The sequence below is a fragment of the Gallinula chloropus genome (assembly GCF_964237585.1).
Source record: "Gallinula chloropus genome assembly, chromosome: 8".
NCBI classification, from domain to species: Eukaryota; Metazoa; Chordata; class Aves; order Gruiformes; family Rallidae; genus Gallinula; species Gallinula chloropus.
In genome coordinates, this window is record NC_140093.1 from 16,651,494 (window position 1) to 17,177,275 (window position 525,782).

The 525,782-nt window shown below is 37.9% G+C and overlaps 1 protein-coding gene and 1 long non-coding RNA gene across 2 annotated transcripts; one reads left to right on the plus strand and one right to left on the minus strand.

Moving 5' to 3' along the window:
- Nucleotides 1-36,473: 36,473 nt before the first annotated feature.
- On the minus strand, nucleotides 36,474-387,414 carry NAALADL2 (N-acetylated alpha-linked acidic dipeptidase like 2; the record flags this gene model as incomplete). The annotated part of the gene is made up of 14 exons (XM_084267228.1): nucleotides 36,474-36,672; nucleotides 53,816-54,014; nucleotides 61,544-61,637; nucleotides 98,298-98,393; nucleotides 117,335-117,481; nucleotides 146,011-146,130; nucleotides 147,611-147,816; nucleotides 152,123-152,215; nucleotides 162,199-162,342; nucleotides 200,516-200,666; nucleotides 229,922-230,041; nucleotides 250,124-250,394; nucleotides 296,148-296,649; nucleotides 387,372-387,414. The coding sequence occupies 14 exons, from the start codon at nucleotides 387,412-387,414 to the stop codon at nucleotides 36,474-36,476; spliced, it is 2,385 nt and encodes a 794-aa protein (XP_084123354.1).
- An 88,410-nt stretch (nucleotides 387,415-475,824) lies between these two features.
- LOC311194282 lies at nucleotides 475,825-495,959 on the plus strand. Its single transcript, XR_014617438.1, has 3 exons — nucleotides 475,825-476,026; nucleotides 483,613-483,700; nucleotides 495,946-495,959. It is a non-coding gene; the product is annotated as an uncharacterized lncRNA (long non-coding RNA).
- Nucleotides 495,960-525,782: the final 29,823 nt, after the last annotated feature.

A 525,782-nucleotide genomic window follows, 5' to 3' on the forward strand; every position in this document is an offset into this window, starting at 1 on the left:
CTCAGAACTGTCAGGAAGCTTAGTAGCAACTTCATGTGCTCTGCAATATTTACAGAGTCTCAAACTGAAAGCTAGTCACAGAATGGCACAGTAAACTCTTTGAGAATATTAAACTTTAGTTTAATGTTCCGGTGTGGTTTTTGTATTCATCCTCTTAAAACATGGGTTACAATTTCATTCCACAGCTATAATGGAAATTTTATTCTCCAGGCGTGAGACCAACAGATGGATGAAATAGGAGAAAGATACAGGAAGTGTGGCTTGATAAACCCTGATAATAGCAACTGTATCATGTATTGGGCTGACATAGACCCTCTTAAGACCAGAGCAAGAATGACATCAATTTTCATAAATTTAATTACATTAGTAGTGCCTCATGCAGATTCGGATGCAATGCTCTGGAAATAGCAGTGAGGAACTAAATAAATGTCTAGACAGAGCTAACCACTGAGGGTGGGTCCTAGTCTTCATCCTGTAAGGCACTGTTCATTGCCCCCCTATGCCACTTCAAAAGAATATGTTCAGAACTGGAAAGGCATTAAAGTCATTCCTACCATGTGACAGTGAGAGTGAATCATGATAGTTGTTGATTCTATGATTCCTATTGTGGAGTGGAAAATGGCAATGTGTGAATCTGTAGAGACATTAAAATAATCATTAATCCTTTTCTACTTGTCAATCAAAAATGTTGTACTCTTGGGGTGAGAATATGTTTGGCTGAGAACAAGCTTTTAGTAAAATAGATTTGGCAGATGCATATTTGCAGATGCTCATGAAAGATGAATCATGACATTTCCTGACAACAAACACACCAAAATGTCTATTTTGCTACTCTGTTTCCCTTTGGGGATTGCATCAGCTCTATATACTGTATATGTATGTGTTTGTGTATAAATCAATCAAGCACTAATGAAGAAAATTCTCTGCTGTCTACATCAGAACACAACACTACCACAACAATATCCTGATCACAAGCAATGAAGAACATCTGAAACAATTGAATAGGTTCTTCTGAAAGACTATGAATTGTGATCACTATAATGGCACAGACAATTTTTTTCATTATCTATGACCATTATATTCTTATAGAAGACTTAAATTTTTGTCACTAAACCTCATCAAGGAAGATTAATTAGACCTCTAGTAAACACCTCTAGTGCACAACACACTGAAGGAAACGGTGATATTATCCGACATTTTAGTAAAGAATAGAAAATAATTGGCAAAATGAATAAATAAATACATGGTCAGACAAATAAAATAGAAATAGTCTCACAGTTCAGTATTGCTTAACATTCCAATTTTATGTTATTTAATTATTAAGAGATTTGTATGAAAACTAAATCAAGACACCAAAAGGAAAATGAAACTAATAAAAAATAAGAGAAAGACAAAACACAGGAGAAGACTAATGAAGTTATGCAGTTTGAGTTGATGCTCAGAACTATCAGATGCCATGTAAAATGTACTTAATCCCAGAGGAGTCTTTGGCTAGCTGGAGTTAAAAATTTTCACCACCCACTACTAAAGATATAGGCACTCTCTTACTTCACCATCATATATATTTTATCTGTGAATAGAGTTACAAATTCAAATTTATGTTGTCAACTACATAAAATCCCAAGGAAAACATACTACCGATGAACTCAACTTGCAGATTGATTCAGCCTCGTTCATTCCTTTCTCTTTTTTTTTTCTTTCTTATTGTCTTCCTTCAAATTAATTGCTATTGTAAAGAGGAAGAATCTGGCTATTCCACAAAAACTTGTTATTGCAACATTTACACATGAAAATGCTAGTATGCCTTTGAAGTTGAATGCTGCTACACATACTGTACAATCTGTGAGCTCCCAGATGACATCTACTAGAGATCCATTTAGTCTGACCTGTTGCAGATCCAGAGCATTCAATCAGTATCGGTGAGAATCATATAAGCCCTCAAAACGTAGAGGCAACCAATGTTACAAAGGTATAAATAAATTTGTTATCAAAGGCTTCAGTCTGGTGTACAAAGCTTTGCAATACTTTTATTCATTCTTAAGGATTTTTCCCTAAAACTAAATTTAGAAGTATCAATTAGTTCTTTGAAAAGGATTTAAAACCAATCAACAACAAAGAGCACAGTAAAATTTTACTTGCATTCATTCTGCTTCAGCACAATACCCAACAGTATCTTCCAGGCAGCATCCCGCCTTGACATGAAGAAATCCACAAAGGCTATTTCTCTTGTCTGCATATTCCTGTAATCTTTTATGAAGAGATTTTGCCTTATTTTTACTTTGAAATGTTCAGATACCTTTTTAAGGGGAAACTCCACTATATTCACTACCTCCCCAAATAGGGGGAAAGATTAGGAACAATTTCTGCAATCAGTGGGAAGCACACACCATCTTGGAATAATGATATACCCTTGGTTTGTGGATTAAAGGTATTCACCAGTATGGCTTTAAACAGATTGTGTTGGCTCGCCATCACTCACTGTTTTTGTATTCACATAGTCAGGGCAATCATTGTTCCTTGCAGATGTAATCAAGCTGCAGTGCAGGATTCTGTTTCTGGCTAAGGATGTTTATTTGTTATTAAGTATAATATATTGAAAGTCATAGCAATACTGATGGGTCAGCACAGATGCCTTCCATCATGAGTTATGGAGAGGCATTTCTTCAAAAAAACCCACAGAAAAAATGTTTTCAGCTAGCAGAAGTTAATAAAGATAGCTTCTTCATCATCTCAAGAAATGGAGCCAATAACAAGTAACAGAAATTATATCATAAATCATTCTTTAAAAAGTGGGATTGAGTATTATTTGCTAAAATGCCTTTCATGGTGAATTTGCATACTCTTACTTGTTGAACGACAATAAGAAAGCAAAGAGGAAAGGTCATGGGGGACACAAGAAGGTAGAATACTGCTATGTACCACTGTGTTTCGTAGCTGGGACTGATGTAGAAAACAAACTACCAAACAATTCTGCATACAAATTCAAGGGATACAGATGTCATGGGAGTCTATTCTTGTAAGGAAACAACCTAAATACCTGGCATTTTGAACAGTTAGCTGCTCAGAAAGACCTGAATATTCCTAAAATGAAACAGCGTAAATATATATATATATACACACACAGAGACACATACATATATGTGTTCTATCACTGCCCATCTCTAGCCATAATTCTTTCATTAATATGTAGGGGTAGGTTTTGCTCACAAGATGGCAGTGTTGATTATTACACACTGCTTCGTAGCACTTTCCTCTAGCAAAAAGTCTCTGTGCTGCTCCCCAGGAAAAGCCACACAGGGTGGAACTCCCTAGAGGGCTGCATCTCCACACCTGCTCACCCAAAAAAGCAGATCATCTGACCCACCGCAGTGCATATTTGCTACCATAAACCCCAGGATTAAATTTACAAAACTCGTTTAAATCTCCGAAGAATCTAATACCCAAACAATGCAGATTCTTGTTTTCCAGTTCTTAGTAATTTTAATGTCAATAGAAAGCATTTTTCCATCCTTACAGATGGCTTTTCCCCTGTAGAGAGCAGGGATGGTCTCTAAACTGGTAGGATTCCAAGCTTCCAGCCTCTATTACATTTTGTTAGCAGCCAAAGGTTCCACATGATTAACGCAAATGATTACCAATGGCTATTTGCAATGCAGATATGCTCAAGTAGTTTTGGAGACCCTGTACCGAGTAACATTCAAACCTTATAGGAATTTTTCTCTGGACTCAAGAGATCACATCTTACCAAATACACTCACAGCAGACAGGAACTGAGGCATTTTCTGTTCAAAGTCATTAGTGCTTCTTTACGTACCAGTGGCACTCATAAAAATCAAACAGGCTCAGAGGACGTTTATCCAGCTCTTCTCCAGATGTTGAGAAGCAAGAGGCTTATAACATTATGTCATGTTTTGGAGAATTGCTTAAAATGCGGGAAGCTAAAAGGGTCTGGGATTCACAAACGTTTATCCAAGTCCAGAATAAGAGACAAGGATTTTCAGTGAAAATTGACAACATAGGAAGATTCATGTCCATAAATGAGAAAATAGTGCATTCAGAAAAGGGGACTTGCATGTTACTACACCTTTTTTTTTAACAGTGAGGCCCAATTAACTGCCAAGATGTAGCAAAATGAACAACAATGCCAGAAACAGACAAATGTACAAACCTGACTTGCCGAACCTGTTCAAAGAGCTGCTGGCTGTAGGTATTGTTCTGACCAACCAGTCATCGGGGCATGGAGAAACACCTAATATAGACTGAGGCAAAACAGATTGCCATTAGGTAAAACTTGAATCACAGGAACAATGCTTCTTTCAAAACAAGAGCATTAGAGATTCTTTCATTTTCCTGCTATAAAACCAAAAAATGCTTACTTATACATTCCTACTGATCTGTCTCCAATAATGAAAGTGATTTTTAAGTAGATTAAATGTGGAGTGCTTACTCTTGAGCATCACATGCAAGATGAAGCATTTCTTAAAGAGCTGCTCTGTATCCACTGAGACTACCTTTGTTTTGGATACTGTAAAAAACCCTAACATTATAGGATTCCACGTCAATCCCAACAGCAATAAAATTCAGAGTCCTAGCTGAGATTGCACCTGTGATGCAACCTAGAGCTTCAGATCGCTCACATTTTGTGTCACTTGCAATCCAACACAACATACTGAAAATAGATTTATAGTCCTAAACGTGCAATTTCCTGCCCTGCTTGGGTAGTAAAATATTTACTGCTAACTTTACTAAAGATTTTCTATTAAACTGCCACCTACATATTTTGGAGACATGCTAGATTTTTGTAGGGGGCAGGTAAGTTGAATCTTCTCAACTTCTGTGCTCATCAGATGGCTGGAGCTACCATGGCTACACCAAGTCATTCATGTATTCCTGTGTACTCAGAATGGGGAATTCAGAATGGACAAAATTCAAAACTGTGATTGCTCAATTCCAAGGGCACTGTTTCTCCCCTTCATTGCCTCCCATGTATTTGTTTCTTTGACACTTCCTCTCATGAAATGATTTTCAACACAGCTCTGTGCTCTGAATCCATCTGAGTCAATGGCCTTTACTTGGTTTTTGTCATCTGTTTTCCTTCCACCTTCTCAGTCATCAAGGCTGCTGGAGCATCTGCTATGTGAGAATGCCAACGCGTTCTGACCTTGCTTTCCTTTCCTTTGACATTCCTCTTACAGTGTCTGCATTAGAATCTCAAGCCAAAACCACAAGTTTGACTGGCCCCTTAGAAACATATTTTTCTAGTCCAGGCCAATCTCATCTGTCAAAATGAAAATATCAGGTGATAAACATTCTGGGATAAGTACCACCATTTTTTTGTATATGCATGAGTCCTAGCTTCTCACATAATTAATAATATTTAGCGATGCTAATAAACGCCACCATAACAGAGCATTAATTTGGTGTTCTAGTGTGCTGGAACAGGCTGGCCTCTCATTAATAACTTGCTACCCTCTCATTTTAATTACTGTTCCTTTCCCACTTCTCAGTCAATTGTCCTTTTCCTTCCCTACACAATCTGTACCTAAAGCACAGTTTGAGTTTCTACTGACACTGATGGGGAGTCCGAATTTAAACTCTGCAATGGTGGGGAGAAACTTGCCCTTGGCTGCTGCATGCATGACTCACTACAACTGATATTTCAGATGCCCCAGATTATGACCTACTTTACTGTGTATTACTCAGACAGAATGAGTAAGACATTTCTGAGGCTCATACAAAAACAGTATTTTCTGTGGTAGCAAGGAAGAAATGCTTTCTTAAACATTAGATCAATTTTGGAATTCTTGTATCAATGATTAAAATTCCCTGGGGTCATCATGCAAAGTCTACTGAAGAACTGAATTGATTTTCATAGGCTACAAATCAGATCTGCGGTCTTTAACTGAAATGCAAGGCACATGTTTCCATACATAAGGGATCATCTAACTGATGAAAGACCAAACAGGCCTCCATAAATAGATTTACTGTTTGGCAAAATTACAGGATTTGTGGGTAATTTGTTCAGTACTGGCACTAGAAGTACTGTTTTCAGCCTATTCTGCAAACCTTATGTGGAACAGGCCTTAGAGTCAGACAATCATTTTAGCATGTCCCTAAGTGCTTTGCTGATGTAATATCATAGATCCACTGAAGTCACTGGAAACTTTTCCCTGGCTTTTATGGGCTTTTCATAATATCTTCCATGATTCAGTTTTCCAGGTATAAAATGTGAATATGAATAACAGCTCTTTCTTCCTATTATTTGTCAGGTCTATTTAGCCTAGAAACTCTTTAGGGCATATCTGTCATTTATATGCAGGTTCTGTGCAGAGAACAATGGTCTCCCAGCTCTGGAGGCAAACTAAGTACTACTATAATATCATGCTTCAGGTCAAATAGGTCTTAATTTATGGAAACTCAGGAGCCTATGCTATGAAGAGGGACAGGCTAAATCACCAAACTGGCTCCTTGTCTCACTCAAGAATTGAATATGAGTAACTGGGATACAGCTAGTGAAATGCAATGCCAGCTATTTTTCTACTGGTACTGTAAGTTCTCTGGCTGTATGCATATGTGTGCATACACTTATGTAGATTAAACTTGCCACTTAATAAGCAAGTCTCAAAAGAGCAGTGGCTCAGATTTTAACAAGTTTAAAAAATGAAGTAAATAATTCAGTAAGTTTTACACTGAAATCAGTGAGAAGGTATCACCTCTTCCAGGAAATGCATGGCAAATTTGTGGACTGAATTCTTTTCAATATAGCTCTTAACCACTGCATTAATCTTAGAAGAGATCTGGGAGACCTTAAAGAAATTTCTTCTTATTCCCTTTAACATTGTAATGTACCCGTAGTGGTCTCTTTTTAGCCATATGCTGTAAAATAATATGAGGATCAGTATGGAGGAATTCGTTTTGATATGTAATGCTCTTGGATAAAAATAAATAAATGAAAATAATTAAAAAGAAAAGTTTCTACAGGAAAAGAAAAAAAAAATCATGTTCAGTTGCCTGTTTAATCTGCAAATGAAAGGCTGAGATAAGACACGGAAGAAGGAAAACACAAAATGAGAATGTTTACCATGCAAATGAGCTTCATTAATACAGAAGATCCTTATCTAGACCACTCAAAAGATTCCATGTGGGTGGGTTTTTCTACTGTGAGAAATAAAGTTTTCTTCTGCAATCAGCATTATGTTAAACTGTTGGTGTCTCCTGGATTGTTTATCAATCTAAGTGTAAAATGAACCTATTCTAATTATGTAAAGATTTAAATTATGGAATTTAACAAAATTATATTCAGACTACCTCATCAACCCAAAATTACACTTCTAATTCAGACTTCTAAGTATGTATGTTTTCAATTTTTTGTGTTAATTAAATGGCCTTACCCAACCAGTATTTCATATCTATTATTTTAAATTTTGACTGATGGCAGGATTACAGTATTCTAATTGGATAATAAAAGTTGTAATGAGTTAGAATAATCAATCAAAGAAGGATGACCACTCAACAGAAATTAGGAATTTCCTATTATAGTTCACTACCAAAAGCTTCCACTTAAAAATTTGATGTAGCTTTACCCTAGAGGTTTGTACCAACACATCCAGCAACCTTAGAAAGTCACATTGGCATTTCTGCTGAAATACCTTCAGTATATTTAAGAGTTGTTTAATTTAGTTGCAAAATTCTACTCTGGGCCAGTACAAGTAGTGTAAGAGATTTCATGATGATTACAGCATGCCAGCATACCGCAATAATTACTTAAAGCCTTAACATTTTTGTAAAAGTCTAGCACCAGTCATATCAAGACTTGAATGGGAAATTCAACCTCAAAACTGCAAGAAGCAAGAGTTTTGTCTAACCCACCCTGAAGAAACAGAAAAACTTCTCTTATGATCGCAGCCATTGTGATAGTGGTAGTAAAGAGCTTTTGAGGAGAGAAAACAGTACCTCAGATACAGAATTTGTTCCAGAAAACATTCATCTGGCACACCACAACTTTCTTAGTTCTTATATTAATTGATGATATTTTTAGAACAGGGTATTCAGAGCACATACTTACTCAGTTACTCAGTAAGAACTAGCATGAGGTTAAGATGAAAACCAGATATCCAGGGCCATACCACTACTATTCATATTAGTACTGCTGCTGCTAAGGCACGAGGTAGTATCTAGACTTACAGTGCTATTCCAGTAACTACCCAGCCATACTTGAGCCTCTTCTACTGACACAATTCATACTTGAAAAGGAGAAACTAGTTCTGATGCATATGCTCAGATTTTGAAAAGCCCATGACTTTTTTACATTGAAAACATATAGAAAGCAAGGACTTTTGATAAGTTTGAAGACCTGATCCTCACTAATCTAGAGAAAAATAAAACACATATAGAAAACCACTTAACCACCACTGTTGCTACTGCAGCTACCTGCCTCAGATTATCCTTTCTTCCTCAATATGACAATAGAAAACAGTCTTCTATAATGTACCCTTTAAAAATTATACCATTATACAGCCACACACACACATACATGAATGATACATGGATTTTTTGTTTGCATTTGATTACGTATCCTACATGCAATCTAACTTGTAAGGAAAGAATCTAAACCAGTATAAATCTTAACAGGGTGGCTTTTTTGTACTCTGCTTTCATTTAGCATATGCAACGGATTCCTTATAGTAATTGTTACTAATTTCTTTTTCATGTATATAAATACTTTAATACTTACAAATGAGGCAACAAAGAAAGTCAATTTGACATTTAATGTTCCGCATAGAAATCACAGACACTTTGCCAAGGAATTAATTAAAATTACAGTCACATAATAACGACACCAACAATAAATACTCATATACAGGTAATAAATTAACTCATTAATTCAGCCAGTACACAGTTGTAAATAACTATATAAAAATAACAAACATTTTATATCAGTGCTTTAAATGTTAGCTCTATTTTTAATACTGAGTTTCCTTCCTGGGTTGTTCAAAATAATTACGCTTTAATGGGATGTTAAAATTTAAATTTATTAAAGAATCTGGAATAAATTGGTTGGAAACTCCCTAAAAACACTTCAAAATTATTCACAGACTTTTTCAAGTTCTGCCTTACCCATGAAACCAAAAATCACAGAATAAAAGCACTGGATGTGTGTCTTATATAAATATGTGTGTGTGTATACATACATATATTATATACACACATCAATATATAGACATAAATATATATATAAAAGCAGGTTCAGACATCTATTTTCAAAATATATTTAACTGAGGGATGCAGATAATTCCTTCTAACCATTTTTAGGAAAAATTATGACATATATGCGAACTCCTTTAATTCTAATTAGCAGGAAGTGTTCAGCTTTTATCTCATAAATCATGCTACTGTGTTGCAGTCCTGCATAGGCAAAATTCCTATCATAAGGAAGCAGTAGATCACTGATACCAGCCTGCCACAGAGAGGACATCCCAAGAGCATTTGATGCCTTTTTGGGTCGCTCTATTTGTGTCTGTGACAGAAAGAAATCCCACCAATGCTTACAAGGAGAGAAGTCAGAAAGGCCACGTACAGCCACCCTTTATTGAGTGGCATATATAAATCTCTCATTTTGTCTCTCTTACACCTGTTTCTGACACATAATTTGGAAAATCAGTAATGTCGTTCTGACTTCAGAACCTTAGCTTCAGAACCTAGCTGCTGCAGGCAACCTGCTGCCAAGTCTGATGAGAAAACATGTTGCTGATCCAGGAATATCATGCACAAGTCCATACAACATCTGGAAAATGTATTAACTGATCACTGAATCATCCAGAGTTTCCATTAAAATGGATTTTGCAAACACTGAGTTACTATGTGATTCTGAGTTACTGAAACAGTCTTTGTTTCAGAACTTAATCTACAGTATACTGCAGGATCACATCCGCATTGGCACATTCCCAAGTTCGCATCACACCTATTTATTGCAAATGACACACTGGATGTTCAAAATACTATTTAAAATGAAAATATAGAATCACTAATCCATAAGAGAGACATTAGGATTGCCCTGCATCTTTCACTGTGGAGAATGCATTTCTTTAAACAACCTGCCCTATTTTATGCTCAATGTTAAAATAGACATTTGAAAGTGATGTTTTTGAGCATCTTCAAAATTTAATATTTGGTTCACATAAACAGTTTCTTCACAAATGTTATCTTCCTTACCTTGTATTAAAAAGTGAGCTACTTTTCAGCTGGACTGCCAGATTCTTCATTTAAACCTTAACCAATATTTTTCAGTTGCTAATAATCCATAAATTATCTAGACTATCATTTCCCCATAGTAAAATAAATTATTAACAAGTTAGTTACTTCGAGTAGAACAAAAAATATGAACTAGTTTATTATCATGTCTACTACGAGTATAGAAATTAGTTAAGTACTTAATTGTTTGGTAGAACAGGTTCAACACAAGAATAAAGTAGCATACAGAAACTAGCAATGTACCCGTCTTCGCCAGGCCTGAAAACATCTCCTATTCTTTTCCCATTCTAAGTCTCCTACTATATATCCCATTATAATATGCCATTATAACATTCTAGCATCCAGTACTACGTATGTGCAATAGAATGAGAAAATTAATACATTCTAAAATTAATGTATTTCCAGCTAAAACACACCTTACCAGGATAAAGAACAATTCTCAATCTATGTGACTGAACTTCTGTTGGTCAACAAGTCTGAAACAATTTGTATAATGTAAGGAATTTGCCAGTAAGTTCTCTTAAGTGTTCTCCTGATAGAAATAAAGTAAGGGGACATTTAAGAATGTAGATGTCTTGTTTCCATAGCAGGGGAAGGGAACCAGTGAGCCAAGACAGGCTGATAGACTTTCTCATAATTTGCTATTTCAGGTGAAGGGAACCAATGAGCTGGCATAGCCCTTAACATAATATTGTGCCATAGTAGCAGAAAGGGGATCATTAAAGCCAGGATGGGCCATGGTATAATTTTTGCTAAACCTGCAAAAATACATTTGGCATTACTTGTGGTGAGACAAGAATGAACCAAATTGCTGATTTAGCATAACTATAAGGCTTGAGAATATCTATAAACCGCGGTGGAACTGCTGAACTAACAAATGGCTGATTTAACACAATAAATAGCATATAGGAAAAATAATGCAGTAACAGCATAGTTAGGACAGCTGCAGAATGAGGGGGAAATGAACTATTTGAAAGGAACATTGCCTTTGGAATACAGAATTCAAAATCCAATATGGAATATTGAAAAGGGAAAATATGAGAGTTTGTTTCAGGAAACTAGTTTCCTTGAGAAACACTTCCCAGTTTCCTGGGAAACTGACTCAGCAGAAACAATGAACTATCAGTCTGGGAAGCTGAGCAAAAACAGAAAAACATCGGTTATGGGCTTTTGAGGGGACAAAAGACAACTCAGAAAACTAACAAGGTGGGATCAGCAGAAGTAGATCAGCATTAAAATCCCCAGCTGCTAAGAATCAATTGCTATGGAAGAAAGCACCTTCTCCAGGAAGCCTCAGGATGTGAGGTGGGGTGCCACTGGGAGCCTCGTGTTGCAAGTACAGACTCCTGATGGGCCACAGTGAGTTGGAAGAGCCTGAGCATTTGGGAATGCTTGGCATAATTGAGACACTGTGCCTTTAATACTTCTGTGTCTGTATGCTGAATACTTTGCTATAGCTGTCTATTACCATTATCATCATTAGAGTTATCTCATAACACCATTAGAGCCATTTGTCATCCACTGCCATTCTCATAATTATCTCAGTATCCTAATTGTCTATTGTTATTGATTACCTATGGCTATCCATCTCACAGTTAAATATTGACAAATCATAGTTGCATTCAGTACTAACATGCTTAAATTTATAAAAGCTATTAATCACTGTTAATTTTTAAAAACTGTCCTATATGCTTCGTATAGTCAGAGCCCCTTTACTCAATGGTATGTTGTTCACTCCCCTCTTTCTTCACTTACACATCAAATTAGGCAAAATCTTTTATATATATATAAAGCACATATCACAGTATTGATATCACTTCATATGGTAATTACTGCAGTCAGATGCTCTCTAGAAAAAAGAATAATTCCTAGCTAAACGGGTTGAGATCAAAAGAAGAGGCAAAACAGGCAACAGGTACAGAAATGCAAGGGAAGAGTGTAATCTAAGAACTGTAAGTCACAATGTATTTCTTAAAACTCTTGGTGCAGATGATCACCAAAAGACACAGATTTCAGCCATCACAAGTTGCACTGTGTAAAGCAGAGGTCATGTCTGTATTAGTCTACAGGGCTGGCAGAGGACAGGCTGGAATCAGGAGGTAGCATGAAGGAAAGAACAGTGTGTGTGGAGGACACTTTGAAAAGCAGCAGGAAAGCAGAAGACTAAGAGTGTTTTTTCCACAGGGAGCAACCACCAGAGGAAACCCACTGAAAGCAGCCATCTTGAGAAGGCATCTGACAGACAGCAGGTTGGCTTTGTCAGAAATAGAATTATATATTTTGCTGTATGATTTTCACTGCTGGCTTACAGACAGACACTGTAAAAAACTCTGCATATAAGACTAGCATGTTAGATTTCATGTCTGTGCAAGACTGACCTCCTTTTCCTGTAAAGATGGCCTCCGTCAATTCTTTCTTCAGAAAACAGTGACTTAAGTCGTGTAAAAAAGAGGAAATGGATTTAAGTAGCTTATAAAATTTGCTATGTCAGCACCTCTATTTGGTGTTGGTGGTGAGGGCCTGGAAGAGAAGCTGCAGAGCCTCTGAAGAGAAGTCAGGACTGTCCTAAGCTGGACACAGCTGGTTCCAGGCAGTTCCAGCTGGTTCTGGAACAGCCCCACTGCAGGGCAGAGATGAAGCTTGTCAGCAATACTGGTGGTGCCTCTGGGAAAGAGTATTAAAGAAAGGGCAAAACACACAGGGAAGTGAAGGGAAACGGCGTGAGGCGAAGGGAAGGGAAACGGCGTGAGGCGAAGGGAAGGGAAACGGCGTGAGGCGAAGGGAAGGGAAACGGCGTGAGGCGAAGGGAAGGGAAACGGCGTGAGGCGAAGGGAAGGGAAACGGCGTGAGGCGAAGGGAAGGGAAAGGGTGTGAGGTGAAGGGAAGGGAAGGGGTGTGAGGTGAAGGGAAGGGAAGGGGTGTGAGGCAAGGCAAAGGAAAGGGAAGGGAAGGGTTGTGAGGTGAGGCGAAGGGAAGGGAAGCGGCGGGAGGCGAAGGGAAGGGAAGCAGCGTGAGGCAAGGGAAGGGAAGCGGCGTGAGGCAAGGCAAAGGAAAGGGAAGGGAAACGGCGTGAGGCGAAGGGAAGGGAAGCGGCGTGAGGCAAGGCAAAGGAAAGGGAAGGGTTGGGGTGTGAGGTGAAGGGAAGGGAAGGGGGTGTGTGGCAAATGGGGTGTGAGGGAGAACTCTGTGAGCACTCAGGTCAGAAGAAGGAGGTGCTGGAGAAGGTTGTACTCCGCAGTTCATGGTGAGATCCAGTGGAGCAGGTTTGCATGCTGCAGCCTGGGGAGGACTCCATGGTGGAGCAGGGGAAAATTGCGAGGAGAAAAGAGCAGCAGAGAGGAGCAGTTAAAGCTGACTCAACCACACCTCCCTCTGCTGCCCAGTGGGAAGTTAGGAGAGTTGGGAGCGAAGTTGAGCCTGGGAAAAAGAGGCAAGAGAAAAGGTGGTGTTTTGAGTTTTGGTTTTCTCTCATTATTGAACTCCATTTTATTTGGAAATAGGTTAATTTTTTGCAAGTTGAACCAGTTTTTTTCTCTGGCAGTAATAGGTAAGTGATCTTCCTGGCTTTATTTTGACAGCTTTTTCACCTCATTTTCTCCCCGTGCCCTGTTGAGTAGGGGAGTGCGAGGGCTTGGCTGCGTGGGTGCCTAGCCATGGTTCAAGGCCAACACTCCACCACAGCAAAAAAGAGAACCCAGAGAGATATTAAGAGTATGACTTGGTACATCACCTTATGAAGGAAAGGCTTACATGAGACAGATTTCACCTGACGTCAGATAACATACCTCACTATAACAACTTTCATGTACTTGTATACAAGTAATCCTTTATTCTTTAACTAGAAGAAGGAAATGCTTTACTTTCAGTTACACAAAATTATTTTGTAAAAGTGTGATGAAGTTTTCTGGAATAGATCCTTTGTGCTATTCTTTCATATTTATACCCTCACCGCTTATCTTCCAGATTGAAAATTTTGGAGTTACAATAAAGAAAAATCAGAGATTTTTTTTTAATAGTCTGACATTTAGAATGACTATATAATATTGAGTACAATTGACACACAATATGTCATGAGAACAGCTGGAAATAGCACAGAGATCACACTGGTTTTCTGCCATACCTTAGTCTCCTTTGTTAAATCTGCTTTTAGTCTGCCAAGATGAACTAACAGGGAAAATTAGTAGAGCAAACTATTTGGAATGTTGCTTTTTTTGTTGTTGTTGTTGTTTTTGTGGTTTGTTTTGGTTTTGTTATAAAGCTTTTAAAATTTGTCATATACTTGTCTATTTCACCAGCCTTGATTCTTGCCTTGAAGCTGGTTACTTGGGACCAAATTCTCTCAGTAAGCAGTAACGTAATCATCAGAACTGTCAAACTAGTATTGCAGCCATGATGACAGAGGCCATCAGCTGAGGCTTCCAGGAAAGGAAAATTTTTCTAGGTCTATTTTTAACTAAATTAATGTCCTCCCTAGTAGTTATTGGTGAGGGACGACAGGTGAGGCATGAGGTATTCTGATCAACAGTGGAAGTACTCTTGCTAAGGGCCACTAGAACCACCCTGTTGATTCCCTCCCTGCAAAGTACCAAGTGAGAAGCTGAAGTTCATTAAAACTGTACTTTTGACTAGCTTGGCTGGAAATTACAATGCCAGGTTTATTACATCATATATTCCTCTGATGTATATTTTACTTATCATAGATTATGAATTAATAGAGCCATGATTTTAGATAAAGGGATGAAAGGTAAATGTCAGCAGATGATAATATTCTCTGTATCAACATAACTTCTTGTGTTGACTCTGTAGAACCTTCCCTTGAGGCTAAATCTGGCAGTCTGTGATTTATTAAACAGTTTAAGGTGTATATTTGATAACCAGCTATCCTAATTAGTTCAGTCATTATCGGTTGTCTTGATAATTTTGGTTTCATTCCAATACCTATTGATGTCTATGAGAAAGCTCTGTTATTATAAAGGGAAAGTAGGTCATATTTCAGTCTAATTGGCTTTCAATAGCTGTCCTTAGATCATCTTAAAGAAGCCGAAAGAGAGAAGGCTCCAAGGAGACCTTGTAGCAGCCTTCCAGTATCTGAAGGGGGCCTACAAGAAAGCTGGAGAGGGACTGTTTGCAAGGGCATGATTCTAATCTACAAAAGGTCTCAGCTTTAGAACACTTACTTTGCCTTCTGCTTTCCGGGGAGGGGGGGGGATGGGGGGGGGGGGGGGCGGTGCTGAAGGCAGGGGAAGTTTGCAGCGTATTTATTTTATTTTCCTCTAGACAAGTGATCAGGATATCAAAACCTGGCACACCTAGTAAGCTTTTTGTCCTTCTGACAATTTATTGTGACACTCAAACCTGAGGATGGTAGTAGGATAGGCTTGAGTTCAATTTAGTAAGATTTCATCAACCTGACAATCTCATAGAATCACAGAATGGTTTGGAAGAGAACCTGCAGATTATCTAGTTTCAATCCTGATGTTATGGGCAGGGACACCCTTTGCTATCCCAGGCTACCCAAAGCCCCATATGCCCTGGCCTAGAATGCTTCCAGGGAGGGGACATCCACAGCTTTTCTGTGCAACCTGTGCTAGTACAGAAAAGAGAATTTTTTTTTTCCTAATATCTAATCTAAACCTTTATTCTAATCTCTGTAAATAAAAATAACACTTTTTATTCTGTTTTTTTCATACAATTTATTATTGTTAGGCTTCTTTGTGTCTTTTCTTCTTGTAAAAAAATCTGTATCTTTTCATGTCTCATTATTAAGATTTTATTCTCTCACCAGATGCAAACCACTTGATGTTGCTAAGCTCACATACAGCCATTGTTATTGTTATCAGTATTAGTAATGGAATCATTATCATTCTCATCACTAAAAGCTAGCTCATTATCTGATAAGTCAAAATTTCCTCCCAAAGATTTTGAGGTATTTGATTTTCCTCATTTGTATTCTCAGAAGTCATTTCTTCCTCACTTGCTGGAGATGAAAATGTACCTTCCACAAGTAAGCTGCCATCCTGCTCATTATGCAGCTTTGATTATTAATTTTTCTTTTCTCTTTTGCAGCACAAGAATGATTGCATTTTAACTGGTTTGTAGCTCCCAATGGATTTCCTTTGAGAAACAGCTACTAGGGGTTAAGTTTTGATTATGTAGGCTTGAGACAACTACTGATCCAACTATGAAAATTCATAGGAGCTGATAAGACTGACAGTTGAACCACAATGTCAGCTGGTGGGTGGCTTCTTGGGGAATAAACTTTGGGAAGAATGTGAGATAATGATGCTGGTGACAATCTGGCCTTTCACTAGGCCACTTTTCACTTCTTCTTTTACTCCAGTTTCTCACTCATACTGACTCTGTCACAATCTAACCTAAACTCCTATTAGTCAAATGAGTTGCAAAAGTTCAGACAAGCTTTCCAGTGTTTTCTTTTACCTTGTGCCAATGGGTGGTTATTTCCTCCTCTGTTAAGTCCCAATTATGCAGATACACATGTTAAGTTTTTCCCTTTCTACACAGGCACCTCCAGATGCCCTTTATCATCACTAGTCAAATGTTCTAGCATAGATTATTAACTGTCTTCATAGCTGTCAGCAGGATGAAGTTCATCTAGCTTTCTTATATCAGTCTTTGTTTAGTCCCTTCCTGATTTCTTCTTGATGTGATACAGAGGGTGAAATTTTCATGTCATAACTGCTTGTTTGATAAGGGAATCTTTTTCTGATGCACCTTGTTTTCCTCAAATGCCCATTCACTATGCAACTGGAGACAGGAACAGACTTGTCCAATGAGAAGTGCCAACACATTGAGTGTGCAGGATATATGAGAAGAAAATGTAATCTATCTAGTGTAGAGGGAGAGTGGCTTTGGTTTTGTTACTCTGGTTTTGTTCTGCTGTTCTCTCACAAAGAAATCTTTCTGATGATGTGGTACAGAAAACTACCTGATCTGTGAGCTGTAAGTGGCTTTTAAAATTCAATTAACTTTATTTAATGGGATTCATGCGTTTGTAATATCAAGGAGTTGCATTACTGAAAATTAGTTTCAATAATGTTCTTCTAATATTACTGCACAGCTATTTGTTGCTAAATGGGAAGAAAGCTGGTCATTGGACTTGATTTCTCACACAGCTGAAACTGCTTTACCCATCTTCCCTCATATGACACGAGATTATGCATGCATGCTACTAAATCATATTTTAAATCTGAGATCTGACCTCATTAGAAAACAGAGTGCTTCTATTTGTTTAGCCAGGACACTCACCACCAGAGAAAGAATGTAGATTCTTAATTACCATTTATTTCTCAGACTTCAAATTCTCATCTTGAACACAATTTATGCCTAGAGAAAGGCATTTGTATGTGCCACCCTGGCATCAGCCACCTAGCCCTGCCACGGCAATAGGCTAGGTCTCTCTAACAGCTTTGCATACAGTAGTTGTCATTTTTTTCCCCAGTGTACTGAGAAAAAACTACTTAATATTTAATTCAGCCAGCCTTTTGGAGCAGAAATCCAGATTGTTTGAAAGATTTAAACTTTGCTTCTTCCACAAAAATTACACAAATATTTTAAGGATCTAGAATATTTTCACAGATCTTGTAGCTCATTTCTCAACTTGGAAAAAGTGTGGTTTTAAAATGTCACAGAAGTATTTTGCCTAGTATAGAAAATGTTACTATTATAAAGTAAATTATTGTAAAGTAAACCTGTTAAAAATAAATTTGGTATATAGGAATGAAATTAATCTGTTTCAATGCTATTGGAGTCACAGTCTGAGAGGAAAGATGGAAACTAAGGCGTGATAATTATTAAAGATACATGACCAACTTATTTAGTTATCATGACACTGACTACAGGATCCTGAAGTGACACTGGATTTTGTTTAGTAGGGATTCACATTTTCTTTGTGTTTTGCTGTAAATTGCAGGCTGGTCATGGTTAAGAATGCAAAATTAAACATGATCCAAACTATGGCAACTTAACTTCAAATTTATACCCAGTTAAAGAAGATGCAAGACAGACTGCATAAAGAATGTTATGCATCTTGGTTCATTTCAGACAGCTGTAACAGATTACAGGTTTTTCAAGAAATAAATTATACCTAATAGATACATATAACATCTCTTTCAGTACTGATCACCCTGCAGAGTGTGCTATGCTGGCTAAACTACCTATGTTGCATGAAAACAATGAAAACCAGAAAGAAATAATACATATCAGACAAAATTATTGTCTTTGATTCTTTCATCTTACTGTTCTTGCTGTTCAGTTAAAGGGTAGAGAAACTGAATGCTAATTAAAGATAAGCCCCAAACCCACCCAACTGATGAACAACTTAAATTTACACCATTTAATACATTTTGTGGGAAAAAAGATACCAAGGACTTAAAACCTTTTCATTAATTATACTCATATTTGTCATGGGAAGCAACTATCGTTGACCTGACAACATACATTACATCTGAAAGAGAACCCTACCACATCTGGGTTAAACTGCAAATTTTAGGGGTAACTTATTTTGAACTTTTGCCAAAGGACCTACAGAAGGGAGACACTGAGCTGCAATTCACTACCTTTAGAAGCAGACTGCTGGTGGATTCCTGAGGATTTCTTGAGCGTGTGTTTTGCTTGAGAACTACCAGAGAAAGCACAAGACAGTTCTTCCCTGGAACTTAGTCATAACTAACTGAACCCCAGTCAACTGATACTTTATTTCTCTGTGACATTCATTGCATACCTCAGTTCTTGTGAAGTCAGTGAATATTCAATGTGACAAAGCAGTTTCAATATGAAATTAAGCACAGAGAAAACAGTGATTTTATTACTTACCTAAAATGTTTGGGTAATTAACAAAAACAATTAGTTTTCCCTTTTGTGTTATCTGAGCTAGAACAAAACATATTGCCAGTATTTCTGCTCATATTGTGATGAGAAATTTCAAAAGGTTCTTACCTTCATACCCTCACAGCATGGATTAAGAAATGCCTTATTTGCTATTGACTGGATCCCCTACAGGTGATTGAAGAGTTCTTCAAATACTGAATTTAAAAACCTTTAAGACTACTATCTTTCCAATAAAAACCATTTTTCTCAAATCTTTTCAATAAAGAAACAATGTTAGAATGACAATTCTTCTTCCTCTAACAACATGGCTATTGCAGAAGACATTTACGAGATTTTTAGTTGTTATTCTTTTTGCTGGTGCAACATGAAAGATTTTTGAGTTAGATATTTGAGTTAGATATTGTACAGAACAATTCTTAAAATAACATATGGAGGTTTTGTTAGTTTTATTGAACTTACCACAGGGAACACTACAGCAAACATAAGATAAAAACCCTGAAGTAGGCACAGAAGACTTTGCTCTATTTTATTTGATATAACCATACCATGGCTATGAGTCTATTAACTTTTTTGAGAAATATTGAAAAATATCATGCCTTAATAAAGAAAGACCATAAATTATATAGAAAAGGGGTTCCTGACTATTTCTAGTGACAGACATAATCTCACAGACTTTTGGGTTAATTGTATTTCAAAACATATCACCTAGGAAAAAAAAACAGTAAAACCCAAACCTTTGTGTCATGCAAAACAGTAAACAAATTTTAAGAGTTAATATTTTTACCTTCAGGACAGAGGTACAGACATACAAGTGTGGCACAGGAACTTCACTCAGCACAGCAAAAATAGGATGTTTTCCCTATGGAAGAAGAACAGCACAAAAATTGTGAGTATTCCCACATTTGAATAAGATTGTAAGTAGTTATGGACACCTCTGCCTTTTTACTTTCCTTAGGGTCCTTCCACATGCCACCTTGCTAGGCAGTGACATTAGCAACCTGTAGTTCTCCTAGTTTGAAACCCATTTAAGATGGGCATCTGGGGTGGCACTCATGCCACACTGCCCTTGCTGGGTTTTCTGCCTTGGATATCAGAATGCAGTAGGCACCTTCCTGCTGATTTGAAAAAGTTTCTTTATGTGGCAAAGTCCACGCTGTACAGAAAAACACTGTTTCTAGTGAATGCAACAGTGGACTGGAGATAGGGCATGTTTTTTCCTGAGTTCCCAGGAACAGGTGTGGGCATTACATTTATGCTTAGTTTCCCTATACATATAATGGAACAATAACACTTACTGCATATGATAAAGCACTTACCCAACCTGAAAGCCAGAACAGATAGATCTATGTAGTCCTCCACCTGCTACAGGTATTGTCTCTCTGTGCTCTTCCTGTTCTGCTTTGACATGCTGCTGCACAGGTTTCAGACTTGCAAGCATCATTTATAGATTCAACCACTTTTAGTTTTTAAATGCATTTTCTGTCCTTCATTTAGAGGAGAAAAAATCATGTAACATCGAACATGAGCTAGAATTACCAGAAGATAAATGGTCTTTGATTTTCAAATGTGTATTAATGGGTCAATATTCTCCTTTCTTGCCATATACAGATCTCTCATTAATTATAATGCCAGTATAGCTACAGAATGAATTTGACCTTATCCTTTGAGCAGCATGTTTTAGTATTAATAGTTTTTGTTCTTAACAGCAATTGGGAAATACAGCCAGACATTCTGAATGATGTATTCCTGTCTTTACAGTGTGGTTCTACTCATTCAAAAAAATGCAGTATGAAAAAGGGTGTTAACAACAATTCATTTCTTTATTCTTTTAGACAATGAATAGATGTGCTAAGTGCTGGGATTATACAAATTTAATATTGACCTTTAAAACCGATTTCCTCTGTGTGTCTAATATGGTAGAAAAGGCTTGAATAGGAATCATTATGCATCACTGGACTAAGGTTATTAATGCAGCAATTTGTTCAATTTGGCTTTTTTTTTAAAATAGTAAATAAACGTGAGTAAATCCAAATAAGAAAATATATCAACTTATAGGGCATTGTATCAGTAATTTTTCAGGAAGTGTAATATCTTCAATTCAAAGCAAACAGGGCATTGGTCTAGAATTCTAGTGCTGTAAAATAATAAAATTAACTAAGCAAGAGTGTGAATTTATACAATGTTTATACCAGGAAGAAAAGGAGTAATGGGACATATTTTGCGGTGGATAACATGGGAATGAAGTGGAATATAGAAACACATTTGCTAAGGAAATACAGCAATGGTTCACCAAGAAGTTCCTAGGCACTGACAAGAATAATACTACAAGGAGAGTCTCTATGCTGGAGAAATTAATCATGAGTTAATGGTAAAGTTTAACTGGAAAATATAACAGAAGTATTTTATTCAGCCAAAACCAGTGGAGTTTTCTCAGGAATTTCTTTCAAGCCGTTTAACAATATCAGTGTAACACTTCATTTGAAAGGGTGAGAAATAGACAAGCAATAATGGAAGTCTCATTAGGACAGTGTCAAGCCACAGTGTCCTTGAAAGCAATTAGAAGTCTTCTGCCGGAATTTCAATGACACCAGAATAGAAACCTATGCATAGGGAGTTACAAAGAAAAGCAGAGAAACAAACAGGCTAGCTTTGAACAAATGATTGTCTCTCTTGCTTAAAATAGAGCAGACTTCAGGATAAGTTTAGGATGTATACAAAGTGACAGTTCTGCAGGATGAGATGCAGTATTTAAATCTAAAGCTAAAGGCTTCAGAGAAAGTCCTTTCTTTTCATGAGTGAATCACTGTGGCTACTTTTTGCAGTGGTAAAATCAGTGTGTTCCTCACCTATCCCACATTCTTAAGGAATTGCTGAGTGATCATGTTAAACAAAACCCTCTGCAAACAACCCCCATCAGCTATCTTAAAGTCTCCTCCTTTCCTAATGTGTCGTTATTGTTTGCTTGTATCTGTTTTCAGGTTCATTGGTATAAAACGCTGATTCCAGCTATTTTCACAATAAACATTTCCATCTCTGTTTCTTAAAAACAAATAAAATTCCAAAGTGTTCAAGGCACCCTCTATTTTTATTAGTTTCACTTGTGGATAATCAATGATTAATCTCTGAAAACTGGAAATAAGTAGAGATTTCTACCATATGGAATCAAGTTCAATTTTGACACATTGTTTTAGTTTGCTTAATTTTAGAATAAATGCATATGTGGTTATTTGAATATTACTGTGTCCTCTGGACACTTAAGTGCATAGACCAGTTTAAATTAGTTTGAAGGATCTGACTGAAGCATGCTATTACTTCCTCTTAAAATAATTATTCCACAACAAATGTTACCAGCGCTGTGCTAGAACATGAAGATGTTGCCCTCTTCTTTGAGCAAAGGCTTGGCAAGTATCAGAGTGCTAGGATCATGAATATCCTGTAGGAAAATGACATACTCTTGCACCCTGTGTTATTTAACAAAACACTAGCCTGTTCTAAATATGCTGCTTTCAAGGACACTTCAAGAGGGAGCAGGTCCATCAAAATGAAATTCCAACAGTAACAGGCAAAAACGTTAACTGTAAATCAAGGAGGCTTTTTAATTCAGCCTGACAGAAGGCTCAGACTAGTCACTTGCCAGATTTATAATGATATGACTGGGTACAGGGTCTGACTTGCCATCTTAGATCCAATAAAATATTCAGGCATATTATTTTCAACTTTAAATGTTCAAGTCCCCTCTTTCAGAGTCAAATTCTCCCCTGACAGTATGAATTCCAGAGTGATTCCACTTCTCCCAGTACTCTCTATAGTCAGAGGAGTGATGGTGGATTTAAACTAGTGTAATTGGGAGTAAAAGTTGGCTTTTTAAGTCTACTTCTATTTTTAAAATCTTCTCTGTCAAGTTGCATGAGGTCAGATGTGAAGATGAATTTGTTGTTTAAGCTTCTTCCTCCTGCAGGCAAAAAGCTTAATCATTTTTTCTACTGACCTTGTCTTGTCTAAAGATGAGTCAATGAATCAAGTTATGAATGATATATCATGAATAAATGATTTATGCCTGGTCAGATCAAGTATGATGTATTACTTAGGTCCTTGAGTATTATTGCATATAAAGATTTATCCAAAGTGTCATACAATTGGTCAGGGAGGGAATTCTTAAGTCTTTCTACTTCCTCTTGGAGAAAAAAAAAAAAAAAGAAAAAGCATATAACTGTTCTCTGACTAGAGAAATTTATCTTGGCAAAAAAATCTCTGTCTTTGACAAAGGCATAGGAAGGACAGTCCAGCAGTTACATTTTTCTACTGGAATGCTGGAGGTCCCAAGTACGTCTGCCTTTCTCATTCTTTGCAAACTCCCTTCACATTAATTCCCCTATCTATAAAAGAGAAAAATAGAGAACCTCTTTGGGTCATAAGGGTATTGTGCCACTGACCAGCTCTGAGGTGCTCATACAATAAAGCAAATTATTTTTATGTACGATTTACTAATATTTTTCCATAATAAATGTAGTTGCTGTTTCAGTAGAACTTCCTAGGTAGAGCCTTCATCGTAAGAATTACTCATGATTGAGTCCTAACAGTATTTGAATACAAACACCTTCTCTGACAGATGTTTTTCACAAAGATTCATGCTGCAGTGGTAACCAATGCCCCCTCTTATGAGATCTGATTAATTACAAACTTGGAAATTAATTCCTCAGGTATGCTACATTAGAGATCCCTGAAACATGCCAACTGAGGCCTGGTCATAACTCTGAATAATGTCTTGGCAAAGAATTGGTGTAGAAAGTTGTTAAAATAACCTACTTTATTAGGGACAGAGGGAGAGTTCTATCAGCCTTTCCAACTTCATGCTTTTCCCATCCTTCTTTTATAAATCTGAAGGTATGTGGGTTGTCTCTCCCAGTGGATCTAGAACTCTCCTTCCCAGGAGAGAATTAACCATGCCAGTCTTGTCATACTATGAAATATGTTCAAACCACCAAAAGCATCACTCCTTAATATGTAATCTGCTTTATGTCTACTTAATGAGTTACTTATCATGGTTGATCATTCATTTCCTTCTATTCTAGATCTGTAAAATGACGGCCATCGACACATGTAATCTGAAGCAAGTTAATGTATTCTAAAAAGTATGGGTTTTTTTCCCTCAGAAATATTAATAGATTACAGGAAAGTTGGGTAAATGTAATTAATCTGACAAGAATGAGTTCCTCTTATCCTGAAAAGGTAGTATTACCAGTAGGAGCTAAACGAACAGTTGCTTATTGCATATGAATGGTGAAGGTCTCATGGAAATAACAATAAAAAGTATGAGAAGACCAATCATCTGTCAAATATTTTGCACTGTATTGTGACCAGAGCTAAGTATCTCCTGTCAGTTTACAAAGCTGCATCCAATTGCACAGCCTAGAGTCAGTTCCTTGGATGGCCAGTAACTGAGGCAGAATTCTGCCATCCTAAAAATGTACAGTAGGAGGTGCATTGCTGTTGAAAAAAACCTTACGATGCTGCAACCAGTCAGTACAAATTTTTCTTTCTAAATCTAATGATGAAGCATCAGTGAAGGATGCCATGGAACATCAAGTTAAATTCTTCATAGATTAATAAAAATGTTACATGCTGCAAATTTATGTATTAGATTTTCATACTGTAAAAAGAATTATTTAAAAAGCTGCCTTTTTATTTCAACTGCTACTTTCCCTGCTATTTCATGATAGTGAATAATAATGAAGTTGTCATTTTACATATAGGATAATAAATTACCTTGCTATGAATACAAGGCTATTACTTACTCATTGGGCCCTGATTATGTTGTGCTAGGAGCGCGTGACAAGCGCTTTATGAATGGCACAGTCCTGAAAGTGAACTCAGTCAGTGTTCATTATAGGGTCATTCTGCTAGAATTTGAAAATGTGAACTTCATGCGTGGGGGTATGATCCAATTTTTCACACTCACTGTACAACTAACACCTGCATATCAAGGTCTCCCATCATAGCTCTGCATCTTCATTCTAGATAACGCAGTGATCTTTCACTTTAGGAAATGCAGTGACACATGACATATGTGGAAACTTACTCAGCTAATTTGACCATCTCTCATATATAGTCCCACGCTGACAAATACCTGCCTGTCACCCAGGCTAGAGACAAATCCATCTTTATGAATTCTTACACTGAACTCTGTTATTATTCAGAGGGAAATCACAGAAATACAGTTCAAAATGTCAACCTGTTTGTTTGTGGTAATCTTTTTTGTGTGGGCAATCTTTTTTTTTAACCTTGTTTTTGCTGGATGACAGAGCCCAGTTTGGAACATAATGGCTCCTTTTTGATGGGTATTACTCATTTCAATGCTTGATTAGTCATAAGGCAGTACACCTCTCACATTACAACTTACACATATCCACATAACTTGGCATTAGATATGTTTTTAACCTCCAGGCTTTTCCTTTGCAAAATGGGTAACAACCACAGTAACAACCTCCACAGGTTTATACTATCAAAGCAAAGCCATTTCTCAACCATTTTGTCTCTTCAATATTGACACAACAGTACCCATTTTATTTCACTTTAGATACTAGCTCAGCTTTCATTCTCAGATGCATAACCAAGAAAATGTGGGCACTTCTACTGAATTAAGCTTTATATTTTAGATTTCTGATTTTCGAGCTCTTATAGTATATGTCTGCCCATTATTTTACCTGCCTCCTGTAGAAGATACAGTGACACAGCTCTGATAGGGCACTCACTGACTGTACTCATCATTGTCCTCTCTAATCCTAGCTAAGAGATACAGAAGGATACTGTATGAAACTAGTTTGTAGTATGCAATATAAAAGCAGCTTATTCTTAAGGGATGACAGGCAACTGTTTCAGGTAGAGTAGTTTTAAGTATAATACCAACTATACATATGTTCAAAAGAAGTAAATATTGGCACAGTATTAATTCTGATGTGTGTTCTCTTCCGTGCTGGAAAAGTAACCCTTAACCAATGGGATAATTCATCTCTGGCATAGCACTGACCTCAGCTCAAATATACCCAAAGATGAATTGGAGGCATTGGCTAGAGACCTTCCTAGATTTCTCTTGAAATGAGATAGTCAAGCAATGTCAGAAAGTGCTTCCATTTGTTTGAGGCTGAGCTACAAACAGCAGATCAGATCTTCACTTGATCTAAGCTGACAGCCTCAAAGGAGCGATCTTGGTTTACAACACTTGAGATACAGCCCAGAGCCTCTGCAGCTAAGAGGAGGACTATAAGCTGAAAGAGATTGAAGTTTGTTAGAAATAAGGTCAATGGAGTGTTCAAGGTCACTGCACTGAAAGAAATCATTGCTTTGGTGCCTTTGTGTATTTGCCTTAACAAAGGCCTTAAGGCTTTTTAAACTCAGATATTTAGACCTAACTTATCTTCTCCAGTCCAAGGATCACCCATTCCACATCTTGCCTGTTAGGGAGAAAATGGTAACCCAATTGTGGTTATTAACTATCTCGAAATCTTTTCAGCTCACAGCACCACTCCCATAGTGACTTTAGTCTTCTGATAGAATATAGGTATGAACAAAAGGCCTGAGCTTCAAAGCCAGGATTTGCTTCTAGAATCTTAACTATTTCATACCTTGCCTTTGCCAAAATAAATAAATCAGTGTGGGCTGAAGCGCTCTTAGTAGTCCACAGTGCATTCGGAACTGATTCAGAGCTGGTTAAACTGCCATCAGAGCCAGCTCTCCACCGTGTGCTTTCTGGTCCCTCGTGCAATAGAATTGTCTTACCAGCACCTGCCATTCTCAGCACCCACTTTTGCCATTAGGACTTCCAACTCACTCTTGACCCAATCAGGCAGCTACCACTGGCCAGAAACTGCTTCTAATCCTATTCTGCTCATCGTCTTAGTATATAAACACAGTGACAGTGTCAAATTATTCATGATGTCAGTTGTGTGGTTACCATACTTACCTTTCATATTCCAAGTGAGTGCCTTCATCATTACACGGATCCCACGTGGATCGCTATGCTACTACATCAAAAGAAATGCAGGTGCAAGAAATGCCATAGCAATCTCAATGTTAAACAAAACAGCGGAGGGGATCAGTTATATTCCTATTCTCTTGGACAAATCTGTTCTATAGCATGCCTGGCTACTTGGAACACTTATATTAAACATGGAACACTTATATTAAACATACATTTATTATCATCATTATTTATTTATTGTTCAGATTGAAAGTGGATAATGGCCCACTCTCCTGGGCCGTGTGTAGATGTGGCACTTGGGAAAAAGATTTAGTGGTGGACTTGGCAGTGCTAGGTTAACAGCTGGACTTGATCTTAAAGATCTTTTCCAACCTAAATAATTCTATTTATCAGTGGAGCCACAGAAGATGACTCTCATACCCAGGGAAAGAATGGTTAGCTTCAATGACATTTTTCAGTAACAATTACTTCCATGGATCTTTCAGCAGAAATTGAAAATCAGAAACTTGTAAAAAACTGTTGATGTACAGCTTTTATTTTCATGGCACAAGTTTACATGGCTTAAATGAAACATATTCTGAAGGAATACGTTTCACAAGTATGTCTTTAACATTACATGAGACACTCTGGTCAGAGCTGCACTTTGTATGGAGCTAATGTTAGCAAAGTAGGTTATGATCTAGCCATGATTAAAAAACATTAACAAGGTATTGTTTCTGTTGTTTGTGGTTTTTCTTCCAGTTTAAAAAAACCCAGAACTACAGAAAATGCAAAGAAAATATGGATCTACACATTCATTTTCAATAAAATTATTTCATTATACCTCTCAAGTGCTTCATAAGTACAGAAAAGCCTCCAAGGTTTTTATATACTATAAACAAAATACGGAATTCATATTCTCATGACATAACTACTTTATGATTTCAGGACCACTGAACAACTGGAAAAAGCCTGATGATCTGAATTTCATATAAACTCAGTATTACATATCATCAAGGTTCTCAGAACTGACCAGTTTCCTTCTTCAGTTAGCATTAGGGCTGTTTGGTAGTGTCTTCATTTTTAAAAGTGTTTCATCCTGAATACTTTGAGTTTGATCCAAAGTCTCTATCTACTTCTCAAATTCTTGATTCTCAACAACATACAAGGACAATTACCTGAATATCTGGGCTTTCTATATACCAGCACCTAGAAGAAAGGATAATCTAAAATTTACCTGTCAGTAAATTATCACATAACATGTTCTGAGGTCCTGTCTAACTATTTTTTTCTTGCTTGCTTTTTTCCTTCTTCCCATTATGTTTTAATGTCCTGGGATCCATGTTACTGAATCAGCAGCTTGAGAGGCATATGTTACAGCTCACTGGCAGAACCAATTAAAAAAAGAAAGCAAACCCAACAAAACCCAAATTAATATAATTCCAAATCATTCAGTGCAATGTACATTATACATATCTTCATATTCCAGTTTAATTTCTAGAAAAATTGTAACCATGGAAAAAAACAGTGTCTAATTCACAACCACTCTCGCAAAATGTCTATTACTAAATCCAAGTCCATAGCATCTTCTGTACAAGCACTCTTACGGACTGCAAAACTCATATTCATAGCACAAACAAGTAAAATGTGCTTCTTAATAAAATCTACTTAAAATAATGGCCAATGTTACCTTTTCATTACAATATAAAAGTACAAATTGATACAAATTAAACTAATTTTACAAATAAGCTGTTTTATTCAGACTGAACATTCTATAATGTGTTATAAAAATCAATCTTTCATTGCACATTTCCACATAACACGGTATTTATTGGTTTCTAGGAATCATTGCATCAAGTTTATATTACTGCACGGTCAAAACCCAAGTTACTTAATATTCTGAATTGACTAGCTATCAGTTGTGGCAACTTGATTTTACTACATGAACATTTAGAAGTAGATGGAATGAAGAAGTCATCATTCAGGTGTCTCACATTCTATGTCAAAAACTTGACAAAGATAACACAACTTGACAGCTGCTCTTTTGATTAAAAAAGGCAGAAATACTTGCATAATCCATCCGATTAGGTAAACACTGTAAGTTATTACATGACATAAAAATATTAGCTCATATAATAACAGTTCATATTGAGACTAACATAACCATTGATAACAGCATTTGAGCATTAATCCTCAAAGGTACAGCAATGAGGACATACAATTCATTACCATGCAGCTAGGTATGAATGCAATGCTAAAATCTGGCCTTACGCAGGAGAATGTTATTTTCCAGACCTGTACTAACCCCCCCTAAAATATCTGCTTCAAGTATCTTCACTTCTGCTTTTTCTCACTGTGTGCAACTGGTTAAGGTACTTAAATGTGAAGTGTTCCCTGAATCCATTATACTTGCTCTACATATAGAGTCACATTCATTTTCCATTTGTCTAAGAACACCAAATCATAAAATATGTGATAAGAGTATGTTGCATATTAACTTGCATAAATGGCAAATGGAAAATGAAAAGAATTTGTATTCATCTTACCTGCTTTAAGTATGAAATATTAAGCGTCTCCTTATTTCTCCTTTAGTGGATTCATAGACTACAAGATGTTTCAGCTGTTGAGAACAGGAAACAAGAGTGCAAAAAAAAAATCCCAGCGTTCCAGTATTTTTTCAGAATCCTCAGTACACAGACTGCAAACACCAGACATTTGGGAAGCACTTACCAGGTACTATATTTAACTTTTTAAGGATTGGGCTGCAACAGCAGTTTCTGTCACAAGCTCACATCCAGTCAGACCTATTCAACTCACCCTGGTGTGTTTCAGACAAGTTTCAGGGCTGTGCTACATAAAAGCTGAGTGGGGCTACAAGAGACACGAAGTAAATATTGTGAAAACAGACTGAGAGCTCAGACAACACTCTAGCACTTAAAAAAAATATAAAAATATCTCTTAAATTAACACCTCAGAGCATTGTATTGCATACCTATACTGCTGCATGATAAAGGCAGCCACTCAAGCATATAATCTCATATACATTAAATAGTAAGAAAAGGAACTTCTTGCAAAGACCATGCTTTGAAATACCACTTTTAATTTTACCACATAATCCAGGAATGATAAGACAAGATGATGTTACACTGTCTTAACACATGATAAGATTTCCATAAACACTAAAGGCAGCACACATTTAAAAGAAAAATAAAAAGCGAGACTTCATTTTCAAAGGCTTGTTGGAAAATAAATCAGAGAAAAGTAGCTTAAACAAAAGCAAGCCTAATCTTTTTTAACCGAATGGATTAGGCAGACAAGTAAACCCATACTACATTTACACAGCAAAAAAGTTGTTCCATGCCTATGTTCTGATTACATTTCTTAAACTAAGCCCTTGTAGTAATTTCAATCTGTGAAGTTTATTATAAGAGAATGTGTGCAGTAATCTCTGCCATCATTTACAGTAACTATTAACACTTGATAAAAATACATTTGTACATACACATTTATATTCTGCCCTGTGATTTCGTTAACACTGACCAAAAGACACCTGCCAATTTTTTAACAAATATACCCTTAGTTGTAATAATCTATGTTGAGAGATTAAATAGACTAAATACAAATAAATGATGTTCTGATAGGAAATCTTGTAGGAAATTCCATAAATAGTGGCCAAATTCTGCTGAGCTCACTCACGTGGAATAGTAGTGCCCTGATTAGTGGTCACAGAATCATAGAATATCCTGAGTTGGAAGGGACCCATAGGGATCATCATGTCCAACCCCTTGCTCCACACAGGGCCAGACAAGGCAGAAAATGTGGTAAATGCAACCCTGCTGAAAAAAACAGACCAAGCCCGTAAGACTGAAACCAAACATAATCTTTCAGTGTATCTAAATCTGCAGGTGTACACACATATTCTCCAGTTATGACCAGTGTGCATAAGCAGTAGTATAAATAACCAGGGACAACGGGATTAAAATTAGAAAAAAAAAAAAAATCAGGCTTGGTAGCACCATTGTTTTAGTAAAAATACAGTCCAATATAGACATTCTTAAACTCTTTGCTTCCCAGATTAATATTCATTATTCTTAGGCACTTCTTAGGTTCAAGTGTGCATGTTCAAAGTACAGATTTGCACATATGGCTTGAGTCTTGATCATCCTTAATAATTTAAACACTGCAATACAGCAACTGAGTTTTGCTTCTGCTCTAAACATCTTTTCATGCCCAGATACTTACACACGAATTTCTCTTGTAGCCATCGTGTAATGGAAAGCACTGGATGGCACACACAAGGTCAGAAAAAATGACATGCTTATTTACTGCTTATATATTTTGTAGGCAGGTAGTAGCTAGTACCAGGTCTAAGTTTGTCTATTATTTCTTATTCATCCAACTTCAGAAAGTTTATTTCAAAACTTTCAAGATTATTACCTGCCCACGCTGATAATTTTGAAGGAATTTCCTGGTCTAAACATGAGAGAGAAAGAAGCTAGGAAAAAAAAATGCTTTGCAGGCCCCATTCTGCTTCCATTCAATCATGTTATAATTGAAAAATTGCTGTTTTCACATACTCAGAAAAGACACTTTGAATTTAACAGATTATGTTGCCTTATATTTTATCTATTTGCATTTGAGCAGGACTTTCTCATCACTTTCAGCTCTTTATTATATTCAGCTGTACCAGGAATAAGAATCTAAACGTCAGGGAGGGGAGTTTAACTCCCACTTGGCAGTCTTCCACCATGCCCAACCAGAATGGGCAATAAGACTGAACAGATTCATACACAGAGGGCAATGTCTAGAGCTGGAGAAATGAAGCATACTGGGGGAAAAGTCTCACAGCTGCAGGAAAAAGAACAGAAAACCAGGGAACTGATGTAACAGAAAAACTGAAATGACTGGATAAAAAACCTGAAGCCGGTGGGCAACAAAAGGCATGAATGAGTTCAGAGGGAGAAAAGAAGGTGATTAACTTAGTGGTTGGTGAATTAGTGACTAATTAGTGATAGTCTGTAAATTAATGGGATGACTAGGAAGTGATAAGGAACCAAAATGGAGAGAGAAAACTAGTAGGAATGACTGAGAAGGTGGTGAGGAATGGGGAGAGTCATCATATGGAATAAGGATGGGAAAGAACTTGAATGCAGGGGTTTGGAGAAGATAGTGGCAGAGGGAGAAAAGACAGTCTGATGGTTAAAGCCACCAGAAACAATCTGGGGTCATGAAATACTATCCCTGCATTGCTAGACAAGTATTTTTTTACCCTTAACATAACCTTTAATAGACAGTTACTATATCATGTATTCTATATTTCTGAGACACGTACCATACTGGAGTCACTATCCCAAGTCATGTCGACTTAGAGCTCCCACAGAAGACAGCTTACTACATATTTTGAACTTTTATAGTGTTCCATAAGGCTAACCATTTCCAAAATTCAGGTCCCTGGCATCTTCAAATTAGATTTGTTTCATCTCACTCACCTTTCTGTGACTGGCAGAACACTGCTAAGATGTTAGAGAGTGCTAAACGCAAAGAATATCTTGCACCCTATGCTCGCTACCTGAGATAGCAACTGTAATGTATGTCAGAGGTACCCATTTCTGAGCAACAGGTAACAGCTTCAACATGAGGCTTTTGAGGAAATTCTTAACTGCTCCCTTGAGAATACAGGCATAGACATAACTATTTTCATAGTATTTAATAGCTTTGAAAGCCAAAATGACCCACACAATTATCTTGCTTGACTGTCTGCACAACACAAGCTATAGAATTGCACTGAGCTCCCAAAGTTTGGTAAAAATAGATCCATTCATAGCACATAGCTACACATATGCTGCTGATGGGTATTTTTCCTTCCATGCATTTTTTAATGCATCATTTGTTCTCAATGACCTTCCTGATGCAGATATAAATCCCGTGTCCTCAAAAGATAAAGACATTAGTCTCTATAACTTAAAATTAAAGTACATGGCTTGAAAGACGAATCTCCTTAGACAAACTTTCCAAAGTATTAACAGTGAAATTTTAAAGACCTTGGCCAGGAGTTTTCACTGAATGAAATAATTATCTTTTGAACATTTGCAAGTAAAAAAAAAATATATAATTTAACAACTAAGAAATATAGGGAGGGATTTGGAGAAACTGTATCTACAGAAGGAGGAAAAACTTTTTGTCTGGGAGGGTGACCAAGCTGCAAGAACTGAGGTCAGCTGAAGTGCCACCTTTTACACCTCTAAACTGAAATACATTCCCAAAAGGTAAGTGAAACAATGCAAAGCATGTACTCATTTTCTCATGTAGTCATTATTTACATCTGTATTTAGGTAGATGTGTCATATCACTGCAAGTAAATTAGTGTTTCTGAACCTCACGTTTTGAAGATATAAGGCATCTGTGTATTTGTGTGCTTGTGTACTCACACATATACTGTTCTTCTTGGATGATAAAGGCAATTCACTGCCTTTTTTTAAGTTTAGTACTCAAAATCCAGTTCCCATTTACTTATTATTCGTCTGAGTTGATTTTACTTTAGCTTCTTTATGGTCTATTTAAAATATTCACTAATAAAATCTTATTATCCTTTTATTATCAACTGTCTCAATGAACAAATATTTCAAGCTGCAGGGATTTTCTGGTCACTGTAAACGTGACTCTAGATAATTTAGCAATCAATGCATTTGTTATACTGTGTCTGTCAGTCGATGTTTCTGAAAAGGCAACAATTTTTTAGTGTCATTCACGCGATTTGCAAACATAATTCTGTCTTTAAGGATGCTTAATTTATTTCAACACAATATAGAAATTAATTCAATCTGCGTAAGCTACCACGATTTATTAACACCTTCTTTCAGCTGATGTTCCACAGCTGGCTGGGCAAAAATTCTATGTTCGAAACATGCCAGGTACTTAGGACCTTAACTTGCTATAAATTCTTTGAAGTCAATAGGTAGGATTTAAAAATCGATTGAAGGATATGGCTCAAAAGTGCCTTTTCCAAAGCTATAATGGTGCAAAGATTATTACTGAGCACTCACTTATGTGTAAGATCTAAACATTTGAAATAAAAGCCTAGAGATCCAGAAGTGTGAGATGACATTGAAATCAATGCATTTAAGTCCCTAAATAGCTCATGTGATTCACCTCACCAACAAGAATATACGAGTGCCTCTACAATAGACAGTCATTTATGGTAGCAGTGCGTTTTTGGTGGAGTACTTAGAATTCTGCTGTTTTAAAGTGGTTAGAAAAGGACATTACTGAGAAAACAAGATAAATATTTTAGTGAGGAATTGCATGGTTGAGAAATTGTACATGAGGGATACTCCTCCCAACAGATTTCACTGATTTTGCGTGAGTACACTTTGGTTACATTAGAGGTGGTTTTGGTGGAACACACATGCTAAGACTGAGGAAGCAGTTATTAAATTTACCTGGCAGAGTTAAAGGAAGTGTTAGTCTCTATTTTCAGTCTCTTAATCGCACCTGACCCTTGGAGACCATTGTTGGCTCCACAGTGAGTCAGCCTCTAAAGAAAATATGTTAATAAACAGTTAGAAGAGTGGTCCCTATTAGAAAATACAATTCAAACATGTGCACAGTATCTCCCAAAATACTATCACAAAATAAACATACAACTCAATTGTGGTTATTCCAACCTTTTCAGTATTACAATAACAAAAACCATGCAAACAAGGAGATGAACATCATTGAATTATCATAAAAAATATTAATACTTTTTATGAAATTCTCTCTGCAGTAAATAGTAGCGGTACCAATATTAGCAAAAGAATAATCATATACCTTTGCTTACCAGATGCCAGGTAAAGACAGGAGATAATCATGTCTAAGTCATACTGACTGATGGTCAACATACTCCCACTTCAGCGGCAGCTGTACAACTGCATAGCTCCACCTCTGGTCAGACTTGGGATGCTTTTGCCCATGTTAGGATAATAACTTGCAAAGAAAGGTAGTAACAACACATCTGTGTGTACCTAGTTCCAGGTCAACACTCAAGGAGGCCCATTTGCTAAGGACTTTTGGAAACAGAAACACAGATGTGTAAACAACTCCCATTTCTTTCTATGTGAACACACACTTTAAAAAGTCTTTTACCAAATTGTGCACAGTGAAATTTTCCAGAAGGCAATTTTTTTTACATTAACATGGATACTTTTTCCATTTTTATTGCTACCTGACATGTTTCCGTAGTGTTTCCACAGCAAACTGGGTAACAATATATTTACTCTTTCCATACAATAAATTATATTTCAATTCTAAGTATCTATATATTTTTTTAAGCTTTAACCCCAGAATCATCTGAGATTGTAAAACTCTGAACCAAATCGGGTTTCAATTGTTTATATTTTAAGACCTGCAATTCTCAAGCGTGTATATTATCCCCTTGGAGGTTAGGACACTCAACACTGCTTTTCTGACCAACAATCCAGATCCTATGTTCTGGGAACTTCTGATAGAATGATCCAGCCTGAAACAGCAGGTGGTGTGGCTGAGTGATGGAATAAAAAAATATTCCCAGAACTTTGAGATCTTTTCATTTACTGCTCTCTGGAAATTTAGGGTGACCTTGAAGTGGGCTATTCTGGTAAGGTATAAACTTCACAAGGCCTGTAGCCTTAAAAGACTAGGCAGCTCTTTTATTTAACAAAGAATCAAAGTATCTTTTTACAACTACTTTTCAAATAATTTCAAATCACCACAAAATTTTTCTCTCCAAGAATTACTAGAGGAAACAAGTCTCTCTCACACAGAAATGGGATAATCAAAGTTTATCTGTATTCTCAGAATTGAGGTATTTATTGTTCCACAGGAGTAAAGGTGTTGGATTGCACTGGTAAGAGTGTTTTGTGTATTTCCTGATGAACTCTGGCACTGGATACCCAAGGAAATGCCACATCCTTCAACTACTTATTCTGAAGGGAGTAGGAAGAAGATGAGATTGCTGAGGAAGTTTAGAAATACAAGAGTGTACTTAAGTCACGTTTTCCTGACAGAGTAGGCATGGAAAGCTCACCTGGGTATACATCTGGGGTGTCTCAGAACCAGGTCATCAGCATACGGCAGGACATGCTCGGAACTTTGCAAGATTGAGCTTTTAGTCATAAAAATATATTTTACATATAAAAATACAGTAGATCTCCTTCTAAAAATCATATCTTAAGTGTTATTCCCTCTCATTATGTTTTATACATTCAGAAACAGACATTTGAGATACACTATGAACAGTGCAAAAGACTGTTTTATATTTGTAAAAACACGCATTGCAGTACCTTTAAGCGCCAACTGAAAGAAAACTTGAGAAAGGTTTCATCCTCAGAGAAATTCTGGTCCAAGTTGAACTTTTGTTTAGTGAGTTGTAAACAAACGTCTTAGAATGCAGAGAATCCTTTCATTTCTTTCCAGCCAAGGTAGTCTCAAACACATCAAGTCCTGCTTTGAAGTAAACCTGAGCTGAATTGATGTTGTTCAGCACCTCTGACAAGGCTGCTTGAATGGTCTCATTTGACTGATGTAGTTTGCAGTGCTCCCGTGCCTCTAGCAGTACTGAAAACTGGCTTGTCCTTTCATCTAGTCTGTAAAGAATATTTCTAAAAGAGAACAATGGAGAATGGTAAACTTTTTACTCAAAACAATTCATCAAAAATCATCAAGAAAAAGTGCAAGTCTAAGCCACACTTTACATATTATACACAGTAAAGCTGACCTGTGGCAAACTGAAAGACAACTGCATATTTATTATGGCTTTCCAAATTGCATCTGTTCATTGATCTAGGTGTACAGACGTTGAAACATTCATAAGATCTGTCAAAGAAATCCCACATTCCTCTGACCATTCGAGATTTTATTCAAAATTGTGAGCCTGGACCTATCAGACCCCTCATGAAATATTTCAATGTCTCAGTTGGATTCCATTTATTCCCCTCTAAAAAAACATTTGGTTATTACTGTGGAACCTAGGCACATGCTAATTTTTTTCCCCTATCTGCTGCTGTTATTTATTCCACACTTCAGGTGAAATTCCAGCTGCATTGAAGTCAATGGTAAAACTCTCATTGCCTTCGGCAGAGCCTTTATTTCATCAATAATCCTTTGTGGCATCCGAACAAGAGCAACCCATCATTAATGTCAAGTACTTGAGAAAGGAAATGGAACATTCAGCTAAACTTTTATGAAACAAAATCTGTGTTTTTCTATAATATCTGCAAGAATTTTTAATGACCTGTATAAAAACACACAGAAAGGCAACATCTGATTCCTTGGAAATGTTATCTGTATGAGGTGTTGAAAGCTCCAAATTCAAAGCTAGTCAGTGATTTCAATGAGGCCCTTTGAAGCAGGCTATAAATGCCATCTAAAAGCAGGTGTAATCATTACCCTAATTAGAAGAGCATGTAAGTATCATAAATCTCCACCCAGGAGCTCCTTTGATTGTAAACAGAAGCAAGTGAAATCTGAAACAGGAAAGCTACATGTGATTTGGTGCAGGACCTTATCCTTAAATACAAGGCAGGTGTTCAGGGCAAGGGAACAGTTGTTTCACCAAATTAAATCAGCAAGAAAGCAGAAAACTTAGGTAGTCTGTTACCTAACTGCATGACAGAAAAAGCCTAATGGCTGTTTCAAATTAGTAATAGAATTCCTGAGTATCTAAAAGACAGATGACCACAAAAGTAGATCTTATTTTTATATGAGTCATTTAGTTGCCAGTCTGCAAGGGGCGATGGTAACGAAGTAGGCCAATGAATAACATTGGAGAATATGTGCAAGCTTATGCCATGTTTTCAGTTTGAAAAGGTGTTTTGAATGAGGGGCAATGTTTTCAGAGATACAAAATAACTCCTGTCCTTGTAACACAATTTTTCACTCTAAGTTTTTACCTTCCCATGTTGAGTATACATCCAACCCCAGCTATATGCAATGGGATGGTAAGCTTTTTATCCTGACAGAAGTATAACTATCCATTTCACTGTCCAGCCCTGCACTACATAGTAGTTTTAAAGAGAGGAGGGAAATGGTTCACATCCAACACAGTATTAGAAGAACAGCTTGCATAGTTTAAATAGTAGGTCATCACTGACCTAGATCACTTAGACTGAAACAGGTTAGGAGCACTTCCAGAACAGCTCAGCAGGAACAGAAACCACCATCAAGAGGACAGTAACAAGTAGATGTGACAATAGTTCCTCAGCTTGCACTGTGGCAGACAGATGAGGACACCTGCCTGCTTCCTCACTTCTAAGGTGATGCTGCTGTTTCTTGAGACTATGACGCAGCTTACACTCAAAGGTGACTAAAGTTACATTATGGACTGTCCCTAAAGCATTTACGTCATATAGCAAATGAAAATGCTGTATGTTGAGAACCAGATAAAGTCTTGGTTGGTGTTTAAGGATAGGCTGTGCTATGGGAAATACTATAGTTTTCAAAGCAGGGATTGCTATACTCCCTCTACAATCAATCCAGGGACTCCTGCTGAGGTGTCAGCAGAACCAGGCTTTTGAAGAAGTCTCCTCTATAGTTTCCATAGATATAAGCCTGTTCACAACCCCTCAGAGCCCTTGAACAGCAGGGGAAAAGCTGGAGATAATCACATTACTTTGTACTTTCAGGAGGCATGTGACAGTCCTACCTGGTTGCGGGTGGCTGGGAGAGTTTCTGTTCCAAATGCCTACAACACTGACATCTTGGTCTATAGTAGGATCCTTCTATTCCTTTATTTGGGTTAAAGTCAACCAATAAAAATGTCATAAATGTCATACAACAATAATCATCAGTGGAGCAACACTAACGTGCTAGAAATCACTTTAAAGAGAGGATGACCTGCAGACAAACATTTGGGGACTGCTGAGAAAACATCTGTGGTAAATAGGAACAGATATTCTCCTATCCCATCTTCAAATGTGCTCTAAACATGGCACACAAGCTAAAAAGGTGGTTTACCTTGACATACAAAGATGCTAATATAACATAACTCTATTGCTTTGATATTGGAATCACAGATGATTCAACAGTAAATCCACAGGCAGATGATCCACTATTCCAAGCCCATCCCACTTGTCTATGGTACAAATCAGCGTGTAATGAGAAAAGCTTAGTTGTTTGATGAATGAGACAAGCAGTCTGCTGTCACAATTCAAAAGGATATCTTGACTTTTGTGATAGTAATATGACTTCAATATAGCTGATTGAATAGTATGAAATCGTGCATTTTTTATTTTTATGTATGGAAATAATAAGTAACATTATACAGCATCCTTTTTTGGGGCTGGGCTTTTTTTTTTTTTCCCCCAGATTTTCTGCTAGGAGTTCTCACCAGGGTCTTCTATTTTCCACTTACTTATCTTTCCTTAGCAAGCCCTACCACCCCTTTGTTGGATAAAATGATTTCTCTCTTTAAGCATGTTCATAAGAGTCAATTTATACGAGTTTACTTCTTATCTCTGTCCAAGCTTCATCAAATGAAAAAAATGGCTAGTCCAGTTTATTACTTCCAGCCCTTTACAAGACAGAAAAGTGTTTTCATTAAAGATTACACATGGACTGAAAAATAAAACCCAGGCATTTCATTGGCAGAAGATATCACTGTGACCACAACATGCAGAATGATACCAGAGACTTTAATTTATACTGTGAAATTCAATTACCTAAACATTCCTTAATACAAATTGGTTTTGTAGTCTACACCTCTGAAACAACAATTCCAGCCTCTGGCCTAATTGCTTAAGTATCTACCTTCACCTTTAACAATCTTGATCTTATAAGATCACACAAAACAAAACGAAACTCCTCAACAGAAAAGTTCAATATATTCTTGATGACACTAATGAAATTACAACACACATCATTCATCTTAATGGGCTTGTTTGAACAACACATCACAGTGACATGAAAAGTGTGACACTGAAGTAGAAAGCTTAATTAATAACTTCAGGCAGTGCCATTAAAAGAGGTAAAATGGTTCCAAAAAAACCCCAAAACTAACCGGCTTTTGTAAACTAAAGAAAGGACACTATAAAACTGAATTCTAATAGTACCTCTTCTATAACTTTCATGAGCCCTTTGCAGGCCCAGGAACATAAGCATTACTGACCAAAATAATGTCATTAGAGTTAAAGGCTGTTTGAATGTTACCACAAAAAAGGATGCAATGTCACCCCCATCAGACCAAAATGAGTCATAAATTCTTGAATGACAGATCACTAAAAATATATTGACTTTAACACAACTTCAAACTATTTTGGAGATTATATTAGAACAACTAGACAATACAAGATAAAACTAGATTAAGTTATTCTTGCAATGAAAAAGCACTTTTTAGCTTACTAGAAAAGTTTGTGTGTAGGTTATGTGCAGCGCAAGCCGAATTAGTCAGCTGCTTACAAACAGTATCCTAAGAGCTTACATTTGAGATTTTGAAAAGTAATTATTAAATCATTAGGACATGATGGCAAGTATACAGTCCCACATGAAATGAGTGCAGGTTTTCTCTGTGGAATCGCATTAGAATTGTTTACATATAAATGCTATGGGCAGCCTGTGTCTGTTCCAGTTATAACACAATGTGCCATGACCAGAGCTGCTTCAGCATCCTTGCAAATTCAATTTGATAAATCCCTGAATTATTTTTTTTTGCACTTGCTAAGAAAAAAAAGCACACTAGGACAGGAACTCTCTGAATACTCTTTCGCTTGATAACGTTCAGTTTTGAACACACTTTTCTTACATTAGGTGTTTGTTTGCTTTCATGTTGGTAAAACATAAAATGTTACTAACTTAGCAAATAAATAAGCGCATTATAATAGTTGTTGGGACTTCCAGACCCTATTTACTGTAGGACATAAAAATGTTAGAAATTCTTCTTCCCTGGAAAGTGCATGAGCTGCTTTATACTGCTTTACTTACACTAGTTTCTACCTCAGAAAACAAAATAAAATGGTGAAGGTACAGACAGCTTCCCTTCTTCTTCTGGAGCCTTTATCCTTTTGCTCTCCAACAGTGTTGCTCTTTTCTTCACGTTCTACTTTTTAAACTTTTTTGACACCCACATACAGTTATTTTATCTATTTTATTTCATAGCACTATTGTGGCAGAAGTTTAATAATTATAAAATTATCACTGCTAACCTTGTAAGAATACTTTTTATCAGAATAAAAATTATGCAGCGGTGAACTGTCACTATAGCTGATCCAAAGGAGAAACTTTTTTCTGCACTGCTCATTTCTTACTGGATCAAGCAGTGGAAGTCACTGGTTCTGTGTGACTGAACAACATGTATGTGACCAAGGAAGATGGGGATATGGCAGCCAGACTTTTAGGGCTGTAAATGTCAGTCTATTCCTTTGCTGTCCTAAGTCCACACAAAGTCAACATGTCATAATTAAAGATACTTTATTTGTAATATGTTGCTCTTAACTTGTAATATGTGCTCCTGACACAGGCTATCCTTTTTTAAGAGCCATGAACTTGATGCTCTCCTTTATAGGACTGCAAATTGTTCTAGCAGTATATATTCCAGAAGGTGATACGTTTAAATCATGTACACTCAAAGGGGACAGTCTGTAAGAGGACAGGTAATTGTATGGTATCAGCAGTTGATAAGGTGCAGATAATCTAGACATCAAACCTAACTAAAGTCTAACCAACTGAAAGGCATTTCAAAGGCATCATTATGTGACAGTGGTAAACCAGATAAATTCTGTCCCTGCCAGAGAGAAATTTATCTTGCATACGAGACAGGAGTTAGGACACCTCTAATTGAGTCAAATGGAGGTTATGGTAAGTCGGCATTTAACAAAATCCTGTTGGGACTACAAGGAGGTAATTATTCCAAGTCTGAATTAATTTCTGAGAGGCCAATTTAGAATAGGGCTTGTTAAAAAAATAAATCCTGGTTTTGGCAGCTCTGTGAAGTGCCTTGAGGCTTGATTTGGCTTGACTGCCTGCCAAACAAACTAAGGAAAAAGAGAAGCCAAACTGGAATGATAGCTGGCTACAAGATTTATTATCTTTTATTTCCCTACAGTTATCTTTGATTACAGTACTTCTTTAAAGGTAATGAATGCATTGTTGTAAACCAGATTAATCTAATTATCACTAAAGCCTAACCCTAAAACTCTAGCCCAAGTTTCAGTTCAATGCACCTTGCCAGCCTTAGATCTTTGGCAAGGCCTTGAGTGCCCTAATACATCTCACTGGCCCTGACCAGCCTTACCTGGGGCTCCTGCTCACATGCCCAGGAGAACTGTTTTACCTGAGCCCTGGACCTTCCATCCCCACCTCAGCTACACCATACTTGGGCCTGTCTCCAGCTCTGTTGCTGCCATGCAGCAGCTGATCCAGACCTTGATCTGTTAACTGCTTCTCGGCTTGACTTCCATCACCATGGGCTGGATGACCTGATAACCAAGGCTCTTGCTGAACCTGAATCCCAGGTCTCTCCTTTCTTTGCCCAGGCACTACAGACCTGGGTGGAACAGCCATTGCCCTTCTGGCCATGGTATCAGACTTGGGTCCTCTTTTCCTTAAGGGAGCAGCCAGCTCTCATCACTCCCAACAATCTTCACCTAAACAGGTGACCCTATTAAGCTTGATTCTATAAGCACCCATCCTAACCTTAATTACAGACCTTCCCACCTTTAAACCCATCCTGGTGATAATTATAGGATTCATCTGCTACATTCTAATCTGCACATATGAGCATTCAGAATCCAAAGGAGAAAATGAAGGAACTATTTATGAAATCAGGCTGCATAAAGGTTGTTTGGGGAAATTTTTATGACCAAAAATCTATATTGACAAAAATGACTCACTTTTGCTTTCTGCTCTGAAACATATAAGAAAATTATTCCTTTGATAGTTGATTAATTACTGTCAACAGAAGATTGACACAAAATAAAGCTAACAGTGTTAATCTTGATTTTCTGATGGTAGGACAGTGCTCTGTGATGGCTTGGAAAAGATTTTAAATGGGATACTGTATCTATGACAACCTGTAGCTAAACTTTTTCATTTTAATTAAATAAACAGTAATTACTTAATTTCTTCCTGCAATTTTTATATTTTTGTCACTTGTGATAACAAAACAGTTTCTAGTATAATATAAAATACTCATTAACAAATGGAAGCTGGAAGCTTGATGCAAGTTGCTAATTACAAGAGGACTGCTGTTCTGGAACAGCCTCAAATAGGAATAACAGAGCTAAGAAGTCTGACTAGTTTAAAGACTGAGTTTGAGTAAAATCAGGCTTCAATTAAATACTGTTCATAAGGACTGAAAACCAACATCACCTTGCACTCACTGGTTTTCCCCTGTTGAAAATTTGCTGAGTTTAGGGAACTTCCTTCCTACTTTGGAGTAAATAAGACCAGCAACAAAGAAGAATCAATTTTACTGCCTCAACAGTTCAGAATGACTTCACAGAACACAAGTGGGGAAAAAAAGAAAAATTAGGTTGCATTTGTTTTTCAGAAGTTGCAAGCAATTATTTATCACTGCTAAAGAGCAGTCCTCTAATTAATTAAGCATGATTTTCTCTTGGGTTTTATAGAAATTAAACAACTTCAGAAATTCCTGAAGAAGCCACAAAACAGACTCTCAGACTCTTTGCCATACAGCTTTCAAACCCTGCATGAAGCTGATGAGAGAATGATACATACTCCATCGAAATGTAAGAATTTCTTCAAAATCCTTCAATATTTTTTCTCTAATTTCTTCAAAAAAGGCCTTGCATCTATACTTAAGAGTGATGATGCATTAAACAAAATTAATATAACTGTATTTTAAAATGTTATTTGCCGGCAGCAAGTGGTATGAAACATACTTTGTTAAATTTCAAATAACGTAGCTGTTGGTAACAAATGTAGGCATATTGTTCTTTGATTGATTTATGTTGCACTTGCTTTTCAAATGAAAGAAACATATGCTTATTATGCTGAATAAATTGGAGGAAACTATTTTTCTTTTAAGGATGTCTCAGTCTGAAATAATCAAATTCAAAGCAGATGTGCTACTATTTTGAAGGACTTGGGGGAAGTGAATTAATAAAATTATTTCCAAATGGCTCACAGCTGAGGTTCTGAAGGCTTCTTGGGGATTTTTATTTAGAAATCATGTCAAACATCCGATTCCTAAGGAGGAATACCATTTCTAAACAAAGCAGCAAAGAGTGTCCAGTGTCAGATGCAGTACATTGGCTTGACCTTGATCTTAACTTCTGATCATGAGTGAGGTTTATCATCTTAAGTATCTCCACACCATGAGACCATTATCATCACAGCCAAAATCAGAAAGGTCATTATAAGAGTTAACTATGGATAGAAGAATAATTATGTCATAATTTGTTCTTTAAATAAATGCCTAAAGTTATTTTTGATGAACTTCAACGGCATGCCTATGCACAAAATAAAAAATGTTTTAATCCCAGTTAACACAATTTTCCTGTCAATTATCTCACCACCAAATTTCCAACCCCTATTGCCTGAGCAATATGTTAGTGGGGGGGAGTATTAGGAATTAATAAATCCAATCATTAATCCAATGAATTTCACTTATTTTTTTACTATATCCAAGAAATATTCCTAGCTAATATTTCAACATTCATGAGGGACTCCTATCCATCACATGACCAAACCCATGGAACCGTATACATCTTGGATCTAAAAATGTTATCAACCCTATTTGTACGAAAAACTAAATCATGTATAAAATGTTACATTTATCATATTTAATAAATTCAAAATCTAAATCTTCATGTAGCTTTCTGAGATCACAGGCTACGTATTCTCTGTAACTAAATACTTTTGGCCTATATAGCGCCATAAACACAGACCTGCTGACATCTGCCAGCAAGGGAAACAGAACTTCCTAATCAGAAGACTTGCTGGGTTTTGGCAGGATAGCGCTGCACTGAGCTCCCTGGGTCCCCTCAGTGGAAGGATTTTTACAGTTAGCAAAGCAAACTGAAAAATGGGTCAAAATATCTAACACAGCCACATATTTAAATAAATGTCATTATATGACAAACACGGGTTCTTTGCAATGCCAAGACCATGCACATTCATGGAAAGCAAGAGGAAGTAAGTATACAAAACAATCCAATTAAGAGGATGGAAAAAAAATCATATCTACAGGAGAAATAAATTAAGATACGTATATCCAGGCTTACCATTCAAATCAGGAAGTGAGAAAGCTGGTTTCTAGCCATGACATAATCCCTAATTATAGTGGTTTTCTGCTTTTGCAGGTGTAATGAAAAGATTTTCATGTTCCCTGTTTAAATAAGCTTTAAAGTCAACCATAATTACATCTCTGCAGATGGCTAATTCAGTAGTATTTATGCAGCAAATGCTCTTTAAATAGTAAAAATTTACAAGACAACAAATACAGTCATTACTTGATGGTCATTACATGTACCGGTGATTCCAAAGGAAAAAAAAATTTGAATTGCCGCTCAGGTGGATCAGCTGTTTTGAGCCTGAGTTACATTCACATTATTGCATCTTCTCAGTATTAAGAAAAGGTATAATTCAGCGTGATTACCAGTCACGAGAAAAATAATAACCATAGCAGGAATTTGTAAGACCATTATCAAACTAGTAATTGCTACTGATGTACGCTAGGATAAATGTACTGCTCCAAAGAGTCAATAGCCCAGTGGCTAAAATTCCATTTATCTGGCCTAGAGCATGAATAACAACAGCTCTGCTCAATCACCCCCAGAGAGGCTGGAAGGACTAGGTCAGAACCCTTCCCAAAGTTGCCCAGTGCACAGAGAATGCTCCTGCTGCTAGAATGTTGTTCCTACAGGTCGCTCATGAATTAAACATTTCCTGCGCTTTCCCAGCTATACCCATTCAAGGGAGCTGCAGTGACAGAAAACGTATCCTGGGAAAAGCTTCTTGTGTTTATCAGAGTATTTATCAATACTACATTACGCTGATGCACAGAATATGCTGATTCTTGACTGTATCTTCTTCCCAGACCCTCAAATCTCAAAAATTTTGAGTATCTGCACCATCTGAGTGAACAGGAAGTGATCTTAATTATGTCTGGCTTCTGGTAGCTGCTCAAGAGAGTTCCTTTTTTCCTCCCACCCACACTATACCCCCATGTAACAGTTGGGTACAATGTTTAAAAGGAATAAAGTGAATAAAATACTTTCAGTCCATTCTATATCATGGCTGGTATTCCAGATTCTGCTAGCAACCTGAATATCTAAATTTGACTCAAATTATGATTTTGAACTGAACATGTTATTGTGTTGGTTTTTTTTAAAGACAGTGGTAGCCATGTAAGTGCTATTAGAATCTACTGATCAAGATTTGACTGGAAATGTTTCTTAGCTTGCAGCAGCCTAGCTGAACTCATTGCTTGTTATGCCATTAACTAACTGGTTTGTTTGTGGTTTAAGGATTAGAAAAAAATAACCTGGCAGTTACAAATTGCCTTTATATGCTTAATATAATCAAGGGTGACTTGCAGAGATGGCTCAGTCTATTCAGTTTTACAATAAATAATGCTTTTGACTGTGCTGTAAAAACTGGATACTGACTCATGATTGTCAACACTTTTACGAATCCTGTCCACCAGACACATGACCTCTCTTTAGAGAAGCATGTAAACCAAGAATCTGATCCTTTCATCTTGAAATCATCTTCCAATTAAGCATTAACTAAAGATTTATAAAGCACTTCACAGCATCTCAAATCATCTGAAATTGTATAGCTGCCACTGTTCACCTATCTCATAAAATTTCTTTTTGCCTCCTCACATTTGTGGAAAGATTCTAAAGCCACCCTTCAAACACTGTGATTCTTCTTGCATTCAGTGGCTCATGAAGTGAGCTATGATTAAGAGAGTCTACTGAAACCACGTGTCACTTCTGTCCCAGGTATTTGAGTTTGTCATCTCCAACTTACACTTGCATAAACTACAATCAGACTGCAGGGACACTGTTGAGTTTGAAGGAAGAAGGTAAAACAAAATGGGGAGATATTTCAGATGCAAAAAAATTCATTCGGACACATGTATCAGAGAGAAGGGATAGAACAAGAGAGAGTAAGAACTGCAGACCAAGAAACACCAGTGAAGGATTAGAAAGTGAAACAAGTAATTCCACTAATCATAACTCCATTTATAAGATGAGGAACAATTATAGAAGAGAGAGATGCAAATTTTCAGAGATACATGACATTAGGGTGAAAAGTCAGATGGAAAAATCACTGCTGTGCAGTAAGACAAAAAATGATTTATTCTGACTGAATGGCAAAACCTGAGGTACGTGATTCTAAAACCGGTGCACACAATTCTCTCTTTCTCCTCCAACACCATTCTAATATTGTATTTACAAATTGCACATGGCAGATAATGCAAGATAGAACATTATCTACTACTCACAGCATGAGAGGAATTGTTGCAGTATTTCCCACACTAAGGATCATCAGCACCATATCAAATCACTCTCTGTTCCACATAATGCAATGCAGGAAAAAAATATGTGTTTGGGTCAGGCCAGTCAAAAGTGTCTCAAACATTTCAACAAAGCATACAGGGTATTTTTTACTTGAAACCACAAACTAAGAGTTCAAAATGAAAAAAAACTAATCTGCAAAGATTAGACAGAATTACGGCCCTCTGTAGAAACTCTGGGCTATGTATGTTATTTTTCAGATGACATTGCACTACATGTTTACTCATGTTATTGTTTAGGATTAGCAGGATATTTGCATCTTTAATGCTTGTCCATCTGTAAATCCAATGAGCAGCCTGTTGACACATGGAGAGTTAATAAGGACTTTACTTTTCCTGCTGGACTTATCACTAGAAACTAGAGTCCTAGGGCGCATGAAATCTGACACCTGAGAATCTGCTGCAGTTTACCAGCAAAACAGAAGTAAGTCCAGCATACTCCGTACATATGTCAGGGATGTATAGAACAAATCTCAGTCCAAAAGGAAAACATTTGTTCTGGTGAACAACCAAAACCTGAGTGTCCTGAGATTAGCAGCAATGCAAATTACTTTTGGTGTGGTGCTAAAAGCATCATTTGATTGTTCTTTCGTTTCATTATGGGCAATTCAGAGTGCACAATAGATCAATGCTTATAGCAAGTATTTATTCCGTGCATTATAAGGTATTGATTTGTTGTAATTTTTTAGATCAGTGAAGTGTTAATGTCACAATGGGTATCCATGATAAAGAGGAGCAAAAGGAAGAAGTTTAATTTGCACAAATGAACAATAACAACTGCCAGAGGTCTTCAACACACAGATTATTTTTGAAATCATTACTTTTCACCTACTTATTACTCAATTCATTCCCTTAGATCTACTAGACATAGCACAATGGCCGTTGCAACAGTTCCCTAAATAGTGGTGACAGCTACATACAGCCTTAATGGACAGGATACACTTGGCAAGCTAAGATGAAACTCTCTTAAATGAAAGATTTTACACAAGTTGACTTTGATTCTTTTATAAATTTGCTAAAAGAACTGTCAGTCAGGACATAACTGATCCTTAAGCAATTGTCCACTAAGAATAAAAACCACCTAACTGGAGCAGAAATGACAGCCTGAGCCCTCATGTGCCTTTTTGTTTTGGACTTTACTTTTAAAGACCAAAGACACCAAGTCTGTTTTTAGTGAACGTATGCTAGGAAACCCTGCATCCTTACTACTGGGCCCATCTAGTATCAGCAGCATCCATCAAATAGGAAGGTTAAGTTGAGTTCTAGACATGTACCTGAAGGAATCAAACTATTTCAGAAAGAACGAACAACTTACTCCACTGAGGGTCCTCTGCCTGACACCGCACCAAGTTTTCTTGATTATCTCATTTATTGCAATATTATAATAATTATTATTATTCATTGTTTCACTGGCACTAAGTGCTATACCCTTCAACAGAAAGACACAAGCTCCCTTTGTGAATACCTAAGGACTATACACACAGACCTGACAGATACTTTAGGCTGACAGGTTGTCAGAGGCTGTGGTGATCAGCAAATACATAAATATAGTAAAACACACAAGGAACAGGGGGAATGGTCTTACTCAGTCTAAGCAAACATAAGATTTGGGCCTAATATTTATAAACACCAGGAAGATACATACTGTTTTATTATCCATGGTATTGATGGTGTCAGGGTTTTGGTGGGTATTTTCATTGAGGGAAAAGGATGGAAAAGCATGACTCAACTTCTGGAATCTTAGAGTTTTAAGGGTTAGCTGATACCCAAAAGACAAAGATGTTCAGTAAAGAGACAAAGAGGAGACACATTGTTCAGCCTGGACACACTGTTTACCTACCTTACAAACGGTAGTTTACAGAAATTCATTTTGTTCTCTATCAGAAGCCAGGCAGAGATTTGGTTAATCTCTATCACTACTTCCTTGACTGTGTAAGAGAAGCTGCTTTCATTGTAGGGAAACCACCCCACATCTTTGCTTTGTTCTAGGTTTATTTATGGCTGAAGCACCCTTTGTTTAGAATACAGAGATGAAGCATCTTCTCCTGTGCCTAGCAGACAACTACACATGCTTTACTGAATGCTGATGAGGGTGAGAATTTGGGGGGGGTTCTTGCTATATATCAGCATATTTGAATCATATCTCTGGGGATGCTGACCACCTCCTTGAGACATATGCTTGAGGTCATCTTTGGGATTTTTGCCCTTTCCACACACAGTGCCTCAATTAATGGAACCTCTGTTCTCTCCTTAGCTTTGTACAGGCTACTGCAGTGTAATCTACAGTTATCGGCACTGTGAGTGTCAGAAAACATACAGAAATGTTCAGTGCAAATGTACATCATAAGTGTGGAAAGTGAGAAATGGCTAGAGAAAAGAAACAAATAGATATAAATTTATATGATTATTCCAATAAAATAATAGCAAAATATAAATGAGATAATTATAAATATTATGCTTATGTGATGAGGAGCAAAGGCAGATAAATGAAAAAAACCCAAACAGAATAAAAGAAAAAAAACCCCAAAAGGTAACCACCACCCCCAAAAAAATCCAAACCCAAAACAAAACAAACAAACCACAACTGATCAACAGCTACCCTATTTTGTTCCTAAACTTTTATTTTTGAAATAAAAAATCTACCCAAGGTTACCACTGGGAATCACAGAAATTCTTCAGGTACAGTAAAAATCAGAGATTTTTGTCCTAACCCCAAATCAGGCCCCAGGGTAACCCCTGCAAAGCACGGTAAATAGTTCTCAACCTGTTATTTTTCAGTCTGCCTAAATTTCTGGATAAGACTAAAATACCCCAATAAAAGCTGTACTTGTATATTTCCAGCTCAGCTGGAAATAGAGTATCAGGGGAAGGTATGCTATTGTCAGGTTTTTTGTTCAATGTCATGAAGTTCAGGTAAGAAGGGTGATAATAACTACAGTGGTTACTTTCACTGTATTGAGCAACCCACCAGTGTCAAGCATCATTACCTAGTCAGGATATCCTAATGTAATTATCAAAACTTAATTAAAATAATTTGAATCCTGTTAGTAACTTTGAATAATTTCATTGCTCATTGTAGATTAATAACACATCTATCATGCCCAGATCGTGCCCTATGACACTGACTGGAGTGAGGCAGCGATTTTTTTAAGTGCACATGTTCAGTAAGAGAGCACAGTTCTGGCCATGAGTGTACAAACCAGACAAAAAGAAATAGAAAAGATGTACTAGTTTCCCTGTAATGGGGGAACCCTCCCCCTGCATAAAAGAAAAAGTCCACCTTTTCATTTTAGTTAAAGTTCTAGAAGAGAAAACATAGTATAGACCCAGAGAGCTGTGAATTAGGACAAACACAAGTCTAAAAATGATGCCTAAACTTCAGCAAATTTGTCAAGTACTTTGATTGAGGTTGAGAATATGAGTCCAAATGGGTATACAGGAAGCAATCATTTTTTCATGAAGAATACGTGCTTTACTGTGCACACAAATTCTTCCTTCAGAAGGCTGTAAATTACAGTATTTATGGAATCTTAATGATCTAAACACAGTTGGAGCCTGAAGGTCAAGGCTGCAAACTGCATCCTAAATTTCTGTTTACAGATGAAGCATAGTATTTATTGCTGCACTACTTGCGCTGCTATAGTTAAAGGTCTGCCAGCATTTCCATTATAAACCACTATTTCAGGGGTTTATAACTTCCCCATCAATCTTCTGACTGGGATGAAACATGGCATACAAGGTCCTGGCTGTGAGACTGGTTTTTTTGTTTTCTTTACCAAATTACAAAAAAACCCCAACCCAACAATCGCCCCCCACAAAAAAAAACCCGCTTAAATTTGTACAAGGAAAAAAAAGCACATCAGGTTTTTGAAGTACTTCTAGAGTTCCTGTGACACATTTATAGCTTCAAAATACAAAACAGATTTACATAACTGCATCAATTAATAGAACTTTCAATTCATAAAGCACATTGCTAGGTGCTTTTTTGAAAAAAAAAAAAACCTAAAAAAACCCAAAACCCAAAACAACCACCCAATCCAAACCCCACAAACAAAAAATTTGTGCTGCAGATTTTTAATGTCAGAAAAGGAAATCGGAAATCTAGCACTATCCTTGATTCTGTTTGCTTTAAAGATATATCTACACTACAATTACACACCTTGGCACAGTACAAAGAATTTTTTTTTTAATGGGTATATAAATGATGATATAAAATGTGTTCTTAGTTGTTATATACTCTAGATGATGTTAGGTAAACAGGTTCAAAGTAAAGTCAAATCCAATGTTTTCCCCAAAACTCTAAAGCAACCTTATCCCCTACTGTCAAATCTTGTATATATGCAATGAAATGAGGAGGGGGAAAATTAAGAAGTTTTGCTTCTGTGTGATCTGCTTTGTCAGTGTGAATACTGAGCTCTACACTGAAATGCTGCTGGGAGCAGGAGGGTAAATATCTCATTCACATTACACCAGCATATTTAGCAATTACATCTTGATGAATAACAAACTGAATTCTGCAAGCACTGCAAGAATTTAAATATTAGAAGCCCACAAAACCGCGGTATTGGAATCCTATGTTTTGGTATAATTTATTTTTTGAAATGACCTGGGCCACATTCAGCAATGTGCCTTTGAGATGAAATGCAGACATGGTACATTACGTTAAGCAGTTTTATGGCTCCTTTGCAACACCATACCCATTCAGACAAGAAAGACAGCAGTGCTAATTCCACAACACTGGAATATTAGACTTTATTTAATCACATTTTGGTTTATTTCTTTATATTATGAATCCAGTCACTGCAGGAATGAAGTAAATTAGTCCCTCCCCAAATATCATTATTACATTTTCTTTATTACAGCTGTAGGGATTTTATTCATCGACACTGTTGAGTTCACCACAACTACCTTGTTTTTCTCTGTTGTTGTTAAAAGATGACTGCACTTGTTTTATGCCATTCCTGTGGCTTCGAAGAACCTTTTCCCCCTGATGCTGTAGCTTTCTGTTTTTCTTCCAAAGCCTACCCCTACCATCTGTATGTTGTGCCCACTTGAAACAATCACTTGCACAAGGCATTACAATTTTCCCCTTCATCTACAACAAAGTACTGTTTATTACTCTAGTTAGTTCTCTTTGAAAATAAATTTATATTCCTAAATAGCATACATGACTCATTCACTTCTGCATCCTGATGCCTGCCTGTCTCCTGTGTAGGAGTTTCCCCTAAATTAAAAGCTGGATGGGCTTTAGGAACAGTTTTACTTGGGGAAGCCTCCTAATGGGCAGTATTGGATGAGCCACTGGCTATCTTCAAGCCCCAGAGTCCTTCAAAATAATCACAGCAGACCTGGTGAAGTCAAACCACCCACAGATGCCCACACTCTACAGCCTAGGGCAGTCAGAACACCTCCCTGGGGTCAAGCTATACAACACTGCATTGATGGACTGCAGGGCAGCGCTGCAGACAGTTTGCACTGAAGCATATGCACAATGTTACTTCTCCTGTGCAGCCAGAGTGCCAGGCATTACTCAGGGCAGGCATGGTAAAGTCTTGCTTTTCAAACCTTTTCTAAGCTACTGATTGCCACAGGGTTTTTTTGTAGAGGAAATCCGTGGTGAGAGATACAGACCTATAGACTTCTTTCTTAGAAAGACAGAGTGACTCTGACATCTCAAAATTAAACTGTAGTTGATTATAGCAGTGTGGCTGAATCCATATCAGAGAATAATTCTAACTAGAGACAAGCTGCTATGAATGGTGACTAAGATGCTCTCATTCATTCCACTGTATTGCCTCTGACTGGGTAAAATGCACCCAAGAATGCTGCTATATAATTAAATATGTTAAATAATGCTGCACAGTATCTTGCATAATTCTGAATCTTCAATGAACTGTAAAATGTTTTAAATAAAATATAGGTGGAGCTTGTCAAGCACTATTAGAGTTCATAATATTTTCTTCTTTTGAAAGCTCACTGGACCATCTAACACAAGTATCTGTCATGCTGCCTGAGTTGCAATCACACTGTACATGTTGTTAGCAGTGATGTCATGACAGAAATGCTACAGTTCTGCATTCTAATGACCTCTGGTATTGTAATGAATTAATATTCTCTGCAGAAAGGAAGAGAAAAAGGATGGAAAACCCCAGTTTTCAACCTGGATACTCAGGTTATTTTTGTTAAGGGCATGACAGTTTTGGAAACCAAGCAATGCGAGGTTACCATTTTAGCTCAAATGAAGAATGCATTGAACACCATACCTGTAAAGTCCTGGAGGAGCTCGATGAACCAGGAAGCTTTTCTCCAAGCTTTGTAACACATCATTGAGCATCCTGACTCTGATAGGAGCTCGCTCCTTGGGGTCATTAGCTGGGCGCATCTCATCTGATTGGAACAATTCTGTGGTGTCTCTTAGACGTGATGCCGCTGCGAGCAGCTGAGGAACTTCTAGTTCATCACCTAGGAACAGTAAGAGAAAGGCACTTGCTAGTGATTCAGAGAACATCACTTACTACTTTTGCTTACTAGTCCAATTAAAACCTCAGCATTTTTTCCCTTGTGAGAATTATATAAAGGAAATTGTGCATAAGCTCTGATCTATTTTTCAAAGATAATCAATTTGAGTTGTGATGTTTTAAGATCTAAGCTATGAGGAATGTTTTTGGGGTACAGCCTGAAATCTACCACTGGAAAAACAGGCATGCAAGAAGCAATGCTTATAAATCAGGAAATGTAACATTTCCTGCTGAGGCAGAATTTATCCAATGCCTTTTGATGCTTCTGCTCTCAAGTTTGAAAGCTTGTCCTGAGATGCTATAATGGCTGCTGTTCAGAAAAATATAATATTCAGTGTTCAAGTGAATTTTGTTTAACATTGCAGAATCCTAGAAGTTAACAACAGGTGTAGATGGGATGTGAAGTTATTCCTCTTGATCACTTAAATCACATGCCAATGAACAAACTAACACACTCATGGATATCCAGATGTATATTCTAATCCAGTCAATATTTTCAAACTGTTTAAACTTGGAGTATTATCTGTTGCTTTGTAATCCTACACAGACAGCAAAGCAAAAAGAACAAAAGCCCACCACTCTTGGGAGTGCACGATTTCCCTGCTATACTCCAGAAAGAGGAATTGGCGCACCATGAGTGTGCAGTCCATTCCCACCCGCAGTGCAGGTGAAGAACGTCCCCTCCTTTCTCAGGGTGTGCATAAACTTTGTTACTTTTTACAAGAACACGGTGAGAGAAAGCAGAGTCTGAACCTGATATGAAGTGAAAAGTAACATCAGTTGGCAAAAACTTTTCCAGGATGCAGAAATTATTATTAAGGCCAAGATTCACTTTGGCTATTAAGGACAAGGAAATCAACTGCCCTTAGATCTTTCAAATCATGATTTGATTAAATCAATTCATTCAGCTGTGTCACCTTTAGTTGAACATATAAAAGTCAGTGAGTTCAGTATCTTAGTGACTGAGATGACTTATCCAATCAGGTGATTCAAGGCACGTTACATAAATACTGAAGTTCCTTGTTTAATAGATTTAAAGAGAGATTGGAAATAGAACATTCTCAACCTATGTCTCAAACCATTGATGGGTGGCATTTGAAAGGTGAGCATGGAAAAGCAAATGGTATAACTAAGAAGCTCGAGGAAGCACCTGCATATGACAGATTCTCCCTCTTGTCTGGAAAAAGAGATTTGCTCTTGGGTACATTTCAGCAAAGGGGAAGGAGATCATAGATCCCCATGCCCTCTGTCATTCAGCTAATGCATTCCAATCTAGCAAAAGATGAAATTATCCAAAATACATGGAGACACAGATGCTGGTGTGAGAGTAACTGTCAGATTTCCTGAGCTATCAAGATGAATTTCCACGGTGAGCAGAAGCTCCCTGTGGGAACACGGAGTGAAAGAAGAAGGTTTGTTTCTGTTTCTGTTTGGGACAAGGTTGTCAATGGCTTTTGCCCAATCCACCTTGGCCTAATTAGAACAGGAAACAGGCACTGTAATACCTTGATGTACAGGATTATTACTGTTCTGATTGAGAATAAAGCAATTTAGAGTGTGATTAACTTAGGTTGATGCCTCAGAAAACTATTCACCAAGCATATGAACTTGGTACATTTGGGATATTTTGCTAAACATCAGTACCCTCAGCTTTCAAATCTCAGGCAAACATCCTGTGCAGCTGAAGAACTTGCCATCTTCATGTATACAATCTAGGCATTATGCGTACCTTGCCCTGGGACTTGAGTCAATATTGAAAGGCTTAAATTCACTCTGTTAGAAAGAAACCCTTTCAGTTTCAGCAAAGCATTGCATATTTCAAGTAACATACAACATTTAGAATTTTTATTCTGAATATTATGCAAAAAAAATTGTGTATGTCAGCTATGTCTTTTAGGGAAGGTGAGACAAAGGGAAAATATATCATTTTATATGTGGAAATGAACCAACCAGACCACCCTTTTAAACATAAAAACTCTGTAAATGCTCTCACTCCTCCCCCACAACATGCATTTTGCTCATAAAGCACTTTACTTCACAGTCATGAGTAGAAAGCACTGTTTACATCACACACTAAACCAGTACTCACTATAAAAGAAACATCCAGGCCCTTTTTTAATACTTCACTACAAAACCTGCAAGTGTCTATGGTTGGTGTCACCACAGAGAACTAAGGACATCTTTAAGGGCATCAGTAGTTTTTACTGGAATGCACCGATCCTCACTGCCAAGGGAAACTGTGATTTATGCTTTTCTCAAGTTGAGAAGCTGGGAGTGGAAGGGCAAATGATTCTTAAAGAAAAGGATGCATTAACTAATCAGGTCTGAAACATCTTGTGATGCTTCTACAGAGAAAATAATAAAAGCCCTGCAAGTGTTACTTCACTCAAGAGAAAACAACGCCACATTATTATAGTTCGTATTCTTTGTCCTTTTGTCTCCAGTATGAATCATGATGAATCATCTAAGCTAGTTGTTTAGTTGTTAAATAAATAAAATTGCAAGTACCAGAAAGCGACTCAGGAGTGTGTATGCTCTTGGTCAGGGAATTATATTGTTGAATTTTATTACACTTGCTAAATATAACTGGATTTTATTCAGAAATAGGTTACACCAAATAGATATTTATTTTCACAGATGTTGAGTACAATAGCCTTTCCCTTTGTAACTGATTGCTCTTACGATAAGTACTGTTAGAGATTTAACATTTTAAAATACCCATGTGCGCCCTCTGGTACCAACCTACCTACGAGCACCTACAGGAGAACCAGCACAGACAAATCAGCAGTTTATGTGTGACACATTCTCCAGGCATTTGAGCACATGTTTGCATATAAGAGAGAGGGGAAACTACTTTGGGTTCTGATTACTTTGCACATTCAAGATCAGCTACAGTGTGTTGCTGTATTCACTAGGAAGGCTTTTTTATGCTGCGAAAAATTGCAGGATCAGGTCTGACAGTGGAAAGTCTGAACGGGAAAGTGTTCTACAAAGTACCCTAAAGGGGGCACAAATCTATGAACATCCTCAGTGCAGAGAATATGTGTCCATCAGCTTCAGCTTTGCTACAGTGACTGTTACTGCCCAAGCAAACTAATATGCTGTTCAAACAAGTATCTTTTCAAAGAGGCATCATTAAAAAGGCTTGTTGGGCAGACTATGCATATCAATACAGAGGAATATACCAATGAGTGTACAGAGCTGTTGAAACATATATGGCCTGCTTATATAGAATAGATGCTCATCATTTCCCTTCCATACCAAATGCTTTGTCCATTGAAATTACCTTTTTTCTTTTTTTTTTTTTTTAAGGCTGATGAAAGGTCTGCCAGTACTAATATATAATATCCTTGAAAGGAGACTGAAAACAAGATGTCAGTGTCTCATGGCAAAGAAGGTATTTCTATCATACATACAGATAAATAACTATTGCATTTTTCAGCTCTGTAGCAATCAAGAATAATGGGTGGGAACAGTGAAAAAGGGAACTTACTGAACATTACAGACAGATGGAGAAAGTAACTGTGAAAAGCACCCTAAATGATCAGAGAAATACGGTCAAGCAGGTAAAATGGTGCCAAGTTGAAGACTAGCAGATAGCTGTAGGCAATGAGTATGCAGCCATCAAGTAAATGACAGAGAGATGTTTCTGTATTGATTTTTCTAAAGGCAGAGAGTTTAGACTGATGTTTTGAAATGTATGGTTTGAGCCAGGGCTGTTGAAAGTCATGCAGACTTTGCTGGAAATGGCTTATCATAAACCAGATTATTTTTAAATTTCTGCTAGCACTGCCTACTATTATCACACCCCAAGTACTTCAGCTGCTGTAACATCTGTAAAGCATCCATTCTGGGGAGAAGAAAGGGCCGAGCTGATAGGAAGCAGCACGTAACTGACACCGTGTCAGTCAAAGAGCTTGAAATCACAGTCCTTGCCCTCCCTACCTGGGGAAAACCAGAAACTCTCATCCCAAGTTAACTTGTCTTCAGAGGCTTCTCTTGGGCAGTACCTACTGAGGATGGCTTATAGCTGATCTGATTTGCTTACCAGTGACAGCAGCTTGTGATGAAAGCCACAACTAGGGAATCTCAGCACATGCACTTAGTGCTGCTCAGCCACAAAGAAAGGCTGGGGCAACAGATACCAATTTCTGAAAGGTCTGCATGAGTCTCGATGGGCCCAGTGACATCCCATAATGAAACAAAAGCAGCTTCTACAGCTAGCAGCACCTAAGCAAGAGATGTGGCTAGCATCAAACCTGGCTGCCTTTGTTTTTGTAAATGGTGTAATTGAACTTGCTATTGCTGAGTAAGGTGCAAAGGCACAGGAGGTGTTTGATCCTAATGAGGCACTTTTAACCCTTCCATCACCAATTCCTGAAGCTTGCTACAAGCAAGTTTCAAGGAGGCTCAAATGGTGCAAGCTAGGCAGCAAGGAGCAAGGCCAAACTGCACAGTCCTAAAAGCATTCAGCAGATGATTTTAAATAAAAATGCTTATATAGGTACAAAATACTCGTACACAAATGCTTATACATTTGTACTTGCATATACATACATAATACTTCTTGAGAAGTGCTTGAAAGAACTGTTTGTATCATTCAAAGAACAGATTGAACACCTTGTGTGTGCCCTGTGGACTCAAAGGACAAACTGGGGTTTCATAGCATGCAAGGCCTAACGAGATAGTCTTGGATTTGATTCAAGCTGCAATGGGTCTTTATTTTACATGTACGAAGGGCACAAACACCACACCACTGCAATGTGTAGTAGAGTATTTTAAACTGTCGCCTATTTATGAATTTCTCTAAAATATTGCATCTGTGAGCAGATAGGTGACAGCCTGAATAGCCCTGGGGAACTGGATTTCAGTCTTGGAACCCATCTCACATCACTTATGACCATGAGGTTTCCTGTTAAAACATCAGACCATCAGCAGATGCACAAAAAGAAATGTGTCTCCAGTCACAACCCTCCCTTTCAGGAAAACCAAAAGCAGTAGCTTGTTTCCAAGAGATCTGGTGCGCGCAAACAGAGAGAACACATGTTGCTTAACAGGCATTTCCCATCTTTCTGAGGAACAGGCCTCAAGCCAGATGTAAACACATTGTGGATGACATTTCCCTATAAGCTGCCATCCAGCCTATCCTGAATGTAAGAAATGGTTTATAAAGTGTTGAGTAACCTTCTATTGACTTTTACAGTGCACATACCCACCACACTACAGAATTAAATCCTTTGGAAACACAAATAAATGCAGCATCAACAAATATTAAGACACACATATCCTTTTGTGAGGACATCCAGGAGGCTGCAAAACTGTGACTCAAGTATTTACACAAAATCCAACAGGCAATGAAATGTGTGTTTAAGTAACTGGCTGAACCAGATCCCAGAAGTACAAAATAAAGCCTAATGAACAAATCTTTTAGCATATTGAGCAGATCACCCTTCACCTTTTCTACATTTACAAGTTGCATCAAGTTGGAAAAGGAAATAGTTTACTAAGACAATGCAACTTTGAAGTGGAAATCTCAGACAACATAAAATCTTTTGATGAACAAGAAATCTATGACCCATGTTAAAAAGTACAACTTCTCATTTAAGTAACCAGAACAAAAACCATCGTCTTACTGGTTTCCAAAATGAAAATAAACTGTTACTTGACACCAGTCAGAGATAAACGAGACAGGAAAGTCATGAGAAAAGTCATTAAATAAAAGCTCCAAAGTGAACAGCTGGGAGAAAATTTATCCTGCTGGTCCTACAGTCTAGAAAATAATTTTCCCTCCCCTGAAGTGGTCGAGATAAATGATCTAACTGAAGTTCGAGGGAAAAAGTCAGTTTAAATCAACATTTCCTGTTACTCACAATAAAGAACAAAGGAGGAACAATAGCAGACATCTCATGTTCAGTTGAAGAAATACCAGCTGAGCCACACTTTTTATCTGATGATCATTCCCTGCTGTGCTTAGGCTGAACTAAACCAATGTTTATATGGCACAACAGGGCTAAAATTGCTTGTCTTTTTGGATGCTCACTGATTCCAGACCAATGCTAGCCTACTGACTCCTAGGTCTTGACAGTGATGGATGGCAAAGATTAAAGAAAAAGCATCGTACTTCTATGAATGTGTATTATCAAAAAGTGATACTTTATACTGTAGGGAGTGAATGAAATGCAGGGGAAACACTTCAAGATTGCAAAAAATCTTGAAGCTTGAGATAAGATCGTACATTCTACTAAACTATATGTAAAGCTTTGGAGAGTTGAATCTCATTTTACTACACTAAGACATGAGGAAACTGTAGGGGAAAAAGGATGGGAGGAGGAAGACAGATAAAACTGAAAGAAAAAGCTTTTTTGGATGGATGGCACTGGATAGTGTCAGAACCCAGATTTTCTCTCTCTCCTTAGTCCTCAGGACTGGAGCGAAGACAAATATTCTTCTCATAATAGATAAGAAGATTTATTATTCTTTTGTGGTCTAGATAGTAGCAGAGGATATCTTAGTAACATATAATATAGTTAATTCCTTGTAATTTACCAACAGTTTTCTACCAACTGTAGAGAAAATTAAAAAATGTCTCCCAGAAGCAAAGGTGGTCTCTTAAACAGCTCAAGCCCAGGGCTATTGGTTCAATTGGGTTCAGTTGTCAACTTAAGACAAAAAGACAGCAGAGTGCCAGTGCTTTTATCAAGTCCTAAAAGGTCACATGGCAACTGAACAAAAAGAAATGAGATGGCAAGCCAGAGATATCAGGAATGGCTCCACAGTCTTGGTGGAGCGCTCTCACATCATGGGATTCAGTTTACTCATAGCAAACAGTGCCAAATCTAGTGTCTGTGAGAATTATAACTGCCTCATTTCCAAACTACCAGTCACTTCTTTTTTCCTTCCAAGTAGAAACTTTTTTTTTCTCCCACCCTAACCACAACCTATTGACCCAAACACAACAAGATTAGTTTCAGAGCTTCCAGGGTCTCAGTGCTCAATCACCCAAACAATACACATTGGTAAACTGCTCTGCTTTGCCATGCCTGATGAAGGAGTGAAGTTAGCATGCTCTGCCAAGAAGGTCAGTGGAATAACCGAACAAGGAAGATGATTATGAAAATTAAGGAGCCAAACAGCAACAGGATTAGAAGCCCTCCCTTGCTTGTACCAAACAAAGCCTTGCAGGGAATTAAAATCAAGTTCAGTCACAGAGGTTGGTATCTCTGACTGTAGTTATGTGATTTTAATACTAATTATTCCTTAACTGACAGAGTAGCATCAGAAGAAATATAAACATTTTGTGGCTTTATTCAGCAACGAAGTCTGTGTTTTATTGGGCATTACGTAACGACACCATTTAACTAGTAAAGTCAGTGGCCATCATTTAAGTGAAATCAAAAATCCACATCAGGCAATAGATGACTTTTTTTCCCCCCCTGTATTAATGGAGAACAATATTCCTCTAACAAAAATTACCTTTAAGACTGTTCTGAACTTCTAACGCGATGTCGAGGGCATTAAACGGCAAAACTGGTTCACTGGCAATGTGCAAAGTCACTTGTCCTGTTAGCTGAAAAATACAAAAAAAATCCAAACAACAGTCAGGTAACTTCTAGCAGATGCAACAGCCAGCACTTCTTTTGGAATAGCACATATTTTCATTGCATTGTATTTTCAGAGAATAACGAATAAACCCCATAAACATTTCTTTCTGAAAAGGAATATGTCCTAGACCACCATCTTTCTAATACATTAAAAAATAGTAAGAGATTAGAATTTATGATCACACACAAGAATTCTGTGCGGTGCTTTTTCTGTGGACCAGGATTCTGCAGGATACTCTGAAGTGCCTTTGTTTTGCTTTGTTTTCAGAGAAAACATCTCCACATTCTAAAAACTGCAACAGGGATACTGTTCTACCTAGTGCCCTCGTTTTAGCTATTGGATTTTGAGATTTTACACAAGAAAAAAAACCCCAAAACCCCACAGACATTAATGAGCTTCAAGATCAAGTCCACGACTAAACATGAGCTGACAGGGAAACCTACTGCCTTTTGAAGAGATACGTGACAACTTGATGCACACAGATGTACAACTTCCAAACTGGATAGACTGCTACATTCTCTCAGCAATTTACAGACAAAAATCCCCAGTGAGTGAAAGGGAACTCTTAGTCCACTCCAACTAGACGTTAGCACCTGTCATGAAACTCAATGGCATGAATGCTTCTTTTCAGCGGTTCCAGAGATGAGGCCAGGGACTGACTGGCCCGAATGCTTTTTTTCCACTGATAGAAGATAGGCTATCCAGCTCAAGGCTTAGACATGCTACAGGGGCTGTGTATAGAAATATGTCTTTCTGCTGAACTATACCTAGCCTGTGATTAAACAGAGTATTTCAGTCTCTGGGCTGCCAAGTCCATCACTGTTCGTGGGAGCTATAAAAACACACTGACAAAAACATGCAAGAAACTTTCATTCATCTTCTTCATAGCCCGATATTGCAAACAGGGAAAAAATACCTGTAGGGCTGTGCTCTAAAATGGAACAATGGCTGCAGGTGATGGTGATCGTGTTGATAAAAATGTGGACTGAATAGAATCATATTGTACAATACTACCCAAGGTGTTGGGGGGTTTAGAGTAATATCTATCCTTCAAAAGCAATATGATAGTTTCTGTGCTGAAAGTGGTATTTTAATTTCACCATACAAAGTAGCAGGAAAAGACAACAATGCTAAGTGATATTAAAAACAGCAGTATGGCAATTGAAAAGGAAAACATCTCCCAGGAAAGTGGATGAAAACAGGGTAATATCAAAAAATACAAGTTTCCTGAAGAAAGATTAATAGAACTCCAACTACATTTCTAAAAGCATTAAAGAAATGCTGTATTTTGACCTGGCCACAGACTCATTTGGGTACAGACACTGAGGCAACATGCTGTATATCAGGCTGCAACCTGTATCTGAGCACATACATACTGTGAAGCTATTGAGATTTACCTCTACAGAATACAGTATTACAAAAGGCATTAAGAAAAACAAATAAACACAACCCACCATATATACAGCAAGAAAAAAATAGGAATAATGATGATATGTCAGGCTAGTATCAGAAAAACTACATAAAACAGAGTAAACCTGAAGGACGATGAAAAACACCATTTGGACATCTGTGTTACAAGATTACACAGTAATCGCTCATGAAATTTTTCCCCAAACTTCCCAACTGCATGGGCCATTAAAGCTCGAAGGCCATCATGTTTTCTATCAGTGATTACACACAAAAGTCTCTGGGGTGAAAAACATTAGAAAACCTTGGTGTGCAGAACATGAGAGAAGTATTGCAGAAATTAAAAAAAATAAAATTGTTAGGGCAAACAGCAATCAGTACAAAACAGCATCCAGATCAGGTTCATATAATCCAGAAATAAGTAACTGCAAAAAAATGGTTCTAACTGTCCAAATGCAAAATCTTTCCCTGTCCTCCATGAAACTCCTTAGAGGCATAGCTGCTCAGAGCACGAACAACCTGCAAGTTGCTATGGAAAAGCAACTGTGGCAATGATATAAAGCCCTATTAGAGAGGAGGCATTCTATCTGGAGCCCAAACCCACTGACTCCTAAATAGTGCTGTATCACACTAAACATTTGAATTCTTCCCTGACACCCCATTTCTGCAAAAACCTTCACTAAATGGTAATGCAATGTACATATTCATAGGTATAGGGAGGTACATGAGCAGTTACAGGGTGCTACTGATACTTTTCAATCTGTTTCCACAATGTTTAAGAACACAAAAATATGGAAAAAAATGCTTCTTTCCTGAGGCATGAAAGTTGCATCATAAAGGAGAACACCCTAGTAAGCATCTTTTCTTTCCATCATTATCTCCTACAGAATCTGGCTTGACTTTTACATTTTCTTGCCTTCTATTTCCTACAAGCAACTGTATTTTGCTTTTGACTACATAAGACCAAACTTGTTTTCTCTTTCCTATTCAAATAAAGTTATACCATCAAGATCTTATGACTGACTGCAGCATTTTGGAAACTCTATAGTATCTCTGTATGTAATACTGCAGACATTTGTGTTAGTAAATAGGTAACACCGGTGTTTATTAAATCACGTACTTTGTAGGCTAATCTGGAAGAAATCAATCACATAAAGGAAAGCTCAGAGCATTGATTTCAACAGAGTAAGTAATAATGCTGCAGAAGCATATATCAAACCCACATAATGCAGCAAGACAGAAAAGGCTACTGATTTCTTATTTATAGTCTTATTTTTGGATATACCATTCCCCTGAGTACAACACTGAATATACATGGAAAATAAAGACAAGCTTCTGCCCCCTTTTCCCTGTTGAAAAATGGTTCAGACTGACTATTGAATTATTAAATGCAAGAATAGCTTAGCAAAGAGTAAAGACAACAATTTTCTCATAAAGTGAAATGCTAAAGCAGCATAATTGATTCTATTCCCATACTGAACTGGTTATAATGCTAATGACAACTTCTCGAATGGCGTTTATACATAATAATACATGCACAATACGCACAATAATTGATGTTACATATGCACAATTATCAAGCCTAAAAAAAAAAAGTATAGTTCTAATGCTAATTGATGCTGAAATGCTTTTCTTATACAATTTAAAAATCATGAGTAATTCTAGTTGTAAAGACAAGACCGTATCAGGTGACACTCCCTAAATGAAGCCCTAGGTTCTTCTCTCTTCCACACTATCAGAAACTTCTCATTGAGGAGGAACTACATCTTTGTGCAGTTCTACCCAACTTGGGAACCGAATTTCACTACAGACATCAGCTCACAGGGACATCAGGCAGACCTGCACCAATCTTATAAATACTGTGACAATAAAATAACAACTGGATTAAATACACACAATATGTTAGTCTATGTAAATTATACACATCCTTTATTTTTTTAGCTGTTCTACAATATAAATAAGGAAAAAAACCCTAAAATGGAGTTTGGGGGATCAACTGTGTCACACCTGGATTTTCAGTTGAGTTAAATTCAGTTTTCCAGGCCACGTGTTTCCTCAAATTCCCAAGCTGCCTACTAACAACTCAAAGCACATCTATTGGCATGCATAATTAAAAAAAAATGAATACTTATTATCCAGTATACAAAACCGTGAAAGGCTCCACCCAGTCTTTTTTCCACAGATTGAGTTTTGGTTTTGGGGCATGCTGTGATGACCATCTTAAATGTTACCAGGTTTTGCAGACAACGCAGGCACAGCAACCCATCTTCCCTTCTGTCGTATGACAAGAGACTTGCAAGATGAATAAAATAAAAACATATTTAGTGGAAAGGAAGATATGAAAATATTATGCTCCGTAGAGATCAATCTGCTAGAATAAACATCAGCTTATAGCGCGCTGGCAGTTTCTTTAACACAGAAGTTTGCTTCCCAGTTGTGTTTAGGGTTTGTTTTTGTCTAGTGCAATTTGGAACGGTGTGCTATATCTAGCCTGTGCGCTGTGTAAACCTCAGTGGGTGTAAGTGCTGAGCCTTTAGGACATTTTTAGTTACATTAAGAGTGCTAAAATCTAAACAGACATCTCAGATCTCTTCATATGCCAAGTTACAAACAACGTAACTTAAAAAATCAGGTAAACTGCCATGTTTATCCTTGTGTGAACACAGCTCTTCAGTAGAGCTGTACTCCAGTTTTACCTGCTGGAATGCATTAGACACAGATACTCGAGACCTGAATTTCGCAGCGGCAATTCCTTTGTATTTCAAGCCATAAACCTCTTTTCTTCTTTCCTACATTCCATAATTTTCAGGATTTTCATGTCTCATTTTATTCTATGAATATTAATGGCATTTTACCCTACTTAAACCTGTGCACTTTTAGAGAAAACGAGCATCCACATAGCAGCTAATCTACCAAAAATGTAGCGACTCACAGGAGAAAGCAGATAATGCAGCAAGGTAGTGGAGTAGACCTGTGTAGATTCTCAACTACAAACTCAGCAGACCTCTGTAGGTTAGAGTCCCTACTACAGATCCAAACAATCCTTGCAACCAATCAGTGTGTGGCACTTGTTTGAGCTCTGAGCCTCAAAGTCCTTTGGCATCAAGCATTAATCTTTTTGAGTCACATTTGCCCTCCCACCTTGCACCTCTCCCTTCACACATTATCCAGCGGGTTCACAGATGAGGAAAGAGCATGGGAAGATACTGCGCTGTTTAGGGTGATCAGTAACAGTGTGTTGAAAATAACTGTTCTTCCTCTTTTTTATTGCAAAAGTGAATGAAAAGTTACAGCTTTTGTGGTTGGCTGTTGTGCTCTCTAATCTCAGGTGCTCATATTTTTCATCAAGGAGTCTCTCTTCTCACACTGCTGACTAGTAGTAACCTGCTGAGAGCTTCTGACAGTAACCCAAACATAGTGTCCAGACCCATGTTAAAAAAAAGCAATAAATCTCCGCAAATATTAAGATTCCCTCTCAGAACCACAACATTAGCAATCTCAATTGTTCAAATAATCAGCTTTCCCCAACCTCTTCACCCTGCAAAATTAAATATTTTTGATAATACAGGCAAATTTCCTGAATTTGCTTTCTGCTGGTTCCCCCCTCCCCACTGTGCTGCCCACCACCCTGACTTCCTTCATGTTATCAGAGTTTTTTAATTAAGCTTGAGAAATTGAGTCTATTTAAATTAAATTTGTGACTCCCTGGCAATAACATAATTCCAGCACCTCGCATTGCTGGATGAATGGCAGCAATCGTGAGAGTCATGATAAATTAATGAGCACTTTTAATACTGGGCTCTCAATTTACTGTAGTAAAATTTCCTGCATAATCAGCCTGCACTGTTGTTTTCCTTATATTCATCACCCCCCAAAAAAGTTAATTGACTCATACAAGAGGAGCCAGAGAAAAGAGCATGAGAAAACCAGTTCTCTGGTGCTGTGTTTTTCTGAAGAAGCATGTATTCCTTTGATTAGCCAAAGTAGTAGAAATGTGGTCACAAAACAGATGTTTGCTTTGCACTAAAACTGCCAACTTCTGAAAATTCAGAACTTCTCAAAAATTCAGTAGTACTTACCGTATGTATTTTTGTTCTCACTGAAATCTACTTCGGTGCCAGGGCATATATATACTATATATTACACTGCAGGTCAGACGATATTTTGGGGTATCTGACATTCAGTTCAACATACTGTATTTTAGGTCGGTAGAGGGCTCTCTGACAAAGGAGTACAATGAATCTATGGCTACGGCTGATGAACTAGAGCATAGTAATTCGTAACAGACAGCTGTTTCTGACCAAGGAAAGTAGGAGTCTTACAAATATTAAATACTTTATCTCGATACCCCCCTCTATACTTTAATATAGGTTTATTTACTTGTAGTATAGAAAATACTGATGAAAAGGTAACTGTGCTAGTGAACAAAACATGGGTTCTCCCTCATTGTAGGCACCCTGTGCACAGCAAATCACACTTAACTGTGTTACGATGGCACACGGTGTTAGGCATCCCAAAAATTATGCCTTCAGATACACCCAAATGCTGGTAGCTCGGGCCCCTGCTGGAGTATGGAAGATCTCTATTTACATGATCACAGAATTGTGGAATCAAAGAATGCTTTGGGTTGGAAGGGACTTCAGGGATCATTGATCTTATGTTACATTTTCTGCATGGCTCATGATGAGATTTCTCAGGGACTGAGAAATCAAGGTCATAAGTATCAAGTGATTAATTTGCTTAAAATCTAATTTTGTTGGCAAACTTAGTAATATATCCAGCACTTAGAGCAGTGAAAATGCATTTTCTATAGATTTCACTCACAGCTGGGAGGGAACATTCATCCCACTGTTTTCAATTGCTTGCACAAAAAAGAAACTCATGCTTATCTCTGCTGCATTTTCCATGCACATGCAGAAAATCCTACATTTTAAACAATATTTATAGAAATTATACAGAAATTCATGTTTTGTGTATACTTATGTGCACTTAAGTGAATCTGCTAATACATGTATATTTAAAATATATGTTAAATTGTATTTATATCTAGTGAGTGATTATACCCCATGCTCTGGGTTATAACTCCAGAAGGTTATACCAAGTTTTTTTCCACTCACCAATGTGTTCTCTCCAGACCAATGAAAGGGATGTCAGGGAGGACATCAGAGGGTCATCATGCCACTCTTCTCACAGCAACACAGCACAGAGTGGGCAGAGGTGCCTTGTGTCCTGACAGATATCACTGTGCTCTGGAGCTCACTGCTATGGGACATGCCAGACACCAAGGACACAAACAGGCCCTAGGCATGACTAGTCAGACTAAAAGTGATGCCCCAGATTCAAGCTTCACCTGCGGGTAGTACACTTCTTCCCTGACTAGCTCCACTCCGAGCCTGGGAACTGGGTTGAATTCTGGCCCATTGCAGCTTCTCTCAGTGCTGCACAGCAGCGCACAGAGATTATTAACTCAACTTCCACGAGAAAAGCTGTATGGAGTTAGGCATGGCCCTGCGTAAATGAACTGGTACTCAACCCAGGTTGTTTGGAAGGGTGGCAGAAGGACTTTATGGCTGTGCAGAACACACTGGGTTGATGCTTACACAGGAAGCCATGAAGTGAACTGCAAAGTCTGATGAACTTATTGAAATATTTTACAACTAGCTGGTATGCTCCTGAAGCTACCTATTTACCTGAAAAAAACTCCCTCACCATTCAAACTTGTCCCTTACGTGGGCACTGTGGAAGTGTAGCTAGAAAGGAAGAGTTTCTCAAGCGCTTTATTTTTTTTTCTCTCACATAAACAGAAGTTGCATGTCTTTGAAGTACGTAGGTATCAATAATCTTGTGAAGAGTTTCTAATCATGCATTTTATATTTATGCACGTCAAATTCTAGTGCTATCTAGGCACAAAGAAAGTGTCAAATTAACTTCTAGAAGGGCCACTGGATTCAAGCCTCTTGTTAAAAAAAACATTAGTCACTTTTCCCTAGTGTGTGTAGTTAAGAGCATGCAAAAGGATATAACATAATGCTCTTCTGCACTTCCTGATCTCCGGGGGAAGAGGTCACCCCATGACAATACAAATCTTTAAATCATTACAAGCCCTCATGCTAGGTTTCTTAAAGAGATTATTAGAAGTTTGTTCTAGTGTTAATTCCTTTTTGCCTCCAACTTTAGCACCAGGTTGCTGTGGTTACCGGATGCAGACTTTGGGAGTGACAAGTAGAGAAAATTTTGCTTTAAAGCGGAATGATTTGGATATAGCATTCCCATCAACCCTGATGCCATCACTGCACCAGAAAGTGACCTTTAAACGCTTTCATTCTCTGACCCTCTTCAGGTGTAGCAGGAGGATGGGAAAACTAGCGCTAGATCCTTTTTAAAGAAGCAATGTTAACTGCCTGAAGCTGGTTATGGGCAGTCCTCAGGAAACAGGTTTAGCTATTGTCCTGGTAGAAAGAGAATTATATAATAAAACATGAAGTAAAATTTATTTCTGCATATCAGAGGCAAAGATCTCTGATGACAATGATCATGTACAGAAATTGCATCTTGGACAGTTCTTTACTACTTTAAAGCAAAACTACCTAGCTTAGTTTTTCTCTTTATTTGCATGTGTAACACAGACATCTGAAGGGTGAGACATGCAGCGAGCTAACAGTGCACACGTTTTAGGACAAGAAAGCAAGCGTCATCTCAGAATGATGTATCAGACACGATTTATCAGTGGAGAGTCCTGTGTAGTGGTATGAAAATGCAGGCTGCTGTGATTAACAGCTTGGACATCACTCTCTTCCATGCTACTAAATGCCTTCATTGTGTTTGCTACCTATTCCTGAGTATCAGTACCATTCCCTGACTTACATATGTGTTTGAGTCTCCCATCAGTATGTTAGCACAAGCAGCCCTCATTCTTCACAATACAGGATAATCAAGGCACAAGATGATAGGACAAGATGATAACAAGATAATGGATAATTTTGTTACCAGTTGCCAGACAGTTGGCTGGGTCCTGCTGGTCTACGAGCCTTACAAGTCAGACAGTAATGACTAGCAGATGAAATAAGCAGCAGTGCAAGTCTGCATTTAATCACCCGGGTTCACAAGCACTCTGCAGAAACACAAACCAGTCTAGCAAACAGTGTGTTCTCTTACAGTTCTAATTAATCAAAGTATCTTCACATTTGCTTCAAGATACATGAACCAAGAATCTTTCTGAATTAGGACCAATCCCAGGATCATACATTCAAGGACATCCAAATAACTGCTGAGTTTCTACTCCATGTGTACAGACAGTGCTGCAGAATCTGCAGGAGTCTGAAACTTGTGGCATTGTTAAAAACTAGATAATAGTCATCAGAGTTCAATAATAAAGAAATCTGCAATAGGAAACTTCAACCATAGCTTTCAGTTTAGACCTTGATATCATCTTTTTAATCACTCCCCTTTTTACAGGAATGGATTTGATTTAATTGAACTCCTAAAAAAAAAAATCTCTAATCACACTTCATCAGCATGCAATTATTATTCAAAGGAAACCATATGTACTATTAGGCACTCTTAATTAAAATAACGCATATAATCTGCTTCAGTACCTAACACATTCTCCTTGATGTTCATTATTCTTCTTCTTCCATTATTGTGACAATACAGTTTTTCTATTTTTCCTCATCTATCCCCATTTCATTTATACACTTTTTCAATGTTAACAATCACGCTATCAGGACACTGAGATGTGTTAATATGCTGCCATCCTTAAAAACTCACTGCATAGCATGACCTTTAAAATGAGTCAGACTTGACGATGGAGATTTGTGAGAAGAGAATGAGGAAATGCTGTAACAGGAGCCTTAAACTACATTCTGTTTTGCATGAATTTTATTTTCAATTATGACATCTTCCAAGCAGCTATACTGAGAAAAAGAATGTGTGGTATGTAGCAGCCAGTCCGAGAGAGAGACAGACAGGATTTGGGAGAACCAGGGACAACGGATGTAAAACAGAGTTTGAGAACTTGAAGAAAAGCATCAATAAGGGGTTGAGGCAATGGTTCCTTGACGAACTTGGACAACTCAGTTAACTCAGCATAGACTCAACAGCATAAGCATTATGAAAAGATCCACCAAAACGTTACCTATCAAAGTCCCTCCATCCTCTCAAACTCAGGGAAGCCAAGATATTTAATAGTTATATAGAGAAAATATTGTTCTTTTCTCTCTTGCCACCTCTTGATGCAAAGATGCTTCAAATTGTTCCACTTAGGTCACCCCAATCAGTGAGGACTTGGGCACTGACAGTTCATTAAACATGACAGACTAGTCCTGAGGGAGAGACACTAGTGAACCACAGTGCTGAGGATCCAAAGCAAGCTCAAAATACATCATCATATATTGCTCACAGAGAAGATGGAAGGAATTATACTGAGGGCACCCCTGGACACCAGGGTATACTCCAATATCCACAAAGAGGCTCAATTTCCTTGTTAGGCAGTTACTTCAATTAGTTATATACCTACTCTTGGATATACTTGCATGGTAGTTACCAAGTCAGAAAGGGATTTAAGCTTCTTACTGGTATCATAATTCAAAGACACAATTTCTGTGAATTTTTCACAGTACTTTTAGAATTGGAATATTCACTCTTCAGTGTGTGCAAAATACATAGAATAAGAGGTAATCGGGTGACTTACAGTAATAAATTGAAATTTAAATCTCAAAAGGAGATCTCATTCCTCCTCTTGTAATTAAATAGTATAACTTAACAAATAAAGGTGGGGAAGACTAGTGGTTTTCTTTTAAAAAGAAAACATTAATTAAAGATGAATATGTTTGGGACTGAACAAGCTCCCCTCAGGCTTGAGGAAAATGCCAAGTCTGACAAACTCTTTGAGCCTTAGGGAATTCCAGGTCAGTTTGATGAACCTACTGAAGTATTTTATAATTAGCTGGCATGCTCCTGAGGCTACCAATTTACCTGAAAAAGAAACTCCCTCACCTTTCAAACTTGTCCCCGAACAACAGTGAATAAAGACCTAACAAACAATGTTTCTCATCACAGAGTATTTTTATAAACAGAGAAAGAAAACTCAGAAGAATGTACTGTACTGAGAATGGCCTCAAAAACCATAAGGAACCCTAGCAATAAAACTCATACCATCTGAAGGTGGAATTGAAATTTACCACCACATCTGGGACCGTAATAATGCACCTGTTACTAAGATAGTCAAATTATGAGGGCCATTTCATTCCACTGCACCCTATCTTTATGTGGGCTCTGTATTAAAATGATGAAGGCAAGATGATATAATAGCAACCACAAAGATTAAAGGGAGAAGCATGTTTTAGAAGCATATAATCTTACAACACAGCAGCAAATGTTACTACTTGCTCAAATGACAACAGTTGATGTTAAGAAAAAAAACATAAATCAATGTTTACCTACAGTACAGCATCATAGATGCTCCAGGTACTAACTATTTTAAGTATCTTATTTATAATCATCATTAGTGTCTAAGCACCAAAAATACATTTCATGACTGAGAAAATAATTCAAAAGACATCTACCCTAAAAGGCTTGATGCCTATCTCAAGCTCATCCGATAGAATCAACACAGGCAGAAAGAGACATGTTTTGCCTGAGCATTCCAAATATAAGGACAAGAAGGATGGAGATCTGATGACTGTACTGAAAGAAAATGATGAAAGGGATATTGTTGTAGAGACTGGAGAGTGGAAGAGGTGGGGTTTGAAAAAGGCAAAAGATTTAGAAAGAAAAACAAGTTGGAATTTGCTGCACAGCATAAAGAGGAGCCTGGGGAATTTCTGAAAGAGAAGATGGTAAGATTAAAAGGACAGCTGAAAAGCAGCATTTTGGCAACAACACCACTGTGGATGGATTGCAGGGAGAAAAAAGACTTGCAAGGCAAATGTGTCAGGATGAGAAGATTACAATGCAGACAAGTGGTTTGATCATGAGTCCAGTGAGAAAAGGATAGATATTTAGAAATACTGTAGAATAAAAATGTATCAGAGGAAAATACTGAACAATGTCCTTCAGCACACTGCAGTCAGGTGTGTACTCAGCATAATTTCCCCATATTATGTAAAACTGCAAATGAATTGTCCCACAAACTGAAAAAGTTGTGCAGAATATGGCACTGATACAGTGTACAAATCAGTGGGAGTGCTGATAGCACCGAAGGCGATATAGGCAAGTGTACTTGCACAGACAGATCAGACAAACTTCTGTATGTTAAAATTGAAGACAGATGCAGTTCCAGGTAAAATTGGGTATTCAGACCTAAAAATAAAATTAAGACTTTGTAGATTCTAAGAATTTTCTTTTCCCCTTCCCTGCAGCAGGAAGGCAATGTGTAGAGACATGTGATGTGCTTGAACAACTTTAAACCAAACATCAATAATCTTCAGAAGTTTTGATATCAGAGTGAAATTTCTAGAACATTTTGCTCTATGCCTACATTGCATGTCAAAAATACAAAACACATTGTGAAGGTTTTCATGTATATATTCAGAGAAACTAAAAATTCCTACAGAAACTCTTCTGATCTCTTGGGTACATTGTATCAACTCCTGAACTCTAATTAACAGTATTTTCATTCACTCATTCAATAATAAGGATATGGGGCAGTTCTGGGGTGAGGAACTGATCAGAATGCACACTCAATACTGGATTTTAAAAATTATTAAAAAATAGTTTTCATTTATGGACCTAATGAAAAAGACAGATTTTAGAATTCATCAGGAGCCAGAAGCAGTAGGTAATAAGTAGCAAACTAAGTTTTTTACCACCTTTTAAGCTTCACTACACACTATGAATACTGACCTCTTAAAATATTTGGAACAAGACAAGTGACACTGTGAATCTTGTGGTTTCTAGGAGATGCTAATTACATACTGCTCAGTGGTGACAGTCCACTTTTGGGAGGGTTGCCCTAAGAGACAGCATGTAGACATCTCTCTGTCTTCCTATACCCAAGTATTTAAAACTTCCATTCTGAGAACAGCAGACACTAGACCCAGTATTACATTAGACTGTGATTTTGGTAATACTTGTTTTACCTGTAGTCCTCCAGCATTTCCCTGCACAAAACCCCTGTGTCCATGAGACAGAGGTTTAACCATACGCCATCCATTAAACTTATTGCTTTTTCTGCTCAAGTAACAACTGACATTTGCAAAAGAGGGAATGAAGGGGAAGAGTGGTGCCATCTAAGCAGAGGGGTTTATTTGTGCAGAATATTACATTAAGAGAGCCCAGTAGCTATTAGTGATTATTAATCTTCAATTACAATAATATCCATATTTAACAAAAAAAGAATAGGCTATGCTGCAAGTCATGAAAAAAGCCTTTTTAATTGTCAGCCCTGCTAGTCTAAAAGAACCTTCACCCTATTCATTCTGTTATCATTCTGTAGTTTGTAATTAAAGTGCTAATGTATATCAGAATTCTTTGATGTCAAAATAAAGGAGTATTTTACCAAAGAAATTAAGAACACAGCAGTTACAGGAAATTCAAGTTTCCAAGTAAAAATTAGAAGAAACAACCAAAAGTAATGTAATTAAGTAAAAACTATTTGTGTTGAATAAGAGAAGGAAAAAACCTGTGGCAGTAGTCATTCTGGATTGTGGAACAGTTTATTGAGCAATGTGGCAAAAGACCCTTCTCTTTAATAGTGAAGTACAAGCAAGAAAGAAAGGAAGTAAGTATTCTGTACTGGCAGGAATGGACTAAATGATCTCAAAGTTCTTTATCTTAAGCTATACAAGTTGTGGTAATTCACATGTTCTGAAATCTAACTTCAGTTAGCATGCCTCACCGTAACAATTCATACTATCTCATCAACGATACTTTATTTCCATGCTGATTTCATGTTTGAGGTAAAAAAGGTAGTCAGGGTCATTTTATGTCACAAAGTATGTCTAAATTAAATTATCTATGTATAGACATCCATACTACATAGAAGCTTTGTCTTAAACAATCAAGGTCAGCAGAACTCTTAATATATAGTCTTGTCTCTTTGCCTTACTGATTAAGACAGCATGGCTGAAACCTGGCTTTAAAAGCCAAAGGAAAAGAAAATTTCAGAATTCATTTTGGCTTTTACTCTGCTAAGATCCACCTACTTGAGCTGCTGGAGAGTACTAACTGGAGTATGTTTCCCCACACCAGGTTAGATGACAGATACTAAAAAAGCTGGTAACTGAAAGAGTCAGCAAGGCAGCCAAATCCCACCCTGCTTCTCTGCCAGTACCACCAGTCGCTTCTGAAAATGGACCTTGAGCTTTGGAGAAATCTTTCAAAAGCAACTACTGGCTCTAAGATGTGAGTGGACACCAGGATACCTTAAACTCTTATCTCAGCTCTGACACTGTCATCCTTTCTCTCACAATCCACTTCTCTGGAAAAGTGATCTTCTTTACCTCAGAGGGGTTAAAAAAAAAGTCAGCAAAGCCTGATTATATACTACTGCTATGATTCTGCATGCAGCTTCAGTGAGCTATGGATTAGGCAGTTCAATACATTTTATAAACAATATAAACATATTACTGTTGCTGTTTAGCAGTGTAAAGGATGTGGTTTGCATTCTTCTCTTCATTACTGTTTGAATTAAAACCACTAAGCCTTGAAAAAAACCCAAATAACATAACTCAGTCTCAGTGGAATAGATCAGCCAAACTGAAAGCGAGAGCTTCTTTCTTAACACGAAAAATGGTTTTATTAAAACCACGTGACTCAAGATCATCTTCAGTATTTCCTACGTGACCTCTAAAAGGAAGATTTCTAGTTCTGCTACCTTTTCAGGGACTACCAAAGCTAAGATTATTGGAACAGACAGTAATTTTAAAGTTATTAGTTTTTCATTCTCAAAGTCACAGTTTAATAATTTTTAAGATCCAACTAGTCGTATAAGAACGTAAGCGTGAAAGTCTATTACGACCATCGAAAATAGGGTAAAATAAGAGTTCAGGAAACACAATTACAGATCGGTATATATACTTCCCAATGGCTTTGTATCTGTTCTGTTCTTCAGAAAATACAGGCAAATCATATGTCCCAAAAATGAAGTTTTGGCACACAGGATTACTAATTAATTACTAACAAGTTGCTTAGTTTAAGTTCAAATAGTTTGGAACAGGTCAGGCAAAGACTGCAGAGAATAAATGGTCATTATTTTTTCCCCTTCTAATACAGAAAAATTTCAATGAATTTGAAGACTTCAAAAGTAAGGTTAGAAAAAATATTTCCTTCTATCAGCATGAAACTTTGTTACCTTCTCACCAAACAGCCTGAATTGCTCCAAAGTTGGTAAAAAAGGCAGCTAAATATCAAGGATGTGCTTTCTATAGTTTCTAGGAGACTTTGGTGAATTGTCCAAGCTGTGAACAGAACACAGCCTACAACTCTTCCCAGTCTTTGGAATTTCACTGCTTTCTCTGCCTTGTCATGAAAATGGCAAGTGTTAACCTGCAAATCAAATTACTATATTTATCCAGTTTTCCAATTTTTCATCACCCCTTCCTTGTTTCTCCTACGCCTTATACAAGTCACACAGAAGACCTATGTTCTGAGGGAGGACAAGCTGAGTTCTAAAGTGGAGTGCTCCTCAGGTTTCTACCCTGCCAACAGCCTCTACCAGAAATGCATGAAGCGCAAGAAAACTATTGACAGACATGGCCCAAAGAAAAACTAAATACAAAAGTAAACTAACATCATAAGCTGTTTGCATAGAAATGAAACAAAAATAATCTTTCAGAAAAGATATTTTCTGAGAGGGTTCTCAATGTGTATGTCACTTTTAAATTAAGGTGAGACTACTAACTGGATTTGAGTATCTGAAACATAACTTGCGAGTAATATAAAGAACACGTGACTGTGTGAGGTATTACAGTATCACATCTTTCAATCCTCTGTTTAGAAGTTATTTACACAAGTTTAACTGATTACATTAGACAATACGGAAGTAGGAAAAAATAAATGGGAATAAGGATATGGAAGCTGCTTATTAGCAGCTTCTTGATTCCAAAAATGTTCTGCTTATGAAGCATCTTTAAGCATAACCAAGGACTACTACTTAGGTACTGTCAATGAAGACATTTTGCAGTGTTCTCGAAGATTTATAGGGAGCATGAGATGGTGTAGGTAAGCAAATTAAGCCAGACAGTACAACCAGGTTATAATACATGTAGTGCCATGTTGCTAGCTTCCTCAAACATGAATCAAATTTGGAGACTACTGATTTCAGGCTCATGCTGTGAAATAGGGAACTGCCTTTCCCAGTTTGTACAGGCTGTGTATCCAGCAACTGAGCACTGTCAAGGATTAGATTCACGTGTTACAGCAGTGAGGACTGTGAGAACGTTACTTGGGTCAAATATGTCCTCACCTTCCAAAAGTACTAAAGCTTTAAGAGGTATCACTAAAATCACTTTTTCTCAGGTACTATAAAAGACACAATGATAGCTCTGAATGAGAAACTGGAAAGTCATGGCAAGTACAGGGCACACTTCAAGCCAAAGAGGTGGGGAATTTTGTTGTTGTTCCTACAATATTCTCAGAAGACCAGCTTTATTTCTATGATCCACGTCAGTGAACCAATTCAACCTGAAATCTACATAACTTGAAGATAGAAATGAAACATTTTACAGCAGTGTGTCACAGCTTTTCTAACATACTAATCATGCAGACATTCTCCAGTGAACAGAAGCACATTTATCATTTCATTTATGCTCACACTTACTCAAAAACTTACCTGTACATCTTAACAGTAACTGAGACAAAGCAAGCGCAAGCAGCAAATAGAACCATGAAGACAGACATGATGGGCCTTCAAAAACCATTTCTTGACAGCAGCTGAAAAATGGCGAAAAACCAACCACATTCCTACAGGATTTATCAAATAACATCTATCTTTGTAGGAAAACTATCCCTAAACAGGAACTAGGCTACTGGACAAAATATCTCCACAGGACAACTGAATTCTCAATTTAGTGAAAGAACACAGCACATGTCTTATTGTAATTTCTGCTTCTTTTTGTCCTCTCCAAATGCTAGAGCACAGTAAAAGTACATAGCCTGAACTATAAGCAGAAAAAAGAAAGTTTTAAACTTTAAGACACTGAGCAAAATTTCACGTTTCCATTTTTGTGATACTCACCCAGATACTCAGTTCCGTTCTTTGTTTTCTAATCCAATTCTGAAGCACTTGAGTGCCTCAGTGAGAGAAGTCAGACATACTCATAGCCAAAATATACAATAATCTTCATAAAAATAAGCAAAAATAGTCAAAGCTTCCAGTTTTGCTTTTACTGCAAATAATATGTATTTTCATAATGTTTTTTTGTAAATAGTGAATCTGGGATGGCTGGTATCTTCAAATAACCACCAACCACGTTCTGACTAATTGCATACTAACTAAAATCGGGGGCTAGTTGTGGTAAAATGATTGCACATGTATTGCCCATTACTATACAGAAAGCATCATATGCCTTTCAGCTTTAGAAATTTATTTATAGCTTATGTGCTATACACAAGCTCATGTTAGTTCAGTGTCTTATCTCTGTCCATTTGGGGATATTAGACCTGTGCTCAAGCCTAGAATCCGGCAGTCAGCACAGTTCCAGTGACATAAACCAAACCAAAATGACAGTGTTCAAGTCCTGAGGAGAGAAAGCCCGCCAAGTCTTCAGCTCCATTTTCCCCTAAAGACCTGGGACAGGCAGACTGACAGAGAGAAACGCCCACAAAAAGCATCACTTCACTACTGGTGAATGTATTTGGAATTATCTTAATGCACTTAGTATTTTTTAAGGGCTTGCTATTTAAAAAACTTTGTATATATTTGTACATATTGATCTCTTCTGCTTTTAGAAGCCCACCAGGAAAACTTACCAGCAATTTATTGCTCATCTAAATGAAAGATGAAAAGTAGATTGTTAAGAACAACATATCATCTGTTTCTAGACAGGCTGTATGCATAAGGCATTAAATGGGACACAGATTTATAGCTATTTTGGAACCAGAGGTCAGTTCTTAAAAATCAGCCCATGTAGGTACTGTCTTTTATTACATAATTGCAACTCACCTGTCCAAGGTTTGACAGAATTTCGGTGCTTCTGCCAATGGTAGTACCTGTTTCGTCCAGCAAGCAAGAGAATAATTTCTCCTGTCACTGCTGAATATTCAAAAGCCAAGGCCTTCCAACTCACTGGACACACTTCTGCCAGTGGTATATTTATGTGGGGTGAAGAGCATCAGCCAAGTCCCTCACCCTCCTGCAATGTGATCTGGAAACCCAATGGCAGAAGAGCATAGCAGGAGGCACAAAGAGGAGAAAAATTACATGTTCCAGGTATGTGTAGAGTGTTACTTCTAAAAAAAGATGCTGAATCTCTTCTCTGACAGCTAGTCAATGAAAGACTGATGATCTAATAACTCTAACAGTATGATGAGATAAAAGCACTTGCTGTAGATTCAGACATTGACTGCACCCAAGTATCTTAAGATTTATTTTTGTTTACTTCTGTTTCACTAAGAAAAGCATATGGCCCTAGAGTACCCTTGTACTTCCCCAGCAAATACAGATTAATTAAAAAATATGCCAGATAAACAGAAACAAGATTTTAAATGCAATTCCTTCATTAAAACTTCATCTTATCTGTTAAATACATATTGTTATTTGGAAACAATAAGCTCTCTGAGATAGACTGTAATCTAATATGTTACAGAGTGATACTGGTTTTTTTTTTAATGTGGCAGCATCCCCAAAAACATGTTCCATGCTACAAAGATGGATGTTCTGATATTATCATATTATTTCCCCTACCATATCTTTTCATGGGTGTGACAAGAAGGTGCTCTAACAGGTAATCTGAGTACTGCAGCTCCCAAAGTACCAACTATCTCATTTTGGATACACTCTGCACAGGCTCTGCATTTTTGGTATTAGTGTCTAGAAATAGATTGAAAGTTGATAATTAGGACATAAATGTTATCATACTCTTGTTCTCTTCTGTCCTGTCATGACTGCGTTTTGGGAGCTTGTTTACTTCTAATACATTAGAGAAGAATGCAGTAATATTTCTGTATGGACTTATATCCCTCTAATTCTCTAAACATAAAAAGGAGTGATCCAATTTTCAGTGGAAAAAAATCAGTGGAACAAGAGTCCTTCAAAGAAATATAGAAATATTCTTAATGGGATAACTAATAATCATGTCAACATTGCATTACCAGTTAAATATAATAAAGCATATGGGGAAATTTGGAAAAGATACTAGCTAGAATTTATTTTGTCTTTTTTTTAAATTGAATATAAAAAAATCCTTCCTGTGAAAGATGTTTTAAAGTTCTGAAACATATGAAATTTTTATTTTTCCATTTTTTTAAATTCTACTTTAACAAAATCTACTTAATATTTACTTTTTTTCACATTTACTATTTCTATGTGGCTTTTATTGAAATAGCAGTGCTGTTTGGAACAATAAGTAACTTATTAATTTAGGATAATGCTCTATTCAAATGCACTGATTTAAAAGAAACATTTAGAACGCACAGTTTCTAAGATAAGCTGGTTTAGAAAAGCACTTGAACAAATATCTATAATGCAGTTTATCTGGGAAAAAAAAATTGTTACTTAGAAAACAATTAGAACTGTTCCATATAACAACATGTTTCTCTCTGTACTGTGAGATGTTACTTGTGGACACAGATTTTTTTTTCCTGCAAGACAAAGGGAATGCAAATGAAAGATTCCCAACTTAGTGTGGAAAAAGGAAAGAAGAGAGGAGACAGAAAAGTTTAGATTAACTCACATCCTCTACATTCAGCATTCAGCCCCTCGTATTATGCAAAATATCTATTGAGTGAAAAGCAAGTTTTTGTATTTTTATATATTTTTTGAAACTATGATACAATATCATTATGGTTCTGGTAATTTAGCATAAAAAGAAACGTTTCATCCTTTGTCTCATTAGGATCTCATGTGAGGCTCCTGTCAGCTGCAAGTTTGTTCAGCTTATCTCAAGAAAAAAAGAAAGAAAAAAGTTTTAAATTTTCCTTAGATATGTCAATCAAAATGATGACACTGGCTGGAACATCAAGTGCAGAAGAACATCATTCATGTCAGTTAAAGCAGACTCTCTGTGCAGCCCCATTTTCTTCAACACTTTTAGACAAAACAATATTTATGCAAAGGTCTAACCTCACCCTGCAATTACCCCACAGTCAAACTGCACTATACAAAGGTGGGCAGTCAATGATTCCAACATGTATTTCCCTTTATGTGCTAGTCCCTTAGCCAAGTAATTTCTTTAGGATCAGAGTGTCACCAAAGTTAAAGAGTATTCAAATTTGAATTAGCCAGGGAGAGCCAGCCAGCCAGACATTCAATCTGAAAGCCTTTCCTTACTTGGCTATGTGAAAATTATTAAAATACCAAATTTCTGGTGATTTATCTCAGGTTCATCTGCAGGCTATGTTCATTTAGATGCAAATTTACTGCCCTCTTACCAGTTGTGCAGTATAGATACACTCTCTGCATTTGCTTTCCTTCATGTAACCATGTTTTTACTGTATTTGCAACAGTTGCTAAACTAAACAGCACACTCTATCAGGTCTCTTAGAATAAAAGACAGGCCTCTTTTGATGTCCTCATATAATTTTACAAGCTCTTATTATCATGTTGTCTTTTTATTACAATATAGCTGTTAGGAATGGCAACTGTTAATATTTGAGACTAGAAGTTTAAGGGGGGTTTGGTGTCAAAATAAACATACTGATTGATGGAGACCAGTGAGCTGCTCAGGAATCACAGCTTTTTCTGTAATAAGGAGCTCAATGAATGAGCTGAAGAGGAACACAGCCTTTTCAAGGAACTGTTAAGCACTGCGTAGCTGTGGTTCCAAGGAACGTGGTGACGCCACCTCTTTCAATGTGACTTACCAAGTGATAAATTAGCTGTACATTCATTTGCTGCCATTTTAAACAAGATCTAGTGATAGAGTTATGAAGTATATTTCTCACAGTTTAGCTCTCCTGTTTTACAAAAGCTTGTTAATGCTGATATTTGGATCAAACATACTTCTAGAGCCAATTACTAAGCAACTACCATGGTCTGATTTAATTCTAAATCAGGGCTTCCTTAAACATAGTGCATTTGAACTCTTTTTTTATTATTATTTTTTTAGGTACTAAATCATACATAAAGATGCATTATGAAGCAAGTTTATTAATGGTACCTAAAGAAAATGGTTAACTAATAAAATTGAGATGCGAATTTGCTGTCTCAGAGTTCACTTTCCATTAACTCACCATAAATACTGCCACCACTACAACGGGAAAGCATTTACAGGAATTTCAGTAAAACATATCCTTCCTTAAGACTCAACTAATGCATATCCCTTAGATTTTCAGCAAATATTGTCTAAATGGATTTACTGATCCTAAAGTATATTTACAAACCCTGCAAGAGATTTATAAAAACGATAGAAGATATGCAAATCTTACCAATAAATCCTAAATAAAGTTTTGATTTAGACATTTGTCCTGTGCACTTTACAGGTACAAGAGAATTATTTCTGAATCACAATATTGTGTGTCAGCCAATCTTGTGTAAGCACCAAAATACAGCCCTTACATATTCACTCTTAATTAGGTTTTATAAATACCAATCAGAACTTCACACACTCAATTCCTGAAATCAGATGAGTTTCCTAAAAGGCTTTGTAATCTGTTACTCATATCTTCCTTCAAAGTTCAGAACAAGCTAGACTCCAGCCACAAAGCTCCCTAGCTTTGTGAAACGTGGCAATTTGTTACTTGTCAAGTTCAGCCAGGGTGCTTCTAGAATTCTACTTAAATAACAAACATGGAGAGGTCTTTTTTAATTTAAGGCACGTATTTTAAGCAGATGATCTAAGAATCAACTTGCCACAGTGTACATAAAGAGCTAACCTTCCTTGGGTCAATTTCAACACCCTTTCAGTTCAAATTTCAAAGCCTATCACAAATTATGCTGTTGCTGAAGTAACTGCTTATGCTACCCTCTGCACTTCTCATAGTCATCTTTACACATTCTCTCAGTCATCCTTGTCCAGGCATTAAAGCCTATGTGGCAAATCAGATCTGAGAGCGGAAAACAAAACAAACCCCAAAAAGCAAAGCCAACAACAAAACCAAATGATGATTATTTAGTCAGATAAAACTTAATCCTGCTCACTCTGTGGTAGCCTTCAGATTGGTTTAGGGCAACTGTGAAACTCTCAAGTCAGCAACATTCAAATGATGGATATTTCTGATGGTCTTAATTATTATATTAGTTTCAAAGTCTTTCAAAATATTCAATTCCAATAGCAGGTGCTAAGAATGTGACATTCAGCTCAGAATTTGATGGAATACAGGTGACAGGAAGGGAAGAGTTAGTAAATCAGAAGTGATGTATCAAAGACAGGGAGAAGCAAGCATTTCTTGTTCTTTTGAGAATGTTTTACTTTTCCTGAGATACTTGTAAAAATAAGAAGAAAGTTGAACTAAAAAGACTTCCAATAATGTTCTTCCATAGTAAGGTTACAAATTATGTTAAAAGCAAGATGTACAACTCTAAAACTGTTAAGGTTACTAAGTTTTATACAAATTAAGTACTTATGTAAATTAGTTTTATTTATATAACTCCTTACATGACTTTCTATTAGAAAACTCATTTGCCATATCCTCTCATTATAGAACAAAATCCAAAAAATCAAAGGTCATAGAGAGCTGAGGCACAAACTCTGCTTATACAAGGGAACATTCTCTAAATTTCAAGTGAAAATAAAGAACACAAGAAGTAACTTCATCTTTTCTTTTTTTTTTAATGTTGATTTGATCAATATTTCTTGTTTATGATATCTAAATCTTCTGTAGAAGAGCATTTATTCCACTCAGCCTAATCAAGCTTTTCAATTGCATAAATATAAGTATTTAGTCTTTTGTCTGCAGAATGGTCCTCTGCTTCCATTTAAGCTTGGGACCAAAGTCCCCTCTCAAGCACAGCAATGCCAGTGTGGCATCGTACTGGATGATTACTGTTGGGATGCAGAATATGACTTATAATTTATTCCCAAACAGGTTTTACATTCACAAAGCAGAACAAACCCACACATTTTATTTTGAAGTATAATGAATTATATTTGCAGCTGCTGCCTCTTATTTTGCACCTGAATATAGGAGAGTGCGTCTGCATTTATGGACTCAAACACTTCATGGACAGCTAAAAATCTGAACAATATTTTCTTTATATGCCCTGTTCCTGTAGACAATTGGCTCTTACACTGGTTGAAGCAAGAGTGAACTCTCCTGAAGTACACTGAACTAGCAATGTAATGGAAATTAGACCTGGACTCATCTGTTTACATAATATTACATATTATCTGGCAGAGAGTACTGATCATGAGTTTTAAAAAGAAAGTCTGAGTGATTAACATGGGCTGATACCTTAACAGATGCAACAACGTTAATTAGAAATAGATTTCTCAAATTGATATAGCAAGGAAAAACTCACAGAGGAAATAATGTTGGGTTTTTTAAAATTACCCAATTTTCACCTTTGTGTTTTAAAACCGTTTTTAAAAAACTAAGCAATAAACACCCTAGAATCATGAAGCAGTGCAACAATAAGATTATTTGAGCAGAAGCCACCAAATTTTTCTGTGATATTTTTGTTACGTAAGGTATTTTGGAAAGCTGTGATAAAAAATCTGCCAGTTTGTCACTGCAAAACTCTAAATACCTTGGGCTAGAAAGCTGAGGCTTTTGTGGATTTGAGTATTATTAAATAAAAATAAAAATGGTGTTACATTTAAAATGTCTTATAAAAATATTGAAAATGACACCAAGTAAACAATCTTTAACATCCCCCCCTTTTTTTTTTCTTTCAAAGTATTTGGATTTTGTGAAGAGAGCATCTATGTGTGTGTACACATAGCTCAATTAAGTCAGTAACATTTAATTTAAAAAAAAAAAACCTCACTTAAAAACTCATTAAGAAAACCAAACCCAGCAATTACATTTTTATGTCTCTCATACAAAAAAAGGGTGTGTGTGTAAGTAACCATTGGTAATATGAGTGGTTATTTTTTGGGTGGCATTTTTTACAAAAAAGATTAGGCTACTAATCTATATAGGAAGGCCATTTCCCAAAGGATCACTGCTCAAATTTTTCCCCAAAGTTGTTTAAATATCAGAACTTTTGAATACTTATCCAAGTTGAAGTGAATTCTGCAAAGTTGGCCTCACTACACATTAAAAAGGCTGTGCTGATACAGTGCTGTTGATCAGAAAGGGTGCATGTTTTAGTGTAACAAGAAGTCACATTCACTCTAAAAAGATTAAAATCAGTTTATATTCAACTATTTTGATACTTTAATTACATGTTTGAATGAAGCATTCATTTCTGACAACGCTGACTTGTATCATCCTTACTACATGTCAATTTTCATCTTACCTTGATTGTCCAGGCAAATTTTATTGGATGCTCCGAAGTTCCAGTGACCTTTCATGAATTTTGATGGATTAGCCTGGACAGGGAGAACAGCCTGGGAAGTTTGAGACACATGGCTGGACAGGCAAATCTTTGTGCAAATTGCTCTCCTTGACTACAATATATATTGATGAATTGTGTCACTATTCATTGACACATTTGTCAGTTGCATTACCCAAATAAAAACCTGACCATTCCTGTACCCATCAGAATGAATGGAGGGTATCCTAAGTTATTAACTAACAGTAATCACAAAATGAAAAACAATCATTAAATTTCAAGTAAATAATCTTGATGTCACCCACATCCGTCATGCAAAAGCATTGCTATTTATTTCACCATTTAAAATTTAGAATTATTTTGTCACAAGAAAGCAAACATTCTCCCTTCAGTTTCATTCTTCCAAAGATGTAAGCACATAAATGCTGATGGATCACATCTGACAGCACCAAAATGGAGATTATTTTATTGCTTATCTGTAATAATTTAAAACAGATTAGGTAAATTTCACAATTATCTCAGAATACACACATGCATTATCCATGTACACCTAACTACTGATACATCTAGGCAACAAAATGGGCTATCCTTTCATCTACAGAAATGAAAAGGATTCTCTGAGATTCAAAATTTATTCCATAACTATAAGAAAACACTATTTTTCATGACTGATTCTTCAAAGGAAGTATTGCTCAGGACATAAATTTCTTCAAAATAAGCTTAACAATAAAACTTTATCTCTACTTCTATATAATCATATTAATTTTAGATGAGGAAAAGGCTGCAGCATACTAGAATATACTACTCCATTATTCCAGAACAATTTCTATCCTTTCTTCCTATCTCTCTAAAACGCTGCTTTTCATTTATTGTTTAGGGGACTCTTCTCTCAAAGCTTTTTCAAGTCCAAATCCTGTACTTTGTAATATTAGTTTAAATTTTGAACTGAAATTATTTCAATAGATAATAGAGATGCCGTATCTTACAAAATCAATATTATAAGTGCACGGTTGGAATTAGGCTGCAATTTATGAAACTCCTGGCCATTAGTTTTACAAGAAGGTATTAAAATAAAAAACAGCCTCATAGCCAGTATATGATCTCTGCTTATGAAATAGAAATATCCTTTCCACTGTAGGAAAGTACATCTTTTATATGGCTTTGGCTTTATGGTTAGATTGTGACAGATTATACCCAGCCCCTGGCCTAAGAACTGCAGGCAGATCGGGCGATGACTCCTCTTGGTTGACTATACCTCACACCCATTATGTTAACACACAATCTTGTGTTGATTGACTTGAATCTATTCTGTCAGACTCAAATGGAAATGGAAAGGATCATACCTGAACTTTAAGTCCTGAAGACAAAGCTGACCAGAAGTCCAAGTTTATTTGCCTCAGCCTTTTTTTGCTACCAAGGTGGGAATACTCTTACCTCCCATGTGACTGGCAGCCAGAAAGCCCTGTTCAGGCATTAAACCTGAATAGGGACCCTTCTTCAGGAGTAATGCACTCAGGAAGGGGGGGTTTGGCTTTCCTAAACCACATGCTTAGACTAAACTCTATCAATGCATTTATCACTTATTTTCTGGGGTAGAGCATTAAGGGCTTTTTTAACACAACCAAACTAAGATCTGGTTTCAGGCTCACAGAGGTGATACAAGGAGACAGGCAGTATTCCCTACTCATAAGCACTGCTTAACAGAACCCTGCCCTTCACAAAGCTGCTGAACAGATCATAAATCCAAACTGTCTGACATTACTCCACAATCTCTTCCCTTGTACATACTGGAAAAGGAGGAAACAGTTTAACCATCCCTAATGTTTATGATCTAGGATCTTCAGGACACAATTCTCCAAGAGACACTTCTACTAATTTAAAAATTCTAGCTTAAGGCTAATCAAGTATTCTTAGTCTAACATTAATTGGTCTAATCTTAGCTGCTTTAATGCTAGTGTCTCAGCAAACAGGCAGTATTTTTTTTATTGTTATTGACCGCACTCATAATAAACCAGATCAATAAACAAGATGTTCTCCCTGGGATTTTCTAATGCCTTTAGCTTATATTCTTTTTTGACTCCTCATTATTTTTTCTACTATTTTTTTCTCACAACATTTATACCTTACAAAATTTCTTCACGCTGTCTAATTGCATTTGAACAGACACTCTTCATTCATGCTAATTCAGCTATCGTTCAGTTTAGGACATCTATTAGAAAAGATATAAGTATACTTTTCCAGTTACAGCTGATGTAAATACCCACATATCAATTAATTAGAGACAGATGAAAAGAAAACAAAGAGCAAACTATATTTTCATACATGCGAGTATGTTACAAAAAACATCTCTACAATTTTTATCACTGAGAGTACACTGGGTTTCTCATATAGGAGCAGAGTTGCAAAACAATTAAGAACAAGAATGTTCTGCCACTGCAGTCCGATTTGCACAGCACAACTGCAATGAAGGAATCAAAGAGTCAGGCTTTTGAAGGATGCCCAGTCACTCCCACTACTGTGTCACTAACCATAAACTGCAAGCAGAGAATTTCATGATGCCACATATTGAAATCTCAAGTTCTAGCTATTTCAGCTCTTGACCATCAATTCAGAGCTAACTTTCCAAAAATTTAACAAGTCTTTTTAACAGAAATTCTACAACTAACTTGAAAAGTATTTAGAATGATAAACAGAAGCACTTTCATCTGCATATTCAAGCTTGTATAACCTTAGGACCCGTTTAGTTCTTGCTATAGCTTGAAGAACTCAAATCCACAGCTTCTATTACCCAAAAGCATGCCTAAGGTATAGGCCATTCTTGACACCTGCATCATACCTCCCTAACAGTGAAGATGTAGTGAAGAATGAGTGTTTCACTGATTTTGGAAACAGAACGATGAAAAAGAGTGTGCATTTGTACCCTAACGATTAGTGAGATAAGTGGCAGTCCTGGCTTCCACAGTGTATAAGGTTTTTAGAATAAACAAAGATGATGTAGAACAAAACTAATTCTTAGAGGGTCAGTGCTTTGCAGTAGGGTTAGACGCCACATTGCAAAGACACTACTCTAGTAAATAGCTGTTGTCCTGGCTCCAATGCTCAAGAAGAGACAATTTTTATTTAAACATAAATTTGTGCTTAATTTTTACTATTAGGTTCCTGCTGACACGCTCAAAGTCTGAGCATGATGGGTTGATTCTTGGGAGCTTTTTTCTAGTACACATTTTTTCTGATCCAATATATAGTCATTTTCATCTCATACTCCCCTGTCCGGATGGCCACAATCCCAGAAAATGCTCAGCACCAAGAGGATGGTTCCAGTAGATTTCAGCTATCAGTCTGATGCTAAAATAGGTGTCAACATTTAAAGGCAAGATTTAGAACACTATGGACTGGGCTAAGCTTACTGGAAAATTCTGACATTTTAAAATTCCTTAAGGGAAACCAAACTCTTGAAAACCTAGTTTTGAATTCAGAACTGAGCTCGAGATGGAAACTTCAACATCTGTAAAGCTCTGATGCGTTTGTAGCTATGTCACAGAATAAAATAATAATAAAAAGACCCCTCAAAACATGTCAATAATACATTTTACCACTGTACTCCAAAGGAAGTCGTAGGTATGGTCTAAAAAACAAAATGAACAAATAAACATGCATCTTAGCAGCTGTATTTCCCCAGGTATTTCTGCAAGTTGTGTGCAAAACCCATTAATTCATTCATAGTATTAAAGCAGCTACATCCATCTCTTTTTAAAAAGCACTTAAGCAGATACTTAAGTCCCACTGACTTGACCTCCTTTCCACTACTATGCAAATTAGATTATGTTAAATTAATTAAAAAAAGAAGAAAGAAAAAACATTACTGTTAGTAGAAACTTAGTGTTTTAAGAGACAAGCTCTGGGGAAAGAATTGTCTGATTTGACATCTTTGTCAAAAGATCTGAAGACAGAAAAGAGCTAATACAGTGAGCTAATACAACAGACAAGATACTTTTAGAGTACCCAAAGGAACTATTCCTCTAGAATGCTAGTGTCTTGTTTAAAGAAAAACACATCTTCCATGCACAGCCACCAAAGTCAGTACACGTGTGCCAAGAATAAAGATTGATCCTTTAGCAGCTGGAATATTTGTTAACCAAAACCAAATGCCTATGATAGTACTAATGCTAAAGAATGGTTTAATAAAATTATGCTATGATAAATTCAGTAATTAAGTCGGTGAAGAATAGGACAGTGAGGAAAGGGCAAAATTCAAATAACTCCCAGCATATTCCTACCTATTAAATGAGTAGCAAGCTTCAGATTTGGTTTCATAGTTGTTGCATTTCAGTTGTTGGATACAAGCATGTGTGTTGACATTCAGGAACAAATGCATGTGTATGTCCAATTATTTGATATCACTCATAACAAACCTATCTTTTTGAAATAAAAGCAATGGGTATAAGATAATTGCACAGTATTTATTTTAGAGCAGTAAATACACAGCAGCTTCTTCTTAGTGTCATGATCATCAACCAACAGGAAAAAAACCCACACTAACCCAACAGAAAAAGGCATCTGTAATAAACATCTTTGCTGAGAGTCTGTCCCCAGTGCAGCACTCAGTAACCACCTAGAGATGCAGCCAGATTACAAATCTCAACATAATTAAAGGCACTGGAGTGAAGGCACGGCTGTAGGCACTGTAACTTCTTTCTAAGCCAGGGAAGTCCCACTAACACTGGCACTCACATGGCTGAGTACATAGTAGAAAACTGCCCAGTTGGTCACAGCCAGCCATGAAATTCTTGCAAATCCAAAACACATGCTAAATTCCATCTTCAGAAATCTAACTTCAGCTTTGAAATTCGCCCCTAGTCTTTGCCTTGGCTGCCAGACAAATCACCAGATTCTGCACATTAATGCTGAATTCAGGTGGGGTGAATTAGATGCTCAGTTATTTTTAATGGTATTTCATTTTCTCATATATAAAATGAGAATTAAACAATGCTTCCTCTCATTCCTACCATACCTCTTTTGCTTAGTCAGACTGCAGTAATTTGGAGTGTAAGATGTCTTCTCAGAGATATATAAACACCACCAGCCTTGGGCTTCTATCATAAAATTTAAAATGATACATTATGTATGAGCTTACATGTTTATCCTGTGTTTGATTGGATCAGATGGAGTTGACATGTATTTGCTTACTTCAGATAAATTGCAACTCTAGCTTGAAAAATGATGGAATGTTGTTTTTTTCTTTTCCACTAACAGTTGACAGACAAATCTTGAGAGAAACTGAGTAAAATTTCGGTCTAAAGGAAGAATTAACAACTGTGTGGTTCTAAACAGCAATCTGGTTCAGAAACATTCTGACAGAAGCCAATGCTAACTTTTTTTTACAGAACATAGAGTCTCGCTGCAGTATCAAAAAGATTCAAGGAATACAGAATTCTGACAGTCAGAGAACAGTTCGGATTGCAGAGAGACAATCCATAGGAATGGTTTCTACACAAACCTTGCTACTAATGATGGCTATTTTCTTCTTCATTGGGCTTCTCCTGTTTATTGGAGCCATAGCTTCCTGGGTATTTTTATATTTTCATAGTTGTCAGAGCTCTGTAAGCTAAAAACACTAAATTCCAGTCACTCAATAAGAAATCCAGAAACTATTATCTTGGAATACTCAAATCTTGCCATCTTTCCACAATTTCAAGAATAGATGGCACAGGAGGAAAGAGAATTAGTTTTGTCTTGTAACACCTCGTCCATTTTGAAGGAGTTATTAGCAGGAAAGATGTGGAAAATTTCAGGTGGGTAGTGGAATGGTGTTGTTTTTTAATACCTGACTGAACCAAGTGAAGTTGTGTTGGACAGTGCAGCTGGTTCATCAAATTTTTACCAGTGGTTCAGCAATTTCAACTTATTTTTATTACCTAGTCTTTATCCATCAGAGTTTAAAGTGCAAGACTCCTTGAGGCTACTTGCTTTTAGGAACAAAGAACTACTGAAAAATTCTAAGCATAGCTACTCTAACTAGGCTAGAGCAGGTAAAAAATATGCTGTCTGGCCAAACACAGTATGACTGACTGTCAGAACACCTCATGTCTTTAGCAGCAAAGTCACCTCTTTCACATCTAATGCTGAGAAAATCCCTAGACAGCACTTTTTTTCCCTCCTTCCTTTGAATGCTGTTACTTCCCTGTTCACCACAATTCATACACCATCCCCAAAGTTACTGTGCCAGTTTATATCACCAGATTCACTCTTGTTTTTATCGCTGTTGACAACAGCCACAGAATAAAATACACATTGTCAGAAGGGAGTTTTCAGCAGGTTTGTATTTACCCTCTGCTTGAACTGGATTATATGTTCTTTCATGCAAGGAGGCTAAAGGTAAAACAAAAATCTCTCACTTGTGTGCTTAAGAGAATATGTGCTAAATCAAACCATTTCCATGAAATATGCTGCACTTTGCAGAAAAATTCAGACAAGATTGGTGTTGTGTGAATACAGTTGGACTGTCACCACAGACAATATGGTTCTGCTTTGCACGTCTCAAATACCATTAAGCCATAAACACCAGTAAGACACTCAGAACCAGTATATGAGAGGCTGATCAGTAAAGCCATGCAAGTAATTTAAGTTATGGAGAAAGACTACCTGACAAGTGGCACATTACACTGCACCTACACTGCCACACCACCTTATGGCTGATGAGAGCAGCCAAAGCACCATGAACTGCTGCAGGAGGACAACAGAAAAATCATGAGATGTCCAAAGTCATCCTGCAATTTCTCAGGCAAAAACCAACCATACAGGTGCTTTTACGTGTGACAGAGCATCCCAACAATACTGCAGACAATTCTGATGTCTTCCAAACAGTATTAAACGCTACACCTAAAAATTCAGTATCAACAGTGGATTTTCTCAAATACAGATACAACTCAGGTGCCCCAGCCTGGTTCTCACTTCATATGCTAAAAACGGTGCTTCCATTACATAAACTGCAGTCAGCAACTGTCACCTACCCCTGCTCCATAATCCTGTTTGCTGACTGGAGGCTTGGATATTTTGTTTTGAAAGTACAAAATAATACCATCATTTGTCTTTAAAAAGACACAAGGGTTTTCTTGGTCTGTGCAGAACTCATGTCTTTGGAAGTATGATGACAGACTGAAAAATGATGTGGAAGTCTGACACGCAAGACTGAAGACAGGCATTTGAAAAAATACATCAAAAGACATTGCCAAAATTAAGTGGAAAAATTACCTGTGGAAACTGACACGCCAAAATGTCACATTTTCATGATAGAAATCATGGCACACAGCCAAACTTTCCAGTCAGTGAACCACAGTGTGATGCAGGGAAAAGGCTGCATCCACCTGGGCCTACCAAGGATTGAGATTTTTCTGGGCTTGGCTATAGAATATACTCTGGTGCTTCAGGCTTTTGCTTTCTGAATATCTCAGATTCCTTCTGAACAAGCACTTTAACACGTTAAATGCTATAACCCTGATCAGAGTCATATTCTCTCTCTGCTATTGGGAAATCTTAAACAATTCTGCCAAATCCTCTATCTGTAGAGAGAGGAAATTTTCAAATGAAAAAGGAAAATGCAGCACTGGAAATCCAGATGTACAGTTGCCTTGATGCAGAAGCCACTGGGATACCTAAGCACAATGCCACACAGCTTTTCAAGAACAATTTGATATCAAAAAGGACAAGTTGTAGTGGAAACGGCACATGAATGGGAACTTACTCTCCTGAAACAAGGATGCCAGTAATAATATGCTGGCAGAAATGTTTCTGGTAAAAATTTGCAACATAGATGTGCTGTACACGGTCTGTGAAAGTGTTTCCAACCAATATTATGGAGACTGCATCCCTGCCAAAACTACAACAGATGATTCAACAAAATGCAAAGAAATTTCAAGCTGGTTGAGTACAATGAGATTTTGTTTTGATTTTGAACTCTGGCAGGGAATACTGTTCTTCACAGTGTTTGAATCTACTGATTCAAAATCTGCAGTCTCAGTCTTTAGGATTGTAAGGGTATGCCACATTCATATTAATTTAGCTATGTTGTATTATCTTATGTTTCATAAATATAGTATTTCAATAATTTATTACAATCTCTATCTATCTTCACAGTTACTTTCAGTGTTTTCAGTACAGAAGCATACCAAAAAAGAGCTCTTTTGCAGATACCATGCAGGAAGATGAAAATATTTAGCAGAGGAAGCATGTACCAAGCCACAGATTTTGATTTTAAGGGACATTACAGAGAAAGGAAATACCAAAATTATGGATCTCACTGTATTGTCAAGATCCACGGGTATTCCCTCTGCTTGTAGTAGAGAATCAACGGGACTAGCCAGTGGGTAAAGGGGAATATATATCCCTCCCATGGTTCAAAAGAACAGAACAGTATGATCCTCAAATCAACATACCTGTGCTGTATCTTATCTGTAGTCAAAATGTGAATTTAATTTACCAATAGTCCTGCAGTCCAGTACTTTGCAATCCAGTTGCTTCAAGAAACTGACTTAGTAGCATTTATAATTTTTTTACAAATGGAAATTCTATTGTATGTCACATAACCCCCTCTTATTTCCCCTACAAAAGGAAGCATTTCTCCCTGTTGGTGTTTTATTTAATGTTTAGAAGTTAATTGCATCATGGTAGTTAGTTTTACTTTATGCAGCTCGATAATTGAAGTGTAGAATAATCAGGATCACTAATAATTTTCTCAAGAGTTATCTGTCAGCATCCATAACATCATAAAACCAAATATGTCACTTCTGGCATACCTTTCAACACTTTGGTGCATGCCAAAGTAAAAATCAATAAAAGGTTATTATTATGCCATGGCTGATAGCGGGTAAGTGGCTCTGGTGGCACTCCCTGTTGGGGGACTGCCACTAAAGCTTTTACAACTGCATAATTTGAGTCTTATTAGGGAACTCTAGTGAGCATACCTCATAACACAAAGTATTTTCAACCTCGTTAATAACTCCAATGGACTAGTTCCTGTGAAACACTGTGCTGATTAACACTGATGAAACTTATGGAAAAAAAGGGCATACTTTTCTGATTATGCATTTGGTACCAGTGGAGTTTCGCCTGACTTCTGGTCTGATGGGAAAATCCATTCTCTGCCACACAGGCACACTTTTTTCTATCTTAATACCTCATAAAGGTATTATAAAACACACTTGAAATTACAAGGTCGGCAACTATCATTTAAGATACCACTAAATCCTGTATTGCAACATGCTGCTGTAATGAACATCTTGGTTCTACACCACTAGGAAGCCTACATGTTTCTCGTTCTGTTCTGAATCTTTCAGATCAGCTTGGGTCTTGCAGCAGTCTACCCTAAATCCACCTTTTAAGTGCCAGGATCCAAGATAAATTCATCAGACAAGCTTTCTGACAAATTAGATCTTCTAAGCACTCAAATTACAGATCTGAATAGGGAATTAAATTGTGGGAAATGTTGCTATGGGATATGATGGAAGTCAGAATGTAAATGAATTACAAAAGGGCAGAGATAACCACACATGGAACAGAGATGGGAATTGGTGTAGAGACGTGACTATAAGCCGAAGAAATGATGCACTGCCAATTGGCAGTAAGTTGGAAATTTTATCAGAGGAAACACACTATGATTCCCTGATTTTCTACATTTATTCCCTGAGAATCTAGTACTTCTTACGACTAGTTGTAGAGTTTTGCACCCAATGGAATCTTGCTCTTATCCAGCCAAGCTATGCCTGCTCTGGAGGCTCTGGGCTAAGAAGTAACATGAATGTCTGAAATCAAACAGTTTGGATAAATAGGGTTTTTTCTATCTAATACTCCTGAATATACAAAAAAGACCCAAACCAGGTCAAGCCCTCCTTCACTAAAAACCCACCAATAAACAAGAATTTCAGTAATAAATATTACTTCACACTTGGGGTTTTTTTTAGGTATTTATTTTTTCTCCAGTTACCTCAACTCTGTGACATCTTCATCACCAGGTCTGAATGAATAAATCTCAATTTAGTGAATATCCTTTTTACAATAACAACCATCCAGTATCAGCGTGTCTTCTTGCATTGAACTCAACATTTTCTCAGCTTCTAAACCTCAGTTTGATCTGATAAAGTATAGCTTAAAGAAATATATACCAACTGTGTCTCAAAAATACCAATTACTGTGAATGTTCCAATAGATGCAGAGTCATTCAGATCAGGTCTCAGCTGGTTGCTAAAGGAACTGGGATTGTAATTTTAAACACAAAGTCTCACATATGAACTGCTTTAAAACACATGCTTCTTCCGTATTTTCTATATTGAAAACAGATTTTCGATGCTATAAAACTGTAACATTTCTTTTTGCCCTTTACAGCAGATTTTTATTTGGCCATTAAGATTTGCCAAAGGAAAAAAAAAAAAACCTGCAAGGATTATTAATGGAATCAAAAATTATTTTTAAAAAATAGCTATTTATTGAATGTGGACACTACAGTCAAATTAGCAATTATTGAAATAGAAGGAATTCCATTAAGATATGGACCCAGCATATTATTTCCTAGGTCTAGGCCTTAGCTTGTACCCTGCCTCTAAAGATCATAAAATTTTTAGTTCAGCTATGGCAGAATGCTGCTTACCTTCAGACAATGAGCCATCAACTATGGACTTACAATATAATGGTTTATTTCCAAGATTTGTAACTCCAAGGCCTCACATATGAATGTCTATAACCTAATATAATGGGAAACATGATAAATGACCAAGATTTTCAGTCTTCAAAGCCATTACAGCTAGTTTACAGTGTTTTGTCCTACCCTAGTTCTGTAAAGAAGAATTTGAATATTTGGTATTTAGATAGTGGCAAAAGAACCAGATATCGGAATAAAGCAGGTTGGAATACAGCATTTTTACTGTGTGAAAAAGTTCCGCATGTCTTTTTGGACATTAACTCAGATTGGAAGAGATGCCAAACACCAAGATAAAGGAGAGGCAAAGGAAAGCCTGTTTTGCAGGAGAATGGAAAGAAAATTGCCTGGCAAAGCTTGCCTCATTTCCTCTGAGAAGAAGGGTGGAGGGTGGAAATGGAGGGAACCAAGAGGTAACACCACCATTATCTAACCATAAAGAACACTAAACAGTAGAGTGATCTTCAAAAACTTTTGCTGTTCAAGCTATTCAGAAACTACTTTAAGATTAATTGATCTAAGCTAAAAACGACAAAATGGCCAGTTTAAGATCTCGCTCCACTGCTGCATGTATTATTCATTTTTATAAAAGCATTCTGGGCTACATTCTGAAAAGCAAAATGGAAATATAGTCATATCCTAGTGCAATCTTAATCAAGTTTTATCAAAGAAAATTGTAATGCTCAATGAACCTACCTAAAATAATTTGTAACGATTTAAACAGTATCAAAATGCCTCAAAGTCTATCTAATAAATATTTTTCTGTGTCAGTAAACATTATAGAGCAAATACTAAACCACATATTATTCAGATTACACATGGCCCACCACACACTAATTAGTAAAACAGAAATTAATTATGCACTAAATAATTATGTACCTACTGCACTCAGTCTTTGCAAAGAAATTTGGTGCATGTTTTCAGTCACTTTGGCATCAAGGATGGCTTAAAAAACCATGAATTCCATTGAAAGGGATTCAGATAAGACTCGTCTTGTGTTGTTCCCTAACTGTCAGACTCTGACAAGCTTCAAAATAATGTCTAGAAAAATGTGCTGCTTTAAAAAAAAAAAACAAAGCAACCACCACCAAACAAATAAAAAAACCCAAACCCCAAAACCCCAAGGTCAGTCACTGTCTGTTTTGCCAAAGATGCTGATCTGCCTACATGCTAAATCTGCACATTGCTGATCTTTGTGAATTTATTTTTGTTGTTGCCAAAAGAAATGTTTCAAGAGCAGCTGCTTTTCCAAAAGAAGTAGTTCCAAATAAAGAAAGAAATCTGCTTGTGAGGTCTACATAGCTCTGGTTTATAAGAAATCCAATTATAAGTGCCTGAATTCATTAAGTTGGACTCATTTGTAGTCCCGTCTCTGGAGAAATAGGGCGTGCTGAGTGGACAGAGTGAAGAAACAGCACTTTAGAGCACGGACTAATTTTGATTGTATTAATAAATAACATGGAGTGAGTATTATAATGGAGCGACAAGAGGGGAGTCAGAACACATTAACTTTGAGAGCATCCCCTCTGTAGAGCACTCTCCAGAATCATGGGACGGCCACTCCTTCCTCCCATGTGAGCATACCATGACAGCTCATAAAACCAAGCATCAGTGCATGTAAAGGTGCCCCCGGAGACCCTCTTTGCTGACAAAATTGACAGCAACAAACTTGTTACTTCCTGCCATCTAGTGGGGCTCAATGCCCTGCACTCATGCCCATAAATTCAATGTGAACCATGCAAATACAACTGAATCACATAAAATGAAGCATTTGCATATGAAAGTGTTTGGACACACAAGTTGACTGATGCAACAGTAAAGAATATTCCCAAAGTGAAACTCAGTGAAAAAAAAAATCCACCCTTACAATCCACAGCTTTTAACTACACTTGAAGTATTCACAGGAAAAAAACAGATCATCTTTCAAAATTATTAACAAATCCAAATTTGGCTATGTAAAGGAAAGTATATATAAATGAGATCACCATTTCTGTTACCTTTGCAATGGTCTCATGAAGGCCAAAGGAGGGATCCAGGTCTTCAGTTTTTGTTGTACGTACAGGAAAAAGAGCTTCAGAGAGAAAGCTAGAATTCTGTGAGAAAGAAACAAGAAGCCTTTTAGGATTCCACAATGATTTCCTCCTTCAAATGTTTATTGGATTTTGTTCAGAGATTAAAAAACCCTTCAAATTGTTCTTAAGTTTTGCCAATGATAAAACTTATTTCACTGATCTAATTAAATGATTCCAAGTCCCTAAAAGAGGCAATCCCCCCTAAATCTTACAACTTTATTTCTTAAATGGCAGTTGTCTTTGCAATTATGCTTCCCAAAGCAGTCAAAAAGCTTGCCTAGGAGAAGAAACATGCACACAGATTTCATTCTGCGCTAGGCGGCAATCAGACATTTTATTAAATACATTATGATTTAGAGTCTTCAGAACAAAAGGTAAACACAATAATCAAAGAACATATTTTTATCTTCTACAACCAGACTATTTCTGTATATAATAATTCTGTCTACATAATATGGGGTTTTCATCAGTTCCCTAGAATCACATTCTTTAAGTTGACCACTCTACTAAATATCAGGCAATCTTAATATATTATTTTATAAGATTTTTTCCTCTTCTTGCACTGTAAGAACGAAAGTTACGTATTTGCTGTCACAAGGAAACAACAAACCCACTCGTGGACTGAAAAAAAAAACAAAATAATGCAATACAATACTCCCACGCCTCAAAGGTGCAGAGATGCCTAAACCAGGAATTATAAACTTATGCTTTTGAGGACTGCCTCTAAGTTTTGCTCTTTAGGCATGACCTGAACTGCCCCTCACAGAAAAGCTAGGAACCTTGTACCCATCTACTCTCCGCCTAGTATAAAATCAGGTGTAGATGTGCACCCTGATGGACTGAGGTGCTCGATTTGGTAAGCACACTTAGAATACAGTTGCTGTTCGGCAAGAGCAATAAGTTCAGCACAAAGGCACAGAAACTATGCCCAAAGTTATTTCAGAGATCAGTGGGAGGATGTGACTGTGCATGAGTATCGTGACTTTCTAAAATGTACTTTCTATGAGCACTTCGTTTAAACATACCCTTCAAAGTGAACTCTGATGCACAAATAACCAGAGGTGCATACGTTTATCCACGCCCTGAAGAGGAACAAAACTTACCCTCTGCCAAACTCTGGTTAGCTCTAGGCAACTAAGTTCAGCATTGCAATATTCTGTACCTCCTTTTGTAAGGTCTAAATCTTGCCTTGTCCATTAATCTTGTTCTGCGTTTTTATTTTGATTTTAGATGCCAGCACCTACTTAGAATTTTCTAAAGTCTTTATTGTATCTTGTATTTAGTGCACAATGTGCTGTGTGAAATGTAGAGTTACATACAGGCTTACCAAAGGGACTGGCTAGGGACTGTAGAGGGGCTACAAGCTCTCATGAACATACTTCCTTGTAGTATGGATTCACTTCTGAATCCTGGGAAATTAGTCTCGTCCTTTGACAGCCTTCGCAGAGTCTCTAGGGAAGTATTCAGTTTCAGATTAAGTTAGGTTAGTCCTAGAACTAACATATTTTGCAGGTGTCTTTTAATGCCATTAAGGTTATTTTTCTGGAGAGAGACAGTACAAAGAATACAGGAAAATGTATCCATTAAGCAGAGGAAGAGCATGACATTAAAGGTATTTTGCCAGGTTCATAATCGGAATATTTTATATATACTCATTCTGGAGCTTTACACAGGACCCAATAGGAGAGTATCACAATTCTGAGTGCAATTTTTATGTTCTATGAATTTACGTATAAAATAATACCAGTAGCATTAAGAAACTGTCAATATTGCTGGCTCAGAAATGCCTAAGCCATCATGAGATTATAATACAATTACAACCCCATGACAGTAATTTTGAAAAATGTCTAGAGCAATTTCATACTGAATTCCAAGTAAAGTTCAAAGCAGCTCATGGTCCTATATTTAAGATGAATAACTTTTTTGGTTTTGATTATTTCCCAGACTGTGAGGCAATACTGACAATGTTGTGGAACTATGTCCTTTTCAAATACTCGCTTCCCCTATCTACTAGGCTAATATTTCTTCAGTTTCCTCCTCTTGATACATACTGGTCTTCAGGAACTTCTCTCTCACTCTGTACTCACAAGAAGTGAAACCCCTTGTTTAGGTTCATTACACTTGGTAACGATGCCCAACACATCACTCAACAGCCACGATGCATTATTTGAATTCAGAGACTGCATGCTGAGCAGTGGCCAAATAAAGCTTTGGTTGAAAAATACTAAAACTGATGGAGGCTTTAACAGGATTGATTTGTAAGGTTGGCACTCCACTGTCTTTTCACTTGCTAAAAACACTCTGTAGGGTTTTTTGTTTTAAACATCAGGAAGTGAGCAAGTGAGAGAGACAAACAATTTAGATACTTTGTTCTGGCTTGTACAAACTCTTTTTATGTGACTGAGCTTTGCTCTTTCGCATGCTGGGTTCTAAGCCATACAAAGGCTAAAGAAAAACAGTAGTTTAGTTAACAGAGCTGTTAACTTCAATTCTAATAAAAGAAGTTAAAAAGCAGCAGAGAAAAAACCCTATCCTCTTCCTCAAAACAAAACGAAATAAAGTATCTTCCTCAAAACAAAACGAAATAAAGTATCTTGCTCACGTACCCTGGGGGATAAACCGATGGTATCTCATCTACGCCTGCTGAATCGGAATGATGTTTGTACTACATGATACAGTACATCCTGTGGATCCAAGAGCTAGTTTTTTATTGGGCATAGCATTGAGCTCTCTTTGGGATCAAGTGTAGGACACAAATTAATTATAATCATATTCATGATGTGATACACCAACACGCTCTGCTCAAAACTACTCAACTCAGGCGCAGCTCCCTACAGATGCTGAATTCACCCCCAACTAGTACTTTCACAGCTACATTAAGCTTGTTTGAACAGTGTGACATGTCTCACAGACATGTTGAAGAAAGGTATGTTTCAAAAAGTGTGTTACATTGCTGGTAATTTTGCTTGTTATTTTTTCTACAAATTAATGCCTACATGATCAAAATGCTATCAGTATTTACATATATTTCTAGATTACTTCTGGTAGTAAGCTTCTACCACTTTAAAAAAAATAAAATAATTAGCACTGACTTATACAAATTTTTGTGTTCAGTGATGCATCTGTGTGTTGTGTAATTTGTCACAGAAGTATCAGAATAATAAATGAAGTCATTCTTCCCCTTCAGAAAACTATTTATTTTTTTAGATCTGAGGGAGAAGATGCACAAACTCATTTATTATAAAGAAAAAATACATGTATCAAGATTAATTCATAACATCTATTCATCTTTTTTTTAAATTTGCGCATGTCATTTGATTGGGGGAGGTTGAGGAACACCGTCTTTCTGCTACTGTGCTGCAAATGCTGTTCATCATCATTCACATAATTGCAATCAATAACTTAGAAAAAATTACATTATTTATATTCATTCTTGAGTACCTTACTGAGAGTCAGTGAAGGGAATGATTACTGAATTAGATTTGCTACGCAAGATCAGATTATCATGCCATCTAGACAAATATTCTTTTTCTGGAATCTAAAACTTGATGGATCAGATCCCTGTAAGGCAGAGAAACAGCTTAACCCGCTTGCACATCACCCAACTCTAGACAGACTTCTGTGGAGCAAGGCCTAGGATTCTAGTTGTCCTACATATCTCACATTCAATGGTGAGATACAAACACTCAAAGTATACATTCATTCCCTTAATCTAGGTGCCTTCATGGAGCAGGTCTTGCTCCTCTTACAGAGCTTACATGGAAAGAAATACTTAGGTCTAAGTGTTTGAATTACACAAGTGAGTGGTGTCTCTGAACCTCAAGTCAGCTGGTGCTCTGATGCAGATCAGTCCTGGTATCTTCCTGGAGGCCAATGACTGAAAACACTATTTTTCCTTTAAAGCAGGTTTTATGAGAACAAAATCCAAGATTGTACAAGGAGTCATTATCTTTAAGTTCTTCCTCATCCCAGCAGCCCATCAGTGACTTTCCACTTTACACCAAACTCAGCACAGCCTCTACTGGGACCCCCAGGAAAATAATTTCTTTTGTCCTACTCATCTTGTGGTCAGACTACAAACACCCTCCCTGCTCTTCTCATCAGTCCCTTTGGTATTGAAAGGTTTGAGGTCATCTATTAGTGCTGCTCAGACCAGCCCAGTTGGTCTCTCCCATGTTTGCCACATCTATGCTCTGGAAAACTCTCCCAGATTACGGTGTTCCTTCTGTGAAAGCTACTGAGCATCAACCCTCCTTCCAAATGCTGCCAACCTAGTCGAGACAACTACAGCTAGTCAAGGTAAACAGGTAGTAACTTCTGCTACTGCCTCAGCTGCTTCTTTTTAAAGGAACATAACATGATCAGTAAATACAACACATATTGTCATCACATATGATATGGAATCGAGACCCAGTCTGGTAAGATCTTGAAAAGCAGTCATATAGAGTCTTTGCTTCAAGTGGGCTTGAGTATTTCTGCACTATCAAGCTTTCTGCCCAGAAACCAAAGCCTTTCCTATGGAGTGCAATTTTTAATTAAAACAAAACAAATTACTAGAATTTTATATATTTTTATATTACTTTTGTATTTATTCCTTTGTGCATGTTATTCTCTGTGGGTGCATAGACAGATAATACTTGCAAACAGTTAATCCAAGATTGCTATCTGAAATAACTTGACATCTAAAATATCTTGATCTGCACTCGTTAAAGGGAAATGTTTAAAACCAGTTGTCTCTTTTAATTTTTTCCCCATGAAAGATGCCTTCATAAAGAACTACTAGAAAGGCAAATACATTCTCAGTTTCTCTTGCCTTTTACTGCCTTTCAGCACAATGCCTGTCAGAGAAACCTGCACAAACTTTCCATGTAACAGGCCCACTCTTTATCCCAGGAAGCATGTGGCAGAGATATGAGCCTAGAATGAGTCTAGATGATACTTCCAGAGTACTTCTCAGCATTTAACAGCAAGAGCAACATTTTCTAACATTAAAAAACTGATCCAGACTCCTCATTTATTCTTTCAGGAAGCTTACAGTAACAAGTGATCTATTTTTTTTCTTTTTAAACATCAATTCACTAAGCAGATTGCTAGTATGTACACACAAAGAAAAAGACACACTAACCCAAAGAGCACTAAAACCAACTGTATTGTTCCTTTCTGTTTTTCACCCCCAGTTAGGAGCTACAGCTGCTGTTCTTGCACTCCCTCACACTCAAACAAACAAGAAAATTCAAACAGAATCTGCCTGCCTCGCTTCTAGCCAGGCACTAGCATCACCCCCACCCTGTACATCGCACAGTTGAATGCTCTTGAGATGGTATCCATTTATGGAAAGATGTTTTCAAGCCTGACCACTGAGAGACACCCTAAAATTCAGGAGGCCCAACTTTCAGTCAAGATTTTGTAAGTTTTCTCCTCACAGTTTATGACTTTTTGTAAATTGTTCTGTAGATACACAGCTATCCAAATGGATTAAGAACATATGCTCTTCTGATAGGAAGCCATGCTTTTATCATATGATCTCTACAACCTGGAAAAGAACACGCTGAAAACTTGAATCCCCAGTGTAAGGATTTGGTTTCTCTGTGAGATCTTCAGAAGAGATGAACAAGCATAACGTGCTTTTGGAAGCAGGCTTTGAAAGTCCCTATTGTCTCATCTTCCTCTTGAAATGATCAGTTAACCTGATCTTTTCAATACTCATTTAATGAAGCATTCTGTGAAATTAGAAAGACATTGATGTTCCACTTTTCAAATAATGGGTCACTTCTGATTAAACTTCGATTGAACATTCAACTTTCAATCTTAAAACAAATGGCCTCCTTTTCTTTTTAATTTGAACCCAATTTCCTGCTGCCCTTGGGTCTCATGACAGTAATTAATTGATTTATGAATCGATTAAATGGGGATTGAAAATGCAGGGAAAAAAACCCAACCCTTAAAACCCCAAACGTGGCTTATTCTTGTTTATTTATGATGGACACTAACATTCTTCTGATTTACTAGACTAATTTTTCTACCTTATCCTTCCTCAACTAATTAAGTGAACAGAACTGTTCACCTTCTAAAGGTACTAAATTTGCCATCCCTTGTGTACTTTAGAATACCTTCAATTTATATGCCAACTTTCAACCAGTGCATTTTAAATCATTCAATAAAATCCCACAGTGCTTCTGGTGATTTGATGTAAAACAGAGTAAATACCAAGACATACTTAAGAGATCTACTATCATTAAAAAACAAACCAAAACCAAATTTTACCACACGCTGTCTTAGAATTAACAATGCTAATTCTATGGTATATAAAACAAACAGTTTTCTCTACTTGGCCAGGACAATGCTGCATCCACAAGAGAGTTTTATTTCCTTCATTATTTTTTTAAAAACACATTACCAGTAGAAAACTCAAATTATTTAACTAGTAATTCCTTAATACGCTCTCATTCCATACCTGTATAGACTTTTTTTTTCTTGCCTGCTGAATATTCCCAGCATTTATCAGAAAACCTAAAAGCCTCTAAATTATGTTGGGGGTTTTTTGGGTTGTTTGGTTTTGGGTTATTTTGCAAGTACCACACAGCCATGGTTTCTCTGTTCAGCAGTAACAGTCAATCTGGAAAAATGTAAGGTTCAGATGAAGTTTCTCTAATCAGTTTGACTTGACTGTTGCTATTCTTTGCCACTATTGTTCATAGTTGTGCCAGCTTCACCCTTCAGCACTTCACCAATTTCATGCTGCACAAAAGTACAAAGCTCTTAGGAAGGTAGAACGGACAGCAAGCAGCAAGAGCAAAAATCCTTCTGAAATTTGTACAGGTAGGCTGAACAGTATTAACATGCTAATCTAACACTGCTAGAGTCTGCAAAGCAAACACAAAAAAGGAAGGATGAAAGCCAAGAGAACGCTGTTTATTTTCTTTGCATAGGCCAAAGAATAATGTTTAGTAGAGGAGAATTTAGGGACATAAAGCCTTTGCTGCATCAGGACTGAGAAAATAATCTGTTGCCTGTCCACATATGCTGAACCTATTCCATGAGCTATTAACCTGTTTCACTCTTTCTGCCTTTTTTGTATTACAACAGCATGAAAAGTAGAATTGCAGCAACCTGAGGGATGCACACAGACATGCAGTGTCTGGTCACTAAAGCAAGTAGTAGGAGCTTACCTTCAGAATCAACATGTTAAACAGGTTTAGTCAGGAGGTTGAATTCACCAGCAGAGCACACACTACGAAGTGATGTCAGTGCCCAAAACTACTACCCAGAAATCTAGAGGCTTACAGTTCCATGAGGATGTGCCTGTATACGTATTCAAAATCACTGGCAAAAATTTCTCACAGCATGAAGGAGAAAGTCCCATAAGAAAAGATAAAAGGAGAGCAGTAAGCAGAACAACACCAACTCTGAAACCTGCACTGCAGGCTCTCACTAATTCCTTCTTCCATTTTACCCCAAGTCAAGCAGTCAGGCATATGGTGCCTTGGCAGCAAATATACAATTGTATTCCTTTGTGAAACAGGTGTTTCACCTCAGCCAGGTTAAAAGACCACCTCTTCCCTGTGGTCTCTTTTTTTTCCCCAGCAGGGTTTAAGAGATTGGACCAGAGGCTTGCCTGGGAGAAGAAATGGAGAAAGTGAAAAGTAAAAGTCTCATAGATTAAAATACAGCTCATCATCAGCTACGTGGAAAGCTTTTCATTTGGGAACATGCTGCAGATTGAAGCAGATTTTTAAATAGATGCACTGAGAAAGGGAATTATCTAGCATAGAACAAACCGAAGCCAAAGTGTGGGTCTGTAATGTAGGAGTTCAACTGAATCAATGGCATTAATGTATGGTGTATAGGTTCTGTCACTCATAAAAGCCCATAAAGCTGCAACGACATTGCAGAAGGCAGTGCATGCCTCTCCAGCTCACTAGTTTTCATTGGTTATTATTTAAATGAAACTAAAGACATAAAATGTGCATACTTTTAAATTATTCGTAGAAAGCAAAGCTTTGCAGTTGCCACAGCCTAATGTGTGTCAAAAATCTCAATGTTAAGAATGACCCTACTTGGTGAGAATGTATGTCAGGAGCAGGTTCTGACATGGGGGTTCTTTTTGGTATTTTTAACAAGAAACTCTTAGAATAAAAACAAATCCAAACTTATTTTCTGTTTTAATGATCTGGTGAAGATGCACTCTTGTGATGTCACCAGATGCTGGCCTGCCAAATCAGACTGCACAGAAGACAGAAGGGGCATAACTGGAATCACTGCTGCATGATTTCTTGTATTATTCAACTCAGTTGTAGCCAGAAAAACTCAACCCAACAGTCAGAAAAAGAATATTAGCACTTTTCTCTCATGTCTTCTAATTTGCATTAGTAAGTGAATTGAAATTATCACTGTAAAGCCAGAAATTCACAGACTACAGCACAAAGTGACTTCTGAGATACCAGGACACTTGCATAGCTTTATTCCTCTCTAGAGTTTTTCCTTGATGCTTTTCAAACTGAAGGCAGAATCTGTAGTTTAAGGAGGAAACGGCTTTTCTTGGATGTGTGGTATGAAGGATGCAAGAACATTTCATAACACTTTATGATTGATTATAAGCTTTCAAATCATGTGGAAAGCATGAAATGCTTCATCCTAACAATGTCCTGCTATAAGCCATGGAGCCCAGAGAGAGTGTAATTTACAATCCCAAATATTATAAGGCACAATTTTTTCCCCTTAATTGATACTTCCTGTTTCCAGTTTTTAGTACTCCAAAAGCCCTATTTAAGTTATTAAGCTAAGTGAAGAAATAAATTGGATTTTATCCACTGGACAGACATTGTATACGTGGGAGGCTTGTAGTTTAGTTTCTCTCAGTCTAATTTCTCACATGTGTCCACAAAGTTTGCTTGGGTTTTTTTTTTTCGAAAGTATTGAAAGATCAAATTGAATGTCACGCTGCCTGTATCTGTTGACACAAAGCAAGTTCTGCTACTTATTTTAGATACTCTGCCAGAAGACTTTTAGCTACTCAGAACAACAGTGTTAAAATGGTATCTTGAACATAACACACCCCTTCTCCAGGAAGGACAGGTAATTCAGTGCCTTCTATCCTCAGATAATACATGTTTTCAGTAACAAGATGCTTCATTAGGCTACCAAACACAAGCAATATTTGTCAATGCAAATGTGTCACATATTTTCCCATATCACATTGATTCTGTTACCTTCCAAACTGTCTTTTTTCCATTGACTTTCAACACCCCTCAGTAAATTCCAATATGAAGAGCCTATGACAGAATCTGCAAGGGCAGTTTCCACCAACACGTATTTATGCAGAGTGAATGCTAACAAAGCCGACCATTTTTGTTACAGTATGGCAGGTTTATGTAAAGAATTTTCCTCCTCTGGGTGCACTGTGGAATGTTTGGAATATAAAAGCACTAGGTTCTGTGAGACCAAAAGGATTCTTTTGGAGCAAAGTAATGTACCCAACTGATGAGGACATCATCAGTTGCACTAACATTAGTGGAATAACAAAGATGCTCTTCCATGAAATTGCGTAGCTAAATATTCATATTATTCAATAAAACAACTCAAGCAATCAACTGAACATCAAATGTATTTTGTCTTGTAAAACAGTGAGTCATTAACCTTAACAATTTCAGCACGATCACACGATCAAATTCAAGTAGATTAGTGTCCAAACAAACAGATGGACTAATGTATTAATGTATTACTGGTGAGTACTACACATAGTAACCCCTGAATGTACTGAGAAATTAAAAAGCACTAATTTATGCTAAAGATGGACAGGAAAAACATGTTGCTCAAAAGAAATACTGCATGAATAAACAAAAGCACAGCTATTATGAAGACACTATAACCCACGATTGAGAAAGTTAAGACACACAAGCAGCAGTAGTTTGGACTTACCTTCACAAGTAGTCCCAAGACAATCTGCTCGGGACTGTTCAAACTGTATTTCATTACACACTAGCAGTTCGTCTCTCTCTTCACTTTGACACATCAAACTCCCATTGATACACCTTGCTGACCATAAAGTTCTACTACAAAGTTCATAAACTCTCCCAGCAGCAAATGCAACAGCACCAGACTCTTCAGAGGCAGTTTAGAAAAAGGAAATCCTGGGTTCCCAAGCAACCTGCCATTTTGAGGCTGATACACATTTGCTCCTTTGCAAAGAATTTCTGGTATTCTCTGGTATTCTAAGCACACTAGTTCTCTCATTCTTTCATACATGCATGAAACATCTCCCGTAACTCCCTGTGGGCAGCTACCAGCTGTGTATTTCCTTAAAAAATTTAACACATACGAGGGAGAAAGAAGAGGAGGAATAAAACAGGGAAAGAGTGGAGCCATGTGGAGCTGTATTTTTAGATGGAAAAGCTACCAAACTGCAGATCATCACAGCAACCCACTGCTGTTATGCAAACTCCCTGTACTCTAGACACAGAAAGGGAATATATGGTTTCTGTTTAGGGTAGGAATCTCCCTGGAATATGAGGATCATACAACTGGCACTAACCTCTTCTAAGGGCATTTAAGCATATGTCACAGGCCTGTGTATACAGCATACACTGATCCTTCAAAGAAAATTAAGCCATGATGATTCTAATTGAAACTCTTGATAAATATACTTGGATTTGATAAATTAATTGGTACTGGGTGACACTTAATCAGGGAAGACATAAATAATAACAGAAAAAAAACTGCATAAAGTTTACAGTCTGGTAAGCCACAGATCATTCAAGTAGTCAGCCAGAAATTTCAAAATAGTCACTAACTCCTTCCTTTCTGAAAAGGGGCTGGAGGAGATCCCAGAAGCAAAGGTGAAAATTATCTGGATATGGAGTGAGATTAATGATGTGATGCAAAATGTTGAGAAAACTGCATTAGTAATATAGAGAACAGAAACTTCAGAACATAAAAACTGTTTGACTTTAAGCACTGCAGCAATTTGTCCAACTACATTAGTGATACAAAAATGGCTCTCAAGGAAGGATATCACAGATCAGACAACTCATGTTTGCTTCAGATCTATGTGCGTAGGTACAAGGCTGTTTCTGGAGTTAAATTTCTCACTTTACCCAGAATTTGCTGACAAAACTCCACAACAAATGTCACCACTTTTCATAATGCCACCTTGATTATACATTCATAGATACATAGACATGTGTATAAAAAATAAAGCATATGTGTATATATTATCTGTACAAATAACAGTTGACAAGAACTTTACTAAGAGAGAAGGTTAGTCAGAAATATACAGTACCAGTTATCAGTTTGTTCACAAAAGAGCCAGCTGCTTCAGACTATAATAGATGTTAATGTCTCAGGTAAGTTGCAGATCAGACATTGTAACTAGAAGATGAGGTGTTGTCTGTCACTGAGGATCATCTGTCCTTCTCCAGTATGCAAATTGTTTACTAGTTGCTTTCAACTTTGTTGACATACAGTTCATTCTGTATCAGAGAGACTGAGACAGAGAACTGTCCTTTCAATGAAGCAGTGGCTTTTAACAAATTCTGGCAGCCTAAGAAATGGCAATGGCTTGCTGCTAGGCAGCAATTAGCTTTATTTTGATTACTTAGTTTGTGAAATCTAAGAAACAGTGTGCTGGAAGTTGTGATGGTAATGGACGTAGCTATTCATGTGGTAATGGCAGCCAGTGACCATCAACTACTGAATTACCTATGCTGCATGATTGATAAAGCAGATGCAAATCTGCAAAGAAAAAACCCTCTAAGCACTTCCTACATATTCCACTTAAATTAAACTTCTCAGAGATACTAATTACTTAGACACTTTCACTGAACTAAAATTGAATATTATAAATATCATGTCAAGGTCATAACTGGAACCAACTCAGTACATCAGTCAATCAATAATGACAGGAAATCATCAGTTATCAGTGGGAGAAAGACCTTGGTGGCAAGGTCCCAGTGTAACCAGTATGGCTGATTGGATAGAGCCCTGACCCTTTACACATGGCCAACACCCAGAACTTCCCCCTGCCATACTGATTTCTATGAATTTGTACATTCAGTTCACACCTTGTCCGTAACACAAAGGAACCCAAGAAATGAGACAGCAGCTGAAGGTCCCCCTAAACTGGACTAAAAGTGTGCTCCTAATCACTGACACCAGAATCCCACTGCGTGTGTGTGGGAACATGTGGGAACAACAGACAGAAGTTGGTATAACCACCAGTTTCCCATTCACACAAGCCAGAAGCACGGAAGAGCACTCCTTACTGCCCACACCCTCGCTCTACACTAACACAAGCACATGAGAGAGATAAAAACAGCATGCAAAGCAAGAGTTATGTTTTGGGAAACTAGACTTCAGTTCTTTCCATCAAGGACAGCTCCTCTGTTTCTTTTCTCATAACAAAGAAAACGTGGAAAGCTTTTGATTTCTTTTGAAAGAAATGCATGGTGTGGCAGCCTAAGCATGTAAATACTGAAATACAAGAAACTGCAGTAAGTTTCCCCAAAGAGCGATACAAAAAGAAGAAATGAGGGCAGGATGGGGGAGGGAAGGGACGAAGCTGAGACAGATGGTAAAAACAACTAAGAAGCCACATTCATTGAAGAGTTAAGATTTAATGGCCTCCGCTTTACACCAGTGTGGGCGAAAATCACTTTTAAGGGCTCTAATGAAAGTTGAAAGTTACCTTCAAAAAGTTATGCATATTTCAACAGAAATAAAAATCATTATGCATTCTCTCTAAAGAGGATACAATCTCAAACTGTCAAAATTCTAAACTCTTCTACATATATTACATACAAATGCCTTCTATAAAGAAACCTCTTTTCATTTTTCTTCTAAATTAGCTTAGTGGTCCATGGTATTACACTATCTTGGTCTAGCCTGTGAATAATGTGACAGGTAATTTTTATACTTCTTGCCTGTACTTAAGTTTGAGTGAAGATACGGAAAACAACTTTTATGGTCTAGGTGTAAAAGTAAATGTTCTGTAAGCCCTGCATACCCAAACTTGGACAGCTCCCGTAAAATATTTCATGCTAAATATGTGTCCCTCAATAAATAACCAAAAAAAGAGGGTAGGGTTTTGGGTTTTTTAAATAATGTGCAGAATGTGTTTTTTCTCAAAACAGAATGATAATACTAACATTGATGTAACCTACAATATTATCATGGAAGGAATTTAAGATTCCATGTTACCAGGCAGGAATCATTATGTAACAGGATGCACTGAGAAGGATGAGTAATATGAAGATAACATAAGGAATAATCTAGCTGTAATTTTAAACATTAGATTCTTAATGAATACGTTTACTTAACACAGAAACAGCTATTAACAGTCTATTTCCACCTGGAAAGAGGCTTCAAATACTCCTGTACCAGCTCAAGTTTACAAGTTATTAGAACAGCTTCAAAATGCTCAACAGTTTGATGTTGTTTGATTTACAATTCTGAGGAAACAATCAAATCTCTAACAGAAACCATGGCAAATCCAGGTTATCTCTTGTGTCCCAAATGTTATGCAGCCCCAGCAAGGTGATTTTTCTCAGTCTCTGTGATTTACTTATGTTCTGGTATTTCAGCAGCTATGCTATAAACTGTGCTAAAACAGACATAATGAAAATGAATTAACTTGCAACTACAGGGTTGGTTCTTTTCTCTTTAGTAAAGAAGTCTACTACTATTCCCAATATAAATCTTAAAAAAAAAAAATAAAAATCACTTTTCTCCTCTTTCATGAGGGAAAAAAAAGCAAGTTTGGTGATCAGACTAAAATGTTGAATTCAGCACAGTAAAGTATATTTTTAAGGTCCTCCACCAAGAAGAGGGAAAATTATATGATACTTATATAAAAAGAAAAACAAGGCAAAGCTTAAAGAAATAAGGGAGAGAAATAAGAAATAAAGGGATGGTTTAAGAGGATGTATGGATAAGTATCTGAAGGTCTGAGCCTCTCTAACAGGTAGAACTATGGATAGACACAGGAAAAATCACAACATATTCCAGACCATTGTGTTGGCCTTTGCATTATCTTTTTATATATTAAAAGAAGTGTAATAATGAAAGGGAGGATTTATGCCAAAACCTTTCAGGAGAAGGCTGGAGACACCCTCGATACTGTACTGCAAAAGATGTCTTATATTTTAAAATTAAAATTAACATTACTTTGTGTTAAGTAAATCAGCAAGAAGTTCTTTGAATGCGTGAGCTCCCTCAGTGGTTACACCACCATGGAAAACACCCATGTCCTCTCTCCATATACCCCAAGTACTGACACACATATTCTTGGCATAGTGGAATCTGTTGTCTTTCCACATTTGATGAGGCCAATAAAGCAGGATTAGAAAGTAGTCCTTTGAGTTGCCTGTTTCAGCAATCCTGTGGAATCTGCGTCCCCTCCTCCAAAAATAATACCCTATTTGAGCACACCAGCCTTAAACAACTGATACCATAAGCATGCAGAAGCAGCCCTTATCAAAACATATCCTGTCACATTTAACCTTTCTCAGTAGATAATGCCTGAAATCACTGTCTCTATAATCAACAGCTCTGTAAACAGCTTCTCCATAACAGGTGATATTTCTACTGCAGCTGAAAAGTAATGGGGCAAAACCCCCCTCAGATCCCCAAGAGATTTATTTTACTCTGCCTCTGTAGGAGAGGCAATCAATACTGCTGAATAAAGTTTCCACTCCAGTTTAAGCTCACTGTGATAAATTTATACTCCAAAGAACTTTTGGAAAAGTTCATAGATAAAATACCCAAACTGTACAAAAAGTTGAAACTTTCTCAAAATTTAAGAAAAAGCTTCAATAAAATACCTTGCTCTTTTAGAATCCTTCTCATCTGTGTGCTTCAAGATTTTAATTGAGAGGTAACACTGTTCCTTTATGCCAATGTGGGGAAAAAATTTAGTAAGGAAAGATGAAGCTAAACTGGGAAAAGGACCTAAACTTTTTGAGTGTAGTGGTTTGACCAGAAACACAGACAGTTCTCAGAAGCATCACTTCGAAGTTTCTTTACAGCTTTGGATTAAATATGCCTCATAGTACAGCATCAGAGAGACCGTTGGGGGTTTTGTTGGTTTGGTTGTGGGAGGTTTTTTTTGCTTCTCTGAACATGAAATAATTTCCAACCAAATTTCAGAGGCAGTCAATACTCTCAATTCAATTGAGATTTCTTAGAATTTTGAAACTCAGCATATTTAAGGGCTAAACCACCCCAGCACAGTTTGATAGAACGTATGTCAAACAAAATTTTGAAGGATTTTAGTTTCAAGTGACTGAGATTATAAATCTAGTCAAGTGACTGAGATTATAAAAATCTATAAATCTAGGAATCTGAGCAACGAATTCACTGCCTCCATAAATGCTTTTCCATTCATTGTCTCATAACCACATCAATTGCATCCACTTCCTGAAATAATCATTCTAATGTCACAAGATAACTTCCCAAATTGTGTTAAACAGGATCACCCAGAGTATTCTGGATTCTTGCAACTTTCACATTCATGTTTCCAATTTTGTATTATTTAACAAGGCAGCATTCACTGTGACTATAAACCACTTTCAGTTAACATAGCCACAGGTTTGAATAAATGAGCCCTTTATTGCTGTCAAGGTTAAGTTTCAATGACTTTTAAGGCTTTTCTTGTATTTTGTAGAGGTCATGCACAGAAGCAGAGTTCAGTCTACAATGAATTTTACTTCATATGGAAGAACACCATTATCAGTCACATCCAATAGTAGAATCACCATTAATGTGCAAATTTTAAAAGATGTCAAAAAGCAACAGAAAAGGTTGAACAAAAATACGCTAGGAAAGATGGTAAGCTAGTAAGTTATAGAGCAATATTTTTCTATCACATCTGCACAAAACCAGTGTATATCAACTCAGAAAGAACAATGAATTCAAATAGAAACTAAGTGCATGCTCTTCAGATCATACATCACCCCATCCAGTGTTTTCAGAGTTACTCCTAACTTACAATCAAGTAACCAAGAATTTAGCTTCAGTCATGGTAGAGAAATTCTAATTTGAAATCAACATTATTTCTCTTTCTGGAGGCTCTACATGGTCACTTAGATATAAATTAATCATTACCTCAAAAGGCATGACTTTTCAAAGTATGAGAATCTGTGGTATTAGAAAAGCTGATCATCCTTTCCCTTAATATGGTAAAAATCAAAATATGACACTTTGGTGGAGATCAAGCCAGTTAGGAGAGGAAGGCTTTCTTCAGCAACTGAATGAGAATTCTGGAAAATTCAGTTCATATTACAGGTTTTTCCACTTGAGAAATTATTCCAAATTTACTTCCTGCTGGCAGACTAAAATGCTGTCTATTTGCTGCAGGTAAATGAGTTGCATTTCACTCGGTGCATTTTTATACTAGCAGTTGAATACCTAGAATGTTCTTTACTAGCTCACAGATCTGACCGCAGGCATTTGCCATGCAGATTTAACCTGCCTGAGGCTGTGGTTCAGTGTATTGCATCATTTCAAACAAGATAGTTTTACTTACTCTTCCAGTCTGAATGTTTTCTCATTCAAACTTTATTTCCTTTTATTTACTCCTCAGGTTCCTGCCAATAAAATGCTTTCACACCCTTCTCTATGAGGGTTGGCATTATGCTTACTGTGTAAGAAATGCATTTCTAAAGCTGACCTGGAACTGTTGCTCTGTAGGCAGACTACAAGGCATAGGTATTGGGCTTTTTTACTCTAAACCAGGTTTTTGGAGTGTGGAATAGCATCACTTTTATGTGACACTGTGTGCTGACAGATGGAAAAAATAAACAACTAATGTATATTCCAAAAGAGAGTTTCCTGAGTAGGTCACAGCAGTGAAAGAGAGAACAGAGGAAACCAGCCTGGTAAAATGATAGTCTATAAAAATATGCCAAACCATCCCATTTCTGAAATCTGTTTTCCCAAATCCAAATCTTGTTTTGCAGTGAAGCTGACAGATCAGGCAGAGTTTAAAAAACTGAATGGCTTGGAAACAAACAAAAGTCCCTTCCTGCAACTCGTCAGGTTATTGTCAGTCTCTATTCTTCACAAGAAAAAAATCCTACAATGTTTATTAATACAGCTGGTAAACCCAGAATAATTTCTGTCTGCCTTATAATAGTACTACCCTTGTTTGATACAATAAACAGAATCTCCAATAAGCAATTGCAATAAACTGCAAACAAAGAAAATCAGATTGCTTGTCTGGTTTTCTAGCAGAGACTAGTTTTCTGAAGGACTGTTTTCAAGCCTATGTTTTCTGAAGGACTGTCAATAATCAGTACCACAGATGACAAAAATACAGCAAAGAATGTAAATTTAATCATTCCATGTAACTTCCATCTTAGGAAAAATATCCATCTTCTTGCCAACAGCAATTGATACATTTTGCTAAGCAGATTTATTTCTCACATGAAATAGATCTCATGGGGTCAAAATGTCCTATGGTGAGATGTGCAGTATGTCAACTTTGAGACTGTAGGTTACATTCATCACAAGTTTATTTCTGGGAAAGGAGGAAACTGTGTTGCATTTTCAACAGGGGAATCAAATTTTCTGTGTCATATTTAAACAAGTATGAAAAGATATTTCTTCTATGATTTTAATTACATTGCTGAGTCATTTTGAGAGACAAAAATGCAAATCTGCAAAGTGAACTGAACGTGAATAACAACTTTGGAAGGATTGAAATAGACAATAGTCAAGGAAACATTCAGTGTTCATACTGTAAATGTTGCTAGGAAAAACTTGTTATTTTGATATACTGGAGTCTGCAGATTTTAGCATGCTCTATAGGTCCTGTATACACAGATCCGGAATGAAAACTACATGGAATAGCTGCTAAGTGACAACAGCAATTTGCACTGTACCACAAGCCTGTCAGAAACATTGTACTTGTATGTCTTCTGCCTTCACATTTTCCTTACAACGGTTGCCTAACAGGTGCAGTGACATTTAGAAACTGAAGTCTCCGCATTTATATAAATTTTTTACTTAATCTATTTTAATTTACACAGCAACATCACAACAATGCTCCAACATTTGGCATAATTCTATTTTGCTTTGCATTTGTGAAATAGAAACATATTAGCATGCAGTGCCAGGAATCATTCCAGTTCAACTCAGCTTCAGCTTTGTTCTTGAACTCGGAAAGACGTGTGCGTATGTAGATAAGCACAGTGCAAGAAGAGAAATTGGGGAATATGAAGTCACTGAATCGCTACATTTACAAGAAAGCACACACATTTTCTCATGGCCACCATGAAATAACTAATGCCAGGCTTCCTGATCCTCAGCTGACTGACTGAGGGTAAATGGTTTAGCTGTCCAGGTGCAAATACAACCTACCACAGTGAAGGCTGAGGAAGGACAAACTTTCTTAACAGTTTATCTGTGTGCAATTCCAACCTGGTATGCAGACAGCATAACATGTTCCTTCCACCTACCTTGCAGAGAACAGACTGCAAAAGAATATGGTGTTTTAAAGAGCCCAAACAAGCATACAGATCTTTACAACCAACATATATGCTGGGGAGTCATATTTTGCCCACAGTATGAAAATGGATACAAAATTAATTTTCCTGAAGTCTTCAGGAATAGAATTCACATCAAAACTTGTTTCCTCTATGTTCAAAGCATTCTGAAAAGTCAGGTTGAATAATATGCAGCCTATAATAAACATTGGCAATATTAACATTCTTAACATAATGTCCTCCAGTATTTTTTGTTTCTTCTCCTTTGTTCTAAACATTTATCTGTTTTTTTGGAACACCATACCCCTATAAAATCAGTCACTTTGAAGCTCTGTGGCAATCCTCTGAAGATCTAAAAGAAAAAAAGGCATTTACAGGAGAGAACCTTCTACTACAACACACCTGTCATGTAAGGATATAACCCGAGAAATCTAATTCTATCTTTCTGCTATTTTCAGTTTGTCCATTTTTATTCATAACTACCTCTGATGTTTTGATGTCCTCGTAAGAAAACTGGATGGCAGGTACTCCAAGATGGTTGATGAAATAATCTGAATCGCCCTGTATCTGCACAGAACTCACATTAGATCCTGGGCATTTAGTCTTTTCCACACAGTTGAAGCTCTGGCTCTGAAAAACAAACACAAATCAAAATTCTACTTACTTATTTGCACTAGACTCAACAACTTTTATCTGTATTCCATTTACACACTGGGACTTAACACTGGTGCAAACAGGTATTAGCTAAGTCATACTTCGTAGAGACTGAGTTCACGAACTTTTCACCCTCTTTTTGTGTGTACTGCAGTTTTTAGGGATTGGATACAGTAGAAAAGGAAGAGTGTGCAGCAACATGGTTGAGTCTTTTGAAGGACAATGAAAAACATATCTAACTGTAGGAAGGGCAAGTGAAGAAGCCTTTGGTATGCATATGAAATGATACAGAGCAGGAAACTACAAGTCATACGGTGCCTTTTGCTAGCACTTTTCGAGATCTTTAATGCCTACTCAAGAATCAATTCTTTACTCAGTTAATTGCATGCTCCTTAACAGGAAAAAAAGCTGAATCAGATAAATGTATTCAAGATATCTATAGTCTATGAAATGCTGGCAATATAATGAATGTGGTGGAATTGCACAATAGGGGTTAGGAGAAAAGGAAAATTAAAAAGCTAAAGAGACATAAATATACATTTTCTGGGTAAATTGCTTAATATAATTCTAGTCAGTGACACATTTGCATTCCTTTCACAAGTATTTAATGGTGAAATCTTAGCAACAGAACTGTAATAAATATAAGATGAAACCTGGAAAACAAGCCCAAGACTGAGTGCTACTTATTAGTGTAGCTTTCAAATACACCAGATAATTAAACACTTAATAAACAGTAGGCACAAAAGCTTTCAACATCTGTTAAAGCAAATAAGCTATTTAGGTTTCTTATTAAGAATGTTAAGAAGTTGAAGTACTAGAGATTATTTACATTTAGCTGAGAGTTTATATAGTATAACATAACTTCCTCAGACCTACTTACTAAATTATTAGCTTGCTAGAAGTACAGGGTAAGATTAGTTCTCCTTTAACACCAAAATATATCAGATTCTGTGAATTAAAATTCCTGGGGTTAGCAGGAAAATGTTTTAAGAGTTGGAAAGAGAGAAATCTTGGTAGTTTTCCATATTTAAATTAGCATAATTATTGCTTCACAGTTTCACTTCAGTGCTACTATTTAAAAATACCTTCAAGACAAATCTTCCATTTCTTAAGTGGTTCCGAAAGGTGACTATAGCACTCTCTGTTAAGTTTCTGCTCCTGATATTCTTACACACATTCACAGTTGTGCAAGTTCTATCCAAAAAGAGTTATATTCAGAATAGAATCAAAGTATACCTTCTGTATATGCTGTCCATCCCTAGGTAACACTAAGAAATCCCCTTTAAAGTTTTCCATGGAGCAACATGATCCACTCTCCATGGCACAGTAAGAACAAAGGATAATAAAAATTAAACATTAATTTAGGTGTCATTTAAGTCACAGTTGTTAAAAAATTGCAGACAAAAGTTCATATCAGGGCTTTTGGGGGATTTTCTTAGATTTAGAGATTTTTAAAGTTTTTAAACTTCAAGGCATCCCTTTAACTCCTTTTGTTCATGCGTTTCACTCCCACTTTACACCATGCTTCAGAAGGTTTCAATCACATGGAGAAGACATTTAACATCATCATAGTGTGACTGTTCAAAGAGACACAAATCCTCCTGCCACCTAAACAGTCTCAATAAAGTCAATCATCTTGTTTAAAAACTAAAGCTACAACAGAAAAAGCTGAAGCTGAAACTACATACCATTTCAAAAGGTGTTTGTAAATAACCACACTTGATCTTCTACATCTTTCCCAGTCACAAACACTTCAGAGCACACATCCACACATAAAGGCATGTTTATCATTTCATACATATATATGCACACAAGATCTATTCTTAAGGGATTGCCCCTTTCACGAATTCTAAGATGTTTAAGTATCCCACAGCGTATTACATTATGGTGCAGATCAGACTATCTCCTAACTTCCCCATACTGCCCAACACATCTGCTCAAATTTCATAAATGATGAAATGATTGAACTTTAAGTTTACTGAATGATGGGAAATACAGCTTTTGGTTTCAATAGGAAAAATCTCTGAAATAAGCAAAACCCCAGAGTTTCCTACCAAAGGAAACCACAAAGTTAAATGACCAAATTATTCCTAACAAAACTCTTGGGCAAAACAATTCAATATCAGAAAATACAAACAGAGCTGAGAAGTCAATGATCCATAAGCAAGCCACGTACTATGTGGAAGGATCCTGGCTCTAAAAATCCCTGATCCTAGCACTCAGTAAACATGATGGCTGCAAAGCCCCTCAAGGCTAACGCTACTTGCATCCAACTCAGGTTAAGAATTGATAGAACTACTGTGTCCATACAGAATTCATTTTTAAGAAATAATCAATAGAAGGGAAACCATGTCTTGAAACATGGTAAGGACCATCAAAATCTATATATGTAACTAGCAGATATAAGGGAAATGGAGGAGAAAAATGAATGGACCCCTGTAAATCTAAATCTTTACACTTTTCACTCAACTAAGCTAACATTAACCTTCCCTGATCTCCTCTGTATTCATATCCAGATATTGTTATGGGATTCTCAAAGAAGGAATTCTGTAAGTTCTGGCTGGAGGTACAAATGTGGACTTGGAATTTATATCTTTAATTCCTGGAGAGGGGTAATAGAAATACAAAAGAAAAACAGGGTTTCATGCAATGACTAACATTTCACATGGAGAAAAATGTGAAAAAAAATTAATTCAATATGTGAGAAATCAACTAGTGTAACTATAGAAATGACATTCTAAGGTGTTTGCCATTAGTGTCATCTCACCCATATCCCAAAATTGTTGGCTAGGTATCAGGAACATTATAAAGCTGGATCATTATTGTTATCTACTAAGCAGATTAGGTTTCACAAAAGAAGGAATCAAGGTTATAGATACTGCGGGGACACAACTAATTAACAGTCTTTTGAAATTGTTCCCCTTTCTGTATTGTTGCTAAGAGTTGAAAATGAAGGTAGAGTCAGTTAATTCTGCATATACACCAACCCCCATTTCTGCAGCACACCACAAACCTAAAAAAAGACATATGCCTTTTTGAGAACCCCAAGCCAGCTTTCTGTCCTTCAGAAAATAATTTACTACATTATATTGTAACCATCTAAAAATAATCTGTTACTTTTTTCCTCACAATGGCAACATTGTTTTTTTTTATGTAGTAAAGTTTACATATGAAATGTTTCAAGATTTGTTAAGAGTATGATGAGACATGGTACTTTTTGACTCTTACATCACCATGCCCAATGGCACAGGATTTAGATCAGAAATGTTCAATTTGATAGCACTGGCATCTTAAGTCTTTCACTGCTTTGTTCAACATTTGAGATGTTCTGAGGCATTCATGCAGACTTAAAAGCAAGACATAGGAAGGTTGTCTCTTACTGAATCAGCACGCATAGGAAGGAAGCATAGAAAACCTTATATGGGATTAAACATTTTCTGTTTATATGACCAAATCGAGTTCCTTTATTTATATTTGCTTGTCAAGGTCCAAGCAGCCCAGCTTTGTATTTGTTATTGTTGTTTTGCAGGTAAAAGTGACATCAATTAAGCTAATACCACGTGCCCCATACCTACAATTACCTGTTTATAGGACTATTGCCCACATACTGGTTATGTCAGTAGCTGCTGGTTTCATTTCCTTCCCTCCTCATCCTTATCTAGAAGGATCATCCTAAATCTTCGCCTGATCTTTCCGCCCTGACATACTCCCGGTTTTTGACAGGGGAACCTCAAAGTCGACAAACACCAGTTAGTTAATCTTAGATTAACTAAAAGAAAGATTGGTGTTTTTTTAATCAAATGAAACACTCTCCTACCAAAACATACAAGCACTGTCTCAATTACCAGCCTGGGAAAACAGATTTGTCTCCCGGAATTGTAACTGCAGTTTATGACAAGCAGGACACCTTCCATGCTTGGCAGCAAAATGACTCATCCTCAGGGCAAGCCGAGTAGGCACCACTGCAGAACAGAGATCAAAGACTGACAGTGAAAAAAATTACTACTGCTAGGAAATGAAGGTCGCTTCTAAGAAAAAAAATCTTACTAAGGGATGTGGGCCACAGGATTGACTGGGTGGGGATGAAAGTTACACCAACACCAGTGTCCAGAAACACATGATTTAACAGCATTTTAAAGTTCTTCAATGCCAAATAATTCGCCAATCATCATGCAATAGCAACTCTGGAGCACTCTGACATTCTGCTTTCTCTTTAATTACTTTTACTCACCAACTTGTCTGCTATTCTTCTACATTTAAATCTAAAGTGGTGCCATTTACAAAAAATCCCTCTTTATAACATGAAAAAAAAGATTTCTAATTCTGATAATCAACAGAATTTTTCATATATAAAAAACTGATCTGAGTTCCCAGTTTGGATAAAAAGTTTCATTGCTATGTATCACTTCACTAGTTGCAGTCAGGTCCTACTTAATGATCCCTTAAATGTAAGCTTTTATGTAGGCAAAAAAATAAATAATTAAAATCTTTAAGAATGTATTTAGAATAAATTACCAGGCAAGCTCTACGTAAGAACTAACTCCCTGTTGCAGAGCAGGCAAACTACATTTCTTCAGCTGGCTAGTCTTACAGTAAAACACACATAATAGCACTATTTAGATCACTCAGTTGCTCAGGCTGGTCTCCACTGTGTCAATCAAGCCCTCCCTTTAGATTGGAAGGAAAGCAAGCCATGTGGTTAGGCAGTAATCAAGGAGTGGGGTTCATGTCAGTGCAAGGACACGCATGCTACCCTAATTGAATAATTTTATTTCTCTGGAGTTCATTTTGGTTTTCAGCACCACGTTACAGGTTTATATTACAAATTTGAGAAAATGAAGAGTACCATATGGCCCATTAAATCCATTTAATTCAGATTAATGTTATAAAATAGACCTGACACATCTAAAGTATAATCAAGTGGCACTTCACTGCAGACCTTGCTCTACCACTAATTATATCTATGCATTCACTGGTGCCTTTTGCTGCAATGATAAGAACGTGGTATAAATAAAAGCCTGTTATAAAAAAGCCCACAACCATTTACAGCCATTTATTTGGTATTTCTACAGTTCACCTTCCACCCAGAGACATGCATTGTCACAGTTCAGTCTGGTGACCTTCCTTCCTGCATCTGACTCCAGCTGAAGTCAAAACCTTACCAGCTTTTGAAAATACATTAAAACACTGAAGTAAGTTTTCAACAGGACAAATAAAGAATGACCAATTACTCTTATAATGTGTCAGTGATCCAAGCTTCAAGAATCACAGCAAGGAAGCTTATTCTTCATGAACAGTCAACTTGGTGATTCAGCTCAAGAAATACACTTGTGTTAGTAACATAGCTGCAAGGCAAATGCATTTAAGAAGCAGTAGCAAAAGACCATCTAGGTGGAGCAAAATCTTCTAAACAAAGAGCCACGGAATTTATTAATCACAGACTATGTAAAAATGCAGAAAGCAAGAGATTAGCATCTTTATTACTGCAAAAGTGTTATGCTAAATCTTCATCGACAGGTAGGAAATGCCAGAGAAGCTGCATAGCAAAGATTCACAAGTATGCACTGCTCATCCATAAAAACCCGCTACACTCTGACAAATGGTTTCAGGAAGAAGCTCTTTAAAAGATATTATAGCTGTTTGTTTGCCCTGACAATCAAAATCTGCTGAAAATGTCATGGAGATTCTAGGAATTGTATTCACTCTATGGTAAGCACGCTCACTGTTTTCTCCCATCTGATTCTCTCGTTTGGCTATAAACATCCAGCTTTGGTCTCTGTCTTTGCTATTAATCCAATTCAGCTGTTTATAAAATTATTAGGGGGATTGAATACAGCACTTTTCCCTGTAGACCTCAAAGTACTTTTCAAATCAACTAAAGGCTAGCAAGGTACCTAATGTGTCAGTCTTTCCCAGCATCACAGAGCAAAACGACTAAACAGAAATTAAATGCATGACTCTTCCCAAATTCTGAGCCTTATCAAATTGCCATGATTCAAATATGTACATAAAAATAATTGTCAGTTATACTCACTCATTCTTTCTCTGAATGAGAAAAAGAAAAGAAAATCCAAATGTGCTGCTGAAAAAATATGCTATATACAGTGAACTGTTGTGTTAAAATAGCTTTAACATCACACACCACCAGTGGGATGTGTTTGCCTATTTACACAGTGCAATCACCTGATTACCTACACCATTTTAGGGACATTATTTCTTTAGCAAAAATATATAAAAAAAGGGATGGGCGGACTACAATGTTCTACTATAGATAGTAATATTGCAAAAATGCACTATTTCAATGCTTGTACATGTCCTTTCACATCTACTCTGGCAATGATGGCAAAGTTCAAAAAGCACTTAGAAGCTGGTTTCACAATGACCTTTGTCTTCTAGATGCTGTATGAGACACAAATACGACTGAACAGCTTCCTCTGATGGTACTTATTTGCCTTGTTAGCACATTATAGTCAACATTTATAGCAAAGTAAAAAAGCTGAAAAAAATTATCTATGTGTAGATCAAGGCTGTTAAGTGTTCAGAGTAGGAGAAATATGATTAAAACCACACCATGAAATCTTCTAAGGTGACTAAAACCTGTTGCTTTTAATTAATTTTATATTTAGAATAAAACAATGAACTAAAAAGGAATAAAATATTGGATCCTTAGTTTCTCAGCAATTAGTTCCTTCCAGATTATGCATATTTTCATTTAAAATGTATGAGGCTTTATTGAAAATATCTCAAATATGAATATTATTAATTGACCTTTAAGGGCAACATGGAGACTTCTAGTGAAACTGTTCTGAAGCATTGCAAATTCAGTCACAGAAAAGATGCATTTAAGACTCAGAATTTTTTCCTAATTTTGTTTCTTCAGCATTCTCACAGTAAAATGAGAACTGTTCCTTGTCCCACACAGGCGGAAATTTAATTGAGAGGTCACCAGGGAGTATCAGCTCCCACAAGAAGCAGTATATAAAGACATCAAACACAAAGAATCTATCATGGTCTTCAATTCTTCTGACACCCATCACAGAAGAGGTGATTCACAAACAGCTACCTGGGGTTACCATAAACCCATTAGAAATTCCTCCACAACCTACTCAAAACATATATGTGGTTTTTCGCATGAAAGCACTCCATCTGCAAATTCCAAGAGCAAACTGGCTTTTAGTCTATGTGGAAAGAGAATATTGGATTTTCCCAAGCAATATCTGCCTCTGAGATATATCACATAGCCTTAAAAGAATTGTTCTTTAAAAACACATGCTGGTATCCTGCCTGACCTCATCCATAGTGGGAAGAAAGGGAAACCAAAAATTTGACAACACAATGCTTATAAAAGGTCAGATCAAACTGAGATTACCCAAGACCCAGTTCTGATGCTGTATTCAGATTTCTAACCAAGGATAATTCAGTTGATACAACACAAGGTGCCACACTCAAAAATGCAGTTTTACCTTTTTATGGTGACTTCCTAACAAATTGGGAAGTTTTAATATGAGCAGTTAAAAAACAAATTGTGCAGAGATATGTATGCTGGGTGTGAAATATTTGAATATATTACTATACACTGTATTACTTCACGAATTTAAATTATTTTCTATTTAATTTACAGCCACAAAACATGAGACAAGTATAAAACTGTATTACTGTTCAGGGCTTTGTTTTCTGTTAAACAGCATTTGCATATTTTTAAATCATCATCTTATTTGTTTAAAAATATGACCATCGGTGTAAGATGTTTATAATAAATGGGACCTCACAGTACTGTACCACATTTTAGATGCAAAGTTTAAATCAAACTAGTAATAAATACAAAAGTAAGGTAGTAAAAAAGTATATAGTGTAAATTTAATTTCCTTTGCTGGACTTTTTCTTCATTTAACTTTATATACTGACAGTCTCTGATTCCTGATGCCTTTTATATGATACTGAATCACATTTATCCTTCCGATATCTAAATTGAAGTCACATGCCTCATTAACTCAGATATACTTGTTGCCAACACTCAGTACAAATTGTTAGGAATTTTAATACCTTTTTTAAGGGAGGTAAAAATCAAGCAGGTATGCTCCCATTTGATAAGGGAATTTCAGAGCAATCAAATATTTAGAGTTAAAATTACATAACATAAATTATGTAAGTGGCAAGTCAGAATGACACCAGCAGTTCCAAACATCTCAGTACCTAAAAAACATAGAGAGTTACAAGGTTTAACAAAAGTAATTAAGAAATTACAGAACACAGCTATAGCAGCTGTACTTCTTGAAGTATCCACCTACCACAGACCTCTATACTCCTGGCAACAAAAATATGTATGAAGTATTACATCAAAACTTCTCCCATATTCTTCCATCAGCACAGCTAAAAGCAAGCTCTTCATCACCTCAAGTACAGTAACTTTGAATACTTCCTCTCCATGACTATGGGTTCATCCTCAATATTCATTACGGCACTTTTATTTCTGGTAAGATTCAGAAAACAGCTTAAGATACTATATTATGACAAACACCCTGCAAAGGAAACACTATTAACAGAGGGAACCTGTCTCCACACCCAACTGAACTAACTAAAAACATTGGGAGGTTTTTTCCCTTAAAGCTTATATTTTTACATCTAGTTTGTTATCCAAACTGTTTTGAGCATGGAATGGTTCTATTTGTAATTAAAGGATGCTTTAATCACAAATTATGTAATTTCATTATATAAAATTTTTATTTTAAATATTTTTTGTAAAAAAATGTTGTGGTTTTTTTTCTTTTTGGTAAAAAAATTGGTTCTGTTTGTATTATGTAAAATGTAGTATTTTCCTTGACTCAAGGGTGTTCAAGCCTTTTTTCTTCCAGGTATTCAGTAGCAGCAAGACTAGTCACTAGTAACTTTCACATACATACTGAAATACTGCGAAAGCTGCATTTAACAAAATGCAATTTAATCTGTTTTATATAAAACACTGATAAACTGGATTTAGCAGTGACTTGCCTAATATTTTGCACTGTAGTAATATTTTTTGCTAATACAGAAACACTGCTTAAGTAGGTTAAGAGGATTAGGATTTGACAAGACCACCCCATTTTCAAATGGTTGATATTTTAAACCATGATAAGGTTCTACCATGCTACTAATTTTGGGATGCATCATTCAAACCCTCCAAATGGATATTAAATTATTTGTGCCAGTGAGTTTACGGTCTTACTTCTCCATACCCCCTAGACAGAAAAAGAAGTTACTCGTCCCTCTCAAGATATCTACACTCTATTATTTGAAGAGTTATAATATTCACAATAATCTATTTCAGGATCTCATAAGTGTCCCAAGCAGGACAGTCATAGTGATGGTACTGTGCAATGAATATGCATGCAGTAACATATTGTTCACTTGTGTTCAATAAACTTGCACAAAAAGACAAAAAAATAAAGAGAGGACGCTTTCAGTACATACTTTCCACTAAAAGTGAACTAAGACTCACCTAGCAAACTAAACCAGGAAAGTAAATTTGTGGATTATTTTCATGATCAACACTTCCCCCATTTGTATGGCTCAAACTACCCCATCAAAAACCACAAACAAACCCAAATCACACAGAGAGCAAAATGTTTGTTTGTACTGCAGCACCTAATGGTGGATGTTCGGCCCAGAGTTAGTAGCAATATGGATACTACAGTTTGTAACTGATTTATATTGCCCCAAGGTCAGCATTCACACCTCACATTTCCTCCTTCTGAACTGCACAGTACTGGTGACCTGTAGTATTTCTACCAGAAATATCTGCTAGTACTACTCCCTAAAAATCCACTTGTCAAAGTGCAAATCAGCTCATAAAGACACCCTTCTGAGCTTTATCATAAGGATCATATACATTAGATCTGCTGTGAAAGTCATGCTGCTGCCCTTTCCCATGCAGTGCCCTGTTTTGTTCACTGTGCTGAGATCCAGAATCTGCTGCTGCTGAACGCTACATGAAGTGTACCACTAGAAAAAACAGAAATAGGCCATTTATCCCTGTCACACTTACAAACCCACTACAAGAGATACATTTCCAAGCCCTCCACACAAATGCCTGATATCTAACACTGTATCAATGCTCTTCCAGAACCTAAGAACCCCACTGAATCATACTGCCCATCTCTACCAATACACACAGAGGCAGGACATATACAACACCGCATTATCCAAGTGAGAGGGGACACATACAAATAAACGTGACAGAAGAAGCAGAACAGTCAAGTTTTTAAAGTATAGGAGAAATTTCAAGTCAAAATTTCTGTTTTCCTGTAATCCCAGTCTAGAATTTTCAATTATAACATGCACAAAGGCATTCCTTTTATTGTTTGCTTTTCTTTTTTTTTTTTTTAACAGAACAGAGAATAATCACATGTAACACTTTGGAGGAACTTTCTTGGTAAATACTGCAAATCTCCCCTCATGGCACAACTCTGGAATAAGGCCAAAGTAATTTACTGCTGGCAAAGCTTTACCTTGCCCTGAAACCTCTGGTCTGACATTTAAACTTCCCAATAGCTACTATGCATGAACAAATCACTCCCTTCCCAGTCACACATAAAAAAATATTTTTCATTCTTTGAAATAGAAAGTCCCTCCTGTTAGTCCACACAGAGCATGAAGGTCAATAAGCTACCACCGTATTTTTCCTAAAAAAATCCTCTCCAGTATTTCTGTTGGGAATTGAACAAGTGGAACAACAACAGTACTTACACTTAAAATATCAAATAACTGTATCAATTGCATTTTTCAGAAAGATCATCACAAAGCAGATTCATTAAAGTGTGTCAGCACCACAAATATTTGTCTCCAGGCTTCACTGGGAGATAAATGGTCCACAATATGTTAGACGATTATATTTTCTACAATAGTGGTACAAAAAAAGAAAACTTGGGAGAAATGGACTTCTTTAAACCCCCACTTAGGCTGTAAAATGCTCTGAAGCTTTCCATGATCGAATTCCAACTTATATCTACTTACACCATAAGCAAGCGTTCTTAGTATCACTTCTGTACTGGACAGGGAAAAAAATAATCAGAAAGGCAGAAGAAAAAAGGTAGAGCAGGGAAAGCAGTAGTGCCACTACATTCAAATGACTTTTTCTTTCTGGTTTCCATAGAAGTGAACTTGACCTTGGTTTCCAGAGCTATGAAATATTAAGGCTTGAGAAAACAACTTCATGTAATTGGATAAAATGTGATTTCAGCCACACACACAAAGCTGATTTGTCTAAGTAACTGCGAAAAGATTCTTGCCAAAACACACAAGAGCAAATTACTACCCAAATCTCATCTTACACCCACATGACATGTGCCTTTCCACCTTGACAAATTAATATTATCTGAGATGTTTCCGAAACCTATGTATAGTATTGAACAGGGATACTGTAATTTCTATATAATGTCAAGTACAGGAAGACTAAGAACAAAGTTAAATTTTAAGAAAATGTGGGGGCTTATTGGTTATAACATCCCAGGGATATGTCACTACTTTCTCATAACAAGCAACCAAATCCCAGAAAGGCTGATAATGTATTTTATTTCAGAATTTATAGTACAGATCTGCACGACTATAAACTGATATCTTCTAACTACTGCGCAATATCATCTAAGAAAAATATATCTAACAATATGTTTCAGGTTTTAATCCTCTGGATTCTGATCTACAAAAGTTCATTTTGTTGTAATGAAACCAAACTTCCTCAAACAGCATTCAAAGTATGTGAGAGAGAACTATTGACACTGCACACATTGACAAAACAAATCACATTATCAGGTGAGGAAAATCAATGAAAGCTCCTTGTACACATCTTTCAGAATACTAAATAATACAGCATCTACATGAACTTTCAAAGGTGCAGATTCCAGTCAGTAGTATGGAAAAAAATTACTACACAACCCAATATTTATTAATGGACTAAAGCTACTGAATCACATAAACATGAACTCATTTTTTCCTCAATATTAAATCTTTCTCTGTGCACTCCGTCTTCCACAGCCTGCAATTCTGGTCTCACTGCTATAATTGTATATGCAAATCATTTTATGGATATGAACCGTTTCCCTAAGCTCAGAAGTATTTTTCATAGATACAAAATCAAGCATGCATATACACACACATATGTATTTTCAAAACAGACTGGAAGTTCCAGGACATGATTTTCATTGTACTGGTTGTTGGTATGGTTGGTACTTAATAGCAATCATACGTAAGAACACAGCTGTATTTAATAATATCCTTTCTGGAACAATTGAGAGTCTGAAGCCAAACACAACAATTACATAGTCTACCTTATCCTTTTCTTTTAAAAAGGGGAATATTCTTTTACTGGGATCAGTTGCTTTCATGTGAGTAAAATATACCATATACAAAAAACGCCAATGTAGATGTAAAGATAATAAAAGGTGTAATAATCTTTCTTTTCCAAAGTAATTTTCTCTTATATTTCAGTGTTCTTACTCTTCAAATAGTGCTTTTAGGTCACATGTGAATTTACATGGGGTTATTTTCCATTTTTTGATTCTTACACTCTCTTTTATGTTTCACCATTCACATACTTTGAGAGTAGCAACTTTATATCCAATAAAGAAGGTGTTGACTAGTACTGAATCTAGCACTGCCACCTGAAAAACGTTGGTAGGAAATTCTCCATTCAATGATGATTCTTCATTGACAGGTAATACTTTTGAAGATCTATCAGTCGGCTTCTATGTATTTAAGATTCATGTGATTAACTGCTATCCTAAAGCACTGTTTTTACTGTGAGTTCCATAGAGTACCATACAAGATGTTCTATAAAAGTCTGTGCTGCTGCCTTTACAAAGTACATGTATCATTCCTTGAAAAGATTTAAAAAAAAAAAAGTTTCACGACAGAGAAATGTGTTCTTTGAAAACTGGCACTAATTACAGCCCTTCCTCTAAATCCTCGTAAAATCAATTATCCTTTTCCTTTACTTATCTAGGATTATTATAAAAATTAATCAATCCACAGTTACACAGGTCACTGCACTTCTCCTTTGCAATGCTGATTCAGCTTTAGTACATTTAGTTTCTGGAACACCCTTAGCCTCTGTATGTCAGTGCACATAGCTCATTTTGCCTATGGTTCAGTTCTGGATCTCTGGGCTCTGTTGCATTATGGGATCTAGATACTACACAACAAGTACTTCAGCATTCCCTCTCTTCAGACCACTCACAGGATGCCACAATTCTTTAAAAACTTCGAATTACAATTTTATGCAAGGCTACAAACTTGATGTTTAGGCAGCAAGACTGACAAAATAATCTATACTGTTTCCTCTAATGTTTATGATTTCCTATTAGCTATTTTGAAAAACACTAGTCATGTGGTAAAAGCTGATCCAAAATTCTGCTGCTCCTTTAAACTTATTTTTAGAATAATACTGATCTGAGACTCCTGTTTTTAGAGGCAAAGCACCAAATTCTTAACATGGTTAACAGTGAATAAGATCAAAAGTTTCTAGTGTCTCTTTCTCTTGTACACCTTTAGAAGAGCAATAATAATAATAATAATAATAATATAAAAAACAGCTGCTAATTTCCACTATTTCCCAGTTCTGTGCATGGATCAGTTTACTGCTAGATGTCAATCTGGTACTAATCCCAGTTAACTACAACATAACAAATAAAGATGTTTTATTTACAAAGTACATTTAATAAAGTGCAATTTGGAGCTAAGCCTCAACATACAAACCACTGGTTCTATTAGTCTGAAGAGATTTCTTCTTTCAAAAGATGCATTAAGAAAATAAATAGACATACACTACTTAAAAATCACACATAAAATTACTACAGAGTTAAGATGCATGGGCACCGAAGAAAATCTTGTGCATCTGGCATTCTCAAGAAAACAAAGAACAATCAATGTATATAATCAATGTATAATTTCTTAATCATAAATGATCCTTTTACTTCCTTTTAGATCTGAATAGCAAACACATTTTACGCTTTGCCCACATTTTAAAATGTTTGTGAACAGCATGAATGTATCCATTGAAAAATATGTCCCCAAACAGTTGCGGATATTAAAATTCTGTATTCTAATGATAATCAAACCCCAAATCAGTCCTAGGCCAAAATCAGATTGTAACACCCAGAAGGTATGCGAATCCAGTCATGTTCTTAAAGACACAATTTCCCTCAAGTCTCCTCTTACTACTTGGTATGTGAGCATGACTAAGAATCAGCCTGTACAGCAGCAGAAGTTCAGAGCTTTCCCTCTGCTATCACTCCAGAAGCCCAGGTTTCAAAGTTGACATGGCTTCTCCAAACACAGTGCTGCTGGTGTGCAGCTGTTTCCTAATCTTCCCTAGACCAATGGAGGACAGGCCCAGACCTCCTCCATCCCAAAGTCACAAACAACTCAGTGTCCAACCACAGCTTTCAGAATCGAAGTAGGTATTCAAATCCCAATATCCTAACAGGAAGAGATGAAAGATATCACATTGATGCAACCAATGTTCCATGAAAGTGCTTTACACAGATTCATAACTAAAACCTCTTCCAGTTTCTGGCTTACTATCTCAATCATAGTTGGTGAGTGTCAGATTCCAACTATGGCACAAATAGCTAAACAAACAAAATCATGGCTCCATAAGGAAATTAAACCTGTTAGTAGTTCCTTGAAAATTTGCATACCAGTAATGTTTGACCTAAGTGTAAGAGGCATGCTGTAACGCTATGATATACTTACATTATGACATATTTTTCTGTGTATGAATTGAAATATGATGAAAGAATGAAATATACAGCATAAAGAAAAGGCAGAGAGATAAGAACATATGTTACCTGTATTCTGATTGTGAAATAATACAAGTTAAAATACTAGAATGGCCACATAAGTTCTTCTATAAATTTGGTCCTTTAAAGTTCTCATATAATGAAGACTCTATTCACCTGCTTTTGGTTTACTGAGTAAGAACGTGTTTGTGGAAAAATATAAAATTCTCCTGCCTATGGCTATCTTCAGTTCCATGTACATCCTTGATTTTGCCTGCTAAAATAAACACCTAACATCTTCTGATGCGGCCTGAGGGACCATCAGTTACACTGATGTTCTTGAGAAGGAGCAGATTTTCTTGTGAATAGTAGTTTGAAAAGCTATGTAAACAAAGAAAACTGAATGAATCTGAGAGATATACACTTTCTTTGAGAAGTGTGTAACAAATCCATGGTACTTGAAAAGCCACAAGGGAAGAGAGATTAGAATGACTTGCTCTCATATCAGTGGTATATTTAAGAAAATATATGGTAATATATTCATTATACAGCTACAGGTCCAATCCTGGACTGCTAAAGAAAAATAAATAAATTATGAGCTAAAGCTGGAACCAAAGATGAAGCTTTAGTTAAAAGGAAGGAAACATAACAAATTACTTGCATATCTTAATCTTTTTCTCTTACTCTCCAGGCTACTAAGACATCAGTAGCCATAGATTGCTCATCAAATAATCCATTTCTCTAAGTATCTGCATCTTGACACAATACCAAAATACTAGTAATTATTACACATTATATTAACATCTGCCATGGTCTGGAATGGCATTGGATGGGATATCTAGTTCAAAATTTTAGCACTTTATTTTCTCTGAGAATATTATTTATAAGGATTGTTAAAGGCTGTGATCAAAAATAGCAATGCAGATGAGTTCTAGAGCTGTAAATTTCACTTCAAGTGAGTCATTTTAACACATTTGAGTGCAGTCTGATTGACTTATCAAAACACTGAACAACAGGTTACAATTTGAACCAATCATGCTGAACTAAAAGGAGCTATGGAAAAAACTCACAAACCTTTCTAACGTAGAGTTCAATACAGAGATTGGAGATAAACGGTATCACTATACATTAAAGGGGCTCAGGATTTCCATCTAAAAGCACTGAAGACATTTTGATGTCAGAAATAATTTTCAACTTAGTTGCACCACAGTATGTACTAAACCAGAGTAAACTGCCTTTCGCATTCATCTCTGTGGCAAATCTGAAAGAAATAATACCCCAGCATTTCTGACCCTCCCTACCAGCATTTCATCCTCCTCCTCCCTTCTGCCAGCCCTGAGTCCTACTGTTGCTTTGGCCCTCATCTTTAGCATCAGCATAGGGTAGGCTTTACCTACTGATCCTAATATAGGCAGGGCAGACAGTTTTAGAGTGTAACGTGTGTTCTTCAGAGAACATGACTATGGACCACATACATCAAAGTCTGTAGATTTAAAAAAAAACAACAAGCTAGCAAGAAAGAAGCCTAGTGAAGCCTCTGGACTAAATTTTTGTTTGAACTCAAATGGTTTTACAAAAAGACCGCAGAAGCTGAATTTCTGACTCAGAGAACTGAGCATTCACTGACACCAGGGTGAGTCCCTATTTAAGTGGTTATTCTCAAATACCAATGGTAAGTTAAAAAAAATAGAAAAAAAATAAAATGAAGTTGTCAGAATCCAAGTCGTGAAAAAATCGGAGACAGCTACCTGAATACAGGAGAGGCAAACGGGATCTTAAACGTGAGCCTTAGAAAGCTCATCAAATTAGGGATGAGAACCAAGCTCAATTCCACATGAACCAGCTGACAGTCGGAATGCTGGATGCTTTCAGAGCACCTACAAATCAGTATCAGATCAGTTTGCAAAATATTTACTGTATCAATTTAAATCAACAAATGAACTTGGAAAAACAAGGGTCAGAAGTAGGTGAACTACATGAGACTACATGCAGGAAATTTCATTTAATATTAATCAGTCATTTACACATATTAAAACATTTTCAACATTATACCTGCATTCTGTATTAACCACTACCACTATGCAATTCAAACTGATTCCAACAGCTACTTAAAAACTTTTAAGATTAATGAGTGAATTTAATGCCAAATGTGCCAAAGAGTGCCCATATGTAGAACACAAGACTAAGAATTTATATCCCTTTAGTCATTTGCTGTGGGATCTGGATTAAATTCACTCCTTTGTGGCTTTGTCAAGTCCTATTCCTGTCTCCATACTTCACCTTTAATAAGAATGGGATCATTTTGATTTCCCCTCCTGTTAAGTCTATCTTGTCTCTTGGGATATAATTTTCCATGGTACAAAGGCCAATATGGAAAGTATCTTCAACTGAAAGCCAAATAAGTTTAACACATTTTACCTGCATCTTTTAAAATCTCCTTCATGTTTGAAGTGCTGTATAATCAGAATCAGAATTCAAACTACTTTGAAACCATTGTATCATCAAAAGTATTAAATTACTCAAGCTATTCATTTGTTTAAAATTAAATACTCTGACAGAGGAGACCCAAGATAGCCTTAAAATGTTAATGCATGATGCAAAAGCAGCGATCCAGAGGATACTCTGGCTAATTAACAAGCTCTGGTCTCAGACCTGGAGTGATAATACTGATGAAAACACTGACAAGGATTTCATGAAATTCTAAAAGAATATTGTTGGGCTTGTGCTTCATAGGAAACAGATGTGGAAGGAATAAAATATAACCAGCAAATAATTCATAAAGATCTGAGTTCATGTAATTAGAAATGTTAACACAGGCAGATATTTTAAGGGTCAACACAAGTAATCATGCTGGTATAGTTAATATAGCCAGCTCCTCAAAAAAGGGATACCCAAGGCCATAATCTCTCACAGAATGCTGAGGGGCATATCACTAATCTTTCCCGCAAGGAATACACGTCCCTGTTGCTGCATGAAAGCACTTGATAGTGGTTGCCACTAGTGCAGAACAAGAACAACATGGGTATGAATAGTTACTCTACCACAGATGAATTTCAGGATCTGCAGAAGAATGCTATGATTTGTGTTGATGCTGACTGAGATTCAGATGCTACTTAGATATTTTTGTATTGTGCTTAGTAGTTCTTCAGGAAAATGATGCAATAACAACGGAATTCTGTTAACTTACCTCAGCAATTAATTACTAAGGATTATTCTGTAGTCATTGGGGGGAGGAAACAAACCAAAAAAACCCTGAAACCGAACTTAAAGAAAAAAAGGCTCTATGTCAGAGAGTATTTAGTAAAAAAAACCCAAAACAAACCAAAAGCCAACTGCTGCAAATCCAGACTTCTGTGGTGACAGAATAACCTCAAATCTCTCTCACATGTTATCCCACTTTTACAGCAGTGTACCTGCACTAGTCCTCATATAATTCCTCCGGATGTATATTAATTTACAGGGAATCAGAACCAAAATATTTATACTAAAGCCCAAGGCAGAATGTGTGGAGCATAAACACATTTTCCCAATTAAAGGCCACGTATGAACTCTCCTCCTTTCACACAGTGTTATGGGTCTCTCTTTATAAGGTCACAGGTAGACTGTAAGCAAAGTTATGAGTATTTTGCCTTGAGCTACAGCATTACTTACTATAAGCAGTGCTGCATGAGTGTCTAACACTAAATTTGCAGGCAAGAATGCTGCAAAGTACTTGTGCCTGCTTTGATGGGAAAGCACAGGATGTCAGGAAAAGGAAATGGCACAGAAATTGTGACTATTTACCACTTTCTTTCAAAAGAGAGATTAAATACTCCAGAATAAGCAGACACTGCCAGAACAGAAGCAAGACTTCTAAGCACAGTAGGCAAAGGTACATTTTGCTAACTAAATGCTTCTATCTTCATCTTTAGGGCCACTTCTGTTACGTGCAGAAACAGTAAAAAGCCAAAAAAAAAAAAAAAAAGAAAAAAGAGAAAGAAAATGTGTACGTGGTGCCAGACAGCAAAACTCGCATGTATGGCATCAATAAAAAGGTCAAGAATGAACAGGATGAATAGGATAATCTACTATTATTGTCTTTGTAAGAAATACTTTGGTATGTATTTAAGTTTATTACCTAAAAATACAAACTGCCATATGCACTTGCCAGAACTGTTGAACTAAACAATTCCGCACATCACCACTTAAAATTCCTGATAGAAACCTAACCTAACTCAGGTGTCTACACCAATCTTTGCTCTTCTAAAGAGGTGTTATTACACTTTTTTCCACCATGGTAGTTCTTAAGTTAACACCGATACCCACACATATGACCTACCTTATCTGACTTTTGTCTTGACTGTTCAACATGTAGGAGTAAAAACTATGGAGAACACAAGCCATATGTTTCAATGCTGAAGCAGAAATCTCTGTCATTCTTCCAGGGAAATATATCAGAAGTCACCAGGGTTACAGCATTTTCTAGAAATACAAGTGAAACTAGAATTCCATTCTCAATCCTTTCTCTATTATTAGAACTGAGGTTGAAAAATAACCCACAAATGCAAACACAAAACATTTTGGAAAGGGAGATACAAAAATTGCCAGTGGAAGAAAGGGAAAAGATTCATCTTTAACGCTGATGATTTCAATAGAAGAAATAAATTTCCTAATAGTACTCTGATAGAAGACAAGCACAGATCATCTGAGAAAGTTGTAGAATCTTGTAGGCTGGAAGACTTGTATTTGCAGCAAGATGAGGATTGCTTGAAGTCCTTACCAGTTTTGGTTTTGTGCTTGGCATTTTCATTTGCATGTGCATTTTACCTAACCACACCTTACATTTAGAATCTGTAAGATTCAATTCTCATTTATATTATAGAAAAAAAAACACCCATTAAACCAAGCAAACTACCAATTCGTGTTTCGTTTACATGAATGATCTATTAAGTTACAGGGAGAAAAAGATTTTATGTGATCTCCCCCTGCCGCCAATTCCACCGCGCCCCAAAGAAGTATCTAGTGCAATAGAAGTGGTTCCAAAGCATTCTTGATTCTGAACATCCAGACCTATTTTAGCAGCACAGGCAACTGTTTTAAAAGTTTACTCGAAGATATTCTGTAAATGAGATCTATTTTTTGTGGTGTTTGGTGTTAATTAAATATTTTGAGTGACAACTGCTAAGAACAATGTTACTTGTTTTAAACAATATCCAATCATTACACGAAGCCTGGTAAGCAAAGCAGAAGCAGCAAACAAAATTCAAAAAATATAACGCACCGTACAAGGTAAGCTTTTTAAAAATAATGAATCTAAGGTCAAATAAAATGTTTTGTAATTAGCAAGAAAGAAATCTAAAAACATTGTACTATTGTGGAGTTATGTGCACTAGCTACCATGTCAGTCTATTCTATACAACATTTTATTCCCTTTGTTCATAACTTATTATTTGGTAGACTGCAGCTTTATTGTTTCAGGCTTAAAATTACCTTAATTTTCCTCTTATCCTAGTGCCAACTTCAAAGAATAAAACAACTTTAAGTATTTTTGCATTCATTTTTGTATGTTGCCTAGTAGCCTAAACTACTACTCTTCAACTGAATTTCAACCTCCTTAATTTTTTTTACAAAAGTATTAAGTAAAAATGTGCTAAATTTATAGGATTTTAAAAAGTATACTTGACACTCACCCATTTCATGACAGACACTTTAAAAGCTATTGGAGCATTACTGAGATTTCAGAACAGATATTTATTAAATAACCATCAGTGGTAGAAAATGTGGATAAACTAAGGAAAACTTTTCCACAAATGTTTTGATGCATTTTTGCACTCCAGATTGCATTAACCCAATTAGTAGGTGATCTTGAAAATCCTAATTAGACAGAACGTAGCAAAGCCCTTCCTTGACTGTCAGACACTGGCAACAGCAGGAAGACCATCTCAATCTCTATTTTCACAAACCCGTGAGTTGTTTATTAATCTTAATAATAAAAACTGTTTTTCATTTCCATTCAGACACCAAATGCAACAAGTCAAGGGAGTGCTCAAGAGCCTTTGGAAAAAATAAATGAGAGCTTGATCTGCAGCTTTTTTAAAATCTTGACAACTAAAGTTAAATGTGATCATTCTCATATTAGAGAGGAAAATGAGAAAAAGCCAGTTTCCAATTTATTTTTTGTGTTTAACTTTAGATTTCCTTCTTCTAATGCCAAATTTCCTAGAGAGGATAGAACATTGAGCTTTCTTCAAATAAATATGCATCCACATAGGTAATCAAGAAAAGAGAGAGAGAAGACACAAAGTTGGGAAGTTAGCATCTCTCCTTAATGTTAGAAGGCTCTTCTTGAAAGGGAGCATAGGAACTAGTCTTAAAATAGATGGCGACAAAACAGGTTCTGAAATAACCTTCAACGCTGTCAAGAGACAAAGGTTTGAACTGTCTGACCTTTCACCTGCCAAAAGAAAGCTTTTTGCAGAAACTTCAAGAAAACTATTTCCTGCATTTTTTCTTTCCCCGACATCACGGATTATCAGCTCCAAAAGTTTCTCCTGTTACATTTAGTGAAGTCGCACTCTGTGTGCACTTAAAGGCAGGAGAATACTATGGTAATTACATTTCTTTGACTAACTGAATGAAAATGCATCTCAACCAGCAATCATTACTGATTAAAACTTCATTAATAATTTGGAAAATACAGACAGTTTTCACACATATTTGACTGGCTTGAAATTACATGTGAAATTTTCTGGTAATTCAAATTTGCAGTTTATGAAGTGCCCTGATTACCTCCATTCTACCTCTGTTCAGTAGGTTTTCCAAACTGGACATGACACCACTGCCACCAGAATATTCCAGTGAAGAAGTGAACACATGAATAGGGCATGAGAAATGAACGAACTGAGAACCTCTAGAATAGTTCAAGTTGATGCTTGTGATTATCCAAGCTATAACAGCTTTAAATGAAAACAAAATGTTTTTCCCCACTTCACCACAATTGTGAATCAGTATATACCATTGCCTTTTTAGTTTTTGTGCATAGCAGAGCCATTAGAAACTTTTGGATCCAAATAATTCATCAAAGGCTTCTACCACATTCTTGCCAACCAAGTTGCCTAAATTTAATTTTTAAGATTTTTTTTTTCCCCTTTGCATGACTGACACTGAACCGGTCAGGTGTTTAGGCTTGGGGTTTTTTGTTTTGGCTTTTTCTTCCCAAACCTGGGTATTTATTACATAACTCTGCCTATAGAAGAGACAAAGAATTTCCCTATTAATAGCTTTAAAATAATCAAGTTTTTGGTTTTGCATACAAGAAAAGCAACTGCACTGACACTGAAATTAAAGGGAAACTTTGGGTGACGAATTTAAAAGGTTAAGGTGTTAACACCCCTGTGTACTGAAAGACAGGCACGCAACCAGAAGGTAACGATCAGCGTAATTTTAAGGTAATTCTAAACCATTCAAATTATAATTTTTTTACTTTTTCAAGTGTAATTCCACCTTCATCTAATCTAAAAATGAGCGATCAAACACTAAATTAAGCCAGCCTATTGTGAGTTCAGAAAATCAATGTCAGTAAACTGACACATGCATTGAATTTTTGTAGCACATCTGACAGATCCCATAGGACCCGCCGGTCAATCTGAACACTGAGCCACACCTAAGAATCCCCTATGTATGCACAAGGGCCTACATTGGATGAGAACTTCCAACCTCAAAATCTATTCTCAGGAGCAGGAATTCCATGCTGTTTACAACACCCACATCCCAGTGGGGCTCTGGTACAATTCTTTCACAGAGGTTACTGGCTTAGCATTCTACAGACATATTTTTACTTTTCCTGGGAGATAAAGCTTACAAAAACAACTTTCCCAGGTTTCTTCACATTCCTCTGACTTCTCAATTTGTCACCTGGGTAGGACTATATGAAATAGAATATGATTTTGTGATAGATAATACTGGTAAATCATTTAAAAGTGAATGTGCTTCATAAAATAAACATTTTCATGCTTGTCTAAAGAATAATCAGAGCTAGAAGACATGCTGAGATAGAGTAACAGTGTCAAAGAGCACTTTAAAGCTTCCCATTCTCAGAATATGAGGTCAGCATACTTAGAAAGCCTGCATCTTACTACCAAAAAATAAGTACCTAATTCTTTCAGACAGATTAGATACCTATCACATTACTTTAAAAATTCATCTTTTTTGTTATATGACAGGTAAATGGTCTGCTTTTCATTATTCAGGAGCATTTTTTCCAGATTGATCTGCAAGCTAGATCTGCACAAAATTGTCATTTTTTTTGTCACCTCCAAAAGTAAGGACCGTGTGGCTGTTACAGTTACAACCCAAATGACACAACGCTCTTAATTCTCATTTCATTTTACACTAATGTCTCGTACATTCCAATTAAAGATGTTTTCTTTTTTTCTGGTTATTTTACCATACACTTCATTTTTGCATATGCATTTCTTTTCCATGTGCTGTTTGTGTTCTATAGCTTACAGATCTTAAGTAAATCCCATTCCACATGGCAGCTAATGACTAGAAAAAAGCAGTGAAATTTCAATGATTTCTGTTTATGTAGAAAATCTAAAATAGCCAGAGCTCCCAATGGATCATCTTTCATAAGAGCTAGAAGTTTACTTTTAAACTCCCTACACGAAAAGTTTTCTATCACTAAGAAAATGTCTTTCTACTATCACTAAAGAGTCAGTTCTGAAGGGAAAAAACTACTAACCATAAGATGAAATTAGGAAAAGGAGTATTTGGACTGAAAGGAAGTCAACTTTTCTAATACTCTGGATAAAGTCTCTGGAAGGAAAAAAGCAATTCCATTAAAGTACAGCTTATTACATTTGACAGTTTTATTTAGATGGGACAATAGAAGCCTAGATCCAAAATCCACTCTACAGCAGATAAAGAATTACTGAAATCTCCCATACTCCAGCACTACATTTAAAGACAATCAAGTGCCCAGATTTCATCGATTTCAACTACAATGGCTATCAAAGTTGACATTTAAATTAAAAAAAAAAAAATCCAAACCAAAACACACACACCCCCACCCCGATGAAATTATAAATAATTTATGCTTTTATCCGAAGAATGTAACACCTTATTTTTGCAAAGAGGGGGAAGGACGTGGAAGTAGAAAGCATGATTCATTGGAAACAGAGGGTATCTGCAGATCTCAAATAAGATCACAGCAAAAACCCAATGCACTTGCATTCTTCCTTGCTAACAAACTTTTTTCCCCCCTACAGTTAACAACAATAGTATATTCATATCCTCAAAATGTGTGAGTGGGATGAAATGCTTACTCACTCCTGAATCAGCATTTACCTATTAAAACTGTATAATTTGGAGGAAGAGTGAAAAAAAGCAAAATTTTTTCAAAGCATTGCTAGTTAGCAGATGCAAGGTATCTGGTGTAACTCCAAAAATCAAATCCAGCATTAAATGAAACTGCTTTTCACACCGCTAAGCAGCATCTTAATGAATTTAACAGAACTAGCAATGAAGTATCTGCTATATTAACAGTGTACTTTTAATGTAGCTATGCATTCCTGAGACAGAAAGTCACAGCATAAACATCTAATTCTTAAGAGACTTTTTTATCCTCAACATGAATACAAAAAAATAACATCAGCAAACAACTGAAACACTACAAGCAATCACAGATAAAGACAGAAAATTAATGGGAAATCTATAATATTTTGTTAGATAGCATACAACAAGCAATTCAAATAATGTTTATTGAATGTTTTTTTCTCCTTTTCAACCTAATGATATATGAGACTTGGAGCTACATTATTAAATGCTGAAGGTAAAACCAAATGAATGAAAAACATAGAAGTTGGAAGGAATCAACGCTGACAATGTGAAATTATTTTTTTTAAATCAAGTAACAGGCATCTACACTGTTTACCTGTGGTTCTACTTCAAAACAAAAACCTAGTGTTCTGTCAATAACATCAGCTTTAAATGTCTTACGCCTTTTACTCTATTAAGAAAGACAAACACTGAGAAATAGCATGGAACAATACTTGATACAGTCGCATTTGATGCTCAAGTAATTCTTCAATGGTTTTAAATTACTCTTTTCCTTAGGAGAAAGGAGCAGTAAGTCTTCTTGGGTGCAGCAATAACAGCAGACCTGAAGTGTGAGCATCAGTGGTCATATAATTAGTTAAAAGAAAACAGCAATTAATTTGTGTTCCATAATAACTTTTTTCCTTGTGAAATGTTAATTATAGAATAATTCATTAATGGTCTTCTTTACAGAGAATGAAAGCCAGCATCTCACCATCCCAATTTACCAATGACACAGTGCCAACAAATGGTGATTCACTAACTAAGCAAGTGAATTAACAATAATTTTCTTTACTAAATAATAGTAGGCAAAAATATAACTTGGCAGTATTTCCCTCTTGTCAATGTGGACATTAATTAGCATATTTATATAAAAAAGATTTGAATTAAATACATCAAGGTCTCAGAATTGTTTGAATTTCTCTTTCATAATTAATCCAAATATTGAAATTAGCTTCTTCATATAATTTGGTGTTTCAACCAGAATCCCACTGATAGGCACATAAAATTACTATTTGCAGAAAGCTTATGTAGCTCCCTTTTCAAAACTGCAACTAAAATAAAGATGTCATCCCTTCACATAAACCATCTTTAAGAAGTCATGGTCTCTGTTAGTCAGCCAAGCACTTACCCTATTCTCTCACTGAATGCCGGAGCTCACAGTTTAGACAATTCATCAAGTTTGGGATTTTTATTGGTAAATGTAGAATATTCATATAAACTATATATCAGCCAAAACTTCTTCCCTACTTTTCCCACAGTTTCCAAACATTATTAAAAAACAAAAAAAAGTAGTGTTTTGCAAGCTGCAGTGATTAGCATGTGTCCAAAATTGTATTTTGGAAAAGCCATGTATTTACAGCACAGAAAGTAAACACCATTGCAGGCATTTGTCTATCTCACCTTGCCATTCCTCCACAGTTCTTTTTAAGCTGCAGTCCTTGTAACATTCACTAGGTGCTCTACATTCGTGTGATTTATACTTGAGTGTTTTTTTTAAAGGACAAAATACATTTTTTCATTGTTTTCCACAGAAACACTTAACACTCATTTTGTAACTGGAAAAAATTCTTCCTGTTTTATTGAGATGCTCACAATTTTAATACAACAGCGAGCACTGAACACAACCCAACTCTGTCCTTAATGCAAATGGAGGACAAAACTTAGTGTCCCCCTCCACAAAATAGTGTTGCAACACTGTTTAGGAAAAAATAATGGCTTCTTTTGTTGTGATCTAAAAATGGAAGTATCAGTTTCACCATTGCATCGAAAGGTATGGATACAGTATCTTCCATGTATCCATAAATTATGGAAAGTTTCTATCTAACTCATCAAGATTGGCTATTTTCTCTTTTCATTTTAAAATGGATTGATATCCTGTTCTCAACACAATTGATGTTATTAATTATAAATTTCTGTTTCACTTTCTTTTCTGTTCTAACAAACCTAGGTTCAGTGAATTTAATTTCCAAATTAAAATGATCCGTGTCTCTTGCTGGCCTTCTCAAGCATTCCTTCGCAAGCTGCACCTGTTAACAAGAATCTCTGGGGAATGTGCTCACAACTTCTCCAAGATGCGACGAGCTCCAAAAAGAGACATCTTACCCCATTTACACTATCATAATTTTGAGGTAAACTGTAATTACATTGTCTTCTTGGCAAGTGCTGGCAGTAATATCAATATTCTTTATAAGCAGATCAGTCTTCCAGAGAAAAATCTTCTAGACACATGGGGAATTGTGAGCACCCGTGGGAACAAATGAAGATCTGTGCTGGGCTGTTCCATCACTGTCAATATACTTGACATGAATTCAGAAATCTATCCAGCATTGTGAAGCAATAATTCCTACAAATCTTTTTAACGTCACCAACTGTATGACAGATGCATTAATTAGAAATAATATTATCCTATTAAAAAAAAAAAACCAAAACAAAAAAAAGGGTCTGCAGCTGCCCTTGCCTGCATTTTCTCCTTTTCCTTTTAGACAGGGCTGCAGGGCAAACATGCAGAATGGATTCAATCACAATAAAAAAGCCTGAGCCATCAAAGAATCAGAGGTGAGATGGAGAGTCTTTAGTGGTAGGACAAAAAATGAAGTTCCAATGATACTTTACTGTTAATGTTTAAGGCAGGATTGCTAAGAGAGGCTGTGTCTGAACTACTGGATAGGATCCAATTGTTATGAGAAGAAGCATTAGTAAATATTATATCATCACATCCAAATGCACCATAAAATAAAGTGGAAATGAAAAAGATTTCCTATTTTTTCTCCAAAACAGAGGGCATCCCTATAGCTGTCTTACTAATACCATACTTATTATAATAAATGATTCAAATCTTAAGAAAGTGAGAAACAGATAGTAAAGAAAATGTCTGCTGCACAGCTCCAGACTCTTTACAGTTTTCAGATCACTGCCATGGATCATATTGTAAAGTCAAAGAAACAAAATGAGAAAAAAAAAATCGGAGGACCCAGTGTACCAAATTTCTTCTTTTCAATGGCAAATACCTGTTGTCATGGATAGAGGACTACAAAGACGAATAGGTTAGCAAAAGTCTATCAACCTATCAGAACAGGATTTTTTGCAAATGCAGTAGCTAAAATTTATAAGAAAATTTTGACATAGCCATAACACCTGTAGAGTCATATATATACAACATTATACATAATTTTCCACAATGCAAGCATTTATTATGCTTTGCATTTTTCTCAATATTTACAGAGAATAAATCTGATCCTTTCCATGAGGAAATTACCACCTAATCACTGGACAGAAGTGGTGGTTAAAGCATTGCCAGGCTGCGATTTCACTGATCCCATTTTACTAACTTAGTTAGACAACAATTGCCAAACAGGATCACTCTTAAGCTCCATTTAATTCAAGGGGACTTTCAGCAGTGTTTAGTACCAAATGTTCATTCAAAGACGAAAGTCAAAGATACCTCAGAATAACCTAATGAGCGTTTGCTTGGCAAATTTATAGAAAGAACATTTAAAAAGCATACCTTTTATGAAAGTCAAATTGAACTCCATTATATGCATGCTATTTTAAACCGGTTTTATCGTTTAGTATGAACCTTATGCTATTTACAATTAATTTCAAATACTAAGAAATTCAGCAACCTCAGAAATGGCAATAAGGTCGTTAGTTTAAAGCCTATGTGAACTTACACCAGTTTAACTACAGGATATTCTGACCATAGAATAGTTAAGAAGGTGTAGCTGAGCACTGAACCTGACATACTTACTTTAGACAGTATTTATTATAGTAAGAGTAATACCTCTCTGTGTGTCACATTACATCTGGTAAATATATAGGTTTAAATGCAAATTGAGAAACAGTCTGGAAAGATCAGATTAGGAAGAGAATTATGTACTTCGTGCTAAAGGATAAAAGATGTTACTTTAAAGCTGCCAAAAGGTGAAAAAACTGTAGGGCATGCAAGCATGGTGAGGTTTGGTATAATGAGCTGTTGAAACATTTTCCAACTGGTTAATACACCTTGCGACTTTAAAATAAAATATAACCTGCTTGCTTAGTTAAAAAGACTTCATGTATATCTTGGAGGTTAAACAAAACATCGTCACCTATTGTTATCTAAACTCTACTGGCATCAAGAAGGTTAACCATGTAACCTCATCAACCCCACAGGAAAGGAAACATTTTATTGCTAACCTCTGCTGCCAGTTGCTGTAGAGAAGGGGATGCAACAGGGTGTAAAGTTGAGTTGCCTCTGACGGGGTTATGGAGGCTAATGTAAGCCACAACATTTCTTTGAAGAACTCTCTTGAGATCCTACAACACAAGCAGAGCAATGGTTATTACCATGCATAGTTATAATTAAAACTGCTTTTGTTCTTTCAGTTCCTTCTAGGGTAAAACTGCACCCTACGTTTTTATCCTCTATGATTCCCTAAGTATTACTTTACCACTACTTCTTACAATATGCTTTTAGGAACTTCAAAGGATATCTTCATGTTATTTCTTTATATAGAAGAAGTTCTAATTCCATTTCACACATCATCTCAACAAAATGCAAACAGGCCTAGGAGGAATTAAAAATGACTACACTTGTAAGGCCAAAAATGAAAACATTACATACTGTGAAACAACATGAAGACCTTTTAAACTTATGCCTGACAGAAGAAAAACTTCAAAAGCAATCATTATCAACAGTTAAATATACTCAATTTTTAGAGACCAAATTCAGATTTGAATTGTGTAATTTTCCCACTGTTTTCATTTTATTATGTTTTAGACTACAAAAATAGTATGTACAAACTGTTTCAATTATTATCTCTTTTTTAAAAAAGATCCCCTTTGCCTTTTCAGTAATGAGTTACTCTTTGCATGAAGTGGCTCTTTATATTGAACAGAAGGGGTGTAACGCAATTACATCTGATGTAAAGCTGACTTGAAGTGGAACTAAACAAATTTTGCTTCCAGCCTGGATCTTTTCAATTTGATTTTTTCACCCCCTCTTGTTTTTGAAGAATAATCATGTTGGAAGTATGAAACTTCAATGAGAGCTAGCTGCTTCTCACGCATGATAAAAAGCAATTAACTCTTCATTTTATTTACTGTTTTAATTCAGTGGCCATGAACTTCTCTGCCAGCTATTCCTTTAATTTATCAACTGATGTCCACTAAAATATTATATAATCAACAATACTCTGATAAGGTATTTTCTTTCATTAAGGTGATTTCTATTCTGTTAAAAGTAAGAGCCCAAGGAATTGTTTGTGTTAGATTTTATCTAACTCCTTAGCAGAAATATCCATGGAGACACTGAAATTTTTCTGTAAATAATGTAAACTGAGGTATGGTTCTCTTCACTCAGTTTGCTCTTGATTGAATTCTCCCCATACAAAGCCTATCAATTAAAGATTAGTAATTGTTGAAGTGCAGGAAGGAGGAAAAAACCCTCTAAGCTATCCCTGGGCCTAGGTCTTTTTTGAGGTTTTTCTCCCTCTTTCCCAAGTCCGAACAATGCTGTCTTTTACAGTCCTCTGCTGAATTAAGGAGAAGAATCGGCTCACAAAGGTGCTGTGTATGCCACCTTCACAGCTATGGAAACAACCTGCCATCTCATTATCACATGCCTTGTTCCACAGGAACTGCTTCTGTGTATTTACTATGGAATACGTAAATGTGCACAGACAGACATCACGGGCTAATTAATGAACCGTGATTTCCATGGGGCAATCTCACACTGTTTTCATGCTTTCAACAACAGTGATCATTATTGGAGTGAGTCCTTCTAAAATTTTTTTACCTCTGCCCATTCATATGAACCAATGTTGCCAAACGACGTTCCTCCCCATGAGCAGAAAACAATGGTCCGGTCAGGTCTCCAGCCTCTCTTAACCTTCAACATCAAGGCTTGTATAAATGCTGTGATGATAGCAGTGCTACTGGCCCATTCTTGTCCACCATAAGTATTCAAACCATGGTGATGACTACCAATGATGACATATCTGTCTGAAATGTGAAAAAAAAAGACAGACAGGATAATTTTATTTCTGCTTTATACTAGCATTAAAAGATGAACTGTGTTAGTAATCTTTAACGTCATTAACACAACACAATGCTGTCAACAAAATTTTGCATGACCATGTGCAAGACAATCATATAAATACATAAACCTGTGAATAATACTTAAAAATAAACTAGCAAATAAATATACATATCTAATTTCCCAATTTAATTCCTGTGCTCTTGCCTTCATTGTTTGCATATTACTCTCCCTTTTTATAAATTTGATATATACTGTTTTTACAGCCAGCACTTCACCATACAGATAATCTAAAAGTTCCATGCTCACATTAGTGTGTCACAAAAAACCAGAAATGATACAGTAGGAAACTCTACCTTCAAGACATATTAGTGTCCAAAAAAAAAGAAAACAAAAGGTGTGGTAGTACAATGAGAAACAGAGAAAATACACAAAGTATTAGTACTCCCTCACCTGGAAGATTGTGTTCAGTGCTCACCACCCTATCAAAAAAGACATTGGAGAAACAGCAGTTGAGAAGCTGGTAACCAGAATGGTTACATATCAGGACTTAGACTTCCATGTAAGGGGGGTCGGACTAGATGATCTCCAGAGGTCCCTTCCAACCCCTACCATTCTGTGTAAGGAGACACTGAAAAGACCTGGACTGCAGGTTTAGAGAGGAGACATGACAGAGGAATAAAGATAATGAATGATACAGAAACGGTAAGTCAGACCTAGCAACTTTGATGATACTGGAAGAAAGTATTTTATAAAATAGAAGCAAGAAGTTTCAACCTGAAATAAAGAACATTCCTATGGTTATCCAGAAAAAAACCCCACACTTTTTTCCCCAGAAAAATTAAATGAAATGTTAACCTCTCGAGGCAAAATAGATAATCTAAGTACTCACAAGTGTAAAGAACCTTATTTTATTCTAAAAGGATGATGTGGTATAGAGTATCATGAATGACTAGTGTGACTCATGCATTTCAAGAAGTCTAAGTTGTCCTGAATGACTTGTTAAAACTATTAGCCCTTCTGTATGAGATGAATTCACAACCAAAGCCTGTTTGAGGGACTGATTACTGTGTTCTAATTGCTTTCCTGTGGTGTTCTCTTTCTGTTCCAGACCTAACTTTTAAAGGTGTTCTCTCTGAATTTCTGGACACTGATAGAGAACAAAAGCATAGCTATCAGGTGATACCAGCCCACAACAATCGCTGGTCATTTACATTCCAAAAAGAGCAAAAAGTTTCCCTATTTATCTATAGGTATTTATTCTTCACCATTTCCAGTACACTGGAAAGTAGCAACACATAGGTGGTAAAATGTCCATGTTTTATGTTGCTCTTAAAATTAATTATCTAATTCTCAGCATTTTTTGCAGTGACTGCTGCCTAGAAACAATTTAACTGAACACCAACATACTTTGTAAAATCATTCTCTATCAAACTTTTTCAACGTAATACATGGCAAAGTTGTTTTGTAAGGAATCAAAAACGCTTTACAAACTGGGGATCTGTAACTCAACATTTCCAATCAAGTGGTTGCGGGGGTGCTGGTGGTGGTATAGAAAATTTCCTTCCCAAACAGATACGAAAATGTAAATCTAAGTGTATATCATAATATAATGTAACAAAATTCCATGTAAATAATCTAATTGTGTAATTTGTGTATTGCATCATGAGATGTTTAATTAGAGATTCCACTGACAGTGAAAAAACATAGGATCTCGAAATTACTTAATGTTAGGAATTGAGAACAGAAATGAATGGCCTTACAGGCTTCTAGGTTGTTAGCAGAATTGGCACTAAGACAGGGACATCAGACAGGATCAATGCTTACCCCACATTACAATCTCTGTTCAGTCTGTGAACAGTTTACGTGAAGATGCGTGGAAACAGACCTTATGTAAAACAGTATAGGCCATTTTGATGGAGAAGAAAGCTACAAGCAGCAACTTACTGTAGGAGATACCAGCTGAATGAACAGCAGTAAAATATAACAGCTGGTGCCTCCTTTGAATTTCTTCATCTTTGCACATCTCTCCCTCTTGAATAGAGGCAATACCCTGAAGCAAATGACTATAGGAGAAGTATAGGACAAATGACGGTCATGCTTACAGAGGCAGCAGCTCACCTTTCTCATAGTCATTTGCTGAAGCATGCACAGAAAGAGATCGTATGGTAAGAGAAAGACAAGACTAAAGACAGAGAAAAAAGTCCATCAGATACTTTTGAAAGTCGTAAGATGGGATAGTGTTCAGGGTAGTGATGAGCTGGACAACACAGAATTCTCATTAAAAAAAATGATGTCATTTTTTTTTCTTCTGTTGTAAATCCCATTTCTAACCATGTCCAACAGTGGTACAAAATCAGTGTTACGTTTTTTAGGTTTTAAAAGACAACCGCCTACATATTTCCTCTGTTCCCCAACCCAAAACAAAAAAACAACCAAAGAGAAACAACCAAAAAAGCTCCCTGGTGTTGCTCTGTAGTCTTTTGTTAAGCACTAAAGGTAAATTTAGCTCTCTTTCTGCATTTCTGGGAACATAAAAATACATATTTAAGGTGCATGAAACAAGCAAAACCCCATCAAAATGATGAAGCAGCAATGCCATGAAAAAATATTCACATCATTTAAGAAAGCATGGCTGTAGTATCAACAAGGAATAGTAGAGAAACAAATGAAGGTTTAACATTGATTCTGTACAAAGTGTTATCGATGGTGCATTACATGCTTAACTTGTGCCTACAATAGAAGGCAGTTGCTATAGCCCTTGTTCAGCAAGACATTTACTTAGCATCTGGGTAGTACTATTGACTTCACTTGATTACATATTCATAAATTCTTAAAGTTAATTATATACTGACATACCTTTAAAAAGTTGCATATTATTAAGATTGCAATAAAAAGATGAAAGATTCAGATATAGAGAAGATAAAGAATTTATTGAACAGAAACTGATGCATGCTTTTTATTATTTGTCTTGCTTCTGTTTCACAATTCAGTAGACAGAATGTCTAAACATGGCAGTTTCTACCTTTCAAATTCCATGACAGCTATTTGCAAAACATTAGCAATAGAAGACCAGTAACTTCCAATTCTTGAAGGAAATTAAATCCTTTATTGAAATTAAATTCACTGTGCTAATTGTTTAAGTTTGTTTTGTTTTGGGTTTTTTTTGTTTTTAAAATCATTCCGTTGAGAAGTACAGCATTGAGCACACACAAAACTGAGTCATCATTTCACTAACAGGAAGAAAAAAATCTTCTCTACCTCCTTCATTCCATCGCATAAAATATTAAATGACTGGCACACATTACAAGGGATTGTAGATAAATTTGCAGCCTTTTTCTGAACCTAATAAGAGACCATTAATCAAGGCAAATGCTATGAAGTTTTTTCATGATGATGCCATCTGTACATTAGGAATTGGACTGGGTCTACAACACTTTTCACTGTGCAAGTAACCAGCAACAGCATCCATTCATGCAGTAGAAATCTTGGACTTTTAGGCAAATTCATTCACAGACAGAATAAACTCAAAATGTCCTTCATTCCTACGATGTCCTCATTGTGGTATTATCCACACATAACATCAAAGAAGGGAGGGTATGATTTATGTCACAGTTTAATTTAGAATCTTATTTTTTTATTCCAAGACACAGAGAACAGTAATTATTATTCACAGACTCGTATAAAACTGGTTTAAACCATGATTATAACATAAAATATGGCTGTAGCAAGTGTTATTAAGAACTCCGTCACAGATCTTTGTACACTATAATCATGTTTAATATGAGATTCTTAACTGAGTGATCATGCTGCCCTAAACCATGGATTCAGTAAGAAACTTGAATTATGTAGGGATATTCTGGACTTGAAGCACACTGCTTTATTTACCTCAAAATTCTGTTGACAAAAAAAAAAAAAATCAAAACCTTTTCAAAAGTTGTATAGACAGCTAACATACAAAATCATTCAATACCATGCACCCTAAAATTAAAACCACTAACATAGTTATTTGGTATAAAATAATACTCTAAGGCCTACGCGCAATTCCTGTTTGTTGTGTAAAAACTTGCGTATTGTAACTATAATATGCCCTTGAGTTCACTTTGTTTAACCCTTATGTCCTGTTTTTTTAATAAAACAAATCACAAAATTACTACAACAGCAGCACTCTCCTTGTTCTGCATTAGTTGGCAAAATAGACTCATGATCCCAGGTATGACTCCCAGCATTCATGAAACAAATAATCAATAAAAAATATAAAGGGCTACTTACCAGGGAATACAGTTCCTTTTAAATATCCAATAACATTAGATATTGTCTTGTAAGTTGTGAATGACTGAATATTCAGACTGATTCTTTTTCTGCCTAATAAAAGATGTTGAAAAAAAAAAAGAATTGAAGAAAAAGTTCAACTCTTTATTCAGCCAAGAAATCCCCATGTTGCAGATAGAGATTCTCCACACTTAAGTAAAACCAAAAATACTGAAAAGAGGAACCAGAAATTAAAACATGAAAAATAACATTATTTTCTTAGTCACATCTTAGCAGTGGGGTTCCAAACTGAAATCTCAAGAGAGATCTGTACTCCTTGAGTTAAAAGATCATTCAATTTACTCAATAAAAGCTGCCAGAACACAACAGAAAAGGATTTACATAATTCTATAATAATTAATCTTTAAACTTTTTTTCTCACCTAGTCCCTCATTCAGGTCAATCTTTCAACAGCTTTCACAAAATGATACCTGGTTTACATTACACTATTCTGGAGAAACCCCACTATGTTAAATCAGATGGGAGAAGTTCGACCTCTGCATTAGTAATCACTCTGCCAGGTTTGCCTTTGGTAAAACACTCATGAACTGATGCCAACAGAAGACAGCTTTTGTTGGCTTAACCAGTACCAGCTGAGGAAATGGTGTAAATACCAAGGCAGAAATATATCCAAACCTGCCAATATGAAAGGGACTTGCCAGTACTGCTATTCCAGTTGAAACTGTAACACAAAGTAAATGTCTGAGTTAAAATAGCTTGAAAAAATTAACTGTCTTTGCTGAAAATTACTGTTATTCCCTCTGCCCCCCAGGAGGGACACACTTAACCATACTATAAACTACAGTTTGTGGCAATGGAAACAAAACAACTAACTACAGGGAGCTGCTGGTACTTTTAAAATGTTTCTCTTGCATTATAATAGACTGTATTAACATTCATCTCATCTGAAAGGTCATAACTTCTATCTGAGAAAAATGAAAATGTCTTAAATTGCTCTAACTTAAATGTTAGCAATTGTCTGGCAATAACCATCGTGTCATCCTAGACCTTCAGGGAGGTTCTCTTACATCCAGAGTACTGCACCACCCTCCAGCAGATCTGTGTTTAAAGGCGTCTTTGAGCCAAAATTCCTGCAATGTCCATATCCCAACTGTCACAGACCAAAATTAAAAGATTCCACGGATCATTTTGCTCTCTAGCTCAAAGGCTATTATCCTCCCACAGATGTATTTCTAACGGGGTTTTTTTCCCGGCTTTTTTTTCCCTAAAATATGTGGAATACTCAAGCGAGGAGTTTACTGCAACATGTAAAATAAAAACAATACATCTCTAAAATACAGTTCTTCAAGGTTCATTTGCTGATACTTCATCTGGTAAATTTACTTTAAAAATCTCTTAAAACAAAACCCAATATATTTCCATTCACTAGTCTTCATCAATACTTAAACAAAGCACACTAAATTGCTAGAATCTTTCTTTCTTCAAAAAAAAAAAGTGCTGGCTATATTTATTCTACTTTTTGCTCAGATAAACCCTCTTCTGTTATCAAGAGATGTCCTCTATGTGACAACTCTGTTTTGGTGAGAACACAACTGTAAAGAAAGAGCAAGTCAAGCACAAATAATTAAAAATAAACCACACCACGGTCTTCTGCAATAATCAATCACAACAACTCCATATTCTGAACTGTCACGTATATGCTGGGGTTTGCGTTGTAATTAACTTTGCCCTTCTGATCTAAGTTACTGTAAGGTTTATTAACACCATGCGATGATGAATTTGTTCTACAAATCTATAGAAATTGTTCTAGAATTTAAAATATTAATCCAAAGGGTTCCCGCTATTATACTAGGGGGGTTTTTTGTTTGTTTTTTCCTCTTTTAAAAGAATGTGAAAACAACTAATGGCACCCATATTTATCAAGTAGTTTATTCCATATCACGCAAGTTAATTCTTGCTGTGGTGTCTCACCTCTAACCATTCTAGCGCCAATTCATTCAGCTTGAAAAAGATTTTTCAAGCCCAAACTTATTTTTTCTCCTTTTTTTTAAACCCTACAACACTTTAGATATGGGGGGTTTTAGGTTCATTTCCGACAAAAAGATAATTAATCCTTTTGAAGACAACTGACTTTTTTCTTAATCAACATCAGGTATCCAGTGTTCACCTGATAATAAAGAAATGAACAAACTTCTGGCAATACACATATTCCAGAATCAGATATTGAAGTTAATAGTCATGTAACACAGTAGTCAGCTTAAAGTGATTTGGGCTTAAAGGCTTAGTGCACCAGATGAAAAGGCTGAAAGTACTCTGGAGTACACAGAAGAGAAATTTAATCCCCGTTAAACAGTCCTGACAGCAAGCCTCTCTGCCTAATGCTATATTTTAAAGATCTTGACAACTTTCTCTCTTTTGCCTGTATTGTCTAGAAAACTACAATGAGCCATTAGCTTAACCTTATTCGGGATACACTGCGAGTTTCTGTAAACTAAGAGTTAACTTCTCAAAAAAAAAAAGAAAAGTATTTATTGTCAATATTCCCTATTTATTGACTTGAGTTCTGAAAATTGCCTCATACCAGATGACAATCTCTCAATTAAAGTTAATTATAGAAATTATTTCTCACTCATTTGATAATATTGGAACTTCAAATGAGCAAAGAAGTACTACTCATAGCCTCTAAAATGAGTTATGTTTTATTTCTTTATTTAACATTATCCCATACCAACATAAGAAAAGGATAAAGTTTTCAAATGTAGGTTAATTTCCTGAATCCTGATCATACTAAACACCTATAATCAGACACTTTTCTGGGCATTCCTTTGAGTACTAGATTGTAAAAAGCATCAGTAGGGACTGAGGTTTGAAAATTGGACTTGTTTGACAAGATTTTTGCTACTCATTTAAATATAATGAATAACCAAATATGTCACAGATTTGTTATATTCTATTGGTAATACAGCACAGAATAATATGGAATGGTATATAATATTTGGAATAGCCTGTTAAAGTATACATTGGAATACCCTGGTAAGTACACATTGCAAAATATATAACAGCAGATTTTGCCATTATTTGAAACAAATGCTTCATTTTCATTAGACATTTTCTAGAATAACTGAGTAAAATTCTGGGGTATTGGATTGCCTAGTTAATGTGCTTTTGAAATCTTATTGGAACTGGACTGTGAAAAATACATTTTAGTTACTTCTCAGTATTTCATCATGCCAATGTGAGTGCAAAACCTTACCTTCTCTATATTTTATACAAGTTTTCAATTAATTTAAAGTATAGGACTTTAAATGATGACATGTAATTGTCATAAGCAATTATATAACAATATAATTTACACACCAAAAAAGCCATACGAAATATAACTACATACTTTAAAAAGCAAATAAAACGATAAATAGTATATAATTTATATATTATCTCTGAAAAAATATTGTGGAACACTATAAAACTGCACATGCAAAAGTCAGTGTGGAATCTGTGACAATGTGCAGCATTGCTTGATTATAAAATCATTTGTGCAGGAATACGTCAAAGCCCTTAGACAGCTGTCCCTGTAACAAAAAGCCTTTACTGCTTTCTTTATATAAGCAATACACCATCTAGACAAAATCTCCCTGAAATCTAGTATCTTTATTTTTTTTTTCCCTACTAAATTTTTATTTGATTAACTAACCACGTTGCCTAACAATATATTCTCCTTGGATATTCACAGACTCTGAGTCCTCAAGCCAAATCTCAGTCTGAGGAGCTTAATGAACACTTTTTTTTTGCTAGCCGATCATATTTTCTGATCTACACTATGGAATCCAACAATAAATCTATTCAGACTAAAAGCTTTTGAAAGTAAGTGATGTCTAGAATAAAGTCCTTTAAGGAGGCTCTAAACCAGTGTGGCCTAATGGACACACAATAAATGTGTCATGCTCAAAGAGCGTTAGGAATTCTGAGAATGCTTCATATCCTATAGTTGAATTTCATAAGCTTACGCCATTTTGAGAGACTCTTTACCTACTTTACAGCAATGAAAACCTAAGCATCACACAGAAAAATAATGGCACAGAAGAACAGAATTCTGATCCAGATAGGAGCAGAGAAAAGATAAACTAAAAAAATATATGGTGGCTTCTCCCTCCCTGGAGGTGCTCAGGGCTGACTTGGATGGGGCCTTGAGCAGCCTGGTCTGGGGAGAGGTGTCCCTGCCCATGTCAGGGGGTCGCAACTTGGTGATCTTTAAGGTCCCTTCCAACATTTTTTATGCTTAGTTCCTTTAACGAATTTCTATTGAAAGAGAGAACAGAATTGAAAGCAATCAGAAAAACAAAATCCAGCAGTATTAGCATAAATGTTTGTAAATTTTCATATACAGTATGTCTGTATTATATCTGGCTTCCCTATTTAACATTTAGTAAGCAATATCTGCAGAGTATCATTGTATTTCTCCTGTTCTATATAATGAATTCAAATTTGGTAGATACAACAACATGCATTGCCACACAATACACTGTAATCTTTCTCTATTTGTTTTCTTGGATTTATGTTTAGCAGTGTGCAAATACCTAGAAATTATGGGATTGTTTGCATATTGATATCATAGCATGTGATGGCACAGACAGAGTTTATTAAATATAGTACTCCTTCTTTTCTCTGACAAGTAGCAGGCTACGAAGGAGAAACACATATAACAACATCACAAGGCTGTAGCCTAATAAGAGGATATATATATCCTTTACCTTTTCATGCCCTTCCTCTGACTGAAGACAGGCTTGATTTGCACTAGTGCAGCACTTGGCAGATAACTTTGTCTTGGAGGTTGGTCATATAACTTGGAAAATTAAGGACTCTTCCAACTATTCCTTTCATACTATTAATCATTCAAATTTCACGTGGGAAGAGTTGACTGTAAAACCCAGTACAATGACCATGTGACATGTGGAACTGTATAGATTTTCCATGTCTTATAAAAATTCTTCTTTGTGTTATGCTACAGATGTTTTCAGTAACAGTTACTTCTTGTTCCCTGTTCGACTCTCAACTTTTTGGTTAAGGATGTGGATTTGTTTGCAGCCTATAATGATGTTTTGCATTGCAGTCATTAAGATGATTTAGGATTCATCAATGGCTGTGTTTTGTAGGTTAAAAAAGGTTACAAAAAATCAAATTACTTAAAAAGCATTTTGATCTTAGTCATTTTGCTGGCTATAGCAGAATGCTGGCAGTCTTTGTATTACCTGGCTCCATTATTCACTCAGTATCTGTTATCATTCAAGTGACTTAAACTATCCATGCCTTGGTTTTACTATTTGTAAATTAGAATTTAAGAAACTACACTTATTTCACAACAAAAGGCACTAAAGGCTCATAAGAAATAGGACCCTCTGTGTCTGTTGACTCTATTGATATTTTCTGAAACAATATAGTCTCTATGATCTTGATTGATCTGAGGAAAGAAACAGGGTTGGATTTAAATACAGTTGGCTAAAAAAACCAACTTAGAAGCCTTTAAGTGAGATCAATGATATAATGCATGAATGCTTGCATTATACTTCCTGTAATTTTTAGCATGCACAATATCCTGTAGCTGAAGAGGAAGGAGGGAGACAGACCTTTAATAACAGCCATTTATAAATAACTTGAACACCTCCTATCACAAATGCCTCTCTCTGATAGTGACCATCTCTTTTATGTTAAAAACAATTTTTATTTTACCTATTGTTTCCTATAATTTTAAACAGCTACTGAGCCACATGAACACCTTTTTCTACATACCCGTTTCCTTTTTTTTCCAAAGTTCTAGAGAGGATCTCAGCTGAGAACCTTTTAAACAATACCCCCCTTAATCTCCCCATTTACAAGTCTGGCAAGTCAAGTTCCTCAGGGTTCCATTCATCCTCTGAAAAATACAGCACCTTTTTTCCTTGTAGACTACATGACAATGAAAGCTGTTTTATCATGCAAGTTGATCCTGAGGCCTGTCCTTCTGCCACAGACAGCTGGAGATTGATCTCTAGTGAAATTCTAGATCTTTCTCATCTTCTATTTTCTCAGATGTGAATCATATGAGCATGAAAACTGACACTTAAAGCCTGCGAGAAAAATTAAACATGTATCTCATGGTTTTAGCTCCCAGTCTTGCAGGCTACCAGGCTTTCTACTTAACACAAAGTATATGGTTATTAGCAATGAAAAACACTTAAATTAAGTTTCACTGGATACATTTCCTTTAAATACGCAAAAGATTCACTGAAAAGGGATGATTTGCACCTGGCAAAATCTACCAACTGGCAGGTAATGTAAACAACAAAGAATGTCTATTGCAACACAGCAGGACCTTCTTCATTTATATTTATAGGAGTGCTTTAGTTTTATAGCAACCTTCCCAATGTTCTAGTGAATATCCTAGTAATATTCAGTAAAAAAAAAGCTTCAGAAGTATATAGTTTCTCTATAAAACCACACTCTTAAATTCCTTCTAATTGCCCATTTTTGGGAAAAGTTCATGGGAGCACAGAATTTCAGATGAAATGAGAACAATGATGCATAGTACCAAAATAAAAAGCTAATCTAATTAGTAACTTCAACTAACACAAAACTAATAACTAACTGCAATTCCCACTATCGGCTTTGTAGGTTCTAAGCATTCGAATTATCTCAGATGTTTCTCTCCATGTACTCCCACTCCCTCTGTCATATTATATCTCTTGAAAACTGCAAGGCTAAGGGAAATAAGAGGCAATGTGAGAAAACTATATATAAATGTTTAATCATTACTGATGAATCTGCTGTTCAGCTTTTTGAAACACACTGATGAGAGAATGATGATCATTTTATTCTAACAAATTTTAAGACAACCAATCATCTGAATTGCTCATTCACCTCTTTTGACAGATAAGTGATGAGTTCTACGTCAGAAATGAAATCTCTCTCTTAAGCTTCTTCAAAGCAACAGGAAGACTACAAATTCTGCCTACACTGTTCTCATATACATTGCTTTGTTCAGCACTTTCCCTTTAGCAATTATTATTACTAAATAGAATCATAGAACAGTTTAGGTGGGAAGGGAACTTAAATGCCACCTTGTTCCAACCCCCTGTCATGGGCAGGGATGCCCTCCAGGGTACCCAAAGCCCCATCCAAACTATCCTTGAACACTGCCAGGGAGGGGGCAGCCACAGCTTCTCTGTGCAACCTGCTCTGGTACCTCACCACACAATTTCTTCCTTACAACTAATATAAATCTTACCTCCTTCAGCTTAAAGCCATTATCCCTTGTTCTATCACTCTATTATCTCAAAACAATCCCTCTCCAGCCTTGCTGGAGCCTTCTCTTCTCAAGTCTGCATAATCCCAACTCCATCAGCCTGTCTTCACAGACAGGTGCTCCAGCCCTCTGGTGATCTTTGTGAGCTCCTCTGGACTTGCTCCAACAGGTCCATGTCTTTCTTGTACTGAAAGCCCCAGAGCTGGATGCAGTACTGCAGGTGAGGTCTCATGACAACAGAGGAGAGGGGGAGAATCACCTCCCTTGACCTGCTGGTCATGCTTCATTTGATGCAGCACAGGACACGGTTGGTTTTCTGGGCTGCAAGTGCAAATTGCCAGGTCACATCAGCTGCTCATCAACCAACACATCAAAATCCTTCTCCTCAGAGCTGCCCTCAATCCATTCTCTACTCATTCTGTAGTTGTACTTGGGACTGCACTTGGCCTTATGAACTTCACGTGGTTCATATGGCCCCACCTCTCAAGCCTGTACAGGTCCCTCAGGATGGCATCCCTTCCCTCCAGCACGTTGACTGCACCGCACAGCTTGGTGTTATTGCTGAACCAGTTGAAGGTGCACTTGATTCCATGGTCTATGTTGCTGACAAAGATGTTAAATAGCACCAGTTCCAATACGAACCCCTGAGGAATGCCACTTGTCACTGGTCTCCACTTCTACATTGAGCCATTGAGTGCAGCTCTTGGAGTGCAACCATCCAACAAATTCCTTATCCACTAAGTGTTCCATCTCTCAGATCAATGTGTCCCAGTTAAAGACAATGATGTCACACAGGACAGTGTCAAATGCTTTGCACAAGTCCAGGTAGACGACATCAGTTGTTTTTTCCTTATCCATCAATGCTGTCATCTCATTACAGAATGCCACCGAATTTGTTAGGCATGATTTGCCCTTAGTGGAGGTATGCTGGTCACCAATGACCTCCCAGTTTCCCATGCGCCTGAGCATAGTTTCCAGGATGATCTGTTCCATGATCTTGCCAGGCACAGATGTGAGACAGACAGGTTTGTAGTTCCCCAGGTCCTCCTTTTTTACCTTTTTAAATACAGGGTTGTTATGTTTCCCCTTTTCCAGTCAGTGTGAACTTCAGAGGACTGCCACCTTATACAAGATTCCAGTTTGCCTCTGAACAATTCAGCACACTATGTGCTCCAGCACATCTATAGTTTCACCATTATTTCAATGCTAAATAACATAATGCATTATAGAATTATGCAAGGCTTCTTGTTATAGACATTAATTAGCGTGGTTCAGAAGCTTTATGTGAAATCAGACACAAGCTGTTGTGTTCACTCAGAGTAAGCTGGACACAGCTTGGCTGTTACTAGACTGGTATCTTGGAATATTGTTTCTTTCCAGAAATTTCTACCACACAGAATTCCTGCCTTCTCCAGGAAATTAAAAACCAGCACATTTGGCATAGAAAAAGTAGAATAAGCTACCCTTTAGGTTATTCTGTCCTGCAGCCTCCACACAAAGCTTTTTGAGAAACAGACACAGTACAGCCTTTCATCTTCCTAAAATGAGTGTAATTTGCCAGCCCAAATTCATGCTTTTCTTCAGGCACTTCAGCTGTTGAAAATTCCTACAATACCATCAAGCTTCACACATCCTATCTGGAATGCTTAAGCACTTGCTCCTTCCAAAATGACCTTTTCGCATTGATATGGTCTTTGTCTACTGGTTGTGGGGAAGATCAGTTAATCTTGAAAACATCTAGTCAGCCATGCATGGAGAGCAACAGTCCTGCCTAACCACAACAGCTTAAGCCATGAAGCATGAGGTCTTTCTGCCTTTCTTTTTAGTATGTATAACTAGAAATGCTAACACAAGTCATAAAATTAATCAACCTTTTTTACGACTTGTTGTATTGTATTCCTATTCTACAACTTTCCAAAAGCCATAAACAAGCGATACAGCACATATGTGGTAATACAGTGGTTGCCTTTAAAATTTGTTTTTACTGTTATCATCACTGTATTTAGCACAGGGTACAGTGGCTAACTTAATTTTCTGGCCCCCTTCCAAGGCCAGTGCTTCAAATCAATTGATTTAAACGGCTGTTATAGTAAAATACACCACACTTTTTGCATTTCTTTTTCTGGTGAAAGATAGACTAGCTCACAATAAAAATCCAAACAGCACTACTATTTGAACATACGTCACATCTAGAATGTTATCTGGAAGGTGTTCTTTCATTATGCATTCTTAATGAATTCTTTCATTACATCTAGCTCTGCTCAAGGTATTTTGTTCTTATGATGACCATTATTATCATGGTGAAACTTGGAGTAGGTGTCTGCAGGTTCAGATAATAATACATTGTTTATTCTATAGCTGATCCAAATTAAGGAGCACAGAAAGACATCACTGTTTATAGTTATAGTATTATTATTCCAGAAGCAACAAAGAGACACAGGGTAACTTTAATACTGGTACTGGTGACTCACTGTCAAAACCACACTCTTAGGAGTATAGCAATGCCAAGCAAACCACATTGCAGCACTAACAAAACCTGATGGTATCTAGATAGAGGTTTTAAGTCAATGTTAAGAGTTAGAACTTAATACCTTTTACTAAGAGACTTTTTTTTTTAAAAAAAAAAAAAGCTAAATATTACATCTATCAGATTTTGGGAGCATAATTTTTTCGTTTCTTCATAGTCTTTTCTACAAAGCAGCTAAGCAAAACATAACCAGTTAAATATGTTAGTTATATGCAGTGCAGTCCTTCAAGAACGTTTCATTATTAAAAGAAAGGAATATTTAAAAAGCATTACCTGTAGCTGGCAGTTGGAGGGGTATACACTTATCATTTGTGACCGTGTCCTCAGGTAAGGAAATGAGTTTTTTGGCAAGCACTGCAGAAATTGGTTGTACTAACAGTGTTGTGAGGTTTGGTCGATTTTGCCTGTAGCTTCCATCTTAAACAACAGAAAGAGAACAGCAATTCAGTAAATATTAGAAGGTTTCTCTTCTGTATAAAGCCAATAAAAAAAGCAAACATCTCAAATACAGCTTAAAACCACTGATTTGGACTAGAGGCTGTTAATTTGTACTTACCTTAAAGAAAAGAAAAAAACAAATCCAAAACCCAAAACACACCTTCAAGAACACATGCCACAATACTGCACGTACATAATGTATTATCTGGGGAGCAGCTCGACAAGAAAGAAACTTTCAAAGACTCCAAGCAGATATTAGATTGGGTGTGACTTAAACACAACAACTTAATTGGTGTGAAGTTAAAGGAATCAGGGAAAAAATAGAATTATTCATCAGCAATAACTTTAAAATTCAACTAAGCATTGAGCACAGCCTTACAGGGAAGAGTAGACATTTACACAGCCTGAAATCATGCCTAAGTATCTGTCTGCACTGCACAATGCTGCTACTGAGAAGGTGGCTTGCTTTGCTAGATGTCTGAATGTTCGAATTCTATGCAAATTGTGCTATTTGGCACTAAAACTGTTCAAGAGGAAAGCTATGACATGAACAAACCTTTGTAATAACTTCATGATAACTTTACAATCACCACACAAGATGGATGTTGATGAAATACTGACAACTTGATGTGTTTGCTTGCATATACCAAAAAGCCTGAAAATTTGAATATACACCTTCCTCTTTTTGACAACACCATCTGATCATCCAGTTGTCTCAAAGTGTATAACGCACCTAAAGTGACTACAATTTATTTTATAAATACAGAGGTGTTTCTGTGATGGAAGGTTGGAGACTTGGCTGGCAGAGGTCTGGAATAAGAGCACACCAAACAGACACGTCAAGTAAAGGAAGGTGCACATCAGAAAGCAACAGAATACTTCATTTACAGTTTTAAGATCTTAACAAGCCACAGCACAAACCTCAGCAACATCAGCAGTTTCACACATATTTAAAAATCTCTCTTTAAAGGGAAAAGGAGAATAGAGAGTTGCCATAAACACGACTGTTGAACATTTAAGCATCGGAGGTTCACAGCATAGGGCACAAAACAGCTCTAGAAAAACCTGCAAGACTCTAAAAGCCTTCAAAGTACACCTCCTTTACTAAATAATTTCCCAATGTACAACTAGAAACAAATATCATGTTTTCTGTTGACACGGAGTCATTTACAACCAGAAGGCATCCTTTACTTTCTGTGTGCTTACAATCATAAAGTGAAGGGAGTATCAAATATAAGCAGCACCCTTTGTACTAATTTTCTATAAAATCACTATCCGGAGTACTGAATCAAACAAAATAATCCACACACATCTTCCAACTTTTTTCTGCTCCTGAGCCTTCTTAGAGCATGCCTTTAAACATAATGCAAAAATCAACCAAAACTGTAGCATTTAATTCTGGGGGAAAAAAGTGGTTTTTGGTTTTAATACATAGTGGAAATGTGATCAGAGCTCATCTTGAAAGAATCAGACAAATTTTTAAGTGGAAAGGTGAAACTGGTTCAAAACAGGATACCTGACACAAAGTTTGGTCTTGAAATTGGGTGGGGTAGAAAATCCCTGAAAGTTGTTAATTCAGTAAATTGATGGTAAAGTCAGTTTGTTCAAGCTCTGAGAATCTGTTCTGGAATAAAAAAGAATCCTAAAATGTCCCAAGCTGTGTAACTGAGACATTATTTTCTGTCTATTGTTTGTCAATCTGCAGACTATTACAGGAGCAACGAAGCTTAAAACATTGCAGATGAAAAGCATCTCTCCTTTCTCCAGTTACCCACAACTCAAGCTTCACACCTGAATAAACTGTGAAAGATACACTTTTGAGAACAACTTACAGGAGAAAACCTCCCATGTTGAAAAATGAACCATTTCACAATATAAGATGGAGTCTGAAGTACGTGGGGAAAAAGATTTCAAATACAGAAGGGAAAATTTCCGGAAGAACAACTAATAGGAGGAATTATAAAGGCTTGTCAAAGCAGATAAAATGTCTACCACTGATTTTTTTTTTTTATATAGAAAAGATTAAACAGACATGTAAGGAATGATGTAGATATGTCCAATCTCCTCCCTGATGGAAGGTCTAGATTAGATGACCTCCTGACATCTTTTCCAGGTCTGATTTCCATACAATTATCTTGTAACAGAACTTAAGTATTTTTTAAAAAAGCCATATTGGAATATTTTAAAAAATGCTTTAAGAAAAAAAAATTAGAATTCCTTTCCCTCTGCCAGCAATTTATTAGTTGACATGACAGTACGTTGTTTAGGAGGCTGAGGAAAGCTATCTGCATCATGAACAGGACTCAGAATTGAAATATTGAAGACAAACCTTCCCACTAAAACACAGTACACAAAAATCCAGAGTTTTCCAGTGCTACAGTCATTCAGGTTTTGAACACTCATGGGTTTGGTGCCGTACCAGCTGCAAAACAGTCCAGTGCGACTTCATAAACAAACTGAAAGAACTTTCTGAGATTCTTGCTTGGATGCCAAAATCCTTGGAGGACACAGTATTTTCAGGATCTGAGAGCATAACAGATGCCTTGAGGATAATTTAAATTTGAGATTTTTCTTGTAATGAAATTTAGTTTTATACCATGAAAATCTTCCGTGAAACAGAATTCCTTCCTCTGTGCAAGTCTAACAGCCTAACCATGCCAGACCTAAAAGTACTATTAATTTATGAAAGACTTCAGAGAACATACTGGAATGCAAGAAGAAAACTGTGCTAATCAACGATTAAGTTAATTTAAGGTGCACAAAAAGAGGCAATCTTTAGAAAGTTTCTGCACAGAAAGTGAGAGCCACATTTCTGCATTTGCAGTGACTGTGCTTTTTGGTGGGTTTGTGGGGTTTATCTTTCAGTGAAAGCACAAACTTTGAGCATCAACTTCAGTCCCAGCTCTGTCTGGCATACACAGTTCTAACCCAGCATTTCAGACTGTTCTGTCACTTCACTTACTGGGTATCGATAACATATTCTGAGATTTCTGAAAAGCTTTTCCTGCAAGAATTTAACAGTAATACTCGTACACTACATATTCCACTCAATTCCATATTAAAATACAATTTTACCATCGTTTCAATGACTTTTGTCAAGGCTGAAAAATCAGAGCATATGAAACAGAAGATAACTAGTCATAATATTGTATGTCTGTAGTCAAAATAGTATTGCTTTACCCACAGCTGTATTATGCAATTAGGATTTTATTTATTTTTCTCTAGAAAGTTTGTTACAAGAATCATCTTTCTCCTCATTTTTCAAGTTCAGAGAATGATTGGATAGAATTACATCCTTATTTGTTTATTAAAGTCACACTTTGCCATGATCTGATAAAAACAAAAAGTTAATAAATAACCCTGTCTAAAGGGTTTACTCATAAAATTCATTAAAATAATTGCTTCTATGACCTGAAACACTGTTTTAATGATGTTCTCCCAAATATAGAAAAAAAATCAGTCTGACTGAACACTGAACCATAATTGTATATACCCACATCGTCAACTTTCTGCTGCATTAATAATAGAGCAGTATTAGTTTTGAAATATCTGAAGTGAATGGCTCATTAATTTTTCACCTTAAGCTTAATAGAAATTTGACAAACAGTTCTATGCTGAGAATAGACACTCCAAGCAGGACTTCACAGCACACAATGAGAATAAATTACAGCATAAAAGACAGAATAAAGTGCGCTTGCTCAAGATGGTTCTGTCATTCAATTGCCTGAAGTGAACAGTTAGTTCTTTGCATTTCTGTCAGAGGTATTCTTCCATTTACACATTCCTAGCCTATGTTCTGCACTGCCCTTTGTGAACACTTGATTTGTGCATCAACTATGACAAAACCAAAGATGTATAAACTGGTAGATCATAGACATTTATATTATTTGTGCTTTGAACTCCTATACAGCTTCCCCCCAATGTTGCTGATACATTCAACAGTTGTTAGGATTTCCCCAGTTCTCACGAAGCTCATGAAGTCACAATGATTTCTTTATACCTGCCTGCAAAATCACTTTAGCTGTGGTTTTCCTGACTTAGATCTAACCACATGCCCAGCCTGAAAGGGATTGAGCAGTGCCTACCACAGGGAGACTCTACTTCTGACTGCTGCAGGTACTAAAACGACATCACTGCTGTTAATCCTAATAATTCTGCTATGCAGCAGCTATTTTGTTACATCTTCAGGTACAGCTGCTCACCATACTGTCCCAGAACAGCATTTTTAAGACAAGCTTGCTTCTCCCTACTCAGAAAGTGGCCTTCAATTAAGCCTTTACACTATCAATTAATGCTGCTAGAGAAGGCTTGCACTATCTGTGCATCATACACCAAGATTTGAGGAGGTTTTCGTTTCTGCTGCTTTTGTGCATTGCTCTTCCAGTGAATACTTCCATGAAGTAACAGCTTTTCCTAATATAAATCTCACTGTCTTCCTTTCAATGGCACTATGAGCATGGTTATATATTAAATTGCAAGGTGTGGTTCAAGCAAATTCGTAGAACACAGATCATCTGCTACACCTCACAGTCTTAAGCATTTTTTTTTCCCTCCCTGATTTTCTCTTTAAACATGGGAAGAAAAATAAAGTCATTCTGTATGGCCCTTCTTGCTGTAAATGGACACAGTGAAAATGTTGATCCAGAACAACTGCTGATGTTCTCCAAGCACTTATGAACAGAAAATCCTAGGGAAGCCTCACATCTGCTCATTGTTTATACTCTGAAAGCCAGATACGTGCTTTTCTGCATATGAAGTCAAATGGAGAACTCCTTTGTCTATCTGAAGCAAAGAAAATGATGCCAGTTTCCCTATGGTGCTTAAAACACAGGTCAGAATGCATTTTATTAATAGGTAGAAGACCATAGCTTCAGACTTAGAGAGCATCTTGAAAGGTGTAAGCTAAAAATATCAGCTAGGGTAATAAAAATAACTGATAAAGAAAAATGTTACTTCAGAGAAGAGCAGAACGTAGAGCAGATGCCTATGGAGTAGAAGCAACAAGCAGTTTCCTTCTATGTCTTCATTCAGTTACCTAGGAATCATGCCCTAGAATTACAGTGTGGAACATACATCAATTTTGAAGTACTTTGCTTCACTAGCCACTCAAAAGAATATGGAAGAGGAGAAAAACATTTCCTTCTCTTTTGTCAAAAAAGAACTTTGAAATTCTGCAACCAGGGATTTTAACAGCAGCTCAAACTAAGGACTTTCAAAGCAGCTTTACAGGCAATGAAGCATGAGATGATGAACTGTTCTGCCAATTACAACAGTGTTGTGGCAGCTTGCAGTTCAGGATGCATGATTCACAAACGGACAAGGGAAGCTTGGCACTATGGACTGATTTGAGTTATGGGGAGAAAGATGTCCATGCTTAAGAGAGCTATATGTACACGTACAGAAAATACATAACTTCAAGGCAGTGAGGACCACCTAGAAGGAAAAATAAGTTACTGAGAGTAGTCAGAAAGTATCTGAAAAATTTCAATATTTTTTCGCTTCTGATAATGAGACTCTTTTAAAAGCCCTTTTAAAAAAAACTCCATTAAAACATCCAGAGCTAACAAAGAGTTTAGAAATAAAACAAAGATATCAGGCCACCTGTGACAAACTCCCTAGAGTTAACAAGACCATACATTCACTGATACTTATAAAAATATGTAACACTACAGAGTTATTGTCTTGCTTTACAAATTATATTCACTGTATTCCGTTTATATCTTATTTTATCAATGGAGTGAATGCAAATCTCGGTATATATTACGCAGGACACACCTTAAACATTTTTCTGTAGTCTTTAAAAATAAAACTAGAAATCCTACAGCTGGTATGAGATATACCTTTAAAACCCAATGCCATCTTTTCACCTCCCTCTCAAGGAAATGTGCTTAATCAAAATGAAAAAAAATGCTACCCCCTACCTCTCAGCACAAATCACTCTTGTCTTAATGCCCACAATGTACTTTCAAAATACTGTCAGTCTTGCTTCTTTCAAAGATAAATAGAATAAAAAGCAACACATTTATTTTGTAAAAGCAAAACTGCTTTGACACACTGATGCAAAAGCATCTCATTAAACCCACTGTTCCCTTCTAAAAAGTACTTAGAATGGCAAGAATAAAAAAAACCAACCCCAAACCAAAAAACTTTTCACTGTATTGTTACCACTTTGAACCTCCTTGTCTGCTTAAGTTGTTATAGTGGCTAATCATTAAAATGACATAGAAGTAGCCAAAGGAGAGCAAAATTGCAGTACGCTTCCACACCAAGTGACATGGAAGTAAAATTTTTCATTCTTATGTATCCTACAATTGTATAACCATGAAGCCATAAACAGGAAAAAGCAATTGTTCCAATGTTACAAATGGCTAAAAAATATTCTTATATCCTAGTAACAATGGAATTTAACAGAGATGGATGGACAAGGTAGTTCTCAGCTGTGTTAGCAAATATCCATCTCATTACTGAAACTGGAAGAGACTCTCCAATCACTGCAGCAGTTTGGGCCACGTAATATATGACAGTGATGGTAGATATTCTAAAGGGTTGACAGAAGTTGTATGGGTTACAAGATAAAAATTATAAATAGCTCTCAATACTTCAAAAATAAGCTTATTTAAAAACAACAACAACAACAACAACAATAACAATAATATTTTGCACATTTTGTTCTTTGCATGCATGCCAAATTCAAACCACTGTCTTCAAAACTTTGATATTTTGGATCCTATTTGAGGTATTCTTGATACCAAAACATCGGGTTAGCATCTTCGCCCTCCATTAAATCTAAGAACATGGGTACATAGCAATGTAAGGGAGCCTGTGGGGAAATAATCAGTACTAAAACGCTGCAAACACTCAAAAGCATTATGTACATAAAAGTGACCAGAAGCTCCTGCTACCATATTATCTGAGTTTTAAATTGGAAAAAAAAAAGACTGCAAAAATAAATACAAGTAAGAATACAATTCTTACTTAAACTTTACATCTTTGCACCAAAGAGTGTAGTGAATCAAACATAAATGATAAAATAGTTCTACAAGAAATTTATTAACTGATATTTTTGTATTTTCCTAAAATATGCAGAGGTCAATCAAACGGAATTCAGCAAAACTGCTTGAAGTGATTGCTCTGATCTTCAGAATTACTGTATAATCCAAGGTACTAACTAGCATACTTCTTTTAAAAAATCGTTCTCAGTTAAACTACTTCACAAATTCCATACTGTATTTGACATGTACCTATTTGTTGCTCCCAGAAAATTTATTTCCCAGACTATTAACTATACCATGTTCTTGAACTGAAGTCTGGAGGGAAGCGTCAATCTGGATGTGTGTGCATCAGGGAACACAAATCAAACTCATGTACTAAGCTTGACAGAGGTGGCTTTTAAAACTGAAATATTACAGAACGTTTTGAAGTGCCACATTATGGAATTTGTTATCAGTTTCATTGTAAAAATATACTTTGGTCTGTGTCTGAAAGCTACTTGGCCTGTTCCATCTGCCTATATACCCTGGGTCAAGGACAGCCCTTGCTCAAGTTGACTCCCTTGACTGCAGTTGGGGTACAAACTGCTCTGCTGAAGTGGACACAGAAAACATAATTCTGCTCTTGCAAGGTTACATCATTCCCTTAGATAGTTTGTGAAAGCAAGAATTTTGGAGAAAACCCACAGATTATAAAATAAGACCAAGGTACTAAGTGACATAAAACCTAATCCATATTTTATAAGTTTACAACTTAGTTCATTGACACACATTTAGTCTTAACATAAGCACTTTACATTTGCTTCCATAATGCTTATTACCTCCATGGTAAGTAAAAGATGTTTTTTGCAAAAAAGAAAGTTACAATACCCAGACTTTCTAACTGCCTTTTCCAATTTGTAGTGTCATATTCCAGTCAGACCTTATGTAGCCTCTGATACAGGTTTCCTTTTCCTGTCTGATAGCAGCCACTGCAAGGAAGCAACGATGATAATGCAGTAGAGCTCTCATATTCTGAGTGGGCAAGCACTAATTATATTAACCAGCTGGCTATTAGCTCACCCAACCTTTTTGAAGGAGACCCAGGGATGAGAATAGGGAGTAACTGGTCAGTTTACTTTCAATTTGCCCAGCAGAACAAAAGATTTCTCTTTCTCCTGCTAAAAGGATCCAGGCAGCTACCCAGCATGGGTATTCTGCTCAAGAGTGGGACCATTAAGTCACTCCTACAGATAGGACACAAAGCACCTCCTGTAGGAATTGTGTGTTCTATTATACACTTCAAGAAATAAGCAACTTCTGGTACATTCAAGAGCTAGTGGGCTTGTCTTATAGATTATTCCCTCATGAAATTAACCTGCCTTTTCTATGCTGGTGATGGTCACTATAGATGAAACAAACAACAAACATGGAAATGAGACACCAATGCAGATTTCCTTGCATTCAGTGATGATCAAGACTACAAATAGCAAAATAACTGTCTAGCTATAGGTGAAATATTTTTGCAGCAACCAGAAAATACATCAGGTTATATATGTTATCATTGTTCTCGTTACAAACAAGCACAAAGTCCTGTTTACCCACAATAATGAGATTTATTGTTATTAAAAATAATAAAAGCCCAATAACGCTCTACAAGGAATGGAATGGAAATAGAAAATCTCTAAGAAAACACTGAAAGTGACAGGTTTAGGATACCAATTATTTTCTTTATAGCATGTAGTGAAAACTGCAATGACTCAGAATCACATGCTGCCTGTATATATTTGGTGGACAACAGGAAATAAAATTGCATATGTTATCTGTGGTACACTACGCTTTTCTTACAATAATATATCTCTCTGATTCACTTTTTCATGTCTCTGTGAAATCATATAAAGTCACATTTTGGCTTCAGTTTGATAACATATGTGGTCATCCAAGGGTTTGAAATCTCCCCCTTTTCCCACAGCTGCTTTCTTATTCCTCTCCCCACACTGCAATGCCACGAATTGTGCAGCACAATCCTTTCAGTGGACGTACTATGAACCAGATCTGCAAAATTTTTTTCAGTTCTTTAAAGGAGGTAGGTGGCAGGAATTCCTCCAATTCTTGTGTTGTCAAACCAGAATTACAGAGGGTAGTCTCATCCTCTAGGACACAAAGTGACTGATCCTTGGCACAGAATGACACAAATACACACATCAATTTGAAAGCTACTTAGGGCTAAAAAAAAGCTGGTTTACATATGCTCTGTTGACTCAGGTCTCACAACTGATTATTGTTCAGTTGATATTTTGGAACATTTCTGGAATGGTGAATAAGGTGTTTACTTTTATTCTGTATGAATACTCTGATTTAAAGAAAAATTTTCTGTATGTTGCATTCTGATACACAAAGTACTCATCTGGGATATTTTTTCCCTACTTTTTGTCTTTGTAGCATGTTAAAGAACATCAAATCAGGATGGCCTACACTGCCTTCTTTTCTCATTCTGTACAGCTCTGTAGGTCCCCTTGCCACATTTGTTTTCTTATCAGCAAAATATTTATTTATAACTGTAGGAATTAGCATTTCACTTGTAAAAAAAAAAGATAAATCCCTTACTTTTTCTTTTGACTGCAATCTGTTAATCTCAGAAAAATTAGCAAGTCTCCGTACCTGATACTGCAAATATGGTATCATCTGCAAAACTTAGAAAATATTCCCCATTGGAAAAGATAATAGTCTCATAAAACTTTCAGAGGACACCGAATTATAGAGCATTTTCTGGCTATGACATGAAGGCAGCTTGTGGCCCCTAAACAAAAAGTGTAGTTGGGAAAACATCAGAACTACTGAATTGTTCAGCTTGGAAAGGACACTTGGAGATCATTGAAGACCAAGCTCCCAGCTCAAAGCAGTCAACTACAGCAGGTTCCCTGGAGATTATCCAGTAGGGATCTGACCATCTCCAAACACGGAAATGCTACAGTCTATCTGGGCAACCTCTAATGGTGCTTCACTACTCACACCATATAATAGTTTTTCTTATGCTTAAGGGAAATTCCTCGTATTTCAGTTCCCTCCTCGATTCACTGAATGTTACAGGAGAAGAAACTTGCTCCATCTCCTTCCACGTTCCTATCAAGTACTTGCACACATTGATAAAATGCCTGCAAGTCTGCTCAAGAACAAATGATCCCACACCTCCGGCAAACCAAGCTCAAACAAGTTTTCCAGAATGAAGATACAGGTGTTCTTAAATTCCTTAATTAATCCTGTTTATAGTACAGAATGGATATAGAGCTCTGCTCTGAAAATCCTACAGTTCTGAATCTATGCAAATCCTTGTAAAATGTATTGGCTCATTTCTTGGATTACAGAACAGAGACAAATAAACTATAATCTATTTGCAGTGCTCCTCAGAGATATAAACACTGGTATTTAATTTACTTAATAATGTGCTTATGTATTTGCAATGTTTTATTATGTTCATGCTGACTACTGTAACTACTGCATTCAGCTTCAGAAGGCTATTACAAACACCCATGAGAACTGAATTTTATTTTGTGTACAACAGCAAACTGTATGTGAATATTCACTCAAAACTCCAAATGGAGTCCTTATCCCTAAATGATTCCTGTACCACTTCTTGGAAGAAGCTGAGATATCGTACACAACTGAGTTTGTGTAACCTGAGATTAGCAGGCAAAGTAAATCATTTTCATGAAACAACAGACTTGAGGAGCTAGTTAATGTTTAGGGTAAACCCCCTGAAATTCAAGGATGATTTGACTTACGAAGCAAAGAAAATTTGAAACAAAAAAGGAAATGAGATAATACTTAAAAAAAATAATTTCTTATTAAAGAAGTGTAGAGTGAGAAGCTTTATCCCAGAATATTACAATTTAAAACATGACCTTTAATATGTATCATGGACATAAATCCCTACACTTACTTTTAAAAAATGCTACTTAAGTATTTACTTTGAAAAAATAATCCTAAAACCAGCAGATCCACAATCTTAATCGAGATTACCAAATACAGGTATTAAAATTCCACAGAAAAAAAAATATAATCTGAATTATTACTTAAAACTTATTTAAATGGAAAAAGTCCCCTTCTGTCACCCCATGTTTTTACATTTCTTTCAAATGCCAAAGTTAATTTGAAGTTTGCCTTCTCTAAATTACAGTAACGCCCTAATGATGAATATTATATTTCCCTATACAAGATAAATTTCCTGCTCACCTTAAAGGAACCTTCATAGGTATAAAACAAGGTCTACCCAAATATCCCATACCATGCTACCGCCAGTTAGAGCTTATCTTTCCACAGCTGTATATTACTGCATTGTATCTTTGCTCTGTAGAAAAGAGTTTTGGTTGTTTTGAAAGAAATCAAAAGGCAATACTCTCTACTACTCGCTCAGTCTTCCTAGCTCATTTCTTCTAATTTCTTCTAATCTGCAGGATTAGAAGGACACTGCAGCATTGCACTCTCCTTTGTTCCTTTCTGTAGTGTGAGAGCTCACTCGGGTCATAGGCAAATCAGGAAATCCATTCTTTTCTCTTTTTTATTTTTACAGCAAAGAACATAGGTTAGAAGAATCCCAAAAGTGCAGTGGAGGAGAAGAAATCAATACATATCTAGTTGCTTTTTGACTGTTACCCTGAAGTTTAATGAATTTTAAATGATACCTAGGAACCAATGGAATATAAACAGACTGACAGAAATGCCTATGTAAATTTTACTCTTCATAGCAGTTGCACCTTTACTGAAGCACTGAACACAAAGCAACTCTTTTTTCCTTTTTTTTTTTTTTACAAAAACTGTGCTACTGGATGAGAATATAATACATTATGTAAGATGCTCTAGATTTGCCACTACTTCTCTGTAAGTGCAAGCAAACAGCTTGTAGCAAGTAAATTCTTGTCACAAGCTGAAACTTGCTGTAGACCAGACTGTCTTCCTCTTTAAAAACATGCAAGTCCATGGAAGAAATGCTTATCAAACTATCTGTACCAAGAAGAGGAGCTGTTTATGCTACAGGTCAGTATCAAGCACAACATTCCATATTCTGTCTTTATCTCCTTCAGCACTTAATCATTATTGTGAAGTGAATTCAGCGCTTACTTAAAAATATGCTTAATAATCTAATCCTCAATGTGGCCGCTATTCTGATTCTACTACTATACCATCACAATTCAGTTCCATGTTCCTGAAGCTATATAAAGTTGCATAGAGCTGGTAAGCTATCACAACTTTACAGTAGATGGTACATGCTCTCGACTCCATCATATTGATAGCACAAAAATCCCCAGAAGTATGGTTCATTGAAAGAAATGAAGAAATACAAAGAACACATGGCATTTGATAACAACAAGGGTTAAAGTAGTTATTTTTGTAAAAGGAACATGTCACAAGTAATCATCACTTCCATGTCATTTCATCTCCTCCTCAGAACTGGTAGAAATAAATAGATGCCACGTCTCTGAATTCCATTGGCACTGTTCTACTGAAGCAACACTCGATGTGTGATGTGATTGCCTCTACAATATGTAACATCATTCATTATTGTCACAGGGACTGTATTTCATGCAAGTGTGCAAACTAGCATTTGCAGTTTTATAATGAACTAATACCTACTGACAGTGTAGTAAGAAAGTTGCAATTTGTCCCCAGATAATTTTTTTGTTCAGAAAAATTCATTATAGCCACTCAAAGATCAAATTTCCTCATGCACTCCCTGCAGACAACATTTTATTCTCAAACACAGCGTGCTGTATGACAGCACTTAAGTCAGTGAGACAGAACTGACTGAACAGTTTAGGTGTCCATCATGTCCATTAGAAGGCCAAAATTCAAGTATTCCTTAACATGATTTCATGTTACCAGTTCATAATTCCATTTTACTGAGCGAAGTTCACTTTTAGTAAACAAGTCAAATATTAAAGTAATAACAGACCAGAGGGCAAATACACTACTTCAGACTGCAGAGTTCATATTAGGCTTTTACTTCATATGTGGCTTTTGCAAAAAACATCAATACAACAATTATGTGAAAAAAGATACTAAATGCTGCAAAGCAAGCAAAAAATTTACTACATGAAAAAGTACAAACTATTACTTTTGTTGCATCTCTATTTTAACTAAAATTAAATTTTATTCAATTTTGGTTTTATCTGGTTAAGCAATTCTAAGTCCTGTTAGCCTCTGAAAATGAACTGAGAAATCAGCTCACTACTAAGCATAGGGAGAGCATTTGAAAGATACTCTATTACTTTCTTGACAGTCACAGTCCTCTCACGGTCATCGGTACTGAGTACAGTCACAAAACAAGCTGCTGAGATGATGCTCAATGCATTTTAAAAGAGCAGATGTACAGATAGGTGCTGATTTCATACAAAAACAGAAATCAAGGAAATAAGTCCTTTCTAAAAAAATCTGGCCCCTTGATCTCATAAAAATCCAATGTTACACATGAGTGACAGTTGAAAAAAAAGCTCTAACTCTTGAGATCTGTTAGAGGGCTAAGAGGAAACAGAAAAAAGGAAACTTGAAACAATCAATCCCCCAAATTATTTAATATATTAGTATGAATTTGCTAGAGGCTAATATTTATCTTCCTTACAGAATTCTCTTGTACATATAATTAGATAGTACAGGACCTGTATTGATAAAACTTCATCTATAAACCTATATAACTTAATCACAAAATTAGGTTTTGAGTTATGTATGCAAACTTGTTTAAACACGAATTTTCCCATCAGAGCTTATTGAGCAGAATAAGGTATTGCCTTACATTAATCAGGCTAATTATACTTCCTTTAAAATATGTTCAATAATTTTCTGTCTCCTATCGTAAGTAAATATTTCAGATTTTGTTTGTTAACCTGCTAGTTTAAATGCCCCCCCAAAAAAGGCCAGAAATGTATCTATTTAAAATCTAATGAACAACACTGTATTTTTCTACTACTGGTTGGCAGTTGTGCTTGTTAGTTTTGGTTCCTTATATTCTGGCTACTGAATTTTGAAATGAATTAATTTTCTCCTGTTCCTATAAACTCTTAGTCAACACATCACAGACCTCTACAGCTACAGAAATGGACTTCATTACTACTGTGCTTTTTTCTGTCCTTCACCTAAATTGAAGTCTTCCACATTAACATGCTCTCTGGACTCTGAATGTACTTTTATTTTTCAAGCTATCACTAAAAATGCATTTCCCTACAAGTATCTCTTTCATGTCCAGGATTGATATTGTAAAACCATTCCATTTAGATCAAAAGCTTCTTGAAATCATCATTGCACTGTTTCTGACAGGTTTTGGAAAAAGTGGTTTTTAGAGAAGCATCGGTTAGACTTACAGGGCTCAGGTCACATTCAGCATTTGAGTTAGGTGCCATGGTAGCCAAAAAATCTGTATTTTCCTGAAATATTTCTAAAGGGACTTCATCAGGCTGAAGAATGAAATGAACCTGTGTCTGTTACACACTCTTTTTCAACCCTATGCTCAGGGAAGCTCCTGAAAGACCTGACTGATGTGAATGAAAACCTGTTTGGAAAGGACAAAGTTTATACAGAATCCTCCTTAACCCATTTCTTAACTATAAACACAGAGACACCTTTTGCACAAGCTACTACAAACCTGCACCCTACAGGAGAAACTAATTTTATTATGGTCAGGTAACATGACACTTCCAACAATAGCCAACTACCTGAATCGGAGCTGGCAGCCTACAGTTGGAAATTTCCTCAGATCAGAAAATAATCAGACTATTTTCTGAAATTATGAGTGCCTCTTTAAGGCAACCTTATACACTTAAAACCCTCATCAGGTTTCATACCGTTCCATTAAGTTCTACACTAAGGCTACTTTCATCCGTGGTGCTTCCTGCCTACATAAAATTTAAAAATAGTGAAAGCCATATCCGAGTTGGCAGACACAGTCATTCTATACGGAACACACCTGCAATTACTAACCCAAAGGTATTTGTTTAAAATGCAAAATACTAGAACTCATTCAGAAGCACTGCAGAAGTGCAGAAGCACTTAAGAACTATAATCAAGACCTAATACATTTCAAATATATATGCTAAAGTTAATTATGGGCTTGATGGCACAATTATTTGTCTTGAATTATGTACAAAGTCAATGTTACAATTATAGTTGGATTGTTCTGCCCTAAAATTTCACAGAAATATTTGTTAAACAGCGTACGTGTCTTGAAATGGCAAGAGGAAATTTTCATGTGACTAAAGTAGGGATTATTTATTGTGTCATTAACCTTCTTCAAACTGCTCTGGCAAGCCTTTATAAATGCAGATTAAAAAAATAAACTAAGGATAACTCTTTAATATAATATTGTGTATTAAGTCACACTTTGGCTTTGTGAAAAGTAAAGAAGGTGCCTCTGGGACAGACACTTGACATTAAACAAGTTCTGAGAAGTTTGTCAAATCAGTGCTTGATAAAATCATTACCTCAAGTTAATAATTACCAGTAACAGCAAATCCTAAATTAGTCAAACTCTAAACCAATGTGATTACATTAAAATTTCTGACAGCAACTAACATTTATCTATGCGGGCTAAGAATAAAGCTATGTCCATGTGCAATGGAATGCCACTCATTTACTTGTCCTACCCGTAATTATGACAGTGGCTTACAAAACAAAAATTTAAAGTGATAAAAGAAAAAAAATATAACTGCAAACTTATCAACTTTCCTTTAAAACACACCAGAGATTGAATCCACTAAAGCAACCTTGAAAATCCCCAATTCAACAAAAAGCAATATGTATCTATTTACTGCTTCACTCGGGTTCATTATGCATAAACGACAGCATTAAAATCTGTAAGAAATATGTGGGATTGACATTAAAATCCAGAAAAATGCTTACATTCTCAGAAATTCTACAGCAGTCTTAACCCTGTTCTTGAAAACAAAGTGTGAAGAAATGCCACCACCTCCCCGCTCCCTGAAATCTAACTTCTTTAGGTACATCATCTGCACAATGATCTATAACAAGGCAAGGACCATATATTTAATCACAATGACTACTTAAAGTAAATAGTATTTTAAAAATAATATCAGGAACATATCTACAGATCAATATCATCAGAAAGCAAAGCTGGAAGGTGGAACTTGGCTTAACCCAAATCACGCGTGCTCTGTTCCTGCCATGGCTGTATTACAGAGCTATGTAAGAAGAAAGTGAATCCCAGGTGACTGTTGGCAACATTTTGATCAACACTCCAGCACTAGGGAGCTCAGACTTCAACTGAAGTTTGCATTTAGGATCTAATGCTAAGGATTATCATTCAGCTCACCTATATTAATTTATAAAAAAAAGTTCTGGAAAGTGTCTGTAACTATACCTAGCCCACTCAGATAAAGAAATCAGGTATGCCAGGTAAGCTGTCACATTCAGTGAATAAGGATTAGAAATGTACTGTGGGTAGAGAGAGCTCTTCTGTATTCCTTGGATCTGTAGCTAGAACCTGTATTAGCATAAATGGATTGTCACACTCTACATTCATATGAATGAGTTCTTAAGTAAAATCCACAGTTGAGTCAAGCTTAGTTATTTGACAGATTGGCTAATAGAAAACATACTGACAATGGAGACTTTTCTACATATTTATGCCTTTTCCAGTTCAAAGTCTAATCTAAAAAGCTCTCTTAAAAGCAATTTATTCAAGTAAAGAGGGTGGAAATTGTTGTCAAAGCTGTTACAATAGTAAACATCTGTAGGAATGGAATTCAAGATTTCAAAACTAGTGCAGGTTTTCAATTCATTTCACTTCAAAGACAAATCACCCAGACCTACCTTAGACTGTGTAATAGTCACCTTCCTCTTAGCAATGTTTTCAATACTGAGTAACTTTAAATAAATAGCAGAGATCACTTACATTACGTAACCTGTCTATAATGTCTACAGCTTCTTACACATCACTTAAGAAATATTTTCCAAAGTTGCCTCATAATGAGATTTCTTTCCCTGTGCCTATGTTTCAGAGCAGGAGGCTGTCAAGCCCTCAGAATTTCAGCCCAAAGTCTCTCAATAACCCATAGTCCCTTGCCAAAGTCTCTCAATAATCCACAGTCCTTCAGGAGGACTCAGTGGTACATACATTTCAAAGATAACCATTACTGAGCATTTGACACCAAATACAAACATTCTGTTATGTATTAAAATAGTTAACCTTTCTTTTCCAGGTAATACAGTACAATGTTCTGCTACAAGAGCTATATAATCTGAATGTATGTTCACACCCACAGGATCAGATAGTTTACTAGTATAAACTATTGCATTTTTACTACAGTCAATTTACACCTACCTAAAATTTTCTGAGGCATGCTCATTTTCAGAATGCTTTTTAACCTTCAACGAAGCAATACCATCTGAAAATTATGTTCATTTGTTAATTGTATTTCAAAACCTTGGAATAAATATCTATATGTGGTTCTCAGTATATGGGTAATTACTCAGAGGTCCACATTCAGACATGAACTTCACTACACTTCAAAAATAATGAGATCCAAAGAACTACAATACAACGAGAAGTACATTTTGCACCTGCAAAAGCCCAACTTCTCAGGTTGTTTTCAAATGGCAGGTTAACTCAATAAAGCTGGATTTGTTAATTATTCTGCAATACTGACCATCAAGGTGTATTGGTACTATCTACACTAAATACACAGGTTCATTTTTAAAAGCAGGATTTCAAGAAATCAAGTGCTAAATATTATATAATGGTATTCCTGGATACATATACCTCAGAAGGCAGAGGTGGTTTCCTTCATTTCATTACCACGGAATTTGCCAAAAAACAATTAACAGATATTTTCTGCATCTAATGAAGAAATCAAAAGTTTAAAACACAAGTTACACAAAGGTGAACAAAAGAATTACTGTACTTGCGTTAGAAAAACATTAAATTACATAAAAATATCTTTTCATGCAAAATAAATACATGTATCTGGAAAAGACTCTAGAAAACGGTCTAGAATGGCATTACATTTATCTTCAAAACAGTCATTATATCCAGTATAAGCGTAACTGTAGATTAAAGTGGTGGGTGTAGCAGGAAAAACTTGTAGTGGGGTTCAGTCTACAATAAATAGCAAGTAATGGACAAAAATAGCAAAATGTCATTCACAATGACAGACTAAAATGAGCCTTTCTTTGCTGATGTCTTCAAAATGCTTACTTGAAAAAGTTTTATAAACAAACAAGGAAGCAGTGTAAGGAAGCACACAATTCAGCTGATTTTTTGCCTACTTTAACTGCAACTGATTTAGACCGCCGTCTTGCTTTAACAAGATAAAAAGAAGTTTTATTAGTCAGGTTTTAGAAATTACTATCCATTCTTGAAGTAATATTGCAGACCCCACCAAGGAGTAGATAAATAGTCCGAATAATTTATACTACTAGTGATGAAACAGGCATGCATCAAAAATAAGTAAGATGAAATAGTGTTTGAGTATTAGACTAAAAAAATAAAACCAGATATAATGCAACAACTGTATTTCTGAACAACTTTTTTCATAGCATGTGTTCCCTCTGTATTTCAGTGGGATTTTACTAAATCTTAGTATGAAAATAGGAAATAATAGGTAAACCAGAGGGAAGACAGGCTCTGTATGATAATACAGACAGAAGTAGAGGTAACGACAGCCGAGAAGGATGTGTGGACATGCATTGGCAAATTGAATTAATTCCTAAACATCCAACTTCAAAACAGTTTCCGAAATGCTGTTGTACCAGCTACACAGATGTGACGTTTTTTATCTCTATTAACTTGACCTTGCAGTAACTCAGAGTTGGAAAAGTCTGACTGAATTCTGACCCTAAAGTAAACTGAAAACTCCAAGAAACTTTAAAATGGCCAGAACTTTAGACTGTATCTCCAGTCCTATACATCTCTCTATTATTTTTATCCTATAAAAAGGATTGACAGGTGTTTATTGATATTTTTATTCTTTGATCTTTGTTAATTAAAAATTTTAAATCCTTTTAATACCTCATTAACTATAATGCTGCAATCTTTGCAAATACTGTTAGTATGAAACAGGGTTTCTTCCAGCCATTATTTAGAAGAAGCATATATAGTCTCATGTCTATTAGGAATGTAAGACTTCATTCTTCAGAAAGTATTTGGCTGTTATAAAATGAAAAACACCTATCTAGTGAGAACCTAAGGAACTGAGTTTATCAGACAAATTAAAAGGACTTCAGGTAAACACCTCACCCCTTCTAACATGGAATTTTTTGCCTTAAACAATATTTAACAAAAGATAAGAAAAATTAGGGTGTAAAATGAACATACTCTTGATCTAGGTTCCCAAACGGTATTTGTAATGATGTGAAGGAGTCAGTGCTGTTATCTTTCCAGTGAAGTAGTAATGAACATCACAGAGTAGTACATCACTGAACACAAGAACTCTGAGCTGTCAATACCATGTTGGCACAAATATATGGAAAAGCATATGCTATAACAGTTTTCTCAACCAATGCAGGAAAACAGATAGGACAATCTATTTTATGCAATATAAAGTTTGTCTAATTAGCCATTCCTTAGGAACAGCACATGTAATGGTGTTAACATATCGATAATGTAAAGAATTCTGTTGAGTAATCTGCACAGTGTACAACAGAGACATATTGTTGTGTCCTAAGGCGGGGAAACAAAATACAACAAAACAAACACCAAAACGGCATTTTTAATTTTCAAAGCAAAATTTTCTCTATAAACAATGACTAACAGTTGGAAAGGTCAAAACTGATAATATAAAGTATTTTTAAGCCTGTAAAAATATATAAGCAGCTACTTAGAACTAAAGACAGAGACAGACATGTAGGTTATTTAAAAGAAGCAATGTCCTGTTCTGACTAAGAATACATTTAGGAGAACAAAGCAAGTACTTAATCCTCGCAGCTGTGAAGAACGGGCCTGATGCTGCATCACTGCAGTGTCTAGCAGGGGAGGATTTCTGTACCTGTTATTCTCTTATGTCAGTGTCAATTAAAAGATTCCCTGGAAACAGTTTGAGAGTGTGAGAAAAGAAAATACATTCCCCAGAAGAAATACTGAGTCAAAGTAGCACCTACCTTCTGAGGACACTTGAACATATACTTACGAAGATCTATATTTATCCCTTGTGGCCATTAAAGCCCTAATCAACTCCCCCCATCCCCCCCCCCCCCCCCCCAATTTTCTACTTATATTTTATTGGTATAGAATTCAAAGGGAAATAATACACTGATTGCTTTTATAAGACCACCATACTTGGAAATGGAATACTTTGAGTATGTGCAGAACTCTGGCAGAATATCCTAATTTTAAGTTCATTTTGGGAGACAGTAATGTATCCATAAATTAATTCAAAATATTATTACTTGTTAACCACTTGCTATAGCGTAAATATCATAGTATTGTATATTGCAGAAAAGTATATTATAATGAAGCCTAATTTTTTATCTTGAGATTTGTATATAACTGAAAGTTTTCAATTGTTTTTCTCCACTTGCCATTTGTGAGTATATATTTTAATTTGAATACCTAGAATAAGAATAGAGCATAAAATTTTAATACGTATTTTCTGAAGTTAAAAACATTTCAATGCATTTTCAACTCACTAAAAACACCATTTATACTTGAGACAAGGACAGTTCAATTGTATAATCCAAACCCGACCAGAGTGGAATTAAGGAGATGTGACTCCTGAACACTGATAATACTACTCCCTTACATACTATTTTTGACACCTACAGTAAATTTCTAAGATTAGAGAAATAGGAGTCAATTGTTTGGAGTTAACAGCACATCAATATCTACCATCAACAAATATCTGTGGACAAACTATGCAATCATAATTGTAACTAATTATTTATAAATTATTTCTAAAACATGAGGGCAAAGGAGAAAGCTTAGAAAGGGATTTCATTCAATGGGCCAAAGCACAGGACTTCAGATTTTGACATCAACAAAGAAACCCTCCCTCATGATAATTCAACTTTTTTCCCTGGAAAGAAAATTAAAACTTTTCAGAGTACTACAAGTATTACAATGAGGATGACAGATGAAATAAGAACTGTTTTATCATAATAGTTTATACTGGAATATTCAGTAAGTAACTGCAACTATTTCAGGCATGCTTTATGAAACATCAAATGACAATTTTCCTATTAGAAGTTTATTAATTTGATTTGAAATACAGTAGTACAAGGAATCCTGTCTTTGCAGGAAGTTACCTGGACACAAGAAACCTGCTCATAACTGTGGTTAAGTTTAAGCAATATTTAAATTAATTTCTACATACATAAAAAATTTGAAATAACCAATTACATTTATGGATTTGTCATTTTAGGACTGTTAAAATTTTTAGCACTGCTTGGAAATAAGTATGTGCCATGCTAGCAAAATCAGGTGTTGTCTTTTTTTGTTTTTTAAACCTTGGAAGACTAACTATGGATAAAGTAGTAGAGAAAAGCCACAAGAAATCTGGTTTTAATGTTTTATTTTATTTCTTCTGTGTAGAACAAAGGAAGCAAGTCTTTAAAACCAGGACAGAAGAAGGAATCATTGCCCAGGATAGTGAGGCAGGTGAAGCAATACGCTGCCAAGGGAATAAACTGGATGAAAATGAAACATCACTTGGCATCTCTAGATCCAGGTCATAAGAAACATGAAAAGTGGGTCATGGGATAATTTATGGACACTGGTTAAGCAGAAACCTGACATTGAAACATCTTACCTGAAAACCTCAAGCTTTTAAATAAGTTAGTCAGAGGTGATGTAGGTTCCTCTAATTTTAAGTAATTTAAATTGTTCTTAGATGAATTTAAACTTAGGTATTTGCTGCCATTAACTAAAGTCACACATCTTACAACTGATTTTGAAATTAGCTCTCCAGATTTAACATCACAAATTTCATCAAAATTATATTAACTATATGTTTAAAAGCATCTATTAATTATCAAGAGTTCCTGTACAGTAAATGAAGACAGGACATGCAGTACTATTAGGTAATAATATCCTGACCAACTGCAACCTGAACTACTAGCTCTACTAAACTAAAAATACCTAGACATCTTTAGATATTCATCAACGCTATTTAAAATATACATAAATGCTTTGTTTATGAAACAGAATCTGCAACTGCACCCTCACAATCACACAAATGAGTTTTTATTCTGAAGCCACTAAGCGGTATGAATCACCTACATGGGGTACATTCACAGCTCATTATTCAAGCACACAAAGTCTCTGCTGGAGTACTGTTCTAATTGTTACCATTCACACTGAAAAATCCAGCAGTTGAGTAAAACACAAGTGCCAAAGGAACTGAAAAAGATGAGGAGGATGTAATCTATAGCAAACATTTAACAGCAGGAACGTTGAAGTTTTCTTTACCAACACAAAATAAAAGACACTAGATAATTCAAAGGAAAATACCGATGGAAGCTCAAGAAAAACATCCCATCAGTGGAACATAAAAATCACTGCCCTGATATTCTCAGCCCTGACATTTTGCCTGACATTTCAGAAAAAAACCTGAAGCTTTCCTTCCACAGGGGTCCTTCCTCTCTTTCGTCAAAGTAAGTGGCAGAGATGCCTTGTGAATTGAAGTTCTTCTCTGGATGAGCACAGTGTTTGCAATTAGAACATAACAGTCTCTGGCTGCGAACAATTTACTGAATAAAGCTTAGTTTTTGCAAATTATACATGCGAAATGTTGAACAGCTACAGACCTCAATCAGATCAATAGAGTGAAGAGTCATCAGCATTTTTTAGAAAGTACTCCATAACAATTACAGCATCATTATCAATATTGGGAAGACAATGCTGAAAGGTATTATTAGAAGCTGCAACATTTATTGCAGTGATTTCTCCTACAGGGTCTGATACAAAGCACAGTAAGAAGGAAGATAGAATCTTAATCAGAAGTAGGCTAGTTTACAATGCACTATTTAAATAAATCTGAGGTCTAATTACCCATTTGTGTTTCTAGCCATCTAATTGGTCTCAAGTCAAATCACCAGAGATACAAGTACTCAAATTAGTACCTACATCCAGGAGATACAACGTATGGGCAACCCTTACAGTTACAGTAAGGTAGTTCAGCTGCTTGGAATAATATACTAATGTTGTTCAGTAGAAGCTTGAAATATACAGTCCTTTCCCCCAGTAAAATTTAAGACCACAAACTCTTTCTTCTACCTTATTTAAGAGTGGTTATATAAAAAAAATCTATCAGGTTCTAGCTAAAGAGTATCCCATGTTTTTCATATTTGGAACAGAAACAAGCTCACATCAAAATATAGCCAAGTACACGTTACTGCCTTGGGTCTGTATGTGGATATTTTATTGCTATTTATTTAAAAATTCAGTCTCTTTTATCCCCTTCTGCTTTATTCCTTTTTTTTCATACTGAGAATTTCAACATGAGTTGAAATTCAGCCTCATAAATGACAGATACAACACATGTTTGAGTTGAATTTCTATTATAATAATTACTAAAATATTAAGCCACTCCAGTATTGAAATTTTCAGTAAGCTATAACGAGCAAATTTGTAATGCTCTCTGTGTCACAAGGACATTCTTTGGATGCTCTGTTTACTTTAGCTATTAGGTGCTCAAATCAATACTGTAAATAATCAGATAAAACATTATTTTATTTATTATTTTCCACTAAAAGTAAAAAAATCCCAAACCAAAACTTTATAGACAATGTAGAACTCCAACCTTTGCAACTGATTGGTGCATAAGCATCACTAAAAGACACTTGTATGATTGTAACAGCCTCACTCTTAGAGCTCTTTGATGCTGCATCTTCCATGAAATGTCATTGGTGTAAAAAATAGATACATAGACCAGTTTCAAGAACTAACTAAAAATCTAATAAAAAAAACCAACAACCCCCCCATTAATTTAAGGAGACAGAAGAAGAGACTAAACTTGAATGAAGAAAGAATACAATAGCTTTGTTTTGGACTTATAGTAACCCCAGTTCATGTGAATCAATACCAGTACAGTACAGCTGCAACACTCAGCAGTTTCAAAAAAATAAATATCATTACTACAAACTGTGCTAATCCCATTTAGAATGGCAAGAAAGAAACAGGCAACACATTAAAATGACAGGCATATCCTTCAGCTAAAATAATGTGTATCCAGATTATCCACATAATCAAACTTGCACACTATTAAAGTAAAAAAACATCTATGGCATGGTAACGCTTATGTTTCTACCCAGGGAGCAAGTATTACATTCTTACCAGGACAAAAGAAAAAATCAAAACAAACCAAAAAAACCCAACACATTCAACAACAAAAAGTATTCCATTAAAATTAAACTATGCCATAAATTATTTTAATGCATCAAAACCTCAATGGGGTGGTACACATACATGTATTTCTTTCACTAGCTTTATAGCTACTTATAACTGGTCAAATTAGACTTTTTCAACAAGCATGATCTGAACAAAGCTCATCAAAAACTAATCTAAATACTATTATATTGGTGTCCTGTTGGTATAAATATGTGTTTTCAGAAACATAAAACAAGGTTCAACAACTCATAAATGATGATCAACTGATGTCACTCATAAGAAAGGAGCAGATTCAATAACATCATTTATTTAAAGCTAGGAAGAGGTAAACATATAAAGACATTAAAAATAGTAAACATGTGAACCCAGGATTCAGTATGTGTCTCTGACTAACTTTATGGTCAGAAAGGACAAATCATTTTCTCTGTACACATTTCTCTGCACAACTCCAAATGGGAACAGTAAAATCCCTTTCTTCTGTTCAGGAATACTGAATCCCAATATTTTCAAGTGACAGACAACTATGCAGGATTGTTCTAACTTCTCAGTTGTTAAAAAGTCAACAATTCTGAAAAATAGCTTTAAAAAAACCAGTTGCAACGCTTTCTAGATAAACTGTGTATGTAATACATATCAATTTGTTACTCAGATTCTTTCAGCCATTTAAAGGGTTTGTTCAAGAACAAAAACAATAATTATAATTTAAAGAATCATTATTGAATAATTAATATATTTGACTTTCAGTATTTTATTTTGATTCTTAACATACAAATCCCTTTATTGGAATAATCAGCATTTACACTGACTTTTTAAAAATCAGTCTTCCACAATCATTGTTTATTCATCTCAATAACTGCTTAATATCACAAAGCTACCTTTCATTCATTGTTGATTAACAACACACTGAAGCACATAATGCAACACCTAAAAGAATAATTAAATTACTCCTCCATAAATGAAAATAATAAATTATTTTTCCAGTATTATCCAGTAAACAAATGCAAATGCCAAAGGTAAAACGCTCAGAAGTATTAATGACTAAGGTAGCAAGTAGGCTAAGAGAACGCTGGAACACTTCTGGAAACCTTATCTCAGGCAAAAAAGAGCTATTATGGATGTTTCCAGATGTGCTTTTAAGATATTTCTTGATGGATATAGCCTCTTTACTCCGCAGATAGGATTCTTTAGTAGAAATACATTTCTAGCGAAGGTAGAAACACATTTCTACCTTGTGAAGTACTAGCCAAAATAGAACAGGTTTAGTGGGATTCATTTTTGTCCTGTATTCTGGTTATGGTCTACAGAAAAGGGCAGTGGAGAAGTCATTCTGCAGAATACTGACCAGCCGTCAGTCTAGAAAAAGAGTTCTCATGTGTTTAATGAAAGAATCATATCATCAGTCGTCATATTCTTATTTAAAAAAAAAAAAAAGGAAAATTTGTTTTTCAGCTGATTGCAGCCACCTCTATTTTGACACCACATATTCTCTCTCTTCAAAAGAGTAAATAGATTACATACAGACATTAAAAATAAAGCACGTGGAATAAAGCAGCATTATTAGAATATATAAAAACGTTTCTTCTACCCCACACAAATCCATCACTTAACAAAAATCAGAAAATAACCAAACATAAACAAAAACAAAATTGAAATATCAACATTAGTTGAATACCTCAAAACCCCAGAATTCCTTGAGGAAATCCAAATATCAATACTAAGGCTACTTAGAAACTTTTGTCAAAATGTGTCTTAGTAAAAATCACAGATTAATTGAAAAAAGAAAGGTAAACAAATAATTCTGCAGAAGAGAAAATAGCTCATAGATTATATAACTTATTTTTTAAAATACATTTTCTGTGCAGTTTCCTGGCCCATGAGGCTATGAGTTATTTGCTAAATTAAAATGTCTCTTGATTTCCCATAAACATTTCAAGAAACATTTTTCATTACTAAATTTAATTGGTGATATATTCTGAAATTACCATAACCAGCCTAACTATAATTACTGCATTGTCTCTTATGTCAATGATCACCTCTATTATTCAAATATAATGTAAAGTGTACACAATATTAAAATAAAGTGTATTTTAAAGTTGAAAAAAGGTACAGTAATATCCTTTTGAAGAGTAGCTCCACACAATACGATTAATAGGCTGCATGTAAGAATCAATTTTTTTCAATATTAGAGCTCTTCGTAGTTCTTTTTTTGCTATGCCAATAGAAGCTGAACTTCATGTTGCTCAATTTTCCAAGTCCACAAAAACGTAACTAATTTTAGAAGGAATGATCAGGAGGGAGAAGTAGATAAGTTCTCTATTTTAATAGCACTGTCAAAGTCTTTTGACATTTCTCCTACTTTTTTAATATTTTTTTTTTCTTTTCATTAAGCAGGAGGTGTCTGAAGCCTTACTGGAAGACAGGGAATCCAGCTATTGCAAAGTCATGTCTTCAAAGTAAAAAACCAGTTCCCGTGAGGATACCTAGTGCATTACCACAATGACTAATAACTCAGTTCAGCTTTCCTGGGTTATCAGACATGGCTTGAGAAAAGCAGCTGCAAACATGTGTATCTTCAGGTTTTGAAACACAGATAACTGATACATAATGCTACACAAACAATCCCATTTTTCAGCAAACTCAACTGATGAATCTGACTGTCAGATAATTACATTATTCACGAGAATATGTATTAGCTAGAGCGATAAAAGGGAAAGCAGAAATTTTGGAGGGTCAGAATAGCTTTCCTGTGCCTAAAGTCTGGGGCAACAAAACTAACAATGGAGTGACAACTTGCTCTCATGTAGAAAATTAACTTTGAACACCATGCAGTAACTAACAGAATAGTATGATGGTCACTATAATTAACCTTCAGAAAACCTCCATCTAGCTTTTCATGAATCCTGCTCCACAAAGGAGTCATGAAGACTACTGTGATGCTGCAACAGTTAATAGAAACGCTATTGGACCTCCAGGGTTTTTTTTTTTTTGTCCTTTTCTCTTTGACATTGTTTCTCAGAACCACTGGATACATCTCTTGTTCAAGTAACGTAATTCCTTTAGAACCCTCAAAAACTGCCTATGCACTACCAAGGCCATTCCTTATAGTCAGAGAAAAAAAACCAGTATGATTAAGTGTTACAGGATATGCCATGTAACTAATGCATTTCTCACCACGTGTCAAGAATTCCTTAATAAAAATTCTAAAATAGATTTCATTCTGTCATCTTCCTCACTGCACAGCACCCAGATCTGTTAGAGAAATCTTCTTTAATGTCTGCAATCTACAGACTATAACAATATAAGTACCCACGTTTCATCTATCTAATTCTTTCTTTAAACTTACAGCTCTCAGAAAACATTCTTCCAATTCAGACAATTGCTCCTATTTTTATTCTTTAGATTGGCCATGAATGAACACTTGTCATTGTGCTGAAATTGCATTAGATGGACATGTTGAATCAGTTAAATCTGTCACTTCCTTTGTCTGCCAATTACAATAGGTGCCACAGAAGGTTTCTCCCATTTGAATACCAGATCAAGATCTATTTAAATGGATGTATACTTGGAAAGATGGTAGTCCTTTAAACTATTGATCAAGACTGAAAACAAAGAAATGAAATGTAGGACACAGTTGATGATAATTGCTGATTGAAATAATAATTCCATAATAGCTGATTCAAAAAAAAAAAAAAAAAAAGCTGAGTTGTAGTAAAATGGAAAACAGAAATTATACTTCTGCCAAAACCACATTTTATTCCCACATTGTTGATTAATGTTTTAGGTTAGAATTTAAACACAGAAAAGACTATACAGAACTTAAATCAGGCCAGATTCATTATATTTATCCCAGTATTTTGTTTCCCTTCCCATCATACAGACATGTTTTCAAGAAGTGTTACAGCCAGCCAACTCTAATCAGCTGGAGTATAAAGGAGAACTATAACATATATACTCTGGGCCTTTCTGACTTTGTGTCACAGTTCCTGGGTTCTTTTATGCCATCTGTCCCAGATCACTCGAATTACTTTTTCTTTCTATCTGTGTCAACACAAACAGTGGCTGCCAGGCTGAATTTTTTCTAAAATTTCTTACCTGCTCACAGAATCACAAAATAGTGCAGAGGTTGAGAAAGACCTCTGGAGATCACTGGGTCCAACCTCCCTGCTCAAAGCTGTGCCACTTCGATCAAGTTGCTCAGGACCATGTCCAGCAGCACATTGGATATATTCTCTGGGCAGCAATCTCTTGCAGTGTCTGGCTTCCCAAACAGTAATTACAATATTCACAGTACTCATGTATTCAAAAATACAATAAATAAATTAAGAGACAACAAAAAATTGAGGATAGGCTCATTTTCAGTCGAAACAAGACAAAACCTGGTCCATAGTGAGGTGTTCACACTATGAGACAAACATCTTACTAAATCACAGTATATTAATGCAAGTTTCAGTTGCCTGTTTGTGCTACTAGAAAAGCATGAGGGTACAGTTTTTGTAACAGCTTCTGAGTGGCAATGCCTCTCTCTGTTCAGAGAACAATGCTTTTTAATTTTATATTCTATGAAGTTGAAAGAGAAAGTGAGACAAAGTAAAGCTTTTTAATAAACATGACTCCTGCAGAAACAAATCATAGAGAATCTGACCCAAAACAACAGACATTAAAATTCAAGAATCATCTCTGCTAGGATCACAGAGACTTTAACTTAGAAATGACTATAGATTTGTGTAGCTAAAAATTACTTTATTAAGATTTGTGTTACGATTTGTAAATCTCTTGCAGTATTTCTACATATGCTTTAGGATTTGTAAATCTATTATAGGATTTGCAATTCAAGTTTTCATCTTACAAAGCAAATGAGAGATGTAACTAAATCCTATCTTAAAGCACTGATTCTTAAATCAGGGCTTCAGAGTTCAGAATTACAGGTCCATTGTATAAATCAGAGGATAAGTGCAACTCTACAACACCTAACAAAATGAAATTACCAGAAACTCTAAATATAAAACTGAAGCTGTAACTTCTAAAAAATATTGTTGACTGCTGACCAGTTTAGGATTACTGCTCCTGCCTTCAAGCTGCACTTCTAGGTTTCCTCTAGCATCCCGAGGCTCATAAGGTAACACTTCTACTTAAAAAAATAGAATGCTGATATTAAAAAAGTCTTAAGAGCATCAAAGGACTAAGGCTTACAAACCTAATATGACTACAAGTAAAAGACAGTAAGTTGATGCTCACATTTTTTGTATTTCTGAATTTCTCTCATTCCTCCACCTCTTAAATAATAAAAAAAAAAAAATACTGACTTTCTTACCAGCAAAAGTGTGTTTCACCTAATACCACAATTTTGGGAGGGAGCAAAGATAACTGACAATGCAATTAATTCTTAATTTTTACCTCACCTTTACACTTTGTTTGCTACTATGAAAAGGAAAATAGATTTTATATTATGCAAAAAATTACTACTGCTGAGTTTTAATTGCTAAAGGCTTGGCAATGTGGCGTTCAGTTCTCACAGTATGAAAAATATTGCTGAAAATCCCTTCCACTCCTGGATTAAACTAGGCTTGGCAGAAATCGCACAGTGGACTAGCTGAAAGACTGCTGATGCTTAGAAATCAAGGAAAAAAAAAATCCAGGCATTTTAAAACATGAGTAGGCCAGCTGTTCTAAAATTAGTCTCCTTGTTATGAGCATTACACCAGAAAGGAATAGATTGTCACCACGTGTCAGTTTTATCTGACATCTGCTATAAGAAAAAAAATTACCTCCCAAGTAGGCAGCACAAGCATTTGTTCATTACATATTTTGTAAAGGGTGGTCCCAACAGCACAACATTTTAAATCAATATGCAAATCATTATATAACTATTCTAAAAGATCTATGACTTCAACAAGGTTTTAAATAACCCAAGAGGTTTCACTCTTTTTTCACTAACTCAATAGTCCCACCTGTCAGCATAAGCTAAAATTAGCATATAAGAGGTACTGGAAGTTACACACGTTTTGTGCATATACTTGTCCTAATTGAAATTGAAACAGTTATCAAAGTTTCAAAGGTTTATTCAAATCATTCTCTTTGCACATGAAAAACATGTCAGATAACAAAAGCATCTGGCAACAAACTGCTTGTTTCTCATTCTGGCATTGTATTCATTGCACAGCAAATATTGACTGGCACCACTGCATACAGGACTACTGGGCACTGAAAAAAAGAGCTTTGTAAGCTGTGACTGCCTCCTTGTTACAGACATTTCCCACATTTATGAAATTTGCTTGTATATAGCAGCTGGGCCCCTGTCCATCTCCACCCCCAAACACTTTTTCCAATCCCTTTCCCAAAATGAAGCCCCATGCTTTCACAGATCTGAGCATTTTGAATTGTTTTAGTAGAAAAAAAGAACAGCTTTGCATCAAAACTGATGCGATCTCTTTGGCATAAAGGAATGTTGCAAATTTGTACCAGCAATAGTACATGAATCTAATATTCCTTAACAGAAAGGAGTCACTATATCTACGGTCATATTGAGTATACTCAGGAAAAATGTCTACAGTGGTACAGAATATCATAACTGAAGACCATCCAGTGGATGTTAAACAAAAGAAGCTCTTCTTATCCACAGAACACCACTAGACACAATTATTCACCACTTCTCTGGTCCAAATACATTTTGTAGGGCTACATTCTGCCATAGCTAAGAAAACTCATCTACCATTATCTGTCAGCCTCCAAACCGCACTAACAAATGTAGATTGTATTACTGAGAAGCATGACAACGGGAACAAACAGCTTGAGAGCACCAGAGGAAGTTGTAAATTCTTAGTGAGTGATGAGGGAGCTCACAGATTGTCATTGTGAGACTACAAAAATCTCTAAAAGTTCATGGTGATGGGAGAAGCTTGATAAGGATGTGACAAAAGCATTATCACTCCCATTGCCTCCAAGGAGCAAGGTCTGGGATTAGCTATATCACATGGAACAAATAATCTTGTAAATAATTTGCAAAAATATGAAGGACAAACACATCACTGGGAATGGTATGAATGGATTTATAAAAGGAGAATTCACATCTAAGAACCCTGATAACTTTCTATGAAAAGATGACTGGCAATATTGAAGACACTAAACTGGGTGGAATGGCTGACAGACCAGATGGATATGCTGTCATTCAGGTAGTCTTCAATGATGTGGGGGAATGGGCTGCCAGAATCTCATGAAGTTCAGCAAAGGGAAAGGCAACACAAGCACAGGTGAGGAATAAGATTGTTATTCACCAGTACCCACTGGGGATGACCAACTGGCATGCAGCTAGGCAGAAAAACACTTGTAGGTCCAAGTGGGCTGCAAGCAAGAATGAGTGAGCAATGTGTCCTGGCAGTGGTCAGCAGCATCCTGGACTGCATTAGGAATAGCACTGCTAGCAAGTACAGGGAGGTGATTCTTCCCCTCCCTCACTAGCAGTAAAATGATACTTGTTGAGCGCTGTGTCCAGTTCTGGGCTCTCCCATACAGGAGAGATAGAGCGATCATGGAGCAAGTGCAGTGAAAGGCCACGAAGATGACTAAGGGATTAGAGCATCTTACATATGAGGAGAGGCTGAGAGACGTGGGATTGCTTATTCTTGTGCAGAGAAGATGTGTGAAGATCTTAGCAATGTGTAAACACTTGGTGGCAGATGGAAGAGGATTAAGCCAGTTTCTTCTCCAGTGGTATTCATTAAACAGCGGAGAGGCAACAGGTACAAACTGAAGTACAGGTAATTCCCCTTCAGCATAAGGAAAGGTACTTTATGGTGTGGGTGGTCAAGCACTGGAACAGGTTGCCCAGAATGGCATGTGGTTGGGGATGCTCAAAACCCAACTGGAAAATCTTCTCAGTGACTTGCTCTAGTTGACTTTGTCCTTCAGTGATCTCCAAAGGTCCCTTCAAAGCCCAACAATTCCATGATTTTTTTCTCCTGTGCTAAGGGCTGTGATCCATTTACTGACATCAGCATCAGGGACATCCCAGCCACTCCATGATACACTTTGCTCTGCAGCACACTGTCACTGAAATCACATCCCCCTGCCCCCAGTATGTTTGGATGGCTTTGACCACATTTGATGTACGCATACTGTTTACCCTGTTGTCTATTAAGCTTCTTTACCACTTACGTTGTCCTTAGCCAACCAACTGAACCATCACTACAGCTTCCCCTCTCTTCTCAGTCCCCCTGATTAGAGCATTCTTCTGTCTCTGAAAATAAGTAAAACAGTGCAAGTCTGAAAAAACTCAGAAAAGTACAATAAAAAAAACCTTCTGAAAACTGGCCAAACCCAAACAGTGATGAATTACTGATGTCTTTTAGTGTTTTGCAGAAGAGTTCTATGTAATATGATAGTACACATTTATGTAACAAAAAAGTATTTTCCACATCTCCATTTTAAGATGATGAGGTTTTCTTCTGGGGGAGTTTCTACCTGTCTGAAAGTAGGACAAGATACTATTATCTTTTTTATGCAGCTGCTGAATATGGTAAGCAGTGGGCTGGAACTGAGATCAGGTCGAATTAAATATGGTTTCGTTTATTCTGGCTTACAGTATTCAAACTGCACTAGAAAAAATTCAATTATAAAACTAATTACATCTTTAATTGCTTAAACAATCAGCCAGCTGACTTTATGGTGCTCTTGATACTATGCAGGTGCATTTGCAGGTGTTAACTCTACAATACAGAAGAGTTACACTGTAGTATCCCAACTTACACACAGGAGTGCTCAGAGGTCAAAATACCATTGTATTACATACACACACAAATGTAAGGGAAAGCTAACTAAGCTTTATTAACAAATACAGTTTCTTTATTTATACTATATAGCTACTATCTGCTGTATCTTCCTGTGAGGGGTATCTGAACTGCTTTAAAATCATTCTGGTGTTTTTCCATCTGTATAGCCAAAATTATTGGTTGAATCTGACCAGAATTTGTACTTTGAGAACACTGCATTTTTGGCAGTTATAGCAGCGTTCATAACTAGTACCACCTAACAGAAATGCCTGTCTTTTACTCTGAGGTGTCAGCAGGACACTTGAGAAAAAATATCTGATATAGAATACAGAGGTCCACATGCTCAAGCCTAAAATATCAGTTGAACATAACTTATTTTCTCAGTTTTAAGTACATGCAACATCAACTGTAAACCAGACAGGACCTAAAAATCCCAGTGCATATAATTTGGTACATATATACAAATTTAGTTGCTTTAGTGTATTTGCAAAATCTTAAGATCATGGATTCAGAGACCTTTTGAACCCTTAGTGCTAGAGATATTATTGAACATTTGCTGAAATTATTCCTTACTATGCTCACGAATATTCAAGTGCCAGTATTTTCTATAGATTTATCTCTTTATTGTGTTAGCACAGATTTTTTCATACAGAAAATAACATAGTACATCACACAGTATAACGCAGTTGGTAATGATAAAGTGTAGGGTTGTTTTTATTATAACCACTAAAATTATGTCATAAGTAAAAAAAAATAAATTATTGAGGGTAGATGTAAACATATATACACACATACACCCCTAAATTAAAATATGGTATTGTAAACTTTTCTTTCTCCCCTGCTTCAGTCTGCCCTTAAAGGAAAATACAACATAAAAGCCCTGAAGCCTGAATGTAGGCTGTCATTCTATACCAAGTTATGTTTGTATTTCATTTATCTGATTTTATTAGCATAAACAAAAATGTTGGACAAATAAAATAAAATATTCCCAGGATCATTTCCACAGCTGTAACAGCAAGCATTGAAAAAACTATTCCAAAACTGTGCTTTGTTCTTTAAAAGAACAGACAAACCAGGGACGAGAACATCTTGTAAAAAGTCACGATGATTTATAACAAAACATTTTAGAACATATGTTGCATATGCATGGTTAAAACTGTTACACAACATTCTATTTTCTAGTTAACTTCTGCTCAGCTGGTTGCTTCAGAGGAGTAAAATATCATGAAGTAAAGGACGGTAAGGACGAACTCAGATAAGAGGCAAGAAGTATATAAGCATAGAGAATCACAGGGCTGACTAAAAATGAAGTAGGCATACATTTCTATCACAGCATGTACTTACCTATATTCCAAGCAGTAGTAGTAGTTCCCTGTATTCACTGCAGAAGAAATGGCTAAGCTCAATTGAAGAATGACACATGACTAAAGCGATAAATGCCACGGGCTTTTTATGATGCATATTTGATGTTCTTTAACTTTTTCTGTCATTTATGAAAACATGGAGAACACAGTGTGGTGGGTTAACCTTGGTCAACTTCCAGACACCTACTCAGCCATGCTCTCACTCCCCCTACTCAACAGGATAGGAGGGGAAAAAAAAAAAGGTGGAGTAAAAAAAAAGTAAAAGCTCACTGGTTAAGATAAAGACAGGAAGATCACATCAGTTACTGGCACGGGAAAAACAGTCAACTATCAGCAATTAAAACATACCTGGACAGTGAGAATCTAAACCTTGACTTCCTCGTCCCTTCCTCTGAAATCAAACTCTATCAGCAATGCTTGAGCAATGCTCCTGTCAGTTCCTCTGCCTGAATAATGTTCATGATTCACAATTCTAGGGACTCTGTGCATTTTCCCTGCCTTACTGATTTTTCCCCCAAATCCCTTTAATATGTCTCACATGACTAGCCATTAACAAAGATCTGAAGCGCAGACTACTTCCAAATACATCGCTTTGCCCAACTGTTATAACCTCTGCATAACAATTCTCTAAAACAACATTACACTTGAAACTCCAGCTGATAGCATAAGACTGTATTTTACAGCTGTTACATTTCAGCATTTTTAAGCTCACAGTATTTTCTACGATAGTGTTTTAAGTCTTCATGAAATAATTCCTATTCCACCACCATACTGATAGGGATTCTATTATGAGGTACCTTATCTCAAGGACAGGCTCCTTAATGCTTATCAGAATGCCACTTTTCTATTTACATACTAGGATTGACAAACAGGTTTTATCCATATTTTTGTTTCCTGAGCCATTTCTTGTGTGGAAACAAATTTGTTTTAAAACGTCTCTGAAGCACAACCATAAAGAAAACTAATGTACCTCTGCTATACAAAGATAGGTGAAAGGAAATGCAGCATTTAAAAAGTCATGGGGGAAGTCACTCAAGTTTTACGCTGTTCTTCTAAAGTTTATTTTTAGGATAATTTTTGTCACATAAGTCTTTTATTTCCTTCTTAAACTTCTTAATCCCATATGTTTAATTCGTTGAGTCCCACCCACTGGATCTGTTTCATTTCAAAAGCAGAACAGAGAAGAAATACTCCTAAAAATGGAGGATACTAGTCTTTGGCAATGAGAATGAAGATGACAGAATAGATGCTCACAAAGGTTCATGTGATTGTTTCAGGACTGACACAACATAAGATTGGGAGAATTTTAAAAACAGAAAAAATAATGTCTCCAACAAAGCTGGAGAAGCTTTAGCATAAGTGCTGTTGACTTCCCTTTCCAAATCATGACTTTTTTTCCTTTTATTAAACAGAGATCAAAAAATCATTCCACCCATCACTAGTAGGTTCCTTAAACCCATCCTCGAGCTATTTCCATACATTCTAAAATAATTCATATGCAACATTTAATCTTCAAGAAACAGAAAATCTGAGCTAAAACCTCATGAGAACTGTAGAGTTCTCTGAACTGTTACGTAAACCCCATTTGAAAATTCAGTCAACTTTTTGCTACATTATTTCCTGAAGAATTTTTTTTCTAGGAAAAAATCTAAAGCAGTTCAATAGTCTGACACCACAAAGAAATCTGTTTTCAGACTCAGAGAATGTGAGAACCATAGTTAGCAGCATGAAAATAAAAGTTTCCTACCTTTCACCTAGTGCAAGATTAACATTGAATCATTCATCTTACTAGGAATTTCCCAGTAAAAGGAAGAATCGGTGGTAGGAGCAGTCCCTGAGATTGCAATAGTAACAGTTCTTTTGGCAATGTGTGAAGTGCAGATGGTATCAAAGATATGCCAATAACTTAAGCAGGAGCTTCCAATAAAATTTTGTCGTGCATGTTATACTCTGTGAATCTAAGTGACAAGGGCAACCCTGGGTATCTGGCACTTATATTCTACATGTAGTCGGTTTAACTACCTTATATGCAAGCACATCCCTCAGGCAAGTCTGCGCTCCAGACATATTTGTCTTTGTCCCAAGCATAAGTTACTTCTAACCAAATTGATTCACAGTCTCCAGAGAAGCAAACCATCATCAGAAACACAGAAATTACTTCCATCTGATCTACCTTCCAGTGACAGAACTGTAAAAAAGGTTCCTCAAGTGTTCCTTTGAGCTCTTTCCAGGTCATCATTGCATTTGATGAATGAAATATAAATGATTTTAGCAACTTGATAGTCTATTCCTACTTACGAACGACACTCAGATTTAAAACCACAGACAAGCAACACTAAGGGTTCAAGTAGAAACCATCGAAGTACTTAAAAGAATATCACCATTTTCCATCTAATTAAACTTCTTTTTCTCTAGCTACAGATTGGAATGCACACTGCCGATGAGATCATTTACTGACAGAAAACCAGCGCATAAGGTTTAGACAACTGAAGTGGCATCTTCATGTTGGTGTATCTGTTTTAATTAGCTTTACTTTTCATGTAGGGTAAATAAAACATTAAGGAGTCAGCCAGACAGATAAGCGACAAACTGTTTTTCAAATAGCTCCATGAAATGAGCAAGAATAAAGCTCGAAGAGTGTTATATTTACCTCTGTAGCTCCCAGGGCACTTTTAAGAACACTGGGTCAGGTACACTGAGACACTGAGAAAATGTGCAATTTCTTTCCCACTGAGCTGTCAAGGCATTCATGCTGTGAATAGCTAACACCCTTCTATGACAACCAGGCAAATATTTCTATTTTCTGCCATTCTAGTCATGAAGTATCTAAGCATTGCCTTAGTTGATTTAGTGCCAATTCAAGTCAGACTTCAGATGTCTGAGCTAGTAACTGGACCAAATATTCTTGATGAAGCCCTGTCACAAACTCATAGACTGCTGCTTAATACATTTCCAAATAGGTAGATAGTAAAAAGGTTGTAAAGCTGAAAAGGCAGCAAACCAGCAGAACACACATTCATTCAACTGCCAGAATGGAAAGTTAAGTAGCACGTAGAAGTAAAATATGCTGTTGCTTCTATTTATTGTTAATATTGCTTAAAAAAAACCCCACAAAACCTCAACTTTAAAAAGCCTATGTAATTTCTGAAAATCGATTCTTTATTTCTCATACCTTGAAAATACGTAGGAAAAAATAGAAATGCCTAATGCTAAATGAACACAACCGATTCAAGTGGCAATTGAGGAAAACTACTATAAACATTCATTTTCACTAAATCTCTTTAAATATAACTTTCTAATTACTTTGCATTTTCTCCTATTGATCGGAAGTTTTCATTACCAATACCATGAAATTGCAGGACAGAATGAATGGAAGAATGCTTTTTTCAGTGGGAACAGATCCCATGGAATATGCTCAGATACCACTGGTTAGTACTTGGTACCTATTTCCCCCCACAGGATAACAACCAGGCCACAGTAATGGTTCAGCGTGAATACAGAAATAGAGAAAGCAACAAAATAAATTATTTAGAGTACAGACTTTGTGCCAAGATTTTAGAGCAAAGCACTTTGAGATTTGTTACTATCCTTTGAGCTACACTGCATTACACAGTGTTCCCTTGCTTAGAGTTTCTGTTTCATGCGGGATTTAGTTAAGTGTTTTAGTATATATTTACAATAAACAGAGAATTAAAAAGGCCAACTGAATATGCCTTGAAGACTACTTACCAATACTGGCATAACCAGGTGTTGATGGATCTCCTCCACTGTTCAAGGAAACCATAAAAGCTTTGTCAGCCAGATCTGTAGTCTTTGGTAAGTCACAAGGATCAATGTAAAGAAGAACACCACCAAATCCTGCATCTTCCAACAGAGAAAGCTGCAGGAACAAACAACATAGGTGGCTATTAACAAAAAATATGTCAGAACACATTATTATTTAACTACTGTTGAGATGGAGGTTTATCATGCATCAGGCTCTCGCCATACAGTGCTCTGTACAAATAGAATAAAACCAGCTGCAGTTCCAAGAAAAAAAAAAAGCAATTATTTTTTGAAAAGACAAAATCTAAACCCCCCAAAATTAATTCAAAGTAATGTTCAGACTACTTTCAAGGACTGTTAAACAAAATAATTCTTACTTCTAAATGATATGTACTCACTGCAACCTCATTTGACATTTGCAACTGATTCATCTTCACCTCTTCATTGTGATAGCCAGCCAAGGCTGGTTTGTTGGAGAATATATTCAGAAGAGGTATTGGTCATGATTCAGTAAGGTATGCAAAGCAATATGAGTAGAATCACCTTTCTTCCTACTCACTGGACATTTACTATTAGGGTGGCAACTCTAGCATTTATACTATGTGAAAACATATCTTGAAAATGCCACAGTTTTGAAACTAACCTCATGAAAACATCCTGAGAAGAGCTTCCATATTTTCTATGTTATTAGCATTTTGACATTCTTGCTTAGTTTACCTGTTCAAGGACATACATGAGTGTGTACAGCACATACTAGATGTTTGTATACCCTGGCATCAGTCTTGCACAGGATTTCTGGACAAAGTCACTCTTCAGTTAAGAGAGAAAACAAAAGGAGATTATAGATTTAAATAAATAAAGGCAGTCTAGTTTACCCAAACCATGGAGTCTGCCTCCTGTCAGACAGACAGCTTTTATTCTGTCTCATTAGAACAGCACAGCTTGAGTTAGTAAGTGCAATTAGCCTTTCCAAAAATCTAAAGAACTGGGACAGCAAATCGGGCAAACCTCTCCAAAGCCAAGGACAAAAGCACCCAAGTACTATAACTTGAGGCAGACTACAGATAATTTTTTACTGAAAAACCTCAGGTTTTCACTTTCATAAAGAACTAAAAAACAAAGGGATTTTATTCTGCATTAGATGAAATTAAACTGTAATGTGGCAAATACTCCTGATCTTTGTGTGCAATGTTCTGCATATTTGAAATTGAGTGAAGACTGCAACAATAACACAAAACCATATTATTTTTTCAGCCAGAAGTAATTCTGGTATTTAAGGATTATTTTATGATTCACTGTGCTCTATTGATGAAATTCAAATGGCTCCAAAAGGTCTGAGGAACAACTGCAAGTGTATCATGCTTCTGGACTACACTCTGATTCTATAGGAACCCAAGAACTTGTCACTATATCTCCATTTCTCAGTTCAGTTGTCCTTCACTTCCTGAACTTTCTTTTCTTTCCTGAGTATTTATATCTTCAATTTATTTCCTAGCAGTTGGTTTTAAGGAATGTTTATGCATAGTTCTTTGTGGCTTTGCAACTATGTAAATTACATTAATACACGGCATTCAGTTTAAGCCTCAAAAGCATTTGATGTTTAGTTCTGCTTTTCTTGAAAGTTATAAAGAATTATAAAAATAGCAGCCTGCCATTTGCCGTTTCTGTAAGTAAACTTTAATATTGTGATTCATTTAGATTTTGACACTACAGTCTGAATTCAGATAAACAGATGCAAATGAACCTGTGAATCACCTGTGTGATCCAACACATCCTAATCAAACAGGCAGTCCCAAGATGAAGAGGGGACAGTCTTTGGGAGAATTCTATTCAGATGAATATGAGTGTGCAGAATGAGAACATGACTAGCACAGGTGTTTAAAAATGCATTACAGACCTCAAATGTAATGCAGGAATACAAAATTCCAAAATCGTAGGTCAATTTATTGGTATGTTGTTATGCTTTCAATTCATGTTCCTATTCAGATATTCAGCCAGGATTTGATTACACAATAAAAGAGGAGAGGGCATAATGGGAGAAGCAGAACAGATCATAGCTAAATGATGTAACAGTTCGACAAATAGTAATTGTCTTTTCCTGCATCCATATGCAGTATCTCTTCCTTCAGTATCCAGGCCTTAATAGGCTACAAGTTAGGAAACACACTCATCTTTTTTGGTTTGGTTTGCTTGATTGTTTTTTTTTGATTGTATTGTGGGGTTTTTCGGTGGGTTTTTTTTTCTGGGGGGTGGGGGGGGGGTGTCGACAGTGGGGGTGGTGTTAAAAAGTTTGTATCTAGCAAAAATCACTCAAATTTCTCTGTGTCACAGAGAAGGTAACTATATGGTTGTTACAAAGTGCAGCAATTGCTGCTGCCATGGCTACAATCTCTAGTAAGGAGTTGTGTTGTACACATGAAATTACAAAACAGCATTCAGATTTCAGCTATAATTGCTGCTTTTTAACTTTCCAACAGTGACATCACAACTACACCAACGATAAATTTATACTGTTTCTTCCATTTGCATCTTAAATACTTCAACACCTTAGCAAACATAAAGAATCTCAGGAAGGTACTGAATATTTTTTTATGGCTAAAGATTGTAGACTACATTCTTCAAGTATACATAGAATCAATGCATTGCAGAACCAATTGACAGCAGAATCTCCTCCTTACAGTCTTGGGTGCATGCCTCCTCCCTCTCCCAAAGCCACAAACCATTCTGGATAAAATGGGAACAGCAGAACCCTTGACAAGAAAACAGATGCCGGTGCCCAATGTTAACCTTTTTGTTGTTTATGGCTGCTTAAATCCTCAGTTTTTAGAGACACTTAAAAAACAGTAACTCTTTCAATCCGGTATATTAAATTGTCCCATAAAACATTCTGGACTCAGTTTAATCTGAGACACTTGCTGCTTTATCAAAGGCTCTGTCATGTAATGAGGACAGATTAGCCTTGTAAACTCTACACACCATAAGGCACCATTAAATTGCCTTTTAAAGATGATGTGGCTGAAGCAGTGAAGAGACATCTTTATTTTAAGTAGCAAGTAGTGATTTTGGCAGCCTTTATTTTACTCAGGGAGGCTCTTACATAAAAAGATATTGCCTAAATGTGAAACACAGTACCTATAATATCAATAGCTTTGAAGACATTAAGAGGGCACCCTAATAACACATTCAAGTTTTTGGACAGGAGGGCAAGACAACTCATCTGGAAGAGTAAACAAAACCAATTCTTTATAGAGGATGATTGCAACTATCTAAAGAACTTGGCTTTGCTCTATCCAGAAAACTCAAAGCAACTTCTCCATTTTAACTGTACCATCTCTGAATGGTGCAGAGTGAACGGTTATCTTTTGTACTGGCACATAGGTAACAGTGGCCAGGTCTGTACTTCACATTCGAGCCAAGCTGTACTTTGGACTTTGACCACAAACCAGATAGGTATTAGGTCAAAGATAAAGGAAGTTGAGCACAATTTTTTGCTGGAAAAAAGAAGCAACAAGCAGCAGGGGCCAGTACCTCTCACAGCTGACTTTAATGTGTTTTATCGCACCTGAGGCTAGTGTGTGCCTGAATGAATGCTTCAATCAAGGGGTTACATTAGTGATCTCAACACAGGAACAAACCTACCAAAGAAAAGCAACTACAGCCGCTCTATATGAAACTCCAGGGTAACGCATAACAGCTCTCCTTAAGTGACTGCTTATAAACACAGAGGAAATGCAGCAGGTATTAGCCTCAAGCTGTAATTTTTATCTTTCAGCTGAAAGCAAGCTCTACCTCCCTAAATATCTTATCCCCTGGTCTCATCTTCCCAGCTGAGACTCTCCTTGTACTTCCCAAGCATCAAAAAGCACAAGAACAATCAAGTAATCAGGTTTCATTCTTGTCCGGAGAGTACATTGGACTGGTTACCTGCTAACCACGGAGCCTCAGAAAGATTAAAAACATGCACACTGAGGCATGTAGCTGTTAAGAAGTACTCTCATTTTCCAGCTGAAAATAAAAGCCTGACTGCATTAGCAATACTATGATGTTCTGTTCATGGGGTCCACATCTGGTCTTAAGTTTCAGTTGTCATTTCCTGGTCAGAGCAGACAAGTACATCACCCTTTGGTCTCATCTGTTTTACAGCAACTAGGAGTGCAGAGGTAGCTCAAAAAGGGCTTCCTAAACTATTCTCTCAATGTATCCAAACACCCTATCTTCTTTGATCCAGCAAGACTTTAATTGCTTAAAGACAAATATGCACATCATCACAACAGTGGATATTCCTAAAAGTGACAGTTAACAATGATTATGAATACTTCGGGAGAAAATGACAACTCGGGCAACTGCAGATGAGATCAACCTACCAATTACATATTAAAATAGCTTCCCATTACTAGAAATTTTTTCCCCACTATATTTGGAAATAGACACAAAATATGGCCAAACCTCCTGAGAACCTTGCTGCACCACTGTCTTGACAGTTCTCCATCTTTGCTATCAGGCCTCATGTTAAATGCACAGACAGCACTGATAATATCAACATTGTGATTTTTTTTCCCTCCATATCCCCTGATGAACAAAATTCTTCTCTCTCTCTCCATTACCCCTCCCCTAAAGTTGGCATGGCTACACATTACACGATGATAAATATTCTTTGGTCTGCTTTCTAGGCTTGTCCATTTATGTGTCTTAATCCACAGTAATGATTGAACCACTGATTAGTTGGCACAGAAGACTTATTTCACAGAAGGAAATACCTCAGTATATTGCTGCAAGTTTAATGACTATGGATATTGAGTAGAGAAGAGGCAGATCCTGCTAATGCACCACACTGAGAAGGCATTAATAAAATCTGGAGAGCTTACCCTTTAATGGAAAGGGGGAAAAACAAATAAGAAATCACACAAGAATGAGCGACAGATGGAAAAGAATACAGAAACTTTGACCACAAATTTGACACCTCTAAATCAAACCTTGAGAAACAAAGCTGTGAAAAACCTGTTCACTAACTCATGGCACAACCTGGTTTTTTATCAAATGCTACATTATGTAAGGTAACGCAGTTCAGTGCAAGATACACTGGCTTACAATTCCATGTAAGTGACTTCTTTCATCACAGAAAGTTCTATCCTTACACAGAACAAGTAGTACTGTGTCTGGAAAAGTTAATTTAAATTTAAAAGTTAATTTAAAATACAGCAACTTTCAAATGCATTTCAACATTTTTATATACATTGATGAGAATTTTTCATCATGTGATAAATCAAGAGCCAGTGCTGGAAAAAAAATGAACAAGATCTTTTCAATTTTACTACAGGTTCCCTTCTGTTACATTTTACTTCTCAATACTTGGTTCAATACAAATGTAGTGACATTTTCTTTTTAGATCTAATTCTATTTTATTCTATATTACATAAGCCTTCAGACCTTCAATCAATTGTTACATAATAGTTAAAGTGAATGGGTAAATAAAAATACATAAACTAACTGCAAAATGGTATTTAAGGTTTTATTTTACCATGTTATTGCCTGTTTTCAACACTACGCTGGTATTAATTTAAAAATCTACATTTGAAAATGACCTTTAGCATACCATGCTGTCTTAAGACAAAAGTGCCTCAAAATGTAGTTCTCATCTTCAGAAGGCATTCATGTGCATGTGTTTCACATAATTGAAAGTAGGTATCTTGGCTGTATCCCCAACTCCTGTGCAGAGATACTAATGTTAATAGATTCATTGAACCTAGTCACATTGTTTTAAAGGCCTTACTACTGGATCACCAAAATGTGCCAGAAAGAAGGCTCTTGCGTACATCAGAATCAAAGCAATTATGCCATACACTGTGAGGTTCTGACCTCAGTACCATGAAAGTCATATACTCAACTTCCCTGAATTTATTTATATGAAACCCTGTAAATTTCAGTCACAAGTGAAAATTAACAGTAATTGAAAAGGAACCAAGAGGCCCTCGAGAAGGGTGTTTTTGGTATAACACCAAGGTGCTGAAGTTTTAAGCAGTCAATTAAGCAAGCATTTCTTTCTTAATTTGAACTATCTCTAATTTTATTTAAAAAAAAATTAAAGAAATATCTGTGTCTGACAAAGTAACATGAAGTCATGACAAAGTAAAATGAAGACATTCAAGCAATCCATGCTTAAGCATGGGATTATTTTTTTAACCTTAAGAGGACAGCTTGCCTTCCTTAACATGCACACAAAATTACAAAAAAATATATTTTACACGTCTTTGTTAGTGTAAATGACATGAAAGTTCATATAGACAATATAGGCCTTTAACTGTCAGCTACTGACAGTACAGCAAAATTCCTGCTAGAACATGTTATTCTAGAATATAACCTCTTCTGTATAACTTCAGGCCAAAAGTCTTCCTCTCCCTAAAGCCAGACTCACAATTGCATTATTACAAGTCCATTCAGTGCTAAAAGACTAACACAGTAAAACCTGGATAAAACATGTTCATAAAATAAAAACCTTAATGGATATTCCCGTTTATATGTTGATTGCCTGCATATAATTGGCATCCCCTTTTCTCTGCTCCTTCTAGGTAATCCACACAAAAAATCATGCAGAATTTTTACATTCAAAGTCATAATACATATGGAGCATTTAAACAAAAAAAAAACATCACCTACCACAAAAAAGTAAAATAAATAATTAAATATAATACAATATTTCAGAGGAAATAAGACAGCTTAACGATATATGAAAAAATACATACATTTATGTCTTACCTATTGCTCTTTTTAAAATTAAGCATATTAGGAAAATGTGTAGAAGCTGTATGTCCTTTTGTCATTACATTTCAGTGCAATGATCGGCATTAATTAGACAAATAACAGTAACTAGTTTTTAACTACTGGATTTTTCAATTCATAGTGCAACGTGCAAAAGACTTGGTTCATTAATCTGAGACACAGCTTTACTAGCTGGACAGGCTACAAGTTATTAATTACTCTTTTCTACTGAAGTTCCAATTAAAATCATGACGCTCTGAAAGGAACTCCCATCTCATTTTACTAATTGGCAGTGTGTAAAATTACCAAGCAAAGAGAAAGTACCATTTAAACTGTTGGAAGACCTCACTGACATAACATATTTTTATGTCTGAAACAGATTGCTTGAGAAGAAAAATAAGACTTTGCATACTGCAGATTTAATTAGATGCCACTGTCCTTTCAATTACCTACTACAATACAGGGTACTTGGAAGGTGCAGTAACACAAACAAGACTCAAGGCAGAAAAAAAAACCCAGATACACATATCTATATTTTTATACAATTCTTCCAAGCTGTACATTTTTAACAAGTTAGCTGGCAAAGGTCTGTTTTAGCTTCATCTTAATTTTTTAATACTGCACTTAATGTTTCATTTCTCATCATAGACACAGCGTCCAAAGCAATTCTGTGGCAAAACACTGTCTGAAGAGGCTTTGGGTTTTGCTGGTCAGTCCTCAAGATGATGTGTTAAGATAAAAAGGGACAGAGGATATAGCCAGTTTCACATCTGACTATATGAAGATGATGAAAAGAGATACATCACTTAATACTACATTGAAAAAACAGGATTGGGAAAATAATTAAGCTTCATAAAACTTCAAAAAGCTAAAAATACAAATAATGTGATCTCATAAATTACCCATAAAGTTTTTTTTGGAAAACATACTGCAGTGTTATCCTGACATAAACCACCATACCTATGAACAATAGCTAATCAAAAACTTGCTCTGCATCATGGCAAGATCTTAAAACTCTCACCTACTTACTATCAAACTATGGCATCGTGTGTATTTATATGTGGAAAGACTCTGACATGCATTCCTAAATATTTTTCAACAAACAACTTTGCAATTTGAAATTGTCATTCACAATTTTCAATTTTCAGAATTTTATCCCTTTGTAGAAATAATTTTTAGATTTAAGAGACAAAATTTTCCTGTTATATTTCCTGGATGTTCTATAGAATGTGGGAAGAAAAGCAGGAAGGAAGGGTAAAACACCCCCAAACCTTAGAAAAAATCTGCATAAAAGCAATGGGGTTGTGTAGCAGTGAGAAGTGAGAGCTACTCCGTATGGATTTACCATCAGTTGTATTGTTAACTATATTCTTCTGTCAGATAAGTGCTATTTAAGGGTAACAGACTTTTAAATTAGAAGTAACCACAAGAAAACAGATTTGTGAAGGTTCACAAATATCAAATTTTGCAAGTAAAAAATTGTTTTTCCTTACTTCAATTATCTTAAAAAGAAGCTGCTGGAGGGAAGTAAGACAGGCTTCAGGGCTCCCAGCCCATCAATTTGGAGCAATATCAAATCTCCATTCAGTTCTCTAGAACTGCTCTTGAAGTAGAGGGACCAACTAAGTTGTCATGAGATGAAATGTACACACCCAGCCTTCCCACTGACATCTCTCATACACTAGTTATCCATTACCATATGTATAGCTGACCACTTTCACTCTCTGAGGAAAACAACTAACCAAAACAGACCAACACCATGTTCTACCATGATCCACATGTTCTAGTGATCTTGTCCTCAATCCCTGATGGAAATTATTCCCCATAGGTAGCTATGGATCTGTGACACAGAACCACATTTAAATTCAAAAGCCATGGCATGGCCGCCTTGTCTAGATAGAGTACCTGCATCATGTAAAGAAGCCCAGCAGTGCTGTCTGGACCATAAGACTGTATATAGCCACACACATAAAAAAAAAAAGAAAAAAAAAAGAAAAAAAAAAAGAGCAAAGCTGAAAAACTCACACCAACAAAAGCAATTAAGTGCTGAATAGATCAAAGCTACCATAAGTTGGCAGGTCAAACTGAATCAAGAGTCTCCAAGCTTCCATGCATAATGCTGAGTCAAATTCAGGCTGTCATCAACTAGTCTGACTGGAAATCTAGGCACTAGTCTCTGGACAGCCATAGTAACTGAGAAAAAAAAACCTCTTGGAACTTTTTCCTCCCACCATCTCTAAACTAAAAGCAGTTTAGTTTAATCCTGTAATCCTTGCACAGCAATGGTCCTAAATGTGGTATTACATTTATGAGGAACAGAATGTTTTGTCCCGTATCTTTTCCTGTTTGCTGTCTGCTGATCTTCCATAGTTTAAGAAGGAAAAGTAAATTGTTACACATCAGTGGTTTTTAAACATGGGAGTTTTTCATAATAGGGTATTTGGGCAATTAAACATAAGCCATATATATAAATCCAGTTCCCTGCACTAGATTTTAAGAACTTTTAATACAAATTGAGCGCATATTTTATTGCCAGATCTGGTTTACCACTGGTAAGAAATTTACAATGTTCAGTCTAATTAAAAATGAAATTGAACAACAATTCCCTAGAAACAAGGGCCGACTGGACTCAATAAGCTTTACTTATTTCAGAAACAAAATAATTGAATTGCTTACAGTCCAGAAAAAGTGTTTCATTATTTGATGAGTTTATAATACAAAGCCTTTCACATTGCTATTAGATCTCTGCATCTTCAGGAAGTACTATTCGTTTTTAAATAAGCATGTAAAGGAGCACTGTGTGTACAATAAGTATCACTAAATATTCAGTAAACATTAAAATGAAGCAGCAAACACACAGGATGAATGTCCAGATGAGCAAACTCCAAAAAGCCAATAGCATTTCCTTGTTCGTACTGAAGCTGTTGTTTCTGATTATGTTTATGGTTATTCCAGTCTATGTTTAGACTCTATTATAGAGAATAGAGCTGAAGATCCGTCATACAAAATACAATTACACAAAGATATCATTATAATCTTGGTAAATCATCAGGAATAAACTCATTAGACCCTTAGTTATATTTTATGCATTCTACAAAACTTTTAATCCAAAATCTGCCAAACAGCCAATACAGTCACAGGTCTGAGTCAAATCTGCCAATTTTTCCTTTTTTTTTTTTCCCCCTCATTATTAATTTGGTTTCCTACCACTAGAAAGATGAGGTAATGTCAGCAGATACAATTTAGATATACTGTTCCCAGCACATGACACTTATGCAGAAAGCCATGGTATCAGCTTCGTATTACTGTCCTGTACCTCAAGCAGGCTACAAAAAGTATAGAGTATTTTCTCTGCTGAGGTGGCTGTAATTTCACTGTTCCAGCATGTTGGGGTTTAGCCTATCCGGCAGCTAACCCAACCACGCAGCCATTTGCTCACAGACACATACGAACACCCTCTCCCCCAGTGGGACGGGAGAGGGAATCAAAAAGGAAATAAACAGGCGCATGGGTTGAGATAAAAGCAGTTTAATGGGACTGAAAAGGAAGATAATAATAGCAATAAAAGAACATACAAAGCAAGTGATGCACAGCACCGTGCTATGCAAGCTTCTGGGAAGTAATTAACTGTACCCCTGCCAAAACGAAGTCGCAGCAGCCATTTTGTTCGCCACAATCATTCAGAGCACCTAGTCCCAACTTCAGGGAGGTCTCAGACCTCTGCAGTTTATTTCCCCTCATCACCCTTGCAATTTTCCAGCCCAGAGACACCTAACTATCAAACAACCTATAGCCAACCAGGTTCTAGTACAGTACCTGGCTTCACTGCAGATCTCTTCCCGTGGTATTGCTGAACTACCCAGCAGCTCACACTCAGGGTAGAGGTGAGAAGGCCACTGCTTCTTCTGCACCGCGCCACAGTGCTTTTCCGTAAGGAAGGTAATCATAGTGAGAACCCAAATATTCTCCACAGCAACCTCCAGCTCCACAGAGTGCTGTGGCATCTTGCCAGCAGGATCTCCTTTGTGGCATTTGCCATGAGGCAGCCTGCTGTGGGTGGCGGTTCCCACCTTAACATGCCCCAGCACCCCTCACAGGCCGACAGACCTCATCCTCCCTCTGGAACCTTCTGAGTTGCCAGGCGGATTTATCTGAGGCAGCGCATGCAGCAAGGCTTGGCCAATCCCACTCGTGCTGGGGGTGGCACATTTCCTGATTGGTGCAGCCAAACCCCGTGGTGCCTGCTCCACCCCGCTGCAGGGTCTCCCTCAGACTAGAGTCGCCATTACTCTTCAGTTAGAAAAATACATTTCACCGACAGTGGTTTTTTCTCCTGTTTTTCTGCCAACCATAACAGTATGACACAGAGAGATCACAGAATCATAGAACATCGTGGGTCAGAAGGATCGAGTCCAACTCCTGGCTCCACACAGTCAGAGCATGGGACTGAGGGCATTGTCCAGGTGCTTCTTGATGAGAGACTGCAGTACCATAAGCCTTACAACAGAGGGGTGAGCAGGCTCCCACCCCACATTAACACAGATCATGAGACTTTATGCCCATCAGACACAGTAGCAGCTCGTAGATTTAGGGGTTTTTTTCCGCTTTCAAGCTACAGAGTTGAGTACTTTTTAAGTTATATGCAGTACAAATCAGTAACATGAGTGTATTTTTTGGATGAAGGGATAAACAGCCCTTCTGACAGATACATCCCAGTTCGTACCACAAGCTACCAGCCTTCTGAAGTCATTCGGATTACCACAGCCATTGTTGTCTGCCCACAAGAGAAAACCATACAGCTAATGGTAGTGTAAATCATCTATACTGAGAGCGTAGGAGAAGACAGCAACTTGTACCTTAACCTCAGGAAAGGGATCCTCAAATACTTATGCTATGTCTGTTATAAGAAGTGGCAGGTGGGTTGAAAGACTGAACAATTAATACAAGAGGTAGTACGCTGTTTGACACAGTAAACAGCAGAGGTCTGTGTGTTGCCTAAGTGTGAAAGCCAGGAATGTGTCCTCTTTAGTTCATTTGATTTACCGTAGCTCATTGTTACAACTGCTCCTGGGGATTCTGGGTGTCATCACTATTATTCACTCAACTGCTGCATTAATTACACATAATTTCCTGCACTTATGTATTGTTTCTATAGACAATTCTCCAAACAAGGTAGTCTTTGGACATTTAATGGCCCCAGACCACCAACCAAAGCAAAAGTATGCACAAAAAAAAACCAGAGACAACAACGTGGGGAAAAAACTTGTGTTGTTTCTAAAATTATGCCATATATAATCAGCAAGACTAAGCCAGTAAATAAGACAGCAAGGGAAACACCTACTTGCATAAAACCCCTTCACCGTGCATTGTATGCAGTGTAAACTCAGTATCTCTGATTCTCTCAACAACCTTTTCTCAACTAATATCTAGCCCATATTTGGGATCTCCTTGGGGTTGAAAGTTAGTAACGCTGAAATGCAAACTGCTTTAATCATTCTATCACCTCCCAGATAAAACTGATAAAAGCAGGATTATGACTTCACGAGTGCCATGACTGTAGATGTTATATGGTATCTTTTGGGATATTAGCAGGTGTTCTCAACACCCACATAACAATCGGTCATAGATTTTTAATTAAGGCACATTTGCTGCCTCAAGTAATTGCATCTTAGGACGTCTGTTAGATTGTTAGATACAACTGTTTTCATTAGACCTATGCAAAAACATTCCTTTTCTCTTATTTTATTTTTCTCACAATTATTATCTTGGAAGATTCTATAAAAAGCTTCTCAATTTCTTTTAAAGCACAAAACATATTCTCTGCTCAACTATCTTCTGAGGTACTACATTGCATCCAGGTTTCATGCTTTTAAAATAATGCCTTGAACGTAATATCACAGTCTCTCTAGATATTGTATAACATTATTACATATTTTTAAATTTACATTTGGTTTAATTTTATGTTTTTAAGTGGAACATATAATGATATAGTGTATGCTATATGTAAGCCTCAGGCATATCTATATATCAACTAGGAAAACTACATAATATTAATTGGTTGATGAATATTTTACTTTCATTTATGGAAAAGAGCAATGTTTAACTACTTGGTTAGCATGCCTTTAAGTAAATCAATACTCAGAATGAACTTATTTATCTTCCTTATTAGAATAACAGTCACAAACCAGGAATGATAAAAGAAATTATCATAAAGAATGTGCCCCTGTGTATAAAGTTATTTCAAAAACTATAAATATTAAAGAAGTTATTAAAAACCTTAGCAATAAAAGTTCTTTATAAATTATCAGTAGTAATTTCCACTTCCAAGCTCCCCTAGAAAACCCCAAATTAAAAAATTTGCTACTTTCCATTTTGCTTCATGACTACATTTCAGCTACTAGAATTCTTTTCACAAGAACTGAATCATTAACTGTGCTACATAGAACATATCAGGAGCTTATCTTTCATATTGAACTGCAGGGTCTATAGTAGAATATGTAGTAAAGTACTGCTTTATGCATAACTCGGGGACAACAATACTGCAGGAAATCTCACAATGACACAATACCTGAAAAAGTCAACATTTGCAGTTTTTGTTTCTTCCTCAATCTTCTCTTTTTCACTGCTTTCCACTCAGCACATCAGTAAAACAGAGCTTTGGCTCTTCCTGTGACCTACTAAATAGCCCATTTCACCAAAATGAAATAGTAGAAAGAGAAGGTCCAAGGTTGAAGTACTTGATGAGAATGAGGATGGCAGTTGTGTTAGCTTGGCAGTCACAAAGCACTACAAAGTCATTCATTCACCATCAGTTAAGAAACCCAAAAAAACCCCAAACTAAAAGCAACAACCCCTAGTTCTTCTTCAATAGCACTAGTATATACAGTTAGTTCTAGAACATCAATCCAAAATTTTACCCTTGCCTTATCACAAAAAACTGCACTGCAAAATACAAAATGTGAAATATATGTCTGACTTATTAGCATAAAGAATTTTTTTATGATGTGATTAGGAAAGGAATACCCCATTACCAAAGCAAGGTCGCAGAAAAGGTTGTTAAGCAATGCTACTGCTCCCTGTCACTCTTCTCCTCAACTAGGTCAATGCCAGTAACCACAGTGAAGTGATTTTTGTCTTTCTCTGACAATTCTTGAAGAAGGCAAGGAAAGATCAAACCAAAATCTCTTTTGAAACATTGTATGTTAAAAAATAACAAAAAAAAACCCCACCCAAAAACCTGTTCCCTCAAACGGGCCCACTGAAAAGATTTAGTACCACTTACTGCTGGTAGAACTCTGTGAACTGACTTCCAAATGACAAATACAGAATACTGTAGTTAGAAGACGAATGAAAAAAACCACAATGAAAACCACAATCAATCAATTTCTCTTACGCTACTGTTTTCTCTCAAAACAGAACTTTCAGTAAAAGTCTTTAAAGCTCACACAACTGAACATTGGCAACCCCCCCCCCCTCCAACAAAACCAATCCCCCCCCCAACCCAAAAGAAACCCAACCCCCTAATAAAAGCTCCGGTACAACTGGTTATGCTGCAAGGCCATACGACCAATGAATGGTACGACACAGAAACATTCATATCCCCTGGTGTTTAGCACAGCATAGGAATCTATACAAAACCAGGGAATGGTTCCAAGTTCAGACAAGAATTTTCTCATGCATCATCTTTGCAAATGAGGCAAGGAGTGAAAACAGCATAAATAGAAATTTGTTCTCACTCATTAATTCTTTTTCTCTGGTGACAGCTTGGCAGTGATGACTAATCTTTGTACTTACCATAGCTTGCAACTGGTCAAAAAGGTGAAAATACAGCCAGTTCAGGGTAACACATGCAGCTTACTGTTGCATCACCTATTAATGGAAAATGCAACTACATCCATTATATTTAGAATATTAGTAGTTACTGAAACCCTTGTGTGCCTAAGTCTGCATTTAATTGCACCAGCTTTACACCACCATAGCACACTCAATTTCAGTAAACTTAAACTGGATAAGAAATGAAGAGAGTCATGCTTTGTAACTGTGTAGTGAACCTAATTCTCTCAGGATCTGGAAAAACACCCAGATAGACAGAAGCCAATATGCCAGTAGTAAACACTGAATATCCAAGTAGTTCTGTAAGATACTTAAACTTTAAGATACTTAAAGCAGGATGACAGGGGTTTTAAAATCTAATTTGCCTTTTTGTTTCCAGCATCTACTAAACTGTCCTTCCAGACCAGATTTCTGAAATGAATGATCTTTGCAAGTGACTTTCCATAAATATGCTGAGTTTAAAAGCCAGCTCTGACAGCAACAATCTGCTCTCACACAGCTCAACTCTTGATAATACTTGAATTATTAGAAAAGTAACTTAAGACTTTGAAGTCTGCCTTAGAAACAGTTATTTATAATTTCAGCTCACAATCACATATGTTAAGTTCCAGGCTTACCATCTACGATCTCTGGGGTTTTGTACAAGCTTTTGTGTAACTTCTGAGTATTCCCATCTCTGTATAACCCTTCTTTCACAACCCATGTCAACAAGTTGGTATTAAACAAACACACTGTAAAAAAGGTTCTTACTGGTTTCCAGAAAAATGCACAAGCTATTACAATGAACTGATTATTTTAGCCCACCTGGAAAGAGAACTTTCTAATGACTTCAAAATGAAGCAAAAAGTCTTGAGACAAAGCAGCAAAAAGGTCTGCTTTCCAACAATAAGCCCAAATTTTCCTATTCTTTGGTCTCAGAATCTTTTCAAACACTTATTGCTGTGTTTTGTTCTGAAGACCTGAGCTATTTTGATAGGGAACAAAGCAGCTGTAATTTTCCAGAAGGCGCTGTTAAGTAATGATCAGTTTTTTTTGGATTAACCTATTCACTTGGCCAGCCCTTCCACAACAAAATAGTCAATAAATTTAATTTTATTGCTCTGTTACATGCAGCATTCATCTGGGAGCGTGAGGGAGTGTGGGGGGCGGGGTGTGTGTTAGTATTTTTTAGGTAAAAAAAAGTGATTTAAGTCTTGTATGCTCGTTTGAAATGTTTTCATTCTGAAACTGAATGTTTCTAGAAAAATATTTTGTTATGCTGATCTCCTAGCAACCAGAAGGCAGCAGAGGTTCACACTTGAGATCAGAGATCAGGTGACAATACAAAGTCTGAGAAAACCTTTCAAGCCGTTTGCTCAATTACACTCATAGTTGTGAATTTACAAATCTGTTGTGGATGTAGTTCTCTCCAAAGGCTCCCACTCATCCCCACTTTTGACACAGAAGTAAAAAGAAGGTATGGAGCTTTCCGGAGTCACATGGCTAACTGTAGAAGGTGGATCTGTAGTGTACTGATGCAATGCTAGTAAGTGGATCTTAGAAGCAATATACATAACAGAATAACTGCTGGTTTATTTGCCTCCAGAAGTAGCAGATGAAGTAGGTATTAAAAGAGAAGAATTCAGGCAACATATTTGGGTTTTACTGACAAAAATGTTTTACCCATGCCATTTCTATTTTTTAAATGGAATTATGGTACATTGCTTGCTTAGTCAATTATCTATAGTCATATATTTTCTAGGTGTATATGCACCTCGTGTTATCCAACTTTATTTATAATACATAAATTTAATAAACTTACTAATAAGTACAAGAGTTCTATTCAGACAGTACTAAAATTCCAAGCCATATATTATTACACTTGTATTACTGACATTGTCACTTCACATCATCCTTCTTCCTCTGGTTTTCACAAAGCAATAAACATCATGTATTATCCATCAGTACAAAAAGCCCAGATGGTTTGATCTAGGAAACTGACATACATGGATTTCAAGGTACAAGAAATATAGCTTTGAGCAAAACTAACTATTAAAAAGATGGATTTCCAAAATTAAGACATACCAATTGTAATAGAATTGAAATGCTAACTTGGTAGCATTGCCAAGACTTAAGAGAAGATACAAAAGAAAGTGTTGATTTCTCTTTAATGACAAGACACACATCTGCTTTTAAGTGTGTTTGGGGATTTTTGTTTGCAATTTTTTTGGTTGATTGGGTTTTTTGGGAGGTGGTGGTCTTTATTTTTGTTTTGGTCACCACTGCATCCCTCTTGGAGTGTAGTTAGACAATATAATAATAGCGATGTTCAGTATATGTTTTTTTCCCCGGTATATATAAACATGTTCAGAGGTAAAACAAATCATCATGTAACACAGTGTGGCCATGAGACACCAACAAAATTAATTTGAGAAAAAAGTTTAAACTGCTTGTTATTTAAGGAGCACAGACTTCTGAAGCACTCGTTCCTGTTACACTGTCTGTTAAACTTGAGGCCAAAAGAAGGATCTCTTTTAAAGACCCTTAAAGGGTGAAGACAAGTGTTTAGCATGGAGCTGATCCCTTTAGATTTCTATCATTTACTCTGGTCTACTCACATGTAGACTAAAGCTGGCACATTTTGTGAGTAGGTTGCTATATCAACTTTTTGTTTGGACTAAGCAGCAACGCATCGCCTCAGTTTTAAAGACAGGCTTTCCCAAATGCACAATTCTGTATCAATAAATCCTACCTATGTACATACTGGAACTCATCACCACAAAATACTGTAGAGGTAAGTATAAACAGGCTCAGAAGGGGAATACACCAATTCCTAGAATATTCATGATGATAATTAAATCACCCAGACAGATACTCCACTTCAGCACGAGACAAAAGCAATGGCTGCCACCTCTGGGGAAGGTACATCGAAGAAAAAAAAAATACCTCGCAATTGCTTTGTAACTCACACACTTGCCCTAAGCAGGAGCCATGTCAGGTAAGGATGTCAGGCTGACAGAGCACCTTTCTTATGTTACATTCTCATAGTAAAAGATGGAGATTTTCTTCCAGTCAATAAGAACTTGGCAGAAGACTTAAGGAGACGATCATTCTGGATGAGCGATTGTCTGTGCATGTCACCATGACAGTTTATGGTAACATGTCAACAGAAACACTACTATGCTATGGCTGTGACCTTATGATAACCTGAATAAACACCAGACATGGCTTCTTTTGCTAAAGGGGACTTGTACCTGTCAAACATACTAAGCAACACACATAAACATGTTCTTTTTGTTAAATAAAAGGAGTTCTATTGGGCTTAAAGATAAGGCTTTGTTTCTGTATGCTTCTGGAGCAGGAGTAGAATGCTAGAAACCTTCCCATATCAAGTTAGTCTCTACAGTGAAGAAATACTTTGTCATACTAACATCAAACTAATTTTAGCATTAAAACATAGTTTTTGCCCAAAATTACATCATGGACTCAAGTTCTATTCTGCTTATTTGCTGAACAGAAAAAGGGAGTAATAGGACATCTAAGCTACCTTTCCCTGTTACCACTGCTACCACTAAGCACTGAACAATTCCACATTTTGCAGGTCAGAAGCAATCCTTATTTTCTGAATCTGTATGCCTTGAAACGATTTCAAACAATTTCATTTTCAGAGGAAATAAATCACTTTCAGAGGAAACATCAGATTTGCATTCAATGAATCTGTACACCACTCATCAAAATTCATCCTAGTCAGGTCAACTTGCAAATAAAAGAAATCAATAAATTATCATTTTAAATAAAAGAATCATTTAAAAATGAAAAAGTATATTTGTCAGGCCAACTTTATGCTTGCAAAGAGTATAAGTTTTCCAGACAAAAGTACATGTAAAAATGTGCAAATGAAAGCAAAATACTATATGAATTTGCAAACAAATTAGAATGTATATTCAGTGTAGCCATAGCCTCACACACATTGTTTTAAATGCTAAGAGCTCAACCTCTAATAATTAGTTAATTTATGATAAATTGTATTACACTGACAAGGAACAAAAAGGAAATTAAATACTCTGTTGTACTACATACCACCCTTCCAAGCCCATTTTGTTGGCCAGAGCAAAAGGCATCTTTTAAAGATCCTCCCTCCCTTAATGCCAAGTGTGAAGCACTGTGTAAATATGACATTTACACTATTTCTTAGAATTTTTTTTAAAAAGATAAATACATACAATGTTTTGAATGGGATTGCTACTACATGCTGTTCTTACCCAGAAAGAGGAGCCACAATTCTCCTAACACATTCCAAATGTCTTCCCTGCATGTCATTTCTATGGTTCACACATAGCACCTTGCAGCAGTGCAAACTTGCACTGCCAGGCACAGCAAGAGCTCATAAAGCATGCATACCCCTGAACGTTTGTCTGATACTGGAAACCACAGACCCAACGTATCACACAACTGTAATGCTAACAAAATCTGAAATTCAGATAGCTTGTATCAGCATACATGGTTATCGAGAGAAAGCAATGTCTACAGCAGTCAGATGCACAGGACTAATTAATTTCTAATCTGTCAAAGATATCAAATCTGGTATCCAAGAATCACCTGAACTAGCAGATTTGGACTTGTCTTTTGCTCATACTCTGTAATATGACAAACAGGAATGGGACATGGTCAGGTTGTTAAGTGGATTAAACGTTATCATTTTTCCTCTGAGATCACAGTAGGAGGCCTGACTGAAATGAATTGTGAGTTTCCCAATGGATATTTTATATTATAAAACCATCACACAGAACTGAATACTGATATAAAGGGCATCATAGCCAGGTCCCACTCTAGGGAAAGCAAAGATTGACTTAGAAGCGAAACATAAACTGCCTTCTTATTGAGACGGTGGTCTCTAGGTCACATCAAAGTCACTTCAGAGACTGCATGGTAAGAGTTCTCATGATGCCTGCATAATGACTTTGAGTGGAAAAACATAAATCAGTGCAGATACTCCTCCAGCCTTCACAAAATGCAAATACTCTGAATCTGAAATGTTGCCTGTATCTGGACATAACTGCGACAAATCTCAGCCAACACATGTACTACAATTATTTACAATTACAAGGCTGTCATAGCAATGTGGGGTTTCGTGGTTGGCTTTTTTTCAATTTGATGAAGCCCACGATTTTTAGAGAAATCTAAAGTGTGAAAGTGATGTGAAATTTGCAACTATTAACAAGAAGTATTAGTAGCTATTAGATAGCATCCTAAGCCAATTTAGGAAAGTAGCAACAACCAGTTTTAACTTAAGGTTCCAGTGACTCTGATCACATGACTTCTGTTTTCTGTCTAAATGAACATCAGGAAACTCAGAAATCCTTGATTGGCCATTTCTATTAAAAACATCAAACCAATACTTAAAAAAAAAAAAATTAAATCAATCACTTCAAATGATCACAACTCCCAACTTCATATATGGAAAATTAATTGCTCTCAGAAAACCACTTAGAATAAAATCAATACTGAAAAAAAACCCCAAACAAAAAACCCACAAAAGCACACACACTTAAACACACTTAGAAACGTAAGTAAATAGGAGGATAACACACAGATTGAAGCAAGTTGCAATTTACTTAGAGCTAGATCTAGGAAAAAAGGAAAAGTTAAACTTTGTTATGCATGTTGCTGCCTGTGAATTATTCACTCAGACCTAAAGATGAAATTAAAATCCCTGAATACTTATACTGAGATGTGTGAGCTTTTCCTGTTAAGTGAATATGCTTGTTGTTGAAGAATTGCCTTCTGTACAGAAGGTTAGCTTAATGTTTTGGCTATTGAAACAAAAGATTCCAAGTGGCTATCACTGCACTTGCAAAGAGGTGCCAATCACATCTGTCATGATGGACTTGCTTTTGAAATTCAGGCACAGACATCAAGAGGCCCAAACAGCCAAGGAAAATCTTCCATAGGCTTACATAGAATGTAAAGTTTAAAATCCTTGCTTGTTCCGCTGGTGCCAATGAAAAGGTGGCTATCAGCAGTGAGTGAGAGCACATTTCTACTCAAAGCCCTGAGACAATACAGACTGCAGGTGTTTATGAAAGGGTGAAATTCAGAATTACATACATAAATCACATGTGCTGATTTTGTGAACCAGTTGTCACAGACAAGTCTCTAAAGCCACGCAGAACAAATTTCTACCCACCCAAGGTCTGGATGTGGCTGCATTCCCCCAACTGCAGGACCAGCTTCAGAGATACTTCTATTCAGAGCACCCACTGGGTTAGGGAACCTAACTTAACTGTTAATCTTGCTGCGTTTTAAATGACATGACAATTAAAAAAGAGAATGAATATCATGCCTCAGTTGAATAAACCATGACATCCTGGTTTATCAAATAACAGTAACAGAACTATTTACTCTGTCATCTCAAGTTTGATAAATACTTTGTTCAACAATAAGGATTTGATATATTTCAAAACATTTCAGACATGTAAACAAACTGATTATTAAGAACTAATTATTGTGAAACAAGAAAAATAAAGACCTAGAAGAGCATAAAAATGCCAGGGAATATTCATAACTTCTTTTAAATAAAATAAACCCCTGTAATTACTACAGATGTCACCATATAATTGAAACACATTACAGAAGGAGGTGAGTATTTACAAAACAATACTTGTTTGCCTGAGGATAGATGGCCTTTTCCTCTGGTCATTATTTCAGAAAATATAAAACAACCAGCACGTGCAGTACTGGTCTGTGACTATCCCTTGCAAGGTTGTGCAAGTGGGCAGTTGTGACGATAATGGCATGGGCTGCATTGCTCCTCCCAGCCCAGTGCCTGACACTTCCAAAGAAGCAAAAGGCAGATAGATCTGTTCTGGAAGGATCAGATTTTATATATTTACTCCTCATCCCTACTCAAGGCTTCCATTTTCTTTTTCTCTTTCTCAGCGGTTCTTGAAATCAGTCCGTGCTGGACACACGAGATGAAAAAAAGGTCCAGATAATTTGTCTGTCAGTGACTCTTTCGTGAAGTCCGAGCTCAACTCATCCAAATGGTGCTCTCAATTAGCTGCTTGGGTAGAAAAAAATGCCTGTAATGCCCTATATAAGCAGCAGAAAAAGTGCCAAGATCACCTGCAGAAGTACAGGTAGTACAACTGCAGAAAGAGCAAATTTTAAAGGTTTAGATTTTACGATGGAAAGACTAAGTACCTAAGTCTTCCCTATTGCCCTGCACACAAATAGCTCATCAGCTGTGTGGATTTAGGGCTCTGAGGTACAAATTGAGGCAATGGATTTCTTTACTCTGCTCTGCTTCAGAACAATTGTCTCACAGCAAAGCCATTTCACTCGACTTTGCATCATTTATCAGGACATAGCACTCAGACAGTAAACTGGATGATTGCATTTACTACTCACTTTTTAAGGGCTTGATAAAATAGAAAATTATGCTTGGGCTTCACACCTCTAAAATCTGACAAGAGCTTCAGGAGACCCCAGAATGAATTTTTTACGAGCCAGCCACCCTCCATTTTTTAATGGAAGCCACTCACTGTCTCACTCAATTTAAGCCTATTGTACTAAAAGGAGGAGACCTGCTATAAAATGGTTAGCCCTTTCCCTCAGGAAACAGCGATTCATAATGGGAGCTGGACTAATTTTTCAAAGGATGCATTTAATATATGTAGTGAATGTGCAATTAAACACCCAATTGAGTATATGAATATTTAGAATTATTTTCCCAAGGGAAATTTAAGTGTTCAGTGCTACTGAAGGCAACAGGACCATGTAACCCAGTCAAATAGCTAAGAATTCAGTGTTTGATTCAGCAGTGGGACTTCAGGAATTTCTGTATCAATCCAGAAGAGAGAGAGAGAATAGGAACTAAGCTGGGAATACAAGTATATCTGCAGGCATTCAGAGGAGATTCTGTGGCATCAGAAATGCAGAATAATCGATACCTACTTTTGCTCATTAAGGTACATGTCCCCTCGTTTACTCTGCTAATAACACATTTCTCCATCCATTCAACAAATCCAGGGTCTCTTAATCGAAAAGGAAATGAGTAATAACCAAAAGTCTTGTTACTGATGCAACCAAATGTTAATTACTTGAGAATATTGACAAGTTGTGCTACAATTCTGCTCCTTTCCAGATATAAATTGCTTCTCTCCTATCCCACCCCCGACATATTCTTCTCATTGCTTACAAGAGTAAATGACTTCCCTGCCTTTATACTGTATAAAGAATGAATTCTCACTACTTTTATTTACTGCAGCACACTTGCCTACAGGGGTAAGAGACCAAAATTATCAACTATTTCATACTCATCTGGGCAGATGTGGATTGGATTTATAAGTGTGCAGCCCTGATTCACTTTTAGAAAGGGTACAGTTCAACAGACATCATGCTTCAAATGCTGGATTAAGTACAAGGTAAATGGATATGCTCAAGTTAAATTATTCTGGGTAGTAACAGTCTTCTAGGAACTGCACAATAGAGCTCAGCATGATTTGGTTCCAATCAGCAATACAAAAACACTCCTTTGACTTTTTTTAAAACATCAACTGCAGATTCTCAAGTCAGTATCATTTCTCAATTTCCTTCCCCTTAGGACCTCACACCAAGGAAAAAAATATATCAAAACAGGTGCTTCCATTTTTTTAAAAGCTACATTTTAAACTAAGTTTACTGATAAAAATTTAAAGTATTACTTCAGGATGAAGCTTTAAGTGATAAATCTGTGCAGAGAGACATGTTGGTTTTGCCTTAACTTGGGTCCGTGCACTCAACACGCTGGGGGTGGATTTCTCAGTCACCCCAACACAGAACAGATTTATGATGTTGAGACAAGGTGTCTCCAGGCTTCTCTAATTAGCTGTTATGGCTTGCTCCTTCTGCTCAAAGGGACAAGAAGAACTGTTATCAGTCAAAGCAGGAGGAATATAAGTGAGAAGTATGTCTATCAATCTCTTAAATTCAATACACTTGCAGGTGAAGGAAGGCCTGTGATCTTCAAAACAAATATAAATTTTCTCAGTAACTACTGAGAAACAAAATAGCTTGCTCATCATTCCATGAATCAGGAACAGGTAAACAGGTGACAAAAAAATCATTCAAAGCACAGGACTGATGGCCATCTGAAAATTCAACTACATAAACAGCTTTTTGGTACAGACTATTGTCCAGCAAAGTTTTTGAAGCCCTTGGCACAGAATTCTTTCATATAGGAAGTACAGAAAGAAATTAAACGGGAGCCTTCTTCAGGCTAGATTGTATCTAACAGATTAAAGAAGGTTTTGGATGAGGGGGAAGGTTAAGAACACAAGTCAACCAAAGCTAATCTTTGGTGGGAAAAAAGGACAGAAATAGCAATGACAGAAACTGACTTGAAAAAGGGAATCTCCTACAAACTCAGGGGATACAAAGGTTAAGGAAAAAGGACCACAAAGCAACTAGTGCTTCACTGAAAACAAAGTGTATTTTGTAGGAAAATTATTTGGCCAAATAGCAAACTCTGCATCGAGAAATCTGATTTATCAATCAATCTGAACTCAGCTTGGATTATTTGAAAGGAGTGCTCAGAATTCTGGGAATAGAGATGAGATTTTAAAAGGATGATAAATTAGAGAAAATCTGAGAAACAGGATGCTGTTCTAGTGGATGTTATAACAACCTCTTCAGTTCCAGATCTCAAGGCCTAGTTTTACACGCTTCTATAAATTCTATCCATACCAACTATACATATGCCTTGAATTTTCAAGGAAGGTTTTTGGAGAGGATACCATATCTTTAGAAATCCCATAGCACTCACACAGGAAAGGGTATATAAACATACCCTACAAAACCCCACATCTCAGTGTTCTTAATAACAAAACATTTATATGGTGGTGAAATTCCCTGAAAGCTATTTTGTTCAATATAGTTTTTATATATACTTATGTCCATAATATAAATACATATTCACATGTATATACACATGCACACACATAGATGTGTGTATATGTAGGTAGGGAAAAAGGGATGGAAGGAGAGACACAGAGTCCTACTTAAATGGAGATTTAAAATGTGATCCTCACAGTTGTATGTGCTGGCCATAAAAAGTACCCGAGGGAAGGAAATGAACAATGTAGACACAAAAAGAGTAAAATTACTTTTTCCAGAGTAAACTTATTTAAAACTAATGCCATTATTAAATAGAAGTCTTTTTGCAAATTGCCTTTATTCTGAGACTCTAATATTTTCCATTTCGTAAATCCTCATCCATAAGTGCCTGCCAATAACCTCAGCATAAACATGCAAGCATCCACATTTCTAAACTTTATGACAGTTAAAAAGCAATTTTATGAATATTTATGAAGGCAGTAAATTATTAAAAGAAATACAGATATTTACACATTAGAACAACATCTTCATTTAATGGATATGGAATGTTAATATGTGAACATTTTAAAGATGAAGTGGTTTGGCCTTCAGGGCTTTTGTTACTCTATTAAAAGTTAATTTAGGACAGAAATTATGGCTTTTTCTTGAATCTCAACCCCAAAAGATTAAATCATGATCAAGACTCAAAACATTTTTCAAAAAATTAATCTGGTGATGGTATTTCCAGAGGCTGGATATTGAAACTACTGTGCAGTTCTCCCTGAAAATAAGCTGCTTCTCGCTTCTTTTACGTGTTCACAGTGGTGACATATACTCAGACGAGCTCTAGGGCAGAGCAACTGGGTGCTACTGACGTGGTTTTCATCAATCTTTCCACCACCACACATTTTAAACTATTAGAAGAGAATACTTCTGTCTATAAACACAGCAGGCAACTCAAGTTGCTCTTTTTCAAGGTGGGTTCTACATCACAAAAGTGATTTGCTTAATCACGTTTATGTATCCTTCTGATTCAAGGACATCAGGGACACTGCCCTGACCTCCTGTACGTAGCTGGCCTCTGAAGTTTACCAGATATTACAATAACCTGAGTTCCTCCAAAACACAAATTTTCTTCTTACAGAACACCAGAAGGCAGTCACTTTCCACCTGAAGGTGTGAGGAAGCAAGTATTATACCTTTATGGTAGTCAATTCCAGAAGTTGTGTTTTACTTCTGTTCTACATTTGTCTCATTTCAGCTTTCCACTTAAAGTTTTTCTTTAACCTTAATCCAGTTCCCTCTTTATTCAGAAACAGTCCAGCTCTTATTTATGTATACGTTAATACTATCTCTTTTTAGTCTATTATTTTTATCACAGCAATATAAGTTCTACCTATTTTTCCCCCGAGTTAACGCTCTTTGATACCTTACCCTGCTACAAAGGTAGGGGCCACATTCTTTCTTTTTCCATGTATAATTTAGCATGTGGCTGTAGTAGCATATTCTTTATTTGAAAAGGTCCAACTTCAGGGATGGAGATTTGTCTGTGTGACTGCTGATGCTCTAGGAAATGTTCCCACTGCCATAGCTGCCCTTCCTCTACCCTGATCAGACACAACTCAGTTCCAGATCTCAGTTCTCTTTCAGTGGAACAGAAACACAACACTCCTAATAACACCTGAAATTCATATTCATTTACAAAAATAACTTAAGATCAGATTGCTCCAAATCTTGTTCTCATGAAGCAGCTAAAAATTATGAACCTTACTGAGTTTAATTAGAATTACTCATCTTAAGGATTCAACTGCATATTCTGACAGCAGGTTAACTTCAGACTTGTCTGCATGCTCCAAACTCCCTGTATGTTTCAATTCCAAGTTACTCCAAACTGTGAACCCTTTCTGCTGTTTTCAGTGTGTCTGAAGATACGAGATGTGACCGCTCTGAAAGACAAGTAGAAGCTCCAAAGTGTTTTCAACCCTGATCCCCTCTCAATTTTGTACCCTATCAAATATCCCTAAAACACCAAACTGAACCTCTACAGCAAAAATATTGTAATAGAATTATTTTTCAAAATATTCAAATTTCCATCACTTGGGCTTCTTTCTATAAATTATCCAATTGTACACCAAGCTGTCTGCAACTAGCACATGCTTCTTTCTGTTCACCTGATGTGAAGACTAAAGAAACATTGTTCAGTTTTCGTGGTGAGTTTTCTGCCAGCAGCCATTTATTATTTCTCTCAGGCTTTTTCCAATGGGCTCAATATGGAGAGAAAGAACAGTTGAGACAAAAAACAACAAAAAAGGCAAATTAAAAACGCAAAAGGGGAAAACAGGAAAAACACATGAAAACTAGCAGTTGATGATGGCAATAAAAGGCAGGCAAGAAGCATACCCACACAAGGGAAAATGCAAGGTTGAAAAATGGAGGAGACATGATTAGAAACTCTGTTATGAGTATGAAACCTCGGTGCAGGATCTATAAAAATAAGACCCAAATCCAAAGTGAGATATTTTTATAATATAAAGTAATAATGATGAGAAATTAAAGCACATAAAAATGTGAAAAAGACATGTTAAATGCAGAAAATTAAAAAGAAAAACAGTAATATATATATATAGCAATAGCTCTGTTACGAACTAATGTTCTGTTTTAATGTAATGTAAAAGCAAGCACGTGGAAGACAGAGATAAGGAAAATACAGTCAGAGGGAAGTATCTGCTGAAACAGAGATGTGAGACTCAGTAAGTACAGAAACATAAATATTGGGGGAAAAAATGATACAAAAAATGGATTCAGTGGTGAGGTACTGGGCCCATTTAAACCAGCAGGACTTGCTTTTAAGGCAATCTTTCTCTTTAACTTAAAATATTCCTTATAAAAGAAGAATCTATTTCTGATATCTTCCTACATATTTTCTCATACTTTTCATTGCTTGCAATTATTTCACAACCAGAGACACGCAATTTATATTCTGAAAAAAGAAGACAGTTTACCATCTCACAAAGATAACAAAAAAGGGCAAACTCCTACCAGTGAGAGCAGAGCACAAAGTAGGTTTGGGGAGTTGTATTTTTAGTTCATGTCCTAGGTGCACATTTGATGTCAATCTCCTCATCACATCACGCTTTGGTTCCTATTGCATAACTGATTCTGAATGTGCAAAATGGATTCTTTGGGAATAGCAGATGAACACCAGAAGTGCAGCTAATCCACCTCAGCCACCACTTAGCATTTCCCTCCTGGGACCAGGCTACAGCAGACCCCGAGGGAAAGTTCCTGAGCTGTGCTCTGTCCTCAGTGACGTCTGCTCTGCCCTGCTCCTTCCACTGCACTACTTGCTAATTTTGACACAGCAAGTCCTTACAGGATCACAAATTAAATTGGCAAAAAGTCCATCTCACCAGACACTTCAGACAGCGCTATTACAGCCAACTTTGCATCTTTATCAAATTCCTTCGTTATAAGCCCCAACTGCTATTTCATTGTTGCTGTCAGTTAGCAGGGAAACACGGTCTAAGATCTATTGGTGGAAATGATGCGCAACAGCCAAGTCCCAACAATGATAACTGACCTTTCATGGGCGTAATTAGATTGCATCTAAATAATTTACATAAACAGCCAAAGCTACTCACATGAAAATGGCATTTTTATTGAGACGAATATTATTCCTATAGAAAAAATATTAAGTGGTTATTTTCTGAACCTGGGTTGTTGTCCCGATTGTGCTTTCTGTGGCTGACAGAGCAGATCCTAATTCTCCTAATTATAAGATCTGGAGTTACTGTTCTTTTATAATTGCTTTTGTGAATTGGGAATGAATTGTTTAAATATTTATTGGGCTAGTGTATTTTCTGAAAGGCAAAGTAGCATTTTTGCTTATAAAATATTTGCAATAGAAGGCAGTTACTTGACATTTAGAGTTTAAACGTGGTTTATGTGTTGAGTCTGTTATGTCTAACGTACAGGACTAGTGAGGCCCATCTCTGCGCTGTGAAGGAAAAAGAATGGACACGCACATACCCATATAGATGCCTCCCCACATGTGGAAGAAAAGCATTCTGAACTGGTGGTAACCCATCCATAGACCTATTTGCTGTTAGTGAGTTTACAGGTGTGATCACAAATGGCGGAGGGGGGAATAAATGCCCATGTATCCCAGGGTAGTCTGCTTAACACATTTGCCACAGCCAAAAACACCACAGAAGCTGATGTGCTTTTCACACTCAGCACCTTTCCTCCCTCTGTGGTGGTAAGTATGTCAGAAAGAGGCAAGATGACAAAGGCAAATTCTCCACAGAGCAAAGCTTCATCATGTCATGGTGAAATCAAGTTACTGTCACTTCTTAAACAGATGCACAAAGAATAGTGTTGGTCCTCCAATACTGTATGCTGTCAGTTACTACCTCACAATCTCCATCTAAAGACCAGAATGCTGACACAGCCCAGTGGGACTGAAAAGACAGGCAGAAGCCCGAGGCCAGGTGAGCACATACTGTGCTCTGCCTCTCCTCACCACATGCTATAACGACAGCCTCCAGGTCAAGTACTGCATGCAATTATGCAGAAACAAAAGAATTCAGTGCAGTGTTATAGGTACATTTTTAGCAGACACGGATCCAAGTATTCCTGATCTCAGTTGCCTTCCCCCCACCACTTCATGCATTATTATTTCTTTTAGGGAATTCTTTATTTGCCAAAAGGCTTACAGTACACCCAGAGAAAATATGGCCTACTACAGGGGCACTGTAAGATATGCAGCAAAGTAAATAACTGTGAGACATAAAAGGCACCACGGATCGAAGTGGCTAGTATTAAGAAAGGATCTGAATGCCAATAAATCTTGGTTTATTGGGACAGAAGGGGAATGTCCTCGGTTTCGTATTTTGAAACTGAAAGAAACAAATAATTCAGCCACAGCACAGCAAGCATTTGACTAACCTTATAAAGCAAAGGCGATTGTCCCAGCTTCAAAAGTGCAATTTTTTTGGTTATGTTTGTAATGGCTTGAATCCGGATCAAGTCTTCCACGGTCCCATACTGTATATCAACAAGTTCTGCCTGCAAAGAGAAGACAATGTTCAGGCTATAGCTATAAACCTCGGATCACTGAGGGTGCTCCTGCCACAGAAACAAAGTGGCGTACAAGCACCTGAGCAGAGATCTGTAATTACCTTCCCCCTACTTCCTAATCAGCAATAACTGTAATAGCACAGAGCTTGAGAATTCTATCTGACAGGTAAATTTATATCTTTGCAGTTTTCATTCATAATTCATCAGTTGTGATAAAATGCCCCCTTACCCCCCACCCAGCAGTCTAATAACTGGTGCTGACTCTGACAAGAATTTCCCCTCATTAGCTACAGAAATGTATTTAAATCCATGTAAGGGATGTTAACCCACTTCTGTTAATTTTCTTAAAAGGAATCAGACTCTTGTAAAGCATTTCATAAAATGAGCGAATGATTATACTAGTCACTTATGAAAATATACAGATAATACTTACACTACCAACATACAGCTTTATTACGTGGTCTCATATAATTGCTGAGCAACCTACCCTACTTATTAAGGCATTTTCTTATAATTCATCAGTTATCCAAGCATTACACTCAGATAACCATAGTGATATCTGCCTACAGTGTTCTGACGTGTAAACTTTTCAACTAATAGATATTTTTAAATTATTTAGAGCCACTTCCAATTAAATTAAAAGTGCTTCAGCTCTTCAGTTAGGCCACCACAAAAATACGTAGTAAAGGTATAAGTTATGGCTAAATGTCAAGCATTGGCAATGATGGAAAAATATTTCAAGACATGTTCTAAAGGATTTTTTATATACATATCTATATATATAGATATAGATATATAAAAGTCAAGAATGACCAAGGGCATTTTTCTCACACGTTTACAGCAATAAATTCTGGTGAAGACCAAGTATGAGGATAATCAGTCTTATACATTACTATTTTTGAATGTTATGAAGCTCTCAGGATACCATCAAAGACATGCTGGAACCTTTAAATATCTATGCACTATTCACATAAAACACAAATAAAAGACGACACAAGAATATTATATGAGGTTTATAAAGATGAAAATAAGAGGAGCAGGGTACAGGTTGGAAAAGTTTCTTCTGCAGTTCAGCTTTGGTAAATTAAGTATGGGTTCATTGCCAAAGGCAATAGTTCTGGTTTCAGGCATTACATAAACTGTGCAAATTAGAGCAACAGTTGTTCTAGATATGTAGGATGTGTGAAATGCTACTAGATTCCTGACCACGGCATTTTACTTAGACAACTGTATCTGAATATTTTGTCTGAGTTGAATTCATTTAAAAAAAAAAAAAAAGAAGTTGCCAAGGTTCTTGTCATCTTAAATAGATTGCTTTAAAATTTCAACTTAACAAGTTTCTATGTCAGTAACATGTCATCAGTGCTGTTTAAACCAAGTATTTAGAAAGATCAGCCAAAGTTATAAACCACTTCTGGAATAGGCAAACCAGATATAACACCAGATACTGAAATGCAGGAATGGAAAATCTGGCTTTTCATACTCTTTCTTCTGAAATTTGTGAGGGTTTTACTTTTTAAGTTCTTCAGAAATTATTTCATAAAAAAATTCAAATGGCAACTACAGGCTAAAATCCAACATATGTTTTTTTTTTTCCTGTGCAATCGTTATATTTAGAAAGTATGATTACAAAAAAATGAATAAGCTATTTTATATTTTCCCTCACAGGATGCCTCTAGTTAAAAAGAGTTCACCTCAAATGAGGGAAGGGTTTTAACCAGTGGACTTTCTTGAAGTTCACACAGATTTTACACCATTCTGTACATCTCAAGTTTATTTTAATTTGTACCTACAGACATGCCAATAGTACACTTCAGTGCGATAATTATTAGAGTCTCAGAAGTCTTATTACTTGAGAGGTTATATCTATGCTGATTTCTGGGGAGACCTCAAATCTGATTCCTTTGGACCCAATGCCTTTCCCACTTACCCTCAAGCCAACCAAAAATCACAGCTTTCATCATTCGGATGAGAGAAACTACACTGAATTTTCCTGAGGCAAAATCAATACACAAAGATATAACATAATGAAGTCTATAACCATTTGTTTCTACAGTATGCCTGTGTGAAAATGAGATCCCTGCCCATCTACATTTGTGTGCTTCTTCACATCGTTTTTGCTAGCTGCTCCTCCAGGGTGCTATCCACCGCTCTGTAAACAACAAAACTACATGTTTGCACAATTATTAATGCATTTAGCAACTGCCCTTGGATGTTCTTAGTTAATTTATGGATGCAAACTGCATCTTCAAGAGCTGCTCACCAGTCTTTTCCAGGCAACATATGAGCTCAACAACAGCAGGCTGAATAAAAGCCCCACAAAAAGCACAGATCAATTTTTAATTATGTGAGAACCAGACCTTGACTCCCTGCTGCCCCAAACACTCTGCAAGCCATGTTCATTGCTCCAAATGTTAAAAGTAAGCCCCAATGCCAAAGCTATTAAATACATTCATACACTGAGAGTAAATGTAAGAAGTCATTACATAATGAAAAAGCAGCTGGGTATAATATAACAAGTTACATGTGCTTTCATTACACATCTTCCACTTGAAGGGTATGTCAAAGCTCAAGGTATTAGAAGTCTTTCTTTTGCACTTGACTGAAAATAAGTATGACCTAAGCCTCTTGTTCCAGTGCAACTTTAGGGATTCTTGCACTGTAACTCTGAAGTGGCTTTCTTCTCATCTCACATGTTTGACCCTCAATTTTACCCATTTGAGAATGGTGGGTAGAACTATTGCACACGTCTACCAAAGTGTATTATCACATCCAGGTGACATCATGTATAGTCTGGCACCTGGTGATTTGTACAGCTAATCTCAGATCAATCTTCAGTTATAATGACAAAATAAAAACTTCTCTTGAGTTAACTACAAACATCTCCCCCCCCGCCCCCCCCCAAAGACAGTAACCCACTGAAAGAGTTAACAACAAAGTGCGAAGATTTGGGATGTACAGTCCATAAAAGATAGGCAAACAGTTAATTATAAAAAGATTTAAAAATAAGTCCTACCCCTTCCTCTCCTCTATATATGAATACTTCAATAAGTTTTTTAATAACAAGCAAAATCTTTTCACTACTTAATAACAACATCTCATCAAATACAGTAGAGAAACATTATCTGGGAGCAATCAGTTTTCTGTTTACTGTACTGGGGCTCAACAAATTGGACCCTTTACTTCTAGCATGAAATAGTATATTGAAAAAATATCACTAAAATCATGTTGAAGAATCCTATTGAACCCAAAGAATGTTAGAACTCTCAATCTACTAAGAAATTAACAGTCCATTTATGTTGCACAAAGTCCTGGGCAATGAAGGCCTCACAGCATCCCTAACACCTCCAAAAGTGAATAAAGATTTAATTTTCTAATTTTTTTAGACATGCTTACATCATTATGTAACCCTCATTTTATAAATTCCAAGCAAAATACCTCAGCTGTCCATATTTGATAAACTCCTTTCCTTTTGCAGGGTAATTCTGTTCAACAAGAGAACTCATCCTTGTATCAGGTGTCGAAAAAGAACACTTACGCACTTAGTTTAGATATGCAAAGGGTAAATTCTCTTACACTAAAACTGGGAAACACCTAAAGAATGGGTTGGTTTATCCATTTGAATTAGGTACTTACTCTTCAAATTGTTTTGTACTATACTGTTTGAAAGACACAACTATTTAGGAACTAATTGCTGTGTGGAATATGGAGTTCGGGAGTAGTCCCCCATGCATGAAATGAAGCAGGGGTAGGTAATAAAGCAAACATTTTTAGAAAAAGTAATTATTTTATGTTAGACTTATTAATTTCTAAGTCCCAAGATGATTCTCCGTGAAATGTAAACATTCTATCTTAAAAACTATGATAAAATCCCCCCAAAACAGAAAAGACAAGCATTCTGAAAATGCCACAATCAAGACAGTCAAGGATTTTTTCCCAATTTCTTCTATTTATTTCCAAAATTAAAGAGAATGAACCAGAATACTTTATCCAGACATAGATGAAAAAGGGTAAGACCGGTCTTGTAGTGGAAAGGTATGAATAACTATTTGAAGCAGGTGGCAGATGGGGTCTTGAAGATGCTAGATACCATTTTAAATCCTCACTTCCTTTACAAATGCTGTGGAAACTAAAACCAAAAAGGAAAATTTAAATAGGTCAAAAATACTAATGGAAATATGTTTTTCATACCACACTGCTAGCATTCAGTCCACTTGAATGAAGAAAGGAATTTAATAACAGCAGCACACATCTGCATCCAATACCCTGGCTAAGAGGCATGTTGTGGCTGATTTGCCACAGGCAGGTAAGACAGGAAAAAGATTAAGGGAAAAGCCCACAGGAAAAAAACCCAAAACAAACCTCCAAGGCAATACACGGGGGGAAGTTTCTCACCACCACCAAAATGCAGATGGAGTCAGTGCAGATAAGAAGGTAGCTCATAAATGCATCTGCTCCAGCTATCAAGGCTGCAAATCCAGGGTAGGAAAGCACTACGCCTAAGGAAATAGTTTTGCTATTATTTCTTAGGAGAATGCATTAAGTATACTTCATATTGAGAAATCCCAAAGTCATATCCACAAAGTGTAAACTTCTGCAGAAGACAAACCTAAAAGCAGCATACAGAATAGCTGTGGTGAAAAATCTTGTCTTTATTTTACCTATTTTTATACTGCCACAGTTCAGTAATCTCAGTTTATTAATATATTTGCTCAAATACCAATCAGTTGACTCATGAACAAACAGCTTCTAAACAAACTCTTTGGGAGGTCAGGACTGTAGAAACTGCAGCTATGAAAATGACTGATACTCAGTAGCACAGTCAAACTCATATTCCTGCCAGTTCTGACCAACCCATCCCAAGTGTCAGAAATTCCAAGCACTGAAGGAAATGGAACAGTAAATGCTATGCATACATTTAGGACTGCTTATTCCTCAGAATTAAGACAATTTCTCCAACAAGTATCACACCCTCAGTCCTGTGACTGTTCAGGCTTACTACCACTCCTTTTATTCAAGTCAATGCCCTTTATTTGTCCTTCAACATTCAGCTACCATTTTCAGGTTGTTCACAAAACAAAGGTAACATCCAAAGCTTGATCAGTCACAAGTAAATAACCTTCAACAAGTCATCCTGCCTAAAGTGAAAACTCCAAAATATATTTGCAAATTGTATCTGAGAAGACGGTAGTCTGCAGTCAGGACATGAGGCCAACTTTAATTAAACACTTCACTATAATTTATTTGCACAGCTCTGAAATTGAGGCTGAAGGCAGCATTCAGCGGAGCATAAAAGTAAACTCAAGCTGGCTGTAGATCAAAGCTGGACATCAACAAACACGAAGAAAGCTGCAAACATAAAACTAGCTCTTCTCTAAAATTAGAGAAAAGGAAGAAAGAAAAGAGGAGATAACAAAGCTCTGCCCAAGTACGCCAAATCCGTTGGTGGTGGAAATTCTGCTAGGCTTCCTGACAGGAGCTGTTGCTCCCATTTCAGCCAAGCATCCCACCACTAATCAGGGAACCACAGCTGACACCCTGTGATTGCTACCACCCAAGTCTCCTCCTCTGTCCGATTGAGACACCAGCGACAAAACACACAACCATAGCCATCTTCTCTACACTTATTGCAATTCTACAGACATGTTAATATCCAAAAGTATGGTTCAGATTTTTGTCCTTCGCTTGGTTCCAGGCAAAGAGAGACCTTCTATGCATTTGAGGCAGATGACAGAGCAATTAAGGAGGGAATTTTCGGGCTGAGGGGGGATGCTTTCACAGAACCACAGAATGATCAGAGTTGGAAGGGACCTCCGGTGATCATCTAGCCCAACCCCCACATGAAAGAGATATAGAACTGATTTTGTTATACAATTCCTATCTTTAAAAGTCAGTTTTTATGCAAATACCATTCTCAATTTCAAAATAGCTTTTTGAAATCCCCATGTCAGCTTCCCACTCTCTATTTACTTTATGATAGGACACACTGACTTCTGCTAGGAAATACCACCTAGAAAGTTTTGTGTGTCTGGTGATACTGGGACTTTCCCAAACTGGCTGGGATAGCTTGTAGATAGTTTTGGGATAATTACACAGAAATGTCCCTGTGAAATCCTATGAATAATTAAACTGCATATTCAAAAGCAAATTCCGCTTGTTTCTTGGCCAAATTTAAACACTACTTATCCAAAATATATTCCTATAGCACAGGATTCCCAATCCTTGAGCTTCTTTTGTCTTCCTTGGAAACTAAAATGAGAAAAATAATCTTATACCTTGAAAAAGTAACAGCCTAATGGTCTTCCAAGCAACTATGTAAGCAAGCCAAAGAGAGATGATTTGTACAATTTGAATTTGAACACGCTGCTTGAGCCCAGAAAAGCAAATCATTATATACCTGGATTGAGTGGAGTGTATTTTTTTCTGTTACAATACTAAGAGATGTAGCTGACCAACAATGTCTGGGTAGATTTAAATCAAAGAAATTCAATATTGCTCCACAAAGGAAGATATCTGTATATGTGTGGTCATCGAATAACTAGCTGGACTTTAAACAACTATTGGGCTTCACCTACAAAGCACTCTTATTCAAACAGATCCCTCATGTTCAGACATTCCCTCGTGGTTATTAGCACCTTCCTTAGCATTTTTCTAGGTTTACTTCAATATTCCTATCCATACAATAAAATTCCAGAGTAATTCAATATGACTCTCAGTGTCAGCTTACAATCAAAAAAGAATACTTTATGTCTAGCTTTTATAACATAAAATTGCACATTATGTTACAATGACAGCTAAAACTGTAGTTTGTACCAAAACAGGAACCAGGGTGAGACATCCCTTAGCCTCTCATAGAGTCTAGTCTTGCAGACGGAATTCTGTCCCAGGCACATTTTACATGCTCCCTCTTCCCCTTCTGTCCAGCTGACACAGCTCCCTTCCTGGTAGGGCTCTAGTGAAGGTGCTCTTACAGGTTGCTTTTGCTGTTTCAGTATTGTTTTTAGAAAGACATTGGGGTTTAACTTGTTTGCTGCCTTGCTTTTTACAGCTTATAGCAGATTTTTTTTCCTACCAGCTCCCAGAGAGACTGAATTAAGATTGAAGCCTTTTTATAGCCTACAGAAAAGAACCTCTTCTGTGTTTTATGGTTACAGAGCCTCAGATAAATCTGAGCTGACATAGCTCAGTTCCCTGTTGATAATTCTCATCCTGTAGACTCCTCCCTCTATATCTATTTTCAATTTTATTTTTCCTTCTTTTATTCATTCATATTCCCCCCATCCCAAATCACATTCAAGTTTCCCTTTAGCAGAAGCCAAAAATAATACTTGAATATAACTTCTTAATTCAAGATACCCAAAAAGCAAATCTATTTTTGTCATCTTTTCCAATTAGATATAAATGCAAATCTAGTTTTGAAGGTTTTCTGAAATAAAACACTTATTTTCAATTTATATTTAATCATTTTTAAATCTCTAAGAATCTTAATTTATGAAATATTGAAGAACATAATATCATTTGATGCCTAAAAACGTATCGGAAATATTATTTCTAACTTTCATTAAGCAGTGCTGATTATTTGTCACCTCATTTTTACTAATGACTCTTTCTTATATGTGTTGAACGTTATTTATATCCCCCTCTTTATAAGAATTAACTGCTAAGATATTTAGTAGCGTTGGTCCCTAAAGCATAAAGTCACATTGATCATACTTTCCAAAGAAGAAACAGCAATCTGTATTTGCCAGCCTACTTGGTTTAGCTTAGTCAGGGGTAATTATTCATGCAAATATACATTTACTAATTAAACAGACTAAGGATAAACTAAACAAACCAGAATTGTTCAGCTGTGATGTGACATCTTTAGAAGATAAATCATAAACTACATATGTAGACAGTAAATCATAATGGTGTGATTTAAACCTGGCTTTAAAATTTTCAATGAAATTACTTTATGTCAGAATCTGGTCTCATTACATCAGAACAAAACAAATTCTGAAGGCTGGACTGCAGCAAGGTGGAGGTTTTATTGGTACCCTCAAACACGAAGAACGAAAACAAGACATCCATAGACTGCAAACTGTCCTTCAATGGCCTCTTCATCATACATTGAATAAAAGCCAGGCATTCCTGCCTATGCCAGCTGCAGCCATGAAGCCCTTAGTGAAGATGCCTGCACCTTATGGAAGGCATGCTTTATATTCAAATAGGTTCTGCGTGCTGCAGCAGAAGCTGCCAGCTGTTATACGCAAGGATCCTTCTCCACTGGTCAGAAGAGGCTACCAAACTGCACCAGGCAGACCCTCCCATGAGTTTGCAGCTACACAGACCGAAGGAAAGTAATTGCCTGTCTAAAAATGACAGGTGATAAGAACGATGTCCTGTGAATGCAAACACTATCTATCAAAGACAGAACCCGTGTGCCAGCTGCACTGAAACATAACATGGAAGTGCTTTGGAATCTAAGTGAACTTTAAATATTTCATTTTGTAACTGTAATACGTTTGGTATTTTAATTTCCTAGAGAGCAGTTTGACTTTGTTCAACTGTTTAATTTTTAGCCTGTGCCATCAAGAAAATAGCCTCAAAGTTCTCAGATTTCCAATTTCTGCCATTGAAGCAGCGCTTTCCATTGGATGAGAGGCCTGTTCCCCAACCAACTCTCAAACTACAGCATGCATAGCATCAGGAAACATACCAACCAGCTGTATTTCTGTGGGCACTTGCTGAACACATGAAAAGCATATATTGTTGTTACTGCAAGTACACAGATAACTAAAGACAAAACAGACATCTAGCTCAAAGATACAGATAATCACACACGTGTACAAGAGGAGGTCACGCACTGCATCAAGAGAACACTTGAACTTTCAGAAATGTCAGTGAGAACTCTGTTTTTCTGAGTATAATAAATGCTCTTTCACAGAGCACTTACAGCCCTTGCTTGGCCAAACATCACGCGCTTGAACGTAATCAGAGAGATGCCCAACCACACAGGGCTGTAAACACAAATCTGAGTATTACAGCAGCATTTTATCAAAGCTGGAGAAGCAGAGTTGTGAAAGGGAAAATGACGTCTTTTCTCTCTCCTGTGAATTTGTTGGTTTGAGTCATTACAAAGATGTACAGCTTTCAGAATTACACCTTTAGAAAAAAAAGACTAGGCAAAAATACATGCTAAAATTAGAAATAAATTCAAATGACAGAAAAGGACTCCAATGAAAACAAGGAAATATAAGTGAGTGAAGTGGCCCAAATGACTACTCAAGAAAAATGCACGCATGGCTGTATGTGGAAACAGCACCGCTCTCTGTGATTAAACACAAATACATTTCAATTATTCAATTACCCAGGAATTTGGAAAGCAGATTTAACTTACTAGAAACATGGAGCATGCGATTCGGGTATCATACAAATAAAACTGCACCAGGAAGGAAAACAATTTCTTCTTTGTTTCTGGCTTTCAAATTTTATTTTTAAAAATGTCCTCAGTAGTTTAGAATTGACATTTGATCATTAAATGCAATACTCTATTCTGCCGTGCTTAGTCATTTAAAGGTTTTATATGGCAGCAGCATTTATCTTTGCTTTCAGGAACAGCTCAGCTTCATTTTTAAATTTAAAAAAAAATAATCAACAAAAGCAAGGATTAAATGGGAGTTCAGGATAGGTCCCTGCCAGGTGTCCTTGCTATAATGTTATTAGCAGCTCACCTTTATCCTAATTCTTTCCAAAGATTAGGGTTAAATTTTTTCTGAATTGTGCCAAATTTCACACAGACATTTTGAACATTCATCTCTCCTAAATGATGGCAAAAAACCATGGTGAATTTGGGAACTTGATTCCTGTGGCCTCAGCAGGGACAAAGAGATTCCACAGAGAGGACAGAACCTGCTTCTTTTTAGGAAAGGGCCCAGAAAAACGTTCACCTAGGAGTGGCATTCCATTAAACTGCATCTCAAAAGAAAAGCTGGAAAAAACGTTCACATTACCTAAAACATATGGGAAAGTCTGAAAAGATTCTGGAATCTGGAGAACCTGATGGAAGGAAAGAGTAATCTGACCTGGCATCACCTGATTTCACTGGTTAACACAAAAGCTTTGCCATCATGCAACCTGTCCAGAGCTCTTGAACGGGGTCTGACCAGAACTCCCCCCGTTTTCCATCCAGGTTGGAATCCAGGGCAGCCTCTTTCACAACAGTAGAGAAATGCTCAGTATTATTGCAGTTCTGGTACTTTCCGGTACAGTTTTCAATAAAGGCAATTTGGCACATTATTACAGAACGATCCGTTACTATAGAAATCTGTACTCAATTCTTTCTCTTCACCCGTTATGATCCCTCCTGCCCAGGATGTTGAACAATCAACAAAAAGAAACTAGAAATACTGAGCTCAGGATGCACTTTCAAAAATTCTGATTCAACCACAAATTTCCCTAAAGGTCCATCTTCCCACATCAAGTGGTCCCTTTGCTAAATTTTAGCAAACACAAGAGACTAAATTCAATAAACGAGACAAAGAATGCACAACAGTCATCATTCAAAATATTCTCTACTTATAACATCTGCTGAAGAGGTTCCCTCTGTATTTCCTTGTACCCACTTTACAAACACTATGCATTGTGAAGAAATTATCTTCATTCTCTGCAGAGAAAATTGGAAAAATTATGAAAGTTTATTTCAGGCATAGCAACTCTACAGGCATTAAGACAACAGCAGTAAAATCATCAGGGAAAGAACTGATCTGAAAGAGTCAATGTTACCCACCATATCCTGAGCCTAACACTGTCCATACTGATACGATTTCTCATTCTAAACTTTTAGTTTGTGTCATTACATCATTGGAATATTTTCTTTTAGCTTTAAGACATAAGTGTTTTATAGGTAAAAGGACAACAGGGACAAAGGCATCAAAAAAAAAAAGGAAAAAAGAAGAATGATGCAGTAATTCTTTTGCCAGAAATATAATTTCTAGCTTTTCATTCTACTTCATCCTCTAAAATACTCCCCGAGTAAAGACCGTGCCAGGCAAGTACTGCCCTGCAGTAGGAGGAACATCTCTCCTGGATGACAATACAGCAGGACCTTCCTTGCATATTTAAGCAGCTTTGCTCTCTAGTAGTTGAAGCTGTTGCCAGACCTCTTCTATCCTTATTCACCTCTGTCTGCCCTCAAAGACATCAGTGTGAAGCAGTGAATCTTACAGGAGACAAGACTAACTCTATATGGTAACATAATTCAGCAGAAGGAAGATAAATTCCTTGAAGCATCTTCTTTCTCACACACACCTACTCTTGGGCCAGTAGCAGGCTGGTGATTGATTAGTCACCTTCTCTTTGAACTGCAGAGCACAGGACCATAAGAAATAATTATGAGACTAGAACTGATATCTCTCACGATTAATTCACATTAAGGCCCTCATAATGAATGAGATAAACACAGTAACTAATATTCATTACAGGAGGTGTTAGACACGAGATTTATTTGTATTTAGTGGAAGAGACAGCATAACTAATAGGAAACCCCCCCCAACAACTAGGAATGCCTAATTCCTGAAAAAGGAAAGACCAATGTATTTTCAACTGTGTTTAGTTTGCACTGTTTTTTTTTTTTTTCTTCTGATTTATAAGCACCAACTTCTCTCCTGGGATTGCAACTGGTGGGCACAGTCAGGAGTGCTGAATTTCCAACCAGCTTAAAAGCAAAATCCTGAACAAAAGCTTTTTCTCAGGACATTTTAGTCCAGCCACAGAACAAGTGCTGGCATTTTGACAGTTCCCATACACACCCAATGCACTTCCGCCAACTGCACCTGGATACCAAACTTGGTCTTGCCTCTGGTTACCAACTGGGTCTCTTTTAAAAAAAAATTTTTCTTTTTTACATGTTTAAGAATTCAGTTCTTTTTTTTTCAACCAGCTGTTTCACAGCTGCACATTTTTTCATCCTGTTCAGAAAGGCTTTCAAAAGACATTTGCTTCAAAGGGTTTTCTCTGAGAGAGGCCTTCTTTGCTTTTTGGTCTTTCTTACTATTAAGGCTCCATGTCCAGGTTTCTAGCATACCTCAAAGCAGTCTCTAGAGAGGTTCATCCTTTACTCTCTCTCATACCAAAAAATCTTCAACAAAAGCTAGACAAGCCATCAAAATCTGTCCTTACCAAGTTATTCACATAATGGCAGCTTTATCCTCAACTAGTTTAGATTAAATTTAAAACCTGCCATGTATGCTTTTTTTCTTTTTTAGTAAGAACTTATTTCCACTCTTTCAAAGTGGTCATCTTAGAAGATTATATTTGGACTTCAGATTATCACATTCTAACACAGACTGGAAATCTTCAGACATGATTTGGATTTTCAATGCCACTTTCATTTCCAAATATTGAAAAGGCTTTAACAGTGAGAGAAAAGAGATTGGTAGGAAAGTATTCAATAAGCTGATATTATTTCATTAGAAGAAATCACTTTGTAAGATTTTGACACCACCATTGTCCAATAGTGACTTTAAAAGTTATATTGCTAGGTACAGATAACCTCTAAGATAAAACACATTGCTAAGGCTTCAACTAAGATTTATCACACTGCATCAGAGATTAAAACAGTTGCTCCTGTTCTTTTCAGCTGCCAGCTCTAATTCACAAGAGACACTACTGTTATGCAGATGATTTCACTATTTTCAAATATAATCAAGTGCAGTACATCAGAAAAAGTGTTATGTTTGGGTCTTATTTTTTTTTCCTACTATGATTCTAACCCAGTATTGTCACAGAGGACTGACTGATGCCTGGGACTGCCAGGGTCTGAATCTTACGTCCATGCTCCCAGGTACACATAGTACATGCACAGTAAGATGCAATCTGCCTCCAACTACAGATGCTTTTGTATTGATAAGGCTCCTTAAAAGGGGGTAGGATTTGTTTCTCTTCCTCAAAAATAAACTAAAAAATGAGAACAAGCAATAGTGTACACAATAGTGTATTTTACAGTCACTCATAACTATCCCAAGACTGAGTAGCATTTTAACCAGTTATTTACTGTTTATGTATGAAACTACATATTTTAAACAGCAAAGTTACATAAGTAGTTTTAGGGACAGGACTTGAATATTACATAAATACAAAAAGGTATTTTTACTGCTCTCGATATGACAGTTGTAGTTGATTCATGTCATTTTTCTTGTTCCAGCATTAAAAAAAAACCCAGATAATATTTGTTTTTATAGTCTCTCTGTTGGAGGAAATTTTTGCTTTTGTTGTTAGGGTAAGCAAGATCCCTTCAAGGCAGTTTTAAACCTTTAAAATACTGGAGAAATTAAACAGGAAAAGATCCCTAAAACTCAAATCAAATAGCTCTCAGCAGAGCAGCTTTTTGCTTGGAATTCTTCCTCTGAGTAGGATATTGCTTTTACAAACATAAACAGATAAAACACAGATATTTTGCTGGTAGGTTCAAATGTCCTAAGAAGATGTAAAAGATATTACAGGGAGCCAGTAAGACAGCACCACCTAAATAAAACGTGCCCTGTGATTTGGCAGAAAGGTTTCTCTTGACTTGGAGTGCCTCTGGATTCAGGTTTGCATCAAACAATGTTAACAAAAAGCGGGCATGAAAAAAGCCAACTGAGGAGGTGTCATTCCAGATATCTAATGAACCGCATTAAGTGATTGCAACTTGCCAGGTCTAATTTATACAATAAAACAATTAAAGAGGAAAAAATGTTTCTCAAAGACCAATGCAATTACAGAAGTTACTTAAACCTATATTCTCTCACAGTGAGTAACAAGCAAAATTCAACTTTAGTTAAAAATTCTGTAATTCCCATTGATTGCAATAGGAATTTTCCTTGCACAAACACCTAATTAAAGCCCCAAAACCATTCCCCATGCCCTTAGCATTTGCACCCTTTAGTTTGCACCCGGCAATTGGAATATAAATAACATTTATGGTCTGACATGGCTCCCTCTCAAATGCTGTCGAGAGGCTTTACTGAAATATGCCCTCAGCTGATTGCAGGCAATGGCAGGAAGTGCTCAGTGGTCTGTTCTATCTGGAGCTATCTAGTTAACTCAATCTTTGCTTTTTTGCACTTAAAAACCCATAGTTTATTAACAACATTAGTACAAAATTGACATTACTAATATTTTATTAGTAAAACTAGCACCATCTTGACTTGCAATTATAAAACAGCAAAAGGTTTTACAGCAGGAGCCATCTGCATCTCTGAAACCTTGCCCTTCAATGACACAAAATCTTGCAGCAATATAAACTGGGCTTTGGTGCATGATGAACTGCTATTATTTTTAGGGAACTGTACAACTTTATTTATGACTGGTTATGTGATATATGCCAGAAAAGTGACAGGATATTCTGCGGGACATCTCTTCAATGATCATTTTTGTAGTCCTTGACTGCAATTTTAAATTATATAACCTTCACATTGCATTTCACAGCTTCCTATATGTAATTATAATGGAATGGCAGCTATGCTGTAGTTAATGCTGAAAGTTGTTTTCTGTTTAAAGGTCAAGTCTATTCTAAAATCCATATTCTTAGTGAGATTGTCTTGAAAATTTGCTGTGCCTACTTGGTATGCAGAGCAGTAGTCTAAATTATGATTATTTGTGGAAGAGGTTTCTGAGAAACTCTTTTATAAATAAAAGATAAATAAAGCTCCTCTAAAACCTCTAAATGTTACAAAAATCTCATGATTCTTCTCATTTGCGTGTATCTGTTATTCAACCTATAGCCCTAACCATCTGCAAACTGATTGCAGTTGCTAGGGATTCATTTCAGCTAGCACATCTCTTCAGAGAAGAAACTTTAGGAAATGTTAATAAAGATAATAATGAACTAAATTGGCATGCCTAAAAGAATTAAATGCATGCATGTATCAAGATTCCCTCTAGCTTGATATTTTGCACCAACATGACTTCAAACGTGACTGAAAGACTTTGGGTGAGATGCTGTGGTTATCCAATCTGAAGAATACACACTCTCTGCCTTCGGAATTAAAAGATGTGAAACTGAGCATGGTGCAGGAGGCTCATTTGGAAATTTTGCCTAGGGATAAAAATAACCTGAAAAGATTTAGAATTTTCTAAAACCAACCCGCTGACACCAATCTTAATTCTGAAATACTGTTAAGGAAATTACCACTAATTAGCTAGAGGGAAGATAAAATATAATAAGGGTACACTAATCACATTTCCAGCACAATGAAACCCGAATCAAATGAAGGCAAGCCATTGGGTCAAGGATTTTCTGATGCTCTGTTCCCTCCAGAGGAACTTGTAACCTTCTGGTGCAGAGCTAGAACTAGAGAGAGTCACAAGTACCGCAAGGGAACAGCAACGTGGTACTGCAAAGCCCCAGCAGAGAGGGAAGGGGGCTGTCATGCACACGACTGGGAAGCCAGGAATGAGTGGGAAAGACCAGAGGAACAGGCAGTAGAGGAGAGGAAAACTCCTATCTTCCTGCAGAGTGAACGACCTGGGAAAGACATTAAATGGAGACATCTCAGCACAGTAGTAACAAACCAGACAATCTGATAAGAGAGCAAGCTTGAGTCCTGCTTCCCTTATTTCCATCTCACCAGGATTGAAGAAAGGTGGGAAGATCACTGAGTGAGCTTAACAGATGGGTCTGTACTTCCTGCATATTGCTTCAGGTTGCATTAATCTCTGTGGTGGGTTCTCATTTAGCTGAGAAAGTGTCACCAAAACAAATGAACCGGAGCAGGCTGATCTGCTATCAACAGATGCAGGGAATCTGTTCTGTATACTGTAGAGACTGAAGCAAAGAGTGGGCATTCTCACGTGCCTGCTCCCTGCAGCCCCCTCCAAAACTAATCAAAGATATCACTGGCCAAGTAAGGAGTCTAAATGCCTAAAATCAGCAGACACTTTGAACAGAGGAATGGGTAGAATCAGGGAATGCTGACAATGGCAGGGAAATTAACATAGCAGAAAAATCTAAGGAGCCAGGGAACAGTGACAGAGGAGGGGTCAAAGAACAAAGGAGACATGGCCAGATGTTGAGAGCGCTGTCTTGGAGATAGAGATGATTCATTTTTGTCCATGAAACCATCAAATCCCTGCCTGCATATGTAGTCCCATTTCAAGACCATGCCAGTACTTGTGCTGTTCTTGCATCCTCACCTGGTTCCTAAAGGAAGATAGTCCTTTCAGTATATGAGGCCCAGGAAAGAAAAACAATGGTTTCCCGGGTTGCTAAGAGTGCCCACAATGTTAACAGGAAAGGATAGAAGAACAGCAAAAAAGCCAACAGGGATTTGGTGTATCCAGTTATTCCTGAAGAGGCAGAGGAGTGCAGTGTAGCATGAAGTAAGGCCCTATAATGGAGGACACTAAGTATCTCTAAAGTATTAAAGAAGATTTAGGATTGTCAGAAGTTCCTTAACAGTCCCATAAAGCAAAGAGTAAATAAACATAAGTGAAAGGAAGGCGAGGAAAACTTAAGGTCACACTAAAATAACTGCAGAAAGTCAGGGAATATACAGTAAATACAATCTTCAGTTTGCTTTAATTAGCATGTCCTTGAATGTCCCAACACACCATTACCTCTGCTAAGATTTTCTCTTTCCAGTTGCTAAAGAAACAAGGAACAGCGCAGACAAACATTACAAAACTACAACTGAACACTTGTTTCTTCCTGAAGTTTGCTGTACTCCGTGGGCCTGCTTTAAACCAACCATCCTGATGACCCAAGTACCACCCAGCCTTCTGCTGCGCTCCCAGCCAAGACGCATCTTTCCTTACAGCTCACTGCACTCGGGGGATCATCGTCACGTGTGCTAACAGATGGGCCACAATATGCACCTACACTGACACGACTTACCAATATGGTACTGAAAGGAGGATGCTGGATCTCTGGGGGACCATGCACACCTCTCCTCAGTTCTTGATGGTGGCTCCTCAGCTCATCCCTCCAACTGCTTGGCCGGTGACAGCACATGCACAGCTCTCAGAGCACCACACACCACGAAGGCACAGAGCAGCACATTCAGATTCACCACCCTACTCTCACTCTGCAACTGGTTTGATACTGTTTGACAACACATTTTGCTTTAATGCCTAAGTTTGATGCAATGTAATTTCCCTTTATATACATACTCTGTTCGGCAGAGTGGCTTTCCTGTTTTCATCAAGCAGACAAAAGGTTTGAACTCTATAAAAGGTACCTGATATTTACGTGTTAATAAAAATATATTTCATGTATGTCATTCTTTCCTTAAACTGACCTAGTCTACGACATATTATTTACATAACTGCTGCAATATCTATTTCACAACCAACTAGAGAGCTCTCTCCAGAACTGTAGGCTGCCCTGGCTGTCACCGTGATGGGTAAACAGTGTCACCTTTTCAGGGCCTGATGAATTACAGAGCAGTAGTAAAGTGCACCATCCATCACAATGGCACTAAGTAGGTTTTTGAAGTAGATTTCAGATCACAAATGCTCACATTTTTACTCGCAAACACTGTTTAGACTGTTACCAGAAAGCACAAATTGGATAGCTCATATACAATGGTCATATGATGAATGGACATGACAGGTGGCCAAAGAAAATGAGTCTTGCTATTCTACAAATAACCTTGTCAACAGTAAAGTAGAGGTGTAGCTCTGCTGGTAGCCAGACTGCAGTAACTTAATGGTTTTATTTACTTGAACTTCCAGCAAACCAAATATACAAATGAGATACAATGAAGCAGCAGCATCAAAGCAGTATTAGCAATTCAACCTGATTATGTGACACACAATAGAAATTTTCTACTATGGATGTGTCACATTTGGAAGAAAATTATTCAGATTATGATTAGCTGTTAAAAAACTACCTTTTCACAGGAAAACTCTCATGATTTTGCAATCACAACCCACTGCAAGATATTCAAAACACACAACTTGTAGCTCCACTGAAAGCAATCAAGTCACCCTCTGATAGCTGAACACAGCAACAGCCAACACCTGCTACTTCTCATTTAAAGTTTGTCTCTTTCCATTTGTTTAAACAGTAGAGTTTGTCATGTGGGATTGAAAGTCCGAGAAGTTAGATCACTTCCAATTTATCCACTGCCTAAACAAAAAAAGGAAATTTCACTTTTAGGCAAACCTCCAGATCACAGGACACTTTGGGTAGACTTTCGGAAGAAAAAAACCTGAGGATCTGTGAGGGTGCAAAGATAGGACCGTAAAATTGTCAACCAATTCTTTGTTTTAAGTACAAGCTCTGAATTTTGCCAAAGCCAACATCCACCCCCAATGATGAGTACAAACACAGTGTGCAAGGTCCTTATTTCTGCAGAACTCAATCATAGATAACACTGCTCTGAAATATAACTGAAAGCAGTACATGTGTTACTGGCAACAATATCAGTGATTTTTCTCAGAACATTGGATTTCCTTTTATCTGATGAATTTGTTAGCAACACATTTATTTTCACAAAATAAACCTTGAAGGCCACAACTGTACTTTTATCTCGTTACAGTTACTCTTATTAAGTTACAGTGAGAAAATAATATTACATATTGAGTTTCTAAGTGATAAATGTGAGAAGCCAAACCCATTCATTAGTACTTTTTTTTTTTACCCATGGAAAAGTTAAAGCTTACATCACATAGGTTAGGACCTACCCTCACATACTTCATTGCTACATAACAACAAGCTTTAACCTGAAGTTGTTGGGTCAACAGAACACAGGCTTTATGGAGATACTAACCTCAAGACTCAATATGGAAAGCATCAAAGATATACAAAAGAGGAGATGGGGAAAAATTCTCTCTCCCAAAGGAGAGCAATAACTTAATTTCTACACTCTGGAAAAAGTCCATTGGACTAAAAAGCTTCAACGCTTTTAAGAGAAGCTGACATTTGTGGTCTTCTGACTTTATCAGCCCTCATATTTCCTACAGGCCAAGATTTGAAATTATGTTAACAGTCCATAAAAAGGGTTAGTTAGCTTCATGCAACTTTTCCCATTACATGATTTCCACATTGTATTACATATTACCAATAAAGATCATGGGCAAGCACCATCAGAACCAAAAAAACACAACAGTTGCATTTTACTGCTAGAAATTCAGTAACTGGTATGTTATAAATATTAAGTTATTCACGAAGTATAAAGGTATTTTGGAAGAGGTATCCTCCAAACCCAAAGCCATTCACCATCTGTCCCTCTAGTCTATTATAGTTCTAAGTCTTGAAAACAAAGATATTTAAACAATAAAGAAACCAAGATGGGAAAAAAACCCATGTCATTGGAATAACTTACAGTATTTTAGGGAGAAAGACAACAGTAATGCAGTTAGCAGTGAAACTGCCATTTTTATATTCAGAAATACTTACTGAGATTTATAGTATTCTCAGCCAAGAAAGTAACAGAAATGATGACCCCTTTGTGCACCCCAATATATTCGGAAAGCAAATATAGGGAGGCAGTCAGTGAAGACAATAAAGAGGATAAAAGAAGATAATCCAAGATCTTATTTCACTTGGCAAGTAATAAATCCCAACAGGCAGGATCTTTTCACTGGGAAAACTTCCTAACAAAATCTACAGTAAGATAAAAATACAAATCAGGGTTTCAAGAGGAAACAGAGCAGATGTGCCAGATGAGTTGCCACAGAAGAAAGCATATGAGAACCATGACCATAATTCAGAAGCACCAGGTATTAGCTCAGTACTCCTGCCAGTCTCACTGCAGAAAACCTGATCTTACCCTTCCTACAGGCGTCCCTCAAACCAGTAGCAGTTATGTATCATCAAGGATAAAAAGTGTGACTCCAGACACAGCTTTCAGGTTTTTACACCCAAGCAAAGGACGTTAATTCATAAATTTAGATCCTATATATGTATACACACACATATAGATCATACAAAGCGTTCAGGTGTGACTGATTATTAAATTTTAATTGAGATTGGCCACATCATGTTTTACCTAAGTACGTTCATTTTTAGGCTGGACACGTGCACTTTGCCAGCGAAGTTCAATAAAACCTGAGGTTTTCTAACTCTATTTTGCCACAAATAACAAATATAAATGGTTGTATTACCTCAAGAGTTCCTTTGGCAGAGTAAGCTGCATACGAGTACAGGAGGTCTTGGCTATGAAGCGTTTTGGTTTCTCTGTTGCATGGCTGTCCACTGGGATAAAAGCATTCACCACTGTTCTTCAGAGTTACCGTGTTTGAAGAGGAGCCTGGTAGATCAAGCAAAACTGAGTAATTCACCAGCCGGACATCTTCAAGACCTTGGGAACTCCACTGAACCAGAATTTTCATTGCAATGTCTACATCATCTTCTCTATGGAACTGTAGCAAATCTCTGGAGGAAAAAAAAAAACCCACACAAGTCAACAGAGTTTTAGTTTACTTCCCACCAAGACACTCATGCCTTGCATTAGTCCATAATTCTGTTGATAACGTAAGATCAAACAGGCAAAAAAAAAAAAAACATTGCAAAAGCTATTTTTTTACAAACAGTTTCTCACCAATTGTGGACAAAAGCAAGTCTGGATTTGAGAAATAAAGAAAAGGAAAAAAGAAGTCAATATCTGATTAAAATAAAGAAACCTGCAGAAATTATTACAGTAATTGTTTCCAAATTAACATGTCTGGTGCTGATTAAATTTCTGATGTAAAATCAATTTAACCAATCATTGAATATGAAGAATGAAATATGAATGAACATTTCAGTGACTTCAGGCAGGGCATGAAGCTGAAAATTATTTGTAATTATATGTTTGGCTTAAATTTATCAAGTAAAGCAAATTTGCACTGTTCCTGTAAATCTTATGCTAGCTGTCAGAAAGATCCAGGCCTGTAGGTTGGTGACTCTGCCTGTGGCATGGGAGGTGGATCTCCTTGGGGTCCCTTCCAACCCAGACCATTCTAAGGTTCTACAAGGGACAACTGAAGCCTTTCACTATTTCATGCAATCAAGCGCTTACGTGAGGCAAAGCGGAGCACATATAAAAAGCACCCTTATTCAAATAAAAAGCCCTATCCAAATTCAGTACAAAAAGCTTAGAGAATATTTGCTGAATTTTGTGAGGATTTTCTTTTGCGTCTGTGTGTGAAGCTCTTAGGACTGAGAAACAAGACTAAGGATCATAGAGGTATTGATTTCCAAGCACTGAGATACTGACACTGCCTGGAACTCTTGTTCACAACCTTCTCTTCACCAAAAGACCAATTATATTTAGATGCTTTAGGGTCCTTAATAGAACCTTAAAAATACCCTAGCTGTCTCGCACACATCAAAAGCAGTGGTTGAATAATGCATGGTCTTTCTAAAGCCATTATTGCAAGCACTAAGAATTTGAGAATCCCACCAAATGCTTTCCAGGACCCCTGTACTATTCAGAACCAAGCTGCAAGGCTACAAGGCAGGATGCTCCTGGCTAGAGGTTCCCCTCCATGAGCGTCTGCACTAACCCCAGGGACAGCTCTGCCAAGGAAAGCTTATGGCAGAAAGCAAACACAAAACTCCCTTCTCCAACCCGACAAAGCTATTTTACCACTCAGCAGAACTTTAAAAAAGAGAAAAGTTACTGCCTAGACACTATCAAAATCTTAAAAAGACAAAGAGTGAAGTTCTAAAATCTATGACAGGCTAGAAACAGTTCAAGCGTTATATATTATATTCAAATGACTAATGCCTATTGTCACATTATACGGATGAAATAATTATTCTAATGTCCAAAGGATTAAAAAAAACATGCAAAAATTCTTTGATAAAAGAAATAGGTTGTATTCCAGCCTGTGTTACAACAGCAAGGCTGTTAGTGTACAAAGTTCAGAATCTTTACAAGAACAGTGGCCTCGAGTTAAAGCCTTCAGAGACCCTGTCAGGAAGAATAACTGTCTTGAAGATTTAATCTTTTTAAATTATTTAAAATAAGTCTTGGAGCAGTCTACACAAAACAGGCAAGTTAATCCAATCTGTAGTATATTACAAGTTTCCAATTTCATCTCCTGTGCCTGCTAATATAATGACAAACTTGGGCAGTGCAGATACACACACAGTTGTTTGATTAACACAACCATTAACACAATATCCGCATTTCCCTCGGGTGATAGAAGCATTAATAGAATAAATAATTGTAAGAAACTTATCCCAGGCCTGTAAGGTTACAGCAGGTTTCAACAAGAAGTTTTCAGTTTCAATACAAGGAATTAAGCGTTAAAACAAAGAGACACAATAAGCAATTTGCTCCCTTAGTAATAGAAGTTACTCTCCACTTCCTTATTAAATAAGCCTGTCTTTGAAACTTTTGTGACAACATATCTGATTAAAGAAATGAGTGCAGTCACTATTCACTCCATAATTTCTTTATAGAACGTTAAAATCAAATTGCAAATTACAAGCAAATGCTATACTACAATAAATCAGCACGTACTTTGATAAACCTTATGAACACCACCACCAAGATACCTTTTGGTGACAATTTTCTTACAATGACTGACTTGCACTTGTCTTCCATGTAATTCTGCTGACCGCATGGAATTGAAGTCAGAGGTAATTTAACTCATTTTCATTACATACAAGTCGAATAACAGGTAAAAAAAGTAAAAACCTGTATTTCCTAAACTAGATCAAATTCAGCAAAGTGTAAAATTTGAATGTCTGTCCAGAAAATACCCAAAACTTCACGTGCACTTCACAGTCCTTCTCTAATAATTGTCACCGCAGTTCTCAGAGCTACCTGGGGCTCCAAGACTCTCAGCAGTAAGACTGAAGCAGCAGAAAGAAACAGTCCCCAGGGATGATTACGTTTCTCAGTGTTGCAAGTGGCTGCATTCTCAATAGGAATCAATAGCAATATGATTGCCAATTCCAATTTTACAATACTGGCGATAATAATATTGGCCAAATTTTGGCTTCCCTTACATTAAAAATGTACTTTGCTCAGCTACCTGTTCTGGTTCAGCCAATAGGAATAACCACAAAATTAATGGGCACATTTCAGTTGCTGTAAATCTGCGTAATTCACTGAAGTGGAGCCACCTTAAGGAGACTTAAAGATTGATTTCAAGGTAGAACCTATATTAATAAATATAACAAGTCAAAACAACAGTAAGGCTTTACTGGGTACTCTCAAGGAGATTTCCACAAGTTGCTTTCCCTTACTTTCTAATATAGATCAGATACTTAACTACTGTACATCATAATAGGATGTAAACTTGTTTCATTAGTCATTTGCTCCAACTCAAACATGCTCAGTTCTCCAACTGAATAGATACATGTAAAATTGCACTGTAAAACTCAGAAACCCACTTGCATACAGTAAAGCTTTCCCACTTTGATATGATGACAAGATCAAGAATATGTTTAGGAAGGCATGTTCTTAGATTTCCTGTGTAAACAAGAAGTCTAACTCATGTTTTACTGAATGATCAGCTGGATGTCGGGGCCAGTGAAGAGCAGCAGACCATGACTCTCAAAGGTGCAAACTTCTAAAGCTTGGAAAATAATTGGAAATAAGATAAAGATACATCTGCAATAAAGCTGGGTTTGCAGCAGAGGCTGCAGCTTCAAAAGCCCATTTTTTAATGGATGATTATAAAAGATAAATGAACACACACACACGATATACAGAAATCTCATTTTCAAATTGGTAACCATGGGGAATATGGAGCTGCAGCAGCTACATGGAAAGTTATCTGCTGTAACAGCACTTTTTTTGATGCAGCTTGCTAAAGAAGAAACAAGGTATTGCAAATAAGACAGCTGCTCATTGCTGGCGATACGCTGGGACCCTGTGAAACACCGCTCAAAGGATGCCAAAGAATTAGAACAGATCACTGACAAGAAAAGGAAGGAATAATTTAACTGTATGACAGAACTCCTTATCAGACAGTGCTATTAAACTGTTACAACTCTCCCCAAAACAAATCTAAAACTGCAGTAGCATTCTACAGATTTAATCTTAAAAGTCTACAGGGACAGAATTGTCCCTCAAATAGGAAGACATTCATGTGTGGCTTCTTTCTTTGCTTGGTTTTTCTTCAAAGATTTCATGTCTGTCTAATGAGAGTGAGAAAGGGCCTACATTTCACCACCTAGTAAAAATAACATGAATTCCAGCTTTGCAGAGTTAGAAGTTTATTTAATTTTCTTCCCAAATTTTGACTCTGATTCTTTTACATTATTTTCTTCCAACTGAAATTGTTGATAAAGAAATTACTGGAATTTCAGTGAAGAACTAAGAACAAATATATCTTTTGAATTTTTATAGGCCAACTCTTCAGCTTAGCAGTTGTTTTCAAGTTTTGGGAGTTGCAATGAATTCACCAGACTTGTTTTGTGAAGCCGCATCACAGCATTATCTTGCCTGATATACTGGTTCCAACAGTAGCTGGTAGCACCTAATCAAAACAGAATGCAAGAAATGCACCATACAGGGTTATTACATTTACAGGCTTCCATGCATGTGTCTCTCTTCCTACCCACAAACTTTGTCCAGGCTGAGCTTTAAAAATGTTTACATATGTTCAGGATTTTAGAACTCGTCTCAGTCCATTAAGAGCTGAGCTGCGGCAGCTCCAGCAGTGCCGGGTGAGCGCACAAACCAACTGCTCAGCATATGCACAAGTATTTTTCACAGTTGCAGATAGAGTATTTGTATCCATCACCTATAGTGTGTACTCAAAGCAAACTAAATGCATTCAGGAAATACCACCTGCCCAAGCCACATCTGTTTAACTTTTAATTACTTACTCCTGGTTAATTAGGGTGCTCGACTGGCTGGTCTCCAACCTGCCCAATTGGATTTCCTGTGGTCTGAACAAATATGCTGATTCCAAAATAAATAATAACATTAAAATAAAAGTCCAAGAGAGGATAAATATTTATCAGGAGGTTACAATATGCAAGTAATATGTTCTCAGGGTGCTGAGTTGACTACATGCAGCTTAGTGCCGGATAGGATCCAGAACTGCTTCAAGCTCTTCAGGTTATGCTGCAAGGGCCCCAGTGACCGGAAAAAGCAGATTCAGGACGTGTCCTTTGTCACATCTGCAATCACTCCCTACATATTCTGGGCATATTTTCTGCACTGATATTAATTTTTGGGAAGTTTCAGGACATTGGGTCACTAGATATGGGTCAGCTACTATGTGACTTGCTGCTGCATCTTCCATTTGCCTGATTTTTGGCCAGTCTCATCACCCACAGCAGCCTCTCCATTGGCGATGGAGCTTGGGCAGGAGAAAGGGGCTCTCTGCCAGCCCTACACTGTCATCCAGTTCTGCCTGACAGAGGATTTATACGTGGCTCATCAGAACAGTGATGAATGCATGGTCTGTCCTAATGACAGGAAAACTAAACCCCCTTTCATTCTTGGGTAACAACATATCACTTTTGCTATCAAAGGGAGCATTTACAGATCTGCACCTGCATAACTCTATGAATGCAGTGCCTACAGTATAGATATCATGCTATTAACATAAAGGAGTATGATTTATAACAGCTTTTACCTTTCACAGACGCAGAATAAATGTAATTCATGAAACCATAAAAAATACATAATGGCAGATAACAGAACACCAACTCCAGATCTGGGTGTGCAGTTCTCCAGCAGAAAAACGCTCTGGAACTTTTGGGGGTTATTTAACATTATCTGCACTATGACTTTTGGATATTGTCAATACAAAGGGACATGAGTCACCTTTTTAGAAAATTATACCATGAGCTGGCACAAAAGTAGTTTTAAACAAAAATTCATAGCATTTCTATACTATGTTTAGGTCCACATGGGTATTAGACTTTTACAGGGGTATATGACCCTCTCCTATTATCGTATAATTACACACAAAACAGCATAAGGCCAAACCTCTCATTTACCTGAAGTTCTGTGGCATGAGACTGAAGTATACCCTCACATCTCAGCCCATGCTGGCTCCCAAGCTTAGCTATTTTGCACATTTGTAATGTATTTTTTCACCACAGGACTACCAAGCATATTGCTACTACCCTGCATGAGACAGTCAAATGCCTTTTATATTTTTCTAAATACAATTATTAGGATAGTTCAAATCTCACTTGCCAACATCAGGATGGACGCCAAACTTGCATTCATAGCAGATGGTGGAAGTCATTGAAAAATATCTGATTCTCTCTCACTCAAAACAAGAAAAGTCATTGTTCCTCTACACTAAACATTGCAAAATCATAAAGTGAGCATAGTTGGGCTTTCCAAAGGTTTCTAAGAGAACTGGATGTCAGTTATGCTGACAACTAGCCAGCATCCAAGTCTTCCAAATGCCTCAGAACATCAGTATGCCAATATGAGTTCCAACAAGGGTCTGTCAAATGATTGCTCATAAGAGGGTAAAAACAGGACAAGCACACATAAAATCAATCCCTTAACTACTCTTCTAGTCTACCTTAAGCTGAGAAAAATTTTGACAACAATCTATAGCTCCAAATATCTGTGACTTCTTAGAGAGTACTTCCCTTACTTCTCAGCTATAAAGTGCCCTTCTAAACTGAAAAAGAGCTTTTCAGATCTATTAAACACACATATTCCAGTTACACAAACTTCCATAGTGGAAATGAAGACCCACTGTAAAACGTGATGCCTTGCCTATCCCAGCAACAGACACAAAGCCAACAGTATTTTAAACAACATTATAGTATTTTAAAATAGCTTATCCAGTCCCAACCCCCTGCCAGGGGAAGGGACACCCTTCACCAGCTCAGAGTGCCCAAAGACCCATACAACCCGGACTTGAACTCTGCCAGGGGCAGCCACAGCTTCGCTGGGCACCCTGTGTCAGGGCCTCACCACCTGCACAAGAATTTCTTCCTATTATCAAATCTAAATTTACTCTCCTCCAGCATAACACCAGTCTTCCTATCACTCCCTGCCCTTGCAACCAATCTCTCTCCAGCTTTCCTGTAGCCCCTCCAGGTACTGGAAGGCCGCTCTAAGGTCTCCCTCAGAGCCTTTTTTTCTCCAGGCTGAACAAGCCCAACCTGCTCAGCGTGGCTTCACAGTAGAGGTGCTCCAGTCCTCTAATCATCTTTGTGACCTCCTCTGGCCACATAGATCCACAACAGGTACAGGTCTGTCTTGTACTGGGGACCCCAGAGCTGGATGCAATATTGCAGGTGGGGTCTCAACAGAGCAGAGCAATATGAGTTTCTCTCTGTTCTGAATCCTTTAACTCTGATTTTCAGTAATTCCTGACATAAGCCACAATTTCAGCATCAACTGTAGGTATAAACTGCATCCCAGTCCAAGGAAGGTTCTGTTCTCATTCTTCTGGGTATGGTCTTCTAACGCAATATAGTGAAAACTCTCAGTATTTCATGAATCAGTACCATCTGCAAGCACCAGTCATAAAGATCCCTCATCTAAGGTCCAAAAAATGCTGCATATGTGCATTAGCATTCAAGTCCAGAACTTGTTGGGCAAAGAACTGAAGAATTTTGTTAATTCAGATCTTTTGCAAGTCAGCCAAAAAGACTTTGCACATATGCAAAATATATTATCTGGGGTTTAGATTTGATAGAAACTGTTTTGAATACATTAGATTTTCAAAAATAAAGACCTTAATACAATTTTTATTAGCAGTATGGAAAAAGCAGGACAAAAAAAGTCAACATTACCACAGTACTTGAAGAGATTGACTTATCAACAGAGCACAAAAGTACAGAAAAATGCATGGGCCAAAGCAAAGGTTGTTTAAACATGCTAATTTGGAATGGACTACGAGCATGGTTAATCAGCTGAAGTTCTGCTGTCATGGAATAACTTGCTATGTTACTGCTTTTTATCACTTACAATTGTGTAGCTAAAAACCTGAGGCAGCTGCCTTTGATATTAAACTAGATGCCCAAGAAATGAAAACCACAAAGTTGTGGAAGCTTTTGAAAATGTTTAGTTTAAGCAAATGACTCAAGGGCAGACAGGTAGGTGACTACAGAGCTAGGAGCAGAGACCAGATTGCCTGATTCACACACGTGGATTTCAGTTACCAAAGCATCTTACACTTCAGTAAAAATCATCCTTAATACTTTTTTTAAAAGAAAAATAACTAAAAAAAAATAAACCACTCACTTTTCTGTGACACACACCTTGTCTAATTACCCAGGTTAGACACAGATGAGAATGTCATTTAGCATTTCCCCCCCATCATTCTGGAGACATAAAAAAAAAGGATGGTGATCATTATCCATTCTCTGAATAGCTAATGAGCCACAGAAACCTTAATATGGAGAACTACACCTCCAGACCCTCAGATGGGCTATTTGTCAAAATCATAGAGACTGTTAAGTCCAGGTGGAGAGGAGACAGGAGATACCTTTTACGTTGTACACTTCAGTGCAAAAGAAGTCATTCCCATGACTCATAATTCCTTTTGGTCACAAGAGGGTTTGAGTGAAAGGTTTTCTTTTTATGAAATCAAGCAAATCTTGCTTCTTCCTGACACCAAGGTCTCAGCCTTCAAATCCTTGTCACAAACAAGACTGGATTTACTCCTTCATACATTTTTTGTTTTAATACAGTAAAGCGTTTTTAACAGATGAACTCTGCAATTCAAGTTCTTTCAAAGCATATACAGGGTGGAGATATGTACAGAAGAAACCTTTTTTTTTGTCATTAAACAATCTCTTATTTGCAAGAGGATCTCTCAAAATGATGCCATTTTCTTTCAAAATCATTAAGATAACCACTTATTTTTTAAACTGTTGCTAAGTTGTAGTCACAAAAGACAGGTTTTCCTCTACAGCATACAGGATTGTGTGTGTATAACATCACAACCTATATTTTTCTCACAATTCTATCTAAAGTACTTGAAATTAACCTGCACTATGTCCAAAAGATCTGATTGTGCTCCATATGACAATCTAAACCTTTGTATTTCAGACATCGAAGGATATATTAACCTCTGTTTTAAATACAACAAAGGGAATATAATTTTCTCCAATTTTATAGGTCTAATTATTTATCGAAGGTATTTATTACCATTTTCTCCCAATGGAAAACATGAGCCAGGTCCCAAGCTCCAAACAGCCATGCCCCACATGTTCCAATAGGTTACGATGCCAACAGCAATGCACACTGCAGCTGAAGGAGGACAGTAAAAAGAAATCCCCCACCTTGAAAGCGTTTGCATATAACCCTGCATTCACAGGCAGAGCACTGACCCAGCAAAACTTCACAACAATATAATCTTCTTTTATTCCCAGACCACAGGGAATATGTCAATGTCTCAATAAAATGTGACCAGCTGCATAATCAAGTCCAAGTGGTACCTTTTACTGTCGGTGACAATTACATTTACCTACAGCAAGAGACCATTTCTGTATGTACGTGAACAGCGGTGGATGTTTCACTAACACTTTTCTCTGCAGAAAAATCTATTGATCAAAAAAAACCCCAAAAACTTGAAACCTTGCTTTTTGTAGAGAAAATCTGCTGATAAAAAAAAAAAATATTCTCAATACTGCCCAACTGGCAGTATTTTAGTCTTTTCAATTGCCAAGCACTAGGTTGCACTGTGAACTGAAAAGCAATTAGACTGAATGCCGAGTGTTATTCTGACAGCACTGGACATCTTTATTTGAACTGTATGATTTAACTTTTGAATAATATCCCAGTTCCCAAAGGACAATGAAGAATTAAGAGGGCATGCTACCCTGAAATCCTAGGAAAACTTAGTAGTGATTAGAAAAGCTACCTATTATTTGAAGATTTAGGATTATTTGGAATTAGATAAATCCCCAAATAAAGGTTTAATTTTTAAAATTAAAAAGAACATAAACCCCTCATTTTATCTCAGGAATCTCAAGAAGTTAACCCTATATACAGGAAAGCCTAAGACAGCCACAAGACAATGGCATGTAACCTTTGTGTTACCAACCTCATTTTTGTATCAGTGTATGTTAACCTACCAGTGGAATTCTACTGGAACTGGGGAGATTTCAAGCTGGATGTTTTATGAAAACATTTTAAAGTTCAGTCAGGTGTATTAGAATGAAAACTGCAGATTAAAAAAAGGGAGAAAGGATACAATACCATTTCTACATATTTATGCAAGGAAAATTTTATCATGAATGTCATAACACATGGCTTAGATCAGATAATCTCCATCACCAGCTGAACCGCATTTCAGCTGAATTTGTTTTTATCTGAAAATACTGACAGCTTTGAACTGACCCTTCCTTTCTAACACACTACTGAGGAAATCAACACCAATAACCAAAACAGTATCCTGAAGTTATTTACGCTGTACGGCAAATCAAATTGCTTGTGGATATACAGAAAGCTCTTTCCAAAGCAGCGAGCAGAAAATCGTATAAAGAGAGGCTTGGGAAGAGACCACAGGAGATCATTCGGTCAAGGCAGGCTCAGCTCGCCCAACGGCCACTCCAGACAGATGTTTTCCTACATTGCTTCAAATATAGAAACTTCCTCGGCCATCCCAAATCATCACCCTATATATGGCTGCATTTGAGACACTATTTTCTCCCTTCCAGCACCAATGTTGAGAACAGACTCATCTTTTTCTCTTTACAACAGATTTTTTTAATACTTATGGACTGCTCTTACAGCCTTCCCTCATCTGATCCTGTCTTAAGCCAAACACCCTCAGTCTCTTAATCTGTTTCCTCACAGACCCTGCTCCTGAAACCTCTGATTGCCCTCCCTGATTTCTTCATGCTGCATGTCCCTACTCCAGAAACCTACTTTCAACAAAAGGACATTGTGAATACGCCACTTGTACTGAAAATGAACAATCAGTATCCAGTTATCATTTGCCTCCATAAAAAAAAAATTATTATTCCTCTGCTGTGTATTATCCCGATTTCACTCCATACATCTCCAGTAAGTTCACCAAGTCCTTTAGCTCTGCTGACCACAGAGGCCTCCTTATTTCATCACTCACTTTTCACAAGAAGGAATGGGCCTGAACATGTCTTTACGTACTGTATAAAATCTGTCTGATTTTCAAAGTGCTGAGAATCCACTGCCAAAAATGGATTACCCCTCCTTAAAGAAACCCAAGCCAACACCAAACAGCTCTGACAATTAACTACGCTTAAGCACAAGACCTCCAGAGGTGCTGTGCATCCAACTCACCAGGCTTCATCATACACCACTGTGGGCAGACAGCAACCTGTCTGGCCACAACTCTGTATCTTCATTGAAGTGAGTCCTCCCAAAACCTCAAGCACATGCTGACTTCAAAAGTTAATTTTACAATGATTTAAACCGCAATGATGAACTTTTTAAAATAGGCAAAATTCAAACTATTTGCTTGACCTCTACCGATCCCAAAGCTGGATCTGCTTTGAGGTTTGCTGTTTGCAATGAGAATACTCAATATTTGCTCTTAGTCCAGCAAATCTGCAGTCACTCTCTGCTGCAACCACCTGCACAGCCCACTTCAGGTCCATACAAACAAGTCCTCTCCTTTCCATCACTTCTAAGGCCAATCTATACATTTCTCCTCCTCTCAGCAGTCTCCATGCCACAAAATCCAAACCAGCTGTTCTGAAAATTCCACACATCTGCAGTAAAGTGCATCCTCAAGGGGCACATTACAAGGCCTAGGTGTACAGGGAAAAATGGAAGTGTCATCGTATTCTCTCCTCCAATCTCTCCTTTTACACTTTTTCATACACAATATTAACTCCTTTCACCTTTCAAGCCCAAAAGTGTAACGTGCTCCCCCTAAAGCAATGTATTTAGTCATATTTTCTTGACCATTCTAAATTTTCCTTGGACTTCCACTCTTTCTTGATGTGAAAATAAAATAAACCACACAACGTGTGCCAGGAGCACACCAGGAGGTGGTTTCATGGAGTAATACTTAAATGGTCTAATTAATTTTCAGCCTCTCTTATGATATAACTAAAATTTCAAAGCCCGTTTTTAAGCAGATAAAGCACAAATAAAAGACAAAAAAAAACAACGGCAATATGCAGATGTTCAGGAACTGGAATCAAGGCTGAAAAATGCCCCCTAGTATTCAACAGACTTTAATGTGCAATCACCTGAATTGCTTACTGCAAGTACAAATGGGCTATTGTAGTCCTGTGATGTTTCAACCTGAAGGCCAGAGGGGGGTGGCTGTTGCTAGGCAGTAAAGAGAAAGTGCTCTATTCCAAAGCTGCAGTATCAATTAAATCTTGTAGGGGGAAAAAAATAAAAAGCAGAATAATTACATATCAATGGTAAGTTTCTGGACTTTTTCTTGTCTCTTCCTGAAAAAACATTACAGTCTGAGCTCGCTCTTAATGTGGCGTTAAGGAAGCTATGGACAGACATAAGGACGCAAACCAGCATTCAGAAATGCAGCAGCGGTGCAGGCTTTTACTGGGTCTGCACGTACAGAATGTGGTCATGTATCTACACTGCAGAAAACAAAAAATTGGCATGGTCATCCTGCACTGCTTCTAACATCTTCCAAGAGAACTAAGTCATCTATTGAACTATCTACTAGCTGGAGGAATGCTGTGAGGCAGATGGTCTATTTGTTATTAATATGACATGAATACTCATATTCTCAGTAACAAACTACCTATGTGGATCGTGCAGGCACAACATTTCACCCCAAGTTTCTTAAAAATCTTTGACACTAACACATGACACATGCACTGACATAAAAAGGATACATATCAAAATGGAAAAAAAAAACAATAAGGGGTTTGAACTCTACATTTATTTAATCAAGCTGAACCATGTGGAACAGATTTTTTTGGTGGGGGAAGGGGCAGGACAGGACCACACTTTAGCAGTGTATCTACAGTCAAAACCATATTGAGACACAAAAAAAAGTAAAAAATGGCAATTATAACTATACCTGAATCAATACCCACTACAACACAGGTAGCTGTAAAGTCTGGTTTTGAGAAAGTAAAGATAAATTGGGTTGCCTTTTGCTGGAAATCTTCAGAAAACAAACCTAACTTACTTAGTAAATATGGGAACACAGTACCAGCTTCACAGCAGCCTAATGTGTATACTGCCCATTCTTCCACTTCTTCACCCACCTACCCCAAATGGTTCAGATTAACAGCCCATATTGCTGTGGATTCACTGATGCTTTCACTGCAAACAGAGAGGAAAATATAACAGTGAAAGAGTCAACAATCCACATACATTTATTCCTCAGAGCAGCACATTAATAGCAAGATACAAATTCTGGAAGCATCTATTTTAATAAACTGATTTAAATTATACAAGTGGAAATGTATATGTAGACATTATTTAAAAGTGGCTGTTCTGTTCAATGGGAAATCATTGGGGGCTTTTACTTCTCCACATTTTCTACCAGCTGAAAGCATGCCCACAAGCAGTTTTGGTAACTCCACTACCAGGAAACAGCAAAAGGTCACCACAGCACACAGTCAAGCTCCCCCCAAACCCCACTTAAACCTATACCCTAAAAAAGTCCCTTCAAAACCAATATATACACCTTAATTTAGATCAACTCCTTCAATTTCTTCCAGGGCAGAGCCAAAGAAAACTTGGATACTGACTTCTTTTATTCTTTGTTTGCTGACTTCTGAATTTTGGTTACATGCTTAAATTAACTTGCTTTTAATAAAAAACTTCACTTTAAGTACAAGCAACAGTAGTATGAGGCCTGAGCAATTCAGGTCATGATAAAAGGCAAAAAGGGGGAGAAAACCTACATTGCTGTGAGCCTTGCTATTGAAGAAAATAATGATCAGGAAATGCATGCAATATTGAGTGGAACAAATTGTGGATTTTATTCAATCTGATCACCAATTAAATATCGCATGTGGTTAAGCTTAGAAATTCACTTTATCTGAAATAATTGCAACACAGAACACAAGGGAAGATGTTAAGCGTGTTTTCAGTGGAGTTAATAGTTTTGTCAACAAAATACAATATTAACTGTGGTATTTACGTAAGCAATACCTTCCAAGGTGCCTACAAGATTTAGAAAAACAAAAAAACTTAAGCCTCTGTTTTGAATTGCACGTGGGAGCATCTTTTCTATATACAGTTTTAAATAAGTTTCCTTTGCTGCCAGCAGTAATGCTATATAAATGCAGAGTCTTGGTATACACACAAAGATCGCAAAAAAGCCACAGTCACCCAAATCTCTGCCCCTCACTGTGAATTAAAATAAAGTTTTTAAAAAGGTTATTTTTAAAGAAAAAAAAAATCTTTGCTTCTTTATCTCTGTCAACCCTACACTGTCAAAACTGACACATTCTGCCTAAACTCCTCTTCTTTCTAAGGGTTTGTGATTTGCTTTGGGTTGTACTGGGGGAGGTTCATAACCTCATGTCACGTATCGCTTTTACCATTCTTTGTTGGACTTCCTCTACCACCTCTCCTCATCCTCCTCCCTCTTCCCACTACAAATCGTCCCTCAGTAACCTCAGCCTTTGATGGCTTCACATCTGCTCTCTTCCCTTACTATATTTCACCCCTGAATCATCCCTTGTCAATTCCAGCCTTCTATTCCACCTTAACATGTTACTTTGTGCATTCAGCCCTTAAAATCAGCAAACAAATAACCTAATGTATCTGAGCCTTGGTGCCAAATAAATGACTGATGAGACAAACACACCTTGAGACCTGGAACAGATAAAGAAAGAAATTCAATTTGACAGGGGAGCTGGACCACTTACTCTTCCTTCAGTCCTTCATCCTGCACATCACAAAAGAAAGAGGAAATACTCAAGAAACATGGGCTTATAAAAATAATTTACTCATAATATCCAGATAGTGAGCAGTGAGAGGAAAAGCCCAGCTGCCGGAAAGTGTTTTGAAACCTTGTGCTCAGGTTGTAAATTTTTTTTATGAAAGTGATGTCACCTGACATGATTTGGCTGTGACCAAGAATTTGCTCTCTAGGCTAGCAAAAGGCACAAATTCTTATAAAAATGGTTGAAATCCTTTTCCACCTTGCTAATTATGTTCTAAATTTTATTTAACAATGTTACTCATACTCTTCATGACTAATATGCCACCTATCTTTTGGAGGAACAGAAGAGCTGCTTATTGAAGGTGGTTTATTTTGAGAAAAAAAGAATCATTATAAGATTTTTTTATAACTCTTATTCAGAGGCAGATGCGAACGCTTACAGAGTTCAGAAGTGGGAAATGAGAATAATGTCGCCCTGCATAATCTCGTCTTCTGTTCACCTTGGCCACTATATTAGGATATGTGGCTTAATGACACATTTATATGAAGACAACAATGGCTTTATATCTTACTATATACTATGTTGCTAGAATGCATTTCTTAAATCATCAACAAAATTACCCTCTCCAACTATATATTCAGTAAACCTATCAGCAACAGGATAAACTGAATTAATCACATCACCCACAGACTAGGTTTCTTTTTTTTTTTAATGGATGGTTAACATTAGAAGCCAAGATACAAATCAATATAATCTTGAATTAAAAATTATGAACACTGAAAATTAGGTCACATACATAAGAATATAACTAAAGAGTTATGTTGCTGGTTTAGAATCTTTTTTCTCCTAAAATTTTCTCATGGAAAGACTGGCAAACCCACCGCATCGTGCATTTCTCAGGGTGAGATGTGCCGTAGAACTCGGTGCCCTTATGGTTCACCCTCTTCTACCTGCTCAGGCCTCAGCAATAAGTCTCAAGAGACATACCAAATGTTCTGCCTTCACATATTCTTCTACCTTATCAGTACTGGAAATTCACACAATAAACTCTGGCATCTCGAGCTGCAGCTGTTCTGCTCCAGGGATTACGGTCCCAAGCCCTCCCCTACCCTTTTGCCCTCCATCTGAAAATTACTGTTGTTTCAGCTCTGTTGACGGAACAGCGAACCACCCAAATCCAAACAGGCTGGGGCTATTTATACATTGGAAATACTACGTATTTGTTAATCCAGCTCACCAAAATATTTTTCTGCAGCATGTCCTCTGCCTAAGACTAATTATAATCTTTTAACAAGCCCCCATTCAATACAAGTCCACTTCCAGCATTCCTCTAGCACCCACAGTAGGCATCAGCTATTCTGTTTCCTGAAATGAAACCACCACATCAAACTCTTCTGGCTGAATGGGCCCTACCTTTTTAAAGGTGTGCTATTAATAAGATAAAATAGACTGCATGACTCCAGCAACCAGGTTAAAAACTCAGTAAGTAGCCAGGAGATGACCTGAAATGAGACCAAGTGGTCTCTACTTCATTAAGTAGACCATCTCCTGCAACTAAAGCAGTTTTCAATAACCGACACGCGTTTTTATGATACAAAGACCCGTTTCTGCATCGGTGAATGAATAGGAATAAAGCGTAAAGGTATCCGAAGGCACATTGTTTCCATCCATTCACATTTCCAGAACAAGGATGTATGAAATAATGATTGCTAATATACACATTTCCACATCCTGCCAAATTAAAGATAAACCCCAAACCAAATTAGCCGTAAGAACAAAATACCTGCTTTTCTACCTACAGTAGTAAAGGTCTCTAACACGAACATGTAATTTTAAAGCAAATTTTAACAATTGTATTTTTCTTTGTTTAGAAGTAAAAGAGATATATATAGCACATACACAGCCTATAGGCATACCTGGTAAGCCATGCATACGTGGATGAGAGCATGGACATGCGTGTGCAAGCAGCATAAACTTCTGTGACTGGAAGAAGCCTGACAACTGCTAATCTGCAGCTGTTATTTTCCAGTTTAAGGGTGATTGCAGAAAGACCAGAAGACGACAGTAAGCAAATAAGGTGTTTGGGACACAACTTGCCTTCTCTACCCTTGGACCCGTCTCGCTACAATTCAACTCATCTCTTGCCAGATGAAGCATGAACCCCAGGAGACACAGCTACAAAGAGCTGCTCCTTCCACTGGGCAGCATCTTTCACCAAAGCCTGGGAGAAAGCCCCACTTCAGCTGTCAGTGCACTACCTTCCCATTTTAGAGAGGGAAAAATCACACATTAGGTTGTCCTGCTGGGTAAGCACATTCACCTGTTTCACCAGCTTCTTTGTAAAAAGTCCCTTTAACTCTGCAGAGTCCCAGCTGCTAAAAACATCAGATCGAAAGGGAGAAAAACAGCTGTTTCGTTACCAACTAAAAATTTAGTAAACAAAAGCAACACCTGTTTTTGCCATTAGCAGAGATTATTCTTCTTTGAGCATTTGGATGTTAACACACTGAAGACCTTATTTTTCCAAGACATGGAGAAACTACTGAGCTTACTGATGGTATTTACGGTTATTGTTCCTTAGTATCTTTGGGAATTAAGATGGTTACAGGAGTGTTTTCAAAGCCAAAAAAAGAAAAAATAATTACAAATATTATATCCACTATTCAACTTTAATGTAAGCTCCTAAAACAAAATACAAATTACAGTGTCACCTCACATACATTGAACTCTGCCTAGCTGGGTTAATTAGAGAGCAAAGTTGTGCCTGTGTTCAAGCCCAGAAAGTTACAGCATCACACAAGGGGTAAAGTTTAAATTAATCAAAGCCTTCCCATGCACTACCTTCATATTCAGCAGATCCACAATGTGACAGACACTCATATGATAAAACTCTACCAAATATAAACACTTCTAGAGAGCATTATTTTCTGTATGCTTCAAAAATCAAGTCATTGTCTCTTGCACTGCTCCTAGAAAGTGCTAAATTCCTCAGATTAACCTCTTTATACCAGAAAATACATTTGTGAACCATTATTATACAAAAACCTTTTCAGCAGCCAAACCAGTACTTCGCTCATCCTCCAAAACCAGACAGACCAGGGGCATACGTTTTCTTGTAGTAGCCTCCCTTAGCAGATAACTACTTCATTTTTATACCTCTTTCCTATGTAATGAAAACAAAATTGATACACCCAAAACCACAGAAGTCACTTACATAAAAAGCTTTAGAAAGCCTGAAAGAGAGAGATGAATACAATCTGATTACCCCTCTCCAAGCAAATATTTCCAATTATTACAGCTTGGATTATCAAATAATTCCTGCTAAGCATAGCATTAGAAACATTATTAAAATTAATAGTTGTAGCTCTCAGCTAATGAATGCTTAAGAAATACGGCATCTGACATATGATCACAAGGAGAGAATATGCTGTGAGTTATTTTTGATAGTTGGACACTAACAATAACACATGAATTTTAGTATTGTAATTTATGCTAAGGAAAAAAATGGTAACTGAAAAATTCAGAACAATTTGGGGTTTCTTGACTGTATGAATGCTATTATTACTCACAATACCCAGAATATCTTTGGCTCGTCCCACAAAAAAAAGTCCAGTTAGTGCTTCAAATATACAAAATATAGCTCAAAGTCATCTCAAACAGAAGCTGGAGCAGAGGAGCAAGAGCACAAGAAGCTGCCATGATCCCATTGTCTATTAACAACTCTCATTTTAGGCACATCAGTGTAATGTGACACACTATCAGCAAGATTTCTACAGAATAAAATTGCTATTACTGAGATAAGCAAATAGTACTTGAGATGTCAAGCATGGTTCACAGCAGAGCCTTCCCCCCACCAGCTTTATTCTCCAATTCCTATAGAAATGCCTACAGAAACAAATAAAAGTTTCTAGCCATGCAAATCTATTTTGCCTTTATCTCAAGCCTTAGCTCCTGGATTACTGCGATGTCGTCAGATTTTCTGCTTTTATTAAAAAATATTTCAGGATTACAAAGGAGGATGTGACAGAACTGACCCAAGAACACTCAGCAGTCAGATAACAAATTAAAAAAGTATTCCTATTTTAATATAATTACTTTCATGGCTTGAGCAAGTAACAATAGAAGATGAATCATTTTGCCATGTGGTGCTGGCAATTCTTCTTTATGTGATATCGAAGGAAAAAAAAAGGGAACGAGACAGAAGGACAGCGGTGTCACACTTCTACACTCCTTTGATCTGATGCAAGCTGCAGCGGTGTGACGCAGCCTCCTCCACGCTGCTGATGAAAGCGAAAGGCAGGTTTGGGGTCAGGACAGAAAGGATGTTTGCCACTGACCAGCTCTGTTACCTTTGGGGTCCCTTCTCTCATGGGAGCGCAGTGGCAGCTCAGAGGCTTCAGCAAGCACAGAGCTATTCGTAGATACACATACACACGGGGTTTTGGATGCTGCCAGGAGTGACTGCACTCCTCTAGCCTAGGCATATGAACACAGTTAAAATAAATAAAGGAGTATATGGAATAGAAATACCCTCCACCTCATGTTCGCTGGATGGCTGCTGCACACCACACCGTAGGATCTGTGTTTCTGTAAAGAGATGGAGAAAACCAAAGGGGTCTGAAGGACTGCAAACACTGAGCCAAACCCCATTCTGATTTGCATGGACAAAAGGAAAAGGACTTAAACTATGTTTAAGCCCCATGCACTTGCTATAATATTAAGAAAACTATTCTAAAAAACTAATAAGCCTATTCCAGAAAAACCTCAGGCTAACAATTTAATTTCTGACTGCAGAGATGCTAGCTCGTTAAATCAACAGTCAGTGAAAGGCTTTTACCTCTCCCTGTAAACCTAGCCCTAATCCTTTCCTTTCCCGCTGGAAAGGGCAAGGAAAGCCACCACCCCATGTACAGATTTGGCCTCATTCCAAAGAAACAGCCAAAGTTTAAAGTTACTGTCCACACTTAAAATTGAAGGGAGTATTTGGAACAGAAGAGTAAGGAAAGCACAAGTGCTGCCTCACACAGCATTACTGGTGAAAAAGACATACAGTAACAGTTTTAAGAGGAATAAAGTAATTAATTTGAAACTATGCTGAGAATATAACAGTAATTTATGTAGTTACCAGTTATGGTCTTTAGATTATAAGATTATATCCAACTGATACAAGACTTATTCTCTTAAACATAATTTTCTTCTAGAAACACAGTAACCCAAGGAGGGTATAGCTTTGTTGTAAATGTATATGTTGTGAACAAGTTTCCTACATAAAAAAGGAAGCTCTTCAACCACCTGCCACTGTGACCCTGCTAATTTATGATTCAGCCAAATAATTTTGATTAAAGCAGAAATTACACCAACTTCAGTAGGAACTCTGAAAATCCGTTCAACATAGGAGTGAGAAAACTCTTATTTATGTCTGGAAAACTCCTGTCTATTCTTTATTCACCCAGCCCTTCAGCACTGAATACGGATGTTTTCTTCTCCTGTTGCTTCTGACAGATTAAGCAATTCCAGAGTTGTCCATAATTAATTTTGGCATGAAGGTAACTACCCTTGCACAATCTGGAAGACAAATGAAATGTCAGAGAAAGGCACCCCAGAGTAATTTGTTTCTTGCCTTATCTACAAGAAACAGGTGTAATTTTTTAACAGGTGTGATAGAACAGCATAAGGTGGTGGTTCACCACTACCCAATAAATGCAAACATAAGAGAAATACTTTAAGTACTAAGTAAGGCAAAAGGTGAAAAAATAGAAGTCGATTAGCAAAACAAAACAACCTAACCCCCCTGCCCAAATCCCAAACAGTCCTTTGGTGAGTGTCCCAAATCCAAGACTACCAGTAAGTTCAGGATCTGCAAGGAAGTGGACAAGGAAATCTTCCTGATAACAAAACAGATGATGAACAGTCACCCCGGGATGTGCAAGGCATTTTCATCAGCACTATAAACTCAAGCAGGTACCTGTAGTGCAGGTGTCACATCTCCCTGTCCCACACAGCCCTGCCTCAGAGCTCAAACTACCAGGCTCCAGGGCTTGGGTTATAGTCTGAAGCAAGTCACAGGATCAGATGAGTATATGATGACCACGACAGTTGACCACGACAGTTTTGTTTCTCTAACCATCCTGATAAGGATTGCTAAGGATACAATCAGCAGCTTCATATATTCTGCTGGGGCATCTCTTCCCTCTGGAAAGGTAACCGAGCCTCAGCAAACACCGGAGACTGAAGGTGAAGCAGGAGAGCTCCTTGTTTCCCTTCCTCAGAGAGCAAGGTGGCAGGAGCACAAAAAGCCACCCACAGGGACAAAGCCAAGGAGATGCAGGCTGGGCTCCCAGGGTGTCAGTACAGGATTACCAGACATACACTTTCCTGTGTTAGATGGGATGTTATTTATTAACACTAAAGTACAAACCTGTCATCCCAAAAGCCTGTCTTTCTTGTTTACCTCACCTCTCCCCTATCATCTTAAATCCTTCTATTCTCTCTCTCTTCTCAGCTCAAGATTACTTTTGGTCATCTTATCAGTCTCCTCCAGACTGATAGTTTCAAAAGCAGATATATCCTCAGTGCGTGTGCCTGACAGGTTTGGCCTCACTTTTTATGACACCTTTGCTGACAGCACATCGCAACTAGATACATACAACTGCATGGCAACTAGACTAAGGACTCTGTAACCAGAAAAAGTTTTCTTTCATTTATACATGTTCACCCTAAATACAGATGCTGTTATACACTGAGAATTCTCTATTTTTCAATTAAAAGGTTTGTGCCTTGATCCACCATGTACCATTGTACACATTTTGATAAAGCAATTCAGCTTCAGACAGAAAGAGTAGGACTTCCAACTCAGTAGATTCTATGGTTCTATGACTTGTCCCGCTGACCTCCTTTAGCAAGCGCTAACTCAAAAGCAGGCAATGCTCCCCAGTGCTCCACTGCATGAGCAATAACCTCTCCTCTTTAAGTAGTCCGTTTGAATTTAAGCTGTAGCCATATTTTAAAAGAATAAGACAGATTTGTCATCTTTTTAGAATCAGCAGTGATAAAGTAATCACTACAAATTTAAAAGGGAACAGCTACTTATTAATGGAATAGTGTAGTACAACTCAGTGATTAACAAGTTCATTTTATTAAGTTATGACTCTACATGATCTGCAATTCAAACTTCATTTGTGAAAGTAGAGGGAAATGGCTACAAATACTGTCATCAATAGAGCCTGAAATAACAAAGAGGAAACACTTGTGAGAGCTATTGGGATGAGATTTTTAAAGAAACCTGCCACTAGCATCAGGGTATGCCAAGAGGGGCTCACTGCTTCACCTCGCCCAACACAGGAACACAACAGCTTATGTACATGTTTTCCCCTAAGAAATCAATATTCTCATTAGCTACCTATTTTGCCTTCTTCCCAGGTTTACACTGTGGGTTAAACATGTCTACATTTTAGAGCCCAACTCTTATCGCTTCCAACAACAGCCAGACTACACGTATGTTTGGCTCTGTCTCCCAAAGATTTGACAAAAATAAAAAAGCTTGGTGAATTACAAAAAACAAAACCAAAACAAAAAACCCCCAGGATTACACAATTGGCAAAACTTCCTCACAACAGGAGGCCAAAAGTAATCTCTGAAGGAAGCATCCCCAAGGCTTCCAGTAACGTGGTTACGTGCTACTGCAAATGGCACAAAGGCCACGTCAAGGTTCTACTCACCCAAGAGATGCGTCATCTGCCACCACAAGCAGCTTTATGCTCTTTCCTTGTCCATCCAATTCAACTCCTCTTTCATGCAGAATTATGACAAAAATGATGGATGAAAGTTTGTTTGTTTTTTCTCTCAATATAGCTATTGTGGAGAGCACTTTCTGTTCACAAGCTAGGCAACATTTAGGAAGGAATGAGGCATTTAGGTGATTAATGAAAATGTGCATTTGCCTTTAAAAATACCTTTTTTTTTTTTTTACAGAAGTGTCAGAAACATTTCACCTCAAAGAACATTCTAGCCATTAACTGTGCTATTATTATTGACAGTGAATTCTTACAATATGCTCTGATGCATTTGGCATTGGCACGGAACGGGAGGCAGTAAACTAGTTCAATTACATGCCTGATCCATGAACTTTATTGATCCTCTGGAGTGGGGCTAACTTGCACAGTCTTAACTGTGAAAGTTTAGATGATGCTAAAAATGTGTACCATTTATCTTCTTGCCTTTTTGGTGCTGCTGTTTTTAATTAATTAACTAACAGCATTATAGGTTACCAAACTGGAGTCCACACCATTTTATACTATTAAGCATATTTAAACTATGAAAAATATTTAAAATTTACCATTAATTCTGTATTTTACTCATTCTTTAAGTTAATTAGTACAGTATACAGTAATATAAAAGTAGACATAATATAACCTTGCACTGTATTTTAAACGTAAAGATTCTTACCCAATCTTTCTCTGAAATCAGAGCATTCTTTAAACAAGAAACAGTTTAAATATCTGCTTCAGGGAAGCTTGCTCTGCTATCTCACTACTCCCAGAACCCACCTTCCCTAATCAAGAGAGAAATTACAGGTATAACAAGCAGTAATCTTATGTTTCTCTTTAACATAATACTCAGATCCATGTTCACTGGGCAGAATTTACCATGTCACTTTTATATTAATGCTGTTGAAAATAGAAGATAGCAATGGAATATTTCGCATCATTAATGTGATAGAAGTACAGTGTGCTGTGAGTATGTAAATAGGCAAAAATATCGTTAGCATTTGGAAAACCTCATTTGTCTTCAACTAGTCCTTTTTTTTTCTCATATAACAGCACTGCAATCAAGATGTCTGCTGGGATGTGTTACAGCCACTGCATTTCTTAGTGCTGACAATAGGGATTTTTATCCTTATTTGAAGTAGTAGCATTACAGTCCATTTTTATAGATTTTATAAGGATCTTGATTCCAGTTTAATGAGCATCAGAGAGCATCTGGCAATTATACCCCTGAGGGAGGCTAACTGATAAATTAGCAGACCTACTGCAGCAAGGCCTGCAAAATCTGGTCTTTAAAATCAGCTCTCAAATACTCCCTGGCATACATGGAAAAGTTTATGAAGAAGCAACTCTCACTTCATTTATAAAAATGCTAGTAAAGACAGTAAGTGCTACCCTGCCCAGTTCTGATTCTTTCCTAAATCAGACCTTCCCCGTTGCCCAGCTCCTCCTACGGATATACAGATGTCCGGCAGGAAAGTCAGGATCATCAGTAATGATAAAATACATTCATGTGAAGTCTCAAGTTCATGAAATATATCTGACGATACTCCAGGCTTTAATATCTTGGGTAAAGGGACAAAGCAAAGATGAAAACAACTAAAGACAAATAAACTGAAGAACAGCCTCACAGACCAACTGCTTCAGATCCATATACTTGGTGGTCTGTCCAGGGAAAGTGAAATTACAGCCAAGACCCGCTGTCAGAAATTAAGACCAAATTCGAGAAGCAAAAAGGAAACAGGGAAAGAAGTAGCTGAGTCGTGGTGTCACAACCAAGTTTCCAGTGCAATCAAACGGACCAGTAATTCACAGGACCACTTTATGAACAATGTTGTGAGATCATCCACTTTTAAAATGTAATTTATCTGCAGTTACTACAATATGCATGTGCAGCATGTATAAACATGCAAATTATTTGAGATATGTGTGACATAGCTTAATATTTTCAAATGTGTTAGAAAAGGAATTGTCTGTAGTGTCAGTGTAGAAACTTAGCCAATGTGGATTTTATTATGGGAGTAAGAAAGGGCCACCACACTTTCAAGGAGAAAAAGCTGGTAGAAAATGCCAGGAATGGATGGAAGCAAGAAAACTGTTGACACATCAGCTAGCAGGACAGCACAGGAACTCACCAGTTACATACACTTATACAATCAAGGGGAAAACATTGTACAGAAGACATAAAAATGACCCAAGCTTCTGTCCAGGGTTAACTGATGCAGATATATGAGGGCAACTGAGAAGCACCTGAAACTAAAAATTGACCTAGTGCACTGTGTAAGTGCAGTTCAAAGACATGGTACTCAACAAATAAAAAAGGAGAATAAAACTAAACAGACCTTTTCATCCAGCAGCAGTAAAACTAGAGGGCAGAAAACGATGGTAAATTGCTTAAGCTTGTTGCATCAACAAACCATATCAGAAAGTTACAAAATATGTGTCTCATGGTAACCATTCCTACGCAACGCATCACAAAATAATAAAGCGCTTGCATCAAAGTCAAGTTGAACCCACATAATGACTCACCCTGGGAAGCTCAGGCACTGGCAGTGTGCGAAGGGGGAAGCGATTGCACGAGGAAAGCAAAAAGCTACTGGAAAGTAAAACAATACACAGGCACTACAATGGAAATGCGAGAAGCCACAGAGGGCTCAGAGCACTGGTTAGGTAGTAAAGCAGGTAAAAGAAGTAAATCAAAGTATCACCCTTGAAGATTTAAGGAATTCCACTCTTTTTGTGATTGCCAAGCAATCAGGGAATAAATGCAGCCTAAATGTAAACGTAAACTAAGGGCAACAGTGAGTTAAATATACAATTGCACATTATGCTGGACAGTAATATAAAGGAATTTCAGAAATAAAATGATGACCTGTTTGTGTGTCCTGCTTTCAGCTTAATACTCTCCCTAGAAGCTTGTTTGCTGCTGTGTTTTGGATTTAGGATCAGAATCTCGTTGATAACATACTAATGTTTTAGTTGTTGCCCAGAACTCAAAGCCTTTTCAGCTTCTCACACTGACCTGTCAACAAGGATGCCGGGGGGCACCCAAGAAGCTGGAAGGGGACACAGTCAGGACAGGTGACCCAAACTGGCCAAAGAGATATTACATATCATATGATGTTATACTCTATATGTAAACTGGGGGTTGGCCAGGAGGCAGGATGGCTCAGGAACAAGCTGAGCATTGATTCCAGGTGATGAGAAGTTGTGCAGTGCATCGCTTGTTTTGTATATTCTTTTATTATTCTTTATTACTCTTTTATTATTTACACACTCACAATAATAATGATAATATGTTCCCTTTCTGTCAATTAAACTGTCTCAAGCCACAAGTTTCACCATTTTTCTTTTAAATTCTCTCCCCCAACCCAATGGAGCAGGGCTGGAGAGGTGCTGTTGAGTAAAGGGCTGTGTGGTTGTTTCAGCTACCAGCTGGGTTAAACCACAACACTGTGATTTCACTTTCCTCTTGGCCTCCTGAGCACTTGTAAACCTACATGGATAGGAAAGGTGATGAATTCGAAAAATACAAATGCACTTCTAGGTTTAGCCAAAGGATTGATACACTCAAATAAAGAATACTCATATGCTGCAAAAAATAAGCAAATCTTTGTGTTTAAAAGAAAAAAGCACAGGTATAAGATAAAAATACTTGTCCTACATAATGCAAGTATTTTAAGTACACTGGACCAGGCTGCTGTAAGACCCAGGCTAAAGAGAGATCTTGCTCACATCTCAAGTTTGTTCCTAGCTAAATTAGAAACTTGTTGTCGTCTAAGAAATTTTAAAATGTTATTACTGTAAACATAAGCTTGGAAAAAAAAAATGTTAAAACATTACTGTGCATCACACTAGACTTGAGAAATTTCACAAGATGCTCATTTCCACTTGTGCAGATGTCCAAGTACAAAGCTTTAAGAAGAAAGCTCAGTATTTATCGTAAACAAATCAAGCAGTAACATTTTTTCACTGTTTCAATAAAAGGTGGTTCTTTAAAAATGGATGTTAATTCCTGACACCAAGTTGGCTAATTAAAATTTCCAAAATTATTCTATTAGAGTTTAAATCTCTAAGTAGAGATTCAAATATTTGTTCTTGAATACTTCTGTAAATAGATAAAATCCCAGGATCTCAGCTGTCTTTTTCCTGCCAGTAATACTGTGCCTGGAAATGTTTCAGGGAGTTTAAAATACAAACAAACAAATAACCCAAAACCAAACCAAAGTAAATCAAAACCCTAACACCTGAGATGAACAGAGCTAAGGCACTTCCCTTCCACTAGTACAAAATCCAACAGGCTTATTTATGAGGGGCTCCAGGGCACAGCACGAAGTGTATTTTGGCAGCAATCACAACTGCAACGGAGCCGGTACTCTGAGGAAACAAACCATTTTGCATTTACAGTCTCTCTTTGCTCTTTAACCTTCAAGCTGCTTAAAAAAAAAAAAAAAAAAAGAGATAATTTTTAATCTGCATATTGCATGGCATCAAAATAGCACATCTCCAAAGCTGAGAAAACATATGCTGTCAGCAAAGAACAAAATCATCTCTTTGATTCTAATACCTGTGATAGTAGCATGATAATAACTACGTGTGACAACTTCTCCCTACTCTCAAAATAATTATGGCTCTCCAGAATTCAACATCTGTGTTACCAGATGTTACTGTCAACCACGTAAGCAAAAGCACTGCAGAAACCTGGCCTGCCTCCAGAGTTTTTGTCTCAATACCTCAGCAGATGCAGGTGGTTTACAGCAGTCCAATATTTGGAGCACCAAGCCATGCAAATCCACTTATGTAAACAAGAAAACAGCATCAGCAAATAATGCATCATACCCAAACAGGTTCAATATAGTCCGAGACTGACATTTTTGGCAACCTATCGAGAATTCAGATCAATTTTAGCATGTCTGACAGAAAAAAAAAGTAGCAATGTCACGACTTCTATCTGAAAACCCATTTCCATTAAGTTGTTTTAACTTCAACACTCATACATAGACGTAAAATGTCCCAGCTGGATGACACATGAGCTATTAAAAATGGGCATGCGCAGCAGAGTTTTAAAATATTATATCATAACCATAAATCATTCACTCTTAAGACAAAACTTGTAACCTAGCACGAAACTCCTTGCCTGAACAGGATGATTTACAAACAGTGCAGCTTTTATGGAGGAATTTTTCCTCTGCCTATATACTTCTAAACTGCTGCAATCTGAAATCAAATTATCTACAACAGGGAAGCAATCCAAACTCTAGTTGAACTTTCTAAGTGAAAATAAACATATTTAAAATGGAATTAACTGTAGCCAAAGGGTAACAATCTTTCAAAAATATGCCTGAAGCACTTCTGATGCAGAACCTTTTTGAAGTCTCACTCTTCAACTATATTAAACCAACAGGTTTAATAACACAAAGCCAAATAATTAGAACAAGTCTCTTTATACTAATGACTGTTTCACAGTCTTGTTCCACAACTGGACAGAGATAAGCCTGCTTGTTCTATCTGGCCAGGTTTGCCTTTGTTTCTCAGGCCAGCATGGGACATTCCTTTCCTAGCGGAAGTAAGTAGCATTTTGGAAGGCAACTATAGCTGCTGCAAGCACCTCTCCCACCCCAGCACTGCTCTCCTGCCATCTAAGAGGGAGATACCTGGTTGAAAGGTCCAGGTTCTCTATTCTCTCCTCAATAATGCACTGCAGATCCCCAGGCATGCAAAAATAAGACAGGCACAGAGAAGGCTGTGGCTACACACACAGAAGGACTTTCCTAACAGTTATCCCAAAGCATTTTAAACAGTCAGCAAATGAGCTCCAACATACTTATGCTATTTATTTATAAATTAAGACAGTGTGGGGGGAAGGCTTAACATAAACGTGAAATGCTTCCAAGAGAATCCATCTCCCAGATCTTAGCAGAGCTGTGCAACCAGAGAGGTAAAGCAAAGCAGGTTTCACAGCCAGACTGCATCCAGTATTTGATGCTTAGACATGAATCTCTAAAGGATAGCAAATGTGTATCAGTAAGTGTTCAGATGCATAATTAATTCAGAAATCATTAGGGCCTTCATGACAGCGAGACTCCAGCTCTTGTACAACACCCGAAGTCAAGGTTTCCACTCTGAAACTTCTTTTTCATGCATGCAAAAATTAGCTGCCAGAATTATTTCGTTCAAATACGTCTTACAAGCTCTTCACCTTCAAGCAAATTAAACTCAAGTGCCCAATCATTTTGAAATGGCTTAAGTAGTAAGTTTTAGGGGGTTTGCCGCCTCTGATACAATTTTGAATATTCAGCCTTTAACTTGAACTTCAGCAATTAAGGTTTCATTAGCAGCAGAAGCTTCACCCTCCCTTCAATTCTGTGCTTACAATCTTCTCATTTTATACAATTAAGGTGCATTCAAAATTTAAGTAGCATAAGCTACAAATGCAGGCATTAATAAGGAAAACAAAGGCAGTGTTACTACAGCTTTATTGGCATTTTAGTGCCTCAAAACAAGAGGAACTGCAGTGCAGGACTGAGATTGGCCACTGCATATACAGCAAATAAAGGCATTCACCACCCCAAAGAGTTTCCAGCCCACATGACAAACCAGGATACTGAAAACCCACACTTTCATGGCCATAGTTATTTTGGTCCTTGTATGCACAGATGCATTTCTTTTAAAAACTTTCAAAAAAGAAGTGCATATAGATATTATAAGCAACCAAATTTGACCTTCCTGGGACCTCATTGCAGCCTTTCAGTACCTGAAGGAAGCATACAAACAGGAAGGAAATCAGCTTTGTAAAAGGGTAGATAATGGCAGGACAAGGGGGAATGGATTAAAGCTAAAGGAAGGAAGGTTTAAAGTAGATATTAGGGGGAAGTTTTTTACAGAAAGAGTGGTGAGGTGCTGGAACAGGCTGACCAGAGAGGTGGTGGATGCCCCAACCCTGGAGGTGTTCAGGGCCATGCTGAATGGGGCGCTGGGCAACCTTGTGTAGATCCAGGCCTGGAGGTTGGTGGCCCTGCCTGTGGCAGGGGGGTTGGAACTGTATGATCCTCGGGGTCCCTTCCAACACATACCATCCTATGATTCTATAATTCCTGGGATCCATCTCAAGATTATGTACAGCTATGCCTTAGGTTTTTTAAATTTTTAAGTAAAAAAGAAATTCAGATATCTCACCCAAAAGATAAAAGATAAAATATAAAGATAAAAGATAAAATATAGATAAAATATTAAAGATAAAATATTAAAAGTCACACTATAAATAAAATTTAAGGAAGACTGAATTTAAGTTACACAACTGTAAATTCAAAATAACTCTGAAATTAACAAAAATAAGTGCACACAAGGAAACCTAAATTGGAATCAAGAACCAGTTTTTAAATCTACTTTAAAAGAGGACTAAGAACAAGGCATTCTACTGTGTTATATATTTTGATCATATCAAAGGTAGCTGCAAACTGGGGGGTGAGCTACCTTTCAGTGACAAAACCAAGGGAAAACATTTGAGGAGCATTTAAAAAGACTATCATTCACCTTAGTTGACCATGCGGCTTTCTACTTTCCAGAACCACATCTCCATTTTCATGATCTTTGGTATATTGCTTAAAATCATACTTATAATTCATTTTATTCATACTCCATCTTTATTATGTTTTTGAAGTTCTTGTTCTCTATGCCATAGTTATCTAAAAAACAGCCATGGCCAAATCCATATTTATTCAACTACTCCTTTCTGCCCATATCTGATGATACAAGAAGATGATCAAAATTCGACATGATATTCAAGGAAAGAGGAATTTAAAGTAAAATATTTGATTACTTCTTTAAAGAAGAGTCCAAACAGTATGAACTCACACTTTTCTGATTCCCAATGCATAGTAATGCTCATGTAACAACTCAAGCCTGTCTTTTGTTTAGTTCTTTAATTAGCTTTACTTGATTTGTCCTTTAAGAAATAATCTGATTAAATGAAAACTTTATCCTAGAATACACATTCTTAAAGAGATGCAAGTGAAATGCCATCAAGGAGCCTTTCTTGTCTCCATCCAATCATTTTCCCTAAATAATTACGCCTCCTCTGACAATTCAAGCTTTCAACTACAAAGTTAATTATTTTGTGAAGCTGGACTTCAGCGTTTCCATGTGTTTAGGACTAATAAGATACAGTATTGCCAGTAGGTCTGAAATTCTTCTGATAATCAGGGAAAAACTGCTGAAAACTTTGTCAAGATCAAATAAGGATGTCTCCACAGAGCTTTCCTCCATTACATACAATCAGAGCCATATAATTACCTGTAAGCAAACATTCACTTTAATTTTCCCTACCTAACAGAGTATGGCCCCTGTCAAAGTTAGCATTCAAATAATCCTGTAAGTAAAAATCATTTGATTTTGCTGTGCATTCTCAAATATTCCCAGGGCAGATTAAATACTGTCTGAAAATTATGCTAACAGAGATCGATTATCTCCCTCTCAGCTATAACAATAACGAACAAATCTTAAATATGTTCTAATGTTTCCATGACTTGAAACATCAGTGGGGGCAAAGAAAAATAAGAGCTTTTCTGGCAAACTTTAATAGCATTCACAATTGAAAGAGAAGCTAATACGTTGTTGGCAATACAAAAACACATAAATATGCATCTTGTAGCTGGAGGTGAATCTAGAAAAGATGACTAATTTTCCATTACTATCAAGTCATCTATTTAAAGGCTTACAAACAGACAGTTCTATGATGTGCTTTTGTTGCTTCTGGAATAGCTGCCCTGTCACTCTTGCTAAGGTAACACTTTCTCTTTCAAGTTATGTTTTTGCTGGTTTTATGAGGCACTATTTACATGCTGTATCATAGCCTGGCATAAGAAACTAGGAACTTACTTGCATACGAATACAGAAAGCCATTTGACAATTATTACCATCCAAATCTGCATAAAATATCTTTTCCCTCATTCTAAAAATGTAAGAGCTTTTCCTTTGGGGTAATATATCTCAAATTGCTGTTGGAATATCACCATTCTCATCCCAAAGTCACTCTTCATGAGTGGCAAAACAGCAGATAACAAATACTTAAGACTCATCTTTAGATAAATCTGTTTTCTTTCTCTGCTGAACTTAAGAGTCACAAAATATAATGCAGCCAGCAACCGGTGTTTAACATACAGTAAATAAAAGGTGTTAAAATGTCTTTATGCACTGAAAGATCCAGTATATAACCTAATCTTAAAGTTAATTCTTTCTGGGTAGACTGGATTATTCGGTAACCACATTTCGAACATAAACTGTGATTTCTTTGGAGGATAACATAATTTCTGAGCTGGCACGTAAAGCAATTTATCATCCTATGCTACAAGGTACTGCAGAATTGGCAGCTGCTCTTAGCCAAGATGATGGCCAACAGGACCAGAAACCAACCACTTATGCGGGAAGATGGCTCAGATGAAGTCCCTCAGAGGTCAGAAGACCCCAGTGGCATCACGCCCTTCACCAGCAACAGCCTGCCAAGCTCAGCTGGGATGCTGTGCAAGGAAAAAGGGATTTCCTGAAAAGTAACATGGGAAACAACCAGTATTGAAGATGTCAAGGAGGAGCCCACCGCAAATTGAACTTTTGAGTTCTGCTCCAGAGATCTGACCTGCTGCCAAAGCAGCAGCACAGGCATACAGCCTAGGCCAGTCACAATGCATTTAGCAGTACCTCACAAGGCCATCTTGTCATGCATTTTTGAGACACCACCATGCTCCATATCTTGTCTGTGTTTTATCCTCAGGATTCTGAGAAGGGGCCACAGCACCGCTGGCTCCCTAGCAGTGGCCAACACACCTCCCCGCCCAGAGGAGAGGGCCCAGCCAGCCCCCAAAGGAGAGCCTGACACTCAAGGCAGCAAAGGCTTCCTCCTGTGGGCTCCTGCAGCCCCTCAGCAAGGCAGGAACAGCACTATGTAGGAATGTCCCTCAAGAGTTTCTCACTTAGCTGAGGCCCTAATTTGGTAAGGGATAATGTGATCTTTACCTTCAGTCTTAATTATGTTAACTACAGGGAAGGGTTCCAATCCCACTGCCAGCTTTTAATCCTGGGCATGACTCATCCTGATCCAATTAACTGTTTCCCAAACAGCAAGACCTTTTTAACTTCAAGACATACTAAGTTAGGAGAAAATGAGAGAGAGGGAAAAGAGCCATAGACCTCTGTGAGCCTTGTTCTTCCTCGGGGAGCCACTGATCATTGCTGCCATTGCAGCCTGTACACAATTCCTGCAGCGGCAACACTGGCAAAACTGTAAAAGGAGAGTTAGATTAATCCAGCCAGGATGTGACGAAAGCATGTAAAACCAATTTCCAAATCCGTAAGACTAAAGTAGGATTTAATGTATTTAGCTTTGTATTTCTAAAATAATACCAAATGATTCCTGTTTTAACATAGTATGTTTTAGAAAAAAAAAAAAAGTTTTGCCAGCAAAAAGCTGCAAATCCCAGATAATGCCCAACTGCCTCACGGTGCTATAAACAGCTCCACGCACCGCCTCGCAGCCCTGCGACAGCACCCGGCTCCTGTGGGCACCAGAGCCCAAATATTCTGCTTCAGTTCAGTTTATTAATCCAAAAACAACATCAAACCTCCTCAGGCACCCCAGCCTGAAACAGCCCAATAATAAAGGGCAAAAAGCAGTAACTCTTAAAGCGTAAACATTTAATGCTTGCTTCCTCTATAAATTGAAATTATCATTGGTGGTGTTTAGATGAAGAATTGAAGAATCCAATCTCATATGATCACAGCTGACATGAGGCAGAGACCATCAGTGCAGGCTTAAGCCTTTCAGGTGTGCCTGAAGAACTGTTTTCTTCTCAGCCAGAAACCTGAGGGCAGTGGGACAGTTGACAGAGTAGGGCCATGCTGCCACTAGAACAACCAACTGGAGTGCAACATTTTTAATCTGCTTGTAAGTTTTTTGGCTTTTTTTTTCACTTGTTAGCTTACCTCACCCATGATGCAACGAGACTGGGTATATACTGCATTAACACTGTCGTTCATCGAAAAGAGTTTTGACAAGTTCTGCAGAACACAGACATCACTTCTTATGTTCCTCCAGCTGTCGTTTTCTGCTCTAGGTACTCAGTGCATACCACAACACGCAGGCTATATGCCAACCCTCAATTCATAGATGCCAATTATCATTTTTTAAAGTAGTTAAAAGATTCAGACTAAGCTTTCTTGTTATCTTTTAAAAAAGAATCCTATTTCAAAAATATTCCTATTCCTTTGAAGAATTAAAAAAGGGGTTGCCTGTTCTAAGTTTGTGTCTGAAAACCAGAAAACTATTCACATTGTCCTTGCACTGAGATTAGGAAAAATAACGAACAGGGCTACCTTCTGAGGAACTCATTTCACATCCAAACTACTACTGGTTTTCGAACTTGCACTCTGAGAACTTTCCTGTACAAGTAACAAATCTGACTGATCTCAGTATGCTTCAGTAAAATCTTTGAAAAAAACTGATGAAACACAGATTGAAAAAAACATTAGAAAGGCACACTAAATCCCACCTTCTATGTCACAGATATATTTTACCTTGTGTTGAACACTACGACAAGTGTTTGGTTAAAGAACAGCCAACAACATAAAGTCATAATGAAATTTATTCCATTTGTCACCTTAACAGTGCTGTATACTTTCGTTTTTAATTAAATGCTTGATCTCTCAGGCATTGGTTCTCGTATTTTTCCCACAGACTAAGCAGCCCAGGTATCTATTTTCATGTGGAAGTATTTCTGCACTGCCATCAACTAAATACTTTAATTTTACTTAATACTTATTTCTGTATGAGTGAGATGAGCTCCCCAACTTATATTTAGATCTCAGATGCTAAACAAATAATCACAGAATCATAGGGGTTGGAAGGGACCTCCAGAGATCATTGGATCCAACCCCCCTGGCAAAGCAGCTCCCTAGCACATACTGCACAGATAGGCGTCCAGATGGGTCTTGAATATCTCCAGATATGGAGACTCCACCACCTCCCTGGGCAGCCTGTCCCAGTGCTCTGTCACCCTCACTGTGAAAAAGTTCTTACACACATTAGTGCAGAAATTCCTTTGCTCCAACTTGCAGCCATTACCCCTTGTTGTGTCTGCACAGAGCACTGAAAAGGGGCTGGCCATTGCCCCCTGCATCCTATACTTAAGATATTTATAAACATTAATAAGGTCCCCTCTTAGTCTTCTTTTCTCTAGGCCGAACAGTCACAGCTCACTCAGCCTTTCCTCACAGGGGAGATGCTCCAGGCCCTTAATCCTCTCCATAGCCTCCTCTGGACTCTCTCAAGGAGGTCCCTGTCTTTTTTATCCCAGGGAGCCCAGAAATGGACACAATACTCCAGGTGGGGCCTGACCAGGGCAGAGTCAAGGGGGAGGATCACCTCCCTTGACCTGCTGTCCACACTCCTCCTGATGCACCCCAGGATCCCATTGGCTCTCTTAGCCACCAGGGCATACCACTGGCTCACGGCCAACCTGTCATCAACCAGGACACCCCAGGTCCTTCTCTACAGAGCTCTTCTCTTGGCACCAAGCACAAGAACATATGACAGTTTTGAGAGGCCTAGTGTAAATGACAGATCTACCGCTACAGCGCAAAATTAGATCTGTGTTCACATATGCACAAAGCCCCATGTATAGGAAACTGTACAAAACTTATTAAAAAGAAAACCAACAAAAGCCCCATAGTGTTTTCCACTGGTACAAAAGGAATACCTGCATTAACTTCCAAAACACGTCTTATATATCTTTTTAGTGCATAGGCTGAATAATTTAGAAACGAAATTCCCCACAGGATCTGTGCTGAGATTCTGAAGAACTATGCAGACTTAACTCTTTTTTTTCCACAGGGTTTAATTTTCTTAAACAGTTTCAAGAAATATTAGCAAAGAAAAACAAGCACGATAACACAGAAGAGAACCATTTGTATTTTTTAAGTCACTGTTTGCACTGCCAGCAACACAGTGGCAGGTTCCATTTGCCTTGCACTGAGCATATAATGAATAATTCAGTCCCTTGCTTTGTTCCCTAAATAGTTGACAGGGAATAGAAACTTTATTCATGACCGTATGGCTTTTTTTCTAAGCTTGTCTATTTATTTAATAATGCACATCGCAGGGCCTATCACCTAGGTTGGCATTTATTAAAAATAAAAGCATTCAATAACTATTACTAAACAAATGGCTGTGAAACAAGCAACTTCCCAGAACTACCACCTTTTGCTCGCAAATAGCACTCAGCCAGCTATTTAAATAATGAAACGGCCTCAAGCTGCACTCATCCGTGTTGGCACATGTAGCCTTCAACAGGGAACAGATTCCAGAACCACTGGGAACACGTTCCTGCCTTAGCCACCATTGCAACTGTAAATGTCTGAACTCTGTTAAATCACAGCAACTATGATTGGAGCAAAGAAAACATTTTCCATCAAAAGCATCCTAACATGTTTATGGACTCCTCAGCAATTTTTAACTATCAAAGCTTCTTCCCACTGTCCGCCCTCTTCATGTTTTACATAATTTTTGGGCACCTGCAGCCTCCAGTTCGTCACTTGAACACAGAGCATAACATGAGTCTTGGATAGCTGAGTCAAGGTAACAAACTTCAGAACTTCGGTGACGTGGTCAGTTCCATATTGCACAGGAACATTACTACACCAGTCTCCAGGCATATCCTAACTTCAAGACGACAGACAACCCAAGTTATTTCCTTCCTCTAAACCCAGACCTCAGAAAAAATACAGTTCATACAGACCGCTCTCTGAAGAGCTTTCGAGAACTTGCCAAAAGAAGAGAGCCTTTGATGGGGTCCTAACATCCACAGCAATACTGACCTTTTCCCTGAAGCCTCACACAACCCATTTAATTAGCCTGCTGCCTAATGAAGTTTGAGCACCCATTAAAAAAGTTCAAGTGAACACAACCCTCAAATGTCATCTGCTCACTAATAGATCTAAAGACTATTAGATATATTGAGTTTTTATGGTTCCAATAGCATGGTACAAGAATGTCCCTGTGAAAATACAGAAAAGAAAAAGTATCACACCACCTGAAAAGATGAATATATTTTCTTCGTGCTGCTAATTAATCAATTTTCAAAAGCGATAACTAAAAATCCTTACGTTTCCAAGAAGCAAGATTTCCAAACAATTTTACTTCTTCACCGTTTAAATATTTTTGTTCTGGTAGTAACACTTCACTTTTCAGTATTTAAATTTTACTAAAGAAAAAAAATTGATAGAAAAATTTCAATTAACCAAAATATTTGAACATTTGCAGCCTTGAAAAAATACTCATATGGTAAGTGGAGTATGAGTCAGTATTTTAATTTGGATAGGAGCAAGTTCATCAAGAAATCATATGTATGTAAATTTGTGCCAATTACACATGGCCAAGGGAAACATCACCTCACATGAAGGATGAGACCCCTCCAGTTTTAAACACTACCCATTACTAAGACATACATACATTCCTCCTGCACTATTTAACTTCTTGTCCAGAAAAGTACTCTAGAAATTCAACAAATCAAACAGCTTGCTTAATTTCCAAAAGTCTAATGTTGTACAAGTTCCAATATTACTATGAAAAGCCGCAACTTTTCAATGTATTTCATATGTTTCAGTGTGGCAGCTAGCACACTTCAGTAACTCATCAGCTTTCAAAGGGAATCGTCCTGAGAATAGAAGCCCCTTAATGCAAGACTACTGTATAAGACTATTATTAAAATTGATTATTATTCAGACAATAGCAATTTCATTATCTCTGATCGATTCTGAGATATGCTCCTTAGTAGCCTTCAGTCAGGAACGCTGCATGAGCAGTAACCTTACACTGCACAACAAATTCCTGTCCCGCTGCTCTCAGTACTACGAGCCTGACTTATTAGCAGGCTTCTAGTAAATAGCTGTCATAGGTGCTGACTGTAGGGAACTGGATGTCAAAGCTCCACCAAAGAGGGCTGAGAAAACTCTTTCCCCTCGAGGCTTTGTTAAACTGATTTATGTGTACAGGCAGGAAACTAACTGCTAATTGTTGCAGTGCATACCATGGAATTGCAGCACTCCACTCAAACGCCGTATCTCAAGAGTACCAATAGACTTCAGTTTTACACTCTGCTGATGAGAGATGCATCCTAAACAGGAATTTGCGAGCGTTCGGTGCTTAAGAAATTTTACAGGAGAATTCTTTGCAATGCCCTATGCCACCATCTCCTTGGAGAAAACAGCCTTCCTCTAAGCACGCTGTATTGCTGAGAAGTTGAGAGCCAATACAGTTAACTCAGCAGGAGCAAACTCTTACAGTTCTTCAGGCAATTAGTAGATAGCCGGCGTATCTAGTACAGCTAATTAAATTGGTAAGGGGGTTTGTTCTGGGACCTAGGTTTCTCAGTTTCTTTATAAGTATGTCCCTGGGACCACTAGCCAAAACTGCTGATTCTCTTTACATTGAGTTGCAAGGACTGGGCATTGAAGGACAACTTTGATTTCGGTCTTCTCTGGTATCTCCCCCACTGGAAGCAACTGGCCCAAAATGAAAACTGGTTTGTCATCTCAACAGGCCACGTGTGCTTTTATTCCCCCCTTCAGATTCTTTCTTTTAGAAGAAATATGGCTTGGTTACATCCATAAAACTGATGGATGGGAACTTAAATAAGTATTTTGTCTCTAAATACTGCCTTTTAGCCAGTACTAGTGTCAGAATCGCTCAGAAATGTGTAGTCAAGTATTTTTCTTTTCCACGTAAAGTCAAGTTACAGGGTCTACTACTCACCAAAGTTTTTTAAAAGCTATGGCTTGTTAAAATCCATAGATGTTTTACCATTTATCATACTGAAATAGAAACAATCCCCTGAAAACCGAAGCTTTACAAACAGCCACAGGGGAAAGCAAGTCATCCCAGGGACATCCCGGTGGAAAGGAACATTTAGGGTGTCATCAGACCATGCCTGATCCTTTTGTTACTCCCAACAGGCAAGAACAAGGTATGCTAGACCTTTAAAAACCAGATTTCTCCCTCACCCATGCTGGCATAGCTCATTGCATAGTGTGTTAGAAAAATCAGTACTCCAGAACTGCTGTTCTAATTGGATCTAAAATGCCCCACGCTTTTCAGCAGTCGTGGTATAGAGGTAGAGAACTAATGGCCCTGGAAACTGGTTCTTCCTGTAAACCCTAAGCACACATCTATGACAAATTTGATGAAATTTCAACAAAGTACTCTTTAATTTTAAAAGAATTGAGATTATGCCATCCAAACCCAAGAGTAATCTGAGCAAATTTCATTTCCATTGTATAGCCTACCAAAAGCTAGTCTTCCTTTTCCTTAGGACATGCGAGGCACTGTACAAGCACACAGGTGATGTGCAGGAAAGCACTTCAATGGGCCAAGTTCAAGTGTCAGGTCCTGTTCCACCTATTACAGAACAGGTTTGCAACCTTGCACCCTGTGTAACCTTCTCAGTCATCTGAGCTGTCCCCATCTTCCCCTCTCAAATTTCTACCCTGAGCTTTTGAATGTTGCATTGAAACAGACACTGCACCAAAAACCCAAACGTACAATGCCCCCCTGCCCCCCCACACATGAAAAACTAAACCAAACAGTAATTAAGAAAAAGAAATCTTCCAAAATCTCCAATTAGCATACCTGGGCATTTTGTTATTCCACAAAATACACATCCTTGAATGACACACAGAATAATCAAAAGTTTCGTTCTCAGTTTTCACTTTGATGGCACATGATGTCCACCCCAGGACATGACACACAGTACACAAATCCTGCTTCTCTTCTTTTGAAAAAAGGTCTCCAAGGTTTGGCAAGCTCTCTTATTTCTTATCTCTCAAAGGCAAAATAAAATGTTTTTCTGTTGTTTAAAGAGTTTCTGAACTGGCAAGCTGGGCCAATTGTGATTTTCTTTCAATTTTCCCTAGCAAAAACCTGTGTGTTCTTTTTGAGAAAGGAGCAGTAGGACCGAAGCATTCATGTGAGCTGTGACAAATAAGGAAATTTATCAAGGCACTCATTACTTATTATACCAATATGAATATACAGCTTATTTGGTCTAATTTATTACTATATAACTGGTGTATTGCTTAAAAATATTTTAAGGTAGCTTCATTTGCAAAGATGTAGTCATAATACGAAAATTAGACTTTACTGTAAATGATTTCCCAAAGCAAACATCTGAAAATAAACATATTTCTATGAGTACCATTAAAAAAACCAAAAAACACCCTAGAGATAAAAAAAATCATCCTCAGTGAACCACATTGTGGACTTCAAACATGTCGTTATAATGTTAAAAAAGTTAAGGAAACAATAAGCTAAGACTTCAAGAGGAAGAGTAACTCTAAGTTCCTGACCCTATCAGGAATAAGCTTCCACCCCAGTGTCAAGCACCACATCAACATAATGTCTCCTCCTTTCATCTACAGAGAAACAAATGAGAGAGTTATGTCTGGGAAGTTAAGAGAGAGGCAAATTTAATGAAATCAAAGATAAATATAAAACAGAGAAGCCCTCATATCAACACCTCTGAAGTACAGATATAAGGGTTTGTGGGGGTTTTTTTTGGGGGGGAATGATATTTGACATCAGTGGGTATCTAGAGCCCAAATTTATCAAGTCCCTGTTCCACAGATACCTCTCAGCTCACACGGAGCATCTTCCTTATACAAGAGACACCTCCCCGTGTTCTCAGAGCCATTCTTTGCTGGAGAGGGAGCAGGACGATAAGTGGGAACTTTCACTTGTTTGACATTACTCTTATCTCCTTTCAAAAGGGGCTTTGTACTTATAAATACACATTCTAAATTATCATGTGAATAAAGAGAACCCCAAGCGATTACACGGAGTGTGGGAATGAAATAAATCCAGAGAGCTCGCTTAGCTCCCAGTTACCCAGGGACGTGCCAACATCCATTTCTAAAGATGCAGTAGGCAGGACTTCAGACTCTGACTTGCATTTTTTATGGCAATACAATAAATATCCGAGACTGATATACAGGAGGGAATAAGATGAGTTCCCACTGAGATTTGCTTTTTGTAATACATTTTTCAACAGCTGGCATAATAAAACCAGAATTTGCTTGTGTACAAGGAACACAGACAACTGCTCAGATCAGAAGTGAGCTGTGGTCTAGGCCAGCAGACTGCTACCATGTAATGTCAGTATGTAGCGATTAATTAGCAGTAGCTGTTAACAGGAGTAGGACAAAGCAGTCCTTTCCTAAGGGAAGCAGTCACCAGAGCCCTCCTTTCTCTCCTCCTACCCTTCCTTTAGAACACAAGGCTCTGCTCCTGCCATGAGTTCTCACTCCTGGGACAGCAAAATCAATTTTGCCAAGCAGCAGCCTGTAAATTTATTTCAACCCAAATCTCCAGCACTGAAGTCTTCTGAGAAGTTCTAGGCTCTCTCTGCTTGCTAGGTCTGAATTTCACAGGTTTTACCACAAAAAAAGGCATGAAGCTCCAGGGTTTTAACAATACTGATTATAACCGATCAGAAACAACCAACACTTGGGTATGGAAGTTTCTCACTTCACTTTCAGAACACACAAGCAAACTCCATTTCTCATTGCACAGGGACTTTTGTTTCTTTGGCCATGACTACACAAGACAGCAGTTGCTGTCTGATCTCCCAAAGCCCTTTAAAGAATTAAGCTTAAGTTATGGATGGCACCAGGCACCAGTGACAAACCAATTCTTGCCAGAGATGGATTTGTGAGATTCTGCAGGTGATATTACCAGCTGGAAGAAGGAACAGATATGCCTCCAAAGGACAGTTAGTTACAACTAGATGTATTACGAAGGGATTTAAACCTCCCTATTGCTCGAGGTGAGGAAAAAAACGATAGCGAAGAAAGAGAATTTGAGTGAGAATATACAGGATGAAGAGCAGAGTTGAAATATAGGAGCTGCTCTGTACTCTGGATGAAGAGCAAAGTAAAGACACTTCTGTCTGTGGCTCCCCAGTCTTAATCACAAAAAAAATGTATCCAAGACGACTGCGAATCTGATAGTAACCAAGACATATGGTTCTTGAAAGGAATTACATGGTATAAGGCTCTCAGAATTTAAAAAACAGTGTTTGAGAGAATTATCTGTTCTGATAAATCCAGCATTGCTAGAATTATCATTGACATCAGCACAAGTGGCCATTTGTCTTTACACTTACTAGTCAACATCAATCTTTATCAGTTTAATTCACAGAAGTCAACCCAAAATTACAACTTCCTATAAAACATATATGATAGTCCCCCATTGTCCAAACAAATTAGTATTGTTTCATTTTTTATGTAGCTTTGGAAAAAAATGAAATAATTTCACATGAAATAATGGTCATATTTCCACTACTGAAATGCTCTGCATTTTCAGACATGCAACAGAACACATTTTCTTCAAGAAAAAGCTGCCAAATTGGGTATTAGAAGTGACTGCTATATAAAAGAGCTTTGAAAATACTCTATTTTTGCTACTGTTTGTGCTTCCATTACCTTGTCCTCCTAGATTTTGTTAATAATATTCACCACAAACCTGAACTGGAAACACTCAAAGTTCAGTTTGCACAAAACTGAGATGTTTACTATAAAATATTAGCAACCTATACGATGATCAAAATCTTGGCAGTTAATGACATTAACCTTGAGGTCAGCGACAATGTCTGTCTCCAGACTGGGGTGTCTCAGATATTTTTCCCCTTGTCTTTTCCTGAAGAAAAGGCAAGAAAAAAAAATCACCCAGGAGGCAGAAGGCACACTACACAGCACCAATTGCACACTGAATCAGGGGGTAAGGAAGTCAGTCCATTCACTATAAACACAAATCTGCTGAATAACGAAATTATGTGGTAATGACCCACCAGACAGCTAACCTGCATCTGGCAGGTACACAACTGAAGATATTCTTTAGCAGACCCCATTTTACACACGGAATGGAAAAAAACCCAAAAAAGCTGAAAGCTCAAAAGCACTGAGATGCTATTAGAAATCTGAATCCGATTTCAAGAAGTTGCTTAGAAATGTCAGTTTTCATTGGAAATTTGGCTCATTTACTTTTGAGAATTCAACAACCTTCTTAGCAAAATTGTTGGGTGTTTCTGTATTTTTGAAAGTCTGCTGTTTTAGGACGTTAAACATTTATTATCAACTTTAGAGACTTCCACATCTAAACACATTCATCACTTTTGAAAACAGTACTTTTCCTATTCTAACGATTATATTTCAGAGTCACAGACACATTCCACGGGGAGCAAGGCCGTGGACTCAAAGCACAGACGACAACTCTCCAGCCATGCCCTCTTGACATGCTCACTCTAAAAGGGCTCTGAGAACTCAATCTGGCCATGAAGTCTCAACCTAGCTGTCCCAGGAGATAGCCTACTTTCAGCCTATAAATTTTACCAGCTTTATCCACCTCTGTGCTGCCCTAGTAAATTCTGCTGGTTATGGATATAATTTTGAACAGTGCCCGAGGTATTCTGTACCTCCACTCCTTCCTGGTCTGTTTTGGACAGGGGATTTATGCCCTTTTCATATTCACCCTGAAGGCTTCTGGGAGCTAAGTTACACCAGACTTGAACTAAAACCTTTTCATATATCTTCCAAAAGAAAACTGAAGAGAAGCCATATCCTCGGCACAAGCAGATATAGTGCTACTGGATTCCTATCAGCTCAGTGACATTTGCAGAACTTGTGTCTGTTTTTACCAGTTCTGACTCTGCCCATATGTGGAGCAGGTTGTTTCCCTTATAAATATTTATCTCAGCAAATTTAGCGTTCACACTCCAAAAATGTTAGATTTGAATTGAATACCATTAACAGTATTTGTTAGCATGTAAAATGCAATGTACAGGGTAAGGTAGTCTTCTTTTTTTGTGGTGACTCCTTGCCCCTGTTCAGGTATCTCCCACAAGTCCTCTTGAAAGCTCTGAAACATGAGAAGTAAACTGATTTCTACTTTTTATCATCAACAATGTGAGCACTTCCTTACAGGACGTGAAGGGAGGTGTTCAAAAAGGCTTACAGAGATAATCTTTACTTAGGCTGCATCATTAATTAGGCAATTTGGCCAAGGTCAGTAATTACAACTGTGCTAAACTGCACTGAATTTCTGTAGCACTGAAATTTCACAGGAAGCAGGGTGTAAAGTTGAAGGAATGAGAGCCAACACAGTGACTTTTCTTACTCTGCTGGGAAAAATGCTTAATACAGCCCAGGCTGCTGCCGATGGCTGGTACCGGACCAAGAGCAGCACACAAACTCTCACTAAAGGCCTCCAATGAAGCTGGACAGGAATGCCTGTACATCCCTATCCAGCAAACTGGGTGCAGAAACTGCTGTTATCATACATGATCCTCCACTCCTAACACTAAGCCTTCATTCCGCTCTCTCAGAATCCAGTCCAAATCCAAGTGATATCAACACAAGTGCCCCAGTGCACTTCCAGAACCTCTTCAGAAACCCAGATGATCCCAATCCTCAAAGCTTTCACATTTCATACCAAATCTGAAGGTGATTTCATCCTGCTAGGAAGTTCCTGCTCCAGAACTCCAAGCACATCAGGGTGATGGCTGCTTGGGCAATGTGATTGGCACTGCTGTCTCTTTTATACATTGTTCTCCTAAGTCCTTTATCAGGACTGTTAGCAAAATCCCTTACCTTTATTGAATCTGATCTAACTAGTAAGCTAAGAAAATTACATGTCATTTTCAGTAACATTTAGAAATTGCAGGCTAAGCAGCTGCTACTTATTCGCAGTACCTCAAAGTTTATTATATTGAAAGAAGTCTTACAATAACATATATTGATTTTGTCAGGTTTGGGCTTTTATTTTTCCCAAGCAACATATGTTGCGTGTTCTATATTTGTGGGGCTACACAGACATAGGTTTCACTGCAGTAGCTCTGACTCTTGCCAAACAGATGTTGAGGGGAAACAAGTTTACACAGCATGGGATAAAAGCTGTCTCAGATCAAAATGCTGGGTTAAGCAAAATCTGGGCAATATGGTATACTAAAAGTGTTGATTATATATTTATAGAGAGAGTCAACAGGTAACAATGTTTCAACAAATTTAATTTGTTGAAAATATGCAATTATGTAGAAAAAATTACCAATTTCTATGAATTATGTTTTTTAAATCTCAAAGTTTTCATATAATTAATTTTACTTAAAGTCCAGATTATCACTAAAATCCTAATATCTAGCTGAAAGAGTTTGCCAAGTGCTGAAGAGTTTGAAAAGGGGTGTTTTCAAGCCATCTATTGAAATAATGAAATGGCAAGTGGTTCCCAGTCCTCAAACGCAAAGAATTGGAGTATTTTCATGAGATTGACAGAGTTCTCTGCCATTTGCTGTAATTTGTGTGCAATCCCCAATCAGTATGGTTTATCTTATTTCAATACTTTGTCCATGACTAAACCTAATGACAAAATTCTGTTCAATTTACTCTGAGAAGACAAAAAGACGCTTTTTTTTTTTCCATTGAGAATCAACACTTTTCATTACCTATACCCTTTTCCATTATGAAAATAATTAGATTTGTATAAAGTTGAGCCACTCCTGCCCATGGAAGCTGTCATGAAATCCTCCGTTCCTGTTTTTTTTCCTTGAATTTAGTAACAGTGTTAGCTCCAAACATGGTACTAAGAGCTTCAGGATTTTAGACTTCGTTTAGCAAACATAAAAACCCCACAAATTATGTTAGAAGACTTCTGTGATTACTTTAAATGTATTTCTGATTTACTCAAGAACAACTTTCTGGGTGTCCATGACAACAATCCTTTCTAACCTCAGGTATGTAAGTTTTGCTGCTTCTGTACCAGGACTCATCAAGAACTCTGCAAGGTGATTCCTTTATCATGAAAAAGGAACTTACAATTCCAGAAGGCAGAAATAAGCACACTTCCCCCCTCATATAGAAATAACTTTCAAAAGTTGGCAGGAAAACCTAGTTTCTTCCACATTCGCTGCTACAGAAAAGCGATTATAATCCGATATGAATGTGTTACATAAACTTTTAAAAGGACTGAAAATATTCCACATGGAAAAAAGTTAAAATCAAGCCCATATATATAACATTTTATATACATAAAACAGGTACTAAAGGCGAAAAAAAAAATCACCGTTTTCCAGTTAGATTTTCCCCTCCTAAACCTGAGCAGACTGAAGATTTACTTCACCATATAAAGTGAAGAATAAAAGTCAGGATTCACTTATTTGCCAGAGATTGGATGTGGATTTCTTAAAGCACCAAATATTTCAAAGCACCATCTACAATCTTGCTTTTTGACAATGTTATTTGACAGTCTACTGGATCTAAGACAGCTGGTCTATCGTTCCTATTTCTATCCACTTGGCATTAGCGATGTTTTTCAATTCTGCTACACTAAAAGCTCATATGAATATATTTAGCATTAGAATTTGGTCAAGGCAAAAACTATAATGACCAATACAAACCCATGTTGTTAAAAAATACACTAGTTTCATGCGTGTATCCGAAAGTTTCCCAAGCAACACAAGAAAACTGAACACACACAAAAAAGGTCAATGTTTTTAAATAAGGTTCCTTGTAAAACAAATCACTAGAAGCGTTAACACTGGCATCTGACTGCAGTGAGAGGAAAACATGTCAAGGTTCATACCTGTAAATCCGTTGAATATTTTCAGCTTTGATTTCCTTGAGAATTTCATGGTAGATATGAAGGTTATTTGGTTCTTGAGACGTTGGGGAAGAAGGGCATTTCTTGCGTGCATAGTATCCTACCAAAATTCCAAAAATAAATAAAATCAAAGCAGTGCAAAATACTTTCAGTATCTGACAAAAACTGCAGCGATTGCTCTTTGGTGCTGGTCTCGTGTAGTGTGAGATGTAGTCAGGGTCTTCCTGAAGCCGCTGGAATCTTCCCTTCGGGGAAGATGAGGGCTGAATGGGCTCGAGATCAAGGTCAGGGCTCTGCAAGTTTCCCAAGTGATGCTGGACTGCACCATCCAGTCGGAAATGGTCGAAGCCAGGCTCCTCCAGCTCTTTTTCCATATCCCATTCCAGTTCCAGTGCTGTGGCTTGCAGCTCATCGTTGTCCAGGTACGGAGAGTGGCCCTGTGCTCTCTGGTCTGCATTCACTTTGTGATAAGCCATCTTTCTATCTATTAAAACAAAATTTTAAAAACTCCAATAAACCTAAATGTTCATTTCCTTATGTAGAGACACCAACTTATTTATTCTTTGTAAACTGGGAGAACTAAACATGCATAGTAAAAAGCAAAAACTCTCCCCATTTCCATTGCTGCCTCCTTTTGTAGGAGCAGCAGTCCCACAAACATCTTCAGAGGGGAAGGGAGGTATATAAAGGAACATAATATATTGTAAGATGAATAAGGGGGATTTACAAGTGCCAATAGCAAAATAGTAAAGTTCTCCTATTATTTTTTCAGTCCACAAGAGAATATTAAAAGATTGAGTGAAGACACAGTTTCCAAAACACTTATTTATTACCTAAAAGTAATTTTAAAGCTTAACAACTGTGTGTATTACATCCATTTCAATCACCATACAGAATAATGCTGTTAAAATAAAGTTGAAAAAGTGGAAAACAATATAACTTGACTGATTTGATTCTAAACACAGGGAAATGCTAAGTTAAAAAAGAAATTTCAGGGTGACACTGTACTTCCACATCAATGAAAAGCTTCATTTAGATGGAGCATTCTATTATTTATAGGTATTTTAAATGCATAGTTCTTGAATGACTGATGAATTTACTTAGAAATTGTCCCAGCTGTTTTGCTCCACTTATTTTTCCCTTTTTAATGAATTAAAAACACTGCCAGATAAGTATTTATATCAAAATAATTCCTTTAAAAGCAAAGCATATCTGTGGCAATTCTAGATATTTCTATGGGAGTAGGAGCCCTCTGAAGGGGTCTCTGACCTCCAGTACAAACATTCAAAGTCAATTTTCAATAAATCAATAATTCAATAAATAGAGACTGCAACAACAGAGCGCTCTTTTCCTGCGTACTTTGACAATCGCTATTCCATCGCATAAGCATTTGTACTTTAGGACTTTTCAAACACCAGGCTCACTCATCAGTATAAAACGAAGATAAAGATATTAAATCTCACAAAGATGGATATAGGACTGACACCTACAACACTACATTATGCTTCCATTTTTACATTTTAAGGCATTTCTTTTCTCTAAGGCTTACCTCCAGATAACATTATTGAGGCCACATAATAGATGAACCTACTCTAATAGCAAAGTAGAATTTAGCTTTTTGAAGCTCTCTGAAGAGCACAAACGGTTCAAAAGCCCTGATATACTGAAGCAGCCCATTGTCCACTGAAAGACTATCTTGCTCTATACAATACCAATTTACAGACCCTATTTCCTTGTGCAGCCATATAAATATCCCTCACCTATAACTGTCAGGCAGCCTAGGAACAGTCAAGAGAGCCCATATTTGAAGTTCAAGTGCAGCTATTGTATACACTTTGCAAATCAACAATCCACCTGCAGTCCAAATTTTTCTATGTGCAGTGGAAACATCAAGAGTTTAGAGTGACTTGAACTAAAGCATCTTGAGTAAGTGTGAAAAGCTGCCTTATTTCTTTATTTAAATAACATTAACTAATATTAATCTCTAAATTCCAGCTGAATCAACAAATGGCTTAACATGTCCAAAGTCACTGCAACTCGGCTTTGTTAGCCAACCCTCAAATTTGTGAAGGTCCCTCTGAACTGTAGCTCTAAAATCCAGCAGGTCAGCTTTGCTGACAGCTGTGCATCACCCCAAGATTTCTCAAGGGAGCCCGCTGTCCCCTCATCCAGATTGTTAAGGAAGATATTAAATAACATCTGTCCCAGGACTGTTCCCTGGTGCACTGAGCTCCTTACGAAGCACCAATAGGACATCAAGTGATTTAGTAACGTTCTTTGGAAAACTGAGCTAACCAATTTTCAAACTACATATCTGCCCTCTCACTCTGTCTCCTCCTGTTTTGTTGGTGGAAGGATTAATTTACAAGCCATCAGTGACAGAGGTCATGACTGGATAATAACAACTGCCCAACCACCTCGTCTTTTCAAATCCATTTCATGCTGCTTTCTATTAGAAATTAAAGGCAAGTGTTTTGTCTTTTAAAAGGAAACCAAATCATTACTGTACTCCATAAACAGATAATTTGGACTCTAGAATACTAGAGTCATTAAACTGCTTTAGCCAAATAAATAAATCTGTAGCAGATTACTACAATATTACCCACAGAACAGGGATTAAGGCAGTTTTTTAGATACAGCTGCATTGGTATATATTAATCGTGCTGCGCTTATAAATGGTGACCACTGCATATCCACAGTAGTTAAGTTTTCTCTGCATTTATGGCAGTTTAAAAGTGTATGTTATTGTTCAATGGAGTGTATTAATAAAGGTTATTTAAATCTACACATAAGTACGTAATAAAAATTCCAGTGAAATGTCTTTAAATGGTTGTTAATGCAGATGAGTAGTAATCACATTCCACAGCTCAGTATCTCAGCAAGTCAATTTTCATACAAAGCACCAGAACCAGTTACCTCACTCCAGAAACAAAACCACACATCTCACCCCAAAAAACTAGTTCCAAACCAAATAGCAAATCATAAATTAACTAAAATAGAAACCAATATGCAATTCAGGTTTATATTTGAGACCAGCCTTCAGTGTATGGGATCTTCTTAGCAACACATGTACTTTAGTTAAAGCATGTAAAGAATGCAAGAGTCACTCCAGTTAGCATCTTCACTTTTTCTCCTAACTTTGCTAAATTCATTATGTGAATATAAGGACGCAGCACAATTTATCACAAAGTATCTGAGATTAGGGCCTGCAGTATATTTAAATATGCCAATGGGGGAATTAGAAATGAATCTCCTTACTCTCAAGGTATTTGCACCATGTAATTCGTGCTACCAAAAGTTCTATCTGGTGTTTTGCTGGTTAAGTAAATACGTGCGATGGATCAAGAAAATAGAGAATAACAAAAGAACAGACAATAAAAGTATGGATAAACTATGAAGAAAAAACCACTGTGATGCTCTAGTTCAGTCTTCTCTATAACACAGACTGTAAAATGAACATACTTTTGAAAGACACTTTTGAAAACTTCAGGAGATAGAAAATCCATCCCATCTGTCAGCAAGCTGTTTCAACATTTAATTGTTGTTAAATAAATGTTTTATTATAAAGATAAAAGAGCAACTGTAAAATGCCAGAAGTCTGAATGTGCACTGAGTGAGCTTTAAAGCCATTCTACAGGGACAGCAAAGGGGATCATAAACTTTGGAATACTCACCAGAGCCAAACTAATGACCAACACAGTTGATTTGTGTTTCTATACATCAACTTATTTCTAGGGAGAATGCTTATTAAGAGGTATCAAATTAGTGCTAAAGATCCTTTCAATTAAACATACACTAGAAATCAGGAGAGTTAGCTTTATCAAATCATTTTAGCCTCAATATGCCCATTTCAAACCTACCTTTTCTTTGATCGTAACACATTTACAACCTGCTCTGTAGGTGTGTCTTGTTATAAAACAACCAGAAACTTTTTTTTTGTGATAGCTTTCCTACTTGGATCCCTTATCAATGAGGTCTTTCAAAACTATGTAATAGGGACTACATGAAAGACACTTCATCTCTATCACCGCACTCCCTAATACCTCTGCAACAGAAAGGTCAGCTCATACGAGAATTTTATGAAACCAACAAGGAGAGACCATTATGAATATGTTACAGCAGATTCTTTGTGACCAGGAGATGTTAAACCTAGCTCATAAATAGCCGAGACAATTAGCAAGCTCTCATTTACATTGGGAAGAGTGGCAAGTGTTAAGGGGTTGCCCATACCCAATGCTTTCTTGAGCCATTTAGTGTCATTTCAGTGACTGAAAAGGCAAGCTTTACCCGGGAAATGTACTCAAGCAAGGCATTGTGATTTCTTTGTATAGTAGCAAACCCACAAATCCAGGGTTGTTGGCTAATCTCATTTTAAAAGGTTCTTGGCTTTGAGTTTCTTCTTGGTATTCTCTGAACAGACTACTTTTACTTAAATCCTTGTAATCTTTTTGCATCCAGGCAACCCCCCAAAGCAGATGTAATATGACATGTTTAAAGGGCAAGTAGCAGTGCTTATCAGGGAAATCACCACTCATGGTGCATACAAGTCTTTACAGTGCATGTGACAACAATTTAGTACTTGGTTAAATGAGATGATGCCAAGTTTCAGGCTTAGGCAAATTTCTTCAGTTATAAATCCATGACAAAAGTTGTTTGCAGAAGAGATTACGATGCCCTTGTCAACAGCAACATTACACTACACCGTAATTCAAAAAATAATGTGATGTTTCCATCATCACTTCTTTAATTTTCTGCAGTAATAATTTCAGCCTTCCCTCATGTTTGGTATATGGGCTTGGAAGCAGTTCAGTTACAGTAGGACAATTAAGTTCCTTGTCACTCTGCACAACCACCATATAAAACCAAATGACAAAACTTATCAGTTGTTCACGTTTCATTAGCTGACTCAAGATGAACACAATCTACAAAAACATGCAATGTCACAGCAGAAGACACAACAAATACCAGACTTGAGATAGAAGATCTATAAGAATACAGATAATCACCAACTCCAAGTTGTCTCTCCATATAACGCTAATTAGTATTTTTTGGCATTTGTGGTGACACAGAATATGTAACTTCTTCAGAATCTCTCACCGATGTTGTTATATCACGGACAGCCACATGGACCACGATGCTATTAACTTTAACACAAAGGCTGGCTACATGACAAGAACAGGACCAGTAACACACTTGTCCACTCAGAAGCAAAAGCTTACTTGCCTATCAAAGCACTGATCAAATCTATCAGCTGCTTGAGATATAACATCCTGGGCCATCCAGGTGTGCATAGATACACTTGTATGTATTTGCCTGCTGCCTTTTCAGAAACTTTGAAGTCCTGGGGCTCAAAGAAAGAAGAATTGCTAGGAAGCTCCTGCTCACACAACACAACTGCCACATACCCATGAGGTAGACTCAGCTTATTTCTAATATGCTATGCATGTATCACTAACATAGAACTTTTCCATTCCAGGACATATTTAGCTTGCAAATACCTATTTGCCCAAAATTCAGACATATTTACTGACCTTATAGTAGCTAGCAGCATCTGTGATATATGCATAGCCTACCTAGGGGGTTTATTAACACTGCAGTGTAATGAGATCTGTATAAACGGCCCTGTTCAGAGTCCATACATTTCTTGTGGGACATGCTGTGCTGCTGCCTTCGCTTTGCTCCCATTTTCAGAAGAGCTTTTCCCTCCAGCTCAGATGGGTAACAGCTCAGTTTTCTAACTGCTCACTCTGCTACACTTGTGTGCAAACAACAGAATGACAGCCTCAAACAAGGAGGAAGAGGCCCCAAACACATGCTCACCCCTCATTCCATGAATTAAACACCCATCTTTCCTTTGGCCTCTACACTCAGATCCTGCAGGTCTCCTTGGGAAGGGCATTGGATGGGATTGAAGCATCTCTAAAAGCAAAAATGTAGATAGATATAGAAACAAGACTCTCAGCACCAGGAAGAACGTGCTGCCTATGTGCATTTACATACCTTAAATAAGGTTTATTGGGAAGAAATTATACCCTATGCCTCTGTTTGCATTAGGTCATGGTCCCACCATCTAACCTCTCCTGCCCCAATCATGTCCACGCCCTTTACCTTCCCACACCTCTCCCAGAGCTCCTGTCCATGTCCATCCCCACAGCAACCCCAACCTTCCTCACCCCTGTCCCAAAGCCCCCTTTCCTGCTGCTGGAGCTGCCATCCCACTCCAGCACCTCTTCCTGGGCTTCCCCAGGAAATCACAACAGCTGGTGGGGTGAGGAATCCCACCTGACACCAAAAAAGGAAAATAAAATGCTGGAGTTCTTATCCCTGTTCGGGCTTTCAAAGACTTGGAGACATTACACAATGGCAACAAACAAGATATATTCAGAAGGGACACAGTTGCAAAAAAAAAAAAAGCTTCCTGCAAACGAAGAATTTGTAGCCACGTGTTTCAGCCAGTCCTCTTGGTTTGAACTCCAGCGGCACTGCCTCCTGGGTGAACTCCTCTGCCCCTCATGCCCAATGGCATTTGGGATGGTTGGCAGGTACCACCTCCTCTTGCAGGGCAATCAACCCACCCAAAATTGTTCTTTAAACACCTTCATCTTTCCCTTTTCCAATTGCTCCCCAGAACAGCTGCCCGTATGCTCAGCTAATACTTAGTTTGCCTGTGTATATATTTTTTCCCAAATTCAAGGTTTCATCAATAATATATTTTGCATTACATTTCCCCAGCCGTTATAATTGCCTCTGAAAGAAATAAACCACAAAGCTTTACCAAGACAAAAACTATTATTGGGTCATTTGCATTTAAGCTTCTAGTTGAAATGATGTGAAATAAAATTATTGTAAACGGTGTTTAACTTGAAAATGCTGACAGCGATAGCTGCAATAACAAGCCCTAGCAGTTCTTAACAAAGTTAATTTTATATGACTCATTTCTGCTTTGGAAAGTTTTACATTGCCAGCCTTTGGTTCAGGAATATTTCACTTTGATTCCCCCACCATCCTTTTTTTCATTAATTACAGTCATATTTAAACTACTCTAAAAAAGTAATTTAAACAGCGATTTTAAATAATGTTAACAAAAAAAATCAGAAACTGTACACTTGCAAGCTACCACTCTCTAAGAAACTCTGCTAATGGTACACTACACAGGTGTAAACCAACATTAGAAAATACAATGTCATTTCAGCATAGGTCTGTTAAAAAATACCCCAACAAAAAACAACAGAAAAAAGTCATTTTTACGGATAAGCTAAAAACTAGGAATTTAGCCTCATCATGGCCACAGACTTCATTCTTGGTTTTTAACTATCACAGTGAAAATCTAGCAATGAAAACATTTATATTTTCCATTAGCAGAGGGAAAAAAATAAATTATTGTTATACTAATTAAAACCCTAAACTGCTGATTCCAGAGCCAAATTGTCTGGTTACAGAAGAGAAATCTTCCTAATATTAAGATTTCACATAGAAATTGGAGATATGCATGGCAAGAAACCCTAATGTCTCACGTCAAGAATAAGTCTTTGTTTAAAACCAGATTTTAAATGGCTTAACTAAAATATTGATACACACAAGTAATATGTTTCTGTTGTCACCATGCTGTGGTCTTCTAACTTGCTGTAGAAAAATAGGTCAGCACGTATTAAAAATCAAATCCTTATTTCAGAACACCATTTATAGAAGCTTCTTTTTTTTTTTTTTCATTTCTTGCTCAGTGGTGTTTTATTGAGCTTTATCAATTTCAACAATGACACGGAACCCTTAAAAATAATATATTATGGAGTTGAAGATGGCAACATTTAAAATTTAGCTTTATTGGAATTTTACTATATTTTGATAGATGACAGCTTTAATCATTCTGTGCATGGTTTATAGCAGAAAACATAATAAGGCAGTGACAGAATTTTCTGCTTTTTTGAACAATCTGCATCCAAAGAATTCAGAAAACAAGCAAGTTTACTACACATAATCACACCAAATTTATTTTCTGGGTGAACTCTGGAATGTTAAAGCTCAAGTACACAGAGTGATGTTGCCATGGCAACCACTACGGCAACCCAAGATGGGAACATGTTTATGAAAGCGCATTTATAAACCCGTGTCCACACGCCAAGGCACACAGACTCTCCAGACTCCTGTCAGAAGGCAATCGAGCTCTTCACACGTTATCGGTCATGATTCTACTTACAATATACACAAGGCAAGGTTGTTCCCACATATTATGGTCACGAAGCCTTCAAGCCCTTACTACTGTTTCTAGGACCTAAACCAGGAATCCTTAATTTGGCACAAGATATAATAATAGATTTAGTGTTGCTATAGCTATAGGCGAAGAGTTGAGTAGTAATATGTTTGGTGTCCTTTGACCTTTTGTTTCTAAATCTCAACTGAAATAAGCTGTCAAGTTTGAGAAATGTCAGAATTTGGTCACTTGATTTTGCCCGGCGGTGTAATTTTGCATGGTATACAATTCCCACGAATTCATCACAACATGTTATTTCACACATAGGCAACATGGTGTGACATTCAGCATCCTGAACTCGCCAATGTCTACACGCTGAAATGAGTTTATGATTTCTCTTTAAAAGAGAATCCAAGGTGCATTAGTTCAGGTCAACAGAGAAATCCTCAGTGGATTTCTGGGGATAAAAATGAAAGGAAGCATCCCTTTCCCTCTGCTGCTTCCTGCACTTTCCTATCTGTTTGGCAGTTCTACCACTCTTGACACAGCCTTTCCATATCAGCCAGCACTGAGTTCAGTGTGGAAGCATCTTAAATTAAAAATGGTTTTGTTTCTTTAGTTGAGCATCACTCACTCTGAAAGCATGTTTAAGATCTTCGATGAAGTAAACCTTTACATACAGCTCTATCTATCTGGTTTCTGCAACTTTCCAGGAGCTTTACACTTTGATGTTAGTCCTTCTGGAATTAAGTCACAAAAAGCAATATAACTGATGCTGTTTTCAGCCAAGTCCTACCCAACTGTGACTGCAGCCATGAGAAAAGGGGCACAGCTTTTAGCCTGTAGTTTTAGTTCCATCCTCTCTGATGGACTCCCCATCATCATTTATGGAAACGTCTCAGCCCTGCTGAGCTGTATAAAGACGACGGTGTTAACATTAAGTAAACTAGAGAAGCCTATCCTAAAGACAACTAAGATTTGAGGCAGCCTATCTCAGCTTGTTATAGTTGCTTTTTGACTCCTACCAGTTGACAATTAAACTTTTACAGATGCAGAATTTATTGGAGACTGCTATTAAGCTGAACTCTGAACTTCTTATTGATAGTGTTAGTCTGCACTAATGAAGTTGGAGCAATAATTTCTGAAGTAGTTAACATAATACTTCTTGCCCATGAACAGAGCAGCCTTAGAGAGGAGCATGATACATACTTCACAATCTAAAATAAACAGATCGGCTGCTTCAGAGGAAAATCTTTTAATAAATGGCCTCATTCTTTTAGGCTAGGCCAGGGTTTGTGCATATCTATTGCAGCTTAAACTGTTTATGCTGTAGTACTTTTTGATTTAGAGACGTTACCAATTGAAGATAAGCAAAGTGTGCATTACTACAAGAACAAAGAGGACATACTCAAGAAACATATAGCTTGGTATATGGAGTTAAAGCAAGCTATAAACTATATAACTGATGCTTAGAGGTATTTCAGCACTTCCCATTTAAATCAGGAATTGTGCATGAACAGAAGGACTGATGGTTTGTGCTAATTCAGCTTTATACCATCAACGAAATGTATGTTGATGATCTTGCAGGATGCTGATGCTCACGTTCAGGTACACATTCTTGTACAAGACAGCTAGTGCTGTTTGGGAACTTTGCAACGAAGTAGTATTAATCAGAAAATGACAATCTGCTGACACAAAAGCCCTTCAGTAGCAAATGACACAGAACAGCAGCTGTGGATGACCAGTCATGGAGCATGCTCTGCATACTGGCTAATATGTACTATTACTTCCTCTCCAATTTCCTTTAAAAAGCAACATTAATCCAAAAACACTCCAAGCAGCAGTTCTGAGAGAAGACTAAACCCAATTTTCCCTGCTGTCATCTATAAACCAGAGCAGTATTCATGTAGAATGGGTTAGGACTTCTTAAAACGATAGGATGATACTTTAATTACACTAATTCTCTTAATTCTAGAAAGTTATACTGAAAAGTCAATAATTTTCAGAACTGCAGAAGCATTGGCTGGCAGGGACCACTGGGGTCACCTGCTCCAACCTCCCTCTCAGAGCAGGCCTCCTGCCAACACCAGATCGAGTCGCCTCATCCTTACACTGAACTCATCAAGCATTCAATCAGAGCTAAAGGGTCCAATATGAGCACAAATGCCTGCCATTTCTCCACATCCCCCTTTTTTTCCTGCCGCCTATACATCTGTTCCCTAGTAAAAATAACACCAGTATGCAAAAAATCAAAAACCTCAAACCTGTAATATAACCCCACTGTTAAAATCCATACAGACAGCCCTGCCTAAAAATAAGAAAAATCAAATAATAAAATCAAACCACGGAAATGGAAAAAGAAGCGGAAGTTTTAACAGACAGACATCGCAGCCATGGCATGAAAAATTCATTTCCATTAATGAGACGTGGTAGTCCCCAGGCCAGCGCCCTTTGTATGTGAACCATGTTAATCAGATTGTATGAGCATTTGCTGGAAACTCCTGGGATAGCAAGCAACTATAACTATATAGCAAGCATTGCAGATTAGCAGCTTGCTAAAAACTGCTTGACTTGTAACCCTTGAAGCACATGAATGACGCAGATTTTCTGAATCACTGATAAATGAAGCATTTCATTTACATGGCTCATATTTGCTGCAGCCTTTGACTCAATTTGCACATCACCAAAATGTGTACAAAATATCCTTCTCCATGGCATCTTCATATAAGAAATGAAAGAATAAACAAACAAGGGTTGTGTTAATTCATTCTTGTACAATGCCTTGCTATTGCTACCCTACATCTCCAAAAATCCCTTCAATAACTTCAGCTGAGTTTGAGCACAACAAAGCCAGAAGCCTTCCCACCAGGACCTGTAGAAGCAGTTTTGAATATGGAGAACACACTAATTTTTTGAAAGATCTAACCAAACAGCAGGATCTTGACTTACCTACTCAAGAAAAATTTTCCTTTCTAAAGGGTCCCATTAAATGAACCCTTTAGCCATGAAGAGGAAGAAAACAATCAGGATTTAAACATTCCTTCAACCAGCAGTAATAAATTTAATTGCTTCCTAGCTTGGGCTTTGTCTGCTGCATTTTCCCAGTGACAGAAACAGATGGAAACTCTCACTATGGGAGACAACTTTGTTTTAAAAACATTTGAGAGTTTCAGGGAAGTTTCAAAGTTGTTGGATCTGTAAAGCTTTTTTTTTTTTTTAAACTTTATTCCCAACCTAATTCTACTCTCAGTCACCAGTTCTCAAATAGCTGTTTGTATAGACATAGCAACCGTTAAAAAAACAAAGTTGTCAAAGAGCAGCCAACAAAATGAAGAGAATTTGATAAGCTACTTTCCAAAGAACACAATAATTATGAAACTTTCATCTGTAACTGACTCTGAAAAGGGCTCAATGAAACAGTCAATGACCCTGAATAACATGACAACCTAGCAAAATCTTCAAATTCCTAGGTATTTTTAACACAGTATGAATATTTTTCAGGAATATGAATTACAGTCCCACTACCTATCTTCTTTTCCAACACAACACGCAAGATATCTCCTTGAAAGAAGAAAAGACATCATAAAATAATTTTTTAAAAATTATATATAACTGATCATCAAGGTGCTGCTTCATGTTTTGCAGGCCTCTGGGAATCTGTATAGATAGCAACAGTGACTATCAGTATGTTCCTGGTCTCCCCACCTTTCACATTTAAAGTCTCACAACGTTAACAAGTAGTATAGAAATATTTATACAGATGCCCAACTCCATGCATAATTTCTTCAACTTCTAAACAGGAAAACTAATTTTTTTTGCAGTTCCCCCAGAAACATTCCCCAGAAACGTCATTCAAAGCCAAACTTCCTCTCCTTTATTTTACATGGCAATTCTTTCTCTTGGAAACAAACGTTTCCTCACTAAAAATGTGCATTTTGATGAAATTTAGGGGTTTAGTGGGAATACTTCCCTCACATAACAACTTTATCAGCTTCATTTATACGTGACCTAATTTCAATCTTCTTTTTTTCCTGAGCTGAAGACACCCATGAGCATCCATGGGATGAGGATCAGACCATGCATTTTAAAATAGCAGCAGTGCTTTCTTCATCTCTACTGGTTTTTATAGTGAAATGTCTTCCACTGAGCTTCCCAGTGGAAAGGTTTTTTCAGGATTTACAGCAAAGAGAGAGAGGCAAATCAGTCTCTAGCGAAAAGTCACCCCAGCTCATGAAAAATTTAGAGAGACTAAATTTATAATTAGGATGAATCAAGGAGTGACATAAGAAAACAGTTTGCACATTAACAGAACTTCAAGACTGAAAATGTGAATGCTCTTTTTTCCAACAGCAAACATACAGAATTCCCTGTATTGTAGATCACACACATACCTATAATTTCTGTATATATTAAAGGTATTTCAAAACACAGTGAACTATTTTAAGTACATCTCATAGCTTTGTAATTTATTTATGAACAGAGACATTATTAAAAATAAATGATCTTCAATGGCACTTAAAAGTAATGCTGTTTTGAGACTAAATGTCAGGCAAATGGCATGAAAATGTAAAACTCAGTAAGTTATAAAGCAGTGCTTTATCACAGAATATTTATACTACCAAAATACAGCCTGAAATAACTAGGTTTATTATAACACCACAAACAAAATCGCTACAATTGCATTACATTTCATCTGTAATCATTACATTAGTTAAATACTCAATTTTTCATTCATTTTAGAAAGTATCAAGCTATGACTCTGCTTCATACTGATGTGAAGGCTTTAGCTGCACTGCCGTGTATTAGTCTGAATACGCCCGATCAAGAGTAATCAGTTCCTTTATTCATTTTCATTACTATGCCAAAAAAACACTCAACCCCAAATACAACCTTGACAGAGTCATGCCCAAAGCCACACTGAATGTAAAGACAATTACCTTGAAGTGACCATTATGTCACATCTCTCTGTAAATAACAAACTCTGCATAAATCTGTTCGGACCTGCAATCCATTTCCATTTTTCCTTTACTTTTGGATCCTGGAAATAATTGAGCCCACAGTTAACCAATTAAATATGTGTGCAGTTACAAACCATACTGGATTTTTATCTTCCACTGCTAAACTTAGCCCAACATAATTGCAGAGAATACAATTATCTACCGCAGTTACCATCTGGGACATGAAAGCAAACATTTTAATTATTGCCATTGTACATTGGGACCCACAAAGATCAGTATTTGGGCTACATATGGAATTTATTTTTATGGATTAACGTCAAAACAGGTGGATGCAACACTTCAAAAGAGAGTTGGCTAAATGCCCATAAACTTTGATACCTAGTACTGACTACTACAAAGAGCTAGAGAACTGAATTTTCTATCCAGGCTGGTTGTTAGGCTGCTGGGTGATCTGAAAAACAAAAATCGGGATAAAAGACATTGACCTCTGTTCTAAAGCACTTTTATGTATGATTGAAGTGCCTATCATTGAAGCAAAGAGAGAACTTTCTCATTAGAGATGTAGATTATCAAAAACTTCTAGCAATTTTACTGACTGTATTGGGAACTTTGTACACGGGGGAAGGAGAATACTTTACTTGGGGCACTTTCGAGTTGATACCTATATGAGTATGCACATCCAGCATTAGGCATCAAAGCTAAAATGTATTTGTCCTGCAAAGCTATCTCTCAGTAAAGAGCAAAGGAGGACTGCAATCTAATTAATTTAATGAGAATGCGAAAAATAAATATATAGGGTATGAAATATAGAGAGAATATTAACTTCAGATTTTTTGAGCACAGCACTGAAAAAAGGTACTTAAATGCCTTTGAAGACAGTTTGAATCTGTTTTACCAAGGTCACAATGACTGCAAAATGAGTAAGAAATTGGAAAAGTTATGTAACATTGGTAGTGAGCAAAAACTTCTTAGAGCTCTATCACAACTTTGGCTTCACACAGCTGCTGAATAAAACCAGAATGAACTCCCATTTAATGAGCCTAGAAAGTCTTCCAGTTTGTGACTACAGTCTAAGATTATTAATGATTGCACAAGAGTGTGTGAAATTCTTACCCTACGTGAGTTTGAGAGGATCGCTTCTTCTCGACACAATGAACTTCTCCTGGGGGCTGCTGAGGAACATAACTCTCCGCGTTAAGAAAATCAGTTTGCTCAGTTACTCCAAACTAAACACTAAACCAAGTAGAATTGACCCAGCAATATTTTCCCCTCACACATTGCAGCTTGTATTCATGTCTCATATTTATGCCTGCTTTTGGGCTTCTTTGTGTGTTTAAACTAATAAGCTAATGATCACCGAGACTTCTATGGACTTTCACTGTTTTAATAACAGGTAAAGACCGATACTGGACTGAGATGAGATGTTAACTGAAGATCAAAGGCAGTTTTTTGGCAACAAGCTCTGCATTTTGTAAGCAGTGAGCAGTACAACATATTCGATTAGCAGGGATCCAGCTTCCCAGTAGCGTTGGCTGGTATTAGAGAAATACCCCAATAAACCATAATTCACTCTCTATCAACAACCAATGGATGTTTTCCAAGATCTTCATGACCTGTTATCTACAAACACATGCACAAATAACCCCTGCCCTTACTGAGATTGGGGAGGACACTCTCCTATTACTTGATTGTGGGCAATTTTGTTGTCCTTCTTTCATGGGGATTTCATACCTGTAATTCCTTCTTTAAACTGGAGTCACACACCACTTTGTGTTTGACAACTTGCTCAAAACGTAAGCCTCTCAATATTCTCTTTGCGCTGAGTTAACATATTGCTTGAAAAAAAGCACATAACTAAGCTTTAAGATTTTAAATCTAAATCCCATTTTTTCACAGGCTGACCATAAGCTTCCAGATCTGTTTCTTCATTTTTAAGTTTTACCTAAGGCATGCTGTAGTGCAAGGACCATCCTGAAATAATTTTTACTTAAAAGATAACGATACAACCATATAGCTACAGTAAGGCATCATCTTACCAAGAAGACACGTAACATTTATCTAAAGACATGATCTTGAGCTAGGTCTTCACCCCAGAAGGAATATTTTACTACTACAACTAGGAACATCTCCCCACCTTGTTTTGAAAAAAAATAATTAGATTTGGAGAAAATATGCTTAATTATACCCAGAACAATCAAGACTGACTGCTTGGAGGGTGTGAGTTGCTCAGTCCATCTGCTGAGTACGTTCACTGCTTTTTTGGCAGTTCCTTGAAGTCATGAAGTGTACACACACACAGAGGTTAGAAACATTTCAAAACCATGTTAGCAGATGGTGATACAGCAGGTAATAATTTAATTACATAACTTCTAGAACATGCTTCCAAAAAAAGAGAAAGAAGGAGGGAATAAACAATGTCCAGTCTGATCTTTTAATTGCAGTATAATATCTTTTGTGGAACTGGCAATGATTTTCCACCCATCTATTCTGCAGTTGGAAATAGAAAACAAGAAGTTCTATACCATGTTTTATTCCTAATGCAAGATGTGAGACTAAAAACAACAACAAAAAAAGCAGTAACATAATCCACAAGCTGCCTAGGGCAAGAAAATTATTATAATTATAAAACACTGAACAAGAAGATTTATCATTAGTTTTGCAGGTACAAAGAGGTCAGGAAGATGTACACCCAACATCTGCTCTTGCATCAGGACAGAACACTGATACTGCTAACGTATGAAAGCAATGAGGAAATTTTAGTCCTATTAATTCCCCATTTTATGCAGAAGCACTGAACTGCATAGAAGTGGAGAAGTGTGATACAGGCACGATACCAGACATAAACCAGAAACTGAATGATTTTAATGAAAATGAGAGAATAATTAAAAAAGATAAGATTGTATTGGTCTACTTAACATACCACCTATGCCAACGAAGGCTAAAGGAGAGAAGAGAATCTCTCTCGGATGCTATTACAGCAGCTGCACTGTTTTAGGAAAGGAACTGCTACCTCCAAAGTAGTCAAAGATGCAGAGGATAAATAGAAAAACACAGTAGGTTTGACGGGCGGTCCGCTAAGTAAGTGGGAGTCATCTTAACCTAAAGTGTTTGGCATTACATTAGATATATATTACCTTCTGCATTACAAACAGAAATTTAAGCTCAGATGTGTAAGGAAGTAAATGCTAATGAATAGAAGATCTTTTGAGGTCCCTTCCAACCCTTAATATTCTGTGATTCTGTGAATATTCGGCAAAGTGCCACTAAGAGACTTGGATTGTACGTTCTAGTCACTGCTTGCTTTATATTAAGTCTTCTAGTGAGATACATGGAAAAAAAAGGGTGGGTTGGATGTAAGGTAGAATTAATAACCACAATACAAATGTACATGCAATATTTCCATTTTTTTCATAAAACAGTCTATTTGTTTTCTTTATGTAAAGGTCAAGTAACTTGCAGGGACACTATAGCTACAATACAAAGTATAACAGCGATTTATATAGATATAGATGCATATATATATATATATAAGAAATATTATCAAAATCACTAGTAGAATCTATTGGGTTATTTAAATTATGACTACAAATGCCATAGCTGGTTCGCTGTATTGAAGGGGAAAAATCGCAACAGTCTTCTGACTTAAGCATCTCATCGTGCAAACTTTCCTCGTATTATTTTCTGATTAGTTCCATTTCTCAGCAAACTCTAATACAGCAATGGATTACAGAAGTCAGGTTCTGGATTTTATGATGCTATAAAATAACATATGAAACATTTATTATTTAATGTTAAATTTCATAAAGATAACATCTCTCCAAATCGTATACCAAATCAGCTCCAGCTTGGGACCAGCTTCTCTAAATGCACCGGAGAAGAAAAACAGCAGCAGAGCTGATTGGAGTGTCACCTTGTCTCTGCAATATACTTATTTTTTTCTAGTTTTTATTGGGTATGTAAATGGCATAAAAGAAGCAGGGTGAAGTATTTATAACTGCTTCCTTTAACTTTATTTTTTGATTCTCACAATTTATTCCCCTAGAAGTTAACAAAACATCACAAAAGGTCACTTTGATGTAGAAACATCAAAATCCCCAGCATTATTCCAAGCAGGTTTACGACTTGTAGCCTGAAATGCTAGATAAACCTAGAAAAATATATTAAAATAAACCTCATAATGAAAACAATATATAAATACCATATAATTCTGTGCTGTGCTTGTCACTTGAAAAGGAAGTGCAAATCAAATCTTAATAAATATGACATACTAGTTCAGAGTGTAATGGTGCGTTTACCACATAAGACAATTAGGGTTTTTTTTTAATTGAATGGCTGTTTAATGAACCTTTAACTTACGTTTCAGTCTGCCTACAACAGTGTTGTGAAAAGACAGTCTGAAGTCAGAGTCTAATTAGAATCATCTCCGTGTCCTGCTGCATCTATGATGTTGTTCAGAGGGGTTGAATTTTTGTAGGACTGGCTGATATTTTGTAAATAAGTTATTCAGATGCATATATGAGTATGCACAAATATATATACACACAACTATATATATGCATACTTCTATAACTATATACAGAATAAATGCAAATTAACTAGCATTGACTTAAACTTCACTACTGCTGAATAATTTTTGTGGCAAAAAATACTTTATTCAAACACAAAAGTGACAGTAATAACTGTCAGGTTTAAATATTTAGTGTTGGAGTATCATGCTTCTGACTATTAAAATGACCCTAAAAAAGCCTTAAAGCTGCTGGAGCCGGGCAGCTGAGGAACACAAGGGAAGCACTTGCTAGTATAAAGCCAGCAGCTGGTAAACGACCTACTTCTGCCCTCCAGGAAAAACCCCAAACCTGAACTATAAAAGGTGTATATAAAGGAGATGTCCATATTTATATGAGTACAGATGTGGTAGTTGCAGATATCTACTAGGACACAGCCATTTCAACAGTCTGAACAAGAACGGTACCAGAAGCTCGCAGCATCCCTGCTGCCCTGGCTGTAACCACAGCCTCAAAGCTCCCCTACCCCAGGCTGGAGGCCCAAATGGGTCAGCATGCCTCAGAAAGAGAGCAGAAACTGAACCAAGAGCCAGCCCATCTATTTTGTCCAGTTCAACAGCGAGAGATCTAACAAAAGTGGAAGACCCGCTGTTTCAGCCACTGATGTCTTTCTGATGCATTTCACCACCCAAAAGTTATCCCATGCTAGTGAAGAGCTGTTAAGTCAAAACAAAAAAGCCTAGAGGAATAACTTTCCCCAAGAATTAAATGGTAATCAAGTGGTAATTCTGACTCTAAACAGAAAAAAAAAAATACAAAAACCTAAAAGCAAGTTCTACTGTGCCAAGTTTTCCCTAATGCACCCAAACCCCTTGCTAGATGACACACGCTATTATTCAGCCTTCCAGTTTTCTCTCTCTGCAATAATCCAAGAGGCCATTATCCTGACAAACCAGGTATCTGACATGCCCTGATTCAACCCATCACCACAGCCTCAGTCACTCCACAGGAAGGAAGATGGCAGCAACCGATAAATTGATGGAGGAGAGGATAGAACAGGACAGTAACTCCCTCATTCCCATCCCCTGGGGTGGTTACAGCCTGAGTGAACATTACCAGTGAAAACAAGACGTTTATACTGGAGTCACTGATGTAGCAGGATCCTTGTGTAGCCCTCACACCCCCAGTGAAAAAGCATTGGCAAAAGCTAGTTTGATACAGCATTCTGGAGCCACAACTTCACTTCTCACAATAAAATAACAAGAGATGCCAAGATTACAATGGAAGCCATGCAGGAGAGGACTAGAACTTTTGGTGTTTTGAGACAGGTAATGTCTGCTTTTTCTTAAAATAACATGGAAATATTTAGGGGGTGGGGGGAAGTAATTCAATATATGAAAATAAAAAAAAAAAGCTTCTTAAAAAATAAGTTATAACTTCGTAATCTTCTTTTTCTTCCTCCCCTTCTCTTTTATCATCACCCTTGAATGCTAATGGCCCCAGAAGGTCTAACAGCCCAGAGCCTCGCCTGATGTAACACTCCCCCACCCCCTCTTTAGCTCAGCCAAGGAGAAGAACCTGGCTCAGTATTTGACACAACAGCCACTATAATTCCAAACTAACTGGATTTTAAACGACGCCCGGTTGATCGATGAGTCCCTTCTGATTTGCTATATACATTTTTGGCTCAGCGAGGAGAAGTCAAACATGCAGAAGAGCATAATGTGTCAACTAGGAGATTAGTTTTACAATCTGTATGTTGAAGTGAATAAATTGTACTTTCATTAACAGAAGTAGGCCATACGCCGAAAAAGTCATTGGACTCGCTTCACTGGTGAACTAGAGCAACAATATACGATTAGAAAGCCTCAGCAGTTCAAAAGTCTTTAAAGGCAGGTCCAGTGGTTATACAATTAATTTTTAATGCTATTGTTACCATCTGGGAGATTCACTTGAAGTGCCAAATGGGTTCCCTGAGCTGAAGTATTAGGCTTTAACAAACTCCACTCATCTACAAGGTGTCTGGTATCTGTTTGAAATGTTCTTGAAAAGGTTTATTATTATTTGTGCTTTAAAGGTCTTGCAATACACCCACAGTAGGAAACTAGACTTTTGTAGGAGACTGTAGAGGGCCTGAAAGTTTGCCATTAGCAAGTCATACAATAAAACATTTTTTTATTATCCCATCCTATTAAAAAAAATATCAAAAGTAACCCCTGTAAGATGGACTTTTGTAAAGTTTCTCTTCTAATTTAAGAGGGCTTTAAAAAGCATGTATTTCTCACAATTTTTACTGAATATTGCCTGTAACATTTTTTCATCTGTCACACAAGACTGAAACAGATCCTGTGTTTAAGAGCAATTAGCTTTCAAATTTTAAGCACAAACAAAATAAAAAATGTTTTACATTGGTTTATTTTCTTCATATAAAAAATTTAATATATGTTAAGCCTTTCAAGTATCAGCACCAACAAATTAACCAAGTACAGTAACAATGCTGAGATTTTGTATGTGGATTCTGTGATAAGTTAGAATAGTACTTAAATATATACTTAAAAATATTTCTAAATGTTTAAAATCTACAGCCTTTGAACAATTATGGCATAAGAGAATCCCTGTAACATCAGTCCCTAAAAGCATGGGGTTTTGAAGAAGCAGTTTCTATTCCAAAAACACATTTCTCTCCAGTGAAATGTGACCATCTCTTCAATTTCATTTAAAAAAAAAAGCGCAAGTAAATGAACTGAGCTATATTTTGGTAATACATTTCTACTCGGTTTAGACTTGTATCTCAACAGCGAGGTTGAAAAAGTAATCAAGCATACCTCTGGTTCCTATTCTGGGTAACAGGACCTTCTTCTAAGACTAGGCCTCAAGACACAAAAGGAGAAAGTGCAATTGCTGGAAACCCAGACTTTCATCAGAGTAAGAGCCCAGCAGGACAGAAAGCTTTCAGCTAAATATTCTGGTAGTTAAAAAAAATAAAACCACCAAAAAAATCCCAACCAAGCAAACTTCATTTCTAAAACCGAAACATAAAACATATTTAGGGAAGCACAGGCGCCTGTTTTCTTGACCCAAAGCATATTGTATGACTCATATTTAATGGAGCAGCTCCAAGAGAGAAGATGGGAAAGAGACCAAGCTGAACCTCTGACTCAGTGAGTGCTTAATGAGGACTGTCTGATTGAGAACAAACATTTCGAAGCTGGGCCATCTCCTCACAAACAGTATGTTGGGGTTTAAATGCAAAAAAATATTACTAGCTGATAGTACTGTTAAGTAGCCAAATCACATCTGTATGTCTAACCCAGAGCTCATCTCACAGTCTCCTTTTAAGTAATTATTGCTCCCGTGCAGGGACCTTCTGTCCCTGTGAAAACCTTGCACAAAGCTCAAGGGGAAGCTTTTGTACTTTTTCTTTTCTCCCCCTCAAAAAAGAGCCATTACAAAGCAGTTGATACCCATTATTATATCAGTTTCTTTCCTTTATAAAATATGTAAATGTCTGTACTAAATTTACAGTTTAGAACAGATGTACCTTTTGCAGTCAGCAAACAGAAGTTTTTCATGGACAAAGTGACACCTGTGCCATTTATGAAGAAAAACATCTAATATAGCTGAAGGGAAATAACACAAATATTTCAATTTTGTGCTATTTCTACTTCATCAGAAAGCATTAAGATTTAAAGTAGAGATTCACAGTACCACAGACGGAATAAAGGACTGAAAGATGATTATTCTAAAGGTCACATTATCTTAACAAAGTGCCACTTTCTGACAGTGTGACACTGATATAGAAGTAATATACTCCGCTTACCAGAAACTGCTTTATGAGATCCATGCCCTCTGCACTCTAAACAAAGAAATTAGTGATTTTCTTCAAAGGTCACTCAGCAAGTGTGTTATTTAAAATGAGGCATTTGCCAATGGCAGTAGGTATCTCAGAAACATCTGCTTGGGGCCCTGAAGCAAGTCTTAAAAATGTCACCAAAACTGAAGTAACCTCTCCCCAGACCACAGGGGGTTTTTTTGTGCTACAGGACAAGGTCTTGATCACTTGCAGGGCAGTACCCTGTGGCATCTCGGTTACAAATCCCAAATGTGGTATTCTTTACAAAATACATTTTGATTAAATCATGCTATCTCCTTTAAGGTGCACGAAAAGCAACAGCATTCACTTTCCAAGTGCTACTTATGTGCATTAAAAAAATGGACATAAGGGCAGATTAGAAACATCAGCTACGTTCCTACCAGGCTCCGAATGTGGAATCCTGTACATCAGCCTAGAGACAGGCTTGTTACATAAGATACACCCAATGGTCGTTCATGGGAACTGTTCCATAACAGCAGACTGTGACAGCCTATTACTTAATGTGCCACTGAGCTGATGCGACTCAGATAATAACACATGGGAAACGTAACGCTGCCCAGAATACAGTATTCTAAGAGAGTCCCTTTTCAAACCCCTACGGCGAAGTAGCTGATCTGCCAGCAAGAAATAGAAATATATTTAAAGGTTATTAAAAGGGCAAGATCAAGAAAACAAAGATCAGCTCCTGCAAAGCTCAATATTCAAAAATAAAAAATATAAATTAAAAATGCGCTGACATTTCTATAGAAGATGTGAAACTCTAACACAGAGAGAAAAAGATGAATAGAAAGGCACTCAAAGAACTAGACATATTTTTTGTGAATAAGTTGTGCCTTCAGCAGCGATTCAGTATTCTGACCTTATCAAGCTTTTCAGCTTCTCCAGATCTGTTAGAGCTGTTTAACACCAAATGAACCAGCCAACTAGAGACCTGTGAAAGCAGAGCATCTCAAGGGAGCGTGATTACAAATGACAGTCCCTTTAATAATCTCTAAGTTGATTTGGGTATTTCTATCTGCATTGTTATGACTAACTTTGGGGAAAAAAAATCTTGGCAGTTATTCAGATATATTATTTTGGTGAAATTGTGTTAATCATGTCTCTATACAAAAAACTAACACTACTGTAACATTGTGTTTGCATGTACAAACCCCACAATCCACTTGCTGCTCTGTTGTTCAGTCTTAGACCAAAATTTTACTGGGCTACACTGGTAACTATGAAACCGGTGGAGGAAATTAGTAAATCTGACACCCAGGCAGGAATCATATGCAAGTCCTGCTGAAAACTGGGCTATGCAAGCTTCTGTATAGAAGATCTCTATGACTGATGGAGAAACAGTTCTCTCTCAGTCTGTCCATGTCCATCCTGAACTAAGCACAAGCCACAGGGTTCAGTGATTTCTGTGGAGCCTAAGTTCCTGATATGATTAAAATCTAAAGCCGTCTTTTAGAATAACTATGTGCTGTTACATCACAACCTGTAACCTCTGTCTTGCTCCTCACTCACCTTCTGTCACACTTAGTTCTCTTCCACCCCCTTGCTTAAGTCATTCCTTTCTGTGTGGAGCAGACAAGTATTTGGAGGCAAAAAGGAAAAAAGAAAAAAACCCACAAAAAACCCAAACAAGATTAGGTACTTTTCAGAGTCCTTGGAATTATGCTCGCCCTTGGAGGGATGAGTTTCTGTTTCAAGGGCTGCATACATACTTCAGAGTTGTCACTGGACAAAATTACAAAATTGCAGACTGAAGTGCCTAAATGTTACTAGCAAACATCTTTTGTTGAGATAGGTGACTTCTTCGAGCAACTAAAACTGAAGCCCTTTTTAATGAAGTCTGACTACTTACCTCAAAAGCCTCAGCTGCCTTTTCTTTCTTTTTCAAAACTAAGCCATTAATACTTACCTGTCATTAAAACAGGGAAGACAAATTGATTAGCAGTTGTAAAGTACATTAATTTAAGATAATCAAATAGAACAGAGTAGGTAAATCCTAAGAAGTACCCAGACCTCACAGATGAGATACTGATAATATAAATGTCTTCCTCTTTAATAAGTAGTACTAATATTGTTTTTCACTATATCAAGAGGGTATTATTTTATTCAGAAAAACTTTTACACCTTATTACTGGAAGCACTTTTTTAATTTCATGCTTCCCTAACTTTATTACTGTTAATTTTACTCACTTAATTCTTGCTATTTTCTACCATTTAGTGGGAAAATACACAGGACTTCATTTTCTGATAGGCTTTGTGAAAAATGACATCGATCTGTACAGCATGCTTCTTTCCACCACAGGAAGCCCTTTGACATCCTATGATATTATTGCTCACTTAACTAATTCCCATTAAAACCTCTGATGCCTCAGAGCAGAGGCCAAGGCAGAATGAAAGCAGCAGCGTGTGACCCAAGATGCCCAAGTGGCCATGCCCCAAGGATCACATCTGGTAGATCTTGATTTTCTGTATTCTTTTGCTTAAGTCTTCTGTCACTGCCGACTGAAGTTCAAACATTAGCTGCAGTTGATCAGCATATTGCACTTAATTACCTTTGAGCAAACGCTTCTTCCCTTCCAGTAGCAGTTAAGTGAGAAAAGGATCAGCTCTTACATGATTGTGCAGTCAACTAGTTCTTTTAAATGTATTAGTAAATGTGTGTTTGGGTTTAAGCTTCACACTTTCCTTTCCCAAGTGAGTCAAATGCTTTAAGATGTAAATTAAAATCCACAACTCGCTTAAAGTCATTATGTTAGAGAAGAATGATGTATCACACTACTACTATTTTAGACAGCCAGGTTACAAGTAAACAGCAAATGTTGGAATCATGCTTCAGAACAAACAAAAAAAGAGCCCATGTCAGCCAAACACACAGCACTCCTAAATGAAAGTCAGATGAATGTATCGATATAAAACCCTCAATCCCCTTTCCCTTTATTTCTCCTTAATGTCTGCAAAGTGAGAGTACAGAACACCTGTAAATCAGTACGATTTCAATGGCCTAACGCAGAGAGCATTCTCCTGTTTTATGCCTAATGGTGGGCTATACAATGAAAGCCTAATGTCTATAACTGAAAAGGTATTTATATGTATAAGGTAAAAGAACTGGGGAATGAGTCTTTAGTATATTGTAGCTTTCAGTCATCTTGGCTTTAACTCCTGAAGTAGCACTGGATTATTAGCAGGAAACATCTGTATTTCCCTCTTTCATTTTGTACTAGCCTGACAGTGGAAATAATACTCCAAGGAACTTGAAATGCGTTACTACACCGAGAATCCTTATGGGTGGATTGTAGTTTATATGTTAATCTTTTCAATATTTGCAACTCTATTTGATAGTATTTTCCAAGCTTTTCCAGTAAATGCATTTCTCTGACACAGCCAAACTCACTGTTCAATATTATCTTCCATTGATTCCCAGTTCTAATTATGAATGATACTCCCCACAAGCAAGACAGATTAGAACTATTTCAAACTAAATGGGTGTAATGAGACATCTTTCCAGTTTCATTTGTTCTTATATAATGAAATGAGAGTTAAATGGCGTAACTGCAGCTCTCTGAGGTTGCCCACGCCAGGTTATACTTGTTCTATTTGTTGCATTTTGTCAGAAATAAACACATTAAAACAAAGTCAGCTGTTAGAGAAGAATATTTTAAGGTTTGTTTTCATGAAACAGACAATTCCCTAGGAACAAGATGACTGTGAAGCTTTTATTGTGGCTAAACACTCACCTCTGTGAAAGCGCCCTGACTCAACAATGCCATCCACTGGAGTTGATTTAGATTCAGCATTGCTTTGAGTTCTTATGATGTTCAAATAGAAGTTCAGCCACGTGAGTCAGTGCATTAGCATGGATCTCTTTGGAGAAATACAGCTGATTTTTTCAAAACCCTTTAAAACACCATTTCACAGATTGAAGAAATAAAACCAGTTGTGTTCAGCTTGTCTTCAGAAAGATGCTTCAACACTTTTCATCTCTTTTAACCCCTTTCTTATTTAAAGCTCATCTTGCCTTCAGGAACACACCACAAAGACTTTATGGGCTAAACCACCGTGGTCCCAACCAATGTCAGCAATTACAGAATCTGTCTCATCAGTCAATAACCTTCCACCCTGAGACTGCCCCTCCCAAACATCAACCACCACAGCCCACACTCAGCTCTCCCCGCCCCGCCCCCCCCCCCCCCCCCCATGCTGCCTTCCTTTTGCATCCTATGATGACATTTGACCATTCAACATTATTATGTGATTCAACTCCAAAAGAAAAGTCAGGTTTCAATCATTCTCCCTCCCGTCCCCGATGCCTTTTCATACAACATAAATGTGAATCCTTTCAGAAATGAAGCAAGCCACCAGGTATAGCTGGCTAGTCGATGGTAATACTTGAATTTGCTGGAAATGAAAGAAATGGATGCACAGACAGCATTACCTAAACCTACTAACGGTGACAGAATGTGAAGGACCCCGTGTCCCTAAAGGCACACCACTGCATCAGAGACAAGCAGAGCAACAAACATCTTATTAAACAACAAGTGCAGAAAAGCAAAAGGCAGAAGCCTCCAGGGCCACGTTAATTATCTCAGGGTCGAAGTCACTTGGAAGGCTGTCTTGCAGACTCCAAGGCAGTCAGATGGCAGTTCCAACGCACTCGAGTCCCCAAGGTCCTGCAGTTATAGCACTGTCATATTTCAAATGACAGGTAATACTTACGAACATGCCGACACTAACCTCCTCAATTATATTCAATGTCAAGGTTTTCATGCTGAAGGAACCGCTAATTTTCAACATACACACGTGCTGACAAAAGGCACTTCATCAAAGAATGGAGTTTAGGGTATCTGCCGCAAGGCACTGGAGATCCTCTTTGACACTCACACTGGGAATAATGTCCTTCATGCAAGCTCTCAAGTGATGAAATAAATATTGCCCTTAGTCCACCACACACACACAAAAAAAAAAAATCACAATATACTTTATTTGCCTTGCTGGCAGACAGTGCCTTCACACAGAAATCTCACTCTGCTATTAACCATAGTACGGACAAGCAAATACTCTCCTGGTGTTTATTTGAACTTCCTCTGAAGAAAAAGGCCCACGTGAGCATGGGCTATTGCAATGCCTCAGGTGCTCCAAGAAGCAAGAGTAAGAAGACAGAGTGTCTGCCACCAGCCATCCCCTCCAAGAGCAGCCATGCGTGCCATGGAACAACTGAAGTGCAATTACCAAGAAAAGAGCAATCTGGGGATTTATAGAGAAAGAGGTTTGAACATGCAAACACGACTCTGTTTATTCTCATATTCACTCTCTGCAGAATTTAACTGAAAATACAATTAAATTAACTTGATTCGGCATTTAGTATAGAAAAGAGATTAGGTGGCACAGTTATGGCTACGGGTGAAGGAATATGGTCTCATTAGAGCCTTCTATCCGTCCAGGCAGCTTCTCCCACTTGCAGTCATTAATATGAACTGGAGACAGATTCTGCTGTGAGTTGCACCAATTTAAATCCAGAGCAACTCTTATCTGGCCTCCAATTTGCATTAATGGTCAGAGGTGGCACACTGCGATGAAGCACAAGGATCGCAGACACCACGCTTGGAAGGAGAAGGAACATTACTTTAGCAGAGAAACTCTGAATTTAAGAGGACATAGTGCAACGTAAAAGGACACTCACTTGAAACAAAAAACCTGCTAAACTTAAAAAAATACCCTTAAAACTTTTAAAAGGTATTTTAGTTATTACTTTTAATTTTTTTCAGTTGTGGAAACAGTTTCTGTGTCCCATCATTATTATTATTATTGTCCGCATTTACAGTGCAGGGACACAAACATCCAACACCCCCATATTCTTACACAACAGGCCTGGGCAGCATTTGACATTTTAGCTGGGAGCTGGTAAAACTCTCAGATCAGAAGAGTATGAGATTTCCCCTAGCTTCCCCTCTTACACTGCAGAAAAACAGGTAAATGTTGGTTTTAATACGTGAGTAGAAGCATCAGCAACCCCATCTGTAAGTGATGTACATACAAACTGCAGCTATACTATGGAAGTGCTATGTGGAATCATTACCATCTCACAGTCATGCAGGGAATTCTGCACCACTCAGAGGAAAGTTACTGCTTTCCCGCATCTTAAAATCCAGGAATTCCTTTATCACGATGCCTACAAAGCCCATGTTAACACTGAACCAGCAATCAGAGCATGCTGAGCTACTAAAAGAAAAAAAAAAATCACAAAAAAGCTCATTAGTTCTCCACTTCATTAATTGGAAGTGGAAGGGTTAAAGAAAACACCAAAACAGGAGATTTCTAAACTTGCCTTTGCAACTCTACGCAGATGAGGACATTTTCCAATTGATCTGACTGATCCTCTTCAAAAGAGTTGCTGGAGTAATAAACCAATATCCACTTTCATGAAAGGGAATATTTCAGCAACAAGGGTAGCAATTTTTGGCAATATATCTACAAATCCAGAGCCTGAAATTTTTGCTGACCCTGCAGATGGAATTCATAAAGCACTATGCTCTTGTTTGAAAAAAACAAACCTGGAGTAAAAATCAAACAAGAAAACCCACAAAATATAAACAACCTCCCCCTCAGAGCCCAGTGTCATCCTTAACACCAAGAAATTCAGAGGTCTGAGATTTCATGAGGAAACAACACCCTCAAACTAGGAACGTTCACTATTCACATGGACTCCTGAGAGATCTGAGATGATTTTCCATCTGAATACTCAGGTCTTTTTTAACAATTTTATTCAGAATATAGAAATTCTGTAATTTTTTCGATGAACAACACTGACTTCCGAAGTCAAGCTGCATAAACATGTATTAATAATCTAGTCTGCTTTCTCTGCTGACACTGAAGAACAGAACTGTTTACACCTCTACCTAAACATACCAGCACATCAACAGTTCCCTTCCAACTTCTTCCAGAAAATATTCCAAGTACCTCACAAAAATGAGTTTGACAAGATGAATTCAGACAAAAAAAAAAAACCCACCTCTAAAAGTCTCTTCCATCTTCATTTTGTTGTTAAAATAACACTCTTCTGTGGCAGGAACTGAGAAGACATCTCATATAAATTTAAATGTACAATAGTACTACAGAGTTGTTCACATCTTATCTTAAAAGGATAGCTGCTATGTAAAGAGAAAAGAGAAAATATTTTTCTTTGTTCTTTTGCCTTTGAATAAACCAGGGTATGGTCAAGTCAGAAGTGGCTTTTTTGGTAGTACCACTCTAAGAAGTTCTGAGAAAGTAAAGTTTATTTTGGCTTCAAGGAATTCAAACAACATCTTTTCCCACTTAAAATCTAATATAAGCCACAGCAAAATATTGAGGTCATTAATGGACGTCCAGTAATTCCTACAAAATCTGGCAAAGAACAAAAGTATCACTTTTTAAAAAAAAAAATGGAACATTTTTGAGTTTGATGTAACATTCTTTCTTTTCTAATACCAAATATATATTATATTACATATCTGACACTTCTACAAACCCATCTCTAGAGAGGGACTAAAAGTTGAGCATCCTAAATAGCCCAGGTCTCTTGGTAGATTTCACGTGCACCTACTATAAGTCCCCACACTACACACGCAAATGTTACTGTGACAGGTAATTTCACATGCTGGCAGACACTTGCATGTTATTTTTTTTCCTGTATGCAAGTGTAGGTGTTTCAGTTTATGAGTGAGCACTAATTTTTTTCAGCACACACTAAAATTGACCCTATTAATCATACTTTTTTTACTAATCTCTGTTTTTCAGAAGAGGAAGATTTAATAGACTGAATTTAAGGCAGCCACTGTATGGGAAAAAACTGTTTCTCCTTGTTCCCACTGCAGTACTGCTCAGTGCACCCCAGTGAAACCACGGCTTGGCTTAGCTACCAAGAGGAAAATGAACAAGGTAAGAAATGTAGGAACATCTTTATCTCTGATTTTTAAACCACAAATAGTTCAACATACAGAATCACAGAATTGTAGGGGATGGAAGGGACCTCAAGAGATCATCGAGCCCAACCCCCTGCCAAAGCAGGGACCCTAGGACAGGTCACATAGGTCAGCATCCAGAGGGGTCTTGAATATCTCCAGAGAAGACGACTCCACACACCCACAGGCAGCGTGTCCCAGGGCTCTGTTACCCTCACTGTAAAAAAGTCCTTCCGCAAATATAAAAAATATAAAAGCCTTGGTGAAATGAAAGCTCTGAACATTAAAGCAACATTTGAATAGCAGCTCTGTTTTCTGAAGAGTGCCACCGCTGTCCCTGGGGCTTAGCAGGGAGCTACAGCACCAAAGTTAGGGCTTACAACTCCATAATGGGACAGCCACATACTGTGCTACTATATAGCTGAGCCAGAACACCTAGGTAGACATTGCTGTATTACACAATACAAACAGACCCAGAGAAGTTAACAGGTTTTTAGGGTGTAAATCGATATCTTAAAAGCCTGGATATAAAAGGTACAGACAGTTCTGATCGCACAATCCCAACCATATACCCAGCCTCAAAGATTTGCTGAATCTGACATTCTTTACTCAGTGTTCCTTAGCATTCCTCATGCAGATGAGTGACCACTTCAGAAACATCTGATAGAGACAAAATGCAGATCATCATCTGAAGACCCAGCCCAAAGATTTAATAAGAGTAATGTTCTTAAGAGCAGAAAAACCCAAAAAACAACCCTGCATTTCCAGAGCCAGTTCTAAAATCAAACCTGCATTTCCACAGTGATTTTTCCCCACGGATGACGTGACTTAAGACTTGTTCAGTTCTTGTGCCAGTGATCACCGCAGTGAAGACAAGCCTTGGAAAGAAAGATGCATGTTGCTCACATTGCAGTTGATGGTTGGCAGCCCAAGCTGTCCAGCAGCTGTGCACCACATTAAATCCTTTCAGGGCCACTAGTACAGCAAGTTCAAAGGCAATTTTCTAGAACATGTGTGAAATGTTTCTCCTGAAGCCAACAGTAGATTTTAAAAGAATGATCCTGGCAACTGAAATATTCCCAATACTGAATGTTGGGGTTTCTTCCTTTATAAGAATGAAGGTTTTCAAATACTTAAGGAGATAGCAAGCTAAAGAATAACACCCTGATGCTATTTTTGAAATACTGCTTTTAAAAATTCTTAAAAGACAACGCATGCCATTAGACAACCTTACTTTACTCTGCTTTCTCACACCTTAATAAACACATTAAAAAAACACTCCAGAAAATCCATTTCTATGTCTAGTGTGGGTGGCAATATAGGCTTGAGTCTCATCTCTCTCATTGTTGTATATCACTTAGAAATCTCACTGGATCCACCCTACTACCCATTGCTCCAAAATATATAGGTTGCTCTTGACAACCAAAAGCCTGTACTTTGTACTGTCGTATATATAATTGTCAGCCTAGACAACCTGTTGGCAGCTATTACAAAACAAAACTGCAGAAAGCAAGGAAAAACCTACATCTTACCATGCATACCTTCATAGTCAAGATTTTAAAATTTAGAGGAATCTCTGAGACAGCTTTTGTTTCACCTTTCACATGTAGAATGACAAGTTGCCTGAATTAGAAGTTCCTTATTACTTGCTATTGATTTTGCATTCTGGTTAATGCAAAATAAAAATTAATGGGATGACTTAAAACTCTGCTTAACTGTAAAGGTACCTCTTTAATACTTTTTGTTTGTTTAATAACACAAATCCCTGTTCTAACACACAATGGAATTACATCTATATTGGAAATGAACAAAACAAATGGTGAACACGACTCTATAGATTCCTACCAAGCCATAGCTGCCATTCTGAACAGCCCAGCCCTCAGGAGAACATGCAGGAGGTGCACATGTTCGTATGATCTGTGAAAGCTTTCAAGCAGGATGAAGAACACATACACATCAAAGACACCAAAAGACAAAGATGACACCTGCCCAAAGACAAGCAGCAGAAGGCCACTGCAGAAACTAACTGCCATATGTGATCTGGAAATTTCTAAAACTGCCATAAAAAAAACCCTAAATACTGTAGTTCAGTCAACTCATAAATTATATACAAGTGGGGGTTGAACCCGATGATCTCTTGAGGTCCCTTCCAACCCCTACAATTCTGTGATTCTGTGAAGCGATGCACTACAAGATACAGGATTTCCTAAATCCTAACAAAAGCAATGAATTTGTTCCCTCTCCACCCTTATTATTGCCATTACAGAAAACTACAGACATCCTTTCAGCATCACCTGAAGCATTCAGTTTCCATAAAAGAAAAAAACAAACTGAACCCCCCTAAGAAACAAATAGTTTCTCTCAGAAAGCGTGCCAATAACCAAATGGCATTTAAAAATTTATCCATAAATGGATTTTTATTTCCCTTGACCTCAAACAAAAACCTCAGCCTCAAAATTCAGTGGTGTGTAGCTCAATGCAAAACCGTGGACCTAAAATCCTGAGGCCAATAACCTTATTTAATACCACAGTAAAAAGCAGTTAAGCACACACACAAATATTGTCTTCTCCCACTTCAACTCAGACATGTCCATATGAACTTAGCTAATCAAATTTATAACTGGGGCTGCATTGTTTGGTCATTTTTCCAACGACCATAATTATGATTCAGTTAGCTTCCTCTGAGCATTGGCAGGTGCATAGTCAATGGCCCATGACATTTAAAGGATTGGTACCTGCCCAACCCTTCCCTCCTCCGTGAATTGTCTGAGCTCTGAACGCAAAGCTCATCTGCAAGACGATACATAGGAAAGCTATTCCAAACCAGGCTGTTTCCCTCCACTGGAGCAGCATTCAAAGGGAAGGTCCAGATTTCCAGTGTCTCCAAGGCAGTGATTTGGGTTATGATTTTGGAAGCACAAAAGCACTACAGTCACCTTTGTAAGAATAGATGTTACATGTGTGTAAACTTTATAACCATATCAGAAATATATATTATATAAAATACATAAAATATATTCTAATTATACAATTTTTAGAAAATTATATATACTTCCAAAAGGATGGCAAGATGCTTCATCATCAGGCTTCAATGTGTTGGACTGACTACCCAAGACCTATTAGTGGGATTCCCAAATTTTGGTCTCAGAGAGGTTTCTCCCAAGGCAACTTTATTTTTCAGCACTTTTACCTGGCTGTTACTATCAATAAAGCTCAGCACCACTCAAGGTGGTAAAACTGGAGATGACTGTTTTCTCATAATGTAATGGACTTCAATATTATTTAGGCGAAAATAGATTCTTTCCTCCACAAATGTGATGGAAATAATCTGAAAGTACTTTCATTTAGAACTACTTATAATGTAAAATTATTTCAGACTGTAGCTTCATCTACCATAGTATAAAAATTTATATTAAAACTGACTCTGAAACATTTGCAAGCTGTAATACCATTCCTGTACCAAATTTTATGAAATGAAACCCACTGCAAAAGAGGCTGTGAGCTGATTATTCACATATGCGGAACGCCATGGAAAAGCATTGCTAATATCTTACAGCACTGGATAAAATACTTCCATCAGAAGGGATACCCAGCATGCAAACAACTTCACCTTTCCTTATTAAAGTGACAAAAATTCTCCATATTTAGAGTTTTTCCCTCTAGTACACGTGTCCCTTTTTCTTCAAAGAAATGAGTCCTTTTCCAGAGAACCTGGACACGGTGAGGTGTGGCTAGTTTAACATCCCTCAGATATTTACTAAGCAGCCACTTGGCTGAATATCCAAATACCGAATAGACAAAAACCATTTCAAGCACCACGATTATCAGCTCAACTCTTTCACACATTCAATACCACCTTTACAGTTAAAAAAGGCAGCCTCAAAAACACTGGGCCTCTAAATCCGCTTTTAATAGATTGTTTCACAGTTCCCACATGTGCAAGGAGTCACGGGTTTCAGAAGCAAAAGTTGCTTTTACCCACCCAATCTTGTGGCCTGACCTGTACACAGTAGTCCTTCCTTGAGGACATGGAAGGACAGAAATGTGTACAGCTGGGCCAGGCCCAAATGGGTTCATTTGCATTTACAGTTAGTAAATTATCTGGAAAATGCCTAAAACAGCCAAGGAATGTGGGCAGTGCTACTGTGGTGTTATGTGGGAAACAGGAGCGAGAAAAGGCTACCATGGAGATGTCCTTAAAATCCGTCTCTTCAGTATATAAAGAAATAGTAGAAAACTATAAAACCAGAGGAAATGGCCTCAGGTTGCACCAGGGGAAGTTTAAATTGGGTACTAAGGAAATTTCTTCACCAAAAGGGTTATCAAGCACTGAAATATGCTGCCCAGAGAAGCAGACGAGCCCCGTCCCTGGAGGTATTTAACAAACCTGTAGATGTGGTGCTTGGGGATGGGTTTTAGCAGTGGCCTGGCAGTGCTGGGTTAACAGTTGGACTTGCTGATCTCAGAGGTCTTCTCCAACTAAACTGATTCTGAGTCTATGAGCTCCTTCAGCCTGGTTTCCTCTGCTTTGGGTTTGTTTTTTGGGGTTTGGGGTTGTTGTTTTGTTTTTTAAATTAGCAAAGGAATCATTTAGTAAATTATTCCTTTGTGACATTGAAACTGAGGAGGCTCAAGGAGCACCTTTCAGGTCCTTCAGAGACTGCACAGGCCCCTGAGCAAGGAAGCAGCAGATTGGGGTGCTCCAGAAAAGACAGCATGAACACCAACCAGGACAAGCAACAAACAACTCGGCGGGAACTGGAGCAGCTCCTGGCAGATCTGCCTAGCGGGAAGCAAGTCCTATCTTGAGGGTCAGCAGCCCCAAGTTGTGTTTGTGGAGAGGCCCCTTCCCAGCACCTGGATATGGTGGGATAGGTCACACAGTAAGAGGCATGTTTTAGCCCAGAAAAACAGGCTTTGAATTACAAGAAAGGAATATTTCTGTAGAGGAGGAGAGTTGGTATCTACCTCAAGCAGTCCTTAAAGCAGAGCATTCTTAAGGGCTGGCAGTCTTGCCCACAATCCAATATTCCAAATTGAGATCTTACAGTATTTCCTTTTATTCCACTTGACAGTAATATTAAGTCTGTTTAACCAATTGCTTGAGGGTTGACAGATGACCTCACTAAGGATATAGCCATTACAAGCTATTCTACCCAGTATCTAGGAAAAGGCTTGACTGGTGGATGCTTTGCATTTTACCTTTATTTTTTAACATGTATTTTGTTAGTAATTGACTCCTTGCTGTCAACTAGTGCCTGCAGAAGTGTTAGATTTGTAAGAAGAGCAGCAAGACATGCGCTGCCTGTCACATGCTTGAACATGCTAACAGAGGCTGAGAGATACAAGCCTTTTATGAACACCAGAATTACGTTCCAGCAGAGAAGTTAAACTTTTATATCTTCCAGCAGTTTCTCAAAAGGAGTAATACTTAACATAAATGAAACAACTGCCCCCACAGAAATTAAAGCAGCAATTGCCAGCACATTTTACTTTATCTGGAAAGGCACGCAAGGTAGGAAAACGTTTTGCATGTATATTTCTCAGGGAAATAAGCTCAGCCAGAAAGCAGCTTTCTGACTTCAGAAGACACTTACTGTTCATGGAGAGCAAGTGTCAGGCTTCACAGCTTTCAGAGGAAGCTACGTGCTATGTCCCTGGAAGCCAACACAGTGTCAGACAAGTGATCATGTGGGTTTCCTGGGGGAGTATAAAAATACAACAACAAAAATCCACTAACCAGGAGCACCGGATTTTGACAGAGACAGCACAGCTTCCTCCCACTAGTGACGCTGATGGATGTTCCCCGTACCAAAACTGACAGTGACAAAAGAGGCTTTAACATGAAGGAGCCTTTCCAGCCCTTCTTCATGCTGCCGAGAAGGCCGGTACTGACTGACAAGCAAGTCAAATATTCCAAGTGATTGACATCCCTAAAACAAAGTCAGAGGTTGCGTATCACCAAAGAGCAACCGCTGCCACTGCTGGTAGGATTATTTATTAACACTTCTTGCATTAGAACTCAGGTTTTCCAGGTGGCCTTTCAGCTCAATCTAGAAGTAGAGCCCATTTGTTGCAGTTAGCACACTGGGGCAAAGTAGCTTGAATTTCTTGGGAAAAGAGCTATAGTAATGTTGTATATTTTGGGTAACATTTTCACCTGCTACAAATACAAGTCAGACTTCTTGCTAAGGAACTGGTCCACCAAGGAATAGAATAAATTTAATATTCAATTAAGGAAACAAGAACTTAATTTTAGTACAGATGAGGATCATGACGTAAAGCACAGCATCCTACAATCTATCACGGTTAACATGATTTTAATGGATCATTAGAAATGCTTATGGAACCTACGAGTTTCTGGGCACTACTTTGGGATCAGTAATAAAAATTCATTCTCTAGTTACCTCCTAAAGTAACTTAGCATACCATACATGATGAAGAATTATAGTCTACTTGAGAAAAGATACTTAACTCCTTACAATGCAGCAATAAAAAATGCCTGATTGGAGATGAAATTTGAAAGCTTTGAGTTTGATGGGCTTTGAGAATACCCCTATGTAAAGTATTATATTTTACGCTCTTCAAAATTATTTTTTTTTCACAGACTTTCTAATACGAGCATACAAGCAAAAAAAGTCAGTATTTCTTCTCAGTTATGTCAAACTTTAGACGTATATTGCAGAGCAGAACCCTGGATAAAATCACTGCATAAATCGCATCCCTACCTCCACCTGCACCTGAAAAAATTTAAGCATGTTCAGAATCAGACATCAGGGCAACAGTTCTTTTTGAAGTCAACATGCATCCTTTACAGTCGCTCGTATCCACACAATCCTCCATGCAGAGAAGCCATCCTCCCAGTTCTGCTGTTTTAATCACTCTTCGTATTTACTATATTCTGAAGAAATGTAATAAATATTCCAAGTGATATCCATAAAGCAAATAAAAATGATTAACTAAGTTTGCCCAAATACCTCTAAAGCACCATGCACTCTTTCATGCAGGATCAAGCTCAATACCATGATAAAGGTTACATCTATGAAGCATTAGAGATCTGAGTTTCTCATCACTCAACCACTCTTTCTATTTTTGAGGAAGTGTAAAAAACCCAAGGAGGCGCACAGCTAAACAGTGACCTTTAGAAGTATTGTGTGTTCCTCTGGGAGGAAATGCTCTGTATTTGATTGTTAGGATTTTAAGATTAATTAATCTAGCACGCTAATTGATATTTTTTAGTAGATTACAACAATGACATAATTGTTTTCCTTTTAAAAGAAGTCTGTAATAAATGCAACCTACAGATGAATAACTATCCTATTTTATCCTAACAATATTTTTTTTTCAGAGACATTTTTAAACCTAACCCCAACCCAACCATTTGGGCAAGTTATCTGAAAGAGCACAGGTTTTTTCAGAAAGCAAGTCCTTCTCAGATTTAAATCATCAAACCAGATGCATAACAAAGGTTCACTATTTTAACAGGCTGACAGATGCCATCAATAGAAAGACTTGGCATTAGCCAGCTAGCACATCTCAGCCCAGGATCATCGCCCGTGCACAAATTCTACTGTAATGCAACTTCCACACAAACACAAAAGCATTTAGTTTGTAAAAATGCAGCACTGTTAAAACTGCTCGTATTGCTTAGCTTTTGCTTGGACCAGTAACTATGTACACAGGCATAACCATCTTTCCCAGATCTGACCTTCAGAAATCACACATCAGTATGCACACGCAGTGCACTGCAAACACTAATGAAGACATTCAGACAGCGCAGCTAGACCTCAGACACACAATAAAGGTGTCACTGACTAATATATTGCCCACATCACCTGAGCCACTGTAACTCTCCAGCCCCCTGGCCTTAGCTTACAAAACACAAACATGCATCAGAGAAGCCCTCTCTCACTTCAGGTTAAGGCAAGTCAGATAACCCTGCCTAGTCCACCTCTAGATCATGTCCTTAAGGACTTCATCTATACGCCTTTTAGATACCTCCAGGGATGGTGACCAATGTTTGACAACCCTTTCAACAAAGAAATTCTTTAGATCTTCTTCAGAATTAAATTCTTTAGAATTAGAAGGATGGCATCCCACCATAGTTAGATGGTGGCATTAGCCAGCTAGCACATCTCAAGAAATCACAAGTCCTTGCAGGGACCACAGGAAGCTCAGCCCAGATGCACACAAGCATGTTTGTGACCATTTTAAGAGTAGTTGCTCTCTGGGGCCTGGGAGTTTAATCAGGAACAAAAAAACCCTGACTACCTTAGAGAATCTGGCCTAAACGGAAGCAGTTTATTGCCCACTAATCACAAGCCAGGAAAACAGATCAATGCACAGACCAAACAGCCCAACACCTCCATTCTGACAAAAGGGGAAGAGAGGGGCAGACAGAGTACAAACATTTAACTGTACATTAGGCAACATCTGATCTTGCTGGTAGTAGGAAATACAAATTCAATTTTATGAGCTTCATTGGACACCATAGTCTCCTGGGATTTCTGCTAAATAAGATGACTACAAATTGTGGCCAGACATTGTGGTTCCTCTAACAGACCCAGTGGCAAACATTTGGGAAGGACCACATTGGAATCTGAGAGCAAACAATTCCAGTTTCGCTCCTGCACAAGGAAGAAGACAGTAACAGATTTTTAGTTCAAAGACTGAATTACTTTATTGTTGGTTTTGGCAGCCAGAAGCATTTTTCCTGTGAATCAGAAAAATCTTTATTAAATGAATGTCCTTCCTATCAAGTGCATGATCCAGTAGACAAGAGTCTCTCTCAAAAGAAAAAGAACAAAAACCAACCCAAACCAAATCCAATGAAACAAAAACTTCTTTAAACAGTGGAATGAATATTGACATATTCATACAACACAAAGGAGTGTCAAGAGAAGAGACACAAACCTCCTGATATGATTTCTTTAGCCACGGTTTACGGAAAATAGTGGAAAAGAGACAAAGGGGAAAAGACGACGTGAGTTCAAGTCTGAACAATTTGAATGCCCAGACCAGAATCCTGGCAAGAGAGGAAAATGACCACAGACAATTTGAGCCTTGTTGCATTTCTTCTAGGAAATGGTCCAAGACCGCAGTTGCTCAAGCCTGCAGACCAGCTGAGAGAGACTTGGGTTTTTTTTATTGGAAATTCTGTTCCAAGAAGGCTTTTGACTGCTGGGATCTCATTTCGCCAGCTTAGGAAAGCTAAATCTAGACTGTTTTGTTGGTAGGGAATGGCAGAAAGCAAGAGACATGACGGGAGGAGGAGGACATTTTGTAAATGTGAAGCATGTTTGCATCAGGTGTGAAGAAGAAAAAAGTATATTGATGACTTCTACACTAAAATTATGCTGACATTATTTTACCCTTCTCATAACTGCAAATGAGTGGTAAGATTAATTTTACAGCAGCAGATTTTCCCCATGACTTCATCAGAACTAGATTAAATTAATTTTTTGGTTGTGCTTAATCTAAATTTCTGTCTTCTAAACTGTAGGCAAATGGTTTCTAATCACTATTTCTGTACCATCTGATGTTAGAGATTCATCAATTTTGTTTCCCACCAATATGATTCAACTCTTACTCAGGCAAGAACACATTGTTAGTAAGCAAATCAATTTCTTTTATAACTCTCAGGTACTACCAGTTAACAGCTTCTTCAAACAAAACAATAAGAATACACTGGTCTTGGACTTATTTTCCAGCTATATGCTGTGCATGATGTTTCTCCCCTCCCAAACCTGCCTGTTCCAGACTAGCAACATATAGGACATAAATACAAATCACTTTCTTTTTCAAATGTTCTGTAGAGAGAACTATTAGAATTATAAACTGCCAAATATTGTAATTTTTAACTTATTTAATGGACAGAATGAATTTCTACTTCATAAAATGTAACTCCAATTAGCATCAAGACTAAAACACCCTGTGCTATTATCAAAAAGTCATAAAACATCTGGGTTTAACCATGATGCGGCTGAAGAGCACGATACGTAACACAACATACTGCTGCTCATCACCTTCTATCTTTAACATGATACTGCGCTCACGCATTAATTGCGGATATTAGATAAGTAAATTGTATCACAACGCCCTGAAAAGCTGGCACACCGACTGCTGCAAGAGCATTAAAACCATTAAATCGGTGAATTCCTTTCTCTGCCAGGTCTGCCAGCAGCATGATTTCACAATATTACACTCTGTCAGTCACTTACCTTCAGCTGTACTTGTGAAATATATCCCCCCATAAGCACTTTATGCATTACAACTCTGCCTAATAGGTGAAAAAGACTTTTCCAGGGTGGGGCATGGGGAATTAAGGGGTTCCTGACACTGCTTTCAAACAAGCAAGTAAATAACCCACCAGCAGCACAAGCAAGAGTGAACTCTGCCATTTTGCGATTATTCCTTTTAGTTTAGAGGTATAATAAACAAACTGGAGGACAAAATTGGTCTGTTACATTAATACAGCTACTTAACGGAGAACAAGTGCACAGTGTAAGCTTTGGCATTTTAATGAGACTGCAAAGCTCAACCAGTCCTGAGGCACTACTATTGGACAAACTCTGATGGATAAAGTCCTTACAGGAGAAACCAAAGCACTACAGAATCTCTACACCCTAGCCATCAGCCCTGACACAATACTGCAGCTTTTTGGATATCTGATGGCTTTTAAGAACTTTCCCTCCTCCCAGCACCAGGCCCAGCTAAGTTTGGTTTGCAAAGCAAGAAAGAGAAATGTGCTCTCTCTCATCATGACTCCTCCACTGCTGTTGCCACTACCTCATTACCCACCACCCCCTGAGGACACAGCATAGCTTTGGTGTAGCCGGCCCTGGTTTTAGGTAGCTGGCTCCATCGAGTCACATCCCGAGCAGGAAGGAGAAGGGAACATCTCTCCAGCCAGGACATTCACCAGGTGCCCCTCCTACACCCCAGCAAGGACAGGGACTCGATGTTCCTCTAGACAAGGGTAGTCACCTGCACACCTTGCGCAAGCGCTTGCAAAGGAAAAAGCATTATTTCCTGAAATGACAATCCACCTGTCCTGCTTAGCAACAGTTTTCTCCATGAAGCATTAATAATATACTTTATCTACTTCCAACACCACGCCTATAGGATAAAATGTTTAATTCCTTAAAAAAATAAACTCTGCCTCCAGCAAGGATAACTTCTACAGCATGCCTGCAGATGTAAGGTTTTGACAGCTGACTGGTTGTAAATAATCAAAGGCTTGAACAAAAGATAAAATACTTGTGTGGGCCACCATTCCTGCCAAGAAATTCAATGAAAAGTGAGGAACAGCAAGGAAAGTGGATAAAATATCACAGACTCGAAGCAAAAGAAATCTGCAGATGACACTGGCCTGGAAGGAAGGAAGGAAAAGCTAACAAAACATATCACTAGGCATAATTAACAGCTGTGTAACAAACAGACCAGATTTCAGAGGAAATCCTCCTTCTGTAGAGGTTTATGGGTGACAATAAAGCTTAAACTGTCACAAGCATTTGATTAATACATTACAGATGGAATTTAAAACTGGCAGGTTAATAATCAAGAACTCCCCAGGGTATCAGACTCCCATTAATCCATCTCCTCCTTCACCTGGACCAATCAACCTACTTTCTTACTTTCCCACCACCTGACAAAATACATCTGCTGTTAAAAAAAAACCCATCTTTTCCTGGAAACGGATTAAATATTTATGCCATTCTATTACTGATGTAAACACTTCTCCTACACAATTTTCTAGATATAGATCAGCAGCTTCATTGCAAAACTTAAATCACGCACTGTTCCCTGAAAACGGCTTAAAAGTATGGTTTAGAAACCGTTCACAGACGGCGATAAAACATCAAGTCACATAAAACTTCTAATCATTGTTCCAGCCATTTTAATACTGAAAAACAACTGTGTTCAGAAGTTGAACAGCCTTCTCTAACACTACATATGCCCTTCCAGTGCCTAATTAGCTGATAATACTCTGGGTGCCTGTAATGCACAATTCAAATGCCTTGCTTACCAATGTGTTTAGTATTCTGCAAATAAGTCTTTGTACCAATTAAATCCCTTGTTATTATGAAAATGCTTCCATACTGTTGTAATAACACAGGATAACACAGTCAATGCTACTAATCACGAGGCTATTCTTTGAATAATTGCAGGATTTCTGAGTAATCATTGCTAAGGATACACTACTATTCAGTACAGAGTACACAAAATCTAATAATACCTTTCAAATAAATCTGATTAATGTTACGGTATCCTTTAAGTGAGGCATGTACATAAAAAAATCTTCCCAAGCCACTGAGAAAGCAGTGTTTTCCAGTGCAGTAATTCACTGTAGCAATCCCTCAATAATTTACCAGCATGGCAATTTGAAAGTAGATGCAGAAAACAAAAATTTATTTTTCTTCTCAATAACTGAAAATATTGCTAAATATCAGGTTTGATCCAAGAGGAGATTACTCAATTTCCCCTATTGTAGGCAAATGAGGAGAGACTCTGGGGGCAAACTCAGGAATGAACCCAGATTCACTGTCAAGTAAATGAGCAAGTCAGGAACCTGCAGTCTCCACAAAAACATTTAATGTGGTTTCATGTAAAGCAGAAGTAATTCACTAAACAGCAAAATAATTAAATGCATTATTTATAAAATAACATACAAATGTCTTATTTCTTAAAAGTTATCTTAGAGTCACCTAAAAACGGAAACCACGGGGCATGCAGAGCTAGGAACACCTCAAAGAGTGTAACACAAAGATTTAGAATTGGTAGGAAAGTTTAGGAAAATCAGTAAGACGTATTCAGTAACTAGCTAAACAAGAGCATGTACAAAGTACAGCTATATAACAATTACTAAAAATCTTCAACATAGTGTCAGAGTGGAAAACTTTTAGAGAATTAGTTAGTAACCTACACATACAGCAAAGAGGATTTTCATACACCCGACTAGCTGAACCTGCAGTAGCCAGCGTGGCAGGGGACCAATGCATAGACATATGAGATCACTTCTTCCATGGCATATTAATCTCCAAATTCCTTCACCTGGGCCTAACACAACACCTGAATTCAGAGAGCCCCACCAACCCCAAACCCTTCCCACCTTCTACCTTTTAGCCCTGCAAACAGCCAAGAGAAGAGACAAGCAGATGCACATGTGTGCAGCCTCCTCACCTCCCCACAGGGCACACAAGGAGGACTGGCAAAGCTGCCCAACTGTGAGAGGCACTACCCCTTCAAGAGGACAGAGGGTAGTACCACTCACCAGGGTACATGAAGGAAAACTAAGGACCAGGTCCTGAAATCCATACCTCAAAGAGGCCTCTGCCTCTTCCTGCAGATTAGTTGTCTGTGGGACTACCACAGCATATCCCTGGAGCACTAACTCAATGATACCTGCAAGGGCTATGCTTGCAGTCCCATCAGCTTTGAAAGGTCCAGGCTGCCTGTATTGCTTTAAGGATACAACATCCATACCCTCATAAAACAACTATGTAATAAGCCTGGGATCATCACATCAAATTGACAATTTGAAATTGTGAGAATGTCTGCAAAACACTGAGAAACCATTTGGCCAAAAATTGGACAAAACTTCGTTAGCAAAAATATCTGTAAAAATTATTCTCTAAGATATCAATAGTAATGTGTTGCATAGAGAATACATACAGAGAAAGTAAAAAACCTCAACAACCTGCTACAGATAAACAAATCTGTTTGTTTTTCCTTCACAAGACATTGGTTACTCAGGCGAATCACTCTATTAGCAAATCCCTCCAAAACGAGAGGATTAAATATTCCACAGAGAGATTAATAGTAGGTAAACTGTTGCTTCTGGTCTCCTGCCCAGTAAATGCTTTTCTAAAGGAACAAAAATATTACTATGCCAACCATTACTACACAACACTGGACTCCACCTCTTCCTTTTTTAAAAAGCGAATTACCCACACACCAAAAAAAGAAACATTTCCTGTCTTAATTATGTCTCAATGGACATGGACAAAGCTCACCCAAGTCAGCCAGGTGGTTCCACAATAACAACAGTATCAGAGCAGCATCCTATATAAATTTATTACAGGAAAGAAAAGGGAATCTTTGTGCACAGATTCAGCACTAGACAATTAAAATAGCAAGATAAGAACAGATGTGGAAAAACTCTTCAGAAAGATAGCTATTCTCAATGAGTCTTTAACTGTAATGGAAAAAAAAATTCAAATTCTTGTTTTAATGCACCCAAATCACATCACTAAATACATTTTACATGAATTTACACTGTGCCTTCAGGCGCAGCAGTTTACTTCTAAATAACAACAAAGAGATTTCTACTCAGGGCAAGATCCTTGGATTATATATTAAAGTACCAAATCACAGATCAACCTTCATTCAAAAGAGGGTTTCAGTGTGAAGAAAAAATAAACTCTTCATTTTTCTAGAATGCTGAAATTTTGGGTTTGAGTTCTGAAGGTTTATTTGCAGAGTTTGATGAGAAGCTTTCCCACCATTTTCTCACCTATACACATGCCACACACTCTGCAAGCGATCAGTTCATTACAGCATTCTTCCAAACTCACAGTATACCAAATGACTATTTTTTCCCCAAAACATGTAATTGGTAAAATGATATTTACTTAAATATTACAAGTACTTTGCATACATTTAAAGAATTTGTTTTAGCAAATACCTGAAAACATCGAATTCAAACCCATTTCATCATGTTCAGGTAGGTGCTTGCTTTCTTTTCTTGTTTTATTACCTAGATTCTTTAATACACAAAAGAAGCAATAACAATTTTATTACACTAAACTAGAGAAAAGAAAGGCAGAGACACCAAATTGGTACAATTAGGAGGCTCAGATTAATAATTTATGACAGCCAATCTAATCTTTTAGAGGTAAAACAAGTATGTCTGTAAAGACTGTATGTCTGAACTTTTTACCCGTGTTTCATTAATTCACTTGCTTGCATATATGTGAAATGTACTGTCAGCATGTACCACTTCCCCAGGCAGGTGAGCATGGAGCAGCTCTGCCTTTGCATCCACAGAAACAGTTCCGGAGTGTTTGAACCTGAGCTCTTTCAATGAAAGAAATCCTCAGCAGCCAGTTTTACCAAGCACACACCACTTGGCATCATCACCCACACTTCTGCCTGTCCACACCCTTTTCCCTTCTCAACCTGAAAGTTCAAAGATAAACAACATTTCCCTGCCTTCAAAGCTGTCATGCTGGAAGCCAGCCATGGGCAAATTCATTGCTACAGCAGGAAGTTGTTAACTAAATGAAATGCATGCCTTAACTCATCATTTGAATCAGTGCATATAAAACACATGCAATAAATAAGACGATGTCCCATATTAAGAGGTTTATACTAAGTTACATTTATTTGTCTGGTGTTTAAATTCTATTTTTTGCAGCACCTGGAAGTCATCATTAATATTGCATTTAATTTGTATATGCATTACAGTATCACCCAGAAACATGAGCTGCAGGAGTAATATCCCAAATACAACATCTTGAAAAATTTCAGGGTTAATTTCACTGCACAGGTCTTTTGGATGCCATGCAGGCCTTTATTAGGCACCAATATGCAATTCACTTTGCCAAACAACTTCAATGTAATAGTAACTTACTTTATGCAGATAAAACACCTAAGCACAAAGACTAACAGAGAACACAGAGAATTCTCTTTTGGGTTTTGATTGGGTTTGCTTTAATCAATGCAGTTGATAACAACTAAGCCTCAAAACCTGCATGCCTAAATGACATTCTGCAATTTATTTTGATTACAGAGTTTGTTTTGTCATTTGTAGCTCGTCATTTAACAGGCAAACACAAAATCACACATCTCCTTGGTAACAAATTGAGCCCAACTCAATATCCAAAAAAGTGTTTCTCACCCCCGACGGGGAGTCCCTCCCGTCCCCTTTGACCAGGGACAGCAGCTGAAGGGGGCTCAGCTCCCACCACCCAGCAGTCATCTTCTGGAGACAGGTAGTGATCTCCATTTGAGTGACTTCCCAGGTGGGGTTATCAAGCACTCGACAGTCAAGCCCATAAACCTGCAGGGAGGTATCTGTGTCTTCCTTGATGAGTTTTGGCACAGCCCAAATCCCAACCACTCTAAGACTTGCAACAATGGTCAATTCCCACTCTCTTCCCCCTCTCCCCCTCACCCCCGCCCCGATATGTCTGGTATTAGTTGTTTGTCCTGTGTAGTGAGTGATAGCTGATGAATATCTCCCTAACTGCACTATGTGAAACTGCATCATGGAAGGAACCCGTTATTGATGGCACAATACATTATAATGGAATTTTATAGAGATCTTATGGATTTCTTCCCCCTTCACCTACCAGCATTATTTCAGAGAAGGGTTTAAGCAAGAGTCAACCTGACTTTTGTTTTAATCTCTCAACTATGACAATATAATTAAGCTGTGAATGATATATCAAAGTGCCATACACAAAGACGAATTGACAGGAGTAATTTTTACTACTCAAAAGCCTTCAGTTTCATATATCATAATATCCTGTAAAGCAAGCCCACTGACATCTGCTTGACTGTAAAAGCAATAGCTGGGTATAAACTTCAATTCATCCTTCAAACAGGCATATGTGCTCCCTGCTTATTACCAGCACTACATGCATTACTACAGTTGAAACCTGCATGCATCATTCATTATTTCGTTTCTTTATTAACTGCTTACCACAAATTAGAGGGCAGAACTTGCCATATACTTGCATGACAATGTTTCATGAGTGCTCTGATAAACGTTTTATTGTCTTGACAGTTATTTTGCTTTTTTTGAAGGTGTTGATGAACAGAATTTGGCATATCTGTTTAGGATCCAAATAGGTGACCTCCATTTTATTTACTTTTGGTTGGGTTTTTTTTTCAATTAAAAGCTTTGTATTCAAAAGCGCATTGTTTCTGGTTTCACTTCCAGTTTTGAAGCTTTTCAGGGCTGGAGCAAATCTTAGCTTTGTACCTACAAGAATGGAAACCTCATTTACAGCTAGGATCCTAAGGCACTACTGTAATGCAATTATTATTATCATCATCACCATCAGTATCAGCCTAATCAATCTGAGTATTTGCTGCTAATGAGTTCATGTCTTGAGGCAGTTACTGTTCAGACTGATTTTGGGGTGGGTTTTATTGTTGTTAAATAACCATTTTTTTCAGCAAATAAATCGAAAGCTTTATCAAATTAAAATTAGTATTTAGAGAGCAACTATGGAAAATCTGATTATAGCAAAAAATTATCAGGAGCCGCAGATTAACCTAGCTCATTTATGGGGTGAATTATATTTGCTGGGTTAAGAGATATGGCTTGGCCAGGAAGCAATTTGCTTATATTTTTTGGTTCTTCTGTAGAATAATAAAATTGTTTCCTTTAAATAAATTAGAGAAAAGATTAAATATTCTCCCATACAGAGTGTGCATAGGAGGAACGCATGCTATTTAAACAGCTATTTTGGCTAAACAGAAATTCAGGAAATTTGTTTTCTGCACATTCCTGTGTGATGGATTACAGAAAGTCTCCATGCCTTCCCAGGAGCACACCAAGGAACCATCTTTTCTTGGCCATCAGATGCCAGAGAGCTCCCAACCTGAAGAAAAAAGGTGAACCCCAAGAACTAAATTTGATCGTCTGATAAAATACCCTGCCACAGATATCCCAATTGTGAATAATCACCATTCAATCATATGAATCAGTTTTGTGCACGACTGGATTTACAGTAACACGACTCATTTTCAGCTGTGCATTTCCAAGTGTTTGTATTAGAAAGCCACCATTTCCAAGGGAAGCACGTAAAGAAAAGTGAAGGTGAAAACTTTTTCATTATCTTAGCAGACAGCCTATTACCTATATCACTTTCTCAGATATCCATCCATCCACACCTAATGAGTCCTATGATTTAGTCAGAACACATTCATAAAGATGATTCATAGTTGTTATGCAGCCGCTTGATGTTAATAGCAAAGCTGATGTCTTAAATCATAGCTGTTTCCCTATGATAGCCAAGGGGCAAAGCGACACTTCAGAAAACAGAGGAAAGAATTTATTAGGGCAACTTTATGAAGGCCACATTTAAAAGAAAAATGTGAAGTAAAACATCAGGGGTCAAGAGTGCTATAACCAAATCACTAGACAGTATGAGAAGCTGTAGAGTAATCTGCATAACTACGAAGTTCAGTTACTGGTCCTCCCTCTGCGTATGTTAATACTGCCAAAAAATTACTATGCATGGGTTAAAAACTCTTCAATTTAATTTTATCTGTAATCTGTTATCTGTGTTCTACACAGAAACACAGTAACCTGTATATACTTAGTAACATAAGGGAACTAAAACATAATGCTTTCCTATACACGTAAACATTGAACCATAACTAAAGAGGAGATTTCAACAAAAAATAAGTCTTATATTCAGAAGTTGAAGAGACTTGCTGAGTTTTAATTACATCAATTAAATGACAGATAATACAACACATTAGGAAAACCAGCGTTAAGCCAGCAACTAACACCAAATGACCCAGTGTCTTCAGGAAAACTACTTCGATCCTTCAATTTTAATTCATTAAGAAGTTTTGCTGGACCAGAGAGTATACAGGGTTTTACAGGGCTGAACCATCTCTCCACACACCCCACTCCGATGCAATTTGATCCAGAAACACTCCTTTAGATTGCAGGCTTTAGAGCTTTAAACAACACTGCAACTTTACCGCCAGGAAGGAAGGAACATATGAGGAAATTTGGCATTACACAAAAGATACTAAGAAGGCACAAGATAACCATCGGCTTTTTGAAATAAATCTATGGCTAAAGAGATGTTGCTGCATAAAGATCTGTTGAGAAACATGTGCATTTTTAACTAGAACCAACCATCCCTGACATTTCACTTCCTTTCAGCAGGACTCCCTTTGCCTTACTCATCGCTCTTAAAAACATCTAAATTAATCCAGCAGGATTTCTGAGAAAACGGTGAATGAGCTGTGATTTTGCAAAGCAGCAGCCTGACTTCTGCCTCCATTCTTCTGGCCAGCAAATTGTAACAATAGAAACACTGAACTCAAGCTCCCATATGGTATTTTTAACAGGGAATGAAACGACTGCCAAACTGGAAAAGAACTACAGACACAAGAACAAGATGTGAATACACCCAAGCAAAGTGGAATAACTGCATAGATTAAGTAGGTCAACTACAGGTACAGATTTCTTTTAAGGCGATCCAAAAAGGTATGAAAAGTAGCATGTGAAGGCACGTTCCTAAAGAATTCACAACTGCAAACAGGCCTGTCTTACTCAAACGAAGGGAGGCAAATCTGAAACCACCTACCCTAAGGAGCTTCCACTGGAAAGCCGGTCTTACTTCCCAACTCGTTCGCTGGAAAGCTGCTGTGGAATAACCGGAGTGACGGAGGAGCACATGTCCCACAACTACTTCTTCATGGTGTTTCTGTCAGGTGATTTGTAAGCAGGAGCCTGGATTGGATAGGAAATTATCTTCTTTACAACCTCAGTCTAGTGTTTTGCATAAGAAGAAGCTGCTATTCACAATAAATGAATATGGCAATTGCTGCCTTCCTTGCATCTTTTTTCCTAAAGTGAGCTCTGATGCTTTCTAATGGTATTTACATTTGCAGTGTGATTTTTCAGTACCAACTAAGCCTATGTATCCAAAACAAAAAAAGGGAAGAGAGGTCGAGAACCATCCTGTTAATAAACAAGCCTTCCATTCCTTTTAAAAGGCAAAAAAAAAAATCTCCCAGAAAGGAACTGCTGAGAGCTCTTGGGGATCTGTGGGTCAGTTTGGTTAGTAGGTTTTGCTTGAAGAAGTAGGAAGTGACATGCACACATACGCAGACTTCCTCCAGCTGCTAAATGGACACGGAGATTTTTAATTTATAGATGTTTTGACTCTTCAGGTATCAGAAGCCTTTTCATCTTATGAAACTTATATTTTTTTATTGAAAAAATGTTGAAAGACCAATGTTACAGTGGGAGTTCACGAGGCTCAAGGAGGTCTCCAGAACCTCACATGTCTGGAAGTACTGAAGCATCTGGTTTATATTGAGAAACCAATGCTAACCCTAAAGAAATTCAAAGCTTTCCCATTAACTACACACACAGCTCAGATGGCAGCACTTCAGCACACGAGTCCAGTACAGCCCCTTGAAACATGCATTTCCCACATGCAGGGGTACACACAGACCCCATGCCAGAATCCCAGGTAACAGTCACAAGTCCAGACACAGGGATGCTACAAGCAAGTGTTAAATCTGCCGTGAGAAGCCAGGAGTGGTTTAATACAGACTCTCAAAGGTGACTGGCTTCAGGAAAGATACAAAAAATGCAGAGCTGGGGAAAACCTCTCACTTCTACGCTACAGTCCATCATATGCCACCTCCTCTTCGAAGTAAGGCTAGAGATAGATGTAGTTGTCACAGCTTTAGCAGACTGAAAATTCATTCCCCACTACCTGTGAGGGGCAGCAAGGAAACATCACTGTACAATGTATCTCTTATTTAGACCTTTGCACAGCAACTCTCACAGATAAACTGCTGCACCAAGCTGGAGTGGAAGTCTCCATACACATGAAATCTCATACGTGTTGGCAATCCTGGCTCAGAGCCTCCAGCTAGATGAACACGATCTTACTGATAAGAATACATATAAAAAAGCATACAACTTCTCACGGCTAGTAAGTTCTCTACTATCTTCTCTGTCCAAATATCAAAATCTAGAGATATTAAGTAACTGTAAACATGGCTAGGGAACACTCCACACATTCTTCTTCTATGCTGCTTACCCAGGCTGAACTGCAGCACTGTTAGTGCAAGACAAAAAAAACAAACAAAAAGACTGACCCCAACCGAAGCAAACTACTGAAGAACAACATGTCACTGTACATTAATAGAGTTTTGGGAGGATCCAGGAAAGTTCCTGAAGTTTCTTCTTCCTCTTTTTAATGTCATGCTTCTAATTTACTTCATTTATATTAATAAATACTGGATTACACAACTATTAGTCTAGTTGAGAACTGCACTAAAGCTCAATAAATCTGTCTCTAATTATTATGATTAATGGTCCAAAACATTCAGCTTCTCAAATTAACAACCTAAAGCAACTGGTATAGAATAAAGAATATTTTTCTTGGTAAACAGGGTCTTCAGTCTTTTTAGTTAATGAAATCTTGAGCAGTCCATTCAGTGATACTACATTCTAATTCACCGTAACTACCTATTTACATAGATTTGCATCAATTATGCTGCATCTATATATTTATTTGATATGAATTCTTTTAAACTGCACTAAAACTTAGTCACAGGCTTATATTAATACTGCAAAAATGGATCTTCAAGACCTGACTACCTTAGCCTTACTGTGTGCTCTCTACTTCCATAGCACGGGTGTTTGTATCAATACTCCCACTGTTCACCAATAATTTTAAAGGGCAAGTACTCCATTCGATACATGAGGACTGCAAAGCAGGCTCTTAGGACTTCAAAGATTTATTGACAAATTAAGAAATACAACAGCCAAAATCCTAACAGGAATTACAGTTCTCAATTAGCCAGCTCTTGAAGGACAGCTTTCAAAGTGCAGCCTTCCAGCACCTAAAGGGGGGCTACAGGAAGGATGGGAGGGGTTGTTTATCAGGGTGTGTAGTGAAAAGACAAAGGAGAATGGCTTTAAACTGAAAGAGGGGAGATTTACATTAGGAAAGAACTCTTCCCTGTGCAGGTGGTGAGGCCCTGGCACAGGGTGCCCAGAGAAGCTGGAGCCCCAGTATCCCTGGCAGGGTTCAAGGCCAGGCTGGATGGGGCTTTGGGCTCCCTGGGCTAGCCCATGGCAGGGAGTTGAAACTGGATGATCTTTGAGGTCCCTTCTAACCCAAACCAGTCTGTGATTGTAAGATTAATTCTGTGATTACTACTCCAATGTCTGTTATTTACAGTGATTTTTAAAGAGTATTAAAGCAAGTTGATCTCACAGCTGAAATTAATTTCTGAGTGAGAGAGACCAAAAGAGAATTTTATCAAACTGACAAAGGAAGTATCACATATTTTTAGTTCTAATACCCTTAAATTTTGTTTTCTAGATCTGTGGTTTTACAGAATAACTGAACACAGTTGCAAGGTCTGAGCCAACTTACAAACATAATTAAAGCAAAGCAGCTGAAAGTAAGATCTCCACTAATCCTTAACATTTTCAAACTCTGGAAACACTTTTCCTTTTGCTGCAAGGCGTGTAGTAAGGCCCACATCTACTACACTGATTTGCAAAGAGGAAGACAATACCCCCCTCCAGGCATCACAACGCAGTGATACAGGTTAAGAGGAAAAGCAAGCCCTTCAATACCATTCAAATGAATGGCACTTTCCTTGGTTATCTGAGACATGCTCAAAATTTAGTGTCCACTCTTCCAAACAAGAATTGATAGCTCTTGCTAAGAATACTTTCACCTTTTTTTGTTCAACTTCTCTTACCAGTAATGCTTTTTATTATTTTTTCCCCTTACACTGAAAACACAAACATCCCCACATGAAAAATTAAGCCATGCAGAACGTAGTAAGAAGCTTTCCCACAGCTGCAAGGTGCCTAAGGGATTGCTCATTAAGAAATAGACTTCAAACTACATTGATAGTTCTTCCTTCCCTGTAGTGTTGACTACATCGGTCCCAAGAGTGGCAGTGACCATTGACATTTTTGTTTTGTCCTTCCTCATCACAGCCTGCTCCTAGGACCACTTGAATAGTGTTTAACTATGTGTTTCTATTGCACATATCCTGTGTAATAGCCACAGCTTTTCTTTCACCTGTTCTTATGCCATTATAACATGAAATACAGTTGTTGCATTTTGCCTAATATAGATCTCATTTCTATTGGAAGCTTTTTGTGGGATGTGATACATGGAGGCATGTACTCATTCAGCAGATCCTCCTGGACCAATTGCCTATTCTACTCCTCCATACCACTGAACCAACGTACATGTCACATATTTCATGGTCCTTGAAGGTCCTGTTTCCCCACCTGTGCTAAGTTAAACGCACAGTCTTTGAATTCTGATACAAGATTAAAAAGAAAATCCAGAGGTCCTACTTTCAAATATGGATAGAAAGCTAACAGAACCTACAAAAATACCGGTGGAGAACTTGCTTCCACTTGAAGATTCCCCTTATTAATTTCAAATTACATACCCAGTTTAAACAAGTTTGCATTCAGTACTTCTGTCATCATCAGAGTTTATAACATTCATTCTTCAGTACATGTGAATAACCAAGGTAGCAAAGATTAAAAGGGAAAGTCAATAGCTAAAACAACTGGTTTGGCAGCTGCACCGAAGAAACAGGAGTGGTTCAACCACTGAATTCTCACACATCAGTCTGGGAATGCCCTGCAGAGGACTACTTAGGACGCACTCCGGGCTGGTGTGTGGGAAAACTAAGTACAAGAGTGTTTCGACATGAGAGGTACATTTGAATGTTCTTCAAAGGAATTGTGAAAGCTATGCAAAACCCACTCGATTCTATTTGGAAGGTTATTGGGAAATGGCAAAGCACTCATAGCTGTGTGATTCTTGCTTCTGTTGTCAATGCTTAAAACGCCAGAGCTTGCAGCTAACCTGAAAATTTTCAGAAATACTTTTGATACTTGAAGAAGTTACCATATTGATCCCAGCCACTACTGCACTGTGGTCACCCCACTGCATGATGAAACGTCAAGATAAAAGAGGGTTGGTTTTTTTCCCCATTTTTCAAGTGAAATAATTAACTAGAAAATATAAATACAATAACAATAGCATCATATTGAGTTTTGCATGTTCCTGAGTTGCGGCAGTCGGAGGGGTGCCTAGGAGGCATTGCTGCTAATGCTGGAAAGCATCCAATAGGCAATGCTGTAATTAAGCCTCAATAGAGCTGAAAAATATTTAGCTTGCTTTTTTTGACCAATTTGTTCTACAGAATGTGATTCTAACACCTATTCGATGAGCAAAGATATCATTTAGTTTACTTTCCTCTTTCCAAAACTATAGTTTCCTTCCCTTACTCTAACAGCAGAACCTAGAAGAACATTTAATCACTCCTGTTACATTTCAACTAGTCCTTTTCCTGAACTAGTAAAAAATTGACATCATACTGAAGAATAAAACCACCTGAATTTCCTTTGCTTTCAAGCCTCAACAAGAAATTCCACACAACTCTACCCGTCTGAAGTGACCTTGCAAAGTCTAGAGCCTTACTGATATATTTCTTAGCTCAGACCGAATCGGCAAGAACAGACCCACTCACAGATACCCTGAAGACTAAAAAATATGTAATTTGTTCCTGTGCACGTACAAGATAAACATAATTTGTGAAAGCATTCATGTGTATAAGATTTCCCAAGGCTTCATGTGACACAAGTTCATAAAACATATTTGTGCCTGATGGTATATATTTTATATCACCACCACTCACCTCTCTCCTCTTACCATGAATTTTCATTAAGGAAAGTATGTTTAAATGCTTAAGGAGAGTTTTAGTAGTAGCTGATTCAGTGAAGGTGAACTTGAGTTAGAAGTATTTTTGCACCATTAAGACTATTGTACTAACGACACTGTGAAAAGACAGTAATACCACGTACTGCTTTTGGAATGACATTCTTGCTAATGGTGGCTGCTAAAAAATATCCCAAGAGCTAAATTTCACATTAATTATTCAATCAAGGGGATTTGGAATAGGAGTTTAAGAAAAAAAAATACAAAAGCTGAGAAACTCATTCAGATGAACACACTTTAGAGTTATTAATTCAGTAATACCAGAATCCCTTTCCTTTTATTTTATAATCTTTTACAAGGGGCTGTCCTTATTTAGGTGCAACGCTGAAAACCGCTATCAACTGACAAGGATAAAGGCATTGCTACTGTTAGCACCAGGTTTTGATCAGACTTCTCCGTCTGTAATGCAAAGAATTCAGGGAAAATACAACTTACTGTAAAGACGAAGTCATGCTGGGTTTTAGCCCTCTGGGTGAATAGGGAATATACATCCACACTAGAATCCCTTACATATGAAATCTTGCTGATTGTAAAAAGGAAGCCCTTACATGAAAAAAAAAAAAGAGGTAGTCTATTGGGTTCCCAAGCAATACACTCAAATGATGTAATTGTGGATGTCCATGTTTTCTACAGATCACTGAAAAAATGGTCCATTTTGTTCTCACATCTGGGAGCCAATTAAGCCACATTCAAGACCGCACAAACTGCTGTGACATTCAAAATCTAGGAATGACAAAACCTTGAGGACTTTGGAATCTGTTCATACTGAAAAAAGTCAGTGTAAAGTTTCTTTTTAAAAAAAAATTCGAATGCTAAATTTACATCATGTAACTGTACCATGTGCCCACTGCTGAACAATGAAAGCCAGCAGATGCTCAGTACTTCTGCAGACTTCATCAATATGGATTTTCTTTTTTTAAAGAGACCATCTTCTCATACTATTCCCTACTTTGAACATATTGTGCAGTTTTGAAACATTCATCTTACTGCGATACAGGTATCCCTAGGTCACAAGTAAAGGAAGTAACCTAAACCAGACAGAAACAAAAAGTCTTTCAAATGGACAAGTTTTGCAAATCTTCATGTACAGATGCTACTACAAAAATGACAATCATTATGATAGAAATTGGTTAGATAAAGGATGCAAAAAATTCAGGATTAAAAAGCTTAGTGAAGAATGTCATCGTCAGGTAGCCCTGGTGATGCTCAACACCTGCATTTTATAAATCCTTATGTCATTCTTTGAATCAAGGAAACTGTTTCTTAAAGGTATTCATATGAATGTCTCCCACAAATGTAATTGCTGTCTTTAGAAATTGGATTAAAAATGAATCTAATATATTTTAAAAGAATATATTTTTTTAAAAATAACCTCACAGCATCTAATAGGTTTTTACCTATTAGAAAGAGTTGGTAAACTGAGGCTCATCTGGTCACAAATCTTTCCTGTTTTTAGGTATCTCCCCCTTCCCAGTCACAGCCCTCCTCAGATTCTCTATTTACAGAAATAATTTCATGACTCAAGATTAGATTTGGCGTTCCACCTTGAGCTGCAGAACATTATAGTACACCCGCAATGTAGTTCATAATGCAATTTCTCAGCTACTTAATGAGGAATAAAAATTTATTAGAAGAGGTAAATAATTCTTATTTTAAAAAGTAAGGCTTCCACAGACTCCTGATGCAACAGAGCAAAAGTCTTTCTGTATTGTTATGGCAGCACTTTATAATCACAGGTCTTCAAAACACTGAACATCCCATTCACCACCGCAAATTGTGGATTACTGAGATTTTCTGAGAAAAACTGTTTCCTCTTAAAAAAGAAAAATAAAAACAATAAAGCCAACCCAAAAGTTACACAGAAATGCATACTTAAAACCTCATTTCAAAGTCTAACACTCAAGTTCAAGTTTCCTGTGTGAGCACTGCGACGCTCAAGCATTTTGCTCTTCAGGTGGGCACACTATCTCTTCACTTTCTGTCATCTTGCGGGAGAAAACAGCTGAGGAGTGGCAGGAAAGGAGAGGGAAACATTTACTGAGCATCTCTAATTACAAGCAACACTATCCTCAAAGAGAGGTTTAATTGGCCTGATTCTTATTTTAGCCTAAGTCAGTTCACTCATATTTAACAATTACTGCAAGACATTAAGCTGTTGGTCTTGATTATTTTTAGATATCATTAGAAGCCTGGCCTTAGCAAAAATTCTTAATTCAATTTGTCATGAACAGAGTAATGAACATACTTGAGTAGGAAGTTTCAGCACTGATGAAAACAGAGGGAAAAGCAAAAGCTCACCAAGTCACAGACCAAGAACCCAAAGCTCATACAGAACTCCTGACAATGAGAAGATGCTCAGTGAACACTAATCAGGTGGCTCAGATCTGCTGTGTTACTTGCACAATATTTTAAGGCTACAGCAGATCAACAGATCTGGATGAAATTGCAAATCTGACCTAATACTGACTGATTTGTGGTGTACTCCATTCCTTCCAGGCTCCTTCTCTACAACACTGACAACAGTACCAAGTTCTAACACTCTAAGCTATTTCTTAAGAGAAACAGTGTTTGAAGCACCAAGCAGGGCCAGCATGTACCAACTCTGGAGAAAATGTTTAAACATACAATAAAAAAAAATTCTAAATACAAACAATAAACCTTCTAAACACAGTACAAATAAAGTACCTTTTAAAAGTCAGAAAACTATACACACATAAGCTTTATCATCATCTGCACGAGGATGATGACCTCTATCACAATGACTACAGATGGAGGAATGAAGCTCATTATAAATATGGGAAAGAACAAAGTTTTACACTGCATCCCAAAATGCTGTACTTCACATGGGTAGCAGGAAAATGCTTATTTATAGTAAAAGCTTTGTGGGCTGTAAAACGCAGCTATAATAGACGAGTGGTAGAACTGAATGTTTTAACACTGAAAAGTTCTAACAGAGGCAGCCTCTTGGCTGAAATGGATTCAATACATTAGTAGAAATATTTGGGTTTAGTTTCCTGCTCTCAAATTTAGTACTAAAATCCAGAGGCAAACAGAAAACACATACATGAGGATTGTTAGAGAAACATTCTTCCTCTATGGTCCTGGAGGTTTGGGATTTTTATAAGTTCAATTGAACTACTTTAGAACTGCAGAAGACATCCTGAATCACTATAGAAAAAAAAAAATCAAAGTTTCCAATATATGACTAAGACTTTTTTACAAATTACTTAAAAATGTTGCACAACAACAGTACCTTTCAAATTTTAAAAAATATTTCATCACAAGAATTAAAAATTTGGGTTGGGAATTCTTTCAAAAGAAGAATTAAAATAAAAATATGAATACCACAAAGTATAAACCCCCAAACTTCTCAGTTCTCAGCTCTTCAGCTTCCAGCTTTATTTTTGAAAAAACCCACCACTGTTGATTTACAGAAACAGGACATTGATCATTTGTCCATATATTTATGATATTCAGCAGTGAAGTAAGTTATAATCTAAGTCTGTAGTTCACCAGTCAATCTTGCCTCTCAGATGGCAGTAAGTTTGTGAGGTGGGGTTTTACTTGATAACACTGATAGATCTTTTTGAATGTGTAATTTTTCAGATGCTTTCCCCTCCATACCATTACTGTCAGCCCCTTTTAAATTGATTTTCTGTTTAATTGTACTGATCAAATAATTTACTCCTTTCATTAATGTTATTCCCAATAATCCAAAGTGAAAAATAATAATTATAAAGAAATTTCTCTAAGCCTAGTGGTTGTCTCAATGTGCATGAATAAAACAACTGTGAATATTGTTGTATTTTGCGTGAAATTCCACTGGAGCTAAAAGGGGGAATTTTTAACCACCAGACTTTACTGCTTGCAAGGCAGCATTTGGTCTCTCCTCGATGGAGACAGATGAAATGACAGCATGAGCCAAGTACAGGGGACGCATCTCCGCCCCAAACACACACCTGTCAGTACCAGTAATGGTGTGAACAAAGAGGCTGTATTGGAGGGATGTGTGCTGGAGGAAGAAGGGAGGAGAATGGAAGGGGGAAAAGAAGCCGAAGCAAAGTGTCAAGGATACAGAGAATCAGCCCACAAAGAAAGTACATTTTGCTTATGCGCACTGAGGGAGTGTTTGCACTATAAGCAAAGGAATTCTGCTTAAATTCTCCAAAAACCAGAAGAGCTATTACACATTACTTATTAGATACACAAGACAGCTCACAGGATGAAAAAAAGAATTACTCCCTTTAGAAAACCCTCAAATTTTGGAGAGATTTTTGATCAAACCAGAAAAAACACCTACCTTGGCCTTTGTTACCCAGGCACTTTCTGAAAAACTCAAATAAAATCAAAACTTCTAAATGAATGAACAGGCAAAGTTACATGAATCAAGACAAGAAAAGCCAGAAACTGCATTATACAACATTACAATTAATCATTAATACAGAGCAACATTTAATATGTTTTCTTTGAAGTTTGGCCGTATGGGAAAATACCAGTGCTGGAAAGCCTCAGGTAATCACAGCTAGCAGGTGGTTTAGCCTGAGGAGCTGGAGTAGGGAAGACCTTTGTATTTTCATTATTATTTCTTTGTAAGAGATCAGAAGACAACATCTCGAGTTAATGCAATGTAACTTCAAAGTACAGGTACAGCTATGCCGAGGAGGCAAAACAGCGTGGAGAACCTCAGTGACTGACAGCAGATACAGTAGGACCTTCCAAATGATGAGAAGAAGCTGGAGTCATCAGCCAGGTGGGTGGTACTAAAGGAAAGCTCTCAGGAGCACTCAAAGACAGTTAAGCCCCAACACACAAGGTGATTAAACATTATTTTCTCACATGAATAATGCTACATGTCTGGAATCACTCATCAGTTTTACACCATCTGAAGTGCTTTCTAAAACACTGTGCTGGTTTTGGCTGGGATAGAATTAATTTTCTTTGTAGTAGCTGGAATGGGGCTACAATTTTGAGATGTGCTGAAAGGTGTTGATAGTTCAGAGAAGTGGTCACACAGAGTCGAGATCTTTGCAGTTACTCATCCCACCAGTGAGAAGGCTGGGGGTACAGGAGGAGTTGGGTAAGGACACAGCCAGTACAGTTGACCCCAAGTGACAAAAGGGATACTCCATCCCATATGATGTCATGCCCAGCATATAAAGGTAGTGGAAGAGGAAAGGAAGGGGGGAACATTCAGAGTGATGACATTTGTGCTCCCAAGTCACTGTTACACATGATGGACCCCTGTTTTCCTGGGGATGGCTGAACTCCTGCCTGCCCATGGGAAGTGGGGAGTGAATCCCTTGTCCTGCTTGGCTTGTGTGTGTGGCTTTTGCTTTATCTATTAAATTGCCTTCATCTCAACCCCCAGGCTTTTTCACTTTTACTGCTCTGATTCTCTCCCCCATCCCCCTGCAGGGGGAACAAGCAAGCAGCTGTATTGGATTTGGTTGCCAGCAACAAAAATCATGAATGTTTGTGACTAATACATATATTTTAAATTAATTTCAGAATTTGGGAATTGATTGAAAAACTTATGAGTTAGAGAACACCACATTACACAAGACACAAGGAGATTTCTTGAAATTTTCATTGAAAAACATATTTCTGTTCTTCCAGAAGAGTGAGCTACTGCATGAATGACAAAGGAGCTCTCAGCTAATGAGGGAAATGATCTGACTGAATTTCCAAGGAGGCTTTACTGTAGAAGTATTTCATTAATATTTATCTCTGTGTCAAAACTCTGACAACCATTGTTATTTCTTCAGCTTCGAGTTACAAAGTAAATTCTCTCAAATAGTACCATGCTCAGAAAAAAAATCCCACACAGGCTGTGATGTGTCATAAATTAAAACAAATTATTGTATGTACTTCCATGTATCATTTTCACATTTAAGGAGGAGTTCTTGTCTTTCACTAAAGAAATTCTCATGAATTTGATGGGTTTTCATACTCTAGACAACTTTTCTCCAGCAGCGAAAGTCCATCCCCAGCAACAAGTGCAGGCTGCACACATCTCAGGGGCAACATCAAGAGGTTAAGTAGCATGTTTAAATATTTCATTAAATTAACTTCTCTCTGCTTGCAGGCATTTCAGCTATAGAGTCATTTAGTAACTACCACCAATGCTTATGTATTTTTAATTTGACTGATGTAATAAAAGAAAAATGTATAACTTATCATGAAACAGATTTACTTTCATATAGTCAACATATTCTATTTTCTTCCCTTGATCCAAGCACTCTTCAAGCTAAGGAGCATTGTAATCAGCCAACCTCCTCAGAGCTGCTGCAGCAATACCTGGTGAAGCATAGTTGCTCCAAGTGATGCTGCTGGGATCGTGTCAAAAATTTAGATGTTGAGCAGATGCTCTTTCTAATGCCTGTCTTCTGCAGTGCGGTGACGTAGTAGTAGTCAACCATCTTAGATAGTTTACATGATGCACGTTACAGCAAAATATCCCAAAGGGATGAACAAAAAAACCACCACACACAACCCACACTTAAGAGTCGAGAGAGAAATGTCAAACAGCTATCTGCAGTCTGGATTAAATTTGTCAGTCATGATTTGTTTTTCAAATTCAAGCACCTGCCACTGGATAATGGTGGTGGTGCTTGGCAGAAGACAAGACCAAACCAAAAAGGCACAGTACTTTCTGTGGACATAAGACTGTTTGTATGCTAGTTTGACCTCCATTGGTCACAAGCCGGAAAATTCCTGTCAATCCACCAAAAAGTTAATATCCAGTTAGTCAAATTCTTTACAGTTTCCTGATAGTTCAATGATCTACAAGTGATTCGGCCTTCATATGAGGCAGTCCACAGCAGCACTAAGATGCAGTCAGATGCAAGCCCCCAGGGGGAAATTCGAGAAAAATACCAGGTGACAGGCAATCTTTAAAAATAAATTTAAGTTTTAGCTGAAGAACAACAACTGAAATGTATGCAAAAATGTCAACAATCAATTTTACAAGACAAAGAAGCACAATACCAATGACAGCACAGAACAAAAACCTGAACCACTTCTATGGTGTATGATCTGCTCGGAGCATCTGAAGCACTTCAGGATTCCTCTGAAAGTGGATTACAAATTACTGTTTCATCAAGTTCCCTACGAGTTCTGCTATCAATCTCTTCTTTCGGTCCTTCACGTTTTTCTTCTGCTCTTTCTAGCAGAGGTAGCTAGCTATCTACATATAGCTAACACGCACAAAAGCGCTACGGTAGGCCAACAATGCTTTTTCCTCTTGTTGTGTATAAAAGCAGAGTCCCTTTTATTCACAACGGCATTACAAAGCGATCCAGCTTTTAGTTACTCTCTTACGAGTACTTTTGTCATTATAACTTCAGACATGCTGGCTGAGGCTATCGGCTTTAAAGATCCTGTTCCCCAGGTTGTCTACGTGCAGTTTATAAATATGCTTTGGATTATATTGATTTACTAATTGACCAAAACACTGGATTATACACTCTGCTGGACAGTTTACACATTAAACAAAATAATTGATAACTAGAGGGTGCTCATTGGGTTGAATTTTCTAGGATTTGATCTTTTCTAGGAACGTATCTCATTTCAAGTCAGTCCTTAACAGCACAAAGAAATAACATAAAAGAAAAGAAACAAGGGAAAGCAGCCTTTTGAAACTGCTGTTTGCTGCTGGAGGAAGGTTGGCAGAGGCAGCAGCAGGAGTAGGGCCGTGACTGGCAATGGCGACCTGATCAATGCTCACTATCGTGTAATCAATGGAGATTCATTAAGTAACACCCTCTGCAGCCCAACAGAGGTGCCCTGCAGTGTTCCCCAGGTAACTGGGAAGCAAGCACCCTATCTATCAAATCCCTGGAAGGAGCAGTTTATCTTCCATCCTGTTGAATATACATCTGTTATTAATCAGTAGCTGTTAGAAACTGTGTCCCTTCTCCTCCCATTTTTACAAGAGCTGGCAACTTCTCTGTTACTGAAATAACCCAATTAATCTTTCAAATAGAAAGGCAATCTTTTGTCTTTTTTTTTTTTGACAGGCAGATGTTTGACAATTGATCTGAACAGCCTGAGGATACAGAGATGGAGCAAGTACAAAATAAAAAAAGCACATATAATATCAAAATACAGTGATGTAAATAGTTCACTGCTCCACCTGCTGTCAGGCTCCTTTTCCTCTACAAATCACACATCCTCTATTACTAATGCTAAACACAAAAATATGGACCTATAGACAGCCTCATCACACAAACCCATTTTAATAAAAGTCTGGACTAAAAATCTACCAATTTGAAAGCAAATCAGGAGGAGACAGAACACTGATTTACACCTAAAGTCTCTTTTCATTGGGACCCAGAAGTATAAAAGGCAAATCAGCAAGGAGTACCACACAGGCTTATGTGCATCTTAAAAAGATATCTGTATTGTCCAGGAAGTTATAAAGAAATAAGAATCTACAGGCATTTCTTACTTGGCGTTTAAGCAAATTGCTACTCGTACCAGAAGGTCATATTCAAATTATTCCCAAACATTTTGTAGGGAAAAACCCCAACCAGCCTGACTTCGCTTTTCCTCTAAGCCCTTTATGTTCTCCTTCGCAGCGTGTGGATTCACTCTGTGTATAAGTGTGTGTGGCCAGGCAGGCATTTGCTGAGCACACAGCCCCGCTGCACATCAGCGCAGTAATGCTGCTCGGCGCCAGTTTTCACCTGTAGCCTGATCCACAGGACTGCGGCGGAACGAGGGACAGAACGTTTGTCACCAGGAGAGTACTCCTCCCACCTGGTATACACCGTGCCACCTCACTCAGGATGCTTCCCATCCTCCGGCATCACCCAATTATCCTCTTTAAACACTCCCAGAGATCAAACACATTAAATTCCCCGTGGTCAAAGGTGTAGGTTTAGGTGAACAACAGTAGTAACTTCAGTAGTCAAATTACATGTTCCACTGTGGCTAATGAAGTCTGCATTTCATTAATCTTTTCAGTAGGCCACCTCTAACCAAATGTTTGATTAGAAAGGAGACGTGCTCCAGATTGCTGTATGAGGGCATTAATATAAATAGGTGATGTACTGTAAGATGTACTGTAAAACTGCTTATGAAGATAATGGCTCAGCCACTGACAGCTGTTAAACGGTGGAAGGTCAAAAGGCCTCCTCTGAATTTTCAGCAGTAAAAATAAGAGGAGATACTGAATTTAATACAGCACTTTGGCATCTTAAAAAATGATATATCCTTTTATGCTATTTTTTTCTCCTTTAAATTATCTTCCATAGTAATTTTTCCTTTAAAAAAGTTACTCCCTTTGTACAGCCATATTGATAGCTTATTAAGTGTGCTAGGTGTCCTAACAATTAACACACTGCACACCAAGTGTTTTGGGAATTACATTTGGGAAGCAACCAAAACCCTTCTCAACTCGGTCCATACCCCTATATATCAGTAATATACTGACATTAACACAAGTAGCACTCCTGTTACATCTTAAAGCTGTCACCCTGTCCTTCTAAAGGCCCTGCAGTCCCACTCTGCTCTACATTTGGCTCCATTTACAGCTTTTCACCTAATGATTCAGAGGTACCAGAAGAGTTTTAAAATCCCAGGACTACATGCAAATAAAAGCACCGTAAGACAGTAGGTTCATGACCCTTACATCTACATTATCTCAGCTTCTAGCCTTTTAGTCATCACTTTGATTCTAATCTCAACCCCACACTCCACGTATTTGCATCACAAACCTTCATCACATGCCCACAATAACAGACAGTCCTCAAGAGCTTATTCTCAAAGACTCAACTCTCATGCTCACACAGCACACATTAACCTGAATCCAGCTTTTCTTACTTCCAAATTTTTCAGGTACAGTAAAGCAAGATGGCAAACCCCTATTTTCAAACTATTACAGCTTCTGGACAATGATTTCAGCTACATCAGTTGTTAAAAGCGTAAGTTACTTGGCTGTTTTTAACTATATCTAGCAATATGTCTGAGTTAGAATACCAGCCTGGAAACAGATCAATAGCACCAAATTATTCCCATTTTCTGATTATTCCAGAGAATGCATTTTACTTTTTAATCACTCCAGAAACAGAACATGCTCTTGCTTTTTAATGCCTGTGAACCTCCTTATGAAGAGGAAAAGAAGAGCTTATGCACTTTAATCTAAAACTAACTAGCAGCCAATTCAGACATCAAGAGCATCCCTTTCGCAGGAAGTTACATTCAACACAAATCCAGTGTTCCCCTGTGCTTCACCCTTAAAAAGCACTATGGCTCCATCCAAAATAGCAACTGTTAGAAAGCACTACTTTTATAGTTAAGCATGAAATGACGCAGCTACTGCTAAGTCCTCTGAAATCCTGCCCACCTCCCATATTGTAAAACACAATTCTTCTTCTAGTACTGCATTCTTAGTTACAAGATGCACATGATATCCCATACTGCTTTCCTATACATTTATAGAGAATTGAAGTAATACACATTAGAAGCACACTTAAGAGACATTTGCAATATTCAACCAGATCAATGCTTTGTACAAACACATAAGATCAGCTGTACTTTTAACCCTTCAACCCCCCTAAAATATAATAATAATCAGTTCCAGGAATAAAGGTAATGTGTTTGGGGTTTTTGCCTCTAGAATGTGTTCCATTCATTGGCAGCACAGGCTGTCTCTTGAATTTGTTTTTCCCATTTCTCTAAACCAGCTGTGATTCTCATTGCGGTTTAAATCCACAAATACTTGTCTGATTTCTCATGTAATTGATATAATTACCATTGTCATCGATTATCACATCTCTGGTTAGTGTTTACTGTCCAGAAAAAGGAAAAAAAAACCCAAACAACCCAAAAGCCCCAGTATCTGCCTGATCCAGCCAACCTTGAGGCTGTGAAGAGTTGACCTTACACAAGGGGAAAAAACAAACCAGAGGCAGGCAACACTGTTGCAGTTCAAGGAACCACATACAACATGGAGACACACACACCTGGTTTACAACTCTTTGCTGTCACTGTCCTTCTGTCCACCCCACATCCACATCACATTTATCACCACAGTGTAAGATCATTCCACAACACTTTCAGTAGCAGTAGGTTTGCTTTACCTGTATTTTCTCTCATCCAGTTAACTACTGAAAGACCAATAAAGCAGATGAAACGAGAATACTGACTTTAGCAATCACGTTTAAACCAAATGTTTGGTCAACTTCTCTACTTCTCCCACTGACAGATCACAAAGTGACTTTAGTATAAGGCTGAAAAAAGGAAATCCTTGGTTTAGTTTTATTCTTCTAAATATTTTTTTATCTACAGAGAGATTTGTGTTTTTCTTACTATGTAATATCATACGTTCTGTTTAACAGACCAAAAGTGTTTTTTCTGGACAGGCTCCAAATACATTTCAGATTGACAGCTATTAAGAGTCTGGATCTCCCTGTTAGAGGCCAATAACATTTTCCAATAAAGCTTTGAGATTGTTCTTCTGAGAAATACTCACTGTTCATCCAAAACCCACCAGAAATTATGAAGGTGTCAACATTTGCCATGAACAGACAAAATTTATCCTTTCAAGAGATCTTGCTGGAATTGTAAAGTAATTAGCAACTCACAGCTTTTAATTAAGAAATCTCCAGAAGGAAACTGAGGTATTCTTAACAGCAAAACAACCAGTATAAGAGAAGTACGGACTGAAAGCAAACAAACCATTGCTGTTAAAGGAGATACAGAGGAGAAATCAATGTTGTCACTGGGAAAAGAGGGATGTCATGGAAGTAAATTCTTCAGATAAATGTGTTTTAAAAGAGAAAGCAAACCATAATATATTTCTAAAGATCCATATTTTATGAATATGTTTATCTCCCTGGTCTGATAGTGCCATTTGGAGGTGCATGCTACAAAGCACAGAGATAGGGGATGCACAATTTTGAAGTGTACATAATAAGCATTTACTACCTAAAACAGCAAGCACAAGAACCACAGGAAACTGATTTTCATTTCTTTAGCTGCCTGTATTTATAACACAGTGCCCAGAGCTCTGCCTTCAATAGGAGAGCTCTCAGCATCTCATCTTCTCACTTTTGGAAAAGTAAGGATGACAATTAATGGGGCTGCACGTGGCCCCACACTAACAACTTATTCCTTCTTATATGGTCTCAGATCTCACTGTAAAAAGCAATTCTGATTGCAACCAGCTTCAAAAGACAGGTGAATTTGGAACCACCACAGGAATGGATGCAAGCAATGTCAGACCAATGTCATTGTCACTTTTACCAAACCTCTAAGGATCCTGTGGTCCAATTCTGACATCATCAGTTGGATTTGAAACTATCTCCAAAATGAGATTCTGGTAATCACTGAGCTAGGAGGAATAGAAAGGAGGAAACTTCTGAGCTGGGACAAAGTTTTGGTGGTGTTTTTGTTTTTTTTTTTTTTAATACAGACAGTCTATACTTAAAGACCAAGTAATCCTGTATATAATGCTACCTGCCTAATCTAAAAATGTATTTCTTCCTTTCTAGGGAGATACACTCTTCAGATTATTTTAGATCCTGGTTACAGACAACAAACCCAAGCCCCATGTAGTCTTGCCTGTGCCTCATCCCCCAGTTTAAAGTTTATTTTTATTCTTAATTCCTGAATTAATTAGGCAGATTCAATGAACAGTTTAACGTTCTACCAAGTCTTGGTAGTGAAGGTCACTTTACATTATTAAGTACAATACTGAATAGTGAAAGTCTCCACATACTTAAAGAATTACTCACTAAAACTATTCAATAACAGTAATTGTGGTTGTTTCCTAGAAAAAAAAAAAAAAACAAAAAAACAAACCACAAAACCACATAAAGCCCCCACACAACTAAAAAACCTGGAAAATTAAAGAATACGTTTATCTTTGCAACTGTAATTCTAAACCATAACAAGCTGAACCAAATTATACAACCAGTTACTCACACCTAATTGGTAAATACGTAATGAATTGCCATTGAATAAAGATGCTGTGTGTTCCAGAGGCGCAGCTCTACTGGTACCAACTGGCCACATGATCAGGAGCAACAACAGCTGCCCAGAAGTTCAGAGCACAGCTCTCCAGCAGAAGTTCCCATATGACAAGCTGTGGGGCTGTGTTTGGTGCAAGAGCTACAGCCTATTCAAACCCTGTAGCAGTGTCAGGAAACAAGTCAGCTGGCACTCCCAGCACTTGCATGTCTGAGCTGCCCTCAAATCAATCTGGGTGACCGCAGTGTACACGGTCTTGACAAAACCACTTGCAGAGCTCCTTCCGTGTCTTTATTTTCCCAAGCACAGGGCTGTATGAGTCACGCCTAGGGGAAAGTGTCAGAACAAGCCTGGTAGGATTAGGAAGATGTAGTTCACAACACTCACGTGTTTTTCCCCACCCCCTATTCCAGATAACGATAATGAATTTCGCTTCTGTACAGGAGATGAACGCCATGAAGCCTTGCCTCCACATTTCAAATTACCCTGACACCATAAACTCCGTGCTCCCATCTTACGCAGAACCAGCTAATTCTGGTATGACATGCTGAGCTCAGACAACTCCGCAGTTTGGACAACTAACCACAAGGGACGGAGATGAAAAAAAGGCCTCATCCCTGTACTAATTATCTACTTCTGAACCGTTGGTTCTTTGCATTCAGCAAAACTCAAATGACTGCAGCTTGCTTACTGAGACACCCTAGGTTCAATTTGTGGAAGGCAGACATGTCAAAGGTAGAAAACTAAAACCTTTAAGCCCAGAGATACAGATGCTCAGAAATATAGGTATATAAAACCCACTGAATTCTAGACATACCTAGACTTTTTTACTTTCTTCTGGAAACTAATCCCTGCTTTGAATGGCAATGAGGCCAATCATCTTTATTGTTAAAGGATTTGGAACCATTAAGGCATTTGCTATTCTTACTGCTCTCATTTTTAGTCTTTAGCCTCTGGTGTGCCAGAAGAAATTCAATAAGCTGCTTCTCCCAGATAAAATTCTGTCTATTGCTCTGTAGATATGGGCCAGATTTTGACTGGAGCCCCACACCATTACTCCTTAAAGCAATCACATAACAGCAAAAGGCTTTCATCCTGTAATATTTGTGTTTCAAATCTTGTCTAAACATGTTCTACTGGTCACCTGTAGCTGGCAAAGTGCCAGCTGGTTATGTCCAGAAGCCAGCTGACAATAGCACACACTTTTCATCTACCTAAAGCTGCCAGAGTGTGAGGTTAAGCAAAGGTTAACTACAGGTGCTCTCAGCTACTATGCATTCTCCCAGGAGTGCTGGATGTACGGGAGGGACTTAGTCCCTTCAGGGTACCACATATTATATTTTGCACTTGATCAAGAACCACCTCCTATACAAGATGAACATGAGAACTGACCACCTTGATGCCAGACTCAGGGCACACACAGTCAGGTATGACAAGGACACAGGGTCCCATCCTTTGAAGCAGGGCCACTCAGCTTGCCTTTCTCCAGAACTATCCTCAGTGCCACGGACTAGTTGTTTAGAAGCAGAAGATAAGACCAGCACACTGAACACAGCAGTCAAATGAACTCATGCTATCACTCCGGACAAAACAGCAGCTGGCACTCGTCATGCTCTCGCACAAGCCAGACTCATACCTGCTCACCGACCCTTTGCAGACCCACCACCACTGCAGCTGCCCTCCCCTTCCCAAGGAGAGGCAACAGCATCCCCTGGAGTACCAGCTTTCCAGAGAGCTCAGCAAGACCATTTGCCCTCCAACTCCTTGGCTTTGCCAGCAGGTCTGAAGAGGTTAATTTCTGCAGCTTAAGGGCAGCTCTAACCTACGTATTGACAATTTACAGATGTTTTGCTCACCTAATTTGTTCCACTATTCACAAAAACATGCAGTTACCTTAGCAACTACTACATTACATTTTATCTCCAAGCTGCAGTGCTTTCTCTTTTCTAAAAACAAACCCCACAAGCCTACTGATACCGCATGTAATCTTTGATATTAGTTCTAGCCATTTCAAAACCCACAGAAATAGGCCTAAGTGTAATGAAATAAGTCTCTTTTCTCAAGTTTACTTAAGTTTTCCATTTATGAACAGATTTTCTTTGTAGATTTGTTTTATTTGACTCTTTTGTATGTTTTTTATTCTTCTATGGGTTACAATTTGCATAAAGGAAATTAAGAGGACAAGGAGGAAGACTGGTTTTCATGTACGTGGCAAGCTGGGATATGGGTAGAAGATATATTTGAGAAAGCGTCTCAAAAAAGGAAAAGAAAAAAGCCAAGAATCATGGAAATATCTAAAAATTGCTGCAAGAAGAAACAATCCCTTTAGGCCACTGATTTCAAAGTGTTCTTGCTCAACAGGCACCTAGAATCAAAACATATCTATTTTTAAATGGAAAATCAACAGAATACTCAAAAGCTCTTCTAATGTGAAAGGTTTTTCTCTATGAAAATACCCAGAAAAAAAGAGTAATTGTACTTGGAAAAATATTTGCAGTTGGTTATGTACCAGCCTTGCTCCCAGGCGCCACTGCTTCCTGCACAATGTAAATTCGCATTCAATTGAAATAAAAGTGTTTTGAAAGGCGTGTTGACATCACGTAATGCAAAATCACATGGAGACTTGAAAGCAAATATTGAGTAACCCAGTATCTTCACCCTGCCTGCTGCATGATGTACCAGCCTCGGGTCTAGCTGCAGCTTCCACTTCTTGAAACGTTCACGTCTTGCTACCTACTGCCGCTCTGTATAGGTTGGGTTGGAGGGAAAGGTGTAGGTTCTTTTCTTCAAAAGGAATACATTGAAGTAAAACAAAAATAGATCCTGCAATCAACAAAAAAACCCACAGATCAGTATTTTCTCAGAGCTGTGAAGAAGGTTCACCTTTAGGGACTGACTGAAGTTACTGAACTTGTTGAACATTCCTAGTCCATCAAGTTACTGATTTAAATCCATAGATTGGTGCTTTGATTCCATTTCTAATAAATTATTTTAACTGCCTTTGAAATTAGAAATGACCTTAAATACTGTCTTGAGTTAATACTTTAATGAAATAAAGTCTTCAAGACCTGCAAAGGTCTTGTACAACATCTGTGTTATATCCTCTTACAGTTCTGGCATGATGTTTGATTTTCAGCTACCTGCTCTACAGTGCCCATTTGTGCATATTTGAATACGCTAGAGAATGTAGATTCTCCTTTTTTTCAAAATTAGGTACCATTCAAAGGCTAATTTTCCAATTAAAGGCGGGAAAGGTGGGAAAATAAAAAGCAGCTGGACAGAGAATTTTCCTGGTCTTTTTGTTTAATAGGAAGTGAAATCTTTAATCAGAAAAGCACAGCATCTTTTAAAAGCAATAAAACTTCGTAGGCAGCCCTCAGTACAAAATGCAATCCAAACTTAAAATTTTAATTGCAGTTAATTAAAGCTTTGGGAGGGAAGTGGTCAGCTATTATTAACTCATCTCAAACACAACTGAGGGTGGTTCTGGGCTCTTAAGTTCTAACTCAGGGCTTTCCCAGTTTACTGACCCTTGAAGTTTTCTCCTGCCAGTTCAGACTCCTGTGCAGCCAATGCAGGCCAGCTGACACAAGTTTTGCTTTCCTTCATTACCCTCTCAGATCCTTAGAAGACTCCACGGAGTCTGTGGCCACCATGTTAAACACACCTGCACTAGCTTTTAGCTATGGCTTCATTTCTACTTGGATTCCTTTCTCCCCTATGAACACCTATCTATCTGAAGCTCAGCATGATGCTGCTTTGAACCTGGTATTTCTGTAGCACTAAAGACAGTCACTGAAGCTGACCAGTAATAATTACCTCTGCAGTTCAGCACATAGGTCTTTCTGTAGCCTTTGGACTATTTCTGAAACCACAGCTACACTTGAATGATGGTTTATAAATATTTTTTTTTAGCAGCTTACGGCTCTGACCTTTGCATCTTAAATACAGGCCTGCCTCCAGCCACTGTCCCGTTCTGTCAATGAACACCACAATTCGCTCTGATCACAGATTTTGGAGGAAGAAATGAAATTCCTGTCCGCTGGTGTCTATTACAAGTTGCACAACACACTTTCTATCGTTATCCATTAACTCACCCTGTGACCACATACAACGCTCTGTGCCTACCACCGATGTAAACTATATAGAGCAGTAATACTGCTTTGTCAAATAATCCTTTACTTTCATTCTTCTTCTCCCTTGTTGAGAGGGAGGTAACACACATAGTTACTCGGTTACTTTCTAGGTTAACGTTCATTTTACTTACTGAAAAAATTAACGTAGTTAAAAGGTAGTAGGAAACTACAGTAATACCCATACACAGTCACTGAAAAACCAGTACTTCTTGTTACAGCCTCTCTCTCTCGCACTGCCTTGCAGAAGGAGCAAACTTCCTCTCCTCAACCTCTCCCAAACAGTGCTGCTGCTTTGATTAGCACCCTTAAAAATGCTATCATATTCCACTTCAGTACCGGAAGAGTTTGGTGGTGTGAGGAAAGATTCACAATGCATGTGACAATGACTTGTCTAGGCTGCACACAGATACGACTAACACATATAAAATGATATGAATTAATCTACTACTGCAATTTATGCCATTCATTTCCTTTGCATAATGCCGTACCATACCATCCATTAAAATTCATAAACACAATTCATTGCTTTCTAATTTCTACATATTTATGAGAAGTCATTTGAAATGAAAATTGTTTTCTTATTGACACATTCTTCCATACTCACAAAAAAAGGCACCATTTTGCACACTAAGGGATAACTCCTCCAATATTTTCTGCTGATACTAATCATACTTCATACTTAGCATGCCACAAAAATGAAGACACATTTACCCAAATCCAAAACACAGCAATCAAGTAAATAAGACACATAATCCAAAGCCAATAAGTGATATTCCAAACACCAAATGTGGTGATGTAATTGTTACTGGTTTAGCACCTTTGCCTATAAAGAATATTTGAACAGCAAAATAAAAATTAATGGCAGACCCAGCTGTTACTATAAACAGAAACAGGACTTTCCATTTTAAAATAAAGCAGATGCATTTTCTTAGGTTCAGAACACACAGAACATTTTCTGTAATAGCCACATTCGCTTTATTTAGATCAAGCAACTGTCTTTATGAGGTGCCCATTTCGCAAAGGATTAGAAAGCAACTTAAAAAGACTGAACTTCACAAACCACTATGACACTTTGACAGAGTGGTAAGCATCAAGAGAAAAAAACTCTTCTCTGCCTTGCAAAATAAAGAGAAAATAAACAGAAGTTTCAACATAAATCACAAGAGATTCTTTATCTTCACATGGAAAGACATGAAAGGACCAGGAGCACGTAGACAGGGTAGATTATTCACATTCATATTTACGTTTATCTGATTATATCCAGCATCGTTCCTGGTGTGTAGGGTATTCTTTTCCTGTTCTTCATGACATGAATGTAGTAAGAGGAGATGGAAGTTGGGAATGTGGTTTTGAAGACAGCAAGCCAACACTCATCTGTTTTTCCAGGGAGCTGGCACTGGGGGAAGGAGGAGGGCAGAAAAACCAAGAGGGGAGGCACCAACAAGCACTTGAAATACAAAATCACTACTTCTGTATATGTTTTAAAGAACAGAATAGTTAATATCTCATCAGCCTCTTGAATGGAGATATAGGAAGTTCAGCTTGCTCTCAAGATTTTAAAACATCACCGGTGTCATTCACATTCCCCTGCAGCACCAACTTTGCAACTGCATTTTATCATGAACTGAACAGAGCCCAGTAAACACAATTCAGGAAGACTAACAGTGAAGATCTATCTCCCTTGCTCAGGGTGCAGCAGAACACAGCACTCTGCAGGTCCCTGCCATGCTGTTTGAGTGCTGTGCACCCACCCAGTGCCACGCTTCAGTTGGGAACGAGCCACAATGCCAGAGTCCCCATGCTTATCCAGTGGGTTGTTTCTTCTCCACCTATTAGCCTGTACCATGTATACCTGGTTTTGATTTATTCCAACAAACACTGATCCAGGAAGGAAGCTCACCAAGGCAAGGATGATTTCCTCTTAGAGGAGCACATGGGTTTTAAGCAGACTCGGCACATAATTTAAGTGGGGGTTCTGAAACGTGCTAGTCTATGAATACAGGTGGCCAAAGCTTTCAAAACAAGGCATGCGATAAGACATCAAGTCTGATGAAATACTGTTATTTCTAACCCCCAACATTCCAACAGCACTTTGAAGCTTCCACAAGCATTATAGAGCTAGATAAAACCTGACAACCGCAGAAGTAAAGTTTGTCCATTTTACTGGCTTCAAGTAAACACTCTCAGACTGAGTCTGAAATCTCAATCTCTGATCAATGGTTTTAAGAAGTTGTCTATGTAAGAAATAGCTAGATGCCAAATAGCAAAACAAGTATTTAAAGGCGATTCTTAGACCTAAAGTTATTACCACGATTGTCAGAAGAATAAATCTTTATTTTCAGAGTGATTGTGCATGTTTCCCTTTGCTTCAAGAAAAAAAGGGTCATTAACATTTAAATTGAAGTAAATTAGACCAATTTTACACTGAATGGCCTGCAAAGCAGGAAACATGATCTAGCATCAAGCAAACTGGCAAATCAAGTCTGTTATCAGCACCTCCTGAATAAAACTCTGTGTAATGTTGTGTACCCAGCACACAATGCATTTCTCAAGAAAGGCACAACCCATAATGACCTTTGAACAGTCAAATAGGCAATAGGAGGCCAACAGTCTAGAGCGGCTGGAGTCTGTGGTAACTTCACATCCACATCACTGACTACATTTTAGAAATCTTTTACATATTACTGCAATGTTAAGGTAATATAAAATGAATCTTGAATTTAAACAAAAAAACACAAGTCAAGCAAAGAAAAAAAGCAAAACTGGGGAGGGGTGAAAACTTTTCTCTTTCACAGACTGGTTTCAATAGCTGCACACGTTCAACAACCTGGAAGACAGAGGGCTGCTGGATGCTGTACGGTTTTGGGGCCTTACCTCACGTATGAGTAATGTGACAACAGATTACTGGCATCCCAGTTCATATCCAGGTGAGTCACTTCAGGCTCTGGGTTTAGGAAAAGAAGCTCTTTAGATCATGTAGCTGTCATTCTTACAGATGCATGTTGCTCTGCTGGGGTTCTACATAGCACCAGCACTTTCATACAAGGTATCACATTAACTCTCACCTGTAACTGTACGTTGGTTCAAGCCCTGTGCTATCATTTCTTCAATGAACACTTAAAAATTGTGTCTGGTCTCTTGTCTCTTAACAGGCAGAGAGGAAGAAAATGTCCTGGCAAAGGATAAAATACTGTTTTGTTCATTTTGCTGTTAGGATCTTCCCATTTCTAATTTACACTTTCACTACTGCATCAAAGCAAAACACATGATAGGAGTTGTACGCCAACTGGAGCCAGGTATGTAATGGCTAACACTTGAGGAGCATTCAACATTTTCCTAATGCTGGCAGTGTACAATGACCACTTTTATATCAGGTTATGAAGCTTCTGGCTCTTCCTTGATAAAGCCCCCTCTCAATACCACACAGAGGCAACTAGTCTCAAAAGTTTGCAAAGAAAGGGCAGGGCAACATCTCTAATCTATAAATGTAATTAATATATTTCAAACTTCAAATAGTGTTGAGGATCTGCTACTAACAAATGCAAAAAAAAAAGAAATTAATTCAAGAGTGAGACTGCAATATGCTTTCTGGTTTGGTTTTAAATGCCTTGATATTGCCAACAGCAAAATTAAACTGTAAGACATCATGACAAGCTAAGTCTTTATTATTTGTGGAATATGTTCAAGAGTGGAAATACTAAAGGAGTTATTTTTCGTCCTATGTCACTTATCTAAAAAATAGTTAAGAAGGTAAAGCCAGATGGGTGAAATCATGCAAATTTATTTCTTTATTGGTTGCATGATAGTCAACGAAACCTGATACAGGCAAAGAGAGGCAGAGTTTTTCATATATTTGAACAGAACAATCTTTTTTTCCCAAGTATTCAACTTTTGAATTGAAAAATCACAGATTGAGTTTGGGATAATAAGTAGTTAAAACCAAACCCCCCCAAAACAAGGATCCGCTGCTCTTAATCATTCTCCTTTGTAGCATTGCACAACTGAGAAACTTCAGACTATTCCAAATATTTATAATTTCGCATAGTTTCAGGCCTAAGAGCCACACTGGACAGCAAATGACATACAACCCCTCAGAGATGACCGTCATCATCATTTTAAGCAGCAAAGAATTAGGAATGTAACTTCTTTGCTTTCTTTTCACTAAGCCTTCCATCCTTTCTCAGAAATTCATGCAGGGGTTGGGAACCTTCATTATTGGGAAAAAAATACCTGGGTTTTGTTGTTTCTTTTACAACTTTTTAATAGTTTTCAACGATTCTTAAACAAATTTTATTTTAAATTTTGATTTAATTACTGTGAACAGGTTAAGACTGAATTGTCAGCACAACCACCAGGCTTCTACAAAGACAAAGTAACTTATCCCAGCTCTACCTTTATATTGTACTTTTTTTTTAGTATATGAACCATTAATAACGTTAAAGCATCTTTGGCAATATAAGCACAGCGAGAAAGTTGGGACTATACAATTTTACTGTTGATACTCTGCCTAATATATGAGGTCTCCACCAAAGGATATAAGGGTCCAACTGCCATTTTTGTTTTTTTTTCAGAACAAGATGAAAACTTCTGTTTTGCAGTTAACCATGCAAAGTAATTCAACCCAACTCCTAGCCTTCTGTTGATGCAGTAAATAAAAACCGACAAGACAAAGCCAGACATTTCTGTGAACGCTTACCACCAAAATAAACATATTTCTGCTGTTTACTGGTAGACAGCAAAATAACAACAGCATACTAATCCAGACAGAAAGCAGGTGGTTTGCTAGATAAGCACAATGCCCCATACCAGAGCTGGGTTACTGCATCCCCTACTTGAAGATTTTGCGATGGCAGTCATTGTGTTTCTGACAAGAGATGAAATCCCCAGCGGACTGAGCCCGTCATTTCCAGTGGATTTCCATAGCCTGCCAGCAGTCACAGTGCTCCATAGATACTCCCGACAGATTCCCAGTGATGTATTAACAGTTTATGCTTGCTGATTAAATGCAAGGCAACCAGACAACAATGCAAATTAGCAAGCAGGAAGAATCATTAGAAATTTGATTCATTATGAGAAAGAAGGAAATAATTTCAAAGAGAACTATTAAAATAGTTAAAAACACATGTCCTAATTTCAGTTAATTACGAAAAGACAACAAACTACTTAACAATACTGAGTTTTGATATGAAAAGGGAAAGCTTTAATAATAGGTTGAAGTCAAAATCCACAGGAGCTTATTGCATAGACTGACCTGATTAAGGAAAAAAATGTATTCTAATTTACAAGGAATTTAAAATCTGCCTTTAATGATTTAAGACTACAAGCTAATGGGAACAAACTTGGGTATATAAAATACAATAATTATACAATTATGATGATACATAAAATGACTAATATGATAACGCCTGGGTTTAATAACATGATACGGGATACACTGTCACAATGGGCTTAGTAAATCAACCATACGCTACTCAAAATTATTTCTCTCTGATTTCTTTTCCCTTACCAACTACAAGCTCTGCAGAAGCCACAGCATCACTGACTGCATCTGAAAACATCAGTTACTCTTGCATGAAATTGAACTTTATGAAGAATAGGAAGCTACTGATGATCTTCAAATTTTGAAGCATAATAGAAATGTTTATCTTTATACTTGGCATAATTTAAACATTTATACACTAGTAATTTAAAATGGTTGAAATGCCTCACGGTTACAGGGTTTACGAATGATAACCGAACAATCTAGTAACATTTAAAATGCTGCTCCTTCAAACATCCTGTCTCAGCATTCTATTCCATGGAATATAGGATTTTAATTTTCTCCTATTACAGTAAGCAATCATGTCTCTATCAGTTCTCCATCTTTACAACAGATGTGCATATTCAAAGACCTAACGCTAACTTCCCAAAACCAATACCAAGATAAAAACAACTACACAAAATGAAAAATATTGCCAGGTATAACTTTTTAGGCCATAAATGCCACAAAACCCACAAAGCAAGTAGAAATGCTTGCGCCAAAAACAGTCTGCGAAACAGAATCATACTAAAATGATACAACCAACTGTAATTTGTCTATTTCCAAAGAAAGTTCCAGACTTAAATTTAATATTTATTCATTTGTATTTAGGATTGAAATAGCCAGTATATCATTGCTTTTGTTTCCCTGAAAAGCCAGAAATGGGTGCTCCCTCTTCCAATTCTGACTCAGAAATATGCACAAGATAAAGTGAATTAAATGAAAAGCAGACAATTTCTCTGCAGCCTTTAAGAGGAAGAATTCATATCAACTATGGTAGATAGGACAAACTAGATAAATAGGTTTAGTGAAAATGCCTGCGTATTTGTGTTTATAATGCCTAAAGGTTTTAAAGCTTGGGTTGGGTTCAAAATCTCAAACTTTTCTGTTTATTTACTAGGTAAGAATTTCCATACAGAAAAACAAGATGACCGTAATGAAATTTCAGTGGGCCTATTTCACATCTGGTCAAAAATAATTTAAGGATACCAGCCGTATCTCATCGCCTCCACTGAAGACCTGACTGCACTCACATGAAACGTGTATGAAACGACTGAACACAGGCAAGGCCATAAGATTCCCATAGCCAAAAAGAGAAAACAACACAAAAATCACTTTTAAAAAGGTCCGTTTTGAAGATGAAGAACTGATTTGGACCAAACTCAATTACTTGGTCTGAACCAGAGATGTGCTATGAACTAAATTCACTGCATCTTTTAAACCCTGGCAAGAATCTATATACATGAACCTGCTTCATCAACAATTTTGTTTCTTCTCCTGGGATGCTTAACTCCACTAAAAGAAGCCCCATTCAAAGCCTTCAGTACACAGAAAACTCTTCCTCACTTGCTCCTGAGGCAGTACATTTGCAAAAGACTGGTACAAAATTAAACAATAAATTAAATCTGCGTAAGACTTCATGATTGGGTTTAAACAAACAAGTTTCTGAGACAACAGAAAACTCATTTTATTATTTTCATTAAAAAATCACTTTGGAAATATGAAAGTGATTTTTCTTTCCTGCAACTTTTTGCTTTGTTGCAATTGCAATAAAAGATTCAATCCAGTTCAAATAGCTGCAGCTGACACCAAACTAGAAAAAATAAAAAGAAAATAGAGAACACGAAGTTTCTTAAAGGCAACAGCAGACTTTACAAGCAGAGAAAAGACAGGTTTTATTGGACCTTAGCCCCACTTACTGGGAGCGCAGCAGTAACCCTACATGCTGCAGAACTAGGATGCAGACATTAAATCCAGTAAAATGTTTTCTTTTGGTTTGCATTAAAGACAAAGCAATAAACAGAAATAAAGCTACAACAGACTCTCCTCATTACATAAATAAACCAAAGAACACAGTACCCTAAGGCTAAGTACATCTTGACACTAAGACTCCTTTTGGTTTTCAAATTAACTTGGTTTTTCCCTCTTGCTTTTGGGTGATCTAAAGAAGAAAAGCCACCACTTCAACCTGTTCAGGAAAGGTCAAGCTAAACTAGTCTGGAGATATAATGTGATTATCGTCTGTGAATGTATCGCTAACTTCATAAATTAGGATTACAAAACCAAGAAACCTAAACTTACTACTGAAAACAGCTTTACACAGTGAGAAGTAAGTGTTTAGATCTTGTAAATAACAACCTTTAGACCACTGCCCTTCTGTGTTTAACTAAAGAGCGGGTACAAGCTACTGTACAACCTCCCCCCTCACTGCTCTACCCATTTGTCTCCATCATAGGTCCTGTGGGAAGGGCAGAATCTAACAAAAGAAAATTACATACCAAAGGTAGGTAGAGAAGTCATTCTGCATGTTACCAATTATGAAAAATGTCTCTAGGCAAAACCAGATTGTCATATTGTGTGTATACACCCACTCACCCTCAACACAGCCTCCAAGTATCATGATTTACAGGTATGTAACCTGTAGTCTCTAATCTTCAGACGATGAATACAATCCTAAAGAAACCATTGATTTATGGACACCTTGTGATGTTCCTGGAGATATTCAAGGTCAGGCTTGATGGGGCTCTGAACAACCTGATGTAATAAAGATGTCCCTGCTTACTGTAGCGGGGGTTGGACTAGATGACCTTTAAAGGTCCCTCCCAACCTAACACACCTATAAAGGAGACTTAAAAATACACTTAAGTAACATTCAGGGTACCCTTTGCTTCTAGATCACCTCTGGCTATTGCTGATACTCTGACAGAGCTTTACAGCACAGTCAAAAGAGGCATTCAGCTAACTGGGCACCAAAGTAACTAATCCCTCTTCCACCCAGAAACCTTTTCTGAATCTTCTACATGATACAGGAAGGAAATAATGACATTAAGAGATGCGTTTGAAACTGTTTTGTAACACTTGTTAGTAGCATGCCTACAGCATTTCAGATAGACAATTAGATCTCTGAGAAGTCTTCCTTGAGACGTGAAACATTATTGGGAGGGTGGAAATTCAGTTCCTTCCCTGAAGATCAGTTTCCACCAGTAAGGAAGCTGCCTGGTACCACTAGCCTTCAGAACCCACCACAACTGCATCAGAAGAGGTTTCTGAACACATTATCATTTTGTTGTCATTTTCCTCCAACCTTTCAGTTCCCATCCTTCACTGTGAGAGTTTTCATCTTACTTTTTATTAGCTCAGCACATTCTGACCTCACATCCTTCCAAGGAGGTGGTGGAGTCTCCATCTCTGGAGATATTCAAGACCCATCTGGATGCCTATCTGTGCAATATGAGCTGGGGAGCTGCTTTGGCAGGGGGGTTGGACCCGATGATCTCGAGGTCCCTTCCAACCCCGATGATTCTATGATCTTAGGAAGCTTCCCTTCGTATAGAAATCTTTGGGGTTTTCCCTTTCATTTGAAAACTCTCTTCTTGTGTTTCTAACACTGTTAGAAATAAGCCAACAAAAACCACAGAGGTATTTGAAAGAAGTCCTTGCTGCTATTGTATTTACTTTCACCAAGATAAAGGCACATGAGAATTCTTGACAGACTTTTAACCCTGTGATGCCTACAGAGCTCAAACAGCTATCATCTCCAAGAGCCTAAGCAAAAAGTGAAGAGAGATCTGCACAAAGCAAAACAACAGAGCAACCCAAGCCCATACAGAAAATCTGTTACTGAACCAAAAATTGAAACCAGTCCTCTTTCGTCTTAGCCCATCCATAGCTTTGACTCTTCAGAGTACAACTCAGCACCTAGCTGGAACGGATGCAAGCTCCCACTTTCTTCTTTCTTTTCCTATCAAAAAAGAGCCTATCTCCCTCCAAGCAAACACCTGAAAATTTAGTGGCAGTCATCTATTGTTCAAGCAGACACCATGTCATAGCAAACAAATTCCCTCCAAAGCAAAAGCCAATTAATCGCATGTCCTACATAACCAATTCGCTAAAAAGAAACAAAACAGGAAAGCAGAAGTTAATTGCGTTTTAATACAAAATTTTTACACCTTCTGCAGATGATTAGCTTATTTCACAGTTTATTATAAAACATTTTCTGTTATCATTAACTGAAAGTTAATAGTTTTCTGGTGTGGTGGCTTCAGTGTAGTAACCGCAGCGACACACCAATGTGAATTATAAAATTTGCTGCATATGGCAGCCGTACAAATCTGAGCTGCTATGCACAAACAACTCATAAAAAGTCAGAACTTATAAAATTTAGAGCTTACATTTTTCAAAGTATCGAGCTTTCTCCAAAATAAATGGCTTAGCACATAGATGGCAGAACTTTCCCAGAGTACAAGGCCCAAATTATATGGCTAAAGGGTAACAGTGGTGGCACAAAAGCCAAGGCAGGTCTGGGTTCTCAAACTGTGGAACTTTTGGATACAGAATTGTGTGTTTCAGTAGTGTGAAAAATGCATATATTTCACACTTCCTTCTTTTCCAGAAAACGAAAGCAGATTAAAAAACAGTTCTCCAGACAAGTCAAAACTGGGATAGGGTGGTGGTTTTAATTTTACAGAGAGCACTCAGTAACAGTCACTAAGTCAGATACGTGACCAAAGCCCTGTTCTGGAAAGAGAATGTAGACACATCTTTTGATTTAGACATTTAGCTTCTATGAAAATATCTAACTCTGACCTCGCTAGAGAAAACCTTCAGATACCGCATCATCGCCTCGTGTCCTTGAAACAGCCACATCTGCCTTCCACACTGAGGTTAACCCCAACAAAACACTCAACGCTCACACGACACATTTTGTCTCTGTGTGTTCTTAATAGGCTTCCGTTTACCTGCTGGAGTGCAACCTGTCAGTTTGGCCACCTCTAATGCCTGCAAGACTCAATGATATTTTTTCTACTCCTTTTGTTCCAGGCTAGGCAGAGTAAAGTCAGCCAGAAGAGTTCAAGCATCAATACGCCACTGGCAGATACTCTTACGAGGGAGCAATTTCCTGCCGAAGAGTTGGCAACAGCTACTACAAGCTGCCTCTCTGAAGTCATCTTTGTCCTAGTTTGCTTAGTTTACTTATTCAATAGGAGGTCACAACATCACAGTTGAGAAACTTCAGATGCCATTTCTTAATGTTTCTGCCAAGACTTCATGATCACATGGGGTGCATGCAGATAAAGAGATGAAGATCTGAATAAAACTAGCAAGCAGAAAGAGGTAGAAGTGCATCTATTCCCTGTTAAAATACGGAGAAAAGGACATTTCCCAAGGGTGTTCTGGGAGTTTCCCACACAGAGCAGACTACCCATGCGTCACAACTTTGCACACATCTTTCCTTTTACCAGAGATGCATCAGCTTCCTATTTGGCACTAAGATCAGGCCTTTACCCCAAATGCATTTATCCCCATGAATTTTACTTGTTTCCTTCTGATTCTCTTCACCATGCCACTGGGGTGCGAGGAGTGAGTGAGCAGCTGCACGGTACTTCACTGGCAGCTGGGGCTACGACACCAGCACAGACATTTGGAAACAACGCAAGCACTTTTTGCTTCCACAGGCATCTAACTCGGGAGTCTGAGGACCTCGGTCACTCTTTGCCATCTCAGATATCTTCCCTCGACCATCATATCAAGAGGTAGCTCCTTAGAGCTCTCCAACCCATTTTCTCTCAGAGAAAACTTGCGATGTGGCTCTCAGTTCTCCAGGGAAGGGATGACCCTAGCAGATCTTCCTCTGTTTACCTCAAAAGGAGCACATCGAGCAGAATGTCCTCATGACCATTTTGGATGGGGGAAAATTAAATTGAACCTACTCTGTCAACAAAGATCCTTCCACTGAAATTTTAATGAGAGTATAGTCTGTATTTCCAGTCACCTAAACCAACCATTTTCAGGGATCACCTCATTTCTCCCTCTTCTTTCACCTGCAGTCAAACCCTATGATCCATAAGCAGGCATACCATGGAACAACTCATGTGGCTCTAGGCCTGATTACCATTAGAAAGGTAGTCTGAATTTCTAATGTTGCTCTTGCTACATGCTGCTCTGAAATTTCAACACATTAAAAAGCTCTTCCTCCAGCTCTGCGACATGGGAGTAGGGGCTCAGTCTGCTGCAGAGCGATGTCAGCTTTGCCACTGATTTCACATCAGATTTTCACTTTTACTATTTTAAGCCACACAATTTCTTTTTTACACCAACACACCTTGTCTAACAGCCCAGGTTTAAGGCAAACAGTACAAAAGCTCCAGCCTTTGTCTCATCTGGCCCTTGGAATTATGATTTCTCCACAACAGAGAAAAGTTAATTGAATTGCAATTGCAATTTTAAATGTACCTCTAAGACAAGAAACATACTGTATCTATTGCAGCATCCCATGGTGAGAAAGGGCCTTTGATAGAATTAGAATTGGCTTTCCTGCATCTCAAATGCAAATTTCTCTGGAGATGGATAAAAAAATCTGGTTAGAAACAAAAAAACTCTTCAGCAATAAAATATTTTTAGTACATAAACAAACCAAAATATTCTCATTTGCATATGGTACATCATCTCCTCTGACACTTTTTATTTTTACCCTCTATGACAATGCTACTCACAAACTAACCAAAAAAAGCAGGCAACATTTCTGATGCCAGATGCTGAAGATCAATAGCTATTTCCCAAAGTTTATGGCATAATTAAAATTTGTAACAGGAATAATTTTCTTTTCAACCCCTCAGGCTAAGCCTAGAATTATTGACTAAGTCAAAGTTATGTAGTGTAGCATTTTTTATTATGTTTATGGATAATATAAAGGATTTTATGGTTTTTACATGTAATCTGGTAAGTATAGAAACAGTAAACAGGACAAATTTTCTATACCACCAAAGCAGTAGCTATAAACATTTTGATGTTTACACACATAGAGGACATGGGTTTATATAATTACCTGTTAGTTAACCATCAGCTACACCACAGTTCACAGGTGGATGGCCAGAACGCCCAGGAATTAACAGAAGTGAATTTTCAGTCCCTTAGAGCTCAGCTACCACGAAGCCTTTGTTACAGGGAGGCAGCATCCCTGGGAGGCATGTGAGGCACCGAGGTCACTGACACTGTCAGAAGCCAGACTAATACGGCATCTGTAATTTAATCTACCAGAATGGCTTTTTGTTTAGAACCCAAATAATCCACCTATGCTTTCTTCCATCCCAAGGCATACTGAGAAAAGACACGGAGAGCAAACACGACAGTACAGTTGTTCGAGGACAACTACACATCACCTCTATAAAAGGAGAGAAAAAAATGATTCTGCTGTACACCCAACATTGGCATGATTTGGGTTTACAGTAACTCTCAGACTTTTAGATGAAATACACTCAGTTTAGAAGTGAAAAGATGTATATTTGTTTCCTGTCAGCCCTAAAAACTCAGCCTTGGGCACTAGAAGTAAAACTGGATTATTTCTTGCTCATGTCTCAATCGATGCTAATAACAACAGAGGCCAAATTAAACCTTCTGATACCAGCACAACCCCATTACTTTCGTTGTGTTTTCACAAATAAAATATAACTAGAAAGTTGCTAAACATTTCTGCTGATGAAGCACGAGAACAAATACAGTCTGACTCAGCCCCTCTTTGCAGTGCTAGCAGGAACAAAATGCGGTAAACTTAATTGTGTTATGAAGGCACATAAAGCTGAGCTTACACAGACAGCAGAAACACCACTTTTATACAAGCACTATTTGAAGAAAAAGATGAATATATATACACAAATTGACACATCCAGCTACTATGACAGTATGCTTAACACCACAGAGTCACAGTAACGTTCAAGCTAAAAACTTCAGCTCCACTTTCTGTGAGTGTTTCTACAGGGATGGATTTAGTTAACTTTAGGTTATACCCTAGTACCAGTGCAGCCCCCCGTGGCTCTGCACCAGCTGAAATACAGTCCCAAGGTAAACATGGTACTGGAGATAGAAAACTCTCAAAAAAACAAACAAACAAACCAGAACACCAGAAATGAAAACATTGACCAAAAAGCTTCAGCACTACTACACAGAACATGACATCTTTCTTGAGAGGGTAGAATATGACAAGTCTCCGTGAAGCTGGCCCTTGGTTTCCAATCAATTCCCGCTACTTTCGTGACGCAGATCAAGTGAATCTTTCTTGCTTTTCTTACTGCTGACTAAACACAAAAGGAACAGTTTTGCAGTTATTGTTCCCAGTTCTATATATTCCACAGCCATGTGATTCCAAAAAATTATCACAACTATGATATAGACATTAAATATTGAACTGCATCCTTACAGAGCTGTTCCTTCTCTGATATAATGAGAATTAGAACATCCTGTAATGGGCAATGTAATCACAGTATTTCTGACAAAGGCACACCCTCCTTTAGCAAACTAGGCAGCATTTTGTTCTGGAACCGTGGACATGTCCACGCTTCTTCAGAGACGCGCAGCTTCCTGTGTAATTAAAAATTAATCTTAGGATATGAAGATCTGAAGTCACTGAAAAGTAATTAAACTTACTTGATTCCCCTAACCCTCGATACTTAAAACAGGTTTTCAGCTACATATACTGCTGCATAAATCAACTGATCCCTGATAAAATCTTTTGGAAAAATACGTTTCCAGAAGAACATCCAAAATACCAAATATTTGCCTGAAAATTCTCAAGTTGATCTCACAGAAGCAACATAAGCCTCATTTGCTTCACAAATAAGGCTAAAATATTTCAAGTCCTCCCTCCTTCTTGTTTTAAATACATGCTAAATTTTAACTACTTGCCATGAATACAGACACTTGCAGTAACTGTTGAAACGTGCACAACAGAAGCAGCATCACTAAGAAAGCACAAAGGTCTTCATGCAGTGCACTTCACCTCTTTTCAAGGCATGAGCAAATGTTGGGACATAAACCACTTCATGCCTGTCATGTTCTGCTTAATAGCCTTCTCAATGTACTCATAGATTAGCAATTCTTAAGTGTTTTCAGAAGGGTAAAGTCAAGCAGTATGCCTTCTTGTCCCCCAGCCTGCTTGGCCTTACAAGTAGACATATGAGTGAGTGTATAGGGTCACCGTGAACCACTAGCAATTGCAAGAGACCTGGAAAAGACCAAGTCCATTGATTAGTATCAAATATATGATGACAAGTTTGAAACTTGTCAAAATTCACTACATACTACATGGGAAAACCTATTGTGTGCCCATGTGTTGTGTCAGTGTTGTTCTTCCTTGGACTAGGTGTACTCGGTAACTGATGTTTCTCCTACTGGCTTGAATAACTTAAACAGCAATGATGATGGTATAGAAAAAAGAACCCAAGAAACAAAAATTACCTACATGTATCCACTGAAAAGTAGAAATTCTTCCAGTAAAGTCTACTTTATTTTATGTTCTAATTGTTAATTAAAGCATACTAGGTTACAATGTTACATTTCTACATTAATCAGGCAATATCCACAGATCTAATGGAATATTAGTAGTATCATAAGTATGAAGGGACTAATTAAGAGATTAGGTCTTGGATTAAGAAACACTCAAAAACCTCTGCAAAAAGCCTCAATGGAAACCAAACAGAAAAAATCTAAATACTTTGATCACTACGACACTGTAATAATGCAAAACAATCTTGCTTGTTTTTATACAGGACATCTCAAAAGCTCACTGCGACACAGAATGCTCTTTAGGACGCTGTCCCAGGATTCTACCACCTCTTTTGTGAAGGTAATCATTGAAGATGTTGTTTTCTGCAGCAAATCAAAAGACAAATAAAACAAAACCCCTCACCACCAACTTTTCCACTGGGACTGGGGAATGCAATCCCTGTATAGTAGTGGAAAAAAATCCAGGCCCTGCCTAAAAGCTTCCAGTATTTGAAGGAAGGCGACAAAAGAAACCTTGTCAGGACCTGCTACAAATGCAGAAAACACTTTAGATCATGAACTAGTGTCATATCTGCATAAGAAGCTTATACAAACCTTGGATTGCTAAAATCATGTTGATATCCACACTGTGTTGACCTCAGTTCTTTGTTTTTCTCCAGTAAGTGACATATTTTAAGAGAAAAGAGGTACATGAGAAGCCAAGATAAATATAACACCTACCACACACGCATACTGAAGAATGATGTATTGAGGGAAAAACCAACAACTTCCCTTGGATCACTTCCCTGAGCAGCAAACACTGAATCTGATAGACCCTACAGCTGACAAGAGCCTAATTTGACATGTGGTAGAATTTAAAAGTTTTAAGTAGCTTTATGATCAAGATTATGAGAAAAAGTTTTCGGACACTTTGCAAACATCATCCTTTTACTATATATCTACCACATTTTCAATTTCATTTCTATTTATTGAGGCAAGATGTTGCTATCTTGTTTCATTTTCAAGCACATATATTAGGATGCAATCATCTGCAACATGCCTCTAAGAACTGGAAAGGATTATAACAGCAAAACAACAATAATATGAAGCAGATTGGGAGCTGGAAGTCTTGGGTTTGATATCTAGTTCCTTAGTGGATTCTCACCACTGGAGAGAGATTCACTGTTATCATTTTTCAATTCATGCAGTTTTCTGTTTTAATGTGCTGTAATGTGTCAGTAAGGATATTTTTGTAGAACTGAAACCCCAAATACTGATTCATGAGCAAATATGAACTGAGAAATTAAAGCTAAAAAAAAAAAACAGCATACCTGTGATAAAAGTGTTAAAAGCACCCAGAACATGTTAGAATGCCTTCAGCTGAAGTCAAAAGAGTGCTCTGTGCTGATCCAGCCACTGATGGCTCTGCGGGACTATTTGACTCTCATATTTTTCTCAGCACCAGAATAGTGATCAGAACGTACTTCTCCAGCTCTCTAGATTCACCATTTAGAAATGAAAGTCTAAAATCTACAGGAGGCAGCGCTAAAATGAATTATTTTAAATTACCCATTGTTACTGTACCTGGTTGGTGAATAGAGCCAATCTGTGTAAGAAATGCTGTCACAGGAAACCCTCACTATTATCATTCAAAAAGAGCCAAGAGACCCAGTGATGTTCTGCTAATAACTGTCCAGAGAGTAACCACACTGATGACTGAGGCCATCAAACATAAAGTGGGGAGGAAGCATTTTTACAGTGGACCTTCAGAGTTATCACCTTCTGCAACAGAACCTTACAGTTAATAACAGCAGCTGATTACAGCATTCATTAGCATTATTCAGAGCACTGCTGAAAACCACAAAGCTGAAACAGAACTTGCTCATATAGCTTAGAAAGCAGGGCAGACCTGGTGGCCAAAAAGCCTTCTCAATAGGAAAGGGAAACTTGAGACTGAAAAGCCAAAGATCTGCAAGTCCCTTTCTGGAACATTCCCTTTTTCATTCCCACCACCCTACCCAAGCATGCCATGTTCTTTAAGTAGGCTGTTGATATTTTCCTATCACTTTTCTCAGTGAAAAATAGCAGTTGCTTCTTTTAGACCTGGCCTGTAAATGTTTCATGAGACTACATATATATTGATCTAAAAATCAACATCAGAACACAAGAGCAAACCCCGAGGAACACACACTTTGGAGCGTATCCAAAGCCCAGATTCATTACAGAAGGAATCTGAATTTGCTGGAAATTATTTTAAGTAGTATTATTCTTATTTAGTCATATGTTTATATTAAGGATATTTATAATGAAACCACTTACAAAAATGCTTTCGATATGCTAATAAACAGCACACAAGGGAGCCCTGAAAAAACAACATTTTTCAGGGCGGTATATTAATACCGCTCATATGAGCCCTCTCCCCCTTGCTCACTTACTGTGCCTCCCCAGAGCAGAAAGAATAAGCTGCTTTGACTTGAACTTGTCAATTTAACTCTGTCCTCTGCGGGCCAGAGAGGCAAGTATGTATTACACACACTTAACGAGCAAGCAAAGCTACTGTGATCATCTAGCAACAAAACACAGTGCAAAATCAATTACAACTCATGTACAATACCATAAAATTAAAATGTACAATAATTGCATCTTGTGGGGCTAATATTGTCATAATCTCCAGCAAACAGTACTTAATTCACAGGAAGACTAAAACCGACCTCTGTGCAGGAAGGGATCTTGATTTTAAAAGCAAAAAACCCATCAACAACCAACCAACAAAAATACAAGATCTACTAGGTTAGTCACAGTGCATTTTTGAAGGGCTCTCGGTGTGCTCGCTTGAACGAGGAATCAATTTATGGCTGGCAGTCAGAGCTGTATTGTTCTGGGCTTTGCTCTTTTCAGTTGTCACACCCCGGCTGCAAGCCTCTGCAGAAACGGAGGGCTGAAGAATAACAAGGGAACCGAATCGAGAGCTGAGATACTCTCTGGGCTTACTGTACTCGGCACTGCACAGAAACGCTGTGACGGCAGAGCGACCTTATATTTACTGATTGACCAGATGGCGAGAATTACTGACTTATGTAAGCCCCGAGCCTTCCTCACCATCTGACGGCTGTTTGGTGAAATCAAATAAAGGTCTCTGCGTAGTCTTTAGTGCACAAATCTAATCATCACAAGACCATTATGTTGTGCCCTTAGAAGAAAACGCTGCAGGGAAAGGCAAGGAGTGAACAGGACTGAAACCCTTGGATCATCAGAAAGGGTTTTTTCTCAGCAGAACTGAGACACATGGGTACAGCACAGCAAGTAGGTTTGTGCACCTGCTGCCCAGGCCGTATCTCTTTTGCTAATGAATAAGTGAAGCCGGCCTCCGGGGCTGTCAATCTGGCACCTTTAGTAATTCATACAAGCGCAAAGTTCTCTAAAAATAAATAACTTGAAAAGAAATGCAAGCTCACTCACTAGCAGTGGTTTTGACAGGCATCTTGAGTAATGTTAATTTTTCCACCTTTTTTTTTTCCCCCACCTTTTTTTTCCTCCCCTGTGAAAAAATACCAGCTGAATCACCAATTATTTTGGACAGTTTCTAAAAACAAGCACACATGGAAATAACCCAGTACATCAGATTGATGGCAACTGATAAAGCGTATTCTGTATGTGTGTGTTAAAAACAGTATAATCGTGCAGTCCTAATTCTTGTCCCATTTTAACTAATACAACTCCAGAGAAATTCCATTTGACTAAACTCACTTACGCTAATGGAGAAAAGGCACAAAATTAAGTCAGAATCACAATCATGTCTCTCAAGAGACCCACATAAAATACAATGGGCCTGAAATAATTTTACATCAGTTTTATCAACAGGATTTTATTTTATTAGCAGCAGTGAAATAGTTCCCCACTTGGACTATAGGCTGGATACATTTCTGCACTGCATATTGCTGTAACCTTGAGTCAGATCCTGAATGAGACAAGAGCAACAATACCAAAACTCTCCCTGCCACACTAGAAATGATGTCTGAATATCAGTTACTGAACATTACTGCTGCTTTTTAGAAAATTCAAGTCTGGAGCAAAACTGAATTTGCTAATGTGTGTTTTCTGTGTAGTCCATAAATACTTACTAACACACAAAAAAGTATCAGCAGCAGAATAGAAGTTCTCCATGAACAAAATCTGCCCTGGCACTAATGGAGTTATTCGGAAATAACATAGGTCTGAGGCACACTTTAGCACCCCAGTATAAGAATGCTTGTGTGAAAACAAAGAATAACTTCAGAGGAGAAATAGTAGCACAGGTTCTCATTGACAGGAAAGCTGTCATTTCAGCTCTCAAAACCATTTGCAAGTTTTACAATAGACTGAGGATTCTTGCAAAACCCAAAACAGATCCAAAGCTTTATCCCTTGCTGGTATGCAAAGTACAAGGAGGCCAGCAAGAAACTAATAAAATCAAGCAAGAGAAAAGCAAGGGTTGAATGTCAGGGGGAAAAAAAAAAAGGAAGAAAAAGCACTGAATATAATGGAATAATTCCTCAGGAAGATGATAGTTCCTGGGACATTAAAACTGTCTGTTGAAAGAAAAAAAGGCTATTGGGAAAGCATTCTTTCTCAAAGCAAAAATTTGACATTAATGTTGCAAAAGGAGGAATAAGCAAGATTTATGGACTGTTGTGTTAAGGTTTCTACTGAAAGTTTCACATACCTAGGACAGAATATTGTTCTTAGCTACACCAGTACTTGCAAGGCTATTTTGCATGCGTGTGGTGGTGCTGCCTTAGCATAGCCCACAGAATCAAAAAAAAAAGACAGACAAAGACAACAACTTGGAATAAGCCAAGAATGCAGAACAGAAATAATATAAACATTAGCCTTCAATCTTTATGCATCTGCCTTGCCTTGCTGTCATGCAACAGGTACTCAGTTTGTGCAATACGTTGTGCAAAGCATTTTCTATCCAAGAAATACCTGCAGATGATCGAACTAAGCTACAGAACAGTAAGCTCAACATCCAGAGATCACCTTTAATTTAAAGCAACCTCTGTTGACAATACAGTGCCAAACTCTTACATGATCTTATCAGACCTTCCCTTAGGTTCCCAAAGTCACACAGTGGTTTTTTCAAAAGGGATGTGCTGCAGAGATGAGGGATGCAGATTTCCCCCTTTCCCCCAAACACACACACACGCGTCCCCTCGCGTGGACACACAGCATATGCTGCAGCAGCCGACAGCGAAACAAGCTCCCACATGCCGAGACTAACAATGCCCCAAAGCTCCAGACAGCCCAGCATTTCGCAGGCTGCATGTGCTTACCTTGTTGGGACGGACTGGGTACACTAGATTCATTCTCTCCCATTTCTAGAGAATGATAAACACCCCTGAAGGAGCCCAGCCGTTCTACCAAGTTGACGCAGTTGCTGTGCAAGTTTTGACCTCCTGACTTTCGACTGTAGCACAGTAACCGTACACCTGACTTTCTTCTGTGAATAATTAGTACCCTGCTTCCTGAGCTACCTGGGCTTGCCTGACCTGTTTCTCTATAAACTGACATCATATCCTTTGATCTCCTTTGATTACCGTGTGCTGCAGGCAAGGCTGCTTTTGTCTCCTCTGGACTCTCTAGCTCACTTGCTCCCCACCCTTTCCTCTCCCTTTCACAGGAACAGCCATCTGAAGGATATTGTTCTTTCCCAGCAGGTGTTTTAGTCAAAATGGGAATAGAAAGTTTGCAACTTATTTTAAAGATCCTCCAAATTGAAGCGAGAGCTAACTATCAAGGCAAACTCTGTGGGATGGAAACTCTGCAGCCGCAGCTCTCCACCGCAAAGGATGACGATCCGATTGCCACAAATGTAGTGCCCGATGGCAAAGTCCTTGCAAAGAACCCAAAACAGAAAAAGCAAAGCTACCCTTCTTCCTCTGTCTTTCCCAAAGATTACTTCCAAGGGAAATGCTTTACTCAAACACTGTAATTTCGAGACTGTTTTGACTGTGTAACCGAAATGGGTTCTAAAAAACCCCCAACAAATGAAAAAAGCCAAAGGTTATTTTGCTTCCCTTTCCCTCCTTCTCCAGTGACAAGGACACAAACTTTTAAGATAATCTTATCCAGCCAGACTTCAAGTTGAGTTCCAAGAAAATATTTGCTCTCCTCTGCTGTGGCAATCAAATCGCAGGTGTCTGATATGTTTGTGATCAATTTGTTGAACCCCTCTCTGCCTACAAAGTTTGCTTTATTTTAACATTTACATTTGCAATTGCCAATGACAAAAATCAAAGAGAAGCCACAGCACAGTTTTAAAAGAACAAACAGTGACAAATAAAATGAGTAAGTAGCTCTTACAATGTTAACGTCCATCTGGGTTGCATTTGAAACACTAACCAAGAGAGTAAGATATTTTTTTTAACCCAGTATTTAATTTTTAAAATTAAATTCTGTTGCCTTTTCCACTCCTTTTTTACAGTACAGAAATAATTGTTTATTAGAACAGAAACACGAGGGGGTGGGGTGGAATTGTAGACAGTTTCTGGAGATAATTCAGGCTAAGTAAAGTGTAACTTTAATATAGAATTTCTGCAAAATTATGCTAATCCAAACAAAATCTTTTTTAGGAAGAAAATTATCCCTACAGATAGCAACACTCCTCAAGCTAATCATCACATCAGCAGACAAAATCATGTCCTTTAGCAATTCACTGTCAACTTTTTCTGCACACAAAGTACCTTCCCCATCCACACAAACAACCAGCTTGCCATCCTTAAACATCTGAATTTGGGAGAGAAGGTGAATCACACACTGCAAACCTGAATCATCTCCACAGTGAATTTCAAAAGAACTTCTCTGTTCACAAAAATTGAGGAATTTACAAGAGAAAGCTCATGCTTTTTTCTTGCCTGATTAGGCAATTAGTTGGGTTAAATCAACCATCCAACACTCAGAAATGGCTTTTAGGCAAGAAAGCAAAGACAAAAGCAAAATTATCTTCTGTTTGAAAAATGAGCCTTTCATTATTTTACTTCTGTTAGTTTAGCTTTTACCAGGTTTTTTCCTCATAATCCTCAATCTCAGCTCATGGCTCAAAATTTGCAGTCAGCGGTTCCTGCATTTCACCAGGCTCATCCCTCCTAGAGCACCAATTTACTGTCAGTGAACTGAAGCTGCTCTTGGAGAGGTCAGAGTTAGTGAAGGCAGTGAGATTCCTCCAGACACCTAGGAAACCTCCCAGACACACAGCAGACACCCAGACACTTCCAGTTCCAACACTGAACATCACCTTGAATTATTTACTGTTTCCACTTGAAACTATGAACGACACATTCAATTGAAGCATCCATTTGGAGGATGGAGGTCCTTTTCAGCTCAGTTCTAAAACGCTGCTTCCTCCACTTAAAGTCAGAGACTAAATTAAGTTAGAAATGCATAAATAAGAACTTTGGTTTGTCACTCGAATTAATAACACAGCTGGCAAAGTGGCCTTTTCCGAAAGTATCCAGTAGTACAGGTAACAAAATGAGCATCCAAGACTGGATATAGATACAGACTATGTAAGGAGAGAGATCTGTACCATCTTCCTCAACTTCAAAGCTGATAAAACGTACCCAAGACAGGAGAAGGAAAAATACCTGGGCACTGGTCTTCATCTCAGCTCTCAAACAAGGCCACTACAGCAAGTGCTTCATTTACTATTAATTTGGTTTGGGAACTAATACCTAGGTTGCATGTATCCTTTCTTGGGAGCAGAACAGGAGCTCATAGAGAAACTCCTCCTTGACTGTCAAACTTGGGGAACTCAGAGGTGTAGTGCTGAGTTTCTACATTCAAACAAGCTTAAGTTGCTCTATATTTAAAAGACATAACTAAGAAAAAAACTAGTTTATCAGTTAAGTTCTGTAGTGCAAAGCAAAAAGGATTTGGTAATTATAACTGACACTACAGAAACATAAGCAGTTCTGCCCTCTCCAAACACAAACTGTCCATCTCTCGAAATACAGAAATCCTTGAATACCCTATGTTATTGCAACTTCTAAACACAGGAGAAATCAATCCTTTTTTACCTTCAAGACCATATTCTGTGAGGTCCTCTCCCATATTCTAAAGAATACAAAAACCTGAGGCAACAAAAAAATAGTAATTCTTCTTCGCTACTGAGTACTGACACTTCCCTTAACGAATATGATCCTGATTTGAGGCTTTTAGCACCTACAGGAGTATTTTGTAGTTTAAGTCCCAGCATTTTATCACATCACCCTCTGTTAATTATTTAACATAATTTTAAGAATTCAGAAGACAAGGGTGATAGTACTGAAAATACTTCTTCCTTTGAAATGAATAGCCTAAAAAGGACTGAAACTCAAGATTTTTCACACTCCCTCTTCCAACAATGACTGATGGTGAGAAATGGCCAGCTCGGCTTTATGTTCTCCTAAAACTGTTTGTTGCGCTCACTTGCATGCAGTGATTTAAATGGAGTGCTTTCCAGAGCAGGAACTCTTAACTCATTTACCCTCTCTGGAAAGACCCAAATGCAAAGATGCAGTGGTTTTATTCTGTTCCCAGAAAAAGAGAGAAAGTTTTTCAGTATATTTACTGTACAGCAACTGCTATGTTGCTTGATTCTAAGGACTGCATCTCACAAGGAAGGGAAATATCATTTGATGAAGATAGCAGTCAGGGCTACAAAAGGTCCTACGCCGTACACAGGGCCATGCCAGATCCCTGCATCACACTGCAAACGTCATGGATGACTACAAGGCTAAGTTCAATGCCATTAGAAACAGATTACTCTCCACCAGTAGTGATAAGGCTTGCCAGAAGATGAATATTGTCACAAGCTTTCTAGGACAGTTCTGCAACTGAAAGCCTTACAGACAGGCTAAAGTTTCTTCTAAGCACTGGACAAATTGCTTTCAGTACTCTCACTTCTACTCCAGAATCTAGATGTTTTATAGACTTAATGCAAACAAATAACATCAGCAGCTAACACAGCTGCTGTCATTCTTTATTGGGAACATGTTTTAAACTCCCAGATGTAATATGCTACATACTCTATAAATGTTATATGAAAGACAGTGGTTGAGCTTTTATTCCCCTAAGGAATATAATTTCAACCTTTCAAAAACCTGAATAATGAGGCACACTTATTACATGTGCAATTGCACAGATAGTACAACTCATCTCTAGAACTGAACTGTAAGCCCTGGGAATACAGAGTTCTTCTACACAAATTGCTAAGATGACTCTGTGATCCAGCCTCTGTGAAAGTTTACCAGCTGATAGCCAAGTGTTTTAAAGCGTATCACGGGAGAGAAGCAGTCCACCAAGTTTCTTGTAGTGACTACCTGTCTGGCACCACAGGCTGACATTTTTCACAGGAAAAAATAGCAAATATTTCACCTTCAACAACAGCAGGAGTGCTAGGAGAAAAGGGACACTGCCAATCTTTTCTCCTGCACAGAGAGGCACAGATACTGATCCTCATACTGTTGGCGCTTTGGCATTTTTTGGTGGTGGTGGGGTTTGCTTGTTTCTTTTAAGAGCAACATGGTTATTTTATTTGTTCCATGGAAAATGGTACAGTAAAACAAACAGTATTATTTGGTTCACCACAAAATTACACGAAGTTGCTTAGCCTACAACCTCAAACTGAAATAGGAGATAGGGAAAAATATATTTTCTCCCACAATTAAAAGACATTAAATAGAAAACTAAGGACAACCAGTCTCAAAAAAAACAAAAAAAAAGGACAGCTGAGTGCCATCAGGCAGAGAGTGACCAGACCTGAGCAGTGAGTGAACTCCCAAAGAGACTTACTCCATCATGGATGACATTTTCATCCCACATTTCTCCGGCTTGTCTGACACTTGTTACCAAGTCTAGTTTTTCACCCTTTACAAGGAGGCTGTGCTAAGGATGCAAACATCACCCCTTTGGAGCTTAGTAGGTAACAAATACTTTTTCTCATTTATTTCTAACCACTAATTAGAGGTCACTAACTTTTTGTGAGAAAACTATGTGCCATCAGAAAAATACCACTTTGTTGGAACAACTATGTTTATGTGAAAAGATCTAGTTTTAATGAGTTTAAGAATGTTTCCTAGGTTCAAAAATGCTTTTGTTGCTGTTTGGTTTGGTTGTGTGTGTTTGTTTTGTGGTGTGTTGTTTTTTTGAGACCAGAAAAAGCTCCAAAGCACCACTCTTACCTGCAACATACTGATGGGGATTGAAGGGGAGTAAGATTGCAGTCTTCCAGACCTAACAGGAGGCATTTTTCCCTCTTGGCCATTTTGGCAGTGGATGGTTGCACAGAGAAACAATCTCCTCCTTCAAAAATCACATCCAGTAAAATGAATAGCTTGTAGCTCAAGCTCTCCCTGAGCCCTTGCTGAGCAAGAAAATCACATGCCAAGGGAATTTATTAGTATGCAGAAGAAATCAGGGTTTAAAACATCCATGGAGTTTTCATTAATTTTTCTTGGTTTGTTAATAAAGCATACATTACTTTTCACAATACCTGAATTATGGATAATTGTTCTGTCTCTGAGACCCATTAGTCCTGACATGATTGACCAATGTAACACAGTAGAGGGGATCTAAGACGACAGTTCAATTTGTGACCCCATTTGATAACTTTATGACCGTAAGAAAACAACTCAACATCTCTCTTTCTCCACTCCCAAAGTCCTGATTTGGAAAGCTGAAACAAGAACACGTTGACAGCTTTTCCCAACAGAGACATTTTTCCCCCCCACAGAAAACCAGTGCTTTGTCAAAATGTCGTTTCTGAAGTTTCTTTAAATATCTTTTTCTAATCAGTTCCTGCTCCTTGGTTTTCATTCACACAGCTTTAGCAACCAAACCTCAAAAAAATGTTAGCAATCAAAATCAGCAATAGCCTCCTGATTCACTTCTAGTGTTTTTAGACTTCCTACTTAATGAAAATATAGATGAGTCTGTAGAAAATAAATAACACCTCAAGCTGACTTCAGCAGCTGAAAGATGAGTATAGACATACTAGTACAAAGTCAGTTTGTAGAAGCCAGAAAAAGAGAGAAGAATTAGCTTCCTTCCTTCCAATTTGGTCTTTTCAGTATTAAACAAAATCCAATTATGCAAACAAGTATAAAGATCTGATGCGTGAAAGATGATACTTTATAATCTGAGCCTGCATATAGTAGTTATGCAGCATATATAAGATCTAGTATAAGTCGTAACAATGTCAATGCCCTTCAATCCACTTGATTATTTATAAAAGCAGTGGAATTAAGCGAGTGTTTTTTAATGTTTGTTTTACTTAAGAATCTGTGCACGATTTATTTCTGCCACCCCTACTTTTGATGAATCTTGTAGTTATAATTGAAAGCAAAGGATAAATTGAATGACAAAAGTAAGCAGCTTAAAAAAAGAGCAAAAGAGCGAGGGAATGAAAAATGATTTTCTAATATTTGTTGGCAAGAGAGCTAATGCTGTAAATGCTAATACTCAACTGCATCTTCCACAACTGAGAAGTAAATCTTACTACTCTAAGATCACACTGGGAAGCAAAGCCTAAAAACCTGATATAGGGAATCAAAAGCCGATCACAGTTCTAAAAAATATATCTATATATTTCACTATTTTATCCTTACTCTGCCCTTTTAGAGAAAGCATTTCCTCAAACCACTAAAATGGGTGACCTTGGGTTTAGATTTCAGCAAGATGAACACTCATCTCTATTGCATCAAGCACAGAAGAGTTGGGTTTTAAATAGGTCAGCTTGCATTGCAGCCCCACATGTAAGCTTTTATAACAAATATACTGTATCAAATGCAGTGATTTAATATAGAGATGGAACTTCAAAAGCCAATGAGGATTTCGACTCTGAAATATCTTCTATCCCAGCCAATATAGAAGAGCCAGGAAGAATCTTATGTGTGAATCTTCAATCACTAAAGATTGCTCCAACAGAAGAGCTGTAAAATATAGATATATGTATGTGTATATATAGATAGATGAACATGTATCTTACAAGAAGCCATACAGTGCTAACCCATTACCTCACTTTATGGGACTGCCACACACAACAGAACAGCCATGCCCTGAAATGCCACAAGTTGCAATACACATGTCCCACCGTGTGCTACAAGCTGGCAAACAGCTTCCCTCCCAAATCAAGCGATGCAACAAGCTCTGTCCTACCACCAACCAGACTACACGGTGTGTCTCTACATAGGAAGTCAGTCTGACAAACGGTTGTGACACAAACACACCTGCTGACAAACAAGGCACATTGACAAAATGTTATCACTAAAGTGATATTCCTACACCCATCTATTGCTTTTGTAGCCAATAGACTTGCTCCCTGTGTCATTTACGGTCTTCTGAACCTATGATAAGCTGATTCAGTTTACTAACCCATTATGCCAGCAAAGACGTACCTACTTTTTCCTACCCCTTCTCAATTTTCTGCTACTTTAAAAGTGTTTATCAGCACAGGAACACAGAACACAGGAAGACAACACCTCTTTTTCAGTGCTGACATGCTCCTGGGGAGCACAGCCTCTTTGATCCAGCTGCACGGTGCGGTATGCACATATACATGCAGCCCAAGTTCAGCATACAATTTACCATCTCCTCTCCAGTGAGATACTTTCACATCACATCTGCCTACAACCCTCCGCAGATAAAGCACATCTCATTAGTCTGCAGTAGAGCACATCTCATTAGTTTTTAACAACTACTCTGCAGAATCAGATGGGTAGGTGATGCGGCACTTGGACTGTACACACCGAGGTACAGCCTCTGGCCCAGCACACCTGCTTGGGCAGCAGGGCACACACATTGCACTGGAGCTCTGCTTCATGCTGTATCAATTCCTCATTTTTTTTCTAAACTAGTTCAATTATTTACTATCAGTAACTCCCCATATAAACCATTTCCAGTATGGAATAACACTTTTCATTGCTGTTTGCATCTCAGAATTATCTACGCAATACTCCTAAAAACCAGACTGACCTATATTTTTCCAGAGAGAGTCAAAGCAGCAAAATCTTTTTCTCCTACACTGATGGGGAAAGCAAAAAGAAAAGATTTTTAGATTAGCATTGTTTTCCATTTCTCCCCAAATCTGCAATAAAGTTTTATTTTTCCCAAATCCACTTGCGGTGCTGCACTCTTGGAAAACACAGCTGTTTGCTTTCTATTTACTAGCATGCAGTTATTGCATTGCTTAATATGTTTTCACATAGATTTTTTTTCAATACAGGAGTAACATAGGAAATGAGATCCAAAAATACATTACCCATGCCCCTGCTTACACACCATGCACTTGTTTCACATGCTTTAATCAATAAATTGTCTCTGTATCTCAGACAGGGTGTTATATAAGACAAATAAAACAGCATAGAGGCCAAAATGAATTATATGCCCATAATTAAGAAAGGGAATCTGAACCTCACTTTCAAGCAATGCTCATAGTAGACAAAAACATTTTTAAAGAAAATTCCTTTTAACTTGCTTACTCTGGGTTGATCTTTCCAGGACTTTCCATGTTTGAGCCCCATACAAAAAGCAAAAAGCCCAACAGGAATTAATACAGTATGACACAGTAGAAAAATTAAAAAAAAAAAAACATACAAAAGTTGAAGGTGCCCAAACAGACTGATTTAAAGCATCAGTTTAAAACACAACTTGCATAGTTTAAGTTTTGTTAACCAATGTTCCAATGAAACCAATATGTTAATAGATTAATAGTGCTGAAATTTCATAAGACACCAGCAGGCATTCCAACAGGGTGCTGAAAACGTTATTCCACTTGCATTCCTTCCTAAAGCTGGCCAACAATTAAAGGTTAAAATTATTTTATTTGGCTGCAAATAAAAGAAAATTTCTGGCAACATTACAGAAATTGGCCAGATTTTTTTTTCCAACGGTACTGAATTTTACAGACACAGAAAGCACAGTAATTTGTTTTGTTGAAATCTCATTGATCCTCACATATTTTCTTGGTTCAATTATAATATTTAAGGTTTTTTGCTCTCTCAGAATCTATTATAGGGGAGTAAACAGCCAACATCTTGGACATGAACACAAGCTCATAAATCTTAAATTTGTAATCTTTTCCTTCATTGACAGAGCAGATTAAATCTCAGCTTCAAACACTAAGATCCAAAGTTTCTGAGCAGCAGACAGTTCCTTCAGTCATGGTGGTTATCTTTAAGTTAATACAATTCTATCAGCAGACACTTAAAGGTGAAGATGATGGGAAAAGGCAATCTTACCTACAGACTGAAGTTGCCCTTAAGAGTACAAGTTACAACAAAGCACAGTGTACAGCAGTTTACTCAAACTTTCCCATGAATCATCACAAGCTACAAAACATTTCTCAATACCCTGTAGCAAACCTGGGGCTTGTATGGTAAGTATAAACCATTAAAAAGATAAATAGTAAGTCAGAAGCTATAGTTTACAACATGAAGCATGAAAGAGAAAGACCATTTTGTTAATGACAATTGCCTGAAGGCTTTGCCTATACAAATTGAAACATTTCAAACCTTTCACCTGATTTTCTGAGTATCTCCACTTACAAGGAAGCAATTCACACAGTTGGCTGCTGCTATCTTGCTTCTGTGTGTCTGCATAAGGAAAGAATAAACTGTGCAGAAAAAAGTTAGAGGAAAACACTGATTTTTTTCAAAACCTGATAATTAGAAAGTGTCCAGGAAACATAATGGATTTCTTTGCACCTTCAATCAAAACATTTCCATACAAACACTCTATATTTTGACAGCTGGCCAGGTTTCACAGTGTGCCAAATGGTCTAAAAAGTTTCAGCCTTAACAACAGCCTTTAACAAAAAACTGAATACAACAAGAAAAAAATGGAAACAAGCATTTTGCAAGTGACAATTACGCTTCCTAGTAGGAGAATTATTTTTTTTCTTTTACAAATTCCTAGGGTAAAGCAGGTGCAGATACATACACATTAACCTCATTTTTGCCTGGTTGAAGAAACAGGGGAAGTGGTTAGGTAGTTCTCATGTCCAACACTTCAAAACAAGAACCTAAACGGTTTCCTGCAGCTTTGACCTTCTCAGTAAGCACCAAGGTTGTTCTTGAGAGCCAAAAGGGCCATGGAAATGACTCTCTGGCAATAAGAAAACTACATAGCCTATTGGATTGTGCAGCTTGGGTGAGACAGTTGCAACTTTTTCCTTGATTATTTCCATAAAAATAAAGAAGTTACTTGCTTGATATTCAGTTTTTGATAGCCACTTTCAATTGGTACTGTCAATCTACTTTTCCATAAAGCCTTCTAGAGAAGGCCAAACCAGCAAAGGCCACCATCTCTCCCTAACGAAGCACAGCCTTTGTACACTTACACAGCAGCAGACAGATCTACAGCTCATACTGACACCCACATACAAAACTCATTTAAATTGCTGTAAGAACAACTCGTACAAGGTCGTTTGTCACACCCCTCAGCACACACATGCTGTTAACAGCCCGGTATTACACCACAGTAAGAGGGGAAGCAAGGGGAGATGTGTCACTTCATAACTGTGTTTCAACCACAGAAAAGGCAACCTTCTCAAGGTTGCAACTATATCACAAGCCCAAGCTCATCATCTCTGAGCACTGAGTGTGTTGATGGTCATTTTCAGATGGCGCTCAGACTAAGAAAACATGACTTTACCTGAAATTAGATTTAAGAGTTTGCAATTTTAGCCAAATCTCTTCCTAAACACGTCTCTGGGTTTGAAAGCATAACAACCAGCATGTTTTGTCCTTTAACTAAAAAGCTTGATTTGTTTCCATTCTTCTTGTGTTTCCTTTTCTTTTAAATAAACCAGAGACAAACCAGGTAACACACAAATCTAACCCAGCGATGATGCGTTTTTAGAATAAAGGATGCAAAAAAGCCGAAGTCAGTCTTCATGAGCTCAGGAGACAAGCCAATTGTCAACTCCTGTGTACCGACATGGGACCTCAGCCCATCCTCCCCGCGTTGCCAGGCAACCACTGCTGTATCCTTAGCCGTATTCATTAGCCATTAACCACCATCAAGCTCCCTTTCTTTTCTCCCTCACACAGGCTCCCACTCTTATAGATGTATGAAGGGGAGGGGGAAGGTTAAACAAGACGACTTCCTTTCTGATCAAAAGTAACATTCCCAGTTTTAATAGCTAATAGATTTTAGCCAATCCACACAATTCTGCTTTGAAGTGAAAGATACAGCATGATTATAAGGTACAGCTCTTCTAGTAAGAGGGCTCTATTAAAAGGCAATATTAATAGAAATCTAAAATGCCTATTATTAGCGAGTGATGACCTCACACTGACAGCACTAAAGTGCCCTTTGAAATTGTAAAAAATAACAGATGACAGCTTTTTAACTCCAGAAGAACAGCATTCAACATGAGGTAACGTTGTTCTAAACCTTGCAGATATAAAAAAAAAAATCAATTGATTTCAGAAAGACAAATGTGCTATCTTTAATGTATTCCATGGAAACAAAGCAATACTTCAGCCCCAATCAGGTACCAATCCACCGTCCTAGCATCAACAGAAATACTCACCACCTCCAAAGCAACCATTTCCCTACCTGCCCATCTTCAAGCTACAGGTTAGCTTCCACGTGCAGGCACCAGCAGGTAAATTATGCAGCCAGAAACTGAGCTATGCAATGCAAATGAAGGTGATGAACTAGCCCCAGGATAGCACCAGCCAGAGCAGCTCTCATCCAGCCCCAGCGTCCATGGATGGGGGCACAGGGGAAGTGGCATGGCCCTGGCTAAGGACAGAGGGGAAGATCACAGAATCACAGAATCATAAGGGTTGGAAGGGACCTTGAGAGATCATTGGGTCCAACCCCCCTGTCAGAGCAACTCCCTAGCACATATTGCGCAGATAGGCATCCAGATGGGTCTTGAATATTTCCAGTGAAGGAGACTCCACCACCTCCCTGGGCAGCCTGTCCCAGTGCTCTGTGACCCTCACTGGGTAAAAGTTCTTCCACATGTTGGTGCAGAACTTCCTGTGCTCCAACTTGCAGCCATTGCCCCTTGTCCTGTCTCCACAGACCACTGAGAAGGGGCTGGCTAATTCCCCCTGCATTCCATGCTTAAGATACTTATAGACATTAATTAGATCCCCCCTTAGTCTTCTTTTCTCTAGACTGAACAGACCCATCTTATTCAGCCTCTCCTCATAGGGGAGATGCTCCAGGCCCTTAATCATCTTTGTAGCCCTTCTTTGGACTCTCTCCAGGAGATCCCTGGCCTTTCCATACCAGGGAGCCCAGAACCGGACACAATACTCCAGGTGGGGCCTGACCAGGGCAGAGTAGAAGGGGAGGATCACCTTCCTTGACCTGCTGGCCACACTCCTCCTGATACACCCCAGGATCCCATTGGCTGTCTTAGCCACCAGGGCACACTGCTGGCTTATGGCCAACCTGTCATCAACCAGGACCCACAGGTCCTTCTCCATAGAGCTCTTCTCCAGTAGGTCATCCCCCAGCCTGTACTGAAATGAATGGTTGTTCCTTCCCATGATATGGCTAAGATATGGCTCTTTCAGCAGAACTTCTTACCTGAACCACCTTAATGCTACCAAGGAGTAACTCTATAATACATTCTTGATATTTCCCAGTCTTACTACCTTGCTAATTTTCATGAGACTGAACTTTAATACAACTCCTCAAGTGAAGAAAATTATTCAGATATTTAAAAACTTATTGCAGAGCACTAAAAAACCAAACATCAAACATTGCAAAACCAGCAAGTCTGCAATAGGGAAACATCAGATTCCCTGCACAATGCTGTGCAGAGGCGCTCTCAAGCATACAACTAGAAGCTGCAATGTCTATTTTTGGTTGGGTTTTTTTTATTTTAGAGTCCACCACACAAACACATATTCAACTCTGTTAACGATCACTGGAGAATAAGCTTCATTACAGGTTACTTCGGAACCACGAACAAGACTGAAAAACATCCTTACAAAGGAAAAGGCTAGGAGAACTCAATCTGATACTCAAGCGGAAGTTTGGATGTGATTAACAAGCAGTTTAAGTAACTAAACTAAGATCAGAAATGTGGTAGCATAAGGTCATGCAGGTGAGTAGAACAAGTGTGCTATTTTCACCGTTTCAAGCTGATTCAGACAAATTCAAGACATAAACAGGCCGAAAGTTTTCCAACAATGTTGGGCAACTTTCCAAGAATCTGGAGAGCTTTTCCATCACCAGAACCTTCAGGACTGGAGGCTTTTGTTTTATTTTAAGTACAGCTACTGAACTCACAGAAGTACTTATTCCAAGGAAGGCTTATTGCATCCAGACAGGACAACTCCGTCAGTTGCTCCAGCTTTAAATTATTCCATGGTTCGCATATAGCAACTGCCAGAGGAGAAAAACCACACTACAACACCTTTACATTTGACATGAAGAATTTATAAGAAACGGTACAGTGCTATCACCGACATGAAGAATTTATAAGAGACAGTACAGTGCTATCACCCAGGACTACTGCTCAACCACAAATCCTTAATGAGGCTCCTGGGTATTTTGTTATACACTTCATGAACCAAGAAATCAAAATGAACGAAATTTAGCAGAGCATGTGTAATGCACAGAAACAACTCTGGTGTCAGAAAAACTACATGATGGAGACAGTCATCTGGATTTCCTTTCTGGAAGGAAACATGCTGACTGCTACTGTTGCTCTTGAAAGCACAAAAGCATTTTTAGAGTCATGTTTTAGAAAATATTCTTTTGATTGTGTCCACGCAGGTCAAAATTGAAGATTATCCTCTCATTTTCAGAAGAAACTTCTGGAATTTGCTCTCAAAGTATTTGGCAAGAGGAAAAGCATTTTATATTGCCCATTTTATATTATAATTCCTTTAGCATAACAAGCACAGTCATGTCTACTTGCTAATTAGACAAATGCAATACTGAACAGTCTCTAATGCTGCCAGGTTTCCCAAATATTTCTGTGATGCCACAGCCTAATAGAGACATTAAAAATATTTAAACCATGAAACCATCATGGCACAACTGAAGGAACAGTCAGATTTTTTTGGTAGCACAACACAGGTTGAAGACAGAAAACACAAGAACCTGAAATGATTCTTGCTGTGCCCACATAGCCGAGGTGTCAGGACAGAGCCCATCATCAGGGACAGCAGCCTCTCCTCAAGCCCAACCATCTACCTGGTGTGCCAAGACGACCTGCTTACAGGAAGCCTTGGGAGCACAGAGTGGAAGTGTCTATCCTGGCCATTCAGAACTACCACTCTGGTACACTGGGAAACGCTATTTGGTTTTCCATTTGTTGTGATTAAATGTTATGAGTGTATTTATCCAAGTCCTGGAGTCAGGTAATTTCATCATTGTAAGCCCTTCTGCCTCTATCTGCAACTTGTTAAACCTTTGGGTTATTAACAATGTATCAGCACCATGACAGTAACTTAGAGGAATTCAATATTTGCTAAGAGTAAGACATTCTGGCCATCTGTGAGTCCTGGATTATTATTGCAAATGATGATGCATCCCAATAATTAAGTTCTAATATACACTTATCTGGAGTCTTACTATAGGAGTATCTTCATCTAAAGGCTGTTCAAATGAGAAAATTATTAATAGTAAATTATCCTTTTAGAAAACTTCCAACTCTTCTAAGCTCCCTAAGGAAGGATGACAATTCCCACCCTAAAGGGGATACTACCAAGCCCACAATACAGTGTCATTAGGTAGAACATTACAAGCCAAACCAAAATAAAACTCCTTTGTAACTATGAGTTGCTATCTTACTCCATGGGCAACTGGGCAAGCTCAGTGAAGGTCTAGCACTCCTTTTGTAATGACTGCTGACAGCTTTACTTTGATGTCCTCTTACAAGCAAAACTATTGCATCTCATCTGGTTCTAAACAGTACCTGACTCTCAAAACCTGGGCCCTTAAACCAGGTACACAACTGAATGTTTTTTGACAGTGCATTTTTCAAACTTATTCTGGTGCCTGGAACTTGGTTATATGGCATGTGTCATTATCACAACCCCTAATACTAGGGGTAAGAAGTAGCACATGGTTTTAATTATGTCTAGTAACACTGGTTAAGGTTGGAGAAAATTTCCCTTAAAAATAAAGCTCGGGTACAGCAATTTCAGCAATTCCTTCAACCACAGACACAGCAGGGCAAGCAGATCCAACAAGTCCCACACACTGAAAATTACCCATTTTGAGCAACAAAGGCATTACGAACAGTCAAATGAAGTATGGGCATGATGAAGTAGTATTTAGTGGAGATTATGAATATCTAGTTATACTCACAAATAATTAACTGTTCAGAAAGTTATTAATATAATTATTTTCTGCAGTGATTTCACAAACAACAAGCTTCCCTTATCTTACAACAGAATACAGCAAGTTAAACAATTCTGGATGAGAACGACTAAAAATATGCAGTGTTAGAGGATACATTTTCCATATACATGAGAAATCAAAGCGTATACATTTATAATGAAAGCTATAGACTGCAGAAAATTAGTCTCTGGTTTGGCTCTTTATATCCTACAGATACTTAATTACCCCTTCATCATTTTCACTGCCTTGGTCTCTACACCAGGAGTATGGTACCGTGAAAGTAAAATTAAGAGGAACAAAAATGTGAATTCCCATTTTAGCAATTTTGTTTCATGAAGTACAGAAGCCAGAGTTGCAACCTGATTTTTAATTATTTATACTTTGCTGCCTTCATAATTTCACATTCTCCATTCGGTTATAGTGATCTTTCCTTCATATGCATATTCAATTTTTAGACAAAACCAGACATTTGCCAAGGCAGTATGAGACACACATAAGCATTCATGCCACTGACTGTCATTTTGTTCAATTATTGAAGCCTACCCCTAATTATTGGCTCGTGCTTACCCTTCATTTCAACTAAATATTACATTTTGCAACTTACCTCCTGAAGATGCCTACTTTCTTCTGAGCACATAATATCCTCAGATTTCTTTCAAACAGAACAATTATGATGAGAAGGAAAGTTAGAATAGCTGTTTGACACATTTTCTCATTTACCTTAAAGCCAAGATGGGATCAGCTTGGTAGTGACTTCTTGACTCACGAAGGCATATTTTCAATCTGGCCTCTAGGCTAATTCTCTGCAAAAGAGGAACACATCACATATTATAATACCATTCTCACCAACAGAAATCAAACCATTTACAATGATGCAACTTGCAAATATAAATAGAAGATGAATTTTCCTGACGCAGCAGTAAAGTAGAACATATTTTTAAACGTGCTGGTACTTATGCTGCATTTTTGTTATTTATATAAACAAAGTGACTGCTTAAAATGTCAAAACCAATGACTTCACATCTAGCAAGGTCTGGTTCATGAAGCAGGAGGTTCATATTTAGGGAATTGTGATGGTAGTGTCTCTCCCCTGATACCACAATTGCCTTGTTTAACCATTGGTAAAGTACAAGGGATTTTAGTACAAAAAGTGAACCTTGATATTCTGCTGATTTCATTTTTTCACCTATTCCCCACAAACTCATTATCATCCACATAAATTTCCATTTTTTTTATGGAACGTAAGAAGTGTCAGTGTGCTTCTTCCTCAAGCAAAACACGGTAGCTCGGTACTTAAACAGTCGCCGCATATATCGCTCCAGTTCACTACTAATCAAAGCTTACTATAAAGATTCTACAGATAATTCCACTAATAAACCCATTGGCACACAACAAATTATAAAACAATGGAAAAAAAGGATCAATAATAAACAAGTTGTGCCACTGTAATAGCAAAATCATATTGAGCAATGAAGTAGTAACCTTGGAAAGAAAAAAAAGTAAAGAGAACCCATCGAGCTCCTCTAATAGCGCACTTAGTTCTGGCTGTGGTCCTACAAAATCATTCCAAATAAACAAATAATGCGGTGAACTAGCAGGAATGCAGTTTCTATCTCCCAGACATCAGGTTTTCATGTAAGTTTTACTGATCCAACATACTAGCAGTCTTGCTGAAAGACGCCTTCCCCTTTTGCAGGTTACAAGGCAGGAGAGTAGTGAAAAGACAGACAAGCTTTGGGTGGGGGATGAACAGGCTTTTACAACTTTTCCTAGGAATGCATTAAAAACATGACAAGTTAACCTTTAAATAATCAGGAGAATAAAAGCTGGAAAATGAAATTTCATAGGCATGTTTGAATTTGTCATCTGTAGATGAATTATCTTTAAAAAACAACACACAACTGATGGCACCATTCATACTGCAGTTGCTTTTGCAATTGGCTTCAAAGTAACCCTGCAGAGTCACAGTTTATAAAATGGAAGACCAACAACGGGAAGATAGTCCCTTTATCATAGCAGATTTGAGCTCGGTCAGAGACACCTAAGTAATTTGGGTTGGGAGAACCCTAAACATTCAACTGGATCAACATCCCCACTTAAAGCAAAAGTAACATCAACAGTAGATCAGAATGCTCAGAGCCTTGTACTGTAAAGTAACACTGAGTGGAAAATACCAGTCCTAAAGGAGATTCCTGTTCGGCCGTTACAGACATCATCCCCTTTTCACAAAGGCAGCTGACAATGAGCTGCAGCACAGCAGCAAAAATTGAAACTGAAGGAAGGACAAATTTACCATGTTTCAACAAGCATATTTCCCTGACAGTTGTAAATACAATATTGTCCTGCTCTTTTGCAAAACATCACCTTTAAACTATACAAGCTCATGTAAGCATACATTGCAGTTGTGGTCTTCCCGAGCAAGATAAAGGGGCAGGGGGATGGCGGGGGGGGGGGGGAAGGGGGGGAAATCAGTCCTTTCCCCGGACCAGAAATAGACTTATTTGCTCACAGTTCTCAGATAAAAGCTTCACATTAAAACATTTTATCTGTCTTACAGTTTTAGTGCTCAAAAGAGGAACTACAAGATTAAATTCAACTTTCTATTAAACTCTAGAGATAGCCACACACCATGCAACTCATAAGACTTTAGGGTCTGGACATCAGTCGTAGATATTGAATATATGAGGGAAGCATTTCAAAGAGGCATTAACACTAACAGGGCTTACATGTGTATCAAGGGGATAATAGCTGCTAAGTTATGATGCTACTCAGTCATGATCCAGAAATACAGAGAGCAACTGACTGCACAGTTCCAGAGAATTCTGAGAGATTCTCTGAAGTTCACCCACTTTGGCTTCTTCCAAGAATCTACTGAGAAGAAAAAAAAGAAGTCAAACCACAAACTAAAAAAGCTCAAAGATTTTTGCAGCTTACCAGTTTGAAGAGCAAAGTGCAGGGGCAAATTAAGTAGACCCAGAATAACTCTTTTGCTTTTTTAATTGAAAACCAAAGAAAGAAACAAGACAGTGAACTCTTTCCACAAAAAGTCAACAGGTTAGTTTTGCCCAGTCTTTTGCATGTAAGGAGTCACAGCATTATCTAGAACATGCAGAACATCTTAAGGTTTTTCTGTCACTATGACTAATAACCACAGGATCTCATGCCCCTGCATCTTCTCTATGTGCAGTGAAAAGGGGGACAATACAATTTTTCCATCTGCATAGTAACAACGAGATTCTGAACCAGGGAACTAAAAGAAATAGGTTGTTTTAATTTTCTTCTTTACCAGAGGCACTTACTGCATTACTGGCCTCCACCTTACATCCATAACATACTTCAGTATATTTTTGTCTATGCTACCTGTATCTTCCACTTTTAAGCTGCTAGTGAGTGTACAGATAATGACTCTGAAGTAATTTAAGCAGGCAAGCATTAGCCCAGGGGAAAAAATTCCTGTTCACAAATCCTGAAGAAATTATTCTCTCCTCAGCAAAGTTTATATTAGAGGAGATAAGTATTTTTGCTGGGAGAGAATGTTGCAAATTACAACAGAAATCCCATTTGACTTAATATCATAATTCCTGTGTTTCACATGAGGCTCAGAATTCAGTGGGCAGAAAAGGTGGGGAGAGAAGGAAGGAATACAACAGCTAGCGGATTAGATGTTGTCACTTATGATCCATCATCACGCTTTCTCAGATTATGAAAATGAAATTTTCCCAGCAGTACATTTTATGCTTGATAGATTACAGATTGGTTTACACATTCCAAATTGAAGCACTTGGATTTTACAAAAGTTCAAGTCTTCTGAGACCAGCATTTATTACAGGGTTTGACACGAGTCAAGAGAAACATTCGAGAAGACAATGCCAGACACACTTTTAGGCAACGAAATGGGTGAAGTTACAAACTCCTTAATGATCACTTCAGCAAGCCAGAATTTAACACTTTTTCCTTGACTATACAGCTGGTTCAGAAAGGTCATTAGACTATTATATTCACTGTTATGTAGAGCAGCACTATACACATGCAAAGTTTCTATAGCAACACTTTCTTAATTCACTCTTTAAGCAAAACACCAATTAGCTTTTTATTATAGCCAATTAAAAAAATCTGCACGCTAATTGACAACCTCTCTACTCAGAATTTAAGCTTATGCAAAAGAAAATTGCAGTGAAATTTTCTGTGGTAATAGCTTACTTCCTATTTTTCCTTCTTAACAGAACAGTAAATTGTTCTTGATAGGGGCTGAACACTTATTTTCAATCTAAAACGTTTAGAGACTCAGAAGTAACCTATTCCAGTATGCCTTAAATCTTAGTAGAGCCTGAAGATTACAGGTTTCAGAAAGTCAACAGAAATGTAATCAACTGACTTATTTCTGCATCGCAGGAAATTGGGCACAGGCCTATGCACCTGGAGATCATGCAAGAGACAGCCAGCACAATATTTCTCCCCAAGCATTTAAGCACTTTGAGTCAAGGGAGAAAGATGGCAAAAAACAATACTAAAAGTCAAATTCAGTAGGGTAGCAAACATTTTCATTTCCTTCTTAATACTTATTGATGGTTTTCTCACGTCTTCTACACAGCTGGTGATGACAGCTGCTTTGCATGCCACTTCAAGTAGCAAATATCAAGATATATTAGTCAGAAAGTAGTCAGCAAGCACAATATAAAAAGAAACACATCACGATGCAGAGTATCAGAAGGAATCGACAACAACAGTGAAACCACCCTCTCAGTAATATGTTCTGCAGGAAGCTGAATAAAAAAGGTCATTCCCCCTATGGTTCTTGCACGTGATATGTTAGGTTTCACCTTACTAACAAATGTATACAGAACAAAGTAGCAGATGGCTTCCTCTGACCAGCTTGGCATGTCCCAATCAAGAATTAATGGTGCTGGTGGTTATGAGTAGGTCTGCTGTTTCTTGTGAACAATACACAGAAACTATTTCTATTCTCACCATCTTACACTTCTAATCACACTGTCCTATATTGCAATATTAGTATAGAAACTTAAAGCAAAGTTATGTGGGGCTACAACAGAAGTAACCAGTTTCCCTTGAAAGGCTGATGAAAAGTAAGAGGGCTTAGAGTTGTCCTTCGATCCTACCACTGCAGAGGAGAGCGCCATGTACTCCCACGTGTGGAAGAGATCACTATGTATAACCTTTGAGATCCAAGAGTTGCTGCAGCATGAGAAGACCCAACTGCTGCCAAGTCAATAGTTTCTGGAGGACATTGGTGGGCTACGCAGTAAGCAGGGACACCAGAGGTAAGGGACTAGGATTAAACAGAGAGGTAAAGCCTGTAGCTAAAGAGCCAAGAGTAAAACTCACAAACGCAGCCCCCTGAATCACCAGAAAATGGTAGTGCATTCCAGCTCAAAGCCTTCTGAGTGCAAAGTTCCCCTCCCAGATGCACAACTCTACCTCTTGCAGAGAGACTACTAGTCCAAGGCACAATATAAGGTTACATACAGAATAAGTACTAATTGAAACTCACGTCATAATTTGTAGTCCAAAAATTGAATATTTCTCTAGAAAACTCCAGTGGGCAACACCTCACCAAAATATGCACAGTCCACACACTTCTCCAACGTACATGGTTCCCCTCTCCACCCCTGAAGGCAGGAAAGCAACACAATGTCCCAGCACATGCTGGTCACAGTAATGCTTTGGTGAATGCTTGAGAATACCAAGAACAAACAATTTAGCTTTTACTTTTTCCCTTCTCTTGTATGTCTTTTCACACACACACACACACACACCCCCCCCAAGGTTTCTCCATTGACATTTCAAGCCATTTACTATTTTGGCAAGTAGATCTATCTAACCTCGTGAGTTAAGCATGACACACACAGCATGTCTGAGGAAGAGGTTTAAGGCAAAGCTTAAAGGCAGCTGGTAACAGCAGAGCTACTTACTGGCAGAAGCCAGGATTACCTGAACTGGTGACCGTCATTTCTCTCATACATCATCATTAGGAATCTCTTTCTCACTTTCATCTCTGATTTGTTCTTTGTCCCGTCAGACCGCCCTCAACAGCCACAACCATGTGGTTAGGCAGGTGGTGGGTGAGGTGAAAACACTTGCACAAGTAAAACAACAGATAGGGTTTCTGGCAGTCTCACCCCTGCCAAGAAAACACCTTAAATGGCCTAAAATATGAACCCAAACCAGTTATGCAGCCATCCCAGCCTTTCTAAAAGCATTTCCCAACTCCCCTGACCAGGGAGGCATACACTTCTGCTCTATCTTCCCTGCTATTATGATTAGTGTTCAAAGTATCTGCATTTCATAAGAATTTTCATGTTTGGTCACAGCTAATAAACACAGAGCTACATTCCACTTTAAGACTCCAGAAGCGACATTTTCTTCTTTGATTGACTTTTACTGTGTTGCAGGAGGGCTTACTGCAATTAAATTGTCTTTGTCTAAGTATAAAAGCTCAAAATATTCTGTTATTTCCAAGAAGTAATGGGATAGCTTTGTTGCATATCTAAATTACTCACCCGCTGTTATGACCTACCAGAGAACTAAAGCAGATTAGAACAATACTCTAGGCATCCTTGTGAGCATGGATTTTCAACCGTTTTGAAACATCCTTTTGACTTCTTTCATTTGCTTCTCTGATTTTGAAAACACATAAAACACAGAAACACGATTGCAGTAAATTTTTATAACTACCATGGATTTCTCCCACTCTCTCAATGAAGAAAAGTATTTCAGAAAAAGCCTTCTATCCAAATATGTCTTTCCAATTTCTACAGAATCTTGTGTAGGCAATAATATGCACCTGTACCTCAGGATGATGAAAAGAATTGAAAAAAATCCATACTTTTCCAACAACATTATTTAGTTTCTGAAAAGAGTTGGTGTTCTCAAATCCAAAGTTTGAACACAGAAACCAAAACCAAATTGACTGCAGAAAAGATGATTTTCTGTCATGTCTTGAAGAACTTCATGAACTGCACTTCAATAATCTGAAGTTACTACCCCCAAAAGTAAGAAAATTCAGTTTTTGTTACAATGTTTGAAGTAATTAAAGTGTTGTCCAAATAATGTTATTTCAAACAGTGGTTTAAATCTTGGTACTGTACTAGAGATGTACTGCAAGATCTCTGAATTGCAATCTAACCACACGTAAACACTGAAAGGTTCTCCTTCCTTTATATTGTCATTACTTAATTTACGAGAAGGCTGAAGTGTTGGGACAGATTCAGTATTTCATATGAAACTTCAACCGTGGATTCACAATTGCCACATCTGTAAGCTCTGAAGTGAGAAACCCCGAGCAAATAGAACATGAGAATGTTATGATCACTATTAAGTTCTTGGACCACAGCATGACAGAGAAATTATCGCATCTTAAATTTTCATAAGGTCCCCTAAAACTCATGCTTTTTTTATCAGGCAAAATAAATGCAACAAATCAGTCTTGCCACTGAAAATTACCAGCTTATACCTACAAGTGAGGATACATATTTTCTTGTTTTATCATTTTGAAGTTAAGTTGAAAGACAAAGATATGACACTCTAAGCATCGAAAAGAAGCAAGCTTCTCCAAGGATCCCTCCATTTCACAGCCAGGAAAATTGGATCAATTAAAAAAAGAATTGAATGTTGCTGAAGCCACAATTAAAATTTTTGAGGAGGAATAACAGTATTCAAACAACCCAGCCAATCTTCTCCTTCCAAATTCTTCCATCTAAAACTTCCAGAAAACATCTGGTCTTCCACATACTTGTACTCCAGGTAGACCAGCATATATTGATATTATATGTATGACAAAAATCAATAATTGCAATTCAAATTTCAGCAGTACACTTGATGGATGCACTGCTCTAGCTAGTGCCAGGCCGGAGCTGGGGATTGACTCAAAAGTTCAAAACTAGCACCAAACCCTTGTAGCACCCAATTGACCCACTCTTGTCTTTGGTCATCAACAAAGGAATGGAAGAGGGAAGAGCCAGTACAAGTCACTACAGGGAAAGAAAGAGTGAACTACTTATGCTGGCAGTATGCCTTGTCTTTGAGATAAGAACTCCAAGAGTTTGCCTTTAAATATTCAGAGAACAATACATACATATTTAGCACTTTAATTAAAGAACAAAGCTGGCTGCTTGGCCAAGGAAACTGGGTTTAGTTACAAAGTCTCCTAATAACAAGCAGCAGAGCACTTACCTTTCTGGGGTGGCAGAAGCTGTTCTCTACCTTCCCTGCTCCTAATGGGATTGCCTAGGGGGCTCTTTTCTACCAATTTCAAAAGGTCAGCCACCATCTCTAAATGCTTCTTGTCAATGTTAAAGCCACAGTCTAGCCTTTGAGACAGAGATAAAAGAAATATTTGCTGGTTTAGAGCACCTCAAACTGAGAATAAGACCCACTGCAGTATTTCAAAGCAGCAAGAGCAGCAGCAAGACCGAGATGTGTAACACAAGACCACCAAGGTAGTGTAATAGTCTGAAGGAGAACAAAATAACTTGGCAACAGTATACCCAGTGACACATTTCACTTCCAGCCTGGTTCAAAATGCACTAAAGTTTGCACAATTTCTGCCATTATTAACAAGTTTGGGAATACTTCTTTTATGCCTTCTGATACTCTATCTAGATAGTAGTATCAGTTTATCAGGTTTAGTGGGTACGCACACCATATTTTGTCTTTAAGGTTATCGCCTTTAAGGAGAAGGAAAGTTCATACACTCAGCATATTCAGACACAATAAGGCAAATGAGAGGAAAGGCAGATTTCTCAGCGATAGAACAAAAGACAAGAGGCTCATCTTCAAAGTGGTTTGTATTTTCTCCCTTAGCAAACAAAACGTGTCAGATAATATATATTATGGTTTTACTTGTATTGTCATCAAGATTCATTCCACTTGTGAAAAGAAGGTATGTCTTTCTCCCTCTAAATAGATTAAATCATAAAAAATAGCAAAAAGTCTATTTCCAGACTTTACAACTATTTTCATCTAATAATTTGTTGTATTTCGCAACTGCTAAGTTATAAACCTCACCAAAATAGGCTTTATTATAGCACAACTATAGATAATCAGCTGTCGGCATTTTTATTAAATTCCTTATATCAACAGAGTTCATAAATTGGCAATAAAAAAGTACATAATTCCAATGGAAATGTACCATCCTGGGTGCCCAGGTTGTTTTTAAGTAAGGAGAATGCAAAAGCTAGATCACAGCTCTATCTTGCTGCAGCAAGCAGGCAGCTAGATTTAAAAAAATTCAAACAATTCTTGGCTCATTGGGAAAGGCTGAGCTGCAGTTTCACACACGCGCATCACTATGAAGTCTTCAGTCTCGATCCTTTAGTTTTGAGCCCATCAGGACATGCAGAACTCAGGGGCTCTATGGGCAAAGACAACTTTGGGCACTTGGCAAGTTTAAAACACCCCCTCTGCGTCCAAGGAAGCACAGAGGGTTTGTTAGCCCAGGAGGAGGTGATTCAGTCTCAGTGCTGACAAAGAGCACAGAGACAGTTTTCAATACATTTTTATATAGCAAAGCGTTTTGTGGTGGAGAGACAGACCAAGTAGTAATCGATGAGCTCGTTCAGGCATGTTACACGTACTACAGTAACTCAGAGCTGTGTCCTAATGAAACAAGACTGCACTCAAGCTAGCTTATCCTGAACGGTGAGGTATTTCTGCTCACACCTAAATATTCTTCCTCACCTAATCCTTCAGAAGACACCGCATTTAAGTCATCCCATGTTTTCACCAAGGGGATGGGCAGGTAGAGCAACCTCCTCTTCTCCCTTTTCACCACAACCAGCAGAGCACCCCTCCGAAGAGGCAGCCCTGCGGCCACACTCCTCTTCCTCACTACTTAGGATCTGTAGCCCCTGATTCAAAAGGAGAGAAGATTTGTCATTCCATGGATGTGAAACATACACCTCAGATCTACCCTTCCTCCTGTCCAGACAAGCACTCTGGACTGCTCAGCTTCAGTCCATTGACATCTTTGCAGTCATTGTCCATCTTCACTGGACAACCCTGGCAAGGGGGTATCCACCTGGTAAGCTGCAGCACTAGTGACCTACTATGTGTCCAAGATTAGAGGGAAATAGGAGCTGATTCATTTTGAACAGTTCAGTACATGCTGTTTTGCTGACTTACTATTGGTCATCGTATTTATTACACAAGATACAAATAACACATTAAACATTTTACTCAAAATATCCAAACCAGCCAGCAATTCTCCTACTTCCTCCACAAATTTAGATGAGTTTTTTACTCAGTGGTTTTTCTTTTTTTATTGCTAAAGAACCAATAGAAGGAAGAGTCATGACTATCTAGGCCTTTACTAGGAAAAAAAAAGCAAAGAGTAGTCAGTAGATGATGCAGCCAGCCAAGTTTATATTCATGCTGTAAGCCAAATTTTATGTTATTGTTGCTGTTGCATTGTTTTGGTATCCCAATTAATTCCTGATCTTGTCAAATACAAATCCAGATAGCCAATACCCTGTTTGCACTTTGCACAATGAGCACTTACACACAATACTGATATTAACACAATTACACAGATTTCCATTAGCTCACGCTACCAGTTGCTCTAAGGCAAAGGATAAAATACCCACTTTAGAACACCTACTATGAATTCCCACAGTCCAGGAGACAAGTACTGCACATGGTGTCAAACAGCAGTAGCTAACTCAGACATCTTGTTTGCTTGGTTTCTAATTAAACCCACTGCACTACTGTAATGTATGTTTGCAATAAAGATCATATTTATTTAAGACCATACACTGCTAGAGATCAATGTTCCAAGAGGTGGAACAGAGGTAACATCAGAATTGCAAAGTCCTGCTTAGTTCAGCATCCAAAAGACAATTTCCAGCCTAAACCATTCCACAAGAGACACTTCTAAGTGAGAGAAAAGATGAAACAGGACAGAACACACAACTCTGCTAATACACAAACCCAACACTTTTGTTCGTGCAGGGACAAAAAAATAAAAATCGAAGACCTATTCCATGTTTACTTTGGAATAAAATTTTTAACAAAATGTAGATACACCATCTTGCCTCACTGAAAGGCCATAGAAAGGTGACTTTCTCCAACCACAGTGTTTGAGCCTTCATTGGTTCTCCACCAGATTAGGCATAATCTGGTGGAAATAAACACCACTACTGTCGGTAGAGGACAGGTAAGACACAACCACTAGCAGCACCGTGATCTAAGACTCTCTCTGCTAGTATGTCTGAAGAGATCAGGAAAGCTCTGATTGCCTATTATGCATTATTAAGAATCAGATCAATACAGAAATCTCCAGAGGCCACTAACATGCACCGCACGTGTGATTTACCCTTCTGCAGACACATCGAGCGAGCAATGCAGGCTGGCTGCCTGCCGTCCCACAGCCAGGTCTCTGCTGCACAGTACAGCCTGAGCCATGACTGAAGATCTTTCCCTCTAGTAGGGCACATATGACATCCCTCCTCTTCCTCTCTCCTGTTGGGTCTGTGTGTGTGTGTGTGTGTGTGGTTTTTAAAGTTCAAGCTTTTGCTTTTTCTAATGGGATCCCAATCTTACTCTTTTTTTTTTTACCAGGGTCCCTGCTTTCAGGAGACTCCTAGACTGGGACTGGACTCCCACTGACAACTCCACCCAGCAGGAATGGCTCTGTTGCTGACACACCTGTGGAAAGCTGTCCCACCTCACCAGCACACACTGTCAAGTTGCTGATTTTAACACACTACCTTTCAGCCAGCGTGTGCCTCTGCCTCATCGTGCAGCTTCTCCATAGCTAGCTAGGGAATGGAGCCGTGCACAACTGCATGGAACTTTGTCCCAAACAAGAGACTCATTTCGGCTATAGTGCCCAGTAAAGACTTGCCAATAGATAAGCAGCTGTGACTCCTGCTTGCCATGCCAGGCACAGCTACCTCTGTTAACTTGGGTTCCTCCAGCTATACCCACTGCTGTTACATTTCATTTTAAACAGTTTAGAGCAAAGGTTGGGTTGGGACATGGGGTTGTTTGCATGCAGCAACCAAATGCAAGAGGTGCCAGATTCCAGCTGGAGATTCAAAGTGTTACTTTAAATACCAAGAGCAACCAGCTATTCCTACATGGTTTTCAGCTGAGGGCTTGATTTTAAGGATAAGAGAACAGGAAATGTTCCTATTTGAAAGATCAAAAGTAAATAGTAGGCACTCCAGATGCTCAATAATTTTCTTGACAAGATAGGAATACTACTTAAATTTCCTATCTCCACCCAATAGTATTCTTTTTATTGAAAACATGAAAATTAAGTTCTTTTTTGAACAGTAACAAACATCACAAATCCATGTCGCAGCACCACCCTGTGAGCCCACTACATTGCTAGCAGAGCTGGGCAGATTTGTGTTATTTATAGTAAAGATAGTTAATAACTTACAATAACCATGTTTAGCATCAAGCTCAGAATGAACTGCTGCCAAACTGATAAATGTGGCAATGAAAATTGATACCTTGGAAATTTGTTTCAAAGTTCACATACAGAAAAAACCTTGCCAGCAGACATGCAAAAAGAAGAACACTTCAGAATGGGAGTATTCTGCATATGACTGAATTAATTATCTTATTATACTTAGAGGAAAAACCTGTCTCCAGCTTCAGTGGCTGGCTGTTTATTTTCAACACAAAGGAGGACACCTGATTCTTTCCGTCTTTTGAAGGGCAAATATAAGTACATAGAGAAGAGATAAAACATTGCTCATGTAAAACAGGTCTTTAATGTTAAAACGTTTTCAATTGTAACACCAACACAACTACCATATGATTCTGCTTCTGCCCATAGCGAATCTAACTATTAATCCATACATTAACCTGCCACAGAAAGGAGTTTGTTAGGAGCTCCTCCTCCATCCTCTCTTTAGAGTTATTCATCAAAGAATGTGCATTATAAACAGTTAAGATCATAATCGTACCAGAAGAATAGTACAAGTGACAAAGCAACATGGGTTCTGAGCACTGCACACAGAACTGGCAACAAGACAGAATGGAAGAGAGAGGAAAAAAACAAGAGTTGCCTTGTCACAGATTGCATGGCTAGCAGTCATACCAGATACTACTGCCTATACATTGCATTGACAAACTTATCACTGCATGATGCCTGGTTCCACACACCCATGACTGCTTTATTTTTATTCTCTGGCTTAAAATGCTGAATTTCTGAATCCAAGAGCAGATTTTTCTAGAGCTTTCTGACATGTGATTTACTTAACTCACCAGTAACAAATATGAAACCTTAACAGGCTTACTTTTAGCGAAATGGAGTTCACAGTGTAACAAAAGCAGAATGGGACAGACAAGAAGGGCTGGGGAGAAGCAGAAAAAACATGGAGAGGCCAAAAAAGAGCAGAAGTGCACAGAGAAAGCAGTGACATTCACAGTCTGCAATGTTCTTCAAAAATTTACTGCAGATCCTAACATACTCCAAACCGTAAACTTCATTTGCTCATCTGGAAGCAACATCACCTGAACTAACAAGCTGTACATCCCTCATCTAACAATGACATGACAAACTACCAGCAGTCTTGCTGTTTCAAAGATAGCAAGCAGGGTCTGCTTACAGATGTGTAGCTGCCAGGCACACCGCTAGATGCTGGTCAGGTCTGTGTGTGCTATTATGATTCTGCATTGTGTAACTGGTTAGAGTTATTCAGCCTGCCTAGAAAATTGAACAACAAGAAAAATGCATTAATAGTCAAACACTGAACCAGCTACACACTTCAAAACTGAGATATGTATTATTTAATCTATGCATCATTCTGCGTCCTAAACTGACATCACTAGGGGTAAAAATGGAAGCTGCCACCGCTTTGTTCTGTATTTATCTTGTCAGTACTCTGGTGAGAAAGGAGAGAGAGAAAATCTGATCCAACAGGAAAGCAGTTGAACAAAAGCTTGAAGAGAGCATATTGAACAAGAAGAGAAAAGTATACCATCATATATCTGATACACATACTCTACAGAAAGCTGAACTAATACCAAAGATGGATGAAGTGTTTCTGACTTCAATAGCTGATAATTGAAACATCAATTGAAAACATTTGTTTTGAAAGTCTTGGGCTTTTAAAGTATTGAGCAGGAAGAGGAGTGTGAGTGAGGACACGAAGAAAAGAGAAAAGTGTGAAGGACAACAGGAAACTAAAACAACTTGAAATCCACTACAGGAGAGTACAGCAGCCAGTCCCAGACAAAAAGTCTTCAACTGAAAACACTGATGTGCTACAGTAAGAGACACTCTCCACAGGAAAGCTATGTGCAATACAATGCACTGCAACCGCATCACCAGCATGTGCTTGTGTGTGAACGTCCAGTAACACAGAAGCATCTTGAAACTCTAGATTCATATGTGACACTGTCAAAGTTATCACAGTGAACAGAGCAATTTAATGCCTGCCTTCTGAAGTTCAAAACTGCTGATGGAGTTTAACTAATTTCTGTCACTTAAATATTACTAAATTTCTCCATAAAATATTTATATTAAGCTTCTAGCACAGGTTTCTGCTCATGGTCCTATTAAGCTCTCACGAGGAGCTGAGTCAACACGTTTTGTGAGCAACCTTTTAAACTCACTGTTTCTTTCAGGCTGCAGAAAAAAAGGAAGAAAACCGGAAGACATGGATGCACTTTTCAGTTCTCATTAATGAAAACATAACTGCAATTAAAGAATAACAAAGGAAGTAACTTGCATGCATCAAAAAGTTTTTAGAAATACCGTTCACCATCTCAACTAAATTAAGTTCCAGCATATGCAAAGTGTTTCTCTAGCATGTTCTTAAGCTCATCCATCTCCTACTCTTCTACGCATTATCCAACTTCTGTGCCAAATGAGATTATGTCCCTGTCCATAGCAGAGGGGTTGGAACTTGGTGATCTTCAAGGTCTCTTCCAACCCCAACCATTCTATGATTCTACTATAGTACACACTTTCTGAATAAGTGGTTGTTTTGACATTAAATGATCATGCACAGCAGCACACAAAATCATCTCTGTGACCACAGTAATGTGATCTTTGAGTCACCAAGCTGCTAAAACTTGCTCCCAAAGCAGGTGGTGTGAGGACCAAGTGTTCGCAGTTTTAAGTTGATGCCAGAATTTAATAGTCTTCATTCCTTTAAGTTCTTCTTTAGGACCTTATTTCCCATGGAGTTGCACATTTGAGATCACTTGAACATAGCCTCATCTTTTTACTGACACTTGGCTCTCCTAACCTCCAGGCAAAACAGAGAATATGTGTATGTAAATTATTCAGTAGGTAAAGAATCTGGGTAGAAGGCTCAGCTGCAGTATGAGAAATACTTAGACTACGGGTATCTTGAATATTAAATTGTACTTCCTGGGTGTTAGGCTAATCATAAGGATTAAAATAGTCTTGCTGACTTTTTCAAGAGAAGGTAACTCAAACGGATTTGGTTTTATGATTCTTGAGACTTGTAACAGTACTATTGCAGTGCTGAGTAAAGCAATACACCTTTGCAGCTTCGGCCACCCAGGAGTATTCACATCAGAGCAGCATCTAGGTTGTTCTGCTTTTTTTTCCCCCTATTGATTATTGGACAAGTCTGGAGTGACTAAACTTCTGAGACTCAATTAATCAGTGTCTTAGCTGTCATAACGAGCACAAATCACGCTGTTACCAAATCTGATAAAGAAGCTTCAGAATGAGACCCCCCTCCCTCCTCTACTACTGAATACTCAGAGGCTACACAGGGATCTAAATCATGTAATCGTTGTTAGCCAAATAGAATCTTTTTGACAGCAAGTTGGACAGCTGGATGCTACCAGAAAAGTCAGGTGCTGCTCCAGCACTGAACACTCACTATAGCAGAGTACTACAAAATATATACAGGTGCACGTGCCACATCCCAAGCACTGCCACTGTAGCATGCTCCAAAGCCTTCTAAAACACATGACAAGGTAGAAGATTAGAAAAATTACAATTTCAAATAAAATTGGTCAAAATTTAGAACTGGTGGAGGATTCAATAAAATGGCTTACCACAAGAGAGCATACTTGTATATACAAATTGCTCAACAGTTAGGTAATTCCAGCATAGGGTTTTAATTTTTGCTTTCGTGGTTTTTGTTTTGTAGTTTGTTTGTTTTTAAATTAAAAGATATGGCTGACCTGCATGCCATCATTGAAACCAAGGACTTTATCAAAGTGAAAAACCCCATTAGCATCAGTCCTCTCTGGATATATAGGCTAACGTATCCCTCATCAGCTCAGTAAAAACCCAAGGGTGCCTCTGCTCTCCAGAACTGCAACTAATAAACAATTTCATTTAATTTGAAACAGACTATGCTGAAATTCAGTTTACCTCAGAGTGGATTGCATGATTTTCTCCAGGGCACGTGTGGAAAAGTAAATCTAAAGAAGTGAATGCATGGAAAAGTACACTGAATAGACCTGCATTTACAGAGTGCTGTATTTATCAATATTTAAAATGATATGCTGGCAAAAATGTCTTACAAAATTAATTGAAAACATGTTTCTATAACATCCCTTGAAATAACTTTCTGAGCTAAATTCAAGTAGTATCCAAATAGGTGGGATTTGCTTTAGGTTTTTTTCTGACCTGTTTTTGTTTTGTGGTTTGGATTTTTTTTAAGAAGATATGGTAAAAAAAAATCCCTGTAGCTTCCTATGCTAACCATTCTGGTTATTTCCATCACCACCAAACAGACTGTCCAACATGAAATAATCTACAAACTGGGAAAAGACTTCAGCATTTTATCCAGGAGGTTTTCACTACTGGGGAGAAAATACCTTTCCAATTACAATGCTATTTCTACTGCTGTTATTACTGTATAACACAATAGTTAAAATATCTGCTCCACATTAGTTCAGCCACATTTTTCTCTACAGATTGAACCTAATCCCATCAGGCCTTAAAATGGCACCAGCAATATTTTGCTGATACTGCCCAATAGCAAAGTATTATCTCCAAATTTGTCTCTAGACACAATTCTCTTTAGATATTCTGAAATCCTAATATTAGAGTTAATTAGTGCTGGTGAGGATCAGGAGAAGCACCTAGGACACTGGAGCCAGGATAAACTGGACAAGTAAGGCTTTTTCATTTGAAAAGTGAATAAAAAAAGTGATGTGCCTTTTCCTAATCTTCATTAAAAACAAGCAACACCCAAACAAAAAAAACACAAAAACAACCCCACCAAAACAACCACACAGGGCATAGAGCACCCACCCCAAAAGAAACTATAATACACATGCGTGAGAGCCAAATCCTTGCTCTTCAACAGCCAAGCAGAATTTGCCAGTTGCAGGGATATTTGTGAATGAACCTCACTCCGGGTAACTCCCATAGGTCAGAGTTTCCTTCGAGCTTTTGTGTCTCATTCAAACATAAAAACTCACACACCAAGCCCAGAAAACAGTTTCACTGAACAGTTTTGACCAGCTCTAATTAAGATATATCCAACTCTTACGTTACATACCAGTTTGGTGTTTATTTGAACAACTTAAGTATTTAATAGATACCTTCACTTTTAATTACCACAAATGTCAAGAGCTTCCTGTAGGGTAAGAAGAGCTCCCCAAATGTTTCAATGATTTTTGAGCTTTATCTGAAGTGGTTAACTTTAGGATCTTTGTAATGAAAGCAACCCTAGAACATTTCAAAATCTAGCAACCTTCATGCCTACACGTTTTCACCCTACAACATATCCAAGGACTTTCACTGAATAACAGTGCTTCTCCTTGCACTTGACATTTATTAGTCATGATTTTAAAGCAAGGAGTATTTAATTACAAATAAAGGATCCCTGCCTTTAATAGCTCTCAAGGAACTGCTAAGCACGAAATAATATAAAATGCTGGAGCCTCCCCTTCGACTTTGCTGTGTGTATGTATTTCTTTTGATAATTCTAATAGACTAGATCAATTGTCAAAGTCTAATTTAAGACTTAATGAAGCAGTAAAGGTTGGGGGGATGAAAAAGAAGCTGGAACAATAACAGTAAAAACATAGTCATAGACTAGGACGATCCAAGAAAAATTTTCTGGCCAATTAGATTTGATTGTGTTAAACAATGACAAACTACAGAAGTAATTAGAAATCACATACAGTATTAGCAAGTGACTAAATACTGGTGCTGGTTAACTACATTTTATGCTTCCTGAAGACTGCTATATCCTTCTACTGCATGTGTTTTAAACAAGAATCCAATTTAATAGTCGGAATTGTACTTTTGCCTCCCATTTAATTGTGGCCAAATTGTTTCCTGAACTTTATCTTCCTGCTGGCTTTACTACTGCACTGCACTATTAATATTAGCCCTCTTCAGAGGCATCTGAACAGACTGGACCGATGGGCTGAGACCAACAGGATGAAGTTTAACATGGCCAAGTGTAGAGTGCTGCACATGGGACATAACAACCCCATGCAACACTACAGGCTTGGGGGAGACTGGCTGGAGAGCTGTCAGGAAGAGAAGGACCTGGGGGTGGTGGTTGACAGCAGGCTGAGTATGAGCCAGCAGTGTGTCTGGGCAGCCAAGAAGGCCAATGGCATCTTGGCTTGTATCAAAAACAGTGTGGCCAGTAGGTCTAGGGAGGTAATTGTGCCCCTGTACTCGGCATTGGTGAGGCCACACCTCGAGAACTGTCTGCAGTTCTGGGCTCCTCACCATAAAAAGGACATCGAGGCCCTTGAGCAAGTGCAGAGAAGGGCAACCGGGCTGGTGAAGGGGCTGGAGGGCAAATCCTATGAGGAACGGCTGAGGGAGCTGGGGGTGTTTAGCCTGGAGAAGAGAAGGCTGAGGGGAGACCTTATCACCACCTACAACTACCTGAAGGGAGGTTGTACAGAGGTGGGCAATGGTCTCTTCAGCCAGGTGACAGGAGATAGAACAAGGGGAAATGGCATGAAGCTGGGCCAGGGCAGGGTCAGATTGGATATCAAAAAAAAAAATTTTTACTGAAAGAGTTGTCAGGGCCTGGAACAGGCTGCCCAGGGAGGGCGTTGAGTGGTTGAGTCACCTTCCCTGGATGTGTTTAAAAGAAGGGTTGATGAGGTACTTAGGGGTATGGTTTAGCTGTTCAAGTCCACAGATATGCACCCCCAAACTGAATCATGCACACAAGATTTTTCACATGCCAATTCAGCAGGTCCAAGGAGCAGCAAAGCAAAACTGCCCCACCAGTTCTGAACAGCTGAAAGCCCAGTTGGTTTTGCATTTTGAAATACACCCAAAAAAGCTTCTTCAAATCCACAAAAACACTCACATCACACACAAAAGAAAAAGCTCTTTATGCCCACATTCAAGACTACAGATTTTTCACAATGGCTCAGCAGAACACTATGGCAGGGAGTCCTTCTTGACTCAACATTAAATACAGCCAGCCTTAACATTTCATAAGCATCTTTGTGTTCACAAAGGGTGTATAATACCGTCGCAGTGAACACACCGAAAAATTTGGAGACAGAACAATACTTAATATAAATGCTCACAGCCAATTTCCTTAGTGCCTCAAAATAATAAATAAATACAGATCTGACTAACACCATAAGCACATCCAAATTACTATTGTGCTTTAGATCAGCACTCCCAACCTCAATGTGTTTGTGAAAATAAAGAGATGGGAGAAGGAAGAATTTTCAGAAGGCACAAACATGAATTCAATCTTAATGGACTTTCTACATCTCAACCTTCTCCTCCAGGAGATGCAGCGCTCATGAAGAATTTCTAACTCACCCACTCAAGTTTTCAGACAATTAAGAAAAAATAATTAACCAAGAAAAATTAATTCACAGGAGTTCCTTCAGCAGCATTTCTGCTGGCATACTACTGAATATAAACAGCGTGCATCTGTCTGTATCGCTACATCTGATTAAAAATCAAACCATATAGATTTTGTGTTGAGTACCTAGCAAGTTATACGTCAAGATGTCTAACAGAAAGCCTGGTTTCAGCTATGATTCCAATGGTCAAGGTGCAGTAACAAGTGCCCATACAAGACAGATCTTGTTTTACTGACAGGACATGACAGAATAATGCCCGAAGGTTAGATCATTCTTTGCTTCACTCTGACTCTTTCAAATTTAAATTCAGAGAAAATTCTTTATGTGGCAAGAGACAGAGCAATGACCTCCTATCTGTTGCTCGTTTTGGATTTTCAAGCTCAAGTTCCTCAAACTTAAAAAAAGAAAAATTCATTATCTTTTCCCACAAGTATAACCATCACATGTAAAGTAACCCAGTCAAGTTCACGCACCACACAGCAAGGAAAACAAGAATGAAAAAAGCAGGACTACAGCCCTTCTATAGCAGCTTTGTGCAGCATAGGATCTTCAAACCCTCACATAGATGCAGTAACTCCAGTTCAAATTTAACATAGTCCCTTTTACTGTGCTCTCACCTTTAAGCAAGTTTCTCCTTAACTGAGAGGCTAGGTTCATCTTTCATCCCTCCCTCCCAAACAATGCTTAGAGATAAGAGGGTTTATCAGAGAGTAACAAAGACAGTTACATGTAGTGTTTGCTCAGTGCAAGCTCTGAGTTTCTCTTTTCTAACCTTAGAATCTTGCATATTCATCCATAAAAGGGCAGTATTAATCCTGTCCCGTGACTCATTAGTTTGGACAAGACTGGAATAAGCTAAAGGATGGAGCTGGTTCCCTTCACACAGACCGATTTCAATTTTCAGAGTAAGATCTTAAAAGTATGAAAGAATAACAAGAATGTCTTCAAACCTAAAATATGGCTAGCCACTAAAGTAAAACTATGGCTAAACACCATAGAAAGACTGTGATGGAGTTTGTTGGGAAGTGCTTTTGTCCAGGGGTAGGTTTGCATCTCAGTTGCTCAGTCTGCCTGTGACAAGGAAAGGGAAATCATCCAACAACTGATTCAGCCCCAACTTCAATGGGAAATTCCATTCAACCAGCAGTAAAACCCACATTATCCTCAAAAGGCTTCTCAACTATTTTTGACCAGGTCAGCCTTATTCTGTAAATCAGTCCATTTAACTATCACCGTGCTCTAGTTTGACTTCAAATATTAGTTCTACTTCCCTGCAGAGCCACTGCTTTGCATAAACATGGTGCACATTTTAAAAATTACATGTTATGGCCACATCCTCTCAGTGCCATTCGGAATCTTTAATTACTAACAAATATAAATCATCTCTTGAAAATGATGCTGTATGTCTGGTTGGTTAAATATTTAGTAATTATTTAAATTCAATACTTTCTAGTGTTGGAAACATTGAAATTAGTCAAGTAAAAAATGTTTTAAACTCAGGCACTGGAAATGCACATTTTGTGCACTTCATTTCATTTTATAGTCTCCAAGAACTATTACAATTTTTAATAAATTTCTATCTGGGATTTGAAGCCAAACACTTATGCTCAAAAGGCACAAATTTATTAACTAAAAGACACCCAACATGGTAATAAAACGTATTCCCCAGTGGTATATTGCAAATGGGCTGTAAAAATTACATTTTATTAATCCAGCTGCAATTAAAGAATAACAGCTGTACCATTTGCATTGCAATGCCCCACTTTTGTGGAGATGACAAATATTGTTCATTATTCATTATATATTACTGATTGGCAAACATTTTTCTTAGTCCAGTAGTGATGTCTCTTGGGCATGACTGCTTCTCTTTATGATTGCAAACTGAGTTCTGCTGGTATCATGGGGTTTGCAAATGCTAGGAGTCTCTCTTTCCTCTAAGATGTTCCACATTTCAAAGAGAATTATAAATTTCTGCTGAAGCCAACAAAACTAAGCAACACATATAGACAAGTAATTGGCTAACAAGTTTTTAAAGTGTTACTGTTACTATTTTTCTATAACTGTTATTATTTTTCTATTACTAATAAGCCAGTATCACAGCCTGCATCTCTCTATTGTGATAGCACATTCAAATGTTTGGCAGGTAGAAAATGAGAAGCAAAGAAAAATAGTAGCTAAAATTTGACTGGACAAAATGTACAGAGCTACCTATTTTTATGAACACAAATAATAACTAATGAAATCATCTCTTGCAGAAATGAAATGTACATTAATACGGGCATCATCCTACTTCCAGTTTGTTGTACTCGGACTTCAGAGTCAGAGTACAGATAGTGCTCTGCAAACATTAAGACAGTTAGAAAAACATTACAGTATGATAAAATTTCCATGATTTCTGAAAACAGATACCAAGCAACAGGAGATCAAACTAGTATGGTATATAACAATAACATTCTGCTGCATTCATCAGAAAATTTTAACTCTCAGCTTTACGATCTCGACAGCTCTGGCAGCAACAAAACAGCTTTAGAATTCTGTGTTTAAAATTTTAATTGAAATGTTATCTACAACCCACAATATTTTTTAATTAATAATTACTCAATTTCTGACAGGTTTCTTTTCAGACAGCACCAACCCCTTCCCAAGATAAATAACATAACTGAACTCTCCTGCCGTGTTTATGTTACAGGCTACAAACTAACCACGAGCTGGTTAACCGTTTGCAAACCCAGCCATCACAAGCACAAGCAGCAAATCCTTTACTAGTCTCTGGATGTGAAAGCAAAGTAAAATATTGGGGCATATCTAAAAACACCAACAATATGTGAAAGTTACACTTGGCAAAAAGTAAAGACTCATTACAGATTGCTGTAAATATACCTCCCAATAATAAGGACATGAGGCCTGATTTATCACTGTCTGTACTTTAGGAAATTAGATACAGATATACTAGCTGCTAGCACCAAGAATGCTGATGAATTACAAATATCTCAACATCAAAAGCAACTCCACTAACAGGAGAGACATAGAGCAATAGTGGCGAGAGTTTCATGGACTTTCATTTAGCCTACAGATACAGGAAGGACGCAGATTGGTGAAAACCAGTCACTCTGTAGTTAAAACACTGCCGGGTACCAGATTTCATCTACAGAAACACACCTGTCCTTCCACCCTTCCCAAGGTCAACACAACCTAAAGGGGATTGATTCCCTGCTGCTTAGTACCAGGAACCCAGTCTGAGCAGTCACTATCAAGGCTGGGTGAAAAGACAGAACAAGGCTGCAAAATCCAGTTCTAGCAGCTTATAATCTTTTCCCTAGGACCTCCTTTTCCCTGTCCTTCCCTCCAAAGGAAAACATAAAAAGAGCCTTTGGGAAAATGTTGAGTAAAAGGTTTGCATAGAGAATCAATGCCTATGAACCCAAAAGGCTGCAGCATACACTAGGTACATTCTGCATAAAGTTTATAGGCAAGAGCAATAAAAGAGGGCTTGACCAGACTAGCATCAAAATAAAGATATTTGGAATTTGGGCAAGGTTTCCTTATAAGCCAAAAAAAGTCCCTATGGAACCCTGTCATTTCTCCCCTGCCATTCACTGTATTTTTCTTTGCTTTCACAAATGGAGTCTCTCAAGCACATCAACAACAATATCAACTTTCTGACTTACCTGCATCATCTCAGATATTCAAATGATGTTCACTGGTAAGTGGCAGAACACAAACATCTATTTTTAAAAAGCACATGACAACCTAGTGACATGGCAGGCTGTCTTCTCTTTGTTACAGGCTCAGTGACGGTATAGGAATAAAAATACAACCTAGAGTAGCTAGAATAGTCTTGTTTACTTATAAAGGATTAGTACGCCTTATTTCTTGTCACATCACATTTTCTAGGCAAAAATTTCAGCCTGGCAGTTCATAATCACTACTACAGGGAACAGCTTCAGAGACTGTCTCCCCTATGATAATGGGAATAATCCTTGACTTGTACCCACAAGGACTGGGTTGTGAATATACTTTACACACAAAAAAGTCGAAACCTCACACTCAACCTAAAGATCTGTAAAAATCTGTATATGTAGACCTGATCCTGGACCTTTTCTCTTCATGAAACACCTCTCCCTCTCTTTGCTGAAATCCTACTAAACCCATCAAAAGGTCTATACAGATGTGAGAGTCTCTACTAAGCTTGCTGCTGTCTTCAAATCTCATGCACACTGTGGCATTTTCAAGATCTGAAACACATGTTACTAAGGTTTCCTGTTGACCCAAAGCAGCTTCACAGCATGGTACATCTGAGAACTGGGAAGACGACAGCACAGGCTGTCTATCTGCAAAGCTGCTGAAGGAAAAAACAGAGAGGGGAAGAAAGAAGCAAGGGAAAAGCATTTAAGGAAAAAAACAACCTTAGCACACGGTTGCTTTCTGCTCTTTTCAGTGAATTCACTAATTCAAGGAAATAAAAATGGTCACCCAAAACTATCAGTTGTATGTACAGTATGATCAGCTTTATCATGATTTGGACTTCCCAACACTGAATTTACTATTTGCCTTCTGAGCTTAACTTCCTTACAGCCTTACTTCTAATATGACATGTTTTCTTAAGTAGAAGACCAGTAGTTGGTGTGGGGTGCTGAATTTTGGTCATGTATTTAATTTTTTTAGTTTTAATAATGAGATGTGACAATAGCCATGAATTGCCACTTTGGGCCACACCACTCAACTGACTTATTTGAAGGACTTCTATCCCCCTCATTTCATATTCAACTCTAAACTGATTTCAATACAGGGTAAAACTTAATCAGCAGAATCTATTAAAAAAAGAAATTGTACATTCTGAAGTTGAAATCATATGGGGAGAATGAACAGAAATTCCACTCCTTGCCCAGGCAGCAGGTAGTGGGAAGGAAAATGAGTGCACAGCTTCCCACCCTTAATTTTCCAAGAAAACAAAACGATCTTTGCTTGAAGATTTTGAGAGCTGATGCAGACCATGAGTGCCCCAATCCTACCGTACAGTAGACAGCACAGACACATTGCCTGACAGGACTGTCTTCAAGTTCCCCTGCCAAGCACAATGCAAGGCTTGTTGCTCTAGGCTATGCTACCAGGCACAGACTACCCCCAAGTATACACTCTTTCCAAGACTGTTTGCCACACAGAACTCTTATTTCCAGCACATAAAGTTTAGCATTACCTTGGTTGCTGCTCAGTGAAAGATTTTTGAAGGACCTGAAGCGTTACAGTCACTTTCCATTAACTGAAACATTTGGAAACTTCAGATAAGCTCAGGGGAAAAAAAATAAAATGTGTAGGGCCTAAATGTAAGAAAACCCAGCAGGCTCTCACACATTAGAACAGTGTGGGTTCCTGAATTCAGCTCTCAAAGAACCCAAATACAACAATAATGATCTTGGCACAGGGCATTTCCTGCAGATTAATGACCAGCAGGGAGGAGTTGATGGCCCACAGTGCAGCCAAGGGCCATTAACCCCAGCCAGTCATTAATCCCCAGGAAGTGCCCTGTGCCAAGATCATTTTCTTATTTCAAAACGAAAAGCAGCAGAGACTACGTAGGTTTGTTTGTTTTGTTTTAATGAATGATGCTATGTGACTGCTGTCTCCAGAGTGTAACACCTATGTAAGTTAACTTGCTAGAGTTTAACTATGAGAGTGCAAGTGCCGAAGATGGGCAAAGCACACAACCCAAACAGAAAACACACACCACATAGGAGGCTGACAGCAATTAGGGGATGGCTGCAGCCCTGTTCTTTGCTCTGAAACATGATAGTGATTCAACACTTCATGAGCATAGATGTTGCTGTGAGTTGTATTTAATCACTCCCAACTGCACTGCTGAGCACACTCTGTAATAAAAGGGATTTATCTGCCTCGTCCATGCAAAAAACTAGTATGATAGTGAAAAAAGAAAAAGAAAAAAGAAAGAAAAAAAGACATTTGTTACCATTTCTGTTACTCAAATCTGTTGGTAACTCATACTTCCCTCAAAAAAATCCCCCAAAACCCTGCCAAACATAACTAGAATACCACCAATCTGTGTGGACTATTTCATAACAGCTCTCCATTTATACCAAGTACATATACATTAGCATAGTGGCAAAATAAGATCGAACAGCAAGGCCATGTTTACAAGCTGGTCTGTCACCATAAACTTCAGGCTTTTGTTAATCAGCAATTTGAGTGCTTCACTACAGGATTTCTTCAGTACTGGTATCGAAATGCACAGCTGGGGTGTTCCCACTGCAGCTCATGAGTGGAGCCAACTTCATTGGACTGGTGGGATTCACTACAACTACCTTTGTGTACCCTGGACTCCTGGTACTCACACTATATCCTCAAGGTTAACCATTTTGAAGATAGGAAACCTGCACAGAGAGGGAATTTTCAAAGAGCATCAGGTCAACAACCAACTTCTCTTCTTTGAGATGTTGAACCTTATCAACATGCTGAAACTTCATGCAGCCTATCGCATAACTGGGTGGTGAAGGAGTATGCAGGGGCAAGCACCACATCTCCTGACTTTCATGCTTTTAGAAACATTTTTATTACATTGACATTATGTGGATGCAAAGAGAGGAAGTCTTATCTTTAAATACAGAGTTTAGCATATCTCCAGGTTATCATGATTGCACATCGGAGAGGCTAATTTTGTTGGTCTATAATCATGCAATTAAAGCTTCTTGTTAACTACATTATGACTGCTTTAAATATCAATACTTCAACAGAATTAAGGTTAAGAGATTTTTTTGTTCTATAAATACTGTCTTAATATATTACAAATTAAATGAGCTCTCGGTGGAAAAAAAAACACAGGGAAGAACAAAATCCTTTAAAAAAAAATATCCTAAACAGCTAATCTCCAAGAAATTTCAATGATTTTATACATTGTTTTACCCCCAACTACTCAAATAGTCCTAAATTAATAGGGTTTGGGGTTTTCTTTCCCCCCAAATCATGTCTTCTCCTCTCCATTGGCAGCTAAATTTACCTGTAACTTAGTGTCTGTGAACGACATCTGCTATTTCTCATAGTTTTAAGCTGAGCTTACCTCATGGAGTGCTCCCCCCACCACCAGACCCTTCTAATCTTCTGCAAAGTGCTCTTTTCAAAGATGAGGCTTTATGAAAACTACTTTTTCTCTACTAGGGAAGGACTTGCATGTGTTTTTACTTAGCAGCAAACAACTGCACATGGTTACTTGTTCTTACAACCCCTTTCCCACTATAAAGCTAATAAGCATCCTCCCCCAAGGAAAGGAGCACACACAGTACTTTGGAGCACAAGGCTCTCATCAAGACTGTATGTGAGCAAAAGCAAGCGATTCTAGAACTCTTAACAAGTGCTTGCTGTCCTCTGGTTATATATAATTTACTGGGAATAAAAATAATTCATGAAAACGATTCAGGAGGGACTGAGTAAAACCAGCGATGCTTTTGAGTAATTTGTTGCTCAGCTGCTACAAAGGTCAGCTCTTCCAGCCTGTTGATTAGTTTGATACATTTATTCCCACAATGAAAAGCAAAGTTGAAGGTTTTTCTGCGTTAAGTAAACAGCACACTGCATTAACAGAGGACAGATTATCCACTTAGTTTCCACAGAGTGGAGGAGAAGAGCACCAGAAACCAAACCACAGAACTAATTCAGCTCCTCTTCCAAGATGTAGCCAGGTATCACATGAAGTTTTAACACACACTCCTCAAAAATATAGCTTTAGCCTCTTTCCCAAGCCTCCTACAGACACATCAAGTTAGGAAAAGCAGTAGCAAACATCTTGACACGAACACAGCATAATAGCCTTTTTCCTTCAGACCAGATGCCCTAATAGCAAAGCAAATAGACCTGAAAAACCATGTCGGTCACAATACCATCTCCCCACCAGCGATCCCCTTACTGCAATGGGCAGCAATCAGAAAGGGCAAGAACCTGCAGATCACTGACAGGCCCTAGATCTCCAGATGCATTTTTGCCACTGAATGAAAGCTGCTACAGTACGTACCACACAGGGTTGGATTTTGATGGCTGTGCAGAACTGTAGTAAAGAACTAACTTCTTAAAAACAGCTGCTCAGTTTCACAGCCCAAAGCCAGTCCTGTTCAGCAGAAGAGACCTTGTCAACCTGTCTGGGGAAAGGTAATGAAAGCCTAGATTTTACAATGAATGAAAGAATCCAATCCAACAGATTAGAGGAAAAAAATCAGTTTACTTATTGTGCCATAAATCCAACAAAACTCTACTGATTTTGGCAAAATCACTAGCCATTAACATACTGTTTGTTAATATACAGTATTCAGACAGAAAAACTGCTTCTAAACTGATTTGTATGATTTTAAGTTTGAAGTTTAAGCCTAAATTGAACACACTAATACCTACTGCAATACAGCAGGTATCAATACAGACAAGCGTACAATAATCAGACTTTTTCCCCCAGCTTTTTTCATTAATTATCTTAGCCCTCAATAGAAAAAGCTCCTTTTCAGAAAATACTATGGTTCCAGGTATGAAGACATTTACTACACCTTGATACACTAATTGGACACTCACACCCCCCAGTATCTATCTGTGACACTACTGTCAGCCCAGTGTATTGAATTTTGTGTCAAAATTAGAAAACACATCAATAATCTCAACTGTTGACAGAAAGTGGACAGAGCAAAGTATAAATATTTATTCTTTCAGTGAAAACTTTGAGTGTTAGTGTAAAAAAAAAATCTTTTCAATAGAAAAGCAATTCTTTCTTCACTAACTGTGGTGTCTTTAATCACTGACAATGTTTGTTTGTGTTACAGTATTCCAGAGTACATCTGAAGTTTTAAATAAAAATACTGAAAAAAGTTTTTAGATTTCGAAGCACAAGTTCCAGATGAAATTTGTTAAGAACAATATATCCAAATTCCCCCTGAAGTCCTTCGTGCAGCTCCTCTGATAGGAAGAAGTCGTCATAAATATTACCACCCTCCAATATTGGTAATTCGATTCCAAGTCCCAATAGGACTAACCAGTTCAATAAGGATCACTCCAGTTTACAGAGAAGTGAAAGACTATTCTCAAAACTAACAAGGAAGACACACGAAAACCCCAAAACCTCTACACAGCTGCTATAAAGGCAAATTGTACTGCCTGCAGCTTTTACTTTGAAGGTCAAATATTCTCTGACTCAAAGAAACTGCTCTTCAAAAGGTGAGAATAACAGTTCCTGTATACAGAAGTGTTCTGCCCAGCTATTTTGTGCAGAGAGGACCAATGACAGCCTTTTTCATTCCTAGCTGGGAGCTGCAGGCCAAATGTCATGCTAAGATAATAAGGGGCTGATTTCAGAATATTGAGAAGCAGCTTGAAAGGGAAAAACAACTTCCACAAAATGAAGAAATGGCAGCGTTTCTGTACAACCGCGGCCCGAGATGATTTAGGGGAGCAATCAAATTAGTTTCAGCATCTTTGTTCCTCTAATTGATCAATCTGCAATTACTGTCATTGTCATAATAATTTGTATCAGTTGTAATTTACCCAATTAAGAAAGAAGCAGATGCTAAAACCCAAATCACATAATTACAAGGAAGAACGTTACTGATATTGTGTGTGCTCCATTTATCCATGGCCCTTAAAGTGGACAGCTTCTGCTCCCTTAAGGCAGTATTCCCCACCCTTCTTTTTTTCCCCTCTAAATAAACAATAATCATCACATTAAAAAGAACTGTAGAAATGGCTCCATTGTGTCGATGTTAATAATGCTGAGGTTTAGTACACAAATAATCATCTTAACCAGTTAAAAGTAAACTTCAACAGAAAGAAACTGTTAAAAATTGAGAATATACTGACCTGTGTATTTTCACTATGAAAACAGTTTTCCTGACTGAATGGGGAATTTATAGTTCTTTGATCCCTTCTGAGCCACTGGCTCTCAGGAACAGCTGCTGACAAAGGGCACCCCTCCACTCAGGTGCAGGCTTTTGGTGGGAACACAGTAAGCAGCATAAAACTCTCCTCTCAAGGCTTTTCTTTCGAACCACTTACTCAAGAACTCATCTCTCTCAGCTGATTAACATCCTCCATTTGACATCTACTCACAAGGCTTTATTTAGTAAAAACAAATGAATTCATGCAAATGCATACTGGAGCTCTCCCTGGTATTATACCACTGCAGACTTCAAGAGCACAACAGCTTGGTCATCTTTTCACCTTCCAATCCTTGGAAGCAGCAAAGGTCAAAGACTATTTTGCCTCTCGTTTTATCCTGATTATTCAGCACACAGACAAATTCTGGAGCCACTGACTTGTTTACAACTTGTAGTTCTCTAAAATATTAAAGATCATCTTTTCCCTTCTCCACCCATAATCAAGAGGGAGTTACTGTAATTTACCTCATTCATCCCATATTTCCACAGCATATGAGTCATTTTTGAACATAATTTTCCTCCAAACCAGATCATGCAGAAGAGCAATGCTGTTCTCCCACTGCTGCTGTTGGCAACACGCTGAGAAAGGACTGAAGGACTTGCCTGTGGCCACAGGCTTGCAGCACATTGTGGTTTCCATCCCTCCTGGCTGGTCTTTCTAAACATCCTGTTTAACACGTCACATCCCACTTGACCCCTCAAAATTAAGTTTAGAAATAACTCCATCCTAGAAAACTGATATGTAGATTTTTGAAAATTCAGAAGCTTGGGGGCATTTGAAACCCATCGGGTTGTGGGTGGTTTTTTGTTTAATCCTTTATAAACACATGGATATTTCTGTACAGGTTGGATGGGGCTTTGGGCAACCTGGTCTAGTAAAGGGTGTCCCTGCCCATGGTAGGAGGGGTGGAACTGGATAATCTTTAAGATCCCTTCCAACACAAACTACTCTGATTCTGGACCTTAATACTGCCTTTTTGTACTATGGGGCAAGGGTCATTACAGATTTTGGTTCAGAATACTTTCAAAACATATCCATTTTATTCCATAAGTAAAGGAGTTAAAGAAACCTGCAGGAAGACACCACCGACTTTATTTCCTTTATTTACTCTGTAGCAGCCAGACACGTGTCCGCGTACTGTTCCTGAGAGCTGTTACTGCTAAAAGGTAATCTAATTGAGCCAGAGCCTTTAACACATCAAGCAGATGGCTATAAATAATGCAGAGATGCTGAACTTAAAGCTATCAGGAAAAACAGTCACACCAGTAAATCCAACTCCTAAGAACATCTTTAGGCCAAGTTACACTGTATGACTCTTTAAAACTAATTCAGGAATGCAAGACTCATTCATCAACATATCAATGTCTTTGTCCATCTGTAAAGCAAATACTGCACACACCTGTAAATCCCCTTTTAAGTTATGTTTCTACTTTTACTGCTTTCAAAAACCTGTGCTGAATACATAAACTGGTAAATAATGGACAAAGAAAAAACAAACCAAACCTATGCATTTATTACAATACAGATTGTGACACATTCAGAGAATGAGAATTATTTTTTTCTTTAGTGGATAGCAAGCACAGAAGAGTATGATAGGGGGAAAAGGTTGTTTTGCTTCACTTCCCAATTTGCTGTTCCATCATGTGCTTTGCTCAGCTTGGATCCTTTATGTTGAAATTATTATTTTAGGGGGAAAAAAAAATCTGACGAAAAAGGATGAAAACTGGAACTTTCATTTTTCTGCTTTAGCTAATGAAAAGGCAGAGGTTAATATTCCCCTTTCCTTTACCACTCCTCCTATTTGTGTTTGTGTGTGTCTGTAGCATGCAAGTGTGGCAAACACTCCTAGAAAATTCAGATAGCATGTCAGCATAACTTCTGCAATTTATCTTCAAATAGATTTCAATAGCTTGCTTCGCTATTTTGCAGACAGCCCAAAGAATCATGCATTCATCTCAACTTGCAAAAGACTTGATAAGCACAGAAGGACAGTTCATCTCCAAAGAAGAAACACTTTAAGAGTAATTTAAAACTATTTCTCCGCTTTTTAAAATGTATGTTTTCCTAATAGAAAGCCCAACTGTGAAAAAAGTGGAAATTCATGTCATAAACATCAAGTCTTTGAGGTTTCCCCAAGCTACTGAACAAAGTGTAGGTACTAAACCACTACTTATCCCCCCAGTTGCTGGCTTATATTTTAAAGGAAGTCTGGGATTCCTACTTTCATTAAGCTCAAGCACTAATCATCTCCAAGAAAAACTTCACATTAAGCAGGCTCCATCTCTAACCTCTTTGCTCTAGCAGAAGCGAGGAGTTGGAAGTATACCTCAGGGAGAAGGGTATTAGTCTACCTCTACAAGCCTGGATAAAACATGAGATTCAAGAGAGCTGGGAAGGCCTTGACAAGGAAGATTAGAAGCAATGGCAACTCTGGGAAAAATAACACAGGAGATACAGTTGATACAAGTCACACTTTCTTTTCCAAAGTAAGAGGAACCTTCTCATCAGCTTCCAATTTTAGGATCTGCCATAAATAAGTTTTTATTGTTTTCTTTCTTTCTCTCTTTACGTTCCTATAATTATATAGCTGTTTTATGCCTCATATATCGTCCTATTCGCCTTTTCCTCTCTCTCAATTTTGTCATTGTGCTCTGTTTTTGGAAATTACCAACAGTACATTGCCATTTGGGAACAGTATTGACATTATTTAACCACTTGGGAAATAACCCACTGAAATATTCAGGCCGCATCACTTTCAAACAACGTAAAACAGCTCCACTGTAGCTAAATTCTCAAGCTGAAAGGAAGCAGCACCAGGCTTGCTTTGTATATTCACTACAAAGCATCCCAAAGTGCAACTCCAAGCAAGGTAAAGTGACAGATTTGACTGTTAACTGACATGCACTGACATTTATTTATAAATGAATGTATTATGTACTTAAAACATGCCAAGATAGCATGGATTAACTAGGAACATGGAGTCTGATTTTTTTCTAAAAAGGACAACTGTCACTACAACGCCCATCAGCTTTAGTAGCAGTAGAAATAGTCTGCATATTAATTAAGCCATGACTGAAGTTAAGCCCCTTAATTTTGTAGGAGTGGAGAACAGGCTGCCACAGATGGCTCCCTCAGTAGCTGGTGTGTACTCATTTTCCCTGCCATTAACTATTTCAGTTCTATTGCCACTAAACAAACAAAAAACCCCACCCTTAAAGAGAAGAACAGCAAGTGCTTCCTTTCAAAGAAAAGAGCAGTCTTGGAAAAAGAACTTTTGTACTTCATTCTGCCCCTCTACTTTCTTCTTCTGCAAAGTAGTAACATAAGAAAATAATTCTAAACAAAGACCATTCAATTCAATGATCATCTACAAAGCAATTTTCCAACTATTTCTAAGGTGTTCCATTAATTTGCTTTTGCACATTCTCTCTAGCACTGACCTCTCTTTGTTTGTAAAGTCTCCCATTTCTCTAGGAAGAGCAAATCTCTGTTAAGGAATTACAAAATCAGTATTTTCTAATGCACAAAGCCAAAAGTGGTTTAATGCCCGATTCTTTCAATGCATAAAAACAAACAGATGAATACACGGGAAATCCATTGCTTAAACCAGAACACAGATAAAAACCCAACCTGAAAGAATAGACACTGTCTGAAGTGAAGACACACTACAAGCCACCTGGGTGCTATGACCTGTTGGGATGTCTGAGCAGCCCCAGCTGCAGCAGAGAAACACAGAGTAACCCACAGAGAATGAGCTCCGCTAGAGGGAAAATTTCAACTACTGTCAAAGGGAACAGATCTTCATCAAACTCCTAATATTCATCATACATTTCTGTACTTCCCTCAAACTAGACTGTAGAGTTCCCTTCAGTTTACTCTGACAAACTTTTAAAAGCCATTTACTGCAATGTTTCTGCATTCAATTGGCAGTTATATGTGAGTCTTCTCAAACTTTTTTCCTGAGTTTTTAACAGAAGTGCATCACAAGTGTTTCTGTCACAGCTTTCGCACTTTATCAAGTCCTGGTAGTCAGATGAATTCTGCTAATCCTTAGCTATGAATTCACAAGATAAAACTATTTCAGTATGAATCATACCTTAGCACTCTGTGTAAACAACCTTGATGTTTCACATTTGCATCCTGTACTTACGACTCTGAACTGCCAAGCATATGAGTTTAGACAGGATTAGAGGCAGATTTAGAGAGATACAGGCTACATCCATATCTATATTTACACTACCTTACACTAGTATTAGTTAACACTATATCCATTTAAGGGGAAAAAAACCAAACCAAAACCCACATCACTTTTTAGCCAGAAAAGAATATGCTCTATTAGAGTATCTGGAGAGGATTACAAGCCTCACTACAAACTCCCCTGAGGTTTTTTTAAAAGTGTGTAACTACCACCACTCAAATTACTATTAAACAGGATGCAAGAACAACCCGAGTCTGGAACAGCATCACCAGGGCCTGTACATGGCCCAGCAAAGCAGCCCCATGCCCTACCCCATGTATTGGAGGAAGCTGTGCTGGGGACTGACACTTCTAAAAAACTTGCTATATGTAGCACAGAGCTATGAGCTGTCCCTACTACTGTACAACAGAAGTGTATGTCCTCAACAGTAGCAACTACATCAACTATGCTTGGAAATTGCCAACCTAGAGCAGGCTTTCTAGCTGCATCTCCTGCCTGCAAAATACTGAGAAACATGCAGATGGGACATGGAGTTTTCAGATAAACCTTGGTAAGAATCACTTATCTGCAGACTGGCTGGCATCTCCCTTCAATATGCAATCTAAACATGTCAAAGGATGCTGCTTCTATTAAAATACATACCCAGTAATGCCTGGTTCCATGTAGCAATTAGGAAGGCTCTCCTCCAGCTGCGACACAGCACTTAGCTTCTCTGGCTTGAGTCACACATATGCCTGCCAGATGCTGAACAAGTGGTCTGATGCTGCTGCCTCCTCTCCCTCTGCCTGGATCAGGTCTCCTGAACACAGCGGTACTGTTTTTGTTTTATCTTCAGGTAACTCCTCAGACAACAGCTCCCCTAGGTGACCAGTGTCCCCTCAAAACAAAGCTTGTTTTTCCCCCAGAGTTTTTCCTGGGCAGCCAAGGAAACCCAGCAGTATTTCAACTTTTTCTTTCCCTGCACACAAACAGCAGTAACAATGCTCCAATTTAATGTTTATCTGTAGTAGCAAAACCAGTCACAGCTTCAGCAGCACCAGCAGGAAAAGGAGGAGGGTGTTTATAACACACATTACCCACCATGTAAAGAAAGGTTTCTAAGAAAGATGTCTACCATTTACAACGTGCATGGTTCAAGCAGGCCATAACCTTCAGCCTATCAAAAGTTTTAGCTTCTTTATACCAGAAAACCCTGTATTGGCTTGCACAGTCCTGCTGACCTCAATGGCTACACTGTGACCCTTCCCTAGGCCTTATTCCCTCTCAATGCTAGCCCTGTTCCCTGTTGCACAGCCAAGCACACCTGGAAGGTTTTACAACCCTGTACAAGAAGCATAGAAAAATTGAGCAGCCATTGAACCACTTACAGGAGAAATCCAAAAACACTGGGATGCTGAAGTTACCAGCAAATTATCAGAAATTCAAGTGACTTCAAAATATACAAGAAAAACAGAACTTATGTACTGCAAAAATTAACAGTTGTTTCAATGGCCACACAGAAAACAGTCATCACATCAGCATTACCCAACAGCCTTGGCATCCCTGTGAACAAGTGGCAGCATGTAACACGCTCTCTGTGATCTAATTCAGCTCAGTTATTTTTTTGTTTCCCTTGAGGCTTCCTAGCAGCAGTTCAACAGTGTTTAAGAGACAGGACAGAGTTTCCAGAACACTACACTTTGAATCTGTCCTGAAATGAGTAACTGCATAGAAGTCGAGAAAATGAAAAATATCAAGCTAGCCTCATAGATCCATAATTGAACGCCCCACGATGGCATAAGTTGGCCAACTCCACCATAAATTTTTACACCTTAAAGTTTTCAAGTGGCAGAATGTAGACTTGGGATATATTTCTGGTTCCAGCTATCTATCACACAGTTAAAATTTGCATTACTTAGCATGTCTAACGCCAAACAAGATTCAGTCCAGCGAGGCAGTAAATTGATGCTACTCAAACTTTGAAGCGAGCGCCAGAATCAACGTCGTATCCTGAATGGTAGCGAACACTTTTCTTTCTCAATCCTGAGCTTTCAGCACTGCTGCTACTACCTACCACAATAAGCATCTAATGAGCTGTCAGAGCACACAGAGCAACACTCCCAGGGTACAAAATAAAACATTTCATTAATCTACAACTGAAGATTTATGAAAATCAACGTCATGATGTCACTGCAAAGTGTCAGCTTTATTTCCCCTTCCCCTCTTCCTATATCCTCAGACACCACATTCCATTACTCAAAGGGTTGGGTTTTTTCATTTCCCATTGCCCAGCCTTTCAGGAGGGACATTCTGTACTCTATAGTACTCTCTCTTCCCTGCAAAGTATGTGTTTTCCTTTGTTGCAGAACCCTACAGTACCAACCAAAAAGCGCCTACCTTCACTGATATTACTAATGACTGGGGCAACTGTATTTCAATATTGGTTTTCCCTGACAATCCTAAATATTGTTGCCCTATTACTAACACACACATGAGGTAAGACTAACACATCCACTTTAGGCTAACAGTTATGATTACCACTACCCATGGATCTGCAGCCCAATGGCACTTTAATGCAACAGATTATAGAACAGCTGCATCAAGAGGATAAAAAATTTATTATTTAAAAACCCCAAACTCCTGCCTTCCTGTATCTAAGATTTTGTTTTGTATACATGTTTAAGTACACACACACACGCTTGCTTGCACACATCCAAACCGAGAAGCATAAGCACACTGACATAGGAAAGTCTGAAATTGAATTTTTTAATAATAGAAAATTATAAAATAACACAACAGGTCAGTGTCAGCTTCTGGTACCCTGCTATCACCAGCTGATGGCTTGTAGTGGCTCTCAAAAATCTGAGTTAGACAAATTATTTCACAACTACCTGAGGTATGAACTACTTTGATCAGCTCCTGCCATACATAGCACCCTCAGACCACTCACGTTCTGCACAAGCACAGATGACGATGCCAGGAGCACTTCCTGAGCTGCTTTGGAATTTTTCACAGCCAAGCTCTTTCAAAACTCTATGGACCACCTGTGCCCCATTGCAGAAGATACTTAATGCCCTGTTCGCTTATGCTTAAATGTTCTACTAATCAGCCACTTAGAGTTATGTACAGGTTGATTGCAGGTCATTAACTACATGAATTGCATTCAGGCTAACAGGAGGTAAGTTATTGAACTCCACTAAGATCAGTGTTGCAGCTAGAACAGATCTGTCCCGCGTACAGATGCCACACTTCTGTCCTTGTTTTTGTCACCTCTTAGGCAGCTATCTTCATACATAAAAAGTACATAAAAAAGCCAAAATCAGTAGCAGATATCATCCAGAGTTTTGTTAAGTAATGCAATTTTACAAATCGCCTGTTTTTAAACCTCCAAAACACATTCCTCAATGATTTCTCTCTTCTGTCACTGTGAAGTAGACTCAATTATTACATCAAAAAGACAGCTAACGTGAAAATTAATACAGAAAAACTAATTTAAACAGAGAACTGGAAAAAGCTATAGGTGGTAATGGATTGCATTCCATTTGTTCCCTCTGAAAGGAGATGGAGAGACCTCAAATAAAAAGAGTACATACATTGAGTGGTTTATGGTAGTAGTAATCAACCTTTTGGTCTAATGCTCTGTTGAGAATCAGGAATGTCAGAAGCTCATTCAAACATGAGCTGCAGTAAAAGAAAAAGCTTTGCCATGTAGAGCTATAAAACACTAATTTTATTCCCACTGGAGTCAGCAGCACAATTTCCATGACCATGGTCCAGCCAGGCTCACAGTGCAATACCCAGGCCATTAGATATGGGTAGTTCCAGAGAGCAGAAGAATCCAGTACACCAGCACCAGTCCTTTGGCTGCGTATTTGCACCTTAATGTTTTTAATAATTACATTTTATTTTAGAAGGACAGCATAGCAGCAGATTGGTAGTCACAGTTTTTCAAAATAAAGATGACTGCAATTGCTTTACAAAAGCGAAGAAAAAATTATGGGAGACGGTGTTATATACTAGTCCAACCTTTTACAGAACTCAGTGAGGCATCAGCAAAGCAGAGTGCTGTCATTCCCACTGCAATTACAGATCCTGTCAGAGCCCAATCAGCTTAAACGCTCCAGGATGTTAGTGAGAATCTCTTCTTTAGACACACAACTTATGTCATTTACTGACCAACACTGAACAAGTCAGATACTTTAATGAGGAACTTCAGGAATTACTATTACAGGCTCTGAAGTAAGAGAAAAGAAGAAACAGAGGCAAACTGCACACTCTGAAAACACATCCTACATTCTGAAGCACACATTAACAATCTATGATGCTGAAGTAACAACTCCACATTGACAAACTAAATACAGAGCCACGAGTAACCCTTATATAGTGGCAACCTGAAGTGAAAAGACCATATGTAATACATGTATGTATTAGTATCAATTTGCATTTTTATATATATATGTATATGATAAGGGGTTTTTTGGACAAAGTTTTGGGGGGGTTACCTTTTTTTTTTTACACTTTTAACTAAATCCCTAGTCAAAACTTGCAAAATCATTTACTTCTCCACAGTCCTCCAAATCTCAGAACTTGTGAAAATATTAGGTCTTTTCTTGGGTAGAAAAAACAAAAAAGCAGTATGTTTTTAGACAGAAAGCCAATCACAAACAGCATCTGGATCTGACAGAACAAGTGTTTTGGTTCAGACTAGTATGATTCGAAAGACAATGCCTGTTGTCATATTCATAGGATTCTACGAGGAGTGTAAGGGTCTTGATTAATTACCATTTTCCCTGACAGTTGCTCCAACATAAATTCTCTCTGATGCCTTCCAACACAGCCCTTTATCAGCATGATGGCTTTCATCCTCACATCTTTTATGCTGTTCCTCCCTCAGTAAAAAGAGTATTATGCCCTTAATTTCAATAGTTTTCCAAAGAACTGCACAGCACCAGAGTGACACACAGAGGCTTTAATACCATCTCAACACAACTAACCCTCCCATGATGGTGTAAACAGACTTAACCAGATACACTTTACCTTGACAGAAGTAGTATTTGAAAGCAAAGCTATGCTGATCACTGCCAACGATCTCTGCTTGAGGAATTCGAGCAGTTCTACCTCTGCAACCTTCTCAGCATCAACTAGGTTTACAGATTTTTATTTTTTTTTTTCCCTTAAGAATATCTTCCTTCGAAGTCCAGGTTATTTTTGAAAGTTTCAAACTCATGTTTGCAAAAGCTCTATGACAAATACAGTAACTAGGAATGGTCAAGTAGTATCCAATTTGTCTGCAATATTCTGTTCAAATCAAAGATTAACACTGTTTATAGTGGGTTTCTTTGGGGGATGGGGGACATAACCTGTTCCTGAAATTCTAAATTTTTTACTGAAGTAAATAATTTTCTTACAGTTTCACAACAAATACTCAGCATTTTCCTAAGGAAGCTAGTCATATCAGATAATAGCTGGATAGCTTAAGGACTTTTAAAGAGATTTTCATCATATTGATGGCTTTGTAGAAATTACTTTGACATTGGTCAGTTCTTTGAATTCCCTTTGACACAGGGCAATTAAAAATGTTTATCTCATTCTATAGCAATTTCTTATCATTCAGAATCAGAATAGAGCACATACCAGTACACTTGCAGTACTCCACAATATAAGAGCAGAGCTTTCAGATTTGGTATTATTATTTCGGTCACTTGACTTCAGCAGTTCGTACCAAGTATTTGACAACGATGTGTTCAAATTACATTCCATAACCACGCTTCTGGGGTTGTTTCTAGAACATGACCCCAACTAGGTTAAGCAAGACTTTACTCCAGCAGGACAAGGGCTGGATTGCCATACATTAAGGAAGCACAGCAAGATATTCTGGCATGGACTTCCACTGGGTATAGAACAACACATACAGGCTATGGAACCTGGGGTGGTTCTTGTTCAGGTAGTGATTGAAATTCTAACCCTGCACTTTTGCACCAGTTCAGTATTTTGCCTCAGCCACCAAGCCATGCTGAATCAACAAGCCAAATATTCTCCTTTCTAATAACATGGCAAATTTAGTTTCAAGGAATTTAAATAATGACCCAGATTAAGCCTGTTTGAGGCAGAAGCTCCTAACTAAAGTGTATCACATCCCAACACCCTGAAGAAAATCACTGGTCTCACTTCTCTATTTCTGAACGAAGGAATCACAGGCTATGCATATTTACAACATCTTTCTTTTGTGCAAGGCCTGGAGTTCAAACAATTACCCATGCATTTTGTCAATGCACAAACTTACAACAAACTACTAGCATCAGAAAATCATGCTTTAGCAAAACAGAGAGGATCTTAGCAAGTCAAGAGAAAAATCTTCCCAATCTTCCAATTTTTAACATGAACTTCCACAGTAGTTTGCTCAGTCCTCAGACAATTCCTTCTTTGCCTATGTTTCCCAGCCTGCTATAGATCAGACTTTCTATTTCAATATCCAATTATAGATAATGTTACAAGGAAGCACATAGAAGTGGATGGAGTTGGGCATTACACAACCCTTCACAACCACCACTCAAGGTGTACTGAACATTAAGCAGGCAAATAGTTTCACTGACAACCACAAGGATTATCAAGCTCGAAATTAAGCACCGCTGAAGAGCTTTTCTCATTGAAGCTAAATGCAAGTTAATATCATGAGCAATAAGCATCCACTGCCTCCTGGTTCCCTCCTGATACGAGACTTTATTCAACAAAATTAAATAAAATTGCTGCAATTTCACAGAAGTTTCAGATGCTTAAAACCGGATTAATGTCACCGGGGAAAAAATTTGCAGAGCAAATATTTCACACAGACTTATGATTCAGTAACATTTCGTATACCACCACTTTAGAAGCCTGTTCCTAACTTATATACCACTGCACAAACAAACAACTTGTAGAATAAAATACCCTTTTAAGCAGATCCACAAATCTCTTACTGTAGGTGGTTAAAGGGACAGATGTAGCTCAGAAGTCTGCCTCAAGCTGTCAGCTTTTGATATCAGTCACTCCTTAATGCATATTCCATTCCATCAGACTTGTTCTTAGTATAAAAATGTACAGGAGCTTTTCACCTTATTCCTGGGTAAACGGGTCACTGTACCTAAATGGTTTGCAAAAGTATTTCAGAATGTAACCATAAGCATCAAGAACACTTTATTTAGGCAGAGGTTAACTGCTTGATCAGAGATAAGCTTGATGAAACAACCACCACAGATAACAGCAATGTTATTTTGGTCAGTGGCATAAGTTCAAGGAAACTGTCAAAAAAATTAATCTACCCAACATGCTTATGGTAGCATCTATGCCACATTCTTGATCACACACAGCTGCATTTGTACTCATTTATTTATGGAAGCAAGTTGCAGACTAAAATTCCAGCCCAGTAAGAGGCTAAAACACTTCAGCTGGCATTGATGGGAAGACCACAAAGCCTGTCTTCAGGGACTGTGCCATCAAGGCCACCACCAGCATTTACACCAGCTGTGCAAGTACCCCAAGTTGAAGAAACCACTTGCACAGATTTCTTGATCAGTACGTGAACATTCCTAGACTCCTCTCTTCAGATGACCAGGAACATGTAATATCAGCCACAAAGTTGAATTTGATGTGAGAAACCTGTTGCCTTGTGATTTTAATCATGCTATACAGACAAGTATTAACTTCATGGCATAATGCCTAAGGCCCTGATTATCTCAACTCAGTTGTTTTCTGTTTTCAAACACAGAACAATTCACTCTGTTCTATTCTGCAGGACAGACAGGCACTTCCCCAGTCAGAGCTGAATCAGAAAGCTACCATCCATGAGGATCCTTCAGAGGTCCCTTCTCAGCAGAGGAAACCTCTCAGCTCAGCTCTCCTCCACATTTCCTCTGGAGTGACACACAGAACTGACTACTGATAACCATCGAGCTCCCAGTGACAGCCACATTAAGTGCAGTATAGTTGGGGGGGGGAAGCAGCTGCAAAAACACTGATCTCTTACAGGAAGGGTAAAATGATTTGTTCTCATAACAGAGCTGGTCTCCATCCTACACCCTCAAGTAAGGCACAGCATATTATTTTACCTCCTTGTAAGAATGACAGATGTATAATGTGGTAAAAACACTTTTCTACTGTTGTAGCTGCATTTTCTTTCTTACCTCACACAACACAGTCTGGAAGAGATGGATAAATATTTGACATGGCATCATTCCCAATGCTCCCCACAATGTAAAAGTTTTTGAACATGTAAATATATTGTTTTCCTGTGTAATAATTAATGACAAAGGTTTTGTTCTTGCTTTTGTATTCACTGTAATTACAAAGCAAATGATGTAATTTCACACACATATAAGAAACCTCTGACATTATTTAACTGGTTCTGCCAGCCAGGATTTGAATAAGAACAGGATCACAGCTAATGAAGTCAGCACTAAAACCTTCTGATAATCTTTCTGAATACCAAAAAACTTCCATATGGAGCAAAAATAAAACGTTTTTATGAGTTTGTAACACAGTTAGGAAGAGTATAAGAGACACAAACTAAAAAAAACCTGAGAACTATGAAAACATGTCAAACATACGATGCGACATTAGGACGTGAAGAAGCCAGTAAGAGGCATATACAAAGGAAAAGCATATCTTTGGGGATATCAGTGGCAAAGTCTGTACAGTTTACTTAAAGACACTTACAAAAATACAAGGCACTGAAATAAAGGTTTAAATTCTGCTGTGACTACAATCTGTCACAGGTTAAATTGAGGACCAAAGATTTCAAGCTCTTTTTCCTTTGTCAGTCCATCAGTAATGTACCAAAGAATATAAACATCTACAGGAAAAAAGGCATTTATTTAACCATATGATTCTATTGTGGCTCAGTACAAGCGTTCCCACATGTTCACTCTGTAGAAGGAAATAAGCAGACTCAGTTTAACAGCACATTTCATCTTGCAATGGAAACATTTAGGAGACATGATCCCAAGATCCCCTCGTTGCCCCCAGCTTACACCTATTATCAGAAGTCCCATCAACACAGCAGCTATCAAAACACTTCTCCAAGTGCTTGCAATTGTTCTGCCATTAATTACTTCAATGATCTTATAATAATATTCATAAATAAATACAAGTATTATTATCATTTATCTGGCCATAGACTGTTCCACCCTCATTGATTTGCGTGAGAATTTGGTTCCTATACTAACAAATCTCTCATTCTAAAGGGTAAACTCCTTGCATCATAAGGACAAGTAGCAGTATACATGCTATCTCTAAACTTCTGACAAGTACATCTCACTCCTTTGCATTGATTCTCCTCTTCCTCATTTGAAGACAGACACGTGCCACAAAGTTTTCCGATCAATTAAATCTGTTTTTAAACAATAAATGTAGAGTCACATCCTTTCTTTCTCCCAACTCCCTTTCATTTACAAAGGAGACAACATAGATCTGCACTGTCTGCAAAACTTGCAGACACATCCAAGCAGCATACTGTGGTTTTGAATCACATATTTAGAAGCAAGAGTAAAACTTAGATTGCCAAGTACATATGTTGTCAACAAAACTGTTCTATGGTCTTGTGCATTCTTAAGTTCTAAATCATTATTTATTATTAAAGGAAAAAGCCCTCTTTGACATGGAATGATAAGGCTGCCTGAGTGTCAAAAATCCCCTCAGAAACCTGGAAGCTTTAACTCCCAGCATTTGGATTAAGAACAAAGACGTAATTCATCAGAGTGCTGAGAGGGTGACCCAACACATGCTGCAAGGGGAAGCAGAGCTCAGGCACATGCTCTCCAAACACTGCCAGTCAGAGCAGGAACCTCTCGTTAGACCTCAGAAGACATTTCTAAGCTGCACAGTGGGCAGCCAGGCACTTGTAGGACTGTCACATAACCTGACTCATCTGCAGCTCTGGACCATCAGGAAAAACTTGGACCCTGTGAACGTAGTGAGGATGACACACTTAAGGGACAAGGAAAGAATATTCTGTCACCCTGCAAGCAGTAACTTCATTTCTGCAGTAGACTGCATAATGCTCTGTTCTGCCAGGCAATCCAAGAAAGCAAAGCGCAAAGCAATGGGTTTCCCTGGTCCTAACTCACCTGTCCTTCCCAAAGCCTGCATGCACAGCCCATGTCACTGCTGTGCTGGGGCTTGGCTCAACAGGGAAAGGTGTGCTACAGTTCCCATAGCTAGGCTGCATATTGCCAAGACACAAGAGATGAAGACTGTTGTCTCCCTGCACCCCAAAATCTGTTAGCAGTAGCTTATAAAATTAGTAGTTATTATATGCTCATGCTGCTTCTACATGCTATCACTGTTCCTGCTAGTCATTTGAGGACTACATTACGGATTTTTCTTCCTGCAATGGTTTTAGGTTTTACCCTGGAATTAACTGTCTCTATAAAAAAAGGAAACATTAAAAAAACATTTAACAGCTGGATACAACATCTGCCTTTCCCAGGTCATTAGTACTTAAGAACAGTTAATTTATGAGACTACAAGGTTACAGAGAGAGACTGTCAATTACAAGAATCACACTTCTTTCTACTTTAAGCCTTGTCTGCTGAGTGTTCCAGTTAAATATATTGTCTTTTTTTCCTTTTTTTTTCAAATGCAAGTTATGCCAAAGGGAAAGAGCTATCAACTCTCCAATAATGCTGTAACATTTTCACAATAATGGGTCATTTTTCTTATGACTCCATTTCACGGTGTCATGTGATTTTTATATAATACATTCACATCTTTGATTCACGCTTGTAAAGTTGAACACATGAACATGGAAAATTAGAAAAACTAAACAAGAGAAGCACAGAAAATTCTCTCATATGATATACACATAACCACCTCCTCAAATATCAGTACTGAAGGTAATCTGATGATTTCTTTGGGTCATAGTACACAATTTCTGAGTACATGAGGCAGGCAGTAAAACCACTGTGGTTTTTTTGCTTTGTCCACCAAGATCCTGGTCACAATGTGACACCCAGCCTTCGCAGCCAGGGCTTAACCTCTGGAGTCTGTTTTCTGTGTCACCTCTAATACATAGTAGCTGAGATATATACATGTAAGTGAAAGTTAAGATAACTAAAACAGCCTAACAGCTATAAACACAAACTATTTGGCAGTTCAGTAACTTATTTAGGAGTGAAAACCCATTTTAATGAGTTAACAGACCTCCACTAGACAGCAGCCAGCTGCTTTTTTTTCCCCTTCAAGTCGAAAAACACAATCATAGACTCATGAGTTGGTATAAAAAGTGACAATTCTTGCTTAAAAATAGTCACTCCACAAAGAATAAGAAAACAAGCCTGGAAACGGCAATTTAAGAACATAAGCAAGGAAATAATTATTTTGAAACAGTCCAATTATAGATTCAATAGGAAAGCACTGTTTCCAATTTATAATGAAGCACTTCTTAAACATCCCTGTTGTCAAGCTCACAATATTATACTACTGTTGAAATTCATTCTCTACCAAATGTAAGAAATTCAAGTCTGTTCATTTCATGGTTTGAAATCAGTGTTTAAACACTTTTTTCCCCTTATCCCAGTTCTAATTACACTGACATACAACTATTTCATGCAGGTATTTTCATTATTGGAGCTTGTTAAGAAAATATTCTTTCAAGAAGGATATTGGCATACATCTCAGCGTGAACAAAAATAGATTTTACAAAATCTGGCATCAAAAGTTACTTCTCCAGAAAGCAAAGAGGATCAAAACCCAATTCATACACCCACACTCATACAAACAGACACTTTTAAAGTCAGTGAAAGAAAAAGAGCACCAAGCATGTAAAGGATAATTAGCTACAAATTAATACCCAGAGGGGTATAGAGAAGACAGGAATCCAGATGCAGCCCTCTTTGTTCTCTCTCCATCTTCATGACTCATGGCCCAAACTAAATGGCTGTAGGTGGCACAAGCTCTCTCCTGCTCAGATTTCAGTGAAGAATTTGGACCTACATCTGTTCAGAATTACAGCTAGAACTCAGACTTCACGATACCACTGTACAAAGCAAAACTTTCCTGGTACCAGCCAACAACATTATTGTCCCTACACCAGTATTGCCAGAGCAGCACAGACCTCCCATAGCACATGCATGTAGCTGTAACAATTCTTACATCAGTGTGATATTTTTTATGTTAGAAGCTATGCTAAACTAAATCCATGCTAGGGGCTGCAGGAATACTGACTGGAATGAGAAGCAGGATTCCCCCAAACACTGGGCATCTAGATTACACACCTAAGGTGCAATAAAACTCATCCATTACTTCAGCAAAGAAGTTTTGTCTGTTTTTCTAACCTCTGTCAGGCTTTGAACAATCAGGCTTAGCTTCAGTGCAAGTCCTTCTCCTGAACCAGCTGCAATTTATCATATTATAATCCCATCCTCAATTGCTCGATCCATCTTTTCAGTGCACACTTCCTTGCATTAAGCCAGTTACCAGCCGGTGGCTTCCCATTCTTTCAGAGTCAAGATTTGCTCTTTTAATATTCACTATGTGCTTTTCTGCACACAAAGTAGATTAAATAAATTGGTTCCATCACTCCTATTGCTTTAAAAACACAAACATATGTGTGGGCCAAGATGCATGCTAGAACCCACATATGCTGCAAGACTGCCAAGTTCCATTTTGCAGTCACTGAAGTGGAAGAAAAAAGCGTTAAATCAGATGTAAAAAAAATTGTGTATTCTCCTATGGGGAGAAGCTTCATGCCAAGATTTATCACAGGATGTACAAATGGAGATACTGACACACCGTAGGTGCAATAACATATACTGACTGCCTTGAAACCCTCATAGCTGGTTTGTGTGAATCGGAGCTAGCAACCCAGGAATATAACTCATAGCCGACATTAACATATATAACTTCAATGAATGTTACGTAGTCATGTAAGAATGACTGTGGCAAAAGATAGCCTGAGATCTATAAGGAAATAAAGAATTCACAACATCCATTTGGAGCCAAATATTCTTTATTTCACCTCTACATTCCTGCTCTTCTAACAAGCAGTACATTCTAATTACAAATTCTTACAATACGCAAGTAAAACTGAACAAACACAACAAAGTAAGAAACACTGATTGAAGGCACATGTACAATTCAAACATCAATTGTAATTTTTAAAGTTTTAAATCCCTTTTTACTATTCCTATTCTTCACATTTTATGAGGGAATTGAAAACCAAATGCAGGTTTCAAAAGTTAAGTGTCTACTGATTTTAGTATACTATTCAGTAAGCTGTTAAGTATAACGATTCACGTGCTTGTGCCTCAGTATGTAAGGATGTATTTCTACATCCAGAAAGTGCCTCTAATCCCAGACTTCACAAACATTTTCCTAACAAAAAAAAATTTATATTCTACTATATTCCATGAAGTACATGATACTCACATTTTGACTTTGGAAGACAAACAGAAACAAAAGCTTCTCCAACAGTGCAACTGTGAGATCCTGGTGAACTAATCCACATATTCAGAGGCCAAAGTATTGCAATTGCTTCACTGGAGAGCCTGTAATGCTACAGGCAGAAACTCAACCACACCACTCAGTACCTTGAGACAGTACAGATACCAAGGAAGGGAACCTCATTCTGCAATTTCTTCCATATAGAAAAAAAACTTTTAATAATGGGCCTTCAATTCTATTTATCATCGGGCTATAAATGCCTTTATTTACAGTTACAGCTGTAACTCAACTCTATTAGTCTTTTTCTACCATAAAAATTAAATTCCCAACTCAAACACCGCTGGTTTTTCAAACTTATCTACTGTGGTGTAGGTGGTATACAGAGCCATCACAGGATCTAAGTGGTACACAGATCTATCTCACAGCTGCATACAGCAGTACCTTCCACTTATTTGCATATGTCCATTACCTTTGTATCAAAGTAACAGCACTTTTGTCTATTTTCATTTCACAGAAGTTAACTGCCTTCCACAAAATACTGTGACCATCTTTTAAAGCATTTGCTGTTGGTGGAATCCCACTCTTTCTATCTAAGGAAATATTGTGACCGGAGACTCCACTAAAAACAACCCTACTCCCTACCTGTCAGGTGGCTGAAGGGACTTGCTCAGGCAGCCTGCAGCTGGAGAGGATTATAGCTCACAAATGCTGCCAGTATCAGTGAGACAGCAAGTAGCAGACAGTTCATTTTACAAAAACTTAATGGAGTGTATGGCCCTGGCTGCTTAATACAAGCACTGTCAAGGCATCTAAGCAAAAAGTCTCGGCTGTCACTGCTGACAAGCTGAGCAGAATTATTTGTCACACTAGAATAGATAAGAGACCAGTAGAGTGGTGTATGGTGAGCTTCCCATACATCTCCACGCTGCAGTCTCAGACAGCAGGCATATGGTTTCCCCCAATATATCAGCAGTACAATGTACAATACTACAAGGAAGCATGGTTAAAATGTAATTCTTTCATCTTTATATTTTAACTACATCATTCTCCTTTTTTTTTTTGCTCAATGTTTTACATCATCTAATTAAGTGGTCTCTGACTTCTCCTTCATATTTTCTGAAAAAGAAAGCATGCAAAGTCCTGAATAATCTCCAGGTCATTAGCTAGTGTAATCCATGTCATCAATATATCACACTGTACCAGCTGAAGAACTAACCTGACATCTGTTTTATAATGTAAAAGCTTTTATCTGGATACATCTTCTAACCCCATCAAAAAGGCTATAATTTGTTATCTTTGTTAATTAGTACACACATGCTCAAAGATCTGCAAAAGCTAATTCTTTCCCTGCTGGTACTTACACACCAAAACTTTCATTAACCAGAGTGATGGATCTACACTGTTGCTCCTTTAAGACACACCATCCTTCTGAACAGAGAAACACAACCTTAAAATTCTATTCCTCCTCACAATAAAACAGAAATTGATACTTTTCAGGCATCAGTATTTATCCTGCAAAACCAGTTCTGGATGCCATCACTAAGCAACTGGAAGAGAAGGTGGTCATGAGGACTAGTCAGCCTGGATTCACCAAGGGAAGATAGTGCTCAACCAATCTCATAGCCTTCTATGATCTCATCACCAGCTGGGTGGATGGAGGGAGAGCAGTGGATGTCATCTACCTTGACTTCAGCAAGGATTTTGATCAGTGGAGCAGAATCTGAATGGAGGCCTGTGACTAGCAGTGTTCCCCAAGGCTCGGTGTTGGGTCCAGTCCTGTTCAATATCTTCATTGACAACCTTGATGAGGAAATAGCATCCACCCTCAGCAAGTGCCCATGATACAAGGCTGGGAGGGGTGTATCAGTGCAGGCTAGGGGATGACCAGCTGGAGAAGAGCACTATGGAGAAGGACCTGAGGGTCCTGGTTGATGACAGGTTGGCCATAAGCCAGCAGTGTGCCCTGGTGGCTAAAAGAGCCAATGGGATCCTGGGGTGCATCAGGAGGAATGTGGCCAGCAGGTCAAGGAAGGTGATCCTCCCCCTCTACTCTGCCCTGGTCAGGCCCCACCTGGAGTATTGTGTCCAGTTCTGGGCTCCCCGGCATGAAAAGAACAGGGATCTCCTCGAGAGAGTCCAGAGAAGGGCTAGGAAGATGATTAAGGGCCTGGAGCACCTCCCCTATGAGGAAAGGCTGAGTGAGCTGGGGCTGTTCAGCTGGAGAAAAGACGACTAAGGGGGGACCTAATTAATGTTTATAAATATCACAAGTATGGAATGCAGGGGGAATTAGCCAGACCCTTCTCAGTGGTCTGTGGAGACAGGACAAGGGGCAATGGCTGCAAGTTGGAGCACAGGAAGTTCCACACCAACATGGGGAAGAACTTTTACCCAGTGAGGGTGACAGAGCACTGGAATAAGCTGCCCAGGGAGGTGGTGGAGTCTCCATCTCTGGAGATGTTCAAGACTCATCTGGATGCCTATCTGCGCAATATGAGCTGGGGAGCTGCTCTGGCAGGGGAGTTGGACCCGATGATCTCTCGAGGTCCCTTCCAACCTCTAGGATTCTGTGATTCTGATATTAACACAGTGCCACTTCCTAGGCACAGTCAATCCTTCATTCTGAAACGTGTTATGAGGTTATTACTGAATATGGGGATATTTTATTTTTCCCACCCCTCAGGTTAGAAGGGACCTCAAGAATCATCTGGTCCAACCTTTCTTAGCACAGAACTGTTTGGGTGGGAAGGGACCTCAATGCTCCCCCAGTTCCACCCCTACCATAGGCAGGAATATCCTCCACTAGCCCAGATTGCCCAAAAGCCCCATCCAATCCAGCCTTGAACCCTGCCAGGGACCCAGGGTCATCCATAGTTTTTCTGGGCAACCTGTTCTAATGCCTCACTACCCTCACACAGAAGAGTTTCTTCCTTATAGCTAGTCTAAATCTTCCCCTATTTCAGTTTAAACCCATTCCCCCTTGTCCTATCCCTAACCTGCCTGATAAGAATCTCTCTCCATCTCTCCTCTAGGCCTCCTTCAGGGTCTAGAAGACAGAATTTGTACTTCTTGACAAAAGCTCCACCTAAACAAAAGCACCGTCTAGACAAAATGGCAAATCTTCTATTTCCTAGACAATGAAACAGTCCCAGTATCCCAAAGGCAGTTCTTTCCCACACTAGTTAAGGAAAACACACACCCATTTCCTGAAATGTTCTTCCTCACAAAAGCACTAGAAGCTACAATTATTGAAATGTTAGCAAGAAAGCAGAAAGCCCAAACAGATAAAATTTAGCTAAAAGCATCATTATCTAGTCTTCTATTTGACAGTTATTAAATTTAGTTTATGATTATTACAACTAAAATTAAAACCAGGAAAACTTCAGCATGTCACCTCATCTCACAAAGAGCTTCCACACTTCCCACAGCCAATAGGTATTTCTGTATTATTTCCTGCACACTGTCAGAGAACAACAAAGCTTTCACTTTGTCTACAGTGAGGAAACTGCACACGCCTCATCACTGGAGCTGAGAGTCATTGCCTATGGCTGGAATTAATTTGTGCATTGTTTGAATCCCAGCCAATTCACCAGGAGACAGTCAGATGGATCTACAGACCCTGCACAGAGTTAATTTTGCTTCCAAACTGGGCCATCAACATGCCACAAATCTAACAGTCACCCAGCCACAAGTGGGTTCTTCCTTGCTGAAGGACTGACAGAGGTGTGTGAGGCATCAAGAGACAGGCTTTACACACTCATGACCAAGAAACAGCTGCATTGTAGATGATGAGGTAAAGCCTAATGCTATGGGTGGGGTATCGCACGAAGTTGTGGAATCACAAAGTCAGTATTGTGACAGGGGATAAAACTAGTCAAAACAATCAGCATGAATATGAGAGGTGGATGCAGAAGAGTGAGATGCTCGCAAATTCACACCGTGCAAAGTGCTTAACAAGTCAGGAGCTAACCTAGTGAATGAGTGCTCAAAGGACATACAGAAGCCATTACAGCCAGCATTACATTTCATTAACTCTTCCAAAAAAGCCAAACTTCATTCTTCACTGTAGAAACAGCAAATAATGATTTCTGAATGCAGTTAATCGGCCATACAAAGAGAACAGAGATCTTCTGCATCAAAATAAATGAAAATATTTCAAGTGTTTCTTTATAATGCTATTTCTGGAAGAGACCTATGTTTACAGCTTACTCACCAAGTGAACTCCTCCCTACCAATTTAGCCAATCAGTAAACAATGTTGTATCATACTTCTTAAGAAGATATCATTAACTCAATCTCACAGACCAAGAAACAAGAAGATTACAACATCCTAATTACACAGAAATGCCTAACATCAAATGGGCAATGATAATCACATAATTCAACAGAAAATTAAGAAGGTTAAACCAATAACAATTTAATCAAAGCCAAAGTAACAAGATAAAATTAAAAGATATTAATTCAACTTCTAAATGTAAACACAGACTTAAGATTTTTGTCTTATATAAACACAAAAGCCCAAATAAGACGTGCTTTATCAGTAAATAACCTTCATCAAGAACCAGTGCACACTTATGAGTTTTTTTGGTCCATCCAGCCTTCCTTTCTCACTAAACCTTCAAAGTGAGGATTCTGAAGCATCTTGTCAGAACTGTTTAGTAAGCTCACACTGCAGGTTTTCAAGAACTATGTATGCTGGCACAAGAGAAGTATGACATAGTCACTACATCATAAAAATGGCAAGACTGACAGTCCCAGTTGTAGCAATTAATCTTGATAGCACTGCAGTATATCTTCACCTCAACATGTAAAGAAACATAGTCTAAACATCAAAAACACACTGCATGTGAGTGAAATAACTCTACAATTCCATTTATACAGTGAAAAGAGAGCCTTCATCCCATGCCACAAGGTATACAAGGCTTTGCTCAGTCCAATACACATGAAAAAAGAAGCAAGCCCAGAGGGACAACTCCCATCCCTTCCCTGACAGCCAGGGAAGACACAGACCATCTTCTGGGGTAAGCAGATTATATCTCCTGAAATCACTCCTCACTCCCCCCCCCCAATCCCATCCCAAACCTCACCAATTCGTAATTATACTAGAGCTTCAGGAGACAAGAGAAAGGAGAATGCAGACTGGCTTACCTGGAAGATGAGAAAGCAGTACCTAAAGCAGATAATGTCTTCTACTTTTCAATATCCTATCTATTTCAGAGCTTTAATCAACCATCTCCTCCTCTCAAGTCTGCTGTGCAGTGAAAGGCACACCTCAGAACGGGATTTTTAATACTGGCTCTCCTTGTGGGACCAAACTGATATATTTTAGCCCATTTCTTTTTAATAAATGCAACAATTTTAATCAAATTTGTTCAGAGAACAGAAGATTAGTTAAAGAAGAAAAGTAAATGAAACATTAAATTAAGGTATCAATGGGAATTAAAAACGTAATTTTATGTTATCATCAGTGGTATATTATGAATAAAGAATAAGCAATATGCAATTAATATGCAGCACAATATGAACAGCATTAGAGAAAAATGAATTTGATATGTAGGACAGAAAGGTCATGAATTCTTAAACCCAATTCCATTTGCTTTACTCTGTTCAATTTTCCCATGGGCATCTGTTTAAACATTTCCAGGTATGAGAAAAGTCTGCTAGTAAATTCTGACATATTAAGGTGATTAGGGTTCATGACAGGGAACCCAGTATACTTCCTATACAAATGAAGGCTTGTTTTTCTTTGAGTAGATAGCCACTTCCCCATGTGGAAGCAACAGAACAGAGACCCTAAGAAGTCAAACAGTAAAGTTATGCCATTAATTAAAAGAAAGTTAAATAAAAATTAAACTCTCAGTTTATACAAGGTTTAAATGCATCAGAGTCACTATCCAGTGCACAAAGTTCATTTTCCTAGGCCACTCGGTTTTCTGTTTATGGATGGTTTGAGGGAGAAGATAGGCCATGTCAGGCAAGCAGTGAATTTCACCTGTATCACCAAGACCAATAGAAAAAATAACAAAAAATACAGCAAATATGCTGCATATTAAAGTACATAATTTACACTTACTTTAGATTATTTTTTCATCAAGCCAAGAGAGACACTGCCACTTCCAGGTTTGTTGTGTAACATTACTATCACTTCAGATTTACTCATGTTCTGAGCACTAGAAGGTTTTTCATACCTCCCTAAACTACAGCCAAAGATTACCACATAAGTTTTGAATTCACAACTATCAAACTCTTACAAGAGCAAAATGCCAATATAGGTAATTATTTTCTTCACACTTGACTCCACACAGATACAACTGTGCATAAAGCAAATTAAGTGCAGGTGTGAACACAGGCATGGGCACACTCAGACTGCCCTTTTGGGAGCCTGTTTACAGATTCCTTAACATTCCCTTCCCTCTTCCCCAGACACCAGAATCTTTAAGTACACTGGAGCTCTAAGAAAAGCTGTATGTATGGCGTCCTGTTTTCTATACCAAATAAATGTGGAAGCAAAGAGATAGTCTCCTGGTTTTGCATATCTTAGAAGTTACAACAGTAAATTCTATGTATGTGTTAAAGTTTAAAAAAAAAAGGCAAATCTTCTTCAAGATATATCAATGTTACTTTCAAGCTTACATGAAACCAACAATTTTTTCATCAGTTTCGTGAAGCCATTCATTTTATCCATCCAGTCTAATTGCATAGCTTCACAATTATCTGCTTATTCCAACCCATGTAATCTATTGACATCTCATTTCTAACAAATGCTGGTATGTGCTTCTTCAAATGCATTCAGTCAAGTGTTCATTTTTGACAAGCAGCATTTGGAGAGGGCAGTTGTGATCATCCAGACTGAGCTTCTGTGTTGCACAGGCCAAAGAATTTTACCTAGTAATTTCTACATCAAGCCCACAACCATCTAGCTAAACTAAATCATGCCTTTTAGACTCATATACAACTTTGATGTAAATATTTAAACCAACAGCAATATATAAATGAAATCATGGTAGTGTTTTGAATTTCTGTCTATAACTGTGACCCTCAGATTCATAAAACTAGTGGACTAATTTCCTCCATATATTTAGTACTTAGGTTGAATTTCCAGCTTGATTCCTAGTGTTCAAGCATTTGATAAATCCTCTCCATTTCAAAAAACAGCTGTTACTTCCCATCAGTTCTGAGGGCAAATATTAGACCCAATTTTTCCTTTTATGCAAAAGAAAACACAGTGGGACACAACTATCAAACAAGCTCTGTAAAGCTGGATAATTTATCCAGAAATAAATAACACAACAAAAGCAGCAAGCATTGAATACTACTATCAAACACATGCCAGAGACCCATCCTCACAGCAACACTGCCACTCAGGAATCAGTAATACTGTATACAAGCTTGTCAAGTTGTAACATTACATCTTGCATATCCAGCTTCTTAATGTAGATATCAAAGATGATGCAATTTCAAGACTCTCAGTTTTCATGAAAGGGGGGTATGAGGTACTTAGAGCAGCTCTACTATACATTTAAAAACATTTCTCTACTTAAAGAAGGGAAATACTAATGATACATTAAAAAAAAAATTTTCTAAGTGCAAGAACTTGGTTTCCTTTTAAGGTACAAAAGTAGTCGCCTGGTCTGAAGTAAAATTAGACACCACACTGAGTCCAGGCAACTAGCTGCATGGCTAAGAAACAAAAGGTATTAAGATCTATCAGCATTGCTTAACAGGGACCAAGGTGACACTGACCTCATATAGTCAATTAGTTCAATGGTTCTGTTCATTAACTTCCAAGTACTGTATCTTAGGGCAGTTTTCTACTCCACACCTCTCACCAAGAGGACCACCCTGCTGCTGTCTCCCATTTTGGATGTTTACTGAGCCATGCACTAAGTGTCCTCAGACATGCTGCCACACAGCCCCACAAGTTCTAGTCTTGCTCATGGTAAGAGCCCACTTAACCAAGCATGAGAGCAAGAAACCAAGGTAATACTTCAGTTACATTGACAAAGGTGTTTCTGAATCAACAATGTTACCATCCAAAGGAAGTCTCTGACAAGCAGACAAAAAGAATTCACTTGAGGAAAAACGTCCTTAGTTTTGCTGCTGTTAGCCTGGTATCTTCTGCCAAAGATGCACCACATAAAAAGCCTGCACACCACACGTCCAGAAAAAACAAGCAAGGTCTTTCTCCTCTATTCTTTATGTTATATGCATAAACAAGATTATATGTAATACCTCTGCCTCACATCCTGAGTCTTTCAATGCATTCTTCTTTAAATTACATCTTAGTATTTCCCAGAAGAGCTTAAAAAAAGGTGAGCACGCACCGAAGAGACATCTTCTTGAGAAAACACTCTGAAAATAAATGTCAAGTCATAAAGCTTTTCTTTTTCAAAGCATTTAGCTATAATTTGCCTTTACCTGATTTTTTACTTCATTATTGTAATTACCTGAAATGACCAAGTAGAAAAAAGCAGTACAGTAAAACCACAAGTGAAAGGCTGCAAAACAGTTTCAGTTATTAAGCTTTGCCTTTGAAATTCATATTCACATATGATTTGGCAACCTTAGAGCAAACAGCAAATCTGCAGATTAAAAGTATTTTTCTAGTGAAGCCCATTTTAATGAACAATAGATATCTTTTGAGATATTTACTTACTGCTCGCCTTTTTTCATCCTACACTCCTGTAGAGAGTTATAAAGTGGTGTGTTTAACTGATTAGACAAAGATATCTGCTTACTCAGCCTAAACAGAGTTTAAAACTTTTGCTTAATCCAGCTCTTAGGAACTCAAGGCCTGTCAGATAAAAAAATACCAAATCTGATGTTTTGAGAATGAACCCGTACATAGAGACTATTTATTTTTAACTACTGAAAGTAATATTAATTGGTGTTGCATTCAAAGTAGAAGAGTGCTGCCAGAATGCAAACAGGCACAGATTATTCAGAACAGAGGACAGGCAGGGATTTTGAAGTGTTAATTAGAAACACAAGGGATACAAGAGAGTAGTGGGAAAAAGATAAATGTGCTGATTGTGAGAAAAAGAGAAACCTTTTAGAGCAAAGCATCCAAAATAATGCTTCCAGTAAAAGTGGAGACATACAGTTGGCAGAATAGAAGTGTGCACTTCTACCCACACTGCCAACAGAAAACCTGACTTTGTGCAATCTGGCAGCGCACTGAACAGCAAGTCATCTTTCTACAACACAACACCTCAAGACTCACCAGGTTCCCTCTATCTCCCACGCAAGTCATTAAGAGCTTTGTCATTGGACTGGGTGATCAGGGCAAGCAATACCAAATAAAATAGCTTTATTCAGATAAATTGGGCAACTTCTATTAAAGTAGGAGAACTGAAAGTTACTTAACAGCCACAGCAAAATCTACTTGTGGTGGTGATCTGGCTATCTGATGAAAACCAGCATTTTAATTTGAAATGTTTAAGATGCAAAGGATGCTATTAGGAATTTTGCCTTGATTGTTCACTTCTACTGAAGTTCAAAGCCACAAGAGTTTGACACAAAGTTTCACTTTTTCAGCTAGAATCTTCCACACAACTTCTGTTGCAATGCCTTCTTTCAAGTTTCAAACCATAAACAACTCCAATTTGGAAGTCAATCATAAATGAACCTGATTCTAATGCAAATAACTACAAATAGTAACATCAATTTATTCCCCATAAGATTAATGAAAAGCAACAGAAAAAGTGACAGGCATCACAAACTTCTGCTGAATTCCTCATGTGGAGCTCCCTGCAAAAGGGAAGTTGAGCTAAAGACGAAATTAACTTCCCCATTTTCTACTGTCACAGCACAGACAGGTCTAAAAAATGCTGTTATGTAAAGAACCAGCAACAGGAAGAGAGACAACTAAGCACACGGGGGTTGATCTCTTGAGGTCCCTTCCAACCCCTAAGATTCTGTGATTCTGTGATTGTTTTCTACAGAAATTAAGACTCACATGCAGAGAGGACAGGTTATCAATTTAACACTGAAAGACCACTTTAGCTAGCAGTATTGAACTAGAGCCACTAGCACATACAGCCAGTGCACATACAGCTATGTGATCTATTTATTTACTTTTGTTCTCCAAACACTGACAAGTGTTGGTCTCAGTTTGCCTCCTACCCATGCGTAGGTTTGAGGGCGGAGGAGAAAAGATTGCACAGTTTAAATTACCTTAGTTGACCAGAAATGACACCAAAATTCTCTTACATTAACAACCTGCCTCAGAGCCTGATTTTACTTTTGGCTTTCCTGATCCAACTTAGAAGTAAACTCATTAGAGGTGGCCAGCTACACTGTGAAGACGACGACTTCAATTAGTATCATAGTAATTCCTTGCTATTGCAGGGCAGAGCACAAAATTTAAGTTCATGTTCATCTGTTGCAATGCAGCATGTCACCAACAAAAATTGTTCTAAAATAAAATCTTTACAATTAAACACCTAAAATATTAGTATCACTAAAATCAAGACCTTAGAATCACCAAATTTGTTACTTTATAAGACCAGAACCTGAGCATTTCACAGTTATTACAAATAAAGGTGATCTCTTAGAACCCAGAATATAAGTTCTATTCAATGTCTAATTTCATCTATTATAATTAATGGATCATAGAAGAGTAGTTACTAAACACATAAGTGGTATTTTAACACAGTCATGAAAATTATATTTTCACAGGAGTCTTACATACAAAGCTAATGGACTATAAAGCTTCATTGTTTCAATAGGCAATACTACCATTAGATAATTTCTTTTTCTAAATTAATTATTCCACACTGACCTTCACAGAAACAAAGTTTTTTGCCTATAGCTACTTGGAAAATACACCAGGGTATGCACAGATTTACTCCTTGACAAAGCCGTTCATATTTCTAGGAGGCATTAGGGTCTTCTTTATTCAGGTACTAGTCATTTCACTAGTTTTCTATCAGAAAAGCAATGAAAAGGCATCATACAAAATCTGATCCACATTCCCTCTTTTTCACACCAGGCTGAGTCTGGATTTTGAGTCCTGCAATACAGAAACTGTAGATGTAGGCTGCAGATTAGGAGTGATGAACTAATGATGCCTACGTGGCTTGCTGAGTAACAGAGCACTCTCAGCTTTTATCTGTCCCCAGAAAAAGCCTAATGGTGCTACTGACTCCAGTTTACTTCTTTTTGAGGAGACACTACATAAGAACCACCTTAAAAAATTATCTTTCTAAAATGGTAAATTATTATTGCTCTGGCTATATGAAAGCTAAAACTGAAGCCAAGCATGCTTGCTCACTGTCTGCTGCTGAGCTCCTACTAAACACACATGGCTCGCTGGCCACAACAGGTAACATTCTCACATTAAAGTCCACAGAGTTCCTGCCCATACTATTTCTCTGGTGTATTTGGCTAAAAACAATGTATTTAACACCTTCAACATGACTTGAGCTTTGAATAATTACAAAAGGCAGACAATTTAAACTGCCTGGGACCAGCCTACAGCAATTTTTTACACTGATACTAATCATTCTCTGTGTTCTACTTAGTTTTTGTAACTGCTTCATTAAGGTTGATTGCTTTTTGTTCTGTTTAGCTCTTTTAAAAACAAAATTATCAGATATGTGCACACATATTAAGTTGTTATGAAATTCTATTTTCAAGGAGGAAACAGAGCCTGTAACAGCTTTGTAACCCTTTGTCTTCAACTTTTTGTTCTGGCCTCAGTAACATGCTATTTTCAAAAGGTGTATCTGACAAATTAACATTTAACACAACAAAGCAACTTGGCAGCATCCAATTCTTGCATATAACAGATGCACAAACTAATACAGAAGATACCTAACCAGGACAGGTCCCCACATCACAAAGGCATTTGAAGCAAAGCTGTAGATACACCTTTTCTGCTAAGCCAGGCTTGTTATTCGCAGGATGCCTGCTGCATGTACGTGTATACCTGTGCATCAACTGAAAGAACGCAATCAGAATGTCAATGTGGGACCGTCTGTAACCCCTTCCACAACAGGCTACCTCTGCTCCCAATAAAACATCAAGTCTAGAAGGTAAAAGAAAATGTGCCATAACACTTAAAAAAAAGCACTGCACTAAATTGTAACAAAAAAGTATCTGTTTTTTGAAGGAATTCTACAGTTCAATCAGAACTTAAAACTTCATGATTTTGGGGACACCATCTAACACAGATCTGCTCTTGCAAGTTAAAACTCTTCAATAGTCCAACAGATAAGGCACTAATAACCTGATCCAATATTTTGAAATGTGTGAATACATAATAATGGAGAAATTAGATGAGATTTCCCCAAAGCATCTGGAGCAGTCTGCTACTTAGCTCCAAAGGTTTACAAGAATCAGGTTGTTCAAGGGAATTTTAGCATTTAAGTATGTTAGCAGTAGATAATGTTATCATTTAGGTCTTGGAAAGCTTTGCTCTCACTGAAAGTCCAATGGTAACCAATACACCACCTCACTACTAGTAAGACAGCCCAGGGAGCTGAGAACACCCAGGTCTCTGGGCTGTGGTCTGATCCAGGCAGCTGTGCCAGCCCTGCCAAGCAGACAGTCTCACATTAGCTCACACTATTCCCCTGCGAGTGCCTTCATGTACTGCTCACACAGAAGACCACTAACTCACACCAGGATGTCATCCAAACTAAAATTGCTCTTTCCCCCACCAGCTTGAAGCAGAAAAGCAGCAAGGCTCAGTTTATCGGTGCCTTGCTGAGAAAGCTCTCCCTGATGCTCTGCCATACTGTCAGAGCACTGTGTATCACTAAGAGATGTACAGCTGCATACAGCAATAATCAACAGATTTACCCCCTGCTGCTTCAAAGCTGTTGCCCAAATCTATGAATCACCACATCTCCATTGCAAGAATGTAATATTATAACAATACAGATTGAGGTCTCTGGATAATTCAATAAAGAGCTGCATTCTTTCTTAATTAAGAGGATCTGCTTAGGGTATCATCTTCCAGAATGCACTGAAAGCCAGCAAAGGAAATCAGGTAACACACTACTGCTTGGAACATATTTATTTCCTCAGATACAAGCACGTCTTTCACCATGAACCCTGGATCAAGCTCCTCCTGCAAACAAATGAGTTCCTGCATCTCAATCTGTTTCAGAAGTGGAAAGAAAAGGTTGTGACTCCACAAAACCATTACTATTGATCCTATATTGGAAGACACATAGGAAAACAATAAACACTTAAGAACTATGCTTCGCCTTCAGTTGCTTCAAACCCCAGAAGACCAATATTGCAACTCCATCATGTACGCATGTACATTCATGTAGGCAAGGAAAGAAAACCTCAGACCACAAGTGGCTTCAGTGGTTTAGTGAACCTTAACCTGCCATAAAATTAAGACCAAGAACATAACACCATTTGACTGCTATTTCAGCACAGTGGTCATTTTGCATTTAGAAAACCAACCACAGCCCAGCAAAGGTTCATGGGGCCTCTTCCACTGCAGGCAGAGACCTGGTTTCCATTCCATAGTTACAGCATAAACTGATCTTGACATCATAAGACATTCAAAATGATGCATCAAGGACAAGTGTAAGCTAAGCAACTTTAGGGTTGTTTATGATGTTGACTATATTCCAGGTTAATATGAGATTTTTATACTGGTACATTACTGTGTCCGAGGCTGCTGGAGTTATGCTGCAGCTTCTTTACCAGATTGCATTATATTTCTTCACAGTTTCTATCTACTTTCAAATTTAAGCAAACCCCAGGGAATGCAGCCATTCAGTACTTTTGTTGATAGCTTAGCTGCTTTGCAGCCATCTCTCTCAAGAGAACTTGTTAGGTGTAATACCTCTAAGAAAAGGTTTAGGTAACAGTTTGTTCCAAGTCCTAAGAAAAGTAAAAATAATTTTAATTATGTTCTCATTTCAATGCCAGACCATCTTCTTTACTATGACAACCAACTACATTCTGTACTGCAACAGATTTTGAAAAACAAATGAAAAAGCATCCCAGGCTCCTTAAGGTAGGAAGGCAGTTTTATTTATTCAGCAGCAGGTATCTGAAATGCCTATCATAAAGAAGCTATGAAAACATTTGAACAGATATTTCTTATTGCAAAAGGAAGGCGAGAGAAAAATCTGAAGTATAGCTTGAAGACAAGTCGGAAGAACACCTGCATTTGTCAAGCTTCAGCTGATCCTAAGGTATAGGGAAAACATGAATGAAAAACACCAGGAAAAAGGTAGCAGGCTTCTCACATTTGGTTGAAGGAACTAGCTTCACTAAAAACTATAAAACAACACACGCTCACTTACTACAAATGTATTCTTATAAACCACCAGACTATTCAAAACTCAAATGTCAAGGGCCATGTCCCATCTTCTGCTCTGTCTGCTAGCCACTCGAGTTCTGCCCCCACCCTTTCCTTCATTTCTACTCATGTCTCAACATCTATCTACTAGGCATATCTTTATGTGTGTGTTAAGGGAAAGAAAACCAATGGATAAATGTAGACATGAACACAGACACAGGAAAGCAAAGTAAATGGACTAAGTTACAGGAAATTGAAAAAGGAACAGAAGGGATTCATTACTTACATAGGGGGGAAGAGTGGAAGAAGAAAAGAAAGAACATTTAGTGTTTTGGCACAGTGCTTTGCAAATGGGGGAATGCAGAGCAGCGTCATCTTTTTTAAATGAAAAGTTCTAAACTGATGCACCAACAGAACAGTCTTTCAGATGAGGTAAACTGAGCTCGTGAAATACTATTTCTAAAATGCAATCTATCTTCTCCAACATATTCATCACAGTGATAATACTATCTAGGATAAAGGTTCCTATTTATCTGAAAGTCATACTTTGTGAAAGTAACAGCTAACAAACTTTGTAGCAAGTGTTACTCAGGGAACCCACATCCAATTCATAGGTCTGCAGTAACAAAGTCAGGGTGTTTGAATACAACATAAGGTATAGCTGATTTTGATAGAAAGCACAGGTGGACATGAAGGAGCAGAGGTGAAAAAAAACAGGGATCACCCTCAAAGAGAAATTCTCTGAAAAGCTGGACCTGCTTACTTTTGGGTTCCTCAACCCTATCTCTAACCAATGCAGCGAAACCTCAGGCTTTTTAAGTTCCTTTCTCTGCAAGCCTCACATATTGGATATCTTCCTTGCTGAAGCTAAAACCTCCATTACTTTAATAATTACAACATTATTTGCAATCCAGGTGGTTTGTTTTCTTGGAGGAAGAAAGTTAAGGTGATTTGATTTTTTAAAACAAAAATTAGGTCATTATCTCCTAGTTATGGCTTTAGCTTTTGTGAAAATAAAACCATTGCAAAATACTTATCTTGGTGGAGGTGAGCAGTTTTCCATAAAGCATTGAGATGCCTTGGAGCACTATGCTCTTACTAGGATTGTGAAATATTTTGCTTTAAGTAGTACCGTATCCATACATATAAACTCAATCTCCATCAGATAGATTCATAATATTGCTCAAATCCATCAGAGCTTTGTCATCAACATCACCAGGATAAGGAGGATTTATTCATATAGGTATATTCATACAGCCATATATTCTTTCTAATAAAAATTAAAATCCACAAACTGACAATAAGTCACATAAAGGCATCTCTTAACTAAACAGCTTCAACAGCTCGATTTACTGATCATCACTGATCACTACTGCTGATCACTTAAATACCACTCTAACCTAACAACTGTGCTTAATCCTGCTCCATTAAAACAAATGTCAAAACTCTCCCCTGAAGATTCTCTCTCACAGGTCTTAAGGTAGAGGAAACACTCGCTTTTGAACTCAGATGTGCTATATTTAGAAGAGCAGAATGTTAAAGAATTAAGTACACTGAGAATGCCACGAGGCTGCTAAATATTACACCTCTTCCCCCAACTACAGAAGGGTCAAAAGCATCTATTTAAACATCTGTATTTTATTTTTTGTGTTCACATGAGAAGTAACAATCCTACGGCTTCACTGTTTTAAAATTTGTTTTGGACACTGCTCAGTTAAATAGTGATTACACTACCTTGCTTGAAACCAAAGGCTGATTGTAGTCTCACACACAAAAGTCTTTAGTTCTAATTTGAGCCATTAATAACCTTTGATGTGCTGAGGCATAGAACCTCCTACAAAATCATGGAAGTACCTGAGCAAGATAGTGAAGGCTGGCCTTAAAGTCAGTGTTTCCTTAGACTTCCCTCTTATTCTTGCACATTTCCAAAGCCCCTGCCATAGCAAGCTAGAACTCAGTCTAATTTCTTCAAGAAAAGGGCCTTATTTGGGGATATGACTGGCAAAGGTCTTGCTTACTTCCACCACTGCTGCTGAAAATACTGCTAAAGAAAAAGTTAATGCACAAATAAAAAAGCTAAGTACAGACTGAAACACAGCAGAAACACACAAGTCTGGAGGACTGGAAAGAATCTTTCATGCATGATACACTTCAGATCACAATCAGAAAGTTATCCTACATAGGCATATTAGGAAGACAGTAAAAACAACGTCCTTGTGGTTTTTGGAACCCCTGCTATGAGCAAGGCAACATCTCAGCTCAGAGGGCTTGCACACAGAATCTTTTCTGATCAGTACCACTGAATAATACTTCCAGTCTTCCTCCGTTAGAGCAGTGAATGCATGGGCAGCTCCTCACCCTTCCAGCCACAAAGCTCTATTACTAACTCAGACTTAGTGCACTGGTTATTCAAAAAATTCAAAAACTCACCATCACCTGTAACAAGAGATACTCAAGTTGGCACAGACTTCCTAATAGTCTTCACACAGAGGACAAATATTTTACATGCAGTTTCTTTAAGGCAAAGTACACAGCATTCCATGTTGATTTTCAGTTTTAAGACAAACACTTTCACTTCCTGTTTGCTACAAGCAAAAAAGTCCCTAAAGCCTTTAGGAGTTTTATAGAGGAAACACCCTCATCTAAAAAAAAAAACCAAAACAAAAACTTCACTTTATAGATCATTTTAGAGTTCTATAGTATTTCCATGGTCAGTCCTACACTATTGGAGTTAAGATTAATTAATCCCTCTGAGGAATTAATATGCAATACTGAAGGATTGTGTTATGGTCTTTCCAATTACTTTATGGCACCCTATAGAGAGAATCAACTTTAAACAGCAACACATTTCTGTTGATGAAAAACATTGCTGTACTTATGTGTCATTTTAGTAAGGCATAGCAGGCTGTCACAATCTACCTCCTGCATGCAAGTCAAGTTTTTATAAGTGTTAAAAACCTTAATTATGTCTCTATGCTGAATTCAAGCACAGCGAGCCAAATTCTTCCCCAAAACAGCACAAAATAAGGGAACACCCCTAACAACAGGCTGTGGGGGATGGAAGGCTGTAGTTGCTTCCTTTATATGAAGACATTTTGTGAAATCTTGGCTCTACTGAAGACCACCGGACTCAGTCACAAGTTTGCAAAATCTGTTTCTACAGCTACACAACAGCCATAAGACTTGTGTTCAGTCATAATTAATTACAGCTATAATTTTCAAAGGAGCCCAAGGACATGCTTATCAAAGAGCCAATACTATTAACTCAATGGTAATTCATTGATTTTCTTACAGTAATTGAAATATATGTGCAGGCACATGTACTTGGGAGCCAATTCTGAATGGAATTTCAAACAATTTTGTTTTAGTAAATGCAAAGAAGACCCAGATGCAATTATTATTTGTTGCTTAAACAAATACTACAAATTCATGGGGAACAAATTAAAATGCATTAGGTCCTGCTAACACTTTGGAGCACCGAAAATACTCTCAGGATGTTCTATGCTAAAATAATGACTCGAGGACATGTAGTCAAAGACACTTCCCCCCACGCTCAAATATACTATGCACAAATGATCTTACTACATGCATTTCAAGTCACTGTCTTAAATAAAGACTTTTGTAACAGAGATCAGCACATGAGTTTCTTCCCCTCCCTCTGGTATTAGCAGCAATTAAATCATTTCACCATTAAGCTACTTCATGGTATTTTTCTCTACTGTTTGGGGATGTTGTAATGATTAATCTCTCTGGCCATCATTGCACCTTATAACTGGAGACAACCATGAAATAATGATCAAGCAAGCAAATGATCATTTCCTTCATCCTGCCCAACCCGCTAAAAGTAAGTGGTACAGGCTTGACCACTGTGCCACAACAGAAGTTAGTAAAATGCATTTTACATCATTATTAGTGTTTGAACAGAAAATTACCTAAACCCCAACTCATTCAGCCATGGCAACAAGGAACTGCAAGTTTCTTGCTAGCGTGGTCTTGTGGGCATGTGTTCTTCACATGTCCTTTCCGCTATAAGCTCTATTACAGCACTCGGAGCAATACTATTTATAAAGCAACTACAGAAAACAGTTCAGAGGAAATGAGTTGGATAATACTGTTTCATAACATTGAAAAGGCAGCAGCAGCACAGAGCCGAGCTTCAGATATGAAGAAGTGAGGAGCAATTTCTTCATTCCATGTATGATCTCCCTGAAGTCAATGGAGTAGGACACTCAAGGAAAAACATGATGCAAACAAGACAAGATGCTAGAAAGTGACCTGATTTTAATAAGCAAGGGTCTTCAGGATTTTAAAAAGGATCTTCTCAAAGTAAAATTCTAACAACTGAATTAGGTGCATGGACAGTAACTCCTCCAAGCACTCCCTCACTTGATCAGGTTATTCTGCCTTACTTCACCCCTTCAGTTACTTTTTCTTCATATATAGAAAAGCCACCTTATGACTTGAAACGTCATTAATTTGTGGACTGGGAAGGGTCTGTGATTCATCTTGCTGAAGTACAAGACTAGCAAATCCCCATGATCTAGAAATACATGACCTAGAAGACCTAGAAATACCCTTATAAATTTAAATAGGAAGAGAGATATTCTGGAGGAATATTCTAGGTTCAGGAGCCAAACAAACAACCATCATCGTAAACAGTGAAGTCCAATTACTGGCAAAAGAACACCATAATCTGGTAAACTAAAGTTTTACTAATCTTAACACTTATTTACAGTTTCAGAACAGAAACAATCAGAAAGATAGAGCTCCCTGTTCACTTGTTTCTGGCTGAGAAATACGTTTACCAGAAAGCTCTATTAGCCATACAGCCCTGTGTCTGGCCCACTACCAGGAAGGGCTCTCACTGCAGCAAACATCCTGAGCATCCCTCCTGGGTTTCTTAGGCTCATTCCCTACTTGCAAGTTCCTTAGTGAATAAATAAGCAGAGGTGGTGGTCACATGTTTCTCTTGTTTTTTATTGATCCATGTTCACTATTTGATGTATGGACATCTTAGAATACAACTTCAGTAGGAGATTGTCAAACTCATGGCAATTTTGCTAACCAGTACATTTCATCCATTGCTTGTGGGGCCAGAAGTTGAGAGAAATCACGATTCAGACTAATATATGAAAGTAATTCTCATGTATGCAATCAGCTGATGCACAGAGATTTACATATGCATAAATATGCATCAGAATATGCCCAGTTCTATAAAGGAGCTGGGATAAATCAGTGTCAGTAACATTACGAAACTAAATATGATGTTTACATGCAGAGATTCAGTGATCAAGCTTCTGCAAATCTACAGTCATATTTAGCCAGTACCTTGCTAATGTTTCAAGGCATTACAGAAGTGTTCTACATATCTCTCTGCAGCACAGCTTTACTCAGTGCACACCCCATCTAGATTTGTAATACTACAGACTTCCCTTCAGATTTACCTCAAAATAATTTACTGTATTGTTAAATTGAACTGTGGGGGTGGAGTTTGGGGAGCTGACTTGCAATTTGTTTTCATTTAAGTTTTCCTTCCTTCCCTTTGTTTACAGTAACAATAATAAATAATTACACAGATGTAACAGCCTTGAGCATTCTGGTTTATTCACTGAAATTATATCATCAGTTTTCACACTGCTATAAGTAATTTTCTGTCTTTATACTAGATTCACATCTCAGGTTTTCTTCTGATACAAACAGAAAAAAATCAAGGTCGGGTAGCCCACTGCTGGTAAACGATGTAAGGGATTACATTAGAGAATTCTATCCCAAAGTTCATGGTAATATGTAAACAAAAGTGTGTCCAAAGTGCAAGTTGCAGGTGTTGTTCAGCATTTTTAATGAAGAAGTTTTGATTTCCAGTTAAAAGAACACAAATTTAATCTTTCAGAAAAGTTAAATTTAGATATTTGTTTTAAAATAAATTTAACACTTTTCATTTTCATTAATCCAATGGGACACTGGAATTGTAAGAGTTGGTTGTCAACGTAACACATTAAAAGTGCTCAAACAGCCGAAAAACATGCTGACACTCAGGCACAGAAATTCCTGTCATGTTAGAGGCAGAGCTAAATCGAGCTGCACTACAATCCCAGAAGAGAGAGGAACAGAAGAGATACCTGCATATAGGGCAGGTGACACCGTAAGCTGTTTCTTTCCCTTAGAAAGTCACAGAATCACAAGGTTGGAAAAGACCTTTAAGACCATCAAGTCCAACAATTCCCATCCCATGCTAAACCATGTCCTGAAGTACCTCAAACTCTTTCCTGCATTTCCTGGGAGTTCCTCGAGTACAGAAGCGATAGCACAGTGATGTTCCTCAGTTGCTCTGTTTTTAGAAATCTCTTATCAAATGTGATAAGATGCAGCAACTTTCTTTAAAAAATATGCTAAGTCAAAAATAACATGCACTAAATGCCAGGCTTTGTGTTATTTGCCAGATGGGAAAGTGTGTCTGAATCATTGTTGAAGAATCCTTTCAGAAATATGCAAAGCATCACAAAACAATTCTTTCTGTAAAACGTTAATTTACTTTAAGTATCTGGAAAGTAATCAACTCTTGTCCTATTATTACCTCCAGATTACACTTCTTGAACATCATAGAAAATGCAAAAGGTTAAAAATTACTTAAACATAGCACTAGTTCCTTCATTGGAAACCTTCAACTCCTATTTAAAGGATCACTGGCATTTCTATACATGTTAATGAAATCCTCTTTCACAGCAGTTTTAGTAGGACACTCCATGTATTTTTGATGACTATCACAGAACTGAACTTCAAGGAGAAAACAACTAAAACCTTTTTTTTATTAAAAGTGATAGTAGTTTAGATACTTCGCTGTATCTAAACCATCTCAAGTTTTTCTCATCATGAGATTCCAAGAGATGTCTATTCTTATGCTAACATTTTTGCATTAAAAGGAGTTTGTTTTTATTTGCCCATCAGGTTCACTTACCCATGCAGCAAATATATAAAAAAACAGGGTACCTTTCACTTGGTTTACAAGCAGTAATGCACACTATAGTAATGATGTAGCACACCTAGAAAGAGACTAAGAAATTATAAATACTGAAGAAGAGAACACTAGCATCTTAGAAGTCCATATTGTAAAGAAAAGCTGTATATATTTTACGTGGCTAGTACTGCTGCATCCAACACTTGCAAAGCAATTACCTTAATTCACAAATGCTTCTACAGAAGAAGCTAAAGAAAAAATCCGTCATGTTAGTAGTGTTCTCAAGCATGTATTGTTTTACGCAACTTTGATCTACATTCATCAGGTAATTGGTAGGAATTTCTAGCATTTCATCCTTTAAGAACACTGAAAAGTTAGTATTATTTAATAGTTGCACAGACGTTAATAAAAATTCATAATCCAGGCAGTTTACCCTGGGGTCAACAAATAGAAGCCCAAGAACCATCCGAACTTATTTCCAATGTCCAGACAAGAGATCCAAAAAAAGAGAATAACAAAGGGTTTGTGACAAAGCTGACACAGAGTACTCCGAAAGGAGCAAAATCAATTGTGACATTTTTCATTTATTTGTAAATGCCTCTTTGGCAGTATGCTCACTCAAAACGACAGTTGACTCTTATAGAATAGGGGAGGTGATGGTACAATAGAGGAATCCTGACAGTTGCTTTAATGAGTTTCTGCATTAGGACCACTCTACCACTTTTCCTCAACAAGGAGTATGCCCTTCACTTTCAATCTTACATCCTCCAATTTGGAAAGCATTAACCCTATGAAAAACTCTCCTCAGCCTCCTTTAATCAGCATCACAGGTCTTCTTTCTACCTTCTTTGCTATCTCACTGACATCTACGTATGGAGTCTGCTCACAATTATAAATACATGTAAGTGGCATAGATCAAATTAAACTTCAACTTGATAGTATTGCTTTAATTAAAATGTAGTTGCAGTGTGTGTGGTGAGGAGAGGACAATAGTCACAGCAACTCAGGTCTGCTTTGAAAGTAGAGAGCATAATCCCACAGAGAATCCCTTGCAGCTCTAGGAATTACGTTACTGGAAGTGTTCAGTGAAGGAGCCTCCTATGCTCACATTGTCCTTCTTGCAAAAACAAATAGGAAATTTCTAACATGACAAGAAACTTGCCTTGCAAAAAATACTGAGACAGTACTCATTCTGGGAACAGAAGCAAACAAGAATTTTTAAGAACATGCAGCATGGTACCAGATATTTTAGGAAAAGGCAGCTGGCTTGAGGATCAAATGCTTGAGTGTGCTTACTCTGACATACCTCCAATCTGAGCTATTTCATTCTCAAGCTTTCCAACAATAACATTTTTTTTTTGTTGTTACAACTTGTTTTCTAGTACCGTTATCACATTTTTCAACGGAACTAGATGACAGTACTGAATATATCACACTAGCCTTAGGCTGCACTGAAATTAGTATTTTATCCTCTGTTAACATCAGTAAAACGTTTGTTATTACAACAGTAAGTTTTTTGTAAAAAAACAAAACAATCCCTCTTCACTGGCAGAGTTAAGAAAACCTTGAAACCTAGATCTCTCACATGAGCTAAACAAGTTTGAGTAGAAAAATCCTTAAGACATCTGTTCAGGCTGTGTTTCAGAAAGCTATCTGTATCACCTTCGTATGAAACCTGGGGGGGTTGCAGTGAATTCACCTATACCACAATCTGCTAGACCATCTACCTAAGTGAACTGAGGTCAATACCTTTCATTTCTTGGGGAAAAGAAAAAGAAAAGAGAAAGAGATAGGTCACCTTCATGAGTTACCTGGCAGTAAGAAGCCGTCTGCCTGACGACCTTCAGAGCGCCACTGCAGTAATCACAGCTCAAGCAAAGCTTCCATTCTCCATTTGATTAATTTGCATCAAAACGGCAAGCATCCTCTGAGTATGGCAGAGCTTTCTATACCTAACATTTTTGGAACCTTCAATTGGGGGTGCAGGCTAATGGTGTAGCTTATGTCTTTTGTAAAATTTGACATGTTTAAAAAGTCTCAATTGGTAGAAACAAGGACTGTGATTCACTTCCAGTATTAGTTTGTTTTCTCTTACTGAAGATTAGCTCTTCACTGAAACATTTTTAAATTAGCGTAACAAAGCCTAGCACAACATTAAATCACCTGCTGAGCAGATCAGTCTGAGTTAACAAAAAATAGAGTACACTTCAAAAACAAATTCTCTGCCAGTTTCCTCTGATTGATATCAATTCTCCTAAGTTAAAAGACCTTTCATATTTCATTCTTAGAAACACAGTTACTCCTAGCAGCCTTTCACATTTGGATGGAAAGTAAAAAAGGCCAGATTCTGACCTCTGCTCCAGTATGGGAGCACCAATGAAAAATAACAAAGTCAACACACATTTACTCTAGAAAGGAAAAAATTACTATTTCGCTTCAAGGAAGGCTGTTTTATAATTCAGACAGGTGATCTGGAGGCACAGCAGAGCAATAATGACTAACATCACATACTAGAGGGAGTATAAATTTTAATGATACCACTCATAAAACCCATGTTTTAAAGGTTACAAAACAGAAACAAGCTTACAAAGAAAACACATAAATCATTCAAGGTGTCAGGTTCCTATTCCTCGGCTATTTTAAGAATTAACAGCCTGTCCATCACTAAATCAACTAGAATACTTGTTTATGCAGGGCTGAAAAGAAACATACAGAGTTCTGCAGGCATACACCACTCTAAGTCTCTTCTGAGCAGCACAATAGCCATAATCATTTCCACCTTCATTGACTTATTCATTAGTAAATAAAATTTGACAAAACCACTTGGCTAATTTCAGTTATACCTAGACAAGATCACTACAAAACATGAAATTTGGACTACTTAGGCCAGGTAAGCTATATGGACTTCTTATCCAGACACATGAATGCACTTTATTTGTTCATCCACAGTTCTTAGTAGTCTTTTCAATATCTTTAATGGGGCATTCACCTCGACTAGATCACTTGCATGTTCAAAAGACGGTTAAGTATCAGAGAATGAAGTCCATTAAAACACTGGAGTGCTCAATGCATTTTGTTCTTGGTCTTTCAATCTTCCCTTCCAAATTTTATTACCCTAGGTATAAAATTAAAGTTCATCCAATAAACCACTGTACCATTTATCAAGAAACTCAGGTAGCCTTTTGAACAAACCACAACATACGAGCACTACATTGCTGATTATATGCACTACAAATCAACGTGAGCTATCGCTAAGATCACTGGAAACAATATATTATACCTCATGTACATCTCTTACTAGAAGCTGCTATGTCCAGCATTTATTGTGGGGCCAATATGCAAACACCCAAGACAAACTATTGTATTGCACCCCTCAAATTAACCTCTTCCTATCTGTTCTTCATACGTTCACTGATCATTACTCATACCTAAGACACCCTCCTTATAATGTCAAGCACTGAATTTTACCACCATAGCAGCTCAGCTAAGTTTAGTCTAATCTATACCCCAATCAGTATCTCTGAAACTGAGTGGGTTTGGTGATAAATTAGGATATTAACAGGCCTTCCTGGATGCTCGCAACATGTAACCCTAGGTTGTTTTTAAGAAAAGGGAAACACCCTCTGCATGTCCTTGTGTGGTCATCAGTGAGATACTGTTGTCCAAACCTCCATGATTTTCATAGGAAAAGTAAGGTTCAACACTCATACAGCAAACCAGTTACACCAATCACTGAAGAACACACCACATGTAGTAACAAGGAAGAACAACATTCTGAAAATACAAACTTTTTCTTCATCTTGTCCTCCATACTGATGGACAAGAGTAGTGCAGAGCAACTTTCCATCCTGCTCTCCACTCATATCGTAAGGATGAAACAGAAAGAGGACTTTATATTTTCAGTTATTACTTTTCTGCACTTGTATTTACTGTTGGTCTTATACAAAAGCTGTCAATAAAGGACACTTTAAACAGCTTGTCACTAAAATGCTGAGTTCGGGCTAACAAGCCACTATTAACATTGAACTGATAGATCTGTCCTTCACATTCACAAACCATCTTTTGAGCTGACCTGGATTTGACAGAATTTACATTTTACTCAGTGATCATTTCTCTTCTCCACAGAAACTGGCACCTCCCTTTCGCTGCCAATCCCGATTCACATGCCACATCACCAGAGATGCAGCAGCAGCATTCCAGCCACAGGTCCCCTGGTGGAAACATCCACTGGAAAAAGCAATATTTAGGGCACTCTCACAAGAGAGCTGCAAGGAGCATCCACCTCTGCAATGTGGACATGATCTGGGCTCATCTGGATGCAAAGCTCAGGGCCAAACTCACCAGAAAAGGCTCGGAAATTAAGTTTTCAGCTTTTTGTTTTGAGAGCTAGCTCAGCACTAATATTACTTTCCCTCTTAATATCCTATGTTTGAGCTGTTTAATGGATAACTCAAAATTGATTTATTTATTTTCTCCTAAGTAGACAAACATTCAAAGACACCTGCACAAGGTCATTTTGCCTTACTGCAAAGTCCAACAAAACTATAAGATAAGGCCTCACCAAAATCGGTCCATGTCAAAGGGAATATTTCTACTGGCTGGACTTTAATACTGAATGTAAATTTGGGATCTAGTCTCCCTCCAAAGAGCACAATGATCAACCAGGCAATTGCAAAGCTCTGGCTGCTAAGGCTCACTGGATTTAAAACTGCAACTTTGTATTAGAAGTTTCTGTATCTAATTACCAGTTATTCAACCAATCTCTTAAATCTCTACTGGTCAATGAAAACTCGGGATTTAGTTTACAATGGCAATAAGCACCTAAACATTTTCAATAATCTGTTTTCCTTATGCCAAGTCTTGAATTCTTAAATCCTTTCCTTTAAGTCTGAAAGAGCTTTACTTAAACTGCTACGTATCATAGTATTATTTTTCCAACCTTTGTTTTCTTTAGGAAATTATTTAAAGAAGAAAAACATCGAACACAGTGATCTCAGCATTCATACAGCAGTGAACTTCAGATACAGTAACTGCATTGCTGTGAGCTATGACGACTTTCCCATGGGGGAGAAATGACCTGGTAATTCAAGAATGGCAAAGTCAAAAGTAAGGTAAGCTGGGGGAGGGAAAGGATTTCCCCCTAGGATGAGATAAATATAATTTCTCACGGCAGTGTATATCTCTCTTAAGCCTCAGGTGGTTTAAAGTTAATGAGATTAGTTCCAGCAGGCAGTGAAATCCCAGGATATAGGATTTATATTTCAGCAGTTTTCACTTCATCCAGCAAGCACAGTGTAGTCAATCTTTGTGTCATTTTGTTATTGTCCTGGTTTGGGTCTCGTTCTCAGACTCAAGCCTGCCTAAAGCACCTCGTAACTTTGACTTGAAAGCTTAAGCATCATGTAAAGACTGTGTTTAAATGTTTAAAAGGGAGGAGAAAAGCACCAGCCTTAATCAGTGGGAAAAGACTTATTTCATTTTTCAGATGTACTTTTATGCAACGAAATCTGATCTTGTATTACTGTTTTTTTTAACCAAGGTCACATATTTTTACCAAAATAAAAAGCCTTGATGGAAGAAAAATTGTTTTTAAATTTAGTCCCTGAAAAGACAGGCATTAGCAGCTTTGGAAGAGAGCAGAAGGATTCAGAAGTGTACAGAATAACTACCTGGAGCTATCTGAAACATAAATCATTATACAGATCTGTTAAGCAGAAGGCTTTTAGAAGATAACATAACAGGAGGAAAAAAACTGAGGTCAGATAACACAATTTCCAGGCACTAAAGGTTTCTGCACCCAGCTTGATTTTAAGTTACAATCACTGCATATTGGTAACTCCTAATTTCACAATTGTTTGACATACTGAACAGTATGTTTTAAGCTGTGAATTTCAGTAAAAAAAACAAACATTAACCTCAGTAACATTACTAACAAAGAAAATGCAGAAGTAGTGTAGCTCTTCCCCATCCAACAAGAGAAGGACCAGCCCTTTACTCGTCCCAGGATTCTAAGACAGTCCAATTAAACTACATAACCAGAAAGTATACAAAGAAATTCTTTTCATCGGGGTAATTTAACCTCAAATAAAAGATGATCTGTAGTCAAAAGAATTTCTGGAATGCCCAAGTCCATCACAGAAAAAGCTGTGTTTATTCTAGTTTTACCTTACAAGCCCGACTGACACAGGTAAATCACACCCACACAGACATCATGGGTTTAGCTTTTTTAAACTTTTTATTTTTACTCATGAACCTGCCTTCTCATTCTGTGCCAGTGTACCACCCCATTATCTTTATTTTTCATCCTCCATGAAGTCCTTCCTACTTCAGTTTTCGGCACTTCATTAACCAGGTGTCTTCAGTTACATATGAAAAGTTCAGTCCTCTCAAAGGAAAGGATGTGTTTTATCATAGCTCAAGGTGAAGAGTAGCAAAGGCTAAGTAAAGGGCAACTGTTCAAAGTTCCCTTTTTCTGTGGAAGTATGGAGCTAGAACCTCACCTGGCACAGAAGTGTGTCATTTAACTGAAGAAAGGAAACACCAGCAAATGAATCTGAAGACACAGATGCCAACGCCTGACCAGAAAGGAGTTTTTTGCAATGATTCATAACTTCCTAACCACTGGATTCTGACATGCTGAACAAACACCTAAGCATTCAGTATCCACCACTACTTGGACTTGGGAAGGAGCAGCCATACAGGGATGTTTTAATATCACATGCAAGTGATATTAAAATGCGTTCTGTCAGGATAGCTAAATGTTTGCTTACCTGCGAAGTAAATACACATTTGCTCTCAAGTTAAACCCAGTGAGTATTTCCAGATGCACAGTGAGCAAAGCATGCCATTTTCAATTAAACATAACATGCAAATATGATTTCCAACAATATGAAAATGAACTACCAGGGTAATTGTTCTGGAAGTACTGCAATTATAAGCATCATCAGAATGCATTATGCTTTCTGTTGGCAAAAGAATATTTTGTAATGGGTCAGGCAACTCTGTTCACACACTTTAATAATCAGCACAAGCTTCAACAGGAAATATATTTTAAATCTCTCCCATCATTTCATTATCAGCTTCTGAAATTCACAGGTCTAGGAGAAAAATACTTACAGAAGTGTGATCAAGGGATGAGTCACCTTAAAAGGAAGAAAACAAAAAACCCCAAACAGCCTGCAAGTACTGACATTTTTAAGGCCAGAAGGGTCAATCAACATGAACTATTTTGGATGTCTCACAATTACAAGTCAAGAACCCTCATGCAGAAAAACCTGCCACAAGAGAGAGGCTTTAAAAGAAAAGTTTGTTCATAGTTGTAACATGTTCCAGAAGATTTCTGCAGGAAAAAATGTGCAGCTTTGTGATTGTAAAGCATTAATGTGTGTTCGATGGCCTTAATCTACTCTGACTAGCCTTATGAAGTCCAAATACTTGCTTTAACATTACCTTTCTCTTGCTCAAGTTCACTTTTACTATATGCAATTTCATAGCTAAATCTATCACTGCACAAAAAGTTCCCTTATGGAGCTTATTATCAGCATGTGGCTGAAGACAGTGCAAAAGTGTTAAACTTCCTGAAAAGCAAAAAGCAGAATCAAGCTCTCTCTTTTCACAACAGCAAGTAAAAAGGGCCAGATTTTCTGAGAACAGCCTGCTACATCCCTTCTTAACTGGCAAAACTGCTATTTTATGACCACAAGTCATAAGCCACAGATGCTGTCTCCTCCGTCCACGAGTACTATGCATCCATAGAGCTGGTCGTATATAAGCAAGCACAAGGATGTTGTGCCCTGTCACTTTGTCCCTGGGGAGAGGATGCAGAATAAACTCTCTAAAACAAGACTGCTGCCATAAACAGAATAGAGGGACAACTAGTCCAGTTCTGTCCTGGAAGGCAGGAAGAAACACTCACGCCTAGATACCTGGAGATACTCATCTCCTCTATGCTTGCTTTCTTCTCATCTGCACTTCCCTCTTTATATTTGCAACATTAAAAGGAAACAATTATGCTACAAATTTCACTAACAGTATGTTTTATAGAAAAAAGGGAAGGAATTTAATCTCCAATAAGACTTCTTTATACTGACATGAAAATGGTGGAAAGGCCGTGTAAGCCTAGAAATATCACACACAGGTACACATTTACCTGCATAAACAGAAGGCAGCCTTAGCATAAATGGGAAAAAATATTCCATAGTTCAGTGAAGGAATTCTACTTTCCATGTGAACATAATCCAGCAAGTGCTGCTCTGCCTGTCCTGGAACAGAGCACACCTTATCACAGAGCACTAGATGATAAAACTGGGTAACATTAGAGAATGTCACTACTTAAAGCTTGTCTGCTTCACTTGCATTGCAAAAAAAACCAAACAAGACTATTCTGGAGGAAGGAAAGTAAGGCAATAAAACAGGAAGCTTAAGTCCCACATTCCCTGAAATTTTTGCTCCTAGGTCTAGAGGTTTGCCTGCCACAGATGCCTGGATACATCAGGAAAGATTTGCCTTCCTTCTGCTGCAGGAATGCAGCAGATTAATGCATTAGACAGAACCTTGTTTGGGAGGGGAGAGCGCTGCTGGCGTCAGCCTGATGTACATGAGAGAAGACAGGCTACAAAGTTTAAGGAAGCGTGGAAACTTTAAGAGACAGCTTTGTGATTAAAAGAAGAGATAATGAAAAGCACAGAAGTTGCCAAAAGAATTTTCATTTTGCTATACATTTACTGAAATAAGTATTGATTGATACATTCATAGTTTCATTGCAGTAAGCATTAGATTAGGGCACTGAACTCAATATGAAGCATTGCATTATAGCCAGAAAAGTTGAACAGTTCAAGCCGTGATCTTGTCAGCTCTCAGAAACCAGACAGGACATGAGTGATCTCACAGGGAACTTCCATGGAAAGCTGGGAAATAGAGCTGGAAATTCAACTCCCACTCTTACTGAGCTAACACAGCTGGACTGGTTCTAGAGGCTGAGACTTCAAACCAGGCTTCTGACCACTGTGACCATTAATAGCCTCAGGTCACACTTTTTGCAAGTTAATCCTCTTGCTCTTGAGGAGCACTCCAGCAAGCTTTTAGCCATCTCAACTCAGATTAGCCCTAGCTTATAAAGCTCACACATACAGGAATAAAAATGAATGCTTTTGGAGAGTCCTTGAATGGAGCTGCTCAAGTATTTTTATTACTTTAATGACAGAGAAGACCTATATGGTTAGAACACAGGGCAGTTACAAACAGGGTGTTCCATCAATCCTCCAGTAAGTGCCTTTCATTTTTCTGTGCCAGACAGAAGGGCTGCATTGTTTTCTGCTCAGAAACAACACAGTGGCTGAAAGACAATTACCCACCAACATGATTTTTGAACCACCAGACCACAAAAATCTCCCTAGAACCACTGTATACACTCAGCATATCAGGATGTTGCATATACTTAATTAAAAAGACCACAGAGCCACATTAAAACAGCACAATGGGTTTCCTTGGCAGAGTCCCTGGCACCACAGGCCTAGTGTGGGAGTTTCCACAAAGTAATGATACATTCCATTGCTTGAAGAAAGGTCTACTTGAAATAAGTGACAGCGTGCCAGTGCTTTGCAAACATTGTAGCAAGGTTCACTCTGTAACATTAAGGTGACCATATAGATTGTGCTGGAGGAAATTAAGCACTACAGTTCACTAATGATTTTCACACCTTGGATTCCAGTAAAGCTCTTTGCTTATTTCCCTGGACTCCACTTCGAGTATGCCTTGTGCATTAGCTTACCATTGGTTCACATTCCTTAAGAAACTTCAAGTCCAACCATCTTTTTTCACACTATTATGTACAAATCATCACATGAACACTAGCAAGAGTCTACTCCAAAAGAAACTCTCCAAGGTTTAGGTTCTCCTACTTTCAGTCCTGTCATCATCCTCACTCCGCTGTGAGTCTTCATGTTACATTGACTTGATCACAGCCATAAAGGATAGCACAGACATCCCACTTGGCTACAATGGAAATAGTTTGTGCACCCAGTTTTAAGCAAATAAGCAGGACACGTGATTTAACTTTTGATCTGAAGAGATTGATAACCTTGAGTTTTAAACTGTACCTGGCATTTCCCTAATCTTCACTTGCCTTGAGAAACGTAGAAAGTCCTCATCTGCAAATTACTAAAAATAATCAGCTGCAAGATGTGACCTTGGATAAAGCAATGTTAAATTGGCCAGCAAATTTTTCTGAGGCATCACTGTTATTAACTTGCAATTTTTTCATTTCAGTCTGCCACTGATGCTTGGCAGGTTATAATTTTTCATTTTCTCACTTGGCTGATGCTCACTCAAGTAGAGATTATGGAGATAGTGGTGGAGAATTTTTACAAAGATTTCTTTCCTCCCTTCACTCTATCATATCAGAATACAAATACAAATCGTCTTTATGAGGTGGGTTACCTTCTGGGTATAATAGGATTACTGTTAAAAGAAGAACTTTTCAGTAAGCCAATGGTAGGAACAGTTCTTGTCTTACTTGCAATTCATGAGCTCTCCAGTGTTTCAATGGACAGTTTTACAGCTACTACTTATTTGGTGAATTCTCATCAGATATGATGTTTTGCATTCCATTAATATACAATAAAAGCTTTTAAAAGTTTGTGAATGAGCCCTTTCCCTTGAAGTGTCCACCTCTCCTTATTTTTCTGTTGATCCCTTATCTAATAACAAGTGAGCATTCCCACTCATGACAAAATATGTTTGGTTCCGCATCCCCTTCCCACTGTCATCTTTCCTTTGCTGCTAATTTAACGTATAAAAGCCATAATAAAAAGCTCCTCCTAGTCATCCATTCTGGAAAAACACTTCCTATTGAAGTGTTTGAGGAGTTTAGGGTTTTTCTTCCCCCACCCAAGTATCAACTGTTCCCAAGGAAAATGCCCAGAATACGAGTATCAGAACACAAACAGATCAAAAAATGCACTTTCAATGACCAGTGATGCACCAAAGCATCCTTCCACCTTAAGATGAATTTTGTGCTATTTATCTTTGACTGAAACTACCTGTCCCAGAAGCAATCCTGACACACAAGTTGTACATGATACACTGAATATTTGCAGATCTTTTCTCATTATCAAAAGAAGATTGGTTTATTACTATTACTCTAGTTAGCGTTTATGCTAGAAGATACATTGCGAGGGGAAGCTGAACACATTAAAGCCTGGTACACAAGAAGCATAAGTCACAGTGGAATACACTACCATCGATCAGAAACTATGGTTCACATGAAGCTGGAAACACTATGATGTTCTTATTACTAGATCAGCATTGACTTACAGCCCAAAGAATATTAATACAGCCTGACAAAACATGCCATTGCCTCCATAATTACCCATTTTTAGCCTTCCTATTCAAACCATGAATATTCAGCACAAAGCAGCACAAGCCTGGTGCAATCACTGACCTAAGTGCACAAAGAAACAAGGTCATTTATTGACACTACCTTTGCTTAGTCTTTTTTAATTGTACTTTCAAGTATTTATTATCCTAGCAGTTGTCTTGCCACATATTTCATTCTGGATACATTGATTACTGTTGATAATAAGCTTCATCTTTCATTCAATGATATTACAATTTTGGCTGATAACTAGAGTGACATAACAGGGTTTAGAAGTCATACAACTATACAAAATTATAATTCTTAGTGTAACTCACTGGTTTTTATTGCAATTTCTGAAGTTTCTAAAGACAGACAGCACAACACCACTCATTTTGTAGGCAGGGAAGTGAATGCAAAGGAAAGAAGCAGTCTTGGCCAGGGCCATATAAGAGAACAGGGGCTACATTTAAATATTCACCAAGTCTTCCAAATCCATGTTCATTCCTTCTTGTGTTTAGTTATTTGCATTTTCATTTCCTGGTCATTTTTCTTCCGAACAAAGGATATTTACAGAAAGAAAAAAATCCATTTCAGTTCCTAAACAAAATTAAGGGGATTGAGACAATTTTCTTAAAGTTCTGATTTCCAATAGCCACATGGACTAGAGAACAGATTGTGCCATTTTAGGAGCTCCCCAAAGCCTATCCCCAAACTTGACAGCTACTGGTTTCTTGTTTCCCGGCTTACAACCCACAAAAAGCTGCTTTTAACATCTCCTGTTCCCATTAGCACACCCAGCAACACCACAAAACCAGCACACAGGGATCTCCACCCCGCCTTGCAGCCTCAGAGCATCAAGCAGCCTCCTGGGTAGCTCCAGCAGATAAGGAATACAACTGCACAGCATCAATCCTGCTTTGCTTTACATCAATGTAATGCTAGTTTGACCATACAGATTTTATACAATTATGTAACTTCTACTTAGATAAAAATATAAGTCCTGCTCTTTAATTCTGGTTCTAATGAAATATTTTTTCAATTAACTTAAAACTAGGTTGGAGAAACTATACTTCTGTAATACAGAAATATATTATTAGAAGTTATCTTATAAGAAGGTGGGGTTTTTTTTCATTTGGGGTTTTCCATTTTTTCATTAATTTCTGAACTAATTTTATAAGCTGATTAACATTAATTTACCTCTTAGTGACCACTTGTTTCAGTCAAAGCATTATCATGTGACACAAGGGGGGAACAAAAACCCACACAACTAAATTGTCTTAGGTCTGCACTAGCCAAAACAGCAGTACAAAACACTAAGTCTTTTCACACATTTCTTTCCAGCAAGTTAATTTGCTTCAAACTACCAAAACTGCAGCAGATCTGACCTCAAGCCCACTGAAGTCTAAAAGAAACATTGGTATGACAACAGGTATGAGTTAGATGTGTGGACATCCAGCAGTCCAGCTATCTCTGTTAAATGAGATCTCTGCTTGTTAAAAGGCAGTAAGATCTGCTAGTGCTACGAGCTGAATTTTAGAAAAATGTGTTTGAATTCTTACGGGTCTGCCTAAAGCTAATAAACTCATGCATAGATCAGGAAAAATCAAGTTGAAATTAACTATTCATGAATCTTTGTTATTTATAAATAATATTTTCACAAACTCTCCCGAAGAATCCAATTCAGAAAGCCACTGGAAGCAAAGAACATCATAACAATGCATTCAATTTCCATTGCTGGAACTGTTGGGTTGTTTTTTTGTGGGTTTTTTTTTGTTTTGTTTTTTTTTTTTTACAGACCTCCACCCTAGCTTTGCACTATGTCAATCTTTTTAACAATTCAGACTTCTCTTCAGTACTCATCATTGCAGTCCAACCTTCGCAATAGTCTGTTCTACAGACAATGTTCTACCCTGTGCAACCAGATGACCAAGCCACCACCCTCTCCTTCTCATAACACACTTTACTTTTAACTAAACAGATTCTTTTGAGCCACACTGGTGTAAGATGCAGATTTTGTACTCTCACATTAGTATGGTGTGCTCACTTCAAGAATTCAAGCAGTGCTCTTGTGCAAGTATTGCTCCTGTGCCAACCTACATGAAGAATGACTTCGTAGAACATACCCTGCATGCGTGAGAGTTGGGGCTGTCTGCATCAGCTCTTGACATTCAACCAAGCAAAGTCAGGGGGCTGTTAAAGCATTCAGAGCACTAAAACACCAATCTTGACTAGCCCATATTTTGTTTTAGCCATTTGTGAAGCATTTATAGTCATCTGAGTTTGCCAATGACAGCAGATCTTTATTCATGAAAAGTAATTATCTCTCCACCAACACATCAAGTCAGTGAGATTTCAGCAAACAGTCTTCATTATTTGTCGTGTTAGCAGAGAGAAGCATATCATCTCAAATATGAATGCTTTGCTGAGCAGGAGCCCTGACTTAAGTGCTGTATGGTCAAGATGTAAATCCAAAGATCTAAGTTTCCTTGTCCCCCAAATTGGCTTGACTAATAGCAGTCACTACAAAAGCCTAGCACCTGCCAGATACCTCAGGTTCATTTTGAATTGGTACATAACACAGGTAAACTCTGATACTGCTTAAAACACCCACACATCCCCATTCTGGAAACAGGCTTAAAAGCAACGTCAAAAGCAGCCTAAAAGAGAAAGATTAATGGCCGACGGAGGAATAAAACTTGTCTGGGTTTTCACATATAAATAATGGAAAGACACTAGACTTCTAATGAAAATAATTTGAAAGTTTACAAATTAGGACACATGTTTTAGCAGCAGGCTATTTAAAAATATTTGTAATATTAATGTAAAATAGGAAGACCCTTTTTATCAACAGAACTAAAACAAAACACACATTTTTCAACAGTTGAACTTCAACACATCCAACTGCAAGATCCTGCAAATTTCAGTCGGTGTATATTTATTTTGAGTCTGACCTGCAGTTCAGTCCAGTGAAACAGCTAAGGTAGTATGTAAAAAGAAACAAGTACTACAGAAATGCTAGCATCCTTCAAAAACACACCTGGGAAAGCCCCTGAAATCTCTCAATTTAACAGTATCTTGGACAAACACTGAATCCCTCTTCACTTATTATTGCTGAACTTAAGAAGCACTGATAAACTAGACTCTTATGACTAAGCTTGCAAAAAGTTCTCCTGATTAAACTAATTTTCATTGGCATTTCCTTTTAATTTTTAACCCACTGCAATAACTAACATAATACAGGGCAGACCTCTGAAGACCTTCATTAGTATACCATGATAGTGAGGATTGAAAAAAAGCTCTGAAACAAAGATCAAACAGACAGTACTGCATGTTATGGTACAGTCAACGCCTCTAGGAGTATCAAAAATTAAGTCTTAAGAAAAGCCCCAATTTAAATAAGATTACCAGGAAAGACAGAGGTAATATTTACATTAGCTTCTGTAAATTAAGGAACTTCCTGGTGCATACAGAATGCTCCTAGAAAGAGTTATGCAGCTAACCAACTCCCATGACTAGGTTTCCATCAGCAAATTAATCGAGTTTTATCTCTTTCCAGAGCACTGGCTTCATTTTCTTCATAAAATATGTCACATTCTCACTCCTAGCAAATCAGGAAAAGGGTCAGTCTGCATTTTAAGCTAGTTTGTGAAGTACATACCATTACCTGTCAATCTGCACTTTAAATAGAGGTACATTCACACAGGAGGCTGGAATACTTCACATTGCACAGGTAACTGAACAGAAGTTTCCAGATGGAATTCCTCCAATGCAAGATATTAATAAGAAATGGATTAATATTCCCTAGGGTGCACCATAGTAATAACAATCTGAGGTTTTTAAATATCTGTCAGTTCTAGAACCAATAGTGCAAGTGTAAGCTTTCTAACAGAATAAAAACCAAGTTTCCAGTAATGTGGTTTTAAGATCCAAGCATCTTGACCGTTTCCCTTTAAGTCACATTTATTTCAATTCTGAAAAACTCAATTACTTTGATATATCTTTTACACTGGCACTTTTACGCCTTCTGAGGACATCAGTGATTTTCAGCCTTTTGAACTAGTACTAAAAATAATTATGCACTAAAGGGCAAGAAATTTTTCCCCCCTTTTTTTTTGGTAATGCTTCTATCTCATCTTTCTAGGAAGTGTCATTAATTAGCTCCTTTCAACAAAAAAAAAAAGATAAAGAAGAGTCTGTAGAAAGAATTAGACTTCAAAACTCAATCACACAAAGTATCTGCTAAAAGGGTAAACTACTTAGGCTTTACTGCTTAGAACATATCATAAAATGTCTTTCTTACTGTATAAAATAAGTCAAACAAGGAGCAGAAAGCACTCCTTGGAAATAAGCATTATTTTTCAAAATACACTTCATCTTAAGAAATATGGAAGAGAAAATGTTTTTTCAAATCTCTTATTTGTGCTTGGAAAAACATCCCAAAAAAAAAAAACCCATGAGAAATGTTGCATTAAGAAGCAGCATCAATAGCAAGTATTTTACTTACTATAAATCAATTATGATTTAATATTTGCTAAATTGATTTCAATACATAAGGGGGCAGGGGGAGAAGCCCTTTATTGGAAGAAAGGCTGGATAATAGCTCCCTCACACCTCACCCCACCCTTCCAAGACAGTCAATACATCTGCTCTCAGGTACTAATACACAAAGACAACTATCGAACCAACCCTGATCTAGCAGCAACAGGACTACAACCACATTTCTATCTCAGCATTGTACATAGCGTGTAAGAGAAACAATAATATTTCAAAAGGGACATCACCTCAGGTTACTTCCACATAATTTAAAATAATTGTTCAAACTATGTATTTCTAAAGACACTCATATATCCTTTAATATATCTCAGATTCCTCTCAGGATAGGAACTCAAAAATTCCTTTAAGTACTTTCTTCCATCTTTCTGGAACTACTTTCAAATTCAGAAGCCACAAGCCTATCTGATCAAGATGGCACATATATCAATAAATTTTTGTATGCTTACATACATTAGTATATAACCACTACATATATGAAAACACGTATTTCATTTCAGTTCCCTGTCCTCAGAGGTACCTTGATAACTTTTACGTGCAAGAGCCATCTGTGCATTACTCAAAATAAAACAATATGTTCCTTTTCAGAAACAAAAAGGAACAGCAAAAAAGTAACTTTAAAACAACACAACAGAAACTCCTCACTCATGCCACAGAAGCATCTTTGGTTTCGTTCCTAGCATTTTCGTTTTGAAGCACTGGACCTTTCAATATTCACATTACCAAGAAGTTCTGCTCTGCAGGAAAAATCAAAATATATTTCAAGTGAATTTATTTGCTCTAGAAAACATAAGCAGTGTTTATAACTAGTTTAAAAACTGAAATCCATGTAAAATTCACATGCAATTTTAGTGAATTTAAACTTTCAAAGTTAATTATCCACTCACCTCCAAAACTGAGACTTAAGTGCTGGCATACAAAATACATGGAGAATGAAGTGTCTGTGCAGAATTGCTTTTAGTTATGGTGAAGTATTAACCGTGCAGAAAAGCCAGCTAAACTGCATGGGGAATGAGTATTTTGTACGCACACTTATCAAAAACAGCTGTTCAAAAACATGAACACACACTGGTTTTTGATCAACGATCAAAGTGAGAAAACGTGTCCCAAAAGACTCAATGTTACAAGTAGGTGGATGAAGCAAGTGAAAAGAAGACACAACTCAGTCATCAAGAAAACCTCTGCACTAAAATTGCAAAGTCTGGTAATTGATGAGAACTACAGATTCCCACCCCTCCACCCGCAACACCGTGTTCATCTCCACAGCCTCTTCGCTCACTACATGCCATTTCTTGACTATTTCCATGAAGACAGAAATCAAACCATCTGGCTTGTGCCAGACACACTCGTGCATGTTGTATCTGTTTTTCAAACAGCAGACCCTCATCAAGCATCTAATACATGTGATTAGCTGGTAGGAAAACAAGAATTCAATCTGATATAAAAATATCTTTGCATTTGTTCTCATTCCACCCAGGGAGAAAACTGGATACTTTTCAATGCTTGTCTGTGACAGAGAAAGATGACTGAAATAACCGGTAGTTCAGCACGTGGAACATATGCTCACATATCAGCTCTGGGCCAACACTTTGCCCTGAAAACAAGACCAGACTTCCCCGAATATTTCAACATATGCCTCTCTTGTGTAAGCACTTATATAAACACTGTGGTATAGGCTTTCTTCTCAATTGATACTGTAAAATACTTCACCACTAAAATAAAGATTTCAGAGGCACATTTCTGACACCACATAACTATTCTTTTCTGTTTTATCAGAAATTTTTTTTCTTATCCCCCTCTAACCCCCTTGATGCATGGTCTGATCAGTCTCATTCCCAGAATGCAGAAGAGGGCACTGCATCACAACTGTCTCTTTAATAATTAAAGGAAGCAGCAGCCGAATTTGTCAATTATTCTTTCACTGGCATTCTCAGAGATGTCTAAATGGGTAAATTCACTAATATTTTAATAGGTTTCCATAATCCAGCTGCAGACACAGTCTACTATACTAGAGACACAGTGCATTCCATTTTTATATACAGTTGACACCTGAGGTTCCAGTTTCCTCCTCAGAGGTATATCCTTCATTCTGTACCTGCTCTGCAATGGTTCCCACAGCAATAGCTAGGAGCAACAGGAACATCACAAAACTCCCTAGATTTCCAGCATAACCCTTACTTTGTTGTAGATGCCAGGTGTGTATCTAGAGTAGTTCAATATTTTTTGCTGCCCTCTAATTACACTCTCAAATATTCATGCAAGACAACTTCGGTGCCAGAGTTCGTGTGAATTTCTTCCTAGTAAAACACATCTAAAACCAAGTTTCCAAGCAAATCACCACAGGGATACTAAGTCTTTAAACATGCCCAAGTATTGCCTTAAATAAAACCCCAAAATAAGCAAGGGACTAGTGAAACACAATTAACTAATTTAGACAGCAATAAATGTAAATCCCTGCCCTTAGTCTCACCCAGTTTGTGATTCATAGATGTAAATCTTGTAACACACGTATAAAAAGAGATGTTTCATAATTTATATGTTCAATGTGGCATGCAGCTCCCATCTATTAATTCCTCTGTGACTTGACCACCAAATTCTTGTTTCCCCACAATTGGCACGATCAGAGGATTTCTTATTTTAAAAGGCAAATAGGAAAATTAATCATCTGCCAAGTATTTTTCCTGGGAGGAGGGTGGTGTAGCATATCAACTTCAGCGCCTAGAAAGTCTGTCAAATTAACTGTAGAGACCCAACTGTAACAGCAGATGCGATCTGTCCAAAGGCACTGAAGAAGCTGGTTAACATCACCAAGAAGCTGTTCTCTACCCACTTCAAAAGTTGTGGTGACTGAAGGAAGTCAAAGTCAAGCATTAAGCTCATCTGTAAAGAGGCATGAAGGAAGATGTAGGAACTTGAGATCATTCAGCCTCCCCTCAAGACCTGTCTCACCAAAATACAGCACACAAGAAATTTTAAGCAACTCCTGCCTGCACATGGACACCAATCCACATCACACAAGGGATGCAGTGATACAAAGCCACAGAGGATCCATAGAACTCCCTGTCTTCGCTGACTTTAAAGCACACTGACACCAACTGCAATATAGCCTGGATTGCTCCGGAAGAGCTAGAAACACTAATTTCACTTACACAATCTGGAACAAAGCAGTAGCTTCAAAGTGTAAAACTTACTTGAAGCCCCACATACAAACACCATCTGCTCTCTTGCAAAAGGTATAACATTTGAAATAACATTCTTTTCTTCCTCTTACTACATGCCATCGTGAAGAGAATAATTTTATTTATATGAAGAGCCTGCAAAATTAAGTTCCATAAAAACAGGAACATATGGCTAAAGAATTCTGAATAGCACTCAGCATATTCATCCTTAAAATAAGAACTATAATGGGTAGATAAATCCACCCAAGTCTACTTGGAAATTGCCAGTATACACACAGCTTTCTGCAAATAATTCTTTTTTTAAGAATCTCCCACCCATCACTCTACACAGATTCTTCTGATTATGCTTTTGACAAAGTTGATCTCTTCAAACCATGAACTCGGCCTCTATCCCCTTATATTACAAATATTAACAATAGTCTTGGACCCAAGCCTCTGAATTCAAGAGCAATTCCTCTCTTTCATACAAGTTAAACTTTTAATCACCATTACAAAGACAGAGCTTGAAACAAATCTGGGCAATCCCTAACATGAATGTAATTATATAGTAGGAAAGGTACAATCTGTGCATAGCTACTTAGAACATTAAAATGCCTAAATATAAACTTAAATAAGAAAGTCATTAAAAAATAAAAATAGTCCTGAACACATACACACCTATGAATTACATTCTGCTATCAGTAAGGAGAAAAACAATGGATAGTCAAACATCTCTACCTTGCACATGCACTCATGTGGCATTTTCTGGAATTAAAGCTTTAGGAATCTCTCTCAACAGTACTTCATGCATCTGTCATCCACTTGTTTCTAATCCATTACATGCTTTTCATTGCACAGTTTCTTACTAGTAAGTGGCTTAGAATTTGTTGACTGACTGAGCCCTAAAAAAACAAAAGCAACTTTTACAGACAACTCCAACTCTTAACACTGATTGTACAACAAATATCTAGCTTTCCCTTCAGCACATATCATGAAACTTTTTGGCTGCTTGCACATGATCACTTGAGACAAACAGCACAATGATCTTCAGACTCTCAAATCTCCTTCCAGCCAGACTTTTCCTACTCTAATTTGATGAAGTATTATAACCAGCTGGTCCTCATTGCATAAATGATTTGGTTCACCAAACCACCCTCTTCTAATCAATCCTCTGATCACTGCTTCAGTATCTTCAGGGATTTCACCAGTGATGTGGATTTGCTTGGGTCCTTTTCATTTATTTCAATGGACCTCTCATCACATTGGAGAAGGTATTGGGAATCAGCCTTCAAAAGCCTGAAGAGTTTATATAAGACAGTTATATCTTACCTGACTTGCACTTGAGCTTGATTTCTGCTCTTCCTGTCAAACTTAAGTGTCAAAAGCAGGTTTCACTATTCTGATTTACAATTGTTTTATTTCTCCCTATGTTGCCTACAATTTCACTAAGCCGAAGACCTGAAAGCATCACCAGCTAAAGGCATGTAAAACTGAGCACACTACAAACCTCAGAACATTCCTGCTGGCTCTTTGCTGCAGGAGATAATGCGTTATAACACAGATCTCCCTGAAATCTCCACAGGATCCACAAATCTCTCCTTGCAAACCCCCTGATAATTCACACACACACACACACACACACACACTGAGTAGGCTTTTCTGTTAACCAGCCTTTTGTACTCTGCAGTTTTCTAAAGCAGCTCAAGTGCTCTCTTTAAATTTACTTAATGACAGCAGAATTTTTACTTTTTTTTATATTTCATCTTTCTTCAGAATCTGGACAACAACCATCCTTATTTCCACAGTACTCTCATGAAAACTTGCAAGGAAACTTAGCAACTGGCATTTTAATCTAGTACATACAGACAGCAGTCTACAAATACAGAAATTGAGTGTAATGACATCTTACCATTGCTGAAGATTTGTGTTGCCACCATGTAAGAGAATTTCTAAAATAAGTTCATTGTTTCCAAGGATTCTAGACATTTTAAGTCCTTAGTATTAGTTCTGTTTGAACGTCAACAGTGTCCTGGGTTACAGGGCCATATTTCATTATTTACTGATTATGCAGATTCATGTATTTAGATACAGAAAGAATACTATGATCATCTGCTCTGACTTCTATAAAACATGGACATAGACAGTCAATTTTTATTCGTGTACATCTTATCACATTGAAATTAACATGTTCCTTTGATGAATATCTTGCAGTCCTGCTTTCAGCTGGGATAGAGTTAATTTTCATTCTAGTAGCCAGTGTAGTGCAGCAATTTGGACTTATTATGAGAATAATGTTGATAACACACTGATGTTTTCATTTTTTCTGGGTAGTTGTAGTGTCTACATCAAGTCAAGGACTTTTCAGCTTCGTCACACACACTGGAAGAGCACAGCCAGGACATCTGTCCCATGCTGGCCCAAGAGATGTTCCTTGCTACAGTATGTCATGCCCCAGATATATCTGGGAGGCAAGATCACTCCTCAGAAACAGACCAGGCATTGAATTTTACTTTCCACGAGTGGTGAACAATAGCATTTGTACATCACTTGGTTTTTTTATGTATATTATTACCATTACTAACATAATTATTCTCTTCCTTTTAAACCATCTTTATGCTGAACTGATGAAGTTGGAAGTTCTCACATTTTCCTCTCCATCCTCTTGAGGGTGGAAGGGACAAGCAAGCAGTTGCACAGTGTTTAGTTACTAGCTGGGGTTAAACGACACCACCTACCACAACCTGCAATATATTACCCTTCACAGGTGACTATTTCACTCTCCCTACAGATGTGCTTAGGTAGTAGCATTTCCCTCTGATTTTCAAGAAACTACATTAGAACAGTGTGACGGCTGAATCTTTTGGCTCTCTATAAAGGAGGAATGCTGCACAAGTCTGAGTCAGAAGTCAAGGCTTACTGAGGTCAACCAGTGTCAATAAAGTCAGGATATTGATCCTGAACACAAGTAAGAGATCAATAATAAATAATAGCATATTCTCACTTTTATTAAGCTCCCGTACATATTCTGTATTTCTCAGATACTCACACCAAGCCAGAGGCATGTTTGTACAAAGAGCCAGAACAGAGGTCATGAACCTTTATTTGATAACATTTTCAGATATTCAAGCCTTAACTTTTTTTTGTGCTGATTCCAGCTGACCAACAGATACCATGGCTAGCAGATGGCTCACTGACTGTAACTCTTCTGCACTCAGCCTGTGCTGTAAGAGCTGTACTTGATTTTTGCTTTACAGGAACCATATAGTTACTGGAAAATGAAGGATGACCTTTCCTACTTCTCTGCACAGTGATGTTAGCCAAACATACACAACTGACAGAACCAGTAGATGCATACTGGAGGAGAAACGAAGTGCTTTAATGCACATGTTGCTAAGGCTCCAAGAATAGAGTTCATTGTTTTCAACTGATCATAACTCAGTTGGAACACTGAGTTACTTCTCAATGGAGGCAATTTCCACATCAAATTTCAACTTCCAACCACTTCAGCAGTGCAGTTAAGGAACATGAAAATCTTAAAGAAAATTAGAGGGAAAAACACGAGAGAGGAAAAAAAATGTTTCTTCTCCTCACTTCACTTTGTTTTAAGTGCACAGTAAGAGTGGGGAGAATCAGGTTATATATAAATAGTGTAGTTGTGTCGATGTGAGTTTATGCTGACATGGTTCTAGAAATCTAAACCAGGTACTAATTAAAAAATGAAAAATTAATCGAAACACACAAATAAGCCACCACCCAAAAAACCACGCACATAAACAAGACAATTCAGAAGTCAAACAAAAACAAGCACTTCCTTCACTGCTCTAACAAGCTTACCCAAGCTTTTCAAGAGAAATACAAGTGGACAGAGGAAAGACATTGTGCCTAGAGGAATGTATTTCATGGAAGTTTGGTTTGCAACCAAAAGAATACAAACGTAAGTTTCAGAAATTTCTAATGCATGAAGTCCAAACAATATACAGATACCAATCAAGCAGTTTTCCTGCAGAAACTGGTAGCTAACACAGCAGGTCTTCTGAACTAAGCTGTGGTGCACATTCTAGGGACGGCTAGTATAAGATTTCCTTGTCGTTAAAGTCCATTTCCTCACAATAGGAAATGGTTTTGCACTTCCTGCTACTGGCAGTCCATACACAGACCCAGGGATGCTGGACTGCCAGCATCCCATACAGAAGATGTGAACAGAGTTGGTCCCCTCTTTACACCACCACCTCACAGAAGTGTCCGCATATAGGATTAAAACAAATAGGACTGATAGAGTCACCAGATCAGGTTGAGAGGCATCAGCCAAGGCATCGTGCAAACATTGTTTCAGAAAACTGCTACTTACTTCCAACACAAACAAGACAGAAGTCCGGTGAAAAGAGAATGGCAACACTGTGTCTCCACAGGGCAGGAAAAAGAACCAACTTAGCCACTCAAAAAAAATATACAAACAAAAAGTCATTCAGTGCCTGTTCTGTATCTCACAGCTGGAGATAATAGTTGGATTATTTACAATTCTGCTCATCAGCAAACCAAAGATTTACCTGCACAGGAAAGCAAGTTACAGGATCCCAGTTCTAAAGTTTTATCACTGATTCAGAGCTATCTATCAATGAATTCCTCATATTACACTGCAAACAGCTAATAAATATGTATATTTATAGATGCATGTGCTTGAACACCAAAGCCAGTGTCACAGTGGGGAGAAAAAAACTAAAAAAGGAAAAGGCCAAAGACACAACAGTCCAAGCACCAGTTCCATACTAAAGCAATACATTGTACTGCAGGAGTGGTATCCTGGCCAACAAAAGTACGTTTGGAGTGGGAGCTCCATAGCCAGTGAAAAAGCATGAGAATCTAGAAGATGTCTACTTGACAGATTAACCTTAATGAAGATGTACAGCAGACATTCCCTGGAGGGTTACATGTGCATCACTAAGAACTACTTTTCTGAAATAAATCTGTTTATTAAGGGGGAGAAAAAGCACTTTAAAGGTCTATTTTTGTCTAGTTTGTATTCATGCCCAGAGGTTATTTAAGACAGGGAAAAAAAATAATGCAGGTATGTACCACACTAAGTGACAAGCTAAGACTTCGGCTATGAAGATGAACAGAGTGGGAAGTCATATGATTCAGCATGAGGACTGGAAGCTGCTACCGCAAAAAAAAATCTGCAGCTTGTGACACTCACATGAGCCACGAGCATCTTTTTATCAACTTTGACAATTCTGACATTTTTACCACTTAATCCTGTTTCCTACTTTAGATAAACAAGCTGGACCCAGCTCTTCTCATTAGCACAAACAGAAGTATTGCCTCATTATCAACCAATTTGGCCAGTTAATATTGTCTTAGTTAACACCTTCAACTTAAAACTGTTCTTACTTTCAGGATGTGAAAAAAATGCAACATTTAGACACTTAGAACAAGGAACACCTGACAAAACTGGAAGACAAGTGGTTTTCTGCAATATTTTTTCCTTTTTTTGTTTTTAAATAAAGTGTTGTGTGTGTATAGCTCTACAGCTTTTAAAATTTCAGCTGTACAAAATGAAGGTCTGCTACAAAGTATCATTCTTTGGCTTGTTTCAGGTGATTAACTTTATGGTAGATTATCGTATAATTAGGACACCTGCTACAAATGTACAAGACCAAAGTTTGGAAGGTATGCTTTAGTCTTTTGTTGAAACTGAAGATAAATTCTGGATTACAGATGCACTGGGACTCATAGGAGAGCTCTTTAGATTAAGGTTCTATAAATATATATAACATTGCCTGATATACAGAACTGGCACCATTACAGTTTCAGACAACTAATGCTTTCCATCTGCCAACCACGAGCAAATAAATTTGCCTGTAAACACAAGGAATATGTACAAGTAATAAATAAACCAACATTAAACAGGCCACTCATATTAGTGTAAAGTCTAAATTAATTTCTTCTCTGAATATTTTCCATCCAGGTGACTTAGCAACAGCGCTGCAAATTCCAGCTGAAGTCAGCACGATGCCTCAGCACTGTTTGCAAGTGGCAACTCCACAGCCTCGGCGGAGCAGATGTTAACTGCAGTTCTGATGCCACCTCAGTCAGGGGAGAAGTACCACACAGAACCCTACTCGAGTCAAGGAGCTCCACGTGAATGCAGAAACCAAAGACACCGTGGATCACACAGCGCAACTACAACATCACCCAGTCCTGAAGCCTGGGAAGTTACACGTCTGTGCTTCAGATAACCCGGGCACTGACAAAACGGAGGAGGTTTTCACCCAGCGCGTTGTTTCGATGGCTCACAAAGTTTTCCGGGTGTCGCATATCGCTACGCTCTGGGGTTCGTTTCGTAACCTTCAATTAAGGAGCTAACGCATGACTCGACTCTGTTTCTAAGCCCAGCCAAGGCAGCACTTGCGCCCAGGCTCCCAACGCGAGCAACAAAGCGCTGCGAGCGCTCCAGCGCGGTGGCGCGGGCTGGGAACGAGCAGGAGGCGGCAGCTCAGGCTAAGGCAGGGCGCACCGGCGACGCAGGGTCTACCCGTCGTGCCGCCAAGCGCAGCGTCACCCCAAGCCAGGCGAGGGGAGCGGCGCCGCGCGAATCGCCCTTCGTTAAGCCGCGGGCAGCGACGGAGCAATTAACGCCGGCGCGCGCCGGGCGCCGCGCGCAGGGACGCGGTCCCCCCGCTCACCTCCGGGCGCCGCGGGGAGCGAGGGGCGGGCGCGGAGCCCGCCGGGGTGGCTCGGGGATACTTTTTTCACCGAGTTTAGATACTTTTAGGAAGACGCCCTCAGAACTGCCTTGCTCCGGCAAAGTTTTCCCCCCGCTGCCTGCGACGCTGGCGTGAGGGTCGCGCCCGGGGCTGACAGCCGGGCTCCGCAGCTGCCCGCAGACCGACGGATCGGCCTCCCTCCTAAGGATAGGGGGGGGAAGTGCCGGTACCGGGGGGCCCGGTGCCCCCCGCGGCGACTCCCGCCCACCGCGTTGCCCGCCCGCCTCCTCCCCCCGCCGCCGCGCCGTTACCTGCCCGCCCCGGCTGCCCCGGCGCCGTACGGCTGCCCCGCGCTCGCCGAGGGAGGTTTTCAGCAGCCGTAAAGCGGGGAGCGCGCTCTCCCCGAGCGGCGCGGCGCCGGCGGCTGAGCAGGGGCCACCCCGGGACGCGGCCCGAGGGGCGGACAGCGGCGCCGGGCTTTCCCGCGCCGTGCGGCGGGACGGGGCCCGGGGGCGCGACGCTTTCCCTCGGCTCCACCATCGGAGCACCGGGTTTGCCCGCCTCAGCGGCTCCATCCCTACCTGTGCGCAGAGCTGCTCCCACCGCCGTGAGCGGCCGGGCCCCCGAACCCCCCCCTTGTCCCCGGTCAGCGGGGTAGAAGGACAGTGGCGCCCCGGTCCCGAGGGACGTGGGGAGAGGAGAACTGTGGAAAGCTTTTCACACGCTGTGCCAACAGGTTGTGCAGGTTACTGGCGAGGCCATTGCCCGAGCCTGCAGCTCCTGCGGGATGAGAGCGTTCCTTCCCGCCTCACAGTCTAGGTTCACAGCACATAGTGGTGTTCAAGCCTGGTTTTAAGGCTTTTCGGTGGTATTTCAGGATACGCAAGGGTTTGCGCACATAGAAGTCGCATACTCTGTGCCCTCAGACACACCACCAGAGCAGGGCTGAGCAGTTGAGTGTGCCCAGAGCCAGCCAGGCCCACAGGGTTTCCCAGCACAGCTCTGGGAGACAACATCTGAGCACCACGGTCACGCGTCCGAGGCATCAGCTGGGTCGAGCCACACGAGCATCTTTACTGCTGTAATGGTATTGCTTTCACAAAGCCTCTTAGTGTCCATAGGTAAACTTTGATCTTGACTGCGGTCCAATTACAATACTTTCTCCTTATAAAAAGGAATTTCTTCAATGCAGATTAATGACTTAGTTCTGCTTGGAAGCATTTTGCTGTTCATTTTGTCCTAAAAACCTACAATTTGTCCTGTAATCCTGGAAGCTACCACACAAGCAACAGAGCTCAGCTGTCCTCGGCAAAGCCGTGAAAAGTAACAACCTGTTAAATTTCACTGTCTGAAGTCAGGGCCAGTATAGTTTACCCTAAGAGAATTAGCAATAGGAATGTTCATTTTTAGAAGGGGAAGCACGTCAAGAAGCATCTCCCAGAAGGACATTTATGACATATCCCTCCACATGGCAAGGGAAGAAAAGAGAGAAATTAGAACAATTAAGATGTTTTCCCCACTGAATAAGAACTACTATTAAGAAAAGGCATCTTAATTCGACAGCTACTGCAGGAAAGGCAGAAAGTCTTTCAAAAAACTCTTCCACACACATGATGTGCATACTAGCAGACAGAAAAGCAAATTTCAGGCATTTATAACACAAGTAGCTTCTGCTAATAAAGTATTAATGGGAAAGTCTGGTTGGACTGTTATAGCTCTGAAAGCAATTTCAGAAAGCACAGAGCAATGCAATCACTGAAGAGCAGGTGAACTAATCTACAATCCTCATTAATAAAGCAGTTTTTCCAACATTAAGCAGAAGTAGTAAAACAACTGCAACTGAAGGCATACTTTTCTTGCCCAATGGAACAGAAATCTATCGGGCATTTAGGTGTACAAATGAATTTACTCAAAGCATGATTCATCCTTTTTTTTTCCCACAGTACTCTCCTGCAAGAACTATTACATTCCATGATTCTTCCTACATTTTCTGTTTTCTAGACCACCTAGGTGTCAGAGCCATGGCTATAGCACCCATTCCATGTGAAAGGCTGAGATTGAAGTTCAAACTTGTTTTTCCACCACCAAGTTCTGCATTTTTCCGCTTCAGTTGTAAACCACTTTTAAATAGACCAGAATATGGCAAGTGTGAGCTAACACCACAACAGAGAAATCATCTCCAACAGCAAATCATTGCACCAGCCATGATTCCTCATGCTTTCACTCAAGGCTCTAATAGATAAGGTAACTAGAAAGCTGACTGGAGTCTCATGATGCTGCTGCATCTTAGTCAAATATTCCTGGACAAGCCTCTTAATTACTCTGAGCAATAGCAAGAAATCACACGAATCTAGAATTTCATCACCCTTTTGCTAAAGCCACATTGGCTTTGCTGCACAAACCCTTGTCTCCCTCTTGCTGTCCTAACTGTTCTTCCCCCAACATTTCTGCCAGGGACTGGCCTGATTACAGGCAGCAGGAGTAGCAAGCCTTCAGTTCCCATCATACAGAGAGGTAGACAATGGGAGAAATTCGAGTCAGCTGGCAAGGAAATTAGTTTGGGATTTTTTCCATAGTCAGTCAGGACCACACACACCAGGACGGAGTCACAGAAAAGCTAGCAAAGGCTTAACGTCCAGGAGAGCCAAAATAGATTTGTACTATAAAGAAGAACACCCCAAGCACTTAGATTTGAAAAAACTTCATGTGACATGACTAAGAAAGAACATGCAAGACAGTAAAATATAAACTTAAAACTTTCAAAAGCTTTCCTAAGACAAAATAATGCATAAACAGAGCCCATCCATAGAACACATGAGTATTTACATGCATCTTGCCTTATCAAAAGTATCTTGGGTAGTTTGGGACTGTTCATGGAAATATGGAAAACTTGAATGCTAAAGACTTTGTGAGACATTGCACAAAGCAGAAAGTTTCTGCTTCACAGAAAAGCCAGCTTGAAAGGAATCCCTTTGATGTTTTTAACTACAGCCTTTAAAGTGCTGTTCACAAGAAAAAGCTTGTTTTTCTTCTGTAGGTTAAAGCTGGGTTTGTTTCTCCTTTGGTTTTTTACCAGCCTGCTTAGTGATGGGGCTTTAGTGGTTACACGAAACAAAAGTGCCACCTTGTGGCATTGTCAGCCCTTGCTGGTTAAGACGCTGCCTTTTCAGGTCATATTATAAGTATTAATATAAAAAAACCCCAATTTTTTTAATAGTTCAGCCTATGAGCAACAATAAAAAATCCTGCCTAGTTCTCACGTTTATGGACTGACACTGTGAAGGGTGATGTTCTTAGGTCCTTGCTTGAGGACACAGATGGTTGTCGCTGGCAGGACTGTTTATTCCACTACAGGAGAAAGGAGGGCATGCAAACTGTCATTTTAAAGGTCTGAAAGGGACCTACAGTCTTGGTCCTTATCATCCACTCCGACTGTATTTAATCAAGGAAGCTTCAGAGACCAAGAGGACTTGTAAGCCTGCCTGGAATGTCAAGTTTTGCTTCCTTACACAGGCTAAACACACCACACATTTAAATAACAGAAACCCTACCCGTGAAAAAAGAAATCAAACGCCATTAAAAGCATCTGCCAAGTGTAGTTTGAAGGTCTAAAACTCCTTTTTATGAACAGTCTCTGCATTTTATACTGAGGAATTAATTGGATATATATATATTTTAAGGAACTAATCCATGATTCAGCAAGAAAATTAATGAGCAGACAGTTGAAACTGCTGCCAAGAGTGGTCATTTTGAACCTCGCAACCTTGGAAAACAACCTATTAAATAATGAATTTGGAAAAGTACACTACAAACCAAAAAAAATGAATGCTCTCTACCTATAAAGTCCACTAATAGCAATAGCTTCTAAAGAATGAAGACATTAAATGGATCATATAAACTTGCTGGAGTTGCTGTTTACGTATCAAGCATCCTAAGCATTGCTCATGCCTGCCTCAATACACCCCCCAATGCAACTCCAGTTTTGCTCTGTGTATGTTTCTACTCACTATACACAGAAGTACTCAGACCTAGCAAGGCCAGGTGCATATTGCTGTGTAGCATTACAAAAAAGTGAGAATACTAGAAAATTAGCCTAGAAGGCTAGCATGGCTTCCCCAAGCACTTAGAAAAAGATAACTAAACAAGAAGTAATGCAACGATTTCTTGATTATTCATTATCCCATAATCAGTGATACATCTCCAAAAACGGCATTTGAGCACACATGCTTTACACAATTGGAAGAATGTCTAATTCATGTTGAACTACAGTTGAAGTAGTGCATAGTGGTGCAAAAGAAGTTGTGTGGTTCTGCAGCTAGCCTGAAGTTCCTTTTTATGCCTTGATCTGTGCCTTAAAACATAGAATAACTAGCAAAAGCAGGCAATTCTGATTTTCATCCAAGCTTAAACCTTTTTTCTGTAAAGGCGATGACTCCCTACTTAGTAGCAGTACTGCATTTTCTTTTAACTTTGAAATCTATCGTAGAAATGAAATGAAAGTCCACTATTTCTTATCAACAAATTCCTGCAATGGACTTTCTCAGCCTTTTCCCTCCTGCTCAGGAAAACTGTATCCTAAGCTGCAAAACATTATTTCCCCAAAGCCTGCATGTAGCTTGTTTATATATTTAAGTGTTCAGTGCTTACCGTTTTCATGGACAACAGGACCAACTCTAGAAGTTCTCAACTACTCATAGCATAGTTACCAGTACAAAGGAATACTTCTAGTACACAGCTTTTCCTGGAAAAAAAGTATTCTGATTTAAAAATCTAATTGAAATGAATAGTGAAAACAGTTTCCTATTCCTCTCCTTCCCTCTCTCTTCCCCAGACTGCATCCTCCTCCTCCCCCACTCTCTCAGATTATAAGAATATGAAAGAGAACAAGACTGTTTACTAAAGAATCATTCCCATGCGCACACTGGGCCCAGATGCTGTCTTTCAAAAACTTTTCTAATAACCTATCTCCATACTGTTAATGAAAACAGTCACCATTTTAGAACTACCAAGAAACAGGGGAAGTGTTTGTGCTTGCCCTGAAGTCCTTGAGGCTGTTATGGACATTTCCATGCATTCCCAGGACACTGTTTTGTCACTGACTGAAGATCAGGATTTGGGGTTCCTAACAGGTTATTTTATGACAACAGCTCAAGGTATAGTTTAAGATGTTCATAGACCATCTCATTAAGAGACAGAAATGAGTGAATATAATCAACATCTCTAATAAGTAGGTTGCCACAAAAATTGAAGTTGCTTCACAAGATAAATAGTTCCTATGATAACACTTAGAACCACAGATTATGGAGAAGAAAACCTGCCCCTACCTTTTTAATTATTTAAAGAATAATCACTTCAATGGTGGGTTTTAGAAGGTGTTTGTGAATTGAAATGGAAAATGAGTACAGAACCTGAGCTTTAATCCTCCAATTTAATTTCCTTTAATCTTGCTTATAGAATATAGCCTCTTTTTCAACTATCCGATTTCTCACCAAAGCCTAGCAGCTTCAGATCCTCCTATGCCTTTCCACCATGAGATGCATGCATCACTCTTCTCCATCGAGGTAGACTTCTCTCCCCCCTCTCCAGGTCTCTTTACCTCACATTCAACACAGCATTCACCTTCTAATCTGGGATGGCTAACATAATAAAACTAGAACAGGAGCCGAAGATAGAGCATCTCAAGTGGTCATTTGGCAACCTGCAGGGCTCAGGCTTAGAGCAAATACTCAGAGCACAGGTAGGGTGGCAAACACAACATTAAGACTTAGTAAAAACCGGTTTATAACCACCCCCACTGAGGTTTGAAGCTGGGATAAGTAATTTGTTCCAAACAGAGGAGGAACACTACAGACTTTAGCGCTTCAGGCTTTTCTGGGCTTTGATCATTTAGCTCATCACAGGGTTTCTTCACATAACCTGACCTCCAGTTGTTTTTGAGCAAAAGAGGTAGCTGCTGAAGGAGATCGTGGGAGGAGTGAGACCACCCCTAATTACTTAATTGGCTGATTTCATCAGGAACTGCATTATAGCAGTACTTAGCAAAAAAAGATATTTAAACCAGCAATTTTTAAACTGACACATACACAAGGAGTTTTCATTCTTTATTAAATTGAAACATCAGATTTAAAAACAGCAGGTCTAGCAAAATAAGGTACAACCTAAAAACGCCCCAGCGGCTTAGACACATTTCATTTGGTGTGAAAAAAGACAAAGACCCACATATATCTTGCAACATGTAATTTACTTCAAAAGACAGTGACTTATAGCCTATGATTTTAATGATTGTCCTGCAACTGATCATTTTGTGAAGTACCAAATAAAGTGCAGTTAAACTAAATATTATCCTCTTACTTCCAGAGAACAGTATTTCATTTAAGCAATTCAGCTAGAGGTAGTTTTAAGGGTTAGTGGTAGATTTGAAATCTTGTACTCAGTTGAGCTCCAAGACCTCAGGCTTACATTAGTTCACATTTTAAAAACTTCTCAGAAAGTTTAAAATCTCAGACATTTTAAAACCTTAGCTTTAAATACCCAAGCCTGCTACTGTGCTGATTTTGTATATACCAGTACTTTTGAATCAAGACAACAGACTTCTCCCAGAAATAATCTTCTTCCACCACTCAAAATAATTATATTGCCACCACTCATATTAGGAGGAAAAGATAGATGGCCTTTACATCAAAGATGCTCTGATTTGCCCTTACAGAGTTAATTGGAGGACTGACAACTGAAAGAGCTCTCTGTCTCACAGGACTCATTTTCTCTTTACTTGTACTGCACCAACTTGAAAGATAGAAACATTTAACAGACTGGTCCCCAGACATGCATTGTTTTTACTAATATTTTCACACTGTGGTGTAGCAATCCTGCCCAAAACCTCATGGCAAGCACCATCTTGAACATAAAATATATACCATGCCAGCAGAGAAAATTGTCTGTTTTGCTCTTGCCTCCTAGAAGTATCAGTGGATACCAGGAAACAATGTCAGATATGCTCATCAGTCACAAGTAATTGCAGATCCCTATCATCATTGTTTTTCCACACAATCGCCTTATCTCTGACAAGACACAAAAAAAGCCTACACATGACAGGAAGGATTCATCCCAACAAGTTTGCTGTCAGAGGAGCAAGAAAATTGTATACAAGGGTATTGTCCAAATGTTTTTACTGTTGCTTATAAATAGGAAGAAGTCTAATTATTATGTTAAACCAAACGTAAACCTAACTAGCTTCTAGACACCTCTTTACATTTGCTTTAAGGTTTTCAAGAAGGTATCTAACACTGCTTCCTTAGTATAGTGTGTCATTACTTTTCATAACTATTTCAATAATTAAAACCACATTCCAGTCAAAGTCCTAATGAGTGGATGCTTTGCCCAGTGATGCATCAAGAGAGTCTCTAGACCCGATGGTCAGTGCAGTAGAGGAATCTAATTAAATAAACTATATGAATGAAGTGACCATATGGAACATCAGTGGAGGAGAGCTACTATAACTTGAAAGCAAAGTTACCATAAGAGACTCTAAAAACAAAAGAATCAAGAACATGTCAATTTTAGTTGACCAGGGGGACTGGCACAGAAAAAAGTGAACTATCATTTTAAAACATAACTATAGCAAAATTCTAAAAGTAGTGACAGAGTTAGACTCAGGCCTCTGTGTACCCATTGTGAGGCTGCGACTCCAGTGCTTGGCTGCATCCTATTGACACAACACATCCTATCAATGCTGAGTAGAAGCAAAAAGACCTAGCTTCTGGCTTGCACTGCAAGTCCTTGGTATAGCTTGCTTCCACTATAAAGGTAGATGAAGGTAACAGATTAACATCTATTTCTTGGACCTCATAACTTTTATAGATTCACAGAGAAGCATTATCCATGACAGGAACAGCCCATCACACCACACCAGGATTGTTTCCTTGCACCTGCTCAGAGTTACACTTGCAAGAGTCTGCACATTCCTTATTCCGTGGCTGTCAGGAGGCCTGTGCCTTCCACAACGCAGACCTGAGTACCCAAAAAGCTTGTAGAATACCCAAGTGCTATATTTTCTACCCACAGCAGAATAGGCTCTGTTCCTCAGAAGTCCTCCATGTAAAAGCATTCATAAAAGCATACCATTAAAATCTGTACCTAGTCTTGCTATTGAGGTGAACCAACCTTCTGACAGCTTAAAAAAAGATGAATCCCAGTGCTTTACGATATTTTATTTCCTTTGCATTGACAGAAAAGACTGTGCAAGGTACAATGATGGAAGACAGCAGTGAACTGCCCAGCTGATTTCAAAGGTAGCTTCAGGTGGTTGGCATGGACCAGAGCCTGCCTGCTCTTACCTCATCCCAATATAGCCTTGAAGGAAAAGCATATACATGAACCGGTATGAAACCCATGCAGTAAAGTTCTGCAATTCAGTAGCGTAATTCTTCATTGTTTTCCAGATACATACCCAAGCAAAGTGTAATACTGGGAGTCAAGTAGTACAAATGCTAAAAAATAATTGCAAACTTCATAGGGCATCAGAATTTCATCAAAATCATATCTGCTTCTACCAGTGCTGCCTGTTTGTTGCACATAACTAAAGTGAAGTCATGCCAATAAAATAACCCAACCCAGATTATAGTGGATAAATTGGGGGGTTGTCTGAGGCTTAGGTTTTCTTTAAAGCACAGCATGTACCTGATTTACTTGTCCTAATGCAGGTCAGTGTAAAGAATGTGTTATTAAACCTTTTAATTTCAAACACAGCTCTGTGAGTGCAATTTAAATGAAAACACATGACTGAATCCCACTTGATCTCTTTGCACTAGTTCTGGTGGTACTTGGGCTTTAATTCTCATCAGGATAAACAAATCCGTAGTTGAGACTGGTAAAGAGAAATACCTGCCAATTTTATAAGAAAATCTTGCTTTTTTTAAAACACTAGGCACAGGGAGATGTACTGAGCAGTAACTGGGGATGCTGGTTTGAATAAAGAAGAAAGCTGAAGTACAGGAAAGCAGAAGGAATCCAGAAAAAAACATGAGGTAGAACCGCTTCAGTACCTCTTATCAGATGGCAGAAGGGGTAATTTAGTATTTTCATTGATTCTCATTTCAGTTGGTATTGTCTTGGGATATTAACAGTTTAGTCCCTGTAGCCAAAGCTTTTAAAACTAAGGGTGATTAAATTAGCTTTTAAGCAAAATGCAATGTGTGGACCGCTATGGTAGGAACCTAAGTAGAATAAAAGACCTTTTCAAACCAACACAAGCCTAAAGATGCCATTGTATAATAAATAGCCTTTCACTGGTCTGGTTCACTTTCATACTGAGCATCAGTGCATGGAGCAGGACAACAATTTGGTTCTGAACGGTCAGGTTTTTTTGAGGCATGAGGGTATAGCTGGATACTTCCAAGGATAAAAATGCTGTCAAAGCAGCATACAATTTAAGGTTCATAAGTGAAAGAAAGTGGAGGGCTCATCAACAAGAGTGTCATTGCTAAGAGTAAAGAAAGAGGGTTTTTTAAAAAAGTGCTATTCATGACTCCAAGGGAAAAAAAAAATAGAGTCTCTTACACAACTAGTAGGAGAAAGCAGCAAGGACAGCTAATGTCAAGTTAAAGCAGATATATTTGCTGGTGGGTCATTTAAATTGTGCCTGAAGGATAATCCCAGCAAGATGGGTATTTCAACTTCGTTTAGCAGCCTCCCTAGCTGGGATAAGGAGATCTAATCACTTTATTAGAACAACAATGTCCTTGGAGGATAATATGTGTTGAGGAAGCTTTTTTTTTTACTTTTTAATTTTATAAAGATTTAGTAAGATAAGCTCAGTAACCAGCATGAAGATGGAGATATTTGTGATTTTAGCAGTCAGTCTTTGTATATTGCAAACAGCTGACTGTGCAACTGTAAGAATTGCACTGTTCCTGCCCATAAAATTACAAAAAATAAAATACAACTTCTTTACCTCTTAGGTTTTAAGAATGGCACAGTACAGCACATTTTCTTTTCCACTTGAAATGTTTTAAAGCAATACACTCTTTAACCCAAACCTCTTCATTCCTTTGCAAATTGTACCTAGAATTCAGATAGTGCAGTAAGATTCATGCAGTTCAATGTCTCTTGCCTTTGATGTGCGGCTTCTGCAAGCCAAAGTTTGCTACACAGGTGAAAGTACTTCATCTTAGCTTAGTTGCTTGTGGGTATAGCATTAATCCTATGTTAGAGGATAAGTGTTGGAAACAGGTAGTGATACTAATTAACTGAAATTCAGTTTTTACATTGCCCTTTTGCATCTTTCCCCACCTAACTACCTACACCTGTGACCAAACACACAATATCACTGGCTTCCTCTGTACTGCTATATTTTGATTTTTTCCCACAATATGGGGAAAAGCTATTGATAAAAAAAATCCAGCACTGTTCTTGAATGTTACACTGCTTACAGACTGTCCCTCCCATTAAAAGGTACTGAATGACCTGAGTACCCTTGCATCAGGAACAGCAATGTCAAAAATCTCTTTATTTTTAAGCTGCAAGCTACACGCCAATTTTCATACTGAAGGTTCCATACATCTTGGATCACACAGTAAGCAGATGTGCCCAAAGCACCACCCAGCTAAAGAAACATCTTCTTAGAATGTAAAGCTTAAAGCAAAGCGTACAGAACATTCAACAACTGGCCAAAGGTAACACAGGTTTGAGACTAGTCTTCAGTTCAGAGGACTGGTAAAACTTTCTCTGGCCCTTGCCTATTCCTGAACAGTCTCATACACCATATTTTTTGCATTCCCTTTCCTTTTTGTTTTTTTTTTTCCCCAAATCAGAAATGCATTTAAGCAAATACTCAGAAATTAATGTTTTCCACAGCAGACAGAACCAATTTTAGCACCAACTGAGACATTTGACATGCAGTGCCCAGTTTTTACCTCCTAGCGCAACAGTCTTTAGCAGCCTAGAGTATAATTCTTAAGATGAGGATGGCATGTGGCCAAAGACATTCTGTAGGCTGCCTGACTGCTCAAAAGGATAAGTTCTGGGCTGAAAGCATCATCACTGTTCTCAATGGTCTATCACTTAAATAGACTCACATCGGTAGACCACCGTTAACAGCTGGTAGCTGCTCCTTTGGGTCCCCCTCCTCTTTTTCTTCATAGACTTGAAAGGAAAACATCCTTGGACAAACATTTTCATTTTGAAACACTTCCTACTCTGAAGTCATGTCCAGCATCAAAATGAACAACTGCAGCATGAATTAAACCTGTTAGGATATGACTCTCACTAAGTATCACCACCTGGATATTTAAATCCACAAGATCTCTGTTACAGAGGCAAGTGCAGCACTTGCATTTCTAGAAGTGGGAAATCACCCACTCTTCAGATGTATCTGTGCTTATTGGTGCAGACAAGGCGCAAATTACACCAAGATAGCAACCAAGGTAAATCAATATCAAAGAGCTTGTTCATCTGCCCTCACTGTAGCTTGCTATGCCGAGACTGACCACTTACAAGCTCTTAAGAACATAGTGTTAGCAATGATATGCACACATACCTAAAAAGGAAAGGAACAAAATCTTTGTAGCCCATTGATTTTGCCTCCTAACACTTCTCTAACTGAAGTTAAAGTGTAGTTAAGGGGCAAACAGGTACAGCTTACTGACTGGTTCATAACTGTAGCAGTAACACAATGTGTGTATGCGTGGAGGAGAAAGTTCAAGCCACAAGCAACTGCCCTTCTTCCATTAACAGTTTCCCTTATGTTTACAACTTGCCTACACTCTTTGAATTCACCCTCCAAACAGCATCACTCACTGCTGATGCTAGACATCATCCCTCCACAGCAGTCGTGATGTGCATTATGAAATATGCCATACCTGGACAAGGAAAAAATAAAGGGGGTTTATTTGTCCTATTCCTCACCTTTTTTGTCAAGAATAAGTTATTAGACTGTCGAAAGCTAAGTCAGATGAGAGCACTAATATGTTGAGACTATTTTGGAAAGTCTCTCTAGTGGAGTTTATGTAAGCTGGGTCTGATATTTAAAGAGTCAGGAAGTCACCATGCTGCCCTGTACCTACTACACCCCTGCTATACCTAACATGAAGAACATAACCTTCTCTGGAAAGTCAGGAGAAAAAAAAAAAGTCCCACAGGCTCTTGAGCTATCATTAGCTTTGCTTGCTACTATAACCACATACATCAAGGCAAAGTTTATACAGGTAGAGCAGGTTTTGACAAAAAAAATGATAGATTACAAACCAAACCTCCTATCCACCACAGTTGCTTTGTCCAATCAGATTTCAAAAAATCTTCACAGATGGCTATTACACAACCTATCTGTTCAACTAGTCTAATGATGAGAAAGTTCTTCCCTTAAATCCAATGCAAACCTCTAATTCCAGTTTACATCCATTGCCCCTCAGCTTTCTACCATGTGCTGCTGTAAGGAGCCTGGCTCTGTCTTCTCAATAACTTCATCAAAGGCACAGGAAGGCTGCTGTCACACCCCCATAAAGCCAAAAGTATCACAGTTTCGCTGTGCCCAGTCAATGCAGCATACCATGGGAACCATGGTTGATTTTATGAGATGCAGCTCTGGATGTCCGCATTATGATTTCCAGGAGAAACTGCAGCAGTGTCATTTAGATACTGAAGAATCCACATTTTTGCCAGCAGGAAAATGAAGAAAAAAAAAGGAAAAAAGAATCAGGTTCAGAAAAATCCAGCCACACTTGCCAAAATGTATTTTTAAAGAGACAAAAATACAGGAATGCAGAGCTAGATCTGAAACACCCACTTCCTGCTCATCCCTGTACCTCAGCCATAGCACTGCCTTGTAAGAACAGCCACATCCACAAATAGAACAGTAAACCAGTAAATCCCTAGTACCATTGCTCTAAAGAGGCACGTTCCATACAGAAGTTTAGCAACAGAAACAGAGAAGGTCTGATTTACTAAATCCAGTTTGCCATGTTATTTAGCAAACACCTTCCACTAAAATCCTACAGTTTGTTGACAGCAATCTGAAATGTGTTAAAGTAGGATACACATACAGAATGACTTATTTACTAAAGCAGAATTATTTTTGGAAAAGCTGAATGTAGAACAAGCTACATCTTGCTCTAATTTACAGCTGAGCATCCTGTTTACATGCTGATGTCTGTGTTTATTTTTTTGGTTACAGGAAGCAACGCTGAAAGACTTGAAATAATTTTGCCTCATGCTGCCTATCAAGTTATTCCACTTCCATAGGAAACAATGGCTTGGGGTCAAGTTAACTCATGCAGACAAATGTGAGAAAGCAGAGTTGTTTCACTGCTCTCAGACAATGCCATTTTAACAGCTTTGCTATAAGGATTTTCTTTGCCAGGCTTGTTTGCCCAATCTGTCTCTCTGAAATATGTACAACTTCCTTCTGGCTCTTCTGCTCAGAATACTGTTCAAATTATTTTTCATCTTATTCAAGCCTTATCTTTTTATTTTGTTTTGTTTTTCCCCCTCTCCTCTTTTACAGGGCAAAGTGCTAACATTTTCAGAAGATTTGCCCTCTACCTTCAAGCTACAGTCTTAACGTATCAGTTTCAACTATGGAGCTGTACACAACAGCAGTTCCTACATTACATAAATTAGAAATTAAAACCCAAAATATATCTTGAAACTTAGAATGGCTGGCCTTACAGAGGGTTAAGAGGAAGAAGCCAGGACAGTTTTCCATATGAATCTCTGTGCAAGTGCCAGCTGGATTTCGCAGCCCGGCGCTCAGTAAAGCACAGTGGAACAAGAACGCTGTTAGTATTCTTAGAGTGCTCTGAAGAGGAACAGGAAAAGGCAAGAAAATAATCTTACTCTGTACCAGAAAGAAGTGCTGGAAAGTCAAAGAGGAGAATTCAAGCTCCATCCTCTCCACAGCACACAATCAACATCACTCACAGTCACTCTCATGCATCACGGTGACACTAAAGGTAATAAGCTGTACATGAAAGAAGGGAAATAGTGAAGAGGTGTTGTTACAGCACATCCCCCTTTCCTCTTGCTCTCCATGCCCTCCAAAACTGCACATTGCTTCCAGAATACCGAAAATATCGCTTGCTGAAGCTGTGCCTGAGAGGGGACCCACTCTGCACCCATTCCTGCCTCTTCTGATATATTTATTGATGACTTATAGCAATGCACCCATTCAGATACCTAGAGCTGTCTTAGTCTCCCAATTTTTAATTTAATGGCTGATTTGCCCTACCTTTGAATCACCATTAAGGAACACGAGGCACTCCTAAGCACAGACAGACCCCTAAAGCACAGGTGATGCTGGGCTGATAGAGAAGCATTGATGACTCCCTAATACTTTAAACAGGTCTTACACAATGCTCAGGGCCTCTGGGCTGCTCCTGTGCACACAGACAAGTTAATTCAAACACTGCTGACTTTTATTAATTCTTTATCAAGAGCAATGAAAATTGATAGAGCTCCAGAACAAAACAAACAATAAAAATCCCCATTCTCCCACTAAGAAGAGCAGCTATGTGAGGAAAGCAGGACTGGGTAACAGTCCTGTCCCCTTGCTATTACCCCTACCTTCTTAAATCTGCAACCAGGCATCTATTTGCCTCCCTCTGCTTAGCATATCCCAAATCATTACACATGTCAGAGATGCTGCCAAGTGACACAGCACCACGCATAAGGAAAATCCTGCAAATTCCAAGGTTATATAGAAGGGGAAAAAAAAAATACCAGTTTCTTCACCTCAGGGGCAAAATTGGACTTCACATGCATGATGGACTGAATAACGCTTCATCATAGGAGCCAATTTTCTTCTAACTCCCCTGCAGCTCTTAAAACATAGATCTTAGTTTTGTACCTGATTTGCTAAAAGGCTTTCCTCTCTATCATACCTTTAAAAATAAAAAGGAATGATAAACACATAATTTCATGATCTACTGTGCCCCACAGAAGCGAGATTCTATTTTAGGAAGGAGCACTATTTGCACTTAAACATATACCAATATAAAAATATTAATAAACAATCCCCAAACTATGTCATTCCCTCCTCCCCCTTTCACAAGGAGAGGAGAGGTATAATTTCCTCAGGGAAAACAAGAGTCAGAAGAAAAAGCTAAGTAGTTATTAATATGGAAATATTCAAAAAAACCCAAACCTGTGACATATAACAAACAAAAAGCCCTAGGACAGTTTCATCTCACATTCCTTAAATTTTAGTGCTAACTGTAGCAAAAACACAAGAAGCAAAAAAACCCAATAGAACACAATACACGTATATAGTGCAAGCCTCAAATCAATAAGGTAATTAAAAGTCATAAGTATCCAAGAAAGTCAACATTTCAACATTTTTCTGGCATGTAGGACCTCATTAGTAAAAAGGACCCTTTCCCCTCTCAATACCAAATTCCTTTTCGAACTCATTAAATTGCTCTGCTGCATGAAAAGCAAAGCAAGTGAGCATGGCTCCCTGACTGCACGTCTGTTTACTCCCCTGACTTCCCCCCACCTCAAAATACACCCATGAAGGAACATCTGTAGACAACCATATAAACACTTCCTACCTTCAGATGGTCAAACTTCCACTCTGGAAAGGGATCTTCCTCCTTCACTGAAGATATACTAAGTGTCTCACTCTTCTAAACTTTTCCTCCAAGCCTACTTCACAGCTGTAGATCCAGGCCTCAGCACTGCAGTCATCCTCTGTCACCCACCCACCTCTTCCCCTTCTGCACCCACATCTTTCTAGAAAGTTCTTTCCAGCAGAAACTACTGGGGACTACTGCATCCCTCCTCCAGGCTGCAGCCACCCATACTCCTGAGACTAAACCAAGCCTTTCCTCCTTTGGCTTCTATATGTAATCCATGAGCCCCTGGTCAGGTCCCAAATGCAAACCACCTGGCTGCAATTACTGGGTAGAAGGCTGCACCACCCAGGCTCAGCATGGTCAGGTTCCCAATGTTAAACACCTGGCTGCAAGGGCGAGAGAGTAACCCCGATCCCCAGCACTGACCAGGGGTTTGAGTGCACCAGCCATACTCATGAGCATCCTGCCAGACTGTGGTGTCTTCTGTCAGTGCTGATGGAAAAAAATAAGGGACTGTGTGCAGAAACCTCTGCTGGGGTTTAGACGGTTGTTTTATCACTTTGGATACACACCACTTACCTTCATCAAACACACAGCATAACCTCTTTTGCAGAAAAGGGCTGAGCTAGATGGTGCAATGGCCACCATGCAATTACCCTGGTAACATCCAGTCCTCTCTGATGCTGCATCCAAAGTTCTGATGCCACTTTCTCATTGTCTATGAAATGCAGGTTAGAATTTGTGAGAGGAAGGCGTAGGTGCATCTGGGCAAGGCAACGGAGAAAAGGCACAGCCTAGAATTAGGATTGTGGATGTGGGAGATAGAAATCACATTTTATTTCTTAGATATGTATATCATTGCAGAAATTTTATTCATTTTATGCCATGAGGTAAAAGTTGGGTTTAAAAATGTTTGTTAGCTAATGCAAAACTGACCACTCGCATGAGATGTTATGAACTAATTTGAATTAAGGTGCTTGATTTATTTGCCTTTACTCTTGTTTTTGTTTAAGATTGTGGAAACTTGCAAGAACCTGATTAGAAAAATAAAGTTGAAACAAAGATATAAAAAGGGCCAAGTAAAGGTTCCCTGGTGCTTTCAGGATGTTACAAAATATATGATACCTTTTATAATAATGCAGCAAGAATAAATCAGCTTTTCACAATCAAGAGGAGATGGTGTTACTTGTTCTGGTGCTTTCTGCCTTTCAGAGGCAAGCGTGCTCCAAAATATTGTCAAATTTGTTGCTTCCAATATGTCAGCTTGGAAAGCAGATCACTCAAGTGAGATCAGGCCAAGACAAACATTTTACTGCCATTTTTTCCCCCTTATTACAATTGCTTTCAGGTGGCTATCAGTGTAAATTTTAGTATCTCATACCATTCAGGTGAAGCTTTTTACTGGGCTCAGTGTCCTTACAAGCTTCACACTTTGATGACATCGTATTTTATTTTTAGCTGTTGGCCAGCTGCACTGTCTTTTAATTGAAAAATAGTCATTATTTAGATATATCTTGTGACATGCTCTGTGGCTCACATTCTGGAGAAAGTCTTCAGGAAACCACTGCATCCCAAACCAGGTTCCTAGACCCAGATCATGAGTTTTTATTCACTACTATGCTCAGTGTAATGTGAAGAAAGACCTAAATCAGGTGTGGCTCTGCAGACCTCCAGTTTGCTAGGACCAGCCCAGCATTCCTGCCCCCCAGGCCCCAGCTGGGCAGCCTGGGTGTACCCTACACTCTTGCCTTGTCCGGCTTCTTTATAAGTGAATCTCACCCATACAGAAATAATGATTTTCTTTTTCCTTAATGCTGCCTACAAAGAGCTTCTCAATTTTTAGCCCATTAACAAATCTTTCCTGGGATCTATTAACATGTCACTATGGAATGCCTTTTTCTTCAAAGTTTAATATGGCTTAACTCCATCTTAATCATATTGCTCTACTACACTTTATAGCCTGCGGCTTCAGGGAACCTTTGCCTTTTATTAGTACTCATATACAATCATGATGTCATTCCAAAAATCCAGTGCAGCTTTGGGTTTCATAAATTCTTATACCTTTGATTTACTTAGTGTATCTGCAGCACACTCAGAAGCAAGATGTGCAGGCAGGGCAAGGAATAAGTGTTACAGTACTGAGTTGTGCCAGCACACTGCTTTGCAAGGAGGAGCCGTACATGACAGGAGAGAGAGTCGCTTTCTTCCCTGCAGTGTTCATCAATGTTAACAGTAATAATGGCTCACTCGAATTCTTGTTACAATCAAGGTGAGTCCTGTTATGACAGTCGATGAGAAGCGACAGACTTTCACGCTTGCAACTTTTTGGTGGGTGACTGTTTCTAGCTTGACAGTGCCCCATAAGGAAGATCTCCCACACCACGGTTTCATCAGTCGCAGCATTTCTGGTTTGGCCCATCTAGAAGCTCTTCTGACTGCCCTGTGGGGCAAGGATTTTGGGTCATTGGCACCTCCGGCTGAGGAACAAAAAGTCAGGGACAGAAAAATCCTGCTTGGAGGCGCAGATTTGTCTGTTTTATCTGCTGGGGTCATATTTTGCACTTTATAATGATGTTTGCAAAGGACATAAGAACATTTCAGTGTGCTAAATCTGTGGTCTCCATCTGATGACTCTCTTATTTATATCACTGACCTCATTACTGGAGATGACAAACCTAAGATTACACAACTGTACAAAAGGAGCTGCTGACAATTCTGTTGTCTTTTCCAATTCCATTTCTATTGAGAAACATACTTGAATGTAATTTAAGGTGCTGTAGTCCTAGGATCATGAATAAGATGGATTCAGTAATTAAAGGAAAACAAGGTCCAGCCTGCTATCTCTGAAATACAACAGATCCCATCATACCCACATGTTCATCTCCCTGCTCTTAAGGAGATTTGTCATTTGCAGGTGCTCGGGTTCCATCTTAGCATGATGTCAAAAAACTGAAAAATAACTCAGATATCTTCTAAAAAGACACCATCTGACTTTTTTTTTTTTTTAGAGTAGCACCCAAGCAGGCATTGTCTGGGGCTGCTTAGACATATCTTGCCTTTTCCCAGTTTCTTTACAAGAGTTTTTGAAATTTTTTGTTCCCAAATCACACTTGCCCCAGTGTTCAAAAGCCTTGGGAGTGTGCAGCGTGTGAAAGGGTATTCAACACTGAGAATACAGAACATCGATTCGTTGGCATCGATATCAGCTTCCTGTTTGTTTCCGAGTATAATTTAAGCCCCAGTTTTTTACCTGTTTGGATCCTGAAAGGTTACTGCTTTTGTCTATATGAATTGCCATAGCAACTGCAGTGCTGGAGCAAACAGTCATGAGCTTTAACAGCCTGGGGGTCAGCAACAGAACGCTCTTCATTTAGAGACCTTCGTCTCTCAAATCTGGGTTGTTTTACCAGATCCATTGGGCTGTGTTTTCTGCACTTCAGCGCGACTCCCTTTACGATCTGTGAGCTACAGAATCCTCATCTCCGTTTGGCAGGGAGGGAAGAATTATAGGTTCATGTTTCATTTATTTAGGAAGGATTATAGCTTTTTTCCTTTGTATAAACAACTCTCAAATGAATATCGAAGTATATATTGTCTCGCAGGCGTATCTTGGGCCGAAGGCTGTGTTCTTGTACTTTATTGCAAACCTATGGCTCAAATCTGAGTCCAGCATGAGACACTGAACACAATGGCATCGCATTTGCTCATGCTAAAACTGAATTTTTAGCTAAAACTGTTGCACTGTGCCTTAGATGCCTCAGTGCTGCAGCCTTAGCAGTGCTAAGGGGCTTCTGTCTGCAGCTCTGACATCTTTTACCTCAGCTGCTGAGGCGGTGTTTTCCTGTTGTTGTTCTCACATCTTTGTTTATTGTTCCCAGGGCCTTGCACCTGCAAACCCCAATAATATTATACGGCAGGTTCTCATGGGCAGCCACTGCCACTGGTGTGAAAATCAGCCCTTTTCCCCAACCTGTTCATACCTCGGTTTGTAGATGTTAGTTTATAATAGAGACAACTAAAACACAGACCACAACAAAACAGTATTCATCTATTAAACACTATTGGTATTTCAAATACTAAAATATTATCTAATAATATACGAGCATAGAAGGTTAACAACCTCTGTTTAATTACTATTTAATTACCATATTCGGCTGTAATCATGCCACAAAAAGGAACATCCAAGAGGGAGTTTAGGTTGATCCCTTTGGAAAAAATCATAGGATAAATAGTGGAAAAGCATGCCAGAAAGCATCATCATCCTGGCAATCATCAAAGTATATTCTGCAGTTTGCAGGGGTCTTGCCTCTTTGTCTTCTGGGTGACTCTTTTCCAACCTGTGATTGCATTCCATGTGTTTGATCAGGACTTTGGGATTTAACCAAGACTGAATAACAGCTGCACCCATCCCCAAATGTTTGAAGCCAAGATTCTCAGGTAGTTTGTACCAGACATCTGCCCACTCACCTTTTGACAGGTATGACTTTAGGTAACAGTATTGAAAATACTGCTTTACCACTCACCTGCTTCATTTTTACCACTGAGACAGTTTTTAACAGAAAACAACATTCCCATGTTCTTCATCTGGCTACCTACCTTCTTGGAACAGGGAACATCAGGCAGTAGGAAAGGGAGCTGAAATGACCCCCCAAAAAAAGCACTTTATAGGAATCAGGAATATCCAGAGCAGCACTGAGCTCTGGCATTCACATGACAACCATTGCTCACATATAGAGGGACGTGTTAAGCCCCAGAGAAGTCACTCAACTGGAGCCTTTGGGGCTATCCCCCCCACACACTTCTTCCTCAGGGAGCTTCAGAAGCAGCTATTTTCACAACCCTAGTGTTAAAAGAGTAGGATGCTGTGATACTGAGAGCAGGGCTATGGATCCCTGGCCAGGTGGCTCTGCAAGAAACAGATCTTGGTCTGCTGTGTGGCAAGCATAGAATGGGGGAGGAAAAAGGCGAGAAAGCCGAAGACAATTGTGGTTTTTACAGTGTCCTTTTTCAGCTTGCAAACTGGAGATAAGAGCAGACAAGCTTTATGACGGTGTGGAGAAATCAATACATTTTTATTGATTCTTGTAGCTGCAGAACTCTCACCCAGCACAAGTACTGGGGTCAGAGTATGAGTACATGACTGTCCTGCTACACTACGAGTGTGCTCCTCAGAAGTCGTGCTATTTGATTCACCAGGGATGAAGTCTGCTCCATTACACGACTGCAACAACAGCAGCTGACCCAGGATCCCTTCTCAGCGGGGGAAGTTAGGTGCTGCAAATTATCCCCTGCACAGGCCAGAAGCTAAGGCAAAGCTAGTGGCAGCTGCAGCTGAAAGCACAGCTTCATGTAAGGAAAATACTTGCTTTACAAAAAGACTATTTTCAAACCATTACACAGAGCTTATTGAAACAATGTGCTTTAGTCCAAAAGAAAGAAGTCCACAAAGTTGCACAGGAAGAATGACACAGAAGTAGAAACATCAAAACAAATCAACTTGGAAAACTAGCTTAGTGCCACAATCAAAGCAGAATGAAATTAAGAACTTGGAACAAGCATCTAGTTTTGAAACAAAAGGAACTAGAAATGAAAAAACCCAGTCAAAGGAAAATGAACTTTATGAAAACTTGAGTATGAAAAATATTTGAAGCATACTCGTAAGGTTTAGATTTAGTTTACATTTTTTGTAAATCCTCCGAAAACATCAGCGGGAGTCTTTCAAAGTTGTTTTGATTTTGCAGAAACACTAATTTCCTTAATTGGCATTTTCAACTTCTCTTGGAAAATTTCTGACCTGCTTCAACCCTTCTGAGAAGCTGTTCATTAGTGAAGTGTGAGGTTCTGTTGCTGTTTTCAGTTGCTGTGGAGATGTCATAATGGTGTAAAACTTACTGGAAGGTCCTTTGAGTATTATGGCCCACCTTTGCAGGTGACATTTTATAGTAGATTCGATTGTGCAGCAATGGACCTGACCTTTGTGTCATGGCTTTCATTCCCCATTTCTTCTGCAGAGTCCATTACCGCTTGCTCCAAATTCCTTCAACTCTTCTCTTTGACTTTGTGTTACTTTCCACTTCATTCCCAGCCTGCACCGCCTAACACTCTACACCTGCTTTTGATGTCACCAAATAGGGACAATGACTATAAAGTTATTTCCCTTTACAAGTCAAACCTGGAAGGTCTCTCTGTTGTTGTTCATTCTATTTCCATTGCCGGTGTAAGTGTCCTTGTTGTTTTTCCCACTAGTGGAGAAAGGGCAAATGTCATATTCACTGAAGCAAAGACTTTGCTTTGAAGCAGTATTGATTTTTCCTTTTCCCTTCTGAAGCTTTGCCAGGCTCCATAAAAGCGTGTCTCTTGTTCAGAAACTCTTTGGACTGAGAGACAACAGGGGCAGCAGAACCAGCGGGGCACAGGGGGAAGTTAGGGCATCTGCTGGAGAATGACAATTATGACAGCAGCTAGAAAAAGAGAGAGGTCATTTTATTTTTAACTCTACTGCGAGAACAATCGTGGATCAGAACAAAGACAAATGGGAAACACAGCTTTAATTCCAACTTACGATTCCTCCTTGTCTAAACCTTAACATGAACATTTCTTTGGGCTACAGCTTTTGGCAATGAGACTGAGACCACCAGAAACAACATTTTGGCTAGAGGCTTCACCACAAAGGTGACAACAGCATGACTTTCTAGCATGAGGCCATAAAGACACAAACATTACACCACTCTGTATTGGAGCAATAGCATCACATGGATCTGCAGAGAACTTTTGAATGAAGGTCTAGTGCTGTGACAGGACTCCTCTTTGAGAGATCTCAGTTTGGTTAGAGATAGCTTGTGCAATGCAGAAATAACCACTAGCTTACACATACCAGAGAGAACCAAAATGTGTTTCTCTTTTCCCACGTCATTTCTGTCTTTCATAGATTCCTTCAAGTCTATGACCATATACACATGTTTATCATCTGCACACTGGAGAGTCTCTTATTCTTAATGAGAAAATGGCTGCTGGCTTTAAGCCCTGTTTGAAGGTGATGCCTCCCACCACCTCCAACACTCTTCTGTGGCATTTTGCTTATGCTGACTCAGAGGGGGAAAAAAGTCACTTATTGAAACATCAACACCACATTTTGTCATGCTTCTGTATGTCTCCAAGCTGACAGGCTGGGAGAGCCAGTCTTCCAAAGCTCATTAGATAAACAGCTGCTACTGGAACTGCATGTAAAATTACAGTGGCTGCCTTTTGCAGAGTAGGTCAAGTAATAATTATACTGGATTTTCCTACAGTTCTTGGGTTTTGTAAAATTAGTACCTAATACTGGGAATGAAGTAACAGAAAGAAGAATTATTTCTCATGCTATTGAGTATGGTCTCATCCTCATAACAAGTCAAGCCTCATGCCCTCCTCTCTTAGCTTTTCCTATTCAGTCCCGTCTCCTAGTCAGAAAGTTCTTTAAAACCTAAAAATCCATAAAATGGTTTCAAAATTCCCAGCTATTTTGAAATCTGTGCATATGTGACAGCTGGAAATGAGACTTTTTTAAACACCTGTGAAAAAAACTGTTACGAACAGCAATGAGAGGGTTCTGTTGATTAAAGGATGTTTTCTGCTACTCGTTTGTAAGGGAAGTGATTCACTAAGTGCCTTCTGAAAATGGTCCTCATACTGAATAAAAGGAAAATGCTCCGTGGTCACCAGTGCTTACAGGAATAGCTTGAGCACCCAGCAGCACTGCCAGCTTTGGTGCCAACCTGCACTCTACACATTAACACCACGCCAGCTGGTGATAGCACTTGTCAGTGTGCTTCAGCCTCCCCCCACAACCATCACTAGCCCCTGCCTTTTCTGCCCCCCCCCCGCCCCCCCCCAACCAGCTGCACCTGTCAGTGCAATTTTACAGCCTCTTCCTCCAAGGATAGGAAGTATCTTAAAACCGTGACACCCCGCACAGGGGAAGAAAAGCGTAGCTGATACTGTTTGCCCCATCAGGACCCAAGCACAGCAAGTAATAAATACACAGGAGCTGTCGTGGTGTTGTGGGTCAGCTCTGACTTTACACAGTTTCCCACAATATGCTTCAGGGCACATCACACTGTTGACTTCTGCACTGGTGTTACCCGTCCAGATCTCCGTGTACATTTGTTTTCATTATTTCTGCCCCCTCCTGCTGTTTTTTCTGACAAGCTTGGGATCTGAAAGCTGCTTTCCCAGACCTTAAAGTAACAACCCATCATCAGCCATACTGCGTATGGAGGGCTGCAGCTTGAATTTGTTTTCACAAAAGGCACATCACAAGACCTGCCTAATCAGCAGTTACCTAGTTTGCTCACACCAGACAGAGTCAATTTACAGACCGTGCCTGCTGTTGACCCTGCTGTCTGCTCTGGGTTATTTCAGTCTGCCTCCACCTTTTAAAATCAAATGTTAGTATTTTTAATTGCTGGTTTTAACTCTTGCCTAATTGGGCACAAGCTCATGCTGTTACACACCTCTCCAAGGCAAGAACAAGTGACCATACGTATAGGAGCTAAACTGGGGTTCCTGGTAGTAACAAAATGGATTTGTACCATTCTGGTGCCACCTATCATCCATGGATTATTGAATGACAAAGGTCAGGTACTGCTGTGCCCCTGCTACCCCCATCCAGTTCACCATTGTGCTGTGGGTGCTCCAGCTCTGGGAATGATGCCTCATAAGACCAACAGTTAATTCAAAGCAACTCTGAGGATGCTACTTGTTCAAGTTGCAGTCGAATGAAGATTTACCTAGTGGGTAGGCATCTCAGATCTGCGTCTGGTAAATGGTGAGATTACAGATTATGGTATTTTATTGCTATTCTTGCTTTTCACTGTTGAAGATATATGAAGTTAAACTGATTCATTCAGAACAAAAAATGCAATATGATTTTGCAGTATTTGTGAAGAACCACAGGCTATCTTTCTATATATTACTTAAAATATTAATAAATTGGATGAAAGAAAAGAAAAATCGGTTTATCTTTTTTTTAATTGAGAAAAAAAAATGACTGGTGAGATTGTTACAGCAATTTTTCCCCTTTGAGTCTTTTTCTAAATACAACGATTTCTAGTTGATCCCATCTTAAAAATCACCTCACATTGTGGGATAAAAGCAGCCTGTTCTATGCAGTTCATTATATACAGTGCCAAATATTTGCAATCTGCAAATTCCAAGTTCAGCCCCTTGTAGTATGATCAGTTTTTTCTGCCCATTACCAGGCTCTGACCAGAGCAACACTGATCCCTGCGGGATGGACAGTCACATAAACTCAGCACTTACCTGAGGGGTTTCAGGCTGATCACAGAAAGATGAAGCTGAAGAAGCAACTACAGATGTGCTCCAGTTTGGAAACAAGCACCTGAATAATCTGCCTGCTGTCATCCGGGGTGAACCAAAACCGCAGTGGATCTGCTATTACATCTGTGAGTTAAGGTCATCAGCAGGCCAACAGTTCAGATTAAAATTTTAACCTCAGAAAATGTTTGCTTCTTTTTTTCTAGTGATTTTATCAAAATTTATTTGCTGTTTCTATTTCCTTAGCACACCAGACCACAGACCTACATCCATTACCATCATAGCAATGATAAAAACCTGAAATAAGCTCTTGGGTTGCTTCCTATTACTGGATTTCAGTCTGATCATGGCAAATGCCCTGTGGAAAGGTCCCCAATAGACTCTGCTGGGTTACGGCCACTTCACCTTACCAGCCTGCAGAAAGAAGTGCTTTCCTTTTGATAACCTTTCTTGATTTTTCTAGTGCAGCTTTCACACTGCCAGAACAGCCAGTGGAGCTACAGAGGATGCAGTGTTTGAGGTGTAAAGATGACTGATTGTTTTACAGTGTCACAGTGTTTGTACAGGGCTGCTGTACACTAGTGTGACTTGCAATGACGAACTTAAAGGTCATGTGCGTAACAGCCTCATAACTTCCTAGGTTAGTGTGTCACCTACGTCAACAAGGCAAAGACATTTTTTAACTCAGAAGTTGAACAAGAACATTCAGGATTTCTTGTTTCATTAGCATATGCCTATAAGAACGGAGAGAGAAAACTGTAGATGTTAATGTAAAGCTAATTGCGGAAATGAACTGTCTGAACAGCAGCAGGGAAATTCCTGCTGTCACGGATCAAACACAAGGTATCATCTCCCATCTCCTAGAAATACTCTTTATGAAAGCCAAAGAAAACTATTATGCAGGTAAGCACAGTGCACAGGCTCCTTACCTGTTCTCAGGAAACACCATGTATAATGTAAGACTGATGCTAGGTACACGTAGGTAACACCACAGTATTGAAAAAGCTGCTTTTTGCCTGAACAGATGTGAACCATATGTAATAATTCTGACCTTCAATCCAAACAATTCTACTGGAAATGAAAGCCTGCTATGTCTGGTATCTAGGTTAACTAGATGACAAGGTCTTGACAAATTCTGCAAATAAATAAAAGAGTTTCTATAAGATATTAGAGTCGATGAATCTCATGAATGCTCACAGCTGTTCTCTGAAATTCAGAATTTTCCAGCTTTTTTTACAGAAACTTCATAGATCAACAGGGTGGACGTGCGCTTGATGGTGATTGCACCACAGGTAGTCCCCATTAGCTGGTGTTTTTCATATCGATCTCTCCTCTGAATGGATAATTTTAGTAGTTTCATAGGCAATGAAGCCATCGATACGTGTCAGTTTTTACACCTCTTTAACCTCAGTGTGTGGCAAATATTGCTATCAGTTTTATCTGCTTTGTTCTGTTTGTTTTTAGGTTTTTTTTGGTTAATCTGATCTCAACAAACAGCATGAGGTTCAGAGGTATGAACAAATACAGCCAAGGCATTCATGTAACTTCTCTCCAGACACAAGTGAACATGTTTCACACAGTTCTCTTCATAATACTAATGATTTACCACACAATGAGCAGTTGTCTCTCCAATAAACTAAGTTTGCAATGATTTAAAAGGATTATCGCTCTAAAGCGTGTTTTTATAAATCTTGTGGTCTTAAGTGCTTGTCAAATAGATGTCAGAGACCACATGGAAACCTAAAAATACTCATATAAACCCTTCCCAAAGTGCTTGACATCGATCCATCTATTGTACATCTTCATACTCAACACAGGTTAAAATAGTGCAGCTCACTGTGACATTGTAACTAGAGGCTGCTAAGCTGACAGAAATAATTTGTTACGCTGCTTACAACTAATAAACCCCCTCTTGCTTTTGGGCAGATTTTGAAAACACAACTCATCCTTTTCACATGTGAACTCTTGCTGTTCCTACCACCTCATACAGTCCTTCAACAGAGGTTTGAAGCATACAAACATGCTCAGAACTGGAAGGAGACAGAGGAATGCCTGACTACATAAAAAAAGGACCACACCACACCAGAACAGGCAGCTAGTCTTTTTTATGTATAGCTATTGTGTGTTAAATGCTTCTAAACCCATGCTAACGTCTGAGAAGACTCAGACTACTTGATCAAAGAAGCTCGAGCTGACAAAACACAGCAGCCACAACCGGTGCTACAAGAAGCCTCCATTTCTGCTGGTGTGCCAGGCTGCTTGGTATTGGCTTGATCCCCAAAATTCACTCCTCTAGGCTGGTCTTTTTCATCCAGCTCTTCTTCCCTGCTTTTTGTTTCCCTACAGCACGTCTCTGTTCTGTATTTCTACTTCTTTAACTCACTCCTACCAAAGCCTACCCTGACAAAGTAACATCACGTGGAATGAAATAACATTGTGAAACTAGCAGTTGTTGCAAACCGAATAACTGTATCTTATCTAGTAAGAATCTCAGACCTATTTACAGAGATGGAAGGAGTAAGAACAATCTCCAGCCCTCCAAAGGCAGAATACATTCTGAAATGTATTCTGTGCTACAGAAGCCATGTGCAACCTACTCCAGTCTTAGCTATGCTTATTATCAGAAACTTTCTACACTAAAAAGTTTTTAAAGCAACAATCATTCATTACTTCTTGCAACTTTGGAGCTTTTGCTATTTAATTCTTATCATTACTGGTCTTATTCCTTTAGCCATAGGCACTACAGTAATAACCAAACAATGTGTGTGAAAAGCTATCATTTGGATCTATGCAACTAAAAATAATAGCACATGCATATAAAATATGCTTTATCTCATAAAAAGATTTCAGAATGTCATAGCCAGTTAAGTGTACCTGGAGGATATAAAGTAAACCAATTTTTTTTAACCTACTTTTTGTTCCTTCTTAGTCAACAGGGAAAACCAGATACCAGCAGGCTATGGTTTATCCACCAACTTCTTTTACTAAAATCCACCCACTTATTAACTTCAGATAAGGTCTATTCAGCTTCCTTACACTAAGCACCTGATACTGGTAGTTAAACTTACAGAGGAAGAATTAAATTCTGATAACCTTCACCATCCAGCCAGAACTCTACACAAAAACACCTCCCACAGTCATAACCAAACTATCAAGCCCTCCTTTTGCCCCTTGAGAAGGGAGGTGAAGGGCTGTTTCAAGTTAAAAAGCAGTAGAAAATTGGCTTTGATGCTCTGCATCTGTAATTCATTCCTTTCTCCTGTGGAAGGTGGTCATCTTTCTCAGGTGCAGTCAATGGAAATTTTGCTGCTTGCTGCAGCAGGGTCAGCAGGACCTCAGCTGTGGAGCAGTGGTAGTGTAGATACAAGCATCATGACAAAGCCCAGTTCAGAACAAGGGTTTTTGTGTCTGCACACCCAGGAAAAACATATCAACACTTGTCTGAAGTTACAGTTTATTTCTGAAGACACATGCTTGCTCTAGGTCAAGGTTGGCTTTTTTTTTCTGTGAAATTGCACCTTCAGCATTGTTCAAAGGGAAAGATTGCCACCTGGCATGTATGTGAGGGTAATTCAGTGAGGGCTGTGAACATCTTGGAACATGCCTATCGTTATTTACTGGAGGAATTTTTGTACCTACCCACCAGCAACTGGGCTTGGCCATGCTAGATGCTAGAGATTCTAGAACAGATGGATGTCCAGTCCAAACCAGAACAACAATTCCTCCATGGTTGGGACTTCATAAGTTAATAGAGGAGCTCAGTGTCCAGACTTGTTCTGTACCCAAACACTACTATAGAGAAAGAGATCATCTGTGAGAAGCTCCAGATATGCAACTACAAGAAAAACAAGATCAAGCAAAATTCCAATCAGAAGGATCAAGAAGACAGAAAATAAGAGAAGAAAGAGAGATTTAAATTCTTTCAAATATTTGCATTTGTGGGAGACAGTAGTAACAATGATGTGAAAGGGAATGAAAATAAACTTTCACTTATCGCAGTAGCAATTTTTAAAAAACCTAGCAGCAAAACTTAAAGGAAGTAAGAAAAATAAAGGGGGAGGGGGCTTTAGAATAAATCATAATTGAGAGGATTGGCCTAATACACTTGTTGAGTAAATGATAAATGTATGAGAGAGAACAAACTGCACCTAGCAGCAGTCCATACTGAAGCAATGCAATAAACCCAGTAACTTTCTCTTTTTAAAATAAACTCTCTGAAT